The sequence below is a fragment of the Rhinolophus sinicus genome, chromosome 14 (genome assembly GCF_057876585.1).
Source record: "Rhinolophus sinicus isolate RSI-liver-muscle chromosome 14, RSI-T2T, whole genome shotgun sequence".
NCBI classification, from domain to species: domain Eukaryota; kingdom Metazoa; phylum Chordata; class Mammalia; order Chiroptera; family Rhinolophidae; genus Rhinolophus; species Rhinolophus sinicus.
The window spans coordinates 56,716,707-57,177,670 of record NC_142514.1 but is presented as its reverse complement, the minus strand read 5'-3'; the positions used below and the strand labels follow the sequence as shown (position 1 = coordinate 57,177,670).

Below are 460,964 nucleotides of genomic sequence, written 5' to 3'. Positions count from 1 at the left end.
TACTCCAAATAGGTATTTATGCCATCTGTACTTTAACTGGGGCCAGATTATAGAAATTTTAGCGATAAAGTGCAAAATATTTCTCATGTGGCAAGTTCCTTGCCCAAGGGCAGGAGCCTAACGGGATCAACCGTAAGCACTGGTGCAGTTGGCAGTATTGACATAATGACAAGTTTGCCCATTAGACACAAGGTAAAAATACGGGGTCTGACAATGAAGTTCACGAGCTCATCCTAGAAAAAGTGCTACATACCTCATTGCTGAGTATCACTATGGTCACCTTCCAAGTACTCCCCTTGGGAAGCTGTGCACTGACCCCAGCACCTAGTCTACCCTTTAAAGCAATTCTGGAACTTTTTTCTGGAATGGCCATCAGAGCTGTCATCATATTACTCTTGATGTCCTGAATGTCACTAGGATGCCTTCCTTTCAATATTTCTTTTATCTTTGGGTAAAGAAAGAAGTCATTGGGGGCCAGATCTGGTGAGTAGGGAGGGTGTTCCAACACAGTTATTTGTTTACTGGCTAAAAACTCCCTCACAGACAGTGCTGTGTGAGCTGATGCATTGTCGTGATGCAAGAACCATGGATTGTTGGCAAAAGGTTCAGGTTGTCTAACTTTTTCATGCAGCCTTTTCAGCACTTCCAAATAGTAAACTTGGAGAACTGTTTGTCCAGTTGGTACAAATTCATAATGAATAATCCCTCTAATATAAAAAAAAGGTTAGCAACATCGTTGCGACAAGTTTGCGAACTTAATTGGCAGACTTCATATGTTGAGTGTTGAGTTAGGCATTGTGATAAACACTTTATAAAGTATATCACATATTTATATATGTCATATTTAATTCTTAAATCAACCTGTAAGATATGTATTATTCTCGTTATATAAATGAGAGAACTAAGACTCAGAGAGTCTAATTTCAGGTTATACCAATAGTGTTAGTCCAACTGCAAACCCTTATGAATCCTCATCCCTTAGGACGTCATTACCATCATGCCTTTCAAGTTTACAGAGGCCTGTAACATCTTTTCCTTTGTACCTTTCGGTGTTTTCTAAGGGTCCTTCCATTGTTCCTTTCCTATTTCCTTCCTTCCTTTCTTTTATTCAGCACATGTCATTTTGTATGGGGGAGATGTGTTATTTAAAACACAAACACAACAACAAAACATGTATAAGAACAAATTTATCTTTTCTAATTTCAAGGTCCTTCCCTGTTTGGAAGTTTTTTGTTTGGTTCAGTGGTTGAACAGACAACACAACATTCCTATTTATTGAATTCTTGAGTGCTGAATTTTTCTCATTCAACACAAAAACCAATATCTCCCTCCTAGTTATTCTATTTCCCTCACAAATTGGCAACTTACTGGGCCATTTGTACATTCTAGGCCATTTGTAAGTGTTTTGTTTACCCAGAAAAAAGCCTAAATATAGAAGACTCCCATATGTGTGTATATTGTCCTGATAAATGGGCTCCTTGTTTACATGTATTCTTTTTAGAAGGTCTTTCTGAGGCTTTTATGTTTTTGTTAGTGTGGAATGTAAACACTGGTCTGTGAAATCTGGGGTAAATGCAGGCTAAAATAATGGTGTGTAACACAATTCTTTAGCCAAAGCCGAATTTTCCTATGCTCTATTTCTTCTCCACACACTGGCTGAGTGGCTGAGCCAGACACATTCTGGATCCCAAAGACCTCTAAGAATTCTTGGGTTAGAGGTAAAAGATTTAGAATTCTCCCCTAATGTCTGAAAGCATTAGGAAAATTTCAAAGTATATAATAATATATATTAAGAATAGGTAAAATTTGGTAAATTTATCTATTCATTAATTAATGCACTCATTGATCAAACAATTATGGAATAAATTTTATGTTCCAGATCCGTGTTTGGAGCTGGGAATACAAAAAGCAAGACTCAAGGGGTTCACTGTCTAGTAGGAAGAGATGGATTTGTAATAATTAAGTACAGATAAATGTAACATGTTAATAATATGATAGAAGTAAGTAGGTGGAGTAAAGTTCTTACGGTGGGGATACAAAGGTACATGACTCATAACAATATGCATATGGTAAAAAAGCACTTACAAAGTTTTAAAAATAAACTTTCTTTCAATGTTTCTTCACCACCCTTAAAAAAAATTATTTGTTTTAGCTGCTTTCCCTTCCAGTTTTTTCCCCCAGATACATAACTTCAGAAACATCGTCATGGCTGTAATTATGTACATTTCCGTGTTCTACATAGCGACTTTTTAAAATGACTTTGTGAGAGTTCATTGAGAAGCTTTGACATAAGCAATTTAACTGTTTCCTCCTATGGCTGCACATTTTGGTTGCTTCTCCTGTTATGCCACATAAGCGATTCTGATATAAAGAACTTTGTGCATATTTTTTCACATTTTAAATTATTACTCAGAAAAATTTCCAAAAGTGGGATTACTGGATAAAATGGAAAATGCATTTTATGGTTCTTGATTTATTTATCACATTTCCAGAAGGGTCTGTCTGATCCACTTACAGTGCCATAAGCAATGTTTTGAATAGTTGAGAGTTTCAGTTTTACTACAGCCTCACTAACAAGGGATTACATTTTTATCCTTAATTTTACCTTAATAGATTGAAATTACACATTAAAAAAATTCTATCATAACTTAATTCTCACCTACTTTGCTAAGTCCTACCTTCTGTCATTTCCCTTCTCATTTGGGTCCTTTTCTTTATAATTCCTTTTTCTTCCATTATTTATTCTTTTGCTGCTGTCCCATGATCATGCCTTTGTTTATATCTCTATTATAGTATTTGCCATGTTCTGCCTAGTGAACAGTTATTTGCAAAACTGTCTGTGTCCTTCCATACACAATGCAGCACCTTTTAGAAGGGATCTATCTTTGTATCGGCCACAGTGCCCATTGCAGTCTTACACAGGGTGAGGCCTGATGTATGAGGCACTTTACCACATTGTCTCATTTAATTCACACAATAACTTGAAGTACACATGATTTTCCACTTTTCAGTAAGAAGAAAATAAAACTGAGTCTCAGATCACACCAGGGATAATTGACTGAAATATATTCACAAAAATCAATTCCAGAGTTTCAGATCTACCTACAAATGCTAAAACCATAAAGCTTTTAGTAGAGAACAGAACATGTTCGTGACCAAGGAGTAGACAAGTATTTCTTAAAATGTCATTAAAGGTGTTTGTACTAAAAGCATAAATTATAAATCAGACTACATTAAGAGTAAGAATTTCTGTTCCTCAAAGATACCATTAAGAGAATGAAAAGGTATTCTGTTGAGTAGGAGGAAATATTTGCTGTATGTATATATATATCCAATAAAGAACTCAAATATATAAAGAACTTTCACAAATCAATAGGAAAAAGACAATCTAATAGAAACATGGACAAAAGACTTGAGCAAACATTTCACAAATTCAAATTTAAATGGCCAGTAAGTGTGTAAAAGGTAATAATTGCATTAGTCATCAGAAAAATGCAAAATAAACAATGTGATACCACTATATATCCACCAGAATAGTTAAGTGGAAAAAAAGACAGTAAATACCAATGTTAATGAGGCTGTGGAATAATCACAACTCATGTATACTGCTGGGGAAATGTAAACTTGCATACACGTAACCACTTTGGAAAACTGTTTGGAAATAACTATTAGAGTGGGACATATATATTTTTGTATTCGCCAAAAGATCTGTATTAGAATCTTCACAGAGGTGCTATTCTACATAGCCCCAAACTGGAAACTACTCCAATTTTTTTCCAAAAGCAGAACTCATAAATTGCGTTATAGTCACAAAATGGAGTACTATAAGCCAATGAGAAGCAACAGTCCACAGCTACATGTAACAACATGGACGGGTCTCACAAACATAATATTGAAGAAGCCCCACACACAAAAGATATAAAGTATATGATTGCATTTACATAAAGTACATAAACAAGCAATACTAATCTGTGCTGTTAGAAAGCAGAACAGTGGTTACCCATATGGGAGTGAAGTGACAGAGAGAGTGCTCCAGGCGGGTTAATTTGGGTGCAGGTTACCGCGAGTGTGCTCATCTTGTGAAAACTCATTCAGCTGTACAAATAGAAAGTGCACTTTTCTGTATGTTATATTTCATGTAAAGAGATATATTAAACAAGTAAAAGGTGGTGAAGTATGGGATTCAAATCCAAGACTATCTCATTCTTAAATTCCATGCCCTCCTAACTGTTCCAGGCTATTTTATTATTTAACAAGCAGGTCAAAAGTGAATTTGCAATCCATGGCCCTTTGCTTGTGCCCACATTATTGCACTTAGGGTCAAATTGCTGCTCTAAACACTACATTGCTTGCTTTTAAGTAATAATTTACTTACAGCTTAGTCTCTCGCTGTGAGGTTCTGAGTTCCTCATAAGCAGGGACCATGCCCTAGAAATCTTTATTTTCCCAGTGCTTTGGTCAATGTCTGGCCTAAAATAGATACACATGAATGTAGGAATGAATTATCTATATCTGTATCTATAGACTGCTTAGGACTCAGCCAAAGAAATTTAGAAAGATACCCTAGCAGGAAAAAGTAAACTTTCTAATATTTTTAGAAACAAACCTGTTGAAACCTTTCTAAAATGACACCATGATGACTTGAAAGAGTTAATGGCATTAGGGATTCCTGATTTACCATGTGGGAGTATCTTTAGGGGCTGAGAAAATCTAGTTTAAGCAATGTCTTTATAATGTCTAGAAATATAGCGGTTTATCCATACATGATCAGGCCACACAAATTACAATCAAAATAGTGCGTTTGAGGACTCATTCAGTCAATTATTTCTTGAGTGCTTACTATGTGCCAGGCATTGCTGGCACCACTATGCTGTCAGGCACAGAGGTGAGTAAAATGCATGCATGGGACATATACCTAGGAGGGAAAAATAAACAACACATATCATAATTATGTGTATTATGTATTAGAAAGTGATAAATGCCATAAATAAAGAAAAAGTAGAAGAAAGTAAGGAGGACCAGAGCTGGTTACAATTTTGTATAGAGTGTTGAGAGAAGGTGTCTTGGAGAACATGACATTCCAGCAAAGATTTGAGAAGATGGAACGTTAACCCTGCCAATATCTGGGGGAGTAGCCAATTCAAATGTCCTAGGGAGGGAGGCAGAGGATGCCTGACATGTTCTCGCAGCAGAAAGGAGGGGTACGTGGCTGTAGCAGGGTGAAGGAGGAGAAGGGCAGAGAGAAATGAGGCCAGACCACATAAATCATGGCGAGTTCTTGGACTTTTACTCTGAAGGAAACCCAAAATTAGTGACAGGTTTTGAGCCAAGACTAACATGATCTGACTTCCATTTTACAAGGAATATCTATTTGTCTGCTGTTTTAGGAAGAGGTGAGAGAGGTAGCGTGTTTCCCTGAAAATAAGACCTAACCGGAAAATAAGCCCTAGCGTGATTTTTCAGGAGGACCTCCCCTGAACATAAGCCCTCATGAGTCTTTTGGAGCAAAACTTAAGACCTGCTCTTATTTTGGGGGAAACACAGTAGGAGCAGGGAAAGCAGGTGGGAGGCTATGTGATTCAGCTGAGAGATGAAGTCAGTAGAGGCCATGAAAACTAGTTAGATTCTAGATATATTTTGAAGATATAGCAAACAGGATTTCTGGACAGATTGGATGTGGCGTGTGAGAGGAAGAGCAAACATCAAAGATGACTTTTTTTTTTGCCTGAGGATAGTAAGAAAATATTAACTAATTGGCCACAAGTAGCTCACTAACTTACAAAGGCAGATACACGAAAATGAACTCTGACTTGCTCTGAAGGGGCCAGGCACGTGGTGAGTTCTCCCTACTACTTGCTGACCACTTTTCTGTTTTCATCCACAACCTTTGGCTTATGGCAATCATCTGAGCTTGTGTTGCACAAAGTTAATCTCTTGTACAAGTAGAAGAGAGGAATTGCCTCTTATTTCAGGAATATACTTGGAATTTAAAATTTTAGAATTTTAGTGTCCATTCATGTGCATAAATATTTTACCTACCAATGGAAAATCTGTAATTCCACTGAATTTAATCTTAATCGGTCAACTTAACTTGGCAATGGTATGTAAATATAAGTAAAAAAACAACATGAACTCCAAAAGCCTCTAAATTTAAAAGCTATAGCTGAAATACATACAAGAAGCATTTTTATTTTGATTTACATAAATATTCTGAAATATGCTTTGAAATAAAAGCTTTTCGGAGTCCCATATAAGCCCCAGAGAAAAACAAAATATGACATCAATTTATTTTTTAAATGTGTTTTTGCAGAAAATAACACATTTGAGTTTTTTATTATCCTTTTCTGTCATTATTGGCAAATGGTAATTCTGTGAGCCTAAAGGCCTAACATTTCTAAATCACACATGTGTCAAAACCATTACGCCCTTTTGAGTCAACATTGTTTATTTTGGTGTTTTTACTGTGTCACATGAACTATCTATTAGTAATACATATACGTAAATCAGCTCAGGATGAGCAAGATATAATCTTTCCATCCAAGAAATGAAATGTGTTGTTTCTCAGCAGTCACAAGGCATTCATGTTGGTGTGATAGAAATTTTTAAAACTTACCAGGATTTACCATCTGCTACTGTTTTTTAAATATACTCCTTTTAGCCATGTTTCCTCTATTAATTGTTCTCTTGCAATATAGTCGATTAACATTCACATTATTTTTCTAATTAGATAGAATCATAAAACTAAGCATCTAGTGGAGATTACATGAGCAGTGATTAATTTAAAGAGGTCTTTTCCCCAAATAAATCAACATTTTAGATTGTGCAAAGGAAAACTATTACTAAAGCATTTCTCCAATCATGTCCTCTCTTGTGCAAAAATTTTAGAGGCTACCATTTTCTGCATCATCCAGCATGGTACCCACTAGGCACATGCGACCTTTTAAATTTAATACATTAATTATTTAATAATAATTTTAATACGATAAAATTAAAACTTCAGTTTCTCAGTTGAACTAGTCACACCCTAAGTATTACCAAGCCATGTGTGGCCAGTGGCCATAATGTTGGATAATGCAGACATAGATCATACTCGCATCTGTCATCACAGAAAGTTCTACTGGAAAGTGCTGGTCTGGAGAGTAAATTGCAATTGTTTTTAGCATAGAGTTCCAAGCCCTGTGTAATTTCATTCTAGTTCACCTTACTAGGTATATCTTCCACGATACTGATCCCATGCAATCCATGCTTCTTAGGCTTTATTTTATTTCTGAGCCTTTGTTTATTTGATTCCCTTAGCTTACAATTAATTTCCTTTGTTTTACACTAAATTGCAATATTTCCATGTCTACAAGGATCCACTTAACTATCTTCTTCATAAAGGCCATCTTTATTTAGCTTGAATGGATTTAAGTATTTCCTTCCTTGGTGCTCTCTGAAATTGCTTGTATCTCTATTGTACCTTGTACCTTATTTATGTATGTTTGTTTCTATCCTCTGCTCCAGCCCCCCAAATATGTCTTTCTTTATGGTTGTGCCCCTATGCAGCTTAGCACAGTGTTATGTACATAATAAATACTCTAAAATGATGATTTGAATAATTAATAATAAATGTAAATTTACTTTTGTGGGCATTTGTAGCCCCATTGTTTGATGTGTTTTGAATTTGTAAATTTATTTGCTCCATTATTTTTTAGGTTTATCAATTTCAAACCCCATCTAAATTGACTAGCTTAGATGCGGGTGGGGTGGTTGGGGTACTAAGTGCATCAAGTTGTATAATAGATGAAGGTTTCTCTTTCCATGACTGTAATTCAGTTCTTGAGCATTTCAATTGCCTTCACTATTATCTCTCACGCCTGTAGCTAGAAAACAGAATGAAATTTAAATCAAACAAACAATTAGAAAGATTGTCCACTAATCCCTGATAATTGGCGCTAGATGTCTTTCCACTCAACTGCCTCTGGTCAATGGTTTTGCAGAATCACAATCAGGACAGAAAAAGGTTGTTATGATCTTGTTGATGCCTTTATAAAAAACTGTTGGCCATTACTACACTTCCATTATTTAAAACAAAACAAAATCTCTTGTTTATTTTTTGAATTATAAACTCCACAAACGGATGCCCAGAGGTCGTCATTCCTCTCATCTTCAGAAAACACAGCACAAGACCATGGCATATTCCTTTTAAGGAAATTTTGAATCGTGTTTCTTTTGTTTTCCACAACAATCTCATTTGTAATTTTCAGAAATGCGCAGGTATTCTTTGTGAAGACTATTTTATGATAATGAAATGTTGAAAGTCCCAATGTTGGAACTACCTTTGTGAAAGGAGAAGTTTTTGTATGATATACCTCTGTAGCCATGAGTACCCACTTTCAAAAGGTGTTTCCTAACATGGTCCTGTGGCTTCATGGAGACAGTCATACGAATATCTTTGGGCTTGATAGTTACCATATAATAGGAATGGAAGGAGAAAGTGTTCTTATGCTTATCCAGAAGGCAACGTCATTACACTCTCTCTAAATTTGTCATAAATACCTTTAAACTCATCTATCTTATGGCTACATCAATGACCTGTTAGCAGGTGACTTCGACATTTGTTTATCTCCAACATTGGTCTCTCTCCTGTGCTCCAATTCTGCCATGAAAATGGGTTGCTAGATATTCATTCTTTCATTTAGCTAACATTTATCGATCACATACTATATGCCAAGCACTGTGATAGTTTCTTAGGAAAAAAAGATACAGCCAGTGTGGCAAAATGCTCATGGTCTCCATAGAGGAAAAGGGTGCTAAACCAAAGATGACAGTATAAACAAGGGACATCATAGGCTGTGGGGTCATAACTCCCAGCCTTGTTCCTTACCCAGCTATCGATGCCTGCGAGTTCTTAACTGGTATGAGTCTCAGTTTTCTCTTGAATAGGAATAGGAATATTATTCTCTAACTTGTTGAGATATTATGAGGGTTAATTGAGCTGGTAAGTGCATAGTCGAAAACCTAATTCTCTGCCTTCAAATTTCAGTTTATTGCTTATTGAATTTCTTGTTCTATTGTTTTAGACTCTGATTCTAATTATCCATTGTTCCCTCTTCCGCATTCTAAGCCCAGATGAAACTGATTTGCTTCCTGTTCCTTGGATACATTTGCCTGATGCCTCCTAACCTTTGATCAGGCTCTTCTTTCTGCCTGGAATACCTCCCCAATTTGGCATGTCTAAATTCTTCCTGCTTCAACGCTCTTCACATGACCTTCATAAAGCTTCCTTTGGTTTCTGCAACATGAAGGAAGTAACTGCTTCCTATAAAATCCTGTAGCATTTTGTTCAAACTTTTTAATAAATTCCTGTTTTTATCAGACAAGGTACATCAAGTACTAGAATGAAAATGATAATATTTTTGCCTTGAAATATTATAACTTCAGCAATAATTTGTTTTTGAGCTCGAGAAAGCTATGGGGGCACAATTTTACCTCTAAAATGAAAAGAAACTAATGGAGTGCGGAACAAGAATGTTCAACTTTCCCCATGTCCAACCCTAGTTTGCTCACTATTCCTACTTCACCACTTTTGTTTTCTTCTCACTGTCTTCAGAAAGCTGCTTCTGTGTTTTAAAGTGAATTAAAAATAGTGGTAATGGACCAGACATAAAAACTGGCTGATATAAGTCCTTATAAACAACTTTGACGTGGATTTTTTAGATTAGTTCAGGTATACAAAACAATGTAATAGTTATACACATACACCCCTCACAAAGTGATAACTGCCCCCTCCCCCGAAATGGATATTTTTAAACTTTAGTTCTTACCCTGGTTCTTGGTAAATATGAGTTGACTTATTTTTCCTTGAACCATCTCAAAACTCTTGAATGCTTGAAAAGATGTGAATCTCTAGAGCTTCAAGCTGTTTTAATTATTAAAGAAAAACTGACCAACAAATATGTTAACATTTTGTAAGAAATATTTTCCATAGCAGCAATTTGGTACCTATTGTAAATTTTGAGAATACATAATGAATTAAATTATTCATTGCCAAAGTAACCTCACTTTCTATGTTTGTAAAAATATCAGTAAAGTTCATAGATCTCTCTCTGTTAAACGCCTAGGCTCTCTGACAAGTAAATATGATTTGATGGTGAACAGTCACCACTTTCATGACAGTCATCAACAACCAGGCACAGACCAGACAGCACTGGTACAAAACCAGTGGGCAGCCCTGTATAGTTTTACACGTCCATTGATAATGCCAATTGTACCTTCCTTCGCAGGAGTGGCCATTAGCTCCCCTTTTTCATTAATATGAATATGTATGAATTATGATGTCCAATATGAATGTAAATATGAATACAGACAAAGGGTTTCAATGAACTCGGTGAGCAACTCTATCTTATTAATCCTAATTCACAGATATACTTTCAACTCCATGCAATGAAGCAAGGAACTCTTTCTGTTTGCTTCCTTATACTGTTTCTGCCTTGGTCATTGCTAGAAACTTGACAATGCTATTTATTTAGTCTCTCTTTATATTAAATTTCAAAATCTTGGTCATTTTATCTGTCTCTGTCAGCCAAGCTGCAGACTGCATAGCATACATACTCCCTCTTCTTTTTTTTTCCTTGAGACTGCCACAGACTTTAGGTTTTTACTTTCCAAGTTCTTCAGACTTTTTTATTTTCATTAAAAGCAAAAGATTTGTGTATTAAATATCTCTGCTACATATTTCCCATATTCTCTAAGATTTAATATACTGTTTTTCTCATTTACCCAATCTCTCTATTTAACAAGAATTCTGAATTATTTTATTCTATACAAAGGCCAATATTGTTCCACTGACCCATGGGTAACAGTCTACTGATGGCCGCTGCCCGCTGCTGAATGTCTACACGAGGAATTTCATTTTGAAATACTTGCTCCATGATAATGTCAGGGACTGGTGATATAAATGTATCAACCTGCTTTCTATTTCAACTACAGTCACATCCAGCAGCTTCATCTTCACCTTCACCTCAGATGTACTGTTTAGTTGGCAGCCTTGGCACTCTCCTGGAAGAGAGAAGGTAGATCTAATAGATGGGTATGACTGGTGCCACAGGGGAGGGTATTTTCTTCTACTGAAGTGGCACTTACCACTTTCTCACTAGTGGTTAGGAGGACAGACTCTGGTAATAATTTGTTGAGTGGTTAATATGAGCTAAGAGCACTTCCTTCTTCATGCGCTCTGACTTTCCATGACGGGAAGTTTGAATGTGAGCACAGGGAGAAGGAATCTCATTTCTTTCCTGTGGTACCCTCCTCATTGGAAAAAAAGAATTTGACTTGACAATTACATAACCTCTCTACTATTGCAGCACCACATGGCAACATCAGAAGGACCCTAAGGAGACTGGGAAATCAATTCTACGTGTGGTTATGAACCAAGTATAGAAAAGAGTCCACCAATGTCTTTATGGAACTAGGCAAGCGAGTGCCTTAAATGATTCTGGAACCAGTAAGTTCACAGCTGACTTATAATCATTTCCCTTCATGTGATTTGAACTGTGAGTCATCTGTTCCTTTGAAATTGTGGACACATTGGTGTATTTTTAACTTACTATGAGCCACTCATCTAGAAGAAAACAGCAGAAATGCAGTATGCAATTGTCGAGGGGGAAATGGTGTGCAAGGTCTTGAGTGGACAGCTAAGTCCTGGATCTTTCAGGAGCAGATGAAGGACTCCAGGGCTGAGGGTCTCAGCCCACATTCCCCAGCGCTGCTTTCCCAATCAAGGAGAAGAAACAAAACTTCCCAGAGTGAGTCATTCCTTGGCGCTCCTGTAGCCCTTGGTTTCTGTACTCACCTCTTTTCTGGACCTTGTCTTATTCACCTTCGCAGGACCCAAACCAAACATTGGTGTTTAAATCATAGTATAATCTACGTACATATTTGTTGAAGCCATCCATCCATCCATCCATCCATCCATCCATTCATTCATTCATTCATTTCTTTATTTAACAATATTTATTAAGGACCCATCATGTGTGAGAGCCTGTGCTAAGCATTGGGGATACAGCGGAGAACAAAACAGACAGCTCTTACCCTGACAGAGCTTAATTTAGTGTGTTAAGGGTGGCGGAAGTCAGACTATACATGAAAAATGACATAAATACTTCCAGTTTCAATATTTATAAGTGCTCTTAAGGACCAGGGAGTCCTGACCAAACTCTGCTAATTAACTAGCATATAACACTTGTGAAATTACATAATCTTCCTAAGTTTCAGTTTTCTCATTCATAAAATAAGAGATGTGTGTGAGTTAATGTCTAAAATCCCTTTTAGGCCTGAACTTTATGATTCTCTGCTTGCTTAGTGGTAACATATGTTTTGTGTAAAGAGCACCTGATTAAAATTATTCATTGAATAATAACGCCAGTAACAATTATCAGAAGGAGTTCATTTTATAAATTTTCAAACTCGATGTGAGTATAATGGGAACTCCACCACACAGAGAGAATTAAAGTAGGGAACCCACTAAACAAAACAAAAAAAAAACAGAACAAAACAAGACAAAAACACAGTTACATTAAGAATTAGAGTAAAGTGAATGAAATGTTTTGAATCTTACATATCTTGGCATCATTTTGGATGAGTAATAGGCAATGTGAAGTATTAACTGAAGTCTTTTGTAGCTCTAGAAGGTTTCAAATAGTGCAGGGGTAACAAAAGAGATAACACCCTTTTGAGAATAAAATTATTAAATTCTCCAATGCTAAGTTTTAAAAGGGCACAGTTCCTGGCCAGAGACTTCTTGTTTTTTCCCACATGAAAGGGGAAAACTGAATTGATGACCTTTCAGTGAAACACATAAAAGGAACTGGAAGACTGGGAAGAGTAGAGTGTTTTAGGGGTATCTCCTCCTTTCCCAATGGAGGAAGGACGAGAAGGACTCAAATGATTCCCTTAACTAGAAGCTGAGGAAAGGTAGCCCAAGAAATTCTCTCCTGAAGTTTGTGGTGATAGAACAGACTGACTTCTCAAAAGCCTGGTGGCTGTCTGCTGACTCATGGTTTGTGGAGCTGCCCCAGGGCTATCAAAGTGAGGGAAATAACTCTTGGGAAAGATGATGTGACTGTAGTAAGCCAGGTGGCCTGGGAGCAGGAACTTTTTCTGCAAGTTCACTGCTCTCAAGCGATACAGTACATACCTATGAGCAGATGGGCCTCACCCGTGCCACAAGGTATCCATGAGATGGGGTTAGGGAAGAGGCTTGTTGGGGACTGTTACAGCATGAGGCAAAGAACACATACCAGGGATGTAGCATGATGCTAAATCGGGATTCTCCAACTGAGCAGACCCAGTCTCACAAGGTACCACCAGTGACCGAGGGGAGTTTTAGGGATCTGAATACTTCATCACTGGGGTTTGCTGGGTCCCCCACTGACTCACCCTACACTGAGATAATAGATTGAAAGCCAGATCAATAGTGATAACCACAGAAAGGGGACAACAACTCTGTCACCACCAAAGTGGATGTGTTCATAAAAGGAAATAGTGGCTACATCCAAGAAAGATGGAATCAATCAAATATCCCTGAGCAGTCAAGGAAGGAAATAGTTGTCTCTTTCACTTGCCTGAGATGAGGCTTAGTCAGTCAGGGAGAAGAACCGGCCCCTGACCAAGCCATAGGTTTCAGATCATGAATTATACCAGCAGCAGACTTCGGATTCCAGAGGCCTAAAGTCAAACAGCAGCTAAACAAAGGACATCATTCAAGGACCAGAGGAAGCAGATACCTGATGGCTGAGGACTTCAACACTTCCCTGGCACCTTCTCACCTAGGCCACACTGTGCCCTCATCATATGAGAAGAATCAGGGGAAAGCTGTCTGAGAGAGACGATATGTGTTTATGAGAGATTGAATGCTACCCAAATGGGTCGTTAAATGACTTTGTGATACTAAGCTTTAAAATATATTGGGTTATGTCATTCTTTGTTCCTACTTACCAGTGGATGAGGGGCTCAAGGGAAATCTAGAATAGCTGTAACTAAAATAAATAATTTACATTTACTTTGTACACCTGAGTTTTCAAGTCTGGATTCCTAATCATCCTATATGCTATTACTGAGTTAAACAAATAATTGATCACAAAAAGTCTGAAAAATTAGGTTCTCTTTTAAAAGTAATGCATTGTAGAATTAATGTTATACAAAAAAGACAAAAAAACAACAACAAACCATCTATGACTGAAGCTATTTTGATATGAAATAGAGCAGCTTCATTTCCCAGCTCTGCCACTATGTAGGTGTGTGGCCTTCGGTGCAATGCTTAATAATATCTCTGCCTCAATTTTTCCATCTTTAGAGAATGTAAAATAATAGTTATCTTGTTGGATTATTATAAGGTTTAGGAGTAACACATGTAGAGTTCAAGTACAGTGTCAGGCACAAAAATGATGCTAAGCACTGACAGTTATCATTAGTATGATTAGTACATGTTGTGACCTTACTTTTTCTGTAACAGGGAAAGTCAGAATCACTGGCCCCTGCTTGCTATTTGCTTTAGTTGAATAAAGCTTAATAAACCTCTTAGCCACAGTCAATTCTCTTACTGCATATTGTAGACACCCTATGCTTACCAAAATACCCAATGGGGGTTACATTTTATTTGTTGTTGACGTTACTTTGTAGAGTTCTTTAAAATTCATATATATATTCTCAATTAATCATAAGAAAATACATGAGAATAAAATGTGAAAATTAACTTTAGAAATCAATGGAAGTCTTGACACATTTTTTAGATAACAGAAATGGAGAGTTAAATTTTTATATGATCCACAAGAGTAGCCAATTAAGTTATTTTCAGTCCCCAGTTCTTGCTTTTCCAAACTAGTAGGAACCGTTTTGTCCTGAAACATCAGAAAATTACTTCAATTCCCTTTAAAGAGCTAAATAGACACCTGTCTAGATGAAAAAGGTATGGAGAAAATCTATTTATGAAAATAATCATAGATAACAAAAAGGTATTCCTAAAATAGAATAATTTACTAGTTCTATAAATACATGAGTAGCAAAAGGTACCAAGATTTTCCATCTCTGATAATGTATTTTTCTTATTTATCCATACATAGCATTTCTCCAAACCAAAAAGATGTTTACTAACGTACGTTAGAAAAAAATCAATAACAATGTCTCTCAAGTATCCTAATTCAGAATGACATAAAGTATAAAAACATGACTACAACCACTGAGATGAAAATAGAAAAGTTGTAATGTATTCAGATATTTCCTAAATCTAAATATATTTTATTGTTTAAATCAAGCATTTGTGCTTTTTACTGAATTTCTTAGTTCTCATCGCTATGATCAATCAGGTATGCTCACAATTCCAATATTGCCCCAATGTTTCTGCTGTTTGTTATTACAATCTCCCTGTACTCTTTTTAGCATGTTGCAACTACAAAAGTCACACTACTTCTGGATTTTCTGAGACCCTTGCAAATTCAGATATTCTGTGTCGTTGGTCTCTCACCCTCATTCATCTATGAGCACTAAATACCTCCTACTTATAGGTTCTGTCTCACCTTGTCTTTGTGCCATACTTGGGAAGATTTATATTATCAACATAGTAACCATACAGAAGTCTAATATTAAAATTAACATGAACTCAGAGGCAGCAGAGCAATACATCCTAGTTTTCCTCCTACCTCATTCACTACTACTTTTTGTAACTTTGGTTGGTTCTTCTTCATCTTCCCGACTATTAATTGTACAATGTACCAGAACTCAGCGCTTGGACTTTTTTCTGTCTCTATGGACCCAATCCCTTTATGATCTCAGCCAGTCTCGTGGCTTTACATGCCATTGATAGGTTTAGTCGTCCCAAATTTATACGCCCAGCCTAGACCTTTCCTCAGACTACAGAAATTCTTGTATACAATTGCCTACTTGGTGATTCCACTGTAAAGTCTAATTGGCACCTCAAATTCCATGTTTCAAAATCAACTTCCGGGTCATCCCCCTCTCCTGCTGGTGCTGTGGAAGTCTTCTTTACCTCAGTAATGGCCACTAAATCCGTCCAGTTGCTCAGGCCAGAGGCCTTAGGTCATCCTTGACTCTTCTTTCATCTCACATCCTGTTGGCAGTAGCTTCAAACCACTCCCAGAATCCAATCACTTCTCTCTACCTTCACCACTACCACCAGCATGGTCCAAGTACCATCATTTCTCAGCTGCATTATTGTAATAGCCTCCTGACAGGTCTCTGTCTGTTTCCCTACCCTGCTGCCCACCTCTGTTTTCAACATAGCAGCTAAAGTGATCTTGCTAAAAATTAAGTCCGATCATGTCATCCTTTGCCCATAATCCTCCAGTGGCTTCCCATCACAGTCAGAGAAAAAGACAAAATTTTACAGTGGCCAAAAATGCCTTATGCAATCTGCCTTTACACACACACACACACACACACACACACACACACACACACACCTCACCCCCAAGCCAACCCTTCACTCTGACTTTACGATCTCCTACTGTTCACATTCTCCTTTACCGTCTGATGGTCTTCTTTTAAATAGAAAGTAAGTTCTGTGAATGCAGGGTCTTTTTTACCCCTGCACTCCCAGAACCCCATAGTAAGCATTCAATATTTATGAAATGAATAGCTGGATGCATATGAACTTCACATGTATTAATTAACTGAAATCTCATAACGACCCTATGAGACAGAGCCTATCATTATCCTTATTTTACCGACAAGGAAATTGAAGCACACAGTGAATGAGTATCTGGCCCAAGGTGACACAGCTAGGATCCAGTGGAGGAGAGTTTCCAAACTGGGCATCCTAGATCCAGAGTCTGAGATTTTAACAACTTTGCTATGTTGCCTCTCAGAAAAATTTGCCTCAAGGTTCAATAACTTTAAATAACCAGACATCTGGATAATGGTTTTGCTTTGTCCTTTGTCTCTCTGGTTTATTAAATTAGATCTCAGTGAAACAAGCATGTTCCCAAAACCTTGGTATCAGTTTCAACTCAAACTTGTAAGTGGATAAAGTGAAGAATAACTGTTTCTCCCTCCTTTGGCATATAAAATTAGGATTGGAGTTTTTTGTGTGACATAGGGCACCAAGATGTTGATGGTCTATTTATAATATTAAAGGACTAGATCTGATTTCTGAGGTTAAAGCACAAGAATTGTGTCTGTCAGACCTTGCACTCTGATTTTCAGTTTGGGAAATATTGTCAAAGAGGCCTGACGGGAACAAATTGGACTTGGTTGGGTTTGAGCATCAACTCTGAAATTTGCAAGCATCATGATGCTGTGAGAAGAAACTTGCTTTCCTCATCTGCAAAATGAGGCTTATTATACACATTTTGCCTACAACATTGCTGTACAGTATGATTCCATGTAAGTCATTATTGCCAATAGATAATACATGTGTCAAATGATTTCCCTAACTGCTAGAAAGATTAGAAATGAAATGGAAATAGGTATAAAGTACAGGTTGTCACCCCCATGCCAAAGAATAATTTGTCTCTTCTAATATCTACACAGTAACAACGAACTATCAGAAAGAAAAGATTAAGAAAAGAATTCCATTTACAATAGCATCAAAAACAATAAAATACTTAGGAATAAATTTAACCCAGGAGGTGAAAGATCTGTACACTGAAAACTATAAGACGCTGATGAAAGAAATTGAAGAGACACAAATAAATGAAAAGATACTATGTTTCATGGATCATAAATTAATTTTTTAAAAAAATCCTTACTACCCAAAGCCATCTATAGATTCAATGCAATCTCCATCAAAATTCCAATGATATTTTTCACAGAAATAGAAAAAATATTCCTAAAATTGACATGAAGCCTCAAAAGACCCCAAATAGCCAAAGAACAAAGCTGGAGGGATCATGCTTTCTAAATTCGAACTATATTCCAAAGATATAGTAATCAAAATGGTATTATACTGGCATAAAAACATACACATAGACCATAAAATAGAATTGAGAGCCCAGAAATAAACCCATACAAACAAGGTCAACTAATACTTGACAAGGTAGCCAATAATATTAAATGAGGGAAAAGATAGTCTGTTCAATAAATGGTGCTGGGAAAACTGGATATTAACATGCAAAAGAATGAAACTGCACCCCTTTCTTACACCATACAAAAATTAACTCAAAATAGATTAAAGAATTAAATGTAAAAACTGAAATCATAAAATTCCTAGAAGAGTACATTGGGAAAAATTGCCTTGACATCGGTCTTGGCAATAATATTTTGGATATGACACAAAAAATACAAGCAACAAAAGCAAAAATCACTAAGTGGGACTACATCAAACTAAAAAGCTTCTGCATGGCAAAAACAAACAAACAAACAAAAAACAATAAAAGTAAATGAAAAAACAACCCATAGGATGGGAGAAAATATTTGCAAATTATATATCTGATAAGGGATTAATAGCCAAAAAATATAAGGAACTCATATAACTCAATAGCAAAAAACAAACAAACAAACAAACAAACCCCAAAAAACAAACTTATTTAAAAAATGAGTAGAGGACCTGAATAGTCCTTTTTCCAAAGAAGACATTCTAATGGCCAACAGGTACATGAAACGGTGCTTCACATGACTAATCATCAAGAAACACAAATAAAAACCACAATGAGATATCACGCCACACCTGTTAGAAAGATCAAAAAGATAAGAATAGCAAGTGTTGGCAAGGATGTAGAGAAAAGGGAACCATTGTATACTGTGGTGGCAATGTAAATTGGTGTAGCCACTATGGCAGACAGTAAAGACGTTCCTCAAAAAATTATAAATGGAACTACTATATTATCCAGAAATCCCACTTCTCAGTACATATTTAAAGGAAATGAAATCACCACCTCTAACAGGTATGTGTATCCTCAAGTTCATCGCAGCATTCTTCACAATAGACAATACATGGAAACAAATGGATAAAGAAAATGTGGTATATTAGAATAGAATAATATTCAGCCATTAAACAGAATGAAATCCTGCTTTAGGAGACAACATGAATGAAGCTTAAGGGCCTTATGCTAAATGAAATAAGTCTGACAGAGAAAGATAAATCCTGTGTTATTTCATTTATATGTGGAATCTGAAAAAACTGAACTCATAGAAACAGAGAGTAGATTGGTGGTTGCCAGGGGCTGGAGGAGGGAGGAAATGGGAGAATGTGGTCAAAGGGTACAAACTTCCAGTTATGAGATAAATAAGTTCTGAGGATCTAACATACAGCATGGTGACTATAATTAACTGTATTGTATACTTGAAAGTTGTTAAGAGAGTAGATCTTAAATGTTCTCATCACAAAATAAAAAGGTAATAATGTGAAGGGATGGATGTGTTAATTAACCTTATTGTGTAATCATTTTGCAATATATACAAGTATCAAATCATCACATTTTATACCTTAAACTTACACATTATATCTCAATAAAGCTGGGAGAAAAAAACAACAATTAAAGTCGACTAAATCTACCAGCAAGTTATTTATTTAGTTACAAATCCTGTTTGAATTTCTTGCTTAATATACTAAACACAATCATTATTTTTAAACTAATAATATTATCTCTTAATATCTTTGCAGTTGAGTTAGACATTTCCTTAAAATGAGTATTTTTCTCCCCCGTTATGCTACTAAGTCAATGTTTTCAGATGTGATGAATGATGACATATTCTGTTTCATTTAGGAAATCTGCCTCATCCACCTTGCATACCACCCAAGGCTTTATCAGGGGCTGAACCTTAAGGGAGCTGGTAGGTAGCAGCAGGCTTCAGGGTGTCCTGGCTTTTTGAGGAGCTACCCCAGGTCCGGTACTGGTGGCAGCCATCCCCTGTACACAGTGTGGGCTCTTCCACGTGCCTCCATGTTTAATACAGGCAGCAAACAACTGCGGATTACTTTGCAGCTTCTACAGGTAGTCCCCAGCTGGTCACAGACAGTGGGTGACCTGGACCTGCACTGGAGCCCCTCCCAAGAGGCCCCAGAACCAACACACTTGGAGGTTGGCTTCAAACCATAGCAGAGCACTGCCCAATTTGCCCCACAATTGGCACACACAAAGCGTGGTCTCAACAGGCACCAGAGCCCACTGGGGCGAATCCCACTTAGTGAGGTAAGCCCCCCACACAGCAACACATAAACTGTGGAGGTGGCCAAACCTGACAGCCAATCAGCTGGAGGGTCAATCCCACCAACTGATGTGCCAATAGCAATCAAGGCTCAACTATAACAGGAGGGCACACACAGTTTGGCAAAAGGAGAATAGTAGTATGAAAAAAGGTTGGAGAATTAGGTAGAGACCAGTTTGTAGACCTTTAAGTCCGTGGTAAAAATTTTAATATAACCTTGAGTGTAATAAGATGCTCTAAAGGGTTTCAAAGAGAGAAGTAAATTGGTATTGAGGGAAGAGAAAAAGCTGAAGAGCAGGTGAGGATTCTTTCAGAATAGGTGACTAAAAAGATGCTCTTTCTATCACAGATGTTAAATACAGAAGGAGAAGTGAACTAGGATTTTGGGGCCTAATAGTGAGTTCAGTTTGGGGCATTTAGAGTTTGAATTACTTATAGAACCTCCAAGCTACAAACATTGGTCTAGACTGAGCTTATTAATAGAACTTCAACTGGCAAAGAAGCTGAGTCTTAATTTCCCTCAAGGTCAAAGTTAAATGCATTTCATAAACTATCTTGATAGATTGACTATCACATGGTAATAAACCTAATAGTCTCTTAATGTAAACTTTAGACAAGGAGGCTATTTAGCCATTATTTTATTTTATTTTTTGTCCGGTGGCTTCAATTTATTAACTTAAGTATTTCATTTGACTGAAGTATTTGAGGGAGGAAGGGGAGGAGAGAGAGAGAGAGAAATGTTTGATCATTAAATTAAATTTGTCTAAATCAAGCAGAGTGAGCAGACCATTTCCAGCAATGTTACCAGATATAAAAAGAGGGAGGAATGTTAGTTATCCCTTTTAAAAAACACGAAAAATATTATTTATGATAATAAAAATGATATATGCTCTTTTTAGGAAATTAAGAAAAAATTATTTCCCATCTCTGGCAAATTCCCATTTATTCTTTAGTTCCAAGCTGAAGTTTCTCGGGGAAGCATTCCCTGATTAGTCAGGCTGCCCTAGTACACAATGATGTCACCTGTACTTCTTTTTTGTTGAACTTATCACAATGTAATTAATTAATTTATGCAATTATCTATTTAACATCTGCCTTCCCCATGATGCCTAAGTTCCATGAGGGCAGGGATTCTGTCTATGTTATTCCCATCTGTATTCTCAGCTCCCAGCGTGTTCCTTAGCACAGAGTAGACACACTATGAATAACTGTTGAGTGATGAGTAGATAAATGAAAATGGAACATCAGCAATCTCAATACTGAGAACTAAAAACTGATAACATGAAAAAAACACAAAACCTTGCAGTGATCTAAATGTCCATCAATTCAGTACTGGCTTGATCCGTGATGGTACAGTGCAGAGTGGAATGAGGGAAAGTTGACTATGTTAAGTGTGTGCCGTGTGCACTTTTCAAAAAGTGAATACTATATGCCAGTATAAACTTTTTTTCTGGGTGGATGGATACACAATAAATCAATGAAGATGGTAACCTTTGGGAACAGCTACTGTAGATGAGGACTGAGAGCTGCACCTTTCATTTTATATTGTACAGAATTATTTCACTCTTTCCATGATATTGTGTTATTTTATGCTTTAAAAAACATTAACTAGAGTTATCTGGGTGGTGGCATATTTCTATGTTTGTTTTCGTCACAATACGCTTTGGTATTAAGCCAAGTACATGTTTTGTTTTGGTTAAAAAAAACTGATAAAATTTTAGATAGTGTCTTTCTTATTTTAGTCTATTTTTTACATGGTTGAGAAAATACTCCACATACAATTTTCTAGACTGTCTTTTCACTTAGTATTATCTAGTTTTTCTTTTAATGATTTTTTTTGTTTTTCCTTAATATATAAATCCATGATGAAACAAAAAAGTTGAAGTAGTAATGAAGAATGGAGAACAAAAGTCTTCTAAGGCCCCAGTCTTTATTCTTAGATCTCCAGAGGATAACTACGGCTACCAGTATAAGTACTTATAGTAGTTTCCTATTGCTGCTATAACAAATGACCATAAACTCAGTGGCTGAAAACAAACAAATTTTTTATCTTACAGCTGTGGAGGTCAGAAGCCCCAAATGGGTGGGTAGAGCTGAGTTTCTTTAGGAAGCGCTAGGGGAGAATCCATTTCCTTGCCTTTTCCAGCTTCTAGAAGCTATTCATTTTCCCTGGCCAGTGGCCCTTCATCACTTTGACCACTGCTTCTGGTATCACATCTCTTTTTCTTCACTAACTCTCTTGCCCTCCCCTTATAAAAATTCCTCTGATGACATGGGGCCACACAGATAATTCAATATAATCTTCCCAACTCAAGATCCTTAATTTAATTTGCAAAGTCCCTTGTGTCATTTTAGGTAACGTATCCCACAGGTCCTAGGGATTAAGATATGTACATCTTTGAGGAGCCTACCACAGTATCCTTCCAGCAATTTTCTGAAAAACACACAACTCCTCTATCCTATCTGTACCATTCAGTTTCTTCCTAAGGGAGGACTTTCAGGACGTCCCACCCTTTAATAAACATGGACTAGTCAAAATATTTATTACATGCCCTTGGGACTTTAGAGAATCTCACAAAATGCTCGACGAATAAAAGCAATGTGCAATTGAATAAAAATCAATTGAATAAAATCAATCAGACTTGTAGGAAATTCTCAGCTCCTGGAGAACTGCTCTATCAATTACCTTCATGCTAACAGTGGCTTCTTGATTCACAAGGGAGGATTACACTACTAACGAGATATCGAGTTTTGCATCACGAAAGCATGCAACTGACTTTCTGTCCAGGTCATAATGGCATTTTAGTGACATCACAAGATTTCCCCAAATCAGACTTTGAAGGGCAGTTGCTCTAGTCTTGCATTGAAGCAATGCTATTATGAGTTAGTTCTGAAGCTAATAAGAAGGTCATGAGATGGAAATTGATTACAGCAGAACAACACACTATTATTAAATGGCTCACTGGAAGGAGGGAAGAAAAATATTTGAGGCCAAATTGAACCATTAAGTGGTCCAATATCAAAATCAGTACTAGGAAATGATACAAATACGTCAGAAAGAAAGCCCTTTTGTTTGTTTTAATTGCTTTTTTCCTATTTGTATTTTATTATTATTTAATTTCCTTTTATCAAATTTTATCTTGCGTAAAGAAACATTTTGACTGTTAGATATGAAATGTTTCCATCAAAAACTTGTGGTGCTGATTGTTGTAGCAAACAGACTTGCCTGCAGCAATTTATTTAGTATAAATCACATCGCAAACTCTCGTTCAGGGGCCATGCTCTGAACCAGATTAAATTTATCCTTTCCTCTCATTTTATTTTGTGTTGATATTAATCTAGTAGTCACAAAAGTATTTATAATAATTTTATGGAAATTTGTCTTCCAAATGCTCTGGGTAAATATTTAAACCAGCCCTCACTTGTATATGAATCCTAATCCTGCTTCACTTCCTGTGATTCTTAGATTAAAAAAAAAAAATTGCATTCAGTTATACAGTCAGATATCCAAAAGTAATCCTTGAAATTGTCCTCCCTCCTTCTTCCCAAATATAATCCATCATCATGATCTGTTGATTGTAGTCTTCAAATCTTTTTTGGTTTTCTCCATTTTTCATCATTTCCACTCTTACCACTCTGGTCCAGCCTACCATTACCTGGACTGTAGCAATGACCTCCCAAATGCTCTACCTGTGGCCATTCTCATTGGAGCCAGCATGATCTTTACCATTTTGAGGTTTTCCATGACGTGACTCTCAAGGCTTTGAAGGTAGGGGGCACCTGCTGAGCAATGTGCTTTCCTGTGGCATCACTCTCTCTTTTCTTTGAACTGCAAGTACAAAGTCAATGAAAAAGTTACTTTAATAAGCCAACCTCCCTTCCCTTATAGGTTCTTTGCAAGAGCTGTTTTCTTTGCCTTTCTTTCCCTTCCCTCCCTCTTTTTCTCTTTAACTCATTAATTGTAGCTCTGTTCATTTCTTCAGGGAAACCTACTCTGGTTTTTCTAATGAGGTTGGGTCAACCACTAGGAACTCTCCTGTTAGGCTTTTCCACTTGCTTAAATGCTTCTATCATTAATGTCTGTCTCCTCTAGACTGTAAGCTCCACGAAGGCAGGGACTTGCTTAGTTTTTACTCTCTCTTCTATTTCCTGTGACTAACACAATGCCTAGTACATAATTAGTGCTTAAGAAATATCCATGGAGTGAATGAAGAACACAATAGTGCAGAAAGGAAGAGAGAGAAAAAGAGAATGAAAAAGGAGATACAGGATTATGTTAGTGGAGAGAGCAAAAATAAACACTGATCCAACATTAGAGTTAATAGAATCAATACACGTTATTACTTGATTGAAGAACAATAGTAAAAAGAGCATGGATAGACCTTATGATGTACTAACTGTGAGGGGATCAGGCATAAAAACTTTTACTAGAGAAGCCATGGGTGTGCGTGGATGTTGTGATTTTGATCTGATAGTCAAATGCTTGTTTACTCTTTTAGTTGCTAAGTTAAGTCAATTATTGACTTAATGAATAACTGAATTGAATTCTAGTCCAGATGCTGACTCTGGTTAGCAACTCTTTCTTTTAAATTGAGATAAAATTGACATATAACATTGTATTAATTTTAGGTGTACAACATAACCATTTGATGTACGTATATATTGCAAAATGATTACCATGATTAGTTAACATCCATAACCATACATAGTTACATTTTTCTTCTTGTGATGAGAACTTTTAAGATCTATTCTCTTAGTAACTTTCAAATACAGTAGGTCCTTGAATAACGCTGTTTTGTTCAACATCGTTTCTTTTAACATTGATGAGTAAAAAATGATCCATTCCTGGCTGGGGACACTGTCTGTGTGAAGTTTGCACGTTTTCCCCATGTCTGCGTGGATTTTTTCTGGGGACTCCAGTTTCCTCCCACATCCCAAAGATGTGCATGTGAGGTGAATTGGTGTGTCTACATTGTTCCAGGCTGTGTGTGTGTGTGTGTGTGTGTGTGTGTGCGCGCGCGTGCGTGCAAGCGCGTGTGTGTACACCCTGTGATGGAAGGCCAGCCTGGCCAGGGTGGATTCCTGTCTAATGCCCTGAGCTGCCAGGAGAGGCTTTCACCACCTGTCACCCTCAGCTGGAATAAACAGGTTGGAGAGTAATGACCTTATTTGTTCTTATTAATGTTTTTTAAATGAATGTAAAGCTCACATTTATTTCAATGTTTAATATTAGAACTGTTTTAAGTCTTTATTTAGAAGTTGGGTGATGTTTTTTTCTGACCAGAAATATACTGTAGAAACTTAACTCTCGTTTATATTAATTAGCCTATGATAAAATTGCTTTCCTCATACATTGTTTCTATCAAAGTCGCAGTTTCCAAGAATATATCAATGACATTAAGTGAGGACTTACTGTGCAGTAGTCCCCCTTTACCTGAGGGTAATTCATTCCAAGACCCCCAGTAGATGCCTGAAAGCACTAATAGTACTGAGCCATGTATGTTCTATGTTTTTTCCTATACATACATACGAGGTCAGACAACTAACGCGAACTCATCATAGAAAAAATGCTACATACCTCATTGCTGAATATCACTGTGGTCACCTTTGAAGTACAACCCATGGGAAGCTATGCACTGATACCAGCGCCTAGTCCACCCTTCAAAGCAATTTTGTAACTCTTTTTCTGTAATGGCCATCAGAACTGTTGTCCCTTGATGTCCTGACTGTCATCAAAATGTCTTCCTTTCAATATTTCCTTTGTCTTCGGGTAAAGAAAGAAGTCATTGAGGGCCAGATCAGGTGAGTAAGGAGTGTGTTCCAATACAGTTATTTGTTTACTGGCTGAAAACTCCCTCGCAGACAGTGCCATGTGAGCTGGTGCATTGTCATGATGCAAGAGCCATGAATTGTTGGCGAAAAATTCAGGTCCTCTAACTTTTTCACGCAGCCTTTTTAGCCCTTTGAAATAACAAACTTGGTTAACTATTTGTCCAGTTAGTACAAATTCATAATGAATAATCCCTCTGATATCAAAAAAGGTTAGCAATATCGTTGCAACAAGTTTGTGAACTTAATTGTCAGACTTTGTACATACCTATGATAAAGCTTAATTTGTAAATGAGGACTAGTAAGAGATTAACAACAAAAAATAAAATAGAGCAATTGTAACAATGTACTGTAATAAAAGTTATGTGAATGTGGTCTCTCTCTCTCAAAATATCTTATTATACTGTACTCATCTTTCTTCTTGCGATGATGTGGGGTGATACAGTGCCTATGTGATGAGATGAAGTGAGGTGAATGACAGGTGACATAGGTATTGTGATGTAGTGTTAAGTTACTATAAGGGTAATTTGAAAATAAGGACTGCAATACCTGACAGTTGCTCTGATAACCCAGATGGCTACTAAGTGACTAACAGGCAGGAGCTTACACAACATGGGTACCCCAGACAAAGGGGTGGTTCACCTCTTGGGTGGGATAGTGTACGATTTTTATCAGACTACTCCGAATGGTACTCAACTTAAAACTTATGAATTCTTTATTTCTGGAATTCTCCATTTAATATTTTCGGACTGTGGTTAACTGTAGATAACTGAAACTGTGGGTATAAAATGAGACTACTGTATACAATACAATATTGTTAACTATAGATAACATGCTATACATTACATTACCTTTTAACTGCCTTCACTTCTTTCATCCACCCCTGCGGCACCCCTGCCGCACCCCTCCACCCCCATCCCCCTACTTCTGGCAACCACCTGTCTGTTCAATATAGCTATGAGTATGGCTAATAATTCTAAGAAAATTTTAAACAATGCTATTTCACATATTAAAAGATCATTATTTCCCATGTGGAGTCGTGTTTAAAACTGCTCAAGCATTCCTACAATTAGTGTGAAGCCGGGTGTATTTCATACTTGAAAATCAGTGGTTCAATGAAGAAAACAAAGAGAGATAGAAATCTACTTCTTTCACATGACAATGAGTATTTATTATAATCCAAGAGCTAATGATAGACTTAATGCAAAAGTGCTAAAACCATTTCTTTTCAAACAAAAATGAAACAAGCAAATCTTCTTGCTATCAACATTAACAATTAGTATTAAGCCATAAAATAAGCTATAAAAAAGAAATACATAATTAATACTGAAAAGAAACAGACAAGATAATTTGCAGATAACATTATTGTAAAATTAGAAAAACCCAAGCAATTTGTCAAACAAATGTTTTAAATAATTTTCATTATTCAAATAATGAAATTATTCTTATTAAAACAATAAAAGGGCAGGTGGATATAAAATATGACGTGCATATCATCAATAACTGATGAGAATACATAATATTGTAGATTTTTACCTATTTATAATTATTTATTTATATATTTCCTACATAATGAAAAAAGAAATCCATGAAGAATAACAAATGTTTAAAATGCTTAGGAAGTAGCTTAATGTAGATATCTTTGACTTATAGGGTGACTGACAAATTTAAAAAAGGAACCACAAATAAATGAGAAACTTCTATATTCTGGATGAGAGACTAAATGTGATAAAGATGTCAGCTTCTCTCAGATTTATAAATAGATTTTGTATAATCCTATTAAAATCTAAATAGTATTGTTTTCTTATAACTTGAAAAAATTATTATAAAATTCAGTCAAAAAATTACCAGGTGAAATCATCAAAAAATTTTGTGAAAAATGAAGTGTACTGAAATGGTTATCCATAATGATCAAATATTAAAACATGTTAAAAGCAACAATAATTAAAATAACATGGTACTGACCCCCAAATACACATGTATTTTAATTGAAGAGAACAAAAAGCCCAGAAATACTGTACACTCATAAAAACTTAATAAAAGTTATAAGTCAATGAGTCAAAATAAGTATTATGTAGAAAATTGTTGGATAATGGAATAGCAATTTTGATAAAAGCAGTGGTAGATTGTTATAGGTAGATTGTTATAGCTACCACAAAGTTCTTTCTCCCTGTTTCTACACCCTTGTGTCTCTGTGTATGTACATGCCACAAAGTATTGGGTGGTTTGTTATGCAGCAATAACTCACATAACATCTTATAGCATATGCTGACATATATTCCAGATCGTTGAAGAGTTAAATATGAAATTAAAAGAAAATAAAACTTGATCTGAGACCCGAATGAACTCGTGACATGCAGGCATAAGACATTCTGGTAGTGTGCTAACTTGCTTGGTTTCATAAGGGAAAACCTGAAATTTGACTACCTAACATTAAACATTTCTCAAAGTGCAATAGCAAAGGAAAAAATAAAATGGAAAGTGAAATAAGAGACTGGGAAAAGCAATAGCATAAAATATGGCAAGAGTCAATGTCACTTCTTTATAAAGATCTCATTCAAATCCATATGTAAACCAAAGCTATAAACAAAAATTTACATCAGAGGGCAGATGGTTTATGAAAACAAGGAAAGACATCAGATCTTGATAGTAATCAAAGAACTAGAAGTATAACAACCTAGAGCTAACTTTGTACCAAGGAATTTAGAGGGGAAAAATGGTGTAAGTTGGGGTTAGGGTATGTATTTTGATGGCACTGTAAGTTTGTACACTTTGGAAAGCAACATCTCTGATAGCCACATATTTTTGTATCTTTTAACTCAAAATTCGTATTACAGAAAAATTATCCAAAGAAAATAATTCAACAAATGTCAAAAGCCAAACGCACAAAGATATTCTTTACAATTTTTTTTTTTTTATGGTAAAACTTAGAAACTCTGTATTGTCCAATAGAGGAGCAATTACTTTGGCCGAGGCATCAATAAGGGATGGAATTCCACGTTACCATTAAATGTTAAAATTATGAAGATTGTGAAGCAGCATCAACACGTTCATGTCATGCTAAATGAAAAGCAGAATTTCAAATTGGACGCATGTGATGAACATGAATAGAAGGAATACTCTTGTCCTTAGGAAATCCTCAGACTGACTGTCTATGGGATGTTTTAGCTACACAACCAAAGAAACAAAAATTTAACCGATTTCTTCAGGTTGATTCTTTTAATGAGCAATAGACCCCAAACCTGTTGCACCACCTACTCATCTTTCTATTTGCAACTGAGCCAATTAATCATGTTTTTGTGCCCCAACGTTTGCTTTTCCCATCATGCTTCATATATTAAAACATTGTCCCCCCAAAAAAGTTAAGCCAAAAAAAACCAAAAACAAAACATTGGCAGTACTACGCAAAAAAAGGAATTAGCTTTTGAAAGTTTATGGGATCACAGGTTTTTCTTCCTCATCTTTCAAAACCTTTTTTCAACGTTATATCTATTTCATAACGCAAACATTGAAATTTCAGTTAAAGTATCTATGTCCTGTTTATCTTGCCCTTGCCCCAGCTACGGGGAAACTCCAAGTCGGAGGAAGTGCCTGCTTGTAAAATCAGGGCAGCAGCGGGCCTCAGGGAGGTGGGGCTGGCGTCGGGGGGGGGGGGGGGGGGAAGCAAACGACGCCGCGCTGCTTTACGGCACTTGCTCCGCCTCTCTGGGTGCGGGAGGCTGAAGCCGGGGAAGATGGTCGCCACCTACTTCCTCAGCCGGGGTGTGACTGCCCTGGCCGGGTTGTTGCTCTTATCCTTCGGCAGCTTGGCCACTAGTCAGATCGAGGTAGGAGTCAGGGCCTCTGAGCGACAGGGCCCTGGGAGGACAGCTTTGTCGTGGCCGTAGCGCCCCAGCAGATGTCTGATACCCCGAAGCTGAGGGACGCCTCCTGCAGTCATCAGCCACTTACTAGGCTGACTCGGCTGTGGGGAGGGGTCCCAGGGACGGGATAGCACAGGGTTGGTCTGTTCCAGCCTTTTAGCACGATTACTTAAAATAATCAAATTCTGGGAGACGGGGGGTGGGGGGCCTGATCCTTTGCTCCGACCTGGGTGCCGTCCTTCGCTGGTGAAACGTGAGCACACAGTGCAGCAGCTACTTTTCCTACTATTACACGACAACGCGCCCCTTTGATAGGAGTCAGGTGGATACTGTATTTTATTTTTGGCTCACAGGACGTTCTGGCCTTTTAATAAAGCTTTCACTATTTCCTGAACTCTGATAATGCCTCCGTCCAGTTCTAAAGTCTAGATCTGGACTCATTTTCAGATCCAGCATCGTTTTCAGGCCGGCATATCGACCTGGCGAAGGGGACCGTATGGTCAGCAGACATCTGAAAATCTGTGTCCAAAGTTTCATCCTCTGTTTACTCCATCTCCTATGGGGTTACTCCTCGGCTAGAAACTTGAAGTTTTTAAAAAATAAACTCCTCTCTTTATCGCACATTTTAATCAAAACAAAATTTTATGTTTTTAACCTTTCCAATTGCTTGTACCTCTCCAGTTCCACTGGCTTAATGCAAGCCTGGTCCTTTCTTGCCTAGACTATTGCAATAACTTTGCCTTGTTTCCCCCAGGCTTGCAAACTCCCTCACTCAGATGCTAGATTAGATTTCATAAAATGTAAACCTGATCAGCTTTTTCTTCTGATTGAATTCTTTCAGTGCTTTTGCATTGCATACAGAATAAAGTTAACGTGATCTGGTTCCTGCCTTCTTTTGCAGTCTTCATGTTGGGGCCCATTCTCCCCACCACTTCAGTACACTGAGTTTAGATCAGTGGACTCCACCCTTTTTGAATATATGCCCCCACCAATTTAAAAAGATAATAGAGCATGCACTCTATATTCATGAATTACTGCTAATTTATAGACTCAACATAAAGCATATTTTTTAGATAATATAAATATGAGTAGAGGTTCTATTTTCCGTTTTTATTCTAGTGGATTGTCTTGTATACTTCATTTTGGATACCATTTCTCTTTTTTGTGACTGTTGCTGTTCATTTTCACATTACCATGTTTTATACCTCGTGTTTCTTCTGTCCATTTACTAAGATGCAGTAAAAGCATAACCTTTGTAGAGCCTTCCCCTATAGGCCCTTTCCTTTTTCTTTACTGTTGTAATTTGTATGTTAAGCTAGAATAGTACTCATCTGTTATAATTCACATATATGCTTTGTACTATCTATTATTTCATCATCTTTTACTTAGAGTGCAATAGCTCTCTAACTAGTCTGCCTCAAGTCGTTCTTCCTTCCAGTCTGTTCTCTGACCTGCAGCCAGAGTTATGTTTAAAAATGCAAATCTAATCCTGTCACGCATATACACCTTCATATTGTGTTAGGGATAAAGAACACAGTCTTCATTATGACCCATAAACAATGCCCTGCGTACTTTGACCCCTACATATACCTCCAGTTCTTTCTCTCTTTAAAACTTTTAGTTATGCTAATCATCTTTCAGTTTCTCAGAACCTTTAAGTCCCCATCTGCCAGCTGGGCCCATGTTTCCTTTGTCTAGAATTACTTTCCTTTTTCTCTTCATCTCTTGGATCCTAGCCTAAATATCACTTCTCTAGGGAAAACTTCCCTGAATCCCCCTCCTACACCAGCTCCCCTCCCCCTAGGTCATTTCCCCTTTTTATACTCTTTCACGATACTCTGTATCTTACCTTTATAGAATTTATAGGTTGTCTTTTTTTTTTTTTTTTTATCTTTTTAAAAATTTATTGGGGTGACAATTGTTATTAAAATTACATAGACTTCAGGTGTACAATTCTGTGTTACATCATCTATAAATCCCATTGTATGTTCACCACCCAGAGTCAGTTCTCCTTCCATCACCATATATTTGATCCCCCTTACCCTCATCTCCCAACCCCCAGCCCCCTTGCCCTCTGGTAACCACTAAACTATTGTCTGTGTCTGTGAGTTTTTGTTTCACATTTGTTTGTCTTGTTATTTTGCTGTTTTTGGTTTATATACCACATATCAGTGAAATCACATGGTTCTCTCCTTTTTCTGTCTGACTTCTTTCGCTTAGCATCATACTCTCAAGATTCATCCATGTTGTCACAAATGTTCCTATATCATCTTTTCTTACCACCGAATAGTATTCCATTGTGTATATATACCACAACTTCTTTATCCATTCATCTATCGAAGGACATTTTGGTTGTTTCCATGTCTTGGCCACCGTAAACAAAGCTGCAATGAACATTGGAGCACACGTGTCTTTATGGATAAATGTTTTCAGATTCTTTGGGTAGATACCCAGGAGAGGGATTGCTGAGTCATATGGTAATTCTATTCGTCATTTTTTGAGGAACCTCCACACTGCCTTCCATAACGGTTTCACCGCTCTGCATTCCCACCAACAGTGTATGAGGGTTCCTTTTTCTCCACAGCCTATCCAACACTTGTTACTATTTGTCTTGTTGATGATAGCCATTCTGACTGGGGTGAGGTGATATCTCATTGTGGTTTTTATTTGCATTTCTCTGATGATTAGTGATGTTGAGCATTTTTTCATATGTCTATTTGCCATTTGTATGTCCTCTTTGGAGAAATGTCTCTCCAGGTCGTCTGCCAATTTTTCAATTGGGTTGTTTGTTTTTTTGTTGTTGAGTTGTGTGAGTTCCTTGTATATTTTGGATATTAGCCCCTTATCGGAGGCACTGTTTGCAAAAATCTTCTCCCATTCAGTTGGTTTTCTCTCTATTTTGTCGATGATTTCTTTTGCTGTGCAGAAGCTTTTAAGTTTCATATTGTCCCATTCACTTGTTTTAGCTTTTACTTCTATTGCTTTTGGAGTCAAATTCATAAAATGCTCTTTGAACCCAAGGTCCATAAGTTTAGTACCTGTATTTTCTTCTATGCAGTTTATTGTGTCAGGTCTTATGCTTAAGTCTTTGATCCATTTTGAATTAATTTTGGTACATGGTGACAGATAGCAGTCCAGTTTCATTCTTTTGCACGTGGCTACCCAGTTCTCCCAGCACCATTTATTGAAGAGGCTGTCTTTGCTCCATTGTATGTTTTTTGCTTCTTTGTCAAAAATTATCTGTCCATATTTATGTGGTTTTATTTCTGGGTTCTCAATTCTATTGCATTGGTCTATGTGTCTGTTTTTCTGCCAATACCATGCTGTTTTGATTATTGTAGCCCTGTAGTACAAGCTAAAGTCAGAGAGTGTGATACCTCCAGTATTGTTCTTTTTTCTTAAGATTGCTTTGGCTATTCGGGGTCTTTTGTGGTTCCAAACAAATCTGATGATTTTTGTTCTATTTCTTTAAAAAATGCCATTGGGATTTTGATGGGGCTTGCATTAAATCTGTATATTGCTTTGGGTAATATGGCCATTTTAACTATGTTGATTCTTCCAATCCATGAGCACGGAATGTCTTTCCATTTCTTTGTGTCTTCTTCAATTTCTTTCAATAATGTCTTATTGTTTTCAGCATATAGGTCCTTCATATCCTTGGTTAAGTTTATTCCTAGGTATTTTATTCTTTTTGCTGCAATTACAAAAGGAATTGTTCTTTGTATTTCTTTTTCTGAGAGTTCATTGTTAGTATATAGGAATGCAATGGACTTTTGTACGTTGATTTTGTAGCCGGCAACTTTACTGTATTCGTTGATTGTTTCTAATAGCTTTCTGGTGGAGTCTTTAGGGTTTTCTATATATAGCATCATGTCATCTGCAAAGAGTGACAGTTTAACTCCTTCATTCCCAATTTGGATGCCTTTTATTTCTTTCTCTTGTCTGATTGCTCTGGCAAGGACTTCCAACACTATGTTGAAAAGCAGAGGTGATAGGGCACAGCCCTGTCGTGTTCCTGAACGCAGAGTAAAGGGCTCCAGTTTTTCACCATTAATTATGAGATAAGCTGAGGGCTTGTCATATGTGGCCTTTATTTTGTTAAGGTATTTTCCTTCTGTACCTATTTTATTAAATGTTTTAATCATAAATGGATGTTGTATCTTGTCAAATGCTTTTTCTGCATCAATTGATATAATCGTATGATTTTTGTCCTTTATTTTGTTTATGTGATGTATCACATTGATGGATTTGTGGATGTTGAACCATCCTTGTGCCCCGGGGTGAACCCCACTTGGTCGTGATGAATAATCTTTTTAATGCATTGTTGTATTCGATTTGCTAGAATTTTGTTTAGGATTTTTACATCTGTATTCATCAGAGATATTGGTCTGTAGTTTTCTTTTTTTGTGTTGTCCTTACCAGGTTTTGGTGTCAGGGTAATGTTGGCCTCATAAAATGAGTTAGGGAGTACTGTCTCTTTTTCAATTTTTTGGAAGAGTTTGAGCAGGATTGGTATTAAATCCTCTTTGAAGGCTTGGTAGAATTCACTAGTGAAGCCGTCTGGTCCAGGAGTTTTGCTTTTGGGAAGGTTTTGGATGACTGATTCAATTTCGTTACTGGTGATTGGTCTGTTTTGATTTTCCAGTTCTTCATGGTTCAGCCTAGGAAGCCTATATGTTTCTAAGAACTTGTCCTTTTCTTCTAGGTTATTGAATTTGGTGGCATATAGTCCTTCATAGTATTCTTGGATGATCCTTTGTATTTCGGTGGTGTCCGTGATAACTTCCCCGTTTTCATTTCTGATTTTGTTAATTAGTGTCTTCTCTCTTTTTATCTTAGTGAGTCTAGCCAAGGGTTTGTCAATTTTGTTAATCTTTTCTAAGAACCAGCTCTTTGTCACATTAATTTTTTCTATTGTCTTTTTGTTCTGTATTTCATTTAGTTCTGCTCTGATTTTTGTTATTTCCTTTCTTCTGCTGACCTTGGGTTTCATTTGTTCTTCTTTTTCTAGTTCTTTAAGGTGTAACATGAAGTTGTTTATTCGGGATTTTTCTTGTTTCTTGAGATAGGCCTGTAATGATATAAATTTCCCTCTTAAAACTGCTTTCACTGCATCCCAAAAATTTTGGTAGGATGTATTTTCATTGTCATTTGTTTCTATGTATCTTTTGATCTCTCCTCTAATTTCTTCTTTGACCCGGTCATTCTTTAAAAGTATGTTTTTTAATCTCCATGTATTTGTGTTTTTTCCTGCTTTCTTTTTGCAGTTGATATCCAATTCCAAAGCCTAGTGATCAGAGAATATGCTTGGTATGATTTCAATCTTCTTAAATTTGCTGAGGCTGATTTTATGTCCCAATATATGGTCTATCCTTGAGAATGTTCCATGTACACTAGAAAAAAATGTATAGTCTGATGTTTTAGGATGACGTGCTCTGTATATGTCAATTATGTCTATTTCATCTAATGTGTCATTTAGGGCTGCTATTTCGTTATTTATTTTCTGTTTGGATGATCTATCCATAGCTGTCAAGATGTATTTAAGTATAATTGTGTTTTGGTCAATTTCCTTTAATTCTGTTAGTAGTTGCTTGGTATATTTCAGTGCTCCCTGATTGGGGGCATAAATATTGATGACTGTGATGTCTTCTTGTTGTATAGTCCCCTTTACCATTATGAAATGTCCATCTTTGTCTCTTGTTACCTTTTTCACCCTGAAGTCTATTTAATCTGATATCAGTATGGCACCTGATTTTCTCTGGATACCATTTGCTAGGAGTATCAATTTCCACCCTTTCACTTTGAGTCTATGCTTGTCCTTGTAGCTGAGATGTGTCTCTTGGAGACAGCATATGGTTGGGTTTAGTTTTTTGATCCCATCTACTACTCTTCGCCTTTTTATTGGTGAGTTCAGTCCATTTACATTTAGGGTGATTATTGATATGTGAAGATTTCCTGTCATTCTATCTTTAGTTTTCTGGTAAGGCTGTGCCTCCATTGTTTCTTTGCCTTTTTGTTGTTGTCTATTATTTCTTTGTGGTGGTATTCTATGATGTTTCCCTCTGTTTCTTTTTTTTATTACAGTATATATTTCAGTTCTGGATTTTTTTTGAGTGGTTACCCTTAAGTTTATGTAAAAGAAAGTTTGATATTTAGAGTATTCCAGTTTCTTCAGCACACTTACTTTCTCCATTCTCATATTCCGGTTCAGGCCTTTACTCTCCCCCTTTGTATGTTTTCGTTGCCACAAAGTGTCCCTGTTGATGGTGGTCGAATAGCCTCCTTTAGTATTTCTTGTAGTGCAGGTCGAGTATTAGAAAATTCCCTCAGCTTCTGTATGTCTGGAAAGGTCTTTATTCCTCCTTCATATCTAAAGGATAGCTTTGCTGGATATATTATTCTTGGCTCATGATTTCTCTCTTTCAATAGTTTGAATATTTGGTTCCACTCCCTCCTGGCTTGTAGAGTTTCTGCTGAAAAATCTGATGATAATCTAATGGGCTTTCCTTTGTTGGTTACCGTCTTCTTTTCCCTGGCTGCCTTGAGGATTCTTTCTTTGTCGTTGATTTTAGACAGCTTCACTACAATGAGCCTTGGAGAAGGCCTGTTGTGGTTGAGGTAATTAGGTGTTCTATTTGCTTCTTGGATTCGAGGATCCAGTTCTGTCCACAAGTTTGGGAAGTTCTTATCAACAATTTGTTTGAATATATTCTCTGTTCCCTTCTCTCTTTCTTTTCCTTCTGGTATGCCCATTTTTCTTATATTGCTCTTTCTGATGGAGTCAGAAAGTTCTTGTAGAGTCCTTTCATTTCTTTTAAGTCTCAAGTCTCTTGTTTCTTCCATCTGTGTAATTTCCAGGTTTCTATCTTTGATGTCACTGGTTCTTTCCTCCATCTGGTCAACTCTACTACCTAAGCTGGTTATTTCATTTTTAATTTCTTCTATTGAGTTCTTAATCTCCAGAAATTCTATTTGGTTCTTTTTTAAAATGTCAGTCTCTTTCGTAAAATGCTCATGTTGTTCTTTGATTGTGTCTCTGAGTTCATTAAACTGCCTTTCTGTGTTTTCTTGCATCTCATTGAGTTTTTTCAGAACTGCAATCTTGAATTCTCTGTCATTTAAGTCACATATTTCCATATCTTTAAGTTCCTTTTCTGGAGACTTTTCACTTTCTTTCTGAGCTGTCTTGTTGCCTTGGTTATTCATGGGAATTACTGATTTATTATTTTTCTTCCTAGACATCTACAGGAGTGGCTTCTGCAACAGGTTGATAGGAAGACATCTTTCTTTTGTTTTCCAGTACTTGTTGGTAGAATGTTTTATTTTCTCTCCGAGTGCAGCCTTTTTTTCTCACTCACATGGTAGTGCTATGTTTTCTCTGCCCTATTCCAGCTTCTCACACAATGGGAGGATTACCTGGGAGATGGGCTTCTCCTCTGTTAATAGTTCGCCTGGGTCACAGGGCGCAGTGTCCGTGTGGGTATGCAGAGAGCTTTTGAAGTTCCAAAGCTCTTCCTGTACCAGATTCAGAGCCCTTATGGTTCAGCAGTTCTGTTTACTCCTGCAGGGATCTGCCAGATAGGTGGGGCCAGGGGCGGGGTGAGTTGTGAGAGGTGGCCCAGAGCAATGGCAGCGACCACCACCACAGCCAGTCCTGCTTCCACAGCTCCCTCCCCTTTGCTGGAACTAGTTGGGCTGCGAATTTGTGTCTGTGGTGCACAGTTCTCAGAACAGCAAATATTCTGTTCTTTTGCTCTGACGCTGCTACTGTTCCGCTCCTAGCACCAGGCAGGTGGAGGCGGGGCAAGCTCTGGGAGGGTAGGGAGGGGGCGGCTAGTCTCAGTGCCTAAGGTTTCCGTTTTCTGCTCGGCAGTGAGGACTTAAACCACTGTTTTCAGCCTTCTTCCCTCAGTCTTTTCTCCGAGGTCTCTGCCATGTGCGTTGGGTTCAGCCGTGTTATATGCTGGGCCCTCAGCCCTGTGGGCCATAAACGGAGCCCTAGCAGTCCAAGTTCTTCCCTCTCCCTCATCTGCAGTAGTTCTGGGAAGCAGCGATCTCGGAGCACTGAGCTAGGTCTGCGTCCTGCACCCGGGTGGCTCCGTCTCTGCACTTCTCCCTTCTCTCCTACCCCGCTCTCGCGATTCGCCCACCTTTAGGTGAATTCAGTAGTGGGCCTCTTCGTCTTGCCTGTCTGCTGTGCAGGGAGTCCTTTGTGGAGTTATAGTTGTTCGATTAGTTGTAAATTCCAGGGGAGATTTACAGAGGCTCACCTCACACTGCCATTTTGATGACGTCTCTCTATAGGTTGTCTTTATCTGCTTAATGTGTGTCTATCAAATTGGGTAGTAACCTCTTTGGAGGCAAATCTGATTGTCCATCATTGTATTCTGAACAGCTGGGACAGTGACTGGCATATGCTGCTCAATGAATGTGATGAATGAATGAATGTTACATTATAGTGTAATATGTGTGCATGCTTGTCTTTATTGAACTCTGGGATTCTTGAGAAAAAGACCTATGTTTTTCAATGATTTTTGTATCACTGTGCATTACATGGTCCCTGGCACATAAGTGCTCCACTAACTAGTATATACCGTGTCTCCCCAAAAATAAGACCTAGCCTGAAAATCAGCTCTAATGCGTCTTTTGGAGCAAAAATTAATATAATACCCGGTCTTATTTTACCAAGACCAAGTCTTTATAATATAATATAATATAATTTTTCATTTTTTACATGAGGAAAGTCAACTCTAAAGAGCTAAATGACTTACCTCCGCCAGGTGAAGGATATGATGTGGGCTAAGACCCAGATCTCCAAATTCCTAAACCGGTGCTTTATCCACTGTAGCATATTGCTTTTTTTTTTTTTTTTTTTTTTTTAGCCGTTGAGAAAGGTTAAAAAGAAAAAAATGTTTGTGTGTGTGTGTTTGTTTGTGAGAGAGACACCCACACAGTTGAGTGAATTTTTTATGTCATTGTCCTTGAAATTTTCTAGCCAGCTGAAAATTAAAACAGCTAACATTTGTTATGCAATTACTAGGTTCCAGTCACTATTTCTACGTTCTGTGAGTCAGGTAGCATTACCATTTTATAGCTAGGGAAATGGAGGCACGGAGAAGTTAAGCAGCTTTCCTAAGTTTATAACAACTAGTAAGTAATAGGGCCCAGATATGAATCCAGGCAGCTTGACTGGTCTAGTAATTAACACTGCTTGGGAGCAGTCTGAGGTCATTATGGTTTATATTCATTATTATTTTAATATATAATAAAAATCATGTTCATTAGATATCTGGATGGTATTGGATGCTGAGATTTTTAATGTTCCATGATGGCAAATATAATTCAAACTTAGTTTAACAGATTAGTGAAATGCTAGAGCCTATGCTTAATCAAATATATTGGTGAGTTCAAATAAAGTAATTGGAAGTGCCCAGCGCAGCATACAAATGAATATTGAATGAAATTTCACCAGGAATGGTATTAATGGTATGTGTAGAATAAAGATATGAAATAAGTTGTTCACAATTTGAAGACTGAATGGAAAACAAGAATCATGTAAGGAAGAGCTGATTGAGATAAAATGTTTAAAAACAAATAGCCCTTCTCCCAAATAATGCCCCTCAACAAAATAAAGCTCTTTATTTGTCCTTCATAAGATCAAATACTGAAACCTTTATAAATTTACATAATGATTACAGCTGTAAAAACTCCTTGAATCTTACCTGTCCTTTATCATTCTTTCTTCTGGGAAATGTGGCTTTCTTCTAATCTTTTCGCTATTATTTGACTCATAGGATCAAGCAGAGCAGTTCTTTAGAAGTGGCCACACAAACAACTGGGCTGTTTTGGTAAGTATAGTCTATAAAGAAATACCGTGCTGTTCATGTTAGATACATGTCTGAGAAATTTTGTGTGAAATCAAATTTTTGAAAATAAAATTTATTTTCTCATATCTTATAATATAAATTCTTTATTATGATTTGTTGTATTTTAAATTGACTACATTAACTAGTAACATTCTTTGCCTTCAGTATATCTGTGAAGTGATGGTGTGTTAATAACTATAAGAATAAACTAGGGGTGCTATTGTTAAGGGAAGCATTTTATAAAATGTAGTTATTTTAATCATAGGGACTAGTAATTGTATTTCTTATTTATAATATTAGTTAATAGATACTCTCTACCTAGACTATTTTATTTTTATTAAATTGTTTTTTCTCTTTACAAAAAATGATCATTATAGAAAATTTGAATTATACAGTAAAGCTCAGAAAAAGACAGATTAATTTTATGTTATGTGAATTTCACCTGAATTAAAAAAAAAGAAAAGACAGGAAAAATGTCTTCAAGTCCCACATGTTAGAATCAACATTTTGATGAATATTCTTCTAACCTTTTCTCTCTTCGTATGTATCGTGTTTCTCTGAAAATAAGACCTAGCCGACCATCAGCTCTAATGTGTCTTTTGGAGCAAAAATTAATATAAGATCCGGTTTTATTTTAAGTAATATAAGACCGGGTATAATATAATAAAATATAATATAATATAATATAGTATAATATAATACCAGGTCTTATATTAATTTTTGCTCCAAAAGATGCATGAGAGCTGGTGGTCCGGCTAGGTCTTATTTTCAGGGTAACACGGTAAGCATAAAGATATATGATTTTATTTAACTGAGATCATATTATATCTGCTATTTTACTACCCGATAGCAGTATATCATCAGTATATCATGAAGAATCTTTTCCTGCTAGTAGATACAGAGATACATAATATTTTCCAAAGGCTGTATTGTTTTCTCTTTTATGAATGTACCATAATCTCCAGCTCATGGGCATTTTAATTTTTTCATTATTTTAAATAAGGCTATGTTGGACATCCTTATACATACATCTTTGTGAACTTGACTGATTTTTCTCTTTAGGATACATTCGTAGGCATAAGGCTATGAAGTCATGGAACATAATTGCCCTCTAGAAATGCTGTACTTCTTTTTCTAATCCCAAGCCAACTATGTATTATTGATTTTTATCTTCTTGACTGCTGAGCAACAAATTAAATTTTGTTTTAATCTGTATTGTTTTGATTCTTAGTAAGGTTTGCTTATTGACCCATTTTTTTCCCTCTGCCTTTTTTGTTATTGGTGGTATGAATTATCTTTAATTTATTTGGATTTATAATTTGGTATTTTTAATTCCCCAAATAGAATACATGTAATCAATTTTATTTTTCTTGTGCTTGGAAAGTATTTGGATAATAGTTTCACTGCTGGGGATTCACTTAATAACATCTACATGATTAGGAGATGCAATAAATTTGACTTAATGAAAAAAATGTATAAAAGTGTGAATTGGAAAAAAGGATGAGGAAATAAAGAGGCAAGAAAGGGAGCTGATTTTTTTGAAAAAGGAAGAAAGCAAAGAATGTATAGCATTTCAAAGCCAGTAACTCTTGTTGAAAAGGAAGAAAATTGGAGAGCATGAATTAAAAGAATATAGTGGGAATATAAAGGACGTGGGTAGAGGAATTCAACTGAAAGTGCAGAAGAAACATGCAACTATAATTAGCTTTACTAAGGCCCAAAGAAGATTGTCTGAATGTTGGAGGCCTTGTAAGTTTATTGAGAGTAGTTTTATTAAAATCTATAATTATCTACAGGTTGCTAGAAGTAAATAAAGACATTTTCTTGTTCTCCAGGACAAAACACCTTCTATATGCTACCCTTCCAAAGAGATTTTATGAAGGAATTGAACAAAAGCTGCTCAAGATAAGGAGACAGATTTTTATTGATGATTAAAAATGGGGAAAGCTATCAGGAGGCAGGCCATGATGTACAAATTTGAGAGCATAACTTGCTCTACAGGAAACTAAAGGCTCTCCTGATTAGTCTTTCTGTGGGAACTCCTGAAACAGAGTCACTAACTGTGTGTGCAGACCACTAATTGCCAAAAGGCTCATTCTTTAGACCAAGAGCCTATTAGCTTATACTGCACACACATTAAAGCCTTCCTTCTCCTGGGAAACCTCTAACTGAACACTTCTCTAGTCTCAACCTGGGTTTTACATGAGAAATAGACGTGAAAAAGAACTATTACTGAGCATTTCACAGTAACTGTAGTTTTCGTATTCTGTGCAGTATTTTACGCATTAACTCAGTATGATGAGACTTCAATAAATTGTACTTAAATGGAAAATTATGAAATTTGACCAGGGTCAGGTTGAAAGTACTAAACATGCATTTCTTTCAAGTTATGTAATTTAGATTTTAAAACAATATGTTTTTCCCCTCAGTTTGAATTAATTGGTTTTCAGTCTTGACTAGTGACCAGAGGTAAATGAAATGCTCTTTTGCTCTTGTAATATGATTGAGAAAGCTTTTACTACCAGAGGGAGGTAGAAGGAAAATTGGATTCTATTTTACACTCAGGATCTACTTTGAATAAAACATTTTTGCCTCTGTTTAAAAAAAAAAGTTATAAAAATAATTCATATTCATGGTTAAAAAAAGTACAGTGTGGAAGGGCTCCTCTTTGACCCCCATTTTTATTCTCGCTAATCATTGTCATCAGTTTCTTCTGTATCCTTTTAGAAATTTCCAATGCATATAATCACATTTGTATCTACCCCTCCCTGCTTTTAAAAAGACGAATGGATCATACCACATGTTCTTTTACAACTTGCTTGTTTTTTTGTATGTCCTTCAGTGAATATGTGATAATTTAAATTGGTATCTCCTCATCCCTTCTCTTTTTTCAGTCTTTATGTCCTGTTTTGTAAATTGCTGGTGAAAATGAGGGCAGTTTCTTAGATTTATTCTCATTAAATACTAGAATAGATGACAAAAGCCTTTTGGGGTAGTAAAATGCACTGAATATATTGGTTTTTATTTTGACTAATTTAAATATAAATTACACTATTTCTGCTCAAGTTAAGGAACCTGTAGTTTTTCTTTCTTTTTTTTTTTAATAGGTAGTGATTTTGTTTCTAGCTTTTTAGTTTTGATTTTTGCTAATACAGGCAATGTTATAATGAAAATCCTTGACTACATAGTTTTGCATACTTATAGGAGCTAAATCAAAAGATAAGTACATTTTCAAACTTGATGTATGTTGGATATTACCTTCTTAGAAGGTTTATATTAATTTACATTCACATCAGGAGGATATGAGGATTCATTTCCCTACACTCTTGCCAATACTATGAATTATCAGACTTTTGAATAGTTACCAATTTGATTTGTGTTTTTATAAATTATGGCAGAAGTTGAGCATCTTGAAGAGTTTTATTGTCCATTTTTAATACTCTTGTTATGAAATGCTTGGTCTCATTCTCTGCCCATTTTTCAAAATTCTTTTGTTCATCTTTTATTGTTGTAATTTTTTCAAGTTTTTCATTTCAGGTAGGATTTTATGGTATTTTCACATGTGGAGTTTACATTTTTATATAGTCAGAAATTTTAGTTTCATTGGATTCCAGGTTGAAAATTCATTTTAATAAAAAAATCTCGTAGTTCCTTTCTATTTGCAGGGGTAAGAACATTTATGCTATTTTCAAAACTCTCCTTGTACTTAACTATGAGCAGAGGCTTATGGTAGGAGGTAAGGGGGTGCTTGGTGTGTAGGTTTGCTACCAACTGACCCCATTTCTGTTTTGGAATGGATTCTCAGGAGGGCTGACTTCTGAGCTATGATGTTAGATTTTCCTAGTACCTTTGATAGCATTTTTAGGAATGTTTCTTTTTCTTTTTTTTAAATGCCATTTTTTGTCACTTTAGAACTTTTATTTTCTATATCAAATACAGAAAAATAATTGCAAAATATTCTACTAGTGAGGTTGCTTTTTCGTTAAGTGTAAAACTAGTTTGAATTGTTTCTAGTTTTCTGTTCAGTTCAACAGCTTCTTTATAATGCATTCTCTTATGTACATATAAAAGTGTTTTGTAGGTTATGTTTTAGACTCTATTTTACATTTTTCACAACTGAAATTAGGAAGCAATCCAGAGTGAAAGGAATATTATATAACCCAAGGTAACTAATTTTGTTTTCTATTCTGTGAAGAGATTATGGGCATTGTCTTTGATTTTAAAGAATTTAATCTTTTAGAAACTGGAACGTTATAGAATCACATAAATTGACAATAACTCAGTTGGTTCAGTAGTTGATTAAATTCCCCAAGGATTTGTTTTCTCTTAAGCTGTATGGTCTTTTTATTTAATACAATCTCTCTCTAGAGAGATTGGTTTATTGACAATTCTTCATGTACTTTGCTTTTTCTAAGCCTCACTTACAATAGACTCTTTCTTTAGGCATCTCTAGCTAAAGAGAAATAATTCTGTAACTTAGTGGCTTATTTTGATTCACAAAAATAATACATTTGTTTTAATACTTTAGGTGTGTACATCCCGATTCTGGTTTAATTATCGACATGTTGCAAATACTCTTTCTGTTTATAGAAGTGTGAAGAGGCTAGGTATTCCTGACAGGTAAGAAATCTTCATAAAGCTTAACTCTGAACCTCAATGAAAATCATCCTTAGATGATTGTTATTATATTTGTATTTTTATGCTTTTGTAAAGATAAGAAAACCTGATTTGAAGTTTGTTTTATTGTTGTTAGAACATACCATCATGTATAAAGTAGCCCTTGCTTAAGACTATAATGGCAAATTATATAAAACATCAATTAATACTAAGGTAAAAAGATTTGATAAAGTATAATTGTTTAGTATCATTTACTTAATCATTAAATGCCACAGTCTGGGTTTTTAATTGCCGGCAGCTGAAGAGTGATTGAAATAGAAAATCAATGTTTTTTACAAATTTTTATTAAATTTACTGGGGTAACAATGGTTAGTAAAATTACAGAGGTTTCAATTGTACATTTTTATAATACATCATCTATATGTTGCATTGTGTGTTCACCAGTTGGTATTTTGATATGGATTGCATTAAATCTGTATATTGCTTTGGGTATTATGGCCATTTTAACTATGTTGATTCTTCCAATCCATGAACACGGAATATCTTTCCATTTCTTTGTGTCTTCTTCAATTTCTTTTAATAATGTCTAGTAGTTTTCAGTGCATAGGTCCTTCACATCCTTTGTTAAGTTTATTCCTAGGTATTTTATTCTTTTTGTTGACATTGCAAAAGGAATTATTTTTTTTCATTTCTTAGAAACGGAATTTTTGAAAGCATATTGATTAGTATACCACATTGACGGGAAGGCTGTAGCTTTAAATAGTCAGGAACAAGGAAGGTTTCTTTTTTTTGAACAAGGAAGACTGTGTAGCAAAGAAGACATTTCTAAAAACCATGGCATAAAACTAGTCCAGTGACAGTAATGCAGCTGTGATTTGCTGAAGGCTACACTCAGTAACCCCAGAGCTGCTACTGTTGCCTTTGGAAGCTTCATGTTGGTACTGCTGCCTGCTGCCCAAATCCAGCCTTTGCTGTCCGAGCTTCTTAGGGAGGTGGACTCTGCTTCTATGGAGACTCATATAGTGAGACATTTCCCAATTATGTGACGGAATTCAGGTACCAGGTAGAACCTCCACACCTTCACACCCAGATACATGTCCTTTATTGGTTTGCCAGATACAATAAATCTGTTTTTGCTACTACCAGAGCAGTTATGGAAGAAACTGCAGTCAGTTTAGTTGTTTAGGTTTGATTTATTTAGTCCTATGGTATGCTCTACCTTTGAGCCAGTGCAGAAAGAGCTTTGCAGTGAAACAGATCTTAGTTTGAAATCTGGGGTTAGTGGCAGTTTTGGTTAAGTCACTTGGCCGTACGAAGCCTGTTTCCTCGGTTCTTACATGGTGATACTAGTACCTTCTTTGCAGTATTCAGGTACTTGCACTAAAAATCAAATAGAGATATGTATAAAGTGCTGCAGGAGCAGACAGGAAGCAGTGAATGACTCAGGAAACAAAGTTATATTCCATGTAAAATGGTTATTTTAGCCTGAGAAGCTGAGAAGAACTGTAATTTAATTCCTATATTTCAAATGAAAATTAAGACAACTTGACAATATTACCATTTTTAAAAAGAACATTAAATCTGAGAAAGGATGATTTGTTATATCAAGTATAAAGGTATTGTTGTAATTAGCCAGCTATTATAATTTGTCAATTGGCTCTCCTCAAATAGGTCTATATGGATTAATCCTTTGATTTTTACCTGTTGTTGCTTCTTTATCCTATGTTCTCCTCCAGGGAGCTACTATGTATGGTTTGGCAACAGTTTTCACCTTGGTAAATTAATCTTTGTTTGATTTATAAAGTTATTATAGTAAATGTTTAAATGGTTTGAGTAAAAGCTTATTCTTGTATCAAGTGATTGCCTGTCTACATCTCTGGTTATAAAATCTTTGTTGGGGAATGAATTGAGGGTTTAAACAGTTGGTGATTTAAACCATTTGTTATTTAATAAACAGAAATCAAAGAAAAGATTCTATTTGGCTTTTAGCCTAATGTGCTGAATACTCTTATTGGTGACTTGTCCCACTTTACTCCTACCTGGAATTAAGTATAAGAATATAATTATAACTAAATTTTTATTCAGAAAGTAAAAAATTGTTATGAAATAACAGTTTAGAAACTTAAAATCATTAAGAATAGTTTTCAGTTTTAAAACTTGTATTTAAAAATACTGTTTGAATTATTTTATACATTGGTCAGTACATTTAATAACAATTATGAGTAGAGCTCTGGTTTCTTAAAAAAAATGTGTTTGCTTTTTTAAAGGAACATTTTACTTTTGTCTTGAAATGAAAAGTATTTGCATTTGGTTTTCCCATATGTTTCAGTAAGAAATTAGTCATGTCACAAATCAGTTACTAAAATACATGTCATTGATTATTGCCTTTTTGGAAGTTCACATAAATTCTGTAGATCCTGTTTGAAATGTCACATTAGTTATGTCACTACTGTCACTACTCTTGTTCTGATTTGATTTACCTCTGATATTCTGTCTGTATTTTACATACTCCAACCACACTGTACTGGTCTCTCTGCCTGGAATGCTTGTCTATACTTCTAGCTCAGCGCGACCTAAACCTGGCTATGATTTGGAATCACTTGTGGTGTACACTGAAAATATTGATTTCTCAGTTTCATCTCTGGAGGTTCTAATTCACGAGATCTGAAGTGAGGCCCAGACATCAGCTCTATGTGTAGTTCTGATGCACAATCAAGTTTAGAAAGCACAAGTTTAACCTTTACCTGATCTTCCAAATTTACGTTGCTCTAATACTTCTTCAAAAAAGCATTTCCTGATCCGCTTTTTTGCTTCTATAAGTGTCCTGTGTATACTTTGATTATAACATGATTATACTAATTTAGTATGTCTCCCTTATTAGATTGTAAACTCCTTGAAGGGAACAAGGATTATATTTTATTTCACTTTGTGCTTCCAGCATCTAGCATAGCACCTGGCACATAGTAGGTGCCCAGTAGGTACTGGATAAATAAACACGTGACTTGGAAATACTTTATCAGGCAAAGCAAACACAAGTTTGTACTTTAAAAGTAAAAGCATTTCTATTGCAGAAATTGTTTTAATCTACTTTTTAACAATACCAATCTGATATAAAAGATATTTTAATAAACAGGTTGCCATAATTTTATAATACTATTTCAAAATATTGATTCAGGGAAAAGGGATTTTTATACTTATGGGGGAAAATAAAAAGACATGCTCCTAAGATCTTCATGAGATCTCCTAAGATTTTCATGCCCTCCAGCCTGACTGTTACCATTTCATATCTGAGTTTTATGTAGGAAGCTGTCTTGTGCTCTGCGCCCATACTTTCTGTAACCTTACCCGACCTCAGACATTTTGTTTTTATCTGCTTGGTTTTAGTTTCCTGAAACATTTTTCTATTTTTAAGAAATGTTCTGCCCTTAAATAATTGTTTTGGACTAAACCCCTGTTTTGCTACCTCCAATATGCTTAATATACTTAAGATGAGGAAGAAAAAAGGCATTAAGCAGGGGTTACGTTCTAAAGTCAGTACATGAGGCAAAAATTGAGCCAAAATTATTCTCAAAAGCTTATTAAATAGCACATGAAGTACAATGTGGTATTGTCTTACTTAAACCATTTAAATATTTCCTAATGACTTACAGATCAAACAAAGATTCATTTACCAAGGTGAAAACTGTTGCCAAACCATACATAGTAGCTCCCTGGAGGAGCACATAGGGTATCAAAGCAACAACACTTAAAAATCAAAGGATTAACCCATATAGACCTATTTGAGGAGAACCAACTGACAAATTATAATAATTGGCTAATTACAAGAATAATACCTTTATACTTGATGTAACAAATCATCCTTTCTCAGATTTATGTACTTCCTGTTTTCTTTGGTGGAACACTTGATGAAGTGGTTTACTTAGCATTAAGGGACGTGTTATATCAAAATACACGCATCTTGAATACTAGAATTGTGATGCCCATGCTGTGAGGGGCACATGGAAATTGAGGCTGACTGAGGGAATGGAGAATCATAGTTCCCATCTCATGTTTACTTTGGGGCATATACATTGAGTATTAGGATAGGTGAGATCTGTCTCTCCTTTTTCTTTTCTTTTCTTTTTTTTTTTAATGGTTTACCTCCATTACCAATTGGGTGGATGTGAGTTTTTGTAATGATCCCTGTCCCATAAAGTGTTTCTATAATTAAACCCAGCAGCTTTTTTGACTCTTTTTTTTTCCTTACTCTGTATTTTCATCATTATGTGAGATTAATATTGCTATTTTAAACTTTTTATTCTTCATCTCCCCTTATTCATAAACTCTAGTGTATGCAAAATAAAATTCAGATCCTTTATGCTGGAACTCAGGGCTTTCGTAGGCTGGTTCCAAATATGATACTCTGATCATTTAATTTCAATTCAGTCAATTCTTTGTTGTGAGTCCCTATATTGGCCTCTGTCATTGCCTTACACTGGCCCTTCCACCTGCACTTCTTTCCTTCCTCCCTTACTTCCTAGTTTGCCTATGCCCAGATTCAGTGCATGCATTCCCTAAAGCGTGGTTCTCCTTACATCAATACTATTTATACGTCTATCATGACACCTTTTTATGTGTATCAGTCTTATTTCTTCAAGGCTGGTTCTGATTCTATGTTTGTATTCCCCACAGTGCATGTTTGGTATATTGTGCAGAGCTGGATGAATGAATAAATAATGTACTAAAGTCCCCTAGCTAAGTGGAACCTCCTTGGTCTTGGCTAGAAGGGAAATATTTGTGAATACTGCTAATTTATATTCTCTTTAAATCTTGTTTGTCAAACTGCACTGAGCTAAATGTGCTCTGTACTTGATTTTATAAACTATTCCCTATTGCTACTGTAGGGATCCATGAGTGGGGTGATCTTACCAGAGAACTTTATATTCATTTCTTTTTATCAGATAGAAGTCCATAAAAGTCTCGCATAAGACAAATTAACTTTAACTTTACTTATTCTCTAACTTCCTACTATTTAAGTTCCCTTGGGGTGAACTCTTTTTTTGTCCTTTGTCCCTCTTAACTTCTTTCTCAAGTAATAAATATTAGAATTAGAAATGTGAATTCTGGTAATTTTTCTATAAATTAAAACAAGAAAAAATTACTAATTGCCTATTGTCATTTTTAAAATTACATTGGTAATATAGCTTTTGACTATTGCTCTTTTATGCTGACGTGGATTCGATGATGTGGAAAAGAGGACTTTTCTAAAGTTGAGCATTAATCAGATATTGGAGGAATTCTCTTGTATACTTTCTTATTAAAATAATGTAGAGAATGGCCTGGTTATTACGGTTCTTTGAAAATGCTTGTGGCTTTTTCTCCATGAGGTCAGCCAAAATGGACCCTTATTTTCGGACTCCTTCACCTGCCCCATTACAAACATTCACTATCCACTATAATTCAGGTGCTATGTTAGGGATTTTATAACGAGTTATTTCATTTATTCTTTGAGGCCTTTATGAGAGATTGTATTTTTCCCATTTTACATATTAGAAATGGTTACTCAGTGTGGTTAAATGACCTACTTAAGGTCCATTAACAGTACCATTAAATAATAGAACCAGAAAATACATAGTTGGAATTGATGTCTTTTGATTTTATGGCTGGAGCATTTCTATTATATCAAAGCTATCTCCTCCCTAAGCAATTAGAACTGTTACTATTTATGTAGTATTTATAATTAGAGAATTCTTTTGATAATGTCTTATTTTATTCTAATGACAATCAGAGGTTAGTGTAATTATACACGCTGATCATTTAATACCTTATTAAATTCAAAACTGTATATCTACATGTTGAATGTAGTGCTGGGATGTTATGAAAATAGTTAATTTAATAAATGTGAAGAATGCCACTCCTATGATCCCATTTGCTTATTTTTTTCCATAGTTTTTACTATTGTCTAAGTCTTCATTATTTCATGTTTCATGTACTTCATGCTTCTATACTTCATAATGTTTGTAACTGTAATACATGCTCTGTACTTCAGCGGCTTTGTAGCTGTTTATTCCGTCTCTAGTCTCTTTTCCCCTGCAACTCATCCTACACACAGCTGTTAGAATTATCTTTCTCAGACACTGCTTTCATCTTTTCACTCCCACGATCAAGAACCTGTAGTGACTCTGTTGGCTCTCTAAACAACCCAAAATATACTGCTTTGTTAATTTCAACTTACTATGTTCATTTCTTTTTTGTTATGGCATCTGCTGCACAATACGTAGTCATTCCCATTTCTTTTTCTTTCTTTCCTTTTTTCTTTCTTTTTTACCATTTATCTTACCTAGAATACTTGGAATATCCTTTGTGCTCTCTTTTTCTACCCATCTATCTACCTTTCTTGTGTGTTACTATGTAGAACTTTGTACAGGGAGGTCACTGAGTGAATTTTTAAAACCATTACAATTAATCTATAAAATTTTCTAGATACATATATATTTAAAATTTTATTTTATTACTTTTTATTTTATGATTTTGCTTTGTTTTTGTGAACAAAAGGACTAGTGCTTTGTAAATAACTTGCAATATATTAGCATAGTTATTGTCAAGATACTATTAATTCATGCCTTTGAATGTTCTGATTCTTGTCTCCTGTCACTTCTCAATAATTTTTTCTCACATACTCCATAAAAGTATAAATAATGCTGTTGAATATGGATACTGTGTATTCTGAACAAGCTGTCATTTTATTCTCACATTGACAGCTGATCAGTCTGCCATTCCACATGATGTTCCTAATCATTTAATATTACGAATTCATTGTATAACATTTTGCCTAGGGAAACATTTAGAATAGTTACGAAGTTGAAATGTGCTCTAAGAAGGAGAATAGTCACCAAGATAAAAGGAGCATTTTGGCTACAGCCATCTTGTTCTTATGTTTAGATAATAAGTAGGACCCATTTGCAAGACTAAGAATATGCTGAACGGTTTTATGGAGCGAAGGGGAAATTTCTTTATTGATTTATACATAAATAGGAAGGTTTGGGGATGTTGAAAAAGCCAGATTTTATTCCTTCATCAATACCACAATGTCTTCATTACTGACACTATCCTTATAGCTGGTAATTTGTTTTCCTCGACTTTGTTAATTTTTAGAATCGTCTTGGCTATTCTTGGGTATTGTTCTTCCATATTAAGTTTAGAATCAGCTTGTCAACTTCTTAAAACCCTGTTGAGATTTTGATTAGCATTACAGTGAGCTTTAAATTACCTTAGAGAGAATGGGTTTCTTTATAATATTAAATCTTTCAATTTATGAATTATATGCAACGCCATTTAATTATGTGTTTAACAGCTTTTGACTACGTTTTATAATTTTTAATTTTTCTCCATAACATTTTTAGTAGAATTTTCAGTTTTTCACCAAGGTGATCCTGAATTTAGCAGTTGGTACAACCTACAGAAAGTGAGAAATCATCCAGGTCAGAGGAATCCAGAACAGTCACTGAGGAGAAGGGCCACGTTGTCCCTCAAAGTTCTGCCTTTTGTTACTTAGGGCAATTCCTGGCTGTGCTTGCTTGCAGGCTATACTTAAATTTTACTTCCTACTGCATCATCAGGCCTTCAGTAAACGTGGAAATGGCCTGAAAATGTTACTGCTAGTTTTTTATTTTATTTTTTTATCTTGGACAATTTATAGAATCTTTCTTAGCTTTAGTTCTCTGATCTGTACGATAGGGAAACAATATCTACATGGGGTGAATCTTGTTGGTTTATCAATCTGGTTGGGAGTAATTCCCACCTCTCTTTTCCCTTGCATCATTCCACAATCTCTTGAATCAGCCTACCATGTTTTCTGATTACTTTGATTGCATTGGTCTAGCATCAAGTAACTTGGAATTAATTTAATGATTCTAAATGCTAGTTTTATTATTACTGTGACAGTCTTAGTCACCATAAAAAGGGTCATAAAAAGGTAGAGAGGTTTGTAAGTTGAGTCATTTTCAGTCATGAGTTGCCTGTATACAGACTAGACGGGAGTAATAGGCCTATTAGAAGGAAAAGGAGAAAGGAGCAGATGCTTGCAAAATAGCTGAGTCATGTTAGTGATAAAACACTGGATTACATAACATTCCACAAATTTTTATTGTTGAGATATCTAAAATTACTTTTGAGTTCTAGTCTCTGAAAGGCTTTATGCTTGAATTTCCATAAAATTGTGTCTCTTTTTAATATTCATCCTTTTTATTTGAACTAGCTTTAGTGATTTTTTGAAATTAAGAGAGCCTGACTAGAATAAATATTAAGGTGTGGGTAAGGGTTTAACAAAGCCCTTTCCTTTTACAAAAGAATTGATTTTTTGTTCACTTTGTAATTGTTTCCTTGGATATTTGATAAAGGTAGACAACATTACTTATGGTAAAATGTCCCCTTATTGATTAGATAACTGCAAATGGACTGAGATAAATAAATCATACATACTTGAGGAGAAAGCCATACCTTTGGGCTTCTCTGACTGTGATGATTCTTTTAATTAGGCTTGTTCCTTTAGGGACCCTGAAAACCATGTCTACAGAGTTATTGCGTAAGATATTGACTGCAGTGGGGCACGAGACTTCTAAACCAAAGTATATGTAAGTCTCATTCCCTCATACCTGAGTTGTCTCACCTGAAGGATCAAAGAGAACAGCTTGAGAGCATCACAGACACACATACATACACTTGTGCCATGCTATCAGCTACAGGCTCTTGGACTTGAAAGAGCAAGTCCAAGACAGTTGCGTGTATTGCTGTGTAGATTGTTGTGAGGGTACTCCCATGGAACAGAAATGCTTAATGCTGCCTATATTAGTTTCCTATTGCTTCTATAACAAATTTAGTGGCTTCAAATAATAGAGATTAGCTCTGGAGATCAGAAAGCCAAGTAGTCGTCGGGACTGCATTCCTTCTGAAGGCTCTAGGGAAAAATCGATTTCCTTGCTTTTCCCAGCGTCTAGAGGTGGCCTGCTTTCCTGGGCTCACAGCCCTATTCTTTATTTTGAAAGCCAGCAGTATCTTCAGTGACTCTTCTGTTGTCACATCTTCTTCCCCTCTGTTTTTGCTGTCACATTGCCTTATCTAACTCTGACCCTCTTGCTTTCCTCTTATAATGACCCTTGTGTTTACATTGGGCCCATGCAGATAATTGAGGATAATCTCCCCATCTTCAGATGCTTAGTTTAGTCGTATCTGCAAAGTCTCTTTTAACCTTTAAAAGTAACACAGTCATAGGTTCTGGGGATTAGGACATGGATGCCTTTGGGGGCCATCTTGAAGCCCACCACAGTGTTTTACTGGCGACCATTTGCTGTTCTGTATCCTTCTAATTGAGTTTGATGCCAACTGTGGTCATCTTTCGAGTTTGTATGTTTAATGGATCCTATTAAGAAGACATCTGGACGTCATAGGAATGGCGGCAACGGGGTGCACTTTTTAAGTTCTCCTCTGGATCTTATCAGAAACGGGACATCTATAACCCATCAAAGGATTCTGTGCTCATCATGTAGAACAGCTAAGAGACTTGTGCAAGGATTACTTGAAGGTGGGCAAATTGGGCGAGCAGGGGAAGAGGGAAGGGAACGTGGAGCCGCGGCCCGCACCTTCAGCTGTGGAGATGGGGCCCGCATCTGTGGCAGCGGAGACGCAGTTCGCATCTGCGGCTGTGGAAACACAGCTGACATCCACAGCTGCAGAGACGCAGGGGATCCCAGGACGGAACAGAGAACGCAAAAGCCAGGAGGTGGTCTCTTTCCCTGTGTCCCAAGTTGATCTCTCCTGCCGAGGGGGCAGCATATCCAGCATTTGAGGCAATAACCTCAGTGAGACCTCCAGTTGGGCTCTACCTCAGACAAAGGACACAAACTCCATACCTGGGCCCCCCCCCCCCCTTCCAGAACTGAACTGAGGAGGAGTGTCAGATTACAGAGGTGCCTTAGTGCTCAGGCTTTGGGAAGACCAGTGTGCTGCTCTGACCCAGGAAAGAGGCTGGGAAAAGTGTGATTTTTGCTGGGCTGGGAGAGAGAAGACCCCTCTATCTCCAGCCCCCACCCTTTCTGGCCTGCCTAGGGCAGGGCAATTACAACTGCGGAGGCACTCCCAGGGATCAGCAGTAGGTGGCAGACGCAGCTCTGGGCTTTTAGCAGCTCAGAAATCTCCCGCCCGCCACACACACACACACACACACACACACACACACACACACACGGAAGAAGTGCCCTAAGACTCAGAAGAACTGGACACAGGGCTGGTGGTGCTACTCTCAGTGCGCATGTGTGCCGGCAAGGGCAGAAACTGCACTGACTTTGTAGAAACTACCATCTAAACCCCTCAGCCCCATGCATTTAAATCTGTAGTCCCAACGTCACTCTGGGCACCAGGTGACCGGCTCTGCCTGCACAATACACAGAGGACTCTTTGGTACAGCAGAGGACAACCTGGAGATTACTTGGTGGGCTTAAGCCACGACTGGCGCTGCTTTTTGTTCTGTTTTGTTTTGTCTTTATATCTTTGATATCTTTACCTGTGTCGAGTATGGGTTGTCGGTTATTTTTACATGTGAATGTATTTGATTTTTTCTTTGTTGTTGTTGTGCTTGGTGATTTGCTTTGTTCTGAAATTGCCCTACCAGGGCCCAGCTTAAGAGGCACAAGATTCAACACACCCAGAGGCCAACTCCAGACCAAACCAGAGTACTACTGGGTTTGACCTACAAGTGACACACCCAGAGGAAATTCTCTACAGGCGCAAGAGCCCATAGAGGCCAAACCACATTTAAGTGGTCAACCCTCATGCAGCAGAACACCCTGCGGTGGGCAGAGCCAAGTCTCACAACTAGTCAGCCTAGGAGTTAACCCCACCTACTCACAAGCGAAAAGCAATTAAAGATCTTCTTTCACAGGACAATATACACAACACAAGAGTCACCTTTGGAGCACATGCAGAGGAGAAGAACGAAGTAGTGCAAGTCAAATATAAAGAACACATACTACAAAAGATAACCCAGCAAGAACTAAGAACTCTAGGGGATCTACCTAATACATCGAAGCAAACACAGAGAGTCAGCCAGAATGGGGAAACAAAGAAACATGTCCCAAATAAAAGAACAGAAGAAACCTCCAGAAATGGAACCAAATGAAACAGAGGTAACCAACCTATCAGAGACAGAGTTCAGAACACTGATGATAAGAATGATTAAGGAGCTTAGAGACGACATAAAGAAGGATAGAGAAATCATAATGAACAACCAGTTAGAAATAAAGAACACAATTACTGAAATAAAGAAATCACTTGAAGGAATTAACAGCAGGTTATATGAAGTAGAGGATCGAATCAGCGACTTAGAAGACAAGTTAGCAGAGATCACCCAAACAAAACAACAGAAAGAAAAAAGAATAAAAAACAATGAAGATGGTTTAAGGGACGGAGGAACAATGACGGCATGAGGTGAGCCTCTGTAAAGCTCCCCTGGAATTTACAACGAATCGAACAACAAAAACTCCACAAAGGACTCCCTGCACAGCAGACAGGCAAGACGAAGAGGCCCACTACTGAATTCACCTATGGGTGGGCGAATCGCGGGAGCAGGGGAGGAGGAAAGGGAGAAGCGCGGAGATGGAGCCGCGTGGGCGCAGAACGCAGACGTAGCTCAGTGCTCCTAGCTCCCTGCATCCCAGAACTACTGCAGCTGCGGGAGAGGGAAGAACTCGGACTGCTAGGGCTCCGCTTATGGCCCACAGGGCTGAGGGGGCAGCATATAACATGGCTGAACCCAACCCTCATGGCTGAGACCTCGGAGAAAAGACTGAGGGAAGAAGGCTGAAAACAGTGGTTTAAGCCCTCACTGCTGAGCAGAGAACGAGCCTTAGGCACTGAGACTAGCCGCCCCCTCTCTCCCCTCCCAGAGCTCGCCCCGCCCCCACCTGCCCGGTGCTAGAAGTGGAACAGTAGCCGTGTCAGATCAAAAGAACAGAATATTTGCTGTTCTGAGAACTGAGGACCGCAGACAGAGATTCGCAGCCCAAGTAGTTCCAGCAAAGGGGAGGGAGCTGTGGAAGCAGGGCCGGCTGTGGTGGTGGTCGCCACCATTGCTCTGGGCCACCTCTCACAACTCACCCCGCCCCTGACCCCATCTATCTGGGCAGATCCCTGCAGCAGTAAACAGAACTGCTGAAACATAGGGGCTCTGAATCTGGTACAGAAAGAGCTTTGGAACTTCAAAAGCTCTCCGCATACCCACCGGGACACTGCGCCCTGTGACCTAGACGAACTATTAACAGAGGAGAAGCCCGTCTCCCAGGGAATCCCCCCATTGTGTGAGAAGCTGGAATAGTGCAGAGAAAACATAGCACTACCATGTGGGAGAAGAAAAATAAGCTGCAGTTGGAGAAAAAATAAAGCATTCTACCAACAAATACTGGAAAACAAAAGAAAGACTGCTTCATATCAACCTGTTGCAGAAGCCACTCCTGTAGATGTCTAGGAAGAGAAATAGTAAACCAGTAATTGCCATGAATAACCAAGGCAACAAGATAGCTCAGAAAGAAAGTGAAGATGGTTTAAGAGACCTCTGGGATAACATCAAGCGCAGCAACATGCGCATCGTAGGAATACCAGAAGGTGAAGAGAGGAAGTAAGGGATTGAGAACATATTTGAAGTAATAATGTCCGACAACTTCCCTAACCTGATGAAGGAAACCAACATACAAGCCCAGGAAGTGCAGAGACTTCCAATCAGGATAAACCTAAACAGGTCCACACCAAGACACATTATAGTTAAAATGGCAAAGGTTAAAGATAGAGAGAATCCTAAAAACAGCAAGAGAAAGACAGAGGGTTAAATACAAGGGAACTCCCATAAGACTATCAAATAACTTTTCTACAAAAACATTGAAGGCCAGGAGGGAGTGGCAGGAAATACTCAAAGTGATGGAAAACAAAGGCCTACAACTTAGATTGCTTTATCCAGCAAGGCTATCATTTAAAGTTGATGGAGAGATAAAGAGCTTCCCAGAAAGAAATAAGCTAAAGGAATTTATTACCACCAAGCCAACATTGCAAGAAATACTAAAAGGACTTCTGTATATAGAAGAAAGAGGAAAATAATCTAACTACAAATTTAAAAATGGTAATAACTATGTACCTATCAATAATCACTTTAAATGTAAATGGATTAAATGCTCCAATCAAGAGACATAGGGTGGCCGAGTGGATAAGAAAGCAAGAGCCTTGTATATGCTGTATACAAGAGACTCACCTCAGAGCAAAAGACACACACAGGCTGAAAGTGAAGGGTTGGAGTAAGATATTTCATGCATATGGAAATGAGAAAAAAGCTGGAGTTGCAATACTTATATCTGACAAAATAGACTTTAAAATGAAGAACATATTAAAAGACAAAGATGGGCACTATATAATAATAAAGGGATCGATCCGACAAGAGGACATAACCCTAGTAAACATCTATGCACCCAACATAGGAGCACCTAAATATATAAAACAGATATTGACTGACATAAAGACAGAGATCAACAGTAACACTATTATAGTAGGAGACTTCAACACCTTTGACAACAAGGGACAGGTCTTCCAGACAGAAGATCAATATGGAAACAACAGCCTTAAATGACACATTGGACCACTTGGATTTAATTGGTATTTTCAGAGCATTTCACCCTGAAGCTGCAGAATACAAGTTCTCAAGAGCACATGGAACATTTTTCGAGATAGACCACATGTTAGGCCATAAAACAAGTCTTGATAAATTTAAGAAAATTGAAATCATACGAACTGTCTTCTCTGACCACAGTGCTATGAAATTAGAAATGAACTACAGGAAAGAAACTGGAAGACACACCAATTCATGGAGGCTGAATAACATGTTACTAAATAATGAATGGGTCAACCAGGAGATCAAAGAAGAAATCAAAAGATTATCTCGAGACAAATGAAAATGAAAACACGACAACCCAAAATCTATGGGATACCACAAAAGCAGTCCTAAGAAGGAAATTCATAGCATTGCAGGCCTACCTAAAGAAACAATAAAAATCACTAATCAACAGTTTATCTTCACACTTAAGGATCTGGAAAAAGAACAGCAAAATAAGCCCAAAGGGAGTACAATGAAGGAGATGATAAAGATCAGAGCAGAAATAAATGAAATAGAAACCAGAAAAACAATACAAAAAAATCAATGAATCCAATAGTTGGTTCTTAGAGAAGATAAACAAAATCGACAAACCTTTAGCCAGGCTCATTAAAAAAATGAGAGGACCCAAATTAATAAAATCAGAAATGAAAGAGGAGAAGTGACAACAGACTCCACAGAAATACCAAAAATTTTAAGAAATTACTATGAGTAACTATATGCCAACAAATTTGACAATCTGGAAGAAATGGACAATTTTCTAGAGGTGTACAACCTCCCAAGTCTAACTCAAGAAGAAACAGGAAACCTGAATAGACTGATTACCACCAGGGAAATTGAATCAGTAATCAACAATCTCCCTACAAACAAAAGCCCTGGACCAGATGGCTTTACAGGTGAATTTTACAAAACATTCAAAAAAGAATTATCACCTATTCTCCTCAAGCTCTTCCAAAAAATTCAGAAGGAGGGAAAGCTCCCAAATACTTTTTACGAACCCACTATCACCCTGATCCCAAAATCAGACAAAGACCCCACAAAACAAGAAAACTACAGACCGATATCTCTAATGAACATAGACGCAAAAATCCTCAACAAAATATTAGCAAACGGAATTCAGCAATACATTAAAAAGATCATACACCATGATCAAGTGGGATTCATCCCTGGTATGCAAGGGTGGTTCAACATCCGCAAATCAATTAATGTGATACACCACATTAACAAAATGAAAAATAAAAATCACATGATCATATCAATAGATGCACAAAAAGCATTTGATAAAATCCAGCATCCATTTATGATATAAACCTTTAAGAAAGTGGGAATAGAGGGATCATATCTCTACATAATAAAGGCCATACATGATAAACCCACAGCTAACATCATACCCAGTGGGGAAAGCTAAACCATTCCCCTTAAGATCAGGAACAAGGCAAGGTTGCCCACTTTCTCCACTTGTATTCAACATAGTCCTGAAAGTTCTAGCCACAGCAGTCAGACAAGAAAAAGAAAGAAAAGGCATCCAAATCGGTAAGGAGGAAGTAAAATTGTCATTATATGCAGATGACATGATACTATATATAGAGAACCCTAAAGACTCCACCAAGAAAGTATTAGAGCTGATAGATGAATTTAGTAAAGTAGGAGGATACAAAATTAATGTTCAGAAATCAGTTGCATTTGTATATACCAATAATAAAACATCAGAAGGAGAAATTAAAAAAACAATGCCATTTACAATTGCTCCAAAGACTATAAAATACCTGGGAATAAATTTAACCAAAGAAGTAAAAGAGCTGTACTCAGAAAATTATAAGACACTGAAGAAAGAAATGAAAGAAGATACAAATAGATGGAAACACGTACCATATTCATGGATAGGAAGAATTAATATAGTTAAAATGTCCATATATTGTCCTAAGGCAATATACATATTCAACGCAATTCCTATCAAACTACCAACGACGTTTTTCACAGAAATAGAACATATAATCCTACAATTTATATGGGACCATAAAAGACCACGGATAGCCACAGCAATCTTGAGAAATAAGAACAAAGTGGGAGGTATAACAATACCTGACATCAAATTATACTACAAAGCTACAGTAATCAAAACAGCACAGTACTGGCATAAAAACAGACACATAGATCAATGGAACAGAATAGAAAGTCCAGAAATAAATCCATGCCTATATGGCCATTTAATCTACGACAATGGAAACAAGAATGTACAGTGGGGTAAAGACAGTCTATTCAATAAATGGTGCTGGGAAACCAGGACAGACACATGCAAAAAAGTGAAGCTGGACCACCTCCTTACACCATATACAAAAATAAATTCAAAATGGCTTAAAGACTTAAATGTAAGATCTGAAACCATAAAATTCCTAGAAGAAAATATAGGAAGAAACTTCACAAACATTACCCAGAGTAAGATTTTTACTGATATAAACCCCTTGCGCATGGGAAGTAAGAGAAAAAATAAACATGTGGGATTACATCAAACTAAAAAGTTTTTTCACAGCAAAGGAAACCATCAATAAAACAAAAAGAGACCCTACTGAATGGCAAAAGATATTTGCCAATGATATATCTGATAAGGGGTTAATATCACAAATTTATAAAAAAACTCACTCAATTCAACTCCAAAAAAGCAAACAACCCAATTGAAAAATGGGCAGAGGACATGAAGAGACATTTTTCTTAAAAGGACATATAGATGGCAAACAGAAATGCGAAAAAATGCTCAAACTCACTAATCATTAGAGAAATGCAAATAAAAACCACAGTGAGATACCACCTCACCCCAGTCAAAATGGCTATCATCAATAAATCAACAAACAACAAGTGCTGGCGCGGATGTGGAGAAAAGGGAACCCTTGTGCACTGTTGGTGGGATTGCAGATTGGTGCAGCCACTATGGAAAACAGTATGGAGGTATCTCAAAAATCTGAAAATGGAACTACCTTATGATCCAGCAGTTCCACTCCTAGGTATCTATCTGGAGAAATGCAAAACTCTAATTCAGAAAACTTTATGCACTCCTATGTTTATTGCAGCATTATACACAATAGCCAAGACATGGAAACAACCAAAATGCCCATCGGTAGATGACTGGATTAAGAAACTGCGGTACATTTATACAATGCAGTATTACACAGCCATAAAGAAGAAAGAAATCTTACCATTTAACAACATGGATGGACCTAGAGAACATTATGTTAAGTGAAATAAGTCAGACAGAGAAAGACAAATACCATATGATCTCACTTATATGTAGAATCTAAAGAAAGAATAAGTGAATGAACTAATCAGAAACAGTTTTGGAGACATAGAGGAAAAACTGAGGGTTGCTAGATGGGAGGGGGGGTGGGGATAAGGGGGAAGGTGAGGGGATTAGAAAACAGTCGGTAACCACAAGATGGCCATGGGGTTTTGAAAATTAATTTGGGGAATGTAATCAATAATGTTGTAAAGATTTTGTAGGGTATCCGATGGACACTTGTCTCATTAGGGAGACCACCTCAGGGATGATGTAGATGCCTGATCACTGCACTGTACACCTGAAGCTGAAGCTGAACAATAATGAATGTCAACTACAAGTTTGTATGTATATGTATATATGTGTGTGTCTGTGTGCGTGTGTGTGTGTGTGTATATGCATATATGTATGTACTTACAGAAGCGGAGTACAGCATTAGGAATAGAGACAGTGGAAATGTAATGGCTTTGTGCGATTTCAGAGGATAGTGGACGGGGAGAGGGGGGTTCACACAGTGTGAGGGATATAAAAGATAAAAGTCTAATGTCTTGTGCACCTGAAACTAGTAAAAAAAAAAAAAAAAAAAGACATCTTGTGGGTGTGGCAGAGAAGTATTTGAATACTGGAAAAGCGAGAACCCAAGAGGAGTTTGACAAGGGAATAGCCAACAGTGTTACATATAGAAATGTTGTGTAAGAGGTGCACTCGGTTTCTTTTGAATCAGGTGAATAGAATTATGATTACAATACTTTGAAGAGTTAATGGGTAGTGAAGAAGGTAGAAAAAGTGACTGGAGGATGTTGACTGAGAGAGAAAAAGGGAGCACAGACTGTGGGGACTTAGAACCAAGACAGATTTTTGATTTTGAGACAGAAGAAATTTAGAGCTTGGGGGAAGATATCAAAAGAGAGGAAGAATTAAAAACAGGAAAAGGTAATAAAATTAATTTGAGGGTTCTTGGTATTTGCATTGATTCCTCTACTTAGGACACTGATTTTTTTCCTAAATTAGGTTGAAAAATATTGGGGAAACCAATAAAAGGAGGCTGATGTATTCGAGGTCGTATGACTTAGGAGAGGTGCCAGGTTGTTCGGAGAAAAAGGAAGGAAGGCAGACAACTGGTGCCGGTGGGGTGGAAAACATTCATTCACTTCCTTCTTTCCTTCCTCCTTTCTTTTCCCCTTTTCTTATTCCCTCCTTCCCTTTTCTAACCAACAAATATGTATGGAGAGCCTGTGGTGTTTAGAATATACTTGGCAATTTGTATACTTTCAACTGAAGTGGGATATAGGGATGAGATAAGGGCAGGGCGGTAAGTATAGCCTGAAATGCTTTAGTGCTAGCAACCTCAAAATAAGTCAGACTCAACTTGACATTTCCCCACAGAAGTGGCGATAGTAGTAAGTATTGCTGAGAAAGTTCTGAGGACTTTCAAATGGAGAATTGATAGAAAAAATGTTGTAATTTTGTCATGTTATATCTGACTCTTTCAGGGATATTAAAAGGATAAGTGAAATTCACATTTGTGAATCTAATTTTATTGCTTTGGAGAAAAGATACTTCATAGAGTTTTACATTAATAGTTTCCAAGAATTTGACCTGAGCATGAAGGGAGGTTACTCAATTCAGTAAAAATGTACCCTGACATTAAATCCTTATGCTCACCCGTTTACTTATATATAAGACTGTCTCTCTGTTCAAGGCTTCAAATCATGAAATTCAGATGTTATTTTAGAAAGTAAAATCCACATTAAGCAGAACTTAATTTACCTAAACTGTCAGTTTTTCTTACTATACGGAAGCAAAGGACAATCAAATAGGATCTTATTAAGAAGCTTATAAATTTACAACTATATTTTAGGATTTATTCTGGACAAATAAAATCTAATTTAATTTCTTATACTTCATCTAATTCTAAATATTTTTATATGTAATGAAAGTAGATATTCAGATGTTAGCTTTGATATACTGATAGTGTTGTTTAGTAGATTATATTATACATATTCAAGAAAGTAGTTTAGATATCATCTTTATTTTTTTGCATTTCATTATTTACTTAGATGTTTAGCTCTTGCACTAGGTTTTTATAAGCTGGTGAAAACTGACAAATTATTTCTCCCACAGAAGTATAACTGCATATTACAAGACCGTATAAATATATGGTCAAATTAACATTAGTACACATAATCATTTGCTCAATTACATAATAAAATAAATTATCAAGTATCCCAATATTGAGTTCCACAGCTCAAGAGGCATATAAAAATTAGATATCTGATTGTTTACTAGCAAACACCCACTTTTTTTTTTTGCAAGGGAGGTTGGGGAGAGAAGGGAAAAAACACACTTCAAACAAAAATAATAGCTGGTTAACAACATCTAATAGGTATGGGAAAAGAATGAGAATTTCAAAATTTTTATGGTTAAGAATTATTTTAGCTACAATAAGAAAGCATCTCTATCTTTAAAAAGTATTTACTAAATTAAAGAGCTTATCCTACATTTTCTACACAAGACAAAGGCAGTGTTTTACTTGAAATATTTAATGGCCCCCTCCCATTCCTTTTGAGGCCCTCCTTGTTAAGTTGCACCTAAAAGTGCAAAAAATAAATTAACTGTAAAGCACTTTTTCTTTTTTGGCCTGGAAACATTAAAGATGTGCTTCTATATAATGTATATTTTCAAAATGGATGTTTTCTACAACAGCACAAAGTAAGATTTATGGAAAGACACTAGGTAATCACTGTACAACTTGGTAAAAAATCAATGGTTGTGCAAACCTGATGCATATTGTTATGAATGCGGGAGATACAAACAAGTGAGTAAGCAAATAACCGCATAGGCTCTGCTTTCAATGTTTGTAATGACTGCAGGAACAAATCATGTAAGATCTAGAGTGTTCATAGTTCCTACAGTTTTAGTTCTGTGATGCTAAAAATACACAAGTATCATACTGGATATTTTGATACCTAATCTGTTTAAATTTCTTATGTATTGATAAGATTCTGACATGGGATAGATTTAAAGAAGACTTTTAACTCAATACTGCATGGTTTCAGTAAAGGTGAACTGGTACAAATGACAAGCACATTTTAAATGCGGAACAGCAAGAATCTTTTGCTGCCGTTTTCCCCTGAAAATAAGATCTAACTGGAAAGTAAGCCCTACCATGATTTTTCAGGATGACATCCCTAGAACATAGCCCTAATGTGTCTTTTGAAGCAAAATTAATATAAGACCCGGTCTTATTTTCGGGGAAACACGGTATGTATCTAAATAGCTTGATCATAACCCAAACATAGAGGTTCTGTCAAGCATCTAACCTGGTAAAACTGCTTTTCAGTGTTTCTGGAAGAGCTTCATCAGACTTATTCACCAAGCTAACCTCTTGGCTAATGTGTACAATATATTAGGTTATGTCAGAAGTTCCACTTGCAAGACTGTAGCATCAGACTCCTCAGTTTTATTGACCATTGAAATCTTCGCAGCACAGACACATTTTAGAGTGATACTTCTCTAAATACAAGTTGCTTGATGTTAAAAGCCCCATGCTGCTTTTGTCTTATGATCTCGACCACATCTTCATGTTTCATTCCACCTTCTATTAATGCCAGGCAACACGCCTTGCAGCTCTCTGTCCCAAGGCTGCCGCATAATGAATAGAAGTACAACCACCATATTCTTCACAAAACTTGATGTTTTTACAAGACTTAACCAGTCATCAGCAATCTGTTTGGATGGGGGTGCACCTTCATCAAAGGCCAGTCAAGGACACAGATTCCTTCTTTATCCAAAATACCAATGCCATATATTGCTTCACATACTCTTACTGTTATAGTAACTGCATACTTAAGTTTCTCAAATGTTTAAAATCTCATTGGTTGTGTTGTGTATGAAAAGAAATATCATGTGTTTGTATGTGACTGCATGAGTATTGGGCAGTTCATTCTAGCCATGTTAATTTAGTTTCAAAATATTTGGGTTGTGAAATAATTTTAAAAATTGAATACAGAAGTGATGTAAAGAAACTTGAACATACTCCACCAGAAATTCTCAGTGCTTTGAGTAACGGGAAATGAAATGAACCTCCTCACCAGAAGCAAATCTTCAATCCAGTAACACTGAGCAATAGAAAGGAAGTGCACTGAGGCTTACCTCATCTAGGTCAGAACTGGAAAATGCTGTGCATATTTCAATTCAACACTTCTGTGTCCGGGTTAACTGCTCTCATGTGGCTTCTTGGTGGAATACTAATGAATTTCTACAGTTCTCTTGTCCTCATAAAACTCACGCTGTGCTTAGCAGTAATCTTCATTGTCCTTCAGAAACTCCATAAATGTGTGATGACAAAAAGGAATATGTTTATTCATCGAAAATTGTGGCTTAGTCATTCAGTCCACGGTGGCAGCTACACAGACGGTGATGGCTGTGGCTGTGACAGAGGGTCCGGGGTGGTCATTTGCAGGGTGGAGGGAGTGCAGGTACAGACAAAGGCACCAGGCTGGTATTGGGTTTTGAAAAAAGAATTGAAATCAGAATATTCTATTCCCCAAACATTCTTAGTCAGATTTTATTTTAATTAAAAAAAGGTTTGGGGAAGATTTTTTAGTTTTTTTAAATGCGGAAACAAATTCTATAGCTCTAAAATTAAATAATTTTTTAAATTTAAAATTTAATATTCACAGTGAAGTTTAAGGCATAAATTTCATTGAATCATGAAAAATGGAAATACTAAGATGAGGTTGTTATGAGGAAAAGTGATATCCCTTTAATATTTGTTGATGTGAGTATAGAAATTATTTAAACATTTTCTTTTGGCTCTGCTCACTGCTTGGGAGTGGAGTGAAAGGTAATGCATTCTATTGTGCCAAAAAATGTAGTAGTGGATGGAAAGTGTGTGGGCTTTAAAATCAAATCTCAGCTCTGCTTGCTAGCCATGCAACTTTGGGCAAGAGATGTGATCTCACTGAATTTCCTTATCTTTCGAATTGAGACAATAAAAGTCTTCACAGGATTGTTTTAATTTAGTGAGAATTAAGTAAGGACTATAGCACAGCACCTGTCCCACAGTAAACTCAACAAATATGTGTTTCTACCATTCTGTACCCCACCCCATTATCTCTAGCATATTGTGGCTATATTTTGAATACTAGTAATCATTTCTATGTTAAAAGTTTCTTGCTCAGTACTCTGCCTTTCCTTTTATTTTAAATTTGCTTGTCTACTAAAATTCTGTGTTCAGTTACGTTTTTGCAAGTTCTACAATATTGTTGGACCTATCTTTTCTGCATTTAAACCAGTTTCCTCTTTTATTCTCTAGAAATGTGTAAGTACAATGGTTAATTCTATAGTCTTACTTTGTTTCCATTTTCCCATAAATTCTAATCTTTTTTCCCCATAATCTTATTGAAATGTGGAATGTAAATTTTATAATTTGTATAAAATATTATAGTTAAGTGCCTGTGCAATTTAATATGGATTGGTTAAATCAAATTCATGTCAATGAACACAATTATATTGCTTTAAAAATAAGTTGTTGAATTACATTTGAAACTTATTATTATCTTCTGGTTCATTACTCTTTCATTTTTTCTGTGATAGTCTACATTTGATATTTTCCCCCTTTTTGTCCTCGTTTATTTCTATGATCAAATTGAGGAGCATAAGTGGTGGCAAAATACTCTTTACCACCAGTGGTATGTCTCGGTATTTTATCCTTTGCCAAATAGATTTTTAAACTAAGAGGACTGATTTTCTTGCCATTTTAAAATAGAAATGTATCAGAGAATGCATATTAGTGGTGTTTGCATTATTTTTCAGGCAAAATGTGTAATCAGGCATTGTGGTCAAATCCTAGGAATCTGCTCACAGCATTCTAAAGAGGTTACGTATAGACTGTTAAAATCTTCTACTGGTGATTCCAAGATGCTTGTCGTAAAAGTAGTTGAGTTGGGGCGACTGACTAAATCTGTACAGATCATTACTGGAAAAAATTAACCAAAGGAATATTTCTGTTAAACATGAGAATATGTGAAAGATTGCACACAGTGATTTCCATTATGATAGACTATATGCGATCTATCAAGATTAAAAAATTTTTATCCTATGTATTTTGACAAAAATAGATTATACTAGATAAGTGGCATTCATTAATGCAGAATTCTTTTTTTTTAATTTATTGGGGTGACAATTGTTAGTAAAATTACATAGATTTCAGCTGTACAATTCTGTATTACATCATCTATAAATCCCATTGTGTGTTCACCACCCAGAGTCAGTTCTCCTTCCATCACCATATATTTGATCCCCCTTACCCTCATCTCCCACCCCCTGCCCCCCTTACCCTCTGGTAACCACTAAACTATTGTCTGTGTCTATGAGTTTCTGTTTCTCATTTGTTTATCTTGCTCTTTTGTTGTTTTTGGTTTATATACCACATATCAGTGAAATCATATGGTTCTCTGCTTTTTATGTCTGACTTATTTCGCTTAGCATCATACTCAAGATCCATCCATGTTGTCACAAATGTTCCTATATCATCTTTTCTTACCGCCGAATAGTATTCCATTGTATATATATACCACAACTTCTTTACCCATTCATCTATCGAAGGACATTTTGGTTGTTTCCATGTCTTGGCCACCGTAAACAAAGCTACAATGAACATTGGAGCACACGTGTCTTTATGGATAAATGTTTTCAGATTCTTTGGGTAGATACCCAGGAGAGGGATTGCTGGGTCTTACGGTAATTCTATTCGTAATTTTTTGAGGAACCTCCACACTGCCTTCCATAACGGCTGCACCAGTCTGCATTCCCACCAACAGTGTATGAGGGTTCCTTTTTCTCCACAGCCTCTCCAACACTTGTTACTATTTGTCTTGTTGATGATAGCCATTCTGACTGGGGTGAGGTGATATCTCATTGTGGTTTTGATTTGCATTTCTCTGATGATTAGTGATGTTGAGCATTTTTTCATATGTCTATTTGCCATTTGTATGTCCTCTTTGGAGAAATGTCTCTTCAGGTCGTCTGCCCATTTTTCATTTGGGTTGTTTGTTTTTTTGTTGTTGAGTTGCATGAGTTCCTTGTATATTTTGGATATTAGCCCCTTATTGGAGGCACTGTTCGCAAAAATGTTCTCCCATTCAGTTGGTTGCCAATGCAGCATTCTTTAGTTTGACTATTTCTGTGAGCCATCCAAAATGTTCAAGAAATACAGTAACTTGTAATTTTGGTAATGCAAAGATTTGAATTCCAAGCCTTGAGACCGGTGTTCTTGAGTAAGTTAGTGAACTCGGTAGTGGAAAGTTGAGCAATAGAAAATAGGAAGAAGGAGATGAAAAACTGGTCTACATAATATTAATTTTAACTCTTACAGGAAAAGGGAGGGGAGTGGGCTGGACATCTCTGCTGGTTGCTCCCTTTGAGAATAGTTAATATTGGGGAGTGTCTGAAAGCAGAGATGAAGCAGTGAAGACTTACGTGTAGGCTACAGGTGCAGGTGCAGATGATTGAGAGTGAAAATGGCCACCTTGGTGGTGGAAAAGACCTGCTGAGACAAGGGCCAGCAGTAGGATGTAGTCCCAATGCCTTCCTGTGGAAGAGTCAAGGGCTTTGGAGAATTGGAGACTGGCTAGTTAGCCTCTGTATTTCTTTGAAGTTCTGTTCTCTGAGTTTTGCTTTTAAATGCCAACTTAAAATTTTCAGTTATACCTTACTATGTTTAAAGGAGAACTTACATACTTTAGTGCTATATTTCAATTTGAGAGTTTGCTAAGGTCTCTGGATGATTTCATTTAGAATTTCAAGGGCCCGTTTTGTATGTTACGTGCCATAAATATTAAACAGCAATAATGAGTTATGCATTAAATTTAATCATCTGTGTTGATTAAATTATCAATATGAAACAAAAACACACCATTAAATCCTTTTAGATGCCCGTTCACATAGATTCAGGGTAATGCAGAATTGTTAAAAATATATGTTCATGTCAGACAAACTGGGTTTGAATCTAAGCACTCCCTACTAGCTGTGTGACCTGGGACACGTAACTGTACTTCTGTGTGCCTCGGTTTAATAACCTGTAAAATAGGGATGGCACTAATGTATATCTCAGAACTAATGTATGAGATAATGCTTCTAATGTGCTTATTTTATTAGTGCAGTGCTTGAGATATACCAAGTGCTTAATAAATGTTAGTTATCATCTTATTACGTTAAACCACGTGTAACTTTAAATACATGAGCCGATAGCTAGGTAACTCTACCCTCAGGTAACATGTCTGTTGCTGTTGACTTCCTGTCTCTGCAGTGCAATTTTTTGAGTTTTATTTCTAATAATATAAGTACAAAATACCTGGCATCATATAGTGTAGTAATGCCAATTGTTTGACATTTGGCAAGTACTGAAAGTAATTCCGAAAATCTTGATGATTTAGCACCTGTGGCTAGCAGATTTGTTCTTATTAGTTTCATAGTGCATCGGTGTGGAGATTTATTCACTTGGAGATCTCTCAAGACATGGAAGAGAAAGAGAAAGAAAAGCCAAAAAGTGAATTACTCTGGCATGCAGCTAATGATTATATAACAAAATTTGAATTTGCTTGTTTGAACATTGCTGCAGAAGCAATACTCTGTAGAATGTCCTGAATAATTTATGTCAGGAAAAAAAAAGTGACTCCTATGAACAGAAAACATGAGATTTAAGAGCCTCAAAGATTCCTGTGATCCTCAGATCTGCTTCAGCTACTGTTCTAGATTGGATGGTAATATTATTGAACATAAGCCTGATGACCTTAGCTATGGTAGCTAAAGGTGCTCTAATGCAGTATTATCTAATTAGTAGCATGACTGTAGAAATGTATAGCAATTTTAAGTGAACAGTTAGAAACGTTTTGACCAATACAGTAATTTATTTAAATTTCATTCAGGGAAAAATTTTTATTAAGGTAATAACAGTCTATTATAAATGAAAAATTATGCTTTTTGAAATTTCACATTCTAATGGTCCGTGGTCGTAAAAGATTATTCATCTGTTTATTCATTTTTTTTAACCCATTGGTTACTAGTTCCTGATTGGGCCAACGAAGAATTTCAGGGAGGTAGGTTAAAGGTCTTAGCACTCCAGAAGCAGGGCTTACCTGTTCCTTCAATGTTTAGCAAATATGACAATGGGAAAGTATTTATTTTAGGCCGTTGTCCCCTCTACATATGTTTCTTTTTTGACAAGATTTAAATTTACATTTTTATATTTATGATCTTTAAAATCTATATAAGCATGATCAAGGTATTTTATTCAGATCAGATACTAAAGAGTGGTAAAGGAAGGAAATATAAATACTTTCTTTATGTTTGCTTTTTTTATCTAAAAGAAGTTATGCTCCCCTAGTATTATTATATATATTTAAATTAGCAAATACATCTGACTTAGAAATTAGTAGCTGTATATGGGTATGTCCTCACATTTTTTTTTTTTTTTTTTTTACTGGACTGCATGATTTTAAAAATGTGAAAACTAAAAATTGTGAAAACTACTTATATAAATAACCACGGTATTGTTTGGATTCAAACCCAGTTTGAACTTCATACAAATCCAGTGCTCACTTTTCTTTTGGGTTTATTTTAAGAGAAGGCCATATTACCATGTGCTTTGTTGTACGATGTAGAGTTTTGCAGGGGCTCGAATCAAGTGTGAAAGTTGAGTCATCACACATGGTAGTATAGGATTGCCAAACTGTAAGAATATCTAATTCTTATATCGATTGGATGTATTTGAGGGATTTTGTCTTAATTTTAATAAGATACAAAGGAAGTTCCTATCATTATTTATAGGGATATACTAGTATGTCTTCAGTGTAGATTGTTTTGGTCTTAATTCCAGAAGTGATCTGATACCCATTCAGTGAAGACGGAAATAACTGTTGTGGTACTAACCTGATATTCAAGTGAAAAAGACACTTTAAGGAGTCAGCAAGTTAGATCTCATAATAACTGGTGTTCAAAGAATGTTTATTGGCAAAGTCTTAGTTAAATATAAGATCTGATTATCCTGAATAGTAAACAGAGCCTGGAAGTCATGAATTGCATTTTTTACAACATATTTTTGTGAACAGACTCTCCATATCATCGAATTATATTATAGTGTGAATGTCAAAATACAGAAAAAAATGAAGTGTGGAACCAGGCCTGACATTCTTTCTTTCTCCTGTGAAATATCACAGTAGTCATGTAATTTTAGCAAAATAACATCATTCTTCAAAAGGAATGAGTGTTTTTAGAGTATTATTAGTTTGGTAGTTTTGTTAGAGTTTAATTTATAATTTTATATTTATTTATGGTTTATAAGAACTATAAGCCTAAGGAATTTACTTTCATGTATACATTTAAATATCATTATATGAATAATTTAGCACTTGGACCAAATGAGAGTTTTTTTTGTTTTGTTTTGTTTTGTTTTCCCTCCAGAAAACAGTTCTGAACATTTCTTAAGTTTTAGAAACAGTGAATCAGAATATGCGGTTGGACTTCTAAACCTTTGAAATCCAGCCTGTTTCCTGTCCTGTTTTTCATTTATTATCCACAAATATGGTTTTTAATGATATATTGATTATGGTAACAGAGGGTTATAAATAGTACTTATATTGAGGCTCAAAATGGTCTATAGTAAAACCTGAAGCTGATATAATAGTGTATGTCAATTATAATTGAAAAATAAATTTAAAAAATTACCTGTAGGAAAAATGTTGATTCAATTTATAATTTTAAGCTGAAATTACTACTTCTTTGTGATACTGACATTGGGTAGATATTGAAATTAATTTCATGGAGTACACTTAACCTTAACCCAAAAACATGGCCTAAAGGAGTACCTTTATTATTATATTGGGATTGGGAGGCCATTTTAATAGTGGCTTATAACAGAAAAAGATATGATTAATAATAACTTACTGGAAGTTAATCATCTTGTTATTAAAAAGAGAAGATATATTTACCATTTTAAGAGGAATAACTTCCACCGTTCTGTGAGTATGAATCACAGCTGAAGATCTGATCTTTGAATGTGACAGGGTTGGACCGCTTTCAAAATAGAAATCTAGCCAATTTTCAAGAAAAATCACAATGTTTCAGTTTTGAACTTTAATGCATTTGGAACATATGCAGCAGAACATTTTCTTCTTGCTATTTCCTGCTAAACTAATTACATGTGTCACATTAATTTTCCCGTTATGTTTGGGAAGCTCAAGTATATGGTAGAATAAAGAATTGCCCGATTCGTGTTCAACATGTTTTCATACTTAAGTTTTAATGGTAAGATCAAGATGAGAAGTATTTAAGAGAAATTTTATAATTTTGTCTCAAAGAAAATATACGCAAAAATGAAAAGGTTTCATTCACTCAATGAACATTTATTGAATGCCTACTAATGCCAGGCTCTGTTACTAAGCCTGAGTGTTATAGTGGTGAACAGGACAGGTAAAGCCCGTGCCCTCAAGAGAGCTTTTATTCTAATGGGGGTGGTGGTGGGAGATGATGGGAATTTGAGATTCATAAATGACCTATAGAAAATAAAACTGGTAATGAGATGAGAATAGAGTACCTTAGCTGAGATTGGAATGATAGCATTTGAGGGGAGAGAAGTCTAAATTTGGTCCGTAGCCCTGAAGTGGGAAAGGCTTGGCATGTTCTTAGAACCGAAGGAAGACCAGTGTGGAAGGAACATAGTGAATGTGGGTGGTACAGGCTAACGTTGGAGACAGAGACCACGTTAATTGAGCTTTTTAGACCATGTAAGGAGTTTTGGTTTTCCTCTAATTGTAATGGGGAGTCCTTGAAGGGTTTTAAGTGAGAAAGTTTAATGATTTGACTTATTTAAAAAAGATCATCCTGGTGACTCTAAGGAAAATGAACTGTAAAAAAGCGAGAATGGAAGCAGGAAGCCAGGTAGGGAGCCATTCTAGCATCTAGTCAAGGGAGGGTAGTGGCTGGTCTTAGGGAGATGGAGTGGAGCCAGTGAGAGTGATTGGGTTGGAGATGTGTTTATGTGGTACACTGACTGCACTTGCTGATAGATTGCACGTTTTCATACTTAAGTGTTTGTGATTCTGAAAGTTAAATTCTTTGGACTGTAGTTTCATGTAGACTCTAAAGTGCTGATAATGTCAAACACCACTAATTTAAAAAAATGTTTGTGTAGGACAGTGTAGCTCCTTCAGCTTTCTTTTGCTATGTGGCATAATGTATACTCTGTTGGGAAAAAAACATTTAAGTTAAAAACCCCAAGTTTTGTAGATAAATTCATGCCAGATTGCTCTAATTTCTCTACCTTAAAACTTATATAAGGATATGAAAAAATATAGTTCTTTTAAATATGTACTCTAATTGAGTTATTTTTAATTAACAAAAGAATGAATATAATTGCTACATGATATAAATAAAATGCATTTGTTTTGTTTTTTTTGGTTTATTTAAATAATGTATTTTCTGGAATTTTTTTTTTTTTTTTTTTTAGTCACATTGTTCTGATGCTTGCAGATGATATGGCATGCAACCCTAGGAATCCCAAACCAGCTACAGTGTTCAGTCACAAGAATATGGAACTAAATGTCTATGGAGATGATGTGGAAGTAGATTATAGAAGTTATGAGGTAAATTGTTTAATTTAGCAAAATTTTTGAAATGTAGTTATTGTTACTTTTAAGCTTTAAAATAATGGTAGAATAATATAGTCTTACTCTTTTTCTTTAAACTTTGTACATAATTGTTAAGGAAGCCTTGATAGAATTCTGTCTGTGGAGTTCATATTAAAGAAACAATGTGAAAGTAAAACTATCACAACATGAACATTTTTTTATATATCTATATGTACATCTAGGATAAAACAATTTTATCTTGGTTTTTATAAGAGTATGTCAATGAGGTTTCATGTATCAGCTTTCTTTTACAGTAAATGTATTAGTTTTTCATATTTGATCTAAAATTTCAAATTTCGTATTTTTAGTAAATATATTAATTGTGGGAAAATTAAAATGACTAAGAAAAAACTCACCCATATTTCTACTACTTTTAATAGGCTTCTAGTGTTTTTATGTATTGTGGGGGCAGAGCCCCAGAAAGTAGTTTCCAGGCTCTCGGCCTCACATAGACAGGTGCTGGCTCAGGAAGTAAATGGCCAACTGTGATTGCATGGCCATCAGCTGTGGCTAGTTGGCCGTCAGCTGTAACCAGTGAGCCATTGGCCACTAATATAACTGCTGTGGCTACGCTAGCAGAGAGAGGAGAGAAGAAAGAATGGGGGCTAGCAAGAAGATGGCGGCTGGGCTGGCAAGCGTGGATGGCGGTTTGCGGATAGTGTGGATCCAGCCTCCAGTGAGAGTATAGTGCCGCCAGAGAGAATATAGTGGTATGACTCCCCTACCTATGGCTCCGTGGGTGTTCCTTTTTGGCCTCACCATATCCTGCGTTCTTGTGTGGGGAGCGGGAGCAGAGACCCCGCAGGCCGCCCCGCACGACAAATGGCGCAGCGAGCAGGGTCCCCCGCATTACATGTATATATGGTTAAAAATTAAAAAGTAAATTTGAAAAATAGCATTATGCTATATTTTCTTCCTTTGAAACTTCATTTTTTAAGTTTAGTAGATTTTGAATATGTTTAAAATTTGAAGTCTTCCTCGATAATCCTTCTCCTTTTACCAAGCCTACCAAAAGTAAGACACAATCGCCTGTGTTCCCAGACTTGTTTAGAAGCAATTTTAAAAGCATATCTATCTCGTCCCAGGTTGTAAGGTCCTTGAGGACATGGCCTATATCTTATGTGTCTTATATCTAGCAAGTACCTATAGCCTTTTGAAGGCATTAAAAAAATGTTTGTTCAACGATTAAAAATGTCGGACTTTATACTTGTTTATGTAGTCATCATAAAAGGCAGACCAAAAATTTTCCATTCTTGTTAGACAACAAGAAGTCCTATTAAAACACTTAGCATTTTGCTTTCTTCTGGGAAAAATGAAAACCAAGCAGCTTACACACACACACACACACACACATCCGTATATATTTACATACCCACAATCTAGAGAAAAGTCGAACAAGAAACCTACAGAGATTTTCTGCTTTTTAAATTTAGATCTGTATGTATAATTTTAAATTAGCATTATACTCTCTGTAACTTTTAATATACTTTCAAAGAATCCCAGAGGTCCAGAAATTCCAGGTTGGGAAATCTGGTTTAAAGTGTTAGGAATTTTTTACATGTTAGATACCTCTGGTGAAATTTAAGTAACAAAATTCATTAAAAAAAAAAAAATCAAAATACATAATTGGGGGATTATTTATGGCCCTATCCTTATGGTTTTATTTTTATGATTTATTATGGACCTATCTTTCATGGTTAATCTAGAATTGACTAAGTATTGGCACAAATTAGCTGCAATAGTTATGTATAATAGCTGAATTTATTAACAAGTTTCTACTAGTATATTTTTTTATTTTCCTAAAGAATTGCCTATGAAGACAGATTTATAATTTTTAAGTTTTTGACAATACTTTGCATGGCATTTAAAGTTTTAAATTTAGAATTTAACTTTTTTTTCTTATTATTTGTTAATTTTTAGTGGTTTTTTTTTAACTGGAAGCAAAGTTACTTTGAAATATGTATTTAAATATATTTCGAGTTATACATCTTATGTTTTATTTTCAGTTTAGATTGAGTAATAATACATAGAGAAAGAAGAAGGAATATTTTTGAAAGTAAAAAATATATATATATCAGGTTTTTCAAGGTTCTGTTTTATCTGATTTTTCTCTCTTTCTTTTTTTTCCCAGGTAACTGTGGAGAATTTTTTACGGGTATTAACTGGGAGGATCCCACCTAGTACTCCTCGGTCAAAACGTCTTCTTTCTGATGATAGGAGTAATATTCTTATTTATATGACAGGTAATTTCAGAATTTAGATATTTAATAATAGAATATATTGTTATTCTTTTCAAAAAGAAATCTGCATGGAAAGAAATTTAAACACCTTAGATGATTTTTGGTTAAAATAGTTTATTTGTTACATAGTTCTCTTATCTCATAATACATAACAACTGAAAATGATATTTGAAAACAGTACGACATTTTGTGCTGTCCTTTAGTTTCTTACCTATATATTTTTTACTATTACCCTGGTAAAACATATCACCTTTTACTTAGTATCCTGTTATAGCCTGTTGCCTTCGGTTTTGTCTCCTATTAATCATGCTACTCAGGTATTTAATAGAGATTGCAAATCTGTCCCTCCTCTGCTTAAAACTTTACAATGGTTTCCCATTGATGGAGTCTCAGACTTCAGTATGCATAAAGCTTACCTAAATGCAGATACGTAAGCTGGTTCCTAAAATTCTGATTTAGTTTTGGTCAGCCGTGGGGCTCATGAAACTGCACTTAAAATATACTCCCCAGATATGAGCTGCAGTAGTCTTTGTCTATACTTTGAGGACCATTGGAGATAAACTCCTCCGTAATATAATTATATTATTTATTTAGTTACACTATAGGTAATATGTAATATGTATTATTTATATTATTGCTTCATTTAATTTTAGTTTTTACACTTTTTCTAATTCTCTTCCACGCATTTGTCTCTGCCCTCAATATATTTGCTTAAGCTATTGCCTTTGCTTATTGATGTCTTCTCAGTTCCCTTGCCTACCTGATTATTCTTTATCTGTTAAATGTTAGCTTAACAGTCCCTTCCTTCAGTGATTTTTCTTCCTAAGTCTCGGGTGACATCTGTTTCAAATTGCCTGATTTGCACCTGTTGTCCCAATGTAATTTTTAATAGGGCCTCTTTTTTCCCTCAGAAGTGTGCTTATACGTATAATACATTTTCTAATTGCCCTAAGGCACTTCTCATCTCCTGGCTGGTGTAAGCTCTCCTCTTTACACTCATATATTAATCTGTAGTTTCTATCTTAGCATTTAACTTACTATTTTTTTGTCTGGTATTTATTGACTTCATTAGATTTTGAACTCCAAGATGTCATTGATAATGTGTTTTTCATCTTTTTACCACCAGTGCCCTGTTTTATAGTAGTAGTCAGTAAATATGAATGTTGATCAAATGATATTTAAAATTTTTTTCAGGGGACATTCCATTCAATTGATGATAAAACAGGTACAGAATGATTCTTAGATGTCACACAGCAGGACAATTACTGACCCCTACTTAGTGGTTTACTTTTATTTATCTATAATGTATACACAGCTTTTAAAATTCAGTCAATTTATAAAGTTTATAAATTCAGCAACGTTAATGAAGTCAAGAAAGTTTTCATTTTAGTTTATTTGACAGTTACAAGAAATTTTCAAGCTTTTGTGGCAAATAGAATGAAGTCTTGTAGCTTAGCTTTATTTGATGTACTAAACTAGGGGTTTTACAACTTTTTTTTTCTTCTGATTTTATTGATATGGAAGAAATTCCAGTAGTCTAACATAGGATTTAATAAACTATGGTCCATGGAAGGGCTGCTTGTTTTGGAAATAAAGTATTGTTAGAACACACATGTATCCACTTATTTTGCATATTGTCTATGGCTGCTTTTACACTACAACAGCAGAGTTTAGTAGCTTCAACAGAGACCCTGTAGTCCACATGCCTAAAACATTTACTGTCTGGCCCTTCACAGAAAAAGTTTGCCAACCCAGAGAAGAGAATAGGAGGGCTGATAATTATGATAATAAAAATGATCATAGGTAGTATTGAGGCTTACTATACATAAGGCAATACTCTAAATCATTGTGTGTAATTCATTTCATCCTCACAGCAACCTAAAGATTTAGGTGCTGATGTTCAGAGTTGTCATATATGGTTGTGTGGTTTGTGCACTGCACATAAGTGTATATGTAGGGAGATGAGTGGGAGCTGAAATCTAGTACATGTTTACACTTACTTACTAGGCTGTGTGACCTGCCATAGAGTTGTCTAATGAGAGGGAGAAATATTTTGTTTCCCCCACAAAGACATAGCCACTCACCACTCTTTGAGCTCGTAGGACTGCATCTATTCAAAGAGGGGGCACTGAAATAGACAGATTTTTCCACTTTGCTAACCAGTGGGCGGTACCTTTGAAAATCTGCACTAAGGAGCTACATAGGCTTGCTAAGGATGGGCTTCCTGACACATTTCTCGATAGCCGAAGAAACTGAGGCATAGAAAGGTGATTAAGTAATTTGTTTATGATAACAGTCATTAAGTGGAAAAGCTGACATTTGAATCCATTTTAGACTGGCTCTATCATGAATTCTAAATGTCACAATTTTCTAGTCAACTCTTCTGGGATGGTTTTGATGGTAGTAAAAACATCATTTTTTAAAGTGAGAACTGTACTTCCTAGTAGTACAGCATGCCAAGTATGTCCTGTGACTAGTACTGCTTACCACGGTACTAGCTAGTGTCTTCAACTCCTTTCTCACCTAAAATGTTTGCCTGGTATTTGAGAAATTTTTATCTATGGAAACTTATTTCTGATGTAATGGAGCCAGTGAGTAAATATAAATGTGATTTTCTAGAATTGAATGATAGGAAAACTCTTAAAGATGTTGCATCTACTATATTTTACACAGTCTACCATTATTCATTCTCTTTCTAATTGGCATAATAGAAAATTAAATTTGTTTCCACAGTATTTTTTACTTCAGAGTATAAAATAACCTATGATATTAAAAATTGCCATGAATGCAGTAAATATATCTGGATGCATGCCATTTGCATTAAAAAATGTGTCTGTCTGATCTTTTTGACTCTTCCTGCAAGGACATGGTGGAAATGGTTTCTTGAAATTTCAAGATTCTGAAGAAATTACCAACATAGAACTTGCAGATGCTTTTGAACAAATGTGGCAGAAAAGACGGTAATTAGCAAATGACTACTTTTCATGAGATAAATTAATACCTAATTTTTCCATGGTTAGTATATTTGTAGATCTTATTGTATGAGATCTTAACTTATTTGTATCATTTCACCCTTTTAGATTTATGTTTGTTATGTCTACTGAATGGAGTTATTTAAAAAAACAAAAACCTCAGGGTTTTAAAGAGCATGAAAAAAGTTAATCTTTTAGGATCATACCTCTTGTTATTTAGCATCCTTTTTGGAGGAATAAGTCTCACTAACCAAGTTCCCCATTATTAGGGGGATTGTGAACATATATGTATTTTCCAACTTGTGCCTATTCTTACTTTTTTGCATCTTATGTGGCCCTCCATGCAATAGCAATGCATTATTTATTCTTTGGGGGAAAACATGTCGAAATTATGATTAGTATAAAATTTGTAACTTAGCTCACATTAAGGATGATATATTGTTAGTAATCCAATGGTCAGCACCCCTTTAGTTGAAAGTTGTCATATGAACTTAAGTGAATTTGAAATAGCAGTAGAACTGCTTTTTACTTGATTACCTTCAGTAAGCACCTGTGCGTTACCTTCTACACATACGGCACAGAGGGGAATATTATGTGTATTCTGCCTTCAAAGCGTTTAAAATGTAGTGGAAAGGAGAAATATGTACCCAACTATGCTACAAATTAAACATTATAAATATTGAGTTATAAGCATAAGCAGAAAGAATGGAAGTGTTGAGGATGATTTTACTAGTTACTGGTTTTGTGTTATTCATAGCTTACATTTATTGAATACATAGTAGGTGCTGAGCACTGTGCTTTACATGTATTGTCTCATTTAGTTTTTTTCCCCCTCACTGAATATTTATTTATTTATTTATTTTTAATTGCCATTTCCCCCCGAAAATAAGACCTAGGCAGACAATCAGCTCTAATGCGTCTTTTGGAGCAAAAATTAATATAAGACCCAGTATTATATTTTTTATATCACATCATATATCATACCCGATCTTATAGTAAAGTAAGACTGGGTCTTATATTAATTTTTGCTCCAAAAGATGCATTAGAGCTGATTGTCCGGCTGGGTCTTATCTTTGGGAAAACACGGTAGCATTTATTGGGGTGACAATTTTAGTAAAGTTACATAGATTTCAGGTGTACAATTCTGTAATACATTATCTATATATCACATTGTATGTTTACCCATTTTGTTTTAATAACAACTCCATGAGGTAGGTACTTTTATTATTCCCATTTTTAAAAATGAGAAAATTGAGGTAAACAAATTAGGTAACTTGCCAACCTTTACACTGCCAGAAAGTGCCAGGCCTAGGATTCACGACCAAGGGTTCGATCCCAGAGCTTACTCTCTTAATTGTTTTATTGTACTGCCTCTCATAAATGTAGATGTTTCTGATCCTCACGAGCATCCACAGATTTTTCTCTCGGAACAAATGTGTCATGTTACTTATGCTTTCCACCACCTGCTTAGATATTGTGGTTCAAGATTACATACTTTCTTTTCTAGGTGTAATATTAGCTGTTTACCTAGATCCTCTGACAGAAACCTCTGAGAAAGCTTACCTGCTCCCCACTTTCACTTTTACCAGCTAGGAGTTCATTCTAAAACAGAGCTTATTATGTTATTTCCCTTTTAAAAAAGCCTTGCTGTCTTCCTCAGACTTATAGGATAAGATCCAGACTTTATTATGGGATACTTGACAGATTGACCCTACCTTACCTTTTTGAAACTAATTTCCCTCCATTTCCCCCAAATTACTCTAAATCCTAGCTACACAGTACTATTCCCCCTTTCCCAAACATTTTTACATACTCACATTTAGATATCTTAGTACAGGCTTTTTCCTTTGCTGGAATGTGCTATTCCTTTCTTTGATAGATTAAACAACACTCACTCACTTCATTGTCCATGTCAGACATCACCTTTTCCTGACCTGCCTTCCTGTATGGTTCTCTTTGTTCCTTTCTCAGTGCTCTTAGAGCACTTTGACTTTTTAGACTCTAAACTCTATGAGGGCAGAGACTGTTGTATTCCCAGCTTAGTGTCAGGCACAGTGGAGGGACTCAATAAATATTTGTAACACGTAACACACAGTGTATGTGTCTGTCTTCCACTTAGATTTTAAGCTCTTTGGGTATGGTGACTAAGTCATCATATATATACATATATGTATATATATGATGACCATATATATATATATATATATATATATATATATATAGTAGTTGTTTTTCTCTGAATGTACCTCAGTTTCTAGAACAGCTTAAGTACCAAATTTGTGTTTGTTGAATTCAATATTCATTTGTATTTGGAATCATGTGGCATAGATAAGGGAGAGGGAAAGAGTTGGGGCAGCCACTTTGTGGCATAACCACCATTCCGTGTTGAGGTGGTTTTCTAGGCCAGGATTATACCTTTAATATTTCTCATGTCAAATTTGTATTGAGAATTCTGAAAAATCTCAGATTTTTAGCTAATGAAGTCATTAAGATATGACCTCAACATCTTATTTCATGGAAGTATTGCAAAAATATTCGTCAATGTATGATTCACAGCATGATTCATGTCAAAGATATTATCACTTTTCTTTCAGCTACAATGAGCTACTGTTTATTATTGATACTTGTCAAGGAGCATCCATGTATGAGCGATTTTATTCCCCCAATATAATGGCTTTAGCTAGTAGCCAAGTGGGAGAAGATTCACTCTCGGTAGGTTCATTTTTTCCATTTGTAAACTGCATTGTCTTTGGAATGCGTGGCTATTTCTCAAATCGTTTATATGCTGTATGAGTATATCTGTTAGACTTTTGTACTGTTAGACTTTTTAACACCTTAGAAGGAAATTTTGATTACATTTAAAACATTTGTTATAATGATGCTATTTTTGCTTTGCTTTTTAAAAAAATATATATCGAGATGTAATTGACATACAATATTATATTGCTTTCAGGTATATAACATAATGATTTGATATTTGTATATATTGTGAAATGATCATTACAATAAGTCTGGCTAATATCTGTCACCAGACGTAGTTACAGAATTTTGTTTTTTTGTGATGAAAACTTAAGATCTACTCTTTTAGCAACTTTCAAATATGCAGTGCAGTATTATTAACTGTTGTTGTTATGCTGTACACTATATCCCTGGGACTTATTTATTTTATAACTGGAAGTTTGTATCTTTTGACTCCCTTCATCCATTTGCCCCCACCCCTACCTCTGTCAATCACCAATATGTTCTCTGCATCTACAACCTTGGTTTTGGTTTTTATTTATTTTGTTTTTTGATTCCACATATAAATGAGATCATACAGTGTTTGTCTTTCTCTGTCTGACTTATTTCACTTAGCATAATGCCCACAATGTCCATCTATGTTGTTTCAAATGGCAAGATTTCGTTCTTTTTTATACTTTGCTTTTTCGTAGCATCAACCTGATCCTGCAATTGGAGTTCACCTTATGGATAGATACACATTTTATGTCTTGGAATTTTTGGAAGAAATTAATCCAGCTAGTCAAACTAATATGAATGATCTTGTAAGTACATACTTGATTATAGCACATAGGTATGCTAATTTTAACATGATAAATGAGGTCTATTAGTCCCCGCACTACTAGGTACTATGTTATAAGTTGAATTGTGGCCTTTTCAAACTGGTTCGAATTTCCCTTTACAGTGGTATCTCTTTCTTTACTACAAGAGGCCTAAAGCTTTAGTGCAGTTAACTTGCTATTATTCCTTAGGGTACTTTTCTATTTTCATTCATTTGCTCTGTTTTTTTTCCTACCAGAAATGTACTTTTTTAAAATATTCACATATTGAAATTCTGCCTATTCTTTAGGAGTCAGATCAGAGCTCCTCCAGGAAGTCTTCCCAACCAAGTTCTTTCCTGTTAGACTTTACTTTTCAGAACTTTATCTTTTGTACCATTTATCATAGTCTGTCTTTTTTTTTTTTGAACTTACTAATTGAGTGTCTTTCTCATTTAATGGGACGTTCTTGAGGAGAGGGAACTTCTCTAACATATATTTGTGCACCACACAACTTCTAATACAGTGTTTTGCCATGGCTTGTTGAATTTCACTCAACTTTTTTTCCTGACATTTCTGCACTGATGGTATCTTTTTAAATAACTCTGCTTTGAAGTTGCTGTTGGAAGTAGGCATAATAAAAAGCTTGAAGAAACAATTCCAGATTGGGTAATTACTGTGCATCGATGACTTTTTTATCCATTCATTTAAACCTTGTGCATTCATTCACAAATATTTCTTGAGTTATTGCTGTGTCAGGCACTGGCTATACCCTAGTGAAAGAGGCAGACACTCTCCCTGCCATCATGGATCTTCAGAATGAAGGCAGGGGTGCTGAGTAGAAAGGTCGCCAGACTCTAGCTCTTCAGCCAAGCAGCTTTGAACTGATCTCTTTTATTGTACAGACCTTTTAGGTACATTTTTATTTATTAAAGGGGTTCTACAGCAAAATTCTGAAAACCACTGCTGTAAACTATCAAATCTGATAAAATAGAACTTCTTACTAATTACATTTTTAACGTTACATATTTTTATGCATGTTAAACCTTACTATGAATTTGAATATTAAAACAAAACTTGTGATAATGCTACTTTAACTGTAAGAAAATCATAGTCACCTAAATTTCAGTTACTTTACTTTTAAAGTTTATTCCCATTTTTAGATTATATAATGTATATTTTAAGGAACGCATAACATCCTGTCTCAAAATTTCGCAATAAATGCACTTCACACTTTAAATGTCTAATGGATTAAAAAAATACCTCTTCTGTTGAAATTATATAGGAAAGACTGAGGAAACTAATTTGTTTTTATTGCTTACAATTGCTATTTAGTTTCTTTAAGTATAGTTGGTATACAATGTTATATTAGTTTCAGGTTTACAATGTAGTGACTGGACATTTTTATACCTTACAATGTGATCACCCTACTAATTCTATTAATCATCTGTCACTGTGCAATCTTATCACACTATTATTGATTATATTTCCTTGTATCATTTTTACCCTTCCCCCAGCGCCCTCCCTCCTGGCAACCATTCCTTTGATCTCTGTTTCTGTGAGTCTTTGTTTATTTTGTTTGTTCATTTGTTTTGTTTTTTTTAAGATTCTACATGTAAATGAAACCATACAGTATTTGTCTTTTCTCTGTCTGACTTATTTCACTTATCATAGTACCCTCTAGGTCCATCCATGTTGTTGCAAATGGCAAGATTTCATTATTTTTTATTTCTGCGTAATACTTAGTTTTCAATAAACATTCCTCACTAATAATCTCATTTGGTCTGCCCACCTCCATTTTTTAAATTGAACTTTAATTGAATGATGAGTTTTTTAGTCTTGTTCAGTAAGAATAATCCATTTCCTTGAAGTTAAATAGTACAATATCTCTAGATATTGTATAATGATACCTATTTTCTGTTGGATTATGTGTATGTAGTAAAATTTGCTGAGTATCAGATGTATTCAGAATACAATATTAGGTGCTTCAGGAGCAGAAAAGTGAGAAGACTTGGTGTTTAGCCCCTTAAAAATTTATACTGTCGTTGGTAACGGTTGAAGAGCACATTTCTAGAGTATCACCTGTTACATAAAGTCTCGGATCCTTCAGGTAATGGTTGTTCCTCTCTGAACATATAACTCTTGCTATGTACCTTTATTATGCTTTTAATATTGCTCTGTAATTGTTTATAATTGTCATGTTCTCTTGATTCCTTGAGCTTCTTAAATAAGAGTTATAAGCACCATGCTGTATGCAGCTTACTACCCACAGAACTTAATTATATAGGATAACTTGTTTTACTATTACATATATATGTATATATATGTATCTATCTCTATATATGTATCTATGTCTATCTATATACATATGTATGTGTATGTGTGTGTGTGTGTGTGTGTGTGTGTGTGTGTGTATATATATATTAATTGTAGATGCTCAGTGAATATTTACTGAATGAATGAAGGACAGACATGACTACAATGCACGTTTATATGGTTTCTTTAAGTACAGTGGAATTAGTGATTGGAATTTTTTTTTTTTAGTGTATGTGCTGGCGAAGTGAGCACTGGAATTTATTTTTTTGGAAGAGGTGGATTTTCAGGTTTGAAAGAAGAGAAGTTTAGCATACTCTAGGAAAATGGAATACCTGCCAAGGCACAAAAGTTGCAATACTTGTCTTTGATAATAAACATATAACCTAGTTTGAGTGGAGATTCTGTAAGTGAAGGAGATTATTGAAAGTTAAGCTGAGTAATTGCAAGACCTGTGGGTCATTATGTTGCTGAGCCTAAGGAGATGAGATCGATATGATAAACATTCTTGAAGGGAGGAATGGCTTCATAGAAAGTGAAAGTATGATTGTTTTGGTAGCAAAGAAGGGCATAATACATATTTGGTGTTTCTATAGCTCATTTGACTATGCTTATCTTTTTTGTTTTTGTTTCTGGTAAGAATCCCCATCTTTTGTATTTTTTTTAAATTAAAGTTTATTGGGGTGATAATGGTTGGTAGTTACATAGGTTTCAGGTGTACAATTCTGTAATACATCATCTGTGTATGACATTTTTTGTTCACCACCCAGAGTATGCTTATTTTGCTTTCTTCTGGGAGTACCTAATAAAGCCCACCAAGTTGCTCATACAGGAAGGCCTTCAGTCTACGTAGGACTTCAATCTTGTCTTCATTTATTTTATCTTTTACTTTATTTCTGCAACCTTCCATCTGTTTTATCCTTCCTGTTTGGCATTTTACTTTCTTGAGCTTCCCCCACCCACCCTTTTTCCAGTCTTAATTTATATTCTGATCTCTTCTTTGTATTTCCTTTTATTGCTTTCCTGAACCAGGAAGGCCACCAGTGTGATGTTAGGCAAATGACTTAATCTCTTTGAACCTTAGTTTGAAGTAGAGATAATGATTTTTATAAACCTCAAAGTTATTGGTAAGCTTACATGAGAATATCTACAAATTGCTTAGCACAGTGCTTGGAACACTGTGTTTCATAAATAATAGCTGCTCTGCCCTTCCCCAGCCTTCTCCTGTCACGTTCATGATTACTTATTCAGATGGGCTTGTCTCCGAAGCTGGCCTAGTGCTGTGGGCCCTGGGCCCTCGCTGGTAGTAGGTCTGTAACGGTTTTCTTCACATAGCCTGTGCTTCTCTGCCAAACGAGGTTGTTTGCCTTCCACATCTCTGCAGCTGTTCCTTTATTGGGAATGTGCTTATTTCCCATCTGTAATTTGCCGTTTCCTTCAGAAAACAGCTTAAATCCCACTCCCTCTTTTTTTCTTATCCTCAAACTATAAGAAGTTTATCCTTTTCTGAATTAGAACCTGTCACCTTTTTTTCCTACCTTGTTATGTTTATTCATCGCTTACTAGACTTAAAGCCCTGAGGACAGGACCATGTCTTATCAATTTTTGTTTCTTCTGTGGAAGGTAACAGTATGAAGTATATGTCATAGGTACTTTTTATGATTTCTGAGTGAATGCATTTGTGTCTGTTTTTGGTTAATTCACCAATGTGGAATATCGGGTAAGATTAACTTAAAAATTACTGTGCGATATGTGTATGAAGTTATGAGTGATGAAGTCATGTTTTCAGCTGTATTCTTTGGAGGACTGGTGTCTGGAGGTGACTTGGGTTTGTTTTCATCATGGATAAATGAAGAAAGTTATTTGATTTATAGAATGGTTTACATAGATTCACAGCAGAAGAGGAGATCTAGGGGGAGGCTGTGCTTCAACTGCCTGTTATCCAGAGCAGCTGTACTTTAATTTTTTTTTACATATTTGCTGCTATGTAATATTTTATTTGAATTTAAAGTTTGAATGAAGGGTTATGATTGCAAACTGTTGAAAAAAACCACTCTGGTAGAACACCTACCTGAGACGGATATAGATACAGAAAAAAAGCAATTATTTTGTCATAGTGTTTACGTGTGAGTTGTAGATTTAAGCGTTCAAAATATGCTCTGTAGCATATGATTAAAAAAGGTGAGTGTTTTTTCGCACTGTAGCCAGCTTCCCCTTTTATCACCTGTTCTAATGTTGATAGTGCTTAGAATATCAAGCACTATGATGGCTGTGAGTCTTTTTTTTTTTTTCTTTTTTTTCTTTTAAATTTAATTTTATTAAATTTATTGGGGTGACAATTGTTAGTAAAATTACATAGATTTCAGGTGTACAATTCTGTATTACATCTATAAATCCCATTGTGTGTTCATCACCCAGAGTCAGTTCTCCTTCCATCACCATATATTATCTCCCTTACCCTCATCTCCCACCCCCCACCCCCCACCCCCCTTACCCTCTGGCAACCACTAAACTATTATCTGTGTCTATAAGTTTCTGTTTCTCATTTGTTTGTCTTGTTCTTTTGTTGTTTTTGGTTTATATACCACATATCAGTGAAATCACATGGTTCTCTGCTTTTTCTGTCTGACTTGTTTCTCTCAGCATTACTCTCTCAAGATCCATCCATGTTGTCACAAATGTTCCTATATCATCTTTTCTTACTGCCGAATAGTATTCCATTGTGTATATATACCACAACTTCTTTATCCATTCATCTATCGAAGGACATTTTGGTTGTTTCCATGTCTTGGCCACCGTAAACAAAGCTGCAATGAACATTGGAACACACGTGTCTTTATCTCTAAATGTTTTCAGATTTTTTGGGTAGATACCCAGGAGAGGGATTGCTGGGTCATATGGCAATTCTATTCGTAATTCTTTGAGGAACCTCCACACTGCCTTCCATAACGGCTGCACCAGTCTGCATTCCCACCAACAGTGTATGAGGGTTCCTTTTTCTCCACAGCCTCTCCAACACTTGTTACTATTTGTCTTGTTGATGATAGCCATTCTGACTGGGGTGAGGTGATATCTCATTGTGGTTTTGATTTGCATTTCTCTGATGATTAGTGATGTTGAGCATTTTTTCATATCTTTAGAATCTGTAGCTTCTTTAGGCTGGGAGAGCTTTAACAATACACTGCATTCTGCTATATTGTGTTACTGGATTTAGTAAAAGGTGTATGTATATGTGGGCATGTGTGTATTTATTATTATGTATTTGTTTCAGTTTCAGGTATGTCCCAAAAGCCTCTGTGTGTCTACTCCTGGGCATCGCACGGATCTTTTTCAGAGGGATCCTAAAAATGTCCTGATAACTGATTTCTTCGGAAGTGTACGGAAAGTGGAAATTACAACAGAGACTATTAGTTTGCAACCGGATTTAGAAATAATGGAAAGCAGGTATTCATCTTAAATTATTTGTTTCTTTCCCTTTTTTTGCTGTTGTGTTTTTCCTTATTCACATTAAATTATTTGAATAGAATACTTTTATCTCACAATCTGTAAAATTTTATGTAACACAATAGTTTTTAAAAGATGAAAGTTGGTGTTTGTAAATAAAATAACGTATTTCTACCCAGTCTTCACTTTATGTAGGCCCGTGTTTTTCAGATTTATGGGTAAAAGCTATAAATAGCAGTGAGAAGCTCAGATCCTGATTAGGATTATGTTATAATTCCAAAATACAATGTAGTAGTGTGATTTGAGACTTGCTAAGGACCAAAACTTTTCCCATTAACTGGCTGTCTCAGAGCCGTGCTTTTCTGGGATGGACGAGTACATAATGGTTCAGAAGATCTTCATGAAAGAGCAAGTATGTGAACGTTTCAAATGTTAACACTCTCTAATGAGTGTGTATGCTGTCACCTGTTGCAGTAGAAGGTATTAAATGATGCGACATTGAACAGGGAGGGTGGCAGCTGGGCATTTAGTGTGTAGTAAGGGCCCTTGGAGTCTGTTAGATGCAAGGCAGATGAACGTAAAAAGGGGAATGAGGGCCAAATGCATAGTTCAAACTAGAACACAATGCTTCCACGTTCAGAATTTTTTTTGGCTCCAGCAATCTGATTAGTTCTTTGAGTGCCATGTATTTTGGTTCCTAGAGTCTGGGTGGTTTGTGAGTCTGGTTCGGTTACATTTCTGGCTTTTACCTAGTGGTGTGTTCTGTTAATCTGGAACAATTTATCTGGGATTATTGTAACTTTGGAGTGATTATCTATCAACAGGTGCCACAGTTTAGGATGTTTTGGGGGCTCTTGGTAATTTATTCGGGAAAGGAATGAGAGAGAGAGATACAAGCCAGGTTACCCCCATCTTGGAGAGTGGATTGTGTGTGAGTGAGTGAGCAGTGAGTCTGCATGCATTCAACATGTGTAGGGGTGTGTGTGTGTGTGTGTGTGTATGTGTAGAGACAGATTGAGAAAAATTGGCTGATGTTGGGTATATGAATTTTAGAAATATTTATAATGTTCCACTTTTTTTCTCTGTAAACATTTTTAAAGGCCAAATATCTTTGTTAGGTTTAAATGGTGTTTCAGTAGCCAATTTCTTGAAATATATAGGTGATATATTTTAATAGTTATGAATCTTTGTTATTTGTGATTGTCTAATGCTATCTGTTGGAAACTCATACTCCAGGGAACTTTTCTGGGTTGGCAAATGGCAACATAAATTACTCTCAATTTTGAAATATTCAACGATTTGCCATTGTCTTATGAATTTTTTAGAAATAAATTAAAAAACTCGCATAAAATACATCTCTTATGAAGATTTAAAACTGATATTATTATTATTTCCTATTCTGGATATTCAAGGCCTTGGAGTTTTTCTTTTCCAATTTCCTATATCTATTCGCTTAAAAAAATATATTCTTAAGATAGCAGGTGATAATATATAGCGGTACTACTTTTATTTGTTATTTAAATACTGACTTTCAAATTACGTTTGTACAATAGCTAAACTATATCTTAATACTTAGCAACTAAAATTGGAATTGAACTGCTATATATCTTTTACCAGATTCATTTTATAATTTGCCTTGAACTTAAGCCTATAATAAGATACACTTTGTTTTAGCCATCTGACCATTGTATTAATTTCCTTTATAGGCAAGAACTATCTTTATACTTCTTCTGTACTTACTTTCTGTTCTCTCCACCTAACAAAATATTATATATTCTGGAAGAGTGGAATTTTATCTCATAAATTATCTCCATGGATTATATCAGATGCAAAAATAGTTGGTACTGAAGAGTATCTTAATTTATCTTTAATTGAGGAGAAAATTATTTTAAGCTACAAAGCCAGATACCAGGCCTGTTGAATTAGAGCACCCTCTAGTGTTTATAAATGAAATTTATTTAGAACATTGCTTACAGATGGATTCATGTTTACTGGTACAGGTTATCCAATGAATTTTGAAGAATTAAGTTCCCAACATGTTCCAGGAATTTTTACATGGATGCTAGAAATATTGTCTCATATATAGGTGCTACTTATCTGCAAATGTGAATGGCAATCATTTTGTTTTGAGAAAAGTATATTCATGAGAGATCAGATATTACAAAAACTTTTATTAAAGAAATTATGGGCTAGAATGCATATGTAGCTTTTCAGCTCTTAGGTTAAAAATATCAATACAGTCATTGCTGTTAAAAATATACTTTTAAAAATATTACTTTCTACCTTTATTAGGGAAACAATAGAACTGATTTGTTCATACTCTATTTCATATTTTGTGTATTAGAGTATACTAGACTAAAACCAGATATGATGAAGAACTTTAATACATAAAATTGACTGCAGGACTATATGAAATAGTTTTTTTATATGTCTTCTGAAACTTAGATATTGAATAAGGTATAGTTAGTAACAACACTATGTGTCTGCATATGTCTTATTAATTTATCTGCAAGAACAAATGAGGTAAAATAAAGACTGATTGTAATAATCTTGGCTTATACAATTTGATTCTAAACTGCTTCATCTAAGTATACATAGGTTGACTTTGGTAAGTATGCAGACAAGTAAACAGCATGCCCTCCTGAAAGATTTCCGCTTTCTAGAATCTAGTAGTAAGTCCGTGTCATAATTACTTAGATTACCAGTTTTGTGTCTTTACTTTATAGGGAAAATAGCCTCCAGCTTATAGATATAAAAATACAGGCATGTTTTAGTGTTAAACAAAGTATAGAAGTCTAAATTCTGTAGGCATTGCCCAAGAAAAAACGGAATCCATTTTTTTATAGATGAGTAAACTGAGGCTGAGAAAGGTTAAGAAACCTGCCTAAAGTCACCCATCTAATAAATAATAGAGCCAAGATAATGAATCTAGGAATGCCTCATAGTTCTAAATATATATATTCTTATAGTATTCTTTCATAATTTACTCCGAGTTACTTGGCTTGTTTTCTTTTAAAAGGATGTAAAATATAAAAGATAGTTCAGTGAATTATCCTAAACGAACTACTCATGTAACCACCAGAAAAAGAAACAGAACAATGTTGGTGCACTGGAAGCTCCCTCAATCTATGTGCCCCTTCCCAATTTCTTCCCTTTTACTCCCCCTCAAAGTTAACCACTATCCTAACTTTCATGGAATTTACTTTCTTACTCTTAGGTGATTTTAGTTATATCACCTAAGCATGTATCCCTAAACATTATGTTTTGATTCTTTTATTAATATTATGTTTTTGGAATTCATTTATGTTGTGTGCAACTGTAGTTTGTTCAATTTTTTTTTGTTTTTGAATATTGAGGTATAATTTATTTACAATAAAATCACCCTTTTAAATGTATAGTTTTGAGTTTTGACAAATGCATACCCTCGGATAATCACCGTGCCTATGCATCACCACAAGAAATTTCTTTATGCCCCTTTTTATCCAATTCCTCCCTCATATCCCTAGAAACCACTGATCTGTTTTCTGTCCCCGGGGTTGTCATATAGATGGACTCATACATTCCGTACGTACCCTTTGGAGTCTGGCTTCTTTTACTGGCATGAGGCATTTCATATTTTTACCTGTTGTCACATGTATCAGGAATTTGTTCCTTTTTATTGCTGGGCATGTGATACAGTTTATCCGTTCATCAATTGAAAGATACTTGTTTTTGCCCCCAGTTTTTGGTGATTATGAATAAGGCCACTATAAACATTTACATACAAATATCAGTTTTCATTTCACTTGAGTTAAATACCTAAGAGTAGGTTTGCGGGGTCAACATTGTAGAAATACATGTTAAATTTGTAAGAAACTTCAAAACCATTTTTATAGTTATTGTACCATTTTTCATTTCTACAAATAATTGTTCCACATGTTTAATTACTATGCTATTTTAAGTGACATTTTAAAAATTATTTTCCATTTGCTGTTCAAATATAGAAGTACAATTAATTTTTATATTGACTGTATTCTGGGATCTGGGATCTTACTGATTCTGTTGTTGATCAACTCAATCCCAGTCGGGCCTTTTTCGTTTTTTGGTGGAGATAGACAAATTGATTCCAAAATTTATATGGAAATGTAAAGAACCTACTGTAGTATTTATTATATCATTGAACATATGAATTCTAGTCTCTATAATGTTTACTAGGAAATTGAATCAAAATTTAAATGTACATAATCAGTAGAAACATCTCTTTTGTAGTTGGGCAAAGTAGATTGTGAGAAACATGAAACATTGTGATCAAACTGTTCATTGAAAGTTGCTCATAGTACATTGATATGGTTATGAAACTTTACGAACCAAAGATTTACCAACATGGTTCAGACAATAGGTTACAGGATTTCTCTCTTACTGTTCTACTTACTACTCTATTTTTCAAAGTGATTTACTCATCAGTATAATTCTGTATCATCTTAAGTATCTTTTTTTTTTAAATTAAATTTATTGGGGTGACTTAAGTATCTTATTTGGCCATTTATTTTATACTGTGATTTATAACTGTTAGTCACTTTAGTTGTTTAGGATTTCATTAAAATCACTTTCAGAACATAAATTAGATGTGATTATTTGATTTATAAAGACACTAAAACCGAAAAATTATCTATTTTCTCATTTTACATTGAATAAAGTTCTTTAGTGTTACAGTTTCAAAATAATATGTTGATTATTTTAGGAGCAGTTTTCTAAAAGCAGTTTATTTCACTACCTACAGTTAACAAAAACATCCATTGGTTGGTGACTTTTAAGAAATCAATGTATATAAATACTATAGCAGAATGTAGTACTGTATCTCTTTGCATAAGTAAAACCTCTGAGTATAAATTAGTAAATATATGTTTACCAGAGGTAGTGATTTCCAACTAGCGTATATTAATATTTAAAAATGTGTCAAAGCAAAGTTAATTTTAATTTAAATACTAAACATATAGAACCTAAAATTTTATATTGTGAGAAATCTAAAAATGATATGGAATTATTTAAGAAACTGTTGGGGTTTCTTAAATGCCAAAAAAATGTATACACATGACTTGTATTCATCTTTTGTTATCGGTATATATTGAGTATTATAATTTTAATACAGTTGTTTTCTTTCTTAAAATGTGTATATATATATTTTTGGTACCCTCTGTAGAACATTAGAGGTTAAACCATTAGGATGGTTAGCGAATAAAGTTTTGAATTATATGAAAAAGTAGATTATTGGCCGTTAAAGGCATCTTAACTCTTTGATTCTATGTTTTTTGACTCTCTTGGTCTACTTATTAATTGTTATATTATTGCTGTATTCCACAAAATTAAGCTTTAATATCCTAAATGAGTTAAATTAATTTCATGTCTATTATCTGACGTTATAGAGGATGTTATAGCATAATAATCAAAGTCAAAGTCTTTGGAATTAGCATCTGAATTCAGAGCCTCTGCCATTTACTAACTTTGTAACCTTGGGCAAACTGGGTGACTTCTTTGATTCTCAATTTCCTCCTCTGTAAAATGGAAATAATAATGGCACTTCATAAGTTTATTAAGATAATTAATTTTTTTAAAGCTGTTAGTTTTGCCTTAAATATAGTTAGTAATGTTCTCAATAAATGTTCAACATTATTGAGAGAACATAGCATATGTTCTGATAAAAATTATTGCTAGAATGCTATTTTTAGTATATTTTTGGCTATTTGGAAAAATTATGTATTCTGCTTTTATTAATCTAGTGTCATAAAGTAGTTATTTTATATTTGGGAGGTTTCTCATTTGGAGTAGTGTTAAGAATTGGGAAATTGTGATTTACCAGAAGATGGCAGTAGAATTACATGTTTGTACACATGGAGCAATCATTTTTGAATGCTGAAGATTGAAGGTAGAACGTAACACCAAATCATGATATTTGTTTCTTCAGACCGCTGACAGAGAAAAATACTTCTAATATTGAATTGTTAGTTGAAAAAATTATGGTAAAAATTTCTCTTTGTATATAAGTTGTCTTGCTTTAATATACCTAATAATGTGGAACTTTGATTATAAAATGGGTAAATCTACAAGATCTTTTTGAATTGCTACTCTGCTGGCATAGTTTTAGAAATAGCTTGCATATTATTAAATACTTAATAAAAAATTGAAGGATCATAAAATCTTATGTTTGTGTGAAGATTATGATTAATTAGTAATAAAGATAAAGGTGTTATTTATAATTTATTAGTGGGGAACACTTGATTCAATTTTAAAAAATTGATTTATATATGACTCTTTAGGACTGTAGCTGTTAGGGAAAGCAAAAGGCAGAAGACATTTATGTTAATAATATCTATCTGTAATCCCATTTCAGCAACTGTCATTTTTCTGTTGAAATCATGGCATGGCTTTGTAACCGATTTTTAAGTATTCTAAAGGTGAGGTGTTACCGAATTGTCCCTCCCAGTGCTTTAAGGAAACTTGAAGGCTGTTTGATATATTAGAAAGTGTGTAGAAGTGAATGGACTTGCGTTCAAATTTTAGTTTAGTTTCTTGCTTTATGTTTTTAGGCATATTACTTAATATTGGTGAAACTCAGATATTTTATCTGTAAAAGGTTGATCTACTCTCTACCTTTACAGTTATTGTGAGGATTGGGGGTAATGAGCATACTTTTTCTGTGCATTTTTAAGAGCATGCCATGTAAAACTCAGCCATACCGGTGTCTCTCCTCCAAGGCACATGGTGCTGTGGGAGTGGTACTGTCTTTATCTGGTGGACTGTAGCTCTGTTTCTATAGCTTCATTTGCATTTTTGTCAGCCATGCCACACATTGCCTGTTCGGACAGGAATTACTGTTAGCCTGGCCTTTCCATACTTACCCGTGTAGTTGATTTTTTAAAAATCTGTTTCAGGACTTGATGCTTATTTCATTGTGTTTTGTCTTACTAATGATTATAAGTGTTAGTTCATTATTGTAACCCATCAATCTTTTATAATACTTATTTTGATTTCATAATGTTAGCATTAAAGTATATAGATTTTATTGTGGGGGTAAAACTGAACCTGGAAAAAGGACAGGGCCATGAGGGCTTGGCCAGCAACATCCTTCACAATTGATACCAATATGGGGCACAGCTGTTAAGTGTATTGGAATACTGTGGTTTTTCTCAGGGGTAATCAATAATTTGAAATTTCATAACAAATGATTTTTAATAAAGCCAAACGGTACCTAGAACTGCAAGTAAAGTCATTTATGTGACTTTTTATTAAATTGATATAGTAAATATTATTTACAGTGCATTTTTCTGATTGTAATAGACAAATTCCTGCAAGATGGCAGGTAATTAAAAATGCTTATTTCAAAATTAATTTTGTCTTAAAAATTAAGGAAAGTCAGGAGGCTGAAATAAATCATGTTTGATTTTGGTCCTGTCTTGGTAATATAAATAGTAATTAAATATTTATGTGAGAAAGGGAACATATTATGTTTCTTCATGAAACATTTATTGAATAAGTCTATTATTCTCCATCTTTCTCTGTTTGTAATTGATGTATACAAATTCTTGTCATACTCAGTGATATTCTAGACTCTGTACTTTGTTTAATTTGATGAAATTGGCCATATATTATTCTGAAAGTACTTTTACTAAGGGAAGCATGCAGCTAATATTGTTATGGAATGTCTTTTTTCAGTGAGATTGATCACCCTCATTTTCACTGCAATATTAAGAGTCTTTCTTTGTTCTTCTGATAGGATTAGTTTCTAATGTTAATTAATATTTTCTAGTATGATTTCTCAAAAGTGAGTATAAACTAAAATTAATGAAATGCAAAAATTCAAAGGAAATGATCTCAGAATACCTGAATTTGTCACATGATAACTAAGTGTGGATTCTGGTTGAGAATTACTTTGTACAATACTGTGAGTGATGGTGGATCTAGTTTAATTGCTCTGAATGACATTGCCACTCAGAGATTCAAATACTTGGTGAGAACTTTAAACTGGGTTGTACTAAAATTAGTATACTTGGTTTTTAAAATGTTTATTTCTTTATACCATATATATAAAGAAGAGAGAGAGAGAGAGAGAGAGAGAGAGAGAGAGAGAGAGAGAGAGAGAGAAAGAGAGAGAGTACATATAGTGAGAGATGGAGTAGGAACATAGTATTTTAGGTTTCTCTTAGCTGATTTAAAGATTGCATACTTTTGGACAGTCCTTTGCATTTTTGCTTTAAGCTACTGAGACAGGTAGTAATGAGCTATATGATGAGACGTAAATTATGAGTACAGGCAATCTCTGGCTTAGACATACCACCCTCAATTTACTATAGAAGAAGTTGTAACTGCTTTAACTGTTTTGTATAGACATGATGTATATATTTAAAATCTTTTATCTAATGATAGGGAAAACTCTAACAGCCTTTAAAAATAACTGATGCTCATAATGATTTCTCTTTAGTATGCTAAAACACTGTAATATATATCTTCTAAATCATACAAAATGATTAAACTATATCTTGTATGACTTTAGTGTTGAGGATAGTTTTTTTTCTTTCTAATTCTTTGAAAATTAGGCGCAGTAAAACCTTGAGTATCCAGAAATTAGGTAACTTCTAGTAATAAAGAATACATGAAAGTTGCCAATGAGTTGACTCTGAATATGAGAAATCTCATTTTTACATTAGATGTAAAAACACAACACAACTTGACTTTAATGGCCTTTGGCATTCATAGTTTAAAATTTCATTAGAAGGAAACACTTCTCAATAAAAGACTACCCTATAATATTCAGAAGTAGGTGTAACATTTCACTTTTTCCAGAACAAGAAATTTAAATGAGTTAGAGAGGTGGTTTGAAGTCAATAATAAAGAACAGTCAACTGACTTCACTTTTGGAATTGTTGCTGACTGAATTTTTCTGAAAATCTCTTCTATGATAAAATAACTTCGTGCTCTATAAATTATTTAAAAGGCATTTTTAAATACAAAGCTGAGCTACCAAGAAAGTAGTTGTGTGGAGACAAACAATATTGTTTGATGAATGGTATTTCTGGCTGTCTCCAGATTGAAATAGAAGTGGTGACATGCCATTATTCAATAGAAGGGGCTGCACAAGTTCAACTTCCCACAGTTTCTAGATAGTCGCAGCTGGGGTTCCAAACATGCAGCTTTCCTAAGCAGTTGGCAGTAAGCTCAGATTCTTTGTCTCTCTTTTAAAGGATTATCTGTGGGTGGGGTCCCTCTCCTAGAGCCAACCCAAGGGGTGTCAGGAGCACCTTAATGCAAGCATGTCTTTACCGGACCATGTCCTTTATCCGGCTGCAGGCCCTTTTATCTGTGAGGCAGGAAGGATTTGTAAGAGCCCATGGCTGAACTGTGCCTCTGATTAGGAAGCTCCACTTTCCTTAATAATAGGGAAATCTCTTTGAGAAAGACATATAAGGGACTAACACCCTAGTGGTGAGTAAACATGGAAAGCAAGGCTCTCTAAATGATAATTACTGATGTAGAAATCTAGAGTTTTGAGTTAGAATGGTTTTGTGTGAGGGTGAGGACAAATGGCTGTAGGTCCATTTGTGGGTAGTAAGGCTTGAGACAATTACTGTCAGCTTAAACTTGGTTACCCAGATAAACTACCATTAAAGAATAAGTAAAAAATTAGGACATTTTCAAACATACAAAAGCTGAGAGTATTTTGAATCAGTACACTCTTAACTAAACAACATCTAAAGGGATACACTTCCTAAAGAAGGCAGTGGTAGTGAGGTCTGAGTGCAAGGAAGAATGCTGTGCTCATAAATTAGTAAAAACGTGAGTAAGTTTAAGCAAAAACCGGATCTGTTTTATAATTATGATGGTAATAGTGATGATGAAGATAATTATTTGGGGGAGTAAGATAAAGTACTACTGTATTTAATGACAGTATTATATAAGGAGAGCACATGTTGGTTTTAAAGTATTTTGAGAGTGTTATTTGTTGGCGGGGAGAGTAGTCAGTTTTAATAGCTTTAGGCAGTCTGGAAAGTATGCATTTTATATTTTGAGAATGACCGTTAAATGGTCTGCGTGCAAGGAACAGAAGTAGAGGAAATAAGACGAGAAGCAGTACAGGAGAAAAAGTGGAATTAAAAAAAAAATCAATGAGGCAGCAAAGGAGTGAAGGTGAAAAATAGAAGGAAAACAAACCAGGAGAAATAGAAATTACAAAGTAAGGAGAAAGAAATAATGAAATTATGTTGCTTATAACAATGAATTTAAATAAATTAATCTTAGTTTAAAAGAGATCATCATATTAGGATAAAAAGAAATCTAACTACAGATAGGAAACATAATGGCATTAAATAGCTAAAAATAAAAGGGTTACCAGCAACTACTAACCAAAAGAAAGCTTATGTAGTTATATTAATATTAGAAAAATAGACTTTAGGAAAGGGTGTTAGCAAGCATAAATAGGGTAACTAATGGTAAAAGGTTTTACTCACCAGGAAGATAAAGCATGTTAAGCTTTCAATTACCTAATAACATAGTGACTATATATATATATATATATATATATATATATTTAATTTACGTACTTAAAAAAAGGTAGATAAATTTACCATTGTAGGAGATTTCAATATCACATTATCAGAAATGGGTTGAAAAAAAAATTCCCCCAAGTGTTTTTAAATTGAAGATATGAACAACATGATTAACAAGCTTGATCTCATATATTCAACAATTAGAGAATAAACATTCTTCTCAAGCCCAAATGTAATACTTTTAAGAATTGATCCCATAGTGGGTCCTGAAAAAGCTGTGAAGTGTTGGAATCTTATGGAACATTTTTTTTCCTGATCACAATATAATTGCTGGAATCAGTAGCAAAAAAGAATTGTTTAAAATCTATATGTGTGGATATTTTAAAACATATTTTGAGTAATTCTTGGAATAAATGAAAGTATTAATGGAAAATTTAAAAAATATTTAGAACTGAGTGAGAATGAAAATATTAAACATCAAAATTAGTAGCATACAGGGGCCGGCCCGGTGGCGCAAGCGGTTGGAGCTCCGTTCTCCTAACTCCGAAGGCTGCCGGTTCGATTCCCACATGGGCCAGTGGGCTCTCAACCACAAGGTTGCCAGTTCAATTCCTTGAGTCCCGCAAGGGATGGTGGGCTGCACCCCCTGCAACTAGTAATGGCAACTAGACCTGGAGCTGAGATATGTCCTCCACAACTAAGACTGAAAGGACAACAACTTGAAGCTGAACAGCATCCTCCACAACTAAGATTTAAAGGACAACATCTTGACTTGGAAAAAAGTCCTGGAAGTACACACTATTCTCCAATAAAATCCTGTTCCCCTTCCCCAATTAAAAAAAAAAAAATCTTTAAAGAAAAAAAAAAATTAGTAGCATACAGTTTCTGACCCTGGGTTGGATGAAATAATTTGCAACAGACTTATGATCCTACCAAGAACAACTAGAAAAACCAGACAAAAATTATATATATTTTAAAGACACAAGAGAAGTACAGAAGCAATAAGGACTGAGAAGCTAAAAATCCAGATTTGGGAAAACTTCAAAGAGATGAGCTCAAAATCTGCCGCCACTTTTCCTTGGGTTGTGCTGATTTGGGGAATAAGCCAAAGGTGAGAATCTGGGCAGTGGGTCATTTCTTGTGGGTAGAGAAACTGGGACAATATTTGGTGATGTGTGAGGCTAGAGTGACACAGTTGTCAATCAATCATAAAGCCAGTTTCCCTTTCAAGATGTTTCTCAATCACATGACCAGTTTCCCTTTTAAAATATTTGCCAAATTCTGAAGCTGAAGGAAAACTAACTACTAAAGCAGAAAACTTCTAAAAACCAGAGCTGAATTTACTAGTCTTACAATTCTGAGGAGACAAAGGTCTTCAGGGTGAGATCCCTGAAGAACATAGCAGGTGAGCATTGACAGTCCTGGAGACCGTGGTGAACTGACACTGACAATTTCCAGCTACTTTTCCCCTTAGGTGTACTTACTGATTCTGGGTGCAGCAAGAGCAGAGATCAGCGAAACAGGCCCCATGGGCCAAATCTGGCTTGCTGCCTGTTTTTGTAAATAAAGTTTTATTGGAAAACAGCCATGTTCATGCCTTCATTTATTTGCTTAATGTCTATGGCTGCTTTCATGCTGCAATGGCAGAGTTGGGTAGTTCTGACAGAATGTATGGCAGAAAGTCTGAAAGAGTTACTGTCTGGTCCTTTACAGAAAAAAGTTGTTCACTTCTATGCTAGAGGAATCTGGACGGAACTTCTGATAAAGGGTCGCTAAGGAGGACAGAGCAACCTTTTAATAGTGTTTTTTCTTTTAACTTTTTATTTAAGTGTGTTTTTCTATCAGCTCCAAGTCAAGTAGTTGTTTCACTCTAGTTGTGGAGGGCGCAGCTCACAGTGGCCCATGTGGGGGTCAAACCAGCAACCTTGCTGTTAAATGCACCATGCTCTAACCAACTCAGCAACCTTTTAAAGTACAGTTTTAGGTACTTTAGTGGGGCTTGAATGCCCAATTCTGAAGCTGCACAGAACAATAGGACAAAAATCTAAGCCAGAAAAACGTAGTGAAAGTTACTGTGTTGAGGGGACAAAGACCTGCCAGCCTTCAATTTAAAACCTTGAAGAGCCTCACCAGAATATGGGCAAATTACAGGTTGAATGAGTCTTACTAAAATTATAAGGCAGTCTTAATTCAACTCAGTCCCTGATTTACTAGAAGTGGTCAGACTACCACTCTCTAAACTACCTAGCAGAGGAGAAGTGTGGCTCTTCTTAGATGGAAAATGGTATTGTTAGTAGTTATTTTTTAAATAATAAATATGCAGTGTTCTATACACAATCAATTAAAAATTACTAGGTACATAAGGGCACTGTGACCATATACAAAGAGAAAAACAGAAGCAGACCTGGAAGTGATCCAGAACTTGGAGTTAGTAGACAAGAACCTTAAGATAAGTTCATTTATTATTATTTTAAGTTCTTATTAAAATAAGAACATTTAATATGTTCAAGAAAATAGGAAAAAAATTCTTTAAAGCAGATCAAAAGATAGGGATTTCAGCAGAGAATATGAATATATATGAAACAATGAAATGAACATTCTGGAATTGAAAAATATATCTGACATGAAGAGCTCAGTGAAATTGGATCAAATTGGATAGCATCAAATTGGATACCTCAGAAAACAGGATATTAGATTCAGTAAAATGGTGTGTTTAATAATGTCTTAAACTAGAGGGCAGATTGAAAATAGAGAAGAAGTAACATTTAATGAGATAATGAGAAAAACTAATGAAACATCAAACCACAGATTCAGCTAAACTATGCTAACCCCAAGCAGGATGAATACAAAGGAAACTACAACTTGGCATGTCTTAGTCAAAATACTGAAAAATCATAGACAAAGGAGAAAAATTTAAATGCACAGGAGAGAAAAAAAAGCACATTACCTTTAATCCTGACATAAATAGTGGAAGTCATAAAACAGTAGAATGACATGTTTAAAGTGCTGAAAGAAAACTTCTAACCTACAATTCTATACATAGCAAAAATATCTTTCAAAAATGATGAAGTAAAGATGTTTTCAGACAGACAGAGCAGAGAATTTGTTGCCAGTGCACCTGAACTAAAGTAAAAATTAAATGATCCTAAAGAGAAACACAAAAATCAGTAAGAAATGAATGGAACCAGAACAGGTAAATATATCATTTAAAATAATTGAATATTGATTGGACAAAAAATAAAAATAACAATTTCTTGTTGAGTTAAAAAGTATTTGTAGAATTAAAGTATATGACAAAAATAATGCAAAAGGCAGAGGGATAAATGGAATTAAAGTGTTGTAAAATACTATTCTTATTGGAGAAATGGTAAATTTGATCAGTTTGATTAGATTAACAAGTTAAAATTGGGTGTTCTAATGTCCAAGATAACCATTATAATAATGGTGAATATATGTATAACTATCATGTTAATAGAGAAAAAAGAATTAATAAAATATTTGGTTACTTCAAAAGAAGAGAGGAAATAAAAAGGGACAGCAAATAGATGGGAAATACAAAATAGATGGTAGTTATAAATCCAGCTATATCAGTTATTAAAGTAAACATAATTGGACCAAATACCTTTTGAAAGTCTCAGGTGGTCATACCAAATTAAAACAAAACCCCAAACTTTGCTGTTTACATGAGAAATCTTCAATAGAAAGGAGTTGACTAAAGTAATACTTACAGGAAATTTAGGAGAAAAGTAATGAAAAGAAATAGTAAGCTGTCAAGTAAAAAAAATACTTGCAATTTTTTTCAATTAAAAAAAAATGTGTATGCTCTCCCAACATAGAGTGGCTTAGATGCTTTCTACCTGTGATGCTTACTGAACTCCTGTGGGGTTGACATAGATGAACAGAATTAAAAAAGAAAGCATGCTATGTAACTCATTTTTTGTAGACCTAGTTAATTCTGAAACCAAAACTACACAAAGAGAGTATGAAAAAACTACAGAGCCAACCTCACTTATACTCAGAGATGCACAAATCTTAAAATAAAATTCAAATCCAGTAATGTATAAATAAAAATACTTCAAGACCAAAGAGCAGGTTTCTTAAAATTGCAGGAATGATTTAGTATTAGAAAATATATTAATGTATTTTATCATATCATTACACTAAATAAGAAATATTTTGTAATTGTTTCAATAAAGCAGAGAAAGCATTTAATAATTAAAATTCATCAATCATTAATGATGAAAAAAAGCAACAGGGCTTAGCCAACTAGAAATAAAAGGGAACTGCCTTGACTTAATCAAGGCCATGTATTTAAAGCCAGTAGCAAACATTATACTTTCGGGTGAATCTTTAGAAGCACCTCAATGAAAGTCAAAAAAGATAACGATGCTTGTTCTAATTCCGTCTATTCATCAAAGTCCCAACTAATGCAAGAAGACAAGGGAAGGAATAGGAGGTATAAGAATCAGAAAGAGGCAAACTTTCCCTGTTTGTTTGTTTTTTTAACAGACCATGTAATAGAAAAATCTAAGAGAATCTACCATTTAATGATTATTAAACTTAATAAGAATAGAGGAATAGGAGTAAGAAAAGATGTCATGCTACCCAAAACATAGCAAATGAAAGATTGGAAAAGTTTACTGAAACTATATTAAAATATCATACATAGCAGAAAAAAAAATGCAAACGAAGTTAAGAGAAAGTCTGGGTGAAATTATATGCCACATGTATGTCAAAGAATTTCTGTCGAGATTATATAAGTAACTGCACATTGGTTAAAAAAAAAAAAAGGCAATGCAATAGAAAAGTGATCAAAGGAAATATAGTTAGGAAAAAAGGAAACACTCATGTCCAGTGCCAATATAAATATGTTTTTAAAGGGAAATGGAAATGAAAACAATGAGATCCTGTTTCTTGTAGAAAGTTAAGTGGTGGTGATGGACAGAAATGGGCACATATTTTTGGTGGCAGTGTAAATTGATACAGCCCCTTTGGATAGCAATTTGGTAGTTTCTAGCAATAGTTAAAATGTGCATACGTTATGATTCAGCAAGTTCACATCTAAATAATTGCTCTAGCTCAGGGGTTGACAAGCTTTTTCTGTAAAAGGCCATATAGTAAGTATTTTAGCTTTTGTAGGTCAATGGTCTTGGTTGCAAATACTTAGTGCAAAAGCAGTCATAGACAATACATTAACAAATGAATTGCTGCGTTAAATACAAGTTTATTTACAGACACTAACATTGAATTTTATATAACTTTCATTGGTCATGCAATATTATTCCCCTTTTGACTAATTTTTTCAGCCATTAGAAAAAAATATGAAAACCAGTTGTAGCTCATACGACTTACAGAAAGAGGTGACAGGCCAGATTTGGCCTATGGGCTTGAGTTTGCCGCTGTTGTATACATGTAGATGAAGTAGATTGGAAAGATATATAATGCAACATTATTTCTAATAATAAATAATTGGAAGCAGATGTCCGTCAATATTGGAAGGTCTAAATAAAATGGAACATTTTCATATTATATACATAAAACTGTTAAGGTATTGAACTAGAATTGATAATCATATTGACATGCCTGGATCTCAAAAACATAATATTAAATGAGAAAAGTTAGTGGCTAAATTATACATAGGATACAATTTATTTGTGACACTATTTATGGGCATTCAACCTATTTTTCAAGTAGCTACTGTGTATGTGAAAGCAAAATGAAATGACTGGAACAATACACATATAAGTCTAGTTATGTGTGCCTAGTAGAATGCCTCGGACAGGATAAGTGCTCAATAATTTTGACAGGTTTTTCTCTGACCACCTCCCACCACTGTTATTTTAGAATTGCCTTTGACTCTACAAAGATAATTCCTTATGTGTACAAGTCAGCTGGTACTGTGAACTTCTGGAAAGCCTGCCTACAACTTCTACCAGATAAGAGGTTACTTCTAAAGTCCCTCATTGAGAACTAGAGCTTGGTTTTCTGGGATTTTGTTAAAACTGCTTTACTGAGTTGCTTGGGAGGTATTCTTTTTAAACTAGTATGTTAATTTTTATACCACGCTAAAATCTGACAGTATAAATACTATGCATTTCAACAGCTGGGCCATAAATTAATGTAACCTTCGTTCTCTGGGGAGTTAACTTTCTGTTCTCTACCTCAAATTATGTCTCTTTGTCCTGGCTTATCATCTTCCTTGTGCTTCTTCAAAGTAGGTAATAGCCAAGGTTATGTCTTAATATCTTGTCTCACAAGTTTTGAGTTTCATAATTAGAAGAATGGTTATGCTGTGAGTTTAGGAGGGGGGTCTCCTCTCAAGGAAGATGATGTGTTAGATTGTCGTCTCATTGCTATAACTATCTGCACAAAAATAATCTTCAGTGCCTCTTGAAGTTGTAATAGAATTTTGTGTTTGCCTCTATTGACCAAGAAAATTGAATTCTTTTACCCGTTAGAGTGTCTTTAAACTTTCAGGAATGTCACCGGGCTCCAGGTTTGTCAAGGATAGCTTGCACAATATGTGTTGTCACTTATATGAATGCTTATGCATTTTTTTAAAATGTAGTTTAGGAGTGGAAAGTTTTCCATCCTTTTTTTTTTCCAACAAGATTGAATTAAATTAACTTCATTTTTCTATGTATTTTTGGTTTCAAGTAATTCTTTTGAGCTATCATGTTTTAGAGGTTGCAGTAAACTGACTTACTGTTTTTGTTTTTGATATGTTTAGAGAATTTTTTTCTTAGTGGCTTTCAATTACCCTAGATGATGTGTCTTGAATTATTTAATGCTCTTCTTAATTTTTAGTTTGTATTTGGCATAGCACACTGTCTCTGGTTTCCTGTTCTTTTTGTTGGGTATATTTTTAGTGTTTGAAAACATGTTTTGGCCTTCTGTACACAGTAAGCTACGTCATTTTATACATGAATAATCTAATCTCAGTAGAATAAAAGTTCACCTGTTTCTCAATCAGAGATAGCCTTATATATGGGTACAATAAGTAATTTTACAGTGTTATTTCAGGAGTGTTGAGATAGCACAGACAAAAAAGATTTTTTTTGAGGACACTGGACATCTATGAAAGTAAAAGAAAACAAAAGAGATGAGGGTTTATCAAGACTAACTTCATAGGATTCAGAATCTTGATAGCAGTATTCTATTTATTTATGCAGAGGATTTGGACAATATTTCAATTGCATTTTGATTTGAGATGGTAGCATCACTTCATTAGATCTAAAATCCTTTCATAGTATAAACTAATTTCATTTATTATTGTTTTCTACAAAAATACAGTTTTAAAAAAGATTAAAGTAAAAAAAGGAATACATATCTTTTCTCATGCAGAAATTACTTCCTTATTAAATAATTTAAGTAGATCTTCTTAGTGAAGCATCTTGAAAAGAGGTAATACACAAAGTCTTTTCTTTTAGGGACTCAAAATGTGAAAGAAACAATAATGAATGGCTTTAAGAAAGAGAACTTTACCATTTTACTACAGAATATTCCAGGTTCCCTTAGGATGACAGCTATATATAAATTGAAATTAGTTTTTGTAGTTTTCTCGGTTTCTGAATTATACTATAAGCATGGACTACTTGATCAGAGCCATGAGAGAATCTGAGAGATTGGGCTTAGAAACTGTAGGTGACCTTTGGTGACAATCTTGGGAAAGTGCTAATTTTGAGAGCATGAAAGGTACCTTGCAAGGCGAGGAGGGGGTTGTTCCTTGGAGGCTTGGTAGTGAAGGGAAAGAAAGAAGGAGCTGAAGATAAGAGTCCAAAGGATATAAGATAAATGGGGGGAAAAAAGTCAAATTCTGCTACCACAAAAAGTACCATTTATTAAAGAAACTACACGCCAGTGTAGCCACAGAGGAGGGTGCTCTTGAGCTGAGAAACCTAATAAGCCAACTTATTCCCCTTCTTCCCCATCACAAGATGATAACTTGCTGTTGCTGATCCTGGAAAAAAAAAATCTGTAACAGAAAAAGAAGGAAGCATCCACACAAATTACGATGGAGAGAGACTAAAAGGAAAAATAAAAAGAAAGAAGAAGAACCACAAAACAGGAAAACTGAAATACAACACTCTAATATGAATAACTATATTAAACAAGCAATTACATTATGAAACAACACCATAGATCAGACACTCTAAACAATTAAAACGAACAAACAAACAAGAAGATGTATGAACTCTAGAAAGAAATTGATGGAAAAAGACAAAAATCATTCAGAAATGAAAAGTTAAAAGATACCCAAGGGAAGATAGATATTACCAAAAGTTCAGTAAAAGAGAAAGAATAGAAATGAAAAAGAGTCAAGAAAATGAAACTGAAATTAAGAGAAAAGGATCAGAGAAAAAATGATAGAGACAATCCAAGAACTTGAACTAGAAAAACAAATGGAATATGAACAGAAATAATATTTCAAATTATAATAAGAAAACTTTTCAGAAATAAAAGGCCTGAATTTCCATAATTTCTTGATAGTGTCCTTTGAAGCACAAAGCCTTTAAATTCTGATGATAGTCAGTATATCTGTTTTCCTTCAGCCCTACAGACTTAGACTAGTGTTGTTTAATTATTTGTAAAGATAATTTAAGGTTTTGATTTTTAAAATTTAATTTTTAAATTGATAACTTGTGTAATTTACAGAGAAAAAAGATAAAGAAGTTTCAATATATTTGGATCTTATTTTTTTGAGATATAATGTTTATCTGGTATTTTGAAAAGAAAGGATCAATAATTTTTTAAAAACCTTTTTTGTAGTTCTCGTCATTTGGGGAGATTTTATTTTTATTCCTGTTCTGCACTTTACTGTTTTATACTGTAATAGGAATGTGTTATGTCAACTCTGCATCTCATTGTAAATGTAGATATTAAAGAAAGTATGTTCCACATAAAATAACCTCTGAGAAAATGATTGCTGTGTTTATTTTATTCATATATTCATTCAGCAAATGTTTATTGAGTCATCATTATATGGTAAACAATGGATATACAGAGAAGAAGACATGGTTTTTGTCTTCATGGAGTCAAAAAAATATACCTAGATGGGTCGAAATAAATTGTTATACTTGAAAGAAGAGTAAACAGGGAATTGGTGGTTGGTCCAAACAGAAAACACAATGGAGCAAATCATAGTTACAGAGTTGCAGGGCCCATTAGCACAAGACCAGTAGTAGTTGGAGGTGGCTGGACAACGGACTGGTGCATAGAGAAGGAATTGCTAGGGACGAATCTTGAATGTGTTTGGAGCACAGGCTTTGAAGACCTTTAAATACTATGATAAATAGCACACCCTATGAACAGGGTATTCTTAAACATTTTTAAACCTTAGAGTGAAAGACAGGACCTGCAAATAGTAGGTGATATTAGCTAATCTTATACATAGTAATTAAATGCAATCTGAATGCATTTATAGTTATGTCATTGAAAAATTATCATTAGGTGTTTTTTCATAGATTATTGATAAATACTGATTATTTTAAGAACATTAAATACATACTTTCGTATATTTTATATTTGGCATATTTAAATATTTGCCATGCTTAAAAATAGTATTTACCTTAGCTTTGTATTTTTTAATTCCTTTTTTCCAGCTATAAGGAAGACCGGATGGATGAGGATCTAATAGAACCCCTGAAATATGCTGAACAACTTCCTGTAGCTCAGATAATACACCAGGTTTGCTGTCTATTTTATTCTTTTGAAAGAAACAAGATTTTTAATCTCTGTAAACTAATTTCTGTTGTTAGAATTTTCAGAATCAATGTGCTGTAGCTGAAAGGCATTCCAGGTCGTTTATCCCTGTTTGGACTCCACCTATTACAGTTGGAAGTCTCATTCAAATCACAATATTATAAGGCTACTTGCTGTGTAGTAGTAGAATTCTGACTTACTCGTATATTAAATCCAGGGTAAAATCGGAATTATCTTCTGTGTGTTACTTAACAACAAGACTTAATTTCAGAAAACTTCCATTTGAACCATTGTACATAGTACTTGTTAGTGACAAGGAAAAAGCTGATAAAATATCATTTGGTGTAATTTTTTGAGTAGCTAAAATGAGAAAACAACCTTTCCCTACTTCTTCCACCCCACCCCATTATCAACTCTTGTAAAGTGTAATTCTAAATGTCATGTAGGCAGTTTTTTCATTTCCAATTATAATGACTCTTATCGTTCATTGTACATAACTATAATCTTAGAGAAGGCAGTGTGGTAAGTATTTAAACTTCGATTTTATACTGTGATTTTGACAGCGTATAAAGTCTGCCCTGCTAGGCCAAAATGAAAGAATTTTTAAAAATCTGTTGACAAGAATTACCAGATTTTTCAGAATCTGTAGATTATGGGAAACACTAAAATTCTTAGAGGTCAGAATTTCTCAGAATTTTAATGAATTATAGTTATTGTTATGAATCTTTCTATATCTCTTTGTCAATCAAAAGAATTTTATTTAGCTGATACAGGTTGATTGGAATAAATGCCAGTTTGTGCTTATTAAAAGAAACAGGCTATTACTTTAAAATGTTGGCTACATAGATCTTTTCATTCACATTAAAATTTAATACTAAAATTCTATGAGAAATTACAAAAAAAAAAAAAAAGGTCAGAAATTTGCTCCTTTGGGAAGCTTATCTGTGCTTGGTAATCTGGTCCAGTTTATATGTCAGGAATTCCCTTGTGTTATCAGAGCCTAAATGACCTAATAGCCTGCAAATGTCACATTTAAAATTCTGTATTCATGCCTGACTCTCAGCATAAATGAATTAAACAGCAGAGCAGGCAGCAAGTCAATATGTTCTTAACAGTAAGAGTGAGCAATGAAACAGTTTGTGGTTTGTTCAGCATAGGTAAAGAGAATCTGCCCGGAACAGTTCACCTAGAATAAAATCTGAAACAGGAAACCAGAATTAACCTTTAAGATGGTTGAGCAGATGAAATGTCAGTCATATTTTTATAGCAGGAACGATCCAATAAACTCCGGTTTATGTAACAGCTGCATTTTGCTATTTATTATACACTATATGAATTCAAAGATGAATATTTTTAACCTTCGTGAAAATTTTTATTAGGATACTTTTGGCAGTATAAGAATCTGTATTAATTTAAACACTGAATTATGACCATTATAGTTAACATTCTGTAGTACCTGAATTTATAAAATTTTAAGAAATTTGCAGGAGAGGCATTTTAAAATTTTTTATTGAATAACATTAATTCTGTTCTCAAGGGGTGATCAGGAAGGTCATTGTTAAGCCAGACTCTTATCTGTACCTCTTGTTACTTCCCTTTACTGACAGTGCCACAACTTTGTCTGTCCACAGTGGTCGTTGAGAAATATGAGTTATTCTGCTAGAAGTTAGCTTATAAGTGGATTATTTGAAAGCAATTTTTTTTCCTTAAAAGAATAATAATACATGTGATAATTAGGTTCAGACAATCCCACAAAAGCTTTTTAATCTGTAATATATCTAAATTACAGTATCATTGTAGTACATATCTAACCTCCACTTAGAACTATTTTTATACTATGAGTAACTATTTTTCCTCTAACCTTGTATCATGTTTTATCTATGACTATTTTGGAACATGTACCATTTCTATTTGAAATAATGTTATTTATTCACATCTTATATTTCCTATTTGATTGTGTACCTGGATATTCTTGATTTCTTGATACTCTTTTCAGCATCTTGTCTTATGCCATCTATGCATATATCTGAATGGCTGGATGTGTATCTTTAACGGTACAGAGAGCCAGGAGTACCTCTCTTCCTATTACCCAGATGTCAGAAGCCAGTGCGTCTTACTGGTAGCAAAGTTTAGAAACTGCAGGAGAGGAGGAGCAGGGACAGGGGCTGCTTGAGAAATAGAAGCGAGAAGTAGGTCTTAGTCATTTGAGTGATTAATTTATGTGTGTTATGCTGCATTTTATAATCAGAAGCTAGGCAAGATTCTCAGTATTGCCATTTTATATTGCCAAATTATTTACCATTTTTTAGGGGTCCTAGCGAATATGATGGTACGTCTAGGAAATCCAAGAGACTCAAGTTGCAAATAGTAGAATTAATAAATTACATTATTAATAATAATAGAATACTTCTAGAATTATCTCTGGTGAGATAGCCAGATATAAGATAAGTAAAACTGGTAACTTCTCTGTATTTGCAATAAGCATACAGAATGGAAATGGGAAAATTTTTCTTTCAAACAGTGAAAAGAACTGAAAAATACTTAGGAGTAAATTTAACAGATAGCCCATAGGACCTATATAATAAGAATCATGGGAACATACCATGTTTCATAAACAGAAAGACATACCAAATATTCAATGGGCGGGGAATTTAATATCATGAAAATGTACATTTTCCTAAATTAGCAATTCTAATTAGAATGGAAGCAGGGTTTTTCGTTCTTGTTGTTTTTTAATAATGAGGAAGATGACCGCATATCCAAATATACAATAATAGCCAAAGAAAGTATGTAAAAGAGAGATTCACTTGCCTGACCAGATATCAGAACACAGCTGCAATAATTAATAAATATGGTATTTAGTAAATATGGGCAAAGGAATAGACCAGTGGATTAATGGATCACAATGGAAGAGTGGATTTCAAATTTCACTTATTATAATTCACAATGAGAAATTCATTTTCCATATGTAATGATGCATGATGTATGTGTTGAAAACAGAAATAAAAGTTTCATGATATATTTATCCTCATTGCATTTACACACTGATATATTTTTTCTACTTTATATTTTTTAAAATCCTACTAAATTGATTTCAAAAGCAACAAATAGTCCTGACCTGTGGCTAACAATACATTAGAATAGAGAATCCAGAAAAAAAAAATATTGTATTTGGTCAAATATGATCAATTGTTATATTTGATCAAATATGATCAAATTTGATTAAAATCTGATTTAGAAGATATTTCAGTAGGAAAAGGGTTAAACTCCCATTTCATACTATATATGAAGTAACTTTTTTATAGATTAAAGACTTAAAGTAAAATAAGTAAATAAAAATTTTAGAAGAAAATTTAGGCAACTGCATTTATAATTTGGAAGTAGGGAAGAACTTAATGAACACAAAAACCAATAAGATGTGTTTAGCTCCATAAAAATGTAATATTTTATATGACACAAGATACAATAATAAAAGACTAATGTTAGAATAAAGATAAAATATTTACAAAGAAAACGACAGTAAATTGGTTAATATCAAAATACACAGAGAACTCTTGGAAGTTTATAAAAGGCAAACAAAACAACTAAGTGGAAAAAAAGACAAAAGAGATGAAAAGCAGTTTAGTAAAAAAACAAATGTAAATAGTCAATAAATGAGGGGCCGGCCCCGTGGCTCAGGGGGTTAGAGCTCCATGCTCCTAACTCCGAAGGCTGCCTGTTCGATTCCCACATGGGCCAGTGGGCTCTTAACCACAAGGTTGCCAGTTCAATTCCTCGAGTCCTGTAAGGGATGATGGGCAGATGCCCCCTGCAACTAAGATTGAACACGGCACCTTGAGCTGAGCTGCCGCTGAGTTCCCGAATGGCTCAGTTGTTTGGAGCATGTCGTCTCAACCACAAGGTTGCCAGTTCGATTCCTCGAGTGGCTGTGCCCCCTACAACTAGCAACAGCAACTCGACCTGGAGCTGAGCTGCGCCCTCCACAACTAAGATTGAAAGGACAACAACTTGACTTGGAAAAAAGTCCTGGAAGTACGCACTGTTTGCCAATAAAGTCCTGTTCCCCTTCCCTAATAAAATCTTTAAAAAATAAATAAATAAAGTAAAAAAGTCAATAAATGAAAGAAAAGAGCCTCAAACTCAGTAAGGAAGTGCATGTTACAAATTCAGTGAGATTATTTTATACCCATCAAACTGGCAAAAATCAAAACTCCACTTTGGAAAACAGTTTGGCAATTCCTCAAAAGGTTAAACATATAGATTCTATCTAGGTATATAAAAACATGCATTCACACTAAAACCTGTATGTGAATGATAATATCAGCATTCATAATAGCCAATAATTGGAAACAACCCAAGTGTGTATCAACTCATGAATGGATAAATAATATATAGTATATCCATCCAGTGGAATATTATTTGGTGATAAAAGGGAATGAAGCACTGATACATGCTACAACATGGATGACCTTGAAAACAGCATGTTAAATAAAAGAAGTCAGTCAGGAAAGACCACATTGATACGAAATGTCCAACACAGACAAAACTATAGAGATAGAAAGTAGATTAGTGGTTGCCTAGGACTGAGATGGGACTGACTTCTAAAGGGCACTGCATTTCTTTTTTTGGAGTAATAAAAATGTTCTCAATTTAGATAGTGGTGATCATTGCATAGCTCTATGAATATACTGAAATCATTGAATTGTACACTTTAAAGGGTGAATTTTATGGTATATGAATTATATCTCAATAAAGATATTTTAAAAATTAAAATAATCTATTTCTGGTAAAGGTGTTAGGAAGAAGTTACTGGTATACCTGGTTGGTAGATATCTGAATTATTTTTACCTTTTTAGAATGCCATCTTGCAACATCTCTTCAATATTTAATTTATGTATATATAGACACACACACACACATACATACATATTATACATACATACATACATGCATACATACATACATACACACACATACACATACATACATTTCAAACCAGTGGTTCTACTCATGGGCCTCTAGCACGTACTAATACATAAATAGAAGTACTTATATATAAGAATCTCAATACAAGGATATTTCCGTGTATATTAGCCTTACTTGTGGCCACAACTAGTTGGAAACAATGTGAATGGCCCTCAGCATAGTTGATATAGTGTGTATGATTTTTCAGAAACCACAATTCAGTAGAGCAAATATGTGTTTTTCAATATTTTCATACAATCGGATTTATTTTCTTGCCAACTTTTTTCTTCTCCTGTTTCTGCCAAATGGTAGAAAATTTAATCAAGTAACTCACACCCGGGATTTTCTCTCTCTCCCACTCCTTCCTAGGATGGTGGAGTCATAGCTTAGGTAATAAGGGATAGTTGACATGGCTTCGTAGCACTCAAAGATTCAAGAGTTTCTCTACTGAAATACATTGCTATATTGTATGGTTTTGGATAGGCATCTGCCTCTTCTGGTGGTTACTGAACTAGCTGGTGTACAGAGCACACCTGTTAATACTTAACATATCATCTCTCCACATGATGCACAGCTTGAGCAACATTAGAGGCAGAGAACAGAGTGGGTAATGGGAAAGACTGGCTCCGCATTTGTTGTCATTCCGTCTCTATTCTCTCCCTCTTCTGTCTTCTGACTTTCTCACTTTTCTTTCTTGCCCCATTCCCCCCATTTCCTTCTGTTTCATTCCTGTAATCTAAAGTTATGTGAATTCTTCCCAAATGTTGGTGAATTTGTTAGTATTTTCATTGGAAAGTGAATTAAGTTCAGTGTCTGATACATTGTGGATAAGTATAGGGATCATTGATTATTGAAGGCAGAGGTCTTTGACAAACTGACTAAGAAGGGAAGAGAGTTAAGAGATCTCTAAAGTTCACAAAGAGCTTGTTGACAAACCTATTTATGATACTCAGCTTCCTTCATAGCCAACCATGATAGTGTTGATTAAACATTTCTGATTAGGTATGTAAATTATAGGATTCATTATATTGATATTTTAGGCAATCTAGTGGTCCTGCAACAAAATAGAGTACCAATCATGGGAAAGTATAAAATACAATTACTAATGTGAGGGGCATTGTTAAATATGAAGTACAGCTAATTCTTTTAAGGGTTTGTGGAGTTTGTTAGGATTTAGAATATAATGAAGAAATAGAAAAATATATACAAAGAAAGTAGTTTGGTTAACCTAGCGTGCTTATGTTGGTAATTTCTCTTTAAAGGTGTTATTTTTTCTTTTAATCTGTCTACTAGGAAGGCAGGTTCAGGTACAGGTACAGGCAGGTATCTTACTGAGTCACCAGTATGGAGTGAAGTGGATAAGTTTTCCTTATAAGTAATTTTACATTTACTTCGTGTTAATTTTAAAATTAAACCACTTTTTAAAAATAGCTTAAATTTAGGATTAAGATTTGACATATGTAACTAACTATAGTACTTTTATGGAAACTTGGCTTTTTTTTTCTTTTGTATAAAGAATTGCATGCAGGTGGGTCAGATAACTTTTTTAAAGACAGTAGGTTCATTTCAATGTAATTTGTAAACTTAAAAGGTTGATTAGCACCATGTAGAGTTTATTAAATTATAATATAATGACAACTAGGGATTTAAAAATAATTAGACACAAAAGTCTTCTAAAAAGAGAAATTTGTATGTAGATAAGAATATATATTAAGACTTGTATCAAATAGAGATGTTACCTTCTTTTGAAGTTAAATATTTTAGAAATGTACTGAAGAATGAATAGGTCAGTAATGAATGAATATGTATAATTTAGCTGTTATTAACATAACACTTTTTCTTTGGTCTCATCTAGCTAGGCATGTGTTTTTTGTTTTTATTTTTAAATTTTGTGTCAAGCTCTGACAGATATTAAAATATTTCAGCCTGTACTGTTTAGGTATACCAAATGGCACTGACACAAAAATGTAGGTCTTATGTGCAGAAGAGATCTGAGCAGATTAGCGAGATTACTTAGCTAGCCTAGAAACCCCAGTATGTATACGGATTATATAAATGATAAAGGTCACCTCACAGATCAGTAGGAAATTAAAGGATTATTCAACAAATGATGCTAGGACAATTGATTAAGTACTCGGGGGGGAAAGACTAGATTGTTGCTTTATAATACATAGAAAAAGTAAATTCTAATTGGATTATAGATCAGTGCAAAAAAATGGAAAATATCAGAACAATTAGAAAAGTATATTGGTAAATATTTGTGTGTAAGGACTTTCTAAGCATGAAAATAGTGGCAGAAACTGCAAAAGAAAACTGATACATTTGACTTTGTAAAAAATGTAAAACTTACGTACATCAAAATGAAAAGGCAATATCAAAGCGGAATAATATTTTCCTTACAGAATTAACATCTTTATATAAAAAGAGCTTTCACAAAATGATAAGGAAAAAACCCCTAACACTCCAATGGAAAGAAGCAAAGAATACAGAGATGCCTTAAAAGTTAAAATAAAAATAAACTTATGAAAACTAATGATAATAAACTGATGAAAACATGTTAATATTCATTAACAATCTAAGAATTGTTCATTTCAACCACATAAAGTATCAGTTGAAAACATCTCTTAGATTAGCAAAGATATAAAAAGTAGTAATACTCAGTAACGACAGGGTACCCATACTACTAGAGAGGAATGCAAATTGTACAAATAGAGGACAATACAGTAATCTGTGCCAAAATTTGTAAATACGTTTATGAGCTATTTAAACATGGCTGATTAAATGCACATATTCTCTTTCCTGAAAAACCCCACTAAAAGGACAATAAAGATATAACAACACATAAACCCGAAAAGTCAAAGAAAATGGAAGAAGAGAGGATAGCAAATGAGAGGCAACAAAAATTGGAAGAGGAAAAGTAGTTGAACAATAGTAACCAACTTAGAGTGGAAAAGCTGAACCCTGACTTCCATCATGGGGGAGTCCTGTAAGAATGAGCCAGTTTTTACTGAGGAACCCTGGGAAAGCAGGCATGAGGCACCAGGCATTTCAAAGGTTATGTGCAAAGAGGGACTCCCAGTGCCTCCTCCTGTTTAATTCTCAGACCCCTGTTTTTCAGGCTTATGTACTATCAGACAGATGATTGGAGAATTCCTCCCTGAAGATATTAGCCTAATAGACAAAATAATGCACATTTTGAAATTTGCAGGATCCCAGGTTAAGAGCCAAGTCTCAGTCTGTTCACCACACTGGGAAGTCCACTGATGGATAAGTGCTACTAATACATAAAGATCTTATGATCGGTGCTTTATTTCCTCAATGTTAACTGTGGAGATACAACCAATGATAATCAGACTTGTAGAGATTTTCTTCATTATGAAAGACAAAGATCAAAATAAACAAATGGGAAAAGGGAACTTAGCAAATACAGATAATGCCAGGAACAGAAGAAAACATCATCATCATCCACCATCACTACCACCACCACCAACAACAACAACAACAACCGTCACCACCTCAGGAAGAAATGAGAAAATATTTTATTTATGAAACAGGATGCTATACAAAAAAGGGAATATTTAGAAAACAAGAGCTCTTGGGAATTAAAATTAAGAAAATACAAACAAAAATTTCAATAGAAAGCTTTGAAAACCAAGTTGAGGAAATTTCTCAAAAGGTGGGACAAAAAGATAAAGAAAAGGAAAATTGGAGAAATGACTTTGTGGACCGTTCTAGAGTCTCTCATAATTCTAAAGTTGCATCTTATGAGCAGGGGCACTGACAGGCTTTTGTTCTGGATTATTTTGTCAAAGATGTTTGTATAGTAAACAGCCTTGGAAGGAAGAGGTAGTGACTCCCTCAGGAACAAAGGGCAGGTTTGCTTGTTGTCCAGTGTAATAAAGATAATGTCTTCTTTCAAGGCAAAGATTGGACAGATTTGTTGCAGCCTCTTATAAAAGATTTGGGATTTCCTAATCTGAGGATTCCCATCTGTTACATAAACCTAGTCTGTGCATACAGCTACCTAGGTCTGCCACTGTATTGTCCTTGTGGTACTTGGGGGGCAAGGAGAACTGACATGAAGCGCATGCTGCCATGAGTAATAAAGTTCTTTGTCTCTGACCCAGGAGTCTCCTATCTTCTGACAGTAACTATGAAACTCTTCCAGGTCAACTTGTTACCTTGGAAGCAGCGTAAAATTTCAGACCCTTCACAGTTTTAGGAAATAACTGATGAGGTTCAACATCTGACTAATAAAAGTACTAGAAAAAGAGGACAGAAAAAAAAAAGAAGGGGAGGATATATTAAATAACACCAGAACAAGTTTCCAGAGCTCAGTGGTTTACTAAGTGCTCAATATTATGAAACAAATAGATTCCTTACCAAGAAACGTCATTTTGAAATTTTAGAACAGTAGAAAATAAAAAGGAAGACCCCAAAAAATTCCAGAATGAAAAAAAAGCCACCATCAAAAGAACAAGAATCAGAATGTCATCACACTTCTCAATAGCAGCACTTAAGCAGTGAAGTGATGTCTTTAAAATTATGTGAGAAAATAATTTTCAGTTTAAGATTCTATTCATTGCTAAATTATCCTTCAAATATCATGATACAGGAGAGATATACAAAGCCTCAGTAAATATTTTTTCCCAATCATTCTTTCTCAAGAAGTTTCTAGAGGTATGATTTATTGAATGAAAGAATAAACCAAGAAACCTGAAAGCATATTTTCCAGGCACAAGAGATTGATTCATCAAGGTGAGATGCTAGTGAAATTCCCAGATTGATGGTGGAGAGCAGTCTTGGAGGGACAGCTACGTAGAAGCTTAAAGAGCAAAGACTGTTCAGTAATATCTCAATAAAACCAGGGTAAGAAAGTACAAACCCATGTTTGCTTTAAAAATCTTCAACTTACTCAAGTGTCATATATCAGGCACTACTTTCCTTGATAGAAATATGTTATCCACTTTTTTTTTCCCATTGTGTTCTTATCCATATTCCAGCCTTTCTCTGGATCCCCTATTTCAATTATAAGGCTTCTCGTGAATCCTTTTGTATTTTTATAAGATTAGTAGATTGCAAGATCTCTTTTTCTGAATGCATCCCTGCACAGTATACATGATGATGGTACAGTGTAACCTTACTGTTCTCTTTCATTCAGACAAGCTGCTGACAAGATTACTTTAGAGCTATGTATCCATTCAAGATTTAATTTACTGGAGAAAAGTACTAGAGGGTGTCCCATCAGGCACTGATTTAAAACATAGAAGATTATCTTGCAAAACGTAGTTTCATCTATGCTTTTTTTTTTTTTAATCCAAGAGATAATTGTTTTCCAGTATAACCAGGCCACATAGTTTTCTTTGGGGGCACTCGTCACATTTGAGTGGGACAGTTCTTTCATTGTGCAAGACAGGTCTGTGCCTCACAGGATGTTTGGCATCACTGGTGTTACCAAATGATGCCCTCGCCTTTTCTGGACTCCTCCCTTCCCCTGGAGGGCCTCATGTTGAGGACCACTGCAGGTAATTGCTTACAGTGTGTGCCCACAGACCCTTTATTTGTATACTCCAGTCTCTTAATATTATAATTGTGACATTTGAAACTAAGTATACAGATGTTCCTAGACTTACAGTGGGGTTAGGTCCTGATAAACCCATTGTAAGTCAAAAATGCATTTCATACACCTAACCTGGGAAACATAGCTTAGCCTAGCCTATTGTAAACATGCTCGGAACACTTACATAAGCCTACGTTTAAGCAAAATCATTTTGCTGCTGCTGCCCAGCATCCCAAGAGTATCACACCACATATCAGTACCCTGGGAAAAGATCAAAATTCAAAATTTGAAATACAGTTTTTACTGAATGCGTGTCACTTTTGCACCCATCATAAAGTCGAAAAATCTCAAGTTGAACTATCATAATTGAGAATCTCTTCTCACTTTTCTATATTCTGAGATGTTATCTTGGACGCTGCAGTTCTAGCTCTGTCATTATTTGACATGGATTTGGATACTTTTTCAGTTCTGTCCTTGTTTATAACTCTTCATCATGTTTCACTGTAGCTATTTTGGCATTTTAATGTTTTTCTATCCCAGCAATGCCTACCTCGTTATAGTTAAAGGTTGTCTGAAATGTCTATCAAGTAGAAAATCTCTGACACCTTCTTTTTAAAAATGTGCCTATTGAATTACCAATATCTGGAAACTCATCATAAGGTTGCTGAATCCATATCACTCTCCTGCCTAGGGACTAAGATTGCTTTAAAATCTTACAGCTCTTTTCGTAATCATAGTATCTTTAAAACTGAAGTCTAGTGAAAAATAATATTACTGTTCATTTATTTTCATTCCAATTATAATGCAAGTAATGAAAATTAAACTACTTAAAAGCCATGTTCTATTCTTTTACTATTAACTGAGATCTGATTTTAAATTTATATAAATTAAGCTCAGCTTTCATATTATAAATTATGACAGTTCCTCACAAAAATGCCACTTTTTGGGGAATAAATATAACTGAAAAGCTGTTTGAAAATAGTGATCAATATTTCAGTGCTGATATTGCATCAACTTCATGTAAGTTTGAAAAATTTTGTTCATCTATAAATTTGTCATCATAGTTTCTGACATTAAATTTCTATATTAGAAATGAAAAATGTGAGCCTCAGTAGTCATTAAGTATTCCAAAATAAAAATAAACACATACTAGTTTTCACCAAATTTGTAAAGATTTTAAAAATGAGAACAGTTGATGTTGGTGAAGAGTCAGTGAGATGGGCACGCTCCGAAATTGCTAATGGGAATGCACGTTAAACAACCATTCTTAAGAGTGGATTGTTAGTGTGTGTGTATTCATAAATAATAATAATAATTCTACCTCTAGGATTTTATTCAGAAGCAGGAAGTTGATTAGGATAGAAAGACTTATGTGGAAAACTGATGTTCATTATAGCGCTTCTTAGGAAACAGCATAATCCTAATATAATACAGTGAACTGGAACTGAACCCAAGCTTTACCATTTAATGACTCTCTGGTTTGGGGCAGGTCTCTTAGTCTTTCTTTTGCAAGTCATACATTGGGAATATGACAGTGACACCGATGGCAACAGTGAGAGCAGTAAAGACAGTGAGAGCTTCATCTGACTAAATCTAATCAGGTCCCTTTCCAATTTTCCACAGCACATGTTCCAAATAGTTGCTACAATTTTGTGCAGCTACCTCACTTTTATCCCCTTTCATGCTCAGCTTATGACTGAGCCTCCTAAGTGTGGAACAAAATGAGGTCATTAAGCAAAAACACCTTCAGTACACCTTCTGTGTACCTTTAAACTAATTTGGATCTTTCTGAGTTTTTATCTTTTCTGTCCATCTCAAAGGAAGAAGTGTGTGAATTGTATCAGAGATAACCTTACTTACATAGTCAGGAACATTGCTTTTCTGTCATCTTGACACTCTCCACTGCTGACTTAGGTGTTTTTGTCCTTAAAAAAAAGTCTTCCTCAATCTTGTTTTCCCTTCTAGCTTCACTCTTTCATCCTTTCTCTCTTGTTGATGTTTTAAAAATAAACCGGCTCAACACCAGAAAAACAACCCAATTAAAACACGAGCAAAGGATTCAAGTAGACATTTCTCCAAAGAAGAGATACAGATGGCCGATACACACATGAAAAGATGCTCAACATCACTCATCACTAGGGAAATGCAAATCAGAACCACAATGAAATACCTCTTCACATCCATTGGGATGGCTGTTATTAAAAAACAAAGAAACAAAATAATGAGGATGTGAAGAAATTGGAACCCTTGTGCCCTGCTAGTAGAAATGTAAAATCGCACAGTCACTGTGGAAGACAGCATGGTGGTTCCTCAGAAAATTAGAACAGAATTACTATAGGATCCAGCAATTCCACTTCTGAGTACATACCCAAATAATGAAAAGCAGGTATTCGAACAGATATTTCTACCCCAGTGTTCACTGCAGTATTATTCACAATAGCCAAATGGTAGAAACAACGCAAATGTCCATCAATGAATAAATGGATAAACAAAATGTGGCATATGCATTCAAGGGAATGTTATTCAGCTTTAAAAAGGCAATCCTGACGTGTGCTGGAACCTTAAAGATGCTATGCTAAGTGAAATAAGCCAGACACAAAAGTACAAATATGGTATGATTCCACCTAGATGGTCTAATTCATAGGCGGCAATAGAATGGTGACTGAAGAATTGGGTGAGAAAGGCCTACGGAGTTACTGTTTAATGGGTACAGAATTTCAGTTTGGGAAGATGAAAAATTTCTGGAGATGGATGGTGGTGGTGGATGCACAACACTGTGAATGTACTTAATGCCACTGAACTGTATACGTAAAAATGATTAATATGGTAAATTTTATTTTATGTATATTTTTACCACAATAAAAAAAAGTAAACTAGCTCTCTTCATTTCTTCACTCTCACTCCCCCCCAATCTACCTTATTCTAGTTTGTATTCCAGCAGTTGCTCTGTAACTGTTTTGCAAAGTTTACTAAAATTTTTCAATTTTTACAACATCCTAATCTTTGACTTCTTTGTGGTGCTGAGCTCTGTTAATTCATTTCTCGGAAACCTATTTTTCTTTGCTCATGGACTATCACCATATACTGGTTTTCCTCCTATTTCTCTGATCACTTCCTTTGAAAATCTTTTGCTGATCTCTTCCTAGATCTATGTTTAGGATTCTGTCTCTTTTACAAAGTCCTATTGAACGTGCATTCCCTATTGTTGAATCTGCATAATGGTTTTCAAATGTCACATATGCCAGTGACCCCCAAGTATTCTCATCTTCTTACTGAGTTGAATAACAGTATTTTATTGCCTGTAAAACAGCTCCACCTCTGATCTCCATCACATCATCTAAAGCAGAATTCACCCCTTTTCTAAATGGTCCTTCTATTATGTTTTATAGCTGAGTGCTACTATTCCCTCAATAATATTGGTTCAGATTCTTGGACTTTTTTTTCTTTTTCTTTCTCTCCTCTCTCCTTTTTATTCCTCCCTCACTCCTTCTCTCCTTCCCTCTCTTCATCCCTTCCTCCCCCTCTCAAAATATTCATATATAATTGGTTTTTAATTTTTTTTTATTCTAGACCTTAAATGTTTCTCACATTTGTCCTTTCATATTTCACAGTTAATCATAATATTATCAGAAAATAATTAGTACCATTGAAAAAGTTATCACTCCCATTTTATGCCTGGATAAACTGAGGTTCAGAATTGCCTAAGATCTTCCATCTTTTAAGTGGCAAAGCCTAGGTCTAATTTCAAAGCCCTACCTCTTAACTGCTATGCTGTAGTTCTTCCTATGGACATTGTAAAGTTCTTATGAAGGAACTTGCCCCAGGAAATTAGATGAATAAGGTATCAACAGATACAATACATGTTATGGTTAATTGCAACCATATTTTAGAACTAAATATCAACAGAGTTAGTTCAATATTTAGCACGTGAGTATCCATTTATTTAGAGACTGGCTTAAAGTTAGTCACCCTTTTTACAGTTCTATTTCTGATTTCCTTTTCCATCCCAATTAGCCTTGGCTCTCCAACGAGGGATTAAGACAATGTAGAGATCTGAAGAGATAGGGGCAGAAAAGTGATAGGACAGGGTGCTAAAAGTTAGCTTTACTTATTTAAAATTTTACCAATTGTTGACTCACTTGAATCAAGAGAAAAGTTTCCTCTATGTGGTCTCCTAATCTGAAGATCCATGCTTAGTTCAGATAGTTCATCAACATTAAGGATTTAATAGGCTTTTGTGAATGATTCTGATAATCTGGCAACCATTTGTAACATGATTTCAAAAGCATCTTTTCTGATTTCCATAAAACTGATGATAAATAGCGCATTTGGAATATAACTCATTCACTGTTTGCCTGTACTAATTCTTAATCTGCTCTCTACTACTGAGGGCAGCCTAATAGATAGTGATTTGTTCAAAGTTGTAAGATAAATGAGTGTCAAAGAGCCCTGATGATCTCTAACTTGTATGAATGGACCTTCAATACTTGAGAATTAACTACACATGACCAAAATAAACAATCAGTAATTAAAAGCAACTAGACAAATACACATTTCTTTCACAAGTCAAAGTAATTTAGAGTTCATCACATTTAGAAAGCGAATGTCCCTAATGAATATTAGACATTTGACCCTTTGTGTTACTTTGAATATTAAGATCTTGGTAGTAATTAACTTTACTCCCTTTCTATTATAGCTTCATCATCTTAGTTACTAAGACAACAGGCTTCCAGAAAAGTTTTTGGTGCTTCTTTATAGAATATGCATTATAAATTTTTTCTTTTTATTTTAATATATTTTGTATAAATAGTAAACACTTGTTAAAATATATTTTATAATGGATTTTCATTTTATTGACAGATACCATGATATACTCATAATGGCAGTTGAGTTTTGGTCTTTTAAAATTCATTGTAATTTTGTAAATGTGCAAAATATAAAGGATGTTTTTATTTTCTGTATTCCATTATACCAACATGTATAACAGCTTCTGATGTATTCTTAGATTTTCTAACTATATTTGCTTTAAGGGTTAAGTGTAGACCATAATATTAGGAACATAAGTGTGCTTTGATGGAGGATTATTTTGATGTTTAAATAAATGTTGACTTTCTGGGAGTTGACGCAAGCAATACTGGAAGTGAAGAAATGACCTCTTTTCCAGATCCTGGAAATGGAAGTGATGTGCTCCTTGGCCGGTTCCCTAGCTATATATTTGTACCTACTTTTAAGATCAGAATCTGTAAAAGGAAGAAAAAGTACATTATACAGGGAAGAAAAGCGAACCAGATCACGCATGCCCAATGCATTCTGTGCTTCTAGTAGGAAGGTTTTAATTTACAGTGCAGTAAGATAAGTTTCCATTTTAAAGAAAAAAAATGAGGGCAATACAGTGTTGCTTTTATCAGTTGGCTGTCATTGTTACATGACTATCCTAATAAACTTGACAGCAGTTAAGCCCTGGGATTCACCAAAAGCAGTATTAGAAGTATCATGGGGGGAAAAAAAGAAAATAAAAGCCGAAAGGATCTCTTCTCATACAGATCCAGGACTGGCTGTTTAGATATAGACATATTAAAATATTTCAGCTTCATGCTATATATTTGGCAGTAGTTAGATACTAACAACAGATCTAAATAGTGTAACTAGGAGTTAATTTGTCATCTAAATTGACCTGAAATCACCTTAATGTGCTTCCAGATAAGAGTTGAAATTATCATTCACTCTAAACTGATATATACATGTTAGAAAAGTCATATTTTATGATAAAGGAATCAGTATCTTTAGTTATATTCTTAACATTCAGGATTAACTTTCATTTTATTGTACCAATCATGTTTGGTGGGTAATTAGTGCAGTATTTCACTTATAACTTCTAATAACTTTTAGATAAGCACAGATGTCTTTCAAAGATTATTTTTACTTTGATGTACATTCAGATATAGTTATCAGAGTCTCATCAAGGTACTTAATTGTTTGATTTTGTTTGTTTATCTTTTTGATTTACCATTTCTATCTCCAAGGTTATTAATATTAATACCTTGTGAAAACAGAATAATATCCATGTTACCTAATTTTCATCAATTAAGAGATTCCTAGTTTAAAATGTGCCAGTAGACATTTTTTTTTTTTTTTTTTTTTTGGAAGGGGAACAGGACTTTATTGGGGAACAGTGTGCACTTCCAGGACTTTTCTCCAAGTCAAGTTGTTGTCCTTTCAATCTTAGTTGTGGAGGGTTCTGTTCAGCTTCAAGTTGTTGTTCTTTCAGTCTTAGTTGTGGAGGGTGCAGCTCAGCTCCAGGGCCAGTTGCCGTTGCTAGTTGCAGGGGGCACAGCCCACCATCCCTTGCGGGAGTCGAGGAGTTGAACTGGCAACCTTGTGGTTGAGAGCCCACTGGCCCGTGTGGGAATCCAACCAGCAGCCTTCCGAGTTAGGAGCACGGAGCTCTAACCGCCTGAGCCACCGGGCCGGCCCCCCAGTAGACATCTTAATCTTGTGGAATAAACATGCTTACTTTTAGGTAGTATTATTAAATCTATAACCTTGCTAGAGAGGTGTAATAATTATAAATGGAAATGTTAGCACTAATTAGTTTTCTTCCTGCTGAATAGCTGTATCTACTATACCTAAAATTGTTCAAGTTTGCAATAGAGTAGATTTAACTGACATTTTTAACAAGTACTTTTAAAGAGTTTTCAGACTTATTATTTTATTTCTTTCCTAGCACATCTCATTTGGCTGTTTCTGTCAAAAATAAAATAGTAATTGTAATAGACTGTAAACCGTAGCCTGCTGTCTTCAACTAGTATAGACGTAGAAAAGGGCTGTAGCAGAGCGTTGTCATTGATTAAACCACGTAGAGGGCCTTTTCCATCGGAAAGATAATTTCAAGTAGAGTATGGGAAAAATATTTATATAAGATTTGTTTTTGTTGTGCAAATATGTTAAACATTTTTAAATGACTGTCATCACTAAAAATGATTACTTTTGTTAAAATACGTTGTCAAATGTGAGATAATTTATTTCAAAAGAAATTTAGTTTATTATCTTTTTAGATACAAGCAGTGGTTTTCAAAAAAATTAATTGGACTGAAATTAACTTGTGTCTCTGAAGAATGGCTTCAGTTAAGCCCAGAGGGGAGGCTTCCTCATTTGTTCTTCAGACTATATATTGCAAACGAGAAGATGACAATCTTCAGACTTTTAACTCTTAAAAACATTGTGATGATTCTCTTGGGAGACCCACAGTAATGAAGTTACAAAAATTCTGCTTAAAAACAAGGAGTTAGAATTTAAATTTTTTTAAACAGGAAAGTAACAAAAGTTCATTCTATAATAGTAATTTTTAATGTTTTTCTTAACTATTTACCCATTTAGAAATAGTTGTATAACTGGAGACAGCAATATTGATTGTTGGATAGTAGTGGGGTTTTTGTTTTTTAGAGTTTTTTTGGTATAGCATGAAATGCAATTTAACTGTACTTTTTGGATTTTCAGGTGGAGTAAGTTGTGAGGATTAAGTAGTTGACATTTTTCATATCAGAGTGAGAAAATTTTCCTAATGGTTTGAAATGATAAAATAATGTTAAGTGTATACTGATTTCTCACTGCTTTCCTAGAATCATATTACCTTAATTTTGGATCTTCTAGACTTTAAAAATCCATCCAATTCTTGCGTTTCTTAGATGTCATCCCACCAAAAGGTTGTCCTGTGAAGGAGAGTTTAAGAGAAGTCTAAGTGATGGACATGTCCTCTCATACCCCTCAGAGCAACTCGGTATTTCCTTGAACTGCTCTTTGGACAATTTTCTTATATCATATTGAAGATAATCTCTCGTACTTTCCACTTTTTCATTTTAGTTCTAGCACTAAGGGCTACATAAGACAAGTCTAATCCTGGTTCCATCTCACTGTCATTAGAAATTTGAAAGGTTATTACTTTTCTCCTCAGCTTTCTAAGGTTCTGTCTTAAGGAAGACATTATGGTATAGTGGAAAGAACATGGTCTTTGGAATGAGTCAGGACTAGGTTCGAAGAAATTAACAATTTTGTTACCTCGGGCAATTTACTTCTTTTAGTCTAGTTTTTCATATATAAAACGGGGTTAATACCTTCAATGAAGTGTTACAAGATAATGTATATAGAACACCAGGCACATTCTCGATACTCAATAAATGTTGGTTCTTGACAAATGTTGACTGTCTTCCTCTTCTTCCTCTCCTCTTTCCATCACCCGCCCCCTCCATATTTAGGAGAATGTATGTAAGAGCACAGTTTTGTTATTGGGGCAGAGAATGAGTTAAAGTAAGGAAATAACAGGAATCAATTAGTTATTGACTAATGGAAGGAAAGAATAGGTCAACATTTAACACCTTTTCCTATATCCATTAAGTTTGAATGAGTCAACCATTGATTCATGTAACTGATTGGTAAAACTGGGTATACGTGGAGACAATTTTATTTAACAAGAACATAACTAGTTGGTATACATATGAGTAAATAATCAGAAAATTTTGTAGTGTGCACCTGTTTCATTCTGTTTATGTTGAAGATACAAATGACAAGCAAACAAGCTCATAAAAGGAATCTATGTACAAAATACCCAACTTCTTGTATATATTATATTTCTACTATACCATTTAAATTCATATTTATATTTGTAGCCATGGGATTTACATTGCTTAACTCTGAGATTTCCATAGTATGTTTCTGAAGTACTAGTTCTGCAGGATGTTAATAGATAATAGGTAAGAAAGGGTTTTATAGTATAAGTAAAATGTCTTCAGCAAAAATTATATGTGTTTCTTTACTGTAGAACTTGTGATTATCTTCAGCAAACTATGTGCTGTGAAGGTAGTAGAGATTTAAAACATTTTATCTTTTGAGTACATGCTTTATTCTTATATTTTTTGTCAGTATAAATAATATAAAAACAGACTGAAAATCACTATACAGTTAGGGGAGGAAAATCTTCCTTCTACTCTCTTGGGTTTTGTGGCTGGGCCTGAGAATTAAAATGGCATAAGACAGATTAATAGGAGAAAAACACACGTTAATATTTTTATGTGCACATGGGAGTCTTCATAAGGCAAATGAAGACCCGAAGGAGTGGTTAGGACTGAGAGCTTATATACTATAATAAAGAAACAGTAAGTTTGTGGAGAAATGACAAGATAAAAGGGCTTCGGCTAGGGGCAGTAAACTGTGGAAAAATGACTAGAAAATATAGGGGGGAAACTAATGGAAAATGAGGGTTATTTTAGTAGGTTAGTTTGTACAGGTTCATTTTGGTGTTGCATCCCAGTCTCTGGTGATAAGAATGTTCTCTTCCTGGTCCAGGGAGGGCACCTGTCTCACAGGAAATTTTATGATTTGCTTTTAGGTAAAAAAAGGCAGAGGTCAGAGAGCTCTTCCTATATCTGCTGTTTCTCAAATGCCTTTAGCTCAAAATAATCAGTATGCCAAAATGGCGTTGGGGTGGCATATTCTGAACTCATTCAATAGCAACTCTTTAGAGCATGGGTTGGCAAACCATGACCCATGAATTAAATCCAGCCTGCCACCTGTTTTTGCAAATCAAGTTTATTGGAACACAGCCAAGCCCATTCGTTTACGTATTGTCTAAAGCTAGTTATGTACTTACAAAGCAAAGTTGAGGGGCCAGAGTTGAGTACTTGCTACAGCAATTGTATGGTGAGCAAAGCCTAAAATATTTACTATCTAGCTCTTTGCAGAGAAAGGAAAAAAACCCCTACTCTAAAACCTTGAAATAATTTCTTTCTCAGTATCATCAATATTTATGAACATGATTAATTTATAAAACTATTACATATACCTTAATTTTACTTAAGTAGTAAGGATTTATCTACTTTTCTGTACAAATGTAAGTGAGAAATGTCTTTTTCGTGACCTACAAATATAAATACAAAGGAAACCATGTTCATATACATTATTACATTTCCAAGAAAGAATGACCATATTTATAAGCCTCTTAGTTCAAATGTCTTGTACATAGTAGGCATTCAGGAACTATTTCCTGAATTTATTATTGATGAAAAATATAAGAAAAAGAATACAGTACAAAGGGATTCTTCTAGCTTTAAAATAAAATAGCATTTCTGAATTTTGAAAGCATCTGTCAACCTATTAGGAAAACATGTTTTATGTACTTCTTTCATGTGTGGGAAATAGATATTTATACATTAAAGATGTAGAAAATGATGAGATAGTATCTTTATATCTGTTATTATGCATTTAAATTATCCTTTGCTACTTGGATTACAGAAAAAGGTAAATCCTAGTTTTTAAGGTAACCATTTATATGTAGAAATAAAAATTAGAGTGTCTGTGTGTGGAACTATTTCTTACTTTAAATGATCAAATTTGCATAGGATTGTGCAAAGACCTCTCCACTCCAGGCAGTGGTGCCTGTCTCTGTGGGCCAGTGTAAAGTGGAGATGGAAGCATTTAAAGATGCATTCATCTGTGCTGTTTTTGCTACTTAACCCTTGACCCAGCATCTCTGAGATTGGTACCTCATACTCCCCTAGCCTCTTCTGTTGCTGATACACCAAATCTTTCTTCTTTAGTTCTGCCCACAAATCGTAACACCAACTATATCTGATATATGCTCTATAGCTCCTGGGTCTTGTGTTTATTTCAGTTGTCCCATAATATCTGTGAGGTTGAGGGAGTTGCTTGGAGCAGGAGAGCTCTGGACGCATTCCCACAGAGGATTCTGCAGTGTAGTGGCATTATATAGTGGTTAAGAGCACTGCCTGGGAAATCACACTAACCTCTTCTCAGTCCTAGCAAAACCATTTACTACAGAGTCTAGTTTGTGACTAGTCAGGTCACCCAATCAGTTTTCTCATATTTGAAATAAGATAATGACTATGTCACCATGTTGTTGTAAGGATTAAATTAGATAACGTATATGAAGGTCTTACTGTAGGTGGCACTTTTGGTCAGTAGTCCATAAATGATAATCATGATTATGGGTAGTGGTGGTAGTGTTTGTAACAATTGTTCATTTTTGCCATCTGTAAAACAGATGGCGAATACTATTAGCTATCTTAAAGGCAATGTGTTAACACATTTAAAATTTTTAAAATAATGCATGGCATAGGATAAACATTTAAAAAGTGTTAGGCATTATTATCTGCAATTTCTGCTTGCCTCTGGTATTCTTCCTTAGGCTTTCTTACTAGTACAGATCCCTTTTGTTTTGCACTCGAACTCTAATTCCCTTTCCTCTTTCTAGATTGAGTCTTTCCTGCTTTCCCGATCTATTAGAGATGTGGATTTTTTGTAGACTACAGAAATATGTGTCTTTTTTTTTACTCTCTGTTTAAAATTGGGTAAAATGGTGGTATGTATTTTTCAGGGCATAAATTATAAAATTTATTGCCATAAAGTTATCTTTGTATTCTCTTATTATCTTTTGAGTGTCTGTGTAATCTATAGTGATGTTCCCTCTTTCATTTTTCTCTCTTTTATAAAGAAAAAAAATCAGTTTTGCCAGTTTATCAATTTTATTGAACTTTGAAAGAAGTGGGTTTTGGTAATTGATGTTTTCTTTTCTTTTTCCTTTTGTTGAATTGCACTTTTATTTTCTTTTTTCTGCTTACTTTGGGTTTCATTTGCTCTTCTTTTTCTAGGTTTTTGTTTTTCAAGTGGAATCTTAGATTACTGATTTTAGAAATTTTTTCTTTTCTAATACAAGTATTTAAAGGTATACATATTTCTATAAGTATGTTTTATATGTATTCCACATATTTTGAAATATATTTTCATTTTCATTCCATTCAGAATATTTTCTAATTTCCCTTGTGATTTCTTCTTGGGTTATTTAGAAATATATTGCTTAATTTCCAAGTATTTGGGGGTTTTGTCAAGTATCCTTTCTGTTACTGAGTTCTAGTTTAATTCCATTGTGTGGAATATTTGTGATTTCAGTCTTTTTAAATGTGTTGAGACTTGTGTTATAGACCACAATTTTGTCTATCATGGTGTACTTGTAAAGAATTTGTATTGTGTTATCATTGGGTGGAATGAAATAAATATCAACTACATCAAATTGGCTAATGTTTAAGTTCTGTATATTCTTTTTACTTATTTATTAATTCTGAGATTGTGCTAAAATATACAAGTATACTTTTTCCTTTCAGTTCGGTCAGTGTTTGCTTTGTGTATTTGAAGCTCTGTCTAAGTACTACACATTTAGAATTATGTCATTTTGATGAATCAATCCCCTTTGTAAGTGTGAGAAGTTCCTTTTTATCCTTATAATATTCTTTGTTCTAAAGTCTACTTTGTTCTGAAATTAGTGTAGCCTCCCCATTTTCTTTTTCTATGGTGGTACGTCTTTTTTCATTTGTTTACTTTTTTTTTTTTTTTTTTTTTTTTAAGATTTTATTGGAGGAGGGGAACAGGACTTTATTGGGGAACAGTGTGTACTTCCAGGCCTTTTTTCCAAGTCAAGTTGTTGTCCTATCAATCTTAGTTGTGGAGGATGCCGTTCATATCAATCTTAGTTGTGGAGGATGCCGTTCAGCTTCAAGTTGTCCTTTCAGTCTTAGTTGTGGAGGGCACAGCTCAGTTCCAGGTCCAGTTCCCGTTTCTAGTTGTAGGGGGCACAGCCCACCATCCCTTGCGGGACTTGAACCGGCAACCTTGTAGTTGAGAGGATGCACTCCAACCAACTGAGCCATCTGGGAGCTCAGCGGCAGCTCAGCTCAAGGTGCGGTGTTCAATCTTAGTTGCAGGGGGCGGAGCCCACCATCCCTTGCGGGACTCGAGGAGTTGAACCGGCAACCTTGTGGTTGAGAGCCCACTGGCCCATGTGGGAATCGAACCGGCAGCCTTCAGAGCCAGGAGCATGGAGCTCTAACCGACTGAGTCACCGGGCTGGCCCCCCGTTTGTTTACTTTTAATCCATCTGTGTCTTACATTGAAAGTAGGTTTCTTATAGACAAAATATCATTGAGTTTTATGTTTTTATTCAACCTGACAATCTCTGTGTTATAATTGAAGTGTTAAAATGTTTCACTTAATGTAATTGTCAGTATTTGAATTGGATTTAAATCTGCCATATTGCTACTTGTTTTCTATTTGCTCCATGTGTTTTTAGTTCCTTTTCTCTTCTTTTCCTGCCTTCTTTTGTGTTGAATATTTAATATGTTCCTGTTTTATGTCCACTTTTGGTTTATTAGTGAGTCCACTTTGTTGCTGTACATAAATAGTCTACTTTAAGTAATATTATATTATTTCACGTATAACTTAGAACTTTATAATGATACATTCCCCATTCCTCCCTTCATTTCTTTGTGCTGTTGTCGTTATATGTTTTGATCCTACATATATTACAAATCCCACAATACATTATTATCATTTTTGCTTTAAACAGTGAATTATAATATCTTGTAAAGAAATTTTAAAATGAGGAAAAATTTCTTACAGTTGTATACCTATTTACCATTTATCTCTCCTCATTTATTTGTGTAAGTCTGCATTTCTGTGTGCTGTAATTTTCATTCTGCCTGAAGTACTTCTCTTAACATTTCTGTGATATGGGTCTGTCATACGTATACCTTGTAGTGTAGGTATTTGGTATATACTACCTCGTAGCATAGATCTGCTGTAGGATAGGTGTGTTGAATTCACAAGGCTTTTGTTTTGTTGAGAAATGTTTTATTTCACCTTCATCCTTGAAAGATTTTTTTCACTTGGTACGTTTTCCTTAGAATTCTAGTTAACAGTTAGTTGTTTTCTATCAGTACTTTAAAGATGTCTTTTCATTGTCTTCTGTCCTACATGGTTTCTGACAGTGCATCTTCAATCATTCATTCTTATCTTTGTTCCTCTGGAGCAGGGATCCACGTACTTTTTCTTAAAGGGCTAGATAGTAAATATTTTATAGGGTTGTGGGTCATCTTGTCTTTGTTGCAACTACTCAACTTCGGTGTAGTGTGAAAGCGGCGATAGACAGTATGTAAATGACCGAGTTGGCTGTGTTCTAGCAAACTTTATAAAATCATGTGGCTGGTTAATGCTGTAGTTTGCAGAACAATGGTCTATAAGAAGAAATCTTTTTTTACCTTACTGCTCTTAAGATAATCTCTATTATTGTTTTTCAGCTGTTTGGTTGTGATATTCCTTTGTATGGTTTTCTCTGTTTCTCATGTTTTGGTGTTGAGCTTTGTGGATTTGGTGGTTTACAGTTTTTATGAAATTTGGAAAAATTTCAGTCATTATCTTTTTAAGATATTTTTCTCCCTCCCTCTTTGGGACTCCAGTTGCACAAATGCTCCTGCTTGGTATTGTGCCATAGCTTACTTAGGCTCTGTTTACTCTTTTCCCTGCTCTTTTTCTTTCTGTGCTTCATTTTGAATAATTTCGATTGTCACCTTAATAGTTCTCTGCTGATTCTTCTGTAGTGTCTAATCTGCTGTGTTAATTCCATCCAGTGTATTTTTCGTCTCATATATCATATTTTTTGTCCCTAGAAATCCTACACGGGCTTATTTGTATATTCTGTTTCTCTCCTCATATGTTCATGTTTTCCTTTATTTCCAGTATATAATAGCTGTCTTTAGAGCCCTATCTGCTAAGCCCATCATCTCTTTCATTTATGGGTCTCTTTCAATTGATTGATTTTTTTTCTCTTGGCAATGGGTCATGTTTTCCTTCTTCTTTCAGTGCCTTTTTTTTTTTTTTTGATTGGGTGCCATGTATTTTAATTTTTTTGTTGTTGGCTGGCTGCTAGATTTTGTATTTTTGCTTATTCATGTAGCAATTGTTGGATTTTGTTCCAGGATCAATTTGATCCCTTTAGGATTCATGTTGTTTTAGGCTAATCCAGAGCAGTTTTTTGTTTTTGAGATACCCCACTATAAACTGCGACCTCATGCTCTGCAAATTATGAGTACTGAGAGTTGTTTGGCCTGTTGCTTTTGGTGTTTTGTTTTGTTTTGTTTTGTTCCTCTACCAGCTTCTTGTTATGCACATATTAGAACTGTGCCAAAGATTCAAGGAGACCCCTCTGCAGATCTCTGGAGCTCTGTCTCTGTGTAGCTCCTTCCTTTCCAGTAGTCTACCCTGCACATCCTAGCCTCCCAAACCTTCTGGAATTCTAATCTGTGTCTCCACAATTCAGCCAGACTGTCAGACTGTTTGGGTCTCCCTCCCTGTGCTGAAGTTTGGAAAGTACCCCAAGGCAATAAGCTTGGCAAGTGAAGGACTCATCTTATTTGTTTCCATTCTTTCAGGGAACAGAAAACTGCTGCAAATTGTCCAATATCTGAAAACCATTGTTTCGTACCTTTTGTATGAGTTTCTAGTTTTCAGAATGGACAGATAATTGCTGTTGCATTAATCCTACATTGGCAGAAGCAGAACTCTGATTACCTCCTAACAGACACAAATAGATACTATTTATAAATGTACCTCTATTATTTATTTGTGGGAACAGTGGGTTATTTCTCTTTGTTAATTAAAAATAGATTCATTTATTTCAAACTTCAAATTGTTTTACACATTTTTAAAAGAATATTTTTTTCACTTCTCACTAGGGATTCTTAAAACAGATTGTGTTATTTGATTGGTGAAATTCTTACTTTTTCCCCTTAAGTCATAAAACCCAGAATATAGACTAGTAAATTAGTATTTAATATTTGTATTTGAATATTTTATATTTCTTATTTTTAAGAGGAAACTAATATATAACTAAGAAAAGTTGATTGTTCTACTGTATTGAAAGCTAATGAGACCTGGATAAGGTTCAGAAATGGATATCACAAACAGACCCAAATGTAGTAGAATCAAACCCATAAATTAACCATAGTGTAAGATATAAATGAAGCATCATTGCTGCCCCAAGAATAAGAAATTCGTTCTTACTGGAGTATGAGAACAGGCTTCACCTGGGGGTGATACTTGAGCAAGTTCTTAGAGAATAAATAGGTACAGAAGAGTACAAGGAATTAGACTAGAATATTTCAGTCTTCACTTTTTTAAAAACAGTGAATATCATCATCAGTTATTCTCCCCAAGGAATAGGTATCAGATGTAATCAATTGTTTCATTTCAAGTTTTGTTTTTCTATTGCTGTGTAACGAACACATGTAGTGATTTATAAGCATTATTTTATCCCACAGTTTCCATGGCTCAGGAGTCTGGGCTCAGCTTAGCTTAGTCCTGTGCTTATGGTCTAACAAGGCTTCAGTCAAGCAAGGTGTCAACCAGACTGCAGTCCCACCTGTGGCACAGGGGTCTCTTGCAAGCTTCCTGGTTAGTGGCAGAATTCAGGTTCTCATGGTTGTAGAACTGACGAGGCCCTCAGTTCCTAGAGGCTGTTTGCCATTCCTTGCCCATGGTCTACTCCACAACATGGCTGTTCGATTTTTTCAACACCAATGGCAGAGCATCTCATCTGTTTCTAATGTTTCTGTCTCTGATATCTAGACCCTCTTTTGAAGGACTCACCTGATTAGGTCAGCTCCTCCCTCCAGGATACTCTCCCTTTTGTTTAACTAAAAGTCAACTGATTAGGGACCTTCATTGCATCTTCAAAACCCCTTCATCTTTGCTATATAATGTAACCTAATCATAGCAGTATGTCCCATCATATTCACAAGTTCCGTCCACATTTAAGGGGAAGGGATTTTGCAGTGTGTGTACACCAGGGAGAGAACATCTTGGGGGCCATCTTGTAGAATTCTGCTGACCACAGTTTGATTTATACTATTAATATAATTTAAAGAATACAAATTATATTTTGTAGATAGGATGTACATATGCTGGAAATACTAATATACTATCACTGATTAAACAGTTGAAAATAAACACTTATTTTCTAAAGTAATTATAACTGTAACCTCATTTATAAACTTAAATTATGGTTTAACGGCACTGATAAATATTTTAAGAAAAGAATCCCATTGAAACCTTGGAAGTTTTTCATTTGCTTGCCAATAAACATACACAATTATGAAAATCCCAATTTCCTCTTTTTACATAACTTCAATACTTAGAGCTGTGCTCTATTAACTATTTTAAACTTCTGTGGTGATAGTCTCCTAGGAACATGACAGGGGAGACTGAATACTGTTCACAGTTGGCAGTGCAGTGTTGCTTAGCTACCTGTCTTTTTAATTTGAAATATCAGTCATTTAAATAATATTTAGCTCTTAAGCTTTTAAATGTTTGCTCATGACACATTGCAGTGTTTTGAGCATGCTTTTCACCTTTGTATTATAACTGTTATTGTGAAAGTTTAAAAAAAGAGAAGCGTATTTCATAGCAATCAGTAGAGAACGTTAACTACATAAAAATCAGTCATTTTTATCAGAGGTTCTAATATGGACACAAATGAAATGATAAGGTGTACTTTAATATGAACTCACCTCAAATTCAGCTGTACTATAAAATGCAATAATTATGCCAATCTGTCATTTGATTGTAAGTAAAATCAGTGTAGACTGACTAAAATATTACCTATCGTTTTTAAAAAAGCAATATTGTTATACTCCAGGAATATCATTAAATACATACTGAAAAAGCACTTTATTATATTATGTTGCTGTCCTGCTATTCATGTTACTTTTTCTTAAAGTAGGATATCAAGTACCAAACAGTATTATTTTACTACTATATCTTCTAATTTAGAAAAGATGAGTATGTGAAGGTTCTTTTAGGTGGTCTATTTCAATACAGCCTTTTCCTGTATATTCCTTTCCTTCTCCTTCAAAAATAGTTAAAAACGTATATGTCCATTATAGAAAACATATTTTCAAAAGTATAGGTAAGTATAGAGAAGAAATTAAAACTACCTCTAATCCTACTTCCCCTAGAGAAACACTATTAAGACTTAAGTATATTTCCTTTTTTTGAATATTGTTACAGAAATAAAGATCATGTTTTACACTCAATTTTCATTTTGCTTTTATTTTCTTACTATTTCAGTGTAGGCATCTTTCCAAATCATTAAAATTGTTTGAAAACGTTTTTTATGACTACTTACGTGGATGTGCAATATTTCCCATATTGTTTATATAGATTGTTTCTTGTTATTTTATTATGTAAATAACACCGAGAAGAAAATCTTTGTGTAAAATCTCTGTCAGCATTTCTTAGTTCCTTAATATAGATCCTGGCTAGAAGTGTAAAAGATCCTAGGATTGAAGTGAGATGAATATTTTAAAAGCCTCTGAATATATTTATTTGATTACTTTCCTGAAAAGTAGATCGTCCTTGTTAATGTTTACTAGTTTAATTTTTAAAAGAGGAAGAAATAGTATATTATTTTCAGTTTATTTTTATGGTGAAGAAAATTGAATTTTCAAATGTTAATTAACTATTTGTAATTATTTTGTGAAAATTTTCATTTTTCCTGTCCCATTTATTGTTAAATCCTTGTGTCTTTTTTATTTTGGGGGGAGATCTTCATATACTGAATTCATCGCCTTTTCTGTCATATTTTCCCATTTATTTGCCTTTTAATTTGATTTGTATGCTTTGCAGAATACAGATCTTTCAAAATGTTTTAAAAAATCTCTCCACCTTTCCGTCCTCATTTTCATTCATTGGACTTTATAAATCTCTTCCTTATGCAGACCCAGCATTTTCTCTCATTTTATCTCATTCACTTGTGACTGGGTGCTGGCTCCAGCTGTCAGAGGCTTCTCATTGTCTCAAGTCCCAACACGCAGCTGGGCACTCACAGAATGACTCTCACTGTCCCTGATGTTTGCTGCTCCCAAACTTGCTACTTCTTTCAACAGGGTTTCCTAAGCGCCAGGGTCCTGTGGGTTCTGTAGTCAACAGAGAAGATGCAAGTGGAGTTTCCCTCTCCCTTCTCCCCCTCCACCGAGACTGGGGCATCACCCTTTCCCTAGTGCCTGGCTTTTCTCAGTGCTATGACTTGCTCCATGTGCCACTACCTGGGTGCCATCCCCTCCTGTTCACCAATCCAATGACACCTTGTTCAAGGGTCAGCTCTCCCAAGTCCCCACCTGACAGTCCCCTCAGCTTGCCGGTCCTTGGACTTATGTGTTCTACGCTCCACACAAGTTGCCTTGTAAGTGCTCTCCCCCCAGTATCATTAAGATAGCTTCCATTAAGATGTATTCCTAGGTACCACCTTCCAAAAGTAATTAAACTGTTTTTCCATGTAATATTTTTACATCTAATTCTAAGTCATGTAAGGTGTATTTCGGTTTATAGTGATGGGTGAGTAACAAAACTAATCTTTATTCAAATCCTAAATCATGGTTAGAGCACCCGTAAGAATATTCTCTTGTCCATTGAATAGTTTTTATTGTATACTAAGTTCTTGGTACTGGGCTGATGGCCTACTTTCTATTCTGTTTCACTGATCTATTTTGCATCAGAACAACATTGTAGATTAGCTTTATCATGTTCTTTTTGATATTCTGGACTATTTACCCCTCTATATAAAATAACATAAATTGTTTACCTTACATCTCATGCTACTGGTATCCCTATTTTATATTTTTTATTGCTATTGTATTGTGAATGTAATTTTTTTAAATTCTATTTTCCGACTTGTTTTTATTGGCATATCAGAAGGGTATTGTTGTTGTTATTTTTTCTATAGTTACATCAAATCTGAGCTCTTTATTCTAAATAATTGTAAGTTGATTGTATAGTTTGTTGATATCTAATCATACTATCTGCAAATGATGAAAATTTACTTTTCTTTCCTAAATGTTATGTTGGGATTGGCCGAAATTCCAGAGTGATATTAACTAATGTTAAGAGTGGGTATTCTTGTCACAGATAAAAATAAATCATGATTAATGAAAAAGTATGGTCAACTTTCTATTAAAAACAAAATCATTGTTAAAAACAATTCATTTTTAATTATCCTAGATTAGATTAATTGCTTTGCAAATTTAGCATGGCTAAGGTGCTTCAAGATCCTGAGAGCTGTTTATTTCTCCAGGAGGTAACGTCTGATTAACTTCAAAAAGAAAGGAACTAGACTTCAGATCTAGATTACAGTTGGGAGGGAGGCTAGAGGGAAGCTAGGGGAGTTAGTCTCTAGATTCCTCAACTGCATTTCCTTGAGAGCAACTCCTGGCACGGTGACAGGTGGAGTCGGTCTGTTTCCAGGAAGACTAAGAAAGAGCTAGAAGTGAGCCTCACCACAGCTCGCTTAAAGTGAGGGGGTGGGTGGCAAGGAACATTCGTGAAATTTTTCTCTAGGAGACAATATAGCAGGTATTTTTCCTGGACAGCTTTATCAGAGTCTAGATGTTCATACTGGTCAGGTGCAGCCAGTGGTTTTTGAAGTCCCTCCTTTGTGATATTTAGCTCAGATGAGTTAATGGGGCTGAATTTCTCATTCTAGCAGGTTTAGGGGGGATTATCTTGACAGACGCTCTAACCTCAACCAAATTCATGGTGGGCCAGGGTCTGCTTAGCTGCCCTTCACGTGGTTCTTATTTATACCATTGTTGCTGAAACCCAATGCTGCAAGTATGTAGATGGGAACTTTATTATCTTGTGATAATAAAGTTTCAGGGTTTTTCCTTTCACATTGTCACCTCAGTGGATGTATTTCATAGCTTTTGATCCATAACAAACCACTCTAAAACTTAGTGGCTTAAAACATCAATTATTTATTTAGCTTATAATGCTGCAGGTTGGCAATTTAGGCCGAGTTTAGCTGAGTAATTCTGTTCTCAGTTCTTGGGAACGTGTTCTGACCTCATGAGTGTATGGTCAACCCTGCGGTTGGTTAGGTGGTTCTTCTGGGAATTGGCTGGTTGTTGGCCAAGGGACCTGAATTATTCTTCACATGGTGTCGTCTTTCCTCCAGAAGTTTTGCTGAGGTTTTTTGTTGTTTTTTTTCCTCCTGGTGGTAGCAGAGGTCTGAGAGAGACCAGAAACAAGTAAAGCCTCTTGGCACTAGGACACTGTTGCTTGTGTGTGTTCTTGTGGCCAAAAGAAGCCACAAGATCAGCGGATATCTAGGAGTAAGGATATAGATAGGTTCCATCTCTTGATGAGAGCTGCTATAAAGCAGTGTCTTGCAAATGATATGGACGGGGCAGTATGGCTAATTGGGGGTATTTGTTGCCATCAACCTACCACAGTTAGGTGAACGGAGGACTCAGAGATGTGCTTCAGACACTATTGTTTTCGTCAATGTAGATTTTTAATTTTGCTATTACAAAATTATGTTACCCAGCTCCCTTATTGTCTCAGTCTGTTGTTGCCTTTGTATCTTGTATTATTTTTCTCTTTCTACCATTCTTTTATTTTTGGCTTCTTGCACATCTTTATTCAAGTCCATGCCAAATAAAATTTTTCTAAATTAATCTTTTGGTTCCCTATTAGATCTTATTCAGAGATATGTTCTCTGAATTTCCAGGGTATTTCTTTCTCATATGTGGGAGTGTTTTTGCTCATGGGCCTCACCTTGTTTTTTCCTCTTTTTTAGAACACTGTTGGTATTTGCCAACAGCGTGGGGAAGCCTCTCACTGTTTACGTAGATGTGAATGCCTTCTCAGCTCTGCATCGGAAGACTAGGTTGTCATGCATTTCCCAGTGAGTGGCAGACAGGCATCAAATGCTGTTTTGCTAAACTAAACCAGGATTATCTGCTACCATGCCACTTACATTTGGGGGCGCTTTAAAAAGATGAACCATATGAAAAAATATTTCTTAACATGCACTGCTAAAAGGATTTTTCCTGTATTTTGCTTTCTCTGCAGAGCTTCTCATGTGGCTATTTAAACTTCATAGATGCAGTGAACCATTGTCAGTGCTCATGTAACTTCTGACATGCTTTTTACTGGGAATTGTGTTTAAGTGGATACATAAAGAGGTGGCCTTTCGGGAGGATGGGAATGAGTTACACTACTCTGGCGACCACTAAAGCCATCCTTCTAACTACGTAAACACTGTTTCTCAGATAGCAGGGAGGAAAAGGGAGAGAGCTAAAGTCCCTTTCTCAGCTGACAGAATTACTGTGTTTCACAGAGCAAAGCAATGCTTTGCCTCTTGTGTACTAATTGGAAAACTGGGCCACCGTGAATTTGTTTCTGGGATGTTCAGATAGTGAAATTGTCTGAGATTTCTCATTAGAGGTTAAACTAATTTTAGTAGTGAGAACTGTCATCTTTTTCTGTGCCTTTGGATTTTCCTGAGAAGATGGGAGAGGTTGCACCTGAGGATTCTCCTTAAATGCCATGTTAAGCTAAGAGCTCAAATGGTATTTAATTAATAACTCATTTTCCATTTTTGTTAATCAAAAATATGTAATGCATATGTAATAAAAATATAGCAACTGCAAATACCAGTTTGCAAAGGCAGAGGTTTGTTGCTTTTGTTAGCTTGTGCAAGTTATGCTATCAATAAATATACCATTCCATCATAATTTTGGAGTAATTGACTTTCAAAGTTTGCTGTTGGGGAACCAAAGCTCTACCACTTTGCTTTTCTCACTGGTCCTCTCCTGGGCACCAGTGGTGTAAATATGAGGCACCTCTAGTTGAAGGACCAGGAAAGCAGTGTTCCCAGAATTCTCTGAGCCCCTCTTTGGAATTACAGATCACAGTAGCTGCCAGAGCCAGTGTTTGGGGATGGTTACTTCCAAAGAAGCTATGGTAGTCTTATCTCTCGCAACGGTTTCTGGCTACTCAGTTTAAGATCTAATGTTAAAATTACAACATGAGGGAATTCATCTCATTGAAAAGAAACTAGAATTTCTACAGCTGCAGAAATATGATTTCTTTTTATTATTTCGATAAATAGTTTTTGAAATTTATTATTATTTTAATAATCTCTAATGAATCATAGAGCTTAAACGATGTCCACCATTGTTTTTTAGCGTGACTTGGTTTAAATGCCACCTGAAAGTTACAGTGCTCTTAAACTCTTGAAAGTTCACACCTCTTGAACTCTCTTAGCACTGAAATTCATTAAATTGGTTTATGGGACAACTGTTTATATTATAACCTGTTCTTCTACAGTTAAGAGCTTACTTTAATGCCAGATTTTGACAATAGTATTTAAGTAGTAACGTGTGTGTGTGTGTGTGTGTGTGTGTGTGTTTTCAAATACCATATACCATATATATCAGAGACTCCTGGGTTTTGGGAAAAATCTGAATCTTATCTCCCCAACTCCTAAACAGGAATCCCAGGGAACATCTTCAGACTGTTATATAAATGGTGTGCTTCCACTAAAAATGAAGAATGGTAATCTTTTCTCAGTTTGAGGAAAACTAACTTTTGATCTTAAGCTCTTCCAACACTTTGGCATGAATAATTTACCAATTGTTTGAGTAGTAGAAGATACACAGGACAAAAACTGAGAAGTAGTCAATCGTGGTTAATTTACTTGCTTGTTTTTTCCTTGTCACATTTACATTACTTATCTTTAGTAGAACTGTGCTTTATATTAATTATTCTATATTTTCTACTGGAAGTAAGATTTTTTTTCACACTGTTGTACCAAGAGCATTGTGACTTCCAAGAGCTCTGCCATGTGAAATGGTTTGAGAACCACTGAATTTATCATCTTGTAAGATATTAGAGGGAAAGGACTTTTTTTGTCATCATCATCACACATGATCAGAAGCCATTGCAGACTTCTGAGTAGAAAGGAACATGAGGAAAAATTTGACTTAATATTTTGGGGAGTTTGAGGAGTTTTCTGGAAGTAGTGGAAGGTGAGAGTAGACGTGGGAGCGAAAGTAGACTGTAACCACTGTAAACAATATTGTCAGTTCAGTTCAGATTAAGCATTTCATTAAAAACTCCTAAAACTCCAGCTTAAGATCCAGATGAAAACATTAAAGTGGGATTTCTTTCGTGTTAGTTTGACAAGTTAATTTTGAATTGATGAAAGCTGTACAAATTAAAATAAAGTCAGATTTTTTTAAAACGTCATTCCTCATAACTGGCAAACACAAATGAAAGTCATCTGAAAAGTACTTTGAGTTTCATATCATCACTTTTCTAGGTAGGAATGAGTAGTTATAAACTACCTTTTCAAAAAATACATCATTGCACTAATTGTGCATTCATTCATTCCTAGGAGGTATGTGTTACTATGCCCATTTTACAGGTTCAGAAATTCAGAGTGGAGAAATGGCTTGGCAGGGAACATGGGCTTTAAGTGTTAAATCTAATGTTTGCCAAGGTAGTTGCTTCTAAATACTATGCTCTTTGAATTAATCACACCATACCCTGGTTTTTAAATTATTTAATTTTTTAAATTACAAAAGGAAGGCAAATAATACAATATCTACTACATTTCACGGAGATTGTGTGTGTGTGCGTGTGTGCGTGTGTGTGTGCATGTGTGTGTGTATCAAATAAATATATTTGTATATTAGAAAAATGTGTCTAGCACTAATATGGTTAATAGATGGAAAAAAGAGGGCACCTTGGGGGAAACTATTTCTGTAATCCTGACAAGAAATGATAAGAGCTGGAATTAAGATAGTGGCAATGACAATAGAAAACTTATAAAGGACAGCTATAATGGGGAGAAAACCTATAAGAATCAGTAAACCATTGAAATGAGGTCTGAAAGACGGGGAAACTGAGAATGACCTCCAGGTTTTTCGCTTGGACGACTTAGTGATGGAGAACAGGGAAGGAAGAGCAGAATCAGGTAGAGAGGTCAGGGATGAGTTGAGTGTAGGCTGTAGTAAAATGTGTGACCCTTTGGACTATCCAAGTAGAGATGTCTGTTAATTGTACATGAAAATCGGGTTTAGTGTAGAGTTCCAGGTTAGGGTTATAAATTTGGGAGTCATAAGCCTATTGACAGAGGTTGAAACTAGAGTGCAGGTGTCACCCAGAGATATTATAAAGGGAGAGAGTAAATGGCTGAAAGCAGAGCTCTAGAGAACATTAGCATTTATGGAGCAAAGAAGACTAAAAAAGAATGGCTAGAGAAGTAGAGTAAAAAGCTGTCAAAGGAACACTGAAGCTGAGGGAGGAGAGCTTTAGAGGAGAAGGAAAAAGTTGCAGAAAGATCACCTAATTGAAAATCTGGCATTTCTCTATATAACGTCTTCGTTTATAAAATTAAAAGAAAATAGAATTTCATGTATCAAGATAGTCTTTGGAATTTTGTAAGTGGGTTTATAATGTATATGTTAGGTAACGATCAGATATTTTAAAGCATAGATAATAAATGTTAAGTGTCTATAGAATGTGGCAGTGAATGTATATTATTGGCATGGCCCTTACTGATGAAGTCTGGTTGATTTGACTTGATTTGTTTTATTTTGAGCCTCCCTCCCTCCCTCCCTCCCTCCTTCCCTCCCTTCCTTCCGTCTTGCCCCCCTCTCCCTCCCCCTCCCCCTCCCCCTCCCCCTCCCCCTCCCCTCCCTCTTCTTCTTCTTCTTCCTCTCTCTCTCTCTCTCTCTCTCTCTCTCTCTCTCTCTCTCTCTCTCTCTCTCTCTCTGTAATGTGGTGAGATGAGGGTTGAGTGAAGAGGTGTCCTGGTTATAGAAGGGAAAACCAAGTTATAATATGTAGATTCATCTAAGAAATTTATGAATGTTTCTTGCATCTAGTTTACATGATGACTAACACAAATTTTAGAGTCCAGTTTCTCTTCACTCTAGTCTACTCTAAAATATTCTCTCTATAAGGATAGAGAATCTTGGCTAGTAATTCAGGAAGTAGAACTCATACAGAGATCATAGTCACAGACCTCCAGTTTCAGGGCTATAACGTAGCCTATGAAATGACAACTAAATGGGGAGGACAAGTCTGCCTTTCCTTGCTGGGCAAAAAACCATACAAGACACTTGGCTGAGAGCTGAGGGGTGGGGAATGGAGAATAGCGTGTAAAATGGACTCAGCCAGATTTTGCCCCTTGGAAGTTTGCAGGGAGATAAGCAATAAAGATAAGTGTAATAGTAGATAGGAGTAAAAGTAGAAACAACTACAGATTCAAAGAAAAGAATATATCAGCTGGGAGAATCTGGAGGAGATTGCATTGGAGTTAGGGAGCTTTAGATAGGCAGAGTGGAGTGTGGAGCATTGTACCTTAAGGAAGTAACATAACCAAAGGCACTGGCCCCTAAACAAGTATTTGTTGAATATCTGAATAAGTGGAATTGGCTAGCTTTTGTTTTTCCACTGATTGACTCAGTATAATTAATATAGGTGTGTCTCCTATGTGCACGCCATTGCGCAGGTAGGTGCTGGGAGTATAATAAGATGGCCCTCACTGAGCTGTAGTCTAATAGAGACAGATAAGAGCAACTATGTAAATTCAAAATGAGGACTGTTAGGCTACTGAATAACTTGAGTGAAGAGAGCTAGTTGGGTAGTGAAGTCAGGGAAGGCCCCTTTGAGGGAACAAAACGTCGTTTGAAACTGATCTTTGTAAGGATCACTTTGAGAGACCTTGTTTGAACTCTTTCCCATCATTGCTATCACAATACATTCAATTTGGCTAAATTACTCCCCCTTAAAACACAATTGTGAAATTTCTATTTCCCATCAGTACTGGCCTTACTACCCATTGTTGAATTATTCACCTATTGTTAAATTTACCATGTCATCCTTGTTTTGCAGAAACCAAAGCCGAAAGATTGGCATCCTCCTGGGGGTTTTATTCTGGGACTGTGGGCACTCATCATCATGGTTTTCTTCAAAACTTATGGAATCAAGCATATGAAGTTCATTTTCTAGATGTGGTGGTATGTAGAGAAGACTGCATGGAACACTACAATCTTGGATAAAAATTTATGTCATATCTTTTTTAAAAATACAGTGCTCTTGTATGCATTGACAAAAATGTACAAAGAAACTGTAAATATGATGGACTGTTATTTTATAACTTAAAAATAATTGTTAATGCAAGTGCTAAATGGCACTAAGTAGACTTCAGTTTTTCCTTTTGTGTGTTATTTTAAAAGAGACCAGAATATACTCATTGACTCTTTTTGAAAATAAGAATTTCCCCTTATCCCTCTTTCATTTGGAAAAGAAAAAAATGTGAAGGCATTCAATTCTCACTAGAAGAGGTAACTTCTGATAGTATTTTTATGTATGTTCTTCCAGTCTTTTTTTCTGCGTACATATTTTTTTTCTAAAGTAGAGATCATATAGAATATACCATTTTGTAACCTAGCTTTTCATTTTACAGCATGTCATCAACCCTTTCTCTCTCCTTGGATATTCTTCAAGAACACATTGGGAATGTCTGCAGAGTACCCATTTTATGAATGTACCGTAATTTATTTAACAATTTTCTACTGTCGGACCACTAACTTTGTTCTGAAAATTTTCCTTTGGGTCATTCATTAATGTGTGAAAATTGTACTGTCAGTCACTCATGGACCATATGGAAAACTCACCCGTATGGCCCTGCCTTCACGATGACTGATGTATCACATAAGTCAGTAAATAAGCCCCTTTTCTGGTCCCTGACAAGATGCAAGAGCTCATGTCGCCATCACTGATATTTTAGCTTACCAGCCATCTTTGTACCTTTCTCGTAACTGGAAATACTATTGAGATTGTGCTTTGCTATCAGCCGCAATTCTTGTTTTTTCACATATGAGGGGGGAAAAACCTGAGAGTTGAGTATTCACGTCCCACAGAATACCTTTTTGTATTTCATCTGTTTTATCCAAGAATTTATGTGTTAATCTTTATTCACTATAAAGACCTGTTGTGTAATTGTAGGTAACATTAAGAAGACAACTCTTCCTCCGCAATAAACCTCCTAAAATTAATATACCTTAGGATTTGTTTTCCTTTTAGCACTGAAATATTACCCTTTAATTACATGCCAAATGGTCAGGCTTTTCACAGGCCAAGTATTAACTGTGTTAACTCCCAGGTTAGAACAAATAATACTGAGGCTTTTTGCCCGCGCTGAATCTTCATTTTAATTGATCTTTTTATTGGTGCAGTAAATTAAAGGAAAATTTTTATCTGACTATATGGAGAAGGATCTTTTTGTACCTAGAAAGGGAGAAAAACTTAAATTTGAGTAGCTGGATTACAGGCGTGCTCAGACCAAAAATGAGTAGCAAAAATGTCACCGTCAAACACTTACACGAGGTCGGAACACTGTGGTGGAGCAGAGCTGCTCAGAGCAGTAGCGGAGATATAACTGTTTTTGATAATTTAGTTTGAATATAATGAAACATACCCTGATGGTAAAGTCTGCTGGAAGGTAAAAGGATTCCTCTTCAGAGGTTGTACAAAGGTGCCCTTCTTAGTTAAAACCAAACTGGGAAAAGCAGTGCTGGATATAATATACAGGATTAATTTTGCCCAGAAAGAGTTTCAAAGGGCAGTTATATCTCTTTCTGTTTCATTATTGAATTTTCAGAATATAGCTAAAGCAAAAAGCTTAACATATGTTAAATGTTTAGCTCATAACCGCAATCTTCTTACATAAAGTATATTCTCCCTTTAATAATAAGTACATCCACTGCTTATGGTAAGTGGGTAATATTGTAGGTGCAGTTAAATGGCCCAGACTTTAAATGACAACATAAAAGCACATCCTTAAATCTTAAGTTGTTGCAAAATATAATTGTAGTTTTTGCAATTATTTTTAACCTTTTAAACCGCGATTACTTTTATACCAACCTAATATATTCTATTTGCGTCAAAGAGCTGAGCAACAAAAAGGGTTGGATTTTTTTTTTTTGGGGGGTCCTTTTCACAGTATTGTTGTGAGGATCAAATGAGATAATGTTATGACAAAACTTTGGGAATTGTAAATATATGGTGATGTCCTTCAGGGAGGAAAGGAATATAGATGAATGGATTCAAGCAGACATGTCCTGACCTTTTAGGGGAGGGACAGGGTATAATAATGCCATTCTGCAAAGGTAGCCTGCATGAGAAAAAGAAACCAAGTGATACGGATTTTAAAATTACGAAAGACATTCATTTGCAGTTTATGAAAAGCAAATGTAGTTTGGATGCAAAGCTGATTAAATTGGATCAAGAAAAATTCAAATTAAATACATAAAATAATGCACGCATTTATGTTTTCAATTTTTATATATCCTCAGCTAGTTGAAAATGATAATTCCCACAACAAGCATAACTCAGCTTTTTCTGCTTACCGAGTATTTTCTACCATGGTATACATGGATAACATTTTTTCCATCATGTATGTGGTATAGCAGAGTTACAGTTACTGTGGGAATCATAATTTGAATTTTTGACTCATGTGTTTCTGTAATCTTTACAACAAATGTTGCATTAGCATAGAACTTTTTTTCATTGGTTTTACCAAAATCAAGTCCATCTGTAGCAGATACTGTTTTTACTTGTGAAAGAAATATTTGATAAACATACTACAAGGTACGGCTATAAAATAATGAGACCAGTATCCATTTTTGCTGTATAGAATCAGCCTCATTACTTCATTGTCACCGCTACCTGAAGGCATTTATCACAAAGAAAATGTCTCCCTCATCGCTGTTCTGTTGCTGGCTGCCCGATCTGTGTGTTTACCTGCCGTATAAATACGAGTCTGTCAACACATGGGCTTGTTGGTAGTAACTGGTCTTTTTCCTTTTATTTTCTTTTGGTGCACAAAGTTGACCCTTTTGGAAATGAACTACAAAATATTTGGTTTACTTTTAACTGTGTGGACCCTTGAATAATGGGCTCGATACAGATGAAGGTGTGACCCAAAAAAACAGTTATTAAAAATTCACTTACTTCAAACAAGAAAAGGATGTCATTGTTGTTTCATCTGGGCCGCTTGCAGACACTTCAGAGGAATTTCAGATTTGCCCGAGGAGTACTCAGTCATTGGCTCTTCCAGGTGAGGTTCATGTGATAGGACTCATGTTCACATGACCCTCTTCTGACTGTGGAAGTACCAGCTCTGACTGTGCTAGACTTGCAGGGACAGCTGGCAGGAGTGACGTGGAACACTTCCTTAGTGTTCGTAAGGTTAAATAAGGTTATAAATGTAAAGCACATCATATGCCTGGCACATAGGAAAAGCTCATCCTTTTCCTCTGTGCTGGGTAGAACTCTACCTAGCTCTTCTTTCAAACTGCCCTGGGATCTCTCTTTAAAGAACATTAGCCTTGGGACTCCTAGACTGTCCTGTTCGCCTCTGTTTTTAGCAGACCTTGTTTTGGGACAACAGTTTCTTTTCACTTTCTTTCAACACTGTCCAACAATTTAAATCACTCTCTTGCCTCTCTTTTCTCTCCCTCTACCTCTACCCCCATTTTAGATAGGTTGAGGCTTTTCTCCGTCTTCCCTTAACCTTAGTTTTGTATTGTCTTCTCTCTCCGTGGCCTGTCCACTTTGTTGGAAACACACCTTTAGCATGACTTAATGGACAGTCCATCCTCATCGCAGGTCCTGGACGTCTGGCTAATGATCCAGTCTGAATTTCTTTATTCCTCCATCACTGTGGGTACTGCACTTCCAGAAGACACCCTCTTCTCTCCCACCCCACATTAGTCAGAACTTTTTAAGTGTCAAGTGATAGAAACTCAACTAGAACAAATTTAGGCCAAGAGTGGAATTTGCTGGAGGGATATTAAGATATTTCACATTACCTTGTGGAAAGGGTCTGAGCTTCACTAGGGCCGAATGTCATTTGGATTCTCGTCACTGCATGTTTCCTGTATTCCTCCTGGAGATTGGCTTTCTCACATGGCTGGTAACTCCAGAGCCTCACTCATATCCTGCACAAGAAGGAGGGATATTACTCTTTTACTTTATTTCAAATTCTAAATGTCTGGTGTAAACACTGATCAACCTTGTTCACATCAAGGGTTCACCTGGCCAGAGGGCCAAGGTCCTATAAGCACGTAAAGAACTCTGGTGGCGTACCCCTGTCTACTCGGGTCCCTCCAGAGAAGGGAGAGATCACAGGAGCCAGGAAGTCACCCTTACTAATGCTTTCTACGAACTTCGCTGTTCAGTGGGTGGTCCATGGAGCGCAGCCTCACCCTGGAGCTGGCTAGAAATGCAGACTGTCAGGCCCCACCTCAGACCTCCTCAACTAGAATCCGCACTTTAACAAGAGCCCCAGGTAACACATACGCAGGACAATAGGAGAAGGACTCATCTACTACACTTTCCTAAACTGCTCAATTTATCTCCTAAAAGCAGGTTGCAAAAGACTGCAAATACATGTAAAACAAGCAGCCATGGGTAGCATATTTTATGGGTTAATTGATTCTAACATTATTACCAACTTTTATTTAGGCCTTTTATGGCTGTGCACCACTCTTATTCCGCCCCCCCCCCCCCCCCCTTCTGAGGCTTTTTCAAAATGTTGACTGCTGAAATGGGCATCTAATTAGTATGTAGTGTCTGCAAGTCTGACACACCTCTCTTCAAGAGGTGGAGTCTAAACTCCCCTCCCTTGAATATGAGCTGGCCTTAGTGACTTAATTCTAAGAAACAGAATGTGGCAGAATAATATTGCATGATTTCCGAGGCGGCACAAAAGGGTGCTGTAGCATCTACCTGGCTCTCTTTCTCAGGGCACTTGCTCTTGGGTGCCAGCCACCATCCCCTGGGGAAGCCCACGCCACAGGGAGAAGCCATGTATGTGTGTTCTGGCTGACAGCCCCCACAGGAACCTCCAGAGATGTGAAGGAGGGAGCCCCCCAGGGGTGTCCTGGCTGCAACCCAGGAGATAACCATCTGGTTGATCCCCAGAATGGTGATGGTGAGAGATAATTTTTTGAAAATTGTTATTTTTTACCCCACTAAGTTTAGGATGATTTATTGTTCAGGGATAGTTACTAAAATACTATGTGAAACAATGTGATATATAGATGATGTATTACAGAACTGTACACTTGAAACCTATGTAACTTTACTAACCATTGTCACCCCAATAAACTAATTAAAAAACAATACTGTGTTAATATGTTACCCAGTCTATTAGGTGCTATGATGGATTCAAAGAAACAGGATTCTTTTTTAAAGAATTACAAATTCTTGAAAGACATACATAAAAAGATGAAACAACTACTAACAGAGAACGTCAAGAGCTATAGAATAGGGGTTTTAAAAAGAACTTCTATTTTTGTTTAATTAAATTTATTGGGATAGTGAGTAAAATTACATAGATCTGTAGTGTACAATTCTATAATACGTCATCTATATATCACATCGTGTGCTCATCACCCAGAGTCAGTTCTCCTTCCATCACCATACATTTGACCCCCTTTTCCCTCTTCTAACATTTTTAATTGCTAGATAAATATGTCATTAATATTGCATTTACTCTCAGGGGAAGGGGCAGAGAAGACTTCGAGAGGAAAGTGAAATTTTACTGAACGATCAGGTTAGATTTCTCTGGGCTATTTCCTCTCCATTTCTCACTATTGTGCTTTCAAAATTGTAAATTGTTTTCAAGCCTGTCACACCCACTTTGATTGTCCTGTCATCAGAAGAGTTTGCTTTGTAATCTGAAAGTTAAGTTGGGAGAAGGTAACCAGCTCAACGTTCTTCTCTACCTCCAACAAAGTGACCTCTTTTCCCCCATCTGTTGTCCCTGCCTCCACCCGTTTGGTCTTAGAGATGGAGTTACTGACCCCACCCCTGCTTCTGATTTACTCCCCACTAATAAACTCGCCTCTCTTCCTGTCCTGCAACCTCCATTTGCATAGAAGTGCTTTCTCTTTCATTTTGTAAACCAGTCAAGCTTTCTCATCTTACCAACTCCTTGGAATCCTATGTCCCCTTTTAAATGCTAATATATAAATGCTATGTAGAGCTTTCTTCTGCTTCATTTCCTAGCCTATTCTTTGGAATGAATGGGCAGCATTCACTGACGTGGCTTTCCTGCCTTGTATTCCTTCCTGAACCTTATCATCGTGCATCTGGCTACTGCTCTCACCCGTCCCCTGAAACAATTTTCATTACGAATATCAGTGATCTACTTGCCAAATCCAATGGAATTTTTCTGCCTGTATCTTTCTTATCTCCCCTTAATACGTAACGATTGTTGATTACTCCCACTTTTAGAAACGTTTCCTTCTCTGCCTTCATGCACAGCTCTCGCCCCAGGTTTTCTTCCCTAGTCTCCTTTTCATTCTCCTCCAAGTGTTTCTCTTTGAAGGCCCACTCCAGTTCTGTCCTCAGACTCATCCCTATCTCTAAATACTTTCACTCTCATTGTGCGGTTTTCACCTCTACATCATTGGCAGCCAAATTTCTATATCTCAGTATCTCTCTTGAGTTTCAGAAGTGCCCCTTTTTGCTTGAAAGCCCCATGGGAATCTCAAACTCAGCATAACTGAACTTGTCTTTCATTATCACCTCATTACCCAGCTCTTCTCTATTTTTTTTTTCTTATTTTATATTCTGAATTCTCTCTGAATGGGCACAGACTATGAAGAGATATGTCTCATGTAAATGCTCACCATAGCATTTACTGCAGAGGAGGCTCTTAACAGTCAGGTGGGCAAAATGGCATACTCTGTGGATGTCAGTTAGCTTCTTTTCCCAGCCATCCCAGTGCTTGCTCAATGGATCCATGAAAAACAGTGGTTATGGCGGCAGGAATGCAGACTACAAGGTGTGACAATTAAGTTCGCAAAATTATTGCAATGATGTTGCTAACCTTTTTTCAATATCAGAGGGATTATTCATTATGAATTTGTGCCAACTGGACAAGTTGACTATTTGGAAGTGCTGAAAAGGCTGCATTAAAAAGTTACACGACCTGAACTTTTCGCCAACAATTCATGGCTCTTGCATCATGACAATGCACCAGCTCACATGGTACTGTCCATAAGGGAGTTTTTAGCCAGTAAACAAATAACTGTATAGGAACACCTTCCCTACTTACCTGATCTGGCCCCCAATGACTTCTTTCTTTACCCGAAGATAAAGGAAATATTGAAAGGAAGACATTTTGATGACATTCAGGACATTAAGGGTAATGCGATGACAGCTCTGATGGCCATTCCAGAAAGAGTTCCAAAATTGCATCGGTGCATAGCTTCCCAAGGGATGTACTTTGAAGGTGACCGTAGTGATATTCCCCAGTGAGGTATGTAGCACTTTTTCTAGGATGAATTCGCGAACTTCATTGTCAGATCTCGTATGTCCAGCCCGACAGGTCGGGTTTCTCCCTACCACAGCTGATCTGGCTAGCCTTATTGCTGAGTGCGTAGCTTATCAACAGCAGAGACCTACATCAACACTCAGCTACTCCCCAGGGACCAGTCAGCTGACTGGTAGTAGGTTGATTATATTGACTATCATAGAGTGGGTAGAAATCCATTTGCACTGTAATAGACATATTCTGGGTATGGATTTGATTCCCTGCTCTTAAAGCTTCTGCCAGCACTGCCTTCTATGAATTCACAGAAACCCTTACCCACTATCATGGTGCTCTGCACAGCACTGAGTCTGGTCACGGAACTCATTTCACAGCAAAGAAAGAGCAGCAATCGTGTTTCCCTGAAAATAAGACCTAGGCGAACCATCAGCGCTAATGCGTCTTTTGGAGCAAAAATTAATATAAGACCTGTTATTATTATATTATATTATATTATATTATACCCAGTCTTATATTAAAATAAGACCTGTTTTTATATTAATTTTTGCTCCATAAGACGCATTAGAGCTGATGGTTCGACTAGGTCTTATTTTTGGGGAAACACAGAATGAGCTTAGGCCCACGGAATCGATCAAACTTACCATGTACCCCATAACCTGGAAGTGGCTAGCCTAACTGAAAATGGAACGGTTTACTGAAGACTCAGTTATGCCTGCATCCGGGAGACAGCGTGCTGAAAAGAGGGAGTTCTGTTTGGCAGGATGCAGTATAGGCTTTGAATCAGACCATTAAATAGTGTTATTTCCTCCATAGGCAGGGTGCATAGATCTGGGAACGATGAGTACAAATGGGAGTGGCTCCTCTCAGCACTACATCTAACGACCCATTCTGTCCTGGCAACTTTAAGCTGTGCTAGAATGGAGAGGAATGCTTAGTCAGGGGAACCAGCAGGGGTGCTGTTGAATTTGGAAAAAAAGGTCACCACGTGGCCATTTGGGGCTCCATATCACTGAGCCAACATGCCCAAAAACACAGAGTCACTCTGCTGGCTGGCGTGATTGACGCTAATTATCAAAGGGAAATTGAGTAGCTGCTACATGTTGAAGGCTAGGAGAACTATGTGGCAAGGGGATTCTCGGGATGTCCCTTACTAGTTCCATGACCAATAGCACAGGTTGATGGAAAGCTATCACAATCCACGGAAGGCAGGATGTCTGACGGTTTGGGTCACTCCATAGAATTGACCAATTCAGCTTCTGACTGAGAGCCAGGGAAATGTGCAGTAGGTAGAGAGAGCTAGGAAGCCATCTGTGGCCATGGCCAACTACTGAAATGACGACTGACAGCTTCGTGTACTTGCTCTGTCTGTTGTATGTGTAAGTGTGTATGCTATTTCTCTCTCTCTCTTTCCACTTTATTTTATGCAAGTTGGTGGTGCTTAAGCTTACCATATAGACTTTAAGAAAATATTTGGTGGGACCATGATGGAATTTGAGGAATAAGTAATATAGAAGGCGTACCGTAGCCGTCGGGACTGTGCTTCTCTTTATTTTGGTGAAGAATGAGCATTTCTTCACTTGTGAGAGGAATAGCAACATCTGATTAGATGGAAATACAGAGTTGTGTCATTGCAGTGCAGGGCTCAGATGTGTGCAGAGGAGTGAATGTGGAAGCTGAGTAGCCAAAGGGGTGTACTGTTCCGACTATCAAGTCATTGTCTTTTAGTTCCAAATGCGCTCGTCACTGATCTGTGATAATGGAGTTGAAGCCTTTGAAGAATTTCTCCTTTATACAGTGCACATGATGTTAAGCTTTGTCAATAGAGGCTGCTGGGGGAGCATAGCAGGAAGAAGGAGCTTCTCGTCATGTTTCTGGTGTGGTCCTCTCATGTCTCCTGCCGTGTGTGTGCGTGTGTGTGTATCTACCTGTCTGCGCACACACCAGTATGCATGTGTTTTCTGTAGCGACAGTGGCTGGCAGAAGACAGCACCCTTCTGTGGGCAGTTTCCTAGCAGAGGGTTGCCAGCAAAGCACCTCCTCATGAATGGCTGCCCAGGCCACCTGCCTCCAGCAGCCCTGCAGGGGAGTACATATGGAGGACACCTTCCCCCTGCACCCCTCCTCGGGCATCTCCAGCATTGGGTGCTGCTGGCAGGGAACCTCCCTGTGGACAACTTTCCCCACTCCCTTTCCGGGGGCTTTTTAGTGAGTGCTGAGGCACAGCTCCTCCCTGAGGATGGCTTTCCCTAGCACTCCAGAGAGCAGCTTTCCAGCAAGTTCCACCAAACCTGTGCCTCATGAACTCCTCTGTCATCCAGTGAGCCCTGCCTCACGCTCTCCAACAATGTGGAGACCTCAGCACTGGGAGGGGTGGCTTGTTCCTTGTGTCCGCTGTCTCAGCCTGCCGTTCCTCTTTTCTTTAAGAGTTCTTTCTCACTAGCAAATTCCCCCTTACTCTAATTCCTTGTTCAAATTACTATGTGCTTTCTGTCTCCTGACTGGACTTTGACTGATTCAATGACCACCATCATTTAAATTGTTCAGAGTACGCCTCTGGGTCCAAGGCAAACTCCTCTTCCCTCCCAGACAGAAGAACAAAAGGACTGGAGCCCCTTCTCACCACACCCCCTAATTCTGAAAGCTTCCTTAGCAGACTTCCACTGAAGGTTAAGAAATGGAGGGAGTCCCACCTCTGACACACTGTCCAGAGCTGGCCCAGGCAGTGCGCAGACCTGGAAGCCATCCACCGAAGTCTTAATGATTCTTAAAATCCCTGGATTCTTACCCTCTGGTAACCACTAAACTAGTGTCTGTGTCTATGAGTTTTTGTGTCTTCATTTGTTTGTCTTGTTCTATTGTTGTTTTCAGTTTTATATGGGTAAATGGGGTCAAATATATGGTGATGGAAGGAGAACTGACTGGGTGGTGAACACATAATGTGAGCTATAGATGATGTATTACAGAATCGTACACCTTAAACCTATGTAACTTTACTAACAATTGTCACCCCGATAAATTTTAATAAAAAAAAAACAAAAAAAAAAACCCTGGAGTCTTCTGGCTTTAGGCAGGTTCTCCTTGTTCCTTGTAACGAGTACAAAGAAATGGAAAGATTCAGGCAACAGGATTTCTTGTGACCCTGCCAGGAATGGAGATGGATCAAAAGAGAAAAAAGCATGTTAGAGGCAGACTGATGTAGGAAATATTCTTGTTTGATGAGTTACGAAAGTGCTTACAGATTAAGAAGGCTGAATAGAACAGTGGTTAAGAACATGAGCTTCGTATTTTTGTTGCTTGTCAGCTTGATAACTACACATTACACAAAAGAATGGGACAATTAAAATTACAAATAAGAAAATATACTTAAAAACCAATAAAACCAAAGGGCAGAGAGAAAAATTAAGGCTGAAATAACAGAAACCAAATAAGGAATAAAAATAATACATTGAACAGGTAAAAAAAAAAAAAAAACGCCAGGAGCTCAGAAATTACAAACTATAACTAGGGAATATGAGATAAAAGGATTAAAATTTTAGGTATTAAAATCAGAAGCTTAGAATTTCAAGTATATAGTTGTGACTAAGCTGAAGTAGAAAAAGGGAACAAAATGTTTTAAAGTGAAAGCAATGGAAAGGGAATACTAAATGGAATATAAAGAGTAAGCCAGGTACCTGAAACAATTTATTTTAAAGGAAGATTAAAATAAAGCTGAAGCTAGTAAAAGGAATATAACATTCTCTAAGTGCTAAACATTTAGAAAGGGAAACAAATAAATATAGAAGACAAGAGATGAACAATTTATAACATGAGAAGAGCAAATATTTTTGTTGTTGTTTTTAATAGCAAACTACCTACTTTTTAAAAAGACACCTGGGTTTTGTTATTGTTATTCTCCACATATTCAAGCAGCCACAAATTCCAGTAGATTATCTCTGTAACTTTGGTTCTCAAGGTCAGGTTCTTTGCAAATCCTGCTTTGGGATTCCTTTAGGCCAAAAGCTAAAGGTAGCAAGCAGTTCAGATGTTGAGGTTCTTGGTTCCTGTGTCTGCATGGCTTTTAATTCAATACCTCACAGAGTTGGGCATGGAAGAAGAATGGAAAAAGGATACGCATCCAGCTTGGCCCAGCCCTGTGGTCTGCTTCAGCTCTATGAGCAGTCCTGTGGCTGTGCCCTTCACCCATTTGCCTAGAAGCCCAGCAATCTTTCCTCAAATATATTTGCCTGCTTCCATAGCTCTCAGGGCTGAGATGATTTATGGACCCTTTTTCCTTCTCTTCACGTTGTTCCTGCAGCTCAGACAATCATACTATTTTGGAATACCATGTTTCCCCGAAAATAAGACCTAGCCGGACAATCAGCTCTAATGTGTCTTTTGTAGCAAAAATTAATATAAGACCTGGTCTTATTTTACTATAATATAAGACCCGGTCTTATTTTACTATAAGACCGGGTATAATGTAATATAGTATAATATATATTATATAAGATACATTATATATTATATAATATATCTTACATAATTATATATAACATATATAATATATATATAATATATCTCACATATATTACATATATATATATATATATATTATATTATATAAGACCTGGTCTTATATTAATTTTTGCTCCAAAAGATGTATTAGAGCTGATTGTCCAGCTAGGTCTTATTTTTGGGGAAACACAGTATCACACTGCTTGAATCCAAGTAGAGGTGCTTGGGAAAGGGAGCGACAGAGAGAAAGAAATTATTTCAGTAAACACGAAGGGGTTTCTGTCCTGCTCATAACCTGATGGGTGATAAAGGTGTACATAGGTTATGCTGATACATAACAGCTGGACTCAAGGTTCTGTGGGGTAGGGAGGAGAGGAATTCTGACTAGAGTGCCCCAGGGAGGTCTCTAGAGCTTATCTGGTAATTTAGAAATGTCTTTATTCCATCTTGTTTACTGCAAAGTAATTTAACCATTTGATGGGATAGACCTGTATGAGTTACATAATAATTGGCTTATTTTTTGTCCTCAACAGTTAGTATTTTCCCTTTTGAAATAAAGCTTTCAGGAATGATTTGGTCTTTGTTGGAAGCTGTCATGTGGGGTGTCATGTGGGGTCTCAGCTCCCGCTCCCCACACAAGAACACGGGATATGGTGAGGCCAAAAGGGAACACCCACGGAGCCATAGATAGGGGAGTCATACCACTATATTCTCGCTGGCGGCTGGGTTGGAGACAAAGGGAGCAAACCTCCATCAGTACCCCAACAAGGGGTCTTGTTGCACCCGAGTCTCGCTGGAGGCTGGGAGAGATACCCGAAGTAGGATCCACATGATCCACAATCCGCCATCTGCTTTTCTGCCTGCAAACCAACCAACCAACCAACCAGTGCAGCAACGGCAGTTATATTAGTGGCTAATTGGCTAACTGGTTACAGCTGATGGCCACTTAGCCACAGCTGATGGCCATGTACTACCCTAGCCAGCACCTTTCCACATGAGGCTGAGAGCCTGGAAACTGTCTCTGGGACTCTGTCCCCACAGAAGCCAATTAAATATTAAAATATTTCTCCCTCCTTTGCATAAGTCAACAGAATTGAAAGTTCATTTCACAGGGTTATGAGATAAAGAAGCACAGAGCTTTTGCATCAATTCTTCTCCTCTCTCCATGCTTAGTGCTTCCCCTTTTGACATGCATTTTACTCTTGCCTGGGCTACCATGGTCTTACAGGATTTCCTTTCTCCAATTCATTCTGTCACCAATGCAAAATGAGTCTCCTAAAGTATAGTTGACCCTTTAACAACGTAGGGGTTAGTGCTGCCAACTTCCCATGCAGCCGAAAATCCATGTATAACTTTTGACTCCCCTAAAACTTAACTAGTAATAGCCTACTGTTGACTAGAAGCCTTACTGATAACAAAAACAGTAGATTTTGTATATGTATTATATACTGTAGTCTTACAATAAAGTAAGGTTCAGAAAAGAAAATGTTATAAAGAAAATCATAAAAAAGAGAAAATACATTTAGTGTATTTATTGAAAAAAAAAATCCATGTACAAGTGACCCGTGTAGTTCAAACCCATGTTGTTCAAAGGTCAACGGTACTAATTTCGCCTGGAACCTTTCTCTGAATTCTGACTAATTTCTAGATTTCCTCCTCATTTCGTAGCCTGTATTCAGAACCCACGGTCTCTGTTATTAGTTCTAGTCTCATCGCTCACAGCTCCTCCCCGTGTGTCTTGAAGCTCTGGCTCCATCAGGGGAATCTCTGCTGGCTCCAGGCTTCATTCACGCTGTTCCGTGCCCCCCAAGTGCTACCCCTGTCCCTTCACAGGTTTTTTTTCCTGTCTCCAAACTGCCTTCCAGGCTCAGAGGAGTAAACACTTGCCACTGGCAGCCCAGCGTCCACTTTCCTGCCTTTCCCACTGTTCCCCATATTTTCTTAGGAAAATCAATCCCTCCCACTCTTAACCATGTGGTTTATGGGAGCTTAGCTCTATACACAGCACCAGGTGTAGGTCCTGACCGGCTTAAACTTACAGCATATCCTGTCCCCCAGCAGGGATGGGAGCATAACCTTATGCCAACATACAAACTCTTCCCCCAAGCTCATGGTGCTTTAGAGAGAATAGGAACTTAGGCCTTCTCTCAGAGGACGTGTATTTGACAATCCAAATCATGGCCTCAGTGGAATCCAGGGTCTATTTCTGCTACATAAGGGCAAATATTTGGGTCTGTTATAAATAGGTACGTATGTGTTTAAGTAATACTGTCTTAATTCTAACCGAATTTCATGTTTTCCCCTCCTCTTTTACCTAACATTCATTTATCTTCCAAATCAATATTTTTAATCTTTGAGGGGAGTTTTGATCTCAAAATCAGGTTATGTCCTTTCACTTAAATGCAATTCAAATAGACCAGTAATAGAGAGAATTTCAGAAAACAAAGGTAATCTGTCTTGTGAGGGGTTGTTTGGGATCTGATACACATATCTAGTAGTAGTAACCTAAGGATTCCAAGACACCACATACACATTTCTCTTTTGGGTACAATACTGTGTGTTTTGCTTTCATTTATTTTTTTTACATTTAACCCGGCTCTGTGACTTGGTTTTGTTTGTTTGTTTGTTTTTTTGTTTGTTTGTTGAAAATATTGGGGAACAGTGTGTTTTTCCAGGGCCCATCAGCTCTAAGTCGTTGTCCTTCAATCCAGTTGTGGAGGGCGCAGCTCAGCTCCAAGTCCAGTCGCCATTTGCAATCTTAGTTGCAGGGGGCGCAGGCCACCATCCCATGTGGGAATTGAATTGGCAACCATGTTGTTGAGAGCTCACGCTAACTAACTGAGTCATCTGGCCGCCCCTCTGGCAGCTCGTTGTCTTCAATCTAGTTGTGGAGGGCGCAGCTCACTGGCCCATGTGGGAATCAAACTGGCAACACTGCTGTTCAGAGCTTGTGCTCTAACCAACTGAGCCATCCGGCTGCCCCGCTTTCATTTGTTTTTGAAGCAAAGCTCTAACTCTGAAATCTTTGGAAGTTTCTGTATAGTGTGGTTTCATGTCTGGCCCTTAGGAACACATGCCAGGGTTAGTCACACATAGGGACTTAGTTACCAAACACCCATTAACCGTAATGGAAACCACACAGCGAAGTCCCCACATGGCACACTGAATAGTTACCTCCTAATGTTCTTTTAATGTACACTTTCTTGGGTGAATATTTACTGTAGAATATTAAATGTAAGACTCCTCTTTTATGGGCCATTTGAAGTGATTGATTTTGTTTGTGAATTCCTGTATCTTTGCCCATAATGGCTATCTATTGTAATGGCCTCTGCCAAATGTTCTTGCATTGAAATAACAGACACCATGTATCGTCCAGCTGTGGCCTTGTATTACTGTGGTCTTAAAGCAAGGAGGAAGCTGACAACACAGCTAGAGAGAGAAGAAAAAGGTCTGTAACATAACGAGTATGACTTAGGCTTCAGACACAATCAGATATTGAAATCACTGGGGTTTGTAAACATGGTTTTGTAGTCACCTTGTATATCAGAGTTGATGTTTGATGGCGTTGAATGGTGTTGAAACTGATAGTAATGAAATAGTGGCAATGTAAGAATTCAATTGCCCATAACCAGGTCCATCAGCACAATCTATCAGAATTCTAGGCATTTTCTTTAAATGCTGTAAATAAAACCACTGCCTAAGTGACAATTTCTTACATTTATTTATCCAATGTTTTAAAAAATATAAACTTACACACTCACATATCCTAGCTACATGTATATTTAAAATATTAATATTTCCCAGTGAAGCCAGAAATTTCAGAATTTGGTTGCTTTTCACTCTTTTGAGTAGTTGAGAGGGGAAGTTACAAAAAAGAAGGCGCTATCAGGTCTTTTAAAAACGAGCAAACAAACTCTAAAACTTGAAGATAACACAGACATTTGAGATATCATTAGACTAGGTAATACGACTACCCCTTTGCCTTTCCCAAGTATGCCTTCCCAATATTCCAGAAAAATGAAAGTAGTTAAAGGAGCTTCCCACATCTGAACAACATAATCTCTTCAAGTGACAGTAAGGGTGGCCTATAAATCCATTATATGAAATTCACACGCTTTTCATACATTCGGAAAATATTGTGTATGCAGGGTCCATGCTGCAGAAGAGATCATACTGGAATAAAATTTCTTTTATAAACTATGAGAAAATGAAAAGAACACATTCCAGTATATTGTGGACAGACATTTCAATTGTACTGGCTTTTAACGTCTCAAGCCACACCACAATAATACCAACTTCGTTTTTGCTACATAAATATGTAGACTGTGTTTGCCTCTCAACAACAGTACTCCATATAATTAATAGTACCAGTTGATGCAAAAGGATGGAGTCTCAGTACTAATTAAGGAGAGGAGAAAGAAGTGGTAACGTGAGAAAACCTCTTTAATCACGAGCCAGGTCACGTTCTGTAAAACAAGTCAGTCTCCATATATAATATTTGCTGGTGCCTTCAAATTTGGCATTAGAAAAACTAATGCCTCCTAAGCCATGTGTAAAGAAAACAACTGCTATGTTTTTAAAAGACTATTTTTGAACAGTATTATGTGCTTAAATGAAAATCTTTCATAGCAACTGATCTCGGCTCTGAATAAAATATGTCCTTCATACTCCTCCAGACCAGGGAGTGGCAATGATATAATGTAAAATTTGCAGGTAGTGAATCTGAATAGTTCATAGGATAAATGAGTCATATGATAGGAAATCTTCTTGTATTGTCTTCTCACAGAAGGGCAGTTTCTTGCTCTGGTAGCCAAACAACACCATGGAAGTCCTGTCTCTGTCTCTCTCTCTGGTACAAGAAGCACCAGAAAAGCAAGGAGTAGATTTCAGCTAATGGGGACCCACAGAGAAAGTATGTTTTTAACCACAAGAAGGAGATAGGCCATAGGGGAATATAAAAATCCCCCTAAAAAAGACTCCTGCTACTGTGGGAGCCCCATCATTCCAAGTGCAAAGTCCTCAGATGGATCAAGGAGAGGCTCAATGAGAGAATTTTAGATTTGAAATGAGACTTAAGAGGTCATCTGGTACAGTGACATCATTTTGCAGAAGAGGAAACTACAGCTTAAATGAAGTGGTCTACATCAATTATTAGTAAAGAAAACTATCTTTAAGTTTCTCTTGTTAGTATTTTTTTGAATTAATGACACAGTTTTTGGTTTTCGGTTTTGTCATTTGGAGCATTTCTGTCCCTTGGAAAATGTCATAGCTATTCTTGAAGGCTACGGGTTCAAAAAATGCAAGACAACATTTTCAAGCCAAATACCAATTGCATGCTAGCAGTGAGCATGTAAACAAAGTAACTCATCAACCCAATTATAGGCATTTTCCAACTATCGTTCAGGATTCAAGACTTAGGATAAATTACCTAAATAAATATAAGGATAAATTACCACATCATAATCTATAAAAATACTGGCCTAGAGAACACTACAAAACTCTCAATAAATAAAAACCGGGCATTTGCTTTATGAAAGTCAGTGGAGATGTGCTCTTTAGAAACCATGTCCATACTTTCAGGCTGCTTTTTTATAAATCACACACACACTGAGTCCCACAGATGACAAAGGGTACACGTCAGGTTAGGATACAACTTGATAAAAAAATGTCTGTTGACATGGCATTTCTATAAAGGAATACAGCTAATAGTGTTTGTTGAGTTGCTCACGTTTTGGTTTCGAAGGCAAAACTTGAAGAGATCCCAAATGTTTTTAGCCAGGCAGCATCATTGAAATGAGTGTTCAGCTCCAAAGGTAACGCCTTTGGAAAGACACAACATTCATTAGGATGTATCAGTTCTGGAATTGTCCCTTCTAAGCCAACTGCACTACTTGCAGTCACATCTCGTAGGCATCTGTACGTAGTACTTCTCGAGGAGTGAAGCTATTTCCTACCACCAGTTCTTTTCCTTGTTTGAGTCCGGTGGCTCAAGAAGTTCAGTGGCCTGGTGTCTGATATGGTGGGTACTTGGGATTTCGGTCTGGCGCTCTCATTCCTCAGAACGCAGGTTTATTCTCAGGATGATTTACAGCAAGTGATTCTGGTTTCCAATCTGGTTGGAAAAAGTGAATATTGAATGTCCGTGCCCAGTTCTTAAAGACTCGTTTCTCTGTGATAAAGCGGTGATGACTGCCCTTCCGTCCTCGCTCATGGGAGAGGTACATTGTACATTCATCTGGTCCAAAAGGTTCATAATAATGATAAGGTACTGAAGAGTGATTGGGGTCCCTGCAGGAGGAAAAGGAGATAACTGATTAAAGCGGGGAAAAAGAAAACTCCTTTGACTGATAAGGTAAGATGTTATCTTTAATAAGCTGATAAGTACAAATAATATTTTCAAGTTTAATGAACTTCAACAAATGTGTTTTTTTCCCCCTTTCTTTCTGATGTTTAAGCAATAAGCAAGTGGAGAGGTTTTGAGGTTGTGAAATAAATGCAGTGACTGTCATGATCAAACAGAGAGATTGAAAGTGTGCTGTAGGACATTCAGGCTTTTGGGATTCAAAAACTGCATACTACCAAGGCCAACTAGGGTTCTTATTTCTACTCCTGCCCCCATAAAGTCTATTTACCACAAGCAGCGGTATTTACAAAACAGAAATAGATCATTCTCCTTCCCCATTCCAACTCCCAAGTCCTTCAGACGCCCATATACTAAGAGCATACAGGCCTGTAAGGTGTTACATGATCTCACTCCTCTCTAGAGGCTTCTCCTAACTCACTCGGCTTTGTCCGCTATGCTACCCTCCAGCCTTACTGGCTTTTCAGGTCGTCACCTCGTCCAAGCTTGTCCCTTCCCTGAGGCTTCTGCACTTGAAGGCAGTCATCTGGTTGGAACACTCACTCATCAGTTCACTCCCCTTACCTTTGGGAATCTACTCACATGTATCCTCCTCAGAGAGGTTTAAGCTGATGCCTGCCCCCTTCACTCCCTCTCACTTGGATTTATTTTCTTTACAGCATCAAACACTCTCTGAAACTGCTGGTGTTGTTTCTTTGCTTATTGTCTGTTCATGAGGGCAGGCCTTTGTCTCGTTCCTAGTAGGAGCTCAATAAATAATTTTTGACTTTCTGTTGTTGAAAGAAATTTATATGGAGTCAGCAGCTACACAGCAAGCCTCTCAAGATAATTTCTCCCTCAGGTATGGAAAGTCGATGACCCTAGTTTGAGTCCATCCATGAGAGAGAAAGAAGTTAGTAGGCATGATGCCACCCTTTTTTGCTTGTTGTTCTAGATAGATGATGTACTCAAATCTAGTCTCTAAATCCAGAAATTCCAATTCCTCAATCTGTGCTGTGTAGCCTGACAGTCCCCCAATTTTCAGTTCTCTATAACCCTGTCTCCACCTCACATAAGAAACACCAGCTCATTTCTTCAAGGTAGTGTACATAGGATTAATGTGTGTGTGTGTGTAGGGGGTGCCCTTGTTGTAGGGTTACTAAAATAATTAATATCTAAAACCCAAAGAACGCTGGTGTCAGACTGGTTTCCATTCTAAGCCAGTCCACCACCCTCTTCTGTCTTGAAGTCGAGATGATAAGCTTCGTTAAGATAGCCCAACAGATAAACCTTCCTACTTTGAGCTCTGCTCACTAACAGGCCTTGTGGCAGAGACTGTGCTCTTCTTAGCTCTTCTCTTAAAAGGCCCGGGTGTCCCGGCAAACCACCTTTCAGTGCCTGATGTCCTGGGGTTCCCTCTCCAGTAACCAGGGCTCTACGCTAAGTACAGTAACTTGGTTTCCTAAAGACGCCCATCCTGCTAGACACCTATTCATTTTCTTCAGAGGAGATCAATACATAAATGGCTTTTAGAGTAGAAACTTTACCAGGGTCAGGGATCGAAGTCTTTTATCAAGAGGGGTGACGAGTTTGTGGCTCTGACAACAATAAACCTTTGAGCTGCTTCTCCTCTAAGGTTAAAGTTCTTCCAGGAAAAGAGATTTATTTTTGTCATGCGGCATTTAAACCTACCTCATCCTGGGTTGGAGGCTGTGCTGAATTAATACTTTGCATCTCTATTAGGCCTGTCTCAATAGTATCTCTACGTTCTACAGTGAAACATCAGAAACTGTGCTGCTTAGTTATTATAGATACCACTCATTTAATTACCCTGGAAATTGGAATATTCTTAACATTTTAATAGAAGGTGTTTTCAATACTGAAAATGCGTGCTAGAAAAAATGTAGGTTGAAACTGACCACTAGAAGAAAAAAATAAAAAGAAATACAAACTTGTGAGACAGATCTCCCCAGTTTCATATGGCATAATTTGTGGAACCATGCCAAATTTATGTGACCATGGTATACTTGGGGTTAAGCTTTTATTCCAGTATGGATCAGGCTTTAAATCTGATTCATTTAAGTTTTGCACGTATCTTTGGCGTCAATCTGACTAAAGAAACAATTAGGTTTCTAAAAATAATCATGACATTGATTTGGCACCTAGGAATACAGAGAAATTGTAAACCAGCTAAAGGATGCTATCGGATCAATTTCCTTATTCAGGATGACCATCTCTTTGAATGAAAACTTATCTGGCTCCATATTGATCACCTAAAGGGAGAATTAAGGTTACATATTCGATAAATTTAATTCCTGATTTCAAAGGTGTCTAAATAAGTGGGGGTGGTTTCCATCCTTTAAAACACTGTCCAAATGGCAGAAACATGTTTTGTGAGACTGCAAAGGCAGAGCCCCCGCAAATGCAGGAAGCGCTCTCTGGCTGTGAGCCCGCCATCAGCCATAATTCACTGTTGCGTTCAGAAAGCCCTTCCCCCATTAGGGTCATAATTCCCTAGGTCTTTCCCCAAACCTGATTTTGTAAAAGCTGCCACAGCCTTTTCTTTCTTTACCTGATCCCAGTGAAGAGAACAACAAATATCAGCAGAATATTAACATCCGGAGGCTACTATTGTAAAGGGAGGGTTCTGGCACTAGGTTCTTGTCTGGGGCCAGGGGGCGCTGAAGGAGTAGAGGTGAGGGCAGGGGTGGGTATGACAATCACAGAGCCCGGGACCCAGTGGCTGCAGGCTGCCATCAGCACTCCAAAAGCCAGAGTGGGAACAAAGTCTGCAGCATAATGTGAAGAAGGGTTTTTTTCCTTATGAAGGAAGCAGGTGGGGAGAGTAAAAGAACTAACATTTACTGCATAGAGGGAGCTTTAATGAAATACCGTTGCCTGTGTTCCACCTCCATTGATTCTGGTTTAATTGACTTGGAGACGGGCCCAGGCATGGGTATTTTAAAAAGTGCCTTAAGTTTGAGTATCAAAATAACTAATGGCAGTGTTGGATTATAAAACCCATAAAATAAAATAAATGAGTCCATGATGGTGTCAATAAGTAACTGAATAATTAAATGAACGAGAAGAAAACAGCATTTTCTTACAGAAAAATTCCAATTACTAAATCTAGAAAGAACGAAGGAATAGAAAATCACCATGGGAAAAGCACGGTAATTGTTGCAGGCAAGATGCAAGATACACCAATGAATAGAGAATGTTAGTGGGGATAAAGATGAGGCAAAACAGGTTATTTGCATATAGTATCTCCCCCAAGATACTTATCAATGACAAAGGGAAAATAGCAACTTTACAATGAGTACCTCAACCAAGTGATAAAGGTTAACGTGGCCAGTAATAAGACATTGTGGCATCTTGTACCTCTTGATATGAGATGCTGAGAAGGGCTTATCACTTCTGTGGTATCCGTTCTAGTAATGCACAGCCTCAATCTAATCATGAGAAAGTATCACACAAATCCAAAGTGAGCGACATACATCCTACAAAAATGACCCGAATTCTTCAAAAGCATCAAAGTCATGAAAGATAAGGGAAGACTGAGGAACTGTCACAGATTGAAGGAGACTAAGGAGACACTGTAAGTAAATGCAAAGTGATCCTGGATTGGGTCCTGGAGGAGATAAAGGACAGCAGTAAGGAAACTGCTGAAATCTGAATGAAGTCTGTAGTTTAGTTAAGAGTACTGTACTGGTGTTAATTGCTTACTTTTGATATTTGGACTATAATTATGCAAAATGCTAACATTAGTGGAAGCTGGGTGAAGGGTATACAGAATGCTCTGAACCATTTTGGCAACTTTGAAGTCTAAAACTGTTTCAAAACAAACAAAAAGTTAATATAATAATGTTAAAAAGTTCCTTTTAGGAGATTCTATAATAACATACAGCCAGGTTTCAGGTGGCTGATTAAGTTAAATACCCACTAAGGCTTGGTGCTTCACTTGCATTATCTCCTTTCCTTCCCCATCAGGCATCTAAGGTATCACTGCTCCATGTGATAGGTGAGTATCAGCGCCTAGGGGTGCCTGGCTTTAGGCGCACAGCCTCACTTATGGACCATCCAAGCTGTCAGACTTGACCCTTTCAGCCCCAAACCCAGTGCTCAGCATTCCATATAGACTAACCTATTTAATCCTCACACTGCCCCAATGAGAGAGGTACTGTAATTACTCTTGTTTTACAGATGACATAACTCATGCATAGAGAAACTGAAGAAGTTTCAGGGCCCAGTTTTGGTCCAAAGCTGTCCTCTTAAGGGTGAGGCTCTGTGTCTTGCAAAAACTCCTGTCCCACCATGTGTGTTTCTGTACTAATGGCACCCCAGGTTCCCACTGGGGTTGGCAGCAGCTTTGTCCTTGCTGCCTTTCCCTAAGCACCTATCTATAGAGGTGCCCCATGCTTGGCGGACACTGTGCAGCTGGTCAGGGCATGAAGCAGAGGCCTCGTGCTCACTGACAATCCTGCCTACTAATGGTAATGGCAGCAGGAGTTCTTAGTGTCCTGTGTTTGAGTCTTCTAGAGCTCAGCCGTACAATTGGAAAGAAACATCCTAATACCGACCGGAAAGGGAGGAGCCTTCCATGTCCAGGTATTATCTAGGTTAACCCTGCTCTCTGAGTTTGGAGCTGGACTATCTATAAAAATGATGCCTTTGTCTCTTTCTAGAGCTCTCAGACGCTCTCTCTAAACACGCTTCTTTCTATTCTTGGTGTGGTACCTGGCATAGAGTAAGCAGTAGGAAATGTTTGAGGAATAGAGTTGAATCAATAGCTGTCAAGTGTCTACGTTGTTCTGAAATTGGCTTGCACGGGGGGCCTGTGGGAACACTATACAGCATTCAGATGAAAATGTTCTTACAGCAGGCTTTCCGAAACATCTGCCTCAGGCCTATGAGACCCGCTGAGCCACCTTTATTCTGCTGCCTGATTTCTTGCTCTTGTGTATTTGGAGCACACTGAGCACCAAGGGCCTACAGCTGTTTATCCTTCACAGGGCAAAGAGCCCATGTGAGTCACCTGAACCCACGCCCTACAGCCCAGGTGCCTCAGGTGGTGCCATAACCTTTCCTACTATACCAATGGTACCCACAGGAGGGAGAAGGAAGGTAATGAAAATACTTGGTGACTGGTCAAATTATGGTAAAGAAAGAAGAAACAATAAGCATCTAGGAAGAAATACAGCAATATATTTTAAGTCTACTTCATAAATTGTGAACCACATCATAGGTGCATTACTACTCCATACCCGTCCTCTATAAGCATCTGATTCTACACCGGGCACTGTCGCCGGGTAGGAACTTTCCCTGTTACACTGGCAGCTTTATTAATGTTCACTAGCTAATAATTTTAGCAGAATCAATTCTGATATTCATGATACCTTTGAGATGTCCTTCACATTATGGATGAGATATTAATTTAGTTCCATGACAGTGATCACTCTGAGTCATTACTCCTCTAATTAATACTCAAGACATAATGGGTAACTGAGAGTTGTAAACTTGGTAATGTGTTAAGTATGACCGGAAATAAGATTATTAGATAGAATTTAAATGCTTAGCCCATTATTATTGCAAATAATTTACAACAGAAAATGAGATTAAAAATACTCAGGGTAACTTAGTTTGGAAAGCAATGATAACAGATCTTTCCATTGTAATTTATAGTCTTCGTAGAGAGAATGGCTTCCTGTATAGATATGGCAGGATTTAAGGGTCTACTGTCCACATAATAATATATATATATTTTGATGCTGTGTAGGATGCAACATGGGATTAATTTTCTCCAGCTTTCTGAACACTGATGAGTCTGGTAATGAAGGCAGGATGGAGATCGATGCCCGATGCCTGAGCCCCTCTTTGACAACCCAGTGCTGGCCCTGGTTGAAAATGAAACACGTGGCCACCACTGACTTCTGAGGATCCTTGAAATCTGAATTTGCCCTTTGCTGCTTTCTCTTTTCATTCACCTGACACTTTTGGTCTTGAGATAAGTTTAGAATCAGTCTCTAAAACACGGCTAAGGAAAGCAAGGCTTTTTAAAATTTATTCATTGAGCCAATCAATACTGAATACATACTTTGTGCCAGACACAGTGACAAGTGGGAAAGATACAAATGTTGATTGAGACACAACCCCTCCTTTTAAGCAGCCTACAGGCAAGTGACAAAACAATCAGTGAGGTGGGACAGGGGTGGAGATGGTGGAGCGCCCAGGGGGCACAGGTGGCATCTGACTCAGACAGGAGGTCAGAGGAAGCGTGGAGGAGGCCTTGGGCATCTGAAACAGTGAAGTGAGGGGTTAGGAGCTTTAGCTCTTGAGCCCCACAGATTTTAATTCAAACCCCAGCTCAGCCACTATCTGCCCTACTACCTTGGTCAGCTGTCTCATGTCTTTAAGCTTCCTGTATAAAGTGATGATGATAATAATAATGGTTACCTCATGGGGTTATCATAAATGTTGTGAAATGGCACATGTATGCATACTAACTGCAGGGCTGGCAGATGGTCTGTGCAGAAAAAAAAATCAGCCATTAATATTCATAGTAAAGAACAAGTGGTAATAAGGAAGGGATGGTCATTCCCAGCTGAAGGCAAAAGGGCTGGTATCAACAGGGTAAGATCCTTTGTAAGGTTCTCAGTATGGCTGAAATAAGTCTGTGTGAGCAGAAGATGGGTCCTGAAGGGCTTGTGTGCTGCACTGGGGTGAGTTCACACTGCCTAAAAGCTTTGGGAAGCAACTTAGGGGTTTAAGTGACAGAGTCAGATTTGTGACACTCTGGTGACTGAAGGCAAAGACCCCGTCTCATTTTTCTTTGATTCATTCAAGTCCAACACAAAACTACTTGAATGAATGACTCTCTGATTAATTTAGTAAATGACTTCTTTTAAGGGTACGAATCGTGCCTTAAGTTCCAAAAAGGTTCATTTACCAAAAAGGCACAGTTGGCTCTCTTTTTGTTTGCGGAAGTATTGCCATGTGACTATTTCTTCATTCCTGTGAGAAACTGGGCAGCTGAAGGCAGCCACGGAGAGGGTCGCTCCACTGTGAGCAGCCTCATGGGATATCCTGCAAGCAGCCGGAGGCCACATAAAGCCAGTTCTCCACAGTGAAGAGAAATGGGATCCAGTTCACATAGGAGGCCATGCATGTCCTTCCCTTTCCAGCAACCAGGCCTCCTCACCACTAAGCACCATTCCTTAGTGCTCTCTGAACGTCTCCTTAAAATGTGCTAATGGGTATCCACACTTGCAGATTTGTGAGTCCCTTCACCTGGTAGCTTTATGCAAGCTTAACTTACACCAGAGCTGTGCCAAGCACTCCTCATCCATTACTTGGTAGAACTACCATATAAACCCTAGAAGTAAGGACTGTTGTCACCATCTTACAGATATGGAAGATCAGGCTTCTGAGACGGTCATTAAGTAACTTGCCCAAAGTCACTAAGGCTCAGTGAGTCAAATAACTTTCTCAAGGTCAACAACTTCTGAGAGGCAGAAATGGTTCTCTTCACCCATAGCAACACCTTCTTACCACAGCACTAAAGAGAGAGTAGAGGACAGGGCCATTCATTCACTTGATATTTATGGAGCATCTGCTAGAGGCCAGTATGGAAATATCTACTGTCCTTGCACGAGGGCTCCAACAGTGTACCAAACACATACAAGTCTCTGTCATTGGGGAGTTTACATTCTGGGAGGCTCAACCAGCTTGAGCTCTGCAACCTCACAAAAGCTTCCTGTACCACTTTTGGCCCTGTTGATATCTTACTTCCTTAAGTCCAAGAGCTAATGACACATGTACCCTGTTTGGCCCCTTACAGTTCTCCGCTTCTTCCAAATAAAGACAAAGGAGGGAGTGATGGGCGGTCAGGCTGCCTGACTGGCTCATTTGGGTGTGAGGACTGCCTATCCTGGGCAGAGAGTCCCCTCTCTCCTGCGTCCCACAATCAGAGCATGCCTCCCGGGGACGTGGGGACCCCCAGCTCTGCTTACTTAGAGAAGACATGGCCCCCCAGCACTTGAGCCCTGGGTGTCCCTGCCCGCTCCTCTGTTGCTGGAGGACAGACGGGTTAAGCAACTGGGAGGAGCAGGCAAAAAAACCCAAAAAACAAAAAACAAAAACAAAACAAAATATGTGGAGGTGGGAATGGTCAGACTAGTGGCTTACAAGTTGCTTTTTCACTATTTGGTGGCAGATACTGTGTGCAAGAGTTATTTGACTCTAAGAGGCTTTGCTGTGTTCATTTTTTTTTTGTTTTTGGTGTGGGTAAGGCTTATTGTGAGCCTCAAGGACACAAAGCTGTGTCCTATTCTTTGAACTGCCCCAAATTCTTGGTACCTTTCAGGACAAATCTCAAGTACTTTGAATAATGATAATAATAATAATTTCATATATCTTACAGTATAATACCAATGCATTAGCAATAATAATTATCTTTCCTGAGCACTTATTGTGTGTTGGTCACTGTATTAGATGCTCTACATCCATGATTTCATGTAACCCTCACCATGACTTGCTTGCTCTTATTTTCTTACCCCCATTTTGCAGATGAAGAAAACAAGGCTCAAGGTCACCCAGTTAGGAACTGGGTGCCTGATCGTTCAGCCAACATGTCCTGGAATGAATATTAAAGGAAATTGAGCACCAGTCTGTGCTGCTCCTGGTTCTTCCCGTCTCACCCTTCGTAAACAGGCATCACGATTTTGCAGAATGCTCTTTCTAGCCTAAGCATCTTCTCCAAATGACACCCAGCACAATTCTCCACTTTCTCTGAGAGGATGCTGGGCATAGGGATCCCTTTGAAGAGTTCTTGCTGAAAGCATCTTGTGAGAAAAACTATCAAACCTTTTAGTTGGTGGCTGAGGAACAGAAACCCAGAACTGGTGGCAACATGTTTATATGGTGCATTGACAGTCTCTTAACTTACTTGTTAGTGTCATTCTATAAATTGTTTCCATCCTACATACAAGACGTCTTGATGAACTATTTCTGAGTAAGAGAAATGAGAAGTTAACTTGCCTTTCATTTATTTTCCATAATAAATGGAATATTTCCTTGAACACTCTAAGTCATTAACATTTCAATTTATTCATGCGCTTTCTCTCTGGCATCCTAATGGCAATATTACATAATTATATCTGCCATGTAACCATCAACTTTGACAGCACTTTGTATGCCCATAAGTGCCGCTCCCACGGCTTTTGTTAGCCTGTTGGTTTTAGGAGGCAGTTTGCTTTCTTATACCTACTTACTTTTTGCACAGATTGTTAAACAGGGAAACCAGGCCAGTGAATTAAGTGATGAGGAACTGGGTGAGAATCCAAGCTAACTCTTGCCATGTACGAGGCCCCGTTCCAAGCACTTTACATGTATTAACTTATTTAATCCACCTACAACTCTATGAGGCAGAGTCTATTATTATCATCACTTCTATTGTTGAGGATGCTGAGACACACAGAGCTTGAGCAGCAAGTTCAAGGTCATGCTAGGTTAGTAAGTGGGCAGGCTGGGCTTTGAACCTGGGCAGTCTGGCTCCAGACTCGACATCCTTCCTTACTATGTTATGTCACCCCTGGGGACAAGTAGTCCAGGCATATATAAAAGGCTTGCTTTGTCCACACCTTTCCTTCTCCTCTGTGACTTGACTCTTACATATAAACTATTACTGCTACTGTGTTGGGCCTTTGGGCTTAAACGGGTGGGAGAAAAGCGGTCAAGTGGTAACAGCATGATTAATCTTTTCTCATCCCCACTTCAAAACTCAAAATTGTAGATTTTGCCCAAAGACCCAATGGCCTTTGAGAAATTGTTAGGTTTAAAACACATGGAGCAAGCATACATTTTTTTTTTTTTTAATTTTTATTGGGGAATGTTGGGGAACAGTGTGTTTCTCCAGGGCCCATCAGTTCAAGTCATTGTCCTTCAATCTAGTTGTGAAGGGTGCAGCTCAGCTTTAAGTCCACTCACTGTTTTTAGTTGCAGGTGGCACAGCCCACCATCCCATGCGGGAATTGAACCTGCAGCCTTGTTGTTGAGAGCCCGTTCTAAACAACTGAGCCATCTGGCCACCCCTCCAGCAGCTCATTGTCTTCAATCTAGTTGTGGAGGGTGCAGCTCAATGGCCCATGTGGGAATCGAACCGGCAACCCTGCTGTTCAGATCTCACGCTCTAACCAACTGAGCCATCTGGCCACCCCTCCGGAAGCTCAGTGGCAGCTCATTGTCTTCAATCTAGTTGTGGAGGGCATAGCTCACTGGCCCATGTGGGAATCGAACCGGCAACCCTGTTGTTCAGAGCTTACACTCTAACCAACTGAACCATCTAGCCACCTGCAAGCATAAATTTTAAGGAGCAAGTTTAAAATACCCCTCCATCCCAGGTTTTACCATTTGAAGACCAGGACTGAAGCCATGTGTGGGCCAGCAGGCATTCCTGAACATAAGGCACTCTCGGAATTTATAGGCATCATGACTTTAAATTACAGGTGTTTTCAGTTGGGCTTCCAAAATCAGTACGTTTGTGAGTTCACACGAAACTCTGCCTGGGCACATACTAGGAGGTAATTTAAAGTAGCAACGGAGATGTGTATCTTCCCTTTAAAGAGATACATCAAAATAATTATGCTTGTGTTTTGGCCTTAGAAGCAAAAACCGAGGCTACTGATGTGGTGGGAGAAAGAGGCTCAAAGGAATATTTTAATTTCAGAAAACAGGCATTACTGTCAAAGAAATTACCCTCTTTAATTCATTAAAAAGTACCACATTCCTTTCTAATGAGAATAAAACTAATATTTCTTAATGCTTGTTCATCATTAATATTATGCCAATTATTGCATTACTTTTGGTTGATAAATATTCAGAGGATAAATAAAGCCCACAAGATGGATTACTTCTCCAGCCGTACAGACAAAATTTTCAATATTTTATGGCACATAATTAAATACTGTTTGTTGTTTCCAGAACCAGAACTTGGGACATGTTAATTAATTGCTTCAAAAAGACAGACGTGTTTTGTGGTTGATATTTGGAATCAGATATTTATAAACCCTGCACAACACTACTGATGAATTACACTTGTAGAATAAATCGTACCTGCAGAAGTCTGGGGGCACCATGCCATAAACATCGATCCTGTCACAGAGCTCCAGCGCAATCGTCATCGTGAACCAGCCAGTGCTGAGCCAAGTATTGGAGATCTTCCTGGAAGGAACAATAATTAAGTCTGCAAGCGGGTAAAATAAATCATTATACCACTACCATCATAAATGCTTTCTGGAGCAAGGCTGATTGTAACCCCTCCCCTCACCCCCATTTGGTAAATAGATGGAACTTTACCAGATAGATACCTCTTACCAACAGCACCACCATATTGCATGGTACAATGACAAATGATGTTGATGCGCCACCATGGTGGATCTGTGACAATAAAGGATGCTCAAGGGACTTCTACATCATAAAAAATGATGACCAAAGTTCAGTGTTTAAGTGCGTATTACCACAACTCAATTTTTGTAAGATGATAATCTCCTTGGGTCAACTCCTTATTAACCAGAATACTTCACTAACTAGAACTATTCCTTGTCCCCCAAGCAAGGTGGATACTAAAGAGTTTATTAAATATGAATAAACACAGATGTGTCTGACTATGTATCAGTTGCTCCATCATCGATCAAATGATCTTAGGCTGAAAGCTTGCCTTCCACTAAACTAAAACCAACATCTTGATTGAATGTCTTTCCTCAGGAGTATAGTAAGTCCTCACTTAACGTTGTTGATAGGTTCTTGGAAACTGCCACTTCAAGCAAAACGGCTTATATATAACAAAACCAATTTTACCATAGGCTAATTAATATAAATAAGAGTTAAGTTCCTGAGGCATACTTCTGGTAATAAAAACATCACCAGATTTTTAAATAAAGACCCAAAACATTTTGAATATTAAACATTAAAATAAATGTGAGCTATACATACATTTAAGAAAGATTAATAAAAAAGTAAGATTATTTTCCAACCCATTTAGTCCAGTTCAGAGTCACAAGCGGCCAGAGCCTATCCTGGCAGCTCAGGACACAAGGCAGGACAAACCCTAGACAGCACGCCCTTCTATCGCAGGGCACACTCACACGTACTGAGAACTGGGACGATGTACACACACCAATTCACCTCAGGTGCACATCTTTGGGATGCGGGAGGAAACTGGGGTACCTGGAGAAAACCCACGCAGACACGGGGAGAATGTGCAAACTCCAACAGACAGTAGCCCCAGCTGGGAATCAATGTTTTTTCCTCCGCAACGTTATAACAAGGTGATGTTGATCAAAATGATGTGATTTGAAGATCTGCTTACATTCATTTGAGAAGGGGCTAATGGCAACAGGAAAAGGACCACAGGAATGCTGATTTTAAATGAGCATTGGCTTTATTTTACCTCAGAACATTTAGAGCCCTCTGAAAAATTTTATTAGAAGACCAAAAATTGACAACATTTAAAGAATGAATCTGTGCATGCCAACATTTATAAGTGTGCCCATTCAAACATCAGTGTTAAGCTCCAACCACATGCCAAGCCTGGGGACAACTGTGGAGACACATCATTAAGGTCTACCTTGACTCTGTGAGAATGACTGTCTACCAAGCTATGCTACTGTGGATATCAATTCAATTCTTCGGGGTAAAGTGCTTTTACATTTTTCGCCCTCTCCCTCCCCCCAGTGCTTACAGCATGCCTCATTAGCCAGTTTCAAACACCTATCCCCAAGGTCAGACCATCTGACTCTGCCCAGATATGGCACCATATGTGATGTGAATGACAGGACTGCAGAACAGCTTTCCTGCTTGCACTGTGTAGCACCCTTCTTTGAGAAGGAAGAATTTTTGTTAAGCAGTTTGCACTATTTCCATTTCACAGAAGGAACAACAACAACAAAAAAGGCATCTTAAGAAGCCCTTTGTTTTGTCAAGAACCTGAGAGGAATAAGTGATTTAGTCATTCTTGAGTTCATAGTTTTACTCATTTTTGTTTTCCATTCCATTGTATCCTGACCCAGTAATAGCTCAGAAAGTACATATAAAAGCTCCTAAGGATGGGAATACCATGGGTTTGTATCTTAACAGTTTCTATCACTAACCAGCTGAATGACGTGAGGCAGGTTTTTACTGGACTTTGAGCCTTGATTTCTCACCTATAAAGCAGGCTTGGGAAGCTCCATCTTCCTGGGCTCCTTTGAGAACTAAATGAGAGAACACCATAGAAAGTGTCTAGTCTGGGGTGCTGATACATGAAGACCCCTTCTTCCTCTCTTGGTTGCTAGGTTGGAGCAAATGAAGTCAATAATTCAGCCATTCCTTTCAGGGCTTTTTAGGACCCACAAAGAGTCTGACACCCTTTCAACACTCTGCTACTGGCTCTTGTGTAGGGGCCATCATCAGTAGTCAGGGAAGTAATTACAAACCTCTAGAACCTCCAGCCTATATAGGTAGTAACCACCCCCTTTCCTTCTCACTGGGGCTATATATTCATAAGGACTTTGGAAACGTAGGAGGTGAGATGGAGCAGAAATGACTGAATGGGGAAGGGGAAGGGAAAGAAGTGCCTTGCCTCAAATTAGAGTCTGTCTTTACCTATGTGACTGTGACAAAGCCATGGCCAGTTCCAGACTTAAACAGAGTGAGTGACTAATTGGGTATTGGATGTAGGTAGAGCCCAGGAAGTGACTGACAGCTCACTTACATCCTCAGGTTTCTTACCTGGGAATCACACCTGTGTCCTCCCTCCCTATGCGTTTAGAGTTGCCTGGTTGGAACACTCCAAAAAAACACCAAGACGACTTTTCCCAGTAGCAGAACCCCCCCCCCCCCCCCATGATTTTGGCTTTTTTTGTGTGTGATGTAGGAGAGATCAGATGCCACAGCCTGAAACACAGGAGGACGTGGCTCTACAGAAAGAAGGTTTCATGGGTAAAAATGAGAATACAAAGTGGAGGACTAAAGAAACTACAGTGAAGAGTTCTTTAAGTGCCACTTAAAATTCCCCCGACTTTCTAAATAATAGCCTTTTGACATCATATACTATAGAAATGCAACTGCTTTGTGCTGTCTTTCTTAAAAAGATTTTGAATTCTTTTTCCAACAAAGGCATATCCACTGTTTTTATACTTAATCAGCTATAATAAAGGAATATGAAGAGCTGTCATGTGCTTATTAGGGAAAATTATCAGATATTCTTTTATATGATGAAGTAACACACTGAGCTGATAATTCTATAGTGCACACTAAATTACAATTAAAGGCCTTTCTGCTCCACCAGAATCTCATTTATAATCTCTATGGAAATATCCTTCCTGCAGTTATTTCATTTATGCTTCTTTTATCTGATTACTGTAATATTGGTTCTGAATCATATTTTCCTAATGTACCCTTATTCAATTATAAAGTTATTTTCAAGTACAGTTACTTTCTAATGTCAAAGAACACCACTTGGCCATCTATGTCATTTGTCACGCTTCTTAATTGCAGATTGTTCCTGAGCCATTTTTTCCCCCTCCACTTTTAAGCAGGGTGAAACTTCTATAAATCAGAATCTATTGAATTATCCTATTTCTTCAAAATATTAGTCTGAAATGAATGTCTTGATCATGAAATGTACAAAATTAGATATTCCACACTTTGTGTATCTTTGATACATGCTACATTTTAGTTGGGTTTTGAGAAAAGCACACATAGAGGAAATACTGTTGGATCCTAAAGAAGAGCTGTCTCTACTTGGTTCTTTTAGCTTGAAGTGAGTTGCAGGTTATGAATATGGACACATGACAATATTGAGTCAATACAATATTAGCTTCTTTAAAGTAGTTTTCTAAAGGTAAGAGGCACAAACACTCTGGAAGTGACAATGTACTCTGGCACCCTACAAATCCACAAGTGTGATTCCCCTGTATAGGGACGCTCATAGATGGATGTCTGCACATGAGAAGCCCAGTAGCCAATCCACAAAGATTTGGTTCCCTCCTTATCAGCTGGGCTCACCAAGGGGACAGACCTATTAAACAAAGGGTAGCCACTGGTCAGAATTTAATGAATGTAGTGAGTGGGATATGTCTTGATGTGAGATTGTTTCCTAAAGTTCTCAGTGAAAAAAGGGTGGAATGACTAGTCTCCGTTTCCAACTTAAAATAATTTCTTAAGACGATTCAGAGGAATGGGTAATTATTCTAAATAGCTAACACTGCACCAGTGTTTCAGGAACACTTAAATTTAGCAAACAAACATTTAACTAAAGAGAGAGAAGTATTTCCTATTAAAGAGAGTGTTTCTACTTATTTTGAGTTTTCTAACCAGTCAAAAATGAAACTGTAAATAACTCCCTCATTCTTCTTCCCTTATAAAAGGCTCTCTTGGTTAAATAACTCATTCAAATGAGTGACAGTCTCTCTTATTCGTGGGTTTTAAAAGGCAATAAATGACTGGATTTTGTGGCAGCTTGTGATGAAGACCAGGATCCCCTGTGTGATCTGCTGGCTGGACTGACCACGGGGTCCCCTGGGCCTCCAGGGCAGGATGCCACAGCAGCCAGCTCCCCCTTCCTCTCTTTACCAGATGCCATGTCCACTTCTGCCTGGACCAACCCTTGATGGTCATAAGGTTTCCAGGATTTTTTTTTTAAAAAGCTCTTCCAAGCAAAGAATTTGGAGACATTGGGCTTTCATCTTTTCTTTAAGACTGTGTTCTCCAATAATGAGCTGCTTAAACTTGCCAAACAATGGATTTAGTGCTTTGTGTTCTTTATTGTAATTATCATATCGCTTTAGTTTTAAGATAAGAAATCGACCCACCGACAGTTGTTTTAAGGGAAGGAGGTAAATTACATCACTAAATGTATATTAACTATAAAAGTACACATTTTAGAATTAAGGAAACAAGGAAATTTAATTATTAGGTCAGTCCTATGAAGCCTGGTCACTAGGCCTTTTCGTGTGACGTCACGGAAAGGTTAGATAACATGTCCAAGGCCACACAACTAGTGAGGGAACGGGTCAGAATTCCAACCGAGAGCTGTGTGTTTGGAATACACTGCGCTGCCCCTTTTGATATCTACATTTGGCCAGTTCATGAGCTTGCATCTCTGCCTCATCTTAGGCCATTCCCCTCCGCCCTCCTAACTGCAGCCATGGGTGGCTTTTTTCCAACCCACTGCACATTCTCCCCTCTGATCCCTTGTACCCATAAGGAGGTTTCTCTCTCCTCTTCCCATGTTCTTTTGAACCTGAATAAATACTCATTGGCTTAGGTCTCAGGTTAAACACACATTTTTGAGAAAGCCTTTCCCTCATTCCCTCATCAACTAGACAAGTGCTTTTCAAAATATTTCACCCTCTACTGAGAAATACATTTTACATCATGGTTGAGCAAACATACACATGTGCATTATTTGTGTGTATGTGTGTGTGTGTGTGGCTTTCATTGCATTTTCTAAAGTGTATAATTCACTGGTTTTTACTATACTCATAGGGTTGTACAATCATCAACACTGTCTAATTCCAGAACATTTTCAGCCCCTCAAAAAGAACCATATATACATCTCCAAAACAAATATTATTTCGTGAGATGATACTTAGCCATACTATGGGGAATGAATACTGATATTGTCTGTTCTATTCCATTCAGTTCCATTCTATTCCATTCCATCCATTACATTAAAACAAACAAACAAACAATCTCGCAATGACCCACAATGTTGGTTTCATATCCCATTACTGACTAGTAATGAAATTTGGCAAACTTGCGCTAGACTATGGCAGGTCTCCCATCCTGCATGTCATGGCTCCACTTTCTTCCCCTCGCTTGATGCTCAGCACACTGGGGCCACTACCTGGCGAATGTTCACCCACCCGGTAAGCTTTATATTCTCGAACTGTCTGGTTTCTGACTGTATCCCTGGTGCCTGGCACACTGAAGTAGTAGGTACTCAGTAAATATCAGTTGGCCAAATAGATGTTTGCCTTTGAAAGGGAGAGATGAACTCAGGTATGTATTTTTGGTTAGTGCTCACACAAGTGAAATAAAATGTAATAAAGTTATTACCTTTCCCTTATTACCAGTGGAAGCCAGCAGCTGTGGAGCCTCTTCCTCCCAACTAGGGACCTGGCCCTGAATTATCCATATAATTGTTTCAGTGCTGCATTTCACTTTGCCTTATATGTTCCGCTTGAGCAGCCCAGTTTCCAGGAGGTACCACAGATGAGCTCTGTCAATGGCATGAGTAGTGGGGCCACAACAAAACCCCCTTCGCAAAAGCTTGGCTTTTGGTGAATCAGCCAGCCGGGACATGACGTCACCCGCCCCTGTGCCCCGGCCACCCCGCGTCTCTGTACCTGTCTTTGCCAGTCTCCTGCTTGAAGAGCTCATCGAACTGCAGCATCTTGTGGCGCGTGATCATGAAGGCCTTGAGCCGCGGCAGCACCTGGCTCAGAAGCTGCAGGTTGTTGTACACCTGGCCCTTGCCGTCACGCCGCATGTAGCTGCTGGGGCCCCAGAAGATGAACACGGTGCCCTGGCTCACGTTGAGCAGGTCGTGGCGGTTGCGGAGGATCCTCTGAATGCTGGAATGTGCGATGACCCTCAGGCTGGTGCGATTGCCCACGTCGCGCCCGTAGCCACGCGTGGGGGCGTCGTTCATGCGGATGACGCACTCGGTCTGGTCAATCTGGGGGCCTTGCTGGCTGCGCAGCAGATGACCGGAGCTTGTCACCAGGGCACAGTCCCTGCAGTGCATTCTCAGGGGCTGAAAGGCAGGGGGAGAAGGACGCCGTCAGCGGCAACCCTGCCTTGGCACCAGCAGATCACTTCCCTGCTTCAGAAGGCTGCACAGCTCCCGTTGCCTCCTTCCTATGCCAGATTATATTCCTTCTGCTATTGCTATTACCTCATCAACATTCTCTTCCAAATTGGTGACAGGGAGCATTGCACAAGAGGGAAAGAGAGCTAGCCTTGACCTGTCAAATACTGGCTCTGGGCTTTACTGATGGTAAATAACCAAATCATCACTTAATACAGCAAGGTTTCTGTTACCTCCATTTTACAGACAGGGATACTCAGGCTTAGAGGTATTAAGAAATGCCCAAGGATGCAGAACTAGCAAATAATGAAGTCATGCTTCCAAGCCCAGGCCTTTCTGAATCCAAAGTTAACCCCAAGTAGGAGAAAAGACTACACTACAAATTGCTGTGACGCTAGCTTTCATGCTCTTAATTCACCTTATTGAAAGTTGAGCATTTATCAGTATTCTTGGATGCTAGACAAATAGGATTCTCCTAAATAAACGTAATCTAAGAATCACATGGGAAAAGACACACAAACTGTAACCCTTCAGATGCTACACTTTTGAAATGGCAATTAGGCAGCTTTTCCCATTTTAAGGGGAAAGGGAGAGAGATTGAGTTAGTCCGTCATTTAAAATGTAAAGAAACCTTCGAGCTCAGAGCCACAGACTTCATCCAGTGACCACACATGTGCCCTGTAGAAGTCCTGGCCTTGTAGTGCCCACCAGGGATAACTGCTATGAAAATGCTCAGTTCAGCACCCTGAACCAATGATTTGCTTTCTGAACACCTTCGTGCTAACAAATTAAGCACTCCCCTGTTCATGTATAATGAGGAACATCTCTTAGTTGCTGTTTGACGATAATGCAATTAGGGCCTGAGGCCAAGGCCAGCAAGTGCACAAGAAAATGACAATCAAGAATGTTATGAAGGAGAGTTTCATTGTTAGATTTTCCCCAGAGCCTCTGCCCTCTTTCCCTGTTTAACTTTGAGCAGGACACACGGGCTCCCTGCCCAGCCTCAGGAAATCAGATTCAATTTAATGCTGCATATATTCAGTTTTATATTTACTCTGGGAGTTTCCTGAGCCATAGCTCTGTCATCTTCCCTCACTGCACAATGGCCAAGGGGTGGGGATGGCTCACAGGATGGGTCCAGCCTTGTCTCCACCACGTATTTAGCCATGGGACTTTGGCAAGCCACTAACCTCCCCGTCTCAGTTGTCTCATATTTAACTGATAATTAATGCCCATTCTACCTTGGTAAAACTAAAATACACACAGTAGTAAATGGAGACAATTGAAATTGCCACTATTTGACCTGCAAGAATAGCAATTGCAAGGGGTTGAACCAAATCTTTACCCTAGGACCTGGCATGGTGATCTTTCAATACATGAGAGCGGCCATTGGGCTTATCAGTTGGAGCACGTTGTCAGTACTCACCAAATCAGTACTGATCCCTTTGGGTTGATAATTGTACATGGGCTTATGAAATGGAGATTCTTCCATTGCACACTTTCATCATTCATTTAACATCTAATTACTCTTAGGTGACAGGAACTATGCTGGGTAGTAAGAAGGCAAATGGAATGGAAAAACAGAACCCCCCACAGTTTATACAGTTTCTCCATGAGAAACCTCTACTTATGGAGAAGCCCACTGAAAAATTCCTACAAAGATGACAGGGGTATCTGCAAATAGCATGTTACTCAATGAGGATGTCAGGAGACCCAGGGTCTACAGAAAACTTTATCACAAATCAGGTACTTAACCTTCTCGCTTGTAAAACAACGAGAGTACCAGCTAGATATTTGTGGCCAGATGACATTCATTCGGTCGCTCATTTAAAGGACATTTCTCCAGCATTTAACACACCCCTGAGGTACTTATAACTCAGTACACTTGCTTAATAAGGCCACTTGGTAAGATTTCATTCCACTGCACCCTAAGGCCATTGGAACCTGCTTTTTCTCAACCAACACTCCTAAAACTACCATCCTGAATTTTCCAGTTTGATTTATAATTTCAAGGCACTGCAGTCAGTTTTACTAGGAAAAACATTCTGAAGAAAGGTCCCAGCATCTCTTTCCCCCATAATTAATTATTCTGCTGCAATTCTCAGAGCACAGGCTGGTTGATAGGTGAAACATGTGTCACCTTCCGGAGATTCCAAGGCCTTGTGTCTCTTTCTCCTGTGCCCGTGTGAGTCCAGCTGAAGAGCCTTTCAAGGAAGGCCAAGGCTGCTGACAGTGCCATCCTGACCCTCTGTAATACCGACACCACTAGAACACACTGAGGTCTCCCCAGTTCCAGAAAGCCCTCCCTCACATGCCTGCCCATCTGCCTTAGCATCGAGGTATTCATTACCTCAGCCACCAACACCCACTCTTTGAGTTGTGCAGATGAACCAAACAATGCAAAAAAGACTGAAGCCTGAATTATGCCTGAAGTGTCTTTTGGTAAGTGGTGCCAATAAAATAACAATAGCTGTTCTAAACAGAATGTGACATTTCCCGCAGCTGACAACAGCATGTACCAAAAGCTGAATCACTTCCAAAGGAGGAAATGTAGTCTGGTGTCTGCATTTGGAGGGACTAATGATGTCTTGGGAGGCAGAATGATTACAAATTACACAAACTGTGACCGTTTCTTGGGATGTGTGACAGGCCTCTGAGAAAGCTACAATCTTTCTCATCACATGCAATTATAATCCTCAGTATCTTAACGATATGGGTGGAAATACTCATGCCTTGGTGAGCTGAGATTCCTCGCAGCATGTACGTGTTCCTCCCTTGAGCAATCAGCTGCTGCGTTGAATCACTCAGTGAAGTACAAGAAGGTGAACTTTCCCGCTAGGCAGCCTGGGAGATAAAACTCCAAAGAGGACACAAGAGGGGAGGTGGCTGCCCGTGAACTCACTGCCACAAAGACCTTCTCTCTGGCTTCTTCCTCACAGTATTCAGCTTCCTTGATTCCTGGGGACATTTTCCTTAAAGCTCCATTTGGTGAGATGTTTCATCCTTTGATAGGAAACATGGGCACCCATATTAGATCACTCCAATCTCAGTACTCTCTCTTGCATCTGCACCCATAAAAAGCACTCAGTTAATACTAAATAGATAGATGAATCAACACATGAGTGAATGAAACCCAACCTCCTGCCTTCTCTGTCCTCTGAGAAAGCCTACCTCTTGAGACACAGAAAGAAGAATTAATGTGGTGCCTTAACCAATAACTTTCCTGCAGACCCCAGCCCTTTGTACTAATGCCATGGTTGGAGAGCAGAAGGGGGGAGTGCACCGTGGAAGCCTCTGTCTGCAGAGAAAGAAGCTTCGGCTATTTGCTTCAGGGCAGCCACTCGGCCCAGGGAGCCATAATGGCCAGAGCCTAGGGCACTGCTTGGAATTAATGGCTGGCTGGGAAAATGGCCCAGGACACAGTAAGGGCCATTAAGCCCAGCCAGTTATTAATCCCCAGTAAGAGCTTGATGCCAAGGTCATTAAGAGCTATTGTGAGGTGAATAATGCCCAGGAAAATCTACAGCACACGTAGGAGTTACTCATTCTCCAGGAGTTACTCATTCTCCAGGCCGCTGATGCTCAGAGCTGCAGGCCAGACCCTAAGAGCGTGAGACACAGGAGCCTGTGGGAGGCAGGGGGGCTAGTTCTCTAAAGGGAGCATACACATGGAGCTTACAATTTTATTTTTGCTGTCACTTTTGTTTTATGATAGTGTGTAAGCAATTGTCATTATCCCAGTACCTAGCACGGTGTCTGCGACTTAGTGGGGGCTCATGAATATTTCAGAATGCTTCAAAAGGTGTGAATGAGTCTCTTCTTCCACCATCACCCCTCAAAAAAATACCCCAAAATCAGGGAATAGGGGAGCATGACAACTTTCATCACAACTTATTCCTTTGGGCTGTGGTGACAGGAGCAATCCCTGCTTGAGAAAACACGCTTGGGGACTCAAAGTCTTATTTCTGTCACAGCCCACAGAGCAAAAGCAGAAGGAATTCTCCCTGTAACTCAGCTGATGCCTCCGGAGCCTTTCTTAAGAGAACAGATCAGGCGAAGTCAAATTAAACTTGACACCTAAAACATGCAGTGATGTCCTTGCAAACATTTGCAGGATGGCAATCTCAGGCTTCACTTTTCAAAATTCTGATTTATTTGGCAGAGGGAAAGGTACCTCAGAGCATAATGTCCATTAGCTCAGTAATGAGACCAGTTTTGCTCTGGGAGTTGCCTGTTGGTCTGGAGCAAACATAAGATATATTAAATGGCTGCAGGTGTTTAAAAAATCTCTGTACTTTCCAAATATGTTGTTTTCTTGTAATTACTGAGCTTATATTAGCTGTCAATCTTGGTTCACATCGACACTGGGTATAAGCCATTCTGATCATTTAATATGATTCACTAGAAAAATGTTACTCTTCTAAGTTGCTCCTCTCCTTCTTTTTTTTTCTTTTTAATTTTTTTTTTAAATTGGGGAACAGTGTGTTTCTCCAGCACCCATCAGCTCCAAGTTGTTGTCCTTCAATCTAGTTGTGGAGGGTGCAACTCAGCTCCAAGTACAGTCGCCATTTTCAATCTTAGTTGCAGGGGGCGCAGCCCACCATCCCATGTGGGAATTGAATCTAGCCACATGGGATGTGGCTAACCAACTGAGCCATCCGGCCACCCCTCCAGCAACTCAGCCACAGCTCCTTGTCTTCAATCTTTTGTGGAGGGCGCAGCTCACTGGCCCCTGTGGGAATCGAACCAGTAACCCTGTTATTAACAGCTCGCGCTCTAACGAACTGAGCCATCCGGCCACTCTGCTCCTCTCCCTCTTATTTAACGACGAGCCCACCCACCAGCCTTCACTGCCAAGAAGTCCTTCTCTCTCCATGCAATGCCACCTTCCATGATTTCCATCTAGTAGTTGATAAGGACAAAAGTGCCCCATGGGCAGAAGGCAGTACTGGGCAGTGTTTAAAACACAGCCTTTGGTGTCACTGGCTTTGAACCTGCTTCTTCCACCCCGTAGGTGGATAATTTGGGGCCATGTGGTTTAGCTCTTCTGAGCCCCACTTCTTCCATCTGTCATCTGAATGTTGTAAAGCCAATCTCAAAAGGAAGGCTTGTCATCTCAATTAATGGCACACCTTCCACCCAGCTGCTCAAGACAAAATTCAAGGATCATTCTTGATACCTCTCTTTTTCTACCTCCTACCAATCATACAATCCTATTGGATCTACCCTACTACATATATCCCACATGCTACCACTTTTCACCATCACATCCTTGCGCCTCCACCTTCATCTAAGCCACCATCGCCTTTCTTTTGTTCTTGCTGCAAACTCTTTACTTTCTTCATTCTCTCCCTCCTGTCTCCACGAAGCTCCTGGGGTGTCCTTTAATATACAAATCAGATCATGTCACTCACCTGCAAAAATCCTCCAGTGGCTCCCTATTGCACTGGGAATAAGAAACTAAAGACTCCAAATCAAACTCTTCACCATGGTCCTCAACACCTGCAGTTTCTATCCTTTTCTCTCTCTCCAGCATCACCTTGTACAGAACTCTGCATGATTACACTGCCATTTCTCTACTGCCTGCTGTGTGATGTGATTTACACTAGTTATTCTCTCACGCAGGCCACTCTTCTCCTGATCTTTGCATGACTGCTCCTTCACATTCTTCAGGTGTTACCTTCAGACTACCACGTAGGCCTTCCCTGACCCCGTAATCTCCACCACCCTTCTTTTCCATTTTTGTCACTCTCTCCATCATCCAGATTTATTTTTTTAAACTCATGTGTCACTACCTAAGTTAACTTTAATTATGGCTGTGTGTTTGCATATTTATTGTCTTTCCCCTTTACTAGAATGTAAGCTCTATGAAAGGAGAGGCTTTGTTTTATTCACATGGTATCTTCAGCACCAAGGACAGTGCCTAGCACAGAGAAGGAATGCAACAAACATTTTTGAATAAATGATGAATGATAAGGCATGGAGAACTCTCCACAGGGTTCAGCACATCAAGAGGATGAAAGAGATGCGCTTGTTGTATTTAAGTATCACTATTCTACTAGTAACCAGTTCCTGATCTTTTCTGTCTGGGTAACTAGGTTGGTATTTTCTAAAGCACAGTATTTGAATCTCCACCCTATGTCATAACCACTTTTAGGATTGGTAATTTTCAAAGAGAGGCCCAGGAAATCTCATTAGTTTTCTTTTTACTTGTTTAATTGCATTCTATTTTTCCAATATATTTTTAACAACTTTATTGATATATAATTTACATTCCCTAAAATTCAACCATTTCAAATGTAAATTCAATGATTTTCAGTGTATTTACAGAGTTGAGTAACCATCACCACAATCTAATTTTAGAACGTTTCCATCATCTTGAAAGGAAACCTCATGCCCATTTATATCTACTCTCTGTTCCCATGCCCAGCCCTAGGCAACCGCTAATATTGTCTCTGCAGATTGGCCTTTTCTGGACATTTCACATGAATGGAATCATACAGTCTTTTGTGTCTGACTTTTCATTTAGCATAATAATTCTGAGGTTCATTTATGTGGTAGCATGTCTCAGCGCTTCATTCCTTTTTGTTGCTATAATATCCCATTGTATGAATACACCCCATTTTGTTTATCCATTCACCAGTTTTAATGGAAATGTAAGTTGTTTCCATTTTGTGGTTACTATGAATAATGGCATTATTTAAAAAATATTCTCATACAAATATTTATGTGGACATGTGCTTTCATTTCTCTTGGGTAGATACTTAGGAGTGGAATTATTGGATCATATCACAACTTTATGTTTAATACAAATAAATTGTCAAACTGCTTTCCAAAGTGGCAACACCATTTTACACTCCCACCTGCAATGTATAAAGATTTCAAATTCTCTACATCCTCGTCAGCACTTATTATTGTCTCTCTATTTGATTACTACCATTCTATTGGTTGAAAGGAAGTATCTCATTGTGCTTTTAATTTTCATGTTCCTAATGACTGATGATGTTGAGCATCTTTTCATGAGCTTATTTATGCCATTAGTTTTCAGGTTTCTAATTCCATCTGTTATATTTCACGTCCATACCAAATAAATCACCCCAAAGTTAGGTGATCCTGTCAAACTCTGAGTCAACATTCTGTTTTTCTGCAGGAGTCTTGTACATGCAGGACCCACTAGCTACAGGAGCGTGAGTGGTCTACATATACAGAGAATAGAGAGAAAGAGGAGCCATTTAATCAACACCTTTAAGTCAGGAGAGGTAAATCCAAAGTAAGATAAGGTGAGTGATGGTTGGGTCATATTTTTATATTTAAATCAGATTTTCTAAATTTGGTTTACCATACAATCCAGCAATCCTACTTCTAAATATCTATCTGAAGGAAATGAAATCAGTATTTTGGAGAGGTATCTGCACTCCCATGTTAATTGTAGTATTTCCTACAATAGCGAAGATATGGAAACAATCTAAGTGTCCATTTATGGGTGAATGGATACAGAAAAAATTATATATATAATGTTAAACATATATAATATATAATAACATTCAGCCATAAAAAAGAGGGAAATTCTGCAATTTATAACAAGCTAGATGACTGGAGGACATTATGCTAAGTGAAATAAGCCAGCCAGAAAAAGAAAAATACTGTATGATCTCACTTACATGTGGAATCTAAAAAAAAAAAAAGTCAAACTCATAGATAGAGAGAGTAGAATGGGGGTTGCCAGGACCGGGGGAGGGGAAAATGGTCAGATGTTGGTCAGAGGGTACAGACCTTAATTTGTAAGATAAATAGGGTTTGGGGATCTAATGTACAGCATGGTGACTACAGTTAATAATACAGTATTGTATACTTGAAATTCGCTAAGATAGTGGATGCATTCTACACACAGTAATAATGTGAGGTGATAAATGTGTTAATTAATTTGATTGTGATAATCACTTCACAATGTGTATGTATATCAAGTCATCACATTATACACTTTAAATATATACAATTTTAATTGTTAATTATACCTCAATAAAGCTGGGGAAGACATAACAGATTTTGATAATTAAAGTTATTCTCATAGAAAATTCTCTTTACCTAGTTATATATATTGAAATCAGTTTCATGGAATTATGGAATAGCATTACTGGCAGAAATCTCGGAGATTATCTCTGCCAATAATTCTAAGAGTATGGTTCTCAGACCAGCAGCCACAAGAAAGTCTAGGAACTTGCTAGAAATGCAAACTCTCAGGCTCCACCCTAGACCTATTGAATCCCATGTTCTGAGGTGGGTCCCAGAAATCTGTGTTTTAACAAGTCCTTCAGGTGATATTGATGAATCCTCCAGGTTGAGAACCCCTGGACCAGGCCAGTACCCTCATTTTACAAAGGAAGAAGCTGAAACGCAGGAGGTTATGTGATTTACTAAGCTTACATGCTAAGGGCAGTACATGGAATAAACCCCAGGTCTCCTCACTCCTAAACACCTAAGAAAACCCACCTATGTCCATAGACTGTTCAAAGTCACTGGGGTCTCACCAAAAGGGAATCATGAATTAATAGTGCCCTTAAGATAGAATTTACAAATGAAAGTGGTATAGTGGAGACAGATGAGGAAGAAAGAACATTCTACCCTCAGCAAGGCTGCCTGTCTCTGCACAACTTGCCTGCTTATCTGGAATAGCTGTAGAGCATCGAAACTCCCTATTAGCGGGAAGACACTAGATGCCTCTGGGCATGGCTGAGGGCTGCTCTTCCTCTCACAGGTTGGGCTACCAGAGGTGTGGCCAGTCAGAACTCTCCTGAGTGGGTTGAATTGTGTCCTCCCTGAAAAGATACGTTGAAGTCCTACACCCAAGCACCTGTGAATGTGACCTTATTTGGGAGAAGACTTTTGCAGCTATAATTAAGATGTAAATCAAGATGAGGTCATACTGGATTAACATGGGTCCTAAATCCAATCGCTGGTGTCCTTATAAACCGAGATCCAGACACAGAGACACACAGGGAGAATGCCGTGTGATGATGGAAGCAGAGATTAAAGTGATGTATCTACTGGCCAAGCAACACTGAGATTGCTGGCAACCACCAGACACTGGAAGATGCAAGGTAGGATTCACCCTTAGCACTTACACAGAGAGCAGGGCCCTGCCAAAACCTTGATTTCAGACTTCTAGCCTCCAGAACTATAAGAGAATAAATTTTTGTTGTTTTAAGACACCCAGTTTGTGGGAATTTGTTCTGGCAGATCTGGGAAATGAATACACTGCCACCCACGGGTCTTCACTCTCCTCCTCCAATCCTCCCACCAGTGCCTCCACCAACCCATGCTTTTCCCTTGTCTCTCAGCTTTCGCCCTTGCAGTTTATTCTCTGCACAGCTGCAGAGTGAGATTTTTTAAAGCATAAAGCATGCCATTCCCCTACCCTACTTGAAGAATAAAATCCAAATTCTTTACCTGGTTGCCTGCTTCATGGCCCTCAACTCATTCCATGTTCCGTTCTCCAGCCCCTTTCACCACTGATCTCCTTTCTGCCCCTGGGAGAGACCAGGTGTTCCTTCTTTTGTCTCTGGCTTTTGCTTCCCCAGTTATTCACATGTTTGGACCATTCTCATCTCTCAGGTCTCACATTAAAAGCCTTCTCCTCCAGGAGGCCCTCCCTGATTGCCCTCATTGAAAGGGGTCTATCCCACTTATTATAAAAAATATATCAACCACTAATAACACTGACAAAATGTTCAACGAATGTGCCAGGCACTGTTTTAAGCACAATGTGGACATCATCTAACTTAATCCTAAAAACAGCCTTAAGAGGCAGGTTCTAGCATTTCCCTTACTTTATCAGGTGGGGAAATTGAGGCACAAATTAATCACCTGTCATGATGCTGTTTATTTCCTTCATACCACAATCTCTAATGATTTACATTTTAAAAGATTTATTTATTGTCTGTCCCTACCACTAAAATATGAGTGCCATTGGGACAGGGATCATAATGCATGCATGGCATATAGTAGGTGCTCAAGAGATAAAGAACTCTCTTAATGTCTCACTGCTTTGCTTTTTTTGCAAGCAGTAGATGATTTTTCTCTGTCCAAAGGGGGAGTGGATGAGTTGTCAGTGAGATAAGCTGGTTTCTAGAGCCCATTTCTTTTCTGAAATGTTAGTACAATGGTTGATGTTATATACTGGCTCACCTTCCAGCCTTTCAAATAACTCCCTGATGTGATTTCTTTCAAAGGTCACTCATATGCAGCAATTACCTCTTCTAGTTGGAGATTGGATATAACGGCCCCCTGTGCTCATTAAAACAAACAAAAAGATGCATTTTCATTAGAGTAAGGTGGTATTTCATGCTGCCAGACAGGCTTAATTCCATAAAACTGGCTTCTGTTACATTTGAAAGGGCCCTAAAATAAACACAGCATGGCCCAAATCTGGGAAGATAACTGAAAATCAATGGTCAAATGCAAGAGAATTATGAGAACTTGGAAGTTCTAAATATAGCTGAATTATATGGGAGGAAAAAAAGTGAAGATTTCAGTTAATCAAACGAGAAAAAAAAACTAACTGAACAGAATATTAAATTTGTAGTGTTAAAGTGGAAAAAGCACTGTCATGGGAGTCAGACTTGGGTTCAAATCTCACTCAGTTCAGCAATTTATTGGTAGGTACTTCCTTATTCTCAGCCTCAGTTTTCTCATCTGTAAAGTGGCCATGTTAGACACCCAGTAAATAGTAACAATTACCACTATCATGGCTTAATTATTACAGATACAAAAAGAACCCTCTTGAAGAACCTGCTACCCCTCTCTCCTCATGTTCAGTCACTCACTGAGCCTGCTAACTCAACCTCCTTTTTCTCTGTTGAATTTGATCATTTCTGTCTGTGCATTGCTCCCCTCTGACGCATCCTTGGTCCAACCTGCCGTCTTCACCCAGTCACTGCCATGCCTCATAACCAGTCCTCTCATATCCATTCTGTCTATGTTTCATACCAGGCAGAATGGCCTTTCTAAAATGCACATCTAGTTAGGACATGCTTTTGTTTATTATCCCTAAAAGTGGCCCTGTGTTGCTCTGAGGATGAGGTTCTTTCAAGTTCTGATTCCTTGCCAAGTCCTTCTTTACGAAATACCCCCCCACGGCTCTCTACACTCCAGTCACACTGACTTTATTTGACTCTGTAGCTCTTTGTGGTGCCAAGAGGCACTATTCATAAGACTTGGCCTTGGGGCCTTACATGCTTTCCCTGGAACTTGAGTTTCCTCAATTGTAAATCAAAACAATAATACCTACTTTGCAGAGTTACTTTGTGAGATAATAGCATTCAAAGTTTCCCTTCCCTGTCTCCTTTCTCCATCTATGACTTTTGTAACTCCACTGCTTATTCAAAGCCTCATTTTCTCAGAGAAGCTTCCCTGAACTCCAAGACTAGCTTTGCATCTTGTTTCTCCCTATTCTCATCCTTTCTGCAATCACTGCTTCAGTGTCTCTCTTCCTCACAAAAATGGCAAGGTTCTTAAGAGCTGGGTTCATGTCTGTGTTGGGTTCAGGTCACCAAATATCCCCAGGATACAATATATAGTAGGTGCTCACGAAATATTTGCTGTACAAGTAACTAAATTAGTTCATGCAGGTGAAGGGACCATTCCAAAACCATAGCCTTTCCCAGGCTTTCTGTTTGAGTTTCCATTTCCATTTGATATGCCCAGGTATAGACCAAGAGACAAACTCATCCAAAATAGAATATTCAATTTGGTGCAAATACTCATTCTTCTCATAGAAGACTGAATAGTACAAACTAAACTGATTACACTGAAACCTTATTTCTGTTCACTTTATTATGTAAGTGTAAAGGAAGTTCCCAAATGAGCCATTATCTGAGATTCTGGACACTGACTACTGCCAAGTAGCAAATAACCAGATTGTGTCAGTGTTGACATTTTGGGCTAAGCTGATGGTTTGTTTATTGAACTGCCTACTTTAGGGGCTCTGAGAATAGAAGAATGACCATCAGCCGCCTAGATAACAACTCAGCACCCGAGCTGGAAATACATGAGTAAACAAAATCATAATTTTTTACTTTGCCAAGCTCAGTAAACACCATTGTGATGAGCTACCAGTGAGGCAGCCATTAGCTACCTAAATAAAGCATGAGGCTAAGAACAAGATTATCGATGCGAGCACAGTCTACTCATTTGCTGACCACTGATGGACATGGGCCATGATGTACAGACTGGGGAGGTACTTTGCCACCTGCTTAAATTTGCTAAACATGATGTATCCTCTGGGCTGCAGAGTGACTTACTTTGTATTAGTAAAAAATTGCCTTCTTTTTCTTCTTTCCCCATTTCATTTTCTCAACACATATTATTAAGTACCTACTGTTTGTGTAATGAAACCTCTTGGGTAGGCTGCCTAGTTTACAACTGCCTTCACTCCACCGGCTATACCCAGATTCAGAGAGGGGTTCTAAAATGCAAGGAAGCTGCCTCCTGGCAAGAAGAGACAGGTGTCCCAGCTCCTTTAAGAAGCCTGAGAGTGAATGAAGGCAGATAGAATTGATAGCTTCAGGGTTTAGAAAGGGTTTTGGTTTTGTTTTTTAGAAATTGGGCAGATTTTCACCCAATATTTTTTTCTTGATACTCCTCTTTTGGCTTTATTCACTTATATTAGATTTTTCTTTAGATCATACCCAACCATATTAGTAGATCCATGACTTCTTAGAGACATTCAGGATCCTGATTCATGCCTTCAGCCATCCACTCCATGGAAATGTCTCTCATATTCTGACTCTTCCTCAATTGGATCTGGGGTTCCAACTCCTTGGAGTCCTGTGGGTTGTTTTTATTTCTACTGAGGGTGCCAATAGAAACCAAGTTTCATATATGACAAAATGACAATAATAATGGCTACCAATTTTTACAGAAAACCTTTTCATATTATTATTACTATCTTAGTTAACCTAAAGTAAAGCAATAAGGTCTGTATTACAACCTTGGTTTATATTTGAGGAAAGAGAGGTTCAAAGTTAAATCACTCAAGGTCATAGAGTTTCTAAAGGTCATAAAGGTTAAATCACTCAAGGTCATAGAGGCACAGTCTATGTTGAATCCTATTCCCAAGTGTGAGCATGCTCTGTCCACCATAAGAGGCACAACGCAGTTGAGTGGAAAGATTGCAAAGAAGACTGAAGAGGTAAAGAGGAAAAAAGAAAGCCTACAGAGGGGAGGGACTAGTAGAAAACAAAAATGGCAGGAAAACATAGAAAGCATTGGAAAATACAGAAATTAGAGGCATTGAGATGACTCAATGACTGTAAAAATTCTTCAGAGGCCAGAAAAGTTAAAGAGAAAATTTTGCAGAACAGCTTGGAATTCTGGAGGCAGTAAGTGCAAGAAGAAACATTTCCACACCACTGAAAAGCCATCGGTATACAACACACTGAATTATAATACGTGACATTCATAATGGGGATCCTAAGTCATCAAGAAAAGCTTAAATTAAGTTAAGCTTTGTTCACTTAGGTAGGGAAGTATAAAATCAATTTGGACCCTTCAAAAAAAATTTAGACAAATACGAGTTGGTGCTAAAAGGGACTATGCTTTTATGTTATTTTAAGCTTCATTTGTTCATAAAATTCATTCCTCGACCATGCTTCAAAATGAGGTGCTAGATTACTTTGAAAAGTTATTGCTGAAGGGTAAATAAGTGTTGCTTTCCTCACTTAAGTGTTGATAGACTTTCCACCGAAATTCATGCTTCCCTTACAGTCATAGATGGAAGTGGCTGCTCAGAGATTATGTTTCTCATCCCTAGGCCTCTAGGGGGAGCCATGTGCCTCCCAATAGAATTGGAGCAGAGGTCATTGCAGAATTTAAGAAGCAGGTCCCTTGTCCACTCTCCTTCCCTTTCGGATGCCTTGATATAGGTGGTGCAATGAACTTGGAAGCCATGTGTCAACTACGGCACAGCAAAAATGGAAGGAGACCAAGTCCCTGGATGAGACATAGGAGGAACTCTCACTTTTTTGACTCTGAGCAAGAACCATTATACAATTTTTGGATCTGTTTATGAAGCAGAAGGTATAACTGTTATTATTATATTAGGCAGCCAGGAAATTTTCTTTTTTGTCCACTTATTTTAGTAAGTGGCCAGAGTGCAGGAATCATGTTTTCCTTCTAAAGTACAGTTCTGATCATATCAGTCCTGCTCAAAGATCTTCCATAACTCCCTGTGAACTACAGAGGGAAAGCTACTAAAAGTGACCCTTCTTATTTTACATTTTTACTGATACATTTTGAGAACCCTAACCTCCCCCAAACGGAACAACCACTCATTTACCCAAATGTGCCAAGGCTTTGTCTTTGCCCAATGAGAAGCACTCCTGGAACACTCCCAGGCTCACCCAACTCCAGTTACTGAAAACCAACCCACCTTTCAAAGTCCTCTGTAAAGGTCATTTGATCACAAGAGTTGTGCTTAATTTCATTGCTGGGGTTTAAATCGCATCACTTACCAACTATTTATCTTGGGCGAGTTACTTAAGTTCCCTGTGCCTTAGTTTTCTCATCTATAAAATAATGGCAATGAGAGAACCTACCTCATAAGGCTGTGAGGGTTCAGTTAGTTGAATACACAGAGCCTCAGTCTACTCTCTGCCCTCCACAGATGCCACTTCATACTACAAATTATTCCTTCACCAATCTTGACCATTCTTGTGTCACGAACTTGGGAGGCAGAATGACTTTTTATCTCTGTGTTCCATGCTGTCCCACAAAGTGGCTTAAATACAGAAGATGTATTTGTTGGTTGAATGAATTAATATATGAATTTCTAAAGCTGCAGGAATTGGGTTTCATCTTTGCATTTATTCATGATTCGCTCATAAGACTATGATTTTTACCTCCAGCTTGAATTATAGTCAGAAAATGACAAGGCTTTTCAAAAATATCCTGAAGTTCTGAAGAGGCTCTGATCATTTTTCTGACCTCCAATGACAATGTCCACCCCTTGAGCACGGGGATCTAGTTTACTAAGAAGTTTTGTTTCAGCTTTGTAGACATGAGACTGAGTTGCACTGGCCAGGTTGAGCAGAGGTAGACACTCTCGTCCTTTGTGCTTATTCCTGGCCATGCCTGAGGTGTCTGAGATACCCAGGATTTGTCTGGAGAGGCTATAGGAGGGTTAAATAATTTGAGGCTAGAAGGACTAAATATCCTTCAAAGCTGACAGTGCAGGAGGCCAGGGCAGGGGTCACTGAAGGAAGGCTTGGTAAATATAGAGCCTGACAAACTGTATTCCCCACTGATCTGGTCTGGCTCATTTTCAGCTGCACTCACGGCTGACATGGTGTTTGTTTTAAAAATAAGACTTACTTAGGAGGAATGCCTGGACTGTAAATCAGTCTTCAAATGTAGAAAGACATGTCTGTATAGAAATTATTAGTGTTTAAAGATATTAAGCAGTGAAACTCCGCCATTCCTTAACTGGTATCTTGGATTAAATTATTCTACTTCCTAATGAGCGTTTCCAGTTGGATGGCACACCCTCAGCAGATCATGGCTGAACTCATCTTCAGTCTCCCTCATCTGCCACTCTTCCTCTGCTGTAGTGAAGGCTCAGGCCGCACCCAGCTGCCCAAGCTCAAAGCCTGAGAGTCATACTAAACCCCTTCCTTTCCTTCTCCATCTCAACCAAGAAGGCATTAAGGCTTGTTATTCTTCATCCTCAATTTCTCTCAACTCTGTTCACGTCTCTCCATTCCTACTCTAAGCACCTCAGTTTAGCGCTCCACCATCTCTCACCTGAATTACTGCAGCTCTTTACAACTGTGGTTTATTTGTCAGGGACCCTTGCTAGACTACAAATACCTCGGAGGTATTGTCTTATCCAGGGAGCTGAGCTCAGGATCTGACACACCATAAATGCTCAATAAGTGGTCACTCATCTTCAGATCATGCTTCCAGACGTTGGAAGAAGCCAAGGGGAAACTGAAGTAGACTTTTAGCCCTGCCCCCAAGATTAGGACCTATGAGACGGGGTCAGAAACCCCCACATCCAAGTATAAAGAAATCTGAATACATTTCAATCCATCTTCAGTATAAAGGACTTATTTTTATTGTAAGTGATTAGAGGTCAGGGAATATATCTTTTAGGATTAATTACATTACAGAACTGTGAAAGGACCCGTAAGCACTGCGCAGTGGGAGCTGACACCCTTTTACTCTCCTCCATGTCGTTAACTCTCATTAGCCTTCTGTCTTTGGAGCAGAGGTGAAAGAACTCTTTGTCAGCACCACTCCTCCTCAATTCCTTCCATCACCCGGGAGAACATTCACATTGGAGCTAAGGGTTCTAGGGCAGCTGATGACCCAAACTACTGTATTCCTCCTGGGACCTCTGCCTGCCTTGCTTTTGATCAATTTAGAGGCAGCCTGTGGGGTGAGGGCCAGACTCCAAGAGTGTGTTTTGTAGCATTTCATTCATTCATTCATTCATTCATTCATTCACTCACTCATTCACTCATTCATTCAAAAAATCTATTTCTTAGTACTTCACTATGTTCCGAGTACTGTTCTACCTGCTAAGGATTCAAGAGTGAGCTAATCAGGCAATTCTACCAACATGAAGGCTACGTATAAACTGAGGAGATGGAGAATAAACTGATAAAGAAGTGGTTGACAGCTGCTGTCCCCTCTATTGACTTTGGAGAGCCCTGGCCATTATGCTGCTCCTTGGCACATTTTTCCTGCCCTGGAGAGTCACTAATGTAAGCCCTCTGAACTCCTCCCAATGACACCTCCGCAAGTCCATTCCAAGGCTGGAATTAGGCCTCTGAGATAAATCAGTCCCAGCTCCACACAAAGACAGTGCAGCGAGGATGCATGCATGTGCCTTTTAGAAAGCAATTTTACATGCAATAGGCCATGCTGTGCCCTGATACAGAGACAGCAGGTTGACGAGAAGGAGGAGGAAATTAACACAAGAGGAGCTGAGGTTAATCCAAAGCGCCCACGGGGTCTGAGCACAAAGATCCCCTCCCTTGGCTAAGAGGCCAGGAGTCTCTCCTTAATTACATTTCCCAGGGCGCTTTCCCCCACGAAAATGGCAACGAACAGGCCAAAGGTGGCATGACATTTACATGAAAGAAAGAACAGCCCTGGGAGGTGAAGGAACTTGCCCAAGGTCACACAGGACCTCAGTGCCAACAAGGGGACCAGAATTCTAGTTAAAACTTCCAGCCTAGTTCCCTTCCCATGATGCAATGCTGCCTCTTCACCGAAAGTCTGCGAGATAATATTCTTTCCTGACCATAGTTTGGACAAGTGCAGGCATCCTTATGGAAATGAGCTCCGTGATAGAAGACTGAGCGCATCTACCTGTATTTACGTGTTTACTATTTAACATCCACTGAGGGGAGTTAGGCCTCTGAGCCAGGACGTCTTGGCAGGTGGAGGCTGTGCAGTTGGAAACGAGGAGACCTGCCTTTGCGGGGAGGGGCAGCGAGAGGGAGGGAGGCTTTAGGTGGGCCAGTGATCTTGACACAATGGGGAGAGCTGTGAACTGGGTGACCATGACAATCGTTTGTCCCCTTCTAACACTCTCTTCCTTGCATCACCTCCATTTGACCCACCCATTCGTCACCACATCAGCACATCAACGCCTGCCTCCTAGTCACCCCAGGATATGACTACAGAAGAACCCTGTGTTCTAGACCTTTCTTAATCACATGTCCTAATCAAAATCCATCTAGTACAGGACACATTTTTTCCCCAAGACTATTCCAGGTACTCAGAGAAATATAATCCTCACAAAGTAAATCGTGTCCAGGTATAAGAACGCTTTCATTGTAATCGCTTTGATTTCTTAAGCCAAAGGAGTGACTGTGGTGGAATATCAGGCATTTTAGTGTCCTTGGAGTGGGACAGGGACAGGTGTGTGTGTGTGTGTGTGTGTGTGTGTGTGTGTGTGTGTGAGAGAGAGAGAGAGAGGAAAAAATAGGGGTTTCAGAATTGATGGGGTTTTTCCAGCACCTTTTAATGCCTGTGATATTTACGCCTAGGATAAACAGAACTCACAGAGGGAGGGCTGGGGACCAGGGGTAGATTCAAAAGAAGTTAGAAGGGGTAGAGAGCCTGTGAGATGACATGATCAGTGTTCAGGTGACATGGAAAGGTGGGTCCCAGCAGACAGAGTTGGGGAATAGGAAGCTTTTCTGGCTCCCCGTACTGGGCAGCCAGGGATCTGGTGCTCCTTGGACTGTGATGGTTGGTCCTCATTTGCTCCATCACATCAGGCTCGGAGGCTGCTAAACAGCTGTCTGTGTGACACCTCCTTCTGTCTGCGAGGACCATGGATTTTAAAGACAAAGATCATATCCTGCCCTGGTCTCCGCAGGCAGGTCTACTGCCCCATTTGTTTCTCTGCAGAGTTTCTGGGCCTCATGTCTCAACATCTTTTCTGCAATCCGCAGTATCAGTCTGTCACTGAGAACTTCGATGGCCTCTCAGAGGTGCGGTGCTCTCCCAATGCACGTTGATGCACTTGCCATTCGATGCCTCTGAGGGCACAATTTCTGGTGGGGAGCTGACCCCATCTGGTGTGCGGTGTCAGAATCATGACGTGGTCCCCCAAGCCCCAAGTGCACAGGAACCCAGCAGGCCTCTCCTCCAATGGCTTCGGCTGCGCTGTAGCTCGTTGCCTGGGCTCGCTCTGAATTCTCACGGTGATAGTGACTTTATCCCAGTGGGCTGTCTTCAGCCAGCATTAGCACAGGACACCCACCTATGGTACCCAATTCCTTCCCCTTTTACAAACTGCCCCAAGCTCTTCTAGTTTTCTCTGCAATGGCCCAGTTCAGCCATACCACCTTGCTCAGCCTCCCACCTCTCTGTCTCTGTTGTGTAAACACATAATAAAAAGTGCAGCAGGTACAGAAAGAAATTTGAACCCTAAATTCTAACTTTGAAGGCTCTTGCCTCCCTCCTAGCCATGATTTCTGAGCCTGCCCCCGATTTCAGGTTTGCTTTTATGAAGTTTCCTTCTAGATCTATTTCATCTCACAATTTAGAATGGCTGTGGATTCCAATACTGGATGCTGTTATGTCAACACAAACCTCTGGCTCCTTTTCATTCCTCTCAGTGTTGGAAGGGCTTAAATGGCATTTGTCAGCACAGAGGCTCTGCCTGGCTCTGGTGACCCCTGACAAATATTCCTTGATCAAACTCTGGCCAGGCTCCTCAGAGGCTTCTCTATGAGGCTCATGAACCTTGGCCTACAAAGACTTGAACAAACTACTGACACAGCTCAAGGCTGCATCCTAAGATGACCCTGGCTCCCTTTAAAGTGCCTGCCAGGGGACACTCAAGGCTGCCAAAAGAATGTACTCTTTGTTTCTACCAACACCTGAAGACAGGGCCCTGTCTCTCAGCCTCCATGGGGGGACAGGAGTCTAACTTCAATAAGCGCCAGTTAACACACCCAGATAGGTTTCACAGGCACCCCTCCCCCATCCTTCTCGATTTTTATAATTTTTCACTTCCCTGACTCTGCTGAGCGCTGTCTCACTCCCTTTCCTATGCCTTCAATCTCTCTTTAAAACTCCCAGTTACCTTTGTGCAAATTGAAGTTGAGTTCAGTTCACATTGGACGCTTTTCCTCATTCTTCTCTATTGAACCAGTATATTACTGATTAAAATCCATCTTTATCACTTTAACTAGTGTCCGACTTTGTTTATCTTTGACACCCTGAAATTGAGACCAAGCTACTGTCACCTTGCTCAGAGCTGCACCTAGAAATGTGCAAGGCACTTTTAGTTAGTAACCCAGAAAAATGAGTTTCTGTTATATGAAAGATAAACTTCCAGTGTATTCATTTGCTAAGGCTGCCATAATAAAATATCACGGACTGGGTGTCTTGATAACAGAAACTTATTTTCTCATCGTTCTGGAGGCTAGAAGTGTAAGGTCAAAGTGTCAGAAGGTTTGGTTTCTCCTGAGGTCTCGCTCCTTGATTTGCAGATGGCCGTCTTCTCGCTGTGTCCTCACATGGCTGCCTCTTGCTCTCTGTTTTCTGTGTCCTAATACCTTCTTATAAGGACATCAGTCATATTGGATTAAGGCCCACCCTAAAGACCTCATTTTAACTTAATTACCTTTTCAAAGGCCCTATCTTCAATTAGAGTTATAGTCTGAGGTAATGGGGTTAAGACTTCAACATACAAGTTTGGGGGAGGACACAATTCAGCCCACAACACCCAAATGTTCTCAGAATTATTTATTCAAAAAGAACACAGATGTTAGAGGAAGAAAAATAGAAAGCTTCTGAGCTATCATATCTTCTAAAAGGGCCAATCCAGAGGAGTGTCCCACTTGCAGATGTGAGAACATTGGGATCTAACTATAACTCTCTAAAATACTAGGTTTTTGCATGTTCATTTCCCCCAATACATATAACTGGGTTTAAATTTTTCAGTTAAAAATATCAAACAACTGCAATTTTCATAAGTTTGTTTTACTGGTCTACAGTGTGACCATACTGAGGTCAAAGAGACAGAAGCCTCCTTCTTCGAGTTCCATGTAAACTAGTTCACAAATCATGAATCTAGCTTGTGTTGCTGAAAAGCTTTGAGTCCACTAAATACGTCTATTTTCTGGGTGCAAGCATTCATTTGAAGAACACACTGGATCTACTACTGTTGCAAGCAAATACTGCATTGCATTGGCTTCCTTGGTCTGCATGTTTTAGGGGTACACGCTTCATATGAGGAATCAAAACTTTTCAGAAAACCCTTTCTTGGGTCGAGAAAAATGAAATTTCAACTGAAGCATATGTCAAACAGAGAGGTAGGTAAACTGCTGTGTCTGTAAATCTCTCAGGAGCTCAGTTTTCCTAGGAAAGTTGCAGTTATATTACAAAGCAAGGCATCTGCTTCAGTGTGGTATTTGTAACCACCTTCATTTTCTGTTTTTATGGAATTGATGGCAAGCGAAAGTTTTCATTAGAGTAATTAAAATAGCACTCTCTTTAGAAGAGAGAAATGATGCATGCTGGGCTTCTAGGAACTGGCTATGTCCCAGACAGCACTAAGCTAAAAATTCAGACCCAGTATTTGGTTGGCTGGAAAAAAAAGAAAAAATCAGAAAAGAAAAAAGACAAACAGGGGCATGGCACAGACTGCTGAATGGCACGACAGCATCTATGTATGAAAGGCATTTCTGTTCTTATTAGGAGGTCTGATTACACAGGTCTCACATTTCCCCTTGAGCCCCCTGAGAGGAGTGTGAGGTGCAACCTAGTAAATTGTCAGCACACATAAAGCTAAGATTTAGAGAGTGGTTTCCACTGTGCATCCTATAAAATGTGTCCCACGAGGAAGATTAGTATCAATCACAGGCTTATTGGAGAGGGAGATGGGAGCCAATGATAACCTGGCACTATCAACTAGAGTAATGGTCTAAGAAGAAAAAGCAATCAAAGAAGAGAAAGGAATAGCACGAAAGAAAGGGAGAAGTAGAAAATCAGAGTGCAATGTATCATATTGATGAACAGGCGCTGTTATACAGGACAAAGGCTCATGTGAACAATGCATGTTCCCAAACAATGGATAGTGCTCAGCTTAAGGAGAGTGCGAGGCGACTTAAGCATCACATCTAGTATCGCTCTGGGCACTGAGCACCAAAAAGTGATGAAGTCATTACTACTCAGGAATCTTGCCTGTCCTACCGTGTTTCCCCGAAAATAAGATCTACCCGGACTATCAGCTCTAATGTGTCTTTTGCAGCAAGAATTAATTTAAAGACCGGGTCTTATATAATGTAATATAAGATCGGGTCTTATTTTATTATAAGACTGGGTCAATATAATATAACATAACATAATATAATATAATATACTGGGTCTTATATTAATTTTTGCTCCAAAAGATGCATTAGAGCTGATGGTCCGTCTAGGTCTTATTTTCGGGAAAACACGGTACTTGAGAATCATTGGCTAATTTCAGAGAATTCTAAGGGAAATTGTCATTCTAGTTTCACAGATAACTTCATTTTGGAAAAGAGAAAAGCAACATTCTCCAGCTCGAGCCAATTTGATTAGTTGGATTCCAGTAGACTTATTTGAGCGGCTATTCCTCACAATGTGAGTGGATTAGCAGGGGGTGGTGGAAAGGTCTGACTATTTTTAAAAAGGCTAGTTTGACTACCTTTTTTGAAAGACTGATTTGAAGTTTCTCATATCTTAGAATTCTTTGACACTCCTCTTATCAAGAGATGCAGTCTAATTCCCCTAACTATGGGCTGATCTACTGCCTCACCTCCAGTGAATGGAATGCATTGGAAAGTGTCACTGGGTGACTCCAGAGGCTAGATTAGAAATGGTGATAAGGCTTCTGCCTGACTCCCTGTTTTGGGATGAAGGACCCTGGAACCCAGCGGTCATGCTGTGAGGAAGTCCAGGTAACACGAAGAGGCCATTTATAAGTGTCTGACTAACGGATCCTACTGAGGTTTCAGCCCCAAGAGATGTGAGAGTCTTTAATGATTCCAACCCCAGACTCTGACTGCAACTGTATAAATCATATGAGAGATCTCAGTGGAGATCTGCCCAACTGGATCTACCGTTTATCCCCGAAAATAAGACCTCGCCAGACCATCAGCTCTAATGTGTCTTTTGGAGCAAAAATTAATATAAGGTCCAGTATTATATTATATTATATTATATTATATTATATTATATTATATTATACCTGGTCTTTAATATTTTATATTAAAATAAGACCAGGTCTTATATTAATTTTTGCTCCAAAAGATGCGTTAGAGTTGTTGGTCTGGCTAGGTTTTATTTTCAGAGAAACACGGTACTTAACCCTCAGAACTAAGAGACAATAATAAACATTCCTAGGGTTTTACACCAAGCTTGGGGTAGTTTGTTACTGATACATTTGGTAAGAGGCATGGCATAAACCCCATTTTCCCCTCTCTCCCAAACGATAGGACTACAGTGAGAAAGAGGTTGAAAATTCTTTGGGACTGCCTCATGAGAGCAACACCATAGCATGGCAACCACATTCTAGGCACTTTAAAAATGCCAATTAAACAGGAGAATCCCCTCCCAAACACACTTGTCATCTTTACATGGATCATAAGGCAATGCCCCAAGTTGTAAAAGCATCCCCAGTTTACAGTTCAGAGTTATTGCTGAAGCCTTTGCTCAATATTATCAGTACAATTACAGTTTCCTTCATCAGCAAAATAATGCAGGTACTTGGCTCAGTTCTTTCCATTGTTTTGACAGTATAAATGCAATCTGTGGGGCTTTCATGGAGAATATGATCTGGGTCTGTTCCCTAAACTATTGTGTTTGCCCCATGGCCTGATGTCTGTGGTTTGATTTCAAGGCCTGTTAGTTTTCAGGCCAGTGTCAAGTCTAAGACAGGAATCTGGAGGAGGGAAATGAAACACGAGATACTCCTACATTCCCATAATTACGAGCAAGATGGCAACGTGAGAAGCGCATTTTTAAAAACGCGTGCCACGGCTGCAGGCACATCTAAAGTGGGTTTTCTAGCAACAGGAACGAACCTCGTAAACACTGCAATGAAACCGGGCAAGAACCTTCAGCATCCCTTCTGCCACGCAGATCACTGTGAACAAAGGACTCAGGCATGTTTTCCATCAAGCGGGCTCGTTAGAAAGTCTGTGCCGAAGTCCCTGCAGGCCGAGCTTCAGAATAAACATGGATTGGAGAATGGAGATGTTGCTCCAGACAGTGTGGTGGGCTTTCTGCTGGGATTGTCTGCATGCACTGCTCTCACTTTTCTGCTCCGTTAGAGACACAGCCACCTCGGGGAGACCTCCTGGGGGTGTGAGCATCGGGTGACACCTTATGAAAAGCACAACAGCAAAAGCAGTGGGCCAGTCCTCACTGCCCTGCAGGGCTTTCTCCTGCCACCCAATGGTCACCTCTGCTCTGAGGCACTTTGGTGGTGATAACAAAGCTCGCTGTCCCTACTGCTTCACTCAGGGGCCATGAAGAGGACTCCTCCTTTCATGCGTCCTGTGTAGAGAAAGGGCATGTTTGCTGATGTTCCATGCCCCTGAGAAGTGGGGAACATTTTGAAACTTGTGCCTCTAACAAATTCCATTTGGGCAGATCCAGGTGTATTCTCCCCTGCCCTGTCATCCAGAGGATGTCATTTCTTTACAATGGAGCAGTTTAAACTGAGATGGCATTGTTTTCCTTCCCAGAAGCTCAAGGGATCTGATGCAGTTTCACTTCTTCCCAGGGGTTTCAAGGAACCGATGTGTCCAGCTGGTAGAGCCCAAGGGCTGAGTAGAGGGCCCCTCCCCACCACAGTCCTGTGACAGCCTCTGGCTCCCTGGGGAAAGGTCAAGTTCATCTATTATGTGATTTCCTTGCTTTCTTTACCTCATACTCACCTCTTTCCGTACTACTGAGATTTACAAAATCCCAGGTAGGAACGTTCAATAATATACAGTAAAAGATCGCTTTTTCTTCTAGTAATAAAGGATACAAACCAGAGGTTTCAATGTTTCAAAATCAGGAGCTTTCTAGTTTAAGAATACAAGAGAAACATGCAAAAACCAAATTTTAACTTCCCTTGAAAACTTAGAGGATCTGGGTTACTGGGTTCCTGTTCCCTCGTGATCTCAGTCATGTGAAGCTGACATGTAGAGGGCATTGGTCACGTGCCCTTGGCATTCACCAGGCCAGCCTCACACATTTACAACTCCTTCCTGGCTCCTGGACACATCTGTATTTGCACCTCCTAAAACTATACCAACTGGATAGCTACCAGCTCTGTTCTCCAGTGGACAGAAAATAACACTCTCTGTCATTTTAATACCTGGTGGAAACAACCCCTATTCTACTTCACTGACAGTCTGATGTGGAAGGAAATAGAAATTGGCATCATGTACTTGAAGAAAGGCTCTCTCACTACAAGCGCTCCCATCTTTTACTGCTGTGGAGGGAGTGGACAGTCCACTCCCAAGTCCACATGACATGGACAAGGTTTGCTCCCCTTGTGCTCACCGACTCTGAACTATTACAAGACCTAGTCTCCTTTTTTTGAATGATCCTACCCAGACTTGTAGCACCTCATATCCCATTCATGTCACTGCGAATCCGCCTTCCTTTTGAATTGCTCGTGTCAGTCAGAACAAGAGGTCTTAACACTGAGGCTACCGCATTGTTTTTGAAACCATTATGAGTATGCTACTTTCCCTCAATTAAAAAAGAAACATTTGAGAAGTTGTTGAATATCCTAATTTCAGTGCAATATCCCACCCCCTTTTGTGGATGAAGGGCAGTTTAAAGGCTTGAGAATGGTGTTATGTTCTCCAAGATGAAACATTTAGAAAAGACAATAATTTAAAAGAGAGAAATCCCAGTGAGTTTTCTTTGAGTAAAAAGACTGACATACAAAGAAGTCAAAGGCAGTGTTAAATACTGCTGTAAAAAAAAACTGGGACAGGAAGTCTGGCCTGAAATCTCAGCTTCTTCCCCAAACAGCAGCAAGTGACCTTGATCAAATCAAAGAGCACTTTTTTTTTTTTGCGGGGTGGGTTGGGGGGGGCAGTGTTTGCATGAGCAATCACCGCTGTTTACTTTGAGGAAGAAGCATTACTTCTGCTGTAGCCACTCTAAGAGGTACTTAATGGTGACCGAAAGTCAATCTTCCTCCTGGAGAGGAGGAGGAGGAGGGGGAAGAGGAGGAGGGAGGGGGGGAAAGGGGAGAGAACCGGGGAGGAGGAAGAGGAGGGAGAGGAGGAGAAGGAGGGGAGAAGGTGGGAAGAGGGGGAGGTGGGGGAGAGGGAGGAAGAGGAGGGAGGAGAAAAAGGTGGGGGAGGAGGAGGAGGAAGGGGAAGGGAGGAGGGAGGGGGAGGAGGAGGAGGAAGGGGAAGGGAGGAGGGAGGGGAGGAGGAGGAGAACAGGGAGAAGGAGGAAGAGCAGGAGGATGGGACCAATGGCCTGGCTCTATGGAGGCGGCCAACTTACAGGATCCTTCACGAATTGGCCGCAGAGGCTCTCCACACCACCTCTCCCTTTTTCCATCTTGCATTGTAAACTCTAAACATTTGCCTGTTAAGCTTTGTCTTGCCCCTGGGGCTTTGCATATGCTGTTCCCTCTGCCTGAGAAGTCCTTTCAACCTGGCTCACTGTGCTCGCCCTTGAGGCCTTATGCCATTTCTTCAGGAAAGACTTTGCTAGACCCTCCCCACGATTAAAGTAGGTGCCCCTCTTCCATGCTCCCCAAACACTTTAGTGATGTCCACGTCCTATCATTTTGCTTGCTTGCGGGTCTGTGTCTCTCCCTAGACTGTGAACTCCTTGAGGGTACAAATAGCAAGCACATAGCACATAGTGAATTCTCAATAAATTTTTGTTGAGTGAACAAGAGAATAAAGGATATGTATATGCATGAGAAAATTGCTAAATTGACATCTGTTGATTGATGGAATATGGGTTAGGGAAAAAAGTATCTTACTACGGACATCTGGAATGGAAACCCAGCTTTGTCATTACGTAGCTACATGATGTTAGGGAGGTCACTCAAATTTCCAAATCTTCATTTCCTGTGCTGTAAAATAGAGATTGAAAAATTCTACCCTTTTCACTTTACAAATTATTGTGAGAAAAATGTGAATGGTTTTGTATATGGCCATGTTTCTCAGGAAATTCCATTCTGGTTATTTCTTGGTGGCTGATACCCAGATCCTAGAGGCCTCCTCTGCCTAAGGAGCCCACAGGTCCCGTGTCATAAGGAAGGAGGTGAGTTGGTTTGGGGGTGCAATGGGTGTGAGGAAGCATCTATATAAATTTGACCCACTGACCCACCCAGTAAGGCTCGACCAACCTGGGCCAGCAGTGTGCTTTAGAGGCTGCCAGTCAACGTATTCAAGAATGCATTCCATTTTATAACATCTTCTGAGAGGGCAGTGGTTAAAGTCACAAAATTCATTGCTTGGATCCATCCAGGCCTGTTTTTTTGGGGGAAAAATCTGCCTCCCTATATCCTTTATTCATAACTCTCAGAAAAGCTACACTAAATCTGCCATTGACTCCTGCTAATTGTCTGTAAATCACCCATGTGTGAAGTTCCACATGCCTATCCACAGGCTTAATGTTGAAGGGCCCCACACATTCTGAGGCCCTGATGGGGAATCCTGTCATTTGGCTGATGGAATGGTAATAGATGTGGAAGTAAGTGATGCATAATGGATCATGGGATTTAAAAACCAACCTTCATATCCGAGCTGCCTGACAACGTTAGGGGATTAGATGGCTGCAGCCGCATCAGTTATGAAATAGAAGATACTCTCCCCTCCCCTTGCATCTCAGGAGGTGGTAAACATTTTATATTGGTTTCCTCTGTAAGAGCAAAATACCTACTTTTATCGATCAGTCTAGGGTCTAAGTAACTGGAAGAGATAGGGAAAGTTGGTCCCAAGAATGACGGGCAATGATCCTTTACTTACGACTTTATCCACAATTTGGCCTGACAATTGATGGGAAATGAAGTATGATCAATTTCAGCTGAGTGTACATTGTTTCCCATTGACTGACCTGCCAAATCTTGATTGAATAATTAGTTAAAGTTCAGTCTGAGCAGCCATATTGCACAGGCTTCTCCAAGATAAGTTCTAATGGCATCCCAGAAAGGTCAGCCTGCTGCCATGAGCTGGGACATTAATTGTTTACCCTTTCACTTAAGGTGTCAATGTAAATAACTGTAATAGTCCCTAAGATGAATGGCAGGTAGGGGTGGGGCTGTGAGGCAAGTCACTTAGAGAAATACAATGTAGCATTAGGATTTAGGGATGGCTTCTCACAGAAGAAGATGTATCTAAATGCAAATAGAAGCCCAGGAGAAAACTAGTCACATCGATGATTAAAAAAGGACACTCCTCAGTGATGAATTAAGGCAATCAGCTACAGCTGGGGGAGAAAGTTGCTGGTAAATGCAATTATGTAAAAAGCAAATAACAACACCCACCCCCCACCCCCCCCCGCACACAAAACCAACACCAAATACCAAAAAGCACCTAGCCTCATATCTAGAACATAGCTACTGCTCAAGAAATATTAGCAACTTTCCTCCTGGGCAATTCTGATTTCATAAAAGGGGCTGAATGGAATTTAATATCGTCCATTGTCCAGGTGGTATTAATATGAAATTATGCACAGAATCCCAGAGGAGTCTCTAGAAACGGCGAGTCTGACTTCCTACTGAGAAATAGAGCTGGACTTGGGGTTCTTGAGGCTCTAGAACTGGGTTCCCACACTCCATCAAAGAATACTAAGGAATTGGGTGACCAGCTGGCTAGTTCTCACCAATGCACCTGCAGGAATGTGGGGCCGCCTTTGCCCTGTGTTCTCCTGGGCACACACTGCTCCTTCTGCATGGGAGGCTCTCCATATCAGCTGGCACAAATCTTTCGTGACATAATGCAAGTCCTCCTTTAGAGGGCTTTCTTGGATTTGACTCTCCTGCTCCTAAGAGGTCTTAACTGCTCCTGCCTCATAGATACCACCGTAAGCCTCAAATACGTCTATGGAAATACCTCATGAAGCTGGTGCTGGTTTTCTCGTCTGTCTCTACCACTCAACTGTGAGATTCTTAGGGAAAAGGACTATTTAGTCTTTGTTTCTATATCCCCTCCCACCATATACCTTTTGGTATCCCCTAAGGTACAGACTGATTTGTCAAAAGCACTTAATAAATGTTTAAATGATTAAATGAATCCTAAGATGTATTAGAAACCTCTCCTACTTTATCCATAATTGTCATGCCGGGCGGCCTGCGGGGTCTCTGGTCCCGCTCCCCACATAAGAACGCAGGACGTGGTGAGGCCAAAAAGGAACACCCACAGAGCCATAAGTAGGGGAGTCATACCACTATATTCTCGCTGGCGGCTGGGTTGGAGACACAGGAGGCAGGAGCCACACTATCTGCAACCCGCCATTCAAACAATCTCACTTGCTAGCAATCCACTTCTCTGCAATCTGCAAGCCACACTCCGCCGCTTGCTAGCTCAACCACCATCTTCTTGCTAGCCCCCATTTTCTGCTAGCATAGCCACAGCAGTTATATTAGTGGCCAATGGCTCACTGGTTACAGCTGACGGCCAACTAGTCACAACTGATGGCCATCCAATCACAGTTGATGGCCATTTACTTCCTGAGCCAACACCTTTCCAAGTGAGGCTGAGAGCATGGAAACTGCACTCCTGGCTCTGTCCCCACAATAACCTTCTGGAATTTTAACTAAATCATCTAAGCCAGCTTATTACAAAATCCTGTCATTTGGCTCACAGTGGCCAAGGTCTCACCAACCAAGAGGAGGCCCATTCAATCAATTAGGACCTGTCCTTTTAGCCTTCCTGTCAGCACAGGAGGGTTTCCATGAAACAGAAAACGTAACAAGGTTTTTAATCAAAAATTTAAATTATCACATTTCGTACTCTGCTACTGTCACTAGTTTTAACTGGCATTCAGAAGCAAGACCTCTTTCCATTACCAGGATGAGTGAAACCTAGGAGCTGCTTCAAATTGACGCTTTTCCTTTCATTTCCAGAGCAAGCATTGATCCAGAGCTCTGTGCTTTCCATACCCACCTTGACTACTAGTTGCTGGCATTCTGAAAAGTCTATTATTTCTATAGGTCTTGACATTAATCAACTGAGTATGCTCCCGGCCACAAATAGATGGTGTATGTTTATCTAAGGCTCAAAAAACTCCTAAACATTATTTCCTCGGAGGCGGCCTCTTTCTTTCCCTTCCCACAGATTTTTATCTCTCTCTACTGCCTGGTGATACAATTCTCTCTAGTCAAATTCCCAAAAGCTTCTGGTCACTTTGATCAGTGCAGGATGGTTAGTTAAAAGTCTCACACACCAGAATCACCAGGTCTGGGGTGAATTTCAGCTTCACTACTCGCCAGCCATGGGACCTTGGAAAAATCACTGAGCTTCTCTCACCTGTAAAATGATAAGAATTCCACCTCTTTCAAAAAAAAAAGTAAAGATTAACGGTGAAAACGCCTATAACACACTTGGAACACTACCTTGTATGTGATAAGCTGTCCTTATATACAGTCAACATGCTATCATTATAGTACAAAATAAAAATACAATATAAAGATACTATATACAAAATGATTACATTATGTACTATATATACAAAATATAAAAATGGATTTTATATATAAAATGAAAATAAAATATTATATGTGAAATAAGAATAAAACAAATTCAACTACTAGTCTGAGGTACAACTATATAAACTACCAATGAGGCTTGCTCTCAGGAACAGTTATTCCCAAACCTTAGAATCATTTAGGGTATTTGGTGAAAACCAAAAATAACTAGGCTATATCCCTGGAGAATAACGGTTAATATCTAATGGTTTTTCTGTCCCCTGATAGTGAATTTGTACTGTTACTCCAGGGATTAACATGTTGCTGCTTCCAGAGATAATGCGTTAGCGTCCCTAAGCTTCCACTCCTGTTTGAATGCGTGCGTGACCTTGTACAGGCCAGACAGATCAAGACACATAGAACAGAAATGTTTCTACATCTCTTAATTCTGTCTGGGGAGTCAATGTTTCCCATCGTAAAAGTTCTCATTGCTCTAGTCATTGTTGGCCTACTGAGTGCCACTCATAAGTTACTGCTTCAGTCATGGAGGACCTTGGGGAAAAGCCAGAGCTTATTCCCAGCGAGGAATCACCTACCACTCAGAAAGTGCTAGGGGGTCCTGTGCCTTGATTTAAAGAGGCCAACAGCAGTAACTTCAGACTTCAAGGAAAATCATCAAGGGCTCCTACTTGCACTGAAACATCAGGAGTGAAGAAATTTCTGCCTCGTGAGGGTCCTCAATAGCTGAGTGACATGTGGATTTCTTTGGGAAGATAGAGGCAGCTCAAGTTGCCTTTCACAAGTAATTTTCAGGAGAACTGGTGGATTCAATCAAGTTGTCCCGAGGTTGCAGTTGCTTTTAGAAATAGTGTCAGAATTTCCATTTCCAAACTCATGAGAACATAATCTTTGACATACTTAAGGACGGGCATGGACAGGTGTCCAGTCCCAAATGCCCAGGTGTCCTGGAGCCACAGGTTCAGATAACTGTCACATACTGGCTTCCTGGGGTGGTGACTGTGGGCCACACAGGCAGATGGATGGTGTCTCAGGCTGAGGGACAGTGTTCCAAGGACGGAGGGAAACACTGCCCAGAGCACAGCTGCCAAAGACCGCTTGTTGGAGGTGTGAAGTCCAATGGTTTCAATTGTCTCTGGCAAGGTTAATTATTTTACATCACAGACCATCTCTCCAACAAGTGCTGAATAAATATTTATTGAGCACTGACTGTGCACTAGGCCCTGGATTTGCGCCTAAATCAGACAGACACATTGGAGCACCACAGCTATAGTGCTGTCACTTCACGGATGGTCACTGGTAAAAATGCCCAAGGACTTTGCTTCAAGGTCTCTCAGAGCAAACATTGTAATGCTGTCCATGTGGTTATTGCCAACAGGCTGACAACCCTTTCAATTCAATTTTTCTAGCTCCACTCTAGAAATTAGAAAGAACAGCACATGGGAAGGGATCAAGGTCACTCCATTAAACACAAGTATTTCACTATTTTCCATAAAACAGGAAATGGACAATTGGTCCTCAGAAAATATTCTAAAACTAGTAAGAAACTTGAAGTCACTTCAATTTCCACCGTGATAGAATTATGATTTCCTTCAAAGGAAAAAAAAAGATCACCCTATATAACAAGGTGAGACAAAAAGTGAGGAGAGAAATACAGCCCCAGAGAGAAATAAACCCAGGTAGGTAGATCAGCTTCCTGTCACCTGGCGGAGGACAGGAAGATAGTATTTTTCCCACACTGCATTACAGTTAATGTTGATCATAGAATTCAGCTGAAAAGTTTGCCTTTCACCCTCATTCGTTTCCTCTCTGGATCTCTCTTCTGCCTCTAATTTCTTTATCTCCCTGCTCTCACAAGCCCAATGACATGTAATCCCTCTGGCTACCAGGAGGTAGCATCTGACCTTCTCCTTAGTGTCTCGTGTCTATGGTGAAATTGACATGTTCCAGAAAATGCGAGTAGCATGGTTCCTATACCCATGATCCAAAATTTTCTCTCCCTCACCTCTTACTTTATAAAACTCCTGTTCCCATCCATCAAAGTCAACTCCCAGCCAATCTCCCACTGGGACTAGCTGCTATTACACTTTCCACTAGGTCCAAATTGGAAAACATGAGATTGAATAAGTTCACATTTTGGTAATGGGCTCTTCCAGAAAGTCTGGTGGAACACTACCCAGGGGATATTTTGGGGGGTTTCTTTCAAGCAACCCTAAAATCATTTCAGGCAAGGTGCTAGTGTATGAAGTGCTAATTTGTGATTAGTTGGGGAAAAACTGATTTTGGGTTGCTTCTGCGGCAACTCCAAGTCATAGAAAAATTGCTCAAAAAGTGGGCAATAGCCTAAATAGGAATCCCTGACTTGTGATGGATAAACAGCAACATTTAACTTCATAAATGTCTTTGTCTCATTTTGAAATATTGCTAGGGTGGTTCACAGAGTATCACCTCCCCTGTAGCTGAGATTCTGTACCAAGAGCTAGGCCCAAAGCAACTCCCTGTGGTGATAAAACTGTATTTATTAAATAGATAACAGTCTTTAGCTAATATTTTAACCAAGTACTTACTACAGGTACTGTGCTAAGATTCCCTATATGCATTCTCTTAAAATTTCCAAATTTCATGGTGTAGATAGTGTTACTATCCCATTTTATAGATAAATAAACTGTGACTCATGGAGGTTAAGTTATTTGCCCCAGGTCAACACTAATAACTGACACATCTGTCTGACTCTAAAGTACATGCTTTGAGTCTTGCCACATGCGATCTCCTAATTCTCTCCTATTGTGATGTCTGATTACACAGAAATATAAAGCTTGGCTGCCACCCAAAAGAAGCTCTTGTTCATGTAGTGAGTTTTAGTTGGCAAAGGTACTTAGTGCTGAATTTCCCAGCATCTCTGAAACACTGACTGGGCGTCCAGCTGATCTCATCTGCAGGTGCTGAAAAGACACTTGTAGTCTATAAAAGTCCACTTTTCCAGCAAAGTAGTGTCACTTTAAAAATAGAGAATTCCACTTTACTCCCACAGGACTAAACACACACAACAATAAAAAAAGAAAGAAGTGTCCAAAGAAAATATCTGTCTTAGACATCATCAGTATTTAATTGTATGTGACTCTTCAGTGCCCTCTGAGCTGTAAAGTTCAGCTGCCCTCCCTCAGGCAGTAGTGGGACCAAAAGTTTTCACCACAAAACTCTGCAGAAAGCATAAAGGAGGTGAGAAACAAATCCATCAGTCTTGTTAAAGATTGTTAAGTTAAAAGTCAATTCTCAAGTTCTTACAGAGCTTTACATCCGCTTTCAGGCATTCAAATATCTGGAAGTTTTTAACTAACCCAACTACTTTCTTATATTCAAATATTCATAAAAGGGACAGAAAATGGGAAATGAAGAATATTCTCCAGGTTTTTTTTAGTTTTTTTTTTTAAAAACAACTTCCTGGATATGTGTGGAGATCCAAACACATTTATTCTCACTCCCCAAGCTTTTTCATCTACCATAGAATGTAAGTCCTAAGAGAATAGGAACCGGAAATATTTTGTTGATATTTTTTTGTCCCCAAGGCTTAGAAGACTTCCAGACACAAGTTGATGCAAAATAAGCATTTGTTAAATGAATGAATAAACACACAAATGGAGATCATTTTAGAGCAGCTGGGGCATGTGGTTCTTGAGGCCTGAATGCAACTTCAGAGCCTATTATTTTTTACCTTCTCATTTATGATGGCAGGAGAAGATTTCGGATAACCCAGAGTGCATCAGGAAATTGAATCAAGCAGGTAAACTGTGGTGGAGTGATAACAGTAATGGTATCAGCTCTTGTTCTGCCTTTCGATAGTCACACCCTTTGGTAGTGTCCTCTGCACGGACTCTGGGCTTGGCCAGGTGACTTGCTTTGGCCAGAGGGACAAACAAACATAAAGTAAGCAAGGACTTGAAAAGTGTTTGTGCATTGGGGCTGGCCCTGTTGTTATTCTTGGAACCCTGGCACCCTGTGACCTGTCTTGGGCTAGACTACTGGACATTGAGAGATTCTTAGACCCGTCACTTCATTGCCCCAGCCAACGATACAACCACAACGCATATGACAGAGGCCATCTGGGCCAGCTAGCACTCAGCTGACCATAAAAACATGAACTAGATCAACAGAGATCAGATAAACCCATCCCAGTCCAGAAGAGCCAACCAGTAGAATTGTGAGCCGAATGAATGAATATTGTTTTAAGCTATTAATTTTGGGGGTGGTTTGTTTTGCAGGAATATGTAATTGATAAGTCAGTGTTTGAAAATTACCTGATCATAGGACCACCTGCCGTGTTGGTTAAAAACTGTACATTCCTACATTGTTGCGGTTCCTCAAAAAATTAAACAGTTACCATGTGATCCAGAAATTCCATTTCTAGATACATACCCAAAAGAATTGAAAGCAGAGACTTGAACAGATATTTGTATCAGAGTCAATAAGAGCATTATTTTCAACAGCCAAAAAGTCGAAACACCCAAATATCTATTGGCGTATGAATGGATAAACAAAGTATGGTACCTATGTACAATGGAATATATTCAGCTTTAAAAAGGAATGAAATTCTAATATGTTACAATGTGAATGAGCCTTGAAAACATGCTAAGCGAAACACTCCAGATACAAAAGGACAACTATTGTATGACAGTATGATTTCATTTATGTGAGGCACCTAGAACAGTTCACTTCATGGAGACAGGAAGAACAGTGATTATGAGGGGCTGCGGAAGGGGAGAAGGAGTTATTATTTAATGGCTAGAGTTTCAAAAAAGTTCTGGGTATGGGTAGTCGTGTTGGTTGCACAGCAATGTAGATGTCTTTAATGCCACTGAATTGCCCATTAAAAAGTGACTAAAATGATCAATTTCATGTTACATAAATTTTACCACAATAATGAAAACAATCCCCTACACATTCCTGAACCCATCTCATACCTACTAAATCACCATCTCCAGGGCAGGGGCAGGTTTTACTAGACCATCCCATCTCCCAAATTGTCTTAGTGTAGAATTCAAAAGAACATACTTAACACACTAGATCAGAATTAAAGTCTCCTCCTCTTTATGAGCCAGGTCAATCTCTGGAAAAGTCACAAGACATTGGCTTTGCTTGAAGGATTAAGTTCAGTATCTAAATCCTTCATTATTATGGAAATACACCAGATTTCAGATAAAAAACACAAGGGAAATCCCTTACTATCCTAGAGCAGAAAACTGGCAAAGCTGCTTGTGTTCCATTTGTTTAAGGATCAAGGGGAAATACCACATTGAATCCAAAAGGTAATTCTCACCTTTTTATTTTCCTATAATATTGGAACAAGAATAAATTGAATTCCTCTGTCTGAAAAGAGTCAGCTGTGTGTTTACTTCCCTTTCATAGTCACTAGAGCTAAGTAATAATGAAAAAATTTTGCATGAGAATAATTCTAAAATATTTTTCATTCCAGATATGAAAACACTGCTACTTTTCTTTAAGAGATTGACCATTATTTGCGCAAGATAGAACTTCCAAATAGTATCCTCAGGTAGATAATGCACATGGCAGAAACTATTCCATATCCTGCAGTGTATAATTACAAAAGGGTTTCATCTTCAAAAATTTCACACACATTAGTCACAGAACTTTTAATGCTTCTGGATTTTTGATGGATTACTCAGTGATAGTTCAAAGTCTCTGGAGAATTTTAAAACTCAACTTTAAAACTTTAAGTTCTAATAATGGGAAAAACCCAATATGCAAGTGTATGTAAAGGAAACTAGATTTTCTTTTGCTGTGACTAATGCCCTTCATGCTACTCAGCACAAAACAATGCATCTCCTTGTTCATAGTTCTTGCAGATCAACATTGGATCTGAAATAAGAATATACTTGGTTCAATTACATAGTGCAATTGTCCTAAACATTTCTTTCCTTTAAAATGTCGTTTACTGTTTCAGATAAAACACAAGGGAAATCCTTTATTGTATCTATGCTAGGTACAACCCAAAATTGTTAAGTTCCAAATGCAACCTGTGTTATAAGTATCTAATTTTATTTCTTTAGTACAAAATGAGAGAAAGAGTGAATCTTGATATCATACTCACCACAGTATTGAATGAGTGATAATTTAGTTGTCTGGATCCTATTTAAGAAGGATCAACTAATGAAAGTCATAGAAAAGCTTCAATCTATATGGCAGGGTCTTCTACCATTTCTTGAAACCAGGAATTGTTGCCTGCACAAAACTACACACATTTTGTGTAGCTTCTACCTGTGAGAACTAATCCTTTATCGCTTAGTAGAAACTTCCTTAGTTTCTACTTATGAGGTTATTTTTCTCTTTTTGTTTCAAATTCATCTATGGTGAAACAAACAAAAACATAAGTTTTTGTTGTTGTTGTTGCAATTTGTACTGTGCAGGAGTTCACTTCACCCCTCTCTACTTAACCCAGCACACGCAACCTGCGAGTGAGATAACCCATCAGCCACCTATTCTCTGGAGGCTCATGTGACATTCTTGAAACTGTCCCTTCTGGGAACACTTCTTGTTAAAATATAACACATCCTGGTGCAAATCTTGGAAGATTACTTTCCCGTCATCTCTGACGATCTCACCTGCTCGAATGTTATAATATGATTTCCATCTCACACCTTTGCAGGTTTATTTCTCACATGGAATTCTGCAGAGACATGAACACTGGAAAACGGAAAAAACAAAAATGCACTTGCTACCTATATTTTCCAGAGCAATTCCTTGAGGAAGCCATCCTGCTTCCAACTGTACATGCTGAAAGAAGTTCCATAGTTGATTCATAAATTTAAGACTTCTGGCCTCAGCTCTGCAAATACGTACTATCATGAGGGTCCCTAACACATGTGCAGAGTGGTTAAAATCTTGTTTCAAACCTGAAGCAATCGTCATTAATGTATGTAGCCTGCCACCAAGCCTTGCTTTTCCTCCCATTTAACCTGCAGGCAGGGTAGGGTTTCAAGTACAAAAAAAATTCAACAATATAAATTGAAACTTTGCATGTTCAAGACACTACGCTAGCATTTGATTCTGAGTGTTTTTGAGGGCAAGGACTGGATCTCATTCAGGTTTGGCCCCTGAAAGTTTTGTGCAATGTCTGGTGCTGAGTAGTCACAAACACCGGAATTGAGTGAGGCATGAGACGTGGTCACGGCCTCCCAAGCTCAGAGTCTATGCACTCTGATAGAGGAGACCCCCTAATGTAGGAGAGGCCACCTGGTATGGGGAACACTCACGGGCCTGGCTTGGGCTTAGAAGACAGGGGTTCAAAGCCTGATTTTGCCAGGAGTTAGCTGTGCAACTGTGTGCAAGTTGTTTAACCTCTCAAGTCTCAGTCTTGTCTGTAAATAGGGTAGGGGCAACCATGCTTGTCACCTTTATGATAGTGACATATTTGTGAAAGCTTTTTGTAAATGATAACAGTACCTACCTGTAGCACTGCAACGTGATTGAGCTGCATTTACTAAGAGCAGAACTTTCAAAGATAGTGAAATCTAGTGGCCTCTCTCTTCTATTCACTCATTCATTTAATACTTACTTACTCCATTCCTCCTGGGTTTACTGCTAGTTACTGAGAATGAAATGGAGAACCAGAAACGACATGGAGGCAACATGACACGACAGTCATATATTCAATAAACACACCTAGAAATGTCACATGGTGGTGGTGGCAAGCCGTACATACAGGAATTTAACTCTAGGAGACAGAAAGCAGATAAAAGAAGGGGAGGAAGCAGAGAAGGAGAAATAGTAATTGGAAAAGTGCAGGTAACTTGGCCATCAGTAAGGTTGAGGTAGTGTCTCTGAATCTGCTCTTTCCTTACCCCCTTCTAGTTCCCTCTGCCTCTTAATGCCGTGCTGAAGGGGAATCTTAGTATTTAAAGATACTAACTTTTATGTAACTTAGATGTAAATGTAAGCTGACTACCATGGTGGGTGATTTACAAATTAGTGAGTAATTCTGACCACATGTGATTTTCTCCTTAAGGCTGGCTTTAGAACCAACCTCAGTTTTGAGGTGCACTAAAAAGTTTGGGGTTTGAGCTGGGGTAGACAGGAAATGAGACTTCTTAGGTCTCTTCTCCAGGCATAAGCCCATATTTCTAGAGTTTGGTTGAAAGGCTAACAAAAAATAAAATGGGACTTTCCTGCCTTTGGCTCATTATTGTCCTGTGTGTGTTTTTCTCTTGACATTGCAAGAAATGACTGCTGTTGTCTGGGACAGAACGGGGATATTCCTGAATCTCCTCCCATTGGTGGTCCATAAGAAGCATCTCAGTATCATTACAATTTCTAAACTTTAATGTACAAGTTACCCAACATGGCAGTTTTAAGTGTGTGCTCATGGTTTTTAATACATGTTATTCACGTTCTTTTTCTCTTTCATTAAAATGAGAAAAGGTGAACAGCTCATTCAACAGAAGACAGCAATACAAATAGCTTTGAGAAACTTTGGGAAATCTGTTACCTACCCCGGGTCACGTCATTCTGAATTTAGTGGTGAATGTTTTAGTCACAGAAAAACTCTCACCTTACACAGTAAAACAAAGTCATTTTGGAAAGAGAGCCAATGGCCAAATTAATTCTTTTAGGGAGCTGTCCGACTTGATTAAGTTGTTGTACCACATTTTAAAACTCATTAACAGGAGCGATCAAGCCACTTTGTAAGTGATTTTTTCCTAATGTCTTTACATTTCTTGTCCTCAAAGGCTTTTGGTGTCAATCAAAGTAGATGACAACGCTAAATCACTGGCTTCATAACATAATTCAATAGTGGGTGAATCCAGCTGTCTCTGTGAAATATGACCTTGCGAGAGTGGCTGATTTGCCTGTTGCCTTCTCTGATAAGAAAAATGTATTTATAACGACATTGTGGTTGCACATATTTTTCACAGTGTGTGTTAGTTTGTAACAACTTTAACATAAAAGAAATTCCCTCCAATATTAGGCAAAAAAGGGAGAACCTTTAGAAACAAGTCCTTTTCAACCAAAGCTTCCTCAAATAGATTCTATGTCAGGAGACTCCAGTGGAGAGAGATTCACAATTGAAAAAAGAAGGAATATAGCTTTACGGGGTGAGATTAGTGAAAGAAAGAGGAGACAGCCAGATAAACCTGTGCAAAGGAGGTGAACAACGACCACTTCCCAGAGCTGAAAGCTAAACATAACCCAGTAGAGAATTAACTGCTCAGGTACAAGGTGGAAAGCTTGGCAAAGTAAAGCTTTGAAAATTTCTCCAACAATAACGATTTCCTTAAACAGAAATCTCAGAGACTCACCATTGTGGGGAAAGTTATTATTTCTAGTCATATAAGAAAAGTATAAATAGAAATTAAAGTCCCATGTGTCCAAAGGATAGTGCAGCAGTATTCCATATTTCTCTCAAAATTCATTAGAGAAAGCTTCAGTGAAGCATAACACTGAGACATAAGAGAGACGGTACTGTTTAATGAGTACTAAGGATGTGCAATAAATTAGGTTAATAAAGTGTTCATTAATTTAACAAACATTGATTGAGCCCTTGCTATTAATATTTTCCAAATTTTGCAACAAAGAAAAACTACAATATAGTCCAGGCCTTTGAGGCTGGTGAAGTAGCTGAGTAAACAGAAATGTAGAAATGTAATTACTGTGCAGCACAGAGATAGACAAAATACTACAAAATTAGAGGAAGGAGCAACTAACAGTAGAGAGTTCGCAAAGGCATCATGGTGGGGGTGATATTTGAGGTGTTTCTTAAAGTATGAGGAGGAACTCCCCAAAGAGAGGGGTGCATGGCACACAGAAAACATTTTAGGGAACCGTGAAAGGTTGCTGTTCCCATTTCCAAGTGGATGGATGGGTAAGGAGGGAGAGATGGGGCTAAAAAGGCAAGCTGATTTCCAAGCTAAGGAGATGGGACTTTATCCTACAGATAAGAGGCAGCAAATTGGTAGGGAGCTCAGAGGCCATAGGATAACGAGGGAGGGCATACCTTGCCTAAAAGTATGCAAATTCAAACGGAAAGTATACTGTTGGGCAAACACACGGGAACCATTTGTGGGCCCAGCAAACAAGGGAGAGCTAGTGGCAGTCTTTATTTTATTATTTAAAAAAGAGGGTGATGAGACCCAAATTGCACTTTGGAAAGGTAACTGGCTGCAATGAAGAGAAAGAATTGGCAGTGGGGAATATCTGGAGACAGGAAGGACCCTTAGAAGCCTCTGCAGTGCTCTCGGAAAAAGATGATGAGCGTCTGTCAGGTGGTAGCAGCAGGGATAGAGGGCGGGAGAGTAAGGAGGTAGAGCTGAAGGACAGTCATTCAGTCATTCACTCAGGATGTATTCATTTCAATGCCAGGCACTGGAGATACAGTTTGGAGTCTCATTAGAAAAGATGTGGAAACTGACAGCAAAGAGCTGAATAAAGAGAAAGAGAAGAACTGGGATTCCGGATAAAATGGTAATAAAAACTTGATGATATTCAGATTATGCTCAGTGCGTGTGTGTTTAAACAATTCTATGCCTTGCTTTTAAGTCTAGATATTTGTGCATTTGCACATAATGATATATAACTGTATCGAGCCCTAATATTCACCTTTTAATTGACATGAGGCCTTAAATTTATGTTTTCGTTCGAATACGCTTGTATTTTCTTTCTGCAAGCCAACAACCTTTACATGTTTGCTGTAGAATAAAGTCCCTTTTGAGTTGTGTTTTATCGATTGGTGGATCCACAGAGTACTGTTTATCTGCTGTCCGCCCCTCTAGAGCCCCCTTCTACTCTCCTCCCCTGTGCCCTGAGAGACTGAGCTTTATGGATTATCAATGGGCTCTATTTGCCATCTGGCTTTTAATTGGATTTGGCCAATGAGAGTCACTGCAGGAGCTGGGGGAGTGAGAGGAAAAAGGTTGGAATTTTCTCTTCATATACAGTCTACTTGCCTCTACTGAAGGCCACAGTTCTTTCAGAAAGCGCCCCCTGTGGGTTCCTGTTCCACTCCCATTCTTGGCCCCTTCAGGCCTAGAGATGGTCAAAAGCTCCCTGCCATTTGTAACACCCCAAGATACTGCACTACTGCTTGACTGTTTTCCTCAAACTATGGTCAAGGGTTCATAGTCCCACAGAATTAATTAGTAGTTGCTTTATTAAATTCTCAAATCACCCAGTTTGAGCGTGCTGTCTGCTTTGCTGCCAGGAACAGGCCAGCTCATAAAACAATTTGTCATTTATCAGTGATCCATTTTTCCATTGAGTCCTAGCATAAATGAGGAGTATATCTAAGAAGATCAGGTTGGAGAGGAAGCAGGAATAAATCTGGGGAGGCACCGGTTGCCTTCTTTTAGAGTCTGTTTATCTGCACAGAGCCTTGGCTCCAACACCAAGATTACTCCTGTGGGGTATTTCTACTCAACCACTTCGAAATGAGCACCAGAGATAGCAGAAGGCTGAGAAGGTCCGTGTTCCACCCTGATGGAATGGACAAATTGGGGGATGAAATCGCATGTGTCTGGATTTTCAGGTAACTGCTGTTTGAGTTCATGCTCAGAAGCATCAATTCTGTGGCGGAGAAGTTTCATAAATCAGGTTTCCGTACGATGAACAATGCCTGCAGTTGCAAAGAAGATGTTCTTGTACTATTTTTGACCACTGTACAAAGAAACTAATGTGTCAGGAGAAGGAATCTTCAAAACTATAAAAGAATATCCTTTTGGTAGAGCCTGGGGATGGGGTAGAAACTCACAGCACATACGCGTGGCTGTGTAATAATGCAGCCTTCCACCTTCTCTATCTGGAAACTACCCTAAAGCAAATGAAGACTGGAAAAGTAAAAACAAAAACTCAGTTTTTAATAAAAATTCAAGACAGATTCTAATACATTTTTTAATATTTTCTAAAAGCAACTGAGTTCTCCTGGGAGGAAGTGGAAAGAGGCTGAGGGAAGAGCATAAGATCTCAGTGGTAGGAGTCCAACCCTGACAGATCTCAGGAAATGCCACAAAAAAATCACTTCCTGAAAGTGAGAGGTATGCCTTGAGAGGCAGAAGCTGAACCCTTTGCTGGCAAAAATAGGTGCAGGAACAGGTCAGTTTCTACCCCCAACAGAACCATAGGGAGCTCAATGAAAAAGAGGAAGCAAGGCCAAATGAAGGTTCAGACAGACAAGGCACAATTTTAGGACGCATGGTATCTTTGAGGAAGCTCTAAGAAGAGAACCTTCGCACTGTGAAGCTGTGCTAAGCCTGGACTGCTTCAAGGAAACTCTTAATGACATTCCTGGTCTAGGAAAACAAAAATCATTTAGTGATGAATAATAAAAAAGACACGACCGCATAATTAATACAAAGATACTCTAAGACAAAAGCAAAAAGGAACAAAATTTTTGAACAGAATTCATGCTCTGGTAAAATAGTACCGTAGGGAAGATGAAAATTGTGAACAAATGTTTTGCCATGAATTTGGAGGGAATAATAATAATAATAAAAATACAACCCAAAACACTCTAAAATGAAGCAATCACCTGAATGAAAGAAGATAAATAATACAGAAATGGAAGAACTCAGGGAAAATATGGTAGAATAGTAGTAGGAGATATATACAAACTGGCAGAATGTAGGAAAGATGTACAAGAAGAAAATAGAAGAATTAAAGAAATGAAAGCAAAAAGAAGCACAAGAGTGAACAGATACTATGGAAAACATAGTAGATTCATAAAGGATTGGAATGAGTAAGTTGATGCAATGAAATAGAAACGAAGAAAGACCCAGAATGACAAATGACACATAGCCCAGTAATGTTACTGGACTTAAGATAAAAAATCTTTTGGGCAGACAGGTGAAAAGATCAAGCCAATTTTATAGAAAGAAAAAAAAATCAAGCTAGCCTCATATTTTTATATAACACTGAATATCAGAGACAATATCTATAAGATTCTCAAAGAAAGAAAGTTTAACATAAGGATTGTATATATCTACAAGCTCTTTACAAACAAAAACTTTAGGGTGTAAAACTGGAAAGATATTATTTTGCTGACCCCTTTTTTGGAAACTAATAAAGGAAAAATTGAGTCAATCAAGAAGTCTGGGGAAAAGATTGAAGGAGACTGAACATATTTAACAATACCACTAAAACTAGGACATATGGGGGTTAGAGTGGCACATATATTACAATTGAAAAATTGGAAAGAAATCAGAAGGAAGAATAAATGTTTTTACTGTCTCATGCAAGAGTTGCAGGTCAAAGGATTTAATTTAAAGTTGACAAATTAAGAAATAAAAACCTAAACATACTTAACTATATCAAGGCAAATGTCAAGAAATATAATACTGACTAAAATCAACATCCTGGAGGAAAGATGAGAGGAGAGAAGAGGATGAAATACACTAAATATTTAACTGTTCACAGTTATAACTAATTAAGAATAGACAATCACGAAATAGAAGACTAAGAGTAATTTATAATTAAAGGCAACTATAGAAAAAAAACAACATAAACCTTCCAATAAGAGCACACATACACACACACACACACACACACACACACACACACACACACACTTCACAAAGAAAATGAAGTGATCATAAAGTGAACAATTTCATTTAAAAAAATTAGTAAGTATACAGAAGATTACTAATACAAAATATATCTAACTGGGCCAAAATTGCCTACCAAATGAAAATGAATTTCAGATGTGATATTTAGTATACAAGAAATAAATTTAAAATAAAGTGATTCAGAAAAGTGAAAAAAAAAATCAAAGACTGGACAGAAGTGCATCAGGTAAAATGCAAACAAAGGAAAGCAGGAGTTTTGATCTTAGTAGAGCTTAATAAACAATATTTAACCTAACATTTATATAGCACTTACTGGATACCAAGTATTATTTTAAGTGCTTTATGTGTATTAACTTATGTAATCCTCCCCCAGCAATGAGACAGTTACAATCATTGTGCCCATTTTTTTTAGATGAAGAAACTGGGGCACAAAGACACATAGCTAGTTAAGTGTGAAAATCAGAATTTAAGCCTAGCCAATCCAGAATTTGTGATCTTAGTGACAATATTTCGTGCTTATCCAGGCACAAATGCATTGAATGAGAAAATAAGAATGTTAAAGGATACAAATTCACAAAGCTTTTACAAACTGTATATGCACCAAAAAAAAAAAAAAAAAAAGTAGTATCAAGATTGACAGAGTAAAACCTAAAATGGATATTTGCAAGGAGAAATAAGCAGAATAACTGTAGGAAGGGGGACTTCAAATTTTTAACAGCTATACTGAGATATAATTAATATATCATACATTTCCCCCACTTCAAGTGTACAACTCAATGGCTTTTAGTACATTGACAGAGTTGTGCATTCATCACCACATTTCACTACCCCCAAAAGAAACTCTGTACCCATCAGCCATCACTGTGTAGATCTACATATTGTTTTTCTTTCTTTCTTAAAAAACACTAAATTTTTAAATAAAAATTGTATGTATTTAAGGTGTACAACATGATGATTTGATATGCATATACATAGTGCATACGTATGTACACACATGCATACATATACATAGCTAATATGCATACATATACATAGCTAATTAAAATAGCTCCTCACAGTTATTATTTTTATATGTGATATGAGCACCGGAAATCTACTCTCTTAGCATATTTCCAATACTCAATCCAATATTATTAACTGTAGTCATCACGCTGCATATCACATTAGATCTTTAGATTTACTCATCCTACTACACAATTCCAACTTTGTACCCTTTGACTAACATCTCCCCATTTTCCCTATCCCCTCAGTCCCTGGTAACCACGATTCTACTCTCCATTTCTATGCGTTCAATGTTTTCTTTTCTTTTCTTTTTTTAGATTCCACATATAAATGAGATCATATATATCACATTTTCTTTATCCGTTCATCCATCCATGGACACTCTTAGGTTGATTCCATGTCTTGTCTATTGTAAATAATACTGCAATAAACATGAGAGTGCAGATATCTCTTTGAGATACTGATTTCATTCCATTTGGATATAAACCCAGAAGGAGGATTGCTGGATCATGTGGCAATTCTATTTTTAAGTTTTTGAGGAACTTCCATACTGTTTTCCACAATGGCTGTACCAATTTACATTCCCACCAACAGTGTACAAGGGTTCCCTTTTGACATCCTCACCAATACTTGTATTCCTTTGTCTTTGATAAGAAGTCATTCTAACAGGTGTGAGGTGATATCTCTTTGTGGTTTTGATTTGCATTTCCTTGATGATTAATGATGTTGAGCACCTTTTCATATACCTATTGGCCATTTGTATGTCTTATTTTGAGAAATGTCTATTCAGGTCCTTTGTCCATGTTTTAAATGGGTTATTTGTTTTCTTGCTATTGAGTTGTTTAAGTTTCTTATATATTTTGAATATTAACCCTTTATCAGATGTATAGTTTATAAATGTTTTCTCTCATTCTATAGGTTGTCTCTTCACTCTGATTGTTTCCTTGCTGTCCAGAAGCTTTGTAGTTTGATGGAATCCCATTTGTCTATTTTTGCTTTTGTTCCCTACATTTTTGGGATCATATCCAAAAAAATGACTGCCTAGATCAATATCAAGAAGATTTTTCCCCATTTTTTTTCTAGTAGTTTTACAGTTTTGGGTCTTACACTTAAGTCTTTAAAGAACAGTTAACTGGATAGTGATCCTAACACTTTAAGAGCATAGACAAAGAAGGATAATATCCAATTTATTATTATGAAATCAATAATGAAACAATAAAAGCATGAGAAAACTATAGACATCTCATTTCTGAATAGTGATGCAAAAATCTTAAATAAATTATTAAATTATTAACAAGCAATTAAAAAAACTTTTCATAATCCAATACACACATGTGGAAAAAAACTGCATTAAATATAAATAGAAAGCTCCATAAATTATTATAAAGCACATTCCTGTGCAAATACTACCTAGGTCAAGAATTCAAACATAGCCAGCTCCCTAGCAGCCCCTCACGTAACTTTGCCCAATCATCCTTCTCTCTCCTTTAAAGGTAACTATTATCCTAACTTTTATGATAATCACTTACTTATTTTCCTTTACATGTTTATCACCTAAGCATGCATTCCTAAATGCTATAGTTTAGTTTTACCCACTTTTGAACTGTCTGTAGATAAAATCATCCAGTATATATATTTTTTGTGTCTGGCTTTTTTTGGGTGGGGGCAGAGGAAGGACACAATGTTGGGTTTGTGAGATTTATTCACCTTGGCCCATATATTTGTAATGTTTACCTTCCATCAGTATACAATATTTCATTCATGAAAGACCCCAATTTGCTTATTATTCTGTTGATGAACTTGTACATTATTTCCAATTTTTGAATGCTATAAATAATGTTGCTGTAAACTTTCTTGTTCTGCAGAATCAAAAATCATTATGACCAAGTGAAATTTATCTCAGGAATGCAAAGATGGTTCAATATTGGGAAATATAGAGATATAATTATCATTTTAATGGGTCCAAAGGGAAACTAATATGAAAATCTCTATAGATACAGAAAAATATTTGGAAGATCCAAATCCATTCTTGATACTCAACAAAACAGTAATCAATGGTTAGTTGCCTAACATGAGATAATGTAGCTATCTCTGTCCCAAAGACAATGTCATTCGTAATGGAGAAACACTAGAAATATCTCCACAGGCAAAGGATACCAAGTATTAACATTATCATTTAACAATGTAACAGGTTTATAATCTCATAAAATTACTATGAGAAAAAATAAGAGGTATAAAAATTGAAAAAGAAAGAATAAGATTTTATATAGTAAAAACTATATTAGCAATAAAGAAATGCAGTAATGTATTAGCTTATAAAACTAATATACAGAAATCAACAGCCTTCATACAGGACTCTTGTTTACAATGGCAACAAAAATAATAAAACACTTATGAATAAATTTACCAAGAAAATTTGCAAGCTTCTATTAGGGAGGAAAAGCCTCTAAAACAGGCATAAAGAATATGCAACAAGACAAACAATTGAACAGGCATATTACGTTTTGATATGAAGATTCAAAATCATAAAGATGTCAGTTTTCCCTAATTTATAATTTAACAGAAATCTAATAAAAACACCAACATTTTTTCACCCCCTATAACCAGGTAAGCTGATTTTCAACTTTATAAACTAGAATCATTAAGAAACAAAAAAGAGGGGTGAACTAGCTTTACTAAAAATTAAAATGTTCTCTAAAGCTTCAGTGATTAATACGGCCTGGTTCTGGTGCATAACAAGGCAAACGAATTAATGCCATCAGCACATAAAACACTAGCGAAAATTACTAGACAGTTTCACTCATGACCATAGTTGTAAAAATCCTGAATAAAATATTAGCAAACTGAATCTAGCAAGACATACACACATACACACACACACTATCCCCACCCCCCATGATCAAGTGGGTCTTATTTTAGGAATACAAGGTTGCTGTAACATTTCAAAGATTAATAAATATAGTTTACCTTATTAACAGTATAAAAAAGAAAAATCAATGATATGATTAGCTCAGTAGATCAACATGCATCCATGATCAAACACAAGGGTATAAAATAACATAAATTATTACTTTATGATCTGTAGGTCAGAAGCCGACATAGGTATCATTGGGCTAAAACTGAGGAGTTGGCAGGGCTGTGTTCCATCCTGGATGCTCTAAAAAGAATCTATTTCCTTGCCGTTTCTAGCTTCTAGAGACTACATACATCTTTTGGCTCATGGCCCCTGACCTTCAGAAACAGCAATGTTGCATCTCCTTTACCATAGTTTTGTAGTCACATCTCCCTTTGACTCTGACTTCAGCTGGGAAAGGTTCTCTTCCTTTAAGGACTCATATGATTAGGTTGGGTTCACCTGGGTAATAGACGATAATTTTCCCATCTCAAAGTCTCTAACCTTAATCACACCTGTAAAGTCCATTTGGGTAAAGGAATTCTAAGGTAACATATGCACAGGTTCTGGGGAATAGGATACCTATTAGGACATCTTTGTGGGCTTTTACTCTGCCTACCACATAGGTAAATGTGGAAATGAAGAGAAAAGGACATACAGTATTCATTTGCCTTTGAGAAACAGTCTAAATGCCTCCAGTAGCTTCTACCTACCTAACAAATCAGGTTGCCAACCCACTCTTCTATGTGACAATCATCTAAACTAGGCCATCCTGTAATTAAGACACCCCACTCTTCAATTCAGGCCTGTCCTAAATTTGTTCCTTAGTCCTCATCTTGCTTATTATGCTACTTATTATCTCTTCTCAAGGTCAAAGACCTTCAGGCCAACGCAAGTCTTTGGGTATGCACAATTCCATGGTGGTTTTATAGCCGGAACCATGTATGCTCTAACAGTAATGGTTGTAAATGCACAGCATTTGATTAGCCAGAGCACTAACTGTATGATCGTAGTCTATTATCAATAAATCATTGGCTGGTCCTGTTAAAATTGATTTATCTTCTAGCTGGAAAAAAAAATGTGTTACTATTTGAGCCTTTAGCCACATTATTTAATGTGATAAGTAATTAATTAGACAAGTTCTAGTTAATGGGAAATATCGCTCTACTTTGGTAAAGTAAGGTAAGGAATTCTAAGGTAAATAACTTATTCATAGTCCTACCTTAGTTCCTCCTGAGCACTGTTCCCAGTCATCCTACCAACTCTCTTCTTCTCTATTCTTACCAGATCTTCTATAAATGTCTCTAACAATCCTATGCACAAATTTGACATAGGATGGAAGAAATATATTTCAAGAACTATGTTTAAAGAAACCAATTCCATTGCTATTACCCATATGAAGTATAACATAAACAATTCTATATAAAAAGTTGATGTTCAGCTATTCCTTCAAAGCCCTTGGTAAATAGTAAGAAATTATAAATCTCACTTCACTTTTGGAGTCAATAGAATGCACTAGTGAGCGGAAAACAACAGCCATATTTTGTTTCTTTTAAACTAAGAAAAAAGAGGTTGATTAAAATGCAAGGTGAATATGTAGTATTTTCATTTAAAAGATCAAATTAACACCATCTCTGTGCTGTATTCTTTATTTTTTATACTTTTCTTACAATAAACATGCATACCTGTTTGTATCTGTGTGTGTGTGAGAAAGAGAAACAGAGAGACAGAGAGAGAATTTATTCACAGATACAAGAATGCTTTATCCTTAGATATCAATTTCAATACTCAACATTATCATATGCCTTTAGGTCCTTTAATTGATATTGATTTAAAAAAAAAAACACTTCATAAATTTGCTTTGAATTTTCTGGACCTCCACTCTCGGATCTGCATTGCATAAACAGATCTTTGTTGAAATGAAAGTAGGCGACATTATCACACACAAAGATTAAGCTTCGGATCTATAATTACATCTCCTTTAAGTCCTCTTGACTTTCCAGTGTAACTCTCTAAACTTCCTGGGGGCTGCTAGACATTTGATCTGAAATCACCCAGGCTGCCCTTCCCCGGCTCTTCTCTTCACTGTATCTTTAAACTCCTTGAGGCAGTGATGTGACTAGAAATGAACATGGTGCTTTCAGAAACAACCAGAAAGTAGCTCTGAATTTTTTATCACATTTTCTTCAACCTTCTTCCTCAACCTTTTCTCTTAGTTATTCCATCTGACTCTCAGGCTATGAATGTGTTCAATTGTTTCATCATCATTTTCAGAGATTATCAAATAATGATTGTTTTTAACCAGCTGACTGTCTATCTGATTAAATGATTGTTCAGTACTGTATTCGTTTCATTTTGAATAGTAATCCCTCACCATTTGCTTTACATTGATTCATTCATTCATGTGTCTAACAAAAATTTTATTTAGCACTTCCTGGGGAACAGCCTTTGTTCTAGGCACATAGGATTCAATGGTGGCAAAAATAAAACTCTGTTCCTACATTCATGGAAGTTATAGTCTGGCGGAGGATGAGAACATTGTTCATGAAACGACCTTGCAAAAAATGTAAAATTATAACTGCAAGAATTACTCTAGAAGTATAAGTTACTATGAGAATGTGTGATGGGACATTCAAGGAAGACTTCTCTGAAGAAGAGATATTTGACCTGAGATCTGAGAGATATATAAGCATTGACTAAGGGAAGAAACAGGATAAACACACTCAAGGGAGCAGGAAAAGCCAGGGAACGGGGACAATATATGCAAACATCCTCTGGTGGAAAGAAGCATGAAATGTTCAAGAAACTGAAATAGGCCAGTGTGATGGGTGCACAGAGAGCAAGGAATTTGGGATGGCAGATGATGGTGGAGAAGACGGTATGGGGCAGAGAGTGTAGGATCTTATGGGCCAAGAGAAGGTGACATCACTCAATTTTTATGTCCCCCTGTCTTATTTATTTATTTCCCAGGGACGTGTGTGCGCGCTATGAATAACAACTATAAATAGGATAACTCACAGAACTTTAAGAAAGTATGACGACCTTTCAAATTTGCCATATGGATATTCTTAATTGAATTCAAAATCTCATCTCTCCAAAAGTGCTTTACAGGCAATGCCCAGGCAGCTACTTGGGTGGCTGTTGTTGGATATAATATACAATTTAACATATATTTAAATATACAGTATATATAAATATATATTATAATATATAACATATATTTGAAAGGGCAGTATGGATGGTCTTGCTTTTTCACCACTACTTGAGCAAAATCGAGAAGGCTTAGCATGTTACCAAGCTGGCGTCAGAGAGGCTGCACAGCATACAAGTGCTCCTATACTTATTTCTGTTCAGGTGTCTTTCTTTTCTTATCTGTCTCCAAAGAAAAATAAACTGTTTTTGATGTAACACCTCTGTGATCTCAAGGTAGAGGCTTTCAAAGGTGATAGAACAGTCCCTGAGAACTTAGTTCGGGTAAGGCTCCAGTGGGGTGCCCCGGGAGAGAAGAAAGCAGGAGTTGCTCAGGAGAAGATTAAATCTTAATGAAGAATTGGGGACATAAATACGTGACTAAGACTGTGACAATCCACAAAGCTCTTCTGAGAAATCTGATGAGCAGCCAGTTTTGAAGGGCAGTTGGTCCTCAGAAAACTCAGCAGAAATGAGAGCCCCAAGTGCCAAGAGCCTGGCACTCGCTTCTGTAAGAAATGGACAAGCAAGCCTTCCACGGCTCCTATCTATTTTGTGTTTCAAAAAGCATCAACTACATTTGGACAAGGCCCTAGCTCGCCCTTCATTTTACTAAGCATCTGTCCATTTCTAAGCAAAGTAGGCCGTGATTCCTTACGGTCTACTGTGCCCAAAGGCCTGAACAGAAGGGGTAGATAAGCAAGCCAAAAGCAGGGAATGCTTACGGAAGAATGAAAGAGTTAAACGTAAAAAACAAACCACACACACAAAAAGAGAAAAATATGGACAGTATATTATGCTACCATGATAGATTTTAAAATGCAAAATATTTAATTGTATTCATATTAAAACCCCAAGAAAATAAGAATAATGTATTCAGCCTTTAAGTTTCTATACATTGACTAAATAAGGATCTCTCCATATGTGTCCTCCAAGACCTATAGTGATCAACATGGAGAGTAAATAAACCCACCGTAGCCCCTGTCTCCAGCATAACTAGAAGACAGAGAACACTACAAATCTAAATTTGCACAGTGGAAGGGCAATAAAAATCTGGAATTTGCAGAGCCAGCACTGAAGTCGTCGTTGGAGCTGAGAGCCAGGTGGCGAATGCTTGGGAAAGAGGAGAGGCTGCAGGACCTAGAACTGGCAAGAGTGCTGGGGACACAACAGGAAAGGACTTGGCAGTGCACACGTCCCCAGATGGCAGTCTCAGAAAGGTACCTTTTCTGGGAGAGGAGAGGAGCCTGGGTGGTGGGGCAGGAAAAGGAAGCAAGTGTTTGAGATGAAGGGTCCTTCAGAAAAGGAGAAGACATCCTCCACCACACACACACACACACACACATACACACACACACACACACACACCCCATCATCATCATCATCATTTTAAAGAACGCACACTTCACTATATCAACACAAGACGGTGCTCTTGAACCAAGAAACAGTGTGAGCTTCCCAAAAGCCATACCCCTGTCATACAGAATCCCCTGTTATTGCTGGTCTAGGAAAATACAAGCTATTTCAAAGGGAAAGCAGCAGACAGGCTTCCCAAAAAGTCACTCTAAGATCTTGGTAAAGGAGAATCAAAATACTTCAGTGACTGAAAATTCTTTACTCTCAAAAACTGTAAAGCAGAAGAAAACTGTAACACAATGCCTAACCCAATTAAATGTCCATTAAAAAGCACTAATATATATTTAGACAACACCTCAGTGTAATAGGTAAAGGGGGTTAAAAGTACCAACTTGCAGCTATAAAATAAATAAGTCATGGGGATGTAATGTACAACCTGGTGACGATCGTCAATAATCCTGTATGGTATACCTAAAAGTTGCTAAGAGAGCAGATCTTAAAAGCTCTCATCACAAGAAAAAATTTTGTTAACACTGTATGGTGATGGATGTTAACTAGACTTATTGTGTGTGTGTCTGTGTGTATATCTATCTAATCATTATGTTGTATACCTGAAACTAACATAATGTTTTATGTTACTTATATTTAAATAAAAAATACTAAAGCACGTGAGCCAAGAAATAGAAATGCTCAGATGCACCCAAGCCCCTGCCTCAGCCTATCCTACCCAGGCAGCAGACACTGGGGCTGGTTGCTCAGTAAATCAGAAGAGACTTAGCAGAAAACCAATTAAAAAAAAAAAAAAAAAGATCTAACATTGACTTTAGTGAATTATTCTGATGAAAATACAGAAAGTCAAGTAGGAAAGCAGAAGGATATTAACAGCTTTGGATGTTTATTTAATGTGGATTTATGGACTTGATGACAAAAAAAATTGATTAACAATAACTTACTTCCAAACAAAACCCAATGTGTATACTTGAACATAAAATTGGTCAACACTTGAGCAGTCATCTCATTGCCCAGGTTGCAGGATTCTAGCTCCCTAAGTACTTTTTCATAATGTAGTCCACTCCATAAAAGGGCACAATGAACAGGGAGTATGGTAGAAATGTTATTAAAAAAATATAAATATATACAGGATCTGACCTAGTGACTGGCACATTGATTGCTAAATTTATCTGAATCTCTATGTAAATGGTCACCGATTCTTAGAGTAGGAGAGGACCCTTAAAGTATATTCAACTCAACTTAACATACAAACTGGACATGACAATATGTAACGTAAATGACAGGTAGTCAGGCCCTCAAATGAGGTCCTCAGATGAGGTCTCCAAACCTCTACCTGTGTCACCTGATCTTACACAAATCTGTAATTAAAAAAAAAAAAAAAAAGTAACTACCACTTAGCAACCTCTGTGTGCTAGGAACTGTGCTGGGTTTTTGGTTGGTCAGTTTGAATCATAGTGCCTGCTTTTTCCCCTTTATGCTAATTATCATAAATATAATACCATTTTACTAATGTGACCTTTTGTTCACTGTCCAGCTCTCTACTGGACCTTAAGTTCTTTGAGGACCAAGAATATGATGATTTTCCTTATACTGTATCCCCGTAGCCTGGAACTCATCAAGTACTATTTAAATTAATGAACACAGGTTTTGATTCCTCTCCCCATTTTAACACTATAGGAAACTAAAGGTCAATGGTGTGTTTCCTCAAAGCTAGTAAATGTCAGAACCAAAGTTCAGACCCAGCTTTATTTAGCCACAGAGGCCATGATTGCACTACCAAGCTTCCTGGTCACTCAATTAACTTGAAGGAAACCTATTAATTAATCAATTTCAAATTAATAGCATGAGTTACATTCAATTCCTGCTGCCTTTCCCCAAATCTAATAAAGTGTGAGTTTCAAATCGGAATTTTAATTTTCTGCAAGATGGTGCTAATACCACCTCTGGGCCCTGATGCTCTTATAATGTTTTACAATATATATTTCAGTGTTTACACACACTTACCATCTTTAATCATCCCTATGACTTATTTCCGCCTTCCTAATCAAAACCATACAGCACAGTTTAAACCAACAGTGTATTGGAGCTAGCCTACACTGGGAGTTTGTGAACTGGATGTTAAGCACAGCCACCATTAAAAATTAAACTTACAATGAGAAATTATAAGAGAAACAAAGAAAATTTCAATGGAAAAAGGATTTTTTTTTTTTTTAAATAAACGGTACTGGAACGACTGGACATCCATGAGCCAAAAAATGAACCTTGACTTAAAACTTCATACCATATAAAAAATTAATTCAAAATAGATCATGGATTTAAATATAAAATGTAAAACTTTAAAACTTTTATAAGATAACATAGGAGAAAATCTTCAAGATTTAAACCTATGTGAGGTGTTCTTAGACGCTGAAGCCATGATCCATAAAAGGAAACACTGACACATTAAGCTTCATCAAAATTTAAAATTTTTGTGCTGCCAAAGACCCTTTTAAGAGGATGAAAAGACAAGTTATAGACTGTGAGAAGAAACTTGCAAACCACATATCTGACAAAGTTCTTATTCTAGAAAGTATAAAGAACTCTTAAAACTCAACAGCAAAGAAACAAACAATCCAATTAGTAAATGGGAATTAGATATAAAGAGACATTTCACCAAAGAGATGATATAGGTGACAAATAAGCACATGAAAAGATATCCACCATCATTCCCCATTAAGTAATGCAAATTAAAATCACAGGTATCAGTATTCAACTATTAGCTAAATAAAAAATAGTAACAGTATGAAATGCTGGCAAGGATGCAGAGAAGCTTGATCTCTCATGCACGCTGGTGAGATAGTAAAATGAGCAGACACCTTGGATAATAATTTGGAAGTTTCTTGCACTTATCATATGACCCAACAATCATACTCTTGGGCACTTTTCCCAGAAATGTGAAAAATTGCATTCACACAAAAGCCTATGCATTAATGTTTATGGTAGCTCTGTCTATAATATGTCACAAAAAACTGGAACGACCTAAATATGCATCAGTGGGCGAATGGTTAAACAAACTGGGACATCCAGAGAATGGAACACTCCTCAGTGAGAACAAGGAATGGTACACACAACAATGCGCAAAAACGTTTAGTAAAAAAGGTCAGTCTCATGAGTTTACATGCTGTATGGTTATATATTTATAACATTCTGGAAATAAAACTATAGAAATGGAGAACAGATTAATGGTTATCAGGGAACAAGGGGGGAGAGGTGACAATATAAAGAGAAAGCTCAACAGAGTTCCTTTGTTGTGACAGGACATTTCTGTATCCTGAATGTGCTGTTGGTTACACAAATCTATACATGGGATAAAACTGCACACTACACACACACACACACACACACACACACCACAAATGAGTGTATATAAAAATGGTGATAATTGATTAAAGTCTGCAAGCTAGCAGTGTCACACCAGTTTCAATTACCTGTTTGTGATATTGTACTACAGTTACATAAGATGTCAGTGCTGGGGAAATTGGGTGAAGGGTATGTGGAACTTTGTACTGTTTTTGCAACTTCTTACGTGTTTATAATTATTTCAAAATAAAAGTAAACAAAACCAAACCAGAAAAAACAAATACTCAAAACTCATCATTTCCTAATCGTTTTACTACATTTTATTATCAATCATTTCACGAGGTTACTTGCATTATTTACATGTTGGATATATTAGTTTGCTCAGGCTGCCCTAATAAAATACCACAGGCTGAGTGGCTTAGACAGCAGACGTTTATTTCTCCTAGTTCTGGAGGCTGGGAAGTCCAACGTCAAGGTGCTGGCTGATTTGGTCCCTGGTAAGAGCTCTTTTCCTGGCTTGTAGATGACAGTCTTCTAGCTGTGGCTGTGTCCTCATGTGATGGAAAGGGAGTAAGCTCTGGGCAGTTTTCTTCTTTTAAGTACACTAATACCATCATTGGGGGCTTATTCTCACAACCTTATTTAAACCTAATTATCTTCCAAAGGCTCCATGTCCCAATACCATCACATTGGGGAGTAGGGCTCCAACATATGAACTTTAGGGGGATACATAAGCATTCAGTCCACACCAGTGGAAACATTACATAAGTTCTGCTACCGTGGCTCTCTTCTCTACTCTGCACTCTGTGGTATCTCATTTGTAGCTGGAAACCAGTCAAATGGGAGTATTTCTGTTACAGAAATAAGCAAACTCTACAGGTCAGAATTTGGTTTATTATACTGTTGATTGTTAAGAAAATAATGGAAAAAATGTTAATATTATAGATTAACTTTGAAAGTGTGTCATGTCTGTAGCCATTATATCATGAATAGCATAAAATTGAAAAATAGTCTTTTATTATTTGAAAGTTATTGTTTCATTCAGCAGAGAAGTCACTCATGTTATTGAAGAGTGAGTAAATTGCAAACTTAGGTCTTTTTTGTTTCACTTTCATCTTACTCATTAAGTAACGAAAAATATCAACCACATTCATGGTGGAACTACACTCATTCATTCATTGCAACCACAGGTTGGCTACAGACACAAGAAGTTTGCAAAAATCAATGAAAGCATACTGCGAGAACCAATAGGCCATATGGAATTTACAACAAAGAGTATTGTATATTTTATAGTTATTTGTAAATTGTGTGCTACCTTTATATTAGTAAAATTAAGAATAAACTTAAGCATGTCTAAATGAATATTTTTAAAGAGAGCCAGTGTTTAAACATTTACCAGGACAGCACTGGTTTAAACCCAGTCTACTCTTTTGGTTTTTACTTCAGTGGAGACAAATCACTCTTTAAAGTGGTGATGAGGAACATCGTGTGGTAAACAGGCTTTCCTACCTTCTGCAGATGCCCTGCTTCTGGGAGACTGATTTGACATATAATATCTTCAGAATCATGGATATAGAGAATCAACGACCTGTTACAACTGTAAAGCCCATTGATTTTCCAAGAAAATGCTCTAGCTTCTGCCATGAAAAGAAGCTCACAATGGGCTGGGTCAGTTCCACTTTGCTTTTACTTTAGACACCAAGTTTATAAGTTTTCTAATGGCTTTTTCTTTTTTCCTTCTTTTCTTTTTTTTTGGTATAACAAAATCCAAAAGCAAAATTTCTTTGTAGCGGGTAGTTCATGAGGTTAGTCACATTGGGTCTTCACTTACCAAATGTTTTACACTCATTGTCCCTTTGTTGTGGCCATGAACTAGTCAGAGATCAAACTTTCCAACTGATTATATCTTACAGTTATTGTTAAAAATAGAGCTAAGGTATATAAAATGATTAGCACAGTGGTTAATGTTGACTGCTCAATAAATGGAGTGTGCATAATACATACAATACACATCTAATATAAATACGTGGCATAAAGAGTCACTGATCATGGAACCACATTATCATATTACTATTCTTGATACCATATTCAGGTTCTAGTAAGTGTGTCTCTGAATTCTCTAGCACAGTATGGTGTAAGAACATGGGCCTGTGAGTCAGGAATCAGAAGATACAAGTTTTCATTTCAGTTGTGCCCACTGTTCACGATCTTGGGTTAGTTAACCTCTCTGAGCTTTAGTTCCCACATCTGCAAAGTGTGTGTGACCATGGAGAGCAGGCTGAGCCTCTCTGAAGCTCCAGCAGTCTGTAATTCCACAACGCTATGTGACAAGTCCCCTTGGATTGAGCTGGGCTCCCAGTGACAGGCAGTACTTTACCTTCTGTGACTTCCTCTGTCTAAACCCATGGACTCTCTCAGCAGTGGGCTAAGTCCCCTTTGGCAAAGCTGTCTCAGTGATGTATTAGTGGGTGAAAAGGCACCCAGACATTCATTCCACTTTGTGACTTTACTAGCTAGAGAAGGATTATTTGCTTCTACAGTTTGTGACCATAGTGAGCATGTGGAAGTTGTACCGGTAGGAAAATAAAATAATGCCAAAGAGTTCCAGAGGTGATATGTCTAATGGTTTTCCTCTTGGCAAGTCTCTGTGGGAGGGCTGCCTCGAGAGTTGATCAACTTGATGACACTACTTCCATATATCCGCCCTGCAGACCCTGTATGACACAGGGCTGGTGACTTCAATTACAGAGGCAGGAGCACAGATGCCCAAAATAACAGGGTGTCACAGCTGGGAGAAGCTTGTCTAGTCCAAGCATTCGATTTTACATACGAGGAAACAAGCACAAAGGGGCAAAAGACTCCTCCAAGGTTACAGAGCTACTTAACGGAAGATGTGGGTCTCGGAAGTCCACTTCCTGGAGTTCTGCCTCACAGCTTCTGCTCCCACTCCAGCCCCACCCACCCCGGGCAAGGAACATCTCTGATGGCAAAAGTCAGCCCAATCAGGCAATGTTCAGATCATTGTCCTCTCCCCGCCCCTCCAATTCTCAAATGAAGTCTGATAGATAGACTGTTAGAGAGAGTAGAATTTGGTTTTGGGAAAACCTAATTCCAATTCTCTGAACTTCCAGGAGAATAGCAAATATTTTGTCTTTAGTACATGTGCCACACCATTCTAAATGAGATTACTCAGGAGCAGTAAGAAACTGGTGCTTCAGAGGCCCTTTTCTTTTTAAGGCTTAGCATAGACTCAGCGACACACCTCAGGGCATGGGTTGCAAAAAACAACAGTCATGTTCTCAGGAATGTATCTGCCCACATTCAGAAGGCAGCAGCTGGACCGTGAGCTCCCTGAGAGCCTCTGGATCAAGCTGGGACACGCCTAGCACTCGAAAGACATTCAAAATGTTGGTTGGATGAGTCCAGGAAGTGTCACTCATGCTGATGACCACAGGGTTACAGAATATCCCGCAGAGTATGAAATAACTCCGTAATAGCTACCCTTTAAGAAACGAAGATAAGGTTGATCCTGAGTAGCTTAAGCTTAAGGTAGTTTAAGGTTCTTGATATGTTTTTGGAGTAAGGAAATTAGACATGTAATTTATCATACTCACTACAGTGGGAGTAGGTATATGGGAGGAAGGGAAGTTGAGGGAGAAGTATATCTTATTTATAGTCTTACATATTTCAATAGTGTAAGCGTATATTCTTATTTCAATAGTTCTCTTTCAATCTTTAAGGAAATGATGTGCAGAGTGACCTGCAGTATCTAACACTGAAATATGGAATTATACGATTCTGGAATTCCATGCTCCTGGGGAGGGGTATGAGAGTTAATACTCTCATTCCATCTCTCTCTCCTTCTGGAAAGTTTTCTGTCTTTGGAGGGACTTCGGTTCTGAGGAGAGAACACAGGGAGCTGACTGCTACGGTGGAATGAGCTTAAGGGAGTTAGAAAGTCTCTCGTGGCAGACACAGTGTAAGTCCCATTTCATCTCTTTTGGTGGCCCCACACTGCCCAACGTCCCTTGCATGAGGTTGGGATAAGGTAGCTGACTTATTATCAAATGAAATGTGGGAGGAAGTGTCATGAGGTACTTCTAAACATGGCCTTTTCAGACACTTGGAGCAAACTTTTAATTCACTCTTTTTGTGACAGAGCAACCTTGCAGGCTACAAGATGGAAGAGGGTCGTCTGATTCATTTTGCGCTTTGAGTGAGTGCAAAATAAAGCCTTTAGTGTGTTAAACAATTTTCTCTTTGGGTTTTTGTTGTTGCTGTTGTGACCGAAGCATAACCTACCTACCCTGACTTTTGTTCAGATTTATCAAGCCTGTTTCAACTGAAGATGACACAGGGTGGGGGGTGGGGTGCAGAAACCAGGACAGGAAATTTCTGTAGGATTAAAAATTGTGCATTTTTGGGGAGATCCTCTCTTGCGATCTTGCTTAGGAATAAGGATGTGTTGGCACAGAAGAGAGAGATTTGAGAATTTACACAGGTTGCCCAAATTTACTCTTCTGCTTGAACACATTTTCAAAGTCCTACTTTTCCCTAATTGTTCCTTTTTTGTTTCAATGTGTACTGAAAAAAACCATTTCAGATACTACATTTGAGAGAATTAAGTATGTCAGATGGCTTTTGAATAGTTTTATAACTTTTGAACAATCATGATCTGATTCAAACTTTAACAACCTATCATTTGAAGTTATTTAGTTCGAAGAGTTTAATTTCTACTTACTTCCTGCTATATGATACAGAAAACTTAGTATTATAAAATGCTACAAGATATTCCTTTTAGCCGAAATTATTTATATCATACACAAACTTAGATAAATAGGATACATTCATTCTAAACTTTGGCTAATGTTTAATAATAAAAAAAGGAAACTCATGAATTCTGGACCTGGTTGCATTTTAGTTTTCAAAGTTAATCTTGCTAATAAATAAATTATTGTTATGAATTTGAATTGTTGGCCATGAAGATTAAACGCATGGATGACTGAGTAAATAAAAATGCATTTGAGTTTGGATAGGTATGTTTTATAAGCCTAATATTTCACAAGAGGGAACCAGACTCAGCTAGTACTTTCGCATACTAAATTTATATAATTTATATCTACTTAAATTAATTTGGTAATCTGGTAGGATGCCAACCCTATCCATTCAGGGCTAAGCAAACCCATTTGAAAACAGGTAAGTTACATGTACAGAAAACATATGTGTGCTTATTCTTTTATACATAGATGCATCATTAAATTTAGACACAAAAACACAAATCCAAAATGACTTAAACTCCTAGGTAAAGTCATTTAATGCGTTAAAACTAAATGCTTTAAACCTTTTATCATCTACAAACCATTCTGGCCCACTCTTGCAAAAAAGCTCACAAGGCAATTTGGTTTGGAGGCATTTTTCTTCTCTGACTCTTCCAAATACAGCTTTGTATTAGCATGTTCAATAAAGCAAGTAACACCTTCCACTTGATTGTTTGAAACCATTCTTGACCCTCATTTCATTCCAGTTGGAGGTAATTACTTGCTGCTAATGCAAAGTGCTAAAGACAGCCTTAAATTGTGTTGAATTATTATGTAGATTGGGAATCAGTCCTCGTTTCTTCTCTTAAAACAGCACCATAATTCTAATCGCTCGTTACTTTGTCAAATTCAAAAGTCAACCAATTTTTCTGAGTGAAAACTTCTTACTTAAAATAAGGTATTAGTCCTGGACCTGCTGGAAGAAATGGGTGAGTTGCCTTGAGAATGAGGTCAGGAATGAATAAATCAAAAATGGTGGAAGTGAAATATGTATATTCAGGACCTAATATACATTAGAAGTGAGGAACGTAGCTTTTACTCTCTTTTTTCATATTTCGTGCACTGAAAATGCAAGGTTTTGTTTAGGCAATCAAAAGAGCAACTCCAAAATTTAGCTACAATCACTGGATAATTTTGTTTTATCTGTGTCTAGATAGAAACTCTGAACATTATCGCCTTTAAATTCAAGTCAATCATTTCTGTACACTAAAAACCCATATCTGGATTAATAGTATTTACGGTAAAATGGAGCAGGGTTTCTCTTAGCCTCATTCCTGGAATCAATAAAAACAACAGTAAAAGACTATTTTTTTTCTGTGAATACCTAAATGACTTCACAACCATTATTCCACCCAGAGGAAAAAATATTCTTGTATCACAGTGAAGGGGAGAGAATGCATGGCTTCTATTAAGACTAATGGAGGTTGGGATGCAAAGTTCAGTTCTCAGGGAGGAAATTAGTTGCCACAGGCCTGGAGAACTGGAGGGAAATTTACTAATTAGTTCTTCCTAAACCAAGGAACTTATTGTTTTATTTCCGCTCCTTCATGAGAAAGTAAAGCACAGGGTCATCACATATCCAGGAAAGGGTAAATGAAATATCTTCCGAAAATTTTAAAAATGGCAAATATATTAATATAAGCTTAAATACTATATGGGGCGGTGTGTTAGTTATTTTTTCATAAACTTAGAAAATTTCAATCTGCAAATGCAGAAAAATCATGCTTGAAAAATTGGAAACAGTGGGGGATAATTTATAACCTTTGTTCATCCCAGGAGAACATGCCCCAAGCACATTTTCTCCTACATTTCCACTACTTTCCATTTTCTAACATTATGCTGCTGGTCTAATCAAAACACTACTTTGACACAGCCTTTTTAATCTTCTTTTTTTTGTCCTCAAAAATCACCTCGGGCATCACAGATCCATTTTATTGGAAACCGTAATCAATCTTGTGCGTAAAGAACAACTCAGCATTAAGCCCAGGCCCTCTGGACACCTTTTATCAGGTTTAGTTAGATGAGTCCTAACGTCTTAGAATGGCAGATGGGACTCAGGCCAGTAAGGCCCTTACTACATGCGTGGTCCACCCCGAAGCCAATTTACCCAGTGACTCTGGCATTGCTCTGGCTTTCTACTGAGTCAGGAGAGAATTCAGAGTAAGTCCCAATTAACCAGGAGAACCAATCTGAGCTGGGCTAAAGTTGCCAAGCATCCCCGAGGCAGCCATGGCAGTGTCTTTTGAGCTTCTAGGCCTTTTCTATTTCAAAAGATGGTCAAATATTCACCCAAGTTGATTTTACTCAATTTGCTGAGCTTCAAATGTAAGGAAAACACGATTTTTCTTCAGGTGAATTCTGAGGAGAAAAAGCTAGAACTACAGATCCAAAACAAATGCTGGAGAAGAAAAACTGGTGGTGGTGGTGGTGGGGGAAGCAGAGAGCAGTTTCCATAGAAGAGCAACGCCATTAGGCTGGGTGCTAGAATCGCGAGGTCTATCTCATTGCAATCAAGGAAGCTGTTTTATAAGCAATGCACTAGCTTATTTCAACAAATGAATTATTTTGGAAGGATAATTCTTCAGATTGCAATTCCCTCATTCACTCATTTGCTTATCAACAAATGTATATTGAATACCAAATATATAACAGACTGTGCAAGGCCCAGGGATACTATAATAAGCAAATGGACAGAATTTCCTGCCTTCATGTGGCTCAGTCTTGGGGGTAGGATTGGGGTGTAGAATATATAACAAGGGGAATAAGAAGGGAGATAGAGAGGGCAATCTAATTTATGCTCGGTGCTCTAAATACCCTTTTATATTCATCCCCCTTGGGCCTGTGATTAAACAAAAATTCTTTACCAAACAGAACTATCTGTTTTTCATGCTGGATCATAATGAATATTACACTTCTTAGCTCCAGACCATCTTGACCTGTAAACCAGTAGCTGTGGAAGTGATACAATAGCCATCTATTTCTCTCTTTTAAAAAATGAAAGCAACTCCAAAGGAATTGTTGCCAGCATCCTCAGACAGAACCAGGACACCTCTACCTTAAGATTTCTGGCACTGTATATCAGGAGAAGCACTTCTGCGTCTACCAGGATGAAAACTATTGCCTCGGGCGGCCTTAGGGTAAGAAAAGCAGCATTAGGGACACATGGGCCTCCTCTCTTTTGATCCGCCTCCTCACGGACTCATGCTCCTCAGCACAAGACCACTAAAGAAATTACCTGCTGGGCATGCACAACTCTGTTGCACCTGCACGTCCAAACCCACATCCTACTTTCGCCAAAGAATGCAATATTCAGGGACTGTTGTACTGCAAAGAAATCTCATGCCATCTGAAATGTGCATGACTAAATCTTTAGGGTAGAAATAAGAGAGTTTATAGAACTTATGAGGGCTCGTATTAGCCTTTTAGAGGGTCAACAGATTGCTCTGTATCTGTGACAAATCCAGTGCAAATTGGCTGTTCTAGATTTTGAGACGAGTGGTGTCTTGACTTAAACTGGGGAGAGGTGTTCCAGCTGTCCGTGGAGGTGGAGGGTAAGAGGAGATGTCTGCCTAACTCATCATCCCATATTCCCAGAAGCCCTGTGGATGCCCTCATCAATTTCAGAACTCTCTTTTGGGAGTCCAGGTTGCTCGGACCTGGGCTGGAAGAGAGAAGTGTCTGAGAGTAAACCAATGAAGTCAGATTCAGAAGGGAACTCAGACAACACCAAGTCCAGAGTCTGCCAAGATCCAGATGTGCCACTGTGCTGAGAGCTCCAGGAGGGCACCACCACATCCCCTCTGTGCATCTGAGCACTCTGTGCCTAAAACAGTGCAGGGCTTGACATACACAGGGCTTGACAAACACCTCCACAAACCAAATGAAGGAATGCACAAATGTGTGAATGTTAGTAGGTATCCCTCCATATGCTCCCAGTCACTGATATCAGGGATATCCACTGCTCCGGTTATTTTGGAGAGTTACCTGGTGGGTGCAGCTTGACTAGCTTATCTACCCTTAACTGGACTTCCCAATTCTAAAACAGCATTAACCCGTATCATGTGACAGACGCCTGTGAATAAATGGTAAAGGAAAAATGAATGCTAACTTAGGTAAAGAACAAGAATAGTTTAAAACAATTTAAGAAATATTGCTTGTTAAAGTGGCTGGCTCTGAAATCCAAATTGTTCTTATACTACAAGTTAGAATAAAATGGCAAATTCTGGGCATTCTTCCTTCAGATACACGAGGAAGGGAAAACTGGAAGCCTGTGTGAGAAAACAAGCAATCTCTTCAGAGGTAAAGCCCTGTACAGAGGAATATGTTAATACTTCCTCCAGAATCTCCGTGTCAGGCCTCTGCATACTTCCATCTCGCTCATGCGAGTACAACCATGCCTGCCTCATAGGCCCGTCCATTTCTTCATCCACATAACTAGTGTTCTTCAGAACTCACTCTATGACATGCCCCATCCAACACCTCTCGTTCAAGGAGCCCTGGATTTGCACTTGGCAAATGTATTAGTTTCCTGGGGCTGCCCTAACAAATTAACTACCAACTTGATGGCTTAAAACAAGAGAAATTTATTCTCTCATAGTTCTGGAGGCTAAAAGCCTGAGATCAACTTGTCAGCAGGGCAGCGCTCTGTCCAGACTCTAGGGAGAGAATCACGTCTTGCTTCTTCCAGCTTCCGGGGGCTCCAGGCATTCTTGGTTTGTGGCTGCATCACTCCCATCTCTGCCTCTGTCTTCACCTGGTCTTCTGCTGTTCTCTGCCTGTGTCTTCTCCTCTTCTGTATCGTATACAGACACCTGTCGTTGGATTTTGGGCTCATCCATGTAATTCAGGATGTTCTCATCTCAAAATCCTTAGTTACATCTGCAATAATCCTTTTTCCTAATAAGGTCACAGTCACAGATTCCAGATGAGGAAGTGGACATATCTTTTTGGCAGCCACCGTTCAACCCACTATGGCAAGTAAAGATAGAAACTAGTTCTTTGCATTCAAATGGTGGGGATTAAGCAGAACTCTGTGCATTACTTCACATGAAAAGTCAATGATGACAATGCCTGTTATGTGGACAATGATATGAACTTCTCAGCACGGGAAATTACATGATACAAAGTTAAACCCAGGTTCACTTTAGCAGGAGCTGCTGGCTAACTTTCCGGAATGGTGCCTGTTACATGTTCCGTGCAAACAGCTGAGCACAGCACTGGATATTTAAGAATGCACAAAGGTAGTGTTTAAGAGGCCTGTGTGATAAGAAACTACAAAACGTCTGACCCATTACTCAAGCTTACAGAGTTGTCATTCCTGACATCTGGGCACCTCAGCCACATTGTCTATATCTTGTCTCCCTCTGCTACTTAACTAGAGCTGTGCCCCGTAAGTGACAACTTTTATTTAGTACCCACAATTAAAATGCTAATTTTTTGAGGCTGCAAACAAACGTTTTCATTGCATCTGTATGAGCACAACTAAGCCACAGCCATCCAGCGAAACCATCCAGTGAAGTCAGTCCTACCATGTTTGTTTTTGAGTTTTGTTTTCATTATGAACCTGGAAAGACAGGTGGCAGAAAAGTGAGGAGCCAGAGAAGGCAAAATTAGTATAATCCAAAGCTTGTAACTAAGCTTGGCATGAAAGAAAAGATGTTTGCAATCTGCCATCGTGGCGTGGATGGTACCGACCATCACTGTCATTGGATACAAGATGGAATGGTTAGAAGAGAGGCAGTGTGGGGTATAGCAGACATTTTCCAGCTGGGGCAGAGACCAGATTTTAGTTCCCAGTTTTACCACTCACTATGTGACTTGGGCAAGTGATGTTACTTCTAAAATCTCAGGTTTCATCATCCTGAGGGAGCCAGATCACATCATTTCTCAGGTCCCTTCCATTTCATACATGCTTGAAATAGTCTGCCATAAAAATGCAGACGTGTGTGTACGCGTGCGCACGCTAACTTTTATTATTGATATGTACAAGCACCACACTGGTGCTCCATTATGTCAGTCTTATTTACTTAGGAAGGCTCCAGGGCCCAATAATCATAATAACACTAACAACAACTAGCATCTATTGAGCACTTATTTCATGCCAGGTATTACACTAATGGTCTGACCCATTACTCAAACTCAGAAATCCGTCTTCTCTAACATCTGGTCACTATAGTGACATCTTCTGTATCTTGTCTCCAACTTCTACTTAAACTAGACCTGTGCCCAGCAATAAAAATTTTAATTTAATATTCATAATTAAAATGATAATTTTGTTAAATGTCTCAAATACAAGTGTTAATGAAACTATACAGGCGTAACTAAACTACAACAACCCAGTGAAGCCAGCTATAAAAAACTTACGATTTCTGAGTTTTACATGTAAATGATAAAATAATCATCCCAACTACCATATGAAGGAGGTACTCTGATTATTCCCATTTTATAGAAAAGGAAATTGAGGCCCGGAAAGGTTAATTAACTTATCCAAACTCATTCAGCTAGTAGGGGGCAGTCATCACACAAATCCTGGAGTTTTACGTTCCCTGGAACATAAGATCCATGAAGGTAGTAACCACCTCTGTCTTGTTTGCTTTTGTCTCTCTGGTACCTAATGTAGTACCTGGCGCATAGCAGGTGATCAGTAAATACTTGTTGAATGAACGAATGAAGCTCTAATAATATCCCTTACTCTTAACCACTATGCTGTGTACATGACATACTCAACCCTCCCAGTGGTCTTATAAATGGTGACAAGGGAGACCCCACAAGTGAGCATAGGTAGATTAGCATAATTCCCTCTTTCCACTCCTGGGAAACCAACAGAAAGCAGTTCACATTTCGTTAAACATGGGCCTCTCCTTCTGCACAAAGGATAATGGAGCTGTGGGGTATTTGTGTCAGGGATGCCAGCGTGAATAAGCCTGTTTCCCTTGGCCTTTGTGACAGAAATGACATTCCCATTGACAGTGGGTCCTGATTTTGCTTGGGGAAAGCTGGCTGGCTGATCAGTTGTGTGAGGGACCATGTCTTGTGGGAGCTAGGATTAGTTTTCATCACGCCTCCGTCTTTTGACCACAAATAAGGTTGTTTCGCTCTCCTATCACCAGAACCGGCTCCTTGTTAATGCGTTTCTGACCCTACAGAAGAGAAATGAGAAGGGAGATGACATGAGTGTCCCAACGGCACTCAACCTGCTAACACTACTGCCGAGCAGGGCAATCCATCCCATTAGAGTTGACAGAGCATCCCTGAGACAAAAAGGATACCGCAGCTGAAGCCATAAGTGCCCCGAGTGCAGCCATCTCCAGAACACTAGTGTGCAAAGGAGGCCTCCTGGAGGAAAGATTTGCTGCAAATTGAAAACATTTAGCTCTGTAGACTCCAAGAGGGTTGATTGTTTAGTAAATATTTCATTGAGAACATTAGCTGTGGAATTTGGATGCTTAAGTAATGCAGATAATTAAATGTAAATAATTAAAATTAATAATGTTTGAAATGCTAAGCATAATGAGACAGGCAATATATCAGTAATGCAGGGAGTCCACTTATCCTGAATATCTGCTCACTACCTCCAGGGCTGCGTCATAGCAGAAATGGCCTGCATCAACTCCTAGTGTTCGAGGGAGTCAGCCCTTCATTCCAGCTTGGCAAAAAAGCATTGTCATCAGATGTCTCCTGGTAGAAACTACGGTTGTCCAGGTATTTTTACAGAGGAACAACAGAGATCAGTTACTGGGGTTGTGTTAAGGGGGTGGGAGGCAGGGAAGGTTCTGTGAATATAGTACCAGAAATCACACTTCCGGTCAGAAGGAGATAGCGATGACACAAAGATGAATTCACATTTGTTTTGTGAATTATGGAATGGAAATCAGCTCTCTAGTGTTTTCTCTTGATCTTGTTCTCTCATCTTCAATCATTTCCCTTTTTCATCCTAGTCGCTACTTCTCTTCAGTCTGAAAATAATACGTTCAAGTATTCTCTGTGCGACCCCCTCTCCCTGGTGTGGCAGCCTGGCTCTGCCCCATCACACTGTGCAAAACCTGTTCTTAGCAAAGTTATCTATGCTGGACTACTTGATAAATCCAGCGATCTCTTAGGACCTCTTCCACAGCATCTTATACATGTGATTCTATTTTTCCGAAACCTAAAAGACTTTCTAAATCCCTCTTCCCTTTAAAACTGGATATGAGGCCTCTTTCTTCTAAATCCTAAATGACATAGGAATTCAAACAATAATTGTATCAATGAGGTATATTACATGGGCCTTGGTTTCAGCTCTAAAATTTTCCCCAGGTGCTCTGTCTACCTCGCTGACGATGAGGTTTTACCATGTTTCCCCGAAAATAAGACCTAGCCAGACAAGCAGCTGTAATGTGTCTTTTGGAGCAAAAATTAATATAAGACCTGGTCTTATTTTACTATAAGACCAGATGTAATGTAATGTAATGTAATGTAATATAATATAACATAATATAATACCGGGTCTTATATTAATTTTTGCTCCAAAAGATGCATTAGAGCTGATTGTCTGGGTATGTATTATTTTGGGGGAAACACGGTATTTCCTGGTCTGCCCTTAAATGTGAGCTCTTGCCCTATGTTCTTTTGTTCTCTACTCAAGGGCCTGCAAATCAAAATCCAATAGAGACAATGCAAGAATCATACATTTATGATATGGACAGGAGACCAGGGGGTGTAAAACAATAGGAGTGGTGGAGACTGTGGCAAATGGATATTGAATACCCCAGTCCTACAGGTATTCAAATGGGAATATAGTCCGTTTGATCTTTTGGGGGGCCTTACTGAGAGCAATGAATTATAAACATAAATATTACCCGTCAGGTAGATCAGAGGAGAAAAAAGTGCACGTTTCTTTTTTTGTGCCTGTCTGGTCATGATGGGACTGGCATCAGGATCCGGTAGATGTTCATGATGGTTTTCCTATCATCTTAATGTCTTGCACCAACAAGTAAGAACAGCTGAGCAAAAGGTGCCCCAGCCAGCTGAATGCATCCATTCCCTGTTCTTCCTTAAAGTTTGCATGTACTTGGTATTGGTAGTGCCTCTTGAATGTTTGCTTAATGCATTTTGCTCTTTCCTCTACAACAAAGCAGCCTCAACCCTTCCTTACACCACCTTCCATCAAGCTATAAATCATTTTCTTTTAAAAAAATTTTTATTGGGACTCTAACATGGTTTTGTGTTGATAATTTATTAAGATTATTGTGATTTTTGTTAATGTTCTGGCTACAAATGTATGGGTTTTGAGTGATCTGCCTCATTCCTACTTCCCCCATAAGTCTTTTAGTGCAGGCTTTTGCAAAACTTAGGTCTTTCAGGAAAGAAGCTGTGTAGTCAAACATCAAAAATAACAATCAAAAAGAAACAACAAGCCAAAAACAAAAGCCACTTGCAGGGCCTGTTTAGGACCTCTGTTCTGCAGCCCTTCCTGGAATGATCCCAGACCCATATTCTCTAGCCCAGACCACCCTCCTGAGAGGTAGATGAAATTTAATTATCTACAAAACATCTCAATGCAGCGTCTCCAAGGAATGGGCCCAAAATGAGCCTCTTATAGCTACCCTTTCCATACCACCACCACCACCACCACCACCACCACCACCACACACACACACACACACACAGACACACACACAGGCACTGTCCTAATTTGAATTTTGACTTCAGAGCCAATTTTGTGTCTCTACTCTCTCACCTCCCACCTTCAGTGGGTCACAAAGTCCTGTTGATTTTCACTCTGAAATAGTAGCTTTTACAACTGACCTTTCCGCACTTAATTCTGTTGTCATATCCCTCATCGAAGACCTCATCTTTTGACTGAAGAAATCCCCCAACCTTGAACTGTTTCTCCGCCATAATTTTTTCTTTATGCCAATGTATCTTGCACAGTGAGGTTTCAGAGAGACTTGAGAAACAGACAGTAAGGTGAATGGATGAGAGATGAAACTGGCGGTTCTCCAACTTCTATTGTGGTCAGAATCAGCCTTAGCTCTTCAGAGGGAATGAGTTATGTGGACCAATGTTATTGGTCAGCTAGATCAGAGGAGAAAAATAGTCAGACCATTTGGGGAATCATTTAAATTCATTCTATCTGATGACTATCAATAATGGATGAGGCTGACTTTCTAAGCATCTGACACTTAGAAGTTGATGGGTAGATATTTACTGAATGAAGGATGGAACACACTTCGCTGGTGCTTTAGGAACCTGGGAACTCCCTGCCAGCTTCGCCCATACCACTCTGATTTCGGATTCTGTCTCAAAATCCTTCCATCAACAAAGAGAAAGGAGGAGCTGTCTGGTATTTAGTCAGAAGATGATTATTCTCCTTTATGGAAAAATAAACACAATATTGAATTTGGGGGATCTCTGTTTCTTGGAGGTGCCAGGGAACTGATGATGGAGTATGGAATGACCTTGTAAACACAAGGGAACACTCTCTTTTCTGGTCCTTTGTATTTTCTTTTAGTTGTACCTTCTGATTCTACTTAAAGAAAACTCAATCTGAATGTGTTCAAGCTTTAATTATTCTTAATAAATAAGTTATAAATTATTGGTCGAGTTCTATGATTTGCAAATCTCCATTTTACATGGTTATCTAGAGCAAATTTATCTACTTCAAATTCATTCAGTGACTTCCAATTACCTGACTGGTTAGGAATAAGCTCCTCACCTGGCATTTAAGATTTCATAGTAGGGCCGTGTCCACCTGTCCATCTTCAGCCCTCAGTTCACTACGTAAGAATTGGCCTGAGCCTGCTCAGTCCTACACTACTTTCCAAACATCTCCTATTTATGCCCTTCTCCTGCTTTGGCTTAGTTTTTTCCCCTCTATCTGGAATGTCTTCAACTTTGGTTTCTCCCATTATCCTTTTAGGCCCAGATTAATTATTTCCTCCTTCAAGACTTTCCTGATCCCCCTTCCCTGGAAAACTGGATATGAGGTCTCTTTCTTCTAAATTCTAAATTACATAGGAATTCAAACGATAAGTATATCAATAAGGTATATTACATGGACCTTCTAATACCTTGATTATTATGTTAGTTTGACTACAGGTCTTTTTAAAAAAATTATTTATTATCTGTTAATTTCTTGACACTGACTATAATGTCTTAATCAATTCTGCATCTCTTGGGACAATCAAATGGCATCTCCAATTCTTGGGCATGGTGCTCCATCTCCTTTTCCAGTTTCTTTTCTATAGCACAATTATATATTGGATCGCTTCAGGGTTCCATCCTGACTTCTTCTAATTCCTGTGCTTTTTTATGTTGTCTATTTCCATGGCTTTAAATAATATTTGTCTACTAACAACTTTCAAATGTGTACCTTCAGTTACAATTTTACATTTGGACTTGAAACCCATAGAGCTGAGAGCCCACTTGGCTATCTCAGACTCAACATGTACAATTGAATTCTTGAATTTCTCTAAATCTGGGAAGGAGAAGAAAAAAAGAGAAATTATAACAAAGAGGAAAATACTCCCTATTTAAAAAGAGAAAGACTTTTCTAATGGTCCTAGAATTGCACACTCCTACAGGGATCATGGAATCATCCAGTCCACGTCCTCTTTTGTAGGTGAAAACCCACATCTTCTGGTACAACGTTCACTGTTCTTTCCATTACATCACCACATAACCTCTGCCATGGACCTTAGAAAAACCTTTAGTATCTACAGTTCATTATCAGTAGTGCAATAATTAATGCAACTTCAAAAGAAAAGTGATTATAAAGTGGAACATAAATTTCCTAGATTTATTCCATTTGGACAACCTCACAAATACTATTTTAATTACTTTATAATAATGTTCCCTAAATTAAGGGTTGACCCCACAAAAGAAACTGCTCCACAGAAAGGATTCCTTCTCCCTCAGACTTCAATAGCACATGCGCATAATGTCTCAAAGAAAGAACATCCTTGGATGAAACTTGCCCATGAACTTTTCTCCAAGGGGAAAGGCTCATTCACAAGAAGAAATGAGCCATCATTTTTGGAGCATACCTTTCGCTTACTGTATTTTAGATTATGAACAACCAAATAAACTGAAAGTTTGGTTTCTACTTCAATCTCAAGATAGATCTGTTGCTTCAAATAAAAGACAATGAATCACACATTTGCTTTAAGATCTGTGTAGCAAGAAAATAAAGTGATAGACATAGTTGTATTTATAGCACAAAGAAATAATATCTTAATTATATAATGACCTTCAAATGAATGTAAAAATACTAAGGCGCCTGGAGAATAGTCAAAGAGCAAGGGACAAAAAGAAATAATACAATGAGTAGACAAATATATGCAAAATTTTCAACCGATCTAGAGGTGTGTTTATTGCCTGTTAATCTGCCTTGGAAAAATTCAGAATCTTTTTTTCTTTATCTCTGCAGAAGATAACCTTTCTGCTGCCCTAGAGGAAAGCTCAGAGTGCTTGGAGAGTCAGACAGGAGCCAATTCCTGGTTCTTGGCCATACTAATAAATGACTGCTCATAGTCTCAACTTCATTTGGTGAGAAATTGGCACAATACCTTAAAGAGTTATTGGCAATTCTACCTGAGATGTTATACACAGGGTCTGGCACAGAATCCATATCTATTAAATGTAAGCTCACAAGTGCAGAATTTAATTTTGTCCATGGCTCTACTCTCAGGGGCTAGAAAGTGTCTGGACTTTTCAGGCATTTAATAATAATAATTCTTGAATTAGATCACATCAAAATGATTTGAATTACCACCTGCTTTTAGGTCTTCTATACAAACCCCAAATGTATGACTATAAAGGTTAGGGACACAAGTCTTTAGCTTTGTATTAACTTTACAATTCAATTATTCACCATCTGGGCAATTTCTCCTTACAAAAAACAAAACAAAACAAAACCAAACCCAATTAACCAGGGAATTTAAATCATAATAACCAACTAACGCAACCCCAATTTCATTCCCAAATTATTAACATTTCTTCTAATTATGTAGCACTTCACAGCAGAATTCATTTGCCAACCTTCACCTTTATTTAAACATATTTATTTAATGCAACAAGAGTATGCAATGCTATATCCACTGAATATTGCCGCTGGTGATCATTTGTGCCTAAACAATAACACCTGAACAGAGCTCCCTGTTTTATGGGTTGTTAGTGAAATTTTGAAAAAATGAATTCTGTGCAAGAGATGATATTAAAAACGGAAAAACCCATAATATGAGTTTTCCCCCTATCTGGACTGGCATTAGTTTCCTTTTATTAATCTAAGCAATAAAATCACTTGGACATACTATTGTTATTCATTATTTATTTCCCACATATTTCCAGAAAAGGATTTATAGTAGCGCCTTTTAGCATGCGGTGAGTGTCTTCAATATGTGGCTCCCTGGAAGCAGCTGTAACATTGACTATATACAGCTAGCTCAGGATAACATCCTATAGAACCAATTATTCCTGTGACAAATAAATCAAAGTGTTTACTACGTGCCCACATACTTATTATGCTGAAGGGATTTCTATTAAATCAACAATTAAGCAAAGTAAAATCTGACTTATGAAACAACCGATAGCAGAATGAAATGAAAGTAATTAGTTTAATTTGTGACTACTGTATATAACCTTCAACTATTACCTACAAATTCATGATATAATTGATTAGCTGAAAATTGAAGAAAAAAAATGACTGAAGACCCCACAGAGCCTCTCTAAAGGCGGTTATCTTTCTTTCCTTTTTAATTTTCCTTCAGGATTGTTTCAGAAGAACTGACAAGCGAAGGCTTCCCTTTATTTAGCCTGTTAATAACTACCAAGGTATACACAGTATTCCCTGGGCTTTCACCATCTTCAGAATTTAGCATGCAGGCCTATTCTCAACTCAATTACCTGGATATAAAGCAGGAACTTTGCAGCTGTCACAAAATACCTATACCATTTTAGAAAGCATTGCTATCAATAACCAAAAATGGGAATTTTATCGCAGACAATATGTGAAATTGCACCTCACTGACAAAAACGTTGCAGAACCCGGGTGATAATATTATTATAGTAATTACCATATGTCTTACATCAAATGCAACTCCACTTTTATTATCATTCAAGTTTTCTAGAAGAAGATAGGAGGGAGCTGTCACAGTTAGATAGATAGCATGTCCTCTATTCAACTGCCAGCTCCCTTCTGGAAAACAGGCTTTCCATTCTACTAAAGGAAATACAATTATAACTCCATTTGCATTGGCAACAAGAGAAGCCCCAGGTTAATTACAGGTAAGGTTCTGTTTACATTCCCTAGGGCTAGCCACTGCCAGATCCCATTTCTGAGGTGAAAAGAGCTGCTGGAGTTTGAACTAAATCCACATTTTTTATTCTGCTCTTGAAACTCTGTGTGGCCAAAGGGAGCCTGTCACTCAAAGACCTTTCAAATGTAACCTCAGAAACCTCCATTTTCCAGAGTCTGAATGTAGTTAAAGTAAGTTCAGAACCCAAAGCCTGAACAAAAGGAAAGAAAGATGATGGTTTGAGGCTACGCATATGAAGATTGGGAAAAGAGGGGGTGGCAATATGCTTATTATTAGTGTTATATAATCAATTGAGTAACTATACAAGACAGAGTAATAACCACTGAGAGCCCAAACCAATACACTAAGAGGACTATTTACTGACAAGAGACTGCACTTTTAAAAAGAGTTATTTTCCCTCATCTGTAAGGCTTCCTGGCCTCTTCCTTTCTGGCTTATGAGGCATTTTTTTTGTTTTGTTTTGTTTTGTTTTTGGCTGAGGAAACGATGGATTGGATGTATTATCCTTAGCTGATGTCAGGGATACATCTCTGGACCCGGAGTTCACAGAAGAAAGTTATTTCTCCCGATTTAGATTCAGTTTTCAAAAATATGGACACAGCAGGCCTTAAGCCATTTATGTTCTTGCCAAGGTAATGATAGACTGTTTAGCTGTCGGATCGCAACCTGATAATCTTTTAAATTCTGTGTATTCTAGACGTCTAAAGCCAGCCTCTTCCCAGTTATTATCCATCATATCTCCATATTTCACTGTGCTCAAACTTCTCACTTATCACTATCTGATGTATCCTTTTTTACATATTTTATTGTTTATTTTTAGCTTCACTGTCCCTCTCCTCCCCCATCACATGCGCATAAGAATGCTAGCTCCCTGAAAGCAGGGGTCCTTATTTGGAGCCTAGAATAGCATCACACATCAAACAGGTACTTAATCATTATGTTAAATGAAAGAATAAACTCCTATAATAACTTCAGAAGATCTGAACGATGGCTTTGGCAGTAGCATAGCCATTGCCAGAGCTCCATCGATGCACAGATGATCTAAATATGGAGGATGTTTTATTTATAGACTATTTCTCTAGGAGCAAAATTTTAAGATCCAATTTAAGAAAAAAAAAAAAGGGAAACAATTCCAGTTTTATGGTCTTAGATTCTCTTAAGAAAAAACCAGTTACCTCTGAAGGGTTGTAATGCATGCACAGTTTCCAGAAGAAATAGTCATAGAGAAAAATGAGGGATGACTTTGACCTGGTTTCAGTTAATCAGGGGAAAAAAGAGGTACGGACTGAAAATAGTTCCAATGGGAAGGAGGAAGTGAAGTAGTATTACCTCTTCTAGCTAGGAAGATGAGCATGCCACCCAGTGGCAGGGACGTGTCCTACAAATGCAATTCCTTACTTTCAACCTGAAGACGTAATTTTTTTCTTTGGTGATTATGCTAAATTAAAAAACAAAACAAAAGTCTAGTTTGTCTGCCAAGAGACATGAGAATAGTTCCTAGTGAAAGAGAAACGGCCTTGGCAAGAGCCTTAGAGTCTGGGATGCAAGGCATTTTCCAAGTGCATTCTAATGTAGACAGACCAAAATCCCTTCACCTTCAACTCCAAGGGAGATTTATTTCATAATGATACTACTTTCAGCTTTGGTGAGATTCTCAGCTGCTCTTAGAAACTCAGCTCTGCTCTGCAAGACTGTTATTTGTGTTTAGTGAATTTCCCCTCTGATTTCCATCAGCAGTTGTAACCCATTTGTCCACTTCCCTAAAGCCCCTACTCAGCCCTACCCCACTTATTTTCAGCAGATAGAAAAACTGAAGTCATGTAAATTCCCTGACTTCTCACCCCACACCTATGAATGTCTCTGCTTCCACACATAGGCTAATTTCTTTCCTTCTTGCATGAGAGAAAGTTGTCCTTCCCCATATAAGGCTAACTCTTCATGCTGTCCACTCCACTCATGTCCTCGTATGAACATTGGAATTTGCTTTAACAATGATTCCCTTCCTTTCCCATAACTGAGAACCTATCTTCTAGTAACTCTTCATGGCCAACAAACATAAAAGTCTCTTCCATCATTTAAGAAAAAGTCTTCCCATGATTCAATGTTCCTCTTTAGTTGTCACTTACATGAGTATTTTCCTCTCCTCCCTCATTCTAAGTTATTCAGTGGGTCATTGACATCCAACTTCAATCCCACCTCACTAAGGTTAACAATCACTGCCTAATTCCTAAATCCAATTAACCCAAGTTTCATTTTACTTTTTTTTTTTTTTTTTTGGTACTCTCTTCATTTTGAAATGCTTGGCATCTCTGACATCACTCTCCTAAATCTCTGCTTACCTTCCTGCCTTGGTTTTCCTTTTGCCAATTCTTCTTCTTTATGTCCCTTAATTGTTGTTTCTCTCCTGGGCTTTGTCCTTAGTCTTCTTTATCTTCTACAGATAATGAAATGATTTAAGCCATTTCAGTGCCTCCAAATACCATCTGGAAGATGCTAATGATTTGAAAAAAATCTCTCTCTGGTCCATATCTCTCTTTGAAACCCTGGATACATGTGTCTGATACATTCCCAACCACAGAATTATGTCAAACCAACGTACGAGAAACTTAATCATCATCTACCAACTGAAAGTCTATTATTACATGTAAACTTTAAAATTCTATAAAATATTGTAAATATGATAACTGATTTATTACTAAATATCAACACACCTAAATCCCTCAGCTAAGATGGCAGAAACTACAAAGACGAAGAAAAGGAATGAGTTCCAATAATTGCAAAGAATATATCGCGCTTTACTTACAAAACATGCTTAGAGGTTAAAATTCACATAAGTCAAAGTATCAGTGCATTGGTTGTCTATTGCTGAATAACAATATTACTACAAATGAGCAGCTTAAACTAACACATTTACTGTCACAGTTTCTATGAGGCAGGAGTCTGAGCAGGACTTTGCTTGACTGTCAGCTTAGGATCTGACAAGGCTGCAATCAAGGTGTTGGCAGGGGTTATGGTCTCATCAGAGGCTCAACTGGTGGAGGATCCACTTTTACACTCAATCTGGTTGTTGGCAGAACTTAGATGGTAAGATTGCTTTCATGCAATTGAATTAATCAGATATCACCTTGTGCTAGAGCCCAAGATAGGCACCAAGCCCTGAAGATATACAGGCCTGAATTCTGTCCTTAAGATGCACACAGGGAGACAGATACTTTAACAATATAGTATATATAGACAGGGCACAGAACCCTAACAGCCTTGGGAGGGAAAGGGGTGGAGATAAGGGTGTGGGGATGGCAAGAGGTTCCCTACTCAAGAACCAAGGTGATAAATTCTGAGGTTGGGTATAAGTAGACATGCACATTTCCAAAATAAGACACCTTTCTCACGTATAGCTATCCAATTATGCACTTGGCCCTTACTAGGTGGGGTAGACTTACCCTTCTGATTTAGTTAGGTGAAATGCCAAGCAAAACTCTCAATGGTTCAAAACAACTCGAAAACCTAGGTAAGGCAATGGAACGAATGTGCTATATGTATTGCTATGAAATTGGAAAAAAATGCCCCAACTGAATTACAGTATATTAAGGACTTGATGTGACACAGTTGATATGGCACAAATATTCACAAGCATTTCCTTTTATTAAATGTCACACTTCCAAAAACATAATTTTGGTGCAGCACACTGCAATGAATATGGCTATAATACATCACATTACGTTAAAAATCAATGAAGGATGAAAATACAAGTACAGTACTAAAACAATTCAGATTAGGATAAAGCTGTCGACCTTTATGTTCTATTTCCTGGTTTTAGTGAAGAAAAGAGAGAGAGAAACAACAGAGTTGATAGTAAAATGTGAGACTATATTTCACCCTCTTTGGCGCTAGAAGTCCCGCAGTATAAATTGTTGAATAGCAGCCAAGTAATACGAGGTCTATCTGGGGGCTCTTTTCCAATTGTGTGCTCCCAGATTTTACCCATCAACTTTCATTTTCCTCCAATAAATCACACATTGAAAAGATCACCATTTTCCACTTTGAACCCCAAATTAGGCCTACAACATATGGTTAATCTTCTGGAAAGCAGCATTAATACTGGCATACACAATTATCCAGGAATCACAAATAAATGGCTTTAACAGATTTACAAACAACCTTTATGGATAAACTCATCAATCAAATTTAAATGCTTGAATAACGCAATAATGTCACTTATTAGACAACCCTAAAGAAAATGGACACATTTTATTGTTACCAGAGTAGCAAAACATGATGGAGAGCATGAGGGACACTACAGTTAAGGGAAAAAAGACCTCATGTGCCATTAAAACAAATGGGACAAGTGCAAAGAAAACAACTTGAAGCTCAATAAAAATCATAAATCTACTAAAACTCACAAATTTAAAGTGCTACTCTCTGCTATTTATTTTTCCTTGGGACTATTTTTTTTTTCTTAAATGCATTTCATTTTTTTTTTTTTAAGGTATAACAATTGGGCTTTTGCTAAATCCTTGTCCCTTTCCCAATAGTGATAAAAGAAACACAGTCTCACGTCACTTTCAACTTGTCCTGTTAATAAAATTTTGAAGATCACAGCTACTTTATTTTTCCATCAGCTTATCACCTCACTACCCTCCCATACAGCATTATTTATAGCAGTGAGAAACTGGAACAATATAAACACATCCAACAGTAAAGAAACAGATATATGACGGTACAATCCTAAAATGTATTTTATACATTCATTAAACTATTTTATGAGAATTTTTTGTAATAAGGGAAAGTAAAGGCTAAACAATGTTAAAAGGTTAAAAGCCAGATATAAAATTATGTTCCAGGTGTTATTTGAATGTATTAAAATGCATACCCAATTTTAAAACTTCATAAACAAAAGACAATGACAAATTGGGAAATATTTACAATACACGATAGACATAAAGCATGTATTTATAATATAAAACTTTACAAAGCAATTAAAAATAAGACAAAAATCCCAATTTGAAAATGGGTGGGTCACAAAAGAAATAACATGGTCAATAAATATATGAAAAGATGTTTGACTGTCTTATTAATTAAAAACTACTAGTAAAAATAACATCATTTTTACTTAATGAATGGAGTAAATGTTTTATTTTCTCCTAGCAAATTAGGAAACTATTAGTAATACTGATAAGGGTATGAGAAATACACCATTCTTATATATTAATATGAGCATAAATTCTCATAAACTTTCTTTTGGCAATCCTAAAACAGATATCAAAATTCACCCAGTAATTCCTCTTCTAGAAATTGGTCTCAACTAGCTATTAAATTAAGTACAAGAATACACGTACAAACAGCTTCACTGAAGCATTATTTTGGAGAATAGAAAACTAGAAACAACCTGCATATCTATAAATAAGGAATTGGCTGCATAATTTCTAAAACATCCATCCATTTAAAAGAATTACCTGCATCCATTAAAAACATCTTTCCTGAAATGGAAATTAATAAAAAAAAAAAGCCAGATGCAGGGCATGATACAGAGAATGACCCGTTACATAAATTACAGTGATGATTATGGGTGCGGGTGTGAATAGAAAGGACTGAGTATTCACTGGTATATTAACAAAGATTGCCTCTATGCGATGGGATACATTTTTTTCTATGTTGCTTGAATTTTCTAAATAAACATGCTACTTTAATTTTAGGAAAAATATTTACACCCAAAGATAAAAGTGATTATCAATCGATAGTAGGGTTATTCTCCTTTAGAGCTTTTGATCTTTTCTAAGTTTTCTATTACTTGCTTTCTTTCCATAATAAGAAAAACAATAAAACAAGCAAGAAAGAAAAGAGCCATGGAGTTGTTGGTGCCTACTTCCCCAGATCCTACCAGGCAGGCTCATGTGCTCAGTTTTCCCACAAATGGGTCAGCTGCAGGGGGAGATGCAGAGCTGTCAGGGTTCTGCTGACCTGGCCGTGTTTCAGTAGCCAGGTGGCCCACAACAGCTGCATGTGGGTTGCAAGTCCTGGTTTGGGCATTGCCGGCTTTTGGATTAAAATGTGTCAGTCCCAGCATCTCTTCTAGAGAGTTTTATCACTAGCTATCTTTTAAAATATTGTCTCTCTAAAGTTCACAAAAACAACCCATGAGGAGTTTTTTGAAATGGCAATTTTTATCTCCCACAGGTAAAGGAATAGAAGAAATGATTACATTTGTTACTGAAACTCCAGAAAAAACAACAACATTTTTATCTCTGGGTTTTTATTTATATATTTGTTTTCAAAACATACATGGGGGGAAGTTTGTGCACTTAATTGTCTGACCTTTGTGTAACTAACGATGGACTGTATCATGTAGGACGCACAGACCGCCTTATTGCTTTTCTTCTTTAGGTAACACATATTTGGCGTGGGTGGTTGTCACTAGAACGGAGACTTTAAACCTTATGAATGCATCTCCATGAGAGGCTCTGTCACTTGAAATTTTAAAGCCAATGACAAAGTGCTGTAATTCTGAATTAATGTGAGTACAGTATTGACGGAAGCCAGAAAAAATGGACTCTGGTCTGTTCAGTCTTATGATCTTCAATTATAAGTTGCTCTGATGACAAAGATAAACATGTCTTTGAATTGGCAAATTCATATAGATAGCTGGAATCTTTAATGAAATCAGGCTAACCAGAATTACTTAACTCTTTTCAGTTTCAAAAATGTGGGGATGGGGACAAGTCTAATTTCTACTCATGGGTCTGTACTGGTCAGAAATGTTTGGACCCAAAAGACCACATATTTCTTAACCCTTCCAAGTCTCTTGGAAACTTTTGATTCCCTTAGCTGAAATTGCCCTTGGTCTGAAACTCCAGCTGTTTCAGCTAATACAGCTGTGGATGTTCCAGTTATTGTTGAACACCAGGGTAGGGTAGAAAGGAACTTTGGTATGTATGTGACAGCATGTGAGGAAGCTAAAGAAAACAGGTTTGAACTAGTCCATCAATAAAGTCGACATGGCAGAGAAAAGGAGACATGTGAAAATTTTGATTATAAACATTTTAGGAAACGGATAATGTATCAACTACTCTGCTATCCTCCATAAAGTCTAATAAACTGGTCAAAACAAATTTTGATCTCAATAATATGTATGGACACATGCAACCAATCAACAAATACTTGTGTCTCCACATAAAAGTAACTTGGGTTGAAGTATCAAGACCTATGAGATGGGCCTGTCATCAAGAAATGTGATTTGAATGAACTTCTGTAAGTAGAAACATTGTCCCTAGATACTTAGCGGGGTTTTGGCAATGGAGCACCCTTCCATGTTCTGCCTTTCACTTCTCACAGTTGGAAGTGGAGTGGAAGGGTTTAGTGGAGTATAAAAGCAATGCCACTGAAGAGACCCTGCTTGGGAGGCTTTGAAGATACGATTTCTTTTATCTGGAAGAAAAGGTCTTTAATTCAGGCCTCAAATCATCCACACTTACATAGTTACACACACACACACACACACATACACACACACACACACACACACACACACACACACACACACACACAGTAGAAATCTCTCTCTCTTATTCTTTGGTGTCACAGCAATGCTGATTTTCTCCTACCCAGCTCTAATGTTCATTTTGAGTCCATCATGCTGTGTTTATGTGACCATGTTTTCAACAGGACTTTCGTTTGATGCATTTGAAAAGCCCAGGAGTACAGCATGCAGTATCTTTTCATTGGAATGGCACATTAGTTTTTGAAGTGTTGAGCTGATACATTATAGTGTTTGTGAATATCTGCATGGTATTTACCACATGTGATGTGGGGAGGTCATATCTTGGGATCATGATTTTCCAAACCCACTTAATTGTGTCAATAGATCTGCTGCAAATCCATAAAATCTAACCTCTGTGGGGCTAGTAATAGAACTGGATAATCCTTTTATGCGTTTCTAATTGACAAACAAATGTTTTCCACACGAGCTGTTCCAAATTCTATCCTATGGCTACAAGTCTCCAATCTCCATTCACTCATTAATTTTTTCATTATTTTAGTATTATTCAACTTCAAAAAATAAACTTTATATTTTAAAATAATTGTAGATTTGCATAGTTATATGAAATCACACAAAAAGATCTTTTATGTCTTTTATCTAATATCTCCAAATTGTAACATTTTACAAAACTATAGTACAATATCGCAACCAAGGGATTGACATTGATACAGTCAACGTCCAAAACATTTGTTGGACCACAAGGATTCCTCATGTTGCCCTTTTATAGCCACACTGACTTCCCTTCCCCTCCTCCCTATCTCTTCTCCTTCACCTCCTGGAAGCCACTAACCTCCATTTTAAAAATTTTGTCATTTCAAGAATGTTACATAAATGGAATAGTCCGGTAGGCTATCTTTGAAGATTGACTTTTTTCACCCAGCATAATTTCCTGTAGATTCCCTACAAGTTGTTGTATCAATAGTTTGTTCTCTTTATTGCTGAGTAGTATCCCATGGCATGGATATACCACTGTTTGTTTATCTATTCACCTGTTGAAGCACATCTGGATTGTTTCCAGTAGTTGGCTATTACGAATAAATCTGCTACGGACCTTTCTGACAGATTTTTGTGTAAACATAAGTTTTTATTTCTCTGGGATACATTACCAAGAGTGTTATTGCTGGGTGATAGAACCAGCTTTACGAGGAACTGCTAACCTATTTGCTGTGGCAAACACATCGAAGCAACTGTATCATTTTACATCCCTACTGGCAATGAGCTAGTCACTTGGCTTCTCTGTATCCTTGCTAACATTTGGTCTGTCACTAATTTTCATTACATCATCTGGCAGGTATGCAGTGATATCTCATTGTGGCTTTTGTTTGCATATAGCTAATGAATAATAATGTTAAACATCTTTTTTTTCCTTATTTGCCACATGTATATCTTCTTCAGTAAAATGTCTGTTCACATTTTTACCCATGTCCTAAGTGAAGAGTTTGTTTTTCTGTTTTACTGCTGAATTTTGAGAATTCTTTATGGATTCTAGATACTAATTCTTTGTTGGATATGTGGTTTGCAAATAGTCTTCCAAATCATATCGTATTTTGTTTTTCTTATCACAGGGCCTTTGTTGAGCAAAAGTTTTAAATTTTGATGAGAAACAATTTATCAGTTTTTGCTTTTATGGATCATGCTTTTGTCACGTCTAAGATGTCTGCCTAGTCCGAGATCTTGAAGATTTTCTTCAAATGATCTGTTCTAGAAGTTTTATAAGTTTTACATTTTACTTCAAGTCCATGCATTTTGAGTTACTGATTTATAATGTATGAAGGTTAAGTCAAAGTTCACTTCTTTTGTCTATGGATGTCCAATTGCTCCGGCACATCTGTTGAAAATACTACCCTCTTCCATTGAATAGCTTTTACAACTTCATCAAAAATGAGTGAGGTACATTTGTGAGGGTCGATTTCTGAGTTCTCTATTCTATTCCAGTGATCTCTGTGCCTATTCCTCCAGCAATACCATACCATCTTGTTTACTGTAACTGTTGGCTTCAGTATCAGTAGAGTGATTACTTTCACTTTATTCTTCTTTTTCAAGACAACTTCAGCTATTCTAGGGCCTATGCTTTTCCATATAAATTTTAGAATAAGTGTGTCTATGGCTACAACAAACCTTGCTTGGATTTGACAGGAATTACATTAAATCTACAGATCAATTTGGGGAAAGTTGACATCTTTACTATGTTGAGTCTTCCAATCCACGAATACAGTATTTCTTTCTATTTATTTAGGTCTTCCTTCATTTCTTTTGCCAATATTTTATGGTTTTCAGCATACAGAGTCTGCACATGTTTTTGTTAAGTCTATACTATTTCATTTACTTTGGAGTGACTATAAATGGTTTCGAGTTTTTAATTTCTATTTCTACATGTTCACTGTGAGTATACATGAGTAGAAATGCAACTGATTTTTACATGTTAATCTTTTATCCTGTGGCCACATTGAATTCACTTATTAGTTCTAGAAGTTGTTTTGTAGATTCTTTGTAATTTCCTATTAGTTAGCCAGAGAATCGTGTCATCTGCAAATAGAGATAATTGTATTTCTTCCTTTCCAATACATATGCTTTTAAAATGTCTTTTGCTTGCCTTATTTCAGTGGCTAGAGCTTCCAGTACTATGCTTAACAAGAGTGGTGCCAAACACCTTTTCCTTGTTCCCCATCTTAGGGAAAAAACATTCAGTCTTTCACTGTTATGTATGATGTTAGCTATAAGTTTTTTGTAGATATCTTTATTAAGTGAAGTTCCCCTCTATTTTTAGTTTGCAGAGAGCTTTGATAGTGAATGGGTGTAGGATTTTGTCAGATGCTTTTCTGTGCCAATTGATATGATCATGTCTTTCTCTTTTAACTTGTTGATATGGTAGATTACATTGTTGATTTTCAAATGGTGAATTAATTTTGCACACCTTAAGATTTCCTTTTCTGGAGCTTTCAAATTACAAATACAATTTCATTAATGGTTATAGGGCTATTCAGGTTGAGGCTTTGTAGTTTATAGTTTTCAAAGGACTGCTTTATTTTTTCGAAATTGTTGAATGTATGAATGTAAAGTTGCTCATAATATTCCATTATTATCATTTTAATGGATGCAGAATTTATAGTGATATCCCTATTTTATTATGATATTGGTAATTTGTCTTTTCTCTTTATATCTTCGTCAGGTCATGCTGGAGATTTATCAATGTTATTGACTTTTTTTTTGAAGAACCAGTTTTTTGTTTCACTGACTTTCTCAGTTGTTTTCTTTTTTCAACTTCTCACTTTTCTCTATACTGAAGATCAAGTCTCCAAGATAGGAAAAGAAGAACTCTTGTTCTCTCTTAATATTCTTTTCACATCTTGGTGTCCCTGACCTCCCTCCTTGTTTCCTTTATTTCTTCTGTGTCAGAGGAAGTCTTATTTTTTTCTTCCTCCTTTCAAAGGCTAAGTACCCTCGCCCCAGTTTTGTTTCAGTTTTCCCCTCTGGGGTCATACCATATTCAGTAACTTTGCTTTCTTTTTCATCTTCAAGCTTCTCGTTAGTCTGGACGTTTGTTCACACCTGCATTCCACTGTAAATAAAGTCCCTCAGGCACAATTCACACTAAACTATTGCTTCCCTTCACCATCAAACTTCTCAAGCAGGTAGTCTACGTTGTCTGCCACTAGCACTTTGTTTTCCATTCGTTCTGGCTGCTCCCTATCCCCATGACTTCACCTGAACCATGTCTCACTTTGCTTCTGATTCTGCTTGTTGGCTTTGACTCCGCCTAACCTCTCACTGAATGACAGTTTCTACTGCCCTACACAATTCTGCCTCTCTATTCTTTCCACCTATGTCTTCTGTTTTCTGTGGCTTCTGCCTACTGCTACCTGGGTGCCTGTGAATTTTGACATCACTATTATCCATGTTTCTGCATTCAAACTCTTTAAGACAGTACCTGATTGGTTAACCAGTCACTCTCCAGTACAAATTGCCTGATTGGCCACATCTGTTTTGTAAGATTAGCTTGTAGGCTGACTTTGGGCCAGCCGCTGTTCCCTGATCCGATCAGCTGTAACCAGCACTGCAAAGTCGTGTGGGTACAAAGCATGGTAACTATGCATGAGAAACTTGTCAGAAAGAAGCTGGGGATGGGGGTTTTATGAAGCCCTCAGAGTAAACCAGGAATTAAAATTCCAGATTGGGTATATTTGTATTGTTTTGGGGTTGTGGCCATTTTTAGTAAAAGAGATAAGTGGACTGTTCAATGATTGACATTGTATCTGAACTGTCAGGTTTTTAAATAAAGCCTAAATATCAGTACTTTTAAAGTTCTTCAAAGTTTCTATGGCACATGAGCCTGAAATTCACCAAAGACGATCAGTCATACCGTCTTTGATGTCGTCTTTCGATGTCAAAGAATAATGAGAGTGATTCATAGATAGTCACTGAATATACAGCCACTGAGATTTTTAAATTCCTAAATTTTCTTATTTCTTTGTAAAAGGCAAGATTAATAAAATTTAATACTTCAAAAGGCCAGATGTATAGAGCTGACTCGAGAAGCTACTCTAAGATACTTGACTCTCCTTTCCTGGACATGACATGCATACACTTTCCTTTTTCTTTTTGTTTTTCTAATTTACATGTGAAAAACAGTCATCACCAGAACGATGAATACAGCATGTCAAAACATGATACAGAAAATTATTTTTCACTGCCGTATTTTTCCACAAATATTTCCATCTCCAAGCTTCAGAACAGCTTTCCACCTTATTTAACACCATATTTATGATGTTTTCTCTGATTTTTATTAGCAGTCCTCAGTGAAACTCATTATGGCTCTTTTCTATTATTTCTTGCACAATGCTAAAAAAATTCATCTTTAACACTACAGTTCTCATTCTCACTCTAGCTTCAACTCTTTGATTACAAAGTTATTTTAGGGTAACGGTATTCTGAGTTTGCCAAATAATGAAAAAAAGCTTGGAACTCTGTCTTTTTGTTGTTGTTGTTTGTTTGTTTTGTTTTTTTAAAGTAACTAAGAGCTCTTGGCTTCATCTTTGGGAATTTAGCTTAGTTTGGCCCCTGTTTACTCAGTGCACTGGGATGGTTTCTGTTTACTGTTAGGCACCGGGATGTTAAGATGATAAATACAGGTTCTAAAATCAAAGACTTTATAGCCTAGCAGATGATACAGCTGGCTGTAAGGTTCATTTATACTCAATGTGACTACTGATAAATTTTCTCTGGATGACGTAAGAAAAGCACCTTGTCCTTTTGGGGGGACAGAGAGAGGGTGTCAGAGAAAACATCTCAGACAAGAAGATGACTGAGCTATGCCTTGAAAAATTAACAGAAATTCATCAAAGGGAGAAGACGAGGATTTGTGAGATGTGGGGTAGGGGGTCGTCCAGGAGTGGAAATAAATCTTGTGAACAATTGGTGCATGGGGAAAAACAAGCCGTTTAGTACCGGAGAATAGCATGGCTGGCTGGGAGTACAGGAATGGAGAGGTGAGCAGGGTGAGATGGGATGGCCTGTCCAAGCCATGCTCACTGAGCTTTCACTCGATCCCCAGGGCACAGAGGTAGCTCAGAAGCTACATGAATTGGGAGCGCTGTGGTCACATTTGTTCTTTAGAAGTTCTACTCTGTTAGCTGCATGGAAGATGAATTTGAAGAGGTGAAACCAGAAGGCAAACTAGGTCAGAAAGTTCTGTACTCAATTATTGAAGAGAAAGGTAATGAAGGCCTGAGAACCAAGGCATAGGTAAAAAGAGTAGTGAGATATTTACCTGAGGAAACAAAAAGGTAGGATTGTAATGCTATTTTACAATACCCTAATGACATTCCAGTAAACCCAACTTAGAATACAAAGCAATGGACAGGAAAACAAGAAGGGAGCTGAATAGAACCCTTATGATTCTTCAGTTATAGAAGCCACTTCATATCAATAAACCTCATTTTACATCTATGTGTGTAATAGATAGTTTACTTAACACAGTTATTTGTGTTGCTCTCTATGGTCCAAAGCACCAAACTTCCACCAACGCTGAAGCAGTGAGCACAAGGAGTGTCCAGCGAATGGCATGGGTCTCATTTTTCTCACTTCCTCTCCAACCCTGATTCTGTGGTAAAAGTGACCCCATATTTAGAAATGTCTTATTTGGATCTTTTCTTTTCCTCATTTTCAAACTTTATCAGAAGTCATAAAAGAGATTTCAGGCATACCATCTACTTAACTCTTATCTATGTCTCTATCTTTTTAAAAAAGATGATGATTTCTATACAACTGATTTAATGTCTTTTAAAAAATAAGTTTTCATATGTTACCTGGATAATACATTATCTACTAAAGCATAAGAAACCAAAAATTTAAATTATTTATAAATCCACTAATCAGAGGCAACAAGAATGTGTGTGTGTGTGTGTGTGTGTGTGTGTGTGTGTCTGTGTCTGTGTTGTGCACGTGCATGTGTGTAGGTTGGCAGTTTAATTAAATCATACTGTACATATTTGTTAGTGATCCTAGCTCAATAATAGATCATAAACAAATTAAAAGACATCTGATTCTATTGTTACTATTTAGCCAAATTTTTCCTAGCTTGATTTTTAGCAATGTTCAATGTTAGAACCAAGTCAGTTTTTGTCTATCACAAATTTTACTCTATGCATTTCTTTAGATTTTTTAAGCTTTATTTTGTGTTGATTGTTTATACCAATAACATTAATTATAAATTAAAGGGGAAAAATCCCTCTTTGTTTCTATGTATATGCAAAGAGCAATGGTAAAGCACATGCATAATGCCTTGGCTATAGGCAGGGTCAAATAATGAAGTCAGATTTCCTTTTCCAAATCAAAACTTGTATAGTTGAAGGAAGTAGAACTCAGTGCTTTGCCCACCTGACTTTCCACTCACCCTGAAGAGATTCCTGAGGAGACTCCACAATTAATCTATGAGGAATCAATTCTAGAGAAGTACAGCAGCAATTCTATTTAGGATTAAATAGAATTAATTTAATCCTAAATTAAATATAGAGATAGATATTGTTTTCTAGTTTGTTCATTATAATTATTTATCAATGTACTTTGTTAATACCATATTTCTTTCTATTTATTTAGGTCTTCCTTCATTTCTTTTGCCAATATTTTATGGTTTTCAGCATACAGAGTCTGCACATGTTTTTGTTAAGTCTATACTATTTCATTTACTTTGGAGTGACTATAAATGGTTTGGAGTTTTTAATTTCTATTTCTACATGTTCACTGTGAGTATACACGAGTAGAAATGGAACTGATTTTTACATGTTAATCTTTTATCCTGTGGCCACACTGAATTCACTTATTAGTTCTAGAAGTTGTTTTGTAGATTCTTTGTAATTTTCTATTAGTTAGCCAGAGAATCGTGTCATCTGCAAATAGAGATAATTGTATTTCTTCCTTTCCAATACATATGCTTTTAAAATGTCTTTTGCTTGCCTTATTTCAGTGGCTAGAGCTTCCAGTACTATGCTTAACAAGAGTGGTGCCAAATACCTTTTCCTTGTTCCCCATCTTAGGGAAAAAACATTCAGTCTTTCACTGTTATGTATGATGTTAGCTATGTTTTTTGTAGATATCTTTATTAAGTGAAGTTCCCCTCTATTTTTAGTTTGCGGAGAGCTTTGATAGTGAATGGGTGTAGGATTTTGTCAGATGCTTTTCTGTGCCAATTGATATGATCATGTCTTTCTCTTTTAACTTGTTGATATGGTAGATTACATTGTTGATTTTCAAATGGTGAATTAATTTTATACACTTATACTACATTTTAGTGGCATTCAACACAACAAAGTTTAATTTATAGGGAACCTATGCTAACATTTTAGTTTAACCAAACATAAGGAAAAACTTATTATTTGGGTCATGAAGCTGTAGCCAATGTAACATTAAGGTATAATCCCAAATGAAAGTAAAATACCTAAAAGGAATGACAAAGCCTCACATTTTACATTGACAAACATAATCCTATTTTTTACAAAGCCAATAACATACCAGCTAGAATTTAACTGGAGCATTAAAAGAGATATATGGAAAAGTTTCTTCAAGCCTTGTGGTTTCTCTTTCTGAGCACTGAAGATTGGTTCAAAATCCCATCCTTTAATAATTTCATTCATTTTCCAGTGGTTACGAAAATCTTGATGTTTAAAGAAACTTTGCTTTTTCCATTCAGTGACAAATAAAATTTAGATCAAGATGAAAATTGGAACAGAAAATTTCTGAATCATGAAGTTTTTAGTTCCAGCCCCTAAGCCCCAGTGTATGACATTTGAATATCACATAAAGAGGTTATTTTTTTAAATGGAGATAGAGACACCGAGAAGATTGGGAGTCTCTCTGGCAATGCATGACTGTTCTGAAGATGCTGAACAAAGAATAGGTTATTAGAGATAACATGAAGCATCTTTGTGAGGCAGCTGAGTCACTTCTCTCCTTGATGTGTCATCTGTCCCAGCCTCCCTGAAATCTCTGTGTTGTAGAATCACTTACTTAGAACACAGGTATGCTATAAGAAACTTTGTTTTCAATCCAAATTTGGATTCTCTTCTTGGTTCAAAGGCAAAAGATGCTTTTGTCTTAAAAACTAGGAATGCAGACAATCAATGAGAGATCTACTCTACATGAATGCTTGAGAGAAAATTTTAATGTAAATAACTAGATCAAACTTGCCTTTACTTTGGTAGAAAACATGTTGTCTGTTCACTTTCCAAATTCTAAATACGCAAAATGATTCTTATTGCCACCACGGAATTTTTACAAACATGTTAAAATCTCAACTAACACCTGTACCAGCCTCAAGTCTTGCCTGAATGTGCTTATTTGCTTACTTGCTTGTTCCTCATCTTCTAATAGCAAGGGCAATTCTTTACTTAAAAATGAATGGAACTCAAAGGACTGTGTTTCTCGGTGCACAGGGAATCTTGTAGCTAATGGGGTTAGTTTTTTTAAAGCCTGGTTTTAATCATCTAGGATTCCAATGGGTGCTGAATTTGAATTATGCTATTTTTTTTGGGGGGGGGCCTTGACTACTTATTTAAATATACTATTTACCTAATGTAATCAGACAAACAAATTTTATAGTCACAGGGATTCCGAAAGACACATAAATCACCATTATCTTTATTTTTGTCTACATCAACATAAATATCTTTAATTTTTATAGATATAGCTGTCAATATTGATAACACATATGGAAGTCTAGGTATTAAATGCATCTTCGAAGTTATTAATACATTGATAACAAGCTATAGGAAAGATGTGTTTAGGAGCATATGATCCTTAGTGTTTTATGTTTTAAAGTTAATATTGAAACTTTCTTCATAAATATTTCACCAGGTATCAAACTGGTTATTTAAAACTAAGATGCCCAAATCTCTCTGTTGTAAGCACAGGCAAAAACAAAATTTATCTATGTCTACATAAAAATGTTTGGTTGACTTCTTTGGGCAACCAATTTAGACAGCTGAAATGCTCTCCCCTGAAATTACTATATTTACTTAGCTTTTTCCCCCAAAGATTAAAAAAAAATTATATATCTTTAACCATTGCAATTGTGATAATGCATATCACCACCCACATGTTCCATGATTGCATATATTTACCAAATTATATAAGATGCAATTACAATAATTATAGAGGAATAAGCAACGATTGTAAAAATTACAAATTCCCACTAAAATATAACACTAAATGATATGAAAATAATCTGATAAACCAATACAAAGAAATAATTTAAAGATAAATAAAATAATACCTCACAAACAACCCAGCAAAATGCCTCAGTCTTAGCAAGTGGAAACATGTTATGCTGGGAAATTTGAGGCTTAAGGTTTAAGGGTAAAGGCTCTTTTCCTTTAAATTTGTTTCCCAGTCCTATAATGTGAATGTTTAAAATCCTGACTTTCCTAAACACAGTATGACTAGAGAATCTTTATCCTTGGCAGTTTCTTACTGGGATTTCAAAGAAAAGAGGAAGAATAAATAGTAAAGACTAAGTAATAAAATAAAAATAAAAATAAGGAAGACCAAATAAGTAATAAAGACTAAAATAATAAAACGTGAACACACAACAGACAACTGTGGAATTGTAGTTAGGAAAGAGCAAGTCCTGTTATGACTTTCTTGTCGTTTTTTTATAAGCTGTCTGCAAGTGTACATCTCATTTTCAAGGATTTAGAGTCTGAGAATATTGCTTGTGCAATTCATTTTCCTTTTGAAAAGAATATTCATAAGACAAATCATGCAACTGATACAGTTGAGAGCTCTATAAATTGTCCTATAGTGTATTTTATTAATATTTGCATCCTAACATCTCACTTTGTTTTCTGTTTCTGACAAATATTCTTAACATAAAAATTGGGAAGTTTGCTTCTTTGGCTTCTTTTGCAAAGATGTTATTAGATCTGAGATCGTGTCTTGCCAGCCTATGACAGTGAAAAATTTGCATTCTGACATACTGGCAGTCTTCACAAAGGAGCTTAGATTTATCTTTCAATCTAGCTTGTACGTAATTTCTGTATGTTCCAGGCACTCTTCACATTATATTTTATGTAATATTTCACAACAACCCTGCAAGAGGATCTTTTATACTAGTCAAATCCCCATTTTCAAACTGAGGCTTTGAATGCTTAAGTACAGTGATAGGTGCCAGAGATAGAAAGTAGTTAAGTCAAGATTGAATTCTGGCCTGTCTTAAGCATTTATATAAACACTTGGGGACTGCTGATACTGCCCTAGATACAAAACTGAGAGGAGAGAAAGAGGAATACAACATGGTGACTGCCCTTGAGGCACTTAATGTTTTACAGGTTACAGAGACACAAACATGAACAATTTCAATATAAAATGGAAAGTGCTGAGAGGCCTCAAGAGTTTTTACTACAGAACAGTCTTCTTAAGGCAGTATTAAATGCCTCATGCATTTTACCTTATGACAGCATGGCTTTAATAAACATGGTAGTGATGATTTAAAGAAGAGATAAACCTGATTCTTTAAGAAATGAAATGAACATGTAATTTCAGACAACAAATATTTTTAGAGCACCAGAGACTTGCAAAACGTTATAAATTCATTGATTCACTGACTAAATGATTAATGGAATGATCTATTTATTCATTCAGTAAGAAATGATCAGTAAGCATTTGCTCAGGGCTAGGCTCTGCAACTGGCTTCAAGGATGCAAGGATGAACAAGACAGACAAGAATCCTGACATTATAGAGCTTACGGACTTTCAAACCAGCCCCACAGAGTATGTTGGGGGCCACATAAAGGGGAAGGGAAGGTGCTACGGGAGCACACAGGAAACCTCTAACCCGGATGTTCGGGAGGAGATAAGGTCTCAAATGAGATCAAGTCCAGGCAAAGAGAAGGGGTCAAATTCCAGTGATCCGGAGGCAGTCTGTAGTGTAAATGCCTTAAGAAGAAGGAGAACATGGCAAAAGTCAGAACCTGAGTGTTTAGTTGGCTTGGAGTCATGGTTGTGACAGGAAAATAATGAGATATGAACAATAGGTAGTATCATCAGAAGAAAAAAATTCCCTTGCATTAAAATAGGGTTTTAGGTCAATCATGAGTATGCGAAAGGAACCGTTCTACAGGATCTGCAGATGGTCTTGCATGCTGGAAACAGCTTGTGTGTTACCCTAACAGAAATATAATGCACGGAATTAAGGTTTTTAGTGTTCCTAGTTAATATGATATATGAAAGTAACAACAAAATACAAAGGAAAGGACCAGGACCAGCTTGGAACTAAAACTAAGGTGAGCTGAGGGTATCCACTTAGCTGGAATCCACTACATGAAGCAAAGTCAGAGGCCAAGTTCAAATATCTATCCTGATGGTCCCAATTAGGACATCTCTCTCCCCACACATAGCAAGGAGCAAACCCTCATTGAATAAAGCACATAGTAACCAAGAACAGGGTATGGTAAAGTTGCTTCTTAGGAGAAGCGGAAGGATTGGAGTTCAGGACAAAGAGTAAGATCATCTGGCAAAGCATTTGGGTGGTAAATAAAGGGGGCTGCACAGAGCCTGTGATATAAGAAAGTGTGGAGAAGTGATTTCTCTTGCCAGTGTACTTGCAGCGAGGGAAAAGCAACTAAATGTCTTGTTACCATCACCCCACGGAAAGGACCTTGTCTTAGACTTGGTTGCTTCTATGAGTTGGTCTGTGCTACTAGCAAATGCGACATCCTGCTGCCTCAGTTGATCTTTCTGTCCCTCGCTACCACCAAAGATAGTTGCTCATTCTCAGAGACAATAGGAATGGGTAGGTCACAGAGGCTAGAGTAGTAAGCAGAGTCAAGATCATAACTGACTCCGATAAGCCACATTAAGGATTTTATTCTAAGAACAACAAAAACCCAATGAATGGGTAGAAAAGACATGAGAGTTGAGTTTCAGAAAAATTCCTCTGGTGGTAATGGAATAACGAGGGCAAAACAATGGGCGGCCACAGCAAGACGAGTTGGGATAATGTTGAGGAAGTCAGTGAAGGAATGATGGTGTCCTCTTCTAAATGGGCAAGAGTGGGGATGCAGAAAATGGGTGGCTTCAAAATATATACCATGTTTCCCCGAAAATAAGACCTAGCCAGACAATCAGCTCTAATGTGTTTTTTGAAGCAAAAATTAATATAAGACCTTGTATTATATTATAAAGACTCGGTCTTATATTATAGTAAAATAAGACTAGGTCTTATACTAATTTTTGCTCCAAAAGATGCATTAGAGCTGTTTGTCTGGATAGGTCTTATTTTTTGGGGAAACACGGTATGAGAGGTGATTGATTGATGTATGTAGCATTTGAGATGGCAGAATCCAGGGATGGTTCTTAAACGTATGATTTTGGAACCAGTTTAATCAATGAATAACAGAAAATAGAAATAGGAAACACTACTAAAGGCCCAATTCTGGGGGGGATGGGAGCAGGAGAAGTTTGAGATGATGAGTGTTTTTTTGAACGTGTTGAATTAGGGTAACTTTGGGGCATTCAAGGTAATGTATCTAGTAAATCATTGGATGTACAGATCTGCAGCTCAGGAGAGAGACCTGGGGTAGAAAAACAGACAGACGTCTTGCATTAATCTGCACACTTCTAAGCAAAAAGAGGCAAGCTTAATTTCCAAACACATACACATTATTGCTGTAGAGAACTTTCTATTTATACTCCATCTTATCAATCAGAAGTATCTCCCTAAGATTCTTGTCATGCCTGTACTCAACAATCAAACACTCATGGGAGAAGTACTATCTTTAATGACAGCATTCCTTTAAAATTCAACACTTTAAGTGGCATTAATTCTCTTTCCCATCATGTTCTGTACAAGCATAACTGTCTGATCAGGAAGTTCAAAAGTTCAGATATTATTTAAACTACATTTCTCAATTTAAATTCTTACTGTGCCTTTTGCAGTCATGAACAACCCCACTACGGTTTTGCCGCCATGGAGCAAGTGACTCCTGAGAAGTGCTGCCCACAAAAACCAGAGTGAGAAACCTTAATGAGAGTGGCTTTACTCTGGAAGCTCTTGGAAAGCCCACTTTGGTGAGGGAGTGTGTCACTTTTCTTGTCATATTCTCCATCTCCAAAGGGCTTTTAACTTGGCTATATTACAGCCCAGTAGAGAGGAATTTTGGCAGGCAATTTTTTCTTTACACTCGCGTGGAATTTTTTGTCACTAGGTAATAGCTTAAATATCATTTGCGGCTGTTTGGTTAAGAAAAAGAGAAAGAAAGGACTTATTATGGCTCTTCCTCCCTTAAAATGATGAATACATTTAAGACAAGAGCATTTTGCTTCCTTTCAAGCAGTTAGGTCATGATAACTTTCAGTATGCTTATGAGAATAATAAGGTAGTTCTGCCACACTACAAATGTGCCTTTCTCCATCTTAACACCAGGTAAAAGTCACTCTGCTCTAAAGAAAGATTACAGTAAATGAAAGAGGTGAATGTATCACTCACGTATCACATATATCAAACAAACCGAAAAATGCCCTAGTACATTTATTGGGAAGAGTTTCTTGATAATCCACATATAAACCTCAATTTGCAAAAAAAGTGACTTAAGAAATGAAGGTTTTATTCTATGAGAAACAACTTTTCAATGCAGAATAGAAGTTTTATCCCTGGAAAAGTATTTTTATTCATTATCAAAGCACAGAACTGAAAGGAAGATCCCTTCCTCCAATCACAGTTTGAAGAAAAATTAACAATTACATTTCTTGATGAAAGAATGAGCATGATTTCTAATTTGGACACAAGCCCACTGTAGAGAAATACTGTCCGTGCTCCATCTGCCCCCTGCTCCCATTTACACCATCTATCTCTGTGTAAATCTGGTAGGAAGGAAGTCAGAGCAGCCTGACCTACAAGGCAGGGGACGACCACCACCTCTGCTAACCTGACATGAGGAAAAACTGCTGGACTGATTGGATCAAGACGATAAAATGAAATGGCTAAGCTGAAAGGGGCCTGTATAGTTCTTCCACGCTCAGGAAATGCCCCCAAATTCTGATTCCTGCAAGTGATTATTCCTCTACTCCAGCCTTGGGGGAAATCGCTACCCCTGCACATGAGATTACCAAGCAAAGATGAATAAATAATAAGCAGACAGCTCAATGAATTTTCACAAAGTGAACACACCCATGCAAACAGCACCCAGAGCAAGAAATAGAACATTATCAGCACCCCAGAAACGCTTGCTCTGCTTTCAGTCACAGACTCCCCCTTCCCGCCAAGGATAAACATGGTCTCCTTAAAGCACAGATGCAGCCTATTTTTGAACTTTATTTAAATGGAATCATACAGTTTGCATCTTCATGAATGGCTCTTTTCATTCAATGTTAGGCTTGTGCGATTCATCCATATTATGTGCTTTTGTAGTTTATCCATTCTTGCTGCCGTATGGTATTCCATTTGGGATATACCACAATTAATTTGTTCAAATACGGATGGGTATTGGGATTATCATAAATTACATTGCTTTGAACATTCTTGAACACCAAATAGCTGTGAATTTGGATTGCTTGCTTCTCTTCTTCCCCACCAAGACTCTAATATAACCCTCCTTTTGTAAAGACCAGCTCTCTTAATGACTTCAATGACATGTGTAGCAAACTTGCTCTTTTTACCATGTGGCATTTATTCCTCCTTCCAGGAAAATTACCCTCTGCCTATTTATAACTCATGTATTTGGGTGGGACTCTTCTCCTGGAATAGGCAAGGAGCATGTGGTCCCAGCCCAAGACAGAGCACGACATTCCTGTTTTATTTTTATAACAGCTTTATAATTCACATACTATACACATTTATCTGTCTCTATTGCACCATTCAAGGGTTTTTAGTATGTCTAAAGATATGTAAGACCATCACCATAATCAATTTTAGAACATTTTCATCACCTCAAAAAGAAATCCCATGTCACTTAGCTATCACCCTCCTGACTCTGTTTCATTTAGTGGATTCCAGCTAAGTAGATACCCTTAGCTCACCTTAGTTTTAGTCTGAAGATGGTCCCACTCCCCTTCTTTATATTTCATTGTTATTTGCATATATCATATTAAATAGGAATACTAAAAAAACCTTAATTTTGTGCATTATATTAGGGTAACACACAAGCTATTTCCAGCATGCAAGACCATCTGCAGAGCCTGTGGAAGGGTTCCTTTCGCATACTCATGATTAACCTAAAACCGTATTTTAATGCAAGGGAATTTTTTCTTCTGATGATACTGCCTATTACTCATATGTCACCACTTTCCCTTCACACCCATAGCTCCAAGCAAACTAAATGCTCAGGTTCTGATTTTCCTCATGTTCTCTTTCTTCTCAAGGTGTTTAGAGTACATAATGACAACGGAGAAGGGACCAGTTAATCTCAATGCATCATCTTCTACAATTTTCTGCATTTGTGAAGATAACATCCTCTGACCCTAAGAGATGTTTTGCAGAGGAATTCAGGGGAGAAGGGATACATTCTGATTTTTCCATTGTACAATTTAGCTGGAAAAAAATCATGTGTAACATTTCTCAATTAGAAATAGGTTATTGCATTTTATATGGCCACCTCATGAACATACTGAAGAGAAATTAAAAATCAACTATATATTAAAGTGATAAAGCAAAATTTAATTTGATACACTATGGAAACTTTCTAAAAGAATAAATATGATTCAACTTGCTAGACTAGGCAAAAGATCGGGAAAATGTTAGCCAGTTCAGAAGACCAATGCTATGGAGTTTCTCTGTAAGTAGCAAATCCATTTATAGCCAGCACAGAACATTTCTCATTCAATAGGTCTTATATTCCCAAAGTATCCTGTTCTCTTGTTTCTTGTTATTTCTCAGCAGTTTCTGAATGTACCATAATTTATCCTCATGTTTCCCAGATATAGTGTTTGATGACTTGTAATAAAAGAACTAAAAGGATACTGTAGTCGACTATAAGAACATATATCATCACAGCCTGGCCTGAATTCTCCCACATAAAAAACTAGGTTTTATCTGTACTTACAACGGGGAACACTGCCCTACTGTAAAACGAAGTATGCTAAGCGAAATAAGTCAGACAGAAAAAGCCGAGAAGCATATGATTTCACTGATATGTCGGATATAAAACTGAAAACAGCAAAAGAACAAGACAAACAAATGAAAAACCGAAAACTCATAGACACAGACACCAGTTTAGTGGTTACCAGAGGGTAAGGAGGGAGGGGGGTGTGGATGCGGGTAAAAGGGATCAAATATATGGTGATGGAAGAACTGACTCTGGGTGGTGAACACACAATGTGATATATAGATGACGTATTACAGAATTGTACACCTGAAATCTATGTAACTTTACTAACAACTGTCACCCCAATAAACTTTAATTAAAAAAAAAAAAAAAAAGTAAACACAGTCCTGGGATGAGGCAATGTCAGTGCTGCCCCCTTGTGGCAGAAGCTGAGAGGACCTAGGTAGGTGTTAGCAGGAGCAACCCGGCTCCTTTCAACCCTAACTGGGAAAGACTCTAAAAGGTTGACCAGTGCTCTGTTGATATACAGTAAGACCTTTAATTCTACCAAAAGGACATTGAGAATTAAGGAAGTAAGATGTGTCATATGAATACACAATTCTGTATGTCCTTGAAGTATTTCATCACCCTGTTGTTGATGTGTATAAATATACCAATTACTTATTTTCCTCAGAAGAGGATCTTGGAATTAATGTACCACGAACACTTATTGCAACCATTCCATTTTCTCAACCCCTATGTTCTAAAGCAAAACATTTTCTCATTCAAGACTACTGAGGAACATTATAAAACATTTATTTGAGAACTACACTGACATCTAATGAGGCTAATAATGTGCCAACTACAAACATCATGTTATTTCCTAATACCAATGTTCTGAGCAAATATTAATCCATAAAGCTGTTCACAATTCATTATCTGAATTCATTATGTTTTCAGACAATTCTCAATAAACCAGTGTTATAAAACTAAGGAAAATATTCATTAGTAATAAATGTATCCAAATGTGATTTTTTTAATCGCTAAAGAAACAAGAAACATATTTAAGAAAAATTATTCCTACTTGCAAAGCATAAAAAATGAAGTATTTGAAATGATAATTACTTTTATCAGTTTGTTCACTTTTGAAATTAGACTGATCACTTTCTCGTTTTCATTTTGCTGATCGTTAGCATGTTCAACTGCTTTGACTAGGTATTAAGGAAATTTATTAAAATTCAAGAAAAAACACAAATAATTGGCTTCTCCTTATGGCAGTTTTAATAAACATTTTCTTTTGCAAAAATACATTTTAATTCTGGGCTAACACCAACTATTTCTTTGATAAATAAACATTCCCACTATATTGTGACCTACAAAATCTTCCATAACTGTAGTGAGGAATAAATATAAGATGCTGGGTATTATTATGATTGTGGTGCACACACCGAACCATAAACACATAATTTCACAAATACTTACCCTATTCCAACCCACTTTTATCACATATCTACTACCTGCAAAGTATTTAGTAGCATTTTGTTTTATTTATTTGATGACTGAGGTTTTTTAAAAATTGAGATAAAATTGACATGTAACACTAGGTAAGTTTAAATTAAGTGTACATGTTTACTTGATACATTTATATATTGTAATATGACTACCATTGTAACATTAGCTAACATCTCCATCACATCACATAGTTGTAATTTCTTTTTTGTGGTGACAACATTTTAGATCTCTTAGCATCTTTGAAGTATATAATACGCTATTGTTGAATATAATCATAACTTGGTATGTTAGATCTCCAGAATTATATCTAACTGCAAGTTTGTGCCCTTTGACCAACATTTCCTCAATTCCCTCACCCTCTGCCCCTGGTAATGACCATTCTGGTCTGTTTCTACAGGTTCAGCTTTTTTAGAGTTCAAATATAAGTGATATCGTACAGTATTTGTCTTTCTCTGCCTGATTTACCTCATTTAGCCTAATGCCCTCAAGCTTCATTGTTACAAATGGCAAGATTTCCTTCTTTCTCATGGCTGACTAATATTCCATTATATATATAAACATACATATATTTATGTATGTATATGTTGTATATAAAATATATATTGTGTATCTGTTATATATGTATATATATATATATATGGTCTTTTTTATTCATTCATCTGCTGATGGACACTTGGGTTGTGTACATATCTTGGCTGTTATGAATAATGCAGCAATGAACATAGGAGTGCAGATATCTTTTTTATGTCCTGTCATCATTTCCTTTGGATATATACCCTGAAGTGGGATTGCTGGATCATATGGTAGTTCTATTTTTAATATTTTGAGAAATCTCTGTAATGTTTGTCATAGTGGCTGAACCGATTTACATTCCCACCAACAGTATACAAGGGTTCTCTTTTCTCCACATCCTTGCTGACACTTGTGATTTCTTGTCTTGTTGATAATGACCACTCTAACAGGTGTGAGGTGATATCTCATTGCGACTTTGATTTGAATTTCCCTGATGATTAGTAATGTTGAGCATCTTTTCATGTACCTATTGGTCATTTGTATGTCCTCTTTGGAAAAATATCTGTTCAGGTCCTCTTCCCATTTTTAAATTGGATTTTTTGTTGTTGTTGCTATAAGCTGTATGAGTTTTTTTTATATATTTTGGATATTAACTTTTTATCAGATATATGGTTTGAAAATATTTCTCCCATTCTATTGGTTTCCTTTTCAGTTTGTTGATTTGCTTTATTGTTGTGCAGATGCATTTTAGTTTGATATAGTCCCACTTGTTGATTTTTGCTTTTGTTGCTTGTGTTTTCTGGTGTCATATCCAAAAAATTGTTGCCAAGACCAACATCAAAAAGATTTTTCTCTGTTTTCTTTAAGGAACTTTATGGTTTCAGGTCTTATGTTTAAATCTTTAATAAATTTTAAGTTCATTTTTGTGAGTGGTGTAAACTAGGGGTCCAATTTCATTTTTCTGCCTGTGGTTATCCAGTTTTTCCAACACCATTTACTGAAAAGACTATCCCTCCCCAGCAAGTATTTTGGTCCCTTGTCAAGTATTAGTTGACTGTATACTTGTACTCACATGCAGGGGTTTATTTCTGGACTGTATTCTATTTCATTGGTCTATGCATCTATTTTTTATACCAGTGCCACATTGTTTTGACTATTATAGCTTGGTAATATAGTTTGAAGTCAGGAACTGTCCAGTTTTGTTGATGCCTCCAGTTTTGTTTTCTCAGGATTGCTTTGGCTGTTCTGGATCTTACGATTCCACATAAATTTTAGGATTTTCCTACTTTTGTGAAAAATGCCATTGGAATTTTTATAGGAATTGCAGACTCTTTAGATAGCTTTGGGTTATATGGATATTTGAACAATATTAATTCTTCTGATCCATGAATACTAGATATATTTCCATTTGTGTGTACCTTCAATTTCTTTCATCAAAGCCTTATAGTTTTCATTGTACAGACATTTCACTTTCTTAAATTTATTCCTAAGTATTTTAACATTTTTGATGCTACTGTGATGTGACTGTTTTCTTTATTTTTTTTCCAGATATTTCTCTGTTAGTGTACAGAAACACAACAGACTTAACATGTTGATTTTTATGTCCTGCAACTTAACTGAATCTGTTGATTAGACACAACATTTTAAAGAGTTTGGATTAACTATTGGAACATCACCATTCACTCATGAATCACACTGCTTAGAAATAACATTGTGAAAGGTAAGTTTTCTTTTTTGTTTTTTTTTTCCCTTTTCAGTATGGCCTTAATCACTGAATGACAAGTGACAGTAGGTGTCCAGAAAGTCCATAAGAAAGGGGCATTGGGCACAGCTGGATAAAAGTTTCTTTGCCTCAAGGCCCCCCTGCCTCTTGTGTGCTCCAAACTGCCATGTCACCAGATATCATTACCTGCACTTGGTTGATTTTGTATAACCCACATGAAATGCCTTAGGATCCCAAATACTGCTGCCATAGGAGTGGTCGCCAGGTGGGGATTCTGTACTCTGTGCCCGGGACAGTTTGACAGAAGGTCAGTTATTTGGAGACCTCATTTAGGTTGCTCCAAAGTGGATTCAAAGCAAACTTCAAAAAGTTTTATGATGATTCAGTTTGTTTCGGCTTCTAGGCAGGTCAAGGGGAAATCTTTGGGGATACGACAGATTTTAGAAACACGAGTATTACAAAAAAATGCTAGTTTCTCACATAGAAGCTTTCCATGACAGCACTGTCTTGAACCTATTTCAAAGGTGAGGAAAAAATGTAAAAGCCTATCATCCATGACTGATTGAAAATGTTTACATTGTGTGTCATGGTCGCATGTTAGGGTTAAAGAAAACCTTAATGTAACTAGCATCTTCTATTAATGGCTAAAAATTCCTGAGTGCTTCCTATATACTGGGTATTTATTGCACTAAAGGAGTAACATTTATTATTTTATTATATTACTAAATCCTCCCAATAATCCAATGAGGTAGACACTGTCACTCCTCACATTATATAGAGGGAAATGAGGCTCAAAAACAACTAAGTGACAGACAATGAATGGCAGATGCAAGATTGAAATCCAGTCTCTTTTGTCTCCAAAGATGGTGCCCTTAAGCATTATGCTGTAATTTTCTTTTTCTGGTGGCTCTGCTTTCCTGTAGCTCATCTCTCCTTGCCTTGATACTACTTTATGTCTCAATGTGCCATTTGGAGATTTCATCTTTATTTGGTATGAGGGATGGAATCCAAGACAGTCCATCCATCTGTCTGTCTGTCCATCCCTCCCGCCCTCCTTTCCTTCTTCTTTCCTTCTCTATTAACAAACTTTTACTAAATACTCGATGCTAAGCTGTTTTCTGGGGGCTAGATCTTCAAAGCTCACACAATCCTTAAGGATAAGACCTACATTTTTTCATTGTGTTATTCCCTTTGTTTGCCAAGACTACAAGTATAAATTAAAAATGAATACATTAATGATATTTAGAACAAACTCCTGGTCTCTAGTTATCTATGCTTGGGACTACAGCTATGGATCTGGACCTTCCAGCAAATGATACTTATTGGTGAGAATAAACAAGTTATGGTGGATGAGGAATGTGTTGATTCATGAAGCAGCTAGAGCCACCCACTCATTGCATATTTCATCTTCCTCCCTTTCTTTGCACAACTGAACAGATTGAGGTGCAAAAACTTAAAATGAGAGGTTGAATTATGTGTGTTCATATGTATTATGAACACACATAACCAGAATTATGTGTGTTCTGGTTACTATGCGTATGTTATGTTGGTTCATTTGTTTGTTGCTTAAGGGATTCCAGATATAGGCAAGTTGATTTTTTGTTGTCTTTCCTAAATTTCCTTTGTATCAATTATAAGTGACGTTTCTACTTTAAAAAATATATAATTGTGTGCTATTGCTTAAAGATCTTCTGTTTTCCCACCTCAGACATTCAATGTTTTATTTAAGATTGAGATTAATTTGAGTGAAATATTTAAAACACATTCCGATGTTTCTAGAATTGAAGGGAAAGTTGAAAATGCTTTTTCTCTATTCATAAAGATGAGTAAAAGAAACTACATTTATCTTCACTGCTTACAAGTAACGGTGACTGCCTTCCAGGGTAAATGGAAAATCACTGTGACTAAATAAAACAAAATTCCTAAACATGGCTTTCTCTACTTAAGATTACCTCCTCGTTTGGCTGCTTAATGCAAAATGCAATCTTTTGCAACAACAGTAACAAGGAAAGAAGCCCTAAATAACAATAGCAGCAATAAAAAAGGCACAATCTTTTTCTCTGTCCATAGCAGCACTCTCATGAGAGTACTTTAATTCGAGACTGTCATGTCAGAGTTGTGAAATCAAGCTTCCTACAAGTGTGAGCTCTGAGAGACCTGTGAAATTTTACAACTTTTAAACTACTTACTCAACAGGGTACAAAGCAGGACCTATTCTTAGTCTCTAGAAACCAAACAAAGTCTTAGCTGTACAGGCATCTTCACAGGACCTTTGGAAATAAAAGATCATGGTTCTTTTCCATGACAATTTATAATCATTGTCCAATGTCAGTCTTAAGCACATAAGAATATGTGATTCCTGGTATGATTAGGGACTATATGTTTAAAATAATTGATGGGATAGACTTGAGAGTCCACAAATAAACCTTTATATTTGTGGTCAATTTATGTTTGATTGGGGTGACAGGGCAATTGAATGGGGGAAAGAATAATCTTTTCTTGCAGAATAAAGGGTACTGAGACAACTGGCTATCCACATTTAAGAAATGAAGTTGGACCTCTATGTTACATTATATACACAATTAATACAAATTGGACCACAAATCTAAATGTAAAAGATAAAACTACAAAACTCTTAGAAAAAAACATAGGAGCAAATCTTCAAGATCTTTGATTAGGCATTGGTTTCTTAAATATGACACCAAAAACACAAATAATGAAAAAAAATTAGACAAGTTAGTATCATCAACATAAAAAATTATGTCTCATTAAGTTAATGCAAATGAAAAACAGAATGAGATACTACTTTCCACCTACTAGCATGGCTATAATAAAAAAATGAAAGATGATAACAAGTGTTGGCAAAGACGCGGATAAATTTGAACCCTTATAAATCACTGGTGGGACTGTACAGTGGTACAATCTCTTTGAAAAACCATCTGGCAGTTTCTTAAAAGGTTAAACTTCAGATTATCATATGACCCAGCAGTTCTACTCCTAGGTGAAATATACCCAGAAAAGATGAAAATGTGTTCACACGAAAGCTTGTACTCAAATGTTCATTATTCATTACTTTTAATATCCTAAAATGGGAAAACCCCAAATGTCAATCAACTGATGAATAAACAAAATGTGATGTATTCAGACAGGGAATATTAGACAATAAAGAAGAAGTTCTGATACATGAATGAAGCTTTAAAAATTATGCTAAGTGGAAGAGGCCAGTCACAAAAGGCTAAATATTGAATGATTTTATTTATATGAAATATCCAGAATAGGTAATCCATAGAGATAGAAAATAGATTGTGGTTTCCAGACACTGGAGGAGAGAAGAATGAGAAGGAACTGCTAATGAGTATGGGGTTTCTTTTAAGAGTGATGAAAACATTCTCAAATTAGATTGTTGTGAAGATGGAACAACTCTGTGAATATGCTAAAAACCAATGAATTATATACTTTAAAAGGGTGAAGTATATGTGAATAAAACTTATAAAAATCTAACCAGGTCAAAAAACATTTATTGAACATTTGCTTTATTGTCTACTTTTTCTAGCTCTAAGTTAGAGTTCTATTGCATCCCCAATATACTTAGCTAAAAGTTCAGAAATAAAAACTTCGTCGCACAAGAATTTTTTGACAGCCAAATTGAAAGCATCTAAGGAATATCAGCTAGGCAAGGAATCAGAAAGTCCATTCACCAATCTATTCCTACTGAAAAAGTGATCTATATGTGTATTCCAGCCAAGTGAGATAAAGGAAAATTCACACACTAAGAAGAAAGCTGGAGTAAAAACAAAAGGGAATCTTCCCTTATCTGATTGATTGACTAATTGATTGATTTAATTTTTCTACAGCTTCATTCCCCACCCTCACTCTCTTCCCCTTGGCCACCATTTGCTTGTTCTCTGTATCTATGAAGTCTGTTTCTATTTTGTTTTGTTTATTCATTTATTTTGTTTTTTTCTTAGATTCCACATATAAATGAGATCATACCTTATTTGTCTTTCGCTGTCTCACTTATTTCACTCAGCATCATATCCTCTAGAGCCATCCATGTTTTCACAAATAGCAAGATCTCATTCTTTTTTATGGCTGAGTAATATTTCATTTTGTGTGTGTGTGTGTGTGTGTGTGTGTGTGTGTATGTATGTGTATGTATGTATATATATATTACTCATATATATGAGTATATAATACATATATTATATATAATATAATCATAGACATATGATTATAACATATTATATATATATATATATATATATATATATACATACATATATATGATATGTATATATCTCACATTTTTTTAATCTATTCATCTATTTATGGACATCTAGGCTGCTCTCAACTTGGCTATTACTAGCAATGCTGCAATGAACATAGAAGTGCATATATCTTTTCAAATTAGTGTCTTTGTTTTCTTCAGATAAGTATCCAGAAGTGGAATTGCTGGATTACATTATATGATTTAAATCCAAAGTCAGAAATCAAATTATGGATTGAAATTTCTTGTGGGTTCTTTGGTTTGAGGGTAAGGTTGCCCTTAAGTTTCTTCCTCAGTTGTTCCACTTAAAATTTTCATTTCACAATGGAATACTATTCTGTCACAAGAAAAAATGAAATAGTGCCATTTGAGACAACATAGATGGATCGTGACATTATTATGCTAAGTGAAATAAATCAAACAGAAAAAGTTGAGAACCATGACTTCACTGATATGTGGGATATAAAACTGAAGGCAACGAAAGAACAAGGCAAACAAATAAACAAAAACTCATAGACACAGACATTTTAGTGGTTACCAGAGAGTAAGGGGGGAGAGGGTGGGAGAAGAGGGTAAACAGGGTTAAATATATGGTATTGTAAGGAGAACTGACTCTGGGTGGTATACACTTGAAACCTAGTAATTTACTAACCATTGTCACTTCAATAAACTTTAATTTAAAAAAATTTCATTTCATTCACAGGACTAGATCTTTTATTATTATTTTTAACTTTATGCTTTAGATGAAATCTCTTGCCATGTTTGATAATCATTTAAATTACTGATACTGTTCTATTCCAACACTTGCTAAAAATGGCTATTTTTAAATATGGTTGGGACACTGTGCTAAAAGAATTACTAAATAAAAATATTTTTGCCTTTCTCAAATAGAACTTTGCATAATGGAGATCTTTAGTGTTAAAAATATACAGATTAATTATATTTTTAAAACTTATATTGGATGACATGAGAATTGAGATTTTTATTTGGAAAGACTTGATATTATTTGTTGTCACCCTTTCTATATGATCCTCCACTTTGTCACTTTTGAATATCTTTTAATTATGCTTATATTCATACATATGGTGTGATATCTATGTAAAAATAATGTACATAGAATAAAGACCTTAAGAAAACATTCCAAAAATTTTACAATGATTAGCCTAAGTCTAGGTTATAAAATTCCTAGAGATTTTTATTTTGTTCTTCTACTTTTCTGTATTTCTAAAATAACCATAAAACCATCTGTATATAAATTTAAAATAATATTTTAAAGTTTGCTATGGATACAAGCACTTCAGATAAAATTCCTTCCAAAGCTGGAAAAAATGTTTCAAAATTTTTTCAAGACAATTAACAATAAAATAAGGGAAATACACAGTGGTTGAAAAGAAAGCCAGAGAATAAATACAGCATGTTGAGATTTCAACATCCATGTCAAGAGTCAGGAGTCACATTGAGCCTAAGCAAATAAGGGAGACCTTGAAAAGCCAATAACACTGAAGGAAAGAATAACCTAGAAAAAGAAAATCTACATAGCACAGGGAAAGTATGAGAAAACTTGTCGATTTTGTCCTTTGCTCTGGGTAGAGGAGTAAAAGAATCTTGAGAATTCATAAAAATCATGTAGATTTGTGGTTTACATTCACACAATTGGCATGTATACAGAGGTCAAGCTTATTTTATAGTGGCAGTTCTTAGATGATACGGCCCCCAGAAGCCTGGCAGAAACAAATACAAGCTTTCTTTGGAAGAATGCATTTTTAACAGAGCTCTAAGGAATTCTGCAAACATAGTTCAGATGAACGTGGAGTCATGATAAACACCTATGCAAACACAAGCAATACACATAAATGAATAAGTTGCTTTGAATAAAATCAGAACACACCCCCACACACACCACCACCACCACCACCACTATACTTAGACCTCCAATGTTTTAAGATACTGGAGTTATCAGATACAGAAATGAAATGTATGTAAGGAAGATGACCCTGTAATATAATAAAAGACCAGAACAATTTGGGGAAAAACATCTAAAAATGACTTGGGAAAAAATACTTGGTGGATGAGTTAAGTAACGTATTAGACATAGATGAATAGAGAATTAGCAAACTGAAAAATCAGAAGAAACTACCCAGAATGCAGCAGTTAGACAAATAAAACATGACGAAGAGGTAGAATAAGGGAGAGACAATATATTTAAAGAGATAATGGTTTAGATTAACTAAAAAGTAGTGACAATTTGCCTGATGCCAAACAGCTCAGTATCAACAACGAGAAGGAGAAAACACAGGAATTAAGTCTTCAAAATATTGAGAAAGAAAATAATTGGTGATCTTGAATGGTATTCTCTTTCAAGAATGTAGACAAAATAAAGATATTTTCAGGTAAACTGAAACTGTGTTTACCACCAACAAAACTTCATCAGCAGAACTAAAAAATTTATTTCAGGAAGAATAATAATGGAAATCAAAGTTGTAAGAAGGAATTCGTAATATGCAGGTAAATCTGTATAAACATCGACTATCTGAAACAACAATAATAATGCTAATATCCAATTTGTTGGTCTTTTTTAAAAAAAATAGCTAAAATACTTCAATAGAGAAGCATTTAAGATTAGTGTTAGGGTTGACTGGAGTTAAGGTATTCTAAGGACCTTGAATTATCTAGAAGGAGGGTAAAGATATTAATTAAAATAAGACTTTGGTAAGTGTATGCATGTTAAAAATTCAAGAATGATGTTAAAAGAATAGAAATCAAGAGTATAATTTCCATGCCAGTATAGGTTAAGAAAATTGAAAAAGGGTGACAGAAAAAAAAAAAAGGAAAGAAAGAAAACCAAAAAAACCCAAAAACTTCACAAAACTATACCAATCCAGAGAAGGGGGGAAAGGAGTGGGGAAAAAAAGCATAGCATAAGAGATAAATACAAAACCAATGTTTAAATGAGAAAAACAAACAAACATAAAACTCTCCAATATATCAGTAATGTATAGCAAAAATCACAATAAATATAAATGAACTAAACTTAACACTTAAAAGACAGTAATTGGAAGTTTAGATTGAAAGTAAATTCCAGTTATATGCTATTCATTTGGACATACACAGTATTACATATAATATCAGATGAGAAGGCCTCTGACCTGGGTCTTATGCCTCAGAGTCATGCCACTCAAAATATGGTTCCTGGACTGTAGCAGCTGCATCACAACGTGCCCGTTACAAATGCAGATTCTCAGACCCCAACTCAGTCCTAAAGATTCAGGATCTGCATTTTAATAAGATCTTTCGGTGATTCTTATGCACATTAATGTTTGAGAAGCACTGCTTAAAGGGCACAGCATATCACCAACAATGCACAAATTATGCTGAAGACCATAAGAGTACCTCTGTCATCTGTCACAACATTAGTCATTATTGTCAACATCCATTCTTGTGTCTAACACCATCCAGGCCCCAGAAAAAGTGCTTCCCCACATTCCTCGCCCTCTATCCTTGAAATAAAAGTCCACTGTGTTCAAATGCCATGAAGATTTGTGGGCTGTGCTACTCTTAAGGTAGAGCTGGTCACTGCTTCAGACTGTGTATGGGGAGAAGTGAGTAGAACGAGAAGAATTTGAGTTTGTGATAAATTAGAACATATGAAAAGGAACCTGGGGGCCGAGGGGAGCTGAAAAAATAATAGAAAATCTTCAAAGAGGTGGTCTGCTTACATTTTTTAAAAACTGCAGATAATTCAAGTGGGTAGACTTCTGTCAAGCATTAGCCACAGTGAAATTTTCAAGCATAATATTACACTTTTTAATTGAATGATTTAATTATTGACCAAACAATAAAATGACCAAGAATATTATTTTGATCAAATCCGTAACTGTCATAGATCAAATGAAATCTTTGAAACGTGAAAGTCTTTCTTAAATGAAGACATAATTATTGATTAAAGTAGTTGGGATGTTTGCGGGCCTTCATTTGTATTCTTGTCTCAGACACAGAAAATGTTAGAGGCAGGCCTGGACATACATCAGAGGTAAGTACACTGAAAGACTGAAAAATTATAGGATGGAAAAAGATATAAAAGGCAAATCCTAAAGAAAATCTTAATGGCTATTTTTATATTAGCAAAATGGAAACCAAACAGACTTAAAACCATATCACTTTTTTTTAAAAACACAACATGCTTACATTTAGGTTTTAAAAAAATAAGGACTGCCATACAAACATTTGGCAGAAGTAAATCAAAATTATATCATTACTTACATCAAAGCAGTAGATTATGGGAACATTTTCCCTCTCCTATTTTTCAAAATGTTTAGTTTTAAGCAAAGAAATATAATTTGTGCAATTAATGGCTTCTTGTCTTTTTTTTTTCTCTTTTTTTTTTATTTTTTGCATGGAAGTGGGAACAGCTAGGGGTAGGGTGGCATGCACAGACTTGAGGTGAGGTTGCTAAAGACTCAGGTGCTGCCATGGGGATGGAAAAGAAGGGAAAAAGGAGGGTGGTACTTCAAAAAATGAATGAGAATGCCAATCTTTATCACTGTACTATTCCCAATGGCCAGAAAGTGGAAACTATGCAAGTGTCCATCAAAATATGAGTGGACAAACAAAATCCATACAACAGACTATTTCTCAACCAAAAAAGGAACAAACTTCTGATACATTCCAAAACACGGGTAAACCTTGAAAACATTGTGAAATAAATCGAACATAAAATGAAAACTACTGAATGACTCCACTTACATGAACTATCGAGAATAGGCAAATTCATAGAGACAGAAAGTGTAATAGACATTACCAGGGGCTGGAGGGATTTGGGAGTTATTACTTAGTGGTTATTGAGTCTCTGTTTGGGGTGATGAAAAATTTTGGATATAAATGGTGGTGATGGTTGACAACACTGTGAAAATTGTTAATGCACTGAATTGTATACTTAAAATGTCAAATTTTATATTATGCATGTGTCACCACAATAGAAACATTTTAAGCAATGGATGGAAAGGATTCAGTGATGCTTCAAGCTGGAGGATAATAAAGAAGAGAGCTCAGGTGGCAAAACAAAGGACTGATTTGATAAAGAGCTTGTTGGCAAAGAACTTGTGTTCTCAGACTCATTCCTTTACTTGGAAGCTGCCACCCGAGATATATAAAATATACCCTCTGCCAGTTGGCCGTCATGGGAGAGGTAGGCCCTGATGTCTCTAACGACAGAATTATTCTACTCGTGGACTGGAAGAATAATGGCAGTTCTGAGATTATGCCAAAAATCAAGGAGTAACAGCTAGCACATATTTGAAAAATGTAAGAAATAAAGAGTAGCTCAGAAACATCATTGAGTAGCAATAGAAAAAGAAAAGTCGAGAAGAATGGTCATAGAATTCAATAAGTTGTAGGTTACAAGAAGATAAAATTTTTCATGAAACAAGATGAACAAGAAATGCAGAGAATGATGCTAATTAAGAAGGTGACAATTATTTGTGCTTTAAAATTTCTTTTTTGGAAAGACAGTTATGTCAAAGTAAACTTGTACTACCGTGTTTCCCCGAAAAAAAAGACCTAACAGGAAAATAAGCCCTAGCATGATTTTTCAGGATGACATCCCCTGAACAGAAGCCCTCATGCATCTTTTGGAGCAAAACTTAATATAAGACCTGGTCTTATTTTCAGGGAAACATGGTATATATGGACAGGGAATTAAATCACAGAGTGGAAGCCCAAAAAATAAAGGCAGATGTGAGGCATATATGTGGAAAGGGACAGCTCAGTGACTATGAAGATGGAGATCATCTCTAACTGTGTCCTGGAAGCCACCAGCTACGCCCCCAAAGTAGCTACTGATGTGTTGGAAGAAATTTAGAGCAAAGTGACAAGAAGGATTAAGGGACAATTAGGAATGATTTAAAAAAAAAAACTAATAAATTCTGGAACACAGTCTGTAGCTGAACAAACAGCAGGGGAATGAAAGGTAGGGATGGAAGCACACAATTTTAATCGTCACAATTAAAAAGCGCTGGAGGGTTGTAAACAGGGAAAGAAAGGCGTTTTTAAGCTAGTGAAGGGATATAGTATGCATCTTCAGGATTAATAAGTGGGGAATTCAGCATAGTTATCAAGACACATTTCCTATTTTTTCCAACTCTAATTGACTATAGGTCCCTCACTAGTATCTAACCGTATTGCTCGTGCCTTTCTTTATACCACAGATCACATCTGATTGATAAAACAATATACACGTGGACCCCACAGAGCCAACATACATGAATAAAAAAACAGGAAGGAAGTACATTGAAATATCACACAGACACACACCTGTTATGTATGAAAAAATCTGTAAGGAAATACATTAAATTATCAGCAGTAATTCTGTTTGGGTAGTAGGTTTATGAATAATTATTTATTTATTGTTTTACCTTTTGCCGTTTTGAGATCACTACTATGCATTTACAACTGAACAGGAGTTAAGTTTGTTTTCAAAACGAGCACCCTCGCTCCTCTGCTCCCTTCTCTTTTTCAACATGGTATAGGGAGGCTAATGCAGAGGACACTTTTTCCAGATAAAGGCATTCCATGATCTCAAATATAGTCTACAGGCATAGTTTGCATAAAATAATACTGAGCTTTGGCATTCATAGGTTGGCAGAACACCCTGGAAGATACATAAAGTAAGGTCTGGCCCTTTCCCATACTTCAAAGCTGCTGAAGGGTGAGACACCATCAGGCTGCTCCTTGGGCCCAATAAGAATAGTCCCACACTTGTCCCATTTGGGAGACCACCTCAGGGATGATGTAGATGCCTGATCACTGCACTGTACACCTGAAGCTGAAGCTGAACAATAATGAATGCCAACTATAATTTTATATATATATATATACACACACATATGTATATATATATATATACACACATATGTATATATAGGTATGTATATACTTACAAGAAGCGGAGTACAGCATTAGGAATAGAGACAGTGGAAATGTAACGGCTCTGTGTGATGTCAGAGGGATAGTAGATAAGGGGAGGGGGGTTCACACAGTGTGAAGGATATAAGTGATAAACGTCTAAGTATTACTTTGTATTACTAAGTATTACCTGAAACTAATAATAATAATAAAAAAAGAATGGTCCTTTACTTGGCATCTCAGGCAGCACTGAGATTTGTAACTTCCTGGATCACCTGAGCCTGAGCCTATTCATCCAGGAGCATTATGGTGCTCATTCCAGGAAAAAAAACCAAAACAAAAACCAGCTACTGTGAGTCTGAGTCAGAAGAACTTATTTTTGACTAAGTGATTCCTTTGCTCCTTGATGTCCTGTTCTGTTGTCAAACAACACCTCAAGTTACATCTAAATGTAATAATGTCAAATAACTGTGACTCCTTTGTTGATGCTTCACAGTTCATGATAAGCCACCCTTACTTGGCTTTCTAGAACCCAGTCAGCATTTCATGTCTGCATGGCCAGGTAGCCCCTCTGATAACAGGGAAGGAGCAACGGATGTTATATCTCACTCTGGTCCTTATTCTTCGTCCAGGGTCCAATTATTTCATCTTTATATTTCAGCACTGCAGGCTGATTTAGTTGGGATATCCTGTTCTTTACAACAGCTTTCTCTGACGTTTATTTCTGAGCTTTGGGATTAAAAACCCATCATATTTCAAACTGAGCCAAAAACCACGCAGCATCGTTAATAAGAGTAATAGCATAATTCTTCAGGGGATTAGTGACAGCTAGAGCATCAAGGCAAAGCTTCCTCCAGTCTGGCCTGTGCATCGGTGGTGGGGAACACATACAAATTCCTACAGTCCCCTTTCCCTTTCCCATGTTCTGGAATACAAGCAGAATGTTATCACTTCTTGCACTTTGTTCAAAACTTGAAACAAGCAGAATAAAAATGAAATGAACCAGTTTTACGATTTGCAGTACAGAGTGGAAGCAGATATCACTTCTGGTAATTTGAGACAACTTGGAAATCCCTGACAGCAAAGCAGCCTGGAGGGTGTGACATTGACAAGTAACCCCAAATATGGGCCTCATAAAACCAGAGTTCATTCAGATATATATTTTTTTGCTCCCAACCAAATAAATGAATCAGAAATCAGACTGTCTCTTGACAAATTTCACATTACTTTGTGGCCAGTTTCCTTTTGATACAAGAGAAACAGTAACTTTTCTTAGAAGTGAACAAACTTAAGTGATTTAAAAGAATGATAACTGTTCTCTCTGTAACTTTGGAGAATGAATGGAGAGGAAACCACGCTCCACCCCATACTTCCAACAGATCTATACCTGGTAAGATTTATTATGCAACAAAGTCTCCCTTAACAAGGTTATTCTAGAATAAAGTCTCCCCCAGTAGAACTGTTACATAATAGTCTCTTCCAACACATTCATTCCACACCCCACTCACTGGCTCTGCTTCAGGTGACGGGTTTAATTCCTGTCATAACTAGAGTCTCCACCAACAGCTTGCTTCAGCCTTAACCGTAACTCCATTATTTTACTCGTCAGTATGTGGTATTAAGATGCACAGTGAGGTTCAAAATTAGACAAAGTTGGCCTGCCATCTGGGATCCTCCTCAGACTCTCTTCACTAACTACTGAGAGGCAATCTTGAGCCACAAACCTTCTGCTGCTTGCGAGCTGCATCCAGACTATCTGCGCCAACACATTGGGTGGGAAACCCTAGGTCACTTATCCTCTGGCCACCAGCATCACTTCTCAAACAACCGTCTGCCAACCGGTCCCTCTTCCTATAACAAGGGGCTGCTCTGACCTGCCACACAGAAGCCACAACGATCCACTGAAATACACATCTGATGGAGTCCCTCCTCTAATTCACCCTTTAAAGACTTCCCCAAAGCTTCCAGGATAAAACCCAATCTCCGTAGCATGTAAATATTTCTATCTAACCCTGCACTATAATTTTATGTGTTTTATCTGCCTATTTCATAGATGTAAATTTTGTGAATCAGGGATCACACTCTATTCATTGTTGCCTCCAAGGCCTTGAATACAATGGCAAATACATGGTAGACACAGGATATTACTTGTTAAATGAGGGAATGAATGAATCTAGTTTAAGCTCCTTTTCCACAGGTTAACTCAGGTCGAGAAGTCGCATGACTGGCAAAAACTCACCAGTAAAAACCTTGAGCATGGTCCCCTGCCTCCCATGACACCATACTGTCCTCAAATATGGGGAATCCTATATCTTAACACCTGGTCTACTACTCTGGAGAGGTTGGCAAATGCTACACTGTATTTAAAGGGGAACCAGAAATCAAAGATGCGTATGTCACATACGTGAAGTTCTTCTGTTCTTACTTATCAGTTATGTCGTTGCTATGCTGAGAAAGTCTATTAGACAGACTTGTTCAATTCTCTTCCTATTATATATAATTACATCAGGACTCTGCCTACCCAACATTCAACAAAGATGTATTGAGTTTTGACATGTATAAGATATAATTTTAAGTTCTGGAGGTACCAGGGTGTGTAAGTTATGTTCCCGGCCTCAGGAAAGTACAGTGTAGTCGGGGAGACAAGCCTGTGGACAAATAATCACAATATTGTGTGATTAGAGGCATGTGTAAGACACAGAGACTATTTTAGCGCTTATAAAGGTATAGTAACTATAACATGTATTTTCTCCAGTGTGATTTTCCTGTGGGTAGGGACTAGGTCTTTCCTCTCATTTTCTCCTTTGTGTCTAATACATACCATATTATAGTAGGCACTCAGTCAATATGTGATTGACTAACTGATACACGGCTAGCATGTGGGATCTATGCTGCATAGGGGTTGCATCTGGGAAAACTTTAGAAAGGAGATGCTTGAGCTGGATCTTAATGAATGATTAGTTCTCTAGCGAGTAGATAAAAGGGGAAAGGGCATTCCTTAATGTAGGTAAGTGTGAAAGAGCAAGATAGTTCCCAGGGTGTGTGGAGCCTATGCAGAGGGGAGCTGTGAGAGGTGAGGTTGGAGAAGCAGGCCAGACAGACGCTGTGGGACTTTGGGAGCCTTCCTATGGAGTCTGAACTTGATCCTCTAGGCAATGGGAAGCCATTGGAGGCCTGGAAGGAACATGAGCAGATCTGTAAATTAGAAACGCGAAAATGGAGTTCAGTCAGCAGAGAGGTCCCATATGTGCAATTAATTTCCAGAATATGCTTCCTTGTAAAAAAATGTTTTAACTCTGCATTTCAGTCTGTCAGAGATACCCTCAGAGCCTGAGAGGTTCCCAGGATCACTACGGAGACCTTCTTAGCCATTAAAAAAGTATGTAATAAAAAAATTTACTTTTCATACTGAGCGACAACTGTCAAGGTTACTCCCCTACCATAGGTAAAATGGTTTCTTATTTGCCAAAAGTAATCCTATCTGACAAAGTAGTACATCTCAGAATTCAGGAGGAGTCAATCGTTACTTGCAGAATGGCAGTTCTTCCAATCCTGGGTTAACTAAGTCTCCTTATGATGTTTTCTTTCCCACTGTGGAGAATTCAGCTAAATGAGTGGTCTGGTCATGACATTTTCTGCAAATAATTAAACATGACAGTCTTCTCTTGGCTTGGTTTACTTTTTAAAGGCAAAATTCATTCCGATTTGCAAATTGTTCCATTCACATGGGTACCAGACATTTCATGCGGCCTTTAGAATATCCATTGCTAAGTCAGTGACTGGTGGAAGTGCTTCTTAACTATCCAGAGGCATATTCTCATATTCATTTCAGAATAATAAGGTGTTTAAATATTTATTTCTTCCCAATAACTGGGTAGTCCTAGGCTTTTCATTTTAATAAATTCTGTCCAAATAATGTTGAGTCACTTCTTAGAATATACTGGCACTGAATTTCCCTTATGGCAATGATATTCACATCAGAGACCCACATTTTAGCCCCAGCTCTGCCGCTAACCCATGACTTTGGGCAAATCACATGACCACTCGTGAATTCCTTTTGATAATTTTTGTTTTCCTTTCAGCTGTAAAATTCTGAGTATGTTTTAAGAGATCTGATAAGTATAAGAATGTAGAAATGAAACAGTTACAAAACTACAAATTGTGGCAGGAGAAATAGTTCTTTATGATATGTAGCTATTCCTTTTCAGGAACTCCAAATGGTCAGAAACTCTTGGTGTGGGCCTATTTTAGAAGAAATTTAAGATCTTTATATAGGTATGCTCATTTATTCAACAAGACTTTATTGAAGATCCATTATATTAAACGCTGACACTACAATGACAAAAAAGAGAAAAAAAATATCCCCAGCCTCCAAGAGCTGATTGTCAAGCGGGAAAAGCAGACAATTTTAGACAAGAAATAACAATAAACCAGAGTAAGTATTATCATGGGATCCTGGCTATGAAGACAAAAATATACAGCTCAGATCTAACCTGGGCTACAAGTCAGAAAACGGTTTCCCTGTGGACATGTTGTCTAAACTGGGAAAATACATGTCTGTGATTTTTATTTGGGAAACCATATTGAACAGAGCAAGCAATAAAAATATTTATTTGTCCCAGGCCCAGATAGAGTTTAAGACTAAAAGAGCATGTGGAGAATAATCTGAGTACATCTCATAAATGTCCCCATCCCCAAGTTTTATCAATCATTTGATCATAAATGTACTGACTCCCATGCTGATTCTTCTCTTGAATCAGGTTCACAAGGTATGAGTAATGACAATATTATTATTTAAGATATAATCATTCCTTTGCTTTCGAAAGAGCCTTCACAACTAACTACTCAAAGAGTATATAAGAGGTGTATAGGAGGTTTTCAGAATGATTTGTTGATTAATAATGGGTTTTAATGTTTCAGTCTTTTCTCATCTTTAATCTCCCTTTATTCCAGTGTTCACAGGACAGGCATTATGTTGTGCTGTCACGAGACCCTAGAGGTTATGAAAAGTCCCCTCGAAAACAGGTGTCATTGTTCCCGGAGAGATCTGATTGCAAATATTCTGTCTCATAGCCAACATAATTATATTCAAACTCATCACGCCACAAGTATGAGATTTGGTTTGGAAAATAGAGTCACCATATGTTACAAACACAATTGAACAGGGTAAGAGGGTTATAGCCCCCTTCAAGAGTCCTGGAGAACCTATTGAATGCCAAAGAAAAATCATAAAGAGGTTGAATAATTTGATTTAACATCAATCCACTTTGAAGTTGCAAAGTTGCTTTGATATCCAAGTTGTTTACAAATTATTCATAGGATGCCATATACTGTATAATATATATACAAACACATGCATTAAAAAGGGCTAATAAGTAACGGAATTTTAGTCTGAAAGTTTTATAACTTCTAATAATAGTATTGAACTCATTTTATAGTTGAGAAAGATCACAGAAATTGCCTCCTTTTTAGTGTCAGTGCCTTGATTTATTGTTTCCTGGTTTCATATTATTATTCAGAACTGGCTTTATTATTTAACCTTTCTTCCTTCTTTGTCTTCTCTTTTCAATTAGATCAAAGTTTCTTTGAAGGTAGGGCCTGTGTTCTTCATCCCAAATACCTAATTTTGCAACTATTAGGCCTTTAATGAATATTTACTAAGGGCTATGATTCGTTCGAAACCCAGAAACAAGTTAGCTACAGGACTACACATTGCGATGATTAAAAATGTTTCAAATGACAATTTTCAAAATTTAATGTGCACAAGAATCATAAAGAAGTATGTTGAAATGTAAATTCCCAAACTTCATTCCCTAAGATTTTTATGTTTTAAATAATTTCTTCCTCTTCCTTCCCCATTATTATTATTGTTATTAAATCAAATTTAGGAAAGATGATATATACCAGGGTCTTGGGACTGCACTGATGTTTCTCATAGAGAAAGGACTTTACGTAAAGTGAGGTAGCTCTATCCTTCTTGGCACCCTCCTCCCCAACCCCACTCCCTACTTTCTTTTTTCCTTCAATAAATTCCTACTGTGTGCCCACTAAGTGCCAAATACTGATCTAGGGCCTGGGGTTAAACTGTGCAACAAGATGTACAAATGCTTTGCTATCACCATGCTTAGATTCTACTGGGAGGGAGAGCAGACAGTAGACAAGTAAACTTTAAGACTATTTCAGATATTAAGTGTTATAGGGAAAACAAAACAGGCTGATATAGTAGAGAATAACTGTTGAGGAGGGGGACGCAAGAATATGACATCTAACCTAAGGACTCAATGACCAGAAGAAACAAATCATGTGAACAATCTTGGGCAAGAGCTTTTCAGGGAGAGGGAACAGCAAGTGCAAAGGTCCTGAGGCAGAATGAGTATTCAAGGATGAGCAAGAAGGTCAGAATGCCTGGAACTTGAAAGCAAGCCAGGTCAGACTCATCCAGCTGGTATGGTCTGGGCTTTGGCATGAAGGTATCTTGGGATTCTTCCTGTGGGAAGCTGGATGAATATTCCTGGCTCTCACAGAATTAAAAAAGGTTATGTATTTTAATAAATGTTATAGGAACACATTATTGCAAACTCCTCACCCATGAAAAATAGTTCATTTCATGTTTCCTTTTGGTTGATGCTTTGTGATGACAAGGTTTCATCATCACTGGCAGATTATATTTTAAAATACCTGAGTAATGACAATTAGCTCACTTTGAATTTATTTGAGATCCAAATTATTTATAATTTATTGGATGACTCAAATGACATAAATAAGTTCTAATGTATGATGTAAACTTGTATTTGAAAATTTATATGCTTTTCTAAAGGAAGAATACTTATGACATAATTTCAAAGTAAGTTACATAGCATGTGCTTTTCTTTTTTTCCTGGTTTTCAATTATTTTCAACTCTTGCATTGATTTGTCTTATCACTCCACCTGGACATCTACCAATTAATAGTAATAGTACTATTATCTCTAAGAAGTTTTGTTTTGCCTGAATAACTGAGGGCTTAAAGAAGGAAAGTAGCAAGGACAGCATGTTACAGGTATGTGTAAAATCCATTTCTGGGGGCTACTACTGAAGCGAGGAGATAGCAGCTCAGCTTTAGACCCCATTGATCACTGCTCCTTCATAAGCCATCTCAGAAAAGGGCAGTCTAGGTGACAAGTGGGCCTTCTGTGATAAGGGATCCTGTCCACTGGAAATGAAAATCGACTCAGTTTCATTTTACAGAATCTACCAGATGGCAAATGACTTTATCTACCCAGACCAGATCCAGACTGGAGCTAGAATGGTGTTCCATGCACCCCTTCCAGTCTGCTGGGAGACTTGCAGCTTTCCTCTGAGGGTTGCTTGATAGAGTGTATGTGTGTGCTTCAGTTTGGTTATATATTATGTTGCAGTTTTAAATGCAGATGGTTCCCAAAGCCTTGGAAATTGGCTTCTTTGCTTGCATCTGGCCGACTGGGTTAGAAATCAATGGCTTGCAAAAACAGGAACCAGGCAAGTTATGGCAAAATACAGAGATAGTAGCTATAATGATAGACATGTAACAAGATGGAAATGAACACATTTATAGGGAAAGGTCTGGGGGGAAGAGGTTGGGAATGAAGAGAAAGAATCTAAAATGAAATGCCTTCATTATCACATAAAACTCCAAGTAGCCTTCACTTCGTCCTACTGGAATTACAATTCCAGCTCACATTGTCTATGAGAGAGGAAGTAGGCAATATGACCATGGAAAGTGATATTTTAAGCTTCAACACATATTGCTCATCACTGACTTGACTTGAAGCATGTCTTTCAACAAAGGCACATAGTGATTTAATCTCAACAGTAATTTAGTCTGCAGCCATATGAGACAAGACTATCATTGCAGACAGGCTGTAATTTGTGAAATTCAGGTGCTGGGGTTTAGAATCACCTATTGAATTGAATCCTGGAGTTAAAAATGTTAATACTATCACATAACTGAACAGAAACACTACATATTTATCTGACTTTGGGACCTCTGACCACGGCGATGAGAACATTTTCCTACAATGCTCTCTAGATTCTGTAAATCAACGGCAAATCAAAGTCTGTTGGAATTCTGATTCAATATGCAGCAGCATATGGCTTGGTGGTCATCATATTCAGCACATCCTATAATTTTTCTAAGGCCTGATGTGAGAGTAAAAAAAACAAACAAACAAAAAAAGCAATCAGAGAATCATTTGGCAACATACCAAGAATAGAAAAGCTTTCATTTTTTACCTTTCCGGATGTTAATTGAAAAAAAAAAAAAAAAAACAATCCTAGCACTATTCTAACAAATTTCTGCCTACGCAAAGCTATAGGAAGATCCCAAATTTACCTGATTAAACAGCACCTTTTGAAGAGGACACAAACATTTTGCACATGCACTTTCAGATAGACATCAGAAATGGAACTCTGCCTAATTTCTAGGCAGCTAAATAGTAACAGTAAAGGGGTCAATGATTGCATTTTGAACAGAAGTTTACATTTAGTTCAATGGGACAACTGGGATCATGCCCAAAGAGAAGGAGTAGATTTTAAGATTTGTATTTGTTCCTTTGCTTGCAGTGGTGTAACCCCCGTTGAACCCTTTGGGTATGGAATTTTGTGAGCTATTGGTTTTCTATGAAAGAATTTCATTGTATTAATTATCTGTAAAAATTTTCCTGGTCACATTTTTAATTCTCTGATAACAATTCCAAGGACATTTACACATACTTATCATTCATATAACACTTGAGTTTATACAACCCTTTTACTACAGATTATCTCACTTTCTCATATAGACTTTCAACATTCCTTCCCAAAAAGAGCTGTTCTTCATTTCAATGAAATAAGGCTCTGATACACTGAAAATGGAATTCTGCATATTTCTGTGAATAAACAAACAGTTTTGAAAACAAACATGAGGGTATCATATTTTGCCTTAGGCTATCAATATTCTTAGCTGGTGTCTACCCAGCAAAAAAGCACAAGCAGGAAAGTATTACTAGGAATATCTTCCCAAAGGCCCATGAAGCTTTCAGCAAATTTACCTTTTGACACCCCTATTAATCAAAGATTCACAAGGGCTAGGTAGCCATTTCCCCTAAACAATAGCCATGAAAATCCACTGAGTTCAATATAGCCGTCATACACCAGTTACACATAAGCACCACATCCATCCACAGAGGCCGCTGCCTAAACTTTCCTAGAACTCCAGCTCTTATCAGTTGCTCACACCAAGCCAGATAGAAAATATGTAATCAATCAACAACTTAGAAAGTGAAGCAGAATTGTAAAACTGATGGCCCTCTCTACTTTTGACTTTTAGTCTACCACCAGTCCCTTTCCCGGAAATCAACTTCCTAATGAAATCTCTCCCTCCTTTCTGCTTCTCTGAATGGTGACCTTTTCAAAGAAACTTCCCTTGATACTTCCAGGACAGTGATCTTTCTCATCTCTACCCAACAGTACTGTTTATGTCTTGCATTTTCTATACATTTATACCTATCTGTCTGTTCATCTATCTGTTGGTCTATCTATCTATCCATTAATTTACATTTCATGATATGTTTTTCCCCCCACAGGTATTCCAAGATCCCTAAAGGCTGTGTTGTGCCTTAAATTCTTTTGTACCCTCCAAAACCCTTAGCATTATGCATTGTACAAATTGAGTGGAAATATTTTGATTGCCTCTTTAAAAAAAAAGTTTGACTTGTTCATTCAGGGTAAGAGCAATCTTTTCCCACAAAAAGGAGCACTTGCTAAATACTACTTTGGTTCACAACCATAAAATCTAGTAATAAGAAAAGCAGAATAGTTTGGTGGTTTTAAGAAATCCTCTGACTTTATAGAGCAGACAGAGTTGAACTGCGTTTTAATAAAAATATATTAGCAGCTTCAAATAATGGGAAATACATTTAAACTATATTAAAATATCTTTTCAGAACAAGGAAACTTGATTAGGATTCTCTCTCAGCGGCTCCACACACTGAAACCAGATTCATTATTCCAGGGAAAGGAAGCTCAATTTTTAAAAATTCATCTTATTAATTACTAGCCAAGCCATGCAGAGGCTTCCCGGAAGACAGAGGAAAACAGGCTCTCAGCAATAAGTTTCAAGCCAATGGAAGATGAGTTTGTGCCTCAAGCCTTCCTCGCCTGCTTGGGCACCGCTCCCCAGGGCTGTGGCAATTCTACTCCGAGAAATCCGAAGCAGAGATCAAAAGGTAATATTTGAGCCTGAGCCGAGGCCGTGGACTGGCTGCTACTCACCCCCCGGGTCCGCGGTCCGAGGAACGCTCGGGCTAGTATTCACACCATCATGAGTCTCGTCCCACAAGGGCGCGACTTTGCGGCCAAACCCAAGGCTTCAGGAACCCAGCACCCACCCGCAGCTGCAATTTTAGGGATCAGAGGGTTTTAGTACCAGGGCCCGTTCCTGTTAGGGAATTAAGCCTTGGGGTCCACTCATCCCATCTCCATTCCCAGAAAAACTTTGCATCCTTTTCCAAATAGGAATTTATACCAAGTAGGAACGATCCCACCCCCTCAGCAGGTCCACTCCCCCTTCCAGCCTCCGAATGGCACCTACTCACGGTGCCTCACAGTCCCGGGAAGGGGACAGGTTCAGCTGTGCGGGATCCCCAGGCTGGGTCGCGTGCGGGTTGGCAAGCCAGCTGTCACCTTGTGGTCCGCCACGCCAAGATATCCATCCAGCGGCCGCGGTCCTACGGGGGCCCCGGGGCGCGACGCGGAGCTGCTCTCTGTAGACGGCTGCGCGCTGCTGGTCGCCTGCTGCTGGTGCTGGTGCTGCGGCTGCTGCTGCTGCGGGGGACGCTCCTTCTGGCTGCTGAGGCTGCTGTACAAGAGCAACAAGCTGGTGCACATGGTGGTGAGCGCTAAACACACTGCCAGACCATGGCGCTGCGGGCGGGCGGGAGAGAGCAGAGGAGAGCCGCTGAGAGCCGAACCAGAGGAGCGCGCCCGGCGGGGACACAGGCAAGACCGTCAGACAGGCGGGTGTGGGGGGGGGGCGGGGGGGGCGGGGGGGGGGTGTCCTGCGGCGAGTGGTCCGGGTCCAAGACCTGCGGTGCGTAGCCTGGGCAAAGGCAGCACCGTCCCCGTGCGTACGGCAGGGGATGCTCCCGGCGCGTAGCTGCTCTCGGCCAACGCTACCTCCCAGATCTTTCGGCAGAGGGCAGGTGGTGCACGGCGCCCGGCTACCGGAGGGAGAGCGCTCGGGAGACGAGAAGAGGGGTGGGCTCTCACTTTGAGGAGGGGGCCCTCTCCTCAACTCGGGTGCTGGAATCTCTAGCCCTTGCACTCTCTCCTTTGGGACCCGTGGGGCTTTATTTACCTCCATGATCCTTACAAGTTTGAAATCCAACAAGGAAACCAAGAAAGTATGAAAAGGTCCCCCATCCTCGTCCTCTTAGTTTTTGCCAGGCGGTGGCTTTTAGGCATCCACTCTCCCCTCAGCAATGCTCCCACCCGGTCCTCCGCTTCTACAGCTTTCTGCTGTCTCCTCGGACCTCCTGCTAGAGATCCAAGAGGCAACCCGAATTCCCATCCCGGCTCTGGGATTCCTAGCCAGGCAGAACCGGGGAATAGGGAGGAGACGCGGAGCAGGTGGAAAGTTATCCCTTTGTAACAGGCGACCGCACGGCGCAGGGTTAGGCGCCCCGGGAGCTCTCCCGAGCGCCCCAGGGACGCTGCGCCTGGGGGTTCTCGCCTCTGCCCAGAGGAGTTACAACAAATGACTCACCATCAGGGTCTTCATTTTGGGCACCTCTTTTGTGCGGAATCCTTAGGCACACGCGTACGGAGCCACTTTTTCTTGGAGGGTTTCCATGGTGGGTGGTGGGGCACGGAAGGCTCTGATATTAGCCTGGCGGCCACTGGCAGCTGAGTGGGCAAGGGAGCCGCGGGACCCAGGAAGCGCCGCTGTTGCAGAGATTAGAGACAGAATTAAAACTGAACCGGACCCTCTTAGTCTCTCAGCAATCTACACAACTGCCGCCTGCCGCCGCCTGCTGGGTCCTAAAGACCTCTGTATCCCTCTTTCCCGCCCCCAAATAATATTCTTTTCAGCCTAGTGGAATTTGTGGGGCGAGAGTTAACCATGCCAGTATAGTCACCTCTTGGGCCGAGGGCTTATTTATTTTTTATAAAGTAACAAATAATGAGAGAGAGAGAGAGAGAGAGAGAGAGAGAGAGAGAGAGAGAGAGAGAGAGAGAGAGAAGAGAACCCAACTGGATGCTGAACACGATACCCATTTGAAAATTCGAAAACTAAATTTTCTGTTTTATGGTTTTGGTAAAAACAAGTCAACGGCCTAAATTTCAATAGCCATATTTATAGCTTTTGCATTTATGTTCATAGCATGGAGAAATCTGTGACAAAATAAAATTTCTGAAAAATCATTTGTTATTTCGTTTTCCAAGTGTAAGCTTTCTAATATTCTCTTCCCTCTTAACTTTTTAAATCCAGTTATTCTCATGTAATCGTTATATCATAATTTTCACCTAAATTATTTAATTCAGTATCTGTTTTAGATATTACAGTTTATATTGTGATCAGAACTTTGAGGTTCTTAGTCTTCATCTAAATTATTTTTAAAGTATAAAAACGTCCAGCATATCATAGCCACATGATTAACTGTACCTGTAGATTCTTCCTAATATTAATGAAAAATTTCTGGCTCCTAGAGATAAAACTGCTTACTACTTATTTTATAAGACTCTTAAGGCCTTTGATGCTCTGCTTGTGTTGGTCTATTGCACTGACAGTACACAATTTCACATTGAGAACTTCGATTAAAAATTTAAAAAGTTATTTATGTTGGGAAATTCACACCGACAGCCTGTTTAAAAGAGGCTGCCCCCATTCTTCCACCCCCACCCCCGCATTGAATTACAAATGGCATTTGTTAAATGTCTAATTTAGCTTAAAAACATATTTCTTGTAAAATTGCTCCGTGAGAATAGTTGTCTTAATATATTACGTGACACCTCACCTGTAGCAGTGTAATGTTAAAGATTACATTAAGATGGAAATGATCAGCAGGCCAACTGAACCATAGGCATAATAAAAGCTTTCTCAAGGCCAAAAAAGGCATTACAATCCTTTTTTAATCTTCACTAATCCATTGCCTGGACTGATGATACAACAGGAACTATTTTTAACTTACGAGGCATCCTTCCATGGTTAATATTAAGAAAGTTAAAATGATTGGTGCAACAGTGACTATCAATGCAATGTGTTTGGGGAAATGCAAGAAACGCACGGATTTAGCCTTCCAAGGAAAAACAAAAAATTCCAAACACTGTCCAACATTGCCAGCCTTGAAGCTATTTATTCAATTTGTGCTTTAGGCTTGAAGAGTACCAGTTGTTAGTTAAGGTAGGAAAAGCAGCAGCCAGAGGAGAATCTTATCAGGTCTTGGCAATTCTTTATTGTATGGTTGCACTTGACACTCAAATTAGTGAAACAAAGGACCGACTTGATGAATCATTGCAAGCAGATTATCTGTGTTTCTCCAGGGCTCCTTCTGAGATGCTGCTAGACTCAGCTCCTGCATTTTTCAGGATCATTCCCCTTCTATCTAGCAAGTTGCCCAGTGACCGATAAAATACTTCTAATATATTTTGCCATGCCAAACAGAGCCATCATATTTATGATTTAAGCTCATGGCAGCACATTGGACATCTGTTACACAGTATGTCTGACCAAATTCATTAAGCTTATGCTTTTTTTCCCCTCCTGGGATAGCAGTTAGCTAGTTGTTAAATCTACTTATGAAATGGCCAGGGTAAATTTAAAACTGTAATTCTGAACTTGATTTGAATAATTTCAAGGTCCCTGGCCTTCAAATATTTGATTAGATTGATGCGATGGTTTTAGGCTGTCTGGACTGAGAGCCAAATGCATAAGATAGGGTGGGGGAAGGGCAGATAAAACAAGTAACAAAAGTTAAAATCCTTGTGCTGTTCAATTAAATGATCTTGTAATGATCACCTGGGGGTTCTATAGTCAGGAATGCAGAGATGAATAGGACACAGATCCTCTTCTGTAAGAGCCCATCATCTCGAATGTGTATGTGAAGTGTGTGACAACAAGTCTGTAAGGAGACAAAGAGTACTAGAGATTCAACACACATTTATCAAGTTCCTACCATATTAAGCGCTTACTGTAGTGAGCACCTACTGTGTGTCAGTAATTAGGGATACCTGATTGAATAATCACATGCTGGCCGGAAGGAACCCAAAATCTATTCCCAGATAAGTGCTATGAACTGTTGTTATGTTACACAGATCTAGGAAACAATAAAAATACTGGATTTATTTTTCAACTTCTGAGTGCTCGCTTATTTCAGATCTGATATTTTAAGGGTATCCACTTATGTTTGTGTAACTTTATGCACACATTTAAGTTAATAATTTGAATAGCCAGAAAGAGCATAACGTAGTCAGCATTCACAGACACTTGATTGACTTGGAGGCAAGTAGACAAGTCAATAAAGCTTTTTTAGTTCATCTAACTTGTCCAGTTCAATACAAAGTGAGTCAGGGAATCACAATTTGTTTCTCAAAATCCAGGTAGCTGAGATGGATTTCTCACCATTTAAAATTTTGCCACATTTCTGCCTCTGGTGCCATCACATCCAATCAAATAGATTTCTACTTTAAAAAAAAAAAAAAGAAATTGAGTGCTCCACAATGTAGGTTATATGATAAACTGAAGGTAAGAATTTATGAAACAAGGCATGTCATAGGGTGAGGAGGAAAGAAATGGAATCTGAAGCTCAGAGGGAATGTCAGCCTGTGCACACAGCCACAAAGGCACCACGAAGCTACCGAAGAAGGCAGAAAGAAAAGTACCAGAAATCCAGGAGTCTCACCCATGATTCTTAAGTGACCTCTCAATTCAGAAATGCGTGTTTCAAACATTTCAAAGATGGATGAAAAGCAGAAAACAGCATAATGTAAAGTGCATTTGAGGTACAACTGCTTTTCTCCTAATGATCTTAAAGAACAAAAAGGATTCTCCTATATGCAACAAAAACAAAAAGGCTTAATAAGTAGCAGAAAGTCCTGGAACAAATTTGATATTTTACCATTGGTGTTTCATGGTTTACCTAGATCTCTTTACGCCACAGACTGTGCCTTACTGGTAGGCTAGTTGGTTGAGAATAAGTTTCTGGAGTCAGACTGCCAGGATCCAGATTCTGACTTTACCACCTACCAGCTCTGTGACCTTGGGTAAGTTACTTAGTGTGCCCTAGTTTCCTCATCTGTAAAATAGCAATCAGAAGAGCACCGACCTCAAAACACTGGAGTGAAAGTTAAATGAGATATTACAAGTGAAGTGTCAAGGAGGAGTACTAATATATTCTTAACTATTTTAATAATATTTTATGTTTGTGATTAATAAACTGTGTTTGAAAGCCAAAGACCAGGGTTTGACTTGTGTGACCAAGACCTGCATGACCTTGAGCAAGGTGCTTAAAAAACATTAAGCAGTTAAGCAGACTCTTAACTTGCCTCTAAAATACATACAACAAAATCTATCCCACAAATTGTTAGAGGGCTTACTAGGATATTGTTTATGACTGTTTTGTATACTATAAAGCTCTTCAATAGCTAAGATAATGGTAACTCATTCATTCATCCAACAAGTAGCAATTGGTCAACTACTGTGTGCCAGGCACTGGTCTAGGCCCTTGGGGTGTGCCCAAGACACATGAGGACTCTGCCCCGTGAGGCTTATATTCAAATAGGGCAACAAACCAATATAATAGAATGTCAGGCACTAGGGAAAACACAGGGTAAAGCAGTTAGAGATTGGGGTGGAGGTGTAAGTGCTGTTTGAGCTAGAACAGTAACGTTTGAGCAGAGATTTAAATAATGTGAAGGAGTGAGCCCTGAAACTATCCGCAGGAAGGGAATTCCAGATGAAGGGAACAGTGTGTGCAAAGACCATGGGTAAGAGCTTGATTGGCATATTGAAGAGAAAGCAGGGGTTAGTGTGGCTGGAATGGAAGGAGTGAGGAGAAAAATGGCAGGGGAGGAAAGCAGAGAGGTAGTCCAGGGCCAGATCATTTAGGGCCTTGTAGGCCATGAAAATGACAGTGTAAAGGAAACCCACTGGAGTTTAAAGCATGGGAAGGACATGGATCCTTAATGTTTTGCAAAGATCACCTGGCTGCTGTGCTGAGAACAGCTTTTTGGGGAGCAAGAGTGGAAGCAAGGAGACCCCTTCGGAAGCTATTACAGTAGTGTAGGTGGAAGGAGGTCATAGTGCTTTTAGGAGAAGTGATTGGTTTCAGGATTTGCTGATTGTTGGGTGTGAGAGATGAGGAAAAGAAAGGAGGCAAACAAACACAAGGGCTTTTGCACTGGACAGCTGCGGGAATGGAGCTGCTATCTGGGGTCTGAGAATGGAGAATTTGGATTTAAAAATATTCAGTGTAAGATGTCACAGTCAGTTTCAATTCAGATATGATGTTGAGCTTAGAGACATGCACTGGCCATCATAATTCATAAAAGGATGAGATCACCTAGGATGAGCCAGGGCACAGAAGAAAAGAGGTCACAGGCCTGAGCCCTGGGAGCTACAAATTTCAGATGCCAAGAATCAGAAGCATCATTAGAATAATGATAATACTGAAAAACATTAAATGACTCTCCGAACTTGATTTGATTTAGGTGGCTGATTATTGTCATTTTGAATGGATTTTCCATTCCAAGACAGTAAGTCATTTATGTCCTCAAAGCACTTTTCAAATTATATTATTGTACCAAGCATATTCATCTTTATGTATTTATTGTTCATCCTTCCTTCTAGATCATAAATTTTCTAGAACTGGAACTATGTCCTCTTATTGTTTATACCAGACAAGCCCGGCACATAACTGAGGGTAATAACATTAATCACTAACATTTATCTAGTCCTATTATATGCCAGCACTAGTCTAAGAGTTTTACTTGTATTTGCTCCTTTAGTGCTCGTGCAACCCATGAGGTGGGTAACTATTACTGTCACCATTTCACAAATGAATGAACAGAGGCACTGAAAGCCATGTGTCAAAGTCATTCAGATAGTAAGTGGTAGCTTTGGGCTAAATAAATACTGGTTAAAACAAATAAATATTTGTTAAAGAATAAATGAATAGAAGCTTTGAAAGAGCTCCCACAATCAAGTCTTTCTTTTCTTTTTTTTTTAAATTAAAGTTTATTGGGGTTACAGCTGTTAGTAAAGTTACATAGGTTTCAGGTGTACAATTCTGTAATACGTCATCTATATATCACATTGTGTGTTCACCACCCAGAGTCAGTTCTCTTTCCGTCACCATATATTTGACCCTGTTTACCCTCTTCTACAGCCCCCCTCAAGCTCTTCTACTGAACTGGTCTGATGATAAGAATATAACTTATACCCAATCTTTAGCTATTACAACCAAAAGCAGTTCCTTATTTTGTGATATACTTTTTTGTTATTTTTATTTTTCAAGATGTATTTTACATACAGTAAGACACACAATTTAAGTGTATGATTTCACCAGTTTTGACAAAACTATACACCTATCAACCAGTACCACTATCAAGATATAGATCATTGGGCCGGCCCGGTGGCTCAGGCGGTTAGAGCTCCGTGCTCCTAACTCCGAAGGCTGCCGGTTCGATTCCCACATGGGCCAGTGGGCTCTCAACCACAAGGTTGCCAGTTCAATTCCTCGACTCCTGCAAGGGATGGTGGACTCTGCCCCCTGCAACTAAGATCGAACATGGCACCTTGAGCTGAGCTGCCTCCCGTATGGCTCAGTTGTTGGTTGGAGCCTGTCCTCTCAACCACAAGGTTTCCGGTTCGACTCCCGCAGGGGATGGTGGGCTGTGCCCCCTGCAACTAGCAATGGCAACTGGACCTGGAGCTGAGCTGCGCCCTCCACAACTAAGACTGCAGGAACAACAACTTGAAGATGAACAGAACCCTCCACAACTAAGATTGAAAGGACAACAATTTGACCATTGTTCCCCAATAAAGTCCTGTTCCCCTTCAAAAAAAAGTTTAAAAAAAAAAAAAAAGATATAGATCATTTCCATCATCCCAGAGAATACCTTCATGCTTCCTTTCACTCATACTAACCCCCACCCAACAAGCAAACAGGAAAATATTGTTTGATTTTTATTGCTCTAGATTAGGTTTGCCTATTCTAGAACTTAACATAGAAGAAAATATGTAGTATATGCATCTAGTCTGACTTCTTTCATTTAGCATAATATTTTGAGGTACATCTATCATGTTGTTGAGTGTATTAAGTTTGTTCCTTTTTATTGCTGAATACTATTCTGTTATGTGAAAAAGACACAGTTGTTTTTATCTATTCTCCTGTTAATGAACATTTGGGGTGTTTCCCATTTGGGGCTCTTATAAATAAAGTTACTAAGAATATACTTGTCTTTTTGTTGATGTATGGTTTCATTTTTCTTGAATGAATACCTAGAAGTGGAATGATTAAATCACGTGATAGGTGTATAGTAGACTTTGGAAGAAATTGTCAAACTATTTTCCATAATGGTTGAGCCATTTTTTATTCCCACCAGCAATGAATGAGAGTCCCAGTTGTTCCATATTCTTGTCAGCACTTGGGGTGGTCAGTCTTTTTAAGGTCTCTTTGCTTTTGTACACTTTTCAAGATAAAGTTAGAAATCCTTGGTTAGCACCCAGGATCCTTCCTATTTGCCCACTATTCCTTTTTTTTTTCCTCCCTGAGGTGAGTCCAGGAACCTGAAACTTTATCAAGTGCTTCAGACTTTCATGTGTTTTATTTTTATTTTTTAAAATTGAGATATAACTGACATATAACACGTCAGTTTCAGGTGTACAACATAATGATTCAATATTTGAATATATTGGGAAATGATCACCACAATAAGTATAGTTAACACCTATCACCATACATAATCAGAAATGGGTGAAGGGAGTCAAAAGGTACAAACTTCCAGTTATAAAATAATAAAGTCATAGGGCTATAATGTACAGCATGGTGACTGGTTGATAATACTATATTGCATATTTGAAAGTTGATAAGAGAGCAGATCTTAAAAATCCTTACCACCATTCCCTTTTAATCTCATCGTCTGACTCTCCATACAGGAATGCTTCGAACTAGCCATAAAAACTATTCTCTGGATTTACAGTATTTATGGTCAGTTAGATGAGTCTTTCAAAAAAAACCCCTCTACATCCGACTCCTTCTTCACTCCCCTGCATCGTCCACACCCCTGCATGCCCCCTTTCTGAACCTGCAGTTGAACAGTGAGTCCCCTCCTCTATGCTTCCATAACTCAGATAAAAACACAAGCTTAGAATCACACAGACCAGATTTGTCCCAGCCTCTGACACTTAACTCTCCTGTGATCGAGAGTAAGCCATTGATTGCCCTTCTTGGTTTCCTCATTTGTAACAGGCAGAGAGTAAAACCTTTCTAGCAGAATGATTGTGTGGACAAAATCTACTAATGTATGTAAAGTGTTCACCACCATTCTGATTATACAGATGGATCAAACAAAAGGTATGTTTTTTTCATAGGACACTACTTGTTCAGCATAAAGGGAGACACATTCATCCTTAAATGTTTATTGATCTTATAATAAAAATAATAATCAAGATGAATTGTGTGCCTGCCACCACACATTATGCTAATTATAGGCAGTGGCTTATCTGTAATGATGGCATCCTCCTTTTACCAACAAAGAAACTGATATAGAGATGTGAAGCCATTTGCCCAAGGTCATATGGCTAGACAGTGACAGAACCAAGATTTGACCAGGTCGGTTTGACTGCAATCTCCACATTCCAACTCCACTGTTTTCTAAATTCTCTGACTCTAGGCCAAGGCTGCCACTAGGTTCTAGAGATGGAAAGAGGCATAAAACACAGCCCTCACTACAGAAGATAACCCATGAGCAGATAATTATAACCCAATATGCTAAATGTAGAAGTTGAATAATAAACAAAGAATTAGAAGGGACACAGAAGGACATATGGCTATGTGAGAGTGGTTCAGATATGATTTCTAGCAAACACTCAGTTGGTTTTAAAAGATCATTAGAAACAGGCTAGAAAGAGGCCAGTGTCCCCAAACAGAGAACAACAGAGTAAACAAAGGCATGGAAGCATGGAACCTCATGGTATGTGTTGAGAACAGATAAGGAGTTTGTGGATGAGTCAGGGAGTTGTCAGAATCAGGGTGGTTCTGTACAGTTGTGCAGGTTGTTCAATGCACAAGAATGCACCTTAAGTGGGTGTCATACATCCTCAACACTGCAGATCTGTATATTTACTTTGTTAATTTTTTGAAAGTGACCAGCAAGCATCTTGCACTACAGATATCAGAATGTTACAACAATTTTCCATTAGATAGAAGCAAAGTATTATAAGTAACAGAAACCTTTTAAAATTTACACAATAGTGCTTTTTGGGCTGGGAGTGGTCTGGTCAGAATTACTCTCTAGGTGGATGTCTCTGGATTCAGCCAGAAGGATGGATTTGTGGGGTGAGTGTCTGGAGCCAGAGTGAGCAGTTCGGAGACTGTTGTGAAAATCCAGGTGAAAGATAAAAGCTTCAGCTAGAGCAGTGTTGGTCGAATGGATTCTAGAAATTCTTAGGCAGGCAATATGTTATAATGGCTAATGTAGATCAAATCCTAACTATGCAGAACCGAATTTATAAAGACAAAGCAGTGATTTTTCCATGCAAAATAGTGTGAATAATTCTGACCACATTTCAAAATGATACAGAATAATAATAATAATAATAAATGGCCTAAATCTTGACTTAGTTGGGGTTCTCTTATATCCTGGGATAAGGATCCATGTGCAAGTATTTGTTTGGCAGGTGAAGAAAACCCAGTTGAAGGAAGTAGGGAAGTGACACAGAAGGGGAAGGCAGCCAATAAATGGTGCCTTATAAGGCAAGTTATTACTATAGACAACTGGGGCTCAGTCCTGCTGAGGAAGTTCTAGCAGCTGGTGTATAAGTCAAGCCTCAGTTATTCCATCTGAGGACTGAGGGAGTACCACTATTCATTTGGTTGAGGGCTGCTCTGGGTGTGGGGCGGTGGGCATTGATTCTTTGGCATGCACCACCTGCTGCCCAGGTGGCGAAGCAGGTGGGCTCTGGAGGCAGCAACAATCCCTCAGGCAGAGACTCACAGGTGCTGGAGCTTTAAGTCCGCTGTTTGCATTAACGTGGCAAAGGCAGGATACCTATAGCATCTGCCACACATAGAAATTGCTCTTTAGAGTTCTCAAAGGGTTCAAATTTCTTTTGAACCTCCCAATAACCTTGTGAGGTAGAAAAATATGTGGTTTCCAACTAAGGCCGAGCATCTCTTACTCTGGTCAGTTCCTCCTGTGTCCACAGCTGCTATTCCAAAGAGACACATCTCTTGTCAAGGGCCTTCCCCTTTTCCTCACTAATGATTTGTTTAGATGTCTGTCTCCTGATGTAGATCGTGAGCAGCTGAATTTAGAAAGTATGTATTACTATTCAGCTTTGTTTTCCCAGAGCCTGGGAAACAGTAAGTGTTTAGTGAGTGTGATTGAATGGATGGATGAATGATTTCTATCATCACTCTTTGAACTTTGTTAAAATTGGGACTGAGAGAGCTAATACAACCTATACAAAGTCACATAACCAGTTAGTAGAGACAGGACTTGAACTCAGCTTTTCCACCTTCCTCTCAAAAAATCTTGTTGCCACAACACAGTTCAGCAAGGGTGAACATAGCAAATCTTAGTTGGTGATCCATAAACCCCCAGACCTATGAAGTACGGAGTATAGGAGGGCAGGCGAAAAGCCATGAAGGCAGACCAGGAAACTTCAGTAGCGTGATCTTTTCACATTAGGAATTGATTTTTGTTTTGTTATTTCTCATATCTCAAAATAAAATGGGGAAAGATAAATGCCAGTGGACACTGTGACCCTTTAAAAGACAGCAAAAATTTCCTCCAAATATGAAAGATAAGGGGCCATCCCCGCAGGACCCAACATAGCAATCTGAAAGCTGAGTGAGGACGTGCTGTGATGCTCCCTGTACCCCTGGCTAACCCAGGAAGTCAAGGGTGTTGCTGGGCCTCCATGGACAAAGGCAGGCTCATTATTCTTTAAAAGCAGCATCCAGCATAAGGGGTAGCAGCTGCAAGGGGGGAAATTAGTTCAAGAGTTTTCAAAATGAATTTAAATGTGCATTCTTGTGTCCTTGCAATATTTCTGCCAATGTAAAAGGCATGATTGATCTATATGCAACTTTCGGCTTCTCCTCCCACGCTAATTTATGTCATTCTCTTGTCTTCTTACTTTTGTTTGGAAATGTTGCATATGCCATTCAAAATAGCTGGTTTTATTTAAGCAACATTGAAATATTAAACTTTTAAGAAGTTAACACTTTAAAAAGTCAACTTGAACATTGCCTCCTCATCGAAAGACCTAAATTTGCGATCTTCAAATTTCTTTTTATCTGTAGAACCTACACTTCACCTCTGAATGAACTTAGGGGTACAGGCTCCACTGTTAACTAGATTTGTGTTTGAATCCCAGCTCTGCCTTTTGTATACTGTGCCCTTGAACTAGATACTAAATCGCTCTAAGCCCCAGTTGTCTCATCCATGCCAGGGAGACGATAATACTGCCCTCCTCTGAGGGGCCACTGTAAGGATTAAGTGAGATGATGAGGGTACCTAATATGTACATAGCATTTTCTATCTTAATTCTCATCACAACCCTCTCAGTCATGTATATTACGCTCCTTTTACAGATAAGGAAACTGAGGCATGGATAGGCCAAGTATCTTGCCCAAGATCACATCATTACTAAATGATAGTGTCAATATTTGGACCCTTGCACACCATGAACTTAAAAAAAAATTCTGTCAATTATTATTGTTGTTAAAATAAAATTACTTGGAGGCTCACTCAATGAATTAAAATTGGAGCTGTTCCCATGTACAAATGGGAAGCCCAGATCTTTTCCTCTTCCCTGAGGTGGCCATGGAGGCTCCTTCTTGGAAAACAAGCATCACTTGGAAACCAAGGGCCTTCCTAACGCTGGTTGAGGAAAACAAACAATAAAAAATGAAAACAAGCTGATGGATCCCCATACATGTTCAGTTTTGTTGTGCCTTATATATCCTATTGGATATTTCAGAAGTGAAAAACCTCTCCTGTCATTCCTTAGCTAAACCGCTGCATCTACTAAGATGACAGAGAAGAGCCATGACAGCAGGATTTGGGGGCATGTTTTTATGAGATCCAAACATGGGTATGTCAGCGGCACAACCAGATGACTCTGCATTAACATTCATACTTGAATAACAACTTAAACTGTTTGAAAAATATTCATTCATTCATTCATTCATTCATTCATTCATTCTTCAAGTATTGATAGACTACAAAATATGTATCAGACATGGTTGTAGTATTTTAAGGATTGCTAGTTGGGCTTAAGATCTGAAGCAGAAACCCGGATATACATGCTTACACCCCCACCCCCTAAGTCATTTCACTTGGCCTCGGGCTGAGGTGGCCTCAGGCTGCCCATTCTCTCCTGTGTGGGGTCTGGACGATCATTTCTTTGTTGCACCATCTCAACCCACACACTGACGTCTTTTCCCACATATACTTATATGTGTTGTAATGATTCTACCTTCCCTTCCTGCAGAGGTATGAATTTCTTCTCTATTTTCAGAAAGCTCTTCTCCTTTTGGTTTAGGCCTGCTCTATTTTATTCTCTATTTTCAGACCCTTCCTTTTTCTTCCTTCCAACCAGGGCTAACTTCTCATGTGAATTTACTTCCCTTTTCAAGTAGGAGAGAAGGCTGGGATCTCCTTCCATATGATGTCTCTGAAGGGACAGGGCTGCCACAGCACCTTACATGCAAGGTTATCATGAGGCTAAATCTCTGTAATTAAGTTAACACTTAGCACATAGTAGGCCTTCAGTTACACATGATTTCTCCTCTTCTTTAAGAACACGATAGCTAAAATTATATACTGTGAGATCATTTACAAATTATGCATTGTTATATATCAAGGGCTTAGATATATGGAGGTTATTTCTTCCTTTTGTGAGTTATCATCAAATAGAATTTATGAACCCTTAGATTCATAGTGTTGAGATGAATAGTATAAAATTGAGGCAATAAAGCTCCATTTCATACTTTTGCTCAGAACTTCTTTGTACCTCATAATAATATTTTGCTGTTATAAAACTTATTTTCACCTTTTATATTTGCTACTATGGTTGGCATTTTTTCATGCTTACATTAGTGATATGTAGCAATGAGTTGAGTTTTAATTTCCCATATGTAAATTTGGTGCCTGGATTTATACATGTCATAGTGGAAAGGCTAATTGAAAAGTGGTGAGATTTGAATCTAAGTGACTTGACATGCAGTGGCTTTTAGGACTAATTAATTAATTAAATGCTTCATCTATCAAGAATTTATTGAGAACCTACGTTGTGACACTCAGTATGCTAGGTGCTAATAATACAAGGATGAAAGAGCTTCTCAGGAAGTTCATAGGCAATCGGTAGAGAGAGTTCCACAAAGAATTGCAGTGTGTTGTGTGGAAAGTGCAATAACAGCGGCACATACAAGGTATGGTGGCAGTAAACTAGCAAGAGCAGTCAACACACAACATTTTAAAGTATTGATTTTATTATTATCTAGGTATGATGAGGCCAACAGATCAGAAGACGAGTGCCGTTGAAAGACAGTTTGTTATACTCAGAGATCCAAGAGGAGGGGGCCTGTTATGCCATAGGGGGCCACATGGGAAAGCACTAGGGTTGGTCAGGAGGTGAGAGGGGGTGGCATATGGGCAAGAGCCTTTCTTGTGGTTGAGCAAGGTGAGCTAAGCAAGTTTAGGATTGGATAGTTGAATAATTTCAGTGGGCTCTGGAGCATAAGGGCTGTCCTTAGTTTTCTAATAACTTGTGGTGGGATAATTAGGGCAGGTGGATAAGAGCTGATGAGAAGGCATGGGATCTGGATTGCTTAGTTTGCATATAAAAAGCATGCTCCTAAACTAGTTGTTTGCTATCTCTAGGAATTCACTAACCCTCAGAGGGGCAGTCCCTCCAGAGTCAGCAAGGCCCATATATCAAAGCACCAAAATACATATACAAAATAATAATAATAATAATAATACAACCATCTGGGGCTAGGGCAGCCAGGAGAGCAGGCCTAAACCAAAAGGAGAAGAGCTTTCTGGCCAGAAGCTTCAGCTTATGCAAATGCCCAGGGACATGGAATAACATGTGGAGAAATGTTTGTATCTCAATATATTTGGAGTTTGGAGTGAGGATGCAACATGAGCAGTAGTTCTGGTGAGGGTGGGGGTGGTGGGGGGTGGGAAGGGGTCGGTTTGGACAGCAGCCAGTTCATGAAGTTTACCTGGCTAACGAATTTGGACTTTATTTGAAAGGTGGTGAGGAATAACTAAAGGGTTTTACACAGGAGGTGACAAGTGATTTCAGTTTACTTCTGTTTGGTGGAAATCTATGCTACTAAATCTAAGCTACTTAAAAATTAATGAGGTTTCACATTTCTTCTTGTAAGATAAACAACATGATATGTTTAGTATTTTCAATGGTTATGTAAGGAATGTTTACTCTTTCTCTCCTATGGGTTATAAATCCTTGCTGTTCTTTCAACACCCCAAAAGGCAGGGAGTATAGCAGAGAGTACAGACAGAGTGATACGGCAGTAACTGGAGCACCAATTGTCCTGGTTATTCCATTGGTTGAGTTACTTAATTTCTCCGAAGAGACTCAGTGGTTAAGATCAGCCAGTGGATCCGGACAGTGGGTGTGAATCCTGTCTCTGCCACTCACTGTGTGTCCTTGGGCAAGTTATTTAACTTCTGTCTCAGTTTCCTCACGTGTAAAATGGAAATAATAAAAATCCCTATATCATAGAATTGATAAAAAGGATTTGAATTTGGTTTCCCCACCCATGATGCCTCTGTCAGCACCAATTCCGTGTAAACCCATGCCTTATCCAGTGTTGTGATAGTATATGCAACACTGGAGCAAAGGATAAACATCATAGCAGAAAAAAGGTCAATTGGATGATGCTTGTGCAAGTCACTGTCCCTCAACCCCCAGAAGCAGCTACACTTGGACAGTGGAGGAATGAAATATGGAAGACTATTTTCTTGGCCGAAGCCAACATCCTATAAAGTTAGTGCTATCCTATAGATTGCTATAAATCAGAGGTCAACAGGTGTCCTACTCCTCTCTATGACCAAGGTACAGACATCTGGGAATGAATAGCTAGAGGGGAGTAGTGTGTTGCATTAATACAGCTAATGCTTCCTGGCAACATATGTGCTTTCTGTCCTAATGACTCTGGGTTCTATCTCAACCAAGAGATACAATAATTGTTCCCATGAATTGGAAGCTGCCAATGTTGGTTCTTTCAGGTTCTTCACGCCCCTAGGAACCACCCCAAAAGAGATTGTATTTCAGCTGGACTGGTTGATCCTGACTAGCAAGGTAAAATAGGGTTGCTGCTACACAGTGAGAGTAGGGGGAAGGATGGAAACAGTAGTTGCCACATAGAATCTTGATGGAAGACTGTCACAACCCCACATAGGCAGGTTTGCCAAGGGCTCAAATCCCTCAAGAATGAAAGTCTGCATCAATGAACTGGGCAAAGAACCCCAGCAAATGAGTTTGTGATTCAAAGCAAGGGAACACAGAATGCATAGCCAAACTGTATTCTAAGGAGATGATGATAGATGGATGGGTGGATAGATCGAGGATAGATAAATAGATAGATGAATGGATGCGTAGATGGATGGATTTAAGGACACGTGCACACATACATATATACATACATACTTACATTTGTATGTACATACATAGTAAAATCTCACTATAACATGATAATTGGAGTCTAAAGCTTAAAAAAGGGTTTGTGTTCATATGAGTTTGGTGAAAAACAATATTTAGAATTGGTCTTTCAGTTTCTATGTAAAAGGAAAGGAAATGTTCTCAATTATTAGTTATGTAGGAAATAGACCAAATATTACAGACTATGTCCTATCCACAGAACTAGGAAGATACCGAACAATTATAAGCCACTCACTCTCTAATTTGACCGTTCTCCTAGCACTTCTCAAGAAGACAAGGATTTTAGCCCAGCCCAATTTTGGAATAAAAGCTGGATGGAGGACAGGAGTCAATCAAATCACAGTATATTGCAATGGCCTTTTCTTCCTTTTGTGAGGGAATATGAGTACATTTTTGGTTTGATATAGTTTCATTATTTTATGTGATAAATGTGTTGCTTGGATCAAGTCTTAAAGATTATAGAGGTAAATTTTGTTAAATAGTTTTGTTGCTTCCCATAATCCATTTTTGCCAGTTGTTTTGGGTAAAATTACCTGTCTTCCATTCATGTCACTTAAATGACACTCTCAGTCAAGGGTCTCTGCCCTTCTTAGCCAATGAATGAGTTCATGACCCAGCTCACATGTACTAGGCAAATTGGACTTTCCCTCCCTGGACTTGAGAGCTTGAGCAGTGATGCAAAGGTGGAAACCAAATCTGGTTGAATTGGACTCATCCCCATGTGGCAGCACCTGTGACTGGCTACTTCCACGAGAATCTCCAGAGCCATCGTTGTTCTTTCTGAATGTGATCCTTCTAATATTCCTTCCGTCTTGTGAATCACCCTAAGTCCTTTCAATAAATTCGTTTTGTCTTGTGTAAATCAGAGACTTGGAATCTAATAGCCCTGACTAAGTCAGAATAGAGAAACTTTTAAAGCAGGTAGGAAGGGGACAGATAGTTACTCTTGACATAAGGAAGATGTCGGCGAAGTGATGAAGGTCTCAAAGAACACGATGAGTCTGGGTAACTTCACGTAGCTCAGAACAAAGCGTCAGTACAAAACTAATCCAGAAGGGGTTTTTAATCCTTGCCCATTAATTCCCATTATGTGGGCTGTGAATCTCTAGGGTACTGTATAATCTAAAAAACAAAGTCTATAACAATCCATATGTAAGCAAACCTCATCTGCAGATTGAATGAAAGTTCATGGAATTACTGTTTGTGATATTTTGTGAAAACAAAAACAAAAACCCCCAAATATGGAAGGTCTTGCCACTGAAATGGTAGGGAACAACTGGCCTAAGCCAGCAGTTCTCAGCTATAGAGTGGTTAACACTTGTCTATTGTAGTGTAATTTTATACTAATATTAGTTGAAATATCAAGGTTTATAGGTGCTATGCCTCTTTTATAAGTTAAAGCAAATTCAAGGCTGTTCTTTCTATACATGCATCTTGTCTACTTGCATCTTGCTTTGTTTTCTTGAATAGGAGAGAACAGAGTGGAATTTTAATTGTTGTGCTAAGAAATATACAAATCATCATCTATTTTGTCTCAGTCACAGAGCATGGTGAACCACTTTTACTGATGTGACATTGATAATTATAGAGTTATTGCATTGTTGTAGAGTTTGTGAGTTGTAGTCCCATCATTAATTCCTTTTTATCTTTTTTTTACCCATGGGAACATTTATTATTTATTTTGAAAAAGGTTAAACTCACACAAAAGTTAACAGACTACAAAAAAAAATAAATAAATTCCTATATTCCCTTTATCCAGATTTTTCAACTGCTAACATTTCCTACATTTACTCAATCTCCTCTCATCTCTCATTCATATATGTACCAACCTGTGGTAGTCTTACGAAAAATGTATGCCTGAGCTGGTCATGAGGAAACTGGATCGACCCAGACTGTGCATTTAAATGTCTTTTCACTTTAGTGTCCTTCAATCTGGAATACTTCTTCCATATTTCTCTTTCACACCCATGATAGTTTTAAACAGCGCAGGCCTTTCATTCCATAGGACTGCATTGCTTAATACATGAACCATATATACATTTAAAATTTTTCTAATAGCCACATTAGTAAAAAGAACCAGGTGAAATTAAGAGTAATAATACACTTATTTAATCCATTGTATTCATGATCTTATTTTTTTTCATACAAAATCTTTGAATTTTTTTTTTCATACAAAATCTTTGAAATTCAGTGTATAAACAACATATCTAAATTAGGACTAGTCACATTCCAAGTGGTCAATAGCCACGTATGGCCAAGTGGCTATCATACTGGCCAGTGCAGGGTTAGCCTGCCCTACAATCTGGGCCCACTTGGTGCTTCCTCTGACCAGGCTTACCACACATTCCTTGTGGGAATGAAGCTGTGCTCTTTGTGGTTTATCACATCAGAAGACACAGAGTGTTGACCTGACTCATCACTGCTAATGGTACCTTAGTTGCTGGGTCATGATGGTATCTTCCAGGTTTCTCTACTGCAAAGTTATCCTTGTTCCTTTTGTAATTGGTATTTATCCTGTTCCTCATCAAACCATCACCTACCACCTTTATTTCTAAGACAACTTCTGCCTAAATCAATGACCAGTATATTGATTGCCAGATGGTGTTTTCTGTTATTAGTTGGCTTTCTATTGTAAAGAAGAATGTTTCCATCTTTCCTTTCGTTCATTCGCAGTGTGGACTCATAGATATTTATTTTATTCAATAATAGATTTGAATCTGTTACTGTCAGTATTTACTTTGTTGCTTATAATGTCTCAGATTTGACCAATGGAAGTCTCTTCAAGTTGGCTTCTCTATCCCTTTAAAGTATCTTTGCCATTCTTTGAGGATTCCTTAAATTCTGGTCAATATTCCAGGTTCATCTTGTATTTTCCATGTCTCACCCTTGGAATTAGCTATTTTCCCAAGGAGCCCTGGTTCCTTTTAATGTAGGGTGGTATCCTCTAATGTAAGATTTTGGTGTGTGATGTGATTATTTATATTAGGTCGCTAGACAGAAATATATATATATATATATATATATATATATATATATATATATATATATATATATATATATATATCTCCCATGAGTTTACACGGATACCTCCAATTCCAAAACAACACCTACAGTTTTTTATCATCCCTTTTCTATAGTTAAATCCTTTCTCTGACAGTGAGAAACCTGGCTTCTATTATTTTGAATACATTTATTTATTTGTTCAATCCTGCTGCATGTCACCAACTTTAGATCATGCCAGCTGTCTCTTTGGTGCTTAGCCCCCTCCTCCTCACCCCTGCCTCGCTGGCCTTGCTGCTGCTGTCTTCCTGGTCTCACAGCCCCCTCCTCTTACCCCTGCCTCCCTGGCTCCTAACCCTGCAGCCACCTCCCTGGCCTTCCTGTCTTTCAGCCCCACCCCTTCCTTAGCTCCAGCAGTGCCTCTGTCTGTCACCAAGAGAAAGGAAGGGAAGGGGAGGAGAGGGAAAAGGAAGAAGAAATACTTCTTTTTTTAAAATTAAGAAGTTAAACATAAGCTTTTAGGAGCATTACAGATTAAATATTTTGAAAAGTTCTTTCACTGACAAACACCCAGTTAATAGCTAAATTAAATCAAACAACAACAAAGCTTCAAATACATTACTAAACATGCAAAAAAATAACCTGTTTCCCCGAAAAAAAGACCCAGCCGGACAATTAGCACTAATGCGTCTTTTGGAGCAAAAGTTAATATAAGACCCAGTATTATATTATATTATATTATATTATATTATATTATATTATATTATATTATACTGTATTATATTATATTAAAGACCCATTCTTATTTTACTATAAGACTGGGTCTTATATTAATTTTTTGCTCCAAAAGACACATTAGAGCTGGTTGTCTGGCTAGGTCTTATTTTCGGGGAAACATGGTAAAAGAAAATTTTAAAGGCCAGTAACAGTCAGCAACATAATAAATAAAATTAAATTAAAATGACAGTAATTAGAGCTGAAAGCAGATGGTAAGTGAACACAGAAAGCTAGGCTGTCCTGGGTGATGGTGGGGAGGGAAATGCAGTTCCTAGTAAAATAGAGCTTTGAGGACTAATGTCCCATACAAGGAGTGCTAAGTCTGAGGCCTATGCAATGTATGCAGCTGAGCAGCTCATCTTGTACACGTTTCAGACACCATAAGGTGCCACGCCCTCATAGGGAAGGGAAACTAGAAATTCACAGTGAAACTGGCCCATCTCTGCCCACCGGAAAAACAAAAGTATCTTCTGAGAACAATTTGCTATCATAAACCTACTCTCCTGTGGTGTTTGGGGTTTACATTTATACTACCTCTGTGGCCAGGCAAATATCAGGCTGAGAGATTAAATTAAATTTATGCTGGCATCTGAAGCTTTTGCAAATTTAAAGACAGAGAAAGTCATCTTAAACTTAGGCTACTTAAATTTCCCAAGATTAAGTTCAGGCAAATATGAGATCATGATTAAAAAAACAAACAAACTTACCAAACATATGAGAAAACAAGCCACCATGTTTGGAAATCAGCAGAAATAACCAATCAAAGACATGGACTCAATAAACTGCTATAGATATTTGGATTATCCGACATAGAATAGAATGTATCTGTATGTGAAATATCAAACAAATGAAAATCAAAAAGCAAAGAACAAGAGTCTGTGAAAACAATCAGAAATATCTAGAAAGAAAATACATAATTGTTGAAATTATGAATAGCTCCAAAGCATCCAGAACTCTCACACACCGCTGGGAGGAGTGTAGATTGGTATAAATACTTGGGAAAACTGGTTATGTCTATTAAAAGTAAATGCATAAAAAACCCTGTCACCCAGCAATCCCACTTCTAAATACAGACCCAGTAGAACTGTGGGTGTATATGGACCAAAAACATATCCTGGAAGGGTCATAGCAGCACTATCTGTAATAGTCCCTACCTGAAAACTACCTACATGGCCAACAACAACACATTCTAATGATTAAAAAAAAAAAAATCATGGTATATTCATACAGTAGAAAACTATATAACAATGAGAACGAATAAACCACAGCTACATACAACAACAGATATGAATCTCACAAACATATTGTGTGAAAGAAGCATGACCAAAAAAAAAGAGAATATATTTATGATTCCATTTAGATATAGTTCAAAAATAGATAAACCTAATTTATGCTGTAGAACTCAAGATAATACAGTAGCTACCTTTGGTGGGGTTTAGTGACTGAAAAGAAGTGTAAGGGGTTTTAGGATGGTTGGTAATGTGAAGGTTTTTGATCTGGGTGCTTGTTATACAAACGTGTTCCATTTGTGAAACTTAACATGTTGTACATTTAGGATATGTAAGTGTAGTCTTCTTAATGTATATCATACTTTAATAAAAATTTTGAATATACAAATAATTTTAGCTTCAGAGATAGTGAGTAGTGCATCAACATTTGTTCATTCATTCAACAAATACAGGCGCTGTTCTTGTGGTTACTGGGGATATAGAGGTAAACAAGAAGGATCTTGCCCTTAATGAGCTTGTATTCTCCTAGTAGGGAGAGAAAAATAAATTAAAATATATATATAAAAACAAGAAGTACATTATCAAATCTCATGAAATGATAAATGCAATGAAGAAGAAATTAAGAAAATGCAATGAAGAGCACAAAGGAATAGAAAACATTGACTAGGGCCCAGCCTAGAAGTCCTCCCTAAGGAGGTGTTAACAGAGCAGAAGCTGGAAGAAGTGAGAGCAAACCATGTGAAGATTTGGGAGTATGCCAAGGCGCTGAGGTAGAAAGAGCTCTAAGGTTCTGGTAGGAAAAGTAAAAAATCCCTGTAAAAATAAAGATCGGCAGATTTTAGCTATTTTTTTTTTTCCTTATGAAACGAGATGTTTAGCCGGTTACATGTTCATAAGAGTCCTCTGACAAATATTTGTGTTAGTGTTTGCTTTGCTTCTTTATAAAATGTGGGGAGTAGGGTTTTGTCAGTGATGGGTGAGCTCCTGCATCTAAATGACAATTTGTCTTGTGTTGCAGTAGGGAAGCCATTGAGAGCCACTGTCCTTGGCCATGAGAAGTCACTAAAGGGAATTAAGAAGGGGAGTGACACGATGAGACTTGTATTTTAGAAGGATTATTCTAGCCACAACATGGAGGAAAGAGAAACGTAGCCTGAGAATGTGTGACATAAGGAAAGAGAAACATAGCCCGAGAATGTGTGACATAAGGTGAGTTCATGAGGAAGAACCATTTTAGAATTGACAGCACAGAGCAAACACAGACAACAACCTAAAGTAGTACAAGTAAAAGTACACTGCAAATGTAGTTTGTAGGGTAAGCTGTTAGAGGTGTCTTTCCATCAGACTATGACCTACTATGTAATGAGAGAGTGTGCTGATGAAACTATGCTGCCGACTTAGTTTTTATTTAGTTAGGCACACATAACTACACATAAACACACATTTAACAAACATAAATACTCATGGAGAGCTCGTCATTCTTTTTTAACTTTTATTTGAATTGCTCTTGAGATCCAAGGCAATTTAGTAATTCATTTCTAAAAAGTCTTAGAAATGTCGAATGAAATGCTAGTTGGCACCTTTGTAACTGTATCCCCTGCATCGAGCAAGAAGATATGTTGCTGAATTATTTAGATAATTCGTTAAGAAAACAGACCCTTCTTAACCACATATTGTTTCTCCTCTTTATTCTAAAATGACCTGTGACCAGAAAAGAAAGATTCCACACCCCACTTCCTATTCTCAGAGTGTCTTCCCATGAGAGGTTCCTGCAGAATGAAAAGGAGAATAAACCCCACCTTCTGCATCACCCCTCCCCCTGCCAACACTGGCTTTTCATCTACAGTAATGCAGTGAGGAAGAAATGCCTATTACCCTTGAATGATAGTGATACTGACTTCTCTCCACTGAGTAAATCCAGGTGGCCAGGTACACAAAAAAATTTTCATTTCTATGTGGACATCAGCTCTGAACCTCTCCATAAACTCACCATGGAAACTCACAGGTGCTGTTGTAGTCACTTTACATATAAAGAGAAAGCACTATTTCATCCCACCAGATTAATTAAGAAGCACTTGTTGAGGCCTTATGCATGTATTGGTCAGGCTTTTTAAGGAACTGACTCATCCAGATTACCTTTGATATTTCGATTTATTGCAAGGAAGTACAGGACAATGGGTATTCATATTTTCAGTCTGCGAAAGAGACAACTATCTGCCTCCCAGTATTTTTTTTTCTCTCCTTTCTGTAGTTATAAAGCCCCCACTCAACCCCACTAACTTTTAACAGGGCACATAGTTAGAGGCAACCCAGCCAAAGGCAACATTTCCCAGCTCCCCTTGCAGCTTTGTATGGTCATATGACTGAGTTCTCTCAGAAGACGATGAATAGAAGGGAAGTGTGTAACTTCCATGCCACTTTTCTTAAGCAACTTAGCTTGCCTTCCACGTGTTCTCTTTCTGCTTTCGCACAGGCTAGAAATGGGCACTGTGCTGCAGAGATAGCTTTGATTACATAACCAGGGCCACTCCCAAGGGGATGGCAGAACCCTTATAGTTCAGAAGGCAGGGAGTTTGACGTGTATGGTTTCCCATAAAGTTGATTTAACTGTGGATCCACACTCTAGCATGACATAATACATTCAACAATATAAAAAGTATGAATCATTGCCAGGCTTCCAAAGCTTTTCTTTTCTTTTTCTTTTTTTTTTGCAATACATTGAGAAGCATTAGTAATATCTTCCTGAAGGCTCCTGATTTTCCCACTCCTTCATTTCAGAGGGGAAGCCACTGCCAAAACACTCAGCCAGGGCTGTCCTAACACACAGGTAGACAAGGTGGTGATGATAGAAGAGTCCACTGCTTAAAAAGTATTTCTTAACCTACTGCTAATGTCTGAAATTCTTCATTAGAAATTCATCCCTTGGTTTAAGGGAATGTTTTCTGACCCAAAATGAAAATATCTCTGGAATGTCAATAACTATGAGGTTTTATTCACTTGCAAGCTAACAAGTTAGGCTGCCACAATTTCATGGGTGCTGGCAGGATACATGAGACCCCTGGGTCAGAGACAAAGGACTTTTGTTACTGAGTGCTTAGCAGGCTGCATCAGTTGCATATCTGCAATGGCTCAGCTTGCCCCCTAGTCCCACAGGGGACCTAGGTGATGTGCACACAGTAGGTTTGCATCACAACTGAAAGATAAGTTTGCACTTATCATTGAAAAGGTGTTGCTGGTAAACCTCTGCTCAAGCTTGGGATAATGTCTGGGGGGAAATATTATGTTTATCACCCTGCATCAGGAAACAAATATGCTTTCTGTCCTGGAGGGAGATTCTATGTTTATTTTCAAAGACTGTTATAGAAACATTCTCGAAATAGTCTAGAACAAAAGTTGATATAAGACATGCTGAAACACCATGATGAATTGTCAACCAACATATGACAGAAAGACTATTAAGCCCTTAACACTTTACACACATGACCAAGTGTATCTAAGGACACTCTCTAAGGCTTGCCATCTGAAGTGGGTCCCCAACCAAAGAAAGGCAAGAGCAATAGGTAGCTTCCAGAGTCCCAGCAGTCTGGTACTCATGAATGACAGATCTGTATAAAATACTCAACTAGAAACCCTGGAACAGGAATAAAGATGTCTCCTTCACATACTTAACTTAGCTCCCCTGGCACTTTCTGACTAGAACATTATTCCCTCCTCTTTACAAATATAATTCTTTTGCTTTTTCTTTCAAGACTCTGCTGAGGCATCTGTTCTTCTGAAAAACCTGCCCTGAGTGTTTGCCTCCAACCAAGATAGGTATCTTACCCCTGTGCTCCCACAGCACCCCATGCTTACTTTCCTCTGCAATAGCATTTACTGCACTGTATGAAAACTTTATTCATGATGACATTTCCTTTAATCAATTGTAACTTCTCGAGGGTCAATATTGCATATAGCTCTGTCTCTCTGGTTTGCAATAAATGTTTGAAGAACTAAACTCAATTGGGAAGAATGTCAGTACCTAGATTTGACATTATATCTTCACCTTTTTTTAAATTCAATGTAAATTCTATACCAGATTATAATTTCCTGCAGGCTTTTGAATTCTTTGATATTTCCCTAAGAGTGACAGTTTAGGGACTAGGAGGAAAACAAATTAGATTAGATCCTCTGTTTTGGTAGTTACAAAGACTAAGTGAGGAAGAAGTCACTCAAGGTTAGATAATTGTTCTGGCCTCTAAGAAGTCTGCCACATAACTCAATCATGGGAGCAGTGGTACCCAGAATTATTTTATAGTTGTGTGTTACTCAAGGTATAAGCTAAGCTGCTGTAACAAAGAGATCCCAAAACATACTAATGAAATAAGATGGAAGTTTATCTTTCATGTGATAATCCAGAGTCATATGGATATATGTTGCAGGGTGAGTAGGCAGTTCAGTTGCAAAGACGAAGGTTCTTTTTAGTTTGTCAATTAAAGTTATGTTTACATCTCATATCTTACTGTCTGGGGTCTGGAAGCTGTCAGTTTTTCTGGTCTTGCAAGACCATACATTTCTAGACTCTCTACCTACTTCATTTCTGCTTGAAAGCGCCCATTTTTTTCCTGAAGTATTATTTGTCTTGTAATATTGCCAAACGCAGCAAATAACGACAAACAGAAAATTAAATTTCAGTTTACCTTCCTCTCCCTCTAAAGATGCCTGCCTAATAGACACATGATCTGCCTCCCACATTATCTCAGGAGATGGTTTTACTAAATATATTACATGGATCTCCATCAGTCCAATTTCAGATAGCACCCTTACCAACACTTCACTGCTACACCAAAGTCACACATTATAGTTTTTGTTTGTTTTTGCTTTGTTATTTGATGACAGCTTAGCCAGGGTGAGGTAATATGGTGGACTGCATTCTCCTTCCCCGTTATTTGCTGCCCCTCCCTGTGAAGGGATTATAGTGCTCTGCCCCACTGTAGTAAGGCTTGGCCATATGACTTGCTCTAAGCAATGAAATGGGAACAAAAATGTTTTGTGCCACTTCTGCACAGGAGGTTTAAAAGTCATCATGTGGTTCCACCAGCTCTAAATGCCTCTGCCATGAGATCAACAGCACACCAAAGAAGGATGCTTCTTCACCCTCAATTCCAGAATTAAGACCCATGAAGCAGAGACACAGTCGATGCATAACAACATCTAATAGTGTTCTGTGCCACTAATATTTTGTGGTTGTTTTCTTTGACAAGATAATTTAGTGAAAGGTAACTGAAACAGCTAGACGATACTGCAGTAATAAATCCAAAAGTTTTAGTGGCTTAACATAAAAGAGTTCAATTCTCTCATTTAGGGTGGGGTGGTAGTAGCTCCATTTTCTTTGGGATACTGCCTCCTTTTAGACTTTGCTAAATAAATTGTCATGAACAACCATGGCTTTGATCTAATCTGATCAATTTCTCTTTGTACCACATATAACACAATCCACTGGGATGGAACTTCATAAAAGTCGGAATATTTATTTTTATTTTCTTGTGCTACAGATCCTCTTAGCTTCTTTATATGGTTTGACACTTGCCATTTTGAGATTTGTTTTGATCTTAGATGAACCATGTTTTTAATCATTAAAGAGGGATTAATTTGGTAGCTCCAAAATGACTTCCATTCTATTTTCCAAATTCAATACTCTTTTGAACTTATTCCAGAAACTGCAAAGTGGTGGTGCTGGTCTCATGATATAGAGAGCTATTTAGGCCTGTGTAATCTTTGTGTGAGACTCAGTATTCCACCTCCTTGTTCTCAATCTCAAACCTCAGGTAGAATTTCTAAATGTACCAAAGTGACCTGCTTATTTCTCTCTTACCTAAAGATGGTGATTAAAATTAACTCAGTGCTGAAGCTCTAAATACCTTTGAGCAGATTTCAGCTGCTCAGTCTATCTTTGATTAGGGTATGTTCACGTAGGTGCTCCAACTCTTTTAAAAACTCTTCAGTAAATTTCCAAGCCTCTTGTCTAACACAACTGACCGATTGCCTTTTCAACTCCCAGCCCTAAAGGAGTCTAAAATCATTTCTCTGACATTCTCATCGACTAATTGGACTTTGATTGGTGTCAGCTGCTGCCAACTGTGATAAAACTGTTTTCAGTAAGCCTTGACATTCTGGAGGTGACATTAGGTCACTGCCTCACACTTACAAACAGGAGAGTTTTAGAATTGAGAGGGGAGTTGATGCTATGTATAGTCTTTCATTCAACAAACCTAAATTAAGAACTGACTTTGTGCCAAGTATAGTGGAATGGGGTAAAAACTTACTCCCTCCTCCACATTCCCACTGAGAAGAGCAAGTTAATGTGATTGGAAAGGATGACGGGTCCAGGGAAGTGCTGTCCAGCTTTGAAATTGCTGTGCGGGGAGGAAGAACCCGTGTGTGGGTAAAGAGGAGGAGACACAGTAGAAGTCCATAACAACCCCTAACACAGCCTGCAGGGGCATGCGATGTGACAGGTGTGTGTAGGGGTGTGGGTGTGTGTGTGTGTGTGTGTGTGTGTGTGTGTGTGTGTGTGAGTGACCTTGAGGGAAGTACTAGCTAGCATCCCCACTATGACGGGGAAACCAGCCCCTTCATAGTACTCATTAAGGATTCCTAATTGGCTCAGATGATGAGTTAAGTTGTGCAGGCTCCTAATAAAGGCAATTGTGACATTGCGAGAGGGGAAGGAGGAGCCCCAGTTAACTTTCTGGCTGCCAACACACACATGAAAAACAACCAGTGACACAGGGATGAGGTTTTCTAATGTGACTGCCCCAGGTCCCAGCTTCCTCCAGTTTTGCCAGGGGCAGGTAGACTTCTAATATCATAAACGAAAATTACTGTAAATCTAAATTTTCTCCTTTTCTATTTGTCTTGATACTGAACTATTTCATCAGGGACCTATATTCTCTGTGGCAGAATCTGCCTGAATGCTCAGTGCTGGGCAAACATAGCTATCCCTCTGCAGAATGGGCAAATGGAGGAAACTCACTGGATATGGGAGAAGTAGTAGCAGCAGCTGAAAAGACGGCAGGCATGCTAATAAATCAGGGCAAATGTTGCCCTTGAAGTCTCGGGAAAAAGGAGAACTATCAGATAATATCTCACTTGTATTTTCAATAAGAGTATATTATATTAATGATGCAAAAATAGGCAGTCTTGAATGGGAAGAGCCTGAAAGCCAGAAATATTTCTTGGAAATGAAAAACATGAACTCTGAGAGAGAGAGATCCAAGATGGAGTAGTTAAACAGTGTGTCTGCTTACTTCTGTGAACACATTAAAATTACAACTAAATTATAGGACAATCAACCTGGAGAACCATCTGAAGTCTGGCTGAAAAGAAGTTTTATAACTAAGGATATAATAAAGAAGCCACGTCGAGACTGGTAGGAGGGGTGGAGATGCAAAATGGTCTCCAAACCTCTGTGTGGCAGTTGAAAATTGGGAGGGATATCCTGGCTATGGAGGTTCCCCCTGAAGAAGCAAGGGAACCCAGCTCCACCTCCCCAGCCTAGAGTACTGGTGCTGGGAAGAGGAGCCCCCATATCTGGCTGTGAAAAACAGTGGGGATTCCAACCACCTGTGTGAGACGGAAGATTGCAGAGAAACTCAGCTGTCCTCTTAAATGGCCTGAGAACTTACTCAATCACAGGCACTCACCTTGGGCTTCAGTGGAGAGACAGTGACTCAGGGTGCATTGGAGGCATACGGGGCGCAGCCTAAGGTGTGTGGTTTCAAGGTGAGGGCTGGAGGACAGTCGGCATTTTCCGTGTGGAGGGGGTTCACTTCTTGTGCAGCCTGGCAGGCAGACGCCATTTTTCCTGGGTTGAGCCCACCCCCACATGGCTAAATCTGAATCTGATTGGCTTGGTGAGCTCCACTGCTCCACCCTGCTTACTCACTGAGTCCCTGCCCCACCCAACTCACCTGACACCAGAGGCACTTTCTCTGAGAGCAGCCAGCCCCACCGGCATTGCACTCTTTCTTGAAAAACTATTGGAGTCTGCAGAGCCCAGGTGGGCAGCATCTGGCCTCAGTTTGCTATGAGACTTTTGCTGAGTAGCTCCAAGCTCAGCACGGGCATCAAACCATAGTCTACATTAACCTGTTGACCACAAATCTTCCCACTCTAGTGACTCCCTGAGATCCTGCCTCACTCAACTCATGTACCACACAAGGCTTTATCAGGGGTTGAACGTTAAGGGAGTTGGCAGGTAGCAGCAGGCCTCAGGGTGTCCTCGGTTTTTGAGTAGGTGACACAGGCCTGGTACTGGTGGTAGCCATCCTCAGTTCACACTGTGGTGTCTCCCATGTGCCCCTAGGATTAGCAAAGTCAGCAAACAACTTTGGATCACTTTGTAACTCCTACCAGATAGTCCCCAGCTGGTCACAGGCAGTGGATGTCCTGGGCCTAAACCAGAGTCCCTCCTAAGAGGCCCCAGAGTGAACACACTTGGAGAAGAGCTTCACACCACAGCAGAACACCACCCAATTAGCCCACCAAGGGTCACACACAAAGGGTGGTCTCAATAATCACTAGAGCCCACTGGGGCAAATCCCACTCAGTGGGGTAAGCGCCCCACACAGCAGCCTGTGAGCTGTGGGCATGGCCAAACCCCACAGCCAATCAGCCTGAGGATCAATCCCAACCACTGACATGCCAACAGCAATCAAAACTCAACTATAACAGGAGGGTACACACAACCCACACAAGGGACACTCTTGGAGCACCTGGAGCAGGTGACTAGGGAGAGAGACTGTGCCAGGATCTCACAGGGCACTTACTACATAAGGCCACCTGGGCAAGACTAGGAGACATAACAGATCTACCTAATATGTAGAAACAAACACAGAGAGGCAGCCAAAATGAGGAAACAAAGAAATACCTCCTAAATAAAAGAACAGGAGAAAATTCCAGAAACAGAACTAAACAAAATGAAGGCGTGCAGATACAGAGTTCAAAACAATGGTTATAAGAATACTCAAGGAACTTAGTGAGAACTTCAACAAAGAGATTGCAAGCATAAAAAAGGGCATAGAAACCATAAAAAATAACCATTCAAAAATGAAGAATACAATAACTGAAATGGAGAATGCACTAGAAGGAATCACCAGCAGACTAGATGAAGCAGAGGACTCACTTGCTCTGAGTTCCAGTGCTGACGAAGACAAAGTAGCAGAAAACACCCAGTCAGAACAGTTAAATAAATAAATAGATAGATAAATAAATAAATAAATAAATAAATAAATAAATAAATAAATAAATAAATAAAAGATGAGGATAGTTTAAGAGACCTCTGGGACAACATCAAGTATGACAACATTTGTATCACAGGGGTATGAGAAGAAGAGAGACAATTAACTAGAAGTGGGATTACTGGGTCCTTCTTTGTCACTTGTTATAGCTTTTGTTTTGAAGTCTATTTTGTCTGGTATATGTATTGCTATCACAGCTTGTTTGTTTCCATTTTCATGAAATATCTTTTTGCCATCTCGTTATTTTCAGTCTGTGTATGTCTTTTGATCTGAAGTGAGTCTCTAGTAGGCAGCATATGTAAAGGTCTTGTTTTCTTATCCATTCAGCCACCCTGTCTTTTGATTTAATTCAAGCATTTAATTCATTTACATTTAAAGTAATTTTTGATAGATATGTAATCATTGCCATTTTATCTTCCTTCCTTCCTCCCTCCCTCCCTCCCTCCCTCCCTCCCTTCCTTCCTTCCTTCCTTCCTTTCTTCCTTCCTTCCTTCCCTTCTTTCCTTTTTCTTTCTTTCATCTTAGGTTCCTCTAAAATTCCTTGTAATACTGATTTGGTGGTGAGGAATACTGATTTGGTGGTGAGCTTTCTCTTGTATAGGAAGCTCTTTATCTGTCCTTTGATTCTAAATTATAGCTTTGCTGGGTAGAGTAATTTTGGTTGTAGGCCCTTGCTTTCATCACATAGAATATTTATGCCAATACCTTCCGCAAACTTTCTGTTGCGATATTAGCTGATAGTCTTATGGGAGATGCCTTGTAGGTAAGTAATTGCTTTTCTCTTGCTGCTTTTAAGATTCTCTTTGTCTTTAACCTTTAACCTTTGGCATTCTAAAATTATAATGTATCTTGGTGTGGGCCTGTTTGGGTTCATCTTGTTTGGGACTCTCTGCACTGCCTGGGCTTGTATGTCTGTTTCCTTTGCCGGGTTAGGGAAGTTTTCAGTCATTATTTCTTCAAACAGGTTTTCAATTCTTTGCTCTCTCTCTTCCCCTTTTGGTACCTGTATAATGTGAATGTTGGTACACTTGATGTTGTCCCAGAGGCCATAAACTCTCCTCCTTTTTTTAGATTTTTTTTTTTTCTGTTCTGATTGGGTGTTTTCTGTTACCTTATCTTCTGATTTGATCTTCTGTTTCATCTAATCTACTGTTAATTCCCTGTAACACATTCTTCATTTCAGTTATTGTAGTCTTTATTTCTGACTGGTTCTTTTTTATGTTTTCTATCTCCATGTTTATGTTTCCTATCTCTTTGTTAAAGTTCTCCCTAAGATCATTGAGCATCCTTATAACCAGTGTTTGGAACGCTACACTTGGTAGATTGCTTGTAACCATTTTGTTTAGTTGTTTTTCTGAAGCTTTGTTCTGTTCATTTACTTGGGACATCTTATTTTGTCTCTCCATTTTGGCTGCCGCCATGTGTTTGTTTCTATGACGAACACACACAGTGGTCTTCATAGTCAAGTCTTTATAGAGTGGCCTTATGCTTCCCCGTCTTCATAGAGTGGCCTTATGCAGTAGGTGTCCTGTGGAACCCAGTTGTGTATTCTTCCTGGTCTCCAAAGCCAAGTGCTCCTGGTGTGTTCCTTATGTGAGTTGTGTGTGCCCTCCTGTTGCAGTTGAGGCTTGATTGCTGTTTGCCTGTCAGTGGGACGGATTGACCCTCAGGCTGATTGGTTATGAGGACTGGCTGTGACTACAGTGGAGGAGCTGTTGTTCTGGGGCTGACCCTACAAAGCAGGGTTTGCTTTAGCAGGGCTCTCATGCCTCCCCTATGTGTCTTTTGGGTGTATTATCCTTGGGGGTGGCCAGATGATACTCCAGCCCCGTCCAAAGCTAGCCACTGGGCATGCCAGCTCTGGGGCCTCCTGGTAGGAGACCTGCTGCAGGCCAAGTTCAGCTGAAGCCTGTGCCACGCCCAGGGCCACCAGAATGAGCCACAAAGCAATCCAAAGATGGCCGCTGGACTTGGAAGTGCCTTGAGAGTCCAAGCTGTGAACCAGAGCCAGCTGTCACTAGTGCCAGGCCTAGGGTTACTCATTCAGAGGTACAGTACATGCCAAAGCCAGATGCTGCTTGTTTTGGTTTTGTGAACCTTTGAGAGATTTTAGGAAAGTCTGCAGCATGAGCCAAGGCAGGCTGTTTATATAGAAAAGCCAACTTCTGGGTATGCCCATAAGTAGCGTGGGGTGTGGTCTCAGGGTATCATCAGAGTGGGGCAGACAAAAGGTGATAGTCAGTCTTCTGGAGACTCAGATATGGCATCTGCCTGCTGCTGTATGCAGGGAGGGGAGGGCTCAACAAAGAAACAATGGCTTCTGCCAGCTCCTCCATCCCGGAGAATGCTGCCCCTCCAGTCCTCACCATGAAACTAGACAATTCAGTTTATCGCTATATGTCCATGACACCTTTTGAGCTGCTGTCCCAGCACTGGAGCTCAGAGAGAGTGAGTCTATCGTGAGTAGATTTGTACGCAGTCCCTTTAAGAGGAGTGCCTCAGAGAGCAGCTGTAGTCTGTCTCACTCACCTACAATCTCTGCCAATTTTTCTCAGCCAGAAGTTATGGGACTTCTCTCCCTGACACTGGAACCCTGGACTGGGGAGGTTCTGGGACCTCTCGCTTTTCTGAGGTGGACCTCCACAGTTGACATATCCCTCCTGATTCTTAATGGCACATGCAGGTGTTGCACCAGCCCATTCTGTGTCGCTGCCCCTCCTACCAGTCTCGAGGTGGCTTCTTTTGTATGTCCTTTGTTGTAGGGCTTTGGTTCAGTTAGACTTCAGGTGATTCTAAATAACGGTTGTTCTGTGGTTTAGTTGAAATTGATGTGGTCCTCAGAGGAGGTGAGCCCAGTGTTTACTTACTTCACCATTTTGACTGGAAATCTCAAAAGAAAAATATTTTTAAGTGGAAGAAAAACTTGAATTTTGGAGTTGAAATAATTAAAATTACTAGATACATCAGGGCAAAGCTTTTTAATTCAATGATTTTTCATTGCAACAAAAAGATTTATTATAAAGGAAAATAATCTAGTTGACATCAGAATTCTTCTCTTTAAAATAAACACTGGCGGAAACCAATGGGACATTGTCCATATAATTTCATGGGGCAAAATATTGTGTTCTCAGAATTGCAACCCCAGCCACATTAGCTTTCATATGGGAAGACAGAGGAAAAACAATCTCCAATGCACATGGCTTCAGAAAGCATACTGTTAGTGTACCTTCCTGGAAAAAATTATTGAATAAGTGCTCCAGTGAACCAAGAAATTAATCATAAGAAAGAATTTAGAAATCAGGAAGATTTCTAAAAGAAAATATAGTAAAAGATGGAACCAATGAAATAACATTAAATTTAGATTACTATTGCTAATGTAGTTATGAAATTTACTGCAAATGTCAAAAATAAAGGGAAAGAGAAGACACACAGCATCAAAATGTTTTTAAAAGATTGAAATCTAAAATCCTAGACCATTTCAACAAAACTTGGGTGGCAAAGAGGAAGGGGCTGAAATTTCACCTTTTTCAGGATAGAGTACAATATTTCAAGCTTGATATTGATAGAAATATATATTTTCATATACATTTTCAAAAAGTTTTAAAGATGAATACCAATTTGTTGGCGAAACATTTTTTTAGCAGTTGAAATCCTTTCCTTTCTCCATACACACACCCACACACATGAATATAAAAGGTATCAGTGAAGACTGCTCTGGTTGAGACAGAGAGGCAAATCCAGAGCTCTAACCCTTCACCCATGTGAGGGCTCTGAGGCCATGTAACAAAATTCTGGTGCTCATAGAACACAATTGGAAAACCATTGAACTAGTAGAACAAAATGAATGACACTTGCATTTCATGTGAATGGCAAGACATGAGATAATCTCCTCTGACTGAGGTGGCTGGCAGGCCTGTGGCTGCTGGAGTTCCACAGCCTTTGACTTGAAGCTGCCTCATCGAGGGCTTCTTGAAGGGTGGAGGGGTCTGATAGTGTTCCCTTTGGTCCACACAGGCTGGCATTTTGTCATCCTTCATTTGTACTCTGTTCCACCATGCTGTATTGAGTGCAGGCAAGGAGGTACTCATACCATCTGGATATATCTTTCAGCAGCCAATGTTACTAAGATGTTGTCAGTGGAATACTGCACTGGCTCCAGGTGAGGTTGGTCCAGTGTGGGAGCTTCTGGGTCAATACAGCTCCCTGTTTTCCTATGTATGGGAAATTTTTGTTCATTTGTGGCAGAGTACCCTTTTTAGTGACAATTTAGCTAGCTTCAGGATGGCCTCTCCAAGAATGTATGCTCATTCTGAAACGTAGAACATTATATAGATGATATAGCTATAGATGATATAGATATAGATTAGATATAGATATAGATATAGATATAGATATATATTAGGTTGGTGCAAAAGTAATTTCAGTTTTTTCAATTGTTTTTAACCTTTTAAACTGCAATTACTTTTGCACCAACCTAATATATATATAAATATATATTATATATATATTTCAAAATTATATATATATATATAATTTTCAAAATTATATATATATATATATAATTTTGAAATACTTTCAATGGATTCAAAATCCATTCACATCATCACAAGAAATTTCAGTATTATATTAATAGGTAAAAAGTAAATGAAGAGCTGTTGGTTTCTTTAAATATTATTTAAGTGTGTACATTTTTGAATAATTATAAAAATGCTTTACATTTTTTATCACCAACCAGCGCAAAGTTTCTTGTTGATGGTACCTATAAAGAATTTGAAAATATCCTCGTGACAAATTTTTCATTAGGAATTTTGTGTAGTTATTTCAAGCATAAAAACTAATAGAAATAAGAGTGGGAGCAAACTCAAGTTTTTATTAAACCTTGAGAATATTTTATTTGAAAGCTTTATACAAATTCAATAATTAATGTGTTCCTCAATTTTACTTTTTTACTGTTTTACATTTTAATCATAACTTTAGAATACAAATGCATTTTTCACCAACTTCTATATAGATGCCTTCATATTTCTTCCAGTTTACAGAGTGTGCAACAAAAGTGTTATTTTCCATGTGTGGGCCATAAAGTAAAAGAGATTGGAAAGCATTGTATTAGGGAAACAAACATACAGAGGAAATTTGATCAATAACAAAAATAAAGGGAGAATAACGGAAACCCATCTGAACATTAGCCAACAGCTATTAAGTGAGGGGGAGAATTATAAAACAACATGCATGGTTTATTTTACTTTTACAAAATAAAAATACTCCTACTGGATATCCATGGCTGTCTGGCCAGCTAAGTGATTCCTTTCTTCGGGTTACTGTCCCTCTTCAACTCAAACATGGGTTACAGTGGAAGCAGCCATGTTTATATAACATAAGCATGCCCCGCTCCTTGGCAGGTTGGATCAGAATGGGTTCTTTACAAAATCTTGATTCCCTTCCCAGAGAGGTTTGAGATTGTGACCTAGAGCGTCCAGGATCAGTTTGGCTGCTCACTTGAATAGAGGAGATTTAAAATAACGAGATGTTCGTACTTGCCATTTTCTGCCACAGGATGAGGAAACAGAGATGAAGGATGGGGAGAAGAGGTTTTCTCAACTCCACTGCAGTGTTTTACTGTGTTTCTAAGACCTGGTTTCATTCCTTCTTGTGAATTCTGGGAGATATCCTACTATCCTTATTGAAAATTGCCCCTTTTTGCATTAATTTCTTCAATTAAGTTTCCTTTGATCACATCCACTGAGTACATTATCTACATGTTAATTTATAGGGAAAGACAAAAGGCAAGGACATCTGCCTTAAAACATTAGTAGAGCTTAACTCTGGATGGGTGGTAGACTGTGGATGAATTTTATATTTTGTTTTTAGCAAAATTTTTTCAAGAAACCTGTATTACTCTTATAATAAGAAAAAAACTGAGGAATATATTTATTTAGGGGATAAGAAATTGTGTAATAATTTTGAAGTCTAATTTTTACATTTAAGCTCATAATTTTTAGTGTTATTATACATGACATAAAATGGAAGACTTGACAAATAATTCTTAAAAGTCTGCCCTATATAAAATAAAAATCCAGGACACACTCTTTAAATACATATAAGAGTAATTATATTTTTAATTTGCTTGCTAAGGGAGGAACTTACAAACTTTTTATGGTGTGTAAGTCGCACTTTGTTTAGGGAAATATTTTACATAGAGAAGGATATTTGCCCTCAATTAAAAAAAAAGATCAGGTCAACTGAGCCATAGGAAAGCTAATAGATTCCCAATCCTGACCCTCATAGTGGTCTTCCACAACTCTGAAATGTCTGTAACATTAACTGAGATTTCAATGAAATTTAACCAATATTGTCCTACAGGGATTGGGGAAGACGAGGAGGCATATTTGATTTTGGAAGCTGCTGACTGGTTAGTGGATTAATAGGACACACATGTTTATAATGAAGCACAAGAAGAAAAAAGGGTGCAAAGTCTCTAACTCCAGATTGCTTTCAAAATGTCAGAAAAACTGAGCCATCAAAACTCTAGATTTAAATTTAAGATTTTAAGGGGGCGTGAGTGAGAACGTCCTTCTGAATTGTCTCTTTTGAAAGAAAGTAAAAACACCCAACACATTAATAATTTGGCAAAATTGGCCATTTGACTCAAAAGACTTAAACCTTGAAATAACTCATCTTGCAGACTGTGTGCTTTTATGCTCAGCACAGATGGGTTCACCTTTGTGAATTTCAGCTCTTATTTTATGTTGTTTTTAAGATGAGAAGTGGAAGGTTGACATTTCCTGAGCATTTTCACTGGCAAGTCTTGAGCAGAAATAATCACTAGCGTGATTTGTCTGGTGACAGTACAATGGGGTAAAATGAATGATGATGGCCCTTGACATCTGTACTTTGCGTTAGAAAGAAAAAGAGTTTGCCTTGGTAGAGAGAAGAGATATTTGATTAAAATAAAAAGCTATTGGATAGGCATTGTTCACATGTGTGGATAACTCTGTTTTCCTCCTCGATACGTAGCCCTAAAGTTTGCTTAGATCTTGTTTTTGAGTGTTACAGACCTCGGCCAGTACCAAAGTGTAGGATGCAGTGGCTTTGAATTGGAGTGTCAGTGCTTTCTGAGCCCAATCAAAAATCATTTAGGGCTGACACTAATTCATTTCTCATGTTGCCTCATCTGGGTGGGTCCAGGCTTTGGATTCACATGACCTAGTTTGAATTGTGGTTCCTAGATGTGAGACTTTGAAAAGTAACTTAATTTCACTGAATATTGGTTTTCTTTTTTGTAGAAGGGGCTAACAATACTCATTTCCCAGGTAGTTGTGGAGATTAAATATGATGAAAATATCTGTTGCATTCCCTGATATAATACACGCTCTTGCAAAATATGCATATTTCTGTCCTTTATCTCTACTATACCTAGAGGTATTTCTGTCCTTTACTATACTTAGGTTTAATTTCAGCTCTACCTTGTTGGCCCAGAAAAACTTCTACTACGTAGCCTCCTTATCTTTTATTGCACCTACATTCACATTTCTTCAGAACCACTTAGATATTTGCTATTTGAAGATTTTCTAGAATATTCTTCCTGGGATTTATTCCTTTGCCCAAAGACTGAAATGTCATTAGTTGTTAGGATCTGGGGATTCTCAGGTCAATACTTGGAGATACGATTTGCCTCTGAGACTTAAACTGTGAAACTATCACAAAGTGCGGATTGGTTGTCTTTGCCTCATATGGTTATTGTGAGAACTCAATGAGATAATGTCTGAAGCCCTTAGCATGATGCCCAAGCATGGTTATGAGTGATGTTGACTGTTCGATAGTCCTGAGTGTGCAAACCAGAATAATGACTTGTAAGTGTTAATTATGTTGTAGATTCTTTTCCAACCAAGGATTAGAGTATTGCTATAGGATAGAGATTCCAAATCAGGTTTCACTGCCCTGCCCACATATTATCTTGAATGCTGGTTTAAGAAGGATTCTGAAGTTGCATCTTAGTTAGCTCAGTGGGAAAAAGTGCCATGACCATTAGAGATGTCAGCTGTGAGAGCAGACGGGAGAGGTGACATTTATTTAGCATTCTTCTTCTAGGTTTGTTTTTCTTTCTTTCTTTTTTTTTTCTTTTTTTCCTTCCTTCCTTCCTTCCTTCCTTCCTTCCTTCCTTCCTTCCTTCCTTCCTTCCTTCCTTCCTCTCTTTCTTTCCTGCTTAGGTGGAACAAAAGATTCCTTGATTCATCTATTTTTACTATTCTCAATATTCTAGTCTAAAACAAATCAGTAACAAAAAAATTGGAGTAGAAGAAAATCATGAAAACTATACTCAAACTCTTCCATGTTAGTTACCCAAAAGTTATTACCAATTTTAGAGTTATTAACCCATAAAAAATTGAAGTAAAAATAATGACGCTAAAGTAATAGTAATTAAAAAGCAAGCATAGCACCTGATCAATCAAGACAACACAAATTATTTTCTAATAACAAGCTATCTTCCCCTACACAGTAGAAATTTTAACTATGTGTGCATGTCCATGCAGGAGAAGGTTTCTAATGGTTCCAAGCTTGGAAGAGTGGTCAGACTTAATAGAATCATAAATTAGAGGCTTCTACAAATTCTGGTTACACGCTAATTTTAGTTTAACATGACATAGATTACTAATGGCCCCCAGTATTCCTGAATGGACACTGGACATAATATTTTTATATATTCATAGGTTTGTTAAGTGAGACACTAAATGGTGTAACACCGAGGACACTGGCTGGCACATAGCACAAGCATGCAAAATATTAGTTTTTAATTAGTTCATGCAATTTTAGGAATTCTATTGAGATATTACTAACTCCTTAAATTCTTTTCTATCTTTTTATGTGAGCCCCATTACACCACTTGAATGTACTTCCTTTCATTTAAGGTTGTGATCCATATGTCTTTTTAAACTAAAGTTTACTGGGGTATCTATTGTTAGTAAAGTTACATAGATTTCAGATGTACAATTCTGTAATCCATCATCTATATATATCACAAATTGTGTTCACCACCCAGAATCTGTTCTCCTTCCATCACCACATATTTGATCCCCTTTACCATCATCTACCATGCTCCTCCACCCTTAACCACTGGTAACCACTAAACTACTGTCTGTCTATGAGTTTTTGTTTCTTTGTTTGTTTGTCTTGTTGCTTTGTTGCTTTCAGTGTTATATTCCACATATCAGTGAAATCATATGGTTCTCCACTTCTTTTGTCTGACTTTTTGCTCCGATGTTCATTGCAGCTTTATTTACGGTGGCCAAGACATGGAAACAACCAAAGTGCCCTTTGACAGATAATTGGATAAAGAAGATGTGATATATGGAATACTATTCTGCCATAAGAAAAGTGATCCATATTTTTAAAAAAGCATATTGCCTTGGGAACAATGACATGTTATTTCTTTATGTGCGTAGCATAAGTGTCTTAAATGAGCTAGACACCATGGAATGTTCCGTGTGTGTGTGTGTGGGGGGGGGGTCACTAAAACGAATATCATGATCCTTGACTCCAAGGAACTCTCAGGTTTTTGAGGATGTGTGTGTCTTCCTGAATTAATCTGATAACTTATGTGATCTGGACCACCCTACCTTTCCAAATGAACTTCCTATCATGGTATGTTATGCTGTGTCCACATTGAACCACCATGTTTCCTACACAATCCTTATGCTTTCCTAACTCTGTGTCTTGTCACATTCTATTCTTTCAAACTTGGAAAGATTCCCATCCTCACTTTCAGAAGAAATAGGTCAACTGTAGTCTTACCTGTGAAATCTTCTTTTATTATCACAGTCTGAAAGCAAGGCTCTCTTCTTTAAATAGCTGTAGAAGTATATATCTTAGTGAATGAATCAAAGTGTGGTTGAGTAAATAAGTTTGTGTCTTACTAAAGTCATGGAGCATGGGTAAAAGCATGTCTTATGCACCCTGGGTGAGTGCAGATAAGGTGGCAAGAGATTCTGAAAGCAAGCATCAGAAGTTTGGCACTTAATTCATACATACAACAAACCATATTACTTACTGGAATATTTAAGGGCACCAGCACTGGAATAAAATCCCAGCTCTATCACTGTATTATGAGCTCAAGCAAGTTACTCAGTTTTCTCATCTGTAAAGTGGAGATAACAATATACTTATATCACAGGGGCATGAATATTAAATCAGATAATAACTATTAAGCTTCTAACATGACAGTAACTTGGCACATGGTAGGAATTCAATACATGTTGATTTTTATTTTCATTCGCTATTTTGTGAGCCTCTCAAGACTAGACTCTGTTCTGGCCTTGAATCTAGCTCTTTAGATCCATCTTTCTTGGAAGATAAACATTTTAATTTCTTATGCAAATATAAAACTCAGACCATCAGGATACTATTTGGATTATCAGGAAATGTAGTTTGTGGAATTTACATTATGTGTTTCAGATAAGCTGGTTCTTCAGTGGGTGTAGTCCCTATTCCACTCTCTTTCAAGTTCATGTCTACTGTACTTGATGGTCATCTCCTCTTGTTAGTTGCAATAGTTAAAACCAATTAAAATGCAATTTATGACTGATAATTCTAGTTGGCTTGTGGCAGAGGTGTTTGGAGATGAGCAACCTATCAATCCTGCCCGGTTGGCTGAATAAACTGGAAACCCGTTTAAATGTTCTTTGAAAACCACTGAAATGCTTTTCTCTGAATATCACCAATAAAGCACAAAAATCATACCAAAGAGCATCTTGATGTGGTGCTGTTTACAGCAAATTTCCCTGATCAAGGACAAATACACCGTTTATGTTATATTTTATGTGTATAAATGTGTTAAGTAATGTATGCCATCCACTTTAAGAGGAAATTTTGATAATGTAATTTGGAAGGAAAAGTACAGATAAGAAAATTAGAGCCTTATTTTCTGCAACAGTACAAAGGATGGGAAACACAGTGTTTGAGGTCAATCAGAGGTTCTTTCAAATGACTTTTCATGAGGTACTTCAGCTACACCTCATTTGTGGTTTCACAGTTTCCAAGTGGTAGGTTGGCTAAATCCCTCACAAAATAGAACTGAAAACCATTTGAATCAGTGATGAAACATGACAGAAGAAACACTGCGAGGGAAAGGAGCTAGAGAAAGAAATGGCATTTGTGAAAGCATAGCTGGAGTGGTTGTATAGTACCCTGATTTTTTCAGGAAGAGTCCCAGTTTACACCTGTGTTCAGGCATTTTATCTACTCATCACCCTTTTCCACTCTCAGTATCTCACTTTTTGCAATAAATTATATATCCACTGGAGTTAAAACTGAAATGCTAAATTTCACTCTCATAAGCTAGAAAAAAGTAATATGGACCAAAAGCTGCCACTGACTGCTGAAATTCCAATTTGTCTAATAGGGATTTAGAAGGAAAGGCAAGAGACTGCATGCAGAAAAGGCTAAGAGCATTCACTTGGTTATGGAGATAATAAAGATGATACATCTTAGGCTGGCAATATAATCAAGTGTATTAGTACCAATGCAAATTTGGTCCTCTGGAGGTTGATAATTCTTTTGCCTGGAATGTCTTTCTGCTCACCTTGTGGCAGAAATGTTGCCTCACTTTTCAAGGTAGTTGAAGTAAGAGAATATAGACAAAAGGCATGGCTGCTTATGAGATAAAAATTTTATTCAAGGAGGTGGGCTAGAGGGAGATATAGTCAAAGAGGTGATTCTAGTCCAAGGGCTGGTCTTGTTGCTCTGGAAGAAGTCTCTCCCTCCTCAGAGGGCAGATCTTACCCATGCAATCATCTTCTCGGGTCCCTGCATATCCACCTAGGAGAGGCCAACTGCTACCTGAGACAGCAGAGTTTACCTATCTCTCCCTTTGGCAGCATGTAAACTAACAATGGAATGAGTCCAAGAATATTAGCATAGCTCCTGTGCAAGGTCATTGAAATATTCCAATTTTTGGAAGCCAAGTGGTATGACTTTTATCCAACATTGTACTGGAAGCTCTAGTCATTGGAGTAAGGCAAGAAAAAGAAATAAAAGTTGACATGATTGGGAAGAAATAAACAAAACTGATTATTCAGAGATGACATGAAAATTGTTCAAGTAGAAGACTTCACTTACATACATGTATACACACACACTAAGAGAATTCAATAAGATTATCAGATATGAGATCAATTTTTTAAGTCAATTGCATAGTCAGTCATACAATAGCAACCAATAATTATAAAGTGTTAATTTTAAATAAAATGCATTTTAAAATAGCAGCCAAAAATATAATCTGAGGAATAAATTTAACAAATGATGCTTAAGTATTTTATGTAGAAAAGTACACAATTTTACTGAGAGACATTAAAGAAGACCTAAATAAATGGAGATATAACCTGTTCCTAGATAAGATCAGGTCTCCCATAATTGGTCTATTAAAATGGTAATTGAATTCTTGATGAAACTTGACAGATAGCGTTGAACATGTATATGAAAGAGGCTTGCAAACAAACAGCCAAGAAAAGCTTAAAAAAAGAAACTGTTGGGGAACTTGACCTAGCACCTATAAAGATTTGTCATATTAGCTTGATGTATGAGTACATAACGAGATCACCTAAACAAATCCAGAGACAAATCCACCCATATATAGGAGCCTGACATATACAGAGCTCCCATTGCAAACCAAGGGGGTGGGAAATGGACTATGCAATTGGTGGTGTTAGGACAACTGGCTATCTCTGTGGAAACAGGTAAAATTGGGTCTCTGCCTCATATTCTAAACAAATCTATTTCAGGTGAATTAAAAGTTTAAATATGAAAATAAATCTTTGCAATTTCTAAAAAAGAACATAGGGTAAAATCTTTACTTCACATAGGTATCTAATTTTAAACAATTCACACAAAATATAAACCATAAATGAAAAAGTAATAAATTTGACCATATTAACAAAAATTGAGTGTTTTTCGGAAGACAGGTAAATAAAAAGAAAACTGTAAAGGAAAATGGCTAAAAGACATGAAAAAGACATTTCACAGAACAAGAAATGTTAATGCTGATAACTACATTAAAAAAAAAATTCAACCTAATTCAAGACCAGAGAAATACAGATTAAAACTACAATAAATGTGTGCCTTACATGTATCAGACTAGCAAAGTCGGACAATACTAGTCTTGATGAGAATGTGAGACTCATAGACCCTGTGAGAGTGTAAATCAGTATTACCACTTTGGTAAATTATTTGCCATTATTTTTTAAATTTGAAAAACTATCATATCACCATGCAATTTCATTCTTAGGTATATAATGTAGAGAAATTCTTGCTCATGTGCATAATGTATAAAAATATTCATACTGTGTTTCTACAACTGTCCATTGATAGGAGAATGGATCAATAAGTTGCATATTATACAGTAGTGAAGAGGATTGAATGCAACTCTGCTTCAACATGAATGAGAATCAAAAACATAATGTGGAGTGAAGAAAGCAAATCACAAAAGAATACACAGAATGTGGCTTTACTTAATTAGGTTCAAATGTACAAAAATGAGTAGCACGTATTTCTAGGTTACATGCTCATGTTATAAAATGATTTTTAAAACCCATAATCTTTGGTAGGGAGGGAAGGAAATAAAATTAAAAAAAATAATGGGGAAGAATATCAGGGGCTTTGCCAGAATTAGGAATTCTATATTTACTAAGCTGGCTCTGGGCACATAGACATTCTCTTAAGCATTCTTTATACCTTAGCCATTCACTAGACATACTTTTATGAATGCACACAATATTTTGTGATAAGTAAATTTTTTAAAAGTTTCCAGCTGGCCAGAAATTCTCATTAACTGATGCAGAGCAGTCCAATTATTTCCTTATTTACATCTGGATTTACACTTTTAACTTTAGCTCATCCCTGAACAAATTTACTAAACATGGTCTAGTGATCAGATTAGCAGCCCTCCATAATGTTTTAGCCAATCCCAACCTCAGCGTATGCTTAATACAATTTTAATGACCTAGAACAACATATTTAGTCATCTAGTAGAGGCAGTTTCCCCATTAGCAATTGCATCAGAAATCCCCCAGTATGTAATTTCTACTAGTGACTTTATTATAAACTTCCATCGCTGCCTGGTGGGGGGCTATACCAGGAGCCAGATTTGATGATCCCGACAAATGTCACTTCCTTTGTGAAGCCTTTTCCAATGCCTGAAGGCAGCATTTGTTACTCTCATCTGCTCCCCCAAAGCATTTCTTTGCTTGCAAAATGGAGAATGCTGACTTATACCTGCTAGGTTGCCATGAGGAATAAAAGAGATAATGCATTTAGAGCTCACAGTGAGCACTCAGCAAACATTAGCTGTTCTTATATTTGTGTTTGTTTTTGTATTTCTATTTACATTCTTGTTCTTCTTCTTCTTATGCTTTTATTGGAATGCCTGGCACAGTGTGACAAGCATCAGCTAATTAGGTATACAGTGGTACATCGGTTTTCTAACGTTATCCACGAGTTCTGAAACGTTCGAAAACAGCCGACTGCTAAGCCTCATGTCAGCGGAAGCCGTGTGACATGTTCGACTTCTGAGTCGTGTTCGAAAACTGAAGCATTTACTTCTGGGTTTACAGCTTTCATAAACCAAAATGTTCGTCAACGGAGACGTTTGAAAACTGAGGTACCACTGTAATTCTATCTCCCTCCATAGTCTACAAATCCACCGAGGCTGGGAAGTGTCTTCTGATCTATGTGTCCCTGGTGTGTAGTCAGCACGCAATACAAATTTCTTAAATTTAATTAAAATAGAATTATTTTTTATGCTTTCAAATTCCTTTAAAAGATTTCCAGACTTATTCCTGGTCCCAGTTCCTGGAAAGCCCCTGTAATCTGTGTCCCAACTCTGTGCCTAGGGGATGCCAGTGGTATTTGCACTGGTCTCTTGCTGGCTGTACTCAACAGTTTGGTGGGATGATAGCAGGGCTCTCATCAACACTTCCTAAGGAAAATGAGAAATCACTACCAATGGTTGGGCAGTTTGCTATTCTGGTAAAAAAAAAAAAAAAAAAAAAAAAAAATTCTTAAAATGCTATTGATTACTTCCTGGCTTGGTCAGAAAATGTAGGAACCAAACATGAACAAAACCCTCTTTTCCTAAGTTAATTTAGCTCCTTGAAAATGTCTATTTAGAAAGAAGGCAGAGAACTCAGCATTATTGGTCATACGGCTATAATATTGTTTTCTTAGGAGAATATAATTTGCTGCTGAATATAATCCAATGAACATTTAGAACTGGGGCCTGATTCACTGGCTGTAGACGTTGCTATTCCATATGGATCAATCTGAGAATCAAGTGATAGCTGATATGCTGCATGGCAGGGTGAGGGCCAAAGAATATATATTTAAGACATACAATTAGTCTATTTCTCCCAAGGCATTGCATTTTAATCTTGATCTGTGACTAATTCTTGTTGTATAGTCATATGTTAAACGTGTTTAAGAATTTCTCAGTTTGATAAGCAAAATTGTGTGATATGATGTGTAATACACATCAGTATGAAATTTTATTGGAAATTTTATTAGTTTAATTAATAAGCATATAAAATGTATTCGGTTAGAGGATTTATAAAGATATAATTATGCGGTTACATATGCTTAGGAATAATTTGTGTTATATTACTAGAAATATAATGTACTTAAATCAGTGGGTTTGGGGGAACAGATTTTTAGATAGTAAGCTATTTTAAGGCACTGTCAAGATGGAGAGGAGGAGGTTGTGAGATTCTACGTAATGTGAGAGCCAAGGGTAGCAATCAGAGTCTCACTAAATGGGGCAGAAATCTTAAAGAATGGACTCTGCAAGCATCATTCTTGGTGGTCTAGGTACTGAGTCCCTCCTTATCTCAAGATACTAGGATGAGCAAAAATCTTTGCAAAGGAAATAAGCAGTCATTGAGGAGGAGCACAAGATAGTCTACTCAGTTGGCCCTTGGTGTAGGGTTTGGAGTGAAGGAATAGTTGGAGTAAGTGGTAAAGTGTGAGATCAAATGCAGAACGGTTTTCATAGTAAATAAAAGAGATGTACCAGGCTTTCATCCTCAAAAGCCCAGGATGCACTGCTCTTACCATTTAGTCCATTACAGTGGCCATAATATGGGTCAATAAACCAAGGTTCAGAAACCCATGTTAACACCCTGGTACCGTCTCACTAGTGGCAGGGAAGGAAACCCTAGAAGCAGCAGGTACAAAGCCCACATAATAAAAAGAGGGTGACTTTGGAGTCAGGCAGGGCTTTCTTTGAAGTCCAATCTCTGCCCCTCACAAGACATGAGATCTTGTATAAGTTACTTAATATTTATGAGCCCGATTCCTATTTTTCATAAAATGGATTTGAATGGGTTCTTTTTAAGTGTACTTTTAATGGTTTTTGTATCATGTTTTAATTAAGAACTAGAGAATACATATATCAAGTGCTTGGTACATTTGCAGGTGTTTCAATTTCTCCTTTACTAACAAACACTTATTTTTTCTTTAAGATTTTTTTGGGGAAGGGGAACAGGACTTTATTGGGGAACAGTGTGTACTTCCAGGCCTTTTTTCCAAGTCAAGTTGTTGTCCTTTCAGTCTTAGTTGTGGAGGGTGCAGTTCAGCTCCAGGTCCAGTTGCCGTTTTTCTAGTTGCAGTGGGCAAAGGCCACCATCCCTTGCGGGAGTCGAACTGGCAACCTTGTGGTTGAGAGGACGCACTCCAACCAACTGAGCCATCCCAGAGCTCAGTGGCAGCTCAGCTCAAGGTGCCGTGTTCAATCTTAGTTGCAGGGGGCGGAGCCCACCATCCCTTGCAGGACTCGAGGAATTGAACTGGCAACCTTGTGGTTGAGAGCCCACTAGCCCATGTGGGAATCAAACCGGCAGCCTTCGGAGTTAGGAGCATAGAGCTCTAACCACCTGAGCCACCGGGCCGGCCCAACGAACACTTATTGAGTGTAACTCTAATCAGGCCTTCCTAGAATCTGCGAAAGAAAGATGAATGAGACACTGTTTTGTTGTTTTCTTCTCCAAGGAACTTACTATCTGCTTGCAAAAACAGGTAAACAAGTGTGGTAACCATTTTACAAGGAGTAGAAGAAACTGCTAGATGCCTTCTAGTATCTATCTCTTCTTCTTTCATACAAATAAGAACCCCAAATTGTGTTGGAAACATGGCCCTTCAGCTAAAGACTATTTACCAAATTCCACTTCACAGGTGGGTGTGTCCTTGCAATTAAGTTATAGCCAATGGGAGATAAATAGAAGTTCTGTGTTCAACATCTAGGCTGTTTCCTAAAGGTAAAAGGATATTCCTTCGTTGTTTCCTTTTCTTTTTCTGCAATCTGGAATGTGGTAGCTAGAGTCAGAGCAGCCATTTTGAACCTGAAATGAAAGTCATGCAGGCAGAGAGTGCAGCAGCAAAAGCAGATTTACCACTATACCTAGCTTTGGTGACCATGAGGCCAGCCTCCAGCTTTGGGCTTTTTACCTTAAAATTTCATTTACATGAGAGAAAAATAAGCATAATTTTTGTTTAAGCCATTGTTCTTTAGAGTTTTCAACAACTGTAGCCTAACAATTGAATTGCCATGGGATACAGTGAGGACACAGAAAAGGGACTGGTGACCTTTTTATGTGGGGACTGGGAAGGGCTTCTCAGAGGAGGTGATAGTACGCAGGTTGAGGTGAATGAGTAGGGGCGCTGCCACCTGACATGGTGCTGCCTGTGCCCAGATGTTAGAAGTTTGATATTGTATCTATGGGTATTGTTGTAATGACCTAGACAAGCTTATTTTTGAAGGAGGGTTTGAGAGCTCTTATATAAATTGATCTACCATTTCCCAAATAAGACAGGGCTGGAGATTTTCATTGAGAGGCTGAAATAGCTGGACTGGTATTTTTTTAATTTACTCATTTGTGTGTGTGTGTGTGTGTGTGTGTGTGTGTGTGTGTGTGCGCATGCATGCTAATGTTTTGGAAATGCTGATAACTGTTTTCGTCCTCATATTTCCTCATATCCCTTCACCTTCTTCCCATGTTTGACCAACTAAGTTTGTGTTCACTGGCTCAGAAGAAGAAAGCGGCTAGCTACGTAGAGCAGAGAAAAGGAAATTGTTGTCCTGGCTTTTGAATTTGAAAAGCACAGCCTCTGAGAAGATTCTCAAACTTTCCAATGAAGACTGGAAAAGTTTTCTGTCACTAAAGAGAGGAGACAAGTCAGACAAGAAGAACTGATGAATCTCTAAGGAAGAAGGTCTGTGTATCCTGCTCTCTGGGCCCAGCCCCCGGCTAATGTCCATGGGCCTACTGGAAAGCCCAGATGAGTCTATGGGATGTGAAAACAGAGACTCTCTGAGCCTTCTTCTACAGAGTCCAGGGTAAGTGACAAGACTCCAGAAGAGAAATGCCTGTGTTGTGTCCTGGTAGAATGGACCTTAGATACTCAGAATTCCCCTGAATCCTAGTGTGGAGCGGGAGCTGCAAAATGATTCCTGTGTGCCCATTAGTGGTTCAGAAGGACTGGAGAGAAGGAGCCATGAAATCCAAAGAAGTCTGGGGGAGTAGGAAGGATGACTCAGAGGCAACCAGAGAGGATATTTCTGTGGGTGTCGGCATGGAAAGATGATGGTGAGGATGTGTGCCCACCCTCCTTGGTACTGTGTAAGGCCTCAGACCTTAGGTGTCATGGACGACTCCACCACAGAAAAATGGAACTGAGTCACACACTGCTAATCGGGTGAAGAGCAGCTTACATCAGTTATAGAAACACAAAGAAAATGATTATTGTTGGAGACCTGAGAATGAGGACAGAGGTTAGGATCTATTGCACATTCATTCATTTATTCAGCGGTAATTTACTGAGGGCCTGTGGAGAGGCTGGCACTCTTCTAGTCATCTGGGACACTGCAGTGAACAAAACAAATGAAATTCCTGCCTTGGTATAGCTTACTAGTTAGGGAGACAGACAACATATAGAAAACATACAAATGTTATTGCGTTAATAAGTCAGTTTGTGATAAAATCAAGGTAGGATCTTATCAAAAAAGCAGGGTAAAGAATAACTTAGCTATACTAGGAGGTGAATGCTCCTACATTCATGATGAATCTGAATAGGACCCCTTGAAATTAGGGTCTTGTTGTGTGTCATATTGATATTGTGTAACTGATGAAAACCCACAATCATTGATCACTTTTGAGGTGGGGTTGCCAGAAATGAAGATGAAGTATTGTTTATTATACCTTCCAAAGATCAAGGCCAAAATTGAAGCCCGCTACCAGATTTTGGCTAAACCCCAGGACTTCAGTGCAAGCCTCATATATTCCCTCTTTAACCCTTCATCCACTCCACTGCACAAATATCTGTATTGTTTATACATGCGTGTACTGACCCTCAGAGAAAGTTAGTGAATTGGTCCAAGGTTACCTCAGGATTCAGACCTAGGACTGAATTCCAGACCCTCACTCTGACTGAACTGGGTAAAACACTGCAGCAGGCTTCATGAGAGGCCTGCCTGGACTATCTCTAGCTTTGCAGCCAATTTAGGGGTTTCAAACAGAAGGACAGGACTGAGAAATCCTCTGGCAACCTAGAGGACCCTTTCTTGGCCAGGTAAGTCTCAGACATAGTACTGCCGTTAGGGATAGAGGGTCTAGTAGGGGCAGAAATGTTTCTCAGTGAGACACAGAAGTCTAGATTATTCTGCAGCAAACCTCTACGGATTACATTTATCTGTTATCAGTCCATGGACCATGGCAGAGACATATGTTGCAGTTGTAAACCAGAGGATTAGAAAGTATGAAGGCACCTTGGGGATTATCCTAATCTATGAATTTCCTCAATAGGATCTCTGACTTGGAAATATCTCACTTCCTTTCCTCCCCGCCATCTCTTGTTTTAATAAAGAAATTCTAATCTGACTGAGCAAAATGCCTGTGTTCTAAAAGGTTTTTCTTTTCTAGAGGTGAGCAAAGGGTAATGACCAGATACTAGCCCTGGGGTTTCTGAAAGGGACATCAAAGAGCAAAACTCCAGGGTTTTGTCTAAATTCTAATGTACCCACTGATAATGGTAAAAGAAGAAAATTGGGGTTGATTCCATCGTAGTGGTGGCCATGGACCTCAATTTCATGGCCTTCCTCAATATAGACATTAACAATTTGGTAAAGTTATTGGCCAATTGACTCACAGAATAAGCATTCATAAAAGAATTCAACCTGAACAATGAGCTGTTTTATGTCTAGTACATGTAGGCTTACCTGTATGAATTTACTGTTCTTATTTAATATCCTCTTTAAGATGAAAAATGATGTCTGCTCAGTGTTAATAACATCTTTTGATGTGTTCCTGTGGATTGAATGGCAGTTGCTCCTGTCTTAGGCAGAGATTGAAACCTTTACCTTGAATGTCTGGCACTGCTGATGGTGTCCTCTGCACATGTTAGCACCAGAGTACATACTGATCAAACTGCATTGCCATAGGCACTGTGACTTTGTGGGTTCACCAGGCAAGTATGTCCTCTTTCAGAGAGCCTTTGTCACTTGCCATCAAGCTAGTGTAAAAGAAACTGCTAACTAATACATATTTCAATCTACAGGTTAGTTCTTGGGATACACTCCATCACAAGGCATAGTTTACTTTTTCATTATTCTGTATCTTACTATCTCTTTGAGTCTTAAAATCCTATCATCAGGAAAAATGATAGATTTATGGAGATACTCTGGGTATGAAATTAATCCGAGTTCCCTTAGCGATCCTGAGAATAAAAGGGAAAATTCTATGGAAATACTTCAGGAAATATGAGGAGCACAAGATATTGATCTTAACTGGGGCTCATTTCTTGTCTAGAAACTCAGGGACAGTCTGAAAATATCTTCTATCCCTATTATGTCAAAAGTCTATAAGTTCTCCCCTGCTTTTAGGAACAGATTCTTAGAAAAGTCTTCCTATTCTGGCACTCAGCATTTTATTTCTCATTATTTTCTATATAAGATAATGTAAATTGGGCAGAAAATAATATTGGATTAGGACTCAGGAAGCAGATTATCTCTTTGGTCAAAGAAAGCTGTATGGCTTTAAGTAAATCACTTACCTTCCCTTAATCTTAGTTCATTCATTTATAAAATGAATGCACTGCGTTACACCCTAGGACTATTTTTTTGTCTTAAGAACTGTAGGTTTTGTAGGCCATTGGGATTTTGTAACATGCAATAAGTTATAAAAACAATAATATATAATTATTTTGACTTCTTTCTAAGGTCAGATTCCTTTAAATAGACAAAGAGTTAACCCATGGCATGGGGTACTTATGTTGGGGAGTGGGGATGGAATACTACGTAAACCAATGTTTTCACACTGGTATGCATGGACTCCTAGTGACCATAATGTATTTTTAGAGTTTGTAAATTCCTGTCGGAGAAACACTGGTGTACATACACCAAGCCAAGCAGAACCTAGAATTGGAAGTGGACGGGCGGGAAGTTTGGGATAGGAGGGTGTGTCAGTCAGGGCCTTGGCAACAAATAGAAGGTCATTTAAACTGAGTAACTTGAGGAGATTTTAGTATTTACAACATTGAGCAAAGTAAAGGAAAACCATAAAGGGAAATATAGTGCCCAGACACAATTAATACCCCTATGTTAGCAAGAGTGGAAGAAGTAATTCCCAGAATAGAAACAGAAAAGAAGCTGTGACCTTCACCTGAGGGACACAGACAACCCACACCCTCTTTCCCCTCTCCATTCTCCTGTGAGGCTCTGCATTCCCTGAAATCCACCAAGGCAAAGGAGGCTGCTGACGTAGCCAGCCAGGTCTGCCTCAAGAAGGCAGAGAACAAGAGGGCAAAGCAGGCAGATGGATCTGTAAAAGCAAAAGAAGATATCCAGCACAGGGGGATAAAGAAAAAGAGAAGGTTAAGTCCTTTTAAAAGGGTAGCTCAGCTGTTCAACATCCCTATATTGAAGGTAAGCTTTGCTTAATGTGATTCTATTTCATTAAGTCCTATAAACTAACACAAGCTGCATTTCTTCTCTCCTTACACCAAATGTATCTCATTGCACACATGAGAAGCTCAATAAATATGTGTTGATGTAATGGGATGGATACTTATTAATGCTTTAAATTAGGAGATAAAATCTAGAGGAATGGTATAGTTCCTCAAAATTCACACTTTCCCCTACAAATTGAAAAAAAAGAGGGAAAAAAATAATCTAGATTTGGGGTTGTGAGGAAATGAAATATAAAACAATTTCCCAAAGCAATATACAGATTTAATGCAATCCCCCATCAAAATCCCAATGGCATTTTTTAAAGAAATAGAACAAAAAATCATCAGATTTGTTTGGAACCACAAAAGACCCCGAATAGCCAAAGCAATCTTAAGAAAAAAGAACAATAATGGAGGTATCACATTTCCTGACTTTGGCTTGTACTACAGGGCTACAATAATCAAAACAGCATGGTATTGACAGAAAAACAGACACATAGACCAATGGAATAGAATTGAGAACCCAGAAATAAAACCACATAAATATGGACAGATAATTTTTGACAAAGAAGCTAAAAACATACAATGGAGGAAAGGCAGCCTTTTCAATAAATGGTGCTGGGAGAATTGGATAACCACGTGCAAAAGAATGAAAGTGGACTACTATTTGTCACCATGTACCAAAATTAATTCAAAATGGATCAAAGACTTAAGCATAAGACCTGACACAATAAACTGCATAGAAGAAAACATAGGTACTAAACTTATGGACCTTGGGTTCAAAGAGCATTTTATGAATTTGACTCCAAAGGCAATGGAAGTAAAAGCTAAAATAAATGAATGGGACTATATGAAACTTAAAAGCTTCTGCATAGCAAAAGAAACCATCGACAAAATAAAGAGAAAACCAACTGAATGGGAGAAGATTTTTGCAAACAGTGCCTCTGATAAGGGGCTAATATCCAAAATATACAAGGAACTCATGAAAATCAACAACAAAAAAACAAAAAACCCAATTGAAAAATTGGCAGAGGACCTGGAGAGACATTTCTCCAAAGAGGACATACAGATGGCAAATAGACATATGAAAAAATGCTCAACATCACTAATCATCAGAGAAATGCAAATCAAAACCACAAAGAGATATCACCTCACCCCAGTCAGAATGGCTATCATCAACAAGACAAATAGTAACAAGTGTTGGAGAGGCTGTGGAGAAAAAGGAACCCTCATACACTGTTGGTGGGAATGCAGACTGGTGCAGCCGTTATGGAAGGCAGTGTGGAGGTTCCTCAAAAAATTACGAATAGAATTACCATATGACCCAGCAATCCCTCTCCTGGGTATCTACCCAAAAAATCTGAAAACATTTATACCTAAAGACACGTGTGCTCCAATGTTCATTGCAGCTTTATTTACGGTGGCCAAGACATGGAAACAACCAAAATGTCCTTCGATAGATGAATGGATAAAGAAGCTGTGGTATATATACACAATGGAATACTATTCGGTGGTAAGAAAAGATGATATAGGAACATTTGTGACAACATGGATGGATCTTGAGAGTGTAATGCTGAGCGAATAAGTCAGACAGAAAAAGCAGAGAACCAAGAACAAGACAAACAAATGAGAAACAGAAACTCATAGACACAGACAATAGTTTAGTGGCTACCAGGGGGCAGGGGGGTTGGGGGTGGGAGATGAGGGTAAGGGGGATCAAATATATGGTGATGAAGGAGAACTGACTCTGGGTGGTGAACACACAATGGGATTTATAGATGCAATGGGATTTATAGATGATGTAATACAGAATTGTACGCCTGAAATCTACGTAATTTTACTAACAATTGTCACCCAATAAATTAAAAAAAGAAAGAAATATAAATATAAAACAAAAGATGCCAAGACTTTATTGTAATTATTAGATATTATTAATAATGCCGATGCCATTTCAAGGTTGCTCTCTTATCTGGTCTTTAAAACAACAAATATACGGTGATGGAAGGAGAACTGACTCTGGGTGGTGAACACACAATGGGATTTATAGATGATGTAATACAGAATTGTACACCTGAAATCTATGTAAGTTTACTAACAATTGTCACCCCAACAAACTTTAATTAAAAAAAAAACACTTTGAGGTGCTTCCCCCCCACTTTAGTGAGGAAGAGAATGAGGCCCTGGGAGGTTGAGCAATTTGCCCAAGGTCACACTGTTAAGGAATAGAGCTGATTTTAATGTTGATTCCACCACACTGCTCATTACTTTAAAAAGACTTAATGCAAAATTCCCTGAGGGGGGATGCTAGACTACTAATTTATTCATATCCTACCTTTTCTTTTTGTAAGTGGAAAATATGACAATTTTATTTGCAATCTAATAGACTGTTTTTTTCTTTTTTTCTTTTTAGAATTGAATTTAAATGATATCATCGATCACCTAGCCAGATGACGTATGGCTTCAGGAACCAAAATTAAAAGAATTAAAGCAATTAAACATATACTTTATTTCTCTTTTGCATGTTTAACTGAACCAGAATACAGTGCACTCACCAACACCTGTTTATTTGCAAAATACTATATTTAACTTGTTATTTATTTGAGCAAGTTGCCTGTCAAATTCAGATTCTGCAGATAGATTACTTAGGAGAAAAAAGTCAAATTTCTTGTTCACCCATCTAATTTCCTTTTGACCTCAGAGAATTCCCCAATACTAAAGAAACTACTAGGTAGGGAGATGAAGAGAATCCTGCTGCTATCAGGTGGTTTTCTTCCTCTTTATGTATTTTTATGATATCTATTTTGCAATTACTAAATGGTGGTCTCAGGGATATACATCTGTCATGCCTAATTAGGAACAATAAATGGATCTTCAGCAAATATATCATTAAAAATGAGATTTCCAAGTAATAGAAAAATATTATACCCAAGCTATAATGGCAAGTACCTTACAAAAATATCACAGAGAAATAGGGGGAAAATGAATAATATACTATATTATCTCAATTTTAATTAGACTCAGAATGTTAACATGAGAAGATAGCTCAGAGAGAAAGTGGCTGGGAGGTAGAGAACTAAACATCCATTTAAATAAGTTTGCTTCATTTAATATGAAGTATCACTAGAAAGTTGGGATAATTATTGTCATTTTACATATAAGGAAATGGGTTCAGAGAAGCTTTGCAATTTGCTCAGTATCACAGAGCTAGGAAATCAGTTGCCCAAACTCATACAATGAGTCCATGACATTAATGAGACCAGAAGCCAGATTTTCTGACTCATAGCTCAGTGCCCTTCCAACTCACTATGATGCCTCCAAGCATGGTGGACGCGGACCCTGAGAAAAAAAAGCCTGAAGCTTTGACTGTTTTTTATTCTCCTAGTAAATTCTTCCACATCCTTATAACATCATATATATGAACATTTATTAATATTTATGTTTAATGTTATCCATTGAACATGTAGTAAGGAAGAAGAGCTAAGGAGATATCCACATCTATTCTCTCTTTTTTATTACAATTAACTTAAATTTCTTATCAAGGATTGTAGTGGTTTAGCAAATACTGTATAAAGCCGTGAAGCTGAATGGGTATCCTTGGATTTGGGAGCTAGAAGATTTGTTAGAGATGATGTTATCTTTCCTCCTACATTACCATATGGCTATTAAGTCCCAGAGGGCATCAAAGACTGATCCAAAGTTATCCATTTTATACCCTGTTTCCCCAAAAATAAGACCTAGCCAGACACTCAGCTCTAATGCATCTTTTAGAGCAAGAATTAATATAAGACCCAGTCTTATTTTACTATAAGACAGGGTATAATATAATATAATATAATAATATAATACCTAGTCTTATATTAATTTTTGTCCCAAAAGACGCATTAGAGCTGATTGTCTGGCTAGGTCTTATTTTTGGGGAAACACTGTATCAAGTTTTAGAACCCAGGTCTTCTGATCTCCAGGAAAGTGTGTTATTCCTTCACTCAGATTGTTCCAGAAACAACAACAAGATATAAAAGTAAATAACCCTAATGCATGGTCTGCTGAAGCAACAAACCTCAAGAAAAATGAAACAAAAAAAGAGCCCTATTGATACCTAGATAGAAAACACAAATGATATTCAAGAAGGAAAAATCAGATTGGCCTCAAAGTTAGGTGATACTAGAGCAATATCTTTAGTGGTCTGAGAGGAGAGAATAAAGGGTAAACCACTATTTGTTTCAAGCCAAGTTGTTTATTAACAAAAACAAGAGAAATATATTCTCAAACAGTTGAGCTATAGATGATGAAAAAATCAAGCCAACCATGAGAATCAAAGGAAGAGCTCTGGCATTAGAAAGCCATAGCAAGAAAGAAGAGACTAATAAATTATGAGAATTATGGTTGCAGACCAAAATGTTGTTATACTCGACAAAGTAAAGTAAGAATACAATTGACAAACCCCCAGATGTCAGTTGGTAGGGTTCTGGAGAGGAAGGAGGAGAGATATATGTGCACTAACGTCTTCAACTTTCATATTGGAGACTGGGACTTCTGTGCATTTTCTACAGTTATGAATGTAACACCAGAAGAACTAAATGCAGATCAGAAATGAAAATTTACGAAACAAATTAAAACCAAAATGCAGACCACCTAGCAAAAGATAAAAAAGATGGATAATTGTATGATGAAACTTGGATAATTTTATGATGTCATTTATATAAAACTCAATGCATATAAAATATTCATACGCTTCCACTCTAGCACACACACATTACCTGTTCATAATAATGACATATGGTTTGAAATGGGACGGTAAGGACAGAACTATAACTTTTTACCTGTGGCATTTGTTTTTAAGTTTTATTCAATTTTGGGGGTAAAATTGGTTAGTAAAATTATACAGGTTTCAAGTGTACATTCAGAGTGAAGTCAAAGCATGTTTACAGTGCATAAGTATTAGTTTTATAATCTAGCAAACATGATTACATACTTTAAAAATTAAACAAATACCTGAAATACAAACCAGCAATAGAGATTACCTTAAAATTATTGCAGATTTAGAACAAAAAAAATTACCGGGATATATGAATTACAACCTACCATCTATAATTGACTATTAAAATGCTGTCACCTCAATGTCCCAAACAATGAAGTCGTACATTAGAATACCAAGTTCGGGTGCACTGCTGCTGCCACCACAGCCTTTGGACACTTTGAAAGTCACTAACTCTTTCCTACGCCTCGGCTGGGTCAACACACAACGTCCTGTTATGTTGTGTGAGAACTCAAACTTCATTTTCAATCCAGGTGTTTGGAGCCATCTAGTACATGGCAAATTATCTTGATAAAAATTAGAACTTTCATTATCCCACAAACGGTGCAAGCACAACTTTCCATTCTTTCTTTCTTTTAGGCAAGTGGAATCTGAGAGTACGTTAGGAAGAGAATCTAACAAAAAGCAGGTAGTTAATTTCTCACATTTTAGAAAGAATTCTATTATACGTGACATTTAATCTCACCAAGAACAGTTTTCAAGCTCCCTTTCAGTTTTTTTCTTGGTATATGACCTTGAAACTCACACTACATGTATTTTAACACACTTTTTGTTTCTATTACTTTGAATATTTGAAAACAAATTGTTTTTAGAATACTTTAATGATGCATTGCATTTAAGCCTCCATGAAAATTTTAAGCCAGGAATACTGAATGACAAGTAACTTATTTTTTTTCTTTTTGTAGTTAAAAACCCTAATTCTCTATGAAATGCTATTTTTCTCTAAGACAATTTACTGAGAATATTCATGAACTACTCTTTGATAATATTGTTGTGTTATTGATTTAAAAATTTTTAATATGCATTCTACCCGTCCAAAATGTGTGTTTTGGTATGTCTATTTGAGTGAGGGTGTGTGTGTGTGTGTGTGTGTGTGTGTGTGTGTGTGTGTGTTGGCAGTTGTAATAATTTGGGCCTGAAAAAACTTAGCAAAGATGACCCTCTTACCCTTACCATTTTATGTCCTCAGGCTACTGAAACAACATTAGAGTCAAGAAGGCAAGAATTTACATGAGGATATAGAGCTTAGAAATAGTTCTGTGGTGGGCTTGTCTAATCAGCCTCTTTGGGATTCAATCAATTATTCAACAAGTATTTATTAAGAACCTAATATATGTCAGGCAAAACTAGGCACTGGGGATACAACAGAGAACAAAGGTATAATTTCAATGTTTTAAATAAGTTTTGCAGGTTGGTTTTACCAGGAAGCAGACTCGAGCTGGAGACTTATTAGGTTGTATTCTTGGGTTCAACATGTGGGGAAGGAAAGGAATTAGATAGAGGGAGTGTGAGCTGCACTATAATCTCAGTGGATTGTAATCATTTTTGCTCGCTACCCAAATCCCTCTTCCTTAGAACTCCTTGTTCCTGAGATTTCTATCTTTCCCCTTTCCCATCCTACGCTAACAAGCTAAGCTATTTGCCCATGTGTCCATTATACTCTTAACTTACACACTTCTCTTTTGACACAAATTGGGTGGAGCAGTAACTTGCCCAAAGCTCTACTCATTGGGAGGATTGCCACTCATTACTGTCTGTTAGGGACACCTCTGAGTGAGGTAGTATTGCTGCCATCGTTCATTTTCAACTTTCACTCGTATATCAAACTGACCAACCCATAAACCAATCTTGGGAGGTCTTTTCCTCATCCATTAGGGAGTCATAAGGGATCTCCCAGGGGGCCCTAAGTGTTGAAGTGCAGGTGAAGGAGAAATGCTGACACAAAACAGTGGCGGGTGACAAGTGGACTTGTCCTACCTCCGCTAGAAGCTTGTTCGTGCACTCCAGAAATGCCTGTGCTCAGTCCTGGCTGTACCACTTCTAATTTAAGATAGACTGCTGCTGGGCCCATCCAATTTTATGACTTGGTGAGTCTGACAGAATTCAGGTCATGAGGGACAGTTCCGGTCGTATGGTCATTTGATGCCCTATGGTCTGTCTCTTCTTAAAAGCCCTAGGGCAAGGCTGCAAATATATATTCTGTCTGTTCAAGTGAGTGCAACTATATAGGATCCTCTTTTCTGATAGGGATGGAAAAGAATTCATTTGCCAGATAAATAGCTTCATAGCACGTATCTGAGGTTGTGTTAATCTGCTCTAGCATAGATAACACATAGCAACTTTAATGGGGGCTCCTACTTTATTTTGACAATAGCATGCTGTCATCCTCTGGGATCCATCCATTTCGTTATGGGACCCAGACTTATGAATTACATGCTGCTATGATGGGAATCACCCTCCATTCCTCATTTAGGTCTAATAGTGGCACTAATTCCTGCCATTCTTCCTGAGATGTGACATTATTTTGTAACATTGACTTCCCATCTTAGCTTAGAGTGTGAAGCCATTTCAGAGGCTTCCACTTGGCCTTCCTCACTATCATAGCTCTTGCCTCACAGGCCAAGCACTCTCTGTGTCAGTTGTGCCAACTACTAGGTGTCTTCAGACTAATTATACATTTGGGAACTTGGGAAATAAATACTGAGTAGGTCCATGGACTCAGTGGGCCCACTGTGACCTAAACCTAGTCTAAGGTACATTTATTGCCTGGATTTTCTATGTCTTCCTATGAATGGGAAACTATGATGCCACCTGAGTCTCCAGGTGTCAATGTCAACTCAGACCCTGTGCCAAGGTTTCTCTCAATATTTGGGTAATCTCCTTTCTTCACTGTACAGGAACACAGGAAGCTGTAGGTCACCTTGGGGAATTGTTATTATGTACTCTTGTATGACACTAGAAGGCTCTTCTTCCTGGGGCCTGCCTTCTCTTTTAGTCAATGGATCTAGGTCTGAAACCTAGACTAGGCTCAAGCCTGGAAACTAGGCAAGGGATTGTGAGTTTATATTGGGGTGACTGTCTTCTTCAATTCTCATCTTTGTGAGGTATTATTTAATCTATCTTTGATATTTTTTGATTATATGTGTTCACTCATATGATATTTTAACTGAGTCTTGGAGAAAGAAAAGAAGCAAGTGCAGATGTTTCAAGTTCAGTGAGTCATTTGCAATGCTATGCTCTTCTGCATGCCATATAACCGAGGTCTACTGCTTTGATTTTCTAAACAGCTCATAAAACACCCACCTTCCTTCCAGTTCCCCTGCAAGTTCTTGCACTGAGAACATCATGCTTTCTTGCCCTTATTACTGCATATGCATCCTACCCACTGCCATGGCCAACTGCCATGGTCTTTCTCCATTCCAGCCTCCATAAAAGGACACAAACTTGATCATATTATTGCCCTCCCTAAAATCTGACAGTAGCTTCTCTTCTCCTTCAGTATAAAACTCAAGCTTTCTGGCATGGAAATACTGGATATTCCGACTTTGGATCCAACCCAGTCTTTCTAGACTCCCTCCCAAAGTGCCTTGTGTACATCCTGTCTTCTAGCCATTGAGTTGCTTGCAGTTCCCTTGCTGTCTCATGCCCTCACCTCCCTCCATTCCATGTATGATTGTCTTTCCTGGAACACATGGCCACTTCCCCTGAAGCATATCACAGGCCTGATGCTGTGAGGATTGTGCCTGACTTACTTCCTCACAATCTTTCCTTGAGAATTGTCAGCTGTACCCCGCCTAATGGCACCTTTCTATGTCACATTTGCTGTCTTCCATAGAATGAGGTGGTTTTATTTATTTACTTTTCTCTTGCACACATCTTAAAACACTCTTGGTCAGGTTCTGGAGTCTTCTTGCAAATATATATTTTCCCAGATTTGTGATACCTATTTTATATCTTGCTAGAAGTTGCATCCAACAGCTAAATCCGATTCATCTAATATGCTGTCTAGAGCTATTTGACTTGATGTGCTCCTTTCTCTTACAAAGAGAAAAATTTTATTGTGGGAAGGAGTTAAATTTTCATGTACAGTTCCAAGTCCTCCTATTTTCTAGCTAGAACTTTGAATTTCCCAGGGATGTAATCCAGGTTTCTTCTGATTGCACCATTGGCTTCTGGAGTCTTCTCATTACATTCAGTATTTATTCATTCATTCATTCATTCATTCATTCATTCATTCATTCATTCATTCAAGCATTATGTTTTGAACACCTTAGTGGTTTGGAGCACAGCTATGAAATCAAACATATGTTGGTTCAATCCCATTCCACCACTTACCAACTCTTGGGCAAGTTATCTACACTCTCTGAACACCAGTGTCTATCTGGAAAGTGGGAATCAAAAGTCATTCTTGTTACAATGATAATAATAAAAATAATATTTATCCACTTAGTGAATAAATATTTTGTGCCAACTTACGCTAAATGTGTTGCATATCTTGTCACTAATTTTCAGTTATTCTGCAAGTGGGTATTATAAACCCCTGTTCTACATATGAGGAGGCTGAGGCACTGAGATTAAGGGATTTTTCTAAGATTATTTATCAAAAGAGTGGTGGTTTAGGTCTAGGTCTGTGTTACTCCAAATCATGAACTTTGAGGTGGTGCTTTGGCAACTGAAAGAGAACTTATCTTATCACTTAATATACGTCTCCCTTCCTTGGTGTTAGGAGTGATGCGGCTTTCAAATTTTCACTCCGTACAGTCACATATACTTAGTATAGTTCTAGTGGGATTATTTTCCTTACTTTCATTTTGTTAAATTTGTTGAACTTGCCAATAGTCCAGGCTAGTTTTTGATAGCATTATCATTATATCTGTATATAAAGTAGTACATACTTACTGAAAAAAAAAAGTTTAAAAAAAAGCATAGGGATGGAAGTAAAGAATACACTAATTCTCACCTTGGGGGTCATTATTAATGTTTGATTTTTATTTCTTTCTCCACATTTGTAATATTTTTTACTGCTCAACTCCTGGATAATTTATCTTGTCTTGTCTGGGAGCCCATCATCCCAGCAATATAAAGCAACATATAAGGCATTCTGTCTTTTCGTCTTAATTTGATTACCTGCTGATCAGTTTGCATTTTTAACACCCATAATCTCTCACCACCTAGAGAGAAAATCAAATAAAATTCTTACCTTGAAGGCAAATACTATAATTCCCTTGAGGTCATTAGAATCTTGGAACTCCCCTCTCCTCCTAAAACTGCCTGCTTTATTGGAGCCCTGGTTATATAAATATCACTGGCTATAAATTTTAAGCTTGCTTGTTAGTCTTCTCAATCTTTATGCTCTCTTTGCCCATCTTCTAAAATATTAGTAGTAACTTGAACTGAAGCCAGTTGAATTGCCAAACACTACCAATTTCAGGAAAAACAGCAACTTATAGACCTTAAGCTCATGAAGCTATACACATCCTTAATATATAAGGAACTTGCATAAATCTTTTTAAAAAATGAGCACAGCCCAATAGAAAAATGGGTATGTAAACATATTTTATAAAAGAAATATAAACAATACATAAAATATTCTAATTGACTTCCATTAGTAATCAAAAAATATAAAGTAAGACTATTATTACTTATTGGAATATTAAATAATTTTTAAATCGCTAATACTTGAAGCTGATGAATATATGGTGAAATGAAGTTATGTGGGCAGTGGAAAGCAATTTGGGAATATGTAGGAAAATCTTATTCTTCAGATCCTTTGATGCAAAAATCTCCCCTTCAGAATCTAGTCTAAGGAAATAATGAATCTAGTCTAAGGAAATAATGATATATACAAACAAAAACTTAGCAACAAAAATGTTCATTATGGTATTATACAATAAAAGGGGAAAAAAGAAAATATCTTCAATTAGAAATAGGGCTAAGTAAAACATGTGTATCTTTATAATGAAATGCTATGTTGGCTAGTAAAATTATGTTTATGAAGAATTTATAATGACATGGTAAGATGATAATACTATAATACCTTATAAAAAAAGAATGCAAAATCATATATTTAGATTGTTAACAGCTGTGTGAAAATATTAACATAAAATACTGGAAGTAAATATGTTTGATAAAAAATGAACAGTGTTGTTTCAGGGTGGCAGCATTATTGGCTGAGTTTTAATTGATTTCTTTCTACTTCTTACATTAGCCTTTCTTTCAAATCCTCAATAGCAAAATAATATTATTAAAAATATATATATATACCAGAGCATTATTCATACTATTTATCACTGTTTACGAGTTATTTTGGTCATGTTGAGTATGTTGGAAAAACTGTCCTGATTTTGTTCCCTGTTTGTCCTCAGTTGAAATAAAGGTCTGGAGTAGTCATCAGTAAGCCATGACATTTGTTTTAATGATGTCATTTTATTTCATTGTATTTATTTTTTTATTAGTTTTAGGTGTATAAAACAACATAGTGATTGGACATTTACACACCTCACAAAGTGATAACCCCAACAAGTCTACTACCCATCTGACACCGTACATAGTTATTATAATACCATTCACTATATTTTATATGCTGTACTTTATATCCCAGGACTATATATTTTAATATACATATATAATTTATGACCATATAATTTAAAATACATTTAATATATATAATGTATATATTATATACTATATTTAATATATAGTAATATATATATTAAATGTATTTTAAATTATAGTTGACATTAAATATTATCTTATATTAGTTTCAGGTGTACAGCATAGTGGTTAAGCATTTACATAATTTATGAAGGGATCCCCCCAATAAATCTAGTAACCATCGACACTATACATAGCTTTTATGATAGTATTGACCATGAAGTCTGACAAGTACTTGAACTTGCCACCATGTGCTTACATTGGCAGCACTGTACAAACAGCTCGGTAAGGTTTCCTAACCTTGGTATATCAGTGTCTCACAGCTGTGTTCTTGTCGACATGTGGCGGTGTCTTGCTGAGTGGCATTCATTATTTTTGTTGCATGTTTTTGTGTGTCGTCACAAGAATGTCTGAGCTTAAATTAGAGCAACAAACAAACATTAAATTTTTTGTTAAACTTTGCAAGAGTGGAAGTGAAATCAGGGACATGTTAGTCCAAGTTTATGGGGATAATGCCATGAAGAAAACGGCAGTGTACAAATGGATTAAATGTTTTTCTGAGAGGAAAGACTGTATCACTGATGGAGAGAGGTCAGGGTGGCCAGTAATGAGCAGAACTGATGAAAACATTGCAAAAGTTCATTGAATTGTGCATCAAAATCTTCAGCTGACTGTGAGAAGCATAGCAGACCAAGTAAAAATCAATAGAGAAACATGAAAATTTTAACTGAAAATCTTGGCATGAGCAAGGTGTGTGGAAAAATGGTCTGGAAGGAGCTCACCGATGAACAAAAGCAAAGGGAGTTTTTAGCCAGTAAACAAATAACTGCATTAGAACATATCCCCCTACTCACCTGATCTGGCCCCCAGTGACTTCTTTCTTTACCCAAAGATAAAGGAAATATTGAAAGGAAGACATTTTGATGACATTCAGGACATCAAGGGTAATATGACAACAGCTCTGATGGCCATTCTAGAAAAACAGCTTCAAAATTGCTTTGAAGGGTGGACTAGGTGCTGGCTTTGGTACGTAGCTTCCCAAGAAGAGTGCTTCAAAGGTGACAGTAGTGATATTCAGCAATGAGGTATGTAGTACTTTTTCTAGGATGAGTTTGTGAACTTAATTGTCAGACCTCCTATATTCCCCATACTGTATTTCACGTTCCCATGACTCTTTTGTAATTACCAATTTGTGCTTCCTAATCCAGTCACCTTTTTCACCCATCCCCCCACCCCCTCTCATCTAGCAACCATCTGTTTGTTCTCTGTATCTATGAGTCTATTTCTGTTTTGTTTATTTATTCTGTTCTTTAGCTTCCACATGACATTTCAGAGTTCCTGTTCTTCCTGCTCTTAAAATGTTCCCTAAGTTCCAGTCTGCTTTTGTTATTTCCCTCAGGACTGGGGTCCTCTCGAGACCCTAAGAACTACGTGCTTTCCCTCTTTCAACTCTACTAAGTAGAAGGCACAGCTCATGTGTCTACCTGGAAGCTACCAACTCCCAGCTACAAATCAAAGTAATTGGCTGCTGTGGGTCAGAAACACAGGGAGGGCACATTCCTCAGAGATAAGAAATGATGAGTTGGCTTCATCTGTACCCATCTTCCTCCCTTTTGTTCTTTGTCTCTAGCATTACATCCTTGATGACTTATGAGTTCCTACGATAGGGAGAGTTGAATAAAGTCTTAGTTCTATCTGGTGCAGATCAGAGCACTATATTTATTATAGAAATATTCAAGAGACATTAATAATCAAGATGAATTGTGTTTCTGAGTGGTTGTTATCACAAGGCACCTAACAAAACACTAAATTGCTGAGACTGCCAACCAGACCAAAATGCAAGGATGTGACAGTGTGTTGCTGTCCAAACAGGTTATGTTAGATATTTCCCTTTATCATTTGGTATTTTATATTGATGGTGGGCAGCATCACTGCCCTTTGTCATTCTCCCAGCCTAGATGATAATGATAAAAATGCCCAACACCCAGTAATGTTTCTTACAAAGTGCTCTCACATACACCGTCTCATTTAAAAGAGGAATTCAGCATGGTGAAATGGGAAGAATTCAGGCTTTGGATTCAGACAGTCCCACCTTTGCCATTTACTGCTTGTGGAACCTGTCTGCAAATTTGGAAATACTACTTTGCAGTTTTGATATGAACATTATCAGTTACGTATGCAACTACCTGGTTTAGTCATTCTTTTGCTCATTATTCCAAAGTCACTGTGCTTGTTCAACCTCAGTAATCAAAGAAATATAAATTAAAACAATACGCAATAGATAGAGAACCAAATCAGATATTGTTCCTCTTTATGTAGAACTTATGGTCTAGTGGGTTTGAACAAGCATTAATCAAATAATAACAAATAAATTAGAATTGCCAGTGTGACGAATGCGATAAAGGATAGTTTCATGATCCTAGTCAAGTAGAAAGTTGGACTAAAGCTGAAATCTGAAGGATATGTAAGAATTCCCCAGGGAAATTATGTAATTTATGAAGGGATCCCCCTGATAAATCTAGTAACCATCTGACACTGTACATAGTTTTTACATTATTGACTATATTCCCCGTACTGTACTTCACATCCCTGTGACTACTTTGTAACTACCAATTTGTCCTTCTTAATCCCTTCACCTTTCTCACCCAGCCCCTCAACACCCCTCCAATTTAGCAACCATCTGTTTGTTCTCTGTATCTATGAGTCTATTTGTGTTTTGCTTGTTCATTTATTCTGTTCTTTAGATTCCACATGACATTTACATTCTTCAGAGTTCCTGCTCCTCCTGCTCTTAAAATGGGGAGCATCCTAGAGGAGAAATTGGCACGTGCAATGGCTGGGGAGTGTGGCAAGTAGGCGGGACAGAGAACAAGGGACAGAATGACAAATGTGCTTAGAAAGGTACGCAAAGGCCAGACTGTGCAGAGACGTCTGAATGAATTAATGAGTGTCTTCATCCACAATATTTTGTGTGGAAAATTATAAAAACTAGATTAAGGAGGACTCAGAGACTTTGCAGTTAGATCAATTAAGAGACTACTTTAGTAGTTCAAAAGAGAGATGCTGGTAGCTTTGGCCAGGACTGTGATGGTGGAAATGGGGAAAAATAGATGAAATCCAGAGGTATATACGTAGGTGGCAGAACAGAACTTGATTATGGAGTGAATGTGTACACTGAGTGGACCATCTACAAAGCTTACTAAATTTCCAGATTGCATAACTCCAAGCCATGAAAACAAGGTTGAATGGCAAATATCAGGAGTTCCTTATCTGAACATGTGGAATATGGGGTATCTTTGAGATGTCCGAAAGGAGGGTTAAGTAGGTAGCTGTCACACAGTCAGCTTTTAATAAAATGGTGTGTTATCATTCATCATATTATGTACACATTTTATATTCATCACAGTACAGAAAACTGCCTATACACTGTCCCCTAGGATAATACTTCCTATACCGGTCAAGGTCTTTAGTTATAAACAACTGAATCCACTCTAGCTACTTGTAACAGGATAGTATGTATTGAAGAAAACTGGTTAAGTGAAAAAATTCTGTAAGAGAGTCAGTGGATGAGTTTTGGACTACATAGCCATGACCAACACAGCCAGGTGGCAACACAATCGGGACAAAAAGCCAGCCATACCCTTAGACTGTTTGACACCTATTAAGCTTAAGGACAGGACCCCAGAACTCTGGCAGGACCAGGAGAACAGACATCTCTGTTAACTGCTTGCCAGAAAAGCTGACATGAGTATTGACATGCCACCATATCCTATGAGTATTGATATGCCACCATGCATTGCTCACTTCTGCATTCCAAATTTGGGAGGCTTTGCATGATGGGTGTAAACTGGATAATATGCTAGCATCCTAGCTGCAAGCAAATGTAGGAATCCAGTTCAGGAAAGCAAGTTAGAAAAGGGCTGGATGGCTTTTGAGTGAACCAACTTACAGTATCGCCTCCTTTTCAGTGCATTTCTTTTTCAGTAAGTATCATTAAACTTACAAGCAATGGCATGCTTCAGCCTAACATAGCATAGCTATCCCTCATACAAGCAAATCGTGCTCACCCTCCCTTCAAGAGATGAAAAGTGGTGGATAGGAGCAAAGGAAGCTTCTTGCCTATCAAATATCCATTTTTCTCTTCTTCCTTTTTAAGCCTGATTTTGTCTGGGCTGGTAACAGACACAGTTAACAAAAAACAAAAAACAAAAAAAACAAAACAATGTATCTCAGGCTCTCTTGCAGAGAGGGTTGGCCATGTGACACATTTCTGAGTAGTGAAATGTGAGTAAATGTTGTTGGGTGGAATTCTGGCAAAATGTTTTCAAAGGGGTGGGGACAGATGCTGACATGTTCCATTTTTGCCTTAGAGCTTCCTTTTTCTTCCTGCCTGGAATGAAGGTACTGGCAGATGCCTTAGTGGCCATCTTGTAACCACCCCATGAGGGAAAAGCCCAGAAGCCTCTGCCCCAGCCCTGGGTTGCTCTTCCAAGCTTCCTCACGTGTGAGAGGAGAGTCGGCTCCTAGCTTTTTATAAGCCTTTATTCTCTGGGTTTTTCTATGATAAGCCACCAAACCCAAATTTCTAACCAAGAGGTCTTCTAATTGGGCTCTCATATTCCTTTCTGCCCTTTCAAATCCATTTCCTACACCACAGACAAGTGATCTTTTAAAATGAATATGATTACATAATTCTCCTTTTGAAAACCTTTCAATGATTTCCCTTTACTTGCAGATGTAATTTAACAATCTCTAGCTTGACCAATAAGTCACACCATGGTCTGGCCTCAGTCTACCTCTCCAACCCCATCTCAAGAGACTTACCTCCTCCCTCACCAGGCTCTGGACACTCCAACTTTCCTGTCAAAAGGCATTCTCAAATATCTACCTTTGGCAGAAATGGTCTCTCTCTTTCCTCACCTCCTATACATTCATTAGGTCTTAACTTTAAATATCCCTTTCCCACAGTAGGCCTGTGGGGGGAAAACATTTTGAAATGAGCAAATATGACTCATTTACTTCTCTGACCCCATAATTTAAAGTAAGCCTCCCCCGTTAATCTCTTTTGCTGCTCCATGTTCTTTTTTCCCTTGTAACTCTTATCTCAGATCATATTTGCTTATTTCTCTGCTTTGTTTCCTTTATTAGATCATAAAATCCATTAGGGCAAGGCCTTTATCTTCATGGTTGATACTTTGAATACAGATCCTTGCACACAGTAAATTTTTAATAAATATTGGTTGAAAGTTAAATGAATTAATAAATCAGACTCTGCCAACAGCAGACATGTTTGAGCAATCAAATCTTATGTGTACTCATAGACAGAGTCAAATCGAGTTATAGGATTTTATTGTGATAAAGGACTTTAGTTATCAATAGCCAAACACAAAGCTGGAAAAGATCATGGGAATTAAATACATTCTCCAAGGATCACAGCACCCCCTTACCCAGAAGCCTAAAAAATTCTAGAATTAGGTAACTCACTTGTCGAGCAACTTTTACTCTTTCAGTCATTTAACAAACATTAACTGAACATTTACTATGTGTCAGGAACTATGCTAGAAAGGAGGTATTAGAGATGAAAGACCTATCCTACCCTCAAAGAGTACACATGCAGATTGATGTGGAGACAAATGTTTCTGTAGAAGTAAGGGTAACTTTCTCTGGGACCACAAAGTTGGGGCACCTGGCCCAGCCAAGGAGTGTTAGAGAAGGCTTCAAGGAAAAGATGATACGTGTGTGTGTATTGAAGATAAATAGGTGTCCACAGGCTGATGGGCATGGAGGTAAGCATTTCAGCTGGTAGGAACATATATGAAGACATGGAAATTGAAAGAGAAAGGCCAGAGCAAAGTGAGGCATTTTTGAGAGATTCAGTCCACTCTTGACATTCCCTGGGGACTCTGCTCAGCCATCACTGTGCTGAGGATCTCTCTAGATCTGGTTTGCCAGATTTCTCCCTATTATCGTTTGTACCCGGCTGTTTTATGATTGCTCATTTACTTCTCTATCCCTCACACTAGACTGCACATAGAGGTATGTAATGAATATGTGCTAAATGGACATTTCAATTTGGGCAAGGCATGAGCAAGTAAGTGATGTGACTGGAATTTTATTTTTGATAGATTACCATGGTCTTGGGAACTGGGGGAGGGCTGATTTAGAAGTGTTGAAAATGAAGGCAGGGCAAGTGCTAGAAGGGTATTGGAATAGAGAAACAGATTTACAGACCTGTCTCACAGTTAAAGTAAATTCTCGCCTGGTAAACACCTTACAAATAATTATCATTAAAAAAAGAAAGAAAAAAAACCTTGAAATGAGCAAATATGACCCAACTCTATCCCATACATCTTATATAATGTCAATCCAACTCATAAGGCCTTTAGTATGATTTTATAGTTTAATAAATAATGTGGCTCTTATGGTTCACCTTTTATGCCTAGTCTAGCTCCCATCTTTCTTTCCTCTTCATCAGCAAATTTCTAGATAAAAAGTCATCTGATTTCTAAACTCAGCCATTTCTTAAACAATGGCAAATGTGCTTTCACTACTTTTCTAAAAATTCTTGCATTGTCTGAATAGTTTGTTATATTGATAGCTCTTGGGCTTTTAATATGTGTTTTTTCTCTTCCCGCTCCCAGCCTCATCCACACTCAACAGTTGACCTAATATACCAAGCTGCCTTTTAAATGTTAAAATTCTCTTCTTTACTTTTCCCAGTCGACATAGAAAAATGTTATCATCATTCACCTCCCGAGTTTCAAGTATAATCAGTGCATCTGACTTTCAAATCAATATTCCCTAGCCTCCATTTCTTTCAAATGAATGTACCATAGACACCTCAAACTCAATATTCCCAAATGTGAATGCAGCATTTCCGTCCTCACCATAAAGCCTTTTCCTTCTGCCATATTCTTTGTCTCAGTTAAGGAAGTCATCATAAACTCAACTAATGAAGATATAAACCTCAGAGTAATTCTTTTTTTAAAAAAATAATTTTATTAGTTTCAGGTGCACAAGACAAAGCAAAACTTAGACGTTTATCATTTATATCCCTCACACTGTGTGAAACCCCATCCCCCCATCCACTGTCCCTCTGACATCGCACAGAGCCATTACATTTCCTCTGTCTCTATTCCTAATGCTGTACTCCACTTCTTGTAACCATATATATATATATATATATATATATATATATATATATATAAAATTATAGTTGGCATTCAGTATTGTTCAGCTTCAGGTGTACCGTGCAGAGATCAGGCATCTACATCATCCCTGAGGTGGTCTCCAAAATGGGACACATGTCCATCGGATACCCTACAAAATCTTTACATTATTGATTACATTCCCCAAATGAATTTTCAAAACCCCGTGGCCATCTTGTGGTTACCGATCATTTTCTAAACCTCTCACCTTCTCCCTTATCCCCACCCCCTCCCATCTAGCAACCCTCAGTTTTTCCTCTATGTCTCCAAAACGGTTTCTGATTACTTCATTCACTTATTCTTTTCTTTAGATTCCGCATATAAGTGAGATCATATCGTATTTGTCTTTCTCTGTCTGACTTATTTCACTTAACATAATGTTCTCTAGGTCCATCCATGTTGTTGCAAATGGTAAGATTTCTTTCTCCTTTATGGCTGCGTAATACTCCATTGTATAAATGTACCACAGTTTCTTAATCCAGTCATCTACTGATGGGCATTTTGGTTGTTTCCATGTCTTGGCTATTGTGTATAGTGCTGCAATAAACATAGGAGTGCATAAAGTTATCTGAATTAGAGTTTTGGATTTCTCCGGATAGATACCTAGGAGTGGGATTGCTGGATCATAAGGTAGTTCCGTTTTCAGATTTTTGAGATACCTCCATACTGTTTTCCATAGGGGGTGCACCAATCTGTATTCCCACCAACAGTGCACAAGGGTTCCCTTTTCTCCACATCTGCGCCAGCACTTGTTGTTTGTTGATTTATTGATGATAGCCATCTTGACTGGGGTGAGGTGGTATCTCATTGTGGTTTTTATTTGCATTTCCTCAGAGTAGTTCTTGACTCATCTTTCCCTGTCTCAGACACTCCCCAAAATCCAATTAATCACCAATTCTGATTAATTCTTCTATACAATAAAACTTTTACATTGTGGTGTAATGAGCAGAATTGTCTAAAAAAGACACTGGAAGCTCAACCTCATTGTTAGAACAAAGAGCTAGCTGGAACTAGGGGTTCTTCTTCTCTCAGGTCCACTTCCCATGTGTCAAGAGGTTTCCTTCCTCCAGTGAGGTCACCTGTTTCATTTTATGAGCTCAAGCTTTCTAGGTTCTGAAGAGTTAGCATTCCTCGTCGATTCCCAAATTGCTGGCACTTTAAATTCAAACAGTCTTGTACTAGGCAGACTATGTATTCCTCCAGTGGCAAGGCTTGTTTTCTCAAGCTTGTCCTGTACAAAGAGTGATCCATGGCTGAGTCGGGGGCATATTTCCATTGGAACATAGATCCAAAATTCACGTCCGTGAGAGCTGCAGCTCCAGCATGCACCTCTGTGGAATACTGTGAAGATCCAGACACCCTCACCTTTTCTTGACTTCTTGATCCAGCTTAGAAGTTATCCTCTTCCTCCATAACCCTTGCCATGTTCCTTTGTACAATATATCCCAAACTATTGTGCGTAACTGGAAATAAGCCACAGGGACACACTTGGCATGTCACAGGTCCTCTCCATCCTAAAGCAGTATCTTTTGTTAAAATCCTCATTATCTCTCTACTAGATTACTGCTTCCTCACTGACCTCCTGCTTGAGGTCTTGCCCCTTTTTATTCTAGCCTTCACACACTGTCTGAGGGTATATTTAAAGTGAAAATTTGATCACCTACTCCCTTTTTAAAATCTCTCAGTAGCAACGTAGGATCTATAACTGTGTTTTTGCTTTAAAGTAAAAGTTTTCTTTTAGACTCGTTGTGCTGATTTAAATTATTTCTTATAATATTAAAATCTACAGATGCATAAGACTAGGTATGACTTTTCCTCAGAGATAATGTACAAATCTAAATACATAAATAAATATATATAATTAAATATAAATAAAACTATAAAATAACGAAATTCTAATGAACAATATTAATGTGAATGATAAATAGTAGAAAAAGTAAAATCTTTCTATGCTTCTATGTTTTATCTGTAATGTCTTTCTGTATCTTAAATTTAAAAGTAGAAAGAAGGAAATGCTGTTTCCTTAAGGACATTGTCCATAAGGGTATTAAGTAGCATCACAGTTTTGTTTACTATTTTAGGACAGTCACACCACCTACTTATCCTACATCATCCTGTCTGTGGAATGATGATCAGTTGCCAGTGGTAATGAGCTGACCCTTGCTCCCTATGGGGCTATCTTGGTAACTTGAAGATAAGGTTATAGTTATGGCATATTTCAATCTGCATTAAATGATTACCCAATCCAATGATTACTGGACTTATGCATTAGAAAATAATATTTGACGTTAGTTTTTATGTCTTGTAGTTGAAAAAATATTCATGTCTCTAGTATAGAGCCAGTAAAAGATGTCAGTAAATGCTGGAAGTGACTCATACAGGCCATTTTGAAATGACCATAAATCAAGTTTGCTCTCATTGTTTCCATTTTGTCTGAATTTGGAAGAAAACCTATTCAAACTACAGCAAATATCCTTTGTACAATGCCCCATAATGTTATTTGGACTTTATTTGGCATAAACAAAGCATTTACTTAATAAATCTCTCTGATCATTTGCTATAAACCAGAAGCCCTTAAAGGGGAAATCACTCTCCTGTGCAATGTTGTTTTCATGATCTCACATCAGTCTCAGTTTATTGTCTAACTTAAGAAACAAAAGTTATATTCCAGGAAAACATATTTTATTTCAATTATCAATGGGAAGAAACATTTTTTTCATAATAACTGGTAAAATAATTCAACATAGATATAATGAATTTAGTGTAGGACTACGTATTGTCATTTTGCTGCTATATAGATGTAACAGATATGAGTAAAATCAAATACACTTACTAACATGTTAAAAGTGGAAAACAGTCACTTTAGGTTAGTAACACAACACTGATGGTGCTGTGTTGTGTTTGGACTGCACAGAGTCATTTCTTTTAAAATCAGACAGACATTTCTTTAAGTGAGGCATGTAATTAATCTCTAATGTACAATGGTTCTACCATTCTTGTGTTTTAGCCAACATGATCATTTATTTGCAAAATGGAATCTATTGAGTATGTAACTCCTACATTGGATCTAAGCTGACAATGTATAGGCAACAAATATGATGGTAATCCAAATGATCCAGAATACAGCTGTATTCATTGTAGGGCTTTTGTTTGTTTTGTTTTGCTTAGATTCTCATGAAAATGAGAAAAGAAAGCTTTTCTGTGAAAGCTTTCGCATCCCAAGAGTGTGCCCTCACTTCTACCCCCAAGGCTCAATGGACTCCAGTTTGAGGAATACTGGCCTATAGGATCAGACCAAATTCCTTAAAGAAGTGTTCATTCCATTTTAGTGCCATCTTAACTGTTCAGCAGACCTCCCCTCTTCTCCTATCATATATTTTTCAGCCACATGAATTGCTTCTCTTTCCCTAAGCATCCCACGGATGTTAATGTCTTGGTAGCTGCACACATTTTCTTCCTTCTGCCTAGAATGCCCTCTTCACATTATTAGTCTGACAAACTCCCACTCTTCCCTCAAGGTTCTTTGTGACCCAGTTGAAGTGTCATCTCCTTGGCAAAGGCTTTCCAAACTCCCTAGGGCCCAGATAGTTGTTTCTTGTCCTATGCTTCCCTTAGCACTATTTAAAAAACAAACAAATACTTCATTGTAGGACTTACCCCTTGCCGCTGCAATGAGTTCTTTTTGAGACACTCACTAAGTCCTTTATTTCTTTCTATAAGCAATGGGGAGCAGAATCATCACTTCTGATGATAAGCAATATTATAAAATTTTTCTAAGACAAACACAGATGATAAGAATAAGTGACAGAAAAGACGGGTTAATGTCAAACAATAAAGAAGGCTGAGATAAAGAGATCCAAGACTCTTCCAAACATAAGGAAAGAGCATACAATTTGGAGTTATAAGCCTTGAGTTTAATTTTCCATTCTGGAAAACTACCTGCCAGTATCAGTCAGTGGGAAACTGATTTAAGTGTGTGTTAGACAATGTCACAGTTTCTTTTATCTATTTTACCTTTTCTGTACTCTGTATTTTGTTTCTTTGTGCTATGTTCTGCACAATATCTTCTGTTCTGTCTTCAGTTCACCAATTCTATCTCCAGCTGGGTTTAACATGGTTTAAATACAACTTTGTTATTGTAATTTAAGTTCTAGAAGTTCTGTTTGGTTCTTAGTCAAGTCTTCTATATAACTTTTTATAGTTTCTTATTATTTATAGATATTTTATAGTATGCTTTTTGTTTTTTTTAAGACATAGTGAGCAAAATGTGTTACTTTATTGACTATGTCTGATAATTCAAACGTATCAAGTCTTTGAGAGTAGAGAAGATACTCATGTTGACTCATGTCTCCATGCTCTCTGGTTATATTTATGTACTTGACATTATATTTTTTAAAAATTGGAGGCCTAAGATAATGATACTTTTCTCTAAAGAGGATTTGTGTTGGCCCCTGCCAGGGGTGAGCGTTGATATTCATCTCGGACAACATTAATCAATGATGAAGCTTTGAGATTCCCTGAACCCTCTGGTTGCCATTAACATAGGCCGAGAGTTCAGCAACAGTTGGTTGATTTCTGGTTCACTCTTGAGACTATACCCCTTTGGAGTCTCACCTTGATGTGGCGGGGTTGCTGTACTCACTAGATCTGCGTTTTTATTCCCCTACCACTCTTTTTTCAAGGTCACCAGGACCAGAACTGTGTCTTCCAAATAGACAAATGTACTCAGGGCAAAAGCAGCTTTAAGTGCTGGGTTTAATTCACTGGATCCTCAGCTCTTAGACTGTGGCTGAGTCATTCTTGGGTTCTTGTTAGTTCTTAGGTGCTTTTAAGAAGATGGGATATATATGTATATATATATATATATATATATATATATATATATATATATATATATATGATGGGCTATATATATACAGACAGACTCACTTGCTACAGACTCACTTACTAGTATATATATATATATATACCTATATACCTTTCCTCCTTTTGTTGTCTTCAGTCTGGGTTGATTAAAATGACCTAGATTACCATCATTAGAAGAAGTTCCTAGGTAGTGGCCTCACTACAAAATTCTAAGCCATAAGTTTGATTACTCCCAGTACACAGAACAGTACAAGGCATGCAGTTGGGGCTCGACAAATGTTTGCTGTTAAAAGAATCTATAGAACAAGGATAGCAACATCTAACCTAAAGAAAAATTACTAAGAAAAAAATGAGATAACACATGTAAAAACACAAATTCAAGGTGATGTTGGATGGGTCCAGAGAGGTGTAGTGACATGTTGAAGGTCCCAAAGCCAAGTTGGGGAAGAGGCAGAAATGGAAATTAGAATCCTGATTCCCACCCAGGGCTCTATGAGAAGTAATGTTCCAATGAATACTGTGTTGTGGTCTTAGAAAGGCAAATTTTTCTGGGAGTGATGGAGCTCAATGCTAATGGCTTCCTGTCAGGACAAAACTGTTTCAGTGCAACATGTCTGCTTTCTAGGATCTCTCTGGTTGCACATAAATTGACTGTCTCAACTCACAGTCTGGTAATACTGCATTGCATGCACAATTCAGTGAAGCGACAAACCAAATAAATGGAGCATGTATAGCACTGTTACAAAGGCAAAAATGGACAAGAGCCTGGGAGAAAGGCAGCTTTCCCTGGCCACTGTTTCTGCCTTTAAATTGAACCTAGATCTGTATTGAATCTGGCTGGGATTACACAGTGGAATGTGATAACAGGTTGTGGTAGTTTGAACTTTTAATCTATCCATCTTGTGCTTCACTCATTAAGCATACCTAATATCCATTCTGTTTAGCTCACCTCAAAATGCTTGTGTTGAGGAAATGACACATGCCCTGTGCTGGGGGGCCAGGAGTTAGGAATATTTGTAGACATACACAGCCTTCCTTCAAAGAGGCTATAATAATTTAGAGGGCATAGACAGACACAGAAGCACAGTAATTATATCCCAAATCATTTCACTATTGGTGTCCCCAAAGAATTACTTGTTTGGGATCAGAGTGTGGGAGCATTTCTGCAGGCAATTTTCTCCAACAGTTTTGGTCATAGATTACATGTTACAGCCTCAGTCCAATGAAAGTTAACACCAAAGTAGACACTGATTTCTGTATTAGGTTGAAGCTGGCCTCAAATGGCAGTGACTACAGACTCACTTACTAGTATTTCTAAGAGCACAGGTGTTTCCTTCAGTAGTGTGTCCTGCAGTTGTGCGTCCATTCCATTTCCTTGGACCTGAATTTCTCCAACTGCCAGAAGGGAAGTGTTCTTAGTTGAAAATTCAGCCCTAAAGAGAAGCTGGAGACCATTCAAATCTTCTGAGAAATCTGTTTCTCACCGAATTATTCATTCACTTTTACAAATTCAAAAGCTGGGATAAGTTTCAGGGAAAAAGAAAGAAGAAGAAATCTGATCAGATAAGCTTTCATGCTTCCTAGCTTTGGGGTACTAATTCAATCTGAACTGATTCAGCTTTCACCATCTAATATTTCCACACATCTCTAAAGGGTATAAAGAATAGACAGTTCTTTAATTTACTGGTTAGGTAATGATGGGGTGTGTGTGTGTGTGTGTGTGTGTGTGTGTGTGTGTGTGTGTGTTCGGGGTTATGGGAAAGACAGTGGGAATAAAACATACCTTGAATAATAATAGTGCATGTCCAAAGTAGATCTGGCATTTGACACTGAGCAGGATGAATTTTCTGCACTGTATTTGATATAAATGGGAAAAGGGAAGGAGGGGGATGGTGCTGTGTCAGCATATGGATTGCAAATGCAATAAAAATGGTATCTGAAACTAAGAGGGGGAAATAGGAAACAGTTTAAAATACTCTGAGTAGAAAAAGGGAAAGTACATATAGTTGTTTAAATGGAGGAAAATAAATGTGAATCAGAAAAGGAAGGGAGGGATGAAAAAAGGAGACAGAGAGAGAAAGAGGGGGAAGAAAGATAGTATAGAAATTAATTGTAGAAGGCTTTGGTCCATTTCTTAAAACAATGAAAAAGTAAAGATCAGGCTCTTTGAGAACACTTCCCCCTGCCTTTATTCTTAAAGCTTTTCCTTCTATGTCCATACTCTTCATTTACTCTGTCACCCCGTGCCTTTCATTATAGGATATTCAGTTTTCCTGTCAAGAAGGAAAGTTGTAACTTACTCCAATTGAAATGTTAAAATGAATTTCTGTTTTATAGAGAACATGGTGAAATAAATTGCTGATAGTAGAAGTGTGAGAACCATAGTAGAGACAATTTTTAGAAGGAGGAAGCTTCAGACACGTCTCCCAAGTAATCAAGGATGATCCCACATCAACGGTCAGGTCTAAACAGGATAGAAAAAAAAGTTCAGAGAAATGGAGAGAAATACTGAGAGAGAGGCTATCAGAAGTAGGTACAAGTGCTAGAATATTCATTTATGGAAGTACATTTTTCGGAAAGTCAAGAGGTTAGTCTTGAGCTACTGTTGTAATGATCAGATTTGGCAAGAAAGAAAACAAGTATCGATTACCCATTAGGTACCAACTCTTTCAAAACAAATAGTTTCAATTCTAACAATAGTCATATGAGGTACCGTCCACTGTACCCATTTTACAAATGAGAAATCAAGGCCTGGAAAGATTTAAAAATTTGCTTAAAGTAAAAGTGACATCTAATTGCTACTGATATTAATAAAAAACAAAATAAAAAAAAAAACACAGTTATTAGTTATTGAGAGCTTACTAGGTTCCAGGCACTGAGTAGAGCACTTTGCAAGTATTATCCAGTTTAATCTTCATAACGAGCTTTTCAAACAGGTATTAATGAACCCAAATTACAGAAGTAAAGACCACACAACCAGTAAGTGGCAAAGAATGGACTTAACACTGGTCTGTCTGATTCCAGACTCCACGTGTTTTTGTCATCATGGGCTCCTACACTGCTGTCCTCACCGAATGCTTCCGCAGTAGGCATGCTTTCCTTGCAGTCACTAATTCCCAAGCTTCAACTCTTTATAGCGTACTCCTCAACTTCCTTTAACTCTTTACTCAATGCCTCTAAACCTTGACCTTGGCCCGCCCAAATAAAGGAAGAATAAGACACGCTTTGCTATAGGCACTATTCTGTATACATCAAATCTTTAAAACAACTCTGGAAAGTAGCCATTATTATCTCTGTTTTATAGGTGAGGAAACTGAGGCTCAGCTAACTTGCCCAAGGTCACAGAGGTAAAAAAAAAAAAAACGATGTAGCTGGAATTTTCAACTAAATCTGTCTATCTCTGGGGACTGTGTCCCTCTACTTCCCTGTAGGGCCCCTGCAACATATTCTGGGGAGGTAATCTCAGGCTCACAGAGGGACAGTGGATTAAAATTCTGAATAAAGTGCTTTCTAATCATTTTACTGTTAGAGGGCCTCCACTTTACTTAGTACCAAACTCCATTTTTTTTCAGTGTGAAAGAAAGCCTTTGCAAAATGGAAAAAGTGCTTTCATTCCAGAGAAAGCCCTAGAAATAAAATAAAAAAAAATTCAAAAGAAAAGCAATGGGGGAGATAGCTAATATCACTAGTTTCATTCTCATAAGGGGGAAAAAAAAGAGACATTTTAGAAAAGATCTATTGTGTGAACTTGAAAACAAGAAGTAGGGTCAGAAGTGCTGCAGTGGCAGGTCCAGGGAGGAAGTAGCCACTAGAATAATAGTCTTGATTGCAGCCAGTGTTCATTTGGCTTGTGGGCCTGAAATGAGCAAACAAGATTGAGCATTAACCGTCAGTTCCCACATGAAGGTTTTTTGTAATATGAAAAAGTTATTTAATTTTCCTTTCACGTTGTTCTTTTGAATCATCACATTAATAAAATTGCTTTCAGTGGAAATACCAGCAGCAAAAAATGTAAAATACTAATAGCAAGAATTTTTTTTAAATGTCCACAAGAAGTAGCTAGGAAATTGACACCTGATTGCCGGGCAAGATTTACAGCTTTGCTCTTTACCACGGACCAGAGATGATTCTAATTATGGACAATGTACACGTTTCTGGATGCATCATGCTGAAGATAGGAAGATAGTGATACCTACCTCACAGGACTATTAGAAAACCTATATGACTTAATATTTGTTCTAATAGTGCCTGGTACCTATGGAAACTCAATAAACTTTTGCTATTATAATTATTCTTCACAGCTGTATCCCCAGTATATAGCTAGTATAGTGCTTACATAGAATATTTATTTTTTTACGAATGAACGGATAAATAAGTGAAACAAAAATTTAATTCATTTTCCTCCCGAAAGAAATGTGTTTTTTTTGCTAAATGATTAAAAAGTCCAAATATGCCAATTCCAAACTACCTACATTTTGTTCCAAATGCTAGAACAAAGTCAACATTAGGATAAATGCCCAAAGTGGTGCAGTGATATTTTTTGTTCACATATCCACACTTCTAATGATTCTAGTAATATACATACTTCTGTTTCATGATTGCTTCAAGGCAATCATACCCGTGAAAAGGCAATTCACATCCACACTTGAAAGTATTCTGGTTTTGCTGAACCCGTTTTGGCTTTAACTCCAAACGGAATCAAGGTGAACCCACTGGGAATTCTGTAGAACAAAGAGCTTCCCTGTTTAGCACTTCCCTTTGAAGCCAATTCATTATTCCTATTGTGAATTTTAATGTCTTTATTTTTTTCCCCTTTTCCTCTTTCCTTGAAGTTACATTCCAAAACACCTGTTATGGAGGATACATCTGACCGAGGAACAAACAATTCTTCTCTGACAGTAGCATAGATGTCTGAGTTGAGACCGGGGTTTACTCAGGAAAGTGGCACCATCATTTAACAATTTGTATAATTTGAGATGAAGCTGACAAATTTGGAACATTTTATTTGTCTGCTCTTTCATGATGGGCCCTAACAGCCCCAAATAACCTTAATAATCTTTGTCAGGTGATTTTGTTTTGGATGGACATTTTAAAAGAATTTTCTCTTCACCTACATTGAGTCATCCTGAGGAGATGAAACCATGTCGTCCAGAGGTGCTGCCTGGTATTCGTAACCTCTCTGGATTATGAATAATATAAACATTTTTGGGTACCTGTGGCACCAATGTCACCTCCATTGTGTATATTCTGGAATGTGACTTCTTGATTTTTTGGAAGGGTGTTGTCAAATAGACTATGGCAGGAAAATGTTTTGAAGGGTAAGACCTAATAATAATGAAATAATAACCAAACAATAAAGAAAATCAGGAATAGTGTGTAAATATATAGGCCCAGGCACAACCTCAAGTCCCTCTTGTGTGAGAATAGGATTCACTTTAATATTTTAATTATTTTTAATGTAGTATTTGGCTTTCTTTTTTACTGACCTTACATGATTGATGTTAAATTTTAAATGTGCCCTTTATTAATTTTTTTGAATGGACTTTTTATTTGGAAGTAATTATAGACTCACATGCAGTTATAAGAAATAATACAGAGAGACTGTGTGTTATTTTACCAGTTTCCCTTTACCAGTTTCCCCCAACGAGCAACTTTTAAAACTATAGTACAATATCATAACCAGGCTATGGAGAGTGACAGTCAAGACACAGGTCCCCTACAAAGCTCCACCACGTGTCACTTCCTGTCATAGCTTTACCTACTTCTCTCACTCTTTATCTCTAACCCCTGGCAATCACTAATCTGTTCTCCATTTCTACAATTTTTTTATTTCAAAAAGACATTGTATGACTAGAATCATATCCTCTATTTTTATCTTTAGGAGAAAGAATGCTATGGCTAAGGATGGGCATAAAAGTTAAAAATTAAGGTACTGGCCTGGTGCTGCTCCTAACTAGTGCTGCGACCCAAGGAAAGTCATCTAACCCCATCTGTAAAATGAGTTAGATCTGATCTCAAAGGTGCCCTCCAATTCAAAACTGGTGTGGTTCCGTGACTGAAATGCTATCACATGTGAACTGAAACAATAGGAGGGCAGAGCTGAGGCTTTGGGAATGAGGAAGGTCACTCTCCAGGCTCCTGTCAGAGGATGTTCCCAGAGATGTTCTCATCCTTTCTAGTAGAGGGCCACTGGGTACTCTACTGCCATGTAAAATCTCTCTTCTTTTGCAGTTACAGGAAGCAGTAGAATATTCAGGGATTGTTCTCCCTGCCCTTTCAGTAAGTGAGGTTAGAGAGGCTTAGTGAAATGCACCTAAATAGGAAAAGCATAAAACCCTTACTTGAAACTCGATCTCCTATTATTCTCCCCGAATCCTACAGCAAAGACACTGGGGTGAGCCACCCTATAGGGGCACCCCTTGTAATGAGGAGTCCACAGGCCAGCAGACTTCCGGGCTGAAGCTGATGGGATGATAGGCTGTTTGACTGCTATTGATCCAAATGCAAGTTGTGACAGTGTCAGGGCTGGCTTCCCAGTGTCCAACCGATGCAGTCGCCCAAGCGCCCATGGCCAGAAGTGGTTTGTCTGTTGTCACTGTCCTGAATTTCTTTAATAATGTATCTTTTAAGTTAAATTTTATAAGTCAAGTGCAATGGGATAATAGAGTAGGTGTGTGAACAGAGGTATAGGCAATACGCAAGTTCACTGCTGTTCTTTGCCACTTCATTTGCATATTGCCTTTCCATTGCTCCATGAGCACAGATACACAATGTGTGGGAGCTCAGTGAAACACAAAGCCAGAATGAGGTAACTGTGGTACATCTACAACTGAGTAAACAGGGTAATGATGGCCCCAAAAGACTGTTTTCTATTCTAAGCAGAACCTGCTTTGAATGGAGACAGGCAATGTCATCTAAGAAACATAAATGGAAACTTATCATATCCTTTCTCACTTGTGCTGCTTCCCTGAAACTTATGCTGAAAATGATGACAAAAAGGGAAGATTCCTGTAATTCCTATTCCTTTGGGTCCTTAATTACTCATCAGTAAGTCAAATGTGGAATGTGCATGTACCAAGAAGTAGAAGTAAAAGCAGTTGAGTTAGTTTTCTGCAGTGTTCCCACTGTTCTAGTGAGAATGAAATACTTATGTCTGTGTATGTGTGTGTGTGTGTGTGTATATATATATATATATATATATATATATATATATATATATGAGATCTATGATGTTAAAAGTGGTATAGGGCATAGGCTTAGAGAAGAAGCTGGAGTAGGGCCCCCACCTAAGGGAAACACAGGGAGGGGTAAGGAGTCAACAACAAAAGGTCACTGACCCCCAGTGCAATGGGGCCTCACAGAAGCTAGACCAATCCTGCAGACCATCCACCAGCATTCTGGGAGGCATCGCCCATCATCTGAGCTAGGAGCCCACATTAACTCTTCATGATGCCCTTAATGCCTGGTGGGGTCCTTTTAGTAACACCTGTCATTACTAGGTTGTTCACTTCTAACACCAGAAGAAGTGAGGCTTTGCTGAGCACCATATGAAGTATCCCGAGTGGACAGTCTTCGTTTTTCAATCCCTCTAGGATACTCACAGCCTCCTTAACCCAATGATGAAAATATTTGATGTTTATAGGCATGTTGGCAGTGTGGAAGGGAAGATGGGTGGGTTGCATAGTGAAGAAACCCATCCCAGTTATGTAGGGAATGCATCGCTGTCTTACTTTGTTTGAATCTGAAGCTCTGTCCCTTATAGTCTGAATGCTTTGGGCCTTCTTTCTATGTTTTGCCACTCCAATTATGCTACTGTGTAGGAGACACTGTTTTGAACTTTTTTGGTAGAAAACTAGCATTCTGATTTTCTCTTTTTTATGGCAGAAATATGGCTCCAAGTATTAATATTAGATCTTCACCTCTGGTTGCAATAATCAAGAGGATACTCCCAGCTTTCAGTACCAATACTGATAATCTTGATAGCACATTCAACTCAGTTTAATCGATTTCACCAAGAATGTGTTGAAAGCCAACTTGAAATCAAGCACTGTGCTACTCGTACTTACTAGTGACACAAAGTTGAATAAGACATGGTTATTGATGCTCATGGTCCGGATACAGCTTAGTTCTCTGTAACTCCTTAAAGATGGTGATGTTCGTTTAACATAAGCCTGTTGCCAATATGCGGCAACTGGTAGACGTAGAAACATTTCAATAAATAAGTCTGGCTTTTCTTCTTTCTTGGCTGCAACTATTACTGACTCATTCAATAGTGACTAATGTGGCCCTTGAAACGATTAAAAAAGGTATTTGGTGGTTCTGCCTAGTCTAGTTACTCTTTTTGACAGTTCTCATCTTTGTCATTTAAACTTCTCAGTCCTGAAACCCTTCCCCACTCCCATGACTACACCAGTGTCCTACCTCCCTGTCTCCAGGAGAGGCTCCTGTGTGCTCCCAAAGCTGAATTCTTATTGGTTCAGTTGTTCCCATTTAGCTCTTAAAGACAGATGCTTGAGGGTGGCTGAGTCGGTAGCTGGAGCCTGTCCAGCTCCATTTGTCTTGTGCTAATAGTTTAGAAGGTTTTGTTTCTCCTTCTGGATTTAAAAAATGGAAATGTATCTGTTGAGTGGGATGGAAAGGTAGCAGGTGGGCGAGGCTGGAAGAATGGAACTACGTGCATCATTCTCAACCTGTTAGGCTAAGAAATTCATTCCTTTCTCTTTTGTTCTTTGTCCCCCTCCATCTGCCAAGCTATATTAGTCAGGTCTTTGGTTACAAGTCACAGGAACTAATTTGACCTCACTTAAGTAAAAGGGACATTTATTTTAAGGAACATAGATCTTGCACAGAACCCAAGGACAGGTGGCCCTCAGGAAAGATATGGAAAGAGTACTTGGAAAGTCTTTGGCTCTTTCCATTGTTCATCCCTTCTCTCTCTCTCTTTCTCTCAATCCTCTTTTCAGTTTTTTTGTCCAACATGTGCAATGTGCCCACTTCACAGCAGTCAAATTCAGATGTTATATTTGCATTCAGTTGCAGAGACTGACTAAACTTCTCAGTCCCTGTTCCACATCTGTATCTGATTGGTAAGTTTTGATCTTGTAATTATCCCTGGCCAATCAACAGTGAAGAGAAGGATGGGGACACATAGTATACACTTAATGGAAAGAGCCACTTCTGTGGACCAGGAAACAGTTCCCAAATAAAGGGAGATAATTGGAATACAGGCAGACTGGCTATGTACCCTTAGCTCCAGAGATGTTCTATATTATATTTTATTCCTCTCTAGATCTTTCCAGTTCATTATTTATATACTTTTCCCACAAGGAAGATGTGATCACTATAATTCTTCAAGGCTACCCACCTGATATAGGCCAGAGTAATATGGTGGCAGGCACTGCAATTCCAGTGGGTATCAATCTCCACATATTAACGTCTTGGTCTCTAAATTCTTAAATTCTCAGCCATTAAAGATGCTGAGGCCTGTTAATGTCTGAGTGTTTCTGCCTACTTATCTGTTGAGTATCCAATGACAAGAAGAAAGGAGCAATAGCTTTTTGGATTTCCTGGGCCCTCAATTCTTCTACTCACCAAGAAAGGGGAATGTAATATTTGGAAGTTCAGAGTACTTGAGTTAAAGCCATGACTCTGCTTATCATCCACACAATAATGTGATCATAACCTCGTTTTCCTTATCTGCACCTCAATTTCCTCATCCCCATGTAGTATAATAATGTCAACCTCATTCATTAATTCAAGGACTCATTAGATGCCTATTATGTGCCAAGCATTGTGCTAGGCTTGTGATACAGAGGTTCTTACCTCATATATTTTACAACTTGAAGACTTACATTAAGGAGAAAAAATATTTAATTCTCATAAAATACATATTTTATAAGTATTCACAAAATATTTTAGACATAAAATGAACTATAAAGAATAATGGCATGAACGCTTGTGTATCCATGATCAACTTAAGAAATAAAATATTCCCATGATATGAGGTGTGATCAAAATCTATGGTGAATGTTTAAACAAAAAATTTATTACAGTAAAAGATACGTTGCCATTAATCCCCCTCAAAGTACTCCTCCTTGCTTCAAACACACTTATCCCATCATTCTTGCCACTTTCTGGAGCAGTTCTGGAAGTCTTCTTTCATGAGTGTCTTTAGTTGCGTTGTCTTGGCTGCCTTGATGTCCTGAATTGATTCAAACGTTTACCTTTCATGGTCATTTTGACTTTAGGGAAGAACCAGAAGTTTCATGGTGCCATATCCGGTGAATAAAGTGGATGAGAACACATCATAATATTTTTATTTGACAGAAATTGCTGTACCGGAAGCAATGGGCGACATGGAGCCTTTCTGTTCTGATCAAGAGAAACAGTGAATGCTGCTGCTGAGTACCATCCAATGGAAAGGCAGGGACCTTCAATACTGGAAGCGGCCCGTTGAGCTTTAGTAACAGTGTGTGACAAGTTTCAACTTGTTTGGTACAGTCAGTCGGGTGTGAGCTACGTTTGAGAGAAGGTGTATTTTAAAGTGTGCTATAAATCATCCTCCACCATGACAACACTCGGTGTCACAATCACTTGTGGCAATTTCAGTCAAATAAAAACATTACTGTTGTGTGCTCATCCACCTTATTCACTGGATCTGGCACCATGTGACTTCTGGCTCTTTCCCAAAGTCAAAATGATTTAGGACATCGAGGCAGCCATGACAGCAAAACTAAGACAAGAAAGAGAACTTCCCAAACTGTTTCAGAAAGTGGCAAGAATGATGGGATAAGTGTGTTCAAAGAGAGGGGGAGTACTCTGAGGGAGATTAACGGCAAGGTGTCTTTTACTAATAAATTTTTTTAAACATTCACTGTATTGTTTGATCACACCTTATACTTGAAGTTTCTGTTAACCCATTCTTCACATATCCTTTTTCCCCTGAAGTAACCACTTTCCTTAATTTAGCATTTATCATTATTATTCATTTCTTTATAAATTTATGCTACAGATTGAATTGTGTCCCCCTAAATTTGTGTAAGTTCTAACCCCCAGTATCTGTGAATGTGAGCTTATTTGGAAATAAGGTCTTTGCAAATTATCAAATTAAGAATAGCTCATCAAGGTGGGCCCTCATCCAATATAACTGGGTCCTTGTAAAAAGGGGAAATTTGGGGACAGAGACAGATATGCACACAGGAAGAAGGCCATGTGAAGATGATGGCAGAGATCAGGATGATGCATCTACAAGACAAGAAATACTAAAGATTGCCTGCAAACTGCCAGAAGCTAGGAGAGAGGCATGGAACAGATTCTCTCTCACAGCTCTCAGAAGGAACTAACTTGGCTGATACCTTGACCTTAGATTTATATCCTTTAATAGTGTGAGACAAATTTCTGTTGTTTAAGCCATCCAATTTGTGGTGCTCTGTTACAGCAGCTGGAGCAAACTAGTACAATGTAGTATATGTTCCCTAAACAAGTTGTAATTTTGTCTAGATATTTTAAAACTTTATATAAATTTGATCATGCTGCAGGTGGTCTTCTATGACTGGAATTTTTCTCTTAGAATTATGTTTATGAGATTTATCCATTAGTATATGTAGCTTTAATATCTTCATTTCTATTGTTGCATAATGGTCGATTTTATGAGTATACTTTAGTAAATACAATTTAAGTATCCATTTTCCTGATGATATACATTACAAACAACATTGCTTTGTACATTTTCAGCAGTATCTCCTTGCACACATGTTAAATGGTTTCTCTGGGACTTATACCTAGGAGTTAAATTTCTGTGTTATTACATATTGTGTGGCTTTTCACTCCCACTAGCCGTGGTAAAAAATTCATGTTGCCTCACAACCTCACTACATACAATATCATCTGACATAAATCTTTTCCAAACTGGTTCATGTACCTAGAGCAGATAATTAAAATTACAAAGATTTCAATGAACGAGTAAATACAGGGTGCTATGGGAATGTATAACAGAGGTCCAAACTAACTTGGGTGGTGTGGTAGCAAAGGCTCCCTTAAGGAAGTTTCACCTCACCTGAGATTTGAGCTACAAATGGGCTTCAGCCAGGTGAAGGAAGAGTGGGAAGGGTGTGGGGGTAAAGGGAGCAGCTTGATCAAAAGTATAAAAGTGAGAATAAATACAACACTGTTGAGCAGGGCGCCAGAGAATGCATCCACTAGTGGTAATATAGCCCTTCTACGATGCTTCAGGTGGGGCAACAATAAACAACATCTTTTTGAGCTCAATTATGACTGCTATTGACTCTAAGGCTAGGATATATGTTTTGAAGACTGAATGAAGAAATATTCTTTTCTCAGTATGGATTTAAACCAGAGTTAATAAACAAACAAACAAACAAACAAACAAACAAACTGGGACCAATGGGATGACTTAAATCCTCAAATGTATTTTACTTGGATGTCAAAGTAAATTTTATAATTTTTATAGTTTGTCTTTAGTATTTGTCATGATTAATTTTATATGTCACTTGACTGGCCATGGGGTGTCCAGATTAAACATAATTTCTGGGTGTGTCTCTGAGGGTGTATCTGGTTGAGATTAACATTTGAATTAGTGGACTCAGTAAAGTAAATTGCCCTCCTCAATGTGGGTGGGCATCATCCAATTCACTGATGACCTGTATAGAACAAAAGGCAGAAGGAGGAGAAATTCACTGCTCTTTTCTTTCTTCCTTCCAGCTTGAGCTGGGACACCTCATCTCATCTTCTCCAGTCCTGGGACTGGGATATATACCATTGGCAACCCTGTGCCCAGGCCTTTGAACTTGGACTGAATTACACCACTGACTTTTGGGTTTCCAGCTTGCAGATGGAAGATTGTAGAACTTTTCAGCCTCCATAAACATGTGAACTAATTCCTCATAATAAATTTACATATATATACATACACATATCTGTACATATAAATATATATACATATATACTTATTAATTTTATATACACACATATATACATATATGTGGAAATATATAATTACACAAATGTGTGGAAATACATACATTTATATCTTACTAGTTCTGTTTCTTTGGAGAACATTGACTAATGCAACATGGAATAGTATTAAGTGAATTAAGTCACCAACCCTCTCTACTGTCTTATACCCATGTGTCTCCTAGACTTCTGAAGTGACTTAAATTTGAGATAAGTAGCTAAGATTATACTGGGGCGTGTATGTGTGTGTGTGTGTGTGTGTGTGTGTGTGTGTGTGTGTGTAGGGAGTGGAAGGGACAAAAAACCCACTCAAGGGTTACGTTGCCTAAATAAATTATAAAAGACTATAGCTGAAGTCACTGGTAGGATTATAGCTCTAGTAGAGACCTACAGGAAAGAATACTCAATTGGAGGATCCAGGACCACCCTTGCTCCTGGGACTGGACCACATTTCTCCCCTGGTAAGTTGAGAAGCCTCGGAAGGCTAAGAGCATCACTGCCCATCTAGTTTATACATATGGCTGCTTCTCAAGACTGCTGAAATCCAATTCGGAATATGGTGTATGGGGGGAGGATCTGGGAATTGGATGGGGTGGAATTTTCCTGGTGAAGGTAGAGATTATATGATGCAGAAATTCCACTCCTGGGTATTTATCCAAAGAACTAATTTGAAAAGACATATGCACCCCTATGTTCATTGCAGCATTATTTATAATAGCCAAAATAAGGAAGCAACCTAGGTATCCATTGATAGATGAATGGAAAAAAAAGATGTCACACACACACACACACACACACACACACACACACAATGGAGTATTACATAGCAATAGAAAATGAAATCTTGCTGACAACATGAATGGACCCAGAGGGTATTATGTAAAGTGAAATAAATCTACTGTGAGACTTTATAAAGGTCTTTGGCAGAGGAGCTTGTGACCCATGATGGCAAGGACCCCTGGTAAATAGTGGGGAAACTACCCATGAGGGGTCCCTTCCTTCTGAGGCTCAAGAAAATCCACGTTAGTAGATTCCCTTGTTCCATTGTAGATTTGTAACTCCTTTTTGAATTTCCCTAACCCTTCCATTAAATTTTCAATCTGTCTGATGCAGCGTGGTAGGCTGAATCTGGGGAAACTGAATCTGTATATTTATGTGTACTGAATCTCAGGCAATTGAGAGGCCATGTAGTAGAGAAAGGGGGGGCTGTTCTAATTCTTCTATTAGGCTCTGCCAGAAAAGGGCCTCATACCCATCACTATGCTACAACTCCGACTTACAATGTCAGTGGTGGTTCAGGAAAGAGGCCCATGGGGAATCCTGGAAGGACAGGGAAGAAATAGGATGTTAGAAAAAAAGATGTGAAAAAACAATAAAACCAAATGCTATAGGTTAGTTTCACATTAGTTCTCAGCCACAGCTGCAAATTAGAATTACGTGGGAGCTTAAGAGAAATCCTGGTGCCATGCTGCAGCCCAGACCTATTATAAATCAGAATCTCTGGGGAAGGAAGATCCAGGCACCAGTATTTTTAAAGAAACTTACCAAGGTAATAGCGGTGTTCAGCCAAGATCGAGAACACTGAGTTTCTCAATGTTCAGAGGATACTGCCCTCTGAAAGGGATCAGAGGGGCCATGGGACACCCGTCTTAACTGTAGTCTCAATGACAAAAGATAGTGCATTTGAATAGAAACTCACTATCTCAGGGCTTCTACACTTTTCTTAAACTGATTTATTAGTGGAAATAACAAAAAACGGATGGTATTGGGGTGAGAAAGAGAAATGCTGTTAGAAATAAAATGCTTTGATTTTTTTTTTTTGCTTGTGAAAATTTGGCAACATACCACAAACATGGCCAGAACAAAGTTGGATTCCCACCATATTTTATCTCTTGTAGCAATTCTAATTCTTAGCATCAAAATGCCCTCTTGCACCACGCCCTGGTTCATAGATCCCTAAGAGGTTGCGTATTCTGTCTCAGAAATTCATTCTTTGAATTTACAAAGTGCTTTCACTCTGAGGGCATTTAGAAGGAATTGCTTAAAAAATGCCCTGCAGGGAGCCTGTCCTAATGATGCAGCTTTAAAGAATACCCTAGATCACTTGTGGGGGATCACTAACTACCGTCCTGTGTTTCTGTTTCTTTCCTGATCTTCAGTCTTTCTTCAGCCCTTCGCTTTGGTTTTCAAGGCAGAATTTACGATATGTTGCTGACCGAACAACAATTGAATATTATCCAACAGTCTTGTTGGGTTTCAATTTCTCACCAGGAGAGCCAAGTAATATTTTCCCACAGTTTTCCCCAATATGTTCATCTTTATTTTGTTCCATGTCCCAAAGATGAAATGGAGAGGGGAGTATGTCCTTGGCAAGCAGGTCACAAGTACAGATGTTTCTGCTCCTTTTTCTAAATGGGGAGGCGGAAACTCTAGTTGTGTTTGTGTGTATATACGTGTGTGTCTGTGTATGTGTGAGTGTGTGTTGTACTTGAATCCTTTAGGGTATGGGAACAGGGAGGGAATCGATCATCTTCTATGGCTTCAAATAATGGCCAAATGGGAGCTCGGGCTTATCTTACTGACACTGTTTGCTCGAGTTTCATGACACTCACATAGCTTTGGTATCTCAATCTCTGATCATACGCTTCAACTAATCATTTCACCCGTAAGCTGTTGTTTCATGTGGATAAGGGCCTATGTTTGGAATTTAGAGGACATAATAGAAAGTCCCACAAATTGGCTTTCAAAGCCTCATTTTTAACTGGAGGATGCCAATTGTCTTTTGTTACTAGATCACATTGCCTTTTACGTGAACTCAGTTGAGTGGGTTTTCTTTAAAAAAAAAGACTTTGTGTTCTTCCCCCATCTGTTTTCCAATGTTTTATTCAATATTTGTTTCTCATCAAAATTCAGGTATCAACTTCTCACATCTTCACATACCTAAGTGTAGTTTGCTTTCCAATTAAATGCCCCTGGTTGGCTGTCTTATTCCTCTCTGCACTACAACTGTTCATTTTTTCCCTTTCCATATCTGGCTTTGAAAAGATTTCCACAGGTTTTTGTCATGCTTAGCATATTTTTCTTTCAGCTCTGAATGAATACGGTCTTTCTACAGTGTCTGATATGGGTCTACAGGCTAAATCAATAATGAGCCTGTGGAGACAAATAGGCCAGCAGTTGTTCTAGCCAGCCCAAAGGAGGCGAGCAAAATGCCAATTGCGGACCCAGTGGTGCACCAGCTGTGGAGAGCAGAGGCAGCACTGGATTAATAAAATCACAGGGGCTCAGCTTGCACCGAGAACTAAAGCAGCTTTGGGAAAGACATATGGCAAAATCAAGCCAAAGTTAATCGCAAAGTCAGGCATCCAATAAAGCATCATCTGCTTGAAAAGGAAAGCGCCTCAGCCCCTGCACAGTGACTTCTCTCCTGCTCCTGTCAAGCAGGGGAATGTGCAGAGTGGCATTAGTAAGGCCAACGAACCCCGAGCCTCGGCGCGGCGGCTGGGGCCCCCAGTCTTGCTGAGCGCTCGCCCAAAGCAGCCAGCTGTGGATCTGATCACCGGCAGCCACAGTGCAGCCCCTGTGCTCATCCCCACGCTCTCCTTCCCACTCATAAAACAGCTGCCACTATGCTCCACTGTTTACCACCAGTTCTTCCTGCACTGCCCGTTATCAGCAATAGTCTGTGCACTCACGTGCATGACCTCATTTAAAGAGCTTTGGCAGAATGTCAGCATCATGGCTTCCCCTCCTTTTGGCCGCTTGATTCTGAATCTGTGCTAATTGCCACAAAAGAGCTCCAATGTCCAGGATTGGTAACGTTCCTACTCTTCTCCCAAAGGGACAAGAAGAGGCCAGAGGGTTATGGGCTACCCTAGGCTTGCTGCTTTGCCTGGAATTTGTTTTCACCGCTGTGATGGACAATGACCGTGGCTTTAGCCTCAGGCTGCTGTCTTGCTGAAAACCTGACTGCGTTTTCTGAGGGGTATTTCATGGAATAATAGTGGGTGTAAATGAATGTCACTTAAGAAAATAGATTCCCAAGTCACCTCAATTTGAGAAACAAATTGAGTTTTATAAAGTTTTCCTATTGTACAAAGTTTCTTTACTGTAATTGAGAGCCTCAATACTTTCAAGATGCTGATGTGCCTTACGGATGTGGATAGTGTATGGCGTTGGCAAACTTGCCCATGTTCTTCTAGCCTTAGAACTATTTTATGTAAGAGTATTTGTTATGGGTTGAATTGTATCTCCCACCCCGATTCAAATATTGAAGCCCTGTTCTAGTTCAAATGCTGTAACAAGGATGGCTTAAACAAGATTTATTTCTCACAGTTCTAGAAGCTGGGAATCCAAGATCAGGGCACTGGCAGATATGGTGTCTGGTGGGGGCCTGCTTCCCAGTTCGTAGATGGTCATCTCTGTGCTGTGTCCTCACCATGGTTCAAGTCTCTTTTATATGAGCACCAATCCCATTCATGAAGGCTCCATCCTCATCACCTAATCACCTCGCAAAGGCCCCACCTCCAAATACCATCACCCTGGAGATTAGGTTGCAACCTACGAATTTTGGAAGGACACAAACTTTCAGTTCCTAGCAACCTCAGCATGAGACCTAATTTGGAAACAGGGCTACTGCAGATGCAATTAGTTTAAGAGGAGGTCACACTGGAGTAGGCTGGAACCTTAATCCAATATGACTGGTCTTTATAAAAGGGGAAAAATTGGACACAGAGACAGACATACACACAGGGAGAATTCCATGTGATGATTGGAGTTGTGCTGCCACAAGCCAACAAACTACCAGAAGCTAAGAAAAAGGCCAGGAACAAATTCTCCCCTAGTGCCTTCAGAGGAAGCATGGCGCCCTGATGACACCTCTGTCTCAGACTACTGGCCCGCAGAATTGTGAGAGAATAAATATCTGTTGTTTAAACCACTCAGTTTGTGGTACTATCGTATGGCAGCCCCAGGAAACTAATATAATATATAGGCAAATACTGTTTTGAAGAACTTACTTTGAGAAATGCTGTTTAACAGACATCCCAGAATAATTACAGTAGCCGCAGAACATATTTGCAGAAGTCTAAAATTTTAAAAAGTGTAAAGTTCAATTTAATAGTTTCTTTATATATGTGGGTAGAGCTAGTCCTGACTACAGTGATGTTATTTCATATTTAAACAAAAAGTCTTGGGTCCACTACATGAGATATTTTGTAAAGCAAATGGACACACTGGCCACTTACATGTCCAAATGCTCAAATTATAAAACTAGTTTCACTCCTCAAGCTGATGGGAATCTTTCTGCCTTGCCTGAAGAACTGCTGCACCCTTTAATTAGATGGGTTGGCAAAAGTGTCCCAGGAGTTACATGAGCTGTCTTTATTGTATTCCTTTATCCTGCTTGCTGGAATTAAAATGGAAGGTCCTACAATTCGTGGCTGCACTTAAGCCAGGAGTGCAGCTATTTTATTGAGGAAATTCCCAAGGGTGTCTAGTGATACCCAAATTTGGGGGTTTCATGGACCAATACATTTCAAAAATTAACTTGGGGACAGACCTAGGTTTGTAACCTTTTTGTTAAGTCAAGTCAGGATATTAAAACAACGGCAAATGACAAAATGAAAAAGAATTAACAACCATCGTGTGCCAGTGATATCTTTTGAACTTAATTTTGCCAAGTAAGAATATTAAAACAACTAAACATACCAAAAAATAAAATGAAAAAAACAACATTTATAACAGCCATGTACTAGTGATACTATTTATAAAAGTAAAGGCTAAAGAGGCAACCAACTGAATGGGAGAAGATTTTTGCAAACAACGCCTCCGATAAGGGGCTAATATCCAAAATATACAAGGAACTCATGAAACTCAACAACAAAAAAACAAATAAACCAATTGAGAAATGGGCAGAGGACCTGGAGAGACATTTCTCCACAGAGGACATACAAACGGCAAATAGACATGAAAAAATGCTCAACATCACTAATCATCAGAGAAATGCAAATTAAAACCACAATGAGATATCACCTCACCCCAGTCAGAATGGCTATCATCAACAAGACAAATAGTAACAAGTGTTGGAGAGGCTGTGGAGAAAAAGGAACCCTCATACACTGTTGGTGGGAATGCAGACTGGTGCAGCCGTTATGGAAGGCACTGTGGAGGTTCCTCAAAAAATGACGAATAGAATTACCATATGACCCAGCAATCCCTCTCCTGGGTATCTACCCAAAAATCTGAAAACATTTATAGATAAAGACACGTGTGCTCCAATGTTCATTGCAGCTTTGTTTACGGTGGCCAAGACATGGAAACAACCAAAATGTCCTTTGATAGATGAATGGATAAAGAAGCTGTGGTATATATACACAATGGAATACTATTCAGTGGTAAGAACAGATGATATAGGAACATTTGTGACAACATGGGTGGATCTTGAGAGTATGATGCTAAGCGAAATAAATCAGACAGAAAAAGCAGAGAACCATATGATTTCACTGCTATGTGGTATATAAATAAAAACAGTCAAAGAATAAGACAAACAAATGAGAAACAAAAACTCATAGACACAGACAATAGTTTAGTGTTTACCAGAGGGTAAGGGGGGTGGGGGTGGGGGGTGGGAGATGAGGGTAAGGGGGATCAAATATATGGTGATGGAAGGAGAACTGACTCTGGGTGGTGAACACACAATGGGATTTATAGATGATGTGATACAGAATTGTACACCTGAAATCTATGTAATTTCACTAACAATTGTCACCCCAATAAATAAATAAATAAATAAAAAGTAAAGGCTATTTCCCAAACCAAGAAGGTAGAAAGAACAAAACATCATGATGTTACTAGTGGGTTATATGCGCTGTGCCAGGCATATTTTAAATGCATGAACTCAATTAGTCTCTCTCTCTCAGACACACACACACACACACACACACACACACACACACACACACACAACTATAAGGTTGAAACTACTACCTTCATTTTATAAGTGGGTTTAAAAGTTGCCTGTGTCACCCTGTGGTAGGTGGTGGAGCTGGGAGTTGAACCCACGAGTGTGGCACTAGAGTATGTGATGTGATCTTGAATATGGTATGATCTTGCATCTCTAACAAGACTATTCTTTCCAAAAAACAAACCTCAGCAAATTGAGTGTGTGTGGATGTTTTTATTCTATTTTTTCCCACATTGATGCAGGCCAGTGATGACATTGTCACAGAGCAATCTTGACTGGCATTTGGGGAGCCCTAGACGGCTGCTGAAGGCTGTGTGTACTAGAAGGGGACCCGGAATGGAAATGAGTGTGCTGTTTATGGAGGGAATTCCTAAGGTAGATAGGGCAAATGGCACATTTTTCTTTAATCAGTCATCTATGTTTTGTGGTAGGGCTTGAACAATCTTATAAAAGGTGAGTACAAATCAATCATTACAGCTGACATTTAAAAATACTTCAGGGTGGCAGAAAGTTAATGTATCAAATGTCATTAAAGGTTTAAAACAACCAAACCAAAACTAATATACCTTAAACTTAAATCTGGGTGGTGAGTCAGTGCTGAGTTTGGGGGTTGTGTGTGGATGATAATGATTTGGATTTCATAGTTGAGATGCATGTGAAAACAGATGCCATAAGCCACTCAAAAGGAAGAGCATCAAGTACATAAATGACTTTCTCCACCTGGAAATTACCACACACGTAACCTTTACAAGTGAAAGCCTTCACAGTGTAGCATGACTTAGTAAAAGGGGCACATGCTTTGGGAGCAGATAAACACAGGTTCAAATCCTAGCTCCTATTCTTCCTTGCTGTGTGATCTTGGAAAAGTCACTTAACTCTCCTGAGCTTATTTCATTTGTAGAACGGGAACAATAAAACCCACCTTACAGTTTTTAAAATGAGGATTAGGCTAATTCATGTTCAATGGTTAGCATTATTACTGACCCAAAGAGAATTTTATTTTAAAACAAGTACTTACACAATGTTCATATTGCCAGACCCTGTACTAAGTGATGTATACCATATTCATAATAATCCTGTGAGGGTAGGTATTATTATGATTTCCATTTTACAGTCAAGAAGAACGAGGCAGAGAGAGGTTAAAGAACTTGCCTGAGGTTACAGAGCTGATAAGCATCACGAGAAGGGTTCAAACCCAGGGTGTCTGGTGCCAGAGACAACACTTAGTCTCTATTCTGTAACATCCTGATAACTTACACTGACATACTTCCAGTTTTAAGTATTTATCAGTCAATCATATTTGAAAGATATGCTTTACAGAACTTCAGAAACAAAGAAATAGAGGGATATGGACAGATTGTGTATGGATTTAATAAACGGTGAATATGCAGTGCTAAATGCACATATATTGTGTAGTGTGGATTTTCTTGTCACTTGCTTTGCACTAGGGGTTGGCACTAGCCTGTGGGCATCAGCTTCCGAGATGGCTTCTATTCCTCTCTCATCCCTTCCCATTTACCCTCTGGGGTCCCTTCTGGCCTGAGTCACCTCCCTCAGCCCCCCAAGGTTCTCATTGGATACAGGGGCTCTCAAACTCATGGACTTCCTGCCTTTGTCAATGTCTTCAGTGTGGGCTGTCACTCCCCCAACCCCTTTCCTGATTCCAGGCCACTTTCTCTCTGGATCTTCTTTCCCATCTTGCTCAGGCTGCCATTTGTACCCAGTCGTCTTACTGTCGTCAGCGCAGAAATTTGCCTCCTCATTCTCAGGAAGCAGAGGCCAGTGCACATGTGCTCCTAAGCTCATCTTGTCCCCATCACATTGACACACACACAGTAACTTGCAGAGGTCCTTCCTCCCTTCCAAAAGCTTCACTGCACTCATGCTCCTGATCTCATTCTCTCATCTATGGGGCCTTTCTTTGGTCTTGAGTCTCCCTCTTTTTCTCCTGCATTTTCTTTTTTGTCATCTTTCTCCATCTTAAGACAAATCTGGTCTCAACCCTGCAATGCCATCAGGTTCCTGCCCTTTCTCCTTTCCTTCGTTGACACGCATCTTGAAAGAGTTTGTACGCGCTAGCTCGCCTTTCTCTTGTGCAATCCACTCTTCAACTCCTGCAGCCTATTTGGCTTCTTTCCACAGCACTTGATTGAATTGCTCCCCTGGTGGTGATCAATGATTTGTTAATTGTTGACTCCAACAGCATCTTCTTAGTCATCACACTTGACCTCTCAGCAAGACCCTGCATGGTTTGGCCCACGGCCGGCCAACTCTCTTGACTCATTTCCTGTTGCCACATCCCCTTTACTCACCACACCACAGCTATACTGGCCTACCTACCGTACTACAAATAAGCAAGCAGTGTTATTTTATGGTCTTTGCCTTTGCTGATGCCTTTCCCTCTAGAACATTATTCTCCCAGATAGCTGCATGGCTCTCTTCTCCTTTACATTCGGATCTCTGTGTAAATAAAAGCCATCTCTGAACAGTGTTATCTGAAATGACACCCCCTTCCTTTATCATTTCCAATCCCTTTATCTGCTTCAGATATTTTCATAAAATGTATCGGTACCTACCTGTGCCTCATCTGTCCCCCCTAAAATATAATTCCATGAGGGCAGGGATGATAACTTTTTCTGCAGGTATATTTTCAGCACCTGTAGTAGTGCCTGGCACATAGTAAATATTCTACCAATGTTGGGTCAAGAGAACAAATTTAAATGTCCCTCCTTTCTCAGCTTCTGTGGCATCATACTTTCTGGTTCTGTTGTCTTCCTGACCATTCCTTCTTTCACTTGTACTTGATCTTCTTCATTGACCTTTGACATTAGAGTTTTGTCCTTGGTTCTTTTTCTTCACTGCTGTATATCTTGCTGTTGGGCAATCTCATTCATTTTGGTGACTTTGGCACTTATTTACATTGTAATGTCTCCTAGGTCTTTATCTCTTGGATCTTTCTACCAAGAGGCAAATTCATATTTCCAGCAGCCTCCTGTATACCTCCACCCAGCGATCCCTCCGTCTTAATGTGGTCAAATAGAGGGCTCATTATCCGTCTTTCAGATGTCTTTATTCCCTGTCTCAACTAGTGGTGTTGCCATCCACCCCATTGTCTAAGCCAAAAACTTGCTACCTTTCCCTTCCACAGCCAGGTTCTGGTGTGTTGACTTCAGAAGAAGTCCATTTCTTCTGCCATGCTTGAGGCCAGGCCCTCATCATCTCTTGCCTAGACTATTCCAGTGGTGTGCTATATTGTCTTTCTGCCTCCAACTTCTCCTACCTCCAATCCAATATATTTGTATAAACTGCTGCCACAACTATTTTTCTAAAATGGAAATTTGATCACCATTTTCCTCCTTCAAGAATCTTAGTGGATACCCATTGCCTTGGGATTAAAATCCAAACGTCCTAGTATGACCCACAGACTGTCATGATTGGTCCTGAGGAACTTTGAATCAGCTTTGAGAAGAACAAGGATTTAATGTGAGTTGTAGGATGGGAGCACCTTTCCTGTCAGACAGCAAGAAGAGTACCAGGTGTTGGTTTGTCTCATACCATAGCCAAACTCAGGTGGGGCAGGAACAGCCAAGGGCTCCTCAGTATAAGGTGGGGATGGGGTAGAATAACTAACCTTAGGAGCAAATCCCATACCATGCCAACTAGCAAAATGTCCTTCTTGCCAAAGACATGGAACTTTTTCTGAGGAAGATTAATGAATACCTTTTTGAAGTGTACTTACTTCATAGGTAATGATGACAATATTTATCATTTACTATATGTTAGCATTATTTAAACACTTTATATATATTAATTCATGTAATCATTAGGTAGATACTATGATTTTCCTCATTTTACAGATGAAGAAACTGAGGAGTAGAGAGGTTGCATAATTCTCTAAAGTTCTTACGGATAGAGGTAAAACTGGGATTCAAATTCAGGTAAAGTGACTTCAGTATTAGTCAGGAAGTCAGGGGGCCTGCTGGTCTCATTGAGAAGGAGACAAAATTGGAATTTGGGAATCCATCTTTCCTCCTTTTTTCTCTGGAGCTCTCAATGAGAGTGCCATGAATAACTGAGGCAGAAACATACAGAAAGGGGTTTTATGGAGAGAAGTTTAGTTTTCTTGAACAATAAATTGGGTTATTGAGCAGAGATATGTAGCGGTGATGTGGAGAAGACAAGATGGGGGGTGGGGAGAGAGAGAGAGAGAGAGAATGAGAGAATGAGACTCGTTTGTGGCCTTCCCTGTGAGGCACTTAGAGTCTGGAAAATCCGCATTTCATCAAAGGATACAGCTCAATTGATTAAAATGTGCCCTTTCATTCCTCCCTTCCTGGCCTCCGCTATTCCTCCAACAAGCCACAAGCCACTGCATCTTTCAGAGCATTTGTTCAGCTACAATTGGATAGACAGAGTAGCCCAAAAGAAGCACGGACTTAACTCCCTTTTGTGCCATTTTGGTGAAGAAGGGGCTGAAAGTATTGGTCTCTTAAATGAATAAAACTTGGATCCTGGAGAGACCAATAATCAAGAAGTCACCTCAGATGATCCCGCGATCCAGAGGTAATAGTTCTCAACTTATTGCCACAGGTTGGTGTCCTAGTACAAAGCAAGGACCTGTCACAACCAGAGACACATGCTACAGACACCTCAAAAGGCTCATTGCTGACTCATCAACTAGAACCTCTCTGTAACCAGAAGACGTGTCTGTCAGTATGCTCTTCTGTCTCAAATGACCTTCCTTTCACCACCGTTTTCCTCCTACTCTTGTCACTCCCTTCAGTTCCTTCCCTTTGGTGGAGGTCTTACAGGTCTCAAAGGATGTGTGGATTTCTATTATCATATAAGGCACATTAACTTACCATTTTCTCACTAAACTGTGAGCTCCTTTAAGAGCGTACTTTGAATTCTATTCTTGGTATTCCCAGCAAGAAGCACAGAGCACATGTTAGGTGCTTAATAAATGTTTGATGAATACATAAATGAATGAATACCTGTAAAACATTTAATGGTGCTGCAGCTGTTGCTGCTGTCACTCCTCATGCATCTCAGTGGATTTTTTTTTTTTTTTTTTTTTTTTTGCATTGACACGCTGCTCCCACTGAGAAGTAAACAACCCATTTCCCCTTGGGAGATTCCAAGGGTATCATTTGTTACATGGCACTCCGTATAGCATGCAAATAATCCTCTATCCATTGTCCTTTCTGTTTCTTAATTTTAAAAAGGGAGCCTGCTTTGTATTTGAATCTTCCTCTGATGGAAAATATACATGAAAGAGACTTTAATTCTTGATAATGATTATGGAAAATTTCACAGAAGGATTTACTGTGTGCTGACTACTGTGCTGGACACTTTCAACACATTTTCTCATTTAATTCCTAGAGTCATCTCCATTTGAAATGAAAATACAGAGGCTTAGAGAGGTTGAGTGACTTGTGCAAGACCATCTTACTAATAAGTGGAGAAGTCAGAATTAAAAACTAGATTCATCTGAATGCAAAAATCCATGCAGGGAGGAGCCATGATGAGATTCGAGTGTCAGAAGTCCCTTCTGACTGCTGCATGGAGGATGGTTCTGAGGGCAACAGGTGCAGAGCTGGAGAGACAAGTATGAGCACATGGCTTGATTCTTGCGAGACATGATTAGCACTGCAGCTGGGGTGATAGTCATGAGGATAGAGAGAAGTAGACAGATTGAAAACATATTTAGGATGTAAAATTTGAGGACTATTGTAATGGCTTAGATGTAGGAAGTTAGGCAGGGGAAACCTTGCTGGTGACGTTCTAGTTCCTGGTTGGTTGTCTGGGCGCATGGAGGCATCATTCACTGAGTAGGAAACATTAGAATGGCAACAGGGATTGGTGAGAAGAAAATATCATTTAGTTGGGGGGGGGTGTTTGTTATGTACTAGGGGGTGCCAAGTAGACTTCTAGTAGATATTCATACATATAAGTCTGAAATTCAGAGGGAATGCCTTTGTACTTTGTGTTCATTTGATTTAAAGTTCCTTTTAGTTATCAAAAGTGTCCCACTTAATGGTCAGAGGAGATCAAGGGAGTGTCTATTAATGAATCAGAGCCCCTTAAGAAAACCTGTTCCATATTATCCTGTTAAATGCTTGGGTGAGATTTTCCCCTCTATTGTATTTTTCCATTGCCTGAAATTATTCTGCATCCTTAAATTTATTATATTGAATATTGCTCATTGTCAGGAAACAAATAACTGATTGTGTCACTTCTACTTTTACATCTCAAACTTCTTTTGGCTGTCAGATGAACTAGCCACCCCTAAGAGTTATCTCCAACTGTCTCTTTGAAAATACATGTTATAATGATATCTATTTTTCTTTCATACCATCATCTAATTTAGAAGAATTACTATTTTTCCTTTTAATTAAGCATTTGGCCCTTCAATATAGTCTTATTTATAATCCTGGGCACAAATGAAAAATACCACAATTAGATAAATCCTCGAAGTCCCAGCTCAGACTATCTCATCAAAGAGACTGCAAAATGCTGTAAGATAAAAGGGAATACAGGATGGTAGCAAGTGATAAAAAGCATTATCTCACTGAACAAAGGAAAGAGGACATGCAAGCCCCAAATGGGCTGATTTTAGATCTCGCCCACCTTAAACTGGGTGTCCAGTATAGCTTGTTTGATTAGTAGACTGTTGCAATGAATTTTGACCTCCCAGCCTCTGAAGACTCTTCATGTTTGTGAACCACTCCCCACCCTATCACATTTCTAAGAGCTGAATCTGACTTGAGAAATTGAAAACATAACAATTATTTTCCCAGATCCTTGAATTTATGACATAGGAACATTACCAAGCCCCTGGTGATGAGAGCCATTCCAGGCTTGCAGCTGGATGCTGGTGACATGGAGAGACATGTGTGGACTCCACTCTGATAAGAGTGGCAGTAGCAACGTCGTTTTCAGAGACTGCAGAATGTGGTTCTGGGGCCAGAATGCTGTGTTCACTGTCCAAGGGTGGGTAGTACAGATTGTGGAATCTGTGTCCAGCTCTTGTGGCAGTTGTGTCATCATCAGACCAGCTCTATGCTATGTGATTTTGTACACTGCTTTTGTCTGTGAAGACTTCGTGCCTGGCCCTCCTAGAGATTTCTGTAAACTACCCCAAACCCTTTTATTAAATCCATTTTTTTGCTCATGTTAGCCAGGGCTACTGTCTGTTGCTTTCAACTGATGGATGCATCCAAATCCATGTGATACACTAAATTTTAAGGATTTCCAACATTCTGTCCTTCTTCAGCTTCTGTCTTGGAATGTCTTTAGAATGGATTTCACTTTGCCTTATATTGTAGTTACATTTTTTTTAAAATCAGATTTTTGAGCACAGAGACTATATCTTATTCATCTTTGTATGCTTCTGCTAATTCCTCATCCCAAATGTAATGACTATTACACATTGTAATGACTATTTATAAAGTTGACTTGAGCAGGCTGTAAATACACCAGAATTTTATAGCTGAAAGAAAACAGCATGCGCTAAGCCCACCCATAATAGTGGGATGTGGAACTCCGAAACAAACCCTGGGGAAAACAGTCAAAGGGTGTCATCCTCTCACAGTCAAGACTTAGGCAGTGAGGGGCTCCCTATGAGGCTTTGCCTGTCAATAGGCCCAGGCCACTAGTCAGTAACAGCCAGAGCAGTGACAATAATCCCTCTTTCTAAGAATCTCTCATCAGAGTCTATTCACGGAGCAATAAAAGTCTACTGGGTGAGTAGTTGTCTGGTGAGTTATTGTAGTGGACCTAATGCAACTCCTCTTTTCAGCAGGGTGGAGAGAAGCTTCTTTCCCCATGGGGAAAAAAAAGTAGTCCCTAGAATCAGCAGCATGTGCTCTATATCTATATATTATCATCTTTATTTTTCAGGATCTCACTCTCCTTTTACAGGTACAAAAGAAAACCCTTTGTGAGGTTGCATCCATTTCTTGTATCCACATGACTACTGCCTAATATTTTCATAACGCTATTAGACACACACATAACATGGTACCTGCAGTCACACTTCACTGCCATTTGGCAGGAGCCTAGTGTGCAAACCTTTACTAAGTTATGCTGATCAAACCTAAAATTGACCATATATCTAGTTCATTTTAGCATGAAAGTGAATTAAACTCCTTTTACCCCGTATCTGTGAAGTTAATTATTGGTATTACCATATATTTGCTTTACGGTTTCAGTTATGGTCTTGATCCCTTCCCTACACTCTGGTCTTAAGAGACACATGAATTCCATTTCTTCTCCTCCCCTTATGTATACAGCATGACTTACCAAAGGGAGTTATGTGTGTCTAATACACTTGCGCTATACTCTAAAGATACCACTTCTTTGGGTGGAGAGAGGTCCTTCAAAGGATTCTCAGAGTAGAATAACTTCTAAGCCACACAATCACATTTATTCTAAGACACTAATGTACAGCATGATGACCATAGCTAACACTGGAGTATGATATACAGGAAAGTTATTAAGAAAACACATCTTAAGAGTTCACCTCACAAGTAGAAATCTTTTTTCCTTTTTTCTTTTCTTCTTTCTTTTCTTTCAATTGTGTCTATATGAGAAGATGGAGATTAGCTGCACTTATAATCATCATTTCACAAACATGTAAATCAAATCGTCGTGCTGTAAGCTTTAAACTTATACAGTGGTGTATTTTAATTATTTCTCAATAAAACTGGAAAAAAATCATATTCTTTAACGACAGAAAAGTAACAGGTGAATTTGTTAAATATGTAAGTGGCAAGTGATACATTCAGAAAAAACATATCTATAAGCCTTTATTTTCCAAAAGTACAGCTAACGTTTCATGTGATACGAAAATCACGCCTTATTCATCGCTCCTACGGCTTTCATCTATTGCTCACACTGCTCTTGCTCATGTGATATAAATTCACGAAACCGTCATGAAATGTAGATCCCCTCAATCTACAGGTTCAGCAGCTCCAGTCCTGCACTAGCTGTACCATAATGAAAAAGAATACATTATTTCAATGAATTAAATAAATTGTACATGCTCATGCTAAATAAAACCAAAAAAACACACACAAAAAATTTCTAGCCCCTCTCTCTCTTACAGTCCAGATATTAAGTGTGAATTTGCCTTTATCTAGTTAGGGTCTTCAGTACAGTGATGAAGAGTATGATATATAGTGTAATAAATAAAGTTATAACTTCTGATATCACCCTTCTGGGGATCAAATCCCAGCTCTTTCATTAACGGTTTTGTACTATTAAAATAACCATACCTTGACTCTGCATTTATAAAATGAGCATAATAACATACCTCAGTGTTGTTATAATGGATAAGTTAATTTTTACATGTAGAGACTTACAGCATGGTTTTTAATAAGTTCAATAAATGTTAGCTATCATTATCATCCAATTTTCCTTTTATTTATCTCATTTGAAACTATAAAGACAAGGCCATTCCTTAGGTCTTCTAAAACTACAAACACTGGGATTCAAAAGGAACCAAAAAGGAATCACAGCATTTCAAACATTTTAGACATAGATATCTGGTGTTCTCATTATCTACCTGAGAAGGACTCCATCACCCAAGGTCTCACAATACCTAGGGATTTCAAGCCCAATAAGGCCCCTATTTTGAATAGCCATAGGACTACCTGGAAGACAGTTTGCTCTTCTCTGATGTAAGATTCTATTAATTTGGAGGACACACACAAGTACAAAACTTAGTCTCAAAATAATTCTTAAGAAGTAACATACATGTATAAAGGAATGAATTAAATGTTTATGTAACTGGAATTAAATGTTTATATAGGTAACTAACACTTTATTAGATCTTACTGGAGCGATTTGACAATCTTAGATTTTCTTTTGTCTTGCCAACCAACACTGTATCAGTGCAATTCCCCTAGCAGCTTTTTGAGGGATTTGGGGGAGTTTTTTGCTAACATAATCCTCTACAACATTAACATTTAATACTATGGTTATTTAATACTATGAGTACACAAAGCTTTTTAGAAATCTACAAAGGACATCTTCTTTATTTCAGTTTCATTGTAAAATAGTAAAAATTATACATGTCTTAAGGAGTTTCTTGAGGACTAAGAAATGTGCATCAAGCACAATAGCTGGGATAGAGTATACTCAGAAAAATGTATTTCCCACCCCTCTTTCCTAGACACACATGTATCCCCCCTTGCCCAGCAGGCCCTTGCAATTGATGCAGAAGAATAAGAGCATCAGTAATGTGAAGTGAGTTTAGTGCCCCCCAATTTCTTAAAGCCAATTATCAACTGGAAATAAATATTTCTTTGAAAAAAACGTTGCATTCCTTTTTTAACTAACACTTTAATCTTAAGAGTTTATTAATCTGGTCATTTAGGTTTCAGGTTAAATGTTACCTCCTAAGAGAGGCTTTCCTTAGCCATGCCAACTAAAGAGTCTCTTCCCCCAGTCACTCTCTCCCCTTATCCTTCCTATTTTCTTCATAGTTTGTACTTCTTTTTCATTGTCTCACTCTCTCAACCTAGAATGTACATTCCATGAGGGTGTATAATATCTTGTTTCATATTGAATCTCTGTGTACTAGAGTCATGCCTGGTACATAGGTTTCTCAGTAAAACTACATTTGTTTGATTGAATAAATAAATAAATAAAGGCCTTGATAAAGAAGTTTGATTTTCTTCTGAATGCATAATAAGAGAAGTCAAAGAATTTTGTGCAGCTGAGTTATATGACCAGATATACATATTAGAAAGACACTCTGCTGGCGTTGTGTGCTTACCATTAGCAACCAGGAAATCCAATTTACTTTTTTAACTTAAATTGAGAATTCTAGCAAATGTCATTTAGGACAAAGAAAGCCATGAGACTAAAAGAAATTGGATATTAGAAGAATAAGAAGAAAAGGAAAGGAATGAAAGAAGAGAGAAAGGAAGGAAAGAAGAAAGGAAGGGAAGGAGGGAGAGAGGGAGGGAAGGAGGAAGGAAAGGAGAAAACATAAAAAGTTTGTGTAAACAACTGCCTAGGAATATAAACTCCAGACATCCGAACAGGTACATCTCAGTGACAGGGAGAGAACTGGGGAAGCAGCGAAACTTAAACAGACTAAAGTAATTCCTTGGCAAGAGCTTTGGGTTATGAAATGTTCTACCTCTAGAGATTAATTTGAGCCTTTACAGTGTTATTTTCAGAGCTGTGCTACTATCTTTCACCTAACGTTTTCATGAAATTTTGTACTGATACATGGACTCAGTGATCCAGGAAGTTGCCTGTAACTGGGGAATTCTATTTAGCCCTCCTGGGTCGTATATACACACAAAGAAAGCTGCTAGTGGGACTGGGGGTGGGGCTGCTGATGATCTGATGTGACTTTCTCTCTATGTTTCAATATAATAACAATGGCTCTCCACCACAGCAAAGAGAAGCAGGGCCTCTTAGAATGCTGGATTCAATTCCAGAATCTCAGGTGGAGAAAAGAAGAGGTCACATAATTAACTCTGAGTTAATGGAAGGAGAGCAATGTCATGAGTCACACCAAACAGTAGATCTTTATAAAATTGCATATAAAACTGAGCTTCAGAATGCACTGGATGACTTCTTCAGCAGAGGATTTATGTCTTATTTGCTTTGCTTAAGCTAATAGTAAAATTAGTTTGTATTCTATTTGCATTTGAAAGACATTTGGCAGCAGGTAGATTGGATGGAAGGAGAGTGGGAGGAAAGGAAAGAAAGGTATAGGAGGAGAAAAGCAACTGGAAAGTATGCTGGCTGGCAGGGAATCTCAGGGTAGGGCAAAAACTTGCCACATGGACCTGCATGGTGCAAAACCTTTCTGTGCACAATGAAGAATGAACTATGTAATCAACTGATATAATTAAAAGCACCAGGCCAATAAAATCAGTAGGTAATAAATGTTTGTTGAATGAAAAGAATTTTTCTCTGATTTTGAAGTAATGACTCCTCATTTCATTGGAAATCGGCAAAAGGTATATTCAAATGCTCTTTAATTTTTACTAGGTGCTGTCTTGGTATGAAGATACAGAGATCCTCTTCCTTTTTTATTTTTTTTTCTCATCAGACTGACCTCTGAGAGATTTGAAAAAGGTTATTAGGTCTTGGTTACATAACTAGCTGTTGAAACTAGAACTTAATACCTCTGTTTGAACTTCAGTACCAGTACTATTATTGAAAAGCAATGTGTGATCGGCTTTTAGGTATGTGGTTTTTAAAAGGCTAGAGAATTAGCCGCTTTTGTCTGAGATCTCCAGCTCTTCAATCTCTGGCCACTTTGGATGGTCAGTACAACATGCATGTACTGGTTACTTCTGATGAAACTCAAAGCCCAAACTCTGCATACCCTGCTACTTCTGACTAGGGTCAGGGCTTCTCTTAGCTGGCCCTATCAGAGAGGGGGTGCTATGGCCAGCTCTCCAGGACAGCCTGAGGTATGGGACACTCAACCAGTTCACTCTGCTGCTCTCATTCTAGTTGGGCCCCCCATCCAAAGAATCCATCCAGATCTCAGAGGATCTGTGGCTATTAGAACAAGTGGTGAGCAATTGGAAACCTCAATCCCTTCATTGGTAGGGATCCTCCATTATGCTTTTCACTGGATCTCAGTAGGACCAAGACATTAAAGCTTGTTTGTGCTCATATCCAGATATTGTGAACCTATAACTCCATGTAAACACGCTAGTCTTGGAGAGAATGAGTTTTGCATCTTCATCATCGGACTACATAGACATCTGTTCCAAAATACTGTGTCTCTCTCTAATGTCTCATATAGGTCTGCTGTATGGATGTATACAAACTCCGTGTGTCATGGCAGTAGAATATCACACAAAGAGAGTGAAGGCACACAGGGAACGATTCTGACCAGGCACCATCCAACCACCTAGGGATGTCTACACTATTCTTAAAATTGTCCTCTAGCAGCCATAGCAATAGAAAATTTTAAAACTCAATTAAGAACACTTATTGTCATAGATTATTCTTATTTATTGCTTCCAAATCACTAACACAATCCAGAAAGAAAACCAAAGTCCAGGATGCTCTATGACGTTTGTCAATGCTCTTTTATGTCAAAGAATGCTGGTTGGTGTCCCTCATTGCTAATAAAACAAGGGCTACATATATATTGCTAATTGCTTTTGGCTGCATATAACAGAAATTTGACCTCAGTGGTTTAACAGAATGGGGTTTTATTTTTTTCGCATACTAAAGTTTGGCGGTAGACAGCCTCGTGCTGTAGGTTGGCTCTATGATGCCATCAAGGACTCAGGCTTCGCCTACTTTTCTGCTGTGACATTCTACTGCTTAACTTTTTTGTCTGGGCATCACATCCAATTCCAGGAAGAAACAGGGATGGTGTGGGATACGGGAGGGTATCTAAAGGGCAAAAGAGATATGCCAGCTGAGTCTGTCCCTTTTTAGTAGGAAAACAATAATTTTCTTAAAATCATAACTGAGTAGATTTCTGCTTCCATATTTTTGGTCAGAACAGGACGAAATAGCCATTAACAGCAAAAGCAGTGGGAACATTTGAGAATTTTTTTTTTTCCTGTTTCAGACAAATTCAGGGTTTTATTGGTAAGAAATATGGGGAACATTTTATCAGTAGGGATATTGGTTAGACAACTTGTGTTTGCCTCAAGCTATAGCATGAGAAATAATTTGTTTCTAAATTCATTAAAATTTTTCGATACTCTAAAATAATTCATCAGAGAGGCTATTCTAAGCTTTTAATATATGAAGCAAACAGATAACCAGATTCTGATAAACTTTTGGTGGAGCAGTGATTGATGCGGAAATTAGATCTAATCTCAAAGGCCTTATTTATTTTTCTCCTCTACTAGTCTATGAGATCTGGTGAGTGGTGGAGAAGGCAGTAGGGGAGTGCCGGGCATATATTTTTCATCTTCACTGCTTTTGCCCCCAAGCATCAAATGCATCACATCTAGGAAGTGCTTAAAAGAACACGTTTAATGAGTGAATGCATGAGTAAGAGTCAGGAGGTCCAGGATTTGGCACCATCACCAATGGGTTATGGGGTCTTAAGATGTGTCTTGACCATTTCATGTCTGCTTTTTCCCATCTCTGATGTGGTGACATTACATGTACAAAATGTACCTCATGGGTCTGTAGAGAGGTCAAATAAGATAATGTGGTAAACATTTCTTAAGCAGTGTAGGTATTTATGCTGCTAAGTGCTTTCAGTTCTATTGCTGCTCTCTGCCTAGTCCTGCTAACCACAACAGCTCTGCCCCTCACCTGTGGCAGTGAGGCCGGTATCACTGCACCTACTTTTGACAGATTAAGAAACTAAGGCTAGCCTAGTTTGTGACTGATCTAAGCTCAGATCAATTATAAGTGGCAAAGCTTGATGTCTGGGCTTGAAAAAAATAGTACGCAATAAGCCTTCTTTATTTATAACCTGCTTTTATCCCGAAAAGGATTTGAGAAAGTGGGGGATTGTGGTTTCTTTAATCTGGTTACTCTGAAAACACATACATTCAGTAGCTTACAGATAGCTTAATAGGTAAGGTACCATTTCAGCTACTGAAGAAAAGATTGAAAGCGCTCATGAGGCATTTCCAAGGATATAGAACAAAAGGAGTTGAAGCACAATAAAATCAGGCTAAGTATTGTTAAAATAGTGAGAGTTTCAAAACTCTAAAATGGGCTAATAAGGGTTTTTTTCTCTAGGGGTTTTTAAAAATAAGACAGATTCTCATCTGTGGGAGGTGGTTTAAGTGCGGCACACTAGGAACAGACCATGTGGTCTGCCTCCTTAAGTGCGCCTTTGAGCTTTGTAATCTTTAAACTCTTAGAATTCATTATCACTTCTGCTTATTTACTTCAAAATAACAACTGATGCTGCAATTTACAAAGTGCTTTCACACATAGGCCCTCATTTAATTCTCACAACAACCTTCTAATATATTATGCATATTTTCCAGAAGTAAATAACAAAACTGAAATTTGAACCAAGTTCTTAATCTAAAGTCAATGCTCTTTTCTGAACATCTCATCTACTTCTCGCTCCCATGTGGTCATGCTGTGGTTGAAGAGCTGGTGAATTCTGCTTCAAACTGTCTTTTGCTTCAAACCTGCTGTTTCTCCTATAGTCCTGGTCTTGGTTGATGGAACCACTTTTTACCCAGTTGCATTAGCCAGAGACCTGCTGTGTTTCCTTGAAAATAACACCTAGCTGGACCATGAGCTCTAATGCATCTTTTGGAGCAAAAATTAATATAAGACCCGGTATAATATAATATAATATAATATAATATAATATAATATAATATAATATAATATACCGGGTCTCATATTAATTTTTGCTCCAAAAGATGCATTAGAGCTGATTATGGTCCGGCTAGGTCTTGTTTTCGGGGAAACACAGTAGGAGTAAAACTAGACTATTTACTCGTTTTTTCTCCCACGTCTGCTCAATCATCAAGTTTTGTCAAATTTTTAGCTCCTAAGAATACAATATTTCAAAAAATTGCCTTCTCTACCCCATCACTGCCTTTTCAGATTTACGTCTTCACCACCATTTATTTGGATTAGGAAAACAATTTTCTTTCTATACGTTCTCCTTTTATCATTGCTTCCTTAACTCCAACCTGGGACCAAAGGGAAGAGCTTCAAGAAGTAGAGTAAAATAAGGATATTCCCATGGAAATCCCTGGCCCGAAGCCCTTCAACAGTTCCCTGTCTTCTACTCAGTGCTTCCTAGATTTAAACCGTTTTCATAGTCTTTTCATATTGTCACTGTAGTCTTATACCACTGAAAGTATTCCTCGGTGTACTGTGGAAAAGAATACATTGATACTCAGTATATTCAATAGAGGAGGAGCCATATGACCAATCCATATCGTGTGTCCTTTCTAACTTTCCAAAGAGTTGTGAGAGAAGTTTTCGTTGCCCAAGGTCTGAAACATTCCTGCCAGAACACTGGGCCTGAATGTACTGACTGGGTCCAGGAAGAATGATTACTGGAATAGTCATTACTTTAGTCTATCCAAGACAATAATATCCATGAAATCATGAGATTGATGTGCTAGCTATGTTTTCCCCAAACATACATTAAAGTACATGTACAACTATTAACATTTTTTAAAGTTTGCTTGTGTATTACCTAAAATCATGTCATTATACCTATGATAAACCTAGTATATTGTTGGAAACTTCTCAGTATGAAATAAAGACTCTTTATGATTTGTCCTCTGTCTCATTCTGTAACCTCGTCTGCAGGGTGATTGTAGGATTGCCTTATAAATTATCACCCAAACCAGGATATTTTTGAGGAATTTTCACACTCAACTTAGTTGGAAAACCAGGTTTGGAACTGCCAGTCAGGAAAATCTGGGTGTATGCTTTCCTTATTCATCTGCTCACTCTCTAATTCCTACTTTATACAGTGGAGCAATACTTAAGTGTTTTCAGGTTTTTTCGTATCTATTTGATTTCAGTGCTCTGAGTTTTTGTATGTTTTGTTCCTTTAGCCTGAAAACCCTTTCTTACTTTTCTTCCCTTTCTTACCTCAGTTCCAGCTCTGGTTTCTCCACGAAGTTTTGCCAGACCCCAGGTTGCACAAAATAACAGTTACTAGTATTTCCTGAGAATTCGAAACCTATCTTTATCTCTTTTTTACATTAAGGCACTCTCCAGAGCAGGCACCCTAGCTTACTGATTTTGTTCCCTACAGCATGTGTATACATGTTCAAGGCATACGTAAGTGACATCTATATGACTTACTATGACCAACCCAGTTCAGGAATCCATTCTGTTCTGTAGATAACACCAAAGTTAGCCTGAGCCTGACTGATGATGCTAGCACCACCTTAAAGTATTAGTCTGGAAACAGTCATTTGTCTCCCCTCTCTTTTGTATATTTCAGTCCATCCAAGGCAATAATATCCATGAAATCATGAGTTTGATCACAGCTTCACCTGTGGTGCAGAAGCAGAATATCATGGTGCTTAAGATATTGCTTAGGGATTAGACAGAACTGGTTTAGATTCCTACTTGGCACTTACTAGCTTTGTGACCTTTGGCAAATTATTCAACTTTCATAAAACTCAGTTTCCTTGTCTGTGAAATCTGGATAATAAAACCTTCCTCATGGGAATGTTATAATGATTAAATATATCTTAATGGATGACTGCTGTGCCTGGTGTGCAGTGTGTGCTTGATAAATGTTTTAGAAAAGAGCCATGGGTGGACATGGTGAGATTATAAAGAAAGTAATATCTTTCTTCTGCTGGCTTATTAAGGAACTTTGAATTTTCAAGGCCACTTGGCTAGAAAGAGTCCAGGCACGAAGTACCATCCACAGGGCTCTGAAGACACATAGAATGAATGCAGAGAATTAAGACTTTACTTCTATGTACACCTAGCACATGTTTCTTGATGTACAGAAACAAAGTGTTTTGAAAAAATTTATTAGAAAGATATATGTACCCCTATGTTCATCGTAGCGTTATTCATGGTGGCCAAGACATGGAAACAACAAAAGTGTCCTTCAATAGATGATTGGATAAAGAAGACGTAGTACATATATACAATGGAATATTACTCCGGCATAAGATAAGATGAAATACTACCATTTGTGACAACATGGACGGATCTGGAGATTATCATGCTAAGTGAAGACAGAAAAAAATCAAGAAGCATATGACTTCACTCCTATGTGGGATATAAAACTGAAAGCAACAAAGGAACAAGACAAACAAACAAACAAACCAAAACTCATATATATGTAAAACAGTTTAGTGGTTACCAAGGGATAAGGAGAGAGAGGAAGTTGTAGAAAAGGCTAAAGATGGTCAAATATACAGTGATGAAAGAACTGACTCTGAGTGGTGAACACACAATGTAATATACCGATGATGTATTATACAAATGTACACTTGAAACCTATTTAATGTTACTAAACAATGTCACCCCAATAAAGTAAATAAAAAATTTTTTAAATTTAAAAATGTTTAAAAAGCAAATAAAGATTTAATAAAAAAGGCTTTTTTTTAAAAAAAATTTTCAAAAAGAAAAGCCTGATGTTTTTCTCCCATAATAGGCACTGAGATCATCAGCTGCTTGAGTTCTATTTGGAACTCTTGATGCCACATCTGTGTACCAAAAAAAGTAGGTTTTTAAGTCCCTAATGCCATCTCCTCAAGCCCCATGAACAACCTGGTTGATTAATAAATCATGCAATAATTAATTGGTTAACCAGAGAGTTATTGCATGCCTATTGCATAATAGTTGCTTGTCTATGTTCCCATTGTGTGTTAGACATTGTAATATGTACCGCAGATAAAATGATGTAAAGTATGTGGTGTTGGGAGTTCAAGTGAGTCAGACGAAGTTTTAATTACATAAGCTCCTTAAATGTGGAGGTCAGGTCCCTCACAAAGCTGTGCCTAGGTGCTCAGGGAGCATAGGGGAGTGGTACTTAACCTCTCATGGGGGCTGGGAATGGCATGCCAGGAAAGGCTTCTGTTCTGTTTCACAAAGTTTTTATTCAATGGGGATTACTTGACATGGATGAGCTGATCATTCAGTAATAAATATCCAGGGCAAGAGCAAGGGTCTTTTTCATTGGCTCCTCTTCTCTTACAATTTTAATGAGGCTGTGGGGGTATTAGGCAATTGCTACACAGCCCTTCTCTCTGCAACACACTCCTCCCCCAGTCTTTGATCCTTAACTCAGGGAATGGAGAGAATTGGGTACAGCAGGCAAGGAGGTAATTTAATTAGGCGATTTCTGCAATGCTAGAAAAAAAAAAAAAAAAAAACTTATAGGAACCAATGAAATGGAAGAAGTCTGAGCCATTAAGAGGCAACAGGAGGCAGAGAGAATTAAGTTCTGATGACTCCAAGGTTTCAGCCTGGGTGACCTGATGATGGTGAATAGTATTAAGAGTTAGGGAGTCACAGAAGGAAGAGGAGAAAGCTACAATGGGGGCTTAACCTATTTTTTTATACAACATAATTTTTAACAGGAACTAGTCTTTCTGACTATAAATGGAAATTGCCTTCTACCCAGTGTTTTCACATTTTATTCAGGTTCCAAACAAAATGAATTCTGTCAAGCATGTCCTAGTACTACCTAAACACACTTGGTACAGAGTAAATTTAAACAATGATTAGAAAGACAGTACAATTCCAATCTGTGCATAGCTCCAGTCAAGCTCTGTCAATTGTTAGCTAATGACTTCCAACAATTCATCAGTCAGTTTTTTTGTCTCTACAGACATGTGTTTAAAAAATGACAAAGACTGAAAGAGAACCAACATGGCAGGGTAGATAAACACTCTGCCGGCATCCTTTCCCAAACACATTAAAATTACAACTAAATTATAGAACAATCAACATGGAGAACCATCTGAAGTCTAGCCAAACAGAAGTCCTATAACTGAAAATATAAAGAAGCCACGTTGAGACTGATGGGGGGAGGGGGGGGGAGAAGAGACTCAAAACAAGCCCAAACCTCCGGGTGGAAGATGAGAATCAGGAGTGATATCTTGGCTGCTGAAGTTCCCGCAGGAGGAGCAAGGGACCCCAGTCCCCCACACCAAGCTCCCCAAACCAGAGTACTGGTGCTGGGAAGAGGAGCCCTCACAACATCTGGCTGTGAAAAACATTGGGGACTCTGACCATTCAGGTGGGCTAGAAGGCTGTGGGGAAACCCAGCTGTCCTCTTAAACAGCCAGTGCACAGACTCACTCGCTCACAGGCACTCACCTTGGGCTCCAGGGGAGGGATGGTGATGTGAGGGTCCTCAAAGATGTGGGGGGCACAGACTGAGTTGTGTGGCTGCAGGGGAAGGACTGGAAGATAGCCAGCATTTTCCCTATAGAGATACTCCCCTTGTGCAGCTAGCAGGTAGGTGCCATCTTTTCTATGTTGAGCCCGCCTCCACAGGCCAAATTTGAATTTGATTGGACTAGTGAGCTCCACTCCTCCTCCCTGCTGACTCAGCTGGAACCTTGCCCCATTCAAATCACACACGGCCTCAGGCACTTACTCCCTGAGCAGCAGCCCCGCCCACATTGCGCTCTTTCTTGGAAAACTATCAATGTCCATGGGCTGCAGGTGGGTGGTAACTGGCCTTGCTCTTCTCTGAGACTTTTGATTCTTTGTTCCAGGCTCAGCACTGGCTCCAAACGAGTGTCTACATTAACCTGGTGACTACAACACTTCCCACTCTAGTGACCCCCTGAGACTCTGCCTCACCCAACTTGCATACCTCACAAGCCTTTGTCAGTGGCTGAACCTTAATGGAGCCAGCAAGTGGCAGCAAGCCTTGGGGTGTCCTGGATTTTTGTGGAGTTACTCCAGGCCCAGTACTAGTGGCAGCTGTCCTCGGTTTACAGCATGGCCTTTCCCACACTCCTCCAGATTTAGTACAGGCAGTGAACAACCTTGGATAGCTTTGTAGGCTACCAGGTAGCCCCTGGCCAGTCATAAGCAGTGGCTGACCTGGGATTACACCAGAGCCTCTCCCAAGAGGCCCCAGAACCAACATAGTTGGACGTTGGCTTCAGACCACAGCAGAGCACTGTGCAATTAGCCCCACAAGCGGCACACATTCAAAGGTTAGTCTCACTAGGCAGCACAGCCCATTGGGATGAATCCCACTCAGGCAGTAAGCCTCCTGCACAGTAGCCCACAAGGTGTGGACATGGCCAAACCCCACAACAAGTCAGCCTGAGGATCAGTCCTACCCACTGATGTGTAAATAGCAATCAAGGCTCAACTATAACAGGAGAGCACAAACAACCCACACTAGGGACACTCCTGGAGTACCTGGCTTAGGTGACCAGGGAGACTGTGCCACTGGTCCCCACAGAGCACATGCTACATGAGGCCACGAGGCCAAGACTGGGAGACATAGCAGATCTACCTAATACATAGAAACAAACAGAGAGGCAGCCAAAATGTGGAAAAAAAGAAATGCATCCCAAATGAAAGAACAGGAGAAAAATCCAGGGGGAAAAAACACACAACTAATCAAAATAGAGGCAAGTGACTTACAGAGACAGAATTCAAAAAAATGGTTATAAGGAGGAACAAGGAACTTATTGAGAACTTCAAGAAAGAGATAGCAAGCATAAAAAAGCACATAGAAATTATTAAAAGAACCAGTCAGAAGTGAAGAATATAATAACTGAAATGAAGAATGCACTAGAAGGAATCACCAGCAGACTAGATGGAGCAGAGGATCAAATCAGCAATTTGGAAAACAAGGTAGAAGAAAACACCCAATTGGAACAGCAGAAAGAAAAAAGAATCAAAAAAAAAAAAAAAAAAAAATGAGGATAGTTTAAGAGACCTCTGGAATAGCATCAACTGTAACAACATTTGCATCATAGAGGTACCAGAAAGAGAAGAGAGAAAGCAAGGGACTGAGAACTTATTTAAGGAAATAATGACTGAAGACTTTTCTAACCTGGAGAAGAAAATAGACATACAGGTCCAGGAAGCACAGAGAGTCCTAAACAAGATGAACCTAAACAGGCCCACACCAAGACACATTATAATTAGAATAGCAAAAGTTAAAGACAAAGAGAGTATCCTAAAAGCATCAAGAGAAAGACAACTAGTAACTTATAAGGGAGCCCCAGAAGATTGTCAGCTGATTTCTCAACAGAAACTTTGCAGGCGAGAAGGGATTGGTACAAAATATTCAACATGAGGAAAAAGGAGCTACAGCCAAGATTGCTCTACCCAACAAAGCTATCATTAGAATCGAAGGACAGATAAAGAGCTTCCCAGACAAGAAAAAGCTACAAGAGTTCATCAGCACCAAACTAGTATTACAAGGAATGTTAGAGGGACCTCTTTTTTCAGATGAAAAAAAATCAAAATTATGAATAAAATGGCAATAGCTACATATCTATCAAGAATTACTTTCAATGTAAATGGATTAAATGCTCCAATCAAAAGACAAAGGAGGGCTCAATAGATAAGAAAACAAAACCCTTACATATGCTGCCTACAAAAGACTCACTTCAGATTGAAACACACACACAGATGGAAAGTAAAGGGATGGAAAAAAATATGTCATGAAAATAGAAACCAAAAAAAAAAAAAGCGAAAAAGCTGGGATAGCTGGGATAGTAATACTTATACCAGACAAAATAGACTTTAAAGCAAAGGCTATAATGAGAGAGAAAGAAGGATCCGGTAATCCCATTTCTGGGTATTTATTTGAAGAAACCCAAAAAGACTACTTTGAGGTGATCATCCATATATTCATTGCAGCATTGTTTACAATGGCAAAGATGTGGAGGCAGCCTGCGTGTTCATTGATGGAAGAATGGATAAAGAGGAGGTGGTACATGTATACAAAGGAATATTGCTCAGCCATGGAAGAGAATGGGTTCCTGTTATCTGCGGTGGCATGGATGGACCTGGAGGATATTGTGTTGAGTGAAATATCAGACAGAGAAAGACAGACGCAGTGTGATATTACTTATATGTGGGATCTATAGAACAAAATTAACAAACAAAACAGAAACAAACTCATAGATACAGAAAACATTTTGATGGTTGCCAGATGGGTGGGATGTTGGGAGTGTGGGTGAAAACAGGGGAAGGGATTAAGAAGTACAAATGGTTGTTGCAAAGTAGTTATGGGGATGCAGGTATAGCATAAGGAATATAGTCAATAATATGATAATAACCATGTATGGTGTCGGATGGGTACTAGATTTGTTTCTTCATAGATGGGAGGGGGCTGGGGAGCAGGGTGAAATAAGTGAAGGGATTAAGTAGTACAAATTTGTAGTTACAAAATAGTTATAAGGACGCAAAGTAAAGCATAGAAAATATAGTCAATAATATGCTAACAACTATGCATAGTGCTAGGTGGGTGCTAGACTAGTCAGGGGGATCACTGCTTAAATTACATAAATGTCTAACCACTATGCTGTACACCTGAAATTAATATAAAATAATATTGACTGTCAACTGTAATTAATAAATGTTAAAAGCAGGGGAAGGCAAATAGGAGATCCAAATTCCAGGTATAAAACAAATAAGTCATGGGTATGTAACGTACAGCATAAGGAATATAGTCAGTTATATTTTGATAGTGTGGTATGGTGTCAGATGGTTGCTGGACTTGTCATGGTGATCACTTCTTTACGTATATAAATGTTAAATAACTATGGTGTACCCCTGAACCAATATAATACTGTTTGTTAGCTATGTTTTTAATAAAAATCTTTTTTAAAATGACAAAAATTAAAACTGTTGTGGCTGCTAAAATGTTTGGCCTGCTATCCTTGACCATCTTGGTGGAATATGCGTCCTTGAAACGTTTTGTTTTTGTTTGTTTTTTAAAACTCCAGTGTCAGTTATGTAAAATAAACCTTGTCACATTGGTTTACAGTACAAAGATCAAGTCTAATAGAACTCTTCCAGTTTGGGATAATTAGTCAAATGTCTGAACTGTGGGTTCTTTTAAGATATTTATAAACATTGCTATGGTCACTCTGTGTTGTGTCAGAAATCATGCCAAATAATGTGTTGCTGGACAGCTATCCTGCCCTAACACACATATTAAAAAAAAGAAAAATTGTAGCTATTAAAGCGAAGTATCAGCATAAGCATTTAGGTGATCACAAAGCTTGTATGAAAATAGGTGCTTCTAATATGTTTGAGAGCTTTGTTTCTATGACACAGCCAAACATCCTCCTTAAAATCTTGTTTATACATTTCGTTGTTCTGGAAGCACACCATTTTCATCTTTATTAAGGACAAAAATTAAATTGCAGGTCATTTCTCAATTTAATTTTATTGATTTCATCTTCAACAAATACCTATTGAGAATTTGCTTTACATTCGGTCCTGTACTGTCTAAGAGATAAAGCACGAACTTCCAAGTTCCTGACTTCATGGAGCTTTCTTTTATTTTGGTGGGTGGGATGGTGAGATAGAAGATTTATTGTAACCACACATTTTTATATCACTAAGTACCACACACACACCAATAAGGAGTTGCAAGAAGGAGTGCCTAGGGGAAGGAGGGCTACTGCAGATAGAGTGTCAGGGAACATCTCTGTGTTTATGTTATTTGATGTAAAATCACAATGATGACAGGAAGACAGTCAAACTAATAAGTGGGAGTAAGAAGACTCCAGGCATAGGGGAGAGCAGTGCAAGGACCTTGAAACATAATAGAAAATGATGTGTTCACGGAACAGAAAGGGAGCCTGTGTGGCTAGAATATAAGAGAGAGAGAGAGAATGAGAGAGAGAGAGAGAGAGAGAGAGAGAGAGAGAGAGAGAGAGAGAGAGAGAGAGAGAGACAGAGAAAGAGATGAGGTCAGCAGGAGATTAAACCTTCCCTAATGCATTTACAATAGAAAGACAGTGGTGGGTGATGTGATTTAATGTAAGCATTGAGATCACTTAGCTGCAGTGTGGAGCATGGAAGTTGGGAAACAAAAAGGAAACAGGAAAACAATTAGGAGATGATACGTTCGTCTAAGCAAGAGCTAACTGAAGCTTTAAAAGTTGGAGTTGGCGAGAAGTGGTTATGTTGACAGCTGGGTTGACTTTACTTGCTGAAGGACTAAATGACGGATATAATAAAAAGAGAAAAATTGAAGATGGTAATTTAGGGGTTTTAGTTTGAATAACTTCCTGAATGGCAGTGCCATTTACTGAGATGGGGAAGACTGAGAAATTAACAAGTTTGGGCTACGTATAAAAATCAAGAGCTCAGTTTAAGACATTAAGTTTGAGGTAGCTTTTTAGATATCCAAATAGAGATGTCTCATAGGTTGTCATAAATGTATGTCTGTAGCTCATAGCAGGATCAAGGACTGGAGATGTAGATTTGGAAATCACGAGGATAATGAAATGGTGGGGGCGGGCAGTAGGTTCACCACCCCTATAGGGGCGAAGGAGAGCTGGATTTGAAAGATCAGAGCAAGAGAGCTAGACGAGAACAAGGAGCATTTAGAGGGTAGGATGAATTGAGAAGTTGTATTTGTTATTGATGAAAATGATGGCGAAATTAGGACCATGGGAATGAGATGCTGAACTGGAGGGTGAAGGGAATAATGATTGGTCCTCCTGGGGATGTTTAAGTCACTTAGAATGACTACGGAAACCTAGAGTGAACACTGGGCGAGGATCCAGGACAAGGGGCGGTGTGAGGACAGGGGAGTGGGAAAGAAGCTCTGACTGAGGAGCCCAGGGAGAGCCACTTGAAGGCAGATGGAAGGAGTCGGGCTCACAGGTGAGGCGGGACAGTGGCAGGTGGACATACGGTGAGGCACATTTGCAGTGTAGGGTAGGCAGCATAAAAAGTCGCACAGCAGTGCCAAAAAGCAAGGCATTCCAGGAAGGGAAGAAAGTATCAAAAACAAAGTGCTCCCAAACTCAGAAAACTTCAAATAAGTGACAATGGACTTAACGAGGCCTTATTGCACTAAGCTGTTGCTGACGTGATCACTTACTCCCTTGGCAAACAAATTAACGCTGAAGTGGCACAAATGCTGAAGGATAGAGAATTTGAGTCACATGGCTTCTTGGTACTTCATTGACATGTTTGTGGAAATAATCTTACATTTCCCATCTGCTTTTCAATTTCACTTCATGAATCTGGATCGTTTGTTTACCGATCCACTTCCTTTTTCCCACAGGCAGAGTTGTGCTTAATTATACTGAACATGAGTAGAAAACATGTGATTATGATTCTAACTTCAGCCGTAAGATTGTTCATTTTGTTATCGTACACAACACTTTTAAGTAAGACTATGGGAATGAGACGTTACAGGGAACTTTCCGCAATTGTGAAGCTCACAAGACCAGGCATCATTTTCTTTGCTCATGTCCACATGGAAACCCCTTTGGTGCTAGAACCACCAGGATCACACTGTGTCAGGCATGGTTAGGTGGACAGGAGAGATTTCTAGATGCCCGTGAGAGGAGATCTCCCTCTCCTCTGTGTAGATTTTCTCCTTTTTTTCCGTTCAATTGATTATAACAGCTGCAGCAAAACCCACTTCACCTTAATAAAAGCAAATCAGAGCATCTCATTCTCTATATTCCCGTCTCACTTGTGCAAGTGCTGATTACTGATCTAAAAACATGCTATGCCATAGCCTGGTCATGCTTAGGTTCATTTCCCGCATTCAAGTTTCAGTGACAGCCACCATTCAGTGCCTGCAATGGAATTGCCCTAGCACAACGATATGATGGCCGTCAGGTTAGAAAATCTGTCTTGGGTCAACAATTTGTCATAATGAAAATTTCAGAGGCCCAAGTGTGTTCACTGAATTGTTAGCTACTCATGCTTTTCTCCCTGATATATAATATGCATCGGACTTGCTGACTCTCATTGATAAATTCAGTTTCTTCAGAATAGCTGATAATTATGCTATTGAACAACTGATTTTGCATAACCACATAACTGAAGCTGATTTGACCGTCATTGATGAGAAAAAGAAAATGACAGTGGTTGCCGCTGAATGCCATGTGCCCCTAAAGAACTGGTTAGAGGAAGCAAAGATCAAAAACATCTAATTCTTTTTTTTTTTTTTTTTCCAGATGAGCCATTTTGCCAGCTCCTTATTGTGAAGTGAGAAGTAAATATCTTGGAAATGACAGCAAAATGATACCAAGGTCATGGTTGTCTTCACTCTCCTTTCTGATTTCCATCCTCTTCAAATCACAGTTTACAGGTTGGTGGTCATTTTGCCAAGAGCAAGAACCCCAGAGCTGTTCTGAGATGGAAACATCCAGCTGTGTTGTCTGCCTCTTACTTTATTATGAACAATAAATCCTGTAATAGTCCATTCTATTCAATAGGGGTTTATTGAGTGTCCTCGCATCTCAAGCTTTCTTCTAGGGGCTGCAGTTTTGTGTGATTTGTATGCACCTTGTTTCTGTTTGTGTTTTCAAGTGCCACGGGGATGTTTCTAGGGTAAGCATTTCATTATCAGCTAGATTTCTACTCAACTCCATGGCTCTCATGGTGTGTTATTGTGTCACTTATGCTGTCACACAAACCACAGACTGAAGGGAACAACTTAGTTGAGATTCCAGGTGCCATAACCTGCAAATAGAGGAGGTGTTACTGGACTACGCAGGGCTGGGCTAGCCCTCCATTTACACTGCTGGGCAAACTCAGTAAAAATACCAGGGAGTAAGATCTTGCCTGCTAATTCCATGCAATTGCATAATAATTGAAGAACATTTAGAAATTGTAGACATTACACAAGAGAAAAAAAGATAAAACTGTTCATAATAACCTAGAGATAACCATTGTTATTATTTTTGCTACTTTTATATTTACTTTGTATACACACATACTCACACTCATAAAAATGTAGATGTACTATTTCTTAGACTATTTTTTCCCATTAAAAAGATACTGTGACTATCCATTGATTTACTCCACTTTTTGTTTTTTATTAAATTTTAAATAAAGCACCTATTATGTGCCAGGCACTGTTCTGCGCATGAAGATTTGTGATAAAAGAGGCAAGTTCCAGATTTCATAGAGGACTCATTTTAGTGGGTGTGTAAAGAGAACAGAAAATATAGAAATAAACAAGAAAATATAATGGAATTATAACAGGCTGATGTGACAGATGGAACTTAGGGGGGATGCTTTTATTTGAATAGGCAGAGGTAGCCTCCTTCAGAACATGATGTTAAAGGGTGAATTGAATGACAAAAGGACTTGGCCATGGGAAGATTTCAGGAAGAGCATAGAGAGATCAACTAGTGCAAGGACTTAAAGAGGGACCCAGTTGGCAGGCTGTAGGAACAAAGAGAAGAAGGCCCTTGTAGGTGGAGTCAATGAGGGATGGGAAGATGAACATGACAGAGGATAGAGAGGGGGGCTGGGACCAGCTCTTTTCTACACAGTTTTTTTGTTTGTTTTGTTGTTTTATAATGTATGATCAAAGTCGTTGAAGGGTTTTAAACAAGGGAGTGACATGAGTGACGGATATGTATTAGAAAACAAAACAACAACAGCAATGACAACAACAACAAAATACACCCTCTAGCTGCTGCGTAAGAATGGATGGCAGGGGTGGAGAGCGTAACTAGGGCCATTATAATCGTTCCAAGGAAAGGTGATAATGGATTGAACCAGGGAGTTCAAGCCATTACCCTAGAAAAAGTTTATTAATATCATTAGAGGTATTAAGCTATTCCAAAGATAAGTGATATATGGTCACAATCTAGCAGTAGGCTCTTGGGAAGAAAGAAAGCACATGTGAATCTTTGGATCTTTTTTCAGGGATGAGAAAACTCTATCCTTAAGTGCCACCAGCAGGGTTGACATCAGAAAAAGAGAAGGTGAGATGACATGTGAGCAGAAAACAAGAAAGAAAGTGCCAAGGGAATAAATTAGAAAAACAGGGATTGAGTGGCTGTGAGTGGTAATGCCATTCACAATTTCTACTCACAGCCCTTGTGACAAAAATCACCTACCTCCTCCAGTATTGTGTCATCAGTAAAATTAGTTAATTGATAGGAAATTATAAAGAAGGATGGAATCTAGTGGGTTATTCATATTTACGAGGACTCTATTGTCTGAATTGTGGTGGAATCTTATTAAAATATGAAAATAAGCAGCCTAGGGTCTCAGGCAGGAGCAGTTGTGTAGAGTAATAAGATGTCATCTCAAAATCATTTTCCTGATCATTATACATAAAGGCCTTGATCTAGCCTGTCTTTCATGCACTTAAATCCGAATTAAAGCCAATTATAAGTAGGGAACCTTACTTTCATGCTTTCTTATAGTTAACTTTCATCCATTCTTCTAATCACTGCCTTTATCTGTTCTATTCTCATGTTTTGCTGGCTAGTATCCATCTCCAAAATGTGTGTGGGGGGGGAGGGGGGAGAGAGAGAGAGAGAGATTTAGAATCTAAGTAAGTAACTTCTCCTTCACTCAAATTGTCTTTTAACTGAGCGATGTGTGCAACTCTTGTTTTGCCTGAAATATCTGCGCAGTAATTGGGAAGGTTCTGTATTCACAGAACAATTGCTTAGTGTAAGGAAAAGCAGGAGTTATGGAAAGAGCAGGCACTTTGGGTCAGATTGATAATGATTTGAATCCTGGGTCTGACATTCTGCTCTGTGACCTTGTCAATTTATATAACCTCACTTAGGGACTTGGTTTGGTTATCTGCAGAATAGAGACAGGATTACCTATTTTACAGAGCCCTTGTGAAGAATAGATATGATCATTGTGAAAAGTTCCTCACCACCCAACAGTCATTTCTTCTCTCCATTGCTGTGCATCTATTGGGTTATACAACCAGTTTAGCACTCCTTCCCTGAAGCCTGTTTCTACGTGGATGCCTCCACATATGTATAGACCAAAACATTTTATTGCCTTTCTCTTGGTTGTTACTTGTCCTGCTGTCCACTAGATCCTGTTGCCACTCTTTGGTGGATGAAGCTTTCAGATTTTAAGCCGTCAGCTCATTGGGCCGCAGCTTGGATCTGTCAACTTGGTTACAGGCCACATAGTATGTAAATAATGACACCTCTTAAAATATTTTTAATCCTTCATCTTGATGGATGCTTTTGTGTTTCACATTTGTCCTTTGAGAAAAGAGAAGGAAATAATAGCTCCTCTGGGTGACAGGGGATTTACACACAAAGGACTACATTAACACCAAGAACTATGCTGAGATGTCTTGCTCAGAGACAGAGTTGTTCAAAATCCCAATCCTATTTCTAGTGGTGCTCAGAGGAGGTAGGTGCACCTTTAATTACACTTAAACACTGGATCATCGGGGAAGTGAAACGCTTTTGCTGACTTAGCCAGTTTCAAAATTTGTGAGAAGTGGAGTCAGGAGAAAATGCCTTGGCCTCAGCAGCAGGCTAAGCAAAGCCAGTTTGATCGGCATTTGAAGATGAAGTCATGCACCGTGTGCCCAGGAAGTCACTTAGCTAGAGGAGGAGATTTGGTTCATGGTATTGGTTCTGTTTTCTTGTTTCATCTTAGTGTAATCTGATTTCAGTGAAATGATTTTTAACCTGCTCCACAGATGCTAAGAAGTAGGTTGGGTGTAAAACACCCCACAATAAGGATCCATCCAGCTTAACTGGATAAAGTATTGTAATGTAATAATAGGCCACATGTATTGAGCACTTAGTATACACCACGCACTTCACATGCATGAATTCTCTCAACAACCCTGTGAGGGAGGCAGTGTTTGTTTCTCCATTATATAGATGAGTAAACTGATGCACCAAATGATTAAATAACTTCTCCAAGCTTTCGTAGGGGCTGACTTGAAATTGAACCTAGGCAGACTAACCCCAAAGCCTGTGCCATCAGCCACAATGTCATGTTGCCTAGCAGAGACTCACACAGTGGAAGCCCAATAGATTCCGAGTCAGGAGATGGGGGCTTGAGTGCTGCCATGTGTTTGCTGTGTGCCCCCAGGCAAATCCCTTACATCCTGCAATGTTTAGTTATAAAGATGATAATATTGCTTTCCCAATCTCAGAGGACAGATAACTGTATAATTTATTAAGGATATATTATGTTCCACATGTTTTATATATAGTTTAAATATTCCTTTCAAGTACCTGAAAGGTAGGAAAAATTATCCCCAGTGTGTAGCTAGAATATTTAAATAACATGCCCAAGACCTGTTGGATCCAAAGCTTTCTGGATGTAAAGTCTACACTTTTTCTAGGGTGTGCAAATTTCAAGTATAAAGCCAAATACAAGACCCTGAAACTGAGAGGGTCACACTAGTCTGACCCACTTGACCAGCCCACCGCCTGTTCTGTCTCTGTCTCACCATTGCCATTCTTTCTCCTTGCCTCTTCTTTTATGCCATTTAGTGATTGCTTACTACATGCCAGCAACTATGCAATATGATGTCCCTCCTTTAATCATCACAATAACTCTATAAAGTAGGATCTTAGGGCTCTTTTCTAGGTTGTTTTCTTGTGAATATGGTAAGGACAAAAGGAAAGAACAACTACAGCAAGAAGTAACGTTTTATTGAACACTTACTATGTGCCAGGCAGTATCCTAAGAATTTTATGTAGGTACTACTATTCTTCTCTTTTCATAGATGAGAAAATTGAGGCACAGGGAAATTAATGCCAAGCCCAACTCAGGCAGTCTAACTCCAGATCCGACAGTCTTAGCCACATTTCATTCTCACTGTGCCTCTTCGAGGTAGATCATTTCATTTTCTTTTGCCAATGAAGAAACAGAAGCTCAGAGAAATTGACTTAGGACACACATCTATTATGTTTCAGTGCTGTGATTCAAACTGAGTTTCCCTGATTTCTAAAGGCCATAATTCTTGTATGTGTACCATGTCGTTTCACTTACTTGTCTTTCAGTCATTGAGGCCTGTGTGACTTCCAGAATTTCAGCTTAAAAGGCACTCTGTGAGACTCTGAAGCCACACGTAAGTAAATACTCTGAATGTGACCCTAAAAGCCAGATGACGTTCCTTTGCCTCTGGCACCACCCTCAACTCTCTAATTTTGGAGGCAAAGGAAGCTGCAGGACAGAGCAGTCCAGTGGATCTCAGGCTGAGATTAAGCAGTGTGATGGAGGATCCCTATTCAATTGGTACAAATGGTCCCTCAGACCTGTGGTTATGCCTTAAATGAGACCTGATCACCAGGGAGTGTGTGAGAGGCGCTAGAGCACATCCTTAAACAGAATTTTGCTTGCTGCTTAGGGTGAGTTGCCTCATCCTATGATGCCTCAAACAAAATACCTTTCCAGATCAGTCATGTACCCCAAAAGAAAGAGGCAATGATTTTATTTAGCTCACAGTTCTATTGGTAATTTGGATAGGATTCAGCTTGGTGGTCTTCTGGTCTGGGTAGGGCTTGCTCATTTTACTTGGCCCCTTCAAATGTCCAGCGTTTCATCTGGGAGGGATGGAGCCACTGCAGAGCAGCATTAGCACTGGACCCAGTGATAAGGACATGACCTTTGAGCCTGTCTTCCATGGAGCCACCAGATAAGTCAGAACAAATAATTTCAAGTCTTTGTAAGTGAGTTCCCTCTGCTCCCTCTGGAATGGGGAATGAGGACTGTTATTTTCAGGGCTACTGCTGAGCTGAGAAGCAGAGGATGGAACTGAGGTCACTTAAAATGCCCAAAGTCTTCTGTTCTTACTGAAAATCAGCCATTTTTGTTTAATAAGTGCTATCTAGATTGCTGCAAGCCTTCCGTTAATTTCCAGATTTCTGAAAAAGTTGATTCTGAATGTTTGTGCCCAATTTTCATTGCTTTCATGGAAGGATGGAATTTGGATTTCTTGACTCTGACATTTTTGCTGATGTCAGTTGTCTAATTTATTTTCGTCTTGCTGAAGAGTTGTGGTTTCCTGATTCTTCCTATGCTTCATAATTTTCTATTAACGCTTAGACATTGTGAATTTTATAATAGTGCTGGATTTTGCTGTATTTCTTTTAACTTTGTTGGGCTTTGTTCTGGGATATAGTTAGTTAGGATAAGTTTGACTTTTTCTAGGCTTACTTGTAAGCTTTGTGAAGGTGGGTCCAGAGTAGTCCTTAATCAGGGGCTAATTTGGCTGCCCTATTAGTGTAGTACCCTCTGAGGTCTCTACCTAGTGCCCTGTGTATTAGGTGGGGTTTCCACTCCGGCCAGTTGGAACAGAGACTATTCCCAACCCTGTGGGATCTCCAAGGATTATTTCCATCTACACCCTTCCAGTGCCTCTTCTCCAGATTTGGACTTTTTTTTTCTCATGCATGCAGATCTAACAACAATTTGAGGGGACCCTTCTGGATCTCTAGAGTTGTGTCTTTGTGTCGCTCCCTCAGCTTTCATAGTCTGTCCCACAAATTCTTGCCATTTGCCATCTCTAAATCATGAAATGTGTCGCCTCGGTTCAGCAAACCTGTTGACATATTTGGCTTCTCGCTCCCTCTCCTGCACTAAGACTTGGAAACTCACTGCAGTCACTATACTGGGAAGATTGTAGGACTCACCTTGTTCTTGTTTTCAACTTTCAGGCAGCACTGTGCTATGCTGCGTGTTGTGCAACGACTGAAACCAATGTTTCATCGTTTTTATCTGGTTCACAAGTTGTTTATAGTAGGATTGTTAATCCAGGCCCCAACCCTCCATCATGGCCAGAAGTTAAAGCATTCATAATAACCCCATAATTAGCATAGATGTAAACAGCTCTTCATCTTACTGGTCCTTTGGTCACTTTTGGTCACATTTGGTCTTTTGGTCATTTATTCTTATATTCCATGCTTTCTTTCTGCTTGGATTTATTTTTATTTGGCAGAAGTATATCCTGGCAGAAAGGATTCTTGGGTGGTATACCTTCTGAACTTTTGTATGTCTAGAACGTTATTCCTTCATTTGTTGGTCTGGCAAACAAATCTATGCTCAAAATAGACATAGCTTAAAGACATTGCTTTATTGTTTTCCATAATCTGGTGTTTCATACACGATTTCTGATACCAATTGGTTGATAGTCTGTTTTTATCTTTTTAGAGGCACTTAGAATTTTCTGTTTTTTTGTTTTTTTTTTAGAATTCAGAAATATATTCTTCATGGAGCAAGACTCAATTGCTATGATGGGAGGAGAATGCAGGAAAATATTTTTTAAATCTAGCATTATGGAGAGAAAAAAATACCTGTGGAAAATGAGTTTCCCACAAAGATCTTTATGAATCCCACATAGTCTGTCTCTGATGCCTCAGGCCTGTTTTTGTCCCCAGTATTCCTGTCTGTGGCCTCCTTCATACTTTGAACTTCCTCATCTACTTTGCCAATGGCTCTTGCCTACTTTTCTTTATTTAACCATAATTGGTATACAATATTATATTAGATATATTAGTTTCAGGTGTACAATATCGTGATTCAACATTTTTATACCTTACAATGTGATCATCCCACTAATTCTAGTTGTCATCTGTCACCATGCAAACATATCACAGCATTATTGACTATATTTTGGCCTACTTTTGTAGGATGTTTTGTGAACCAGGTCTGTGTTACTTCCTTAGTTAACAGTAATTGTTGCTGTGCATAGAAACATAATCTGCAAATTTTATTCTCCTTATAAAAAAATGAAGTCTGAGAGTTATATGCTATAACATATAGGTTTTTACAGTTCAGTATACAACTGTTCTACAATTAGATATATCCACTTTGCAGCTAGTTCTAAAAGAAAAATGGTTTGAGTAGAAACCCAAGTTCTAATATAGTGATGACATATATTTACTGGTAAATGTTATTGCCTAGGAAAATTAATTCGAGGTTAAAATAGGCACAAACAATGATATTAGAAGTGATAATGTGTTAAAGCGTACATTGCAATGCCCATTTTCATTTTGCGAATTGTTTTCAGATTACATAATGTCATTAAAATTGAAGGCAGCCTATGGAAGGGCACTGCTGTTGACTAAAAGCAGCTGAAACAGCTTTGCCTTTGTGTGTGTGTTTTTACCCTCCTACGTCTGCTGTTATACAACATAGAAATGGCTATTCCCTTCCCAAACATTCAGCCGAAAAGAGGAAAATAAGATAGGATATAATCTGGGGTAAATGCTTTTTGTAAGAATATGGTTTCTAAAATGCAAGTTTCAATATCATTCTACTCTAAATATTCTGACAGACATTTGATAGATGCCAGGAAGATAAAAAGAGAGTAGGTTACTTTCTCTTGGGATTTCACATTGTGTACAATGAAGTATTCATTTAAATACTTTGATCAACAGTATTTGTTGGTATTCCTCTCTATGGCTGTAGAACAAACTATTTTCAGTGCCAAGTACATATCTTTATAGCTGAAATTAACTTATTGTTTATTAGGGGTTTTGTTTCCTTAGGGGCTTTGGACAAGATGTGGAATTCAAGTGTACACTCTGGGAGGGGAAAAAATACTGAAAGTGGTTGGAAGAATAAAATAAAAGAAGAAAATACATGAGAATACACATTTAGGAGTTAACCTTCGAAAACAGACTAAAATTGTCTCCAAATTTCTGGTGTCAATTTTCATGTCTTCTCTAAGCTCCTCCAGCAGATATGTGGACTCCCCTATGGGGTGTTTTGGATGGACCCAGGAATAGTGGGTTGATGTCACTGGAATGCTGGTGGATGGAGCTCCCACTGGAACAAAGAAGCTAAGGCCTGGGATTACTCGATGCCTAACTGTTCTGGCCTCTAATATTCTTGTGTTTCAAAATGGGAATGGCAGAAAGTGACAGCGGCAGGATGTTAGTTTAAGTCATCCCCTGGCCATGTTAAAATACTGGTAGAAAAGGAGAGCTCTTTTGTAAAGGAATGCTTTAAAAACATTTTTGTAAAGGTTAAAATAGAAACAGTACGTGCTGAAGGTACAGAAAGAAGGTAAATTTCCAATATTTAGACAGAAGTTAAAAATGTTATCCAAAGTAGAAAGTCCACTTGGGAATTAAGATCTTGAAAGTATCTTGGGCAAGGCAGGAATCCTGTACAACACGGATGCCTTGTAACAAATGCCTGGTTATAGCCAGTATGAGCTCCTGCCACAGAAGAAACAGCCTGTGGTGGAGATGAAGAGAGCCTGCACGGTTTTGGTTCAAATCCAAATTGTTGTGGCGATCAATCAAGTTGGTGAAGAAACTTTGGACAGGATGGATTCAAGGGAGTTTTAATTTTTCGAAGAGGGAGAAAAGCAATTTAAAAAATTTCCATCTTGAGAGAAAGAATTTAGGATAGCAGAAATAATTACTCCCACAAATGCCACTGGTTACATTCAAATGGGCACTTTTGGACATTGCTGGTGACAATTATAAACTCGTATGATTCTCTTGAAAGCAATATGGCAACACAAGCAAGAACTGTAGACATAGTCATAGCCCTTAAGCCAGGAATCTCACCCTGGGGAATATGTTCTAAGGAAATAATTCCACAGAAGCAAAATATCTATCTACCTCGTATATGCAAGAAAATGTTCATTATAACAAGTTTATAATAACAACTACAAAAATGTCATTGAGAAACAAGTATATGTATAAAACTTTTGTGAAATCGTTTAGTGAATTATGGAACATTAAATCCACTGAATATTATTCAGCCATTAAAATTATAATTATGAAGACCATGAATAACAAGGAAAAATATTTATACTATGGCGTTTAAAAAAAATGGAATTACTATGTACATTAGCATTACAGCTGTTTAAACGTTTGTGAGAGAAAGAAAATGTGCAGAACTTACTATAGTTATCATAGTTTGGTGGACTCATGGATAATTTATTCCCTTTTAAAAATAGTGTTTAATAAATGATAAATATATTTTAATAGAGTGCAGTGGAAACAGAACTGGTCAGGGGGATAAAAACAGTAACTAATAGAGTAAAACTGGCAAGAAGAATATATAAGGCAATGCTATGTGACGCCTGTGGAAAGTTTGTTGTCTTAGTTTAGCAGAGGAAAATCACTGTAAGTATGTGTAATATAAATTACCTTTTATAATAAAAATGTTATACAGGTGATGGAAGTTCAGTGAAGCTGTTCTAAGCCTTGGTGTGAAGTGTACAGTCTTCTTTCCATGACTATCAATTACAGAGATAGAGTGTAAGCGAACTGACAAAACCACTAGCTTGTTAGAAACGGATTTGCTAACAACTTAGTACCATCCCCAGTGACTAGCACCATAATCCACTTCCACCAAAACCATGTGTTTACTATATACAATTAAATATGTAATGTATATATGTATCTGGTGTCTGTTTGTGTGTCTCTGTGTGTTTACTTTTACCTTTTAAAAATTATGGGCTGTTTTCTATATACAGAAAAATGTACAAAACCTATAAATTCAGTTTACCAAGTAACTATGAATTGAACACTGTAGAACCACCATTTAGATTGGGAATTGGAATGTTACTAGTACCTTAGAGGCTCCCAATCATGGCCCCTTCTGTCACCCAGGATGGTAGCCATGATCAGATGCATGACCCTGATTTTCTGGAATAATCATTTCCTGATTTTGCTTGCTTTTTCTATGGGACCCAGGTGTACAGAATTGTATCAGCCATAATTCTTGGTTCATGGCACACTGTCATAATTGGTCTACAATAGACTATTTTCATTCCATTTCATAACAATATGATGAAAATTATGACTTCATCACCTCATCTAAGAACCAAGATGTTACCACTTACTTATAGCTTCCTAAATATTCCTCAACTATTTAATTGCACTGTCTCCCTCCCGGTGGTAGGCAGGATCCCATATTGTGTATTAATCATGTCTTGCTCCTTTTAGAAATAGTTTTAATATCTGCATCTCTATCTTCAGACAGTATGTTTAATTTTATCTGGTTTTGAGTTTATGTGGGTTGAATTATACCACATATATTCTTCAATGACTTGATTCTTTCACTAAAATTATGTTTTTAAGATTCATCCCTGTTCATGTGTCTATCTCTAGTTTATTTATTTTCACTTCTAAATAGTATGTGATTGCATAAACATACTGTAATTTATTTATTCAATTTAATGCTGATAGACATTTGTATTTCCAGTTTTTAAAATTTATGAACAGTACTGCTATGAACAATTTTGAATACTTCTCTGGATGCACACATACAGGAGTTTCTTTAGGTTTATTCTAGAGGTACATTAAATATACCTTTCAGCAGGTTATTGAAATTAATATTCAACCAAAGCTGAGGCCAAACATAAATGCCATTCCAATAGAATAAATTCTATTTTGTAAGAATAAAATCTAAACATTTCCATAATAATGTAGTTATTATAGTTTAAATATTAAACTTTTTAGTGATCACATTTTAAACACTTGAAATGGTATACTAATTTCTCAATGCTGTTGATTGTATCAGTTCTGTTGATGATACTATAGCCAGCATATTTCATTTTTATACTAGATACTTACTTTGAATTAAGGTCAGGTGAGAAACAAGGTATCATTTCACCCAGTCTGTCAGTATAGGAGCAAGCTCTCCGACAGGAATATTGGCACCAGTTGTTATCATGCATTCCTTTATTTCTAATGGTAAAGGCCTACTGTAAAGACATAGCTTCACTTTGACTCATGAACTTAAATACTTGGTCGATGGTAATGATGCAATTTTATTGAACTAAACTGAAGCTTTGGGTATTGCTTGAAGAAGATTGTGTCTGACTCTTTTCTGAAGTAGATTTAAGGTCAGTGTCCTCACATATGCTTTTTATTTATAATATTTTTGCCTTTAATTTTTCCTATACCCATCAAATTGATAAAAAGAAAGTTTCTAAACCTTGAGTTTAGAAATAAGCCAATGCAGCAATGTGATTAGCAATTAAAAACAAAAAGTGATATGGAAATTCCCATCTGCATCTCAGCTTTCACTGCATGCACAATTTCAGATTCTTATTTTGAGAAGAATGATTGAAGAATTTTTTCAGCAAGTGTCAAGTAAGAAATACTTGCATGCATTTTCAAGACACATGAGTTTGGATTCTTCTTCAGTAGTCATAGTAAATAAATGAGTTCACTGTGTTCTAGTGCATCCTGCTTTATTGATATTGTTCACTGCAGTGTATAGTATTGAAGTTCTTGTTTCTATTATTAACACATAGGAGCCTCTTTTCTGATTTTTAAAAAACATCTTGTGTAAGTATAATACAAGAGTGTTTCAAAATCTCTTGTATGATGTGTAGGTTGACTTTAGTGGGAAAAGAAAAATGGAAGTGGTCCAACATTATTCCATTTATCACCAGTAATTCTGGAACATTAATGTTGAAGAGTGAACACACTACAGGAGGGTGTGAGCAAAATGTCATATGTGCATGATTTCTAAACTACTTGTAGCCATATGGTTTTGTTATTAATGATGACTGCATCACACTTATGTTCATTAATGTTTTCCTGGAGTTAAGCAATATGATTCGCAAAACTCATGCAATGGACATACATAGAACCTTATGTCCAACAACTATAAGAAACACATTCTATTTAAACACATGCCAAATTTGAACATTTTCTGGTTAGTATAGCAAATCTCAACAAGTATCTAAGGATTGGAATCATATAGACACATCTTTTGACCACAGTGCAATGAACCTAGGATTGAATAATTTTAAAATTACATATTTTGAAATTTAAAATACACATTTATAAACTAAATCAATGAATCAAAAAAGAAATTACACTGGAAATTAAAAAACGTTTTGAACTGACAAAAATGAGAAGCCACATACAAATATTGAGGAATTTAACAAAAATCAGAGGGAAATATATAGCCATATTGCATAAAAATGCTTACATTTGAAAAGTAGGAAAACAACAACAAAAATCAATAAGCTGGTCATCCAAATTAGAATTGGAAAACAACAGTGAATAAGCTCAAAGAACCAAAAACAAATAGATAAATAAATATATAAATAGGTAGGTAGTAATTAATGAATACAATTAAAATGTACAACACAAACTGTACTTTGAAAAGACTAATGTAATTGACAAACCTGTGGGTGAGTGATGCAAAAAAGAAAAAATGACACAGACTATCTTAAGAATGTAAAAGTGTAGAAGCTACAGACATTAAAGACAATAAAATATTAATTTACAGGCTGTTTCATGAAAATAAATTAAAAATGCATATGAAGTAGCATGTATTCTATTAATATATGGTACAATATAAAAATATAAATAGATTGTGGTCTATAACATATTATATTCACTATTCCAACTTGAAAAAGGAAACAGAAAACCTTATAGAGGTATAAACATTAAAGAAATTTTATTAGTAGTCAAAATTTTTCCCACATAGTAAAGTCAAGGACCAGATGGCTTCACTGGCAAGTTTCACAAAGCATTCAAAGAAAAGGTACTTCCAAACCTCAGCAAGTGATTCAAGAGGTACGGAAAAGAAGGAATGCTCCCAAACTCACTTTATGAGACTAGATTAATCTTGATACTAAGAACAGAAAAGGATTATTCAAAAAGGAAAAAGACAGGTCACTTATAAAGATAGAAGCAAAAACTCTAAAGAAAATATTAAATTGAATCCAGCAATGTACAAGAAGGATAATAATGCGTTATGACCATTGGGTTTAATCCAAGAATTCAAGATTGATTTACATTAGACAAATTAATGAGCATAATTTTCACATCAACAGATGAAAGGGAAATACATGATTAGCTCCATAAATGCAGATAAACTGCTTGACAAAACTTAACATCTATTTATGATTAAAACTCTAAGCAAACTAAGGAAATTTCTTACCTCATAGAAGTATTTATGACAATTTTTACTAAACTGCATATTTAAAGTAAAATGTTGAAAGCTTTGCCTTTGAAACCACTAAAACACAATAGGTTCACCTCCCCTTCTTTTAGTATTTGTTGGAGATTCCAGCCAGCAAAATAAGGCAGGAAAAATAAATTGAAGTATTATAAAGAAACTCAGCTGTCATTTATTCTACTATGATAATCACTATTATTAAAATTCATATTATTTAATGTTGAGTCTGGAGTTTTTTATCAGTTGTTAAGACACATCATTATTCAGAGAGAGAGATCCAAGATGGCAGAGTAGATAAGCTCTGTGTCTGCTTCCTTCCATAAACAATTAAAATTACAACTAAATTATAAAAAAAATCAACCTGGAGACCATCAAAAGTCTGGCTGAACCGACAGCTTTACAACTAAGGATATAAAGAAGAAGAAGCCATGTTGAGACTGGTATGAGGGGTGGAGACCCAAAACCTCCATGTGGCGGTTGAGAACTGGGAGGGATGTCTCAGCCATGGAGGTTCCCCTTGGAGGAATGAGAGACCCCAGCCCCACACTGACCTCCCCAGCCCAGAGTGCTGGTGCCAGGAAGAGTAGCCCCCATAACATCTGGCTGTGAAAAACAGTGAGGATTCCAATAATCTGGGTAGGACGGAAGGCTACGGGAAACCCAGCTGTCCTCTTAAAGGCCTGTGCACAGATTCACTGGTTCACAAGCACTCACCTTGATCTCCAGTGGAGGGACAGTGACTCGGGTGTCTCGGAAGTATATGGGGGACAGATTGAGGTGTGTGGCCTCAGGGGGAGGATTGGAGGACAGTGGCATTTTTCCTGGGGTCCTTCTCCTGTACAGCTAGAAGGTGGGAGCCATCTTTCCTGGGTTGAGCCCAGCCCCAAATCTGAATCTGATTAGCCTGGTGAGCTCCAATGCTCCACCCTACTGACTCACTGAGACTACACCCCATCCAGCTTCCCCAACACCACAGGCACTTTGTCCAAGAGCAACCAGCCCTGCTCGCATTGCACTCTTTCTCGAAAACCTATCAAAGTCTGCAGAACTCACGCAGGCAACTGGCCTTGGTGTGCTCTGAGACTTCTGCTGAGTAGTTACAGGTTTAGCACCCAAACAAAACTAAAATCTACATTAACCTGGTGACCACGTCTTCCCACTCTAGTGACTCCCTAAGACCCCACCTCACTCAAATCGTGTACCACATGAGGCTTCATCAGTGACTGAACCTTGAGGGAGCAGGCAGGTGATAGCAGGCCTCTGGGTGTCCTGGCTTTATTTGGAGCTAAGCCAGGCCCGGTACTGGTGTTGGCCATCCTCAATTTGCAGCGTGGCCTCTCTCATGTGCTGCCAACTTTAGCATAACTTTGTAGCTCCTACAAGGTAGTCCCTGGTCAGGCACAGGCAGTGGGTGACATGGGACTGCACCACAGCCCCTCCCAAGATGTCCCAGAATGAACACACTTGGAGTTGGCTTCAGGCCACAGCAGAGCACTGCCCAATTAGCCCCACAAGGGGTGGCACACCCAAAGGGTGGGCTCAACAGACACCAGAGCCTACTGGGGCAAATCCCACTCAGTGGGGTTAGCTCCCCCCCCACACACACAGCAGCCTGTAAGATGTGGATGTGGCCAAACCCCACAGTCAATCAGCCTGAGGATCTATCTCACCTACTGATGTTCCAATAGCAATCGAGGCTCAACTATAATAGGAGGACACACACAAGAGACACTCCTGGAGTGCCTGAAGCAGATGACAAGGAAGATTGTGCCACCTACTTCATAAGGCCACCAGGTCAAGACTGGGAGACATAGCAGATCTACCTAATACATAGAAACAAACATGGATGCAGTCAAAACGAGGAAACAAAAAAAAAATTTGTCTCAAATGAAAGAAAAGGAGAAAAAACCAGAGAAAAAAACTAAACAAAATGGAGGCTAGTAACCTACCAGATACACAGTCCAAAACAATCGTTATAAGGATGCTCAAGGAACTTATTGAAAGTTTCAACAAAGAGATAACAAGTATAAAAAAGCACATAGAAACCATAAAGAAGAACCAGTCAGAAGTGAAGAATAAAATAACTGAAATGAAGAATGTACTAGAAGGAATCACCAGCAGACTACATAAAGCAGAGGATTGAATCAGCAATTTGGAGACAAAGCAGCAGAAAACACCCAAACAGAACAGCAAAATGAAATAAGAACCCCCCAAATATCGACAGTTTAAGAGATCTCTGGGACAATATCAAGCATAACAACATTTGCACCATAGGAGTACCAGAAGGAGAAGAGAGAAAGCAAGGGATTGAGAACTTATTTGAAGAAATAATGACTGAAAACTTTCCTAACCTGGAGAAGGAAATAGACATACAAGTTCAGGAAGTGCAGAGAGTCCAAAACAGGCCCACACCAAGATACATTATAATTAGAATAGCAAAGGTTAAAGACAAAGAGAGAATCCTAAAAGCATCAAAAGAAAGGCACTAGTAACTTATAAGGGAGCCCCCATAAGATTGTCAGCTGATTTCTCAACAGAAACTTTGCAGGCCAGAAGGGATTGGCATGAAATATTCAACGTGGTGAAAAATAAGGACCTACAGACAAGATTGCTCTACCAAATAAAGCTATCATTAGAATCGAAGGACAGATAAAGAGCTTCCCAGACAAGAAAAAGCTAAAGGAGTTCATCAGCACCAAACCAGTATTATAAGAAATATTAGAGGGACCTCTTTAAGAAGGAAAAAAAATACCAAAATCATTAATAAAATGGCTAAAGCTACATGTCTATCAACAATTACTTTCAATGTAAATGAATTAAATGCTATGATAAAAAAACATAATGGTAGCTGAATGGATAAGAAAACAAACCCCTTACATATTATGCCTACAAGAGACTCACTTCAGATCAAAAGAAACACACAGATGGAAAGCAAAGGGATAGAAACATTTATTTCATGAAAATGGAAATGAAAACAAAACAAAACAAAAAACAAGAAAAACTGGTGCAGCAATACTTATACCAGACAAACTAGACTTTAAAACAAAGGCTCTACCAAGTGACAAAGAAGGACCCAGTAATCCCACTTCTGGGTGCTTATCTGAAGAAACCCAAATGCTACTTCGAAGGGACCTGTGCATCCATATGTTCATTGCAGCATTATTTACAATGGCCACGATGTGGAGGCAGCTTGGGTGTCTGTTGATAAAAGAATGAGTAAAGAGGAGGTGGTACATATATACAATGAAATATTGCTTGGCCATCGAAGTGAATGGGTTCTTGTCATCTGGGTGGCATGGATGGTCCTGGAGGGTATTGTCCTGAGTGGAGTATGTCAAACAGAGAAAGACAGATGCAATGTGATTTCGCTTATAAGTGGAATCTAAAGAACAAAATAAAAGAGAAACGAACTCATAGATACAGAGAACATATTGATGGTGCCCAGATGGGGGGGTGTTGGAGGTGAGTGAAAAAGGGGAAGGGATTAAGAAGTAGAAATTGGTTGTTACACAGTAATTATAGGGATGTAGGGTATAGCACAAGGAATATAGTCAATAATATTGTAATAACTATGTAGGGTGTCAGATGGGTACTAGATTTTCTTGGGATAATAGATGGGAGGTGGTTTGGGGGCAGGGTGAAAAAAGTGAAGGGATTAAGAAGTACAAACTGGTAGTTACAAAATAAACATGGGGATGTAAAATAAAGTCAATAATATGGTAATAACTACGTATAGTGCCAGGTGGGTCCTAGACCACTCAGGGGGATCACTTATTAAATTATATAAATGTTTAACCACTACGCTGTACACATGAAATTAATATAAAATAATATTGAATGTCAACTATATTGTAAAATTTAAAATAGAGGGAAAAGATAAAGAGGAATAGAGGTCCAAATTCCAGGTATAAAACTAATAAGTCATGGGATGTAATGTACAACCTAAGGAATATAGTCAGTAATATAGTGATACTGTGGTACTGTGCCCAATGGTTGCTGGACTTATCACAGAGATCACTTCTTTAGGTGTATAAATGAGGAACAACTATAGTGTACACCTGAAACTAATATAACATTGTATGTTTGCTATATTTTAATAAAAAATCTTAAAATAAAATAAAAAGACATCATTATTTTCTACTAAGAAAAAAATGACGTCAATTAAATTCTGACACTGCCTTAATGATAGTCCTGCATACTGCTTGAATTAGTCTTTATTTGTACAGAGCGATTTGTCAGTTTCTCCAGTTTTTCCCAAGTTCAGGGAAGTTCTGCCCTAAGTTTTATTGCTTGATGTGTGGTAGATAATTATTTTGCACTCCTTACAGTAACAAACTGTAAGACATCTTTATCTACTTACGGACTTTTTCCTTTATTTTCTTTCTGTATAGCACTTGGTTATTGTTTTGCAAGTCAATATGATATTTTGATTATTCATCCCCTAATGAATATTTACTACATTAATATCTAATGTGAGCTCTGATGCTCTGTTTCTGTGCCTTTTTGTGTATTCAATAACTTTTCTTTCTAAAACAATAATAGTGTAATTATTTTAAACATATTTTAATTTCAGTTACACTCAGCACATGTAGTACTTACCATATACACTTGAATTCAATTGAAGTAATAACAATAGATATGACCAAGTTCACTCATTCCGTGGTACTGATGATTGCTACCTAGAAAACAATGATTATAAATTAGATTTTAAGATTCATTTCAATTTCAGAGATGTTAAAATGTATAAAAAATACACTTTGGAATCACTTAAATGTAAAACAGTTTAGCAGATTTGCAGGATACAAGATCAATATAGAAGACAGATTGCATTGCTTTACCAGCAATAGACAGAGCTTCCAATTAGTTGAGTTGGAGTTGCTGAGTTTTTGCCTTACTTAGGATAACGTACGGTGGAGGAGAGTGCAATACAAGAAAAATTTCTCCCATCTCCCTATTCCTCTTCCACTCTAGGTGCTTTTCCACCCCCTTCCTACCCCAACATACATACTGGCAGCCAACTACCTTCTGTTTCTCCAGGGGTTTCTCGTCTTGTTTTTGCAATGTTTTGGCATCATGAATCTTTCTATGGTTTCTGGACCTCTCCAGTATTGGTCTTGAAGAATGGAATCACATCTAGGTAAGTTTTCCATCTAATTCATTTTAGACTTTTCTAAATGTCCAAATCTCTCATATTTCACATATGTGTATTTTTTTTCTTTTAAGAAACAAGGTTATGAAAGGAGTTTAAGCCATTATTTTTCTATAGAACTGGAAAAAAAAAATCACCATATTAACCCTTTCTCTGTTTTACCATTGGTAATCCTCATATGTATGTATCCGAAATAAGTACTTTTTAACCTAACCTTCTCACTTAGAATAGTTCATTTAAATGAGCACAGTTTGTTATTAGAGCTAACTCTCAATGATCTGATAAAAGCTTTTGAATATATTAAGTATTGAGAATGATGGATCTTGCATGTATTTTCTTCAGTTGTGTCAATCCTTTGTGACATCCCAAATCAAAAGAAAATTTGAGCAGAAAAGACAACCTTTTCTTTAACTACTTTATACTCAATTACTTCAAAAAACTTCTAAAAGTTGATCAGCCAATTTTATCTTGCACTAAATTAATTCTAATGATAGTCACTTTATGATTGGCAAATTTTATATAACATCTATTTTTGGTAGCTGACCATTTTCTAAAGTAAGGAACCACAAAAAGATTACCTATCCAATGAGACAAGTAAGAAACCTGTTTTCAGACATAAAGATGCTTATCTTTTTACTTCCTCTCCAATTATTTCTGCAACCATTGTAGTCATTCTCCCTGGGTGACGCCTTTGACTTCATCAGGCAATGTGCCTCTTTTTGTTAATCACACAATATGGCTTTCTTATCGACACTCCCTATGCTGTGCTCTTTCTTTTTCCATCTTGGCCATTGTGTTGTGAGTAAATGAGCAAAATAAGATACATTTACTGTATTGCTTTGGAGAAAGTGATTGTCAAAATAATACCATTCTATACCATATATCTCTTCCCCAAGTGACACAGCTGACTGCTTTATTGACAACAACAAATGTTCAGTTTTGGGCTTGTTGCAAAGCCAATATAGCCAGGGAAGAGAAAAAGAAGTGTCATTGTTTTTTTTCTTCAGCAATCAAATCATATCTAAAGTCTTACTAAAAATATATATATTACTGATATATAAAAGACAATAAAAGCTGGACATTTTGATAGCGTTATTTTTGGGATGGCTACAACTATGTTAAATATGTTAAGTCTATTTGTTCTTTATAGAAAGTTATTGGGACTAATAAACTATAAACCACTCTCAGGTTAGTTTTACTGTTATTTCCTTTAGTCTATTTTGTGAGCAGGCTTATTGTGGAGGAAAACTGACAGTGGAAGAATTTTGTCCTGGGTATTCATTTTGCCCTGTAACTTTTGGCAAGTTATTTCCAATCTGTTTGCCTAGGAAGGTGGCAGCATTCTCAAGAGTTATTTAACATTTGCAGCTTCATGAATACATTTAAATTCCTTTCACTATTTATAGCAGTATTCCCTCTATAACAATGTCAAATAGAAGTTAAGAGTATGGCCTCTGGATTCAGTTATCACCTATAACTGTGCAAGTTACTTAAACTATTTGAGTCTCAGTTCCCTTATCTGTAATGTGGGAATAATAAATGTACTCACTTCACAGGGATTAAATGAGAAAATATATATAACCATGCAGTACAGGGATAAGACAATAGTAAATGCTCAAAAAAGGTTAGCTACTATTGTTAATTAACATCAGGGCAAATGAGCAGAAGAAGTGAATGTATGGAAAAAAACAGTTATGGTGTAAGGAGTATAACTTGATTTCTATCACATGACACCATGAACCATGTTATTAAAAGGGCTTCTATTGTTCTTACCAGAAACAAATTCTACTCTAAATCGTAGAAGATGCCCAAAGGAACAAAGACCTGAAATGAGTAAGACTACATTACAATGCTAACCCATTGGTGGTAAAAATTATTTTTCAGCTTCAGAAGGAAACAAAAGCTAATGTAATAAATGGAAGTGAAATAAAATAACCTTGAAAGTAATGATTAACTGGTGAATAGATGATTATAAAACTCTTCAAAAATGAAATGCGATCTAGATCAAAGCTGTTGGCTAAGATTTGAGTACTTGAGAAATACTTGCTGTCTTACGCAAGATCTTTCAGCCCTATACGGATATCCCAAGACAAACAGACATACAAACAAACCAAACCAATCATGAATGCTCAACTGTATACAGTGAGTGAGTTAAAATCTCTTACCATCTGCCTATCCATCTTCATCCATATAATCTCCTACAGTAATACAGTCTACTGTATCAGACAGAATAGGTAAACCCAGACCCAAAGATGTGACAAATCCAGAAATGTCAAGCAATAATGGGAAGGTATTGGCTTTATTACCAGGAGCATCGCAGATCGGAGGTTAACAATCCCATAACCTCGGACTGATGTATCTTAGATTTGATGAAAAAGCCCCACAAATTCAACATGATAAAGATAAATCAGAGCTCTTGAAAAAATCATTAAGTCTTAAGTGTTAATTTCCTTAGTGAAATCTTCACTTTATCTCCTTGAATCATATATGAATCATGACATTAAAGTGAGAAAGCAGTGCTCAGAGACATTAAGGGCTCAGCTTTATGTCTCCCAGCCTAGGTCAGGTCCTTAAACTTCTAGCAAAATCTACCAATTTGTAAGAGCCTATTTAGAAGATCTGAAAAAGGGAAGAGAAGCTTGGAGGGGAAGGGTATCTGAACAAATGAAAAATGAAGACATATTTCATGGGGATCTTATTGACTGTTAGAAATACTTTGAACAACAGCCATGGCCACTGGGGTGCTGTAATGACATGCCCCATTATAAAGTGTAACACTAAGTAAACGTAGGAGTGGAAATTTAACAATTGAACATTTAATGGCTGCAATTATGGCAAAAGAATAATGAACCTATTAGACAGGAGAACTGGCAATTACTCTACAGCTTATTGGAATACAGCTGTGAAAAAGTAATACAGCAGAATACTTAAGAATGGTTATTAAAAGAGGATAATGCATTCTGTTTACACTGACAGAAGCAATTTTTCTTTTGAAATGAAATGGGGCTTTTTGGCTATCAGACATATAAACTCAGATATGATGAATCCTACTATTTAAAGGTAATGCATTTTCAGATATGCTACTCTGGCTGTAAATGATGCCTCCACTAAGACCATAAGGATGAGATTTTTTTTGGGTGGAAGAAATGGAAGAAGATGTCAAAATGGACTTATAAACACTAAATAAATCACCTAGAAAAAAGTAGGCTAAATTTTAAATGATTCAAATAGCTGCAATAAATGAAACAGCTACAAGTTCAAAGATGAGGGTTGTCAAAAGAAGGTGTTCAGAACAATTACATGATCTATGAAATCATCATTTTGGTGTCCAGCAGTGATGGATGTATCCCATTAAATTTTCAAATGTGTGCACTTCTAAGTACAATTTATATGGCTTTCTCCATTTCCAGATATACCCTTCCAAATGTAGTTATCAGAACCCTGGGAGTCAGCCAAACACCAGGCGGGCTGAAAACAATAATCTAGACAAAGGGTCAGGCACTGAAGCACAGTTGAAGTGTAAGAAAAGTGTGCCACTTAAGTGCATTAGACACAATGGAGAGAGGGGTTGGCCCCTCAAGACCTAGACGCCCACCCAGAGACTGGTTTTGGAGAGGAAGGTACATTCTTGCAAGGAGGTATCATTTCTGACCATTTTCAAGGTAAATTAGTGGAAGATAAAACAGAAGTTTAAACTTCAAGGAATGCTGGGAATTCAGAGATCCTTGTGGAAATCCTCTGGTCCATCCCTCTGCTCTCTGGTAGGACCATATTCAAGCCATTCAAAACAGACAAAGAGAATCCCCCATTTGGCCTTTCACTGAGGAAGACTTGGTCTATAAGATAATGAGAACAATTGCATACCTCCCTCTGATTGGGAAAGTCTGCTTGGAACTCAAGCTTGGGTCCCTTTTCCTATTCCTCTCCTATAGTTTTATAGGACAGGATTGAAGGATGGTGACCAGTACTTGAACCTCAACTTCCCTGCAAAAGTGTGAACAGAAGCCCCTCCCACACCAGTATGCATTTTGCAACAATCCTGTCACATGCCTGGAGCTTCAAGCCAGCTGTGCTCAGTAAGCCTTAGATAACAAGCTAATGTGGCAAGCGTATATTCTGTCTGGTCTAGAACCATTTTGATGTCTAATACATACATGTAAAAAGAACAAAGTAAATTATCTTTTGACCCAGAAAGGAGTTGCTTTGGGCAGGGAATGATTGTGAGGTTATAAAACAACAACGTATTTTTATAGTTTTAGGGTCACAGATCTGTTTTGAGGCTCTAATGGAATCTGTAGACAACCAACCCAGAAAAAATGCATATACATACATGTTTTACATGAAATTTCAGGGCTATAAACTTAGTAGGACGTTTGTATTCCCAAATTTAGATTTACATATAAGAAATGGCCACTCTCAACTTTTGCAGTCCCTTATGCAGATAGTTTGTGCAACTGCCAGTTCTCAAATTTTGATGTAATGAGGCCACTGATAGTGGTGAAATAAAATCCATGTAATTTAAAAGAATGATTATAGCTAAATGGTTTTCCTATATTCCTACCAAGGCAGATTCTAACTGGCTTGGGTTTTACCCTCTCTTTCTTCCCATGTTTATTATGGTAGAGGAGCAATGGAGAACAAATATCTAGTGTATAGACAAAGAAAGAGGATTTTTAGGTGACCAGCTCCTAACTAATGAAAGTTGACTGTCAGTCTTGAGATAGGGAAGAGATGAAAGATTAGAGGATGGTTTTGTTCATATTTTTCCATCAACTCTGTCCTCGTCTCTGAACCAAACTTTTCCCCTCCGAGTTCAAGAAATGATGGGAAGGAATGAGAGAGGGGCCAATAAAAATTAAAATGTGGAATTTCCACAGTGTACTGCGGTGTCTCACTGGCCCTGACCTAATTTTAGTAGCTGCCCTCCTCTCCCCACACACCGTGACCCTTTATTCATGTTTCTTCTTGAATTTTGGATTTGGTCTCAAAATCAAAATAATGCTTACTATATCTACTTTCGACTTGGTTTGCTCTTAGATTTTGTTCCCTCAAAACACTTGCGTGAACTCTGTTTTTTGGTTTGCAGCAGCCCACCTGGTCTTCACTTCTCAGACTTTGAAACCCAGTGAGAGGGCCCGAGAGTGGCCCTGATCTTGTGCTTCCTGAAACACTGTGCTCTGTCCCTGTAAGTACAGGCAATGGAAGAAAGGGAGAGATGGTAGGAGGAAGGGAAGGAGAGGAGGGCACTTGGTTGAGATGTACATAAAAGTCCTCATGTTTAAACATCTGGCATCTGACATCTGATCACACAGACAGGCTTGAAAGAGGTTAGAGAAACAGGTTAGAAAGAGAGCATTCTTTCTACAATTTTCGGCTTGTGCACCATTTCAGATCATAACGCCTATTGTGCAGTGAAGTTTTTCTTTAAAAATATCATAATTATCTTATGAATAGCACAGTTATATTATTTCGTATGTGTATTAAAACTGTCAGTTTGTTAAATGAATATATTTAATATATGTATCCTGATTTGTCATTATTTTCATATACTTGAAGCTTAAAAAAAAAAAAAACTTTCTGAAAAGGGAAAATATCTCAGACCTCTTTCTATTTCTGAAATATACCAGACTTCTATATATTTCTGAGAAGCCCTGGGGAATGGAAGGTGAGGAGAAGGAAGGGGAAAGAAAAACTGGAAAAGAGAGAAAAGTAAAAGAGGACCGGATTTCCAGTTTAGATGCAGAGGAGATTTAGTCTATTTTTCCTCATGATCCCTTTGCTCTGCCCCACATCTCTCCCCACAAAGACTGAAATGCTCCTACCCTTTTGCTTTCTATTGACCAATTTCGTATTGATGAATACATGCAAATTAAAATGTGTAGAGGACATATGTGGCTTCTGTGAGAATATCCTAAAGGGTTTCATTAGATGCTAAAATACAAAGTGCCAAAATGTCCTGATTCTGTGACTTCACACAATAGAGTCTCCCTAAACATTTGTTATATTGAATTGAAGTGAGTGAATTTTGAGAGTGGTGCATTTTCAAGTTCCTTTCTAAATGTCTGAAGCAAATCAATGAATAGATCTGCCTACAGACATCCCCATGGATCATTTAGGTACTACATTGGCTTCCATTCACTCATAATTTATCTGGTCAACCCTCCGCATTGTATGCACAAAAGATCGTTTGCTATTTGAAAGACACGTATTTCTAACCCAGCTTTATCTGGGTTACAAAGCTGTGTGACCTTGAGTAAGTCACTTGACCCTTCTGAGCTCTGTTTCCATCTCCGAAAATAAGGGCATTAAACTGTGACAGTATGACAGATGTTTTCCAGATCTAAATGGTTGTGATTCTGTGATTTTAATTATTGTTCTATATGATGCTGTTTATGCTATATGACACAAAAACTCATTCCCACATAGTTTCTTGTCTGAGTACAGTGTATCAACATTTCTAAAGTAAATGAATACTTTAATCTATGTATGCAACTATGAAGCCCTTGTTTTTCTGAATACATCAGCAACTTATTTTCACTTGGCATTGTCAACACAGGGGTAACGGAAACTTGGTCTGAGGTACCATTGAAGAAATAAGGCTTATGATTTTTAAAGAACTTATGCAAATTTCTCAACAGAACTCAGTCCCTTCCTAGAGAGCTATGATGAGATTTTTAAAAGTCTGACACCAGCCCTAGCCTACCTTTGGAGATTATGATTACATGTTTAGACATATTTTAGCATATCACAGTGGGAGCTGGTTGAAAGCAACAACCAACTGTGCCTTCTTGCACTAGAATTTCCAGCTATACATTAATGGTACGAGCTGTTTTCTTTAGGAAGTGCATTTTGCTGATTATAAAATACAGAAGTAAAGCTGAAGTCTGGCGAACAAGGAGCTCAGAAAGATGATTAATAAGAAAGAGGAAATTGTGCTGCAACAACATGTGTTTAGGCATGTGTACTCCCTGTAGCTAATATCTGAGGCAAATATTTTGGATTTCCAACTGGCTTATAAGTGCAGCTATCAATAGAATGATAGTAGCATAATTCTTAGAGAATGCATATGTTGCTTAAAGAATAAACATAGCTCTTCATTAATAAGCTGTAAAACTTTGTTGATTATTGACAGAAATATTTTAAAAAACAGCAAGAAAAAATTTTCAGAAGATACTCTTTCAGCTAATGACACTCTAGGTAAACTGTGCTTCATAGAAAAGAGCACAGAAACTTGTTTTATTAGTATGCAGCGTCATCTTTTCAATATTTTCTTTGCTAGCATTCAATGTTCTTGGTGAAGAAAGTAGCTGTTTACATCCAATATAAAGTTTTCTTGGCTTCCTTCATGTTTAGCAGACTTTGAGAAAATAACCCATTTCTTTTATAAATACAATATAAAAATTCCTGCACTAGGGAATAGCTCTACCCTCTCAAATCTAAGAAATTGATGCAATTGGGTTTTTTTTCTCATTTATTCTCACTATAGTATAACTCTGCTTATATCACTGCTGGTGTACTAATAATATTTAATGATAATTATGTTAGCAACATTAATAAAGTATTTTAATTCTCTTTCCCAATTAAATCAATTCCCTTGTGCTAAAAAGAAATCATTAGTAATTCCATGTTGACTCACAAAAATTTCCAATTATTTTAATATTAAATTTCAGACTTTCACAGAGATATGGTAAATATTTGTGACTGTATGGCATTTTTGTGATCAGTCATGAGGAAAGGCAGAGCAAGTTCTGAGGTGTTAGAAGAGGATGAGAATTTCAACAAGAGCCTTCTTCAGTAAAATACAAGTGGGACTGAGATTGTACTTTTCCCTTTAGTTGCTTTTCTAATATTTTCATAAACCCTGTTCATCTTTTACCATTCTTTTAATATCCAGCCTCTTGGCTGGAAAAGAGAAAGAACATCTGTGGAAAAGGCACATGCAACTCTTATCTGCCCCAGATTAGAAGGGGTGCATACTTCTTTTAATTTTCCACCAGTAGAAATTAGTCACATTTGTGCACTTAGATACATGAGGACAGAATAATACAGTGAAACACATGGATATTTGTTGCATACCAACACTCTCAGCCATATTTTAAGAAAAATTAGAATTATTTACATTGGGAAGGGGGAAAAAGAAAATTCAAGGTGTAGCTAAACAAAACCAAAAAAATTTCCTTTTCCCAAGAGTGTGGAGGGCTTTATGGATTAATGAATTTTAGTCATTTAATAATGCCAATAATTTCAGCAGTAGCAATGCCCAGTATTTTCACTTTGGAAAGCACTTTTATCAATCTGCATTCCAAGAATTTTTTACAGTTTATGACACATATTAATTGCTTAATAAATATTTGTTGAATGCATGTCAATTCAATTCAAGCCTTGAATAGTCTTGCAGCCCATCGCTAGTTGGCTGCTGGGCTGCTGGTACTAATACAGCTTTGGTCGGAAAGTCCTTCACCATAGCTTATAAATCTCATTGGGCAGCAAATGAGCAGCTGCCCTCTTCCTTCTTTGGCTCTCCCCAGCTAGGTGGTGTGTATGGAAATGCTATGGATCTGTTCTCTAGAGAGAAGAAAAAGATACCCAATTGTATCTTTATTCCTCCTCTTTTTCTTTTTTTCTTAGATAGCTTTCCTGGTATTAATTAAGATCAATTCTAGTGGCTGTTACAGACAAATACCAACATATTTTAAATATCTTATCACTGACGTTTATTACTTACGCATGGCATCCAGTACAGGTGTGCCTGGTCAAGTAGGCTATTTGCTAATTATATTACAGTGAATAAGGCTCCTTCCATCTTAAGGCTGCACTGACTTCCACTTATATCTCCCAGGTTACACTGTAGGCTCATCTCTATTCAGTTCTGCTGGAAGGAGAAGGTATCATAGAAGGTCTTACCTGGAAGGTTTTATGGGAGGTTTTCCTTTATAGGCCTAGAAGTTGTAAATATCATTTTCATTTATATTCCACTGGCTAAAATTCAGTCATGTGACCATATCCAAATGAAGGGGAAACTGGGAAATACTTTCCAGTATTTTTCTAGAAGAAGAAAAACAGACAGTCTCTGTCACAATAGTCAACACAGATGCAATAGACATGGTATTTGTAAGCTAGATATTAATTCCCAGAAAACATAAGATACTTATGCTAACAGGACTTAGAAATTTTACTCACACTATACACAGATACAATATTTTATCTATTAGCTATTCACTCTTTTTTACAAGCTGCCACCCACTGGGTAATGGAAAAGAAAAGAAACTAGATTTTAGTTCAACTGAGTGATACAACACCATAGAAGCCTCATCTGATACTGTCATTATCAATATTTCATTAGTGATTTGAAAAAGCTTAGTAAGGCAGGACATCATAAAAATAGATTTATAAATACATTAAGGATTTTAACTTAAAACATAAATATATGTTGTTAGGCCTAGATTTTAATATAAATGCAGATCTTTATTTGTGTATGGATGTATTGATTAAAGTGCATTTTATCTTTCTTGCATGAACTACATCCACTATGTGTTTTCTATAATTTTCACCTTCAATTTTCTTAAAAAGGAGCAAATTTCCAACTCCCTCTATCTTTTAAATTTGTCTCTCCCACACCTAATTTGAAAGTCATTTTTTAAAATGACTTATTTTTACCAAGGTTTTCTAAGACATTCATATTCATTTTTTTCTTTTATGGTGAAATGCATCAAATAAAAATACATGTCTGCAATTAAAAAAATAGACCTACTACTCAGCTTTAGAAATAGAATATTACTTGTACAGTAGAAGACCCACTCTGTTCCCCTCAACACACTACCCATTCTGCTCCTACTTCTGAGGTAAATTGTATCTTAAAGTTTATCTTAATCATTTCCTTTGCTTCTTTTATAGTTTTACTAGATGCTCCTGAAAATATATGTTATTTTATTTTGCTGTTTTCTGCATTTTAGATACATGTAATCATACAGCATATCAATGCTTTTGTTTAATTCAAAACTATTCTTTTGGAAACCATCTATGTTAATGTATATTTCTGTTCTCCCCTTATTTTAACTATTGTACATTACTCAATATTTTGAATGTCAGAATTTATCCATCCTACTGTTGATGGAGAGTGGGTCTCTAGGTTTTGCTACTATTGACGTTCATATACAATATGTAAATAAAGGGAGGACTGTACCATGATCATGGATAAGGGAACTCAATATCATAAAGTTGCCTGTTTTTCACAGAAGGAAATTAGAGAAAGTTCCCCTATGAGATATTTTTTAAAATTATAAAGCTATAGCAATTATCACCTTCGTATTTGCTCAGGGGTAGATAAATAACCCAATAGAACAATAAGAGCCTAGAAATAACCTCATTTACTATGGAAACATGATATGTGAGAAAAATGGCACTGCAGATTAGTGTGGCAAAGATAGATTATTTAATAAAAGTCACTGGGACAACTGGTTCTTCTGGAACAACAAAAAGAAAAAGAAAAAAGAAAAGAAATTGGACCCTGACCTCATTCCAGAAAAAAAATCGATTCCAGATAGTTTAAATACTTACATGTGAAAGATAAGTCATAAAGCTTTTAAAACAATATAGAAGAATTCCTTTGTGACCTTGAGATAGCAAGAATTTCTTAAACAAGACATACAAACTCAATTTATAAACTAAAACACGACACATTTTGTTACATAGAAGTCCAAATACACGACTTTGAATACATAACACATTTTGTTACATATGTATGTATGTGTGTGATTATATATATATATATATAAAAAGACACAATGAAGAGAAACATGAAAATCCAAAAGCTGGCAAAAAGATGCTTACTACATTTATATAATAATAAATTGTTAACAGTATCCCAACTAAATGGTAGGAAAATATCAAGTGTTGGTGACCATATGGCTCAATGAGAATTCTCATATATAGCTGGTGGGATTGTACATTGGTACAGCCTGTTTGGAAAACTATTTGGTGTTACATAGTGAATTTGAATATTCCCATTATCTATTACCCAGTATTTCTACTCCCAGATATAGCCAAAGGAAATTTTGTATATGTATATAAGCATTTAAGGTTATAAATTCTCCTCTAAGTAATGCATTAACTGCATATCACAAGTTTTAATAAATACTGTTTTAAAAAATTGTTCAGTCATAAATATTTCTGAATTGCCACTGGGATTTTTTTTCACTATGAGTCGTTTTGAAGTATGATTTTAAATTTCCAAACATTTATGGTATTTTAGATTTTTTTGTTATTAATTTCTATTATATGCATTGTGATAAATTATGATGATATAAATTCTTTGAAATTCAATGAGGCTCTCTTTATGGTTCTAGCATATCATTGATTTTCATGAATATTTCATGTGTACCTTGAGAAGAATGTGTCTTTTGGAGTTTGGGGTGCAATGTTATTACTAGTCCTAAATCATTCATTGTACTATTTAAATTTCATCTATATTTATTCACTTTTGACTGCTTAGTCTATCAATTATTGAGAATATTATGTTTAAGTACCCCATTATGATAGTGGATTATTAATATCTAATTTTATTTTAATGATAGAATTTCAAATAAACTGTTGAGTAAGCAGATGGATATATGAATCTGGAATTCAGAGGGGTGGTCCAGTGTGGAAATGCCTATCTAGAAATCCTTACATATAGATGATTTTTCAGGCCAAGAGACTGGATGAGCTCACAAAGTGTGAAAACAGGAGGAAAATGACATAGAAGTCTGAAGACTAAGCCATGAGACATGCCAGGGTTTATAGGCTAGGGAGATGGGGAGGAACAGACCAAAAAGACCAAAGAAAAAAGAGGAGAAGGAGAAAGAAGAGGAGGAGGAGGAGAAGGAGGAGGAGGAGGAGGAGGAGGAGGAGGAGGAGGAGGTAGAAAAAAGATAAACTCAGAGAGAATACTATCCTGAAAACGAAATGAAGAAAGTTTTTCAAGGAGTAGAGACGTTAACTATGTCAAATGTTGCTGAATGGTCAAGTAAGATGAGGACTAAGAATCGAACAACAAACCTAAAGTCTCTTGTAGCCATATATCTCAATCTATAGATACAGAAATCTGTGTATGGGAGGTGCCATTCACACAGCTAGTTGCCAGCATTCAGGGTGCTGGGGTCCTACCTTTGCCATCAAGGAGCCAAGGGGAAGGGGTGTCTGATGAGATCACTTAGGCTCTTCCTCGCTGCTAACCTTGCTGGCCATCTACCTTTACTTTGATGGGGCTGCCCCCTCTGTGGTTTGCATAGCCTCCACCGGATGTCTGTAAAAAGAGTAAGGCAAGAGTCCTTAATCCCTCAGAGTTCTGGTTCATAATCCAAAACCCTTCCACTACCTCCCAGGATGAAGCTTACAGCAGTCTCACAGCCAACTACCCATCCCCATTCCTCTGATGGACTCCTGCCTACTCTTCCTTGTGGTCAGAAGGGCTGGGTCTTTTTTCTTTTCCTATGTTGTATTTTTTTACTCTTTTTCCAGCCTCAATGGCGAAAAAGATGGATTCTTCTCTACAGTGACGGAGAAGCACATGTGAAATATGAACTAAAGATGTTTGGAAACAGTGTAATGTTGATAATTAATAATCAACCATGTTTGGCCTGTAAGAAAGGTGAGTTCTCCATTTCACTCTTCCCTCCCACACAAGTTCATATGGACACACAAACTGACTGTTGACTCTGGCTTGGAGGAAGATGGCTACAATAGACTGTCCTTTAAGGGGAGATTAATCCCTAACTATTGAATAAAGTCATCATCTAATCAGAAGCTTTGGGAATATCCAGCATAAAAAGTCCTCAGTTCTAACCATCCACATAAAGAACTCAATATAACACAACGAGCATAAGATGGGGTAAGGGAAGTGCTGCCCATAGATGTGGTTAAGAGAGTCCCCTGTCCTGTGTCCTGCACTTTAGGAGACCCAACGGTGGCACTTCCTCTGTCCATGGCACTCTTAACTGGGGTAGAAGTGGCAGTGGCAAAGGAACATGACCACCGGGAATTGCATCTCTCCCCACCCTGACTTTTAGGCCACATTCTGGGTACCCATAATCCATGGCTCAAAGTCCATTACTAAGGTTTATGCAGAATTCTTCCCTGAATCTGTTCTCCCAAGAGTGGACCATATCTCAAACGAATATCCCCCTAGGCCCCGGGTTTGGCCAGTGGGTGGTTGTTTGTGGTGGTGGTATGGGGCTTTGATGGAGCTTGACAAATGGAGAGCAGTGTCCAGATATGTTTTAATACCCCACAGTGTGGGAAGAGTGGGCAGTGGGCTATTTCATGCAGGGTCTCTGGTCCCACTCCCCGCACAAGAGCGCAGGATATGGTGAGGCCAAAAAGCAACACAAATGGAGCCATGGATAGAG

General features: G+C 37.7%; 2 protein-coding genes, 1 long non-coding RNA gene and 1 pseudogene across 4 annotated transcripts; 2 read left to right on the top strand and 2 right to left on the bottom strand.

Annotated features, from left to right (window-relative positions):
• Positions 1 to 29,667: 29,667 nt before the first annotated feature.
• On the top strand, positions 29,668 to 146,935 carry PIGK (phosphatidylinositol glycan anchor biosynthesis class K). Of its 2 annotated transcripts, XM_088791206.1 has the most exons (12): positions 29,668 to 29,798; positions 39,629 to 39,682; positions 44,229 to 44,320; positions 73,760 to 73,895; positions 76,072 to 76,183; positions 79,044 to 79,140; positions 81,747 to 81,864; positions 82,584 to 82,694; positions 88,273 to 88,445; positions 108,565 to 108,649; positions 145,770 to 145,894; positions 146,344 to 146,935. In XM_088791206.1, exons 1-11 carry the CDS (start codon positions 29,706 to 29,708, stop codon positions 145,884 to 145,886), a joined length of 1,188 nt encoding a protein of 395 aa, XP_088647332.1. In that variant the 5' UTR covers positions 29,668 to 29,705; the 3' UTR covers positions 145,887 to 145,894; positions 146,344 to 146,935. The 2 variants fall into 2 exon arrangements, with proteins under 2 accessions (XP_088647332.1, XP_088647331.1); XM_088791205.1 differs by having other exon boundaries at positions 145,770 to 146,935.
• On the bottom strand, positions 64,712 to 65,204 carry LOC148755694 (protein tyrosine phosphatase type IVA 1 pseudogene; annotated as a pseudogene).
• Positions 146,936 to 161,421: 14,486 nt separating the features above from the next.
• ST6GALNAC5 (ST6 N-acetylgalactosaminide alpha-2,6-sialyltransferase 5) lies at positions 161,422 to 307,525 on the bottom strand. The gene is made up of 5 exons (XM_019743348.3): positions 307,276 to 307,525; positions 306,195 to 306,434; positions 181,447 to 181,856; positions 175,169 to 175,276; positions 161,422 to 164,007 (listed from the first exon to the last, which is right to left on the bottom strand). Exons 1-5 carry the CDS (start codon positions 307,288 to 307,290, stop codon positions 163,776 to 163,778), a joined length of 1,005 nt encoding a protein of 334 aa, XP_019598907.3. The 5' UTR covers positions 307,291 to 307,525; the 3' UTR covers positions 161,422 to 163,775.
• Positions 306,394 to 460,542, top strand: LOC141572121 (uncharacterized). Its single transcript, XR_016018650.1, has 4 exons — positions 306,394 to 306,530; positions 428,750 to 428,883; positions 447,468 to 447,567; positions 460,078 to 460,542. It is a non-coding gene; the product is annotated as an uncharacterized LOC141572121 (long non-coding RNA).
• The last annotated feature ends 422 nt before the right edge of the window (positions 460,543 to 460,964 follow it).

Bases quoted from the DNA above. Each gene is read 5' to 3' on its own strand.
- PIGK (XM_088791206.1), top strand. From the start codon at position 29,706: ATGGTCGCCACCTACTTCCTCAGCCGGGGTGTGACTGCCCTGGCCGGG. The intron at 29,799-39,628 runs GTAGGAGTCAGG...TTTGACTCATAG, and splicing joins TGGCCACTAGTCAGATCGAG to GATCAAGCAGAGCAGTTCTT. The intron at 76,184-79,043 runs GTAATTTCAGAA...TCTTCCTGCAAG, and splicing joins TATTCTTATTTATATGACAG to GACATGGTGGAAATGGTTTC.
- ST6GALNAC5 (XM_019743348.3), bottom strand. The intron at 175,277-181,446 runs GTACAGAGACGC...TGTTCCTTCCAG, and splicing joins CAGGAGACTGGCAAAGACAG to GAAGATCTCCAATACTTGGC. The intron at 164,008-175,168 runs GTACGATTTATT...TTCCTCCTGCAG, and splicing joins GTGCCCCCAGACTTCTGCAG to GGACCCCAATCACTCTTCAG.